Source organism: Schistocerca cancellata, chromosome 1 (genome assembly GCF_023864275.1).
Source record: "Schistocerca cancellata isolate TAMUIC-IGC-003103 chromosome 1, iqSchCanc2.1, whole genome shotgun sequence".
NCBI classification, from domain to species: domain Eukaryota; kingdom Metazoa; phylum Arthropoda; class Insecta; order Orthoptera; family Acrididae; genus Schistocerca; species Schistocerca cancellata.
The window spans coordinates 63,626,542-64,080,514 of record NC_064626.1 but is presented as its reverse complement, the minus strand read 5'-3'; the positions used below and the strand labels follow the sequence as shown (position 1 = coordinate 64,080,514).

The following is a 453,973-nucleotide window of genomic DNA, read 5'->3' as shown; positions in this document are numbered from 1 at the left end:
TCCTTAGGTTAGTTAGGTTTAAGTAGTTCTAAGTTCTACGGGACTGATGACCATAGATGTTAAGTCCCATAGTGCTCAGAGCCATTTGAACTATTTTTTGAAAACATATTTCTTCCATAATGAGATTTTCACTCTGCAGCGGAGTGTGCGCTGGTATGAAACTTCCGTGAAGATTAAAACTGTGTGCCGGGACGAGACTCGAACTAGGGGACCGAGTTCGAGTCTCGGTCCGACACACAGTTTTAATCTGCCAGGAAGTTTCATCGTATTTCTTACTACAGCCCCATCACAGAAGCGAATGGGGTAAATAATACTCGGTTTGTAACACAAACAGTATCAAGCCCTCTTAAAACGCGACATATTTTCGAATAACATACATCTACAGCAAGGCCGGCCACGGTGTGCCAAACTTTACACGTGCAGGGTGTGTGGGGCGTGTGCGTACCAAGGCTCACCTCTCCTGGCTTTTCTCGGTCCTTGTTGGAAGTATCCAGAGTAGCGCGACATTTAATTTAGTATTGCTGTGTTGCTTTTCTCGGTCGGCATAATTCTATTCAGTTCGGCAGAATCGTGGTGTACTTTCCGCTGTTTTTTCGTGACATGAAGGATGTTAACACGCCCGGTACTTGTTGACACAAAAACACGCAATCTAGATATCTATCGTCACAAGCCTTAATAAATGAATGGTAACGAAGAAGCGAGGGATGTGAATTCTCGATGTATACTGTGCAGTCGCATAAGCAACGGGTACTCCTAATTTCCTATAAAACGAAAGTGATACAGTATTTCGACCAACACATGTGTGTGTATGTGCGTGTGTGTGAAAGACGTTTTTTCTATTATGACACCGACTAAGCCACGATTACATGGCGACCTCAGTGCGAAAACCTATGGAATCTTCTGCACCTGTCTGTATGCTGACTGCGTTGTCATTTAAATGCGTCGCATTTGGAGTTTTCCCCTCCTCATGCTCAGACAAAGTGGTGTAGTGGGGGTGGCGGAAATGTGCCAGCCAGGCTGAGCGCTATGGCACTTGTGCCATGGCACAACCCACAAGCCAATTTTTTGGCCAGACCTGATCTGCAGTCTACCTGTAGCTTCATCATGGAACTTGCATTTCTACAATGAAGAAACTAGTAGATGACATGTATGATAAATTAATAATTTACAATATTTTTAGTATGAATACAGAAGCTACCCTAATAGAAGTGTCAAGAAGAGTACCAAATTTATAGTGTACCAAATTTATAGTAGATAAAATACCATCAGCCTTTTTAAAATGAAAACATTAATTTCAAACCTCAAAAGTATGACAACACTGAAAAGTCCATCAAAAATCTGAAGCCCACAGAGCAAACTAACTAATTGATAGTTCCTATAACGTCAAGTTACAACTGCCAAAGAATATTAATAAATGCAATAACATTGCAAACATCTGTACTTTCACCCTCTCCCAACCTGGCCACAAGATTGGTAAGGAATCTTTGCAATACAGCATTTCATTCCTCCAACAAGACGGTTAATAACTTGGGCAGAGTCGTTGGTGCAAGTGGATGTGTTACAATACATTTCCCCAATGCAGTCCACATGTACTCCTTGGGATTTAAGTTGGGGGAGATGTCAGAATAGTAGCCGAATATTCTCTCATTCCAACAGCTCCTTAACCAGTGCAGATCGATGCAAGCACACGTTGTCATCCATAAAAATGATTTCAGGGCCGAATTCTCCCTTGAATAACCGCTCATGGGAGAGGTGTAAAGTTTCACAATACCTCTGAGCAGTCAGTGTGCTGTGTTTAAAGATTTGCGATTGTCACAAGTTCTTGGCACTGGAATAATGAGGAGTGGGGTCATGTGTCCTGTGTCCTTTTCTTCGATGAGATCACATTCAGTGACTCATGACATGCCCTCAAATCCCGAGAGATGGGAACAGGTAATCCATCCAGGAAGATTATCGAACATGGTTGTTTTGGTGGTCAAGGTGTTATGGTGTGGGGAGGCATAATGTTGCATGCGAGTACTGACTTCCAAAGCTTTGAACATGCTACACTCACTGGCCAGCGTCATTGTGACACTGTACTCCACCCTCCATATGCGTCTTTACAGGGGTGCATTCGACATCGACTTCATTTCTATGGTTGACAATGTGCAATCACATCGGACAGTGCAGGGGGATGAGCTCTTGGAATGAGAGCATATTTGGCAAACGGACTGGCCTTCCCATTCTCCCAACTCACTTCCGGATACACCAATGACCACCCAGCAGTTGTCTGGTCTACTTGAACATCTTCATCTACATGAATACTCTGTAAATCACTTTTAAGTGCCTAGCAGAGGGTTCATCGAACCACCTTCACAATAATTCTTTATTATTCCAATCTTGTACAGTGTGTGGAAAAAACGGACACCTATATCTTTCTGGGCAAGTACTGATTTGGATTATTTTGTTATGATGATCGTTTCTCCCTAGATAAGTCGGTATCAACAAAATATTTTCGCTTTCAGAGGAGAAAATTGGTGACTGAAATTTCGTGAGAAGATTCTACCACAACGAAAAACGCCTTTGTTCTAATGATGTCCATCCCAAATCCTGTATCATTTCAGTGACACTCTCTCCCCTATTTCATGATAATACAAAATGTGTTGCCCTTCTTTGAACTTTGTCAATGTACTCTGTCAATCCTATTTCATAAGGATCCCACACCACTCAGTATTATTCTAAAAGAGGACGGCAGTCTCTTTAGTAGATCTGTTACATTTTCTAAGTGTCCTGCCAATGAAATGCAGTCTTTGGTTAGCTGTCCCCACAACATTTTTTTCGTGTTCCTTCCAATTTAAGTTGTTTGTAATTGCAATTCCTATGTATTTATGGCCTTTAGATCTGACTAATTTATCGTGTAATCGAAGTTTAATGGATTACTTTCAACACTCATGTGGATTACCTCATACTTTTCGCTATTTGGGTCAATTGCCAATTTTTGACCATACAGATATCTTTTCTAAATCGTTTTGCGATTTATTTTGATCTTCTGATGGCTTTAATAGTCGATAAACGACAGCATCATCTACAAACAACTTAAGATGGCTACTCAGATTGTCTCCAAATCGTTTATATAGATAAGGAACAACAAAGGGCCTATAACACTACCTTGGGGAAGGCCAGAAATCACATCTGTTTTACTCGATGACTTTCTGTCAGTTACTATGAACTGTGACCTCTCTGATAGGCAATCACGAATCCAGTCACATAACTGAGACGATATTCCACAAGCACACATTTTCTCTACAAGCCGCTTGTAGAGTGAGTGAAGACTAGTTGTGTTTCACAAGAACGATGTTTTCTAAATTCGTGTTAATGATATGGGCCTGTAATTTAGTGCATTACTCCTGCTACCCTTCTTGAATAATGGTGAGACGTGTAAAATTTTCCAGCCCTTTGATACAGATCTTTCATCAATCGAACGGGTGTATATGATTATTAAAAAACCACTCCGTCTTCAAGCCACAAGTGGCCCATCGGGACCATCCGACCGTCGTGTCATCCTCAGTTGAAGTTGCTGATAGGAGGGGCATGTGGACAGCACACCGATCTCCTGGTCGTTGTGATGGTTTTCTGTGACCGGAGCCGCTACTATTCGGTCGAGTAGCTCCTCAATTGGCATTATGAAGCTGAGTGCACCCCAAAAAATGGCAATAGTGCATGACGGCCTGGATGGTCACCCATCCAAGTGCCGGCCACGCCCCACAACCCTTAACTTCTGTGCTCTCACAGGAACCGGTGTATCCACTGTGGAAAGGCCATTGCCCTTATGATTATTAAGTATGAGGCTATTGTCTCAGATCACAATGAAAGGAACCTAAGTGGCGTACAGTCTGGGCCATAAGACTTGCTTTTGTTAAGTAATTTAAGTTGGTTCACTCCCCCGTGGATATCTACTTCTACATTACTGATATTGGCAGCTGTTCTTGATTCGAATTCTGGAATATTTACTTAGTCTTATTTGGTGAAGGACTTTCGGAAGGCTGTGTTTAGTAACTTTGCTTTGCCTATAGCATTTTCATTGCTATTGCACAGATTGCATAGGTTGTGTCGTGCTGCTAGTATACTTCACATACGACCAGAATCTCTTTGGATTTTCTGCCAAGCTTTGAAATAAATTTTAGTTGTGGAAACTATTATAAGCATCTTGCATTGAAGTCTGTGCTAATTTCCAAGCTTCTGTAAAAGATCGCCAATCTTGGACATTTTGTATCCATTTAAATTTGGAATGTTTTTTTCGTTGTTTCAACAACATTGCTCTGACCCATTTTGTGTAGCAAGGAGGGTCAGCTCCATGTTTTTTTTTTTTTCAAATTTATTTGGTAGAAATCTCTCAATTGCTACCAATACTATTACTTTGAATTCAAGCTACATCTGGTCTACACTTACATTGTTCAATTGGAAAGCGTGGAGATTGTCTTTCAAGAAGGCATCAAGTGAACTTTTTCTACTTTTTTGAATAGGTATATTTTTCGTTTATTTTTGGAGGGTTTGGGGTTTACAATATTCAATCTTGCTATGACACCCCTGTGTTCACTAATCCCTGTATCCCTTTTGATGTTTGTTATTAGTTTTTCCATCTCAAGTGCCACCACCATCTGAAGATGAGGTAGAGCGGTTGCCATTTATGAGTATTTATATTAAATCAGAGATTTTATGTGTGTAGAATTTTTATAGAAATTTTTCATTTTGGTTGTTGTAGGATGCTGAAAAGGCGCAACTGTAGCAAGTTATTTCCTACTCTATTTCAATGAGCAGTTCTTCCAAGAAGGTGCAGCATGTGTTAACATATACTACAATGATTAAACAGGACAAGAATTGGGAACAAGTTCACAGGTAATTTCAGTGTTTTCATTATAATGGGAAGTGTAAAATACACTCGAGCAAGAATATATTTCCAATGTGCATTTTGGCTTCCATTTGTTACTAACAAAGAAGGAAGATTAGAGTTTAATGTCCTGTTGAAAATGAGGTCATTAGAGACAGAACACAACTTCAGATTAGGAATCGATGGGGAAAGAATCATCAATGCCCTCATCAAAGAAACCATCCCTGTATTTGCCATAAGTGAATTACAGAAATCATGTATAACCTAAATATGGATGGCAGGATGGGGATTTGAAATGTCGTCCTCCCAAATGCAATTCACTACGCCATTTCACATGGTTTGCGGCTAATGCCATGCCAAGAAATCATTTTTATCATTGTAATCCATTCATGCATGGAAAGCTGCATCAAACCAGTCTTAGGACTGAAGACCACAACAACAACAATCCATTCGTAAAGTTCTGAGATCTGTTTTATTCTTGGTGTATAAGTGACGTCTGTATGGTAACTACGGCGACTGTTTGAACTAACAAGTGTAAGCAGCAGATGCGCATTCAACCAGCCTGTTGGGAGCAGGCAGTCTTAGGTAATGGACATAGTGTGTTACTGTTGTTAGGTTGCAAATTGCAGTGCAGCAACAAACAGTGTGTGTGATATTAGTAATTTCACCTCACAAACATTAATATACGCTCAATAGTAAACGCCTGATGGCCTAAAGTTATCGAACAGTTGTAAAGTAAATCGATTAATGATATAAAAAAGATTTCTGTTGTTTCAAGACAAATGAGGCGTTGGGCGCCTCACCTTTTACTGTTTGTATTCCATGAAAGGCGGACGCGGACTTGCTGCATTCCGCATCCGTATTTTATATTTTATGTGAAAATATTCAGTAAATATGCTAATTGTTACTTTTCCAATCGGAAAACATGCCGCCGCGCCAAGTTTCGGTATATATAGAACGATGCGCACCAGTAATCTTCAGTCTCGTACTCACCTGAAGGTGGCTGCATTTTTGTTGCCGAAATATCGTGCCAAGATGTCAACGTGATCCGGCTGCAAGCCCGAAATATGATGGACCAATCAATACACAGGGAAAACTTCAAGATACACATGTAGTTTCTTGTAATTGATTACGAACAGACAGCATCAAGAGGACATTTTGACTGCTATGTATGAAGTATTTAACCACAATGTCCATCTATTGTAATTTAATATAAAAAGGTATGTAGCATTAAAAAAACGCGTGTTAAAGATAATTGTGCTTATTTTAGTAAATTAACCTTGATGATTTCCATTTCCTCATTCACTTGAATGATAATTATTTTGTGTTAGTTCATCACCCAAAATTACGATCACACTGACGGGCCGGACGCAGCATGAGGCAGAAGGAACATTATTGTTTTCCAATTATTTGTGAATCAACTCTTTTTTTAATTGTGTAGTATTGCATTTCCTTTAAAGCCTATAAATCTTCTGGTCCCTTAGTGTTGTTCCGGATATGAATACATCGCGACTATAAAAATGCACAGAAATGATAATGTTTCTTCCGAACGATCTCAAATAAATCAATCTGCTGCTCTTATTAAGATATTTTATGCTCAACGCATGTTATTATAATAGTGTAATCAATCCCTGATTCTGTTGCCAAGTGGCCCACCAAAATATTAAATTTTTCGACATTTTTCAAAAAATATATAAAATAAGGACTTTTTTTTCTTTTCGCCCCCCAAGAGCAACGCTACATGTGTCACTGACACTCCATGACCTCAGAAGAGAATTTGACTGCATCTTGATCAAGATACAGCTTACTAAGCAAAAGTGTTAAGATACTGGTGATGTTGTTCTGGTAACTCTTCAGTCTTATGTTGAAAACCGAAGGCACATAGGTCAGTCCATGGAGCAGTCCCCAAGACCAAAAATTAGAGTATGTTTTGCTACATGGTTCCTCCTAGGACCTCTTTTGTTCCTTATCTATGTCAGTGATACAGGCTGTGACAGATACATTTTGATACCTCCGCCAGGGGCCACATACACAGACACAAAGCGCCAACGTCTCAGGAGAAATCTGGCTGGACGCCATGTGGCAAGTATCAAAGACATGGACAGTGGAGCCATTCTGAAGCCACACAGGGGGCAAGCCAGTGGATGCATTCACCTCACTTATGAATGAACATGTTGCAAAGGGCCTGGTGGACAATGAGAAGCATGCCGAAAACTGATGCATCCCTGCCACCATCAGGACAGAGCGTCAAGAATGTCCACATTAAGGCTTCTAAATTCTTCCGTCCTGGCAGCCACTGTTTTACCTGGCTTAGAAAGCAAACACGTGCCGATAATTCCAGCACCCTGCAGCCACTGGAAGGAGCATACAGAAAGCATGGGGAATTCGCACAGGGAGGAACGTGAAAGAAGTAACTTGCTTAAAAAATTGTTTCCTGGACAGGAAGGACTTCTTTATAAAACGCGAATGCCAGTAGGTTCTTAGACGAGGCACAAATATGAAACTGCCCAGGCCTCACGCAGAGAGTGCTGGTGCAAGCAATTGGTGTGTGGCCACTTTTGCAACAACTTTGGAATGCAGAAGAACATCGGAAGATTGTGCCACCAACGCTAATGAAATCGTGAGAAAGAAGCCAATTTCACACACCAGATACGAAATTTCTATCCAGCACGAAGAGGAATGGTCGTGAAACGGCGATCAGTAATTAGGTAGCATTGAAAACTGAGTCCGCCAATGACAATGCTGTGAGAGAAGAAAATGTTGAGGAATCGTTGAGCTGAAGGATAGACAAGGAGTGAAGGGGCATTCGATGAGACAGTGCTGAAGCAAGAGGACTTAGGAACTCTTCAATCCATCCACCTTCCGATACTGTGATAACACTGCTTTGGCTGCGGAAACACGTAGCGGGAAGCATCGCCATTGTACCTGGGCCTCGCCACAAAGCCGCGGGTGCCGATGAGGGTAGCCGATTCGCGATGCAGAGCTCCAAGGCGATACGCTGTACTGACGCAGCGCCCGCCTAAAGCAGTACTACACAACAAGTGATCACAAATGATGGTGAGATGGTTCGTCATCCCCCTCCTACACTTTCATAAGTGAATCATGTCGACACCCACTTAAATCGGCCATGAGGCTTGTAATTTTGTTTTGGATTGTGTAACAGGTGTGAAATAAATTATTTCTTTCACGTTTTAATCATCTAAGCAGTCTGTTCCATTCAGACACCAACCCCTTAATCTCATAACCTGTAGTGTTTAATTTAATTTAATTAATGATGTCACCTAATTATTGGCTCCCAGCATGGGACAATCTCATTGGTAATGTGCAAGTTATGTGATGTCACAAAGAATTTCTTGATTCACTACAATATGTTATATTTTTCTGATAACACAACCCTTTTGGTCATAGGAAAAACTGTTCAGCAAACTCTACTAGCAACTGATGTGATATTTGAAAACCTCAAAGAGCAGTTTATATTTAATTTAATAAATTAATTTAATAAATTAATTATTGACAGCAAACTATCAATGAATAAGCCCTCCATGTGTGTGTGCTCCAAGCTCTCCTGTGTGATATACCTCCTGAGGAAAGTAAAGGGTGTATTAACTGACCAGTTCCTTGTCACACTGTTTTATGTGCTATTTCATAGTCACATTAATTACGGCGTGCAGTTATGGGACGTTCTGCAGATTGTAAGGACATATTAATGCTACAAAAACCTGACAGGATCATTACAACAAGGGAAGGACCAGAGGACTGACAGCCTATATTCACTGAGTTAGGAATAATAACCATTTTCGGTCAGTCTGTTCGTTTTATGTTCCATCAGTGTAAAAGAAAACCAAGGGTCTTCCAGCATGCTTCAAGAAATACATAATTATGTTACCTACAACTATAGAGATGTAGAAAAACCATGCTGTTAACCATCTGAAACACAAGGCAGTTTTCTGTAAGTTGACTGAAACATATTCAGCACACTGTTTGTAAAAGTCCAATATCTGCTGCCAAGATTATTTAGAAGGAACAATGTACAGGGTTTGAAACACAGCCAATTATACTCAGTTTGTAGATTTTTTCAATACAAACTCAAGAGACAGGAGAAAATAACATTGTTTCTTACATGTCTTGTATGTCCTTGTTGCACACAACTTTCCTTATATGTTATATGAAAAGATATCGGTGATCATGGACTGTAAAGATCATGTGCTGGCCTTACATTTTTCACTATAGATGGCAATCTTATACACTTTGAATCCAGTTCCATAGATGCCCAGCCTGCTGAAGGTCTTTCTGCAGTTCATCCTCCCATTTCTTCTTTAGTCTTCCAACTAGATGAGCTCCATCAGATTTTTCCATAAGCACAACCTATACCTGGCACACATCTGGCCTCCAGGCAATGTGCTCTGTCAGGCTTATTCTCTGTGCTTTTACTAGGTCATTGTAAATACCTTTATTTATATATAATATAATAAAAAAAATAATTTTAACACTGTCTGACCATTCATAACTGGTAAATATCGCAGATTTAATAGTAATGGATTAACAAGAAAGTGTTTTTATCTCATGTTTTACTCTGTATAATGGCTACAGAGAATACACAAATAGTCTTATGGGGATAATTGATTAAGTCATGCATGAATGTTTGAATGGTTTCAACATTTTAGAGAAGGATAAGTGTGACTGGAGGACTACAAGAGCTCAGGCCATCCTACCTCAAGTTCATCTAAAAGAATAATGCAGAAAATTCGTGATATTTCAAGATACGACTATCACCTCTCACGCAGAGCTATCATACTGAAGAAATGACCATCTCTAAATCAAGAGTTCACGATAGTCTCAAGAAAGAGGAAAGTGTCTGCAAAGTTTGTCCTGCACATATTGATCCTCAAAGAAAATGAAAGATTCATGGATGATGTGACTTGATTGAAATGGTAAACATTGACAATTTTTTTCTGGATAAATTCATCATGAATGATGATACTTGGCGTTATCAACAAGAGCCTACCACAAAACGACAAAGAGTGGATTGGGTTCTGATGATTCGTTAAGAATGAAGAAGTTATAAATTGCAAACCTGGAAGGGAAGACAATGCTCATTGCCTTTTTTGATGTTCAAGGCATTATATGTACAGGGTTGTTCTCATCGACGTGCTGTAAATTCCCAATATTATTTCGGTGTCATGGAATGGTTGTGAAAGTGACGTTAAAATGACTTGTCTTGCCCATTACATTGCGTCGACTTCTATCGAATTTCGTGGTTTGCACCGAGGTCTTCAGGGCTAAGGTACGTGAGGAGGGGAAATAATGTTGGTTGTGGGTTGGGTTTTTACTCGAACCTCGGTCAGCAGTCGCGATAAAGGCACTGTAATCGTGTTGATACATTGCCAGCACATAGGGGACGATTTGTAAGGGAGAAGCTAGCGTCACTTCAACTTTACAGATAAATATCAATTAATGACATATCGATGGTAAAACCCTTCAGAGATCCTAAGATGAAAGGTGACTGTTAGACGTCGTTTGAGCTCACATGTTTGATTTTGATGTAAATTCAGAAAGAAAAACACCCAGTAAATATGTTGTTGTTGTGTTGTTGTCTTCAGTCCTCAGACTGGTTTGATGCAGCTCTCCATGCTACTCTATCCTGTGCAAGCTTCTTCATCTCCCAGTACTTACTGCAACATACATCCTTCTGAATCTGCTTAGTGTATTCATCTCTTGGTCTCCCTCTACGATTTTTACCCTTCACGCTGCCCTCCAATGCTAAATTTGTGATTCCTTGATGCCTCAGAACATGTCCTACCAACCGGTCCCTTCTTCTTGTCAAGTTGTGCCACAAACTCCACTTCTCCCCATTTCTATTCAATAACTCCCCATTAGTTATGTGATCTACCCATCTAAGCTTCAGCATTCTTCTGTAACTCCACATTTCAAAAGCTTCTATTCTCTTCTTGTCCAAACTATTTATCGTCCACGTTTCACTTCCATACATGGCTACACTCCATACAAATACTTTCAGAAAAGACTTCCTGACACTTAAATCAATATTCGTTGTTAACAAATTTCTCTGCTTCAGAAACGCTTTCCTTGCCATTGCCAGTCTACATTTCATATCCTCTCTACTTCGACCATCATCAATTATTTTGCTCCCCAAATAGCAAAACTCCTTTACTACTTTAAGTGACTCATTTCCTAATCTAATTCCCTCAGCATCACCCGACTTAATTCGACTACATTCCATTATCCTCGTTTTGCTTGTGTTGATGTTCCTCTTATATCCTCCTTTCAAGACACTGTCCAGTCCGTTCAACTGCTCTTCCAAGTCCTTTGCTGTCTGACAGAATTACAATGTCATCAGTGAACCCCAAAGTTTTTATTTCTTCTCCATGGATTTTAATACCTACTCCGAATTTTCCTTTTGTTTCCTTTACTGCTTGCTCAATATACAGACTGAATAACATCGGGGACAGGCTACAACCCGGTCTCACTCCCTTCCCAATCACTGCTTCCCTTTCATGCTCCTCGACTCTTATAACTGCCATCTGGTGTCTGTACAAATTGTAAATAGCCTTTTGCTCCCTGTATTTTACCCCTGCCATCTTTAGAATTTGAAAGAGAGTATTCCAGTCAACATTGTCGAAATCTTAGAATTTGAAAGAGAGTATTCCAGTCAACATTGTCGAAATCTTTCTCTAAGTCTACAAATGCTAGAAACGTAGGTTTGCCATTCCTTAATCTATTTTCTAAGATAAGTCGTAGGGTCAGTATTGCCTCACGTGTTCCAACATTTCTGCGGAATCCAAACTGATCTTCCCCGAGGTCTGCTTCTGCCAGTTTTTCCATTCGTCTGTAAAGAATTCGCGTTAGTATTTTGCAGCTGTGACTTATTAAACTGATAGTTCGGTAATTTTCTCATCTGTCAACACCTGCTTTCTTTGGGATTGGAATTATTATATTCTTCTTGAAGTCTGAGGGTATTTCGCCTGTCTCATACATCTTGCTAACCATATGGTAGAGTTTTGTCAGGACTGGCTCTCCCAAACCCGTCAGTAGTTCTAATGGAATGTTGTCTACTCCCAGGGCCTTGTTTCGACTCAGGTCTTTCAGTGCTCTGTCAAACTCTTCACGCAGTATCGTATCTCCCATTTCATCTCCATCTACATCCTCTTCCATTTCCATAATATTGTCCTCAAGTACATCACCCTTGTATAGACCCTCTATATACTCCTTCCACCTTTCTGCTTTCCCTTCTTTGCTTAGAACTGGGTTTCCATCTGAGCTCTTGATATTCATACAAGCGGCTCTCTTTTCTCCAAAGATCTCTTTAATTTTCCTGTAGGAAGTATCTATCTTACCCCTAGTGAGATAAGCCTCTACATCCTTACATTTGTCCTGTAGCCATCCCTGCTTAGCCATTTTGCACTTCCTGTCAATCTCATTTTTGAGACCTTTGTATTCCTTTTTGTCTTCTTCATTTACTGAATTTTTATATTGTCTCCTTTCATCAGTTAAATTCAATATTTCTTCTGTTACCCAAGGATTTCTACTAGCCCTTTTCTTTTTACCTACTTGGTCCTCTGCTGCCTTCACTACTTCATCCCTCAGAGCTACCCATTCTTCTTCTACTGTATTTCTTTCCCCATTTCCTGTCAATTGTTCCCTTATGCTCTCCCTGAAACTCTGTACAACCTCTGGTTTAGTCAGTTTATCCAGGTTCCATCTCCTTAAATTCCCACCTTTTTGCAGTTTCTTCAGTTTTAATCTCCAGTTCATAACCAATAGATTTTGTAAGAGTCCACATCTGCCCCTGGAAATGTCTTACAATTTAAAACCTGGTTCCTAAATCTCTGTCTTACCATTATATAATCTATCTGATACCTTCTAGTATCTCCAGGATTCTTCCATGTATACAACCTTCTTTTATGATTCTTGAACCAAGTGTTAGCTATGATTAAGTTATGCTCTGTGCAAAATTCTACCAGACGTCTTCCTCTTTCATTTCTCTCCCCCAATCCATATTCACCCTCTATGTTTCCTTCTCTCCCTTTTCCTACTCTCGAATTCAAGTCACCCATGACTATTAAATTTTCGTCTCCCTTCACTACCTGAATAATTTCTTTTATCTCATCATACATTTCATCAATTTCTCATCATCTGCAGGGCCAGTTGGCATATAAACTTGTACTACTGAAGTAGTTATGGTCTTCGTGTCTATCTTGGCCACAATAATGCGTTCACTACGCTGTTTGTAGTAGCTTACCTGCTCTCCTATTTTTTACTCATTATTAAACATACTCCTGCATTACCCCTATTTGATTTAGTATTTATAACCCTGTATTCACCTGACCAAAAGTTTTTGTTCCTCCTGCCGTCGAACTTCACTAATTCCCACTATATCTAACTTTAACCTCTCCATTTCCCTTCTTAAATTTTCTAACCTACCTGCCCGATTTAGGGATCTGACATTCCACACTCCGATCCATAGAACGCCAGTTTTTTTCCTCCTGATAACGACGTCCTCTTGAGTAGTCCCCACCAGGAGACTATTTTACCTCCAGAATATTTTACCCAAGAGGACGCCATCATCATTTAACCATACAGTAAAGCTGCATGCCCTCGGGAAAAATTACGGCTGTAGTTTCCCCATGCTTTCAGCTGTTCGCAGTACCAGCACAGCAAGGCCGTTTTGGTTAGTGTTACAAGGCCAGATCAGTCAATCATCCAGACTGTTGCCCCTGCAACTACTGAAAAGGGTGCTGCCCCTCTTCAGAAACCACACGTTTGTCTGGCCTCTCAACAGATAGCCCTCCGTTGTGGTTGCACCTACAGTATGGCCATCTGTATCGCTGAGGCACGCAAGCCTCCCCACCAACGGCAAGGTCCATGGTTCATGGGGGTAGGAGTAAATATATAGATGACTCATAAAGATTTCTGCTGTATTCGAATTAATTATATCTGTTGAATCATTTGTGGTACAAAAGCCATTCTATAAATGTATTTCAATTATATTTATAGAATATTATGTGTCCTCTACACCTGAGTAATTAAGCACAAAATTAGTACACGCGCTCTAGAAACAATGCATATAGAATCCAAAAACGCAAAGTAATTTGTTGCATAATTTATATTTCAATCTGATTAAGAAACCAAAGTTGGCACACAACTCTCGTACTATATATTGGTCAAAAGCAAGGCCTGAGGCCATCCATCTGCGTTTGTTTTTTTTTTTTCTTAGAGAAACTTTTAGCAATTACTGTTGTAGATTAACTTAGGATATAATTTTATAGCAAGAACACAACACTTTTAGGAATAGTGATCCTTTAATGTCTAAAAGATGATCGTAGCACCAACAAAAACTTAATAGAGTAGAAGCATGGAAAATAAAAGGAAATCTTAGGAGCAAATAAATTCGCAACACAGAACCAAGCACCACCATAGGAGAGGAGAGGAAACACAGTTCTGATATTTTATTTTAACCCTTCCCCATAAATCAAACTGTGATGAACTGAACAACTTTTAAATAAAAAATAAGACGTCAAAACATGTAAGTTACGAAGTCCTATCTTGGTACATATTGCTGTAAATTCGTTTGATATTAAATGCTTTGTAGTAAGCATGTTACCAAGTAGATTTTCAGATAACACATGTTCTACATTGATATCACCATTTTGATAGAGTTCCCACACAAAATAATACTGTGCTACGATGTGCTTCGAACCTTTGTGGAACTCTGCGTTTTTCACTAATTTATTGGCACTTGCATTGTCAATGAGCAATACGGGTGTGTTTCTTGTTCCACAGATGTCCAACAGCAGTCTGTTGAGCCATACTAACTCCTTGGCTCCTTCACTTGCAGCAACGAACTCTGCTTCAGTGGTAGATAGTGCAACTGATTTCTGCACTTGAGATGTCCACGATACAGCTGTGTCGCCAATCATTGAAACAAAACCATTTGTTGACCTTTGATTTTGTGTTGCCAGCAAAGTCAGCATTAGCATAGGCACAAAGTTTACTGCCCAATGAAGTATAGAAGAGACCTAAGTCTGAAGTACTACGAGGACACCTGAAGATACGTTTTACAGCGTTCCAATCAGAAGAAGTGGGTTTAGCTATAGATCGAGAAACTTTTGAAACAGCATAAGCGAGATCTGGACGATTAGAGCATGCCAGGTACAACGTTGTTGTCAAGAGTATTTCTATATTCACTGTCTAATTGTTCATTATCACACGGAATTTTTAATGGTTTTGAATCAGCGCTGTTAAAACGATGTAGAATCTTCTCTGTGTATGCTCGATGTGAAATAAACAAGCCAGACTCGCTTTGCTCTATTTGCTTACCTGACAATGAGTCTAAGGATCCCACTGTTATTTTGAATTCAGCCTTTAACATATCTAAAATGTATTCACTGGACTTTCAGTTGTTCCTGCGATAAGTCCATCCTTAAGCAATCAGCAATTTTTCTGTTTTCCTTTGTCGAATGTAAATGCAAGGATCCGCTGTCTAACTAATAAAGCCGCTTTTTGTCATGAATGAATGAAACTTATTATTCCAACAACGAGGTGATTGTTTAAGTCCACACAATGATTTCTTGAGGCGACTAATACGACCTGACTCATCATCGAAACCTTCTGACTGAGCCATGTATATTTCTGTATCTGAGTCACCATATAAAAATGCAGTTCTGAAGTCGAACTGACCAAGTTACAAATTTTCTTCTGCTGCAGTCGTTATTACAGCATGCATAACGTCATAACGTGCAAAAGGACTAAACGTTTTAACATAATCAAGTCCGGCACGTTGAAACATTAATGCACAATAAAGCGAGCACGGTTTCGATCAATCGATCCATCACGCTTTCCTTTAGACAGTTCTACCAAGTCCCAGGTATCATTATCTTCAAATGCCTTCATTTCTTCTCTCATTGCAGTAAACCATTCATTGGAAGTACTACTTTCCATAGCTTCGTTTAAGTTTGTTGGTGAAAGCTCTTCATGGATTGCTTTTGTCACGAAAATTAATTCATTTGCTTCTTGAGATTGGTGGTAGCCTAATTCGTAGTCACTAAATTTTACTGGGGTATGTATTTCACGAACCAGGCGTCGGTTTGATAACTCATTCGAATATTCTTGGTCACTAATTTCAATCAGATCAACAGTAGATTCACTTTCTCTCCTGTTTCTTCAGGTACGGATTACATTCCAATTCAGTCGAATTTCCAGTTATCCATAGCTTTTCTGGTCGAAAATCAACATTGCATGATTTCATCACACGATGGTTTGACGATTCAAAGAAGGAATCGAACAAGGTGCATTGTCGCTGCAATGAAGATTGCTCATATACTGACGTAAGGGTATCCCAAATTTCTTTTGCATCAATCTTTTTTCTGACATGAATAGCAGGTTCGTCATCAAGCGCCGTTCCAATGATAGGAGCTGTCCACACATAGTCCCATTGCCAGCGCCGATATGCGTCAGACGGTTCTTCTCCTTCCACTAATGACGGACGGTGACATGTACCATATATAATCAAATAAAGATAATGTTCTTTTAAACAAAGTTGAATTCACCATTTCCATGTTTCCCACTGACGTTCACTTGACAGTTAGCGATGTCTGTACGACTAATATCATCTCTCAACTGAAGCGCTGTGTCTGACATTCCAAAAATTTTGCAGTCCTAGTAAAATAGTCTGTCAAACGAATCCTATAATTCTCGGAGTCTGAAGTGTTCAATCCTGGGCCCATAAACTGTTGTGGATGAACTCAGGATATAATTTTATAGCAAGAACACAACATTTTTAGGAACAGTGATCTTTCTCCTTTAATATCTAAAAGATGAGTCATAGCAACAAAACAAATTAATAGAGTAAAAGCATAGAAAATAAAAGAAACACTTAGGAGCAAAGAACTTCACAACACAGCATCAAGCACTACCATAGGAGAGGAGAGGAAACACACTTTTTGTTTTTTACTTTAACAGTTACATTTATATTCCTGTTGTCATAAACATTTAGCCGTTTCTTTATGTATTTGGCACAATTTCCGATGATTAGATTATGCAGGAACCTAAGAGCACAATTTAAAATGTTCCAAGTGAACGATTAATTATTATAATTATAATTTATTTATGTCTATGTGGCTCGTTTGTTGAGAGATAAGTTGGCCAGAAACCTAAGTGCATAGTTCAAATTGTTGCAAGTGAGATGTGTACTGATCTTATTTAAAATCTTGGATCTTACAGACATTTGATTGGTTTTTCGAATATGACATCATAGAGGTGTGGTGTATTTGAAATTGATTGTTTTTAGGGCTCGTGTTGTCGTCGTGGTGGCTCACTCTTGTGGTGGATGTTTGTGGCCATGATATGGTTTGTCGTAATGGTTCAGTTGAATTGCATTTAGTTTTTGGTGATTATTGATTAATTATTTGTTTTTGGTTCTTGAGACTCTTAGTTTTAGCTTGCGGATTGTTGGTTCTTTTGCACTAAATGCTTGTGTGTCATTTGTCATTTGCTTCGGAGTGTTTGAATATTTTGTATTTTGCAGTATCGTTTTTACATGTGCGCTTGTGTGTGTGTGTGTGTGTGTGTGTGTGTGTGTGTGTGTGTGTGTGTATGTGTGTGTAGCATGTTTTGTGACCAGCCTTTATTAATCTGGTGTCCCTTACAGTTCGTAAGTATGTTTTTATCAACTTTTTCATTTACTGAGAGATCATTTATTTGGAGGGGTATGTTTTTGGTAGCAGTGCATACATTTCAGCTATTTATGCCTAACGAAAGCTGTGATACTGTTTGTCATGGTTAGTTTTCAGTTTTCAGTATCACTGTGTTTTCTTGAGCCCTATAGATAAAGCAAAAATTTGTATCGAATTTTGCGATTTTTGTATTTTTACTTTATTCTAGACAAATTTGTGAGTGCCATTATTTGTTTTTTGGAGGGTCGCATATCACTGTCTTCGATTCCAATTTTGTATTTTTCTGTACAATGTCGTCCAATTTGTCCTAGATTAATCCATGTATACTATTTCTCGACTTCTTATGGTTGCTGTGGAATGTACTTGGCTTTATTAACTTTTTATTAAAATTGTCCCTACCCAACCCCTCCCCCCTTTTCCTCAGTTGTCTCGTTCATTTCATTTTATTTGCTGACTGAAATATTTCCCGACTTTTTTACGTTTGTTTATAAACATAATGGTCTATCTTGTCGTCGCTATCTTGAGGAATGTAATGGGCCTGTTATCAAATGCTATCTGTGGCTGTCTTAGTAACTAAGGTTAAATGTCCTCTTTACATGTACTATAACATCATTAGTTAAGGGAGGTAGAAGAAATGAGACCTTACACACACATACACCCACCCGCACTCACACCCACCCACCCACTCACCCTCGCACACACACACACACACACACACACACACACACACACACACACACAGATATATATATATATATATATATATATATATATATATATATATATATATATGTGTGTGTGTGTGTGTGTGTGTGTGTGTGTGTGTGTGTGTGTGTGTGTGTGTGTGTGTGCAGGGTGGTCCATTAATAGTGACCGGGCCAAATATCGCAAAAAATAAGCATCAAACGAAAAAACTACAAAGAACGAAACTTATCTAGCTTTAAGGAGGAAACCAGATGACGCCATGGTTGGCCCGCTAGATGGCGCTGCCATAGGTAAAACGGATATCAACTGCGTTTTTTTAAAGATAGGAACCCCATTTTTTATTACATATTCGTGTAGTACGTAAAGAAATATGAATGTTTTAGTTGGACCACTTTTTTCGCTTTGTGATAGATGGCGCTGTTATAGTCACAAACGTGTAAGTACGCAGTATCACGTAATATTCCTCCAGTGTGAACGGTATTTGCTTCGTGATACATTACCCATGTTAAAATGGCCCGTTTACCAATTGTGGAAAGGTCGATATCGTGTTCATGTATAGCTATTGTGATCAAAATGCCCAACGGGCGTGTGCTATGTATGCTGCTTGGTATCCTGGACGACATCATCCAAGTGTCCGGACTGTTCGCCGGATAGTTACGTTGTTTAAGGAAACAGGAAGTGTTCAACCACATGTGAAACGTCAACCACCACCTGCAACAAATGATGATGCCCAAGTAGGTGTTTTAGCTGCTGTCGCGGCTAATCCACTCATCACCAGATAAATTGCGCGAGAATCGGGAATCTCAAAAACGTCGGTGTTGAGAATGCTACATCAACATCGATTGCACCCGTACCATATTTCTATGCATCAGGAATTCCATGACGACGACTTTGAAGTCGTGTACAGTTCTGCCACTGGGGACAAGAGAAATTACGGGACGATGACAGATTGTTTGCACGCGCACTATTTAGCGACGAAGCGTCATACACCAAAACCGGTAACGTAAACCGGCATAATATGCACTATTGGGCAACGGAAAATCCATGATGGCTGCGACAAGTGGAACATCAGCGACCTTGGCGTGTTAATGTATGGAGCAGCATTATGGAAGGAAAGATAATTGGCCACCATTTTATCGATGGAAATCTAAATGGTGCAGTGTATGCTGTTTCCCTACGTAATGTTCTACTGATGTTACTACGAGACGTTTCACTGCATGACAGAATGGCGATGTACTTCCAACATGATGGATTTCCGGCACATAGCTCGCGTGTGGTTGAAGCGGTATTGAATAACATATTTCATGACAGGTGGATTCGTCGTCGAAACACCATACCATGGCCCGCTCTTCATCGGATCTGGCGTCCCCAGATTTCTGTCTGTGGGTAGAGTTGAAGGATATTTGCTATCGCGATCCACCGACAACCCCTGACTACATGCGTCAGCACATTGTCAATGCATGTGTGAAAATTACGGAAGGCGAACTACTCACTGTTCAGAGGAATGTCGTTACACGTATTGCCAAATGCATTGAGGCTGAAGGACACCATTTTGAGCATTTATTGCATTAATGTGGTATTTACAGGTAATCACGCTGTAACAGCATGCATTCTCAGAAATGATAAGTTCACAAAGGTACGTGTATCACATTGGAACAACGGAAATAAAATGTTCAAACGTACCTACGTTCAGTTTTTTAATTTAAAAAAACCTACGTGTTACCAACTGTTCGTCTAAAATTGTGACTATTACAGCGCCATCTATCACAAAGCGTAAAAAGTGGTCCAACTTAAACATTCATATTTCTTTATGTACTACACGAATATGTAATAAAAAATGGAGGTTCCTATTTAAAAAAAAACTCAGGTGATATCCGTTTGACATATGGCAGCGCCATCTAGCTGGCCAACCATAGCGCCATCTGGTTTACCCCTTCAAGCTAGACAAGTTTCATTCTCATAGTTTTTTCGTTTGACGCTAATTTCGTGATATATTTGGCCCAGTCACAATCAATGGACCACCCTGTATATAATGAATGCCCGTGAATATATGAAAATATTATATCAGTGTGTCATTTATAACATTCAGTATTATATTATCTCTGCAATTTTCGCAATTAAGCACTTAAAGTGGTTGTAGTAGAGAGCTATTCTTACAATTTGTTTCCCACATCCCATGTTATGTTCACAAAATCGAACAAACCCACTCCTGAGGGTGCAGTTTAGACAACCATTCTTGCAGCTTGTTCATCCACATCCCATGGCATGCTCACAATTTCGAACAAACTCACTGTATATGTCAATCACATCGAAACTTACAGAATGTACTTCTATTAAAGTAGCTATTGAGAATACTTGACAATCGTGAAGGGGTATAAAAAATATTTGAATGTAGGAAGACGCACACCCATTCCTTTCAACTTCGTAATTGCATGCTTTCAACCACTACACTACAGTGAATTGATGGAACTTTCGATTTTCAGCTTAGGGTATCTTCTTAAATTCTCATCTTGGGATTTCCAGAAGTGTTTTACCATCAATGTCATTACCTTTCATTTCATTATAACTAATTTTACCAGATGTCCTTGCGACAGCATATAATCATAGTATATAAGTAAAAACGACGAATCCAGTATGGCATCTCCAAATTGCTTCACTACTCGAGTGCTATCGAGTTTTTTGGCCGCGTTGGGTGCTATGGAAGTCATGTGATTTGATCTCACTACCCAGTAATCCCATTTCACACTGGCCATCACGTCAAAGCACGTCAAAGCATGTCAAAACATTCCACAACATATTTCAAATTTCGGCATTCACACTGCGAGTCAACAGATCATCATGTCTCGTTAATCTTTCTCTCAAAGAAAGTTTCGAAGGCATAATCATCTGCTAACATCGGAAGTTAACGTATTTTCCCCGCGCTTATTAATGTTCTAGCAGTTTAGTGTGTGATTTTGTTTCTTCTTAACCTACACAAAAACAGAACAGAGCTGCATATAATAAGAAATTAAGCTGCTGAAGCGATTTCCATTATATAACATTTAAAGTGAAAATGTCAGCTCTAATGAAGGTAAAAAATATAGTTATTTATGGTGTTATTAGTTACATAACAAAAAATCATAATGAATAGATAAAGAGGCTCTATTTATTCGCTTGTAAATAATGTTTCATGTTTTGAAATGTTATTTCCCTCATGAGGACTTTTCCACACAATAGTGTACATACTTATGAAATTTGCTTTGGCCATTAATAAACTTTATCGTTGTTAATTCCTCAATTACAATGCTATACTCCAACTTTCTGTATCAAGGAGGTAACTGGTAACCCCACTTGCACCATTTTGTTCTAGTCTAAGCCACTGACATGATATAATGTGATGTGACAGACAGTGCGAATACCTCCGGACGTGATGGTAATGTGATATAACGAACAGTGTGAATTGGCCTTAAGTGAATGACACTAGCTTCTCCTTTTGGAGGGTACATTGACAACAGTGGAAGGGGAGTGATTTCTTCTTTCTTCAAGACAATGTGTCCAATCGCATGGCTGCCATTGTAGTTCAGTTTCTAGCAAAGAAAGAAGTGCCAGTTTTCAACCACCCTTCATATTCACACCTTTTGGCGCTGAATGAATTGTTCTGTTCCCCAAAATAATAATTCACATGAAGAGCCAACACAAGTTAAACAAAATCCAAGTGAAGGACTTTTCTGAAAATTCTACATGATTCTACATGCTGTGGATCGTAGTCAAAGAACATTTGAAGCATCAAAACCACTATCTTAATTCCTCTTTTTTTTCTAACCGGTCTCAAAAGTATTTAAATATAAATAGTCTTCCTGAACTATTGATGCTGTAAGAACAGAATATGTCAAGCAACTTAGAATCTGTGGACAGAACTCTTCCATTGATGGGAGGATGATGCCATTTTAGGATCACTCCTAATTGAAACATTATGTCCCAAACAAGCCCAGACCAATGGGACTGAAAAATTTCGGTTTAGTCACAGACAGTGGATTAACACTGGATTTTGAAATTTATTAAGGCAACTAAACTCCTTTGACATCTACAGAATAGTGTCTTTGACAAGGAACTGTTTGTGCTTTGGAGAACCCTCCCACAGGGACCGCAAAGTTATTGTTAGGTATTTCTTCACATTGGCTCTTGGATCAGTTGATAAGGTAATGGTTTTGCATCCACCATGCCATCTGTCGAAAATTCTAGCCATAAAAAAACCATAGATTACTAGAGAGATTGAAGTATCTTGCGAAAGGAAAAGGGAAATTTATCAGTTGGCAAGACCGAGTCCTGCAGTAGATTCGCAGTACAAAAACTAAGAATTACTAAGAAAGGCTATTAAAAATCAAAGAACATGCACATAATGTCAGAGATCAGTATTTCTGACAACAGACTTAGGGCTATATGGAATGTAGTAAAACGAGAGAGAGGACAACCAGCCACAGAACAAGACAACATCACTACTGAACTGATTGGGAGGGCTATAAATGATTAGTCACAAGTGGCAAATGCATTTAATAATGATTTCTTAAATATAGTAGAAATCATAGTGACGAAAACATTAAGGGCAAAATCGGAGCAGTATGTTAAAAACGTAACTTCTATAAAATTCAGTCATATTCACTTCCCCTTCTGAAATTAAAAAAATTATACATTCTCTCAAAAATAAAAGCACATCTGATTTTTATAGTGTTTACAATAATGCGCCAAAAATTTGTTCCCATATAATAGGCCCAGTCTTATATGAATTATGTAATGCATCAATAACTCGAAGTATTTCCACAAAAGACCGAAATATGACATGGTTAAATCCCTCTTTATGACAGATGATAAGAGAAACGTCAATAACTGCCTAGCTGTTTCACTGCTGACATCAATCCCGAAAATTTTTGAGAAGATTGTGTATTCTGGAATAGTATCTCAACTTAGTAACAATACTATCCTTAGCAAATCACAATTTAGGTTTCAGAAGGATTGCTGTACTGAGAATGTTATTTGAGCCTTCACAAAGCAGATTTTACAGCCATTACATAATAAAAGAGCGCCAATTGGTATTTCCTGTGACCTCAATAAGGCAACTGACTGTGTGAATCGCAGTATTCTTCTGGATAAATTGACATTTTATTGGGTTGATTGTACAAGTATTCAGTGAATGATGTATTTAACCAAAAGAATGCAGGAAGTTGTAGTTACTAATTCAAGCAAAATAGTCCAGGTAGATAATTCCGACTGGGGAGAAATCATTTATGTTTCTCTCCAAGGTTAAATCTTAGGTCCACTACAGCTCATTATAAACGTCAATGATCTTCCATTTAGTATACAACAAGCAGAATTAGTTCTTTTTGCAGATGACACTGATATTGTAATCAATCCAGGCATATGTACAGAAACAGAAGAAATGGTAAACAAAATTCTTGAAAGTATAATTCACTGGTTTTCTGCATATGGTCTCACCTTCAAGTTTGAAAAAAAAAATGACATATTCAGTTCTGCACATCCAGTGGTGATAAGTGTAACACATGGTAAGGAATAATAAATAGGATGGAAACTCCAAAATGCTTAGAGGTCCATACTTATAAGAATTTAAATAGGAAGAAACACATTTTGGAGCTCCTAAAACAAATTCGTTCAGCCACATTTGCACTTAGAACCATTGCAAACTGTGCGGAGAGATAAGACGGGAAAATGACATATTTTACTTACTTTCAGTCAATAACGTCATATGGAATACATAAAAAAGAAATTCTTCATTGCAAAAAAATGTGCTGAAAGAATAACATGTGGTGCTCATCCATTCTACATCTATCTGATTACTCTGCTATTCACAATAAAGTGCCTGGCAGAGGGTTCAATGAATCACCTTCAAGCTGTTTTTCTACCGTTCCTCTCTAACGGCGCACGGGACAAACTAGCACTTAAATTTTTCTGTGCGAGCCCTGATTTCTCTTATTTTATCGTGATGATCATCCCTCCCTATGTAGGTGGGTGGGAGGAGAAAACTGGTGATTGAAGTTTCATGAGAAGATCCTGTCGCAACGAAAAACGCCGTTGTTTTAATGATTGCCACTCCAATTCACGTATCATGTCTGTCACACTATCTCCCCTATTTTGCGATAATACAAAACGAGCTGCCTTTCATCATCGTGTAGACACCTGTTTAAGGAGTTGGGCATTCTAACTTTTGCATCACAGTATATTTATTTCATCATGAAATTCGTTCTAAATAATCCACTAGAGTTCAGAATGAACAATGATGTACTGTAGACAATTATGATACCAGAAGGAAAACTTACATTCATAACTCCTCACTAACATTGTCTCTAGCACGTAAAGGGGTGCACAATGTTGAAACAAAACGTTCTGGTCAGTTGAGCAATGATATAAAATGTCTGACAGACAGCAAAGTAAAAATTTGATAACAAAGTGAGAAAGTTTCTTCTTGACAACTTTTTCTGTTTCATAGAAGAATTTCTGTCACTGTAATGTGTAAAAGGTGTTGGGCAAAAATTACTACCTCACATATGTACATCTTTTTAATTTTTGTAAAAAGCCATAGAAATATTCAGAATGTAACGGTATGAACAAATTAATTTGCGATATGAATGTCAAATGACTTGTTCCACATCATTATGATCTGTAGTGCAAAATGATACTTGTAATATGTAACTAACTAACTAAATAACTAATTACATTTAATTTTATAACAACAATCCATCCATTTTCAGTCACCTTATTTGCTTTAGTTTCGTAAACTAGTTTCCAACATTTATTTTTCTTCAGAGAATTCATCTTTTCCTCCAGTACTTTCTTCAGATTTTTGTGACTACACTGCTACTTTATGATTCCTTGATGTTTCAAAAAAGCAGCATTCTTTGTTGACGGGCTCAAACTTCTCAGTAGCATGATGGTTTATTCAAATTTAGCTGCTCACATAACTTGTGGGCTCCTTGGTTTTCATTCCTTACTTGTAAGTTGCTTTCAACAGGTCCCTCAATGTTATACAATTGGTGCTCACATTTTCGTTATTTATAATTACAGTTTGGTACATACAGTCCTGTTACCTATCCTTTTAAAATCATAATTTTACATCTAGTTTCTGCAGTCTCTACATTTTCACATCTCCATCTCCATCTGACACAAACACTCCCACCTGCAAATATATATATATATATATATATATATATATATATATATATATATATATATATATATATATATATATATAGACACACACACAATTCATTTTTCAGGAAAAGAATCATGATACCAGTATCATCATAAAAAACTACATACGCTTTTGAAGATTCAGCATCAAACAAACTTCTTTCATTCTTGTATGAGAATCTGTGCATAGCTTTCTGTTCCAAATATCACCAAATTATCAAAATGACCTTCCTTTTTCAATAATATCTCTATTGGAGTCTTAGCTAAACGCCTCATCCCACAATGTGTTTCGTTGGTGTTCATCAGAGGCAACAATGTACCATCTCATCAAGAATTATATTTTCTCATTCAGCAGCCCCATTCTGCTGAAGAGTATATGGGAGAGTAATTGTATATTTCAGTCCAATTGAAAGAAGGCCAATTAGGACCCACAGATGTTAGATATAGAAATGAATATCTTGTAAAAGTCGTTTAGAGATATGGAATTTATATAATTTTTGTATTTATATAAAATTTTAATTTGGGTTATGAGTAACTTTAAATCTCTTATGGCGCAAAATAAATTTTGTATTTGCAGTTCATCACAATATTTATGCTCAATGACTACACTAAAAAGCATTATCATCATGCTGAAATTAAAAATAATATAGCGAAGATACTGAGTCTGGATAGGCACAACATTCCATCCAGGATTTTCCATTGTTTACAATTAAAAATACCTTTACAATATTGACTTCTCTCCAGTCATATGATACTCTCAGTTACAATATTTTTCGAAGCTATTCGTCACATCAAATGATACTATGTTCCTTTATTAAAAATAAACAATTACAAGCAACTGCTTAATCCAGGCATGAGATTACTATCACACAGGTCAAGAATACTTTGCCATACTACAAAGCATGTATTTACTTAACTTAAGGCTAAGCCAATTACTTTCACATGAGGTTAATTTTTGCCACCAACCAAATCACTTCAGTATTTACATTTAATTTTACATCAAAAAACCAGTCCATTTTCGATTACTTTATTTGTTTTAATTTGTGAACTAGTCCCTATGATTTGTTTTCCTTCAAAGGATTAATTTTTTTCCTCCATTGAATTCTTCCATTCTTGAAAAATCGCTAACTACACTGTTTTTACAATTCCTTGGTGTCTTACAAAGGAGCATCATTCTTGGTTGATGGGCTTAAAATCACCAGTAACGTGATGGTTTCTTCAGTTTCGACCTTCATGGAGACTGCGGCTTCCTTTGTAATCATTTACTGCTTCCCTGTTGCTCTCAATGTATCCCTCGGTGTCATACAAATTGTAGTTACTTTTTGTGTCACTTACAGCAACATCTAGGTTCATACTATCTCTTCAAAATCAACATTTTCACATTCCGTTTCTGTAATGTCTTCCTTTTCTTGTACATCTCACCTATCAACAATCCTTTTAATCTCTTCCATCATTATTTGCAGTTGCATTTTGCCTCTCTGCATACACACACATACATCTTTTTCATGAAAATAAACATGATACCAACAATCATCAAACTTCTTCCATTTTTGTATCGTAATCCAAGCGTAGCATTCCATTCCAGTACCACCAAACTATCAAAACGAGCTTTTTTCCTAAAAAATGATTCAATTGGAATATTGCCTACGATTGTTTTAGGTCCAGAGCGATTCAGAGTGTAGCCAAAATTGCTTCACCTCACAGTGCCTCTGGCAGGCATTTCGCAAAGCAGAGCCAAGCACGTGAGTCATTGTATTTTAATACTCGGTAATTTCATTCTGCTGAGGTGTATACAATGTGGTAATCTAATGTTTCAGTTCAGCTGAGTCAGCAAACTTATATACATCTTTATTATGTAACCCCTTGCCATCACCTAAACATAATTCTTCCAAAATAACAGCTACTTTAGTCTTTATCATTCTAATGAATGGTGGTAAAATTTCTTTAATTTCATCTTTGTGTAGCAGAAGGTATGCTATCGTGAAACCGGAAAAATCATATTTAAAAACAGCAAAATATCGATGATCCTGCAAATAATTAACTTCCATTGATAAACAAACACGTGCATTCACTAATTCTCTTGGTTTAGTGGATTTCTGCACTCTTTCACTAAGAGGTAGCTGATGATCTTTACCATCTCCCAAAAAAGCTGCCATCAATTGTAGTTTCTATAAAACACTCCTTCAACATCTAGTACATATACTGTGTATGACCCATTTTTTCACGCCATATTTGCAAAGTATCATCAGTAGCAGCAACAATACGAACTTTTCGTGTCAGGCAACCTTCACAGCCCAACAATAAAGCTCTTTTTTGCCACTGAATGGTGCAATACATTTGCAGTATTGTTTTTGAAAAATACACATGACTTCATCTTTTCAGTTACTTAATTTATTCCTTTTTGCGCAGCTTTCTTTGGAGAAAATAAGTTACAGGATCCAGCTGCACAACACCAAACATCTTCAAAAAATCTCTAAATTTCTGTCTCTTGAAGACGTCTACATTACATCAATTCGACCTGTACTGTATGCATCGCTAAGTACTCCATTTGTGGCACTGTCCATCTTCCTTCGAGTTTGAGGTAGTTCATACATAGTGTATCAATCATGCTGATTAACTGTGTGATGTATTGCACCACTGTCAATGTACCATTCATCATAGTTCAGTATATTTTATATCTACAGTAAAAGTATTGTGCCTCACCATTCAAGATTCCCACTGAATTTTTGAACTGCCTGTGTGGCTACAACTTCTTAAAGCTCCCACTGATGTTACACTAATTGACAACATAGCATTCACACTTCCTGTGTACAGTAATACAACCATTTGATCAATGAACCTTTTTCTTATATTTTAAACAAACTAAACCTGTTTTGCACCATTTTGATGTGTGACCTGCTTTGCCACATTAAAATCACTCCCTGTCTTTACTCCTTTTAAAATGAGACGTTTTTGATATATCTGGTTCAGATGAAGTTTGTTAGCACCTTTATCGCTGTAGTTTAGGGTGACCAAATTACTTTCGGTGAAAACCAGGACACATTCACTCAGGTGCCAATGGACACCTCATTCCACATGTACCCAGGTTTCTTCATTTTAAATATTAATGTTTTATTGATACATTTTGTTAACCCAATTATTATATCTAATAAGAGGATACAAAAGATTGATATAATCTAGATTATCTGTATAATTAATGACATTTAATAAACGTATACAGTAATAAAGAAATGTATTACGATTTTACAAAATTTTACAGCCAGTCAACTTTTAATCAATTTATATTAACATAAGCTTTAATATTACTGAGCACTTGTAGATGGAATTGACTGTCCTTGGAGAAAAGGGTATTTTTCACTGCCTCCAGCCTTCTTGATCATGTCTTTGTTCTTTGAGAGACAGTGATAAAACTCGGCACAATCCATTTTGTAGTTGTACAAGATCTGCAGGATTGCTTCAAGAGAGTCCACCTCCATTCTGTATGTTTCATCAGTCCACTGGATATTCATGAACGAAAATATTCTTTCCACATTGGCATTATGGGCTGGGTTTGCAAATAAATTCCTTGCAATTATTACCAACTCAGAGTAATGCTGAAGACAGTCACAGCTTTTAAAAAAACTCACCCACTTCTCATGACGTTCCAATGGTATTTTTTTTCATCATTCCACTTGTGAAGACTTTCTTCAACAAAATTTGTCAGTATGCCGACCTGATCAAAGAAAATGGAATAATCGGTTTCAATCTCTTTACTCTTGAAATAAGAAACTGTCTCTTCAACACTTTCCCATTTTGGCACTCTCTTCAGTAACATCCAATCAAACACCGGCGATGAGGGTAATATGAGGCGCTCCACTTGTTGAGATATTCTACAAAAGTGTCATAAAACTTGTTAACTTCGTCTCTAAAACTCCTTTCCGCTGCTTCTGATACTTCTGCTCTTTTAAAGACAGATTTTACATTAAAAGAAATGAACTGCTGTTCTCTCCTCTTAGTAACAGTTTCCAGAGTATTTTTCAAAACATCATTTACCTCTATTACACTTTTGGTGCTTCCCTCAATTTCCTTTATCCCATGCTGCAAAGTGATAAGCTGACTGTGAATGAACCATAAGTAGGCTTCACTTAAAGGGTTACTGAAAAACTGAACCAATATTTTTGGGGCTTTGTCTTCATTTATGAAAACATCTTTTAACGGTTCAAACAGGCGCATTACTCTTTCAACTGCTGGAAACAATGATAACCAGCGAGTTTTCGAGTGACACATTACATTCATATATTCAGTTCCCACATAATCACAGAACTCCTTAAGCCTCTCTGTTCTAACAGTATATATGTAAAAGTGTGAGTATACCTTCATGACGATAGTTTCAACATCACAGCTTAAACTGTCAGCAGATGTCTGCATGCTATTGTGTAAAACATGTGGAGGGCACCCTATGCCTTCAATGTTTTCATGCAATGTTGCCTTTAATTTGGTAAATACGTTGCATTTGCCTTGTCTTTTTAAACCACCAAAGTTTCTGTTGCTGTTGTCTCCACAAAATGCCACACATTTATTTTTCTCAAGATCAAATATTTCCATAGTATTCATACAAAATCTTGAAATTTCGTGAGATGTTTCATTAGGTAGGGGACTCACCTTCAAAAGTTTGGTATGAATTCCCTGATTAATATCGAAAAACTGAACAACAAACGGAAATATTTTAGTGGCCTTATGATTGCTGGCATCAGTGGATATCCCGTAGAAAGAAGACTTTTTGATGTATTCAAGGCTTTACACTCTGGGGAGCAATAACTCCTTTCACTAAGGCTGACACTTTAGTTCTTGCTGAACTAAACATTTTTGCAATGGAAGAATCATCAAACATAAGCTGTTAAGCTTATTAGTACAATCACTAGATCTATAAGTTTGGTGATGTTTTAACGTGTGGTAGGCTAGCGTAAGCTCGGCTGCTCGAACTTTCGTCTCTCCACTTGACTGATGTTTCACAAAATAATTTTGTAGAGTTTTACTGCAGCTCGGTGCACTGTATCTGTTAATGTGTTTCTTTGACGTGATGTGACCAACTATGTCGGAACGTCCACCATGACTTATACTAATAAAAGAGTTACATACGGAACACTCTGCTTCGTAATCAAAACGACCTTTCTTAATGAAATTCCATTCCTTAGAATAACAGTCACTGAACTTGCAGGCACGTTTCGGTGTTGCGTTTCACAGTCCTGCAGCAATAATATGAGAAAAAACTATTGCAGTTTGTCTGACAAAACATCAACTACTACACTGTTCTGACAATGAGTGTGTGAGTAAGTGGCGTGACACTCGGATGGTTTCATAGCTCTGTTACAATAATACAAGTTACTACTTGTTGGCCAAAGTACCGCTCAAAGTAAGTTATTGCCTGAGTGTATCAATACTGATACTGTGGTTACTAGTATGGGACAATGGAGGTTTTAGACAAATAAGCTAAAATATATTAATTTCTTTTGTTGTATTTCCTTTAATACAGCGAAATCCCAAAAATTTGAGAAAGTTTAGCGAAATGTATTTAAAAATTGAATTCCGGGACTTTTGAGCGTCCTGAAACAAATTTTCGGGACACCGGAACACAGGGATGAAAACTGGGACAATCCCGGTTTTCCAGGACGTTTGGTCACCCTACTGTAGTTACTCTTAAATTTCGACAGTATTGTTGTAATAACATTTTCATTATCATGATCTGTACTTTACAGCTCCTAATTAAACACAATTTTTGTAAGTTATTCCATGTCTTCTCTTCAGCAGGTAAATTGTGTCATGTAACATAAATGAAATGGAAATCTTCGTGCAAAATTAACAAAAATCATGCATAAAGATCATTGATCGATTTGTCTAACAAAGAAAGTTGAGTTGCACTTCATAAAACTTAGCTGGATGGCCTTATATACCGTCAGATGCTTTGCACACGAAGTTGTGAAATGCGTGCAAGTACAAGAACTTTTTGGCTAAGCTAAAATATCTGCATAAATCTTATGCAGCTTACCCTGAATTAGCTCAGTCAAAAATGACCACAGAATGTCATCTGCACGGGAAAACCTCGTGTAGTCACAAATCCCAACTATGAAGGGAGAGGGGGTTGAGGGGGGTGAAGAAACTTACTATTTTACGTTTTTCTCGAATAACTCGAAAACTGCGGCTTCTAGTGAAATTGTTTCTCACTGCATAAAATTCATTTTCCCTTGATAAAGGAATGCATTTCCTTTCGTTATTCGGCATAGTTACTATGCTGCATCAAATTAGGCGAGGCTTGCGCAGAATTTTAAAGAGTTTGCAGAGGTGAAAACGCATTTTGTAAACTTTACGTATGATTGATTTTAGCGCAAACATTGCTGTGTCTGAAATTTAGGTGAGAATCGAAATGTTATTTATAACTGACAGAAGAACGATATCTCATTTCATTCCAAAGATATTGGTTTTCGTATCTATTGAACTATTGCACACGATTCGACGATTTCTGTCCTTGCACATCGGGAATCATGTGGCCATAACAATCCTCTTATTTTGTAAACGGTTCAATATATCGAAACGAGATATTTTGCAATTGATGGCACACAAAGAGATATGTATATTTTATGGTTAATATTTAGAAACTTTTTATTCGGTGAGATATGAAAGTAATCCATCTACAGCAGTGAGAGGATCGGTGAACAGGACATGCAAACATTTCAATGGTGCTGTGTTCTCTAGGCAACGAGTGTGAGGAAATTTCAGCCAGCAGCTCACATATTGGTTCTGTAGCCTACTGGTTAAAAGTTGGAATGACATTTTGTCGACCTGTGTTTTATTCCCACTGCAGCCATAATTGTTTTTTAACTCCTTGAAATATTAAACAATTAATTATAACATTTGAATATATTTAAACAGTTCAATATATATATATATATATATATATATATATATATATATATATATATATATATATATATATATATGCATAAATTTAATATATATGAAAATTAGTTATGAGTACTACTCTTGTAAGTCAAAAATCTATAGGCCACTACATTGCAGCACAATGGCAAAATTTTGAATGTGGCACCACTGTATAGGGGTGTCACAAGATGGAAAGACTGGGGATAGAGGTTAGAAACTTGGCAGAAAGTAGGTAGCCAGATTGTGGTCATGTACTTCCACCTTTGATAGGTATGCAAAATGAAGATTGAGCATGCAATTCCTCATCCCTCTACTGGACTATATCACATAAAGCAACTATAAGATATTTCCCAACGTTATACAGACCCTACTGCAGCTTGTATTATGAATGACTGGTAAAGCAGGTGCAGACACTCCTGGGAGGAAAAAGTTTATTTTCCACAAAGTATATTAAAAGTACTCTATATATTTATATGAGTTGCTAATAACACAAACATAATGAAAGCATGCTGATAGATTCTACATAAATATCCACTCACTATTCTACACTGTTAAAGGAGAAATTGATTCATGGTCATCCTGTAGTTGTTGCGTTCTTCCAGGTAAGGCGACTTCCTCCACCATGATTGCTGTTCATTTTTCAATATACAGGCCAAACTCCCCAGCATTTCGCGATGAGTTGCCTTCTGTAAGTAGACAAAATAACTTCAGTGAGCTCATGTTTATGTACGGTAGTCAGCTGTTTTCAGTTTTTTAAGTGAGTACCTTTTTAGCAGTTGCTAAGTAAGCTTTCTGTAGAAAACATTCTATAAACAAGAAGTATTTAACTTGCTGAGAAGTATTTAACTTGTAAGTGTGATCTTGTCAGTAACCTAGGGAGTGGTGGTCGAGAAACGAATTGGGTTGGTAAAAATGTTATCTTGCAACTGTCTGTCATTCACAGCATACTGTAAAACCATGTAACTACTTGCAGTCAGTTGGTGGTGAATTAATGAATAACCAGAAAGTAACTGCATTTCTCTAAACATTAAATGAGCTACTAGTAGACTCCATAAATCTCTTCCATTTAGGAAAGGCTGAATCTTGTAGAGAAAATTGCACTGAGTGAGCCACTTACCACACATAGCCAGCATTTCTTGAAAGGTGGATGTCAATATATCTGATGGAACATGACTGAACATGTTTAAATCTAGAACAGTAATCTGTTGTAATGCTTTGCTTGACTTATGTTGAACTATCTGAAGTTCCATAAAACTAACTGAACTACATCTGCTACAGAGGGACCCAATTTAAGCCTATTCAGGTCTTGGGAGCTGGTGAAGCTGCTATGAAGCATTTGATACCCTCCATCTGCTAGAAGTATTCCAGCCCTTGACAGCAGAGAGTACGAAATGAACATTTTCGAATACACATTGGCAGCATGTTGCACTTGGGGCAATCTCTTCAGTATGGTAGACAGTTGATAGCTGTGGCCGTTGAACTTTTTCCCAAATAGCTCTTTTAAGAGCTGCAAATAAATACTCACTTTATATACTGTAAATAACTCCACTATGTAAACAAGAGCCCAGTAAAGTTATTTTATATACTAACACAGGAGAACTGGATAAGAAATGCAGGGGAGGTATAGTTTGTCTGTAAGCTGAAAAACGATCTGCATTCTTGGCAGGAGAAGGGGCCTTTCCCAAAAGAACACTACGACTGCCATACAGGATTCCTAAGAATCAATTTCCCCTCTAACAGTGTAGATCATATGCAGGGATTTAGATAGGTTTTGTCCAATGCATTTCTTGCATAGTATTATTAGTAATTCATCTCTGTATATTGTGTTAATGCACTGTATGGAAGTTAAAGGCCCCTGAGCAGGTCTGAACATTGTGTCGCCAGTGATTCATAAAGTGAGCTGCACAAGAGTCTTTATAGGTTTGTGAAATGTCCTGAAGTTGCTTATTGTGACATCGTTCAGTAGAGAACTATGAAGGAGGGCTGTACATGACCATACTCCTCCAACCTGTCTCCCTCATGCTTCTACCATCCAACACCACCTTTCCACCCAGTTACACCCCAGACTGCACTTCATTCCTTAATATGGTTATACTGCACCTTCATATGGTACAAACATTTAATATTTGTTCTTAACGCAACTTATTTAAAACCAGACAGTAATTTTATACCAGTACAACACTATTTTTATTAATGTTCGATTTTCCATCCTATACATTTAATTAACTATCAGTCCTATGGAAAGAAATGAATGAGACTCTTTTCGCAGGAAGTTTACATTAAATTTAATATTATACTTGTAAACAGGTTTGCTAGAAGCCGCAGTTTTGAGTTGTTAAAGAAAATCAAAAAAGTTACCTTTAAATGCCCTCTCCCCACACCCCCATGCGCAGACCCCACTGACAATGATTTTTAGTGTGATATTCATTACACTCTCCCCTACCACTGCACAAAAATTTGTGACTGTACGAATTTCTCCCCCAGTTTTCCTTCCTCGGCTAGATTATCTCTCATCGGCGGTTATGTTGTGCTTTGCACTTCCATAACGTCCAGTTATCGTCGAAGCTGGCTACAACCAACACCACCTGTTCCTGGGTGGCATTGCTACAACAATTGCACTTCATGAAAAGCTTATCAACCACCCTATGCTACTATGCTGATAAAACTAAAATTCCGTTTAAAACGAAACATGGATTATAACTTGCAAGCTATTTAATTTGGTTACAAATGTTTTCATTGGGACCAGATTCTAAAAGCTATGTATTGTTCACCTCCATTCCTGCATACTTCTGTGGAAAAAATTGCTTATTAGGCAGTCAGCTCTCGATTTATACTGATTCTGATCTTGATCCTTTGACATAGGGTTTCTACACGTTTTTGGATAATGACCAGGTTTATTACACTGGAGCAAACGTTTCTGCAGTCTTTTTCCCAATGGCCAGGTTTGTTACATTTGAAGCATTTGCCCAGTTTCTCTAACTTTTATCTCCAAAATGAGGGCTGTTCTTAATATCGCTGTTCTTCTGTTGTTTACATGCCAAAAACGACTCCCACTTTGTATCTTCCTGTAGATTTAGCCCCTTTCTTGCCATCAACGATATTGAAATCAAATTTACTAGAGATTATCGATGTGTTGATTCCTATGCGATCGCTGGTAATACTTTTAACAGATTTGTGACCACAGCAAATTTCGAAACATTTTCAACCTTATTCCTCATGTGATGACCTCAAACTTCTGAGTGTGAAATTAATGTAGCCATGTCACTTGCAACACCCTTTTTTAAGTGGTACCATTGCTGCTAAAGTAAAGATATACTTATATTGTTTTTTTGTTTGTAAACTGAAAGTAATTTGGTCCACGTGGCAACTGAAGATTCACTATTAATAATGTGTAGCAGTGGCTTCTCCTCAATTGAAGTTCTGCTAATTTTCTGAGTTGCATTGTCCATCTTTTTCCACATTGTAAGATTCATGTATGGCTTCAGTGTTAATGTCGTTATTGCACATTGGTTTAATTGCCTGACAATATCCCAAGTTTACATAGCACTTAAGGTTATACTTACCTGAAATTTCCATACTGGCCAGCTCTCGATGTCCTTAGGCATCATAAGACTTGTAATATAAGTTTCCATCATTTCCAGGTTACGTTTTCAATGACACCAGTTTGAAATAACACTAAACCTTTTTGTTACATAGGTATTTAGGGCAACATGTCTCAATCAACAGAAAGTGAACCCTTATAAGTTCGTTTTGTTGTCCATCTGTATTTCTGTGTGTCTGACTGTTAAAATCCCTTTTGCTCAGGAATGGGTAGACTTATCTAGTTGAAATTTATATCACATACTACAACCTATGGTCCCTTAGCGGTGTTAAAAGTTTAAGCTTATAAACCAAGCAATCAAAAGACACTGCCATTTTTGTTACATATTTTGATACTCGCAAACTATTTCATCAAAGCTTGTAAGGTACTTCTCGTTGATCTACAATAATGAAAACTGGCAAGAAGTAAGGTTTCACAGAACAAGGAACGGAAAAATCGGAAAATTGTTTTCACACACACAAAAAAAATGTTTTGCTATTTGTTTTCCAACATCAGGCTTGAAATTAAAGCAATCAGTAGTCCTGCATTTAGGCTGAGTGGATCACAATGGTAAAAGTCAAACATCAGGTAAGGAATGCCTTTATTGCCCATATGATGTGTTTCGAAATTTATCGACCATCAGATATCCAGCAGCCATTACTGAATGTAGATATGGCATTTCAGGTCGTAGTATTTGTAGACTAATAATAAGAATAATTAAGCTTAATTATGTTTTCTTTCAACAATACTTTGGTTAATTCCGTCTACTAATAATATTTAAAGTGTGTTCCTATGATTAAGACAGCCAAAATTAGTTGAATGTGGTTGGTTTTATAATACAATGATCGTGCCCCATCAGAGCACTACCTTTTATGCATTTTCCTTTAAGAAATCGAGCTTGCAATCTAATGTGCTTTATAAAGTTCGATTATCACTCTTATTATCACGCAAATCATTTATCACACATCATCCTGTGTCACCAAGCTTTCCCATTCGCCAACAACGACCCTTGCACATGATAAAAATCACAAAATCACATATGGTGATACAGATACTAATTAATCTTTGGACTATTCTATGAAGCAGAACAGGTATAATTCTATCAATTAATTTCGAAGCTTACGAAAATTTTTTGGAATTGTATTGTTCTCTTGCTATCATCAATGTGATGTGGCCTTATTTCACAAGCATTTTACCTTCAGTTCTGAGCATTTATAAAATACACATAGGTGAGGGTATAACATACCATTACAGACTATTTCAAATAATCACTGTAACCTTTGTGACTTTCTGAAATACAGAATCACCAACTAAAGGGAAATGGAGAGATTAATGTTAGATATTACATACACTGGTGTCCAAAATTAAAGAAACAAACTGTTATTTCCCCGTCCTGTGTCTAATTCACGATATAATCAAACAAACTGTCAATAAGACGTCCGTAAGATTGTGTTCTACACGGAAGATGGCAGTCTGCTCAACGTACAACCATGCCAACGACGACATCAGGACACCTATGAAACGAGGTAGTATTTGCCGGGTAGGCCCCTACTAGACTCTCTGCGGTGGAGGGCCATAAATGAGGCAGGGCAGTCTCAAATTGGCCTGATGGCTTAATGTGAATCGTTTTGTTGCTTCTCAGTTGTAGCGACAGTTTATAGAGACCGAAACCGTATTTCGAAGACCAGGGCGGGGCCGAATACGTATGACTTCTGAAGAGAGGATCGTTATTGGCTGCAAGGGCACGTCAGTACCGCCTTAGTAATGCACAGCATCTAGCATATGAGATGAGCTCACAGCATCCACTACACGTCTTGTATTGAGACAAACGGTGTGCAGAAGGCTTCGACAGAGTGGTCTTTACTGTCGGAGACATGCTATATGTCAAGGTCTGATGCCTCTTCACAGAGGGGAACGTCTAAAACAGAGTCATCAACAAGCCACCTGGGCAGTCGAACAGTGGGCGAATATTATTTTCACAGATGAGTCCCGATTTAGTCAGGGGAGTGATTCTCGGTGGATTCGCATCTGGCTGGAACGTGGAACACGATTTCTGCAATTTAACCGTTGTGGAAAGAGACTGTGATTGAGGAGGATCCCTGATGGTTTGGGCAGGGATTATATTTACCACTCGAACCCCTCTTCATGAAATTGTATAGGTGAATTGGAATGGTTTAACTGCTGTCAGGTATCTTGACGAGATCTTGGTACTACGTCCGCAGTTGTTGCAAGGTGCTGCGGCCCCAGACGTCACACTGATGAACGATAATGCTCGACCTCATAGAGCACGGGTGGTTGACGTTTTCTTAAAAATGGAAGATATTGCGAGCATGGCGTGGCCTGCTCGCTCTCCCGATTTCAAACCCACAGAGCATGTCTGGGATGCACTAGGGAGATGGCTTCCATCACGTCAGCATTCACCAACCGCTCTCCAGTACTGACTGATGACATCATTCACAGCATTCCCCATCATTGTCAGGCCCATATTGCTGCCAGAGGTGGTCACACATCATACTGAGTACATTAATCAGCTGTCGGTACGTGTGTGCAAATCCATTAAGCTGGAAAAGACAAAGAACATTTTCGTCTACCATTATGCATGCTGCAGTTGTCTGCATTCTGTATTATTTATTTTTTTTCTGCTTTACTATCACTTGTTTATATAATATTTTGTGGCAAAATAAACGCAACGTTGCAAAATTTCCTTTTGTTGCTTTAATTTTGGACACCACTGTATATGTGTTGTATTACGTATTAATTCTTGTTACTTCTTTATTATGTCCATAAGTTAATGGATGTTCGAGATCTACGAAAAATATTATGTCATGGTGATAATGTGTGGATTAAACTGATGGGATAATATAGAAACATCTAATATATGGGGCATGTCAGAATGAAACCACATAGAGTGCCTGTAACAGTCATTGGAGACAGAGGTTGTGTGTATCTGGAGCACAGTATCTGAGTCATAGGGAAGCAATACTCTTCACAAGCCAGAATCTTCAGTATGACATTGTACAGCTTTTAAAAAGACAGCTGGACTTCCAGAATGAACACCTCATTGCATGTTTAAGACTAAACTGTTTTACCATCTAATATGTGCAGTTTGACGTTTAATGGATGCACTCAAGAATATCTCACTGATATATTTGCTTTAAATTGCTGAAAATGGTATTTTAACAAGTGTGGAAAATTTTGAAACACAGAAACTGAAAATTCTGCAGAAATCAAGAATACAGTAGGATGTGTCATACACACACACAGATATATATATATATATATATATATATATATATATATATATATATATATATATATATATATATATATATATATATATATATAATCTCATTTAAATGCCCAGCTATGGAATTGTAACAGATGACAAAAATTCTGAAACATGGAAATGAAACATGTCCAATTGTTAAGTAAAGGGCAGTATGTACAGTAAGCATGCACACACCTGAAAAACAACTTTTCCACACCACAGGGCAAACATGCACAATGTGAAGACAACGACCATGTAAATGACTGTTTTATGGTAGATTAACGTTTTCCATGTTGTTGTTTGAAACTGGTGTCTTCTTTACTTTGTGTTTCATCACCATCGTTTCTAAACCAGAAAATCCTAGGATAGTATAACATTGCTTCGATATAGACTTATTTGACTTATTTTCATGTGAAATGTGCGAGAAACCAATACGTTTATAACTGTCAATCTATGTGCTAGTTTTACTTTTAGGAATTCCTCCTACTGGTAACCTATAGAAACATAATTAATCGTTTGTTATATTATGGTAACATTTATCACTATCTACAGTCTGATCTCTACTTTCACATGTATCTGAAAGCTTTATTTACATTTTCTGCTACCGATTATTGATTTTTCTTATGAGGATCTTCCTGTCGCTTCGGCCTTATTTCATTTGTATCTTTCTTAGTCTCAGATTCAATTAGTTTATTTTAGTAATCTGGCACAAAGGGTAAAATTCTTGGAATCTCACCATGACCTAATTTTGATCAATTTGACGGGTACCTCTTTTCATTTCCTTACAAAAATTTGAAAGTGTCGATTGTTATAATTTCCTCTTATTCGAAATGGTTCATACAGATCACTGATCTCTTGGAGATTGTTCAGGCTTTCCTCAGACTTGTTCTGTGCTTGTTACTACTATAACGATTGTTGCATGCTTATTCTGGGACAGCATTTGTCTGGCGCCTGAGAAATGTCATTTAATTCATAATAACGCACATTTACTATAAATAACACACCGCTATTTAGTAAGATGTTACATCTATGCGGTTCATTATGTACTTCACATTCTTACACTGTTTTTAACTAATAATACATCATTAAGAAAACTAGCCTTTACAGACAGATCAGCGGTGTAGGGAATAGTTTGCTAGACATTGCACAGTTCACAACAAACGAAGTGAAAACGTAAACAATTCGTTTTCTCTGAACACAGAGATGATGATGATGATGATGAGGTCACATACAACAAGGACCGTAGGGGACGATGCGGGAGACCCACACCGCCGACTAGGCAAGGTCCTAGCGGAGGTGGTTTGCCAGTGCCTTCCTCTGACTACAACGAGAATGAATGATGATGATGAAGACGACACCCACTCATCTCGAGGCAGGGAAAATCCTTGACCCCACCGGGAATCGAACCCAGGACCCCGTGTATGGGAAGCGAGAATGCTACCACAAGCTGTGGACAACTGCATCATTATTAGGCAGTCTTCACAGCACTGCCAGTACTTGTGACACCAGTTTGTGTAAAATCGCCTGTGGAAAAAATAAAAACATTTGGATGACATTATGCATGTACAGATTATTGACAGATTAGAGGACGTCAACAATCGCCGCAAAGTGGGCTAGGAGGCGAAAGTAATCCGTAACAGATACAGATCGATGATTTGGTTCTAGGGCGAGGGTGTTTTGTATCCTTTTACTTTAACTGCATGCATGTGGTTGATGATTCTATAGGTAGTCTGACAATACACTTTTATCTGAAATGACACTACAGAAAAATTAATTTCCACATAAAATGAATACCAATTAAAGTCAATAGAAAATATCAGTCCAATAATCACCCTAGCCACATACACAGTCAATGTTCACAGAAACACTGAGTCCTGAGAAGATTGCCAGTAGCTGTTGGGCGGCATTGCACACTGTGTAGACTCAGCAGGAGTGCTTCAACAGATGGCCCACCGAAGGTGGCTGGCGCGAATGGCCTGGAGCTGCCTGCTGGAGGTTGAGCCATGTCTTAAGTACACAGCAGGTGGAGGAGTATCTGTGGTCGCTTGATGCCTACATGACCTGTGGATGCAATCTAGTGCCCTCAATAGCATTGCTGTCTTTGCTGCTGTGCACACTGCACACTGCCTATGAACTATGATGGCGGTCTGTGGTGGCGCCTGCTAACATGTAGCCTCTCAACAGATTGTTTGTAATCAGTATCGGGTCCGAACGTATGGTGTAGTAGCGAGGCAAATAAAAAGTCTCTGAAGTGAGATACCTCTGTGGCCCAGGGGCAGGCAACCTGCAGAGTGTGGACGTTGTGTTGGAAACGTGAGTGATTGACAAATGGTCTTATAATACGCCTCCTTCCCCCCATAAGGAAAAGATGACAGAGCTTTACAGATATCCTGTAACGGGTCCCTCAGCTGGGGACAGCGACCAACCAAGAAGGAGCCAGTGTGCATCTACCAGAAGGGGCTCCTCCATAGGGTCGATACAAAGAATATCCAAGGGAGCAGGGAGCAAAGAAAGACTGAAATAATGAAAAATGCAGGAACACTGTTGCATTGAAGGTGCAGACTTAGTTGGATGATGGAGTGGTCTGAGGGAAGGACCAAAGGGTCAGGGATGACCAGCTGGTGGCCCACAAAGCAAACCAACTGGAGCCAATCAGTGAGGTGCATGAACACTGCTGGAAATGTATGACGGAAGCCACAGAAGTAGCCAGTGGAGTGAAGGAACTAACAGGCCTATGGGGTGTCGACGGGTGCCAGAGGCACTAGGAGTGGGGCTCAACTAGCATGGACATGGGTGCAGCAGTGCAACAGGGCGCAAGTGGCTAAGGGGTGCCAGTGGAACTGGGAGACAACTTGACCAATGCAGCTGTTGGCCTGATAGAAATGGATCACCAGCAGCACTGGGAGACAGGGTTCTACCAGTGCGCTACAGGCATGACGTGTGACAGAAACAGCATAGTGTCAACAGGCGCCAGTGGCACTGGGAGAGAGGGCTTGACCAAAGCACCTTTCAGAAACACAAAGGTGCTGATGAACAATGAAGTGTCAATGGAATGCTGGCAGCACTGGGAAACAGAAATTGACCAATGCAGATGACAAAAAACATGAGGATGTGACAGCTGTGAAGCCAACGGGGCAATTTCTCCACGAGACTCAGAAGGCCATAGACACGGGTTCCCAGGTAGATGGCGTGTTTCTTGACTTCTGCAAGGTTCAAAAATGGTTCAAATGGCTCTGAGCACTATGGGACTTAACTTCTGAGGTCATCAGTCCCCTAGAACTTAGAACTACTTAAACCTAACTAACCTAAGGACATCACACAAATCCATGCCCGAGGCAGGATTCGAACCTGCGACTGTAGCGGTTACGCGGTTCCAGACTGTAGCACTTAGAACCGCTCGGCCACTTCGGCCGGCTACTTCTGCAAGGCGTTCGATACAGTTCCCCACAGTGGTTTAATGAACAAAGTAAGAGCATATGGACTCTCAGACCAATTGTGTGATTGGATTGAAGAGTTCCCAGATAACAGAACGCAGCATGTCATTCTCAATGGAGAGAAGTCTTACGAAGTAAGAGTGATATCAGGTGTGCTGCAGGGGAGTGTCGTAGGACCGTTGCCATTCACAATATACGTAAATGACCTTGTGGATAACATCGGAAGTTCACTGATGCTTTTTGCGGATGATCCTGCGGTATATCGAGAGGTTGTAACAATGGAAAATTGTACTGAAATGCAAGAGGATCTGCAGCGAATTGACGCTTGGTGCAGGGAATGGCAATTGAATCTCAATGTAGACAAGTGTAATGTACTGTGAATACATAGAAAGAAAGATCCCTTATCATTTTGCTACAATATAGAATGTCAGCAACTGGAAGCAGTTAATTCCATAAATTATCTGGGCGTAGACATTAGGAATGACTTAAAATGGAATGATCATAGAAAGTTGATCGTCGGTAAAGCAGATGCCAGACTAAGATTCATTGGAAGAATCCTAAGGAAATGCAATCCGAAAACAAAGGAAGTAGGTTACAGTACACTTATTCGCCCACTGCTTGAATACTGCTCACCAGTGTGGAATCCGTACCAGATAGGATTGATAGAAGAGATACAGAAGAGCCAACGGAGAGCAGCGCGCTTCGTTACAGGATTATTTAGTAATCACGAAAGCGTTACGGAGATGATAGATAAGGTCCAGTGGATGACTCTACAGGATAGATGCTCAGTAGCTCGGTACAGGCTATTGTTGAAGTTTGCAGAACATACCTTCACTGAGGAGTCAAGCAGTATATTGCCCCCTCCTACGTATATCTCACGAACAGACTATGAGGATAAAATCAGAGAGATTAGAGCCCACACAGAGGCATACCGACAATCTTTCTTTCCACGAACAATACGAGACTGGAATAGAAGGGAGAACCGATAGAGGTACTCAAGGTACCCTCCATCACACACTGTCAGGTGGCGTGCCGAGTATGTAGATGTAGAATAGTCACCAGAAATGTGGGAAAAGGACACACGCGGAGGGCAGAGATGAGGCTGGGTGAGCACAGATGCCGGAAAACATGAAGATGTGACAGCTGCAAAGCCAGTGGGGCAATGGTCACCAGAAAAGAGAGGAAAGGGCACACCTGCAGGGTAGAGGTGGGACTGGGTGATGGGAGGACCACGGGCATGTAGAGAACGAGAATAGCTCAAAGGCCCTAAAAAGTGAAATAGGTCCTTCCTATGATGGCTAGCAACAGGAGGGTTTGTGTCACCCTGCAGCCTCTTGCGAGTGAGGACTGCTGCTTCAGCAGTTTCACCCATTTCTGACCTCACTATGGTCTGTGTAAACCCACTGGTGTAGCTGTTGTCAGGAGAGAGTATCAAGCTTGTTGTCTACGCCTGTTTTTGACCATTTTCTATTGTGGCAACTTAACAACAGCATCTAGTCATTGCATAAGTTACTAGTCAAATATCTGAAGCAAAACGTCTACTCTGGGACAGCTGCCAAGGGCACCTGCAATTTTCAGGACTCCACCATTACTGTTTATTTCCAGTAATCTGAACACAAGCACTTTTACTTGCTCTCTGGATTGTGCCTCTAATTTCTTATCTTAGAGTGCCCTGGCTGGCTTACAATGTACATGTCAATACAGCACATTGGAAGCTGTGTAACTGTGTAGAATTTATGGTGCCCTGTGTACATTAACAGCTTACTGTATCTTATTCCAGCAAATGCTGAGACAGCTGTGGCCTGTTGGGATAACATTCTTCCATGGTGTGTGTGGCTTTATGTGGTGCATATAGACTGGGATTGATTTTAATGGAACATTACCCTTAATCCTATCTTTCCTACTTTTTATATGTTTTACATGTATATTTATTATTATTTTTTGTATATGATGTGTCCGGTACATACTGTTTTACTGAATGGTTCAACGACGAATAAATGAATAAAATATCAAAAAATAAAAAGAGGGCTTGCCTTGAGGGAAAGTAAGGTATTTGCAAATTGAGGACATTAACGACGTTTCACTGATGGGTGGCGTCACTTCAAGCTATGCAAGTCACCCAAGAACCGTGTGCATCGTGTAATCTTACTGCCATGGCACTACATTACATCCTATTTAACATTTGGTATAACGCTGACGGAAGGACACCTCATACAGTAAGTGCCACCCATAGACTACGGCCAGTTTTCCTGTATTTTTTTTTTATTTATGTCACTGTGGTTGGCATTACAATTTTATCGAGGCGCCTTTTGTAGGTCACGTTAACGTTGTACCACATATTCATGTGTTGTAAAGACTGCTCAGTGTAAATCAGAAGTATAGTTCTCATTCAGATGTCGTAGCTCAGCATATGGGATCTGCCTGAATAAATCAGGTATATTAATTTGCCCGAAGACATTTTTTTCTAATAAATAAAGAGAAGCGACAGTATTTTACTATTACTTTGAAAGTCTATGAAGAAACACGATGTCTGCATGCATCTGCTCTCTAATAAAGTATTCTGGTGTAATTAGCGCATATGTTGGTCACGTTCTTTAGAATGTAATGTACGTACGTAGACATATATTTGAGGAATCAGCTCATGATTGATTAATTTACTGACTGATAGATTGTGATTAATTTACTGACTGATAGATTGCGGGGGGGCGGTCTACGTACTGTTCATTGTGATGATACGTTCGCGAGGCAAAATGAAGAAAGATATAATATTTAATAATAACAGCGGATCCCAATAAAAGAGCAGGTGTTCACGTTAGTGTGTGTGTGTGTGTGTGTGTGTGTGTGCTAAAAATAAATGAAAAAAATGGATATAAAGCACAGCTTCTTGTAAATATTTTGATTTGATGCGAAAGCAAACCACTAGGTCGACTGGTGAATCACTTTTCTTTAAGTGTGCTCATATTTCTTACAGATGTCACATTTTATATTTCGATGGAAAATAAAGACTGGTTCGACCTATCCGTAATTAATTTAGAGAAAGAATAACTAAAAGATTACGAGTTGCCATATATATGTATACACAGACTGTGTAACTGTAACACAACGGATGTGTACTTTGGACAAATATAAATATTATTTGTTTATAATTGTTTGGACGTGATTATTTATAACGTGGGTAAATATTAAATATCCTATTGATGGCACGTCCAGCGGCTGAAAGAAATAAAGATCAGCTCTTTTTGACAGCTGAGTTTGATTTTCATTATTGGTACTCGTGTTAGAGACAGAGCACGCGCATTTCAAAAGTGCCGCTTGCTTGATTATGAAGTAGGTTATGCGTAGTTTTCAACGCAAATTTTTATTTTTGAGTAGAGCAGGAAGTTATTTGACGTCAAAAAGGTGACAGCAAATCTGGACAACGAGGAGGATATCATGATTGCCGCATCTGAACCACAGGTAGGCATGGCTACAGTTGATACAGCGTTTGTTTACGTTTCGGGCACCAAACTTTACGCATATTTTGTTGTAGGAGTTTGTGCCTTTCGGACGGCATCATCTACAGAGACATCCGGGAGATGTAGTAGTTGAAGCTATTAACCGGCAGCACCATCCAGACTCCTCTTTGCTTCATCGTCTGAGCCAAGTTGCAATATCAGAGGATACCAAGGTAAATACAAGGTGGTCAAAATAAAATTGGCACGAAAAATGTTTTCGCACTTCCATGACTATATAATATGAATAGGAAAGAGATCATTACCAAACCAGACACACACTCAATAAAGTGACAACTCACACTGCACTTGAAGCTTTTGCAAGAGTTCTTGAGATGTTTTGTGAAGAGAGGACAGAAAGCTAAGGCAGTAAATCTCCAAGTTTTCAAGACCGCTTGATCTCTCTTCCTGTAACTTTTGCCTGTGGGGGTAGTTGAAGGATTCGATACAGTACCCACACAATGGGACAGGTACAGTAACATATAGAAAACATTATTGCTTCCGTGCTTCACTTAGACCTACTACACATTCCAATTTAATTAACTGGTATAACTTATTTTGTATCAGAATAATAAACATTTTTGGGGCAGCAGCTGTTTTGGGATCTCAACACCATTTTTGAGTTAGGCATTTCTAAGTACAGGTTTCATGAACAGCCATTCACACTGCAGTGTTTACTTGACAGAGCTCAACTGTGATTTAATCTTTTTATAACCGACTCTATTGATCGCAAATGTCACAATATATTTCAGTTATAAATGTTTAAACAATTGAAAATCAGGCTGGAATGTTTCATCATCTTCTAATTGTTATGAAAGCAATGGTTTAGGGAGAGAGGCTTCATGACTTTTCCTCAGGAGTTTCTGTTTGTACAGAACAGCACAATATTCCCTGAAATTTAATTGTTGAAAATTATGCTCCAGCTTTTATGGTCTTCACACTGTGTTCTTACAGTACTATGGTTGCATTCTTATCATTTTGCAATATATATGTGGTATCATTATTGCCCATATACCCTTTTAAGTCCTGTGATTTTGTAGCACATGTTTGTCAATAGTACAGACAGTCTACTCAAAACTGGTGACATTTATCATAGAAAAAGCGAAGATGGCATCCGGTAGGATAGAGAAAACTTGGTGTAATGATGTAACCTTCTTTAAAAAGAATCATTACTTCTTACACCACTTTTGTCACATTTATTAATGCATCATCACCACCACCATTTTTTATTTTTATTGATCCACTTACAATGAAAAATAAATAAAAAATAAAAGCAACTAGCATCTGTTTAAAACAAAGAATTTTTATATTGTTATACAAAATGATAACAGATTAAATGACGAGACTGTTTGAAACAGTTTTTGAATCTTTCAGACAGTCTTTATTTTAAACTAATGCTAGTTGCTTTTATTTATTTTTATTTAATTTTCATTATGAATTTTCTTTCTGTTTCCTGTAGACCTTAGATCATATTTTATTGGTCTTGTTGTCTACAAAGCAGCATGTGCATAAGACATGGACACATGATTTTATACATATGAAAGTAATTTCTGTACATAGTTATTTAAGATGACAATACACCATATACATTAAGTATTTATAGAGTATGCTTCACAGATGTAAATATTCTTCAGAGGGGTAAAAGCAGTGTTGCTATGAAGATAACTTTAAAATTTCTCCAAATGTTTTGAAATCGATCATTCCAATATGGCGCATATAAAGTCGGAACGTACACATTATGAAGACGAAAATACATCAAAAAACAAACACACACACACTTTCCACAAAAAGCCTAATGACACTAACGGGACAAGCGCGGGAAATGGGGTGTTTTTGGGTGGGGGCAAACTAAATATAAACAAATTTAGACACCCACCCCCATACAAAACCACACAAAACGATGAAAAAAACCGACTTCACAAAACTCCCCAAATACCACTAAACACAATATCATCTGGAATCGGACACTTCCCTTGACCTATATAGCTCAACAGCAGCTCCCGATCGCATAAATTAAGATCAAACACTTCCCTTGGCCTGTATAGCTCAAAAACATCTCCCGATACCAATATCAACATACACAGCCACACATTGGGATCGAACACTTCCCTTGACCTGCGCACTGTTAATTTTATCCGTCATATCCATTCCTGAACAAAAACAACAAGTGATTAATTTTACTAAAATTACCACACGATGTACAGCAAACAACACTAAATTAACCTCCACACAAAATCGTTAACTCACTGAAGCAAATTCCAATACAAACACAGCCGACACTTGAACAATTCTGGATAATGAGCAAAAGGAAACTGAGCCCATTACACCACACAAACGAAAACCCTGAACATACCACCAGAGAGCACATCAAACCACAACACGACGACATCTACAAACACGCCACACTCACAAACCAAACTCCGCGCCGTCATGGCGTCACACACGACAACACCCTTACGTCACGGGTCAAAGCAGACGCGTGGGATCGGACGCTTCTGTCGACCTGATCTGGGTTATATGTAAGTTAAATAATTCTTCATTGAGTGCACGCTGATTTAAAGACAAATTCTGAATGTATGTTTGCGAGAAGAAAAATTAAAAATGGTGCATAGGCTCAAGCAGTTGGCACACACTACAGATACCTGATGATGCATCTGTCCAAAATGCTTAATATTGGAATAATAAAGTCAGCTTGCAACCACTCAATGACTTTTTCCTCATCAACCTTTTCAGCAGTTTGCACACTGCACATATTTCTTAAACAGAAGTTTACATGTATCTCTAGATTTACAACCAAACGCGATTCTAATAGCCCTGTTTTGCAGTTCAGAAGTGCTGATAGCTGCTTTGCACTTTCTCTGAAAAGTGGCCCCATATTTAAAGCAAGAATGAAAGTAGGCATTGTGGGTCAGAAATCAAACATACATATACTGTGAGACATTTATTTAGTTAGCTTACAGTCGCAAGTGACAATGCTAAAGAAAAATAAAGAATAAACATACATTTCTCAAAAGCAGTTACTCTTCCAAGGAATAAAAAACAGACTTCACTGGTTGGTGTTTTGTTTCCACAGTGTCATCTGCATTCAATGGGGTTTTCTTATTACAGCAGGATTTTAGTGTGCAAAGAAGGAAGCATGTCTTGCTGAGTTTTGTGTTGAGGTATTCACTGGTATCAGTGACCATGATTCGGTTGTGACAACAGTTATTACCAAATTACATAGGACAACTAAAAAAAGTAGACAGATATACAGGGTGTTACAAAAAGGTACGGCCAAACTTCCAGGAAGCATTCCTCACACACAAAGAAAGAAAATATGTTATGTGGACATGTGTCCGGAAACGCTTACTTTCCATGTTAGAGCTCATTTTATTACTTCTCTTCAAATCACATTAATCATGGAATGGAAACACATAGCAACAGAACGTACCAGCGTGACTTCAAACACTTTGTTACAGGAAATGTTCAAAAGTCCTCCGTTAGCGAGGATACATGCATCCACCCTCCGTCACGTGGAATCCCTGATGCGCTGATGCAGTCCTGGAGAATGGCGTATTGTATCACAGCCATCCACATTATGAGCACAAAAAGTCTCTACATTTGGTACTGGGGCTGCGTAGACAAGAGCTTTCAAATACCCCCATAAACGAAAGTCAAGGGGGTGAGGTCAGGAGAGCGTGGAGGCCATGGATTTGGTCCGCCTCTACCAATCCATCGGTCACCGAATCTGTTGTTGAGAAGCGTACGAACACTTCGACTGAAATGTGCAGGAGCTCCATCGTGCATGAACCACATGTAGTGTCGTACTTGTAAAGGCACATGTTCCAGCAGCACAGGTAGAGTATCCCGTATGAAATCATGGCGGTGAATCGAGGAAGTACAGTACATACTGACGAAACTAAAATGAGCTCTAACATGGAAATTAAGCGTTTCCGGACACATGTCCACATAACATGTTTTCTTTATTTGTGTGTGAGGAATGTTTCCTGAAAGTTTGGCCGTACCTTTTTGTAACATCCTGTATATGTCCAGTAAACTGGAGTAAAAAGCAATAGTGTCATTTCTCAATGTGGAACTTGAAACTTGTAGCACAGTTCAGGAGATGTAGACTAACTATGACTCAAGTTTAAAAGAATAATTGACCATTGCTGCATAGATATGTGCACAGTAGCACTGTTCATTATGGAAGGGACCCTCCATGGTATACAAGCTCTTTAAAGAAATGTATAAAGAAACAGAGACTACTGCGTAATAGGTAAAAAAAAAAAAAAAAAAAAAAAAAAACATATTGCTATTCAGAGGGAGATGCAGAATGAAATGCATTTGGCTGTCAACAGAGCAATGTGAGAAGCCTTCAGTGACTGTCACTGTAGAATACTATCAAATGATCCTTCACAAAACCCAAAGAAATTCTTATCATATGGTAAGGAACCAAAGTTAATGTCCAGTCATTAGCAAATGAGACAGGAAGCGAAATTGAAGGAAGCAAAGCAAAAGCTGAAATGTTTCACTGTGTTTTCAAATCTTCCTTTACAAAGTAAAACTCACGAGAATTGCCCCAATTTAATCTCCATATCACTGAAAAGTTGAGTGAAATAAGTGTTAACATCAGTGGAGTTGAGTAACAGCTGAAATAATTGAAATTGATCAGAGCTCCAGGGCCTTATGGCATCTCTGTCAGATTCTATACAGAATTTGTCACTGAGTTAGGCCCCCCCCCCCCCCCCCCCCCAAGTATAATTTGTCGTAGATCTCTTGAACAAAAAACCGTGTCCAGTAGTTGGAAGAAAGCACAGGTCACACCCATTTACAAGAAGGGTAATAGAAGCGATCCATAAAATACTGTTCAGTATCCTTTACATTAATTTGTTGTAGAAGCTTAGAACATATTCTGAGCTCACACATAACGAGGTATCTTGAACAGAATCGCCTCCTCAGTGCCTATCAGCACGAATTCCAAAAACATCAATCACGTGAAACCCAACTCACATTTTTCTCACATGACATACTGAAAGCTTTGGATCAAGGAAGTCAGATAGATGCAGCATTTCTTGATTTCCAGCAAGCATTTGACTAAGTACTACATTTACATGTATTGTAATAAGTACAATTATATTCGGTACGTGTCGTTCATGTTGTTTGTTAATGACCTTGCCGACAAAATTAATAGTAATCTCAACTTTTTGCAGATATACAGTTATCTGCAACAAAGTACTGACTGGAAGAAGCTGCATAAATATTCAGTCAAATTTTGATAAGATTTCAAAGTGGCACAGAGACAGAAAACTTGTTACAAATGTTCAGAAATGTAAAATTGTGCGCTTCACAGCAACAACAACAACAACAAAAGAAAACCGACGACTTTAATATCGGTGAATCACAGTTGGAATCATCCAACTCATACAAATACTTGGGTGTAACACTTTTTAGGGATATGAAATGGACTGATGACACAGGCTCAGTTGTGGGCAAAGCAGGCAGTCGACTTTGATTTATTGGTAAAATACTGGGAAAATGCAATCAGTCTACAAAGGAGATTGCTTACAAATCACTCGTACAACTCATTCTGGAGAATTTGTCAAGTGTGTGGGAACTGTACCGAAAAGGAGTAACAGGGGATATTGAATGCATATAGAGTAGGACAGCACAAGTGATCACAGGTTTCTTTTTTTTTTTTTTCCCCATGTAGGAGAATGCCACAGAGATGCGGAGTAAACTAAAGTGGCAGACTGTTGAAGATAGACATAAATTATCTAGGAAAATCCTTCTTTCCAAGTTTCTAGAATTTGTCTTTAAATGATGACTCTAGAGATATATTACAACCCCCTACTTATCTTTCACATAGAGATTGTGAGAACAACATTTGACTAATTACAGCACGGATATAGGCATTTCAGCAATCATTCTTACCAATCTCCATATGCGAATGGAATGGGGAGGAACCCCAATAACTAATACAATGGGACGTACTTTCTGCCGTGCACTTCGCAGCGGTGTCCAGAGAATACATGTAGAATGTGTTTATTCCAGTTTACATAGCTTTGCAGCCATACTCCTAAGAGTTTGGTTCTCATACTGTTAACAACTTGTTCATCATTGTGGATATCCATATCCCTGTGTGCAGCATTGTGGAATTTTATTGGAATCTTTTTTTTTTTTTTACTGTTTATTAGAATCTGATTTATTCCTTGCACAGTTGCCAAGTTGTTTTGTGACAGAGTTTACTGGTTGCTGTAATTCTTCCTTACTTTCTCCTTTTAACAGAATTGTGATGTCATGTGCAAATATGATCATTTTATGAGCACCTAAATGAAAGCGTAGATCATTTACGAGTGGCGTTTGAAAAGTCCGTGCAAAAACAAAAACTACTTACGTGTTTGGGGTAAAGCTTTCTTTATTTTTCGACATAGTCTCCTGTTAGACTTATACACGTTGTCCAATGCTGTTCTAATTTGTTGATCCCTTCTGAATAATAGGAATTGTCCAAGTCTGCAAAATAGCTATTAGTTGCTGCAGTCACCTCCTCGTTTGAATAAAATCTTTGTCCCGCCATCCATTTCTTCAAATTGGGGAACAAATAGTAGTATGAGGGAGCCAAGTCTGGAGAATAGGGGGGATGTGAAATGAGGTGGAAACCTATTTCCATTACTTTTACGACCACTACTGCTGAGGTGTGTGCTGGTGCATTGTCGCGAGGGAAAAGGACTTTTTTGCGGTCCAATTGACAGCGTTTTTCATATAGCTCGGTTTACAAGCGATCAAATAACAATGAATAATATGCACCTGTAATAGCTTTGCCTTTTCCAGATAGTCGATGAGGATTATCCCTTGTGAATCCCAAAAGACAGTCGCCATAATCTTTCTGGCTGAAGGAATGGTCTTCGCCTTTTTTTGGTTCAGATTCTCCCTTGGTAACCCATTGTTTAGATTGTTGTTTGGTCTCAGGAGTATAGTAATGTATCCATGTTTCATCCACAGTGACGAAGCAATGCTTGATTGATTGATTGATTGATTGATTTTAACAGGGGAGCTAAAACAGCTTAGGTCTGACCCGCCACTGCCCTCACCGAAACTAGGTTTATTGTGCGGTATTGCTCCCTGTATATCTAGTAAAGCCAACCAGTGCCCTTAAATAGTGCAAGGAGTCCCCATACCAGTTTTTTGTTAGACAATTTCTTCAGGTCTAGTTGTCCCAAAGATTATGTATGTTTTACTCTCCAATCCCATGCATTCAAAGGTTAGGTGTGATGCAGTTTCTTCACCCTCATCACAGATCTTACATTTAAGGTCCTCTTCCATTATACCCATTGTGTGTAGGTGTTTTTTGAAGTTCCCATGTCCGGTCATCAGTCCAGTCATGAGTCTGATCTCTTTCCTGTTCAATCAGAGGATTATAGAGCTTCTTTTAAAACATGGCTTGGGCATTATTACCTTACCATGTTTTTGTTTATGGACCTTGGTCCGATATCCTACATGCTGTTTCCTAAGCCAGTTCCGTAGTTCTAATTTGATCATAGCCTTTCTGATTGTCAAGACAGGTTCCGGTCCAATAAATGGAGTTGTTGCCCCCATCCTAGCCCATCTATCGGCTTGTTCATTGCCACAGATCCCTGAGTGGCCAGGAACCCACACTAGGTACACTCTATTGCTTCCCCCTAGCTCCACCAGTTCCCTGCAACAATCTGCAACAATCTTAGATCTTGTTGCAGGAGCTGCCAATGATTTCAGAGCTGCCTGGCTGTCTGAATAGATGCAGATGCTATGTTCATTGTAGCACCTACTCATATTCTCCTCCACACATGCCCTGATTGCAGTAATTTCGGCTTGGAATACAGAGGCCAGTTTTCCTAAGGAGATGCTGCTCTCCAGTCTTGGCTGAACCCCTTACAACCCTGCCCCAATGCCTTGATCTGTTTTTGACCCATCGGTGAACCACCTGATGTCCCCCATACAGTGCTGAACTGTTTTCTCCCGCTGCTCCCTACTTCCAGTTATTATGTTCTAAGACTTGTCGAAGCAGTTGGAAGTTGTTAGATAGCCGGCAGGCACTTCCCCAGCCATACCTATATTTACCTCACTCACTATGTTAGTGTGTGATTCTGCATATCTGAATGAGACCCAGTTTTGGCCAGTTTTATGTCTGTATGCCCCAGCTTAACCCAAAGGTGAAGTGGAGGCATATCCAGCACGGATTCCATTCCAGCGGTTTGTGTGATGCTAATTCCACCCATTATGGCTAAGCAGGCCAATCTCTGCACGTTAGCAAGCTCCTTAGCAGCGACCTGCTCTTCTACCTTCTTCCAATACACTACAGCCCCATAGGAAATCCTAGGTCTAACCACTGTGGTGTATATCCAGTGCATACCCCTGGGGCTTAGGCCCCATTTTTTGCCAAAAGCCCTTCTAGTACTCACTAAAGTGCTTTTTGCCTTGGAGCAGATACTCTTAATATGAGGGGTCCAAGTTAGCTTCTCATCCAAGGTTACCCCTAGATATTTCACTGTCCCCTTCACGGGTAGAGTTTCATCGAAGAGCTTTAGATTCCAACCTGCATGCTGAATATGTCTCTTTGTAAATGGCACCACAACAGTCTTCTTAGGATTAACTCTCAGATCCTGTTTAATGCACCATTTTTGCATAATGTTCAACCCTCCTTGTGTCATATTCCTGACTGTGTCAGTGAATTTGCCAAGTATTACTATGACAAGGTCATCTGCGTATCCTTGGCAGAAGCATTGTCTGGAATTTAGTTCCTCAATGAGTTCGTTCACCGCTAGATTCCACAATACAGGAGACAAAACTCCTCCTTGTGGGCAGTGTCTAGTGGTCTTAATTACCATCTTTTCATTCATCATGGTAGCCTCTACCTACCTTCCACTAAGCATTGCTCTGGTCCACCTACATATAGTGGTCCCCAGGTCATGCACCTCTGCTGCCAGAATCGAAGGTCATGTTACTAAAGGCCCCCTTGATATCCAGGAAGATGCAGAGGGCTATTTCTTGGAAGTGAAGTGCTTTTTCCATCTTCCCAACAAGTTGGGGGAGAGCTGTCTCACGTGATTTACCTGGTTGGTATGCGTGTTGGTTCAGGTGTAGAGGGACCCTACTTAGCCTCCTCTCCCCAACATATACATTAACCAGTTTTTCCAATGTTTTGAGAATGGAGGAGGACAGATATCCTTGGCCTTGGTATGATCAATTCTCCCTGGCTTTGGAATGAAGACAACCTTCACTGCCCTCCAAACATTGGGAATGATTCCTACTGCTAAGCTAACCCTGAATAGCCTGCATAGGACTATTATAAGCTCTCCTCCTGCCTGTTGCAGGAGAACTGGAAAAATTCCATCTGGGCCAGGTGACTTGAACGGCTGGAATGTTCCCACCGCCCACTGGATTTTGTTGAAGTTCACACACTCCTACCCGATTCCCAGCCCTCTTTTCGAGTGCCTGAGAACCGTTATCTCTCTGGGATCATATACTGGTCTGTGTTATCCGGCAGAGCATATTGAGGAAAGTGAGTTTTGAGGAGCAATTCCAGCTTCTCATGTGCTGTCTTTGTATATTCCCCATCCTCCTTCCTCAATGTACCTCCTGGATTATTTGGTACTCTAGTGAGGATCTTGTGAAGTCTGGCTTGTACAGCCGTGCCTTCCACTTCCTCACAGAATGCCTTCCAGGATGCCTCTTTTGCTTGTCTTATTGCAAGATTGTAACTGACAAGGGCCTCACGATATTTAGCCCATTGTCCTTTACGTCTCGCAAATTGAACAGTCTCCGTACCAGTTTTCTTTGCATTTCCAATTTGTTATTCCACCAAGGAACACTCCTGTTTGTGCACTTTCCCCCTGGTGATTGTGCAGTTGTCCTGATATGAGGTCACTATGGCAGAGGCCTTTGCTACTTCCTCAAATTCTACTGGCTCCCGTATCGTGGTTTTAATTTTGGATAAGCCTAAGTCAAGGTCCTTTCTATATGTCTCCCAGTCTGTTTTCCTGGGATTGCTATAAGTCATGATCTGTCTGATTCCTATTTCAACCTTGAATTTAATGTACATGTGGTCCGATGAGGGTGGCTCCAACACCACACGCTATTGTTTGACATAGCTACCCATCGTCATGGAACTAAATGTTATGTCAATTACTTCTTCCCTTCTGCTATTCCTGAATGTAGGTTCATTGCCCCTATTCAGGACCTCTAAGTTGTTAGCTAAGAGGAATTCAAGAAGGTACTCAACTCTACTGTTGGTGCCCTCGCTGCCCCACACTAGGTTGTGGGTATTGGCGTTGCACCCCACCAGCAGTTGGTCACCTTGCCGATGGCAAGTCTCTACCACTCTCCAAACAATGCTTAAACCCCTGTGGATTCTTCCTGAACAGCTGCAAACCATCCTTGCAACACTTCACATGATTCCGTTTTTGGTTAAGCGTGAGCAATCGCGGAACCTACCTTGCGGATAGCTTTCTCGTGTCCAAATGTTTATGCAAAATATTATGTACCTGTTCATTCGAGATGCCCACAGCAATAGCAATCTCATGCACATTAACTCTTCTGTCATCCATCACCATTTCAAGGATTTTATCAATGATTTCTGGAGCCGTAACCTCCACAGGATGTCCAGAACGTTCAGCATCACTTGTGCCCATCTGGCCACTCCATAAATTTTGAAACCACTTATAAACTGTTCTAATCGAAGGTGCAGAGTCACCATAATGTTTATCAAGCTTCTCTTTAGTCTCCTGAGGCGTTTTGCCTTTCATAAAGTAATGTTTAATCACCACACGAAATTCTTTTTCGTCCATTTTTTGACAGTCACTCGACTTCCTTGATTAACACAAATGCCAAACACATAGAAATAGACCAATATGGCTGAAACTTGGTGTGCATTCTTTCTGAAGATGCTACTAACTAAACATGACCTCTATACTTTTTTTTGCCATTTTTGCCATTTGGTGCCATCTCTCAGACTTTGCGCGGACTTTTCAAACACCCCTCGCATGTGCAGCAGGAATAAAATAGGTTCCATTACTGTTTCTTGGGGTGCACCATACTTAATTAGTTTATAGTCAGACAAAATTGTTTTTTGGTAGAGCTTTGTGTGCATGATGCACACATTTAGGTTGACATTCGTGTGCTTGATGCAAACTGGTTGCTTGTATTTGCTAAGGAAGGAACAGGTCCAATCATTGGACAGACCTTGAATACCATATTTTTCAAGCTTTGACAGCTGGGTCAATCCATACCAATGGTCCAAGAAAAAAATAATTGGTTGCTTGACCATCTCGGAAAAATTTTATATTTGCTGGGTGAATTCCCCAATGTATAGTAGTCACAAAAATATTTTTTTGAAAAATTTATTGTTTATTATTTGAAATGGCGACCATATTTGTTCCAGGCCACATGCGTTTTTTTGTATTTGCATCTACATTTTTTACAATTATTCAGTGGTGGATTGTCCCATGCCTTTCAAATGAAATGCATTTAGTTGAACACACTCTGGGGTACAAATTAACATCATTATCGCTTAGCTGAATGCATTCTTTAATATATTTTTAGTAGTTCAAAGTTATCATCCACAAATTTAAAAAAGACTCGATTTTTGAACAGTAGTTTTCCAAAGAAAGATTAAATTCTCAGCTTTAATGTACACTATTTTAAAAAGTTGATTTTTAAAAATTTTTCCATTTTGTGGCTTGCTTTGTCTTTGTTGGGGGACCAGATAAAAATCTGAAAATTTCACAGTTAATAGACCTTTATGATATCAAACTGCAGTATAAATTTCAACTTTGAGATTCAATTGGAAGTTATGGAAAAAAAATTACAAACACGAGACAAAAATATGTTTTTTAGTTGTTGTGGTCTTCAGTCCTGAGACTGGTTTGATGCAGCTCTCCATGCTACTCTATCCTGTGCAAGCTTCTTCATCTCCCAGTACCTACTGAAACCTACATCCTTCTGAATCTGCTTAGTATATTCATCTCTTGGTCTCCCCCTACGATTTTTACCCTCCACGCTGCCCTCCAATACTAAATTGGTGATCCCTTGATGCCTCAGAACATGTCCTACCAACCGGTCCCTTCTTTTGTCAAGTTGTGCCACAAACTCCTCTTCTCCCCAGTTCTATTCAATACCTCCTCATTAGTTATGTGATCTACCCATCTAATCTTCAGCATTCTTTTGTAGCACCACATTTCGCAAGCTTCTATTCTCTTCTTGTCCAAACTATTTACCGTCCATGTTTCACTTCCATACATGGCTACACTCGATACAAATACTTTCAGAAATGACTTCCTGACACTTACATCTATACTCGATGTTAACAAATTTCTCTTCTTCAGAAACACTTTCCTTGCCATTGCCAGTCTACATTTTATATCCTCTCTACTTAGACCATCGTCAGTTATTTTGCTCCCCAAATAGCAAAACTCCTTTACTACTTTAAGTGTCTCATTTCCTAATCTAATTCCCTCTGCATCACCCGACTTATTTCAACTACATTCCATTATCCTCGTTTTGCTTTTGTTGATGTTCATCTTATATCCTCCCTTCAAGGCACCATCCATTCCGTTCAACTGCTCTTCCAAGTCCTTTGCTGTCTCTGACAGAATTACAGTGTCATCGGCGAACCTTAAAGTTTTTATTTCTTCTCCATGGATTAATACCTACTCCGAATTTTTCTTTTGTTTCCTTTACTGCTTGCTCAATATACAGATTGAATAACATCGGGGAGAAGCTACAACCCTGTCTCACTCCCTTCCCAACCACTGCTTCCCTTTCATGTCCCTCGACTCTTATAACTGCCATCTGGTTTCTGTACAAATTGTAAATAGCCTTTCGCTCCCTGTATTTTACCCATGCCACCTTTAGAATTTGAAAGAGAGTATTCCAGTCAACATTGTCAAAAGCTTTCTCTAAGTCTACAAATGCTAGAAATGTAGGTTTGCCATTCCTTAATCTTTCTTCTAAGATAAGTCGTAAGGTCAGTATTGCCTCACGTGTTCCAGTATTTTACGGAATCCAAACTGATCTGCCCCGAGGTCGGCTTCTACTAGTTTTTCCATTCGTCTGTAAAGAATTCGTGTTAGTATTTTGCAGCTGTGGCTTATTAAACTGATTGTTCGGTAATTTTCACATCTGTCAACACCTGCTTTCTTTGGGATTGAAATTATTATATTCTTCTTGAAGTCTGAGGATATTTCGCCTGGTTCATACATCTTGCTCAAGGCCGTCAGTAGTTCCAATGGAATGTTGTCTACTCCGGGGGCCTTGTTTCGACTCAGGTCTTTCAGTGCTCTGTCAAACTCTTCACGCAGTATCGTATCTCCCATTTAATCTTCATCTACATCCTCTTCCATTTCCATAACATTGTCCTCAAGTACATCGCCCTTATATAGACCCTCTATGTACTCCTTCCACATTTCTGCTTTCCCTTCTTTGCTTAGAACTGTGTTTCCATCTGAGCTCTTGATGTTCATACAAGTGGTTCTCTTATCTCCAAAGGTCTCTTTAATTTTCCTGTAGGCAGTATCTATCTTACCCCTAGTGAGATAAGCCTCTACATCCTTACATTTGTCCTGTAGCCATCCCTGCTTAGCCATTTTGCACTTCCTGTCGATCTCGTTTTTGAGATGTTTGTATTCCTTTTTGCCTGCTTCATTTACTGCATTTTTATATTTTCTCCTTTGATCAATTGAATTCAATATTTCTTCTGTTACCCGAGGATTTCTACTAGCCCTCTTCTTTTTACCTACTTGATCCTCTGCTGCCTTCACTACTTCATCCCTCAAAGCTACCCATTCTTCTTCTACTGTATTTCTTTCCCCCATTCCTGTCAATTGTTCCCTTATGCTCTCCCTGAAACTCTGTACAACCTCTGGTTCTTTCAGTTTATCCAGGTCCCATCTCCTTAAATTCCCACCTTTTTGCAGTTTCTTCAGTTTTAATCTACAGGTCATAACCAATAGATTGTGGTCAGAGTCCGCATCTGCCCCTGGAAATGTCTTACAATTTAAAACCTGGTTCCTAAATCTCTGTCTTATCATTATATAATCTATCTGATACCTTTTAGTATCTCTAGGGTTCTTCCACGTATACAACCTTCTATCATGATTCTTAAACCAAGTGTTAGCTATGATTAAGTTATGTTCTGTGCTAAATTCTACCAGGCGACTTCCTCTTTCATTTCTTAGCCCCAATCCATATTCACCTACTACATTTCCTTCTCTCGCTTTTCCTACACTCGAATTCCAGTCACCCATGACTATTAAACTTTCATCTCCCTTCACTATCTGAATAATTTCTTTTATTTCATCATACATTTCTTCAATTTCTTCGTCATCTGCAGAGCTAGTTGGCATATAAACTTGTACTACTGTAGTAGGTGTGGGCTTCGTATCTATCTTGGCCACAATAATGCGTTCACTATGCTGTTTGTAGTAGCTTAACCGCATTCCTATTTTCCTATTCATTATTAAAGCTACCCCTATTTGACTTTGTGTTTATAACCCTGTAGTCAATCTGCGATATCTAGGCTTATGGAATAAAATATATCAGTTACAGTATATAAGTTAATCATATCTATGATTACTTACTTTTTGTATTGAAAATAAGCCTACTAATTACGTTATATTGTTCTCTTTGTTATTTGTTTTTAGTACATCGCTCATTGAACATTTGAGAAATTTGTTCACTCAGTTTGGGTGTTAGATTATAAGTTTGCCCATTCGCAGTTGTAAATTCCATGGGAGACAGCTTCCTTAGTACATTTTTAAGTGTCATCCAAACTTGATCTTTCTCAATTTTTTTTAAATACAACATATACATCTTGTTTTTGACAGTCAATATTATCAACTTCGCCAATCCACCACTGGTCATTGTAAACACAAGCCACAATGTTTTTATTTTGAGGAACCAGTTGTACAAGTTTTCCACACTCATGAAGTTCACTATCAGATGAAGTTGATGAGATCTTACACTTCAGTAAGTTGCTTGAATGGGTTACAAAACAATGAAAAGATCGAGTGCCTTTAATCTTGTGGCAAGTGTTGTACCTTTCCTTCAAGAAACTGTCATAGACTTCTTGTATTTCCTCACATTGCACAAAAACATAGGTGATTCCTTTGACATGTTTTTTACAGAGTTCAAACATTTCCTGAGGTGTTATGACATGATCGTCATCGGTCCACTGCAGACTTGCTTTTGTGACAGCTCGCTTTGTTGTATCCCCGACACCTTCACAAGCATTCTTCCCATGGCATGAAGCAAAAAAGTGCCATTCTACATCAAACCCAAAATCCCCTTTATGAAAGGAGATGTTAATAATTTTTGTTTTGATTTTATATTGACTTGCTGCCCCATCCGATAAGTAAATCAGTTTTTTTATGGAAAGGTGGTGCTGTTTAATGTAGTTTGTTAGTTTTAGTTGAAAATGTGCAATGCTGTAGTGTTGTGTTCAGGGTACTCACTTATGACACTAAACTGTGGTTCATTAGTTTATCTTCATCTTAACAACAGAATACAAATGGATGAACTGTGGTCTGTTTATTTACACAGTGGTGCCCTTGTACTTCATCTTGAACAACAAAGGAATAATTTTCCGAAAAGTCAGCAAGAACTAAGCATTTATCAGCTGCCAAGGTTTGCTTTTTGTCTTTCAAAAATTTACTTTGAGCTTTTGCAATAAAATGATGCATTTTCAGATTTTCAAGCTTAGTTACCAACACTTCAAACAAGTCTTCTCATGATTTTATGACTTTCACCATTTCATTTCTGTCTTGTGTCAACCATTGTTTGTATTTTATGTTGTCAGCCATCAAATTGTCGTCTTTGGATTCTTCAAACTTGTCAAGTAAGGCTTGTTTGCCTGGACAATCTTCACATTTTTCCTTGATCATACAATTGTAACTGTCAATATTGCATACTACAACTTCCAAAAGGTCTTTATAGTCAACTCTAAGATTGGCCCCATCTATCGTCAACTTTATGTTCTGATGATACAAACAAACACGAACATTATGGGTGCCAGATGCCCCTGCAACAATACACCATCTTGGTCTCACCTCTCAAAACTTTGATCTTCCAATTTTAATGTCAGGATTTTCTTCTTTAAATTCAGTGAATAGTTCATTTAAATTGCACAATATTAACCTTTTTTGTTTTTGAATCTTTGAATCATTTTCTTTCACAGAAACACAGCCTTTTTTGCCAGACAGCAAACGGCTGTTATTTTCATCGTCATAATACTTAATAACTTTATTGATTGTGTTTTCATCTCCCAAATTAGATGCACTTTTCTTTTGTAATGCTGGTAAAATCTCCCGTTCTTTTACTAATTGCCTTGTTAACTTAACAAGACGTTCTGGCACATTAAATTCATCACTGACTTTTGCTCGACTCCAGGAATTCGGCAGTAAACTGATAATCTTAATTTTATCCTCTTTGTTTGAAGTACTGCATTTAGTTTTTATTTTTTCTATCAAATCATCATATTCGGTTGGTGAAGTTGTGTAACTTCCATCTGTTTTAGTACAAATTTTATTTTGAAATGAAGCTTCCAAATTCTTTTTGACTGTAGTTGCCACTTTCTCAATTTTTGTATTCAAGACACTTGGTCTTTCATCTTGACTTAGTTTTCTAATTTTACTAGCAGGCGATATACCCAGGAATTCACAAGCTGTATCTATTTTTTTAATGGTTGCTGATAAGTCACAAAATTCTGTATCTGAGGTTTCACTGTCCTTTCTGTTGTGAATTACAAATATCTTTGAATAACATGATGGAGACAATGATTTTCGTGGTATGAGATTGACAAAAGGGCTTTTATTTTTAGAGTAATGATCAAATGTTATTTCTCGCAGACCTTTTGTTATAGGTTTCTTATGTTTCTCAAAAGGGTCCATGCAGGATTGGCCAAAAAGGTGATGAAATTTTTTTAAGTAGTTCGTTTCATGGTACTTGCATGTTGATTTGACCTCTGGGCCAAGTCGTAAGTAAAACAACACTTTTTCTTCTTCACTGTAATCTTCGATTAATGTAATGTCTTTAGGATACACTCCAAACATACTTAGCTTATTTAGATAGAAGTTCTTGAAGTGTGAGTAGACAATTGTTGGTGTAAGGGAGAAGACAACAACCAGACTTATATAGGCTTGCAGATGCAATTATTAGCCTGCTGAACCAATTACCACATCATTGTTTCAACAAATAATCATTAGCTAGTGTAATGTAGTGTGTTACATAATGCAATTGGTATACTTTATTTGATTAGCCTACCAGATATTGCAGATGTTAAAAACCGTATTTTTGACTCGTGTTTGTAATCTTTCTTCCATAACTTCCAATTGAATCTCAAAGTTGAAATTTATACTGAAGTTTGATATGTTGAAGGTCCATTAACAGTGAAATTTTCAAATTTTTATCTGGTCCCCAACAAAAATATTGCAGGCCACATAAAGGCAAAATTAAAAAAAAAAAATTTTTAAAATAGTATATTTTTTAAAGTGTAAGCTGCTCACCATTGATACTCTATAAAAAGTAACTATACTATACAGTGTAATAACAGAAAAATATTAAAGCTGAGAAATTAGTCTTTCTTTGGAAAACTACTGTTCAGAAATTGAGTTTTTTAAATTTGTGGCTGATAACTTTGAACTATTAAAGAATACATTCAGCGAAGTGATAATGATGTTAATATGTAGCCCAGAGTGTGTTCAACTAATGCATTTTATCTGAATGGCTTGGGACAATCCACTACTGAATAATTGTAAAAAATGTAGATGCTTGCAAATACAAAAAAACGCATGCAGCCTGGAACAAATATGGTCGCCATTTCAAAATAATAAACAATAAATTGTTAAAAAAATATTTTTGTGGCTACTAAACATTGGGGAATTCACCCAGCAAATATAAAATTTTTTCTGAGATGGTCAAGCAACCAATACTGGACCACTTGGTATGGATTGACCCAACTGAATCTTATGATCCACCATGTCAAAAGTTTTATGTAAGTCAATAAATACTCCTGTAAATTCCTGTTACTTGTTGGTCAGGCTTTTTATGCAATTAATGCACTCATAAATAACAGTTATAGTTGACCTCTTATTTCTGAATCTATGATGTTTATTACATACGATATTGTTTTTATTTGCAAATCCCATGAGTTTGATGTACATAATTTTTACAAATATTTTTGAAATACAAGAGGAAATTGTGATGGGTCTGAAGTTATTTACATTATTTCTCTCACTTTTTTGATGTACTGAAATAAACTTAGATGTTTTCAATACATTAGAGAAAATGCCTGCTTGATTTGTTAGTACTTAAATTAGGTTTGGTACACTGTTCTTTAAGATTGTAGCAGAGACAGCACCAGTGCCAACATAGTTGGGGTTTCTTAGTCCTTTTGATGCTTTTTCTACTCCATTTTGTGAAATGAAATGATCATATGGAATTTATTGGCTGGGATATCCTCTTTGTGGTTCGGCAGCCATATTGCAAGTCTTTTTAGTTACCGCCACTTCAGTGACTTGCATGATGAGGGACATCCAACACCCAGTCCTCTGCTGGGACTCGAACGCTGGTCCCCTTGCATGGTAGGCGGTAGCACTACTGCTGCGCTACAGAGGCGTAAGATAGAGTTTGTCTATATTGGTCCTCTACATGTACTTATTTTAAATTCATTGGTTTGATGGTTTGATCTTATTGTATTATCAGCAACACCTGTGAAAAAGTTGTCAAATGTGTTGGCTTCTTTTAAGTAGTTTGGTTTGACATATTTTTTATTTTCTTGTGTTAGTGTTATATTTTTACATGCGGCTCTTGTTTTTCCCAGTTTTTTTTGTAATACCCCACATAGTTTTCACTTTATTTGCTGAATTAAAAATATATTCATCATTATGTGTTATATTTTTGCTGCTCTTATTACTTTTTTTAGTACTGAGGAATATTTTTATAGTATATGTGTAATTCAAGTGAGGATCTTTTCCCATTGTGATCCAGCTGTTTGTTATAGTATTGCCCTCTTATAGTTACAATTTTTTGTGGAAATGCAATGGAAAAAATGTTTTAATGTATCAATGAAGGTGTTGAATTTTTCATTTATGTCATTTTTGTGTTTAATAAGCTGTTGAGGTACACTGCTTGACAACTGATAAGTTACAATTGACACTAGCTAAGGAACAACTGCCAATTGACACAGAACAACCAACATTTACTGTGGAACACCCAACCAATGATAATTGAAGGAAATGTGGAGGACAGGATGTGTTAACTGCAGCGAAGCTTGTGCATGAATGCTCCATATGCATTCGACTTTTCATGAAGTACAGTACAAAGGTTGTGGAACTAGTTTGTGTGACTTTCCATGTTGTATGGCAACATGTCTTCAAGACATCATTTGAGTGCTTAAGATCGTGGACAAGCAATTGGACTGCTCAAAGTCAGCCAAAGAGTCACTATTGCAGTGACAGTAATGGGTGTGTCCAGAAGTACCATTTCATGATTAAAAAGGATGCTGAAGATGGAAATACTATGTGAAAGTGTGTTGGTGGTTGTAGACAGACCACCACACTGCAAGGATTCTTACATAGCCTTAATGGGGAAAAGGAACAGGCATCTGACTTCTAGGCAGGTTGCGAAAGACTTTGCAACTGCTACCAGTGCGTGTGTCTGTACCAGAACCATTTCGTGGTGATTAAATCTGGCTGGTTTGAATGCTTAGAAGCCTGCTAAATGCATCCCACTTCAACTATACCATCCTCAAGAAAGAGTTTGCTGGAGCAAGAAGCATGTTTAAAGGAATGCAAAATCCCCAAGACTGGCAAAGTTTTGCAGAAGTTCAAAATATAGTGTGTACTTCAATGCAAGATGCTTTCAGTAATTTACACAATGAAACTCTGTCTCAAAATCTGGCAGAAAACCCAGAGAGATTCTGGTCATACATAAAGCACGCCAATGGCAAGACACAGTCAATACCTTCACTGCGCGATAACAATGGTGAAGTCACTGATGACAGTGCCACTAAAGCATAGTTATTAAACACAATTTTCCAAAACTCCTTCACCAAAGAAGACGAAGTAAGTATTCCTGAATTCCAATCAAGAACAACTGCCAAGATGAGAAACATAGAAATAGATACCCTCGGTGTCGTGTTGTTGTTGTTGTGGTCTTCAGTCCTGAGACTGGTTTGATGCAGCTCTCCATGCTACTCTATCCTGTGCAAGCTTCTTCATCTCCCAGTATCTACTGCAACCTACATCCTTCTGAATCTGCTTAGTATATTCATCTCTTGGTCTCCCTCTACGATTTTTACCCTCCACACTGCCCTCCAATGCTAAATTTGTGATCCCTTGATGCCTCAAAACATGTCCTACCAACCGATCCCTTCTTCTAGTCAAGTTGTGCCACAAACTTCTCTTCTCCCCAATCCTATTCAATACTTCCTCATTAGTTATGTGATCTACCCACCTTATCTTCAGCATTCTTCTGTAGCACCACATTTCGAAAGCTTCTATTCTCTTCTTGTCCAAACTATTTATTGTCCATGTTTCACTTCCATACATGGCTACACTCCATACAAATACTTTCAGAAACGACTTCCTGACACTTAAATCTATACTCGATGTTAGCAAATTCCTCTTCTTGAGAAACGCTTTCCTTGCCATTGCCAGTCTACATTTTATATCCTCTCTACTTCGACCATCATCGGTTATTTTACTCCCTAAATAGCAAAACTCCTTTACTACTTTAAGTGTCTCATTTCCTAATCTAATTCCCTCTGCATCACCCGACTTAATTCCACTACATTCCATTATCCTCGTTTTGCTTTTGTTGATGTTCATCTTATATCCTCCTTTCAAGACACTGTCCATTCCGTTCAACTGCTCTTCCAAGTCCTTTGCTGTCTCTGACAGAATTACAATGTCATCGGCGAACCTCAAAGTTTTTACTTCTTCTCCATGAATTTTAATACCTACTCCAAATTTTTCTTTTGTTTCCTTTACTGCTTGCTCAATATACAGATTGAATAACATCGGGGAGAGGCTACAACCCTGTCTTACTCCTTTCCCAACCACTGCTTCCCTTTCATGCCCCTCGACTCTTATAACTGCCATCTGGTTTCTGTACAAACTGTAAATAGCCTTTCGCTCCCTGTATTTTACCCCTGCCACCTTCAGAATTTGAAAGAGAGTATTCCAGTTAACATTGTCAAAAGCTTTCTCTAAGTCTACAAATGCTAGAAACGTAGGTTTGCCTTTTCTTAATCTTTCTTCTAAAATAAGTCGTAAGGTCAGTATTGCCTCACGTGTTCCAACATTTCTACAGAATCCAAACTGATCTTCCCCGAGGTCGGCTTCAACCAGTTTTTCCATTCGTCTGTAAAGAATTCGCGTTAGTATTTTGCAGCTGTGACTTATTAAACTGATAGTTCGGTAATTTTCACATCTGTCAACACCTGCTTTCTTTGGGATTGGAATTATTATATTCTTCTTGAAGTCTGAGGGTATTTCGCCTGTCTCATACATCGTGCTCACCAGATGGTAGAGTTTTGTCATGACTGGCTCTCACGAGGTCATCAGTAGTTCAAATGGAATGTTGTCTACTCCCGGGGCCTTGTTTCGACTCAGGTCTTTCAGTGCTCTGTCAAACTCTTCACGCAGTATCTTATCTCCCATTTCGTCTTCATCTACATCCTCTTCCATTTCCATAATATTGTCCTCAAGTACATCGCCCTTATATAAACCCTCTATATACTCCTTCCACCTTTCTGCCTTCCCTTCTTTGCTTAGAACTGGGTTGCCATCTGAGCTCTTGATATTCATACAAGTGGTTCTCTTCTCTCCAAAGGTCTCTTTAATTTTCCTGTAGGCAGTATCTATCTTACCCCTAGTGAGACAAGCCTCTACATCCTTACATTTGTCCTCTAGCCATCCCTGCTTAGCCATTTTGCACTTCCTGTCGATATCATTTTTGAGACGTTTGTATTCCTTTTTGCCTGCTTCATTTACTGCATTTTTATATTTTCTCCTTTCATCAATTAAATTCACTATTTCTTCTGTTACCCAAGGATTTCTATTAGCCCTCTTCTTTTTACCTACTTGATCCTCTGCTGCCTTCACTACTTCATCCCTCAAAGCTACCCATTCTTCTTCTACTGTATTTCTTTCCCCCATTCCTGTCAATTGTTCCCTTATGCTCTCCCTGAAACTCTCTACAACTTCTGGTTCTTTCAGTTTATCCAGGTCCCATCTCCTTAAATTCCCACCTTTTTGCAGTTTCTTCAGTTTCAATCTGCAGTTCATAACCAATAGATTGTGGTCAGAATCCACATCTGCCCCAGGAAATGTCTTACAATTTAAAACCTGGTTCCTGAATCTCTGTCTTACCATTATATAATCTATCTGATACCTTTTAGTATCTCCAGGATTCTTCCAGGTATACAACCTTCTTTTATGATTCTTGAACCAAGTGTTGGCTATGATTAAGTTATGCTCTGTGCAAAATTCTACAAGGCGGCTTCCTCTTTCATTCCTTCCCCCCAATCCATATTCACCTACTATGTTTCCTTCTCTCCCTTTTCCTACTGACGAATTCCAGTCACCCATGACTATTAAATTTTCGTCTCCTTTCACTACCTGAATAATTTCTTTTATCTCGTCATACATTTCATCTATTTCTTCATCATCTGCAGAGGTAGTTGGCATATAAACTTGTACTACTGTAGTAGGCATGGGCTTTGTGTCTATCTTGGCCACAATAATGCGTTCACTATGCTGTTTGTAGTAGCTAACACGCACTCCTATTTTTTTATTCATTATTAAACCTACTCCTGCATTGCCCCTATTTGATTTTGTACTTATAACCCTGTAATCACCTGACCAAAAGTCTTGTTCCTCCTGCCACCGAACTTCACTAATTCCCACTATATCTAACTTTAACCTATCCATTTCCCTTTTTAAATTTTCTAACCTACCTGCCCGATTAAGGGATCTGACATTCCACGCTCCGATCCGTACAACGCCAGTTTTCTTTCTCCTGATAACGACGTCCTCCTGAGTAGTCCCCGCCCGGAGATCCGAATGGGGGACTATTTTACCTTCGGAATATTTTACCCAAGAGGACGCCATCATCATTTAATCATACAGTAGAGCTGCATGTCCTCGGGAAAAATTACGGCTGTAGTTTCCCCTTGCTTTCAGCCGTTCGCAGTACCAGCACAGCAAGGCCGTTTTGGTTAATGTTACAAGGCCAGATCAGTCAATCATCCAGACTGTTGCCCCTGCAACTACTGAAAAGGCTGCTGCCCCTCTTCAGGAACCACATGTTTGTCTGGCCTCTCAACAGATACCCCTCCGTTGTGGTTGCACCTACGGTACGGCCATCTGTATCGCTGAGGCACGCAAGCCTCCCCACCAGCGGCAAGGTCCATGGTTCATGGGGGGGCTCGGTGTCGTAAAGCAGCTTAAATCACTTGATAAAAGCGAGGCTTCCGTCCAGATTGTATACCAGTCAGGTACCTCTCAGAGTATGCTGATACAATTGCTCCATATTTAGCATTTATATACAACCGTTCCCTCACAGAAAGATCCATACCTAAAGACTGAAAATTGCTCAAGTCACCCCAACACCAAAAAAAGGAAATGGAAGTAATCTGTTGAATTACGGGCCCATATCACTAATGTCGATTTACAGTAGGGTTTTGGAACATGTTCTGTATTCGAACATTATGAAGTACCTCGAAGAAAACAATTTATTGACACGTAGTCGGCACGGATTCAAAAAATATCGTTCTTGCAAAACACAACTAGCTCTTTATACTCATGAAGTAATGAGTGCTATCGATAGGGGGTGTCAAATTGATTCCGTATTTTTAGATTTCCAGAAGGCTTTCGACAGCATTTCTCACACGTGTCTTCTAACCAAGCTGCGTGCCTATGGAATATTGCCTCAGTTCTGTGACTGGATTCATGATTTCTTGTTAGAAAGGTCACAGTTCATAGTAATAGAGGGAAAGTCGTCGAGTAAAACACCGGTATTCCCCAAGGAAGGGTTATAGGCCATCTATTGTTCCTGATCTGTATTAACAACATAGGAGACAATCTCAGTAGCCGTCTTAGATTGTTTCCAGATGATGCTGTCATTTACAATTTTGTAAAGTCATCAGATGACCAAAACGAATTCCAAAATGATTTAGATAAGATATCTGTATGGTGCGAAAAGTGGCAATTGATCCTGAGTAAAGAAAAGTGTGAAGTTATTCACATGTGTACTAAAAGAAATCCGCTGAATTTCAATTACGCGATAAGTCATACAAATCTGAAGGCTGTTAATTCAACTGACAGATGACATTGAAAAAGTACAAAGAAGGGCAGCTCGTTTTGTATTATCGTGAATTAGGGGAGGTAGTGCCACAGACATGATACGTGAATTGGAGTGGCAATCATTAAAACAAAGGCGTTTTTTGTTGCAACAGGATCTTCTCATGGAACGTCAATCACCAGTTTACTCCTCTGATTATGAAAACATTCTGTTGGCACCCACCTACATAGGGAGAAATGATCATCACAATAAAATAAGAGAAATCAGGGCTCGCACAGAAAAATTTAAGTGCTTGTTTTTCCCGCGCTCCGTTTGAGAGTGGAACGGTATAGAGATAGCTTAAAGGTGGTTCATTGAACCCTCTGCCAGGCACTGTATTGTGAATAGCAGAGTAATCACGTAGATGTAGATGTTACAGTCATCAACAGTGGCCTAGAGTGATGTTCTCCAATCAATCCTTCTTCAGAGTGGCAAGTGGTTCAGGGCACCAATTAGTGTGGATAGAGGGGAACGCATTACACTCCACAGAAAGTTCATGAACATCATCAGTATGATCTAGATATTATGGTGTGGACAGAGATTGTGCACAATGGCTGAACATTGCTGCATATCTTTGCGTGAGGTACTGTTGCAGCCCAGTGCTATTGCAGGCTGATAATTCTGAATTATGTCCCATCTGTTTAGAGGTTCAGTAGGTCCCGTCTTTCTCTTTGTGGACAGCAGTGTTCCCCCTCCGCATACACATACATACACAGGACCACTGGAGTGTTAGACACACTGGAAAGTGAAGATATTGACTGCATTGGATGGCATGTTTACTCCTTGGACGTACACCCTATATAGGATTCCTTGGATGCCTTTGGCAGATGTGTTTCTTAGGGAACATTGCCTCCCCAAACCATGCAAGAACTGAAAACTGCCTTTAGAGAGGAGTTGGGAAATTTTCACAAGGACTCCTCAACAGAACATAACAAAATCAAACAATGGACGATTCAGGATGGAGTGTAACAATATTATGAAAAGGATAGTTGCTACTCACCAGCAGCGGAGATACTAAGTCGCAGGTGCCTATCTGCAACTCAGCATCTCCACTATATGGTGAGTAGCAACCATCCTTTTCATAATATTGGTACCACAATGAAATCATGTTTAAACATAAAAGGATATGTTAACTCGCCAATAGAACTTGCATTAGCATCGTTTGGTTACAGATGACAACCTATCGGTAAAGGAAAAGGCACAAATTTTGATGCAGCACCACATAATGTAAAATCAAGGCAATAACAGAAGAAACAGAAACTGTCTGTAGGCATAATTGTCTTATATTAGTTATCACCCTAAAATATGTTCACATTTTACAGTCTTGAATAAAGAAAACCCACTGATGATGACACAGAGGTTCTGAAACATATTTGGGTCACATGAAAAAATAATGTTTTGAATAACGGGCTGACCCTATATCCCGTACATTTTACCGCAAACATGGCATATACAAGAACTGCAATTCCAAAAGATGAATACTTGCTATCTTTATTGCATTATTCATAAAAAAAACTCCCCGACCCCATCTTTTTTTTTTTTTTTTTTTTTTTTTTTTTTTTTTTTTTTTTTTTTTTTTTTGTCCTTTCCTCTCACCCACATCCAGTTGCATAAACAATTACTCGTTTACTACCAAGTATATGGTAATACTGTATTTACTGTAAACAGCTTGCAGTGATGGAAACAATTCTTGTTGGCAGAATCGTGAGAACTGGCGCATAAGGGCAAGCTTAGATGATGATCAGCAGTGTGAAGAGGAGCTGTATATGAATGGTAAAATAGCTGTGTGGAGCCAGGGGTCGATGTCAAGCCATAGAAATCCAAATAGCAGTAAAGTGATAAAAAGTAGTTACACAAGTGAAACACCATTGCAAGCTGCCATCTGGTGTACATTCCATGTTTCTTCTTCTGATAAACCTATCCTCAGCTGGACAGCTGGAAGGGCCCCAACAGAAGAACCAGAAGGTATGTACAACCAAAGCTTCCTAAAGTAGTTATATGTACACAAGAAACTTCAATGTTGTTGTTAATATCTCACTACAGTTAGTGTGTTGTAGAAAAATTATACTGTGGGCACTTTACAGGGGTACCTACACCTGCTGTTTGCTTAATAGATGCTGAAAACATCAAAGTTTATACTCAAGATGGCGAAGATTATGTTTCATCTCTTCAGTTTGAGGTTTGTATTTCAGTAGAATAATAGTAAACTGAAGTTTTTATAAAGTCCCAAATATCTGGCTAATGCTATTAATCGTGGTGCACTCACCTCAGAGAAGTTGGCCAGAGGTGATATAAAACCCATGTCCTGGTTCTCTTAACAGTCCGTCCTTTGCATACTTCTATGATTATATCCCTTGTTCATCCTGCTCAGTATGAGTCCCATGTAGGTGAGCAATATTCTAATATGGTTGCAAATAAGTTATACAAAACTGCAACCAGTCACTTTTTGAATAATTATGTTTTATTCCATGAACCGGTTTTCGAATCTTTTCAGGTTCATCTTCAGATGGTTTCAGGAAGTTACATCATTATTGTTAGCATAATGCTGGGTGCTGGCCTATACTGTCGCAATGTCACAAGCCAGTACCCAGCAGTTTTGTATAACTTATTTACAATCAATATACAGTCACAGTTCTAAAATATCTGTAATGGATAAGCATAATTGTAATATGGCTCATGTGACTATTTTGTAAGCAGTCTCCTTTGTAGACTGATTGCATTTTACCAGTATCTTAGAAATAAACTAATGTCTGCCACTGGATTTACTTAGGATTCACTCAGGTATTTGTATGAGTTGACTTATCCAATTAGGATTCGTTCATATTATAGTCATGTGAACTACTTATTGTTTTGCAAACTGCACAATTTTACATTTCTGAACATTTGAAGCAAGTTGGCAGTCTTTGCATAACTTTGAAATATTATCAAAGTCAGACTGGAAAGTTTTCACTTCTTTCATATGTTGTTGTTGTTGTTGTTGTTGTTGTTGTCACTGTTGTTATCGTCAGTCCAGAGACTGGTTTGATGCAGCTCTCCATGCAACTCTATCCTTTGCAAGCTTCTTCATCTCTAAGTACCTACTGCAATCTACATCCTTCTGAATCTGTTTAGTGTCTTCATCTCTTGGTCTCCCTCTATGATTTTTATTCTCTATGCCATCCCCCAATACTAAATTGGTGATCCCTTGATGCCTCAGAACATGTCCTACCAACAGATCCCTTCTTCTAGTCAAGTTGTGTCACAAATTCCTCTCGTCCCCAAGTCTGTTCAGTACCTCCTCATTAGTTATGTGATCTTTCCATCTAATCTTCAGCAATCTTCTGTAGCACCACATTTTGAATGCTTCAGTTCTCTTCTTGTCTAAACTATTTATCATACATGTTTCTCTTCCATACATCGCAACACTCATACAAAGACTTCCTGACATTTAAATCTATACTCACTGTTAACAAATTTCTCTTCTTCAGAAACTCTTTCCTTGCCATTGCCATTGCCATCTACGTCGACCATCATCAGTTATTTTTTTCCCCATATAGCAAAACTTATCTACTACTTTAAGTGTCTCATTTCCTAATCTAATTCCCTCAGTATCACGTAATTTAATTTGACTACATTTTGCTATCCTTGTTTTGTTTTTGTGGATGTTCATCTTATACCTTCCTTTCAAGACAGTGTCCATTCCGTTCAGCTGCCCCTCCTGGTCCTTTGCTGTCTCTGACAGAATTACAATGTCATCGGTGAACCTCAAAGTTTTTATTTCTTCTCCATGAATTTTAATTCCTACTGCAAATTTTTCTTTTGTTTCCCTTACTCCTTGCTCAATATACAGGGTTATTACAAATGATTGAAGCGATTTCACAGCTCTACAATAACTTTATTATTTGAGATATTTTCACAATGCTTCGCACACACATACAAAAATTCAAAACGTTTTTTTAGGCATTCACAAATGTTCGATATGTGCCCCTTTAGTGATTCGGCAGACATCAAGCTGATAATCAAGTTCCTCCCACAATCAGCGCAGCATGTTCCCATCAATGAGTTCGAAAGCATCGTTGATGCGAGCTCGCAGTTCTGGCACGTTTCTTGGTAGAGGAGGTTTAAACACTGAATCTTTCACATCACCCCACAGAAAGAAATCGCATGGGGTTAAGTTAGGAGAGCGTGGAGGCCATAAGATGAATTGCTGATCATGATCTCCACCACGACCGATCCATCGGTTTTCCAATCTCCTGTTTAAGAAATGCTGAACATCATGATGGAAGTGCGGTGGAGCACTATCGTGTTGAAAGATGAAGTCGGCGCTGTCGGTCTCCAGTTGTGGCATGAGCCAATTTTCCAGCATGTCCAGATACACGTGTCCTATAACGTTTTTTTCGCAGAAGAAAAAGGGGCCGTAAACTTTAAACCGCGAGATGAATTGCGAATTTGCTGCACGAATGCGTGAGGATTCTCTACCGCCCAGATTCGCACATTGTGTCTGTTCACTTCACCATTAAGAAAAAATGTTGCTTCATCACTGAAAACAAGTTTCGCACTGAACGCATCTTCTTCCATGAGCTGTTGCAACCACGCCGAAAATTCAAAGCGTTTGACTTTGTCATTGGGTGTCAGGGCTTGTAGCAATTGTAAACGGTAAGGCTTCTGCTTAAGCCTTTTCCGTAAGATTTTCCAAACCGTCGGCTGTGGTACGTTTAGCTCCCTGCTTGCTTTATTTGTCGACTTCCGCGGGCTACGCGTGAAACTTGCCTGCACGCGTTCAACCGTTTCTTCGCTCACTGCAGGCCGACCCATTGATTTCCCCTTACAGAGGCATCCAGAAGCTTTAAACTGCGCATACCATCGCCAAATGGAGTTGGCAGTTGGTGGATCTTTGTTGAACTTCGTCTTGAAGTGTCGTTGCACTGTTATGACTGACTGACTGTGAGTGCATTTCAAGCACGACATACACTTTCTCGGCTCCTGTCGCCATTTTGTCTCACTGCACTCTCGAGTGCTCTGGCGGCAGAAACCAGAAGTGGGGCTTCAGCCGAACAAAACGTTATGAGTTTTTCTACGTATCTGTAGTGTGTTGTGACCATATGTCAATGAATGGAGCTACAGTGAATTTATGAAATTGCTTCAATCATTTGTAATAGCCCAGTACAGATTGAATAACATCGGGGATAGGTTGCAGCCCTGTCTTACTCCCTTCCCAACCACTGCTTCCCTTTCATGCCCCTCGACTCTTATAACTGCCATCTGGTTTCTGTACAAATTGTAAATAGCTTTTTGCTCCCTGTATTTGACCCCTGCCACCTTCAGAATTTGAAAGAGATTATTCCAGACAACATTGTCAAAATCTTTGTCCAAGACTACAAATGCTAGAAAGTTGGTTTGTTTTTCCTTAATCTATCTTCTAAGATAAGTCATAGGGTCAGTATTGCCTCGTGTTGCAACATTTCTACGGAATCCAAACTGATCCTCCCCGAGGTCGGCTTCTACCAGTTTTTCCATTCATCTGTAAAGAATTTGAGTTTCTATTTTGCAGCAATGGCTTATTAAACTGATAGTTCGGTAATTTTCACATCTGTCAACACCTGCTTTCTTTGGGATTGGAATTCTTATATTCTTCTTGAAGTCTGAGGGTATTTCGCCTGTCTCATACATCTTGCTGACCAGATGGTAGAGTTTTGTCAGGGCTGGCTCTCCCAAGGCTATCAGTAGTTCTAATGGAATGTTGTCTACTCCCGGGGTCTTGTTTCGACTTAGGTCTTTCAGTGCTCTGTCAAACTCTTCGCACAGTATCATATCTCCCATTCCATCTTCATCTACATCCTCATCCATTTCCATAATATTGCCCTCAAGTACATCGTCCTTGTATAGACCCTCCAAATACTCCTTCCACCTTTCTGCTTTCCCTTTTTTGCTCCATTTGAGCTCTTGATATTCATATAAGTGGTTCTCTTACCTTCAGAGGTCTCTTTAATTTTCCTGTGGGTAATATCTGTCTTACCCCTAGCGATATATGCCTGCTGAGGGATTTGTCCTCTATCCAACCCTGCTTAGCCATTTTGCACTTCCTGTCGATCTCATTTTTGAGATGTTTGTATTCCTTTTTGCCTGCTTCATTTACTGCATTTTTATATTTTCTCCTTTCGTCAATTAAATTCAATATCTCTTCTGTTACTCAAGGATTTCTACAAGCCCTCGTCATTTTACCTACTTGATCCTATGCTGCCTTCACTATATCACATCTCAAAGCTAGCCATTCTTCTTTTCTGTATTTCTTTCCCCCGTTCTTGTCATTTGTTCCCTAATGCTCTTTATGAAACTCTCTACAACATCTGGTTCTGTCAGTTTATGCAGGTCCCATCTCCTTAAATTCCCACCTGGTCGATTTTGCAGTATCTTCAGTTTTAATGTTGTGGCCGTGCGGTTCTAGGCGCTTCAGTCTGGAACCGCGTGACCGCTACGGTTGCAGGTTCGAGTCCTGCCTCGGGCATGGATGTGTGTGATGTCCTTAGGTTAGTTAGGTTTAAGTAGTTCTAAGTTCTAGGGGACTGATGACCTTAGATGTTAAGTCCCATAGTGCTCAGAGCCATTTGGACCATTTTTTCAGTTTTAATCTACAATTCATAACCAATAGATTGTGGCCAGAGTCCACAACTGCCCCTGGAAGTGTCTTACAATTTAAAACCTCGTACCTAAATCTCTGTCTTACCATTATGTAATCTATGTGAAACCTTCCAGTGTCTGCAGGCTTCTTCCATGTATACAACTTTCTTTCATGATTCTTGAACCAAGTGTTAGCAATGATTGAGTTATCCTTTGTGCAAAATTCTACCAGGAGGCTTCGTCTTTCATTCTTTACCCCATTCCATATTCACTTGCTACTTTTCCTTCTCTTCCTCTTCCTTTTCCTACTATCGAATTCCAGTCCCCATGACTATTAAATTTTCATCTCCCTTCACTATCTGAATAATTTCTTTTATCTCATCATACATTTCTTCAGGCTCTTTGTCATCTGCAGAGGTAGTTGGCATATATATTTTCACTACTGTAGTAGATGTGGGTTTCACGTCTTATCTTGGCTACAGTAATGCGTTCCCTATGCTGTTCGTAGTACCTTACCCGTGCTCCTATTTTTTTTATTCATTATGAAACCTACTCCTGCATTACCCCTATTTGATTTTGTATTTATAATCCAGTATTAACCTGACCAGAAGTCTTGTTCCTCCTGCCACCGAACTTCACTAATTCCCACTATATCTAACTTTAACCTATCCATTTCCATTTTATAATTTTCCAATCTACCTGCCCTTCTTCAGGAACCACACATTTGTGTGGCCTCTCAGTAGATACCCCTCCATTGTGGTTGCATCTACGGTACGGCTATCTGTATCGCTGAGGGATTCAAGCTTCCCCACCAGTGGCAAGGTCCATGGTTTGTGGGCGGTTCTTTCATGTAGTACTTCATTATAGATAATGACATCATCTGCAAAAAGTCTGTGAAATTATTGAGCTTACTTACCTCAGTTGACATTTTAACTTTTTGTTCCATTTATTAAATGATAGATACTTAGAATATGTGTAAGTAATCAGTACCTGACAGCACAGTTATTGCCACAGCTCGCACACGCATACACACACGCACGCGCGTACGCCCACACACACACACACACACACACACACACACACACACACACACACAGATCTCTCTTCAGTTCCCTGTACAGGACACTATGAGTGCCACTTCCATCCACTGCCATCACCAGGCACATCTTGCAGTCATGACAACGGAGCTACCATCACCTGAAGATGTCTGACAGTTGTGTTGATGAAATATTGTGGAATCTGCCCAGTGTTATCCATTGGCAAACATGAAGAAGTGTATTTGCAATAGACACAGCGGGAAACCCTGAAAAGTCATATCTGGTGCCTCTATGGAGAGGAGATGGCCAGTGGCATATGAGAGCTGAACAAATTATGTAAATTTGGTAAATTACAGTTAACAATGTCATTTTTATTACAGACAAATTACCCCTATGTTTGCTAAATTAACAGCATACTGGCTCTATGTCTGCTATTAACCCTTTTGCAGTCAGCGGATTTGGAGTGGTGTGTGCTAAAAATGTCATGCGTATTTATACCGTTATGCTACATTCTATTTAAATTGCCATATATCACACAGTATTCACTTTAAAAATATGAAAAAAATTGCCACTTATCCATAAAAGCATGTAGAATATTGTGGCTTACACAGATTATGATAATGTTTCAAATGAATTTGATTGTGACAGCCCAAATAAAATATCTTTAAAAAGAATATTATAAATTTGATTCCATGTATCCAACACTGAGCTTCAATTTAAGAAGGCTAACTACAGTCCATAGAATCTACACACATTTCTGAGTAAAATGACATGAGGGATATGAAAATTGTGTTATTATTTATAAAGATAATTATTATTTATTTGAAGAGAAAATTACAGAATTTCCATGTCTACAATATGACTTAGCATTTGTGTTTAGGAAAACATTCACCGTGCAACCCCTTATTACACCTATTACAAACAGTTCTTGACCTTCTTTTCCTTCCCTCACTAGTACACACACAGCATCTTGACTCTTCCTTCTCTGGAAGTTTTCTCAAACCTGGAGCACCACGAGGATCATCAGTTGCATTTTTGTCTTGCAGCCATTCATCTGACAAGGCTTCAATTATCATTACAGTATATACATATCTGGAAACAACTTTCCTTCCTTTATTATGCTCTTTGTATAATATGTAAGAGTTCAGCACCGTTCTTGACATTATGTTAAAAGCTACCTTCTTCCAGTAACGAAGAGTTCGCCTCTCATCCAAATACGCATACAGCATCATGTTGGATGTGTGTATTCCACCCATATACTGGTTGTACTGGTGTATTATTTCTGGCTTTTTTACTGTTTTATTTTTATTTTGGACTTCAATGTCGCCAGCACCAACTTTACTTGACATTAAGAGAACGGGGGTATGCTGGGATTTTTTCTCTCAGTACGCACATGCTAGTACTGGACCTGACATACAATACATCTTTTCCCCAATTCCAAATTTCTTTCTAAATTGCTCTGGCAAATATTTCCTGTTTTTTCTTACAGTGCCAGCAATGTATGTACCTAATTTGTAGAGACTTTTTACAAGTGGTACTGACATGAAAAAGTTGTCCACAAAGATATGATATCCCTTGTTCAAATTAATGCCCAAACGCAGTAACTTCTGGACAACACAGTAACCTAAGCCATGTCTTGCAATCTCAGCCTTACCTATCTTCTAGGCTTTTGGCACCTCTGTATGTATAAAATCCAAGGCAATAGTGCGTTATAGAGTCACACAGCAACCAGAATTTGATTCCCCATCGGTGGTGGTGTTTCAGTGGTGTCACCACCAGACACCACACTTGCTAGGTGGTAGCCTTTAAATTGGCCGCGGTCCGTTAGTATATGTCGGACCCGCGTGTTGCCACTATCAGTGATTGCAGACCGAATGCCGCCACATGGCAGGTATAGTCTAGAGAGACTCCCTAGCACTCGCCCCAGTTGTACAGCCGACTTTGCTAGCGATGGTCCACTGTCTACATTTGCTCTCATTTGCAGAGATGACAGTTTAGCATAGCCTTCAGCTACGTCATTTGCTACAACCTAGCAAGGCGCCATATTCTTCGAGAATGTATTCTGAACAGATAAAATTGTGAATCATGTACCATCAAGAGCGACGTTCATCATTAATGGATTAAAGTTAAGTATCAAACTAGACTCTCATCAATACTAAGTTGTTCATGAGGTGTGTAATGATGTCTAAATATATTATTAGCATGATCTACCAATGGCTGGTACCTGATACATGGGTCATAATCAGGATGGCCTGGTGCTTCACGTTTCTCACTATCCACAAGATGAAAGAATTTCATCAGATGCCTAAATCGGTGGGCAGAAAACATTTTACCAAACCATGGAAATGCCTGTGACGGTTTTGTGCTCCAGTATAATAGCATTGTGGGCCTTTTTTGAGTCAAGCAATAAAACCTCTTACCTCGGTACTCGTCACATTCTTCCATTTCTTGTGTATGGTTTGGACAATGTAGCATGTTTAGTTATAAACTGTTTAGCTGAGCGATTCGTTTCAGTTACAATAAGCTGCAGCAATGTTGTAGTAAAGAATAGATTGAAATATTCTAGAACAGGAGATCCTACTGGCGGCATATGTTTTGGTCCTGGCAGCTCTTGAAATGGATGTAGAAATGGCTGTAGTGTTTCAGGCGCAAGTACTTCAGTGTATTGTACATCTTCCATTTCATCTTCACTTTCGTTCACAATATCGTCAAGTACATCACTGTCACTTTCTGAACTGTTGCTATTTTTGCTAAAACACTCTGTATCACTAGTACATTCTAAAAGTTCACAAATTTCTTTGTCGGTAAGTCCTCTGCTGTGGCCTGGTGTAGGTCGCATTTTTCACAAAAAACGGAGAAAATAAACAAACTGTAAACTCTTATCGTGAAGAAAAACACACAGAAACAATGATAAATAACAGTACTGCGCAAAAACAAGAACGTAGAACGAAATAACAGAATGTAAACATGTACTGCGAAACACGACGTCAATAAACAAACAACAAAAGCAGAATAAATGAACGCTAATATTTCACCGAAACGATGCTCAATTGTCGATAGCTATCGATCTACACCTAGCTCGATTCAAAGAGCATCTGTAATCAGTGCGCTAACACCATCTAGTGCCGATTATGTAAGCTAAACAAGACGAAGCAGAGTACCGACGAATCGCCACCCTGACAGTATTAGCGTCAGTAGGCGGTAACGATAGATCGTTACCTTGACATTCAAAGGGTTAAAATTAAGTAATGGGCTAGTGCAGCCCTGGCGAGAAAGAGGGTACATGATGGGAACTGCACATAGTGCCCATGAAATTATCACTACATGTAAAGACCTCTTCAAACCTCTGCTGTATCCTGGGACTGGGTATATAGCACTACCTGGGTGCTAGCTGACTGGACTAAACAAGAAGCTAAAGTTTGCCAGATGGCAAAGTATGTCTGTCTTTTTAAACTTAATGCTGGAAGCAAATACACCAAGACAATGCAGCATGTTTAATCTTGGGGACAAGATTATGGACAGCACACCAGTTTCAGTGCTTGAGAAAGGTCGACCTTTGCACCTAGGTCAGCCCCAATGCGAGATGTGATAGCTGGGATGCAATGGGAAATTTTGAAACCTCCCTGTGACATTGCAGGAGAGCTTAGGAAGGACGTGTGTCGAATTTTAATATAAGCCTCATATAGAAAGTTCAGTATTACTTCAGGAGAAGGGAAGGCTCTGTGGGACTTGACAGAAGACAGAGACCCTCATTTTACCTGCCAACAAGAGAAGGGCCACTATCCTTCTCTTGTGAACTGAATACAACAACAGCATACATGCACTACTCAATGACTTGCGTATCGCAAGTTAAGTGAGGATCTGACTGGCAGGGTTCAGAGAAAATCTCTAGACCTTCTCAAGAAGAGTTCCATTCCACCTAACATCAAGTCAATCAAGTTCCCCCAAGAATGTACGGCCTACTGAAGATTCTCAAGGCTGGATCACCTCTTCGTGCCATAGTAACCAACTTTGAAGTGCCTACCTATTTGTTAGCTTTATATCTTGCTTTGTCATTGGGACCTGTCCTGGGAAACTGCGGCCTTCATATTCAGAATTCAGAGGACTTTGTAGGAGGTTTTGGCTAGCTTAGATCATGTATCTTTATTTGTGAAAATGCTTCTATAGGACTCATTAGAGCTTATTAACAGTTTGAGAAATGCATTGTGGTATTGTGTAAACTTGTGCTTACCTCAACTTATTTCTTATTTAATAACCAATATTTTGAACAAATAGATGGTGTCACCATGGGAAGTGCCCTGTCTCCCATAAGAGACCTAGAGGAAAGAGCACTGTAGTTGACAACTCTTCAGTCTTCCTCCTCCTGGCCATATGCTGGCAGTACAAGTATGGTTTGGCACCATGGAATGGAGCCACTACCTATGTTTCTGTTGCATTTTAACTCACTCCATCGGACTATACAGTTTACCATGGGATTGGAGAAAGGTGGCAGCTTACCACTCCCAGATGACATTGTTTCAAGAAAAACCTACTGAATGCTGGGACATAGTGTCTGCTCCAAACCAACTAACACAGAGTTATTTGCAGGTGAAAAACTGTCATTGCCCTGCACAATGTGGATGTGTCTTACGCTTCCTGGTACATAGAGTATAAATTGTCTCAGATCCCGACAGACTGCCAAGTGAGCTGCAACACCTAAGAACAGTGTTCCAACAGAATGGTTATTCTGATAAACAAATATGCAATGTGTTCCAAGCAAATGTATGGATGTAAATTAAGATGCTGAGGCACCCACTGAAACTGCTTTCTTGCTATATTTTGGCAGCATATCTTCAAGAACAGAAAGAATACTTAGAGAGACACATCAAGTGCAGTTTTTGTCTATCAGCAAAACTGGGGAATTTATTGTGTTTGGTCAGAGATGATATTGGTTTTAGAAAACACCACATATATAAGATCCCATGCCAGTGTAGGAAATCTTATACAGGGCAGATGTGTCACACCATGCAAGAACATTGTGTTGAACACCAGTGATATACACATCTGGACCAACCTGATAAATCAGCTACAGCGGAGCATTGCCTGAATAAAGAACATTATGTGTTTTACAAGAAGACAGGTTTTATTGTCAGCATCATCATTCTGGGATTGTGTGGTACTGGCTGCCATTAAATGAAAAGAGAAGGAACAAGATCATCTGAGAGTGTCTGGCAGCACATTTACCCCCCTGGTGCATGCATGGAAGCCCTCTCTTCAGCTCTTAGTAGGTGTCACTATTAATGCTGCTTCCATCCAGCTGTTGCCGCCTTCCCATGCGTGCATAATTCCTATTTCTGGCCTGATGAATTTAAATGAAAATGTGTAATTATCACCAGTCACGTCCTGTAGCAGTGACGAAAGCATCTACTACCAACGGAAGATGTCAAACAGTTGTGTTGATGAGATATTCTTGTACTCGAACTATGTGACAAACCCAAGAAGTTTATTTGGAGTAAACCAGATTTAAAAGTTCATTTAAGGCTTATTTATTGTCACTAAACACTTTAATGATAGTCACTGTGCCAACAAGAAGTTTAATTATTATTGCAAAAGAGATCAACAATCTGCAAAGACTTAAAGGAGTCTACTCTAATTACACAAGAGGCAATTTATAAATATGTGAGGGTTGGTCATAAGCTTTTAATTTTCACATAAAATATGAAGTTGATTAATTAATTTTTGTTCATTTACAGGTTCATGTGTGTGGTCCTGGTATATATTGAATAGCCCCCACCACAGTACTGTATCATACCACTAGAGGAGCCAAAACAAAATGGTTCAGGCTACTGATGAAGTGAGGTATTGTGAGGTAATTTGTTTTCAGCAACAGCAGAAAATGTTCAGCTGTATCAGGAGGATCCAATTGACTTCTTTAACTGTCTGAATTTTTCCTGACACAGCAGCCCATTTTCCATTGCTGTCCGAAAAGATTACGTTACATCACATTATGTTACCACATGATGGTGTAAAAGGCAGACTGCCAATTGCTAGTAAAGCATTTCCAAAAAAGACGAATTTGTTAAGATCTATTACAAAATTAAGTGTTAGGAATTCTTTTTTGAAGGTATTTGTCTGGAATGTAGCCATTTATAGAACTGAAACATGCATAAGAAGCATTTCAGACACAAAGAAGACAGAAGCTTTTGAAATGTGGTTCTGTAGAAGAATGCTGAAGATTAGATGAGTAGATCAAAAAACAAATGAGGAGGCACTGAATCGAATTGGGGGGAAAAAAGAAGTTTGCGTCACAACTTGACTAAAAAACGGGATTGATTGTTAGGACACATCATGAGGCATCAAGAAATTGTCAGTTTGCAATTGAAGGAAGTGTGGGGAATAAAATCTGTGAAGATGATGACGGCTACTACTACTGCTGCAACTAATATGTTTTATCAAAGGGTTGTGCAAGTTTGCTTTAGCTCCTCTAGAGGTGTGCTATGGTACTGTGGCGGTACTGCTGACATACAATTACAAACAAATAATTCAGACGGGAAAGTAGTCACCAGTCATTCGCAGTTCAGTCTGCACTTTATTGCAGATCTATATTTCAGCTGCAGTATAACTATTATCAGTGTGTATCAAGTGCGTCATGTAGACTTAACAGTTTTATAAGCTGAGTCTGCACGACTCGCTTCATATATACTGATGATAGCTATACTGTAATTGAAATTTAGATGTGCAATAAAGTACAGATTGAATCGTGACTGATTGCTGACTTTCTTCCTGTTTGAATTGCATCACAGTCACTGTGCACAACAGTTTCACTGGAATACAGCTCGATGAAACCAATGATTAATTAGCTAACTGTACTTTCTTGAGATGATGATAAAACTGTTATGACCACTCCTTGTACATGTTACCAAATTCGTGGAACTTCCTACAACTGACTCTACATGACCGTGGAACATCACTTATTGGAGGCCAACTGGAGACCATATGCAATGATTGTATTCTACTATGGCTCAGTGGTGAGTGACTGTAGCATTGTTTATGTTGATCACATTAAGAAATGTAGGAAAGGTTTTACATAATATTAAAATAGACAGAAAGCAACAAAAATGGGCACTGTGTTGTCATCATCATTGATGCACAAGTCACCAAAAAGACTTGCACTATGTCACTGAACAACCCCTGATGGAGTCATCCAAGAAGTAATGCCTTACGATCATTTCATTTCAAAATATAAAATACAAAAATTGAGAGCAGTACTTTTACATCTCTGACAGTGAAGTTACTTCATTTCCCTATTGACTGTATATTCTTAAAATGACATTAATATTAAGTTATATTTTCTGAGCAGAATTTCAGGCACATGTGTTTCTGCTGTGTAGTCTACTAACGCTCTCAAAGAATATTCCGACTCCAAAATTGTATGTTTGAGATGTTTCATTAACTGAAATGTTTTCCTGCTAAAAGTATGCGTTTTTTGGTGCAAAACAATTGGGGCTACAAGATAGTCCAGTATATTTTTGATAGGTTTGCATTCTAAAATTTGAATTATTATGCAACAAAATTTTTCAGTAGTACAACCAAGACCTGCACCATGTCATTCATTGTTGGGAGAAATGTTTCACACTGTAGAATGAATACATAGAGAAGCACTAACAGCAGAATACAACTTGAGTTCCCCTAGTTGATAATTAAAACTTTCTGACTATTCCTCTTGCATTCCTTATTTATGTATCACATGGACGTACATATAAAACGTACACAATGGAGTACAAAAGGAATGTGCAAGAGCTCTGGTTGCAACGTGTACACAACTGCCAAGATGGTGCACCGTGTATATTTGGCTGCAAGAACAGGATGGATGAAAGTACACAAATGGAATCTGAACCATATTTCGTGTCTCTCCCAACTATAGTGACTTGTTTTCCTTGACAAAACTTTATCATCTGTGTGACCTGTTGTTGTTTCAAATTTGTTGCTGAGATTTCAAAGTAGTCAAGTACTTGAAAGCCAATCAAAATTATGTTTCCATCCTTACCTGATAAAAGGTCTCTCCTGTCAAAATATTGTTTTCTCTTGTATTTGCTATTAAGCGAAAAATCTTTGTAAGTTTTCCCTGTAGTTTAATTCAAAGTACTGAGTAAGAAAACTCAAACATACTGTTAGAGACATATAAGGAATGTTTGCTTATCGGTAGTTGAAAGGAGTGGCGTTAGAGCAGGGATGATGCACAGAAGTAGAAGGGTAGAGGGGGAGGGGGAATAGTACTAAATTTGTTCTTTGATTAGGTAAGAGAGAGAGAGCTAAGAAACCATGATGAAAACCATAAAAGTGCAGGATTAAAAGAAAATAACTTCACACACTAGATGTGGCCAGAGACATGATGCAGGAAAAGGATCAGAAATGTCATTGCATTAGTTACTTGGATTTATAGTATAGTGTATGGAAAATGTGTTGTAGGCAGTATGTTGCTCAGGGATGAATGCTAACTTTCAAAGAAATAATTTTCAGATGGATATTGTTGTGTCAGCTGCTGTGGGAGTCGGACTTGACACAAACGAGGAAGGAGAGAAGTTACAATGACTGGTGGCAAGAATCCAGGTCATCTGTACGTTAAACTTTCAGATTGTTACAATACTTCACCTCTAAAAAGAAAATAAATAAAACTTAACTTGAGTTATGTGCTTTAGTGCCTTCTATGTGCAGTTACTTATACAGTCTATTACTACTTGTAGAACACAGGCTAAGTATCTTCTTCCTAATACTCAGTGCTGATGGTCTCAAAGTCTGCAGCCAAACTGGGCCAAACAGTGATGGGTGGCTGGTTAAATCAGCGTTGATAGGGGGCGCCCAACTCTGTCTTCCTAGAGGTATGATGCTGCCCCCTTTTCTGGTGGCATGCAGTTTAGTGCATTTTTGATGTTGTTTCACGGTGCCGTACTGGTCGGTGTGCAGTCAGTGCTTTAGGATTGCGCATTCTTCCGCTCCAAAATGTCTCACTGTTGTTGTGTAGGGAGCCATTTATGACAACAGAGGCAGGAAGCTGGGTGGCGTGAGGAGAAGGGAGCCACAACTCGGACCGACACTGAGCCCCCGGCTGCTCCCCCCACATCCGTCCCGTGCTCCGAGGGGAATGTCAGTTGGTAACCCCCGAAAGGGTGCCCAGCCTCTTCCTCAGCTAGGCTGATGAAAAATGGAGAGGATGGTGACGATAATGGCGAGGGCAGTGCGTCCACGGCAGATGCCGGGACGAGCGCTGGGAAGTTGAGCTGCTGTAATGGTGAAGGCGATGGGTTCAGCTTCATCGGTTCCACAGGTCGTGCAGAAGAGGCATCTGAGGGTGGCCGTGCTGGCCCCGAGATTCCAGTAGGACGCAAAACTGTGGACAGAAAATCTGCAGAAGAATCTTTCAGGTGACAAACATGAATCTGGTTCTGATGGCAGAGCATCAACCCAGCAGGACCTTGAATTAATTACAAGCAATCGCCTAAATTTGGAAGAATCATTCTCTCTCCCATCATCTGGTGAATAGTACTACGGGATGTAGTTGAGTTCGTGACCACTGCAAATGGATATATGCTAAAAGAGTCAACAAATGTTCCCGAAAGAACCAGCAATGTCAATATGCACTCATTGCCATGGTGATTGAGACTTTGGTGAAGCTAAAACCGTTTTCGGCTGCACTGATAGATTCTCAGCAGGAGCATGACACTGTGACATCATTTGTTCAATGTGTGTGTCCATGTTGGGCCAAGTACAGTGCTGACACACTAAGTATTTTCTGCGTGCTGTTCTCCAATGTCCTTGGTGAAGCCGTTGCAACACATCTCTGTGCAATTCTTTAGGACTAAGCACGTGTGAGTGTCCAGTCATTCTGAAACATTTTAGGAATAAGCACGCCCCGATTGTCCAGAGCCATTTCGCAAATATCGATGCAGAAGGGTATTCTGAATGTTTTGCACTGAACGAGGCCAAGCAGAACGGATGTAGTGCACAAAATGTTCAAGTCACGGTCTGCTTCTATGGCTTGTGCAATTTTCCTATAGTTCAGTGAAAAAGTCTGTAAAAGCTCAGTTTCCTGCACATCGATCTGACAACAAGATGTGGCAGTAGCATTGAATTCAGAACTGGACCGACAGGAAGGCGACAGAGGGTGTCAGCATTTGCACGCCGGTACAATATTTCATACTGATACTATGACAGTGTGGTGGAACTGGTTTGGATGGTTGAAACGAAGACTGAAGTGGCTTATGATCCGACACTAGGTGAAACTTCTGACCACCAGATAATGGTGAAAACTATGTCATGCCATAGACAATAGTGAGTGCTTCCTTCTCGAGTGTGGGAATAGTTACATTGAGTCTTGGCAATAATTTGGGAGCGAAAGCGATCGGTCTGTCCAGTGAAACAAATTTGTGTGAGAGTACAGCTCCGATTCCATACGAATAAGTATCCACTTTGAAAACCATAGACATAGCTTGATCGAAATGACAAGGCATTTATCAAGGTATTCCTGACACCATTTGGTCCGAACAAAAGGCTCATTGTTCCAGTGCAACCAATGCAATGGAGCCCCGATTTGGGCTGCATTGGGTATAAATTGGATATAACATTTCAACTTTCTGAGAACTAACTGCAATCCCGTTACATGTCCCGGGTGGCCAGCAAATGTGATTGAAGGGGATGATCACCTTGGCTATGAGGAACATGGCCTAAATACTGTATTTCAGGCTGAATAAAGACACCTTCAAACCTGCAGCTGAAAGCACATGAAAAAGCAGATGAATGTTACTGATATTTTCTTATGGTGCATGTCCTGACCCTCTAATATCGTACAAATAATTTGAACATAATGGAACTTTTGCAGTAAGCTGTTTAAGGAGTGCTGCTGTATGGCGAGCACGGAAGCACTCTCAAAGGGTAAGCAACCCTAAATGTGTGTTGACCACAAACACTTTCCAAGACTCCTCATCCAGCAGAATTTGGAAATACACATCGCATGAGTGAGTTTTTGAAAAATAATGGACTGCACCAAGCCTGTCCATTAATTCCTCAGGATGAGGGAACAGGTAAGTATCAATTATTGTTTGTGGATTCATGGTGGATTTAAAGTCAACACAAAGATGAAGTCTTCCAGGAGGCTTTGGTAAGATTACTAAGGGAGCAACCCATTGACTAGCTTGGAGTGTCATTCCTGAAGTTACTTGCAACTTTGTCTCTAAGTATGTGAGGCGCAGGCCGCACCCGAAAAAACTTAAGTTGCGCATTGTCCTTCACTGTAACATGCACTACAATTGAATGAGCATTGACAGAGGCGCTGAACTCTGTCCACCTGGAGGTGTGGCACTGCCTGCTCTTTCCATTGGTGCGTGAGTCGGCGCTTTCTTGATGCCATTTTGCAGTGTGGCACTGGTCGGTGTGTTGTTGATGCTTTAGGACTGCACAGAAATCAAGAGTAAAAATAGCAACAAAAAATTTCACAAAGGGTATCAGAAGAGAATATAAATGAAGGTGGAGAATGCAAAATCTAAATGAAATAGGAGGAAGGACAGTGAGAAGTATGGGGCTAGAAAAATTAATCATAAATTAACAATAATTAAATTGATGAGATGTGTGTACATGTTGGAGATCCTATTATGATCTCTGTAGTTTGGAACCGTATTTTCCAGGATGCATTGATCTCTCCTGCAAACACCTGTGCTTACTACTTTGAACACAGGCACTGCCTCTCATATTTTTACTTATATGCCATACAGATTGCTTTAGCTGATTTCATCTACTCTCTCTCTCTCTCTCTCTCTCTCTCTCTCTTTCTTTCTCTCTCTCTCTCTCTCTCTCTCTCTCTCTCTCTCTCCCCTCTTTCATGGTTTTCCCTTTCTTCTGTGTTCACATACTGCTTTCTCTCTGTTTTCTGTTAACACCTTTGTATATTGTATAGAATATGGGTGGTATTACTGGTTGTTTCCTTGTATTGCTTTTAGGTACAATCACAGTAACATTCTTTTTATTATGGCTAGTTTTGGCCACATCTTTTATTGTTGTAATTTTCTTCTCCTCCTCATATTCATTCCTCGATATACTGTTTGCCTGCAGCTTTTGTGAGTATTTTTACCCTTGGCTATTAGATCGATGCTAAGTCTTAACAACTCTTCAGTACTTTTAATATGTCCTTTAGGGCTGGTTTGGTTCTTAGCAACTTTCCTCCCCCCCCCCCCTCCTCTCCTCCACCCTCCCCCACCCCCCACACACCCACCCACCCACCCACCCACCCACACACACACACACACACACACACACACACACACACACACACACACACACACACACACACCAATCTCCTTCTTCCAACAAAGGAACCATTTTAAAAATTTTAAATGCTAGAGATACAATCTGGCTTTATTTCCTTTTGTTGTATGTTATCAATCAGACTCCAGTTATTCCTTTATTAACTGTTGGCAAGCAGATGTCCATCCTTTTTCATTTATAGTTTCTCTATTTGGTATTGTACTGAAAAATAAGTGTTGCTGCTGTTGAGTGAAATTATAGCAGTAGCATTGGCAGTAGGGCAAAGCAGTTGCAATTGATTGAGACTCTGCTTTTAGGATGTAGCATTATCTGTAGAGGCAAAGGTGGAGAAAGTGAAATGTGTGGAAAGTTAAAACGGATAGCAGGTAGAATAAGAGGCTACTTTTACTGTCAACAGAAAAGACATGAATAAACTGATTGGCAGGAATGAAATTAAAAGCAGATTTCTGCAGCTGAGATTACAAGAATAAGTACAATGTTTCTTGCCTTCCAGAACACTGTTGATGTACTTCTTTACTATTATGTTAAGAAAAGGTAGTTATTTTCAGAAATCTCTTCATTTCTTCATGATTTCTGCTCAAATACAACCCAGTATGTTTTCAAGGTACACAAATATTAGCAAGACATGTGTAACATTGTTGGTGATTTATGGAACTGTTTCTGGGTTACTGCTGTCTACATAATTGACTTTGAAGTTATAATAACTCTTTAAAATTTTTTCATATGTTGACTATTTTCTGCGGAAAAACAGTATCCGAAGGCTTAAAAAAAGCTGTGTCTATACTATAGTTAATAACTGATTTTAAATACAGAAAATACTATATGGTATGTAAAATCTGACCCCTGTCATATCCTCATAAAGCATACTTACGTATTCTGTGTATGTGTACATTGTGAACCATTAATTTTCATCATATTGCATTAACAATGTATTCTGTGTATGTGTATATTATGAGCCATTAATTTTCATTGTATTACAGTAACAATTGATATACCATTGTGAGATGATCCTTGGATGAACAAATAAATAAATAAGCAGGAAATAAGTCTCTGTATCATTTAAAAATAAATAATTTAAAAATAACTATTCTGAAATATTGAACAGGAATCTTGGTAGCATAAAACTGTAGTAACCCAGATCTGAGATTGCAGTCATTATGAGAATTTTGTAGAGGTGTAACTTATTAATGGAAGAAGCAACTCATGAGTGACTTGCACATCCAGTTCTTGTGTACTGCTCACCTGTGTGTACACGATTACTGAGTTAAAGGGGATTATATGGACAGCAGTGTCTGCTACGAGCCCAAATTCAAACAAATTCCATGAAAAGAATAAATGTCCGAAATTAAAAAAAGAAAAGAAAAACTTCTTGAGGTTAGTTGATTTCTTTCCAGGTGTCTGCAGCATGGCCCTGCAAGTACGGCCTCCTACTTGAACGAGCAACAAATGTTTCAGCACCTCATTTTGATTATGAATTTGATGAAAATCCACCTACAATTTTTTCGTTATCACACCCTTTAGATGATGTTACCCCGGTAGTATCAAAACATGGTAAGTCATTTTACCTTTATTTCATTTCTATTTTTTTTTATACACTCCTGGAAATGGAAAAAAGAACACATTGACACCGGTGTGTCAGACCCACCATACTTGCTCCGGACACTGTGAGAGGGCTGTACAAGCAATGATCACATGCACGGCACAGCGGACACACCAGGAACCGCGGTGTTGGCCGTCGAATGGCGCTAGCTGCGCAGCATTTGTGCACCGCCGCCGTCAGTGTCAGCCAGTTTGCCGTGGCATACGGAGCTCCATCGCAGTCTTTAACACTGGTAGCATGCCGCGACAGCGTGGACGTGAACCGTATGTGCAGTTGACGGACTTTGAGCGAGGGCGTATAGTGGGCATGCGGGAGGCCGGGTGGACGTACCGCCGAATTGCTCAACACGTGGGGCGTGAGGTCTCCACAGTACATCGATGTTGTCGCCAGTGGTCGGCGGAAGGTGCACGTGCCCGTCGACCTGGGACCGGACCGCAGCGACGCACGGATGCACGCCAAGACCGTAGGATCCTACGCAGTGCCGTAGGGGACCGCACCGCCACTTCCCAGCAAATTAGGGACACTGTTGCTCCTGGGGTATCGGCGAGGACCATTCGCAACCGTCTCCATGAAGCTGGGCTACGGTCCCGCACACCGTTAGGCCGTCTTCCGCTCACGCCCCAACATCGTGCAGCCCGCCTCCAGTGGTGTCGCGACAGGTGTGAATGGAGGGACGAATGGAGACGTGTCGTCTTCAGCGATGAGAGTCGCTTCTGCCTTGGTGCCAATGATGGTCGTATGCGTGTTTGGCGCCGTGCAGGTGAGCGCCACAATCAGGACTGCATACGACCGAGGCACACAGGGCCAACACCCGGCATCATGGTGTGGGGAGCGATCTCCTACACTGGCCGTACACCACTGGTGATCGTCGAGGGGACACTGAATAGTGCACGGTACATCCAAACCGTCATCGAACCCATCGTTCTACCATTCCTAGATCGGCAAGGGAACTTGCTGTTCCAACAGGACAATGCACGTCCGCATGTATCCCGTGCCACCCAACGTGCTCTAGAAGGTGTAAGTCAACTACCCTGGCCAGCAAGATCTCCGGATCTGTCCCCCATTGAGCATGTTTGGGACTGGATGAAGCGTCGTCTCACGCGGTCTGCACGTCCAGCACGAACGCTGGTCCAACTGAGGCGCCAGGTGGAAATGGCATGGCAAGCCGTTCCACAGGACTACATCCAGCATCTCTACGATCGTCTCCATGGGAGAATAGCAGCTTGCATTGCTGCGAAAGGTGGATATACACTGTACTAGTGCCGACATTGTGCATGCTCTGTTGCCTGTGTCTATGTGCCTGTGGTTCTGTCAGTGTGATCATGTGATGTATCTGACCCCAGGAATGTGTCAATAAAGTTTCCCCTTCCTGGGACAATGAATTCATGGTGTTCTTATTTCAATTTCCAGGAGTGTATTTTCTGTCTTATTTAAATTTGTCATGTGGTCTGCTGTCACTTTTGAGTTATTGACGTATTCAGTCACCTTTCCATAGGGAAAGTGTTATCTGTTAATTTTCTCTTATGATAGTATCAAAGAAATGACAGTATAATATGTGAAGCTGATTTATAATTTATTTTTAATTTAAATTTAATTGTATATTCATATATGATTGATTTCGTCGGAAACCATTTTCCAGTGCCTATAGTACAACATTAGTGATACAGGACAGTTTTCGCGCAAAAAGGCTGTTGGGAACCCATAATCCAGTACCAGTTGCAGGATAAGGACTACAAAAATTATTTTCAACGTTTCATGTAGCTATTGACCAAATTAAAAAAAAACCTAAAATGCTGTCATAATCTACTCATTACAAGGCACAGCCTTATGTTATAAGTTTGACACACTAAGACAAATATTACAGTTAGAAAATATGTGTTTGTTTTGAGGCAGCACAAGTTCATGGACTTCATTCAGCCAGTATTTGAGAATGAAAGCACTAAGCGACTTCCAGCAAACTTTAAGCACGAATTCAGATTTTTTCTAAACTTTTTCTCACTTACATCCTTACTGTCAAATATTTAACACACAAACTTATTTGTAAAGTAATCTGATATTTGAATCTGTGTTATACACAGGAGTTTGATTCCATAAAGAATCTGGAGTTTACTGGTAGATACTACTTGGAAAGGAGAGTAGTGTTGCAGTTACACATCAGTTGCTAAAGTGATATGAGGACAACTAGAGTAGAGATGATACAGCCACTGCTTGGAAAAGAGCGTAGACCTATTATGTATTCCAGTCTGGCCATTCACCTTTTGCATATGAACTATCCTGAGAGAAACTAAATGATTTCGGGGACATATTATAATTCTGTATCTTCATATGATTTCAGATTTGCATTGGACCATTAATAGAGACTAAGGGACCTTAACACCAAAGCTTGTCTAGGCTTGCAGAAACTAATGTTTTTTTACAGCATCTCAAACTTGAATGAGATGACACATACATTGGACAAAGGAACAGAATAGAAACAGTTCTGTATGTGGGAAACATTATTGCCATTCATGTTTGTAAAGTACACTATGAAGTATTGCATTGTAATCTTTCAGATAGGCATGACCTTTTTTACTGTATTATATTAAGTTATAATCATTGAGCCTTTCCCGGTGATATGTTGATATCTTGAGGTGTCTCAGTTTTTCCTTTTGTTGTCCATGCACAATATTCCAACAATGTGACACCTTGTTAGTTATTTTTGGGTCTAAAAACTGTATTTTTGAAAATTTAGGTACCAAACTTTGGAGGTAATTTTGACTGGTTATTTTTGAATTTAGGGTATTTTGTGTAGTAGACAATGTTGCAGAGGGCACTTTTCTAAAAAACAATCATGTCAATTGCAATGTTGTAACTTAACCCAGTGCAGAGATATTCATATTTTTGCTAATGTCTCTAAACTGAAACTTCGTCGCGTGCTTACAAATGAAAATGGCCGCCATTCAGTAACGGTGAAAGGCAAATTTTTTTTGAAAACTGTTTTGAACTTCTTAATTATAGGGTAATCACAAGTAAAAAAATTAAAATATTTAAAAATGGTCAAGCAACCAACTTAATTTTATTGGATTGATCCGTTTGTTTCCTAAAGTGTCAGCAAGTTATACGCCAGTGTATAAAACCTTTACCATTCAAATAAATGATAAGTTTTACATTTCTGAGGAAAGTATATTGTCACTTAACACGGAAATTTTCTGGGGCCCTCTCTGGGTTTCCTCAGTGGTTCCGCACAGCTCGATTGTGGTTACACAACACACAGCTGCCATTGCACAAGCGCGCAGCCTCCTATGTTTACCAGGAGGCTGCAGGCGATTCAAGCACAGCCTTTATGCCACTGAACCATGCTGCGTTGCATTAGGTGATACAGACGGCGTTCCTGTATCACCATTTACAAGGCTATTGATGATTTGGAGATTACTACAGTGGAAGGCATTGCAGCCCAAGTTATGTTGCAGGACTGGTCTGTATTTTGTGGATGTGTATTGAATTTTACCTTTACAAAGTATTCAAATAACATGTTAAAAATACTATTGTTAGCTGATATGGGCAGCTCACACAGCCCAGCCACCAATCACATTTAGCATGGTGCCTTTATTATGCCAGTTTGCATTCCTCCCTATTATGTCATTTGATATTTCAGCATATGGCAGTTGCTGGATCCAGATGATGATATATTAACAGCCTGAGTTTGAAATGGCACTTTGCAGTATACTTTGAGTCCAATAGCATTTTCCATTTCTTGATTAACACTCACCACAGTCAAACAGGATGGCTCCCATCTGGATGCTGTGATCATTTCCTTGAAATCATCATGTGTTTCCATCAGTTCATTTGTGTTCCCTAATCAAAATTTTTGCCGCTCTCTTAAGTACAAATGATATGGAAAACCGTGAAGTTTTTATTTTGACCGCCAGCAGAACCACAAAATACATAAGAAGCCGCAGGTGGAACTTTCATCATTCAGGGAAATGATATGAATGATCATTTGCCATAGTGTGAAACAAATCTCTTCTGCTGCAAGCTTCTTGCTTTCCATATTTTGAGAGGTGATAGTGTAGACAAAACAAGAAAAATATGTCCAGTAAACATGGCTACCTTAAGAGCAATGACCACTTTCTTTATCTTCGCTATGTGAAACACATCTCTTCTATTGAATAAGTACTCATAGCTCTTAAGGTATGCCTTTAGAGTCCAATTTTAATAGACTTTTTTGCTTCAAACGTTCATCCCTGTCCTATCCCTGAATATTGACCATTCCTACATATAGGTCTTCAGTGTCCTCATCCAGTGTACAAGTGACAAAGTGAAAAAGGAAGACCTCACTTCATTTGTGCTCTTTTGTGCAGTGCATTCAGGATAAACATAAAACAGGTTCATCTGTTCCAAGAAGATTGCAAGTTGCTGCTTAAAGTATATGTCACTGGTCACTGGTCACCGTATTTGGCAAGGATACATTTTTTGCAGAGTCCATGCAGACAGACATCTGCTTTTTGTTTTTCCTCTACTACAGTTTACTGGGCAGGAGGTGGACTGTGCTCTCTCATGAGCAGATGAGTCCCCACTGACTTGCCTGTTTCTTTCCCCTGAAAAATTTAATTAACCGGTTCTTTCTGCCCCACAGCAAAACTTTGAACGCTAATGTCTATGGATATGCTTCCCCCCAGTTTTAGCATATCAGCAGATGTGTATGATCAGTCTGAAATGAAGTGTAGCAATAACTCACTTTCGAAAAAAGTGACTTACCCATTTTTCTTTCTCCTGACCATTCAGTTTAAAAATATGTTAAATAACTATTTAGCACATCGACTGCAGGTGGTCCTGTTAACACAACTGTGGTTTACAAATGAACTGTGGAGTTACATGCCAAAAACAACTACATTTCACATTCAATCACAATGTACCTGGGGTATGGCATGACATAATCAAGTTCAAAACAGAATGGAATTAGGGTTATCAAGATTTAAGTGAGTTTGAACGTGTTGTGATAGTCAGCGCACAAGCAGTGGGACACAGCATCTCCGAGGTACCAATGAAGTGGGGGTTTTCCTGTACAACCATTTCACAAGTGTACCATGAATATCTCTGACATCACTGCGGCTGGGAAAAGTTTCTGGAGGAATGGGACATTGGGAAGACTGCCAACTGAAGAGAATCGTTCAGCATGACTGAAGTGAAGCCCTTCCTCAAATTGCTGCAGGTTTCAGTGCTGGGCCATCAACAAGTATCAGTGTGTGAATCATTCAATGAAACGTCATTGATATGGACTTTCAGATCCGAAGGCCCACTCGAGTATCCTTGATGACACAAAGCTTTACGCCTCGTGTGAGCCCATCAACCCCGACATTGGACTGTTGATGGCTGGAAATATGTTGTCTAGTCGAACGAGTCTCATTTAAACTTGTATTGAGCGGACGGAAGTGTATGGGTATGGAGACAGTCTCATGACTCCATGGACCCTGCATGTCAGCAAGGGACTGTCCAAGCTGGTGGAGGCTCTGTAATGGTGTGAGGCATGTGCAGTTGGAGTGATATGGGACCCCTGATACATCTAGAAATGACTCTTGATGGGTGACATGTACGTAAGCATCCTGTCTGATCACCTGCATCCATTCATGTCTGTTGTGCATTTCATCAGACTTGGGCAATTCCTGCAGGACAATGCGACACCCCACAGGAGCAGATTTGCTACAGAGTGGCTCCAGAAACACTCTTCTGAGTTTAAACAGGTCTGATAGCCACCAAACTCCCCAGACATGAACATTATTGAGCATATCTGGGGTAGATTGCAACGTGCTGTTCAGAACAGATCTCCAGCACCTCGTAGTCCTATGGATTTATGGACGGTCCTGCTAGATTCATGGTGTCGGTCGGTTCCCTCAAGCCCTACTTCAGACATTAGTCAAGTCCATGCCACATCCTGTTGTGGCACTTTTGTATGCTCGTGGGGCCCCTGCACAATATTAGGCAGGTGTATCTGTTCCTTTGGCTCTTCACTGTATAAAGATGCAGAAAAATAGTTGCAAGAGTGACAGAGAGGAGAAGGAAGAAATCCCTAGTGTCAGTCAAAATTATACACAAGACATATTTTGTCATTCAACTTCCCAATCTCCTTATCAAGATCTGACAAAATATTTGTGTAGTATTTTTTTTTTTTTTTTTCATGCAGTACCTTGTTATAAACAATCGCAACAAGTATGACAAAAAAACTTTCTCGAACTCAACACTATTAAGAAACACATGAAGAAGGGAAAGAGGGAATAAAACACTATGTAAAAATTCAAAATCTCAGGACACTCTTGCTATTATAAATTATTTCTTTCATTGCAAATATTCATATTTTTAGAAAAGTTAATGACATTTTTTCCCAGCTTTCATCTTCTTTGTGCTTAATGTGAAAGTTATACCTATTTATATGAAAAATGCATTAAATTTTGCTGCAAACCTCTTTGTCTTCTCACAAACTGAAATCCTTCTTCATTTAATATACTTTCTACTATTCATGGGTAGCAAAAAGTAAGGACTCATTAGAAGCAAAAATGAATGAGACATTACGTCTACATCTACATCGACATCAGTACTCTGCAGTTCATTCCTAAGCTCTTGGCAGCTGGTTTATTGAACTATCTTCAGACTATTTCTCATCTGTTTCACTCTTGAACAATAGGTGAGAAAATGTACACTTAAATCTTTACACGTGAGTTCTGATTTCTCTTATTTTATTGTGATGATAATTTCTCCCTATATAGGTAGGTAACATCATCATCATCATTTAAGACTGATTATACCTTTCAGTGTTCAGTCTGGAGCATAGCCCCCCTTATAAAATTCCTCCATGATCCCCTATTCAGTGCTAACATTGGTGCCTCTTCTGATGTTAAACTTATTACTTCAAAATCATTCTTAACCGAATCCAGGTACCTTCTCCTTGGTCTGCCCCGACTCCTCCTACCCTCTACTGCTGAACCCATGAGTCTCTTGGGTAACCTTGCTTCTCCCATGTGTGTAATATGACCCCACCATCTAAGCCTGTTTGCCCTGACTGCTACATCTATAGAGTTCATTCCCAGTTTTTCTTTGATTTCCTCATTGTGGACGCCCTCCTGCCATTGTTCCCATCTACTAGTACCTGCAATCATCCTAGCTACTTTCATATCCGTAACCTCAACCTTGTTGATAAGGTAACCTGAATCCACCCAGCTTTCGCTCCCATACAACAAAGTTGGTCGAAAGATTGAACGGTGCATAGATAACTTAGTCTTGGTACTGACTTCCTTCTTGCAGAAGAGAGTAGATCGTAGCTGAGCGCTCACTGCATTAGCTTTGCTACACCTCGCTTCCAGTTCTTTCACTATGTTGCCATCCTGTGAGAATATGCATCCTAAGTGCTTGAAACCGTCCACCTGTTCTAACTTTGTTCCTCCTATTTGGCACTCAATCCGTTTATATTTCTTTCCCACTGACATTACTTTCGTTTTGGAGATGCTAATCTTCATACCATAGTCCTTACATTTCTGATCTAGCTCTGAAATATTAGTTTGCAAACTTTCAATCGAATCTGCCATCACAACTAAGTCATCCGCATATGCAAGACTGCTTATTTTGTGTTCACATATCTAGAAGCTTTCGAAATGTGGTGCTACAGAAGAATGCTGAAGATTAGATGGGTAGATCACATAACTAATGAGGAAGTATTGAATAGGATTGGGGAGAAGAGAAGTTTGTGGCACAACTTGACCAGAAGAAGGGATCGGTTGGTAGGACATGTTCTGAGGCATCAAGGGATCACCAATTTAGTATTGGAGGGCAGCGTGGAGGGTAAAAATCGTAGAGGGAGACCAAGAGATGAATACACTAAGCAGATTCAGAAGGATGTAGGTTGCAGTAGGTACTGGGAGATGAAGCAGCTTGCACAGGATAGAGTAGCATGGAGAGCTTCATCAAACCAGTCTCAGGACTGAAGACCACAACAACAACAACATCTTAATCTCACCCAGCCAGTCTATTGTTTTCAACATATGATCCATAAATAATATGAACAACAGTGGAGACAGGTTGCAGCCTTGTCTTACCCCTGAAACTACTCTGAACCATGAACTCAATTTACCGTCAACTCTAACTGCTGCCTGACTATCCATGTAAAGACCTTTAATTGCTTGCAAAAGTTTGCCTCCTATTCCATAATCTCGTAGAACGGACAATAACTTCCTCCTAGGAACCCGGTCATATGCCTTTTCTAGATCTATAAAGCATAGATACAATTCCCTGTTCCACTCATAACACTTCTCCATTATTTGCCGTAAGCTAAAGATCTGGTCCTGACAACCTCTAAGAGGCCTAAACCCACACTGATTTTCATCCAATTTGTCCTCAACTAATACACTTTCCTTTCAACAATACCTGAGAAGATTTTACCCACAACGCTGATTAAAGAGATACCTCTGTAGTTGTTACAATCTTTTCTGTTTCCATGTTTAAAGATTGGTGTGATTACTGCTTTTGTCCAGTCTGATGGAACCTGTCCCGACTGCCGGCCGCGGTGGCCGTGCGGTTCTGGCGCTGCAGTCCGGAACCGCAAGGCTGCTACGGTCGCAGGTTCGAATCCTGCCTCGGGCATGGGTGTGTGTGATGTCCTTAGGTTAGTTAGGTTTAAGTAGTTCTAAGTTCTAGGGGCCTTATGACCTAAGATGTTGAGTCCCATATTGCTCAGAGCCATTTGAACCATTTGTCCCGACTCCCAGGCCAATTCAATTATCCTGTGTAGCCATTTAAGACCTGACATTCCACTGTATTTGATGAGTTTTGACTTAATTTCATCCACCCCAGCTGCTTTATTGCACTGCAATCTATTGACCATTTTCTCCACTTCCTCAAATGTGATCCTATTTCCATCATCATTCCTATCCCATTCTACCTCGAAATCTGAAACATTACTGATTGTATTTTCACCTACATTGAGCAACTTTTCAAAATATTCCCTCCATCTGCCCAAGGCATCCACAGGATGTCCAAAATACTTGTCATTTCCTTCTTACCTACCTTTCAAAGACTGCTAATTACACTCCAGAATGGTTTTCCAGCAGCTTGACCCATAGTCTCCAACCTGTTACCAAAGTCTTCCCAAGATTTCTTCTTGGATGCTGCAATTATCTGTTTGGCTTTGTATCAACAAAAAATTTTTTCACTCATAGGAGAAAGTCGTTGAATGAAATTTCATGAAAAGATCATGCTGCAACTCAAAAATGCTTTTGTTTTATGATTGTCACCACAATTTGCTTCTTTTTCAATGTCCTTCGTCAACCGTATCTGGTACTGATCACACACAGCACAGCACTACTCCAAAAGATGATGGACAAGTGTAGTGTAGGCAGTCTCTTTAGTAGACATGTTGCATCTTCTAAATGTTCTGCCAACAAAACGGCCATTGGTTCACCTTCCACTCAATGGTATCTGTGTGATCACTCCAATTTAAGTTGTTCATCTTTGTAATACATAGGTGCACAGGTGGGAATTAGCCTTACAACATATTCTCCACTCCCGCATCCCCTCTGTCCTATCATCTCCTCCCCATTCTCGTCTCCTACCCCATTTATTTTCTGCCCTCTGCCAGCACACCCGCCTGTCTTCCTCACTCCTCTCCTTTTTATTGATGGCTCAGTATTTCTGCGTGGGACTTGCAATGACTTGTTGAGTCCATGCCATGTTGAGCTGCTGCATTATGCCAGAGGAAGTCCTACACGAAAGTAGGAGGTGTCCCATTAGTTTCAGCACCTCAGTGTGTTTATTACTTTCATTTAAGTATTTTACTTTTTTGTCTGCATTATTATCCCTTTCCTCTCTCCACTCCCATCTCATTCCATCTTCCCTTTTCCTAGTTCTTAATTGTACTGGTCATTTCTCTTCCCCTTAATCCATCTTTACTACTTACCTTGTCATGATTTCTGGGCAAAAGCTGGCACTCTGCTTACTGATGTATTATATTCAGTCTCCTTTCTCTGATGCTTCTCCTTTCACATTCATCTCTCTTTGTCCTCATAATGGATGGGTCCCTCCCATTACGGGATCTAAGTGATGTGCCCTTCCTTTTTCAACTTCCCAGACCTATCCCTCCCAAGTAGTTCGGAAAGTTAGGATAGTGTCATGTAATTTTACAAGTGTTTGTTAATAGTATTAAATATCTTACAGCCTGATGGTAAATACTGACCAGCAATTCTGTTTGATAATCCTCGTTTTCTTGAATGAATTTCGTGTTTGATTCAAATGGTTCATAATTACTCCGTTCTTCTTCCTTATGGCTATCCTATGCCTGTGCTTCTTGGTGCACTCAGCTAATGCAGAAGCTTATTATGTTGTATTTGTCCCAATTACGTGGTAATGCATCTTTAAATTGTTTTACAAATGCAAACAATGGATGTTGCCTGTCAGTTGGAAAGACTGGAATTGTCCGTTTGTGACATTATTCTTGTCCATGGCACTGGATGTGATGGTGATAATCAACTTTATTTTAACTTCCATAACATCAGTATTTGTTTTTGCATGATTTGATCTTACCAGTTTCTGAAATTTCTGTATTTTCATGTAGCTTTTATTGATTGTGCCAAAGTCTGACAGTTATTCTGCATGCCTCAGGTCATCATAATTTCTCTCAAAGCTCTCTAGTACCCTTGCTAAATGCAAATTTTTAGGCTGACAGTTAATTTCTTGTATCTTTTGATTACTTTCTTTGATTTTATGTACAAATACACCAGCAAAGTGTACATGATGCAGATGACTTGTGTCTTCCCTATTCCACAGGCGGTTGCGAAGTGCTCATTGCATTTGCTGCAAATACTCATTGGTCAGCAGCTTACATTCCTTAGCATGGCTGCAATATATTAATGTTAGGTTCAATAATTTCAATTTTAAATTACAGGGTCATTGTAATTTTATGTTTATGTGAAGAGATGGCTGATGTATTGTCGCAGATGGTATGTGGCGTTGAGACCATCTATCTGCACTGAATGATGTCCCTGTGCCAATTCCTACTATGTGGCATTGAGACCATCTGTCTGCACAGAATGATGTCCCTGTGCCAATTCCTACTTTGCATAAGTGGAGATTAGTAATTATTGCCCCTGAATGATCTTGTGGCTTTAATTTTGTCTGCCTGAAAGTGAGACAGACCGTCACAATGATTACTGACCATTTGGGCATTACATGTAAATTGAATTGTAGTCTCAGCAGGTTTAACTGCAATCCTCAGTAGTAAATTTTGGCAGGTTGTATAGTCTACTGTAGGATTTTGACATTCATAATCATATTTCAAATATGCAGTGCAAATTTTTCTCTTGTCTTTTTTTTTTTAATACTAGCTTTCTGTCTGTGGCCCCTTTCCTTCACATTTTATGCAGATTATTTGACTGCACTATGAGCGCCTTGCCCTCTGTTTATTGATATACTTGTCAATAATGTCTGCGTTGAAAATGAGAAGTTGGACAGAATTTACAAAAGTTCTGTTCTTAAGACTAGTCCTAAACTAGCTGGTGACATAGGTTGTCTATGCCACTGTGTCTGTCGTTCAGGAGAATGTGCATTGTAGATTAATCTGTAATGGATTTACTGAGGATATACTATACGTATTACGTTTGTAGCTGATGCATGGAGATGAATTACGTCATCATATTTTTTTTACCCTAGGTATTACAGTATTGAACAAGATACAGAATCTAACATCAGACATGAGAATATAAAATTCCTAATTTCCTCATTATAATGATACATACAATGTCAGATACGTGGTAGCTTTTGTACTAGAGTTTCTTTCAATGAATAAAAGAGGAGAACAGATTGATAGTAACAAACCCCAGGGATTAAGCAGAAAATGAACACAATCCAAGGTCAGGTGGATGACTGGGTGTTCTGTATGCATGACATTATGGTTAGGAAAGCTAGTGCTTGTGTTAATTTTTGTTTGTGTGTTTTTGTTGCAACCTGGTAATTTTGAAATTTCCTAACTTATATTTTACTTTAATTTTGGAATTCATTTTACTGAAACAAAAAGTGTCTGTGTTTTACAAATGTTCATAATCAGTTTCAGTCAGGAAAGTTGTGGCAGAATGTCAGTGGTTTAGAAGTAAAGGAAACCACTCACCACACAGCAGAAGCATTGAGTTGTTGACAGACAAATGCAAAACAGAATGAAAACCATGCTACCTTCTGGAATAAATCCTTTCGCAAGCTGGAATACAAAAATGTATAGAAATGTGCCCGTACTCCCCCCCCCCCCCCCAACCCCCCCCCCACACACACAGTGCTTGCTGAACACACAAAGCCAGTATTGCATTTCGACAGGGTGTTTTGGGGACGGGAGTTGCATCAGGTGGGATGGATAGAGGGAGAAAGAGTGGTAAGCAGGACAAGGGGTTTGGAGACAAGTAGCTAGTGGCTAGGAAGGAGTGAGCAGGTATGCAGGTTAGGAAGTTTGGAGGGAGCTTTGGCAGGTGGATGGATTAGGCTTGCGACACATGGTTGCCAGAGCTGGTGAGGTTTGGTGTACAGTGAACATGATTGGGAGGGGTGGCAGGACAGAGGAATGGCAAACTGGTGGGTAGAGGGTACGGGGACAGTGGCTTAGCAGAGATTGAGGCTGGGAACAATACAGGAGAAGAGGATGTGTTGTAAATATAATTCCCATCTATTTAGTTCAGAGAAGTTTGAGGTGGAGGGAGGGAACCAGATGGTATGGGTTGTGAAGCAGCCATTGAACTCGTGCATTTTGTGCTGTGCTGTGTGTTCCCCTATTGGACGGTCAATTTTCTTCTTGGCCACAGTTTGGGGTGGTGGCCATTCATTCTGGTGAACAACTGGTTGGTAGTCATGCCCACGTAAGATGCTGTGCAGTAACTGCAGCAGAGTTGGTATATGATATGCCTGGTTTCACAAGTGGCCTGCCTGTTACAGAACGGGAGATGCACTGGGTCAGTGTATTGAGTAGCTCTGGTATTAGGTATTCTACAGGGATTTAATCCTTATGGCAAGGGAGAAGGAGTAGTATAGGAATGGACCAGGATTTTGTGTAGATTGGGTGGGCTGTGGAATACCACCTGTAAGATATGTTAGAAGGATCTTGGGTAGGGTATTTGTCATTTCTGGTCATGATGAGAGATGATCAGAGTCCTGGCAAAAGATATGGTTCAATTCCCCAAGTTCATGGTGGTAATGGGTGACGAGGGGGTCACTACTTTGCCAATGATTCTGGGGGGGGGGGGGGGGGATGGTGGGAGGATTTGTCTGTGTGAGGATGTGGTATGGGGAACATTTGCAGACCAAGTTTGGCGCACAGTGCCTGTCTGTGATGCTTTTGTGAGACCTTTAGCGTACCGGAAAAGGTAAACTGCAGATCCACTATCCACAAGTGACCAAACTGTATGGGAGTGATTTTTTGTTGTAGGGGTGGCAGCTGTCAGAATGCCGATATTGTTGATGGTTAGTGGGTTTAATATGGACAGAGTTACAGACGAGCCATCAGAGAGATGGAGGTTAACACCCAGGAAGGTGGCATGTTAGGTTGAGGACCAGAATAAGCTGGTGGGAGAAAAGGTATTGAGGTTGTGATGGAATGAGGATAGGATGTCTTGGCCATAGGATCAGATCATGAAGATGTCATAATGAACCTCAAGTTGACAATGGGTTTTGGGAGGCTAAAAAGGCTACCTCTAGATGACTCATAAACAGGTAGGTATGAGAGGCTGCCATGCAAGTGCTTATGGCTGAGCCGCAAATTTGTTTATATGTGTTGTGATGAATCATAGTGACTACCTGACAGAAGAGTTCTGCCAACATTCTGACTCCTCCACATACATGTGTTACCATAGTGACCCTATCCCAGAACTCCACTGTAACCTGCAATTGCTACTGAAATGCTTAGACCCATCCCAGAATCTATATCCTAAAGTCCATCTCCCTTCTCACCCCAATGACCCCACTGTACATACACTTTCTACGGGCTTCCCAAAATTCATTAACTCATCAATCCTGAATGCCCCATTGTGGCTGCTTATTGTCTCCACTGACCTTTCTTGTTGACCAACAGCTCCAACCAATTGCGCTAAGCCTAGCCTCTTGTATCAAAGATAACAACCACTTTCTCAACCGACTCTTGAGTATCCTCACCCTGTTACCACCTGGGTCCCTACTTGTCACTGTTGATGCAGCTTCCCTTCTGTCCCTTTGACTCCAAACTCACTACCTCATACCACATACACTGTACCAAATACATCCTAACACACACTATTTCTCCTTTGAGGGAAAGATATGTAAACAAATTCAAGACACATCCTTGGGCACCCGCATGGTACCCTCCTATGCCAGCTTGTTTATGGGGCATCTAGAGGAAGCCTTCATAGTCTTCCAGAACCCAAAACCCCTTGTCTGGTTCAGGTTCATTGGTGATTTCTTCATAATCTGGATCCAGGACCAAGACACTCTATCCTCATTAATCCACACCTCAGCATCCACTCTCCCATTAGCTTCTTCTGATCCTCTTCAACATGATGAACCATCTTTCTGGACATTGACCTCCACCTCTCTGATGGCACTATCCACACCTTTGTCCATTTTAAACCTATTAACCACCAACAGCACCTACATTTTGACAAGTGTTAAACACACTAAAAAGTTGCTCCCAAACTGTCTGGCCACCTGTGGACGGCGAATGTTCAGTGACGAGAATTCCTGTGCCCGCCGAGTATGCTGGAAGTCTCACAAATGCTTTCAAAGACAGGCACTAAGCTCCAAACCTAGTCTGCAAGTGGAGTTCCCATGCCTTATCTTCAAACACTCCTTATCCTTCGCCAAGACTTTGATTATCTATCATCCCGAAAATGAGGCACATCCTACTAAAGATTGTTTCCATCCCTCCGAAAATGGTATTCTGTTGCCAGCCTAACCTATACAACATCCTAGTCTACCCCTATAGTTCTCCCCCATGCCGCAGGTGTCATATCCCTGTAAATTATCCATGTACAAGACTTACCCAATACACTGACCCAGCATATATCACTCCAGTCCTGTCAGAAGCTTACTCCATCCCATCAGAGACAGGGTCACTTGTGAAAGCAACCAAGTCATGTGCCAACTCTGCTGGAGTTACTCCACAACATTTTCTGTGGGAATGACTGCCAACCAGCTGTCAACCAGAATGAATGGCTAGAATGGCTATTGTCCAACAATGTCCAAAACTGAGTTGACCACACAGTGGTGCAACATGATGCGGAGTACGACATGCTAGAGTTCAGTGGCTGTTTTGCAACCCATGCCATCTGGATCTTTCCCTCCAACTCCAGCATTTCTGAACTGTGTTGGTAGGAGCTATCGTTGCAAAACATCCTTCACTCTCTCCAGGTGTGTGTGTGTGTGTGTGTGTGTGTGTGTGTGTGTGTGTGTGTGTGTGTGTGTTGCGTGTGTTGCGTGTGTGTGTGTTGCGTGTGTGTGTGTGTGTGTGTGTGTGTGTGTGTGTTTGCTGTGAAAGCTAACAGCATTTCTATTTTCCTTTCTGTGCACCTGTCCATGACTCAATGCTTCTGCTACTTGGTGAGTGGTCTCCTTTACTCCTAAACCATAATTAACATCAGTGCAAATATAATAAGTTTGATGCTTTTTTTCCTTGCAGTGACACTCTCAAATATATGTGATCCATGCCAGAAAATTGTATTTGTCAGTGAGGAACCATCTGTATGTATGACATATGACTCAAATTGTGGACTTCACAGTGTGTGGAAAATAAGAAAGGTGCAATCAGAGGTAATTATTCAGTAATTTTAGTGTATAGGTTAAGTTAAAGATATAATGCTAAAAAAAGCTAGAATCAGCCATACCTTTTTAATGAATGATTTATTTCACCCTCATTAGTTTTTGGCCTAGGTCCTTTGTCAGAGGTTGACGAGGGGTTTTTTGTATCCATTTCATATCTTTTATTCTGTAATTTAAAAAAAGAAATTTATGGTTTTGTATTCTGCAAAAACTGTTACATTATATGCAAGATCCGTACATTTTACTTGGTTGAGGAGTAGCTTTACCTTATACACTACTATATAGAGATCTGCTTCATTGGTAGATGACATGACATGGATTATGTTTTGTGTGGCTTCTTGCAATTTAAAGATTCACTGACACAAAAGCATTTTTAAGGAGACAAAATGGCTGTATTGGTATTTTACCAAACTTGAACAGAGGTTAATTCCGAAACTTCATGGAAACTCAAGTAAATGTTTCCACCCCTGCATGCTGGGAAAATTTTTGTTTGTATGTAAGAGAAACAGAATAACTTCTTCCATAGAAAAATGTGAAGTCATGAATGTAAACGTCTGTGAATCATTTGGAAAGTTACTCTGGTGCTGATTATGGGATTGGAGAATATGTTGCAAGGACAGTTCTAGTTGATCAAATTCAGGAAGGTTGGTGTACGACAGAAGGATCCAGATGGTGCAGATTATGAAGCAGCCCCATGGCCTCAGTCTTTGCTAGCCCAACTCACATCCACTTCTAGCCCTGCCCTGTGACCCTCGCTTTTCTCATTCTACACTCTCACCCTTCTCTCTTGTGTTTCTCTCATCCTGTCACTATCTGCCACTCTGAATCCATTCCTCCACATCATTGTGCACTGCATGCAAGCCCCCCTTTCTGTGCCAGAATGACTTCACAGTCACCAGATTGCTATCCAGTGCTCTTGCTGCCTTTCCCTCTCTGATACCAGGCACCCTTCCTCACAATCCTGTAACCTGTCACCCAGTTGAGCTTCAGTGCGAGCACAAAGCAGTTGCCCAAGACATTGTAGCCGTCCAGGTGCATATGCTTGTATGTTTATTCTGTTAGCTCGGAAGAAGGATTCATCAGGAAGCACAACAACATTCTCACTTCAGGACATGCTGAATTGGAACCTTCACTCCTTCCATAATTTATATTTAACCAAGGACTTTCCTACTATATTTATTGTCACACGGTGTAGATATAGCAGTTTTTGCAGTAGGAATTAGTGAACCCCTTCATATTAAAATCACAATAGGTGCTGATAAGCAAGGCCATATTGGTCTCTCATTTTAATAGAAGTATGAAGTGAAATATTATAAAGTGCAATATTAGCCATAAGTGTGTGCTTTTAGCAGATTAGTTGTTTAGCCTGTTTTTTATTTTAAATGTTTGTTTATTGACTAGGAATGTCGCTTCTTCTATCCTGATCAGTCAAATACTACATTGAACCACTCGAGTGCGTCCACATTTATGGGAAACGTAAGTGTTGTATCCAATAGCAACCGTCTCTCTATTGGAGCCACACGTATTTCGGCTCCTGTTACTACTGCTGCTTCTCTTAGTGTGGCAAATGTCACTGCTGGCCTGGGATCTTGTCGAGGCAGCCCAGTGCTGCCTTCCTCTGCTCGAACGTCTGCAAGCTCCTTCAGCCCTCTTGGGTGAGTTATAAAGCATTGCTTTAAAAATTGTAGCTATTATCAAAACTTTATACCAAAAGAAACACGTTAAAGCATCAGAAATTTGAAGAAATACATCTGTCAAAGTTGGCACTGTGCTGAAGATACATTTCTATTCAAAGCAGCATGATACCTCATGCACAGACTATTGATTTTGATTTTGATCTTGATCTTGATCTATCTCAAATAAAAAATATTTAAGGTTTAATAATAGGTACACTGTTTTTGTTGTACTGATTTTTGTTTATTTTGAACTAGTTTTCAGCTTATTAGGCCATCTCCAGGAAGCAACATACTATTGTCTGGAAGGGACACCGGTTCTTAAGTAACCAAACATTGTAGGTGAAGATAAAATCACTTGCATGTGGTGTTGTGCTCCAAAATTGTTTTTTAGTGTTGAAATTACATTTTACACAATTGACAATGTTAAGCACAATAAATAATTATACTGCACAATATTACAGGTTGAATGGATTTTTTTCTGAGGTCCTGAGTACTTTCCATTTACGTTGTGCAACAAACATTTTTTTGCCCCTTTGTAAACTAAACTATAGGCAATGGACAGTAGTCCACATAGTAATTAGAATGCATAATTGTTACAGGACATATGGTTATGATGCCACAACTGAACACTAGCAACTTATATTGAGAAACAAAATGTTTTACGTTGTAAATAACATTTTAATGGAGTGGGCAATTCTTGTTGAAGAATGCTGGTTCTGCTTTCTTGCAGCACTGGTGTCTTCTGCTAGCACCGGACGCTTCTCCGAAGATTTCACTGCTAGGAAGGGGAAATTTTCACTCTCTCTCTCTCTCTCTCTCTCTCTCTCTCTCTCTCTCTCTCTCTCCTTATTCAAAAATACGCTACTCGTGGAATATCATTCAATGCACCAGAACATATTTATTTCCACTTAGTACAAAAAAAAACAACTAAACTTTATGACGTAAGCCCACATATTACCGGGCACCCAAGATCAGTTAATTACACATTTTTGAACACAATTAATACATAAGATTTTATCGTGGCTGACTATCCACGTCCAGTCCACGTACTCTCAACAGCAGTTCAACGTCTACTAAAACAGTCACTATCTCGAGTCCATTTGTTTTTCAACAATACAAAGCTACATTACTCTTTGCAGCCGGCCACGGAGATTCCAGGCCGTATGTGATTATTCTTCGCAGGTCGCGCTGAACACTTGCCAACGCCAACGAACTATGTCCCTTCCAGTTTCGCCTGCACAAACAATAAATGGGTGCAGTATCCCATGCTCATCCTTACGCCGTGCTTTAAAATAACACGTGTTTGAAACAGCTGGAACACAAGTGTCTCCAGACTTTCATAAAATACTGGGGGCACTACACAATATTTAACATAATACAAGGTTAAAATGTACAGTATTTAAGTATTGCAAGTTATGTTGTTGAAGTTTGTGGTTTAAAGAATAAGAAACTAGATATCTTAGGTGTTGCAAAACAATTCAAATCACTTAAGAAAGGCAAGTCTTTCGGTCCAGATGGTATACCGGTTAAGTTCCTTTCAGAGTATGCAGATACAATTGCACCTTTCTTAGCAATCATATACAACAGCTCACTCAACGAAAGGTCTGTTCCTTCAGACTGGAAAGTAGCACAGGTCACACCAATATTCAAGAAAGGAAATAGGAGTAACCCATTGCATTACAGACCCCTATCACTGACCTCAATTTGCAGTAGGATCTTGGAGCAAATACTGTTCTCGAACATTATGAATCACCTTGAAGAAAATGACTTATTGATACATAACCAACACGGATTCAGAAAATATCATTCTTGTGTATTTTTGAACAATAAGAGAGAGAGCGAAAGAGTGAAAATTTCCCCTTCCTAGCAGTGAAATCTTTGGAGAAGCGTCCGGTGTTAGCAGAAGACATCGGCAATGCAAGAAAGCAGAGCTCTTTATTCCCATGAAGTAATGAGTGCTGTCGACAAGGGATCTCAGATCGATTCCATGTTCCTAGATTTCCAGAAGGCTTTTGATACTGTTCCTCACAAGCGACTATTAATCAAATTGCATGCATATGGAGTATCATCTCAGTTGTGTTACTGGATTCATGATTTCCTCTCAGAGAGGCCACAATTCATAGTGATAGACAGTAAAAAATCGAGTAGAACAGAAGTGATATCTGGCATTCCGCAAGTTAGTGTCATAGGCCCTCTGCTGTTCCTGATTTACGTAAATGATCTAGCTGATAATCTGACCAGCCCCCTTTGCAGATGACACTGTAATTTACCGTGTAGTAAAATCGTTAGACGATCAATTCCACTTACAAAGTGATCTGGAGAGAATTTCTGTTTGGTGCAACAAGTGGCAATTGGCACTAAACAAAGAAAAGTGCGAGGTCATCCACATGAGTACTAAAAGAAATCCGATAAATTTTGGGTATATGATAAAACGCACAAATGTAAGGGCTGTCAATTTGACTAAATACCTAGGAATTACTATTACGAGCAACTTAAATTGGAAAGATCACATATATAATATTATGGGGAAGGCGAAAGGAAGACTGCGCTTTGTTGGCAGAAGATGCAACAAACCCACTAAAGAGACAGCCTACATTATACTTGTCCGTCCTCTGCTGGAATATTGCTGCGTGGTGTGGGATGCTTACCAGGTAGGATTGACGGAGGACATCATAAAAGTGCAAAGAAGGGCAGCTGGTTTCGTGTTATCGCGCAATAGGGGTGAGAGTGTCACTGATATGATACGCAAGTTGGGGTGGCAGCCACTGAAACAAAGGCGGTTTTCTTTGCGGCGAGATCTATTTACGAAATTTCAATCACCAACTTTCTCTTCCGAATGCGAAAATATTTTGTTGACACCCATCTACGCAGGGAGAAATGATCATTATAATAAAATAAGAGAAATCAGAGCTCAAACAGAAAGATTTAGGTGTTCCTTTTTACCATGTGTCATTCGAGAGTGGCATGCTAGAGAAGTAGTATGAAAATGGTTCGATGAACCCTCTGCCAGACACTTAAGTGTGAATTGCAGAGTAGATGTAGAAGCCTGTTGTAGTTTAATTCAGTGTAGCAGTATGTGTCATGGTGGCAGTTTTTGGGTATGTGGCATGTTCCTATCAACCAGCCATATACCCACAAACAGTCACAATGACATATACTGCTACATGGAACTAAATCACAACAGGCTTTCGTGATCCTTACCCCAAAAACTTCAACAATATAACTTGTTATACTTTAATACTATATATTTTAACCATGTACTACATTCAATATTGCCCATTGCTTAAAAATGTTATTTACAATGTAAAACATATTTGTGTCTCAATATAAGTTGCTAGTGCTCAATTGTGGCCTCATAACCATATTTCCTGTAACAATAATGTATTCTAATCATTGTGTGTACTACTGTCCATTGCCTAGAGTTCAGTTTACAAAGATGCAAAAAAAATGTTTGTTGCACAACACAGATGGAAAGTACTCATTTCAACAGTATCTCAGAAAAAAGATCCATTTAACCTGTAATACTGTGTAATTTAATTATCTGTTATGCTTTGCATTATCCGTTGTGTAAAGTGTAATTTCAAAAATTAGAAACAAGTTTTTTCCACAACAATCCATGAGAAGTGATTGTATCTTTGCCTATAATGCTTGGTCACCTAAGAACCAGTGTCCTATGCAGATGCTAGTTAGTGGTTTCCTGAAGATTGACTAATAAGCTGAGAAATAGTTTGAAATAAACAAAAATGACAGAGGGATAGAGAAACAATTAAAATTGCGCAAAAGAGGAAAGGCCGCTGGACCTGATGGGATACCAGTTCGATTTTACACAGAGTACACGAAGGAACTTGCCCCCCTTTATTGCAGTGGTGTACCGTAGGTTTCTAGAAGAGCATAGCGTTCAAAAGGATTGGAAAAGGGCACAGGTCATCCCTGTTTTCAAGAAGGGACGTCGAACAGATGTGCAGAACTATAGACCTATATCTCTAACGTCGATCGGTTGTAGAATTTTGGAACACGTATTATGTTAGAGCATAATGACTTTTCTGGAGACTAGAAATCTACTCTGTAGAAATCAGCATGGGTTTCGAAAAAGACGATAGTGTAAAACCCAGCTCGCGCTATTCGTCCACGAGACTCAGAGGGCCATAGACACGGGTTCCCAGGTAGATGCCGTGTTTCTTGACTTTCGCAAAGCGTTTGATACAGTTCCCCACAGTCGTTTAATGAGCATATGGACTATCAGACCAGTTGTGTGATTGGATTGAAGAGTTCCTATATAACACAGCGCAGCATGTCATTCTCAATGGAGACAGTGATTTCAGGTGTGCCGCAGGGGAGTGTCGTAGGACCGTTGCTATTCACAATATACATAAATGAGGCTTTTTGCGGATGATGCTGTGGTATATTGCGAGGTTGTAACAATGGAAAATTGTACTGAAATGCAGGAGGATCTGCAGCGAATTGACGCATGGTGCAGGGAATGGCAATTGAACCTCAATGTAGACAAGTGTAATGTGCTGCAAATACACGGAAAGAAAGATCCCTTATCATTTAGCTACAATATAGCAGGCCAGTAACTGGAAGCAGTTAATTCCATAAATTATCTGGGATTACGCATTAGGAGTGATTTAAAATGGAATGATCATATAAAGTTGATCGTCGGTAAAGCAGATGCCAAACTGAGATTCATTGGAAAAATCCTAAGGAAATGCAATCTGAAAACAAAGGAAGTAGGTTACAGTGTGCTTTGTTACAGGATCATTTAGTAATCGTGAAAGCGTTACGGAGATGATAGATAAACTCCAGTGGAAGACTCTGCAGGAGAGATGCTCAGTTGCTCGGTACGGGCTTTTGGTGAAGTTTCCAGAACATACCCTCACCGAGGAAGTCAAGCAGTATATTGGTCCCTCCTATGTATATCTCATGAAGAGACCATGAGGATAAAATCAGAGAGATTAGAGCCCACACAGAGGCATACCGACAATCCTTCTTTCCACAAACAATACGAGACTGGAATAGAAGGGAGAACCGATAGAGGTACTCAAGGTACCCTCCGCCACACACCGTCAGGTGGCTTGCGGAGTATGGATGTAGATGAAGATGTGGAATGGCTTTTGGTACTTAATTTGTTTCTATGGTCAAAAATCTGTTTCTATGGTCAAAAACATATAATTAAGAGACTATCAATTGAAACTGACGTATAAACGTGCAGTAGTGAGTGTACAGGAGAACTTGTCACTCCGATGTGATGGATATATTTACTATATGTGGTACAGAATTACATGTAACCTAGCGGAAACTGGAGCAGATGAAATTCTTTCAAAAGGGCAAAATGAAAATATGCAGCAAACACTCTCCAACTGTAGATTTTTTTCTGTAATGATGACGTAAGACTAGAACTTTTAGCTCTCTTGGGCTCTTTTTTGGGGAATTTGATATTTGAGGGTGTGAGAGGACCTAAATACCTGCCGTTGTGTACCAGCTGGTGCATACAACAGCTCAATAGTTCATATGATTACAAATTATGAAAATATTGCCTCAGCATATATTGTAAGTGTAGTAACACGATTCACGTTTCCATCGCACTCCACCTAGTGCAGACCGGGAACTGTCTGTTAGGCATGCCCGATATGAACTTGCCTGAGTTGTTGTTGTTCCGCTGGCAGAGGGCGCCGAATTCTCACGTGCCCTCTGGTGGGCGGGACTTTACTTGCGGCAACTACTGCCTGTGACGCGCAGTGCCGATGTGCGCCTCCTGTGATCTTTCTGGTGGCTGCTGCAAACACATCTCCATTCCATTCTGAACAGAATTTTATCATAGAATGCAGCAATGAGTTTATTGAAAACAAAAAAGTATGTGCATAAGGAAATATTGTCTGGCAACAACATTCATGCCAAGACAAAATTGAGACAAGGAACTTGAGAATCAGTATGTAGAACTGATGCGGTTAACAAATGGAAGATGTTTTCAGAACTTATAACTTGCTACATTAGAGTTAATCACACTGCACTGTTAACAATATTTTTAAACAGTGGTGTCAGCAGGAAACAGATGATTGTAATAGAGTCATATGTAAAAAATTAGCAACATTGTACAGAAGTTAGTTATTGTATTGGAGATGGAATTGGACATGGAAGACCAAAGATAAGAAATGTAAAGTTTGGTGCACCACAAGGATCCATTATGAGCATTTTCCCATGTATATGCTAGGTGAATGATTTCCAGTAGTCCTGCTAACTATTACCTTATTATCATACCTGTTAGACACAGAGTGCAGTATGCATAAGTACAAAGATACATAAGTTAATTGAAAAAGCAAACACTTATTTTCAGGATGAGAACTTGAACATTAAATGCAGCAAAACCAATCTCAATTAAGAATTGTTTTATTTGGTTTAGTGCACTACTTACTTTTGCAATTGCACGTGGGGCAGTAGCTGCCAGATCAGTGGAAGAAGGGTTTTTATACTAAGAAAGAAAGCAGTAAGAATTATGGGAAAAGTAAAGCCAGCATCATGCAAAAACAATTTTACTAGTCATAATATTCTGGCTATTTATGTTGTCCATATATTATAAATAACAAGTGAAAAAGACAGTAAATATGTAAATGGAATTCATAATTAAAATACAAGACACAGCAAATGATTGACTTTGACAGCAAAGAGCCCATACAGCAAGGCAGCAGTTCGTAATACTTTACTGTTAAAGGAGCTGAAATTGTGTGGAAGTAAGTATGAAAAGGAGCATATATTGAAATGCCCATATAACATGGAACATAAATGAATTTGATATAGAAATGTGATGGTAAACTCCCTCAAATACAGTGATAAATTTGATGTGCAGATGTAGTATAGAATTTTTCCTCTTTATGTTATCTGGGATGTATATCTTACGTAGAAATACCATATATGTAGACTTACTGACATTACCTGCATGTGTAATATAATACATGTTAAGAGCAAAAATTTAAACGAATACACTTACTAATTTTTGTTGGACATTTCCACTGATATGGATAGTTTTGGACATGAATGCTCAAAATTCTGTTTAAATCATGTAGAGAACTTGGAGAACATTGCCTCTGCATTGTTTCCTGCACACACTTCCTTCCAGCTTTGCTTTAACAATAAGTATCTTTGAAAATTTGTAGGTTTTATGTTTTGAAAAAGGTTCTTTATAGTTCTGCAGTTTAATGAGCTTTTCCAAACCGGATTTTATTATAACTTTTAGAGAAAAATGATCTGAGAGTGCAATATCGTTTACAGATGTATCACAATGCCTTCTGTCTGTATTAGTGATCACATGATCAATTAGTGATGATAAATTTTTTGTTACTCATATGCACTGTTTGCCAACACTAAAAACTAAGAAGCCATTCATGGGGCTGCTACTGATTTCATCTATAATATTTGTGTGTATGTTCCCAAATAAAGTTATCATATTTTGGGGAGTTGAGAGTCTGTGTAGAACAGTTAGTTTATTAAAAAAGATGTCTAGACTACCACTAGTTGATTAGCACACACAAAAAATGGGTATCTAAATAATCTAAGAGTGAAGATAACCACTAAGAATGGCAGAAGTGTTGAGTTGTTGATAAGCACACACAAAACAGAATGAAAACTTTGCCAGCTTTTGGAAGAAATCATTTGACAAGCTAGAGTACACACACACACACACACACACACGCACACACACACACACACACACACACACATTATGCGAGCAACAGACACAGTGCAGTTTAGCTGGTGGAACAGGGTGGGATGAGGATTGTTTCTGGTGGGGTGGGTAAAGGGAGAAATTGGTGGGAGGGAAGAAGTGGAAGTTTGGGGTTGGGTAGCTAGTGGCTCGGAGGGAGGCAGAAGTGTGTTGGCTAGGTATGCAGGAGGGAAGGCTTAGTATGTGCATGGGCTATGCGTGTGATACACTGGTGCCAGAAACAGTGAGATGTGGTGCACAATGAAGATTGTGGGAAGAAACTGACAGGTATAGGATATTGGGACAGTGGGTTAGTGGAGGTTGAGGCCAGGAGGACTGTGGGAGCGAAGGATGTGTTGTAAGGATAACTCCCATCTACGTGGCTCAGAAAAGCTGTTGCTGGGGAAAGGATCCAGCCATTGAGCTTGTACCTGTTGTGCCCAGCAGCATGTTGTGCCACGGAATGGTAAACTTTTTTCTTGACCCTGGTCTGGTGGTGGCCATTTATTCTGGTGGGCAGGTGGTTGGTTGTAATGTCTAAATAAAAAGCAGTTGTTGCTTGCAGCAGAGGTGACATGTGACTTAGCTGTTTTCACATATCACCATGCCCCTTATGGGTTAGGATAGGCCTGCGACACGACTGGAGTAAAAAGTGCTGGGTGGGTGAATTACGCACGTCTTGTGCCGAGGTCTTCCACAAGGATATGGCCCATGTGACAAGGAATTTGTAGTTTGGGCTATCATAGAGATGCACCAGGATGTTGAATACATTAGGTGAACAGCAGAATATCACTTTAGAAGGGGTCAGAAGGATCTTTGGTGGAGTGTCCCCCTCGTCTGGGCATGTTGACTGAAAATCAAAGCCCTAGTGAAGTACGTGGTTCAGCTGCTGCATCTGGGTGATAGCGTGTGATGAGGGGGTTGATCCTTTGGTCGGAGTTGAATTTATGGATGGTGTAGGTTATTCAGAGGGGTTCAATGTGAGGAGAGGTGAGAATTTGATGAGTTGGTAAAGAATCCTAATGGAGTAGGGTGGGGTACGTGGATGCAGAAAGTGAGGCTGAGAGCATGTTGTTTGAGGATCTGGAGGGACATATGCTACGTGGGAGGGGCAGAGATCCATGTAACTTTTGCATAGCAAAGGATAGGGCAGACTAGGTGACTAGGTTGGGGGGGAGGGAGGGAGTGCCTGTCTGTGAAGGCCTGTGTGACACTTTCTGCCTAATGGGAAAGGGAATTCTTGTCACTGACGTCTTTATAATCTGGACTCGGGAGGACCAAAGCTGTATGGGAGCGATTTTTTGGTGTGTGACAGCTGTCAGAATGAAGGCGCTGTTGGTTGTTAGTGGTCTTAATAAACAGAAATGTTGATGTAGAGCCATCAGAAAGGTAGAGATCAATGCCTAAGAGAGTGGCTTTTTGGGTTGAAGAGGTCCATGTGAAGCGGATGGGAAAGAAGGTGTTCAGATTGTGAATGAATAGGGATAGGGTGCCTTGGTCCTTGAGTCCAGATTGTAAAGATGTTAGTGAACTTGAACCATGGGTTTGAGAGGCTAGGAGGCTTTCCTATAGATGGTCAATAAACAGGTTGGCATAGGAGACTGCGACATGGGTGCCCTTGACTGTGCTGTGGATTTTTTAATGAGTTGTGTGTGAGGATATAGTTGGTAATGTCTATGAACAATGAGATAGTGGGTTTGGAGTTGGAAGAATGTTGGGAGATAAAATGTTTGATAGCGGCAAGACGATGGGCGTGATGGATGTTGGTGTATAGGGAGGTGGAATCAACAGTGACGAATAGGGATCCCAATGGGAAAGGGGTGGAGATGTTTGAGAGTCAGTGAAGAAAACAGTTTATATTTTTGATATGAGAGGCTAGGCTTAGAGCAGTTGGTTGGAGATTTTGGTTGCCAAGAGTGGAAATTATTTTATTATTTTATTTTTATTATTTTATGTTGATGTCCATGTTTGTGGTAGCTCCATCCATACCACCCATATTAAACCCGCTGACTACCAACACTACCTGCAATTTGGCAGCTGTCACTCCTTCCACACCAAAAAATTCTCCCATACAGCACTGGCCACTTGTGGAAGGCGTATCTGCAGTGACTAGATTTCCATTGCTCACTGTGCTGAAGGTTTCATAAGGGCCTTCAGAAGCAGACACATCTCCCTAATCGTAGTCTGCAAACAAGTTTTCCTTGTCAACACCTCTAATCCTCTAACCACTCCCAAGAATCGACTACAAAGGAGCACCCAATATTAACCTGGACTGGAGCAGCTGAGCCAGATCTTTTGCCTGGGCTTTGATTGTCTTTCGTCATGCCCAGAAATGAGGGACACACTAACCAAGGCCCTTGTCACCCTACCTAAATTGGTATCCAATCACCCTCAACATATACAACATCCTGGTCCACCACTATACTTCTCCACTCCCAACTCCTTGCCACAGGGGTCAACCCTATGGAAGGCCCACATGCAAGACCTGCCCGATTAGACCACCTGTCAAAGCAGCCATGATATATACTAACTCTTCTGCAATCACAGCACAGGTTTTTATTCCAGCACGACAACCAAGCGCCTGTCCACCAGAGTGAATGGCCACCACCAGGTTGTGACCAAGAACAATGTTGACCTCCCAGTAACACGACTCACAGCTGAGCGCAACAGGATATAATTCAACAGCTGCTTCACATACTGTGCTATCTGGACCTTACCTCTAGCTTTTCTAAATTATGTTGATGGGAATTATTCTTATAACATCCTCTGCTCCTGTAATCCACGTGGTCTTAATCTGTGCTAATCCTCTGTCCCCACATACTTTATTCAACATTTTCCCCTTTATCTGTCTCATCAGTTCCTCTCAGTCCATGTCACCAAGCACCATGTCATTCCATTGTGTGCTGCACCTCACTGGCTCTGGTGTTTGTATATCACATGCCTAAACAATGCACCTTCCAACTGCCCCTTCTGCATTCCTAGCCAGCACACCTGCTGACTCTCTCTTAGCTGTTAACTATCCAACCCAGTCCCTCTTCTCACTTCCCACCTCTTCCCTTCTGCCCACCCAAACTGACACAACTCTTACCCCAGTCCACATGCTGAACTACAATCCTGGCATTGTGTCTAGCCAGCAAAATTTAAGGTGTTTGTGTCAGGATTTCTTCAGAAACCTAGGAAAGTTTTCATTCCGTTTGGTGTGTGCCTGTCTACAACTCAATGTTTCTGCTATTCAGTGAGTAATCTTCTTTACTATTAAATCATTTGAATGAACCATAACTACACCAACAAACTCTCCGTGTCTGTTCAGGATAGCTTCGAAGTATTTTGGTATAAGAGACCTATCATCTCTGATGGCTCATTACAAAGTAATAATGTAATTATGATTTTTTCAGTTTATTACCACAATCGCCCTGGTTTCTGTGAATATGTCTTTACAGCAGTAAAGATGCCTATAACACACAGAAACCAAAGCATACAATGCCCAACAGAGAGTAATGGAACAACCATATGATGAAATACAACATTTTGCTCAGTTTGTGTTCAAATTGTTCTGTCAGTGTGCAATTCAGCACGTAACAAATGTAAAACTTTCCTCATACAGAATTGTTCAAAATTGTTATCACCATGATCACAGCAGCATGTTCAGCAATGCACTGTTGACTGTTTTACATGCTCCAGAATTCTAGGGTTTTGAAGTACTGCTTCTGCAGCTGTGATAATCCCAGCAGCCAGGCCTGTGTGTGTATTGCTTAGAATCTCGTCAACTAGGCTCTTCACATGCCCCCAGGAGAGGGATTACACTGGTGTAATATCTGCTCACTGAGCTCAGCTGGCCATGGAACCAGGACCACTGCGACCAACCCATTCTCACCTATATGAAATGCAATGACTCTTTAGTGAGCCGTCAGAGACCCCTTGTTGTTGTTGTTGTGGTCTTCAGTCCTGAGACTGGTTTGATGCAGCTCTCCATGCTACTCTATCCTGTGCAAGCTTCTTCATCTCACAGTACCTACTGCAACCTACATCCTTCTGAATCTGCTTAGTGTATTCATCTCTTGGTCTCCCCCTACGATTTTTACCCTCCACGCTGCCCTCCAATACTAAATTGGTGATCCCTTGACGCCTCAGAACATGTCCCACCAACCGATCCCTTCTTCTGGTCAAGTTGTGCCACAAACTTCTCTTCTCCCCAATCCTATTCAATACTTCCTCATTAGTTATGTGATCTACCCATCTAATCTTCAGCATTCTTCTGTAGCACCACATTTCAAAAGCTTCTATTCTCTTCTTGTCCAAACTATTTACTGTCCATGTTTCACTTCCATACATGGCTACACTCCATACAAATACTTTCAGAAATAACTTCCTGACACTTAAATCTATACTCGATGTTAACAAATTTCTCTTCTTCAGAAATGCTTTCCTTGCCATTGCCAGTCTACATTTTATATCCTCTCTACTTCGACCATCATCAGTTATTTTGCTCCCCAAATAGCAAAACTCCTTTACTACTTTAAGTGTCTCATTTCCTAATCTAATACCCTCAACATCACCCGACTTAATTCGACTACATTCCATTATCCTCGTTTTGCTTTTGTTGATGTTCATCTTATATCCTCCCTTCAAGACACCATCCATTCCGTTCAACTGCTCTTCCAAGTCCTTTGCTGTCTCTGACAGAATTACAATGTCATCGGCGAACCTCAACGTTTTTATTTCTTCTCCATGGATTTTAATACCTACTCCGAATTTTTCTTTTGTTTCCTTTACTGCTTGCTCAATATACAGATTGAATAACATCGGGGAGAGGCTACAGCCCTGTCTTACTCCCTTCCCAACCACTGCTTCCCTTTCATGTCCCTCCACTCTTATAACTGCCATCTGGTTTCTGTAAAAATTGTAAATAGCCTTTCGCTCCCTGTATTTTACCCCTGCCACCTTCAGAATTTGAAAGAGAGTATTCCAGTCAACATTGTCAAAAGCTTTCTCTAAGTCTACAAATGCTAGGAACGTAGGTTTGCCTTTCCTTAATCTTTCTTCTAAGATAAGTCGTAAGGTCAGTATTGCCTCACGTGTTCCAGTATTTCTACGGAATCCAAACTGATCGTCCCCGAGGTCGGCTTCTACTAGTTTTTCCATTCGTCTGTAAAGAATACGTGTTAGTACTTTGCAGCTGTGGCTTATTAAACTGATTGTTCGGTAATTTTCACATCTGTCAACACCTGCTTTCTTTGGGATTGGAATTATTATATTCTTCTTGAAGTCTGAGGGTATTTCGCCTGTTTCATACATCTTGCTCACCAGATGGTAGAGTTTTGTCAGGACTGGCTCTCCCAAGGCCGTCAGTAGTTCCAATGGAATGTTGTCTACTCCGGGGGCCTTGTTTCGACTCAGGTCTTTCAGTGCTCTGTCAAACTTCACGCAGTATCGTATCTCCCATTTCATCTTCATCTACATCCTCTTCCATTTCCATAATATTGTCCACAAGTGCATCGCCCTTGTATAGACCCTCTATATACTCCTTCCACCTTTCTGCTTTCCCTTCTTTGCTTAGAACTGGGTTTCCATCTGAGCTCTTGATGTTCAAACATGTGGTTCTCTTATCTCCAAAGGTCTCTTTAATTTTCCTGTAGGCAGTATCTATCTTACCCCTAGTGAGATAAGCCTCTACATCCTTACATTTGTCCTCTAGCCATCCCTGCTTAGCCATTTTGCACTTCCTGTAGATCTCATTTTTGAGACGTTTGTATTCCTTTTTGCCTGCTTCATTTACTGCATTTTTATATTTTCTCCTTTCGTCAATTAAATTCAATATCTCTTCTGTTACCCAAGGATTTCTACTAACCCTGTTCTTTTTACCTACTTGATCCTCTGCTGCCTTCACTACTTCATCCCTCAGAGCTACCCATTCTTCTTCTACTGTATTTCTTTCCCTCATTCCTTTCAATTGTTCCCTTATGCTCTCCCTGAAACTCTGTACAACCTCTGGTTCTTTCAGTTTATCCAGGTCCCATCTCCTTAAATTCCCACCTTTTTGCAGTTTCTTCAGTTTTAATCTACAGGTCATAACCAATAGATTGTGGTCAGAGTCCACATCTGCCCCTGGAAATGTCTTACAATTTAAAACCTGGTTCCTAAATCTGTCTTACCATTATATAATCTATCTGATACCTTTTAGTATCTCCAGGCTTCTTCCATGTATACAACCTTCTATCATGATTCTTAAACCAAGTGTTAGCTATGATTAAGTTGTGCTCTGTGGAAAATTCTATCAGGCGGCTTCCTCTTTCATTTCTTAGCCCCAATCCGTATTCACGTACTACGTTTCATTCTCTCCCTTTTCCTACACTCGAATTCCAGTCATCCATGACTATTAAATTTTCGTCTCCCTTCACTATCTGAATAATTTCTTTTATTTCATCATACATTTCTTCAATTTCTTCGTCATCTGCAGAGCTAGTTGGCATATAAACTTGTACTACTGTAGTAGGTGTGGGCTTCGTATCTATCTTGGCCACAATAATGCATTCGCTATGCTGTTTGTAGTAGCTTACCCGCATTCCTATTTTCCTATTCATTATTAAACCTACTCCTGCATTACCCCTATTTGACTTTGTGTTTATAACCCTGTAGTCACCTGACCAGAAGTCTTGTTCCTCCTGCCACCGAACTTCACTAATTCCCACTATATCTAACTTTAACCTATCCATTTCCCTTTTTAAATTTTCTAACCTACCTGCCCGATTAAGGGATCTGACATTCCACGCTCCGATCCGTAGAACGCCAGTTTTCTCTCTCCTGATAACGACATCCTCTTGAGTAGTCCCCACCCGGAGATCCGAATGGGGGACTATTTTACCTCCGGAATATTTTACCCAAGAGGACGCCATCATCATTTAATCATACAGTAAAGCTGCATGCCCTCTGGAAAAATTACGGCCGTAGTTTCCCCTTGCTTTCAGCCGTTCGCAGTACCAGCACAGCAAGGCCGTTTTGGTTATTGTTACAAGGCCAGATCAGTCAATCATCCAGACTGTTGCCCTTGCAACTACTGAAAAGGCTGCTGCCCCTCTTCAGGAACCACACGTTTGTCTGTCCTCTCAACAGATACCCCTCCGTTGTGGTTGTACCTACGGTACGGCCATCTGTATCGCTGAGGCCCGCAAGCCTCCCCACCAACGGCAAGGTCCATGGTTCATGGACCAGAATATACTGAAGATATCTCTCAATAACCTCTGAAAGTTTGTCAGCAGTGTTCTGGTTCACCATATACTGATTGTCTCTCCTAAGGGTCATCAGGCACATTTTCTGTTACATTTTGGCAGATATTTGCAATTTCATTTTTGCATTGTGTAGATGGTGTCAGCCCGGACAATTATGCTCGTTATGTCCTTCACGTGATGCCCAGTGTCAAAAACATAAAGCACCTTCCCGATTACAACAAAAATCACTTTCTAATTTGGAATTTGATGTGCCCATTTGATAGAGTGGTCCCAAATTAGTTTAGTCTGATATTGATAAAACAAATATTGCACTAGATTAATGCGAGGCTGTTTTATCAAATGGGCACATAGACTCCATTTACACAACGCAAAAACTAAATTGCAAATATCTGCTGAGACACCAGAGAAAATACACCTGACAACTCTTAGGAGAGACTCCCTGTATGTACCTCAAGTTGATGTATTTCATGTTATTGACTGCATGGTTTAATGAAGAATATTTGCAAATGTACAAGTTCCAGTTTTATGTATTGTTGTCACTATTTTTTTCTTCCGATACCTAGTAAACATGCTTTCTGGGGCATTGAAAGCTATGTTTTGTTATCTAGTTAGGGAAGTTTCTAAATAGATGGAGACGTTGGTTAAACTTGGGCACCTGCTGTTGGATTGTATCATAGGAAAGAGCCTGGCCTGGTTCTTCTGCCCAAGTGTGTGACCATGTGCAACCCAAGGCCTAGTCCCCTATACTGTCACTAATAAGCTCAGCAAACCACCACTTCGTATTCCTGCTCAGTTGTAAGACCTGCTTTGTGAAACCCTACATATTGATAGTTCCAACTGATATCAGCGCAACATGCCCGAAGTCAGCCATCATCGTTGCTATCACCAGCCCTGCATCAATCTGTGGTGCCTGGCCATGTGTTATGAATTATTCAGCAGGTGCAGACATATTAATTACACATCTCAATATCATTGTGACATATTGTAAAAAACCATTTGTTGTGTGTTCATGTACATAAAAGTTTTAATAAAATTCCTGTTTTTAAATGATCTTTCCTTATTGTACATTTCTAAGATTATTGGCTCATTTGTGTATTTGGTAAGTGGTTGATCATATACAATAACCTAATTTACTGTTGAAGATCCTGTTTTGTTAGCCTTTCTGCTTTTCGGGGATCTACTTTAAATTGAGGCAATATCAATAATTTTAGAATATGGATGTTTGGATTTGTAGGATTAATGTGAGTAGGCAAGAACAATTATGCTTTTTAATTTTTATTGTCATTGCACCAATTTTAGACATTTTAGTATCATACTACTCTCATTGGTGCAGTGTGTTCTTGATAAACCTTGCCATTTGAAGGATAATTTTTAATTTTTAACAATTAGTTAAAAAGGTGCCTTTTTATCATGCAGGAACCGTGCAGCATCTCCAGGTGAGGCATTTGCACTGTTATCACCAGCCTCTTCTTGCCGTTCTGTCCGTCGTCCATCTGGTAGCCCCCTCTCTCTTGCAGACTCAAGACTGACAGTCAGTCAGGCTACTGACTACCATGTTGTACCGAAACCATTGTATCCAGAACTTTGCATTGAACATGTTTGGACAGAAAAATCAAGGTAAGTAGTTACTAAAATAAAATGAAAAAAGATTGTGAGGGTATATTTAGCATAAAAAAAATAATAGTAATAATAATTCAGTTGAGAGACAAAGTTACTCAAATAAGTGCAGGTATGGATATTATCTCAAACAGAACAGAACACAAGTGGCGACAATGATAGGTGTATGGTAGAACAAACTGTTCTTCCAAAGGCTGTTTGCAATTCTGTGGATAGTATTTGATATATTGAGCTTTCAAAATGTTTGTTTGCAGCCTGTGCTATTAAAATTATTTATTGCTTAGCATACAAAAGCAGTTGTCAGATTGCAGACTTGTTCATCAAGAGACATTAGCTAATCTGTTGAAGTAACATTACATTAGAAGATGAGGATAGAAATCAGAGAAGTTGTCAACAACTGGGCCTCTTAAAGTGGAATTTTCTGGAACCAGAGTTCCTTATTGCTGTGGGCCATTAGTGAAAGTGTAACGGAACATGTACAAGAGCAGCATATTAATTTTATATTTCTTTGTTGGTAGGGCCTTATCAAACACTAATACCATTCACATTTGACAGTACAGACAATTAACAGAGTTTTCTTTCCTCTTTTTTGTCCCCAGCCATATTCGTTTGAATGTCAAAATCAAAGACTGGAAAATTTGAGATGGAATAACAACAATATGAAATGATAGGTTGCTACTGAGCACATAAAGGTGTTGAGTGGCAGACAGGCACATTGGAAAAAGATGTTATAGCTATTGGACTAAGTCCTTTGTCAGCTGAAGACATAGCGCACGAACGCGCGCGCGCGCGTGTGTGTGTGTGTGTGTGTGTGTGTGTGTGTGTGTGTGTGTGTGTGTGTGCGTGAGTGGCGCGCGCGCACACTCACACACACACACACACACACACAACCGCGCGCGTGCTATGTCTTCAGCTGACAAAGGACTTAGTCCAATAGCTATAACGTGAGCAAGTGTGTGTGTGTGTGTGTGTGTGTGTGTGTGTGTGTGTGTGTGTGTGTGTGTGTGTGTATGTCTGGCACTCAGCATCTTCTGTATATGATGAGTGTCATTCTATCCATTTCATTTGGATGTCACTTAGTTATACTATCATAAACAGTACCACTGTGGATAATGACCGTATTTGAAATGACTATAAAATGTTACTGGGAGCTAATTTTCACTAAGTGTTAGTGGGATAATGTACACAGTTCTGCACAAACACAAAGTACAACACGTGCTCACTACCCAGATAAAGAGGAGAAGCTATTTAACAGATTATGAAACATTGTAATTGTTCAGTAATTAAAACTTCCGGGCTAAGAGGCTGTGGTCCAATAGTAGAAATACTTCTCCCTGACGTTTCGTTGCCAGCTGCGGGCAACATCATCTCAGGTGAGTCTACGACTGGCTGCTAGGTCGTGGAGGTCCTGTTTATATAGAGCGCGTAGAGGGCACCACCACTCGTCACGTGTTGTCAACAGTAAAACTATCTCTGGCTGGCATCATTACTCTCGATCGAAGGTAATCGATTGTCACATCTTTGGTACAAAGTCGATCGCCATATCTTACCTAACTTCAAGCCTTCTTCTTTCCTGTTAAAATTATTGTGGTGTTTAAAAATCTCTACAGCCTCTCTATACGTACGTGCATAATAATGCGATGTCTTAGCTAGCACGCTTGTCTCACTAAATTTTATTTCATGGTCACCCGTAGAGATTTTTAAACACCACAATAATTTTAACAGGAAAGAAGAAGGCTTGAAGTTAGATAAAATATGGCGATCGACTTTGTACCAAAGATGTGACAATCGATTACCTTCGATCGAGAGTAATGACGCCAGCCAGAGATAGTTTTACTGTTGACAACACGTGACGAGTGGTGGCGCCCTCTACGCGCTCTATATAAACAGGACCTCCACGGCCTAGCAGCCAGTTGTAGACTCACCTCAGATGATGTTGCCCGCAGCTGGCAACGAAACATCAGGGAGAAGTATTTCTACTATTGGACCACAGCCTCTTAGCCCGGAAGTTTTAATTACTGAAGACGCCGGCCGTGAAAGCCTACACGCTATGATTGTAATTGTTGCTGTAGCTGTTGTTACTGTTGTTACGATTGTCTTCAGTATGAAGGCTGGTTTGATGCAGTCCTGTTAGCTAGTCTATCGTGTGCGACCCTTTTCACTTATTCCATTTGAACCTGCTTAATGTACTCAAGCTATGGTCTTGTCGCTTTCTACAATTTTTACCCACAGCTTTTCCCTCCATTACAAAACTGGCAGTCCTCATCTGAACTGTTTATTGTCCACATTTCACTTCCATACAAGACTTGATTCCAGACATACACCACCAGTAAATATTCCCGAACAATAAAAAATTTTTTGAGGTTAACAAAGTTCCTTTTTTCAGAAATGATGTTCTTGCTATTGCCGCTCTGTTTTATAATCCATCTTCCTTGGCCATTACATTATGTTGTTGCCCATATAGCAAATATCATCAGATACTTTTAGTGTCTCATTTCCTAATTTAATTCCCTCATCATTACCTGATTTAAATTGACTATTTCCATTAACTTTGTTTAATTTTGTTGTTCATCTTATAATCCATTTCAAAGAAAATAACAGTTCCATTTAACTGATCTTCCAAGCCATTTCCCTCCACAAAAGAATTACAAAGTCATCAGCAAACATCAAAGTTTTAATTACTTCTCTCTGAACTTTATTTCCTTCTTCCGATTTCTCCTTGATCCCCTTTCTGCGTGATCTGTGGACGGATTGAATGACACTTCAGGTAGACTACAACCCTGTCTCACTTTGTACTCTATCACTGCTTCTGTTTTGTGTCCTTAGACTGGTGTGTCTACAGTCTGGTTTCTATACATGTTGCAAATAAACTTTCACTCTCTGTATTTTATCCAGACTGTTATGTACTGAATTTCAAACAGTGTAATCCAGTCAGCATTGTCAAAAACTTTCTCTAAATCTACATATCCTATAAATATAGGATTACTTACCTTTAGCCTATCTTCTAAAATAAGTCATGGTGTCTCTATTGCTTCATGTGTTCCTACATTTTTCCAAAACTCAAATTGATCTTCCCCATGGTCAGCCTCTGTCAGTTATTCCATACTTACGTAAATAATTCATGCCAGTATTTTGCAAGTGTAGTATATTAAACTGATAATTCAGTATAATTCACACCTGACAGCATCTGTTTTCTTCAAAATTGTAATTATTGCATTCTTCTTGAAGTTTGAGGTTAATTTGGTAGTCATATAGCGTACAAATCAGGTAGAATAGTTTTTTCAAAGCTGACATCCCAAGGATTTCAATAATTATGAGTAAATGTTCTCTATTCCATGGTCCTCGTTTCACCTTAGGTATTTTAGTGCTCTGTCATATTTCCCAGTTCATATTCATTTACATCCTCCTCCTTCTCTGTTAATATTGTCTTCAAGTATGTTTTCCTTGTATAGTCGTTTTGTATATTTCTTTCATCTTTCAGCTTTCTCTTCTTTACTTAGTACTGGCATGCCATCTGAGTTCTTGTATTCACCAGCTGCTTCTCTTTTCTCCAAAGACCTCTTTACTTTTGCTGTTGACAGCATCTATCTTCCCTCTCGCAATGCATGTTTGTAGAGCCTTGCATTTGTCCTCCAGCTATTTTGCAAATTCTAACTGTTTCAGTTTTTAGACATCCATTTTCTGTTTCACATGCTTCGTTCACTGCATTTTTACATTTTCTCCAGTTGTCAGTTAAATTCAGCATATGATAAGTTATCCAAGTATTTTTACTGGGCCTTGCCTTTTTGATCTTCTGTTGCTCTTACTATTTCATCTCTCAAAGCTACTCATTTTTTGTCTATTGTATTTCTTTCCCCTGTTTCTCACGTGCTCCATTTGAAAATCTCCACCACAAACAGTTTTTTCAGTTTATCCTGGTGCCATTTCCTAAATTTCCTCTCTTTTGGCAGTTTCTTCAGTTTTAATCTGCAGTTCATAACCAATCAATTATGACTTGACTCTGCATCTGCTCTTGGAAATGGTTTGCAGTTTAAAATTTGAATTCAATATTTCCGTCTTTCTTTATCTGAAATCTTCTGTTGCCTTTAGGTCTCTTCCACATATACAACTACCTTTCATGATTCCTAAACCACCTGTTGGAAATGATTAAATCATGCACTGTGTAAATTTCTGCCAGACAGCTTATGCGTTTTTCCCTTTCTGCCAGTCCTACTCTCCCACTACTATTCCTCCTCTTTCCTTTCTTGCACTCAAATTACGTTCTTCCATCACAATTAGTTTGTCTCTGTTTCAGTCATGTGGATAATATCTTTTATCTCATCATATGTTCCTTCAGTCGCTTCATCTTCTGTAGAACATGTAGGCATATAGATTTGTGCTAATGTGGTAGGTGTTGACTTTGTGTCTATGTCTTGTGTATGATAATGCATTCACTATGCTGTTCCTTGTAACTTACCTGCATTCGTGTTTTCTTATTCGTTATTAAACCTACTCCTGCGTGACCCCTATTTGATTTTGTGTTTATTAGCCTGTACTCACATTAGCCAGAAGTCCTATTCTTCCTCTATATCCATTTTGAGTGAATCCATTTCCCTATTTAAACTCGCCTTACTAAAGGATCTAACATTCCATGCTCCGACCCACAGAGCGACATTTTGTTTTTCCTGATGGATAGCATCTGCCTGATTATCACTGTCTGGAGATCCAGTTGGGGAACTGTTCTTCTTCTGGCATATTTTACTCAAGTGACTGCCATCATCATTAGCCCAACAGCAGAGCTGCATGTCCCCAGGGAAAGGGGACGGGAGGGGGGGGAGGGGGCAGAACAGGTATTTGCAGTTTGATAGTTTGATATCAACATAGCAAGGACCGGTCAGTCAGTTCTTCAGACTGTTGCCCCTATAACCATTGAGTACTGCTTCAGGAACTACAAATTTGTCTAGCCTCTCCACATATACCTCTCTGTAGTTGTTTCACCTATGATGGGCTGTCTGTATCATAGAGACACAGAGACCACTGCATCTCAGCAAGATTCATGGTTCATAGGAGTCCTAGTATTTTTCTGTTATATCCTAAAAGTTTACTAGAGGCAGTTGTTGTAAAACAGATTTCTCTCCATAGTTACTGCCTTACCAAATAGTCACATGATGATAATAGGATTTTTGTGGAGTCTTAACTTGCAGTTGCTAAGGGTAAAGGTCCTGTTACACAATCAAATAATTTGTTAAACTTTACTAAGTTTGTCAAATATTTGACTGTGTATGGTGATGTGTTTGTTAAATGTAGCATTTGTTTGCTGTGTTTGAGGGAAGTTTCAATTGTCAGCAGATTTGGCAAGACAGCGGACGTTGTTTGTATTGATGCTTTGCTGTGCATTTGAGAGCACTGGCAATTAACATAATGGCAGAGCTGCTGCATCTTTCGCAGCCATATATTATGCAAGAAGAGATTAAGATGAAAATAAATATTCTACGCACAACGTACAAGCAGGAGTGCAATAAAATAAATCGAAGCTCACTGGTTCCTAGATGTACAATGTTTATGTTACCACATTATGGTATTTTAATGAACTTTCGGTAGTGGACCAAGTAGAAGAGAATAAATTTTTACATGGTTTGGTATTCTTTTTCATCGTGAGGGCCAAATAACTGTAACAAGTCCACTTAGAGAAAACTGGTAGTCCAGCCAGTGCAGGAGTTAAAGAGAAAAAGCTGTAGTCTCAAAGTTTTGTGCAGTGGGAGGAGAGAATATGCATGAACAACATACTAAACATCCCCATCTGTGGTATGAGAGCAAGTGGGTGGGGAGGCCTTTAAAGGTCAGTTCCTTCATTTTTCTTGAATACACTGAGAACTGCAGCTTGTAATGTAGTGAAGATGTTTCCCAGTGCAGAATGAAACTAAATTTAATTTCCTATAGTTCTATTTATGTTTTCTCTTGGACTAACAGTTTCTGCATTGCAAGGGATGGAAAAATTGCAAACTATTAAAAATAGTGTTTTAATCATGTAAAGTTAATATTTATCATTAAGCAAATTGCATTAAGAACAAATACAAAATGTGTGTACAATGTCTAATTCCAATAGAATTGTATTAAGGGGTTTATGGTGCTCTGAGGTAGGGGAGGAGGGGAGTAGAAGCATGAGGGAAGGTAGGTTGCTGAATTGTGGTCATGTGCTTCTCTCCTTCTTAGGTCTGCAAACTGAAGAGCGAGCAAGCGATTCCCCACTCTCTGTTACCCACCACATTGCACAAAGCAGCTACAGGGTGTTTCACAAAGCGGCACGCCTTATGAATTTACTGTTGATGCAGTGTGCAGGAATGCCCACAGGTGTTTCTTTTCCGCAGAGTGCATTGAACACTATATGGAATACAGATACAACAATGTTTTGGAAAGGATAGTTGCAACTTACCATATAGTGGAGATGTTGAGTAGCAGACAGGCACAAAAAAAGACTCCAAAACAAGTTTTCAGCCAAAGGCAGTCTTCTGATTTAGGCAACATACACACACATTCACACAAATGCATCTCTCTCTCTCTCTCTCTCTCTATCTCTCTCTCTCTCTCTCTCTCTCTCTCACACACACACACACACACACACACACACACACACACACACACACACACATGGCCAGAAAGTGACAGTGGTCATGTTTGCATGAGTTGTGTGTGTGTGTGTGTGTGTGTGTGTGTGTGTGTGTGTGTGTGTGTGTGTGTGTGTTGTCTAAATCAAAAGGAGGCCTCTTGGCCAAACGATTACTTGTTTAGCAATTTTTTTTGTTGTGCATGTCTGCGACTCAACATCTCTGCTATAGGGTAAGTAGCAATCTGAACTTTTCATAATATTGTCATTATTCCATCCAGGATTTTCAATTGTTTGTTTTTACTAATAATACTAATGCTTATAGACAGAATTTAAGTAAATGTCTGAACATTGTTCTATAATGCTAGAGAGGAAAATTATTTGTAAATGTGATGTTGTCAGCGTTCTTTGTAGCATTAGGGGGAAAGGAATTGAATTGTTAAATGTAGCATCTTGCTGTTGTCTATCATTGACAGTGTCTCGTAAAGCCATGTGATTGTGTTTTTGTCATTTGGTGGTGAATTGATGAATGACAAGAAAGCTACAGCACTTCTCACACCATTCACTGTGTTAAGTGGTAGACTGCATAGATTCCTTCCATTTGGGTATTGCTAGACTTCTAGAATTGGCTGCACTGAGTAGAGCTACTTACAAAACAGCCAAATTATACCTTCCAAGGTAGGTATGAATATGTTTGATGGAATGGGACTGATCATGCTCAAGACTAGAACAGTAAACTGCTGTAATGCATTGCTTGACTTTTGTTTAAATATCTGAATATCACAACACCTAGGTGACCTACTTCTGTTGCAGAGGGAGACAAATTGAAGCCTCTTCAGGTGTTGGGAGAGCCGAGGCTGGGGTGATGCATTTGATACTCCTCACGCTATGAAAAGTATTCCAGCCAGAGAAATTGAAATAGACATTGTTGAATACATACTAACTGCGTGTTACACTTCACTGTGGTGGACGGTTGACAGCTCGAGCTTTTGAACTCTTTTTACTTAATAGCTCACTTAACAATTGCAAAGAAATACTCACCTGATGACTCCACTATATAAACATGAGCTCAGTAGAGTTACTTTGTCTACTCACATAAGAGAACTGGATGGGAAATTCTGCGGAGGTATATTGCTGCCTGCAAAATAAAAAGTGAGCAATGCTCTTGTTGGGGGAGCTGCCCATCCCAGAAGAGTGTTACAGCTCCTGAATTTATTTCTCTTCGAGCAGTGTAGAACTTTGTGCAGAGATTTATGTAAGAGGGTTGGTACTTAAATAGTGGCAACTATTTATTCACAACTTATACAAACGAGTTACATGTTTGCACCTGTTACTGTCCTTCAAAGTAGTCACCAGCATTGTGTAGAACTTGTTGCCAGCGATGTGGAAGATGTATTATATCATTAGCAGAGCCTGTTCTGTTGATGTTGTGAAAGAGTGGTATATTGCCTGTCCAATCTCTGGAACAGGTGTGAAGCGAATGCCGCGAAGTGGTTCCTTCATCTTCAGAATCAAATCAGAGTCACAAGGACTTAAGTACGGGGAGTATGGTGGATGGTACAGTACTTCCCAGTCCCATCAACTGAACAGAGCAGCCACAGCTTGCACTATATGCACCAGCACATTGTCGTGCAAAATGATGGGCGGGTTGCGCAGAAAGTGTCGCTGCTTCTTTTGCAAAGCTGGTCACAGGTGATGCTCCAAAAACGAACAGTAATACTGTGTATTGACGGCCTGCTGTGGAGGAACGTAATGCGTTAGCATAACACTGTCACAGTTGTACATGAGAATCACCATAACTTTTGACTGCTCAATTCGCACCATCAACATAAAAGGCTCTGCTAACGATATACTACGCCTTCCATGTCACTGGCAAAGGTTTTTTACACAATGCTGGTGACTACTGTGAAGGACAGTAACAGGTGCAAACATGTAATCTTTTGTATCAGTTGTGAATAAATAGTTGCCACTATTTAAGTTCCAACCCTTGTAGATTCTCCCCAATTGTGTTTAGTGAAGTAAGAGGGCTTATGTAGCCACTCTTCTCGTTTCAGGAATTATTGAGAGTGATGCCATTTACAGTAAGAGTATGCTTGTTGCTGGCAACAATGCATTTTTAATAGTCGAGTGGGAAGAGAGTATTTTGAGAAGGTTTTGCCTTTCTGTATCCAACAGGGTGGCTCTTTAAAATTAGTCAGGCGATTGTGTAATGGGACTCTGTTGGCGGAAACTTCTAGATCCTAAGTTAAGAACCTCCCGAAATTATATGCCACCTTGGGGGCACTGGAGCAGATGAGACGTGATTCATGTCCTAAATTCCTTGTGAGCTTCAATTCTCCGGGTGTCTTTCATGCTGTCCAATGCTTCTACCCAGCAGATAAAGTAGTCCAGAATGTCCATGATGCTCTCCTTCAACTACAATTGCTGGAGAAGGAGGTGTCTTTCTGCTTGGTACAATGTCATGTGGGTATTGCTGAGAATGAATGGGTAGATTTAGCAGCCAAGAGGGTGTGTCGCGATCCTTAGTTGGTACTGTGTACCATCGCTGTGCATGCTATTGCCTCACTGGTGAGATACAGAGTCTTACATGGATGGGAGGATAAGTGGTTAGACGTGACAGACAATAAACTCCATCTAGTAAAGCCCACAACAGGGCAATGATGTATCTCTTTCCACCCACATTGACAGGACAGTGTCCTCCTTACTCGTCTTCACATAGGTCACAACCCTATTACATATGGCTTCTTGCACTGGTGGGAGGATCCTCCAATGCATGGTGCTTGTGGCATACAGATCACTGTGCATCACATTTTGTTAGATAGTGTTTTAGTGTCAGACCTGAGGGCAGCAGCAGATTTGCTGATGGACTTGACCTCTGTTTAAAGTGCCAATGAATGTGATTAGAGTTTTAAAGTTGCCTGAATTGTCCAACATTTTTCCCAAGATTTTAGAGAGATGGTCCTAATGTGTTACCAGTGTGACTGGCTCACCCATGTTTTTTGTAAGTGGTCAGCTGGTCACATTTGCCTGTGCTGTTATTTTAGCTCTTCTGTCATTTTACTTGTGTTTTAATCACTCGTACAGCACCTTTTACCCTTTTCTCCATTGCCTTAAGGTGTGTGAGATGAGTGATTATATGAGCAAATGTGATTGATGAGAGTGAGTGTAGGAGCATCATTTTGTAGGTTTCTTCCTCACTGTGTGCAACAATTTTAGTGATTTTATCCACATTCGTTCCTTGTAAAATGTGTCAGGATGCTGATAAGCTCGCCGTTGAGTGCTTGTGAAGTCAAACCACCACACACACACACACACACACACACACACACACACACACACACACTCCTGCTTGCTCTTCAGTTTGCAGACGTATGAAGAAGGGAAGTGCAGTACCACAATCTGGCTACTTACCTACCTTCCTTCATGCTTTTACCCTCCTCCAAACCCTCCACGCTGTTACACCCCCAGAAAAAAATTACCCATTAATAATCCCTTCTGCTCTTTAACATGGTACACAGATTTAGTACTTATTGTTAACCCGCTCCATTAAACAACAAGCATTAATTTTATATGCTTAATAATTTACCGTTTCTCCATCCCCTGCAATACAGAAACTATTACTTTTGGCAAAAAAATGAATTTTGTGGGAAATTTAATTTAGTTTTATTTTGTACTGTGAAACATTGTCACTAATAGCTGCAGTTTTTTAGTTATTCAAGAAAAATGTAAAAATGTGATCTTTAATGTTCCCTCTCCGCTACCCAACTCTACACTTACACTCCACCAGTGGGGATTTTTTATATGGCGTTCATGACACTCCTGCCTGCCTCTGTACATGAATTCGTGATTATGTGACTTTTTCCCCCTGTTTGATTTTTTTGCTCTTCGTTGACTGGGCTATGATGTAATGATCAGGCTCTGAGTGCAATATTTTCTTTAGCAGAGTTTCGTAGGTATATTTCTCTTTCAGTTTCAACAATTCCCTACACCAGTGTCTTGTTTTCTTTTTCTTCTTAATATGCAGTGTGAAACTCAGTGCAAGAAAATGCCATTCCCACTTGTGTCAAAATACTTAATGACACCAACAGCATCTACTTCAAAAGTGATTTTAAACAGCAAATTGTACCTGTTCATTTACAGGCATGTTTGACAAACCCATGGATATAAAATAACAAATTTGATGAATAAGTTCAGTTGATTGTATACAGGAGCCTGAACATCAGTAGCAGGGCGTGAAAGGAGGTTAGGATGGCGTGAAAGGAGGTTAGGATGGAAAATTGTTTAACCACTGAAGTTTCAACAAAGAGGGTGCAGTAATATGCCAAAGACATAGGATGGCTTTGGTAACACTAATGAATGAAAGAAGATTTACTCTATTATTTGACCATAGGAATGTGTCTTTCTTTTTGTCAACACCTTATGGTGATATGCATTGTTGAAAATGAGCATCATGTGCTCATTTGTAAAAGGATAATAGATATTGTAGACAAGGAAAAAAGAAAGATTCATCTTGAGATATTGTGAACAAGGAAAAAAGAAATGTTCATCTTGAATGTAATCCAATGATTGTACCATGAGAGCCCTGAATAAGTCACATTGACCAGTTTCAGTTTGTAGTTGTGACGAGACACACTGTTGGGCTATGTAACTTGAAATGGGTTTCATTTGTGGCTTATATGGTCTGTTGGCAGCATTATGAATTCACATGCTGTGTTTCATGACATTAACAACATTACTATTAAGTGTGTGTGTGTGTGTGTAGATAATTTCTTCCTTATTTAATAACAGTTAACTTAGGCGTCATATAAAAGTGACTGAGATATGAAACCATTCCCAAAATTTTTGTTTTGAAATATACTCTTCCCATTTTTCCTTTTAACGGAAGCAGATATTTCGAAACAAAAATGCTTTTTTGTGCAGTGACGATGTGACACATTGTAAGCTTTCTCCAAGTCTACATATGCTATATACATAGCTTTGCCTTTCTTTAACCTATCTTCTCAGAGAAGGCATATGGCCAGTATTGCCTCACGTGTTCGTACGTTTCTCAGAAATCTGAATTGATCTACCCTGAGGTCAGCCTCTACCAGTTTACCATTCTTATGTTATGAATTCGAGTTAGTATTTTTCAACTGCAACATTTAACTAGTAGTTTGGTAATATTCTTTCCTGTCAGCACGTGCTTTCTTTGGTAGTGGAGTTATTACATTCTTCTTGGAGTCTGTGGATATTGCACCTGTCTCATATATCTTACAAACCCAATAGAATAGTTTTGTCATGGCTGGTTTTCCAAAGGGTCTCAAAAATTCTGAGGAAATTTTGTTGTACTTCAGGGCTTTGTTTCGATGCAGGTATTTTTGCGACCTATTGTTATCTCCCAACACTCTCTCATTTACTTACTTTTCCCATCCTGTAGTATTGCCTTCAAGTTCATCTCCCTTGTATAGACACACTGACTTCTTCCACCTTTTCCATCTTTTGTTCTTGTTGGTTTTCCATCTGAGCTGTTGATATTCACACTGCAGCTTTTCTTTTCTCCAGAGGCCTCTTTAATTTTCCTGTAGGTGGTACATATCTTTCCCTCTGTGATATATGCTTCTAAATCATAACATTTGTCTTCTAGCCATTCCTGAGTAGCCATTTTGCACTTCTGTCAGTCTTACTTTCTAGACATTAGTATTCCCTTTCACCTGCTTTATTTGCTGGACTTCTATGTTTTCTCCTTTCATCAAATGAATTCAGTATCTCCTGTGATATCCGAGGATTTCTACTAGAGGCCGTGTTTTTACCTGTTTGCTCCTTTCCCCCCTTACTATTTCATCTCCCAAAGCTACATATTTGTCTTCCGCTGTATCCCTCTCATCTGTTCTTGTCAGTTGTTGCCCAGTGTTCCCTCTGAAACTCTCCACAATCTCTGGTTGTTTCAACTTTTCCAGGTCCCCATCCCATTAATGTCCTAACTTTGCAATGTCTTAATTTTTAATCTACAGTTCATAACCAATGAATTGTGGTCAGAGTCCACATCTGCCCCTGGAAAAATATTACAATTTAAAACCTGGTTCCAAAATCTCTGTCATACCGTTATATAATCAATCTGGAGTATCCAAGTCTCATCTGCATATTCAGCTTTCTTTCATGATTCTGAAACCAAATGTTAGTGATGACTAAATTATGCTCTGTGCAAAATTCTGCCAGGCACCTGCCTCTTTCATTCCTTTCCTCCAGTCAGTAGTTTCCCAACTATTTTCCTTCTCTTCCTTTTTCTGCTACTGAATTCCACTCCCTCATCACAATTAAATTTTCATCCTAAATTTTTTTCTTTTCCTTTTGTTTTTGGGGAATTTTACCAGATCAATGCGTATTAATTAAATTTAGGATATATTTGATACTTAAGTTTCATGTATTGCATTGCAACATGTTGAACTGGTAGTTCATATAATCTGAGGCATAAAATGTATGTATTATAGGGAAGGAATAGCGTGTGCTGCATCACACGCATTTCTTGTGACAGATATGGTTGGGCAGATGTATTTATGTTACATGCTACCAGCTCGAAAGCATCTGATGTGCATGCGTCTTGAATTGACCCATGAACAGCAGCTCATCTTTGGGGTTGCTTGTGCAATTCAAGCTAAAGATGCTGCCCCTCTTCCGGTAAGTGTTTGTGTGTGATAATGAAAGTGATTTAAGAAATATAAGTTTATATTTTAAAAACATTTATTTTTCCCTCTTGTTATTTCTGCAGAAGATAAACATGATAGCAACAATAGATTTGTCAGGTGGTGTTGTGCTGTATACTGGTTTGAACATGGTTGCCAAAGTACATATTGGAGGAATTCCATCGGCATTAACCACATCATCTTATTTGTCTTCGCACTTAAGTCCTTTCCCCAGGTAAGATTTGTGTCTTGTGTACCATGTACAATGTTTCTGAGTCTAAATAAAATGAAATACTTTAATGTTTTCAGAATAAAGGTGTGTTCAGTAATCCTTTTAACAGTTGAATCCAGTATGAGTATCATATACTGCTTTTTTCCTTTAGAAAATGTGAAATAAGACTTCTGTGTAGAGGCCAGTATTTGTTACACCTAAGGTGGTTTCCAATATACATGAGCTGAAGGACTGACCACAAATGAACACAAGGAGACTGTTGCCCAACTTAAATGTTGTAGAGTACAAGAATAGCTGTGTCACATGCAGCACCTTACGATGTTGGCCAGTCCACAGTTAACTGTCATTTGCAAAATCTGACATTGGTAGGTGAAGGAGAAACAGTGATCTGTATTATTTATTACTATTTTTAATAGTCTTCATTGCAGTATACTACAATAGTAACTCAGTATGAGTTAACTATTTTTTTTGTCACTGGATACTATGCTGAATATGTCTATCAGATCCAAAAACTTCACTGAACACCTTGTACCCTGCTAGCAAGAGTGTGTGAATGTAATCTCTTGAGAAAGTTTTAATAAGTGTGAAAGTAATGTCACACATATGTAATGAATTGCATTATTTCTTTTCCAGTATCAGTATTCTTATTAAGACAAAGGAAGAAAGTTCCAATGTTTAGAAGCCATGTAAAGGACTTGCAATTTTTGTTAGTTTTGTCAGATGATGGCAAAAGGTGATCTCTTTTTTAATCCACTCTTATATGTCTCAGTATCTAGTCATTCTGTTTGCAGACAAAGGCTCCATTACCATGCTCTAGAATTGCACTAACTATTCTCCTGAAGGTTTTCACCAGCTTACCTGCATCACTGCCTATAAACTGTACCTCTATGGTCTAATCTCAAAAATCCCCTCGGGGTCTTGCCATTCCTTGGTGAATTCATGCTTGGCTGCTACAGGACCCCAGCCTTTGCAGCATCTCTTCCCTTTCTGTGCTGCATATCTATTCTTCTGCTATTTTTTACCCCTTTCTTGGGTAACATGTCTGAGACATTTTTTGGAATGTGTTCTGAGGTTTTAACAGCCTGACATCAGAACAAACACCATCTGTTTTTTTTTTTTCTTTCTTCCATCTCCTACCCTTCCTCTGTTTCAGCATTTGAGGTTTTTGTATTTCTTCTTCCTCTCTGTGTGCTCCTGAAGGTCAGCCCCTGTGTTTGATATGTAACAGGTGACTGGGTAACACACAAATTCCCAGCACCGGGTGACAGGTAGGGTTGACATGTACCCCGTGGTACAGGACAGAGACAGGGAGGGTTGACTGCCTGAGCTATTAACTTCCCAAATTGCCAATTGGTTCCTCTGGCAGGAGTTCAGAAGGTGTGACCTGAGGTGTGAACCTAAGGCAGGTTAGCTCCCCTCCGAGGGGGGACCCCAGTTGGAAGGAGCGTGCCATCAGAGATACTGGCAATCGTGGGAGGTTTTCTTGGGATGAGCCAATCACCGTGTCAGTCTATATATATAAACTTAAACGGAATGAGGCTAAAGATTCAAAGAATCTCTAAGCTGCACCTCAGTTCCTCATGGTACCACACACTAATAGAAGATCAGCTCTTTGATGCCGTTTATCTGTTTATTATTCAGAAAGATGCTGATGCACTATAAAATCCTGCTCTCGCTTACTTAATGGAACTTTGCTTTTGGGGACCAGTTCTAATTTTCAAGCCCAACAACTGTTTGCAGATTCGCTCCTCCACAGCTATCCCGTTCATGTCGAGGCCCATCAAACGCTGAATTCTTTGCATGGTGTTATTTACGCTCGGCTGCTCGATGGTGTGACAGAGAGATAAACCCAAACTTACCTCTCTGACAATGGCGACACTGCAGTTCATCGGGTAATGAGAAAGATTGATGCCACCTTAGTGCCTACACATACTCCTCACATTTGATGGAGTAATGCTTCCATCGAGAGTCGGAACAGGCTATGAAGTCATCATGGTCTGACTGTACATTCCAAATGTGATGCATTGCTACCAATGTCAGTGGTGTAACCAGACTCCCATGTCCAGCCTCCTCCCGAGAATGTGCCGTGCATCTCGTTGAGTGGGCCATCCAGGAGATTCGGATGAAGGAAATACTACCTTACCCTGTCGCTTGCAAGTTGTTGGCTAATCGAAAGCCTCACATTTTACCATATGGCAGTTGCAGTACAGTTCATGCTGCGTCTTGCTCTATGAAGGACACGGGCATGCAGACTTACGATCTTAAAGTCAGCATTACAGTTGTAAAATCCCCTAGTATCACGGTAGCATCCCCGTCTCCTTCTCCTCCAGCTGTGCAACAAGCCAAGAAATCACGGGCCCTGTGGCAAAATCACCTGCTTCACAACTGACAGGTTGGATAGGACAAAAGAAAGACTCCCGTGAAGACTTCTTACGTCCCTTCAGCCAACAAACATCTGAGTCTTCATCTGCCAGCCACAAAGGCTCTAAAAGAAATCAAACAAATATAGTGTTCTCCTTCCCTGACTCGGAGATCCTCTTCAACAGTGTCGCTGCATGATACCCTCACCTGACCAACCTCCATTTTGCCGGTGCTGGATTTCTTGCTGGTTTTCTGTCCTGGAATCCGCAGACCAACCCAGAGAGAATACTGATGCTTTTGTAAATCTCATGGATCAGGATCCTCTGGTCTCTGCACACTGTAGCAGTGAGCCTTCGAAGGCTGGCACTTGGTTGCCATCGATGCGACAACCCTTCTTTGATCCTTCCTTCTCTTTTCCAGTCATAACTCTCCTCCAATGGAATGTTCACACCATTAGATCCAACAAGGGGGAATTACGGCTGTTCTTGGATTGGCAGCGTCCTCTTGTTTCCTGCATCCAAGAAACAAAACTGTGTCCTCACCACTGCTTTGACCTCTTGCATTTCCTTCCAGTCGATTTTGACCTTCTCCCCAAGGATGGCATTGCTTCTAATGGGGGAGTCATGCTGCTCATCCAGGATGATGTTCATAGCCAGACAATCTCACTGAACGCTCTGCTCCAAGCTGTTGCAGTCCACATTATCCTTCCTGGCTTCACCTTTTGTCTTTGCAAAGTCTACATCCCTCTGTCACTGGGTGTCACCACGGCAAACTTCCTCCAGCGTATTGGTCAACTCCCTCACTCCTTTTTGTTGCTCGATGACTTTAATACATACCATCCCCTTTGGGTCTCTTCCAGAACCTGTCTGAGAGGTGCACTCTTGGCTGACCTTCTCAATCAGCTCAACCTCATTTTTCTTAACATTAGAGCACCCACGTTCCTTTCAGACACCATGCACACCACTCTCATTGGAACCTCTCGTTCTGCAGCCTGTCATCTCGAGTGGTTCTTTCTCTCTGTCACATACTCGAGCAGCCATTTCCCAAGCTTTATCCACTTGTTGACTCCTACACCACCTATGTGCAAACCCAGTTGGCAGCTTTCTAAGGCTGACTGGAGGCTTTACTTCTCTTTGGCAACCTTTGGCAAACATTTCCCCAGTTGTGATGACCAAATAGAATTCCTTACAAATGTTACCCTTGCCGTCGCAGAACATTTTATTCCTCACACTTCATGTTTACTACATGTCGTGGTCCCTTGGTGTACCGAGGCATGCTGTGATGCAATTCCCATGCAGACACGTGCGCTTTGAATTTTTAATCATTGTCCTATGATGACGAACTGTATTTGTTGCAAATAGTTGCGTATGCAGTGTTGTTGCATTCTTCGGGACAGCAAAAAAGCTAGTTGAATTTGATTTACTAGTTTTTTAACAGTTCCACTTCCTCTTCCATTCTGTGGGCCAACTTCTGACTGCTCTCTGTGACCAAGGTCCATTCTCCAATTTCCAGCCTGATCGTAGCAGATGATGTCATTGTGGATCCCTTTGATGTCTCCAACACCTCAGGTCACTATTTTGCGGAGATTTTGAGCTTCACCCACTATCACTGCACCTTCCTCCATCGGAAAGGAGTGGAAGTGGCTCAGGTAATACCTTTGTTCTCTCAGAATCGTGAATGCTACAATGCCGCCTTTATAATGAGGGAACTAGAACGTGATCTCACTTCATTGCTATCTCCTGTTCCAGGGTGAGACGATTTTCACATTCAGATGATGCAGCACCTCTCTCTTGTGGGCAAGTACTTTCTCCTTCATACATACAATTGCATTTGGGCAGATTGCAAGTTTCCCAGAAGCTGGTGTGAAGCCACTGTCATACCTGTACCTAATCCTAGTAAGGACAAGTACCTTCCTTCTAGCTACCACCTGATTTCTCCCCCCAGCTGTGTTTGCAAGATGATGGAACAAATGACTCATGGTTGGTTTGTAAGATGGCTCAATTCTCCTACTCTACTAACCACTGCACAATATGGATTTCTAGCGCGCCGTTCTGCAATTGATTGTCTCATCACTTTGTCAACCCATGCCATGAACGGTTTTCTGCGGAAATACCATACATTGGTCATATTTTTTGATTTGGGGAAAGCCTACAACATCTGCTGGCGGACTGGTATCCTCCATACGCTATACACACGAGGCTTCCGAGCCACCTGCCCCGTTTCCTTCCGAGCCACCTGCCCCGTTTCCTTCCGGAATGTTTAATACACCGCATTTACAAGGTACTTGTGGGTTCAGCATTGTTGGACACCTTTATCCAGGAAAACAGGGTGCCTCAGGACTCTGTCCTGAGCATCATCCTCTTTGCTATAGCCATTAACCCTGTTATGGTCTGTCTCTCGCTTGGGATCTCCGCTGTATTTTTGTTGCTGACTTCTCGATCTATTGCAGTTTTCCATGGGCTTGTCTACTTGAGCGGCAGCTTCAGCGATGTCTCGATCATCTTTCCTTGTGAAGCATCGACAGTGGCTTTCTCTTTTCCACTGACAAAACCGTTTGTATGAACTTGTGGTGGTGGAATGGCTTTCTTCTACTGTCATTACATCTAGAGCCTATTGCCCTTCCATTTGCTGAAACTATGAAATTCCTATCACTCATGCTTGATAGAAAAGTTTCGTAGACCTCCCATGAGCATTACCTGGCTCCCCACAGTACCCAGTCCCATAATGTCCTATGTGTCATAAGTGGTACTTCCTGGGGTACAGATCAGACCACCCTCCTCCATTTGTACTGATCCCTTGTCCTTCAAAACTAGTCTATAGGTACTTTGTTTGTGCATCTGCCCATCCATCCATCCATCCAGCCATCTAATACCACCTGAATACAACCCACTATTGCAGAATTCGTTTTACACTAGCCCGGTTGAGAGTCTCTATGCAAAAGCTGCTGAACTACTGCTGCCATATTGGTGTAATGTTCTCCTCAGATGGTATGCGAGCTGTTCGTCTGCCATGCCTGGACACCCATCCTATGCCTCCTTCTTCAATGACTCCTTTGACTACCAGCATGGGGCATGTCCTCTTTCTCTGTTACCACCTGGAGTTTGCCTTTGGTTCACTGCTCCAGCAGCTTAACTTCATGCTACCTGCCATGTTCCCGGTGGGCATCAACCCTTCATCACCTTGGCTTTGTATGGTGACTCATGTTTATCTTAAACCTCATTTGCTTCATAAGAAAACTATTCTGGATTTGATCTGTCACAGTAAGTTTCTCGACCTTCGCTCAAAACTTAGCGATAGTACCTTCATGTACACCAATGGTCGTAAAACTGACCCTGGTGTTGGGTGTGCCTTCATAATTGGCACCGACAATTTTTGGTATCAGCTTCAGGAACACTGATTAGTTCTAACAACAGAGCTCTTCACCCTCTATCAGGCCACACAGTACGTCCAGCGACACGGGCTTTTTAATTGTGTCATATGCTCCGATTCTCTCAGTGCCCTTCACAACCTCTTTGTGCTATACCCTGTCTGTCCCTTAGTGCAACGAGTCCAAGAAAGCTGCCACTTGCACGCTCTTGGGGAGCTGCTGTGATGTTTATGTGGGTTCCTGGTTACATTCATCTGATGGGCCATGAGGTTGTTGATGCTGATGGCAAGACTGTAGTCGTCCTACTTCATTCCACTGACTCTTCCATTCCTTCTAATGATCTCCGTGTTGCCGTCTGTCGGCAGGTGGTCTGTCTTTGGCATCACCACTGGTCTTCTCTTCATCTGAATTATTGGCCATTTTAGGAAACGATGTGCGGGTTGTCGACCGCGTTTTACTTTTTATCTGTCATAGCAATATGGTGAAGGACATTTAATCTTTAGTTTGGGACTTTTATTGTCTCTATGGCATATTTTGTGAACCTTTCTCTCAGAGGAATTCATTGTTATTAGCTCTCTTTCCTTCCTTTGATTGGGCTTAACATGTATTTGTTTTACCTTGTTTTTCATATTAGTGTTTTAAGGTTATGACATGCACGCATATGACCTCAGTTGTTTTTGCTCCTTAAAACAGAACAAAACAAAATCTATCACAAAAATCAACAGGACCTATAGGGGCTCTTCAAAACATTAGGTCAGTCGTAAAATCTGTCACCTGATTCCATATTCCTCCTCTCAATGACAACCTCTCATACACTCACCTCTTACCACCTTCTCCCCAAATACAACACAGTTGATGGGAAAGCAACAAGTAAAGTAGCCAAGAGGGAATACACATATTTTGAAAAAATGTAATTGTTACAAAGTGCAAACTGTCAAAGAATGAAAAACGAAGCAGCAGAAAGATGCATGATTACAGGAAAGGCAAGTGTCATTCATAGGAAAATTAAAGAAACAATTGGAGAAAAGAGAAGCAGCTATTTGAACATCAGGAGTTCAGACGTCATGCGAGTGCTAAGCAGAAAAGTGAAGGCTGATAATTGGAAGGAATATAGAATGGCTGTGTAAAAGAAAGAAACTTGAAAGACAATATTATGGAAAGAGATGAAGCAGAAGTTGATGAAGGTGATACAGGTCATACAGTACTGCGCGTATTTGACAGAATAGTGAAAGACTTCAGCTGAAACAAGACACCTGCCGTAGAGGACATTTCATCAGTATTTTGAAGTTACGTTTATTCTGGTTTTCAAGATATGTGAGACAGATGAAATTCCCTCATACTTCAAGAACGGTGTAACAATCTCAGTACCAGATAACGATCAGTAAACTCATGATTGTAAACAACTAGTACAAATTATCTACAGTAGACATAATGGCTTGTGGAAGCCCACATAGGGACAGAGCAGTTCAGGTTCTTGTGAAATGTAGGAATGAGCAATGCAGTACTGACCCTACAACTGATTTTGGAAGATAGAATGAAAACAGTAAAATCCTCATTAATGGCACTTGTAAATTAAAAAAAAAAGATTTTTAGAGAGTGAGAAGGGGCTTTATCATTTCCCAATTTCATTCAGTTTGCACATTGAGCAAACAGTAAAGGAAACTAAGAAGAGACCCAGAAAGGAATATAGAGTATAGGGAGAAGAAATAAAAGCATTAATGTTTGCCAGCTACTTTACTTAATTATTCTGCCAAAGAGAGGGCAAAGAACTTGGAAAAATTAATGGAACAGAATGGATAATGTCATGAACAGAGCTTTGAAGAGCAACGTTAATAAACATAAAACAGCGTTAATGGAGTGTCGCTAGATTAAGTCAGGTGGTGAGTTAGATGTCGCAAGAGATGCCAAAAGAAGCACATGAGTTTTGCTATTTGGGCATCAAAATAAATGATGATGGCAAAAATAAAGAAGATATAAAATTTAGACTGGTAATAGAACGAAACAATAAGCTAATGGGAGAAGTATATTACTATGGAATATACATTTAAATGTTAGGAAGGACTCTCTAAAAGTAAGTGTAACCTTATATGGAAATGAAACATGGACCAAGTACAAACAAGAAGAAAACAGACAAACACTGAATGTGTGTAGATCAGGTAAGTGATAAAGTACGGAATGAAATTAGGAACAAAAGAGCTATATGACAAAACTTTTCTAAAAGAAGGTTTAGTCTGATAGGACTATCCTGAGGCACCAGAGAGTAATTAATTTTATATTTGAAGGAAGAGTGTGTGTGTGTGTATGTGTGTGTGTGTGTGTGTGTGTGTGTGTGTGTGTGTGTGGTGGTGGTGGGGGGGTTAAACATTATAGAGGAAGGCCAAGCCAAGGCTTGAATACAGTAAGCAGGCAGGGTGCAGTTGTTATGCAGATATAAAAAGGTCTGCACAAGATAGACTAGCATGGAGAGCTACATCAAATCGATCTTCAGACTGACACCACCACCACCACCACCACCACCACCTCCTCCACCACCTCCACCACCAACAATAACAACAGCAACAACAATGATAACAAGTGTCATTTAAGTTTTGTATTATTTGATGTAAGTGGCAGTTTTTGTGTATAATACTGTAATTCAAAGCTTTCATTTTGTGGTTTGCATAACTAGCTTGTTAAACTGTCCTGTGTCTTAGACGAAGCAGTGCCATTTGGTCACCTAGTGGATCTGACTCTCTTCTGGACACACCAAAGTTTGAAGAAGCAGTGCGCCAGTTATCCCCCGTAGCACCACCACCAGCTCCACCTGTTTCTCCAAATGAAAAAGTACCATTTAGTTCTTCATACTTGGAAGGAAGTCCACAGGCTGGTGGCCAGCTTGTGCATATCCGTGATCCAGTTGCTAACAGAATTACATTGGCAAGTTGTGGTTGCATTTTTGTCTCCTGTTTTTCAATTTGCTGTGAAACTGACAACCTAGCTTTCTTAAAAAACATTAAAACATTGCTCTTTTTTTTACAGGAATATGCTGATGGGTCTCTGTTCCGTATGGCTCTCCCAGAACTTTGTACCTCACCTTTAGGTATGTCAGATGCCATTTACTCCATTGCGACAAAGTGCTGATGCCTTCATAATCAACATGATTCTATTTTTATCAGTGTGAAAATGCTCTTTCTCTTATATGTAATTTGTACTATACCCCAAAATAATCCTCTGTTACAGTAATTGTGAACAGTAAACTAATAGAAGTGAAATATACAAGTCTGGAGATATCGACACTTGTTTTATAACGTTGCTCCTAAGTGATAAACAGGTATATTTGTTAGTTCTGATGTATGCTGTCTTGTGTCTTAAATTGCATTTCTTACCTATAGCAGTTCTCATTATCATTGTAAGAATGAAAAATTAGAGATTGGTTGGTATCTCGTTGACTGCAGTATTTTGTTTGTGTACATCAAAACTTACTATATTGCTATTTCATATTTGGATGGTGTTGTTAAGTCCATGTGTTGACGTGTCTTCCTTCTAAAGCATATTAAAACTTTGTATTTACCGTTTGAGCCCCATTTCATTATGTCAAAGAAACAGTTATTGTATCTCTCTGTTTACCATCACACTAGTTTTTTAAACCAGAATCAGTGCCAAATGACGCACAATTCATTCAGATCTGTATAGTCCCTTTTCCAAAGAAAACTTAAATGGCTGTACTTGAGCTTGATGGAACAATATAAATATACTCTCTAATGTTCCAGTTCACTTTTGTGGTTAGTTACTTTGTGTTAACCAAAGGAATCTTTTAAAATTGTGATTTTTGTTACATTACCTGTTCAGTTTATTGGACTGATAAAATTCCCTTCAGCACTCGGCAGCTGACCATTGACAATTGTTTTACTTGTGGCATTTAGTGTGTTGCTTAGTGATGGTACCAGAAGTGATTCATATTTGTAGAACTGTATAGGACTTCAGTTCAAGTTATTTCAGATGATGTAAATTATTTATTTTGTAAGAAAAATGGTGCAGATTCTCATATAAATTATTTATTATCACCACAGTTACAAATTCTAGTGATGAACAAAACAAAAGAACAGTATATGTGTATGGTGTCTGTTCTTTTGGACATGTGCGGAAAAGCAGACGCCATACACATATAATTACGGTGATCACAATCAGAGGATCATTTCTGTGCGAATGCAGACATATGCTCGAACTCATGTGGGAATAGGCCTTGCCACGAGCATTGAGATTAATGGGCAGGGAGCACTACTTCCATAAGTTTATGGAGTAAGTTAAGAAAGTGGGTCCACCGGGGGCTTAAGAAAGTGGGTCCACCGGGGGCCGTGCTTGGGATAAGTCCGCGCAGCTGCACTAATTCCTGTATTCTCGTTGGCTTAGGGGTTAGAATGCCTGCCTAGTAAGCAGAAGATCCCGAGATCGAATCCCAGTCGAGCACACATTTTCAACTCTTCCCCATTGATTTCTGTCAACTTCCTGTACACAGCTGATATTTGTAATTCATTGAAATTTCAAAAGAACAGTACATTGCAACTGACATCTTTTCTCTGAGCATAATTTTCTCCATGTACACACAAGAACTACTCTGTAGCATTTGCCTTGTCTGATGCGTCACATGTGTCATCAGTTGGAAAACCTTTAATCACCAATCCAAATCCTGTATTTTCCGTTCTGACAATCATTGGACTTGGGTGATGAGCAATAATCACTTGACCAGGGTTGCACAAATTCACTGCTTGTGGTCATGGGACCCTCTTTCTTTCACCTGACCAGTAAAATCTTGTATATAATAATCTCGTTTTATTTACTCTTCAGTTTGCTTAACAGCATAATGTCCTTTCCCTTGCACAACCTTGATCATTTCATATTGCATAGTGCATGCAACCAGCTGCAAAAAGAAACAGTACATTTGAATACTAACTTGAAGCATCTACTTGTTTCATTGTAGAACCAGGTTGGAGTTTGTTGGCGTAGGAATACTCTTTTAATCCCAGCTTGCTCTTGCTGATGACAAGTCATTCTTATCCATGGTCTTTTGGTATTCAGCACAGTCTATAACAGTTTAAAATGTGTTCTTAGTAAATATATTCACAAATTCTTTAAGGCATTCACAATTGCTAAGACTCCAAGCTCATAACTACTGTTTCTTTCCTCTTGAGTTTGTATTTTGTAGTCATATAGGAGACTGTATGTTACTCGTCATCATCTGGAGAGAGTTTTCTAAAAACACACCTTTGGCAGTTGTAGAGTAATTTGAGAAAAAACTTCTTAAAGTATGCTGTTAGTCCTAGGAAACTTTGTATTGTTGGTATAGATGTCAGTTCGGCAAAGTCTTGAACAGCATCTGTCTTCTCAGTAGGAGATCACATTTGCCCACATGTTCAAGAAAATCAACAGTTCTGTTCAAGAGGTGACACTTTACAAATTTAATTTCCAAGCTGTATTTTGCTGCAGTTTTTAATGCTAAGTTAACCCACAGAAGTGCCTCATTCTCACTCTTTGCTAGTATTATAATATTGTCCATGTAAATAATATTATATTCTCTCAGGCCAGTGCCCAAAAGGCAATGTTTATAAAGTGCTGGAACTCTGCATTTTCTTTTTTTTTATTTACTTGTTCCGTAGATCATGAATACGACATTTCGTAATGATGTGGAATGTGTCACTTTAACATAACTTTTACAATTAACACTTCATATCTAAGAATTCATCTATTGAGTAGAAGGAGTTGTCATTCAGAAATTCTTTTAATTTGCTTTCAAATGTTTGTTGGCTATCTGTCAGACTTTTAATACTATTTGGCAAATGACCAAAGATTTTTGTGGCAGCATAATTCACCCCTTTCTGTGCCAAAGTGAGATTTAATCCAGAATAGTGGATATCGTCCTTTCTTCTAGTGTTGTAGCTATGTACTTCGCTGTTATTTTTGAATTGGGATGGGTTATTACTGACAAATTTCATAAGTGAATATATGTATTGCGAAGGTACTGGAAATATCCCAAGTTCCTTAAATAAATGTCTGCAAGGTGATCTTATATGGGCTTCAGCTATTATTCTGATTACACGCTTTTGTGCAATGAATACTTTCTCTCTTAATGACGAATTACCCCAAAATATGATGCCATATGAAAGCAGTGAATGAAAATAGGCATAATAGGCTAATTTACTAATTGTTTATCACCAAAATTTGCAGTAACCCTAATAGCATAAGTAGCTGTACCTATCCGTTTCAGCAGATCATTGATGTGTTTCTTCCAATTCAATTTCTCTTCAATGCACACACCTCAATGCACACACGCAGAAATTTTGAGTATTCTAACTTAGCAACAGACTTCCATTCATAGTCTATATTTGTCAATGGTGTTATGCCATTTACTGTACAGAATTGTATAAACTGTGTTTTCTCAAAATTTAGTGAGAGTCCATTTTCAGAGACCCACTTAATAATTTTCTGAAAGACATTATTTACAATTTCCTCAGCTGATTCTTTCTTCTTGGGTGTGATTACTATACTTGTATCATCAGCAAAAAGAACTAACTTTGCATCTTCATGAATGTAGAGTGCCAAGTCATTAATATATATTAAGAACAATAAGGGACCCGGGACTGAACCTTGTGGGACACCATTCTTGATACCTCCCCAGTTAGAGGACTCTGCTGGTTTTTGTAGACTATCTGTACTGTTAATTTCAACCTTCTGCATTCTTCCAGTTAAGTATGAATTAAACCATTTGTGCACTGTCCCAATCATACCACAATACTTAAAGCTTATCTATAAGAATTTTATGATTTACACAATCAAAAGCCTTTGAGGGATCACAAAATATCCGAATGGATGATGTTTGGTTATTCATTGCATTTAATATTTGATCAGTGAAAGCATATATAGCATTTTCTGTTGAAAGGCCTTTCTGAAAAACAAATTGACATTTTGTTGGTACTTCATTTTTACAAATATGTGATGCTACTCTTGAATACATTACTTTTTCAAGAATTTTGGATAAAGCTGTAAGAAGTGAGATTGGGCAGTAATTGTTAGCATCAGAACTATCCCCTTTTTTATGCAGTGGTTTAACAATAGCATATTTCAGTCTATCTGGAAAAATTCCCTGTTTCAGTGAGCTACTACATATGTGGCTGAGAATCCTACTTATTTGTTGGGAAAAAACTTATAGTACTCTGTTGGAAATGTCATCAATTCCATGTGAGCTTTTACTTTTGAGTGAATTTATTATTTTCCTAATTTCAGTAGGAGAGATGGGTTGAATTTCAATTTTATCAAATTGCGTAGATACTGCCTCTTCCATATACTACCTTGCATTTTCTAATGAATAGCTGCAACCTATTTTCTTTACAACACTTAAAAAATGATTATTAAAAATGTTTTCTACTTCTGAGTTCTTGTTAACAAACTTGTCATTGTGTTTGATAGAAATACAGTGCTCTTGGTTGTCCTCTTACCCTTTTCACATTATTCCAATTTTTTTAAAATTTTATCATCAGATGTGCTAATCTCAGACATAATGCACATACTTCTGGACTTTTTAATAACTTTTCTTAATACAGTGCAGTAGTTTTTATAATGTTTCATTGTTTTGGGATCATTACTCCTCCTAGCTGTAAGATACATTTCCCTTTTCTTTTTACAAATTATTTTTATCCCTTTAGTAAGCCATGGCTTTTTACATGTTTTCTTACAATTATATTTCACTGTTTTCTTAGGGAAACTGTTTTCAGATATACTCACAAAGGTATCATGAGATAGGTTAAATTTTAAATTAGCATCATGTTCCCTGTACACTTCATCTCAGTCTAATTGGATATATATCATACACTGTAACTAGCTGTGCATCAGGATCAGACAGACCATTCTTAACAGGAAAAGTTTTTATTTGATTAAATTTATCTTTGTCTATGAAAACATTATCTATCAGTGTGCTGCTTTTCCTCTACCACCCGAGTAGGAAAATCAATAACTGATGTCAAATTGAAAGAACCAAGTAATACTTCAAGCTCAAGCTTTCTATCTGACTCTTTCAGAAAATCTATGTTGAAATCCCCACAAACAATAATTTGCTTTCCTTTGTCTGACATGTAGCAAAACAAAGAATCAAAGTTCTTCAAAAATAATTGAAAATTTCCCAATTGGGACCTATACACGGCTACAATTATAAAAGTGCCTTTATTTAGTTTAAGCTCACATGCGCGTGCTTCTCTTTGTTGCTCTACGCAAAATTTTTTAGTTTCCAAATTTTTCACACTATGACTGATTTTAACATATATGACAACTCCTCCTCTCTCCATAGTGTCTCTACTTACATGTGCTGAAAGCTTATATCCACCTATATTTACCATTTCCATACCTGTGACTATATGATGTTCTGACAGGCATAGTACATCTAGTCCACCCTCAGTTTTTAAATCTTCTATACAAACAAGAAGCTCATCTACTTTGTTATTTAATCCCCCTGATATTCTGATGTAATATATTAACATTATATTTTCACTATACTGTTATGAGAATCTTGTGATATTTTCACATATCTAGTACCTGCCTGTCTGAACTTTTCATTAAGCTTAATTTCAATCAACGTAGGATGACTGGATACTGACCTTAGCCTAAAACAGTACTCCCATGAGTTTCTGCCCCCCCCCCCCCCCCCTAAAGATTTTGCTATCATCCCAGCGAGTTTACCCTTCCCTCTCCTATTGAGATGCAGGCCATGTCTTGTGAAGTCCACCTCTACCAATACCATCAACAGAAACTAAACCTATGCTTGACAAAGTAGCCGCCCGAAGCAGCTGATCTAGTTCCATATTGACCCTCCTGACAGAGGTTTGTGGCTGGTCATACCACATGAAAGTGGGGCTGGTCATACCTAATGAAAGCCAACATTTGTATGGTTCGTTGCAGATGCTATTTTTACCAGGTCACACTCAGTATTGTAGCCCTGATCCCTATCAATACTGTTTCCCACTCCACCCACTACCACAATGTGATCCTGCTTTGTAAAACCTTTGCACAATGATCCTACATCCTCTATCACTTCCCTAAGACATGCCCTGGGCTTGAAAATGCTTGTGACCTGGTACCTGTCACCTAATTTTTCCTGCAAAATCTGGCCTACACCTCTTCCATGGCTACCACCTAACAACAGAACTTTCCTCCTACTTTCTACTTTTTTTGCAACATTTGGTTTCCTAGTGAAAGTCTGTTGAGTGCTGACTACACTTAAATCTACTTGAGCCTCTTCCTTAGCTGACTGAGGTAGAAAGGCAAATCTTATGTTTGTGCCAATGATGAAACTGTCTGAAACTGTTCTCTTTCTGTGGCCCCTGTTCCTTGCTACCACTTCCCACCTGTCTTCACCCTCTTCCCCCCTTAACCTCATTCAGTTCCTCCCTAGCAGTATCCAGTTCAGCCTGAATGGCTCTAATCTTCCCTTCCTGTTGTGCTATTTTCCTATCCCTTGAATATAATCTGCAATACCATGGAAGAGACCCATTTACTTCCCAAAGCCACTAAAGTTATGTGGAACACTAATATACGTGTATACTATTAATATAGTAATGTAATGCAGTTAAACTAATGTTAAAAATCAAAACTTGTATACCAGAAAAATTAGGCCTAAGATTGTGTATTCACAATATGTACTTTATGCGTTTTGAAAGGAAATAAAAGATAGAACTTAAAACCTTTAATTCCCTGAGTAGATATGGTACTACTAAATATATGTCTAATGAAAACAACCCAAATTCTTCACTTAATACTTTAAAAAATCTCTTAAATTTATATGTAAACCTATGTCTAAAGTACGCCAAAACTGGCCCTTATGGTTTTTATTTTTTATTTATTTTTTATTTTTTTCAAGAAATACTTTGAAACGAGTGAAACCTCCAATAGATAATATAAAACAGACTCTAATTAATGTCGTTACACTGTAATATGAACTTAATTGACAGTTATTATAGAATTAATTATTTACCTTGATGAGCTTAATTTTCAAGCGTGTGCGATCTGCGCCAGTGCTGCCAACCCTGAATTTGATAATGCAAATAGAACTTTCGTGAACCTGAACTGCCCTGAGTGTGTCACAAACAAAGTACTCTTTTGGCCCTCCTCAAGATCTGAGTAAAACAACCATTCTGTAGGTCTATACATAAAAGGAGGAAAAGGCAACCATTCGTCTACAGTGGATTGATGTGTATAGCACCGTAACACATAACAGAAAACAGGATTGACATTAGCTTTCAAACACTAGCTCTTTTTCCAGAAGTGGTACACAGATTTGCTCACAGCCACACAGACATCCAAACACACTCTCTATGGCCATGATGTGTGTGCTGTTGCTGAAAAAAGAACTAGTGCTTTGAACAGTAGTGTGAATGTCGTTGTCTGCTATGATTAATGTGCTTCATTCATCGAAACTGCTGTGGATGAGTGGCTGCCTTTCTCATATTTTATGTATTTCTCCATCCAGGAATTTCTGTTCTTTAGTGTAGTGTGCAGGCACTACTGGCATCTTGTAGTTTATCTAAAAGATCTGCTATAAGGGGCAACAGGTAGTGATCTTTCACTGTAATGTTATTTAATTTTCCATAGTCTATACAGATGTGATGCTACCCAGTTTTTTTACAACTACAACCAGGCTAGCATATTCGGATGAACTTGGTTCTGTTATTCCTTGATAAAGCCACACCTGGACTAAGTAATCAACAATTTTGCTCCCTTATAGTAACAATCTTCTCGATGTACTGTATGCTGGTTGCTCTTCCCTCACAACAATCTTCATTCTGGCATCAGTGGACTTTATGTTTATTGGAGTGTGATTAGTCACTAAATCTTCAAAATTTTCATTTGTTTCATCATTAACAGAGCTTCATATATCTTATTCTGGTCTGTATGCTATATGGATACACATGAGACGAGTTTCACCTTCTGTGTTCCCAGTAGTAAGTCCATCCTTGTTTATTAAAATTTTGGTTTGATGTAGAAGATCATTTACATTTATTATATCTAAATTCATAACATCTCTGTTGTTGTGGTTGTAGTTTTCACTCCAAAGATTTGTTCAGAGTGTATACGGCCCGGGACATCCGGGAGATCCGGGAAAAACCCGGGAATTTTTTCATCCGGGACAAATCCGGGAATTTCTTAGAATTCCGGGATTTTTCATTGTTTTAGATTTCAGTTAAAGTTTTGTAGGTTTGACGTGTAAGATCTGATACTCTGACAAAGAACTTTAGTCCACTACTTCTGAATAATACTGCAGCAATGAAACATAAATCAGGGAATAACACCAAAATAAAAGTTTAGTTGCATAGAAAATGGGTAATTTACACAATGGACAGACAAGTTTGCCGACACCGTAAAGTGTCAAAGGCTTTAGGTCGAAGATTATGCAGTACGTCCGTAACAACTAACGTGCACTCAATGTGCGTGACGGCACAATTGTTTACATTTCTAACAGATCACCAGTAAATATTACGAATAGTGGCTTGAGATGCGTTACTTTCAAAGGAAATTTCCACGCAAGATGATTTATGTTACGTGTGAGAATGTGCAGTGAATTTCTTAAATCACAGGGCGTTATAACTCTCATTCAAAATGTAACACTTTGAGGATCAGCCATTTGAAAAATGTCGGGCTCAGAAGATAAGTCATTTATGCCACTATTTAAAATTTTACCGGCACATTTGTATTTGACATGACTTAACGTGTGACACACGCTAAGAAAAGACAGAGCTTCAAGTTAGTTTTCATATTTCATGTTGTTTTTACATAGATAAAAAATTATGCGATCGATGGCAAAAAGTGTAATTGACCTTCAAAAAAATGTGCATAATGTGTTACTGAGTAATGTCACAAGTCTTTTCATGCCAGAACACCTCGACTGATAATCATTTTGGCACGATTTTAATTGCCAAATTAGAGCCTGTTAGTAGGCCTACGGACTTCCTATCATTGTAGGACTAATGACAGTGGATGCCAATAGACGATGCAATTCTCGTTCGTACATACACATCTACGTACGAGTTAACCGCTGTAGAAACGCACTTTGCTGAGTTGAGCGAGCTCGGCCTACCTTCGTAACGTACGCGCCGCCGCCCGTCTTTCTCGTAGGCCTCTTGCTCTGGATAACTGCCGTCATTCGCTAGCGAGATCACGTGACATGAGCTATGACTGGCTGACAGAAGTGCATCGCTCAACGCAATCTCTATTTTAGCGTTTCCGAAGCTACCGTGCTGTAGTTTGTGGAATTTGTGCGTATACTTTCGCAATACGAAAATAAACTCTGTGCATATTGTCTTGCATCAAACATCTTTCCAAACGTTATTGTTTTTCCTGGATTTCGATTTCTAAAGTGGCGGGACGTCCTCTGCCGGTATAAGACCTTTACGATTCAAAGGACTGATAGGTTTTACAGCTCCCAGGGAAAGTATACTGTTGCTTAACACGGATGTATTTTCACCCGCTTTATACGTAATTTCATCCGGGAGAAATCGTGTTTTTAACCGGGAAATCCGGGAAAAATCCGGGAATTTTTTTTTCTTGTCCACGTAGACACCCTGTTGTTTGATGCAAATCTCTCTGCTAGTTTATCTTGCACAAGCCTCTTCATTTATGGATAACTACTGCAACCGACTTCCTCCTGAACCTGCTTGCTGTTTTCGTCTATTGGTCTTCTTCTGTGATTTTTATCTGCTGGACTTCCCTCCAATTCAATACTGACAATTCCTTGATGCCTCAAAGTGTGTCCTTTCAACCTACACCTTCTTTTAATCAAGTTGCACCATAAATTTCTTTTCTCCCCTGCTCTGTCCAGTACCTCCTTATCTAATCTTTGGCATTCTTCTGTAGCACCACATTTCAAAAGCTCCTATTCATTCTTGTCTGAACTGCATATTGCCCATGTTTCAGTTAATACAAATTGCATTCCAGACATACACCTTCGGAAAATCCTTCCTGACGCTTAAATTTATATTACACATTAACAAATTGCTCTTTTCTAGGAACACTGTCTTTGCTGTAGTTGGCCTGCATTTTATATCTTCTGTACTTTGGCCACCAACAGTCATTTTGCTGTTCAAATAGCAAAACTTGCCTACTAATTTTAGTCTCATTTCCTAATCTGATCTGTGCAACGTTGCCTGATTTAATTTGACTACATTCCATTACCCTTGTTTTACTTTGGTTGATGCTTATAACCTATTTCCAAGACACTATCCACTCCAGTCAACTTCTCTTCAAAATTTTTTTTCTGTCTCTGAAAGAATTACAAAGTAAAATCTCAAAGTTTTTATTTATTCTCCTTGAACCTTAATCTCTCTTTCAAATTTAGCTTTTGTTTCCTTTATTGCTTTCTCAATGTGCATATGAAATAATGTCGGGGATAAGCTACAGTCCTGTCTGTCTCCCCTCTCAACTGCTGCTTCCTTTTCAGGTACTGTATAACTGTAATCTAGCTTCTGTACCTTTTGCTCCCTGTTGATTGTATAACTGTTATTTGGTTTCTGTTACATTTTGCTCCCTGTGTTTTACCTCTGCAGCCGTTAAAATTTTGAAGAGTATACTCCAGTCAAAATGTCAAAAACTGTCTTTATGTCTACAAATGCTGTAAACATAGGTTTGCCTTCTTCAGTCAATTTTCTAAAGTGAGTCTTTAGGTCAGTATTGCCTCCTGTGTCCCTACATCCTTCCAGCACCCTAGCTCATCTTCCTGAAAGGTGGCTTCTATCAGTTTTTCCATTCTTCTGTAAATAATCTGTGTCAGTATTTTGCAGCCATGACTTTTTAAAGTGATGGCTCGGTAATATTCACACCTATTAGCATCTGCCTTCTTTGTAATTGAGATTATTTGTGTTCTTGAAATCTGGGGACTTGCATATTAGGTGGTATAGTTTTGTCGTGACTGGTTATCTCAATCTCAATAATTCTGAAGGAATATCATCTACTCCGTGGTTCTTGTTTCGACTTAGCTATTTTAGTGGTCTATCATATCTCCCAACTCGTACTCATTTATTTCCTCTTCCTTTCCTGTAATATTGTCTTTAAGTTCATGTCCCGTGTACTGCTATTCTTTATATTCTTTCCCTTCTTTGCTTAGTACTGGCTTGCCACATGAGCTCTTGATATTCATACAGTTGCTTTTCTTTTGTCCAAAGGTCTCTCTTAATCTTTTTATTGACACATTCCATCTTCCCTAGTCATACACAGTGTTTCCCAGTTCTGTTAGGACTGTGGCTACTAAAAATACAATTATTGAATTATGTTCATAAAATCAGTGTCTTTATCCAAAATAGCCTCCCCCTGAATCAGAACACAGCTGAAATTGTTTTGAAATAGTGACTGTAGTCCTTTTTTGAAGCTGTGTTTAGTAGTGCAGTAAAATTTTCTTGGCTGTCCCTAATTGAATCATAATGCTGCCCTTTCATTGCCAGCTTCAATTTGAGGGACAACCAAAGTTGCCTGGGGCGAAATCTGACAAATAGAGTGGGTGATCCAGGACTTTGATCAATTTTCTGGCCAAAAAACTTGTGCACAGTCCTCACTTTGTGGGCTTGGGTGATGTCATGTAGGAGCACCCGGGAACCGGCCTCTTGGTATTCATGTCAAATTCAATGAATTCTTGGCCACAATGTTGCTTCACTTCTCCACAGCCATTTTCCGATGAGTGTCAAGACACATACTGTTACATTCATGGCCAGGATGCCTGCTGCAGCAATGCTAGCACTTTGATTTTCTACACAGCTGTTTTTGAAGCTTCAAGGATTGTAATGCCACAACTTGCTACGAGGTAGCATTGCAGTTTGGAATTTCACACAAGAAGTCTTAACAGAACTTGTACATACTGTGTACCTGCTTCTACAGCCTTGCACTTGTCCTCTAGCTGTTCCTGCATAACCATTTTGCACTTTCTGCCATTCTCATTGTTTAGAAATCTGTTTTTCGTTTTGTCTATGTCATTTCCTTTTTTATTTTCTCCTTTCATCAGCTAAACCCAGTATCTCCTGTGTTATCTGACGATTTCTACTAGGCCTTCACCTTTTCATCTCTCAAAGCTGTCTATTCATCATGTGATGTAACATGTCGTTTTGAATATTGTAATGTGTTACCTACTGTTTACCTGATAAACTGATAATCACAACCTTTGAAAATTTTATTTGGTAGTGAGTTTTGGATCATGTACTGTTGGAAAGTATGTTATTATTTGTGCATGTATGGCAGCTTTTAAGGACGCCGTGCGTCTTCAGATCGGGCAGTGATGGCGGATTTGCTACACATTCTGGTATCTGCTGGTGGGGCAGTAATTCCATGGAGCCATTTCCTGGCTGAGGAAAGCAAGGTACCATAGAACAGTGTGGCTCTCATGGGTCCAGCATTTGTCTGCTGGGATGGTGCCCCTGGGGTTCCTGAGCTGGGGACTGTTACTCTGTCACGTAAACTCTGGGTATGCTTCAGCAACCACTGTTCGACGTGGCAGTGGAATGTTCTGTGTTACGGGGAACAGGGATCGTAGTTTGACCGCTCGGATCACAAGGATGATAAAAACACCTATTAAAGAAATCTCAGTATCAAAGTGTGCTGTGCGCTGACTCAGTGGAATAGTCATTAGCGAGCAACCTGTGGGAAATCTACTGCACCTCAGTTCTATAAAGTTTACAAAGGCATGTGGGGCTCTGTCTAGGTGGGGCTGCTGGTAGGATCCAATGCGCAATCTAACCCAAAAGGGCTCCTGTAACCAGTCCTCCTGATTCAGAAATTATTGAGAGTGCTGCCATTTACAGGAACATAGCGCATGTTGCTGACCAGAATGTGTTTTTAATAGCCAAATGGAAAGAGGGCAGTTTTTAGAAAGTTCCATCTTTCTGTATCAAGAGTGGCTTAGAGGGGATCTGTAGCACTTTAAAATCTGTCAACTGCTTGAAAAATGGGACCCTGTTGATAGAAACATCTGTTTCTCAAGAAGTAAAGAACCTCCAGACAGCTCAATGCTTCTGGGAGTATGCAATCGAAACTGAACTGTGCAATACCTTGGACTACAGCAAAGGCGTTGAGTCATGCAGAGATGAGGCCAATATTCCCAAAGAGGAACTAAAAGCTGAGTGGGCCAAAGAAGGCATTGTTGATGTGCAAAACATCATGAATAGTGTGGATGGTGACCTGATCAAATCAGACACGTTTAACCTTACTTTTAACAGAGAAACTTCCAGAACATGTTAAGGCAGGTTTTCTTTGCCTAAGCATGCAACCTTATTTTCTCAACCCATTGCATTGTTTTAAATGCCAGTGCTTTTGGCACACTACTCTAGGTTGTAAGGGAAAAGCCACTTCTGGCAAAACCGGTAAGGCCACACATGAAAGAGTTGGTTGTTCATCTCCTCTGAAGTGTTTAAGTCCTCTAGGGATCATCCTGTCCGGGTTAGGGACTGCAGTGTCTTCCTTGGAGAAAGGAAGCTGTAGGAGATAAAAATGAGTAAGTGAATCCCACATGGTGAAGCCAAATAAATCTAAAAGGCCATGCAGCTACCCACGTTCGCTGCCTGTTTGGCTTCTGTTCTCCAACAGCCAGTGCATAATATCATTGCTGCTACACAAATGGAGGTTGCTAGTGTCAGCATTAGTACTTGCGTTTTGACACAATTCGTGTGTACTGTTGCAGTTATTTCACACTCCGTACCTCCTCCTTGAACATTAGAAAAGTTGGTGGTTGCCACTGTTGTGGAGGTCCCTGCCCTTGCAAGAGTTCAGTGTGGTCCACTGTCCAGCAGTGGCACTACCACATCCATGGTTGTGGCTCCAAAGTGTCCACTGTCCTGACATCTCTCACAGTTTGTCTTTGGAACCAGTAACTGATGAACCTTGATGCTGCACAGGACACTCGTCTCACTCAAAAGACCATGACTCCACCCTCTACAGCCTCCCCTACCTTGCAGAAATACAGGATGAGATTGCAACCCCACGGTAAATGGCTCCCATACCGCAATGGAACATTGATGGGTTCAAGACATGTGAAGGAACTGAAACTCCTAGTGCAGGTATGCCCACCTGTGCTTGTGTTTGCAGGAAACAGATTTTAAAGCATATAATGCTCCAGTACGCAAGGGCTATACACTTCATTGCTAGGATGATCTTAATGGGGGTCGGGTCAACAGAGGAGTTGCTGTGTTTGTCAGTAACACACACCACTCCTCTGTTCGTTCCTCGGTTACAGACCTACAAGCAATAGCCATTGCAGTTCATGTGGGTCAAAAAATGTCTTTGCATCGGCCATAGTTCTCTGACGCTTGGCTTCTTGCTCCGGTGACATGACTCTGCAATGGGTAGTGCTTGTGGCATACAGGTCACTGTGTGCCATGCTTATAGGCTGTGTTTCTTGTTCAGATCAGAAGGAAGCGGCCAGTTTGCTGGTAGGTCTACCCTCTATTTTAAATGACGTTGAAATGAATGCGGTTAGAGTTTCAAGTTTTTGTGATCTGTCCAACTTCTTTCAAAAAATTTTAGGGAACTGTTCTTAACATGTTGAGAAGTGACTAGCTCATCCATTCTGATTGTAGGTAGTCAGCCAGTCAAATTTCTCTTGCCATTGCTGTAGCTTCTCTGTCATTTCTTTTATGTTTTCATCCTAGATATAGCACCTTTCGTAATTCCTCCTCTGTTTTACTGTGTGTGAGGAGTGATTGCGTGAGTCGACGCAAGTGACGTAGGGGTGAAGGAGTGAGTGAATGTCACCACTTTGTAGGTTTACTCCACTTGGCACTTTGACATTTTTAAACCTTTAAAACATTTGTTTCTTTTAATATTTGTAAGGACACTGATAACCTGTCATTCTGGAAACATCCCCCAGGCTGTGGCTAAGCCATGTCTCCACAATATCCTTTCTTCCAGTAGTGATAGTAGTTCTGCAAGGTTCGCAGAAGAGCTTCTGTGAAGTTTGTAAGGTAGGAGACGAGCTACTGGGAGAATTGAAGCTGTGAGGATGGGTCGTGAGTTGTGCTTGGGTAGCTCAGCTGGCAGAGCACTTGCCTGCGAAGGCAAAGATCCCGAGTTCGAGTCTCGGTCCAGCACACAGTTTTAATCTGCCAGGAAGTTTACACATTAACAACTTCAGAGAAAAATGCCCCACTGTTCTACTGTATTCCATTCTCCTGTTTCTATAAAATGTTACCTAATGCTTCCTTTGGAACTCTTAATAATCTCTGATTCTGCCAAATTATCCAGTACCCATCTCTGTAATTGCCTACCTTTTTGAAATTTCTTAAGTTTTAATCTAAGCTCATAACCAATAATTTATGATCGGAGTCCACATCTGTCCCTGGAAATGTCTTACAGTTTAAAATGTCATTTTGAAGTCTCTTCCATACCATTATACTGTATAATCAGTCTGAAACCTTCCAGTGTCTGCTGGTTTCTTCCATGTATAGAACCTTGTTACATGATTCTTAAACCAAGTGTTAATAATGATTGAATTATGCTCTGTGTAAAGTTCTACCAGGTGCCTTCCTGTTTCATTCCTTTCCCCCAGTCCTTACTCTACGACTGTTTTTCCTTCTCTTTGTTTTGCTACTATCAAATTGAAGTCTCCCACAACAGTAGAATTTTGCTCTCCTTTAGCTATCTGAATTATTTATTTTACCTCATCATGCATTCTTTCAATCTCTTCATATGCAGAACTAGTTGCTGAATAAACTTGTACCACTGTGGTGGGTTTTGGCTTTGTGTCTGTCTTGCCTACAGTAATGCATTCACTATGCTGTTCCTAGTAGCTCACCCACATTCCTATTTTTTTTAATTCATTATTAGATCTTCTACTGTGTTTGCCCTATTTGCTTTTGTGTTAATAACAGTGGTCTCACCCAAGCAGAAGTCCTATTCTTCCTGCCTTCGCAGTTGACTAATTCCCATTATATCTACCTTCAACCTGTTCATTTCGCATTCTAAATTCTCTAACCACCATACCCAATTAACAGGTCCTACCTTCCATGCTCCAACATGTAGAATGCCAGTTTTGTTTTTCTTGATGAAAATATCCTCTTGAGTAGTCACCGCCCAAAGATCGGAGTGAGGGACTATTCTGCCTCCAGAATATTTTACCCAAGAAGGTGCCACCATCATTTAACCATACATGCAGCATAAAACAACATCCACTTGGGGGAAAATAATGGCTACAGTTTGCCCTTAGTTTCAGCCATTTGCTGCTCTAGCGTAAGAAGACCATGTTGGCTGACGTTACAAATAGCCCAAGTCAGTAAAGACCAAAAAAGATCAAATAGGGAAAATAGTTTGTGTAGTTGCAAATTTTTGTACAGTGGCAGGAATGGATGACATGAACAAAATCTAAAAATCCTGACAGGTGGGGTGTGAGTGAGGGTGTCGCATTGAAAGATCATTCTTTTGTGTTTTTTGTGAATAACTCGAAAACTGTTGATTCTAGCAAAAATGTTTGCCAGTACAAATTTAATCTACATGAAATTGCTTATAAAAAAAGGGCCTATTCATTTTTTCTCATAGTCTAATACACTATGTGATCAAAAGTATCTTGACACCTGGCTGAAAATTACTTACCAATTCGTGGTGCCCTCCATCGGTAATGCTGGAATTCAATATGGTGTTGGCCCACCTTGGCCTTTAAGATAGCTTCCACTCTGGTTGGATACGTTCAATCAGGTGTCAGAAGGTTTCTTGAGAAATGGCAGCCCATTCTTCACGGAGCGCTGCACTGAGGAGAGGTATCGATGTTGGTCGGTGAGGCCTGGCACGAAGTTGGCATTCGAAAACATCCTGACAGTGTTCTGTAGGATTCAGGTCAGGACTCTGTGCAAGCCAGACCATTACCAGGATGTTATTGTCGTGTAACCATTCCACCACGGGCCGCGCATTATGAACAGGTGCTTGATCATGTTGAAAGATGCAATTGCCATCCCCAAATTGCTCTTCAACAGTGGGAAGCAAGAAGGTGCTTAAAACATCATGTGCCACGCGAAACAACAAGGTGTCCAAGCCCTCTCCATGAAAAATACGACTACACCATAACACCACTGCCTCTGAATTTTACTGTTGGTACGACATACGCTGGCAGGTGACGTTCACTTAGCATTCGCCATACCCACACACTGCCATTGGATCGCCACGTCGTGTACCACAATTTGTCACTCCACACAATGTTTTTCCACTGTTCAGTCGTCCAATGTTTACGCTCCTCACACCAAGCGAGGCGTCGTTTGGCATTTACCGGCACGCTGTGTGGCGTATGAACAGCCGCTCAACCATGAAATGTTAGTTTTCTCACCTCACACCTAACTGTTATAGTACTTGCAGTGGATCCTGATGCAGTTAGGAATTCCTTTGTTCCTGTATGATGGTCTGGATAGATGTCTGCCTATTACACAATATGACCCTCTTCAACTGTCGGCGGTCTCTCTCAGTGAACAGATGAGATTGGCCTGTACACTTTTGTGCTGTACATCTCCCTTCACATTTCCACTTCACTATCACATCGGAAACAGTGGACCCAGGGATGTTTAGGAGTGTGGAAATCTTGTGTACAGATGTATCACACAAGTGACACCCAATCACCTGACCACGTTCGAAGTCCGTGAGTTCTGCGGAGTGCCCCGTTCTGCTCTCTCGTGATGTCCAATGACTACTGAGGTCGCTGATGTGGAGTACCTGGCAGTAGGTGGCAGCACAATGCACCTAATATGAAAAACATATGTTTCTGGGGTTGTCCGGATACTTTTGATCACATAGTGTAGTTCCCACGGTGAGTGTAGTTCCCACATTGCAAGGATGAACAAATCACAGATTATTAAAAGTAATGTTTTAATGGCAAAAAATTAATATTCTTTGCTAAATCAAGTCAGTTAAGAACAAAATATTTAATATGTGTACCACATCTATGTGCAGCAGAGCCATCCATTAGGATAAATTGTGTTCTGGGGATGTAGCAGGGTGGACTGGGGGGAGGGGGGGGGGGGGAGGGGGATTGATGCTTGAGGCGAGGCAGGTGATCGGATTGTGGGCTTGTACTTCCCACCTTTGTAGGTCTGCAAACTGAAGAGTGAGCAGGCAAGTCCCTGCTCTCTCCACGCCACTACATTGTAACAAGCAACTACAGAGTGTTTCACAAAGTTATACTGACTGTTTCACAACTTGCCTTATGTATCATTGGTGACGGGAGTGCACAGTTTGCCCCGGGGAATGTTTATTTTGCACAAAGTGCATTAATACTGTATGGAATACATATCCCTTAATACAACTGCATTACACTTAGCTGTGACACACACATTCCCTATTGGTTCTTGACCCACTTCATTTAACAGTAACAGTTAATTTTATGCCATTAAAACACTGTTTTTAATAAGCTGCAAGTTTTGTATCCCCTGCAATGTGTAAACTTACTAGTCCTAGAGAAAAAAGTGAATAGGATATTTATTGATGGAAATGTAATGTAGATCAATTTTGTAATGGGAAACAACTTTTACTAGAATCTGCAGTTTTAGAGCTATTCGAGACAAACATAAATCAACTTTTCAATGTCTGCCCAGCCCGTCGCTCGAACCCCTCTGTTCAAGATTTTTAGTATGTTGTTCGTGGTACTCCTTCCTATCACTGTACTCTTCATTTAATAACAAAATTTGAAAAATGCTGATGAAACAAAGGCTGTTCTACTCTCGGTTGAAAAGAGAATGTGCAAGTGTTGACAGGCAAAATTTAGTAGAGAGGCACATGTCTAAAAAGATTGATGCACGAGGCGTACAACAACTACCACTGTCATACCTTAGCAAAAGATCTTGCCGAGAACCTCAGGAAATTCTGGTCGTAAATAAAATTGCTAAGCGAGTTGGAGGCTTTTGTCCAGTCACTCGTTGACCAGTCTGGTGTGTCAATATAAATTAACAAAAGGAAAGATGAGGTTTTAAATTTTGCATGTAAGAAATTGTTCGTACAGTAGAATTGTACAAACAAACCTTCATCTGACCATCGCACAGTCTCCCATACGGAGGAAGCATTCTTGATGTAGAGAAGTGACTGAAAGATTTCAAAACAAATAGGTCGCCAAGTCTGGATGGAATCCCAGTTTGGTTTTGCGAAGTGTATTCTGTGGCATTGGTCCTTTAGCTTGCGTTTACTGCAAATCTCTCGCCCAGCCCAAAGTCACAAACGACTGGGAAAAAGCACAGGTGACGCCTGTGTATGAGAAGGATAAAAGAATGGACCCACAACATTACAGACCAATATCCTTAACACTGATTTGCTGCAGAATTCTTGAACATATTCTCAGTTTGACTATAATACACTTCCATGAGATTGAAAGGCTTCTGTCCACAAATAAGCACAGAGTTAGAAAGCATTGCTTGTGCAAAACCATGTCTCACATGATATCCTGTGAACTATGGATGAAGGGCAGCAGGCAGATTCCATATTCGTAGATTTCTGAAAAAGTATTTGAACAGTGCCCCACTGCAGACTGTTAATGGAGGCACAAGTATACGGAATAAGTTCCCAGATATGTGAGTAGCCTGAAGACTTGTTAAGTAATAGGACCCAGTACATCGTCCTCTATGGTGAATGTTCATCAGAGATGAGGGTTTCATCAGGAGTGCCCGAGGGAAGTGTGACAGGACATTGTTATTCTCTATGTACATAAATGTTTTGGCAGACAGGGTGAGGAGCAATCTGATCATCGTTGAATGACTGTTGGAGTATACAAGATGACTTGGACAAAATTTAGAGGTGGTGTGAGGAATGGCAGCTTTATTAAACATAGAAAAATGTAAGTTATGCGATTGACTAGGAAAAACAATCCTGTAATGTTTTAATACAATATTAGTTTTGTGTTGCTTGACTTGGTCACATTGATTAAATATATAGGTGTAAAGTTGCAAAGCGAAATAAAATGAAATGAGCATGTAAGGATTGCGATAGAAAAGTAAAATTGTCAACTTCAATTTATTTGGAGAATTTAGGGGGAATATGGTTGTCTGTGAAGGAGACCATAATAAACGCTAGTGCGACTCACTCTTCAGTGGTGTTATATTGTTTGGGATCCCCACCATATTGAATTAAATTTACATACACACACAGGGAGCCTCCCTGTTTACCTTTCCCCTGTTGCTTCATAACCTGGGTTGTGAGTAACTGAATCCACTTTCCCTTCTTCCCCTTTTTTCCTCTCTCTCCTCCCTGATGAAGGAACAAAGTTCCGAAAGCTAGGATACATAAATTTTCTGTTCTGTTTTGTGTATCTATCAGCTTTACTGAGCTGAGGTAAGTACTGGCCAGCCTCTCTATCTCTTTGTTAGTGACTGCATTATGAAAAGGATAGATTGCTACTCACCATATAGAGGAAATGCTGAGTCACAGACAAGCACAGCAGAAAGATTGCTATACATTGTAGCTTTTGGCCAAAAGTCCTTCTCCTGAAGTAGCACACACACACACACACACACACACACACACACACACACACACACACACACACAGAGTCAGTCCAGCCTCAGTGGCTAGAGACAGTGGTCATGTGTGTGTGAGTTGTGCTTGTATGAGTGTGTGTGTGTTTTCTATTTCAGAAGAAGGCATTTTGGTCGTAGCTTAAATGTGTAGCAGTCTTTTTGTTGTGCCTGTCTGCGACTCAAGAGTCTCTTATATATGCAGAGTAGCAGTCTATCCTTTTCTTAATACTGTCATTATCAGAATACAATCCATATAGCAGATCTTGCAGCTGGTCAACATAAATGATGACTACTCTGTAATGAAGACTGTTGGCAGCATATTTGTTTGGTTATTTACCAGCACCCTGGTATGGTTCAAGCCATGTCAGAAACCCATTACTCAGCCCTCGACACCAGAACTTAAATCCGTATCATTCAGATTAGCCTTAAATAAACTGCTTTGTCCCAGACTGCCAAAATAAGGTACCACGTTTTTGTCAACTAAACTGTCTCGCATTTGAGTTGTATGCACTCTGGATTTTTAATTTATCATGCTTATAAGGGAGTGAACCTGAGAAAATCTGCAGGTGCCATCAAGTTCATCATTGTTGCAAACATGGGTATTTGACATAATGAACTTGAAGCTGTCCCTGGATATTGCATTAGAAACTGAAATGGCGTGTACATCAGATGACATCTTTCAGTACATGAAATTTGTTGATAAGACTAAATAACCACAAAGAAGAAAAATAGCTGGGAAACACTTATTTTTTTCATTTGGGTGCAGTGAATTTTCTTGGTGTTCCATAAGCGACTGTACCAGTGAACGTGGAAGGCAAGGAAGCTCTACTTTTTGAATAGTCAGTACCTGCATCATTAATCCGAAGTGACGAATTTGGAAATTGTACATTGTCAGATATATTATTATTACAAATTATGGTTGGAGCTTTCAGCCGTGTTGGTAGAACATCAGACAATGGAAACTTCATAAAGGAATGCAATTATTGCACAGCTTTTTATATTGGTATGACTACCAACTAGCTGTCCACCAGGATGAATGGCCACTGCCAAACTGTGGTCCAGAGCAAAGTGGATCACTCTGTGGCACAACATGCATCTGAACGTAACACCATTGATTTCAATGGCTGCTTCACTACCTGAGCCATCTGGATCCTTCCCTCCACCACCAACTTTTCTGAAGTGTGCGGATGGAAGTTATCCTTATAACACATTCACCTCTCCCCTAATTATCCCGGTCTCAACCTTTTGTAACATACTGTCTCCACACACTCCACACAGCAGTTTCCACCCCTCTGTCCAATCATCTCCTCCTCATTCTCATCTCCCACCCTGTTTGTTTGCAGCCCTCTGCCAACAATTCTGCCTGTTTTTCCCCACTCCTCTCCTTCCCCCCCCCCCCCCCCCCCCCCAGCTCCCTGCCCAACAACCTCCTGAGTCTGTGCCTGTTGGCAGTCCTGCACATTCCCTCAGACAGCATTCATCTCTCTCCCCACCCATACACCCTATCCCTTCTCCTTCTCCACCTCCTCTGCTTCTGTCTCTCTGATTGCTGTTTGCATCCCAAGTGATTTTGTATTCCAACCTGAGATGCTGGAATTGGCGGTCTTGGGTGTGTGTGTGATGTGTGTGTGTGTGTGTGTGTGTGAATGTGTTTTATTGATGAAGGCTATGACCGAAAGCCTTATGTCCTTCCTGACTGACAACAACCACATCTGGTTGACAGTGTTTACACCCTTTGATTATTCTTCCTGTTGTGCATTCAGATGTGACGTGGCCAAACTTGTTGCAACTGAAGCATCTCTCTCCCTTGCTCTTGTGATTCCAGTCACTTTACCAGTGGTAGCACAGTTGAAATACTTTCTGTTAGGATCCCAAATGCACTTGCTGTGTTTGTTACTTGTGTCTTTATCATCTCTGTTACTGGAGTTCCTGAAATTTTCATTGCTGTAGCTTTTGTTGTTTCATTTTGGAATGACTTCACAGATCTTTTATAATTTTGTAATGACTATTTTTTCCCCTTAAACTCACTGATGTAGTGTGGATTTCTCCCATGTGGTGTGAGCCCTAAATTTGTACACCCCCCCCCCCCCCCCCCCACTTTTCCCCTTTCTTGCAATTAAGCAAAAAATAAGTGAGACATTTGACAATGCATAGCAATATTTGATTAATACTTATAATCATAAAATAGGGACGTTAGAATTTATTTTCCATGCATAATTTTTGGAGTGTCTTACATGCTTTCCATTATGCTGAACAGATTGTTTTCGAAGATGATTTATGTGGCTTGTTTGATAATTTCAACAAAGAAAATATACACATTCATGCAGTGAGAAGTAAATATTTGCTACATCTGAACCTACAGGGCATGGGATTTCATAGCAATAAATTATGCTGTATAATAATCCCTTATCAGCAGGATCTTAGTAGGCATTTCCATCACCCATTGCACAACATGCATTCAGTCTGTGTATGGACAGGCATGCTTCAGTTAGTCATCTTACCAGTAGATGATGGGTCAAATTCAGTTAAACCAGGCTTTGTTTGGTTCAGGAGTATTTCACCACACACAAGTGTGGTGAATTTGCAGTTGATATTAGATAGAAAATAATATTAATGATTAGTCATGTCAGGAAGTGACACAGAGTGCTAGTAGCAAAGGAGAATTGGAACGCTTATGCTGGGGTGGAAGCCAGTCAATCTGTTACCAGAGCACTTGGTCAAAACATGAAAATAAAAGTCCTCCAGAATAGAGATGTAGAGGACCTAATAAGAAACCCTTGTGGAATCTAGAGCAAAGGCAGACATCCTAAGACATCCTATGGAGTATTGGGACAGATGGCAGATTTTTTATTCTGCAGCTATGATTCTCGAGGGTGAGTGATTACGTATTAACTTAATGGACTTACCTGTAGCTGGGGCTAATATCAGTGGCTTAGTGGTGGTGATGGAATATCCTTGTGCACTAATTTAAAGTGAATTGTGTAAGTATTTATAGAATGTCAGTAAAGGTGTAATTAACATTCCATTTAGGGAGTGGGATGTAATTACTTTGCATAATGGAATAGTGTGTGTCTCATGTCACTTTGAGCACAGGGATGAGGGCAGTGGATGTTCTGATAGATGTCGTGAAAACAGGAAAAGGAATGTCACAATTTCACTATGTTGTGGATTTTTTCGTCTCTAATGTCCTAGGTATCTTGTCCATCAGATAACAATGAAATCAAATAAAGTTTTACTATTGACATCATAATCATGAATCTTGTATGTGTTGTCCAAAGATTGGTTTGATGCAGCTCTCCATGCTACTCTATCCTGTGCAGGCCTCTTCATCTCAGAATAGCTACTGCAACGTGCAGCCTTCTTAATCTGCTTACTGTATTCATCTCTTGATCTCCCTCTACAATTTTTACCTCCCACACTTGTCCCTAGTACTAAATTGGTTATACCTTGTTGTCTCAGAGTTCCTTCTTTTAGCCATTTTGTACCACAGATTTCTTGTATCCCAAAATCTACCCAGTACCTCTTCATTATTTTCATGATCTGTCCATCTAAGCTTCAGCATTCTTCAGTAGCAGCTTATTTGAAAAGCTGAAAAGCTTCTATTCTGTTCTTGTCTAAACTGTTTATCATCCATATGTGGCTGCACTCCAGACCAATATCTTCAGAAAAGACTTCCTAACACTACATTCATTGTCAACAAATTTCTCTTATTCAGAAACGCTTTTCTTACCATTGCCAGTCCATATTTTATATCCTTTCTACTTCGACCGTCATCACTTATTTTGCTGCTTAAATAGTAAAACTTGTCTACTACTTGTACTGTCTCATTTCCTAATCTAATTCCCTCAGTATCACCTGATTTAATTTGACTACATCCATTATCCATTTATTTCATCTTATATCCTCCTTTCAAGCCCCTGTCCAATCTGTTCAACTGCTCTTCCAAGTCTTTTGCTGTCTCTCACAGCATTAAAATGTCCTCGGCAAATCCCCAAGTTTTTATTTCTTCTCCCTGAACTTTAATTCCTACTCCAAATTTTTCTTTGGCTTTGTTTACTGCTTGCGCAATGTACAGATTGAATAACATTGGGAACAGGCTACGACCCAGTCTTACTCCCATCTCAACCACAGCTTCTCTTTCATGCTCCTTGACTCTTATAATTGCTGTCTGGTTTCCGTACAAGTTGTAAATAGCCTTTCGCTTCCCGTATCTTACCCCTGCTATCTTCAGAATTTCAAAGAGAATATTCAAGTCAACACTGTCAAAAGCTTTCTCTGAGTCTACAGATTCTATAAATGTAGGTTTGCTTTTCATTAATCTATCATGTAAGATAAGTCGTAGGGTCAGTATTGCCTTGTCTGCTCCTCAAATTGATCTTCCCCATGGTCAGTTTCTACTAGTTTTCCATAAGAGTTTGTGTTAGTATTTTGCAACCATAGCTTATTAGACTGATAGTTCTGTAATATTCACACCTGTCAGCACCAGCTTTCTTTGGCAGAATGCAACATTGTAATTGTGTGTTTTAATTTCTTGGCAAATCTGTAAGTGTCTTTGTGTTGTCCCTTATAGAAAACACATGTTACACGAGGATGTAGGACCTCACTTTGTAAACCCTAGAATATGTTCACAAGTGAACTTGAAACATAGTAATCACCCCAAACATATTCAGCATCAGCAAGAAGTCTCGTAGTTCACAGAAGCACTAACTTACCTTATATTGACTGTAAAATGCGTACAAAGAATTGTGGGGGGATGGGGGAAATCTGTGATACTGGCTCTATTTCAGAGGAGTTCCAAATAAAATGTCTTTCTTAAATTAAAATTTTATTCTGCATGTTTTTTGCAACACACCAAAATAACTAGATTTGTTAATCTCGATGTGGACATTGTATATCTAAAATAATTTGTAATCAGTTTCAATGTAGAGAAGATTCTCTCACAACTAGCATTACTCATAGCAGCTGTGAGGAATTGGACTCAAAATAAACTTTAAGAAATCCAGTGAGCTGGCATCAATAAGTTCTTTCGTACAGCCTGTTACAGTTATGAATGCTTGTAATTGCTCATGCACTAGGCTTAAACTCTTCTAATGCAGGCCTTAAGGGAGGCATATTTTTCAGCCACATTTTTGAGCTGCTGGAACTTTTCTCGAATTTCAGCAGTTTCTCTATTTAACGAAGAAAGCATTTTTCATTTTAAATCATCTTCATGTGACAAGCTCACATCTCTACTTCCATCATTAGAAATGTACTGCCTCCCAATTTGTTTTGGAAATTCAATAGAAATGGAAGATTCTTCACACAAGCGTTTAGCCTATCTTATAGCCTTGTCTATGAATTACGATCACTTCTCTTCCAACACAATTTGTAAAATGCTTGCTATCTGAGCCCATTGACCTCAGTGAATTCTGCCATTTGCAAATAATTTTAGGCACCATTCACATCATGTGGCACCAGTTGCCAGAGATCCAGGAAACATAGAAATGACAATATTATGAGAAGAATAGTCGCTACTCACCATTAGCGAAGATGCTGAGTCACAGATAGACACAACAAAAGGACTGTCAGAAAGTAAGCTTTTGGCCAACAAGGCCTCCATCAGAAACAACAGGCAGCGCACGCACGCACGCGAACCCCCCCCCCCCCACCCCCCCCCCCCCCCACCCCCGCGCACACACAACCGCAATTACTTTCGGACAATCTTTTTGTTGTGCCTCTCTGCGACTTAGAATCTCCACTCTTTGTGATTAGCAATTATTATTTTCATAATATTGTCATATTCTGTTCTGGATTTTCCATTGTTTCATTTGTACAGAGAAATGAAAATGATAGCATCGCGGCTAACAGAGTTTCTGCATTGTTTCGTATGTTGAAGCTTTCGACTGTTTCTCTTAGCTTCTCTAGAATTGTAAAAATTTCTTTGTAACCATTTTGTGACATGTGTGCTCTAACGTGTACCCTGATTACTCTTCAAATTCTGGGGCAAAAGCTAGGCAATCTGTGACCACAGCAATTACTGACTGAAACATTCAATCAAAAATGAATGTCCTCCAGACTAGAGATTGAGAGGAACTAGTAAGAAACCCTTGCGGAGTATAGAGCACAGGTAGACATCCTATGGGATCTGGGGAACTGGAGAAAATTAGATTTATGTATTATTTGAATTTTCAGCTTTTGTTTTCTAGAGTGAATGACTACATATTAAAATTTGAGGAAATTTAGAGTAAAAGTGATCAAGGTAATAAATAATATGTCCGATTCATAATACTTCAACTATTTTGCAGGGCATCATACTTTGAGTCTTCAGCCAGTTGATTGTAACCCTTGAGTAGTTTGGAACAATCATTCAGTAAAATTTTTTAAATTGTTGGAAAAATTTGCTCATGAACATCCTACATGCGTTGATCAAATTGTAATATGTTTCAAAAATGATTTTGGTGGAGAGAGACTGATAAGTGACGGAGACATGTTTTGTCAACTTTTGTAGAGATAAAATGAGCAAGAAAAAATAACTTGGGAAAGTTTTGGAGTTCTTGAAAAAAACATGAAAAAACAAGAGGACTAATTGTTAGACTTTATATACTTCGTTCACTTGCTTATTACAATTCTTTTATCATCCTGTTGTAATGAACAAAGCTTTTTTGTTTTTACATCCATTCAGGTCTTATTTAAGATCAACCGTGTTGTACTGAAAGAATTTAACAAAGTAAATAATATTGTATAAATTACTTTGAATTATATTTGCAAGGTGAGACATTTTTAAACAACTTTCCAGTCATGCAGGACATAAACATCCAGTCCTGATATTTCATGCTTCAAAGTGGCTGTAAAAGGCAGCTTCTTCACAAGTTATGAAGATTCTATTTTTCCAAAAAGTCTTCCCATTTGTGTAGCAAAATATCCTACAATGTTGGACATTTCCAGACCTTGTTGGTGGTCTACATGTATTCAATCTATGCACTCGTCTTCGATTTGGTAATTACTTGAAACCAATGAAAAAAATGCATGAATGTATTTTATGGGCAACTTGAGCTCACAGTAAAATCCACTTTGATGGTTATAAATGTGATGCAAGGTCACTTGACCTGGAAGAAGGAGGGGGAAAGAAATATCACTTGCCAACAAAGTGCATCCTTTGATGGTGCCAGTAGAGACTGAAGTTTTTATTTTATTTATTTATTTATATATTCATTTAATCTGATCTAATTTGGGCTGTCAGGTCCTCTCTTACATTGGACCAGGTTTCACACATACAGTATGTTGATGATTTGAGTGTCTGAAGTGGCAACTGAACTGAGATAGACACCTATGTCTTAAGAAACAGGTATTGTACAAGTGTTAATTAATATTATGTATTTTGTCCTTTCAGTTATGAACTGCTTGAAAGTGCTGAAGAATGTTCTTCAGAAGGATGTGGCAATGCAGCTACTGGTTCGCTGGTATGCTTCAAGAAATGCTCCTGGTTCACAAGACATAGCACCACAACAAGAATGGCAACTCTTTTTGGGTGTCCTTTTAGGTGACTGTGCATGATATTGTAAACTCTAATATAATGTTCATTTCATCAACATCTTTAGCTGAATACTGCATATTTCAGGTACTATGACAAACATATTTGCAACTTAATGCAACATATTTCATCTATGAAACTGTTAGCTGTGTAAACGATTGATATTTATGTTGCGTACGATGTGATGTATTGGGAAATTAGAAGTTTACAAAACAAATAAGTAATATTGGGGGAAGGAGGAAGAATGATATTAGGTTGGGACATACCATTTATTGGAAACCCACTCTCTGATTTGTATCTTCAGACTGATGCCTGTCGTCATACGGCTCTGTGTGAAAGGATACTTCTTACATTGGTTCACAGTGCCCATGCCATCCATTTCCCTGAAAGGTTGTCAGCTGGATTAGCCAGCCTAGAAGTTTTCTTTCACCAGAATAAGTGTAGTGAAAGACATCTCAGATGCAGGTTGTGTTATCAAACAACCATGAATTTGATAAATAATGAGAATTATGATGTGGCCCCTAAGTGTACAGCATTCTTTTCTTATGTAGATAGTATATACAAAAGTATTGGTCATTTTCTGAGGAAACACTTTTCATGCACAGTCGAAATTTAGGGCCCTTTTAAAGTTATAAAGTTATATCCCATTGCGAATGGAGCAAGGAGGGAGTAAAAAGCAGACCAGCACTAGCAAAAATGGCATTCCTGTCCAAGAGAAGTCTACGATTATCAAACATAGGTTTTAATATGAGGAGGAAATTTCTGAGAACATATATTTGGAGCACAGAATTGTGTGACAGTGAGACATGGACTGTGTGATTCCCAGAACAGAAGATAAAACAAAAGATAATTGGAAGCATTTGAGATGTGGTGCTACAGAAGAACATTGAAAATTAGGTGGACTGTAAGGTAAGGAATGAGGTGGTTCTCTGCAGAGTTGACAAGGAAAAGGATATATGGAAAAGAAGGAACAGGAAGGTGTTGTTGTTGTGGTCTTCAGTCCTGAGACTGGTTTGATGCAGCTCTCCATGCTACTCTATCCTGTGCAAGCTTCTTCATCTCCCAGTACTTACTGCAACCTACATCCTTCTGAATGTGCTTAGTGTACTCATCTCTTGGTCTCCCTCTACGATTTTTACCCTCCACGCTGCCCTCTAGTGCTAAATTTGTGATCCCTTGATGCCTCGGAACATGTCCTACCAACCGGTCCCTTCTTTTGTCAAGTTGTGCCACAAACTCCTCTTCTCCCCAATTCTATTCAATACCTCTTGATTAGTTATGTGATCTACCCATCTAATCTTCAGCATTCTTCTGTAGCACCGCATTTCATAAGCTTCTATTCTCTTCTTGTCCAAACTATTTATCGTCTATGTTTCATTTCCATACATGGCTACACTCCATACAAATACTTTCAGAAACGACTTCCTGACACTTAAATCTATACTCAATGTTAACAAATTTTTCTTCTTCAGAAACGCTTTCCTTGCCATTGCCAGTCTACATTTTACATCCTCTCTACTTTGACCATCATCAGTTATTTTGCTCCCCAAATAGCAAAACTCCTTTACTACTTTAAGTGTCTCATTTCCTAATCTAATACCCTCAACATCACCCGACTTAATTCGACTACATTCCATTATCCTCGTTTTGCTTTTGTTGATGTTCATCTTATATCCTCCCTTCAAGACACTATCCATTCCGTTCAACTGCTCTTCCAAGTCCTTTGCTGTCTCTGACAGAATTACAATGTCATCAGCGAACCTCAAAGTTTTTATTTCTTCTCCATGGATTTTAATACCTACTCCGAATTTTTCTTTTGTTTCCTTTACTGCTTGCTCAATATACAGATTGAATAACATCGGGGAGAGGCTACAACCCTGTCTCACTCCCTTCCCAACCTCTGCTTCCCTTTTATGCCCCTCGACTCTTATAACTACCGTCTGGTTTCTGTACAAATTGTAAATAGCCTTTCGCTCCCTACCAGGAAGGTAGGACATATATTAAAACATTGGGGAATAATTTCTGTGGTGTCCCCGCCAGACACCACACTTGCTAGGTGGTAGCCTTTAAATCGGCCGCGGTCCGTTAGTATACGTTGGACCCGCCTGTCGCCACTGTCAGTGACCGAGCGCCGCCACATGGCAGGTCTAGTCTAGAGAGACTCCCTAGCACTCGCCTCAGTTGTACAGCCGACTTTGCTAGCGATGGTTCACTGTCTACAGACGCTCTCAATTGCAGAGACGACAGTTTAGCATAGCCTTCAGCTACGTCATTTGCTACGACCTATCAAGGTGCCATATTCAGTTACTATGAATGTATTCTGAACAGATAATATTGTGAATCATGTACCATCAAGAGTGACGTTCATCATTAATGGATTAAAGTGAAGTCTCAAACTAATTACATCCGCTTTCTGGATTCTAATTCCTTGTCATGTTCCAGACCTCACGTCAGTGTAGTTCTTCCCTCCTCACGCCAGCCTGTGTGAGCTAAAACGCTTGCATTTCAGCCTCCTCTAGTAACACAGTGTTGGCTCTTCAGCCAACACAACAATTTCGATGGTTGTAGAGGGAGCTTTTTGAAGCTAAAAACTGTAGAGGAAGAAAGAGATTGGACACATCCAGCAAATAATTGAAGATGTAGGTTGGACATGCTACTCTGAGATGAAAAAGTTGGCATAGGAGAGAAATTCGTGATGGGCCATATCAAACCAGTATAAAGACTGGTGACTTCACAGTTGTGGTGGAATGTGGTACGTCAGTCAGGCCATAATGACCGTGAAAGAATGATGGTATAAAGTGTAAGCGTTTCAAATGCTAACAACACAGAGAGTATGGCATGCATTTTCAGTTACTGGGATAGTGCTATTAAGGAAGCTGTTGGGATGAATACAAACAAAAGTTTTTGCCTAAGTTCCGCCTGGAATCTTGTCGTGTCCCTGTTCAAACAACAGAAGGACAGAGTTAGTACTACTTTCATTGTTAATTAATATTTCACTTTTGTTATCTTTGGTTTTGTGGTAGCACTAGGTGTTAACAGTGTGTATTTCCACATACTCTGCCTTTTCATTCACATCTGGCATAGCCCCACACACCATGGGTTTAAGTCTCCTGTTTCATTTGCACATTGAAAATGGTGGTGTTCACATATTGAAATATCAGCAGTTGTTGAGGAAGTTAACTACCTGCATTTTCATAGGTTATTTCAACATTTGATGTACAAGGAGAGGATCAAGTTCTAAATAAGAGATGTTAAGTGTGATGTTAAGGTGGTCAGTTATCAGGGAGGTAGTGGCTGTCAGTTGAGAATACTATCTACACTGCCTGACAAAAAGAAAGACGTGAAGCACCCGGAAGACATGGCCAGATGGCAGTGTGCACATACACGCTATTGGTGGATAAGCAAATCAGGGTGTATACGGCCCGGGAGATCCGGGAAAAACCCGGGAATTTTTTCATCCGGGACAAATCCGGGAAAAACCTGGGAATTTTTTAGAATTCCAGGATTTTTCATTGTTTTAGATTTCAGTTAAAGTTTTGTAGGTTTGACGTGTAAGATCTGATACGCTGACAAAGAACTTTAGTCCACTACTGCTGAATAATACTGCAGCAATGAAACATAAATCAGAGAATAACACCAAAATAAAAGTTTAGATGTATAGAAATGGGTAATTTACACAACGCACAGACCAGTTTGCCGACACCGAAAAGTGTCAAAGGCTTTAGGTCGAAGATTATGCAGTACGTCCGTAACAACTAATGTGCATTCGATGTGCATCACGTCACAATTGTTTACATTTCTAACAGATCACCAGAAAATATTACAAATAGTGGCTTGAGATGTGTTACTTACAAAGTAAATTTCCACGCAAGATGATTTATGTTACGTGTGAGAATGTGCAGTGAATTTCTTAAATCACAGGGCGTTATAACTCTCATTCAGTATCGGAACTTCAAGCGCTGATAGAGAGCACCGAAGCTGAAATAGTTATAGGTACAGAAAGCTGGCTGAAGCCAGAGATAAATTCTGCCGAAATTTTTACAAAGGTACAGACGGTGTTTAGAAAGGATAGATTGCATGCAACCGGTGGTGGAGTGTTCGTCGCTGTTAGTAGTAGTTTATCCTGTAGTGAAGTAGAAGTGGATAGTTCCTGTGAATTATTATGGGTGGAGGTTACACTCAACAACCGAGCTAGGTTAATAATTGGCTCCTTTTACCGACCCCCCGACTCATCAGCATTAGTGGCAGAACAACTGAGAGAAAATTTGGAATACATTTCACATAAATTTTCTCAGCATATAGTCTTAGGTGGAGATTTCAATTTACCAGATATAGACTGGGACACTCAGATGTTTAGGACGGGTGGTAGGGACAGAGCATCGAGTGACATTATACTGAGTGCACTATCCGAAAATTACCTCGAGCAATTAAACAGAGAACCGACTCGTGGAGATAACATCTTGGACCTACTGATAACAAACAGACCCGAGCTTTTCGACTCTGTAAGTGCAGAACAGGGAATCAGTGATCATAAGGCCGTTGCAGCATCCCTGAATATGGAAGTTAATAGGAATATAAAAAAAGGGAGGAAGGTTTATCTGTTTAGCAAGAGTAATAGAAGGCAGATCTCAGACTACCTAATAGATCAAAACGAAAATTTCTGTTCCGACACTGACAATGTTGAGTGTTCATGGAAAAAGTTTAAGGCAATCGTAAAAGGCTTTTTAGACAGGTACGTGCCGAGTAAAACTGTGAGGGACGGGAAAAACCCACCGTGGTACAACAACAAAGTTAGGAAACTACTGCGAAAGCAAAGAGAGCTTCACTCCAAGTTTAAACGCAGCCAAAACCTCTCAGACAAACAGAAGCTAAACGATGCCAAAGTTAGCGTAAGGAGGGCTATGCGTGAAGCGTTCAGTGAATTCGAAAGTAAAATACTAGGTACCGACTTGACAGAAAATCCTAGGAAGTTCTGGTCTTACGTTAAATCAGTAAGTGGCTCGAAACAGCATGTCCAGACACTCCGGGATGATGATGGCATTGAAGCAGAGGATGACAAGCGTAAAGCTGAAATACTAAACACCTTTTTCCAAAGCTGTTTCACAGAGGAAGACCGCAGTGCAGTTCCTTCTCTAAATCCTCGCACAAACGAAAAAATGGCTGACATCGAAATAAGTGTCCAAGGAATAGAAAAGCAACTGGAATCACTCAGCAGAGGAAAGTCCACTGGACCTGACGGGATACCAATTTGATTCTACACAGAGTACGCGAAAGAACTTGCCTCCCTTCTAACAGCCGTGTACCGCAAGTCTCTAGAGGAACGGAAGGTTCCAAATGATTGGAAAAGAGCACAGGTAGTCCCAGTCTTCAAGAAGGGTCGTCGAGCAGATGCGCAAAACTATAGACCTATATCTCTGATGTCGATCTGTTGTAGAATTTTAGAACATGTTTTTTGCTCGAGTATCATGTCGTTTTTGGAAACTCAGAATCTACTATGTAGGAATCAACATGGATTCCGGAAACAGCGATCGTGTGAGACCCAACTCGCTTTATTTGTTCACGAGACCCAGAAAATATTAGATACAGGCTCCCAGGTAGATGCTATTTTTCTTGACTTCCGGAAGGCGTTCGATACAGTTCCGCACTGTCGCTTGATAAACAAAGTAAGAGCCTACGGAATATGAGACCAGCTGTGTGGCTGGATTGAAGAGTTTTTAGCAAACAGAACACAGCATGTTGTTATCAATGGAGAGACGTCTACAGACGTTAAAGTAACCTCTGGCGTGCCACAGGGGAGTGTTATGGGACCATTGCTTTTCACAATATATATAGATGACCTAGTAGATAGTGTCGAAAGTTCCATGCGGCTTTTCGCGGATGATGCTGTAGTATACAGAGAAGTTGCAGCATTAGAAAATTGTAGCGAAATGCAGGAAGATCTGCAGCGGATAGGCACTTGGTGCAGGGAGTGGCAACTGACCCTTAACATAGACAAATGTAATGTATTGCGAATACATAGAAAGAAGGATCCTTTATTGTATGATTATATGATAGCGGAACAAACACTAGTAGCAGTTACTTCTGTAAAATATCTGGGAGTATGCGTGCGGAACGATTTGAAGTGAAATGATCATATAAAATTAATTGTTGGTAAGGCGGGTACCAGGTTGAGATTCATTGGGAGAGTCCTTAGAAAATGTAGTCCATCAACAAAGGAGGTGGCTTACAAAACACTCGTTCGACCTATACTTGAGTATTGCTCATCAGTGTGGGATCCGTACCAGATCGGGTTGACGGAGGAGATAGAGAAGATCCAAAGAAGACCGGCGTGTTTCGTCACAGGGTTATTTGGTAACCGTGATAGCATTACGGAGATGTTTAACAAACTCAAGTGGCAGACTCTGCAAGAGAGGCGCTCTGCATCGCGGTGTAGCTTGCTCGCCAGGTTTCGAGAGGGTGCGTTTCTGGATGAGGTATCGAATATATTGCTTCCCCCTACTTATACCTCCCAAGGAGATCACGAATGTAAAATTAGAGAGATTAGAGCGCGCACGGAGGCTTTCAGACAGTCGTTCTTCCCGCGAACCATACGCGACTGGAACAGGAAAGGGAGGTAATGACAGTGGCACGTAAAGTGCCCTCCGCCACACACCGTTGGGTGGCTTGCGGAGTATAAATGTAGATGTAGATGTAGATTCAAAATGTAACACTTTGAGCATCTGCCATTTGAAAAATGTCGGGCCCAGAAGGCAAGTCATTTATGCCACTATTTAAAATTTTACCGGCACATTTGTATTTGATATGACTTAACGTGTAACACACACTAAAAAACGACCGAGATTCAAGTTAGTTTTCATATTTAATATTGTTCTTTCATGGATAAAAAATCATGCAATCGATGGCAAAAAGTGTAATTGACCTTCAAAAAATGTGCATAATGTGTTACTGAGCAATGTCACAAGTCTCTTCATGCCAGAACAACTCGACTTTTCTACGCAACTGATAATCATTTTGGCACGATTTTAATTGCCACATTAGAGCCTGTTAGTAGGCCTACGGACTTCCTATCATTGTAGGACTAATAACAGTGGATGCCAATAGACGATGCAAACCTCTTTGGTACATACACATCTACTTACGAGTTAACCGGTGTAGAAACGCACTTTGCTGATTTGAGCGAGCTCGGCCTACCTTCGTAATGTACGCGCCGCGGCCTGTCTTTCTCGTAGGCCTTGTGCTCTGAATAACTGTGACTGGCTGACAAAAGTGCATCGCTCAGCGCAATCTCTATTTTAGAGTTCGGAAGCTACCGTGCTGTAATTTGTGGAACTTGTGTATATACTTTCGCAATACAAAAATAAACTTTGTGCATATTGTCTCGCATCAAACAATTTTCGAAACGCATTGTTTTTCCTAGATTTCGTTTCCTAAAGGGCTGGGACATCCTCCGCCGGTATAAGACCTTTACGATTCAAAGGACTGATAGGTTTTACAGCTCCGAGGGAAAGCATACTGTTACTTAACACGGATGTATTTTCACCCGCTTTATACGTAAATTCATCCGGGAGAAATTGTGTTTTTAAGCGGGAAATCCGGAAATTTTTTTTCTTGTCCACGTAGACACCCTGTAAATGATTTGTATTGCATTTCCCTGTAACAGGTAGAATGGTGACCAGAGTAGTGCACTAACGTTGTTCATGTTAAGTGTTATTACCAGGCCTAGTAGGGTATATAAGATGTGCGAACAGCATCAGCTGCTGAGTGATTGCTGTGAAGGACACAGAGATGCCGTGTACTTCTGCGAGACAGTGCTATCAGCACGTGACGAAGTTTGAAAGGGGAACCATTGTAGGTCTCTGTTTCGGTGGCTGGTTGAATCGTGCAATATCTAGATTTGTGGGGAATTAGGATTTGACAGTGGCCCAATGTGAGACGACATGGGAATGTGTGGGCAGGCGTACTCGTCAAAGCTCTGGTCAACTTCATGTGACCACCGCAAGGGAGGATTGTCATATTGTGCAACATGCTCATCTTAGCCCCTTCATATCTCCATCTGTCATGTGAGAACAAGTAATGGGATCTCTGCAATAATCTGTGTCATTCTAGACCATTGGTTGGAAAATAGCAGCAGCTAGATCAGAGAATTACCAGTGTGTGTGTAAGATGTTTCTAATTCCACAACACAAACAACTGCATTTGGAGGGGTGCCGTGACCAGGAAGCATGGACTACTGATGAATGACATCGCACTGCCCACGATAATTTTCATTGGCAAATATGGAGGCAGTCTGGGTAGTGGCCCCATTCTTCCTATGTTGTGGAGAGCCACAGCAGGGTTACTTCTGTCATCAAATGTGGGATACCATCAGGGAAGGCTTCAAGTGATGCCTGATAGTGATTGAAGGAAATCTGACGCACAACAATATGTCACGGGCATCTTGCATCTTCAAGTGTTACTTCTCATGTGAAAAGTCGTGCTGCTATTTTTCAACAGGGTAGTGTTTGTCCGTGCTTGGCGTGTATCTCTGTGAACTGTCTGTGTGATGTTGGGGTACTCCCATGGCCAGCAAGATTCCGAGGTGTGCTCCCAATAGAACATATGTGGGTCCACCTTGATTGTCAGCTCCACCCCAGTGCCTGTATCTAGTATATCAAGGACCAGTTACTACAGTTGTGGGCCAGCTTGCCTCAGGAGAGGTGACAACAGCTTTATGACACCTTTTCCAACCTAATCAGTGCATGCATCAGGCATGATGGGGTGCATTGTCATACTGATAAGTGGGCTCAACTGCCAAAGTATTTGTAAAAGTGATTCAATGTTGTAACCACTGAAATAACCTCACACATCCTCTCAACCCGTGAAGTTGCATTTAGGTTCCTCCTCCCTGTCCTGGTGTTCCATAATTTTTATCAGGCATGTATTGTTAATAATTATCTCCATTTGGGAATTGAATCTTCAGCTCATGTGTTGGTGGAAAACTTCCACATTTGCACTTACAATTCAATGGCTATTGTTTTTGTAGTCTTCTATCTAAAGACTGGTTTGATGCAACCCTCCATCTAAATCTAACCTGTGCGAACTTTTTCATCTCTGCATAACTACTGCAACTTACAGCATATACCCGAGTATAAGATGACCCTGTTTATAAGACGACCCCCTTTTTTCAACAGGCTTCTTGAGAAAAATTTATTTTTAACATATTCTGACTAATCAAAATTACAGAGTATTTTACTGACATGAAGTAGCTGCCTTAACATTATATCCATTCTAAATTTATGCCGTTTATTGATCATCTACATTTTGATAATGTGACTAGAAATAAAATAAACAAAATAAATGGTTTATATCAATTTGTAGTCTGTATTCTTTTCCTCATTTTTTACGCAATAACCCCATTGTCTGTGGTATAACCCCATTGTCTGTGGTATCAATACTTTGTCATCAACCTAATAGCAAACCAGTGAAATTTATATCGTCATTGTCACAAACATTTGGATGTTTCTTCCGAATATGTTGTGATTTCAGAGGTTGTGTTACCATGGAATCTGACAACACAGCTGTTTTTATCTGAGTACGTACAGGTTTCGATATTATACTGACAAGAATGTTACAGTGTTTCTTGCTGCCTGCCGCTCTTTCATCAGCTGTGTTGAATCCGCAGCTGTCTCACTCCCTTTCGTTCCCATCATATGTTGCGGTGAATGTCGAAACATTGCAGCATTGCAGCATGAAACACACAAATACACCACTGGTGACTATCAAGACTTTTACCGTCTCCTGCAGAAATGAATACTATTGTTGACAGTTAGTAACATTTTAAAGTCAACTCAGTTCTGACTACGATAGAAGTTCCAAAAACCAAAGTACACAGTATAGATTCCCAGGGTTGGTAACATGACTTGAATTGTTGCTTGCTCACTGCTTCCCTCCCAGCACTTATCTAGTTCTAAGCCAATCTTGAATGACTGTTCCCCCTCTAACCCTCCTGTAGTGTTGTCCGTGAGCAAATGTGAAACAAAAGGACTGCAATATTTTCTCTGGTGTAAGGCATGTGGAACAACAGCAACTAATACACAAATAAAAGATCACAGTCACAATTCAGTCCAATTCTCAAACTTCCTCTCGTCCTACAATGTACTGACGTCTGTTGGAGTATCTCCAGACCGGTCTTGCTGCTGTATTTTATTCTCGCGACATCAATTATTCAGTTGAATGTGACTTATTTAGTTTTTAGAAATTTCATTCTGGTTAATTTTCCTTCTTGTTTCATCCGAATGTCACCATCATGTTCTTAAGCTGATTAAAGCTGGTTTTACCTACTATTCTAATATGCAAACGCTGACCAAATTTCTCACGTGAAACCCACACAGTAAATCATTACAGTCTCTCATAATCAAATAAAATATTGATCTGAGTTCTGAATCAAGTAATGTTTTTTGAAGAACAGTATTCCCCTTTTTGAATGTTACCTTTACTTAAAAAGCAGCACTAATGTTTGTATGTGGTATCTATACATGAGTGAGGACTTTTATCGCAAAGCTGTCCAAATACAAGAAGAGTTTGTAAGATGATTAAATTTAATGCTATTTCCTCCTGTGTTTCACAAAATTGTCAAATTTTAAACAGAACAACAGATTGTCATAGTGGCTAGTTCATAGTTTCTTGCATATCCCTTGCACTAGCACCATGCGTTTCAAATCACACATGATTGTTCGAGGAACATCAAAACTGTATTGAGTGCTTTAGCATGTAGGAAAATCTTAAGCCTGCTCATACATGAGTGTCGTTTGTCCATCCCTGACTTCTGAATCCTTCAAAAACTGCACATGACCTCAATAGTCGAGGCTCCATCTGTAGATGTAAAACGACCCCTGTACATCTATTAAAAAACATAAAATGTTAATCCCAGCAGCAATAGTTTAATCTGTGAATATAAGATAACCTCGTATTTTTTGAATGATGAATGTGGGGAAAAAACTCGCTATATAATCGGGTAAATATGGTACGTCTATTTGAACCTGTTCACTGTCGCCAAGCCTTGGTCCCTCTACATTTTTTAACCCCCACAGCTCCCTGCATTACTATATTGATGATTCAGGTCATGTCCTATGAATTGATCCCTCCTTTGTGTCAAGCTATACCATAAATTTCTTTTCTTGTCAATTCAATTCATAACCTGCTTTTTAAGTTATTGAAACTACTCATCTAATCTTCTGCATTTTCCTGTAGCACCATAATTCAGAAGCTTTTATTTTCTTCTTGGCTGAACTGTTTATCAGCCACATTTCACTTCCATTAATTGTTTATCATGACTACATCTTACTGAGTGGTCTCTGTTCAGAAATCCAAATGGGGAACTGTTTTACCCCCAGAGAGGGTGTTATCAGCATGAGCCATACATTAGAGCTACATGTCCTGCTGAAATGTAATGGCTACAGTTTTCCTGTGATTTCAGCTTTTAGCAATACCAATATAGAAAGGCTAGGTTGTCTGATAGTACAAGCCAGTTCAGTCAATTGTCAAGACACTTGCCCACGGAACTACTGAAAAGGCTGCTGCCCCCCTTTTCTGGTACCATATGGTAGTCTGGCCTCTCCACTGATATCCCTGTGCTGCAGTTGCACCTGTGGTGTTGCTATCTGTATTGTTGAGGCATACAAGCCACCCAACCCTTTAAGGTCCTTGATTTGTGGGGAGTTATGGCTGATACGATGCTGTTAAAATGACACATGTAATTTGTTATTCTGGAGTGCGTTAAAGAACATAAATGACATTAATGGACATTTATCCATCCTAGAATCACAAATTAAATAATTAAAATATTTTAATGTATTGCTTTGTTGGAAAATACAGTCTCAAATATTCTGTGGTATAATGTGTGAAACATGTTGACTGAGTAGGAACTTTTGTCCCATAGGAAATAAATCAATAAATTGCCCCCAAAATGCAAATCTTTCAAATGTTCAATAATTCTCTAATGGAATAGATCTAAAAGACTAACTTACAGGAATATATTAGCATAATCTCGCTCACTGTTGTTAGAAGCATGTAGTAGGTTGTTTTGCTGTCGACCATCATCACTCTTAAATGAGAATTTCACTCTGCAGCGAAGTGTGCGCTGTTATGAAATTTTCCTGGCAGATTAAAACTGTGTGCTGGACCGAGACTCGAACTCGGGACCTTTGCCTTTCGCGGGCAAATGCTCTACCATCTGAGCTACCCAAGCACGACTCATGTTCTGTCCTCACAGCTTTACTTTCCGCCAGTAGAGCACTTGCCCGCGAAAGGCAGAGGTCCCGAGTTCGAGTCTGGGTCCGGCACTTAGTTTTAATCTGCCAGGAAAGTTTCATCATCACTCTTGCAGCTGAATTCATAGAATTATCAACATACAGTAATTGCAAAGCTACATCTTGTTAATTTGAAACCCTTTATTTACATATTCTTGGATACATGTTTAAATGAATTTAAAAATCTGGCAGAAAAGTCTCCATTTTCAGACTCAAATTTGCTTCAGGGTAATTTTGATAGTTGACAGAGTATCTATTTTAAAGTTATTATTATATTTTTTCTTTTACATGTACTTGGATTGCAAATCTGCAGAAAACAAAAAGGTGATAATATTTTCAGTTATTTGGTGCAAAATTATCTCCTTTCCTACTCCTTGCCCACACACACACACACACACACACACACACACACACACACACACACACACGCACTCACACAATTTTGTTATTTATATTGATGGTATACCTCCATCAGTTGGTGGATTGTAGAGTATAATTGCCAACTTTTGGCTTCTTTTGTTCTTAGATATGATAGGCTACGACGTTGAGCAAGTGCCTGTGATGCGAGCTCAACGTGATGGGCCCGATTCAACGGGGTCCGATGGGTTTCATCACCTACAACAGCATGCTAAAAAACGTCGAAGCTCAGACATGGGTTCTTCAGAGGATTGGGAGTATCTGTTGCGTTCAGATCATCATCGGACTCTTGCTGCCAGTGTCACAACAATGCTTGGTTTACACCCACCTCCACCACCAAGTTCTGAGAAATCACATGAGAGTGCCACTCCAACAAATTCATCTGCATCACTTTTCTTATCGTTGCCTTTGTTGCATTATGCGCTACATCTGCTTTATGAGGTAAGTGTGCATGTTGCAATGATAATGTTATTGTATTTGTTTGCAACTGTCTCAACTTACTGAATAGTGGCAACACTGATAGCAATGAGCAGAAAGATAGCAGAGAATTTAAAACCCCTATGCTGAAGTTTCCCTTATCAGCCAAACATGTAAAATATGTGAACATTTAACACTTTGACATATTTCAACTTTTAGAAAAGGTAATAACACATTGTAGTGCAGCATAACGATGTACTGTGCAGTTGTTTCATTCTGCTGAAATTTTAGCTGCTAAGAAAATATACAGATCATGTTCAAAACAGAAAATCATTGTAATGCCAATTCTTGGGTAAGAACACATGAAGAATATATCCATTTTGGGAATACAGAGGAACAGATCCTTCTTAATTTGAAATATCTGGGATAAGATGTTTTACAATGTTAGATTTCTGTGGTGAGAGTTCATAGGCGTTGGAACGTTAAGTTTCAAAAATGCTGAAAGGAAAGATGATACCGCTATTGAAATCCACAGACTGCATAATCAGGTACTCACAATTATATCTCCTTGGGCAGTGTTGTCAAAACAAATGTGTTGGAAAGAGTACTGTGGTGTGCGTACTGTAAGACCTTCGGTACACACACCATCAGATTATTTGACTTGTCGCTCTAACGAAGTAGGCGAGTGTCAGCAATATGTCTCGTGGTCTTATCGTGGCGTGTTTATCTTCTGCCATTAGGTCAGATGATAGAAATGCCACTTGCACGCTTAGAGTAGCAGATTGACGGTGACCAACTTTAAACAGAACTTGATTAATTTTCACACACATTTATTGAAATAATACAAAGCATAGATATTATGTAACTTGATTCTGGATGCTGTTTACAATTGACAGTCTGAAGTTCCTTTGGTCTTGGTACGTTAATCTTATTCTAACATATCTCTGATACCTGACAAAGTGTCTATACATTTCTCTTCATGGCAATGTACAGGAATATGATAATCTTATTAGGGGCAGACTGAAACTTGACTATAGACTAATGCAGACTGGTACAGACAGGTGCAGATAAACTCATCTCATAGTGCGGAGACAGATGAGCGCTGCGCCTGTGCTGTTGTGCTTAGCGGGGCATGCTCTATTGGGAAAGTTGTGTATGCACTGACTATGCGGAACTATGTACACAACAAGTATTGAGTAAAATATTACTTGATTTCATTGAGAACATGTTTTTTAATGTATAAATGGGAATATGTGAGTGTTGCAAAGGTCATTTTATAAACCTGACAAGTTTCTAAAAATTTGTAAAGAATTAGGCCAAATGACTTTATTGTTCAGTGTGTTTCTTGCACCTGACATCCATCTGAGGTGTGGTTGTAGCAGCTCCTGGGGACTCCTCACTCACCATCTCTTTTTTTGTGAACAACAAAAGACTTTTTTTGTTATTTAACGTTTTCATTTGAAAGTTTGTTATTATGAATGAACCAGAAACAATCTGGAAGAGGTACATGGTCTGAAGTAGCACTGAAGATCCTTTACCTTTGGAATAAAGGGTATGCACAGAAAGGAACTGTGTGTACTTCTCTTAAATTCACCTGTGAATTGTTTGACGTCATCTCTGAATTTGCCATCACCATATGCTCAGAGACTTGGTTTGTGAGTCTCCCCTACTGCCCATTTAACTGAAAACTCACCACTAGAGTATATTTTTGGGTACAAGTGGACAATGCCAGTATAAGAAGGGGGGAGAGTACACGAGTTTGTAACTATAATCAAGAACTCAAGGCATTGCTGCTACATACACAACCATTGGCCAGCTGATTATTACACATCAATAAAATGACTGATTGGTTAGCAGTGAATATTGTTCTGTTTATACGCGTGTGTGTGTGTGTGTGTGTGTGTGTGTGTGTGTGTACATACGTACGTACATACTTATGTATGCATAAACTGTTCGATCAGACCTCGGGATGCTCAGTGGTACTGACTGGCCGACGTGTCATCCTCAGCCGATTGGCATCACTGGATGTGGATGTGGAGGGGCATGTGGCCAGCACAGTGTGCTCTTGGCCATTGCCAATTGTCATGGCTGGAGCCACTACTTCTCAGTCAGGTAGCTCCTTAATTGGCCTCACAAGGGTTGAGTGCACCTGGCTTCTTCAACAGACTTGGACAGTGATCCTTCCAAGTGCTAGCCAAGCCCGACAGCACTTAACTTTGGTGATCAGACTGTAACTGGTGTTACCACCATGGCAAGGCCATTGGCTCGTTTGTGTGTATGTACATGAATGAAACTTTCAAAGACTGTTCTGAATTATATATTTAGTCTCTCCTTCTAAATGGTCATTAATTATTAAAATAAATTTACAGCAGTCTACAAAAAGGTTGCAGAAATGAATGATAAGCTACACAACTTGCTATTAGCCCATAAACGCAAGTTGTCATAGCCAAAAGATCACACAAATATCACGCTTTTTGTTCGCAGGAACATAACAGTGATGATCTGTGTCCAGTTTTCGTTTGACGGAACACATATGTGTCTGCTGGTGGAGGTTGAATAAACAAGAATACAACCATTTTCTTTGAATTGGACAAACTTTGTATGTTTTTTGTCTGGAGCATGGAATATAGTATCAAACTTTTTCCAGGCATCATTCTTCCTCAAGTGGTGCACATTTACAATTGTATACATTGCATCACTTAATTTTCATTTTATACCCTACAAAATCACTCAAAACACAGCTCTGTTTGAGGCCAACATATCCTGACAATCAATCATTTTGATGCGTCGGTGCTATTTTACAACAGCAAGATATACACTCAACTTCCACAGTAAGTCACAACTAGTCTAATACTCTTGCATGCCTCTGTAAGAGAGAACGAGTCTATGAGTAAGAAGTGATCACAGCCATGAAACTTGTCATATTCATGGAACTACAGCAGGAACAAAGGAAGTTGGTAGTAGCACTGACCACCTTGGTGTCTAAGGTATGCAATCCTCAATGTTAGACTTGTTCTCTCTGGTACATATGTAGCTGTAAAAGCACTGAAGATGAAAAGCGCTCTGGCCTCCACCTGAGGTTGCAGCAGCAGAGATAGGAAATATCTGTAATGCAAGTTAGTAAATAAAACTTAAGCCTTCACATGATTTTAATTACAAAGTCACTTTTCTCTTGCCTTCATACATTCTTCATGGAAATTAAAATAATCTATCAGAAGTTTAAAGTACACAAAGAGGAACTTGGTCAGTTATTTTATTCCTGGAGTATTGATCAGTAAAGGAAAAAAAGGAGTGAAATTGTTATCAAGCAACTTTCTCAGGGTTTGTATCAGTGGTTTACTGAGTGTAGGTTTCATTCAAGAGTGATCTACCTGTAATTAGCTGTCAGGATTGGTTGTAGTTAGCAGGTTGTTATTAGTTGTCTCTGATGGGTGGTCACTAACAGCTATTTTACTGTCCACACCTGCTTTGATTCTTGCCAACAAGAGAAATGCTGTGTGTTGGGCCTACAGAAATTATGATTGACATACGAAGCTCATTATTTGTTAAATATTTATATGATACTGGGAAATCCTGCATAGAATACAAATAATGGAAAGGATGTAAATAAACTAACCACTTAACATATTAATGAGGTGTAGCCCATAAAAGACACTGAAAGCATCTGTAAGCTTTTGTACAAAGTCCTTCCTAGAGCTAACAGACTAACAAAAATGGTGCTGCAGTCCGGTGCAGGTGTGTGTGTGTGTGTGTGTGTGTGTGTGTGTGTGTGTGTGTGTGTGTGTTTTTGTGCGCGCGCGTGCGTGTGCGTAGGGAGGGAGGGATGGGGTGAGCATGGGGGAGGGGACCACATGCACTCTATTAGCTCCGAGGAAGGTCATTGTTAGTAAGCATAGTACTTATTTCAATCTACAAGAAAGGCAGCTGAAGTGAAGTACTGGGCTACTGACCACTGTCATTCATATCTACATATTGTAGAACCTTGACATATATTTTGTGCTCAAACATATTGATGTGTCTTGAACTGAATGACTTTCTCCATGCTAGTCCCCATTAACTCAGAAAATACCACCATTCAAAATCAAATTTATCTTTCCTCACACAATATCCTGAAAAACAACTGACCAAGGCAGTCAGGTAAATGCAATATTTCTTGACTTCTGAAAGGCATTTGACTTAGTTCCAGACCAACACTTAATAATGAAAATAAAACGATACAGAGTATGAAACAAAATTTCTGACTAAATTGGGGATTTCCTTGAGGTGAGGGAACAGCATGTTCTCTTTGATGGAGAGCCACCAACAGAAGTAGAAGTAAATTTAAGTGTGCCTAGGGAAATGTTTGGGACTCCTATTGCTCATTTTGTGTATTAACATTCCAACAAACAAAATTAATAGTAACCTCTCTCTTTTTGCATGTGATGCAGTTACCTATAAAGGAGGAAGGCCTAAAAAAGCTACCAAAGTGTCCAGGCCAATCCTGATAAGATTTTAAAGTGATGTGAAAACTGGTAACTTGCTTTCAGTGTTCCAAAATACTACTTTTAGTCTCATTTGACTACAATATCAGTGAGACGCAACTGAAATTGATCAGCTCATACAAATACTTGTAGGGATGTGAAATGGAATGATTACACAGGTATAGTAAGGAAAGTTCTGGCAGAATGTAAATAATTTAGGTATAAGGAGACCACTGATTGAACATTAGAACTGTTGAATCACCGACAGGCACACAAGAAAGTTCAGTTATTTGTCTCCTTTACTCCTTAATTATGTATAATAATACACAAGTTCAGTCAGAGGTAAAAGATGGCAGACTTTGGTTAGTCGACAGGGTTCTGGGAAAATTCAATCACTGTACAAAGGAGATTGATTACAAAACACTTGTGTGACTCTTACCATATAGCACGAGGGTAGGCTTGAAAAGTAATGCACACATGCTTGTGGAATACAACCTAAATTACCACAAGAAACATGCCAGATGTCATATGGAAGGTAATGTCCCTCTCCATACGCTTGTGCAGTTTGAATGCATTGCTGCTGTGACAGTCAGAGTTAAACAGTGTGCTGTTATCGGAGTTTTAACTGCTGAAAAAATGACTCCTAATGAGATTCATCCTCATTTAAAGGCTATTTAGGTGGCGATGCTGTTGATAGGTTTTCTGTAAATCACTGGGTAATAAAATTCCATGATTGCAAACCTGGAAAATCCATAATTGTTATATAATTGTTAATGAAACATGCTGTGGATGTCCAGTCAGTGCCACACAGACGATAAATACCACAAACTAATTGACAATTTGATTCAAAATGAGCAACTTCTGCAGTAGTACCATGATGAAGGAGATGACTTCTTTTTGAATACTGTGGTGGGGAATGAGTCATGGTCCATCATTAGGATGCAGAAGAAAAAAGACAGAGTGCTGAATATCATCGAACATCTTTTCTTCAGGCAAAAAAGTTCAGAACACGACCATCTGGAAAACATTCTTTTGTCTGTGTTTTGGGATGCTCAAGTTTATGTGACTGATTATCTGGTATGAGGTGCAATCATAAATTCTTTTTAGAACATAAAGACTCTAAAACACCACCTATGTCGAGTTTGTCTTGTTAGAGGTGGCCTAGCCCCTACACTCTTGCAACATTACAATGCTCATCCACACTCCTCATGCGCAACTGAAGTTGCTCTGTGAAACCAACAGTCTGAACTGATTGCACACCCTCCTTACTCCCCACCCCCATATTGCGCTTCGCAATTTTTTTTTTTCCCCTCTGTTCAGGAGCGACCCAAGGGTAATCATTACACCTCACAATTCCATACAGAATATTGTGTTGTTACACATCTGTACTACTTTCCAAACTTTAGTAAGGTTGCGCATTGTAAATATAACTATAAACATACTGGGTGTAATGGGAAGTTATGAATCTTGTCAGAAGTATGATTATAACGGCAAACGACAAGCTAGTTAAAAGGCAACGTTTATTCTAACATTCACTGCTCCAGTATTGGCATCCCAAACACATCTTATTTTTGAATGCCTTCAATTTAGTAACTTAATGCTACCATATATGGGAGAAACAGCTTGGAATTTTTTTTAAAACTAGCCCACAGTCAAATTACTTGTACATCTTTTCAAGTGTGCCTCAGCCAAACTTGGCATCAATCTGTATGAAGTAGAGTGTGTGCTGTGTACTATGGTGGGTACACAACTTAAGACAAGGTGGATAAAAAAAATCTGTACAGCAATACAACCATTGAAATTCACCATCTGATTTGCTCTTGATCATAAAGTATCCCTTTGATAAATCAGAGCCTAAAAACAGATACAACTCTACATCTGTTTGTGCTCCTGCAAATGTATTAGCAAATGTGCACTGGCTTCCATGTTTGTCCTTTTGCTCCATCTTTGCCCTTTCTTAAACCAGTTGACATAAGTGCCAGCATTTTATGTACGTCCATTTTTGGATGAATACTGCAGCAGGAGCTGCTGTAAGTGTTATCATTTGGTAATAACGAAAGTTCTGGTAGAATGTAATTTAAGAGCAAAGCAGTCCACTTACTAAATAGCAGCAGCATTGAGTACTTGACAGGCGCACACACACACACACACACACACACACACACACACACACAGAAGAGAGAGAAAACTGCTAGCTTATGGAATAAAGCCTTTTATGAGCTATAATACACAAAATGCACGTGCTGACTGGACACGAAGTGCCTGGATTGCATTATTATAGGTGAATTAGGGTGGGGTGTGGATTGTGTTGGGTGGACTAGAAGGGGGGTGAGAGAGAGAGAGAGAGAGAGAGGAGGGGGAGTGAGAAATGTAGGGGGGAGGCAGGAAGAGGGGTTGAGGTTCGGTAGTTAGTGGTTCAGAGGGAGGCAGCAGGTTTGCTGGCTATTAATGCAGCAGGGGAGGATGGCAAATACATGGGTACTGGAGCTGGAGGGGTTCAGTGCATGACGGGGGAGGGGGGGGGGTGATGTGGAGGAATGTATTGGAAAGGGTTGATAGGACAAAGGCAGGGGAAACTATTGGGTGGATGGCGTGGGGACTGTGGGTTAGCAGAGATAAGGCCAGAAGGGTTACGGGAGTGAAGGATGTGTAGCATGAGTAACTCCCATCTACACGGTTGTAAAAAGCCAGTGGTGGAGGGAAGGATCCAGATGGTATGGGTTGTAAAGCACCCAGAACTCAAGCATGTTGTGCTCAGGCGCATATTGTGCCACTAGGGGTCAACTTTGTTCTCTACGGTTTGGCAGTGACCATTCATTCTGGTGGACAGCAGGTCAGTTGTCATACGTACATGAAAAGCAGTGCAGTGATAGCAGCAGACTTGGTTTATGAGGTGGGTGCCTTCACAGGTGGGCGGCCTCTGATCAGTAGGGTAAGCCTGAGACAGAACTGGAGTAGGAAGTGTAGGTTGGGTGAATGGGGCAAGTCTTGCACCTAGGTCTTCCACAGTGGTATGATCCCTGTGGCAAGGGCTGGGACTGGGAATGGCTTAGGGATGGACTAGGATGTTGTGGAGGTTGAGTGGGTAGCAGAACACCACTCTAGGAGGGATGAGAAGGTTCTGACTAGGGATGGGGTACAGGTGTTCCAGTCTGGGGTGGTATTGGCTGAGTAAGGGGTCACTCCTTTGTCTCTGGTTCTTGTGGTTGAGGGGAGGATTGGGGGCATGTAGGGATAGGGCACAAATGTTTGTGGACTAAGTCTAAGGGATACTGCCTTTCTGTGAAAGCATTTGTGAGACTTTCAGCATACTGGGCAAGGTAGTGGTTGTCACTGTAGACATGCTGTCTCTTGGTGACCAGGTTTTGGGAAGGATGTTTTGGTGTGGAGGGGATGTCAGCTGTCAAATTGCAGATACTATTGTTGTTTGGTGGCTTTAATACAGACAGAGGTGTGGATGGAGTCACCGAGAGGAGTAGTTAAATGTCCAGGAAGATGACCAGTTGGGTTGAGGACGACCAGAAGAAGTGGTGGGAGAGAAGACGTTGAGGTTGTGGAGGAAAAATAGGGTGACTTGACCCTGGGTCCAGATCATGAAATTGTCATCAGTGAACCTTACCAGGTGAGGAATATTGATTTTGGAGGCTAGGAATGCTTCCATGAAACGGCCCATTGAACAGTTGGTGTAGGAGGGTGCCAGGCGAGTGCCCATGTCTATGCTGCTAATTTTTTGATATGTCTCATGATGAAACGCAGTGACTACCTGATAGAAGACTTCAAACAACTTGGGTTAGTACATTGTTGCGACATCCTCTATCCGACAGTTTTCCCTTCCTCTGTTCTGTAAACCTCCCTCCTCTGATCCTTGCTTCCATGCCATCTTCACTGTACACATGTCTCATTTGCAGACTTAGCCTGTATTTGTAGCTTTCTAATTGTAATGTATCATACGTGTAGCTTGCAGAAGTGGGTTTGTATTATAGCTGGGAATATGAATGCTTAATTTGTATTTTCCACTTTACAGTTTTTCAAATTATTGGTATGTTATATCATGCATGTCAGAAAAATTACATCAAGATGTTCAGCTGAATTTTTTGTTTACTGCTTGAGCCTTTTTGCTCCTGTCATTGTATTTTATTCCGATTTCCCCTTTGTTTTCCTTTACTGTTGAATTTTTCTACTTTGTGAAGAGATCCTCTTTGCTCATTTTTTTCTTTTTATCTTGTATATGTTACCTAGTTTATTTTCTAAATTTATTGCCTTCAGGTTTTAAATCCTGCTTCTATATACAAACTACAAGTTCTTTTTTTGCATATCATGTACTATGTTCATGGCTTAATCATCTCTGAATGTACCAAATTTGGTATGTCATGTGATGACATTTACTGGTTATTATTAAGTAAAAGATATTGTTTGGTGAGCACTTCATACTCTGTGGTAGTTAATCTTATTTAACCATAATCTGTTAACTGACTCATGTTCTTCCTTAACAAGACTCACTAAAATCGTTTACTATGCATTGTGGACTGCTGTTACAGAAAAGCTGTATACTATAATCAGATTTGTCAAAACAACAGTTCTCAAATTTCATACCATAGATGTATACAGATATTTTTCATCAAATATACAGTATGTATGGCCTTCAAGGAGATGATATATAAACAAATCTGCAGCAGAGCCCAGGGCACCCATGTGGCACACTCCTGTGCCAACCTTTTTATGGGCCATCTGGAGGTAACATTCGTAGCCTCTTAAAATCCCAGACTCCTTGTCTGGTTCAGGTTCATTGACAATATCTTCATGATCTGAACCCAGGGCCAAGTCACTCTATCCTCGTTCTGTCCTCCTCAATCCAACATGCTATCTTTGGTGATGTTGATCATCTCCTCTCTGATGACTCCATTCACAGGTTGTGCCCATATTAAATCCATGAACTGCCAACAGTAACTGTGATTTGACAGCTATCACCCCTTCCACACCCAGAAAGCATTCCAAAGGAGCCAGGCCACTGATGGGTGGCATATCTGAAGTGATGAGAATTTCCTTGTCCAGTATGCTGAATGTCTCACGAAACCTTCCACTTGGTGGGAAGGTATATAAACAAATTTGCGACACAGCTGTTGGCACTTACATGGCACCCTCATATGCTAATATTGCTATGGGCCATCTAGAAACCTAACCCTTTGTCTGGTTCAGTTTCATAGATGGTATCTTCAGGAACTGGACTTAGGTCAAGACACCCTATCCCCATTTGTCCATAATCTCAACACCTTGTCTGCCATCCACTTCACCAGGCCCTCCTCACCCCAATGTCTCACTTTCGTGGATGTTGACCTCCTCCCCTCTGATGGTTCCATCCTCACCTAGTTCTCAAACAGAATTCCTGTGCTGTATCCTCACATCCCTGTACTCCCCCCACTAGTCCCGGGAATAAGCTACATTGGCTTGTCTCCCTAGTCACCCAATATCACTTTGGATAGGAGCAGCTGAACAGTATCCTTCACCAGTGGCTTGATGACCTATGAGCGACACCTGTCCCACCCCACCAAATCTTGTATTACATCGGCCACGCAACCTACACATCGCCCTGTTGTTCCCTCCCTATCCCACTCCAGTTCACAAGCCCTTGCCCCAGCAGTCATAACCCTGTGGAAAAACTGTGTACCTGATTCACCCACCCAGCACTTTCTACTCCAGTCCTGTTGCAGGCATAACCTACCAAATCAGAGGCGAGGCCATGTGCGAAAGCACCTATGTCATAAATCAACTCTGTTGCAGTGCTGCACAGCTTTTGATGTCAGCATGACAACTAACCACCTTTCTATCAGAATGAATGGCTACTGTTAAACTGTGACCAAAAACAATGTTGACCACCCAGCGGCACAATGTGCAGCTGAGCACAACATGCTAGAATTCAGTAGTTGCTTCACAACCCAGGCCATCTGGATCCTTTCCTTCCCCATCAACTTTCCTGAATGATGCTAGTGGGAGTTATCCTTGCAGTACATCCTTCACTCCCATAACACTCCTGGCCATAGTCTCCATTAACACACTGTCTCCACACTCTCTACCCAACAGTGTTCCCTATGTCACCTTCTCACAATCCATGCCTATGTCACTTTGATTGTACACTATTTTGGTACATGTGTATCACATCCCAGCTGTCCACTCAGTGCAAATGAACTTGAAATTAAAAGAACTGACGGGTGCAGTATAAAAGAAGAAATGTACAGTGTCTTTTTTCCATCATTATTTTTTTTCATTTTTTCCATTCAGTTTGAATACCTACATCATTTAAGTATAAATATCATCAAATATATGTTGATTAACACATCTAATTTTGATTTTTATGAAAAATGCATGTCTTCTTATTTCATACTATATAATACATACAAAAATCCATTTTTTATTGCAAACAAAAATTCATAATTATCAGTCTTTTGTAAAAGATTGTTAACCAAGATTGTAAATTAAATGCTACAAATTAAGTTTTTGCGTATTTTTGTATTTTACACATCACATAAATGCTCACAGCATTTGTTTAAAGCTGGCTGGTGTGGCCGAGCGGTTCTAGGCGCTTCGGTCTGGAACTGCGCGACTGCTATGGTCGCAGGTTTGAATCCTGCCTTGGGCATGGATGTGGGTGATGGCCTTAGGTTAATTAGGTTTAAGTAGTTCTAAGTTCTAGGGGACTGACGACCTCAGATGTTAAGTCCCGTAGTGCTCAGAGCCATTTGAACCATTTGAATTTGTTTAAAAATATGTTTCTACATGGAATCTAATCCAGGCGCGAGTACGCTCACTACCACACAGTCACATTGCCTGTCAAAATAAATCTATATTATTTCAGCAAGTTAAACAATCGCAATACTCAAAAAAAGGACTGAATTTCGCCCCCATCCCCAGAACGATCTCGAAACAAGACATTATCAGCGGCGTGGAAGAAGCAATACGAGGGCTTCCAAAGGAGGAAGCAGAGGAAGTCAGACGGGAAACTTACAGAATAATCAACAGATCTCGATTACCTAAAAATAACATATCTGCGGAAGAACAAGCAGCTCTCCGATCCCTTAGAGATGACCCTGATATAACGATCCTACCAGCAGGCGATACTACAGTGGTATTAAGCACTGCCGAGTACTGGCAGAAAATAAACCTGCTGCTACAAGACGAGGCCTACAAGAGGCTGAAGAATGATCCAACCCTGATGATGAGTAGAAAGACAATAGCTCTGCTTAAGAAATGTGACTTACCTGAGCCAATGAAGAAACAGCTGCACCCCAGAATGCCAGTGATATCACGCCTGTAAGGACTGCTGAATATCCATAAGGAAGGGGTGCCCCATAGACTGATTGTCGACTCCATCAACTCCCACAATTACGCACTAGCTAAATACTTAGTGACACTGCTCAAGCTCCTTGTGGGACACTGCAGGCACCATGTGAGAAACTCAGCCGAATTTGTAAAAATACTCAGGGATATGCAACTACAAAGGGAGGACCTACTCATGAAAGTGCCCCTTCGAGACTCCTTGGCACTTTTAGCTCAGCACTTTGAACCACAAACTGTCAGCCTGTTCGAACACACACTAACCACCACCTACTTTCAGTGCAACAAGGAATTCTATGAGCAAATCAATGGTGTGGCCATGGGCTTCCCACTGGCTCCTGCAATTGCAAACCTCTGTATAGAATATTTCAAGGAGGTGGCCCTCCAAACTGCTAGACAGAAATCAAAGCACTTCTTCCGCTATGTCGATGACACTTTTGTCATGTGGGGACATGGTAAACAGGCGCTGGGTGAGTTTCTGGAGCACCTCAACAGCATCCATCTGATTATAAAATTTACGATGGAAATGGAGGAAAATGGATGCCTCCCCTTCCTTGGCATTCTAATTAAGAGAAAGGCAGATGGTTCACTACGCCATGCAGTACATAGGAAGAAGACACACACAGACCGATACCTTCATTCAACAAGCTGCCACCATCCAGCATAAAGACAAACAGTACTGACCACCCTGGTACATAGGGCGTGCTCCATCTGAAACAAACAGCCTACCATCCAAGCTGCAACACCTGAGGTAAGTCTTCCACCAAAATGGCTACAGTGAAACGCACATCAACAGGGCGCTTAAAAGGAAGAAGGAAGCAGTGACAACCCAAGAAGAAGAAGAAGAAGAAGAAGAAGAAGAAGGAGGAGGAGGAGGTGGAGGAGGAGGACAACAAACAACTCGTGTTCCTTCTGTATGTTGGTCCACTCTCAGCCAAAATTGCACAAGTTCCAAATACAATATCAAAACCATTCTCCACCTACCACCGAAGACAAGGGAGTTCCTAGGTTCTGCCAAAGACCTGCTGAAGCTTAACAACCAGGAATATACAGCATCCTATGCGAATGTGGTAAACCGTACATTGGACAAACACAGCGGTGTATATCTAAACACTGTGAAGAACATATCAGATGTGTGCGACTATGTCACACAGAAAAATCGACCATAGCAGAACACAGCATAAATAAAGAACACACCTTCAACTTTGAAAACACCGATGCCGAGCATCTGGCTTCTGGGAAAGTATTATCAAAGAATCCCTAGAAATAAGGATTCACGACAACCTGGTCAATGGGAATGAGGAATACCAACTCAGCGCAGCATGGAACCCTGCGATAGCAGCAATCCTTTTGGAGCTGGTCTGCCAATGTCCTCCACCACAGATGCAGACAGAATGCTTACACCGAGAACCAAACGTGGCCATTGGGGACGACCGCTACCCCGACCAACTCGTGCATGCTGCCGGTCCACTGCAGCCTCCCGAGGTCTAGTGGAGGAGGGGGTGACCACGCATATAAATACCCCACTCTCCGTGGATCTCGACACTTCACCAGAATATTGGTGGTATAAAACGTCCCGAAACGTCGTGATGTATCAACGCTACCACCCAACTGGAGACCCGACAAACCTTCATCAGCAGTTTACGCCGGGAAAGCCTACAGTCACGTATATGATTGAAATATTTAGAAGTCAGTTTTCTCGAGAATTTTTGAGAGTTGCATCGAACTTTGGGACAGGTATATTTAAGTTTTGAACTTCATGCACCATGAATATGAAAAAAAATTACAAACATTTGATTTTTGTGTAGTCCACTTGTTAGAGAAAAATGGGCAGTGCAGTCACTCGTGGAGGGGCACTTTAATTCTACTCCTGGTAAGTCTGATTCATAAATTAATAAACTTTCTGCATTTGTCTTACATATAGGGTACAGCATACAATGCATTGAGTCTATCTAACCATGTCAAAATGCGTGCTGTCTTAATACCGTATGCTTGTAAAACTCTGGTCATCTCTCGAAAATTGGGAGTGAGCAGCAATAAAATTTAACTGTGGTCAAATCCTTCATTTAACATTGATCGAGATCAGTGCATCAGAATTTTGCAATGAACAGCGTTAAATGCCAACTTTACTACAGTTAACTTTTAGTCGAAGTCAGTGCACTTAGTTGGATGATCAGCAAAGGTGTTCTGGTGACACTCTTGACAGCGTGGTATACCAGTCTATCGCATGCCACACAACCACAATCAAGAGTGCCATTTGTTTTCATAGCAGGACTTCTTTTGTTGCCATCCGTACAGCACAGTGATACATCGATGACATTCTGTGCCCGATTTTGTTGCCCTTCACGGCAAGCCATTCTGGGCTTACATTTCAGGAAGAGAATGCTCATCTGCACATGGTGAGAGTTTCTACTGCTAGGCTTCATGCTTGCCAAACTCTGCCTTCGCCAGCAAGATCGCCAGACCTCTCCCCAATTGAGAATGTTTAGAACATTATCGGCAGGACCTTTCAAGCAGCTCAGGATTTTGATGATCTAATGTGCCAGTTGATATCCATCAGGAGGACATCCACAACTCTATCAATCAATTTGAAGCTGAATAACTACTTCCATAAGGGGCAGAGGTAGAGGTAGACAATTGAATTACGGCTTTCTCAGTTTGTGAAGCTCTTTCTCTTCACTATTGGCTTGGCAAGAACCACCCATCCACTTTTAACATGTGGAAGCACATGATGGCTGTATTGTAGAAAGCAGGCAAAAATTTAATGTTGATGATGAGTGAATGTCTTCCTAAGGTTTGAAGCAGCTATTGCAGGCCACTTGAGGGTATATACTGTGCAAAATGAGCCTTCTCAGGAAAGAGACTGAAATATTTGATTCAAGCAGTAATTTATTTTGTCAACACAAGAAAGCAAACAGTTTATTTTTTCAATTTTTTATGTATTATTAATGTAGATATGATTTTTGTTCATAGGACTTGAAGCTGAATATGCTGATGTCAGAAGTATTACCATCATTAGCTCAACTTTTGTACCAGCTTTCAAGTGACTTGAAACTGCCAGCATATGTTGATCATTACTGGAGGGATTATCCAACACTCTGCCCTGCCAAAGTACTGAAGGTATTGCCTTGTATACTCATTTTCCTTTTCATGTAATGTACTTATGAAATTGGAATTGAGATATTACAGACCGTACACTTTACAGTTTAGTGTTACATGTTCGGTTTTACATGGGGGGTATATAAATCATTTACATTGTAACAGCTATCTTACTTACTATAGCTATAAAAGAATCCAAATATACATAGACAAGAAAAAAGTAGTGTATAGATAAAAGGAGAAAAAAAAGGAGGAGTTAAAATGGCTGACAATATTGAGACATACGTGAGGTGTTCAAAAAGTAAGGTGACGTTATATTTTTACGAAAAAATGTTCAATGATTCATCAATATTCATATCCCCTTCAAAGTAATCCCCCTTAGATACAATACACTTGTGCCTGCACTTTCTCCAATCCTTGAAGCACTTCTCATAAGCACTATTTGGTACAGCCTTGAGTACTTCCAGCAATGCAGTTTATATTTCCTCAGTTGTTGCAAATCTTTATCCTTTCATTGGTCTCTTCAGTTTTGGGAACAGGAAAAAGTCGCAGGGGGCCAAATCCAGTGAATATGGTGTCTGAGGCATGATTATTGTATTGTTTTTGGCCAAAAGATCTCTCACAAGCTATGATGAATGAGCAGGTGCATTGCCATGATGCAAAAGCCATGAATTGGTTTTCAACAATTCCCGACATTTTTTTGTCTATTGCTTCTTGCAGACGGCACATAATGTCAAGTTAATACTCTTATTGACCATACGACATTGGGGCAAAAATGATGCGCTATGCCACGGTGATTGAACTTGGTGTGCTTTTTTCGGTCTTGGCTCTCGGGGGTGCTTCCATTGGGATGACTGGGCTTTCATTTCAACGTCATAACTGTAAACACATGTTTTGTCACTGGTTATGACCCTTTTGAGCAAATCAGGATCATCATTGATGTCATTCAAGAGCTTCTGAGTGATCCTCAGGTATCGGTTCTTCCGATCAAAATTGAGAAGTTTTGGAACAAACTTTGCTGACACATGTCTCATGCCCAAAACATCCGAAAAAGTTGCATGACATGAGCCGACCAATTGCCAACCTCCTCAGCAACTTCTCTTACAGTTCTTCGACAATTTTCCAAAACAATTTTCTTCACAGCTTCGACGTTATCATCTATTGTTGTGTACTGGAGTGTCCTGAGCGAGGTTTGTCATTGGCAGTTTCTTGGCCATCTTGGAAGAGTTTGTATCACTTTTAAAACTTTTTTTTACTTATAGCAGACTCATCATATGCCACTGTCAATATTTCAAGTGTTTTAGAACACACACACACACACACACACACACACACACACACACACACACACAGATATAAAATTGACGCAAATTCTTTGCTCCATTTTAATAAGAATTGAAAATCTCCGAGCACACTAAAACACACCTAACCTTTCTATCTGTCAGAAACAAATGAAGTATGCTGTACACTTGAAACTGTGAACATACATTCGGGACATGTGTACCGACATATCAAAAAGAAGATTGATAAGTGAATGTACGTTGTCCGCACAATTTGAAAAGTCATATTATTTTTGAACAGCTCTCGTAACAGTGTAGCCAGTGATTTCCTTGCAGACTACTAATGTGAATTGTACAGAGGTCTGTTTATTTTGAATCTTGTTTATATTTGTCATTCGTTCCGAGGCTTGTCTGTGTTTTGAAAGCAATGTATGAAGACTTTCCTACTGGCATGCAAGAAAGGATTTTCTGTTGGGGTTGTCTCCCTTAGTCTTTGGAGTTTCTCCTCCACCACAAGGCAGTGGTTCCCTTCTCATTTAATCCTCAGAAAGGAGGGTTTCCTCATCTGCCAGCTACACTGTTCCAAAGTCTTCCTTCTCTGCCATCGCTGCCATTAAGGTCTTCACCCGTAACCTGGGCATTGGGTTCAGTGTTATACCCCACAGGATTGGGTCGCTGCCTGAACTCAGCTATCCTAGAGCACTCCGGCCTACTGAAGTGTAGGATGCCCACCCCCGCGACTTGGGTGCGCCAGACAGGAATTACCCCAGTGGAGGAATAGGGAAGGGGACCCTACCTCCCTGGAGTCAGGTTAATGATTGTGTATGGTGCCACAATCAAAGACAATCAAGACAAAATGATGATTTTTGCAGATGATATGGTGATATGGGGTGATAAAGAGGTAGATGTACAGTTACAACTTGATGCGAGGAAGGAAATAATGAAAAGGTATGGATTAAAAATAAATAAAGCAAGAGTGAAGTAATGGTATTTGGAAGAGAGAAAGGGAGTGAAATATCTAGGGATGGAAGAATAACTAAAGAAATTAATAGGAGGCAATTTTTACCAAACAAGAAAAAACCTGATTTGGAATAAGGAATTTCAAAAAAAGCAAAACTCCTTATGTATAAGAATTATTACTTCCCTATTGTCACCTATGGTGGAGAAACATGGACAATGACAGAAAGGGACTGGAGCAGACAGCAAGCAGGGGAAATGAAATTTCTCGGAGCAGTTAAGGGAAAAACAAAAATGGACAGAGTAAGGAATGTAGAGATTAGAAAGGACCTTAAACAAGAAAGAATGAGAGAAGAAACTGGAAAAAAAAAAAAAAAAAAAAAAAGAGGAGATTGAGATGGTATGGGCGTGTTAAGAGGATGCACGGGCAGAGACTCCCCAAAATTATGGAAGAACTAAAGATGGATGGGGAAAGACCTAGAGGATGCCCAAGAACACGGTGGAAAATGGAAGTGAGAATATCTGTTGAAAGGAGAGGTGTGACCTGGCAGCAAGTGGAGGAAGAAAAGTGGTGGGAGGACTGAGCCAAATGGAGAGGACTTGGCAGCACCCAGACCCGGCAGTAGCTGGAGCTCAATCCGGATGTAGATAGATATATTTGTCAACGATGGTATTTAATAATATTATGTACTAATGTTTATATTGTCTTCAGTAACTTCCTTTGGCCTTAGCGTTTTCTGCTTTCACCTGTTGAATCATGCCTTTCCTCTTATCCCAACATCTCCTAACTTCAGAAGACTGTGTGGTGATGAAATACTACTGATAGTATATGCTTTCCCTTCTTTTTTTCTCATAATACTGTTTCTGCCAGTCCGACCCTCAATCCCAGTTCTACAGTAGTTTCTATCTCTTTTTTGTTGTTGTCTTTATTTATCTTGATTTTATTTGCAGTTTGTTGATTCTTACAGTTTCTTGACATGTTGATTACCAACAACTCATTATTAATAGTGTTCTAGAATTTGAATCACAATTGCTAATCCATTATCGCTTCTGAACCTTTCCATGCAGCATATAAGTCTTCTGATGCTTGTTTTGGAGTGACCCATTCTTTCCTACAATACTTTTACTTTTTGTATTTTTAAGCATGCTCTCATGATGAATATAGTATGTTTTGAAGAATATAAATGCACTGATGGAAAAAATCGCAACATCGAAAAGTAATTAATGTAAAGTAATGAAATTTCGGGAATACATTTGTCTAGGTAACATATTTAAGTGATTAACATTGCACGGTCACAGGTTAATGTAAGTGCGGGATGAATCATTGCAAATCTGAAATACTGGTACATTAATAACCAGTGTAACCTCGCATGCAATCATGCAAACATGGATACATTTGTGTTGTACAGGTGCCAGATGTCAGTGTGTGAGATGGAGTTCCATGGCTGTTGCACTTATGTGATCAATACAGGTATGGTTAATGCCGTTTGTGGATGCTGCTGCTGTTGTTGTCCGACTATGTCCTGATGTCTCATATGTGCTCAATTGGAGACAGATCTGGTGATCAAGCAGGTGAAGGCAACACGTTGATACTCTGTAGAGCACGTTGGGCTGCAACAGCAGTATGTGACCGAGTGTTTCCTGTCGGAAAACACTCCCTGGAATGCTGTTTCATGAATGGCAGACCAATGGGTTGAACCACCAACTGATTTACAAAATAGCAGTCAGGTTGCATGGGTTACCGTATTTACTTGAATCTAAGCCGCACTTTTTTTCCGGTTTTCGTAATCCAAAAAACCGCCTGCGGCTTAGAATCGAGTGCAAAGCAAGTGGAAGTTATGAAAAATGTTGGTACGTGCCGCCACAACTAAGTTCTGCCGTCGAATATATGTAGCGCTAAGCAGGCATGCTTTGTAGGCACAAAGATAAATACTGGCGCCAAAACCTCTGCGTCAGTAAATAAATTAAAAAAAAAGTCGAAGACGAGCTTTTTTTCTCCGCCGCGAGTTTCGACCACTGCATTTTCATACATTATCCAACGAAGTAAATACAAATTCCGTATTGTTCATCTTCGAATGTAGCACAATTTCAGTGTACTACGAAAATCTGACTGGCACGACTGTTTGGGATGTTTGTCAATATGGCCAACTCTACGTTGTGAATTTTTTCCTATCTGTGAGAAGAGATGGTTGCTAATAGGAACCTGATGAAATTTGAATCACATACAGTATTCTCTTCACCATAAGAATAATACGAATATAAACATTTTGCCATGTATTCTTTCGTGTTTGCTGCTATCTCATTAAAACCCTGTCTGTAACAACAAATAGCAGTCTCTTGCCATTGTTACGCTAATGAGACGATTCCTCTTTTTTTTTTTTTTAATTGTACACGGCGGTAGCGCGCACAAAAGCAAGCCATGCCGCGAGCCGCGACAGGCTGTAAACACGCGCTATCAGAATGCGACAAACAATGCATGACACAGTGCAGTAATGCATTTTCAGCTTAAGAGTGACGCAAACACCTATAACAAAGAAAACGGCACTTATCAGATCAAAGCAAAATAAGCAATCGATTCAAACCAGTCTAAGCACGTGAAAAAGGAAGGGTACCCGTATAAATACGGACGGAGCGCCTGACGCATAGCAATGGCTACGCGGTAAAGCTTAACTGTTAAGCTTACGACTCGAACCAAACTACTGTAGCTGTATCGTCATTCATTCGACCTAAATTGTGTCTCATATTACAATGGACCAACTTTGTTTCGATTTGGAGGTGCGGCCTAAAACTTTTCTCTCCCCTTGAATTTCGAGTCTCAAATTTCAGGTGCGGCTTAGATTCGGGAATTTTTTTTTTCCTTTATTTCGAGTCTCATTTTTCAGGTGCGGCTTAGATTCGAGTGCGGCTTAGATTCGAGTAAATACGGTAATCATGAGAATGCTCCTGCTGTCATACGAAATTGCACCACAGATGATAACTCTAGCTTTAGGTCCAGTATATCTAGCACACAGACAGGATGGTTGCAGGCCCGCAACTGGCCTTCCAAAGATCACACGGTCATCACTGGCACCGAGGCAGAGTCAGATTTCATCAGAAAAGACAGCAGACCTCCACCCTGCCCTCCAATGAGCTCTCACTTGACGCCACTGAAGCTGCAAGAGGCTGTGGTTTGGTGTCAGTGGAGTGCACGTTACAGGGCGTCTGTCTCGCAGCTGTCCTTGAAGTAACAGATTTGTAACAGTCCATCTTGTCACTGTGGTGCCGTCTGCTGCTAAAATTGCTGCTGCGGATGCGGTACAGTGTGCCAGGGCCATATGCCGAACACAGTGGTGTTCCCCCCAATAGTGCCATGTGGCCGTCTGGAGCTTAGTCTTCTTGCGACCGTACATTCTCGTGACCATTGCTGCCAGCAATCATGTACAGTGGCTGCATTCCTGCCAAGTCTTTCTGCAATATCACAGAAGAAACATCCAGCTTCTTGTAGTCCTATTACAAGACCTCATTCAAATTCAGTGAGGTGTTGATAATGATGTGTTTGTTGTTTTTAAAAATATTCTTGACCAATGTCAACTGACCACGTCCAATCTCAAAGTTAACTAATGCTTGTGACTTTTACAGTGTGTATCTGAAGCAAACCTGATTGAGATCCTCACAGTGGTGCTACTAGCGCCACTCTTACATGAGTGGCATGATTTTTGAATAGACATCTTTCAGCTGTAGAAACACACCCACCAATATTCATTTACGCCCCACAACTCCTTCTTGCTCTTGTGACTTTTTCCATCAGTGAATTTAGGAGTAAAGGAGACCACTCACTGAATAGCAGAATTGTTGAGTCATTGAGGAGGCGACTCACTGAAACTGTTTACTAAGATATTGTGTATTACTGTTACAGGAAAGCTATATATTGGACTCAGATTTGTCGAAACTACAGTTTCCACATTTCATACCACAGATGCCTCCAGATGTTTTTCATCATATATATAACATGATTATGGGAAGACCGACTGAGCCATTTCCTTACATAAGACAAGTTAACAGGAGAACAAAAGACATTGTTCAGGTAAGTCATATAATTTCCACATTCTGTTTTTCAAAGAACAAGTAAAGTATTTATTTCTTGTGACAAATTTGATGTAATTTGTTATATGATAGCAACAGGTAGTTATTAATAGGTTAGAATATGTCAGAATGTGAATTTTTTTTTAAAGCTGATTATTTCCAAAAATTCTTCTGTAGCGAAATTATATTGGAAACGGAAGTGAGCAGTTGTCTAAATTTAGTTGTTTGTTGTATATGGGACTTAACTCGTAGACACAACATAGGTGTAAGACACAGATAATTACTTCTACATAAGCTTAAACATGGTAACGGGATAGCATCTGAGCAAATTAACACAGGACTCACAGTAGGTATGAATTGGGTTCAGAGCTGTGTGTATGGAGTTTCGGATTTAGATACACCATGGTTTTCCTAAATAATTTGAGGCAAATGCTGAGATGGTTCCATTGGTAGACTATGTCCAGTCTCCTCCTCCCTTCTGTTTGTTCTGAGTTTGTGCTCTGCATCCAATGCTCTCATTGTTAATGGGATGTTAAATACTGATCCTTCTTCTTTCGGGATATCAGTGAAAGATAAGGGCATTAACACAATGCTTAAACTTGAAGCAGTTAATGAATGGAACACAAACTGATGAGGAGGAGAAAATACACTTCTGTACTGTAGCTCCTGAAAGTGAACTATGCAGGCACAAGTTAGAAAATGCCAGTAAAAATAAAAGCAAACCTAACTATTGCCGGATTGTAATGATGTATTAATAATATTCGATGCATGCAGTACCACAAATTTTTGATATTTGCAGAAACTTGGAGTTCATGGTAAACTTGAGAAGCAAATTTTTAATGAGCTCATTGAAACAGCTGCATCTTCTTTTCTGGAAAGAAATCTTTCATTTCTGTGCATTGTAATACTGTGTGAAATAATGATGGAGGACAATTTTTACATGGCCCCATTCAACCCCTCTTACCCCGTTCTGCACATTGGCAAGGACACTCTGAAATACTTGTCAAATTTGATCCATCATCTGACGACTGTTCCATATTTTTCCACAAGCTCTAATCATTGTGGTGACTTCACTTACAAAAAGTGAGAAAAAAAGCTTCAAAACACCTCAGAAAATGTATGACGACTCCTAAGTGAGTAAGCAACTGAATCCAGTTCTTTATCAGCCAGTCTCAGTTTTGAAATGGTTGTAATATTTGGTTGATATTATAAGAAAGGGGATAAATATTTTCCATGGGTTGATTGAACTCTGCTTTGTAACTTAAACAGTTCAGTTGATCAAATACCACTGGAGTAATACATGGCAATGTTTTTGAACTGTTAACTTCCTTAGCATTGTTGCCATAAGTAAAGAGCTGCCCACTTTTGAAACGTTAAATATTATACTACCACTATACCTCAATCAAAATAACAAAGTGATTGACACTCGAGCACGGAAGCGGTGATGTTTATTCACGTTTGTGTGCACACACGATATGGCTGCAGAAGTAACAGCAGGGGGTTGTTTCCATTTTGGATACATTCACCTGCTGCCCATTAATGTACAGTATTGGGTTTTCTTGACAAGGTGGTAATGGTCTTATAACCTTTTTGCAACTACTAAAGAACATTCGGTCACGTAAAACAAAAATGCTACTAATAGAAAAAATCAAATAATGAAAACGAATCACTATTGTTATGTTACGGGTTAGGAGCGTAGTCTGCAACTGACTGTGGTATCTGGCACTGAGGTACCAGAATGATATGGCAATGGCTGATGTACAGTTCACTCAGGTTTGTGTTTTCATTGCTGAGGGTACCTGCTTCCTGAACTGATCTGTCACCCTGATGCTGATTGCAATTATTGTTACTTTATTCCAACTTGATGGTCACCTTCTTGTAATATTCTTGATGCATTGTTCCTGCTATGAAGTACCACCAGTTGTACTGTGGGACTTCTTTTCCTTCTGCAGAGGGGTGAGGGCTGTAAGAGAGCTTGTATCTACATCCACTAGTTACAAAATCACATAACTACTCTTTAAAGAACTCTCCTGCATTTAGCATTTCTCATAGACTATTAAAACAATGAGTGAACAGATTGCCCATTCACAACATGCTCATAGCCAGTCTGAACGTGATAACTCATCGAATGACAGAATAAGAGACTACGTAATATAGTCTCTTTTGTTCTGGGGCTAGACCATTGTCACCAGGACCTTTCTTCTGTGGAAACCACAGCATCCCCAAAGTGTGACTACAAAGCTTAAATGACTTTTCCGTTGCAAACAAAGACACTCATTTTGTTGGTACCGTGTGCTTCCATTTCACCCTTCATGTCTGCACATAAATTGAAAGAATGTGTGCACAGTGTACTGTTCTCCCTACACTACTAATTAAAATCATTGTTTCTCCATGACAATCTTTCATCATTACAGTAGAGAAAAGTGATACATGTAGCTATATTAAATAACAACATGTACCTCTACGCGATGGACAGACTGGAAGGCAATGAACAAGCACATTCTCTGATTGGTTGTTGTTGCTATGGTAGCTGTCCTGTAAACAAGTAGCTGTCCTTCACTTCGTTATTCTGATCCAACTATGTTACTACTACTACTACTACTACTACTACTACTATATTAACAATAACAACAGCTTACATAATGACAATTCATCTCTTTGTTTGGTACAATATTATTTGAGGCTTTGAAATTATCATTGCCAAGCTGAGTTATGTTTAAAAGCTATATAGCAGAATGTTGATTGATGTGCTCTTACTTTGAAGTTAGTTGCTGTAATTACCCAGGGCGCAGAGAATCCAAACCTGCAGCTGGAACATTTTATACAGCCTGTGGTACCAGCAGGAATCAGAGGAGAAACACAAGAAGTTCTTTCAGCAAGGGATGCTGGACGCAGCGCTTCATATCCTTTTCCACATAGGGCAGTTCTTCTAATGGTGGAAATGGGTAAGCTAAATGGTTAATCACCACTGTTGTTTGGTGTTATGTTGTATTACATACATTCTGTAGCAACTGCCCGTGTTCTGAAGGGTTGCGAATTTTTCCTTGAACAATTTTTTTTTTTTCATATTTAGCCACACTTTTTTAAGACCAATGTTTATTCTGATCACAAATTGATAGGTGAAATGGCAATGTTCACCATGCTCTTGATTTATCCTGAGGAAGTACTTTTGCAGAGAGTTACTTGCAAGAATCTGGGATGGAGAGACTCTCAGGACACGTCAAGAATTAGAGTGTATACGAGGGTTGAATGAAAAGTAATTCCTCCACCTTTGTTAATCAGGTTTGGATGGGAATATTTTAATAAATCAGATGCAGAAATAAGCCTTAGAATGTGATTTTTAATTACGAATATTCATCTTTCCACATAATTTCCAACCAATTGGATACATTTCTGCCGATGATGAACAAGTTTTCCGAAGCCGTCACGGAAGAAGTCTACACACTGTTTGTGCAACCACAGCTTCACAGTTCTCTCAACATCATCTTCAGAAGCATAAGGATGTCCCCGCAGATCGTTTTTCATTACTGGGAACAGATGGAAGTCAGATGGTGTTAAATCTGGACTGTATGGAGAATGCCGTATGGTGGTGAGATTCAGTCTCTGAAGTTCTTCTGTGGTGGCACGTGAAGTGTGTAGTTTGGCATTGTCATGCTGCAGGAAAGCATTTCTCTTTTCCTTTCGGACTCTTCTTTAGCCATGATTTCAGAGTTTGCAGTGTTGTGATGTAATGCTCTGAATTTATTGTTGTTCCACAACCAAGGAAATCGACTTGGATAACACCATCTGCGTCCCAGAACACTGTTGCCATGATTTTTCCAGCTGAAGGCTGCGTCTAGAATTCTTTTTCTGGAGCGAGTCTTTGTGTCCATAGATTAATGTTTTGTCTCCGGGTGGTAATGGTGTACCAACGTTTCATCTCTTGTCACAATTGAATGGAAATAGGCGTCACCTTAATTCTCATAATACAAGAGAGTTCCTGGCAAATTTCAAGTCTGTGCGCTTTCGGGAGTCAGCATTTGGGGTACCCATCGTGCACAGATCTTCCGATAGCCAAGCAAAGCAATAATGTGACCCACACATTCTTGTGAAATGCCGATTGTGCTTGCAATTTCTCTCTGAGTGGTATGGCGATCATCCTGAATCAATCTGTCCACATTTTGTGTGTGAAACTCAGTGTTTGGTGTCACAGGATGTCCAACTCTTTGGCACGCAGGTCAGATGTTCCCACCTCAACATCTTTAAACTTACTTGCCCAATGATGCACAGTACTCACATCAACACAATTACCATAAACTGCTTTCGTTCTCTGATGAATCTCCTTTGGTGTGACACCTTCTGCTGTCAAGACTTCAATGACTGCTCATTTCTTAAATCGCATTGACCGACCTTCTGCACAGGGTTCCATACTTTACACTGTAAGAACACAACTGTTCAGTGCTACGGCTTCCTGCCAACTGGAGCTGTAGAGAAGAGGCTATGGAACAAGCCAGTACCTGCTGCCAACTGCTGAAGAGTTACGAAGGTAGAGGCATTACTTTTCAGTCAACCCTTGTACTTTGCAGAAGAAAGGAACTATTTATCACTTTTTGCCTTACTTTCTTTTGAATTGTAACCACCACTAGCTTGCGCAGTACCTTGTTGACAACTTGGATCGATGTCTTTGTATGATCTGTGCCACATTTGAAACCTACCATCAGGTCTTACCAACCCGTCTGAACAGATCACGATTTTCCTGGTGTCTAGGGTCCAGCCGATCAGGTCATGAGTCCAGGAGAGGCACTGCAGGTGATGTTGTGCTAGTAGCAAAGGCACTCAAAGTCGGTCGTCTGCTGCTGTAGCCCATTAACACCAAATTTTGCTGCATTGTCATAACAGATACATTTGTTGTATGTACCACAATGATTTCTGTGGTTATTTCACACAATGGGCTGTGGTTTTTTCATGCAGTGTTGTCTGTCCTTAAGCACTGACAACTCTAGACAAACGCCACTGCTCTTGGTTGTTAAGTGAAGGCCATCAGCCACTGCATTGCCTGTGGTAAGAGGTAGTGCCTGAAATTTGGTATTCTCAGCACACTCTTTACCCTGTGGATGTCAGAATACTGAATTCCCTGATGATTTACGAAATACAATGTTCCGTGTTCAAAGTCTGTTCATTCCCCTCGCACGGCCATAGTCATGTTGGAAGCCTTGTCAGATGAGTTACCTAAGTACAAATGACAGCTTCACCAGTGCACTGTCCTTTTATACAAGTGTACATGATACTGCCACTGTCTATATATATACATGTCACTATCCCATGACTTTTGTCACCTCAGTGTAATGTCTCATGGGGAAGAGGTAAGTTCTTCGGTGGAAATTTTCAGGATGTGAACAGCATATACAGAGAGTACATAATGAAAAAAATTCAGTTCTGGCTTGTGCTTCCACCTGAAGTCAAAACCAAATCTCTTTTCAAATGCTGTCTATTTTCAAGTAATGAAAGAATAAAGAGTTCACTTTGTTGTAGCTTACTCTTAGCAACTTGTTCATAATAAGTAATCATTACAGCTTGATCACTGGAAACGTTGTGAACATCAAAAACATAATATCTTAGCTGTGTTGCATAAAATATTGCATTACAGGGTAAACCCCTTTTTAACAAATCTCCGAGGACCCAAATATTTTTTCCTTAACTGGGGTTTTACCAGAGTACACATAAGGTGTGGCTCAGAATTGTATTTCAGGCATGTTTAAGTGATGTAAGTGCTATGCAAATACCAAAATTGTGAATATACTGTACTATAAATTTAAATGCCTAAATATGTAATTAATATACTTTTCATAGTTTTTTTTTTTTTTTTTTAATCGAGATGGCTTGTTTGTTTTGTCCTTCCAGCACATTGTAGTGAAAGAAGTTGTCATTCCAGTTGGTTGGTATAAGTTAGAATCGATTCATCTACTTAGCAGCAGTGAAACATGGTCTAACAGTCTCCTTTTCATCATCATCATCATCATCATCATCATCATCATCATTATTGTATTTCTTTGCCATGTTGAAAAGTTTTATGTTAACTTGTCAACAACAATGTGGGTGATTGTCAGCTTTTGATGATCTGTAGGCTTTCTTTATTTGCAGACCTTAACTCCACAAAAATAAAATTAATAAACAATCAAGAACACTATTCATGCTTTGGAGATTCAGTGACTTTAATGCCAGATAACATGACCCAAGTTGCATATTAGGCAGGGCAGAAATCAATTTCTGATTCTGTCAATGCATCTTCTAGTATTGCTGCAAGGGAATCAGAGTTATTGACTATGATCTCCTTACATGTCAACTGATGGAAATGGCTACCACTAATTGCACCACATGACACACCGTACAACCTGTATGAATCTGAAAAAGAAATTGGAAACTCACTTGGACATGCTAGAAATTGCATAAAAACTGCATTTTAATTTCCAGAGTGTTTCATGTGGAATTTTCCTACAGCGGCATTCGTTAGTAGTGTGAGGGAATGACATTGTTCTTATGGGAGTTTCGCTGGGACTGACTGAATTATATGTTGAAAGCACGTTTGTTAATTTGGGATTCTATAGTAGTTGTTGAGGCAGGCAGGTCTTGCGTGTAATAAAAAGACACAATTTTAACGAATCCATTTCAGGTATTCTGTGGTCCTTGTTGTTTAGCAACTTTGATAAGACCAGTCAAATAGGCCCCTTAAATATTTTTGACGTCATTTTTGAGAACTCTGAGGAAAGTTGTTCCCCTTATTCAGCTGTTGTTGACTAAAGCATCACAGTGTTTTGCACCTAAAACCAATGAGAGTGGATGTCAATTCACCTATATACATGCAAGAAGAGCAGATGGTAAAATTTACTAACAGAGAAAAGAAAAGAGTGGAAACAATGCTTATATGTTATCTCTAATATGTGCCCATTAACTGTGACTTTTTTATTTCATTTTTCTTTCTTTCCTGGTGTTTCTGCTTTTTAGGTCACTGGACACTGTCTTTTGAATTCATTACTGACTCACAGATACTGAAGCTTAACATTGGCAAGGACTAGACTGAAAGACCCCAACAATTACTAGGAAAGAACATTCAGGTTTATTGTGACCAACTTCCAGACAAAGCTAGCCCATGTCAAATGACAAAGGCTCCAGCCATGTGATCTTCAATCTTAGCTGCATCTGCTGTGTTGCATTCTATGTGGACGTGACAACTAAAAAGCTGTCTGTCCACATGAATGGCCGATGCTGAACTGTGTCCAAGAGACAGCTGGACCACCCAGTCACTGAACATGCCACCCAGCATGATGTGCTTTATGTTAATGACTACTTGACAGCCTGTACCATCAGGATTCTACCCATCACCACCAGCTTTTCAGAACTATGCAGATCAGAACTGCCCCAAAATCATAACTTTCATTCCCACAACCGCCTGACTTCAACCTTTGGTTGTCTCTGTCCCCTCCTCTGCTCCCATTCCTGTACATACGTTATTTCTATCTCACCCAACATACATAGAAGTCCTTTCTTCTTCTCTATTTCTGTCCAATCAGTTTCACTCCCCCCTCCCCGTGTACAGCCTTCCTGTGCTGCATCTAGCAATCCTATCCTGTCCCCACTACATCTCTGCATGCTCACGTGCTCAGGCAGGCAGTACTAGCATCTTTCCCCACCCATATCTGGCTATCTGTTGACCTTCGTGCCCCATGCTTCCTCCTTACCCCCACTATCTGTTGTGTTGGCTGAAGAGCCAACACCGTGTTACTAGTGGAGGCTGAAATGCACGCGTTTTAGCTCACTCAGGCTGGCGTGAGGAGGGAAGGACTATACTGATTGAGGTCTGGAACATGACAAGGAATTAGAATTCAGAAAGTGGACGTAATTAGTTTGATACTTAACTTTAATCCATTAATGATGAACGTCACTCTTGACGGTACATGAGTCACAATATTATCTGTTCAGAAGACATAGTAACTGAATGTGGCGCTTTGCTAGGTTGTAGCAAATGACGTAGCTGAAGGCTATGCTAAACTGTTGTCTCTGCAAATGTGAGCGTATGTAGTCAGTGAACCATCGCTAGCACAGTTGGCTGTACAACTGGGGCGAGAGCTAGGGAGTCTCTCTAGACTAGACCTGCCGTGTGGCGGTGCTTGATTTGCAATCACTGATAGTGGCGACAAGCAGGTCCGACGTATACTAACGGACCGTGGCCGATTTAAAGGCTACCCTCGAGCAAGTGTGGTGTCTGGTGGTGACACCACACTATCCAACTCAGATAAACTGCTGCTAACATTAGATGCAGTTGCTGTAGGCCCTTAGCACCAAGTGGCAATGGCCATATGTGAGTTCTGGTCATGTGAATGTGTGAGAGCTTCACTTCTGAAGGAGGACTTTATCTGAAAGCTAAAAATATTAGTAGTGTTCTTTTACATGGTGCCTATCTGTGACTTGATGTCTGCTCTCATACATACATTTGTATGTGTTTCAAATTTCCTACTAAACCACTGGATCAAATTCAGCGAAATTTGTTTGGCACACATAAAACCTTTTATCTGGGAAGAAATACTGCTAGCTCCAATAGAGGTGGGCATTGGGGTGAAAGGGATTGGTACCTCATGAATCTAGGCTGCCCTGCACAACAGACATGTTGTGCACTTAGTACCAGAATGCATTCCAGTGGGTGGACGCTGTTGAGCAGAGAGGGTGTGCAGCAGGAGATGGACACTGAGAGAGGGAGGATGAGATGGACACAAAGGGGAGAGAAGGAAGATGGACAGTTAGAGATAGGTGTAAGAGGTGGATAGGGAGAGATGGGAGGAGGAACTAGACTGAAAGAAAGGGTTGAGTAGGAGATGGATAGACAGCGAGGAGGGGGGAGGAGATGGACAGACAGAGCAGAGGGAAGAGGAGTTGGACAGAGGGAGGGGGAGGAGGAATGGTCAGAGAGTTGGGAGCAGGGGGAAAGAATAGGAGGCAGGAGGTGGGTGGAAAAGGAATTGGGTGGGGGGGGGGGGGGGGAAGGAGAGAGGGACAGAGGGAGAGGGAGATGGGGATGGTCACACAGAGAAGGAGGGGATGAGGGGATGGACAGGGAAGGGAAGTGGGGAGGAGACGGACTGTGAAAGGTAGGAGGAGAGATGAAGATGGGCAATGACAGGAGGAGGAGGAGATTAACAGAGAGTAGAGGAAGGAGGAAAGGAATAGAGAGAAGGGTAAAGCAGTTGGAAAGAGATAGGGGCAAAGAGGAGATGGACAGAGAGGTGAGGGAAGAAGGCGATGGAAAGGGAGAGGGGTGAGTATGAGAAGGAAAATATGAAAAGAGGGAGGGAAGAGGAGTAGGATATGGATGGAGAGAGGGGGAGAAGGAGACTGGCAGAGAGAGGGGATGATGAGATGAGTGCAATATAGGTGCTGCTTCTGACTGCAGTTGAAGCAGCAGCTAAGAAGCGTGTACATACAGGGTAGATATGATTAAACTTTGTTACTTGAGGCAGTGTTGATGGAAAACTGTTTGCCATATGCATAGCCAACTGTGTAGGACTAATATTCAGACTGTGCGTTACAGGATTTACATTGTCTGTAGTGTTTGTGTCATGACTTGCCATTAGGTACCAGTACTGGTACAGTGCAGTAGGAGGGATTTGAACCCCAAAGACCGAAAATTTCCTGGGTGAATGGCACACACTACTGTGATTTGCTGTGCCAACATGTGATCCCTGCTCTGTGGGGGTGAGGGCTTTCGACTCAGCCATTCATGTGGACAGACAGCTTGCACGATGGAGCCCCACCTCACACTGCTTGTGAGGTCACTCAGTTACTGTTTAACATGTTTGGAGAAAACTGTATCATTTACTGATTGTTCCAAACTGTGTGACCACCAATATAACCAAATTTGAACCCATGTGATTTCTGGCTGTGGGGTTACCTGAAGGTCAGGGTTTATTGATGAGAGACTAACACATGTTGGGGGTTGAAGATAAGTATAGTGAGGGAGATAGCTGACATCCCACCCGAGATGTTTTAGGCAGCAGTAGAGCAGTCTCTGTTGTGGTTCCAGGTTTTTGTTAAAATGCATTTCTTTCTGTGAGTTGCTATTTCTTTTTCGCACATCCTTACAAACGTTCCCACAAAGTTTCATTGCTCTACAAATGACTTGTTTCTCATGGGGGCTCTCTCAGGTAGTGAAAGTTTAGTTACAACCACCCTGTATATTTTGCAACACATACTACTGACTGTAAGGGAAGAAATAACATGGGGGTATGAATCAAATAGCTCACCATATGGATGGGGGTGCAGGTCGAGGCCCTGGTAACCTCTGATGTCCAGGCCGCCTTGCAAGACAGGCATGTTGTGCAGGTGGTATTGGAAGGTATTTCAGGCACTATACATGCAGATAGGCAAGCTTGAGCAGAGAGAGGATGTGAGGAAGAATATATAATGTGGGGGTGGAGGATGAGATGAGCAGAGGAAAGGGGCAAGAGGAGATGGATAGACAAAGAGGGGGAGGGGGAGATGGACAGACAGAGAGGTGGTAGGAGAACATGGACAGGTGGAGGTGGGAAGCTGAGATTGATAGAGGGAGGGGGAATGGATGGAGAGAGATGAGGGAGGGGGAGATAGAGAGAGAAGGAGAAGGGGGAAGTGTAGGTGGCATGTGGGATATGGAAAGTGGCAGTGGGCAGGTGGGAAAGGAAGAGGTGTGAGAAGGCAGGTGGAAGAGGTACAGGGTGTTAGGATGCAGCTGGAAGAGGGAAACAGAAATAGTTTATGTGTGAAATAGTTTATGTGTTTTCCTTTCTAATAGAAGATTTGAATAAATAAATGTCTGGGCAGGACTGGCTACCTATCTAATGAATATATAAAATGTGTGGATAAGAGTCCTCGAGCTGCCGTAGGGCCGAGAAACTTGGTAACCTGTAGGCTGTCTTGCATGGCGTGTGTTTTGCGGATGTGCACATCTGAGCAGAGAGAGGAGGAAGAAGAAGGTGGATAGTGAGAGGGGAGAATGAGATGGACAGACGCAAATGGGGAGGATGAGGTGGACAGATAAACAGAGAGAAGGAGGAGGATAAGATGGGCAGAGAGAGGGGGGAGGAGAACATGGAAAGAGGTAGGATGGGAAGAGGAATTGGATAGACAGATGGAAGAAGAAGGAGATGGGCAGAGAGAGGGGGAGGTGGAGGAGGAGGAGGAGGTGGATACAGAGAGGGGGAGGAGGAGATGTATGCAATATTTGTCCTGTTCACATCCACAGGCGAAGCTGCAGGTAAAAGGCTCTTTCTGTTAAATTTGTTTAATGCAAATGGTTAACTCTTGGACATCGCTACCAGAATGCATTGAAACCACAAAAAAGGAAAAAAAGACAAGTGTTGTTTTTGTAATGAACCCTTCAATTATTCCATGTAAAATTAATCAGTCTCAGTTTCACATGAAACTTTTCATTGTTCTTCATTCACTAAAGCCATGAGAAACTTTATAAGAAGTTTGTAGCCTTAACTAGCAGTTGGCATATGTTTTGTGAAAGTTTTGGTTGCTGTCTAATTATTGGTTTGCCCTGTTTTAAGTCCCCCATGTGTTTCATAATAAAAAGTATTAATTTTTCTTATATAATTGGTGGCCCCAATACAAGAGTAGTTCCATTGTGCAAGTTTTTACTTTACAAATATGTATATTATATTTCTTGCTTAGTGCATGTAAAATTTGAATGTAGAATTGCTAAATACTGCTTTCAGTTATCTGTTGTCATTGTTTGAAACAGTTTGGGAATTGTTTACAGATATCACTGCAGGAGACTTGCAACAGATGCCTGTTGGTGTTGCAATGCTGTTAAGTGAAGTTATTTATCTGAGCCGACAGAATCCACCTTCAGATTGGCCAGAGACAGCTTATAGACTTATAGCACGCCAAGACTTGGTTGCACAGTGTTCGCCAAATAGCATGGTTGACATTGGACACTCAAGACGCACATCTACTGCATCTGCACATGGTTCACTTCGTGTCCCACCATTGGACCTTGATACTGATGATGGCATGGAAATGTCGGACACTGAGGTTAGTTGCTGATGTTTTATTTTACTTTGTGCTGATTTTGAGAGGCACATAAACAAGACAGAAAATGGGGCTAAGCTTTTTAATGGTCATGCACAGCTATGCTGCCTGAAATGGCAACATTGTAGCAGCACTGTACATTGAGTTACAGTGCCAGTCCAATGCAGTCATTCATTCATTCATTCATTCATACATACATACATTGTATCCTGTACGTACATCAAGAATACAAGTTGAATCATCAGAACTTTATCTTTGTGTTACATTAACAATAAACTATCATTATATTGCATAGCTTCTTGCAGCTACATTTAAACAAGTAAATTAGAAATAGAACACTACTTTGGGGGAAAAGGTGCTACTCTCTGTTGTGTGTTAGCTTGTGTTTATCTCTTGTTGGTAGCTTAATATTTATTTAATTATAGTTGTATTTTACAAACAAAGCAGTTAGCTACATCGTTAAACATTTACCTGAAATACAACGTAACACTTACCCCTACTAACTGCCATGTCGCAAACAGAACTTTTCAGTCCTTTATTTTAAGTATTCGCATAAATTGTAGGAGCTGCTCATGATGTATTTTTTAATTTTCTTTTGAGTTGGTTAAGATTCCCAGTTTGTGCTTTATGTTAGATAAGTGCTTGTTGGTCTTTGCACCAAAGCATGCAAGTGCACTCTGAACCCTACAAAAGGATGCAAAGTCTACACAAAAATTGTTTTCATGTATTGTGTTGTGATTGTGTAGATGAGAGTACAGCTGACACTTTTTTGGTGACGGTAATGGCTAAAGAGTAAACATTTTGGAAGGTGCTTGTAAGAATTATAAGGTCATTAGAAAGGCTTCTGCAAAATGTATGGCTAGCTGCTTCATACAATATTGTTGCTGCTCACTTGTGATAAATGTGGTATTTATTTCACTAAAAGATGGCCTGGATTATAAGATGACTTCCTTTTTTTCAAGAGACATCTGTGAGAAAAATTTATTTTTAATGTATTCTGACTAATCAAAATTGCAAACCGTTTTATTGACAAAGTATCTGCCAAAAAGGTTAACATTATACGTATTCTAAATTTATGCCATTTTTATTGTCTATATTTTGATAATATAGGAAGAAATAAAATAAATGAAAAGAAATCATTTACATTAATTTGCAGACTGTTTTCTTTTCTACATTTTTCACTTACTAACCCTATTGCTGTGGTATATCTATTTTTAATCATCATCATCAGTTAGCTTCTAGGGTGCAAGTCACGTGTAGCAGCAGCAACTAAGGTATAAATAGAAGATCACAGTCACAATTCAGCCCAATTTTTGAACTTGTGCTTGTGCCTCCATCTAGTGACGTCTATTGGTACTACCTCCATGACATGTCATCCTTCTGTACTTTATGCTTGCTACAACAAATACTCCCGTATTTCATGGAATGATCAGATTTTGAATAGAGAAATAGATGGTTGTTGTGAGTAGTTCATAGTTTCTGACATATTCCTTGCATTAGCACCAAATTAGTCAAATGTCACATGATAGTTCAAGCAACATCGATACTGTATCAAGCACTTCGGCATATTGGGAATTCTTGAGTCTGTTCAAAAGTGAGTATCATTTGCTCAGCCCTGCTGTTCAGTGTTCTTCAAAATAAATCTGTGCGTGACCTCAATAGCTAAAGCTTCTCGTGTAAATGGAAGACAACCCCTAAACACTATGTTAAACAATGTAAAAATGGCAATCTCAGCAACAATAATTTAACTGTGAATACAAGATGACCCTTATTTTTTGAACAACGATTTGAGTAAATACAGTAAACACTTTTTGCTTTAGGTACACTGCCCCAGAAGATAATTGCATAAGACAACAAGGAGCAAAAATAAGCAAACTAAACTGACACTCTTTGCTTTAGGACAATATGATAAGAAGTGCTTCTAACTGCAGAACACTCAACAGAACTTCTTGATTAGTTTATCTATGTGTTGACTCCATGTTAATTTGTTACCCAACTAGACTACAAAGAATGTTACTGATTGCATTTCATTGAGCGTATGATCATTTTTGTTCCGTAGTTACATAACAAAGAGGTACTCAAGTATGTAGAACACGTGTATTTCTGGTGCTAATAGGTCATTATTGCTTGTTGGAAATGTGTATATGTGCCTTTGTATCAAAGAAAAATACAATCAAGAAAACTAATAAATTACAAGAAACAGTCACTGACCAGCCCTTATCTGCAGGAAGAAATGTGGAGTGCTGCCGATAGACACATACGAGGTGTGTGCAAAAAGAAGCCAAACTTTTCCTGTAACATCTTTATTGCTTATTGTACAGCATTTTTAAGCACTGTCACCTCAAAATAATTCCCTCTATTGGCAATGCACCATTCCCATCTTTTCTTCCTCTTTTGGAAAGCTTCCTGGAATGTATTTCCTGGGATAGCAAACAGGTATCTTGTCGCATTGTCCTGAATGTCCTCTACAGTTTGGAAACAATGTTCTTTCAACCTGGTTTTATGTTCAGGAAACTGGAACAAGTCTGCTAGGGCTAGATCTGTAGAATACGATGGATGGGGGACAAAAGGAATGTGATGTTTTGCTATATAGCTGCTGAAAGGAATGACACTTTAGCCAGCACATTATCGTGATGAAAAATCCGAATCTGGTTTTCCCATAGTTCAGACCTCGTCCTGCACACAGCATCCCTCATGCACACTAAGATTTATCGGCAACTTTACAAACATTAAATGACCATTCTTCGAATCACAGTATGAACTCTTATCAGTTTGGTCATCATATCTTGATGTGGAAAGTTGTCCAAGCTTGGGATAGACATTCTGTCCGGTTGAAAACTCTTAAACCACTCACAAAGGTGTGTTCATCTCGTACAGTGCTCTCCATGTGCTTGGCTAAGAAAGTTGTGATGAGGTTGTAGCAAAAAAAATTTCACTATCTCTCTAGCGTGCGCACGCACACACACACACACACACACACACACACACACCCACACACACACACACACTCTGTTCTTAAAGCTCTGTCATCAGCTCTTTCATTGTCACTTTGGCACATATCCAACGAGCAGCTTGTGCACATAGTCACTTCAGAGGCTGTAGCTCGCTTACTAACTTCAGAGCGAAATGCGGCAAATGGAAGTTTGTTGTCTAAACCTGCCATTATATACTCTCAGTAGCTGCAGCACGCTCTCTCAGCTGGTTGGTGTATTATTTCAAAAGTTTGGTTTCTTTTTGAACGCACCTCACATAAAAGTAAAATAATATATCTCATTTACTGTTACATGTGTCTGTCAGCAGTATTGCACATTTTGAAGGTAAGTAGTGACCAGCGATTCTATTTCATAACTTGTTAATACAAATCTTTGTTTACTTAATCCAAGCTCACTGCATAGTGGTTAGTGTCACTGCATCTAGATTGTGGGGTTCGATTCCTGGCTGGGTCTTCAGGAGCCCTGTCAAATGCTCTTTGTTTGTGAATGACTTTGCAATCTTCTGCTCTTCTTCTGATCTTACGATGATGATGAGGCAGCTACAACTGACCATTAGGAGGCTGGATACCTGGGCCCAGACAACTGGTTTTCGGTTCTCACCTGAGAAGACTATGTGTGTCAATTTTAATCGTGCTCGTCGGAGTTTTAGCCAACCAGAGCTTACAATGGGGGACCGTATTTTACTTTTTCAAGACACTGTGCTCTTTTTGGGTTTATTATTTGACTCGAAATTAACATGGCTCCCACACCTGAAAGTCCTACAAAGAAAGGGCTTCTGGTTGTTGAACATTTTGAAATGCCTTGGCGGAAAAACATGGGGAGCTGACAGGTACCGCCTCCTACAGTTTTATAGGGCATTTGTTTGATCATGCTTAGACTATGGCAGCATGGTCTATGGATCGGCCCGTCCTTCCTACCTCCGGATGTTAGATGCTGTCCACCATGCGGGCATTCGGATATCGACTGGAGCCTTTCGGACCTGGACTCGCATTCGGGAGGACACCGGTTCAAACCCGTCTCCGGTCATCCTGATTTAGGTTTTCCATGATTTCCCTAAATCGTTTCAGGCAAATGTCGGGATGGTTCCTTTGAAAGGGCATGGCCAATTTCCTTCCCACTCTTTCCTTAATCTGAGCTTGTGCTCTGTCTCCAATGACCTCAATGTCGACGGGACGTTAAACGCTAATTTCCTCCTCCTCCTCCTTTCGGACCAGCCCAGTTCAGAGTGTGTGTGCAGAGGCTGGTGAACCACCACTCTGGATTTGGCGACGTATCCTTTTGGCTCGACAGGCACTGAACATCTCAGCATCACCTCAGTTGTTGGCATTCAGTTCAGTGATCCAACCGCCTTCGAATGACTATTCAGAAATTGGCCCCACACGACCCAGCCATTTGGTATATGTGCTATGGCCTGCCTCAAGGTTCTGGATCTCTCGGGCATGAAAATACACATCCACGGATGGAATGCACTGCCACCTTGGTGTCTTTGGAGGTCCAAAGGGATTTTAAGCTTGACGCAGTACCCGAAAAATTGTACTCCAGATATGGTTTTTACAATTTTATTTTCGTTTATTTTAAGTATGTACCATTGTTTTATTGTTATTTATACAGATAGATCCCAGCTGGGGAATGCTCTCGGTTGTTCTGTGGTTTTCCCTGATAGGGTTTTTAAAGAGCGTCTTCCAGAACAATTTACAAATTATGATGCGGAGTTATATTGCATTCTAATGGCACTGGAGAGGGTTGACAGACATCACCGTATGGTTTTTTTTTGTCTGTTCCGACTCTCTTAGTGCACTGCAAGCGCTTCACCAAATGTATCCGGTAGACCCGCTGATTCAACTCATTCATGACTGCTTACAGCGGCTCCAACGCCTTGGCAAGGAGGTGATCTTTTGCTGGGTACCAGGCCACATTGGGATAGAGGGTAACGACATGACTGATAAAGCTGCCAAGGAAGCATGTTGGGATGGTGCTGTCCATCAGTGTTCCATCACGTTGCATGCTATTATCTCATTTTCTGGCAGATGCACCATGTGTCAGTGGGAGACTGAATGGTTGTAGGTGTCGGACAACAAACTGCAATCACTCAAACCGACCACAAAAGCTTGGCAGACTTCGTGTCAGCCTCACCGCTGGAAGGAGGTTTTGCTTACCAGACTGCGCATCGGGCATAGCCCTTTCAAACATAGCTTCCTCTTCCCGGGGGGGGGGGGGGATCCACCTTCCTGTGAAGTTTGTGGCGTGCCGCTTTCAGTTCAGCATATTGTGGCTATGTGTGTCCTGTATACTGATAATAGGGAAGCCCTTGGTCTCGCTGGAGATCTGCCCACCATCCTAGCAGATACTGATACCAGTGTTAACAGAGTGGTGAAGTTTTGTGAACTATCAGGCATCATCCCTAAACTGGTGGGGAAGGACGGCAGACTTAAGTACGTTATAAACTGCTCTGCATGTGGGGACAGCCTTCATCCCCACCCATGAGATTTCCTGTCGATTTTTCGTCAGGGGGCTGATGACTGTGATGTTGAGTGCCCCCTCAACCCAACTCCTCATCATCGTCATCTGGTCTGGGTCAGATATTTTCTTTCCTCGGTGACTGGTGACCTGCCAGAGAAGCTGAATATTGGACAGTAGTTTTACGTGTTCATGGAGAAACAATATTCATGGGAAAAAATGAGTTTGTTGACTAAGTTATTTTATTTATTTTGACAGTTCAGTACCAAAGTTGTATCTAGGAATTGATAAATAGTTCTTCATGAAAATCAGAAATGTTTTTCCTACAAATCAAAAAGGATAGATTGTTACCATATAGAAATATTGAGTCACAGACAGGCACAACAAAAAAACTGCTAAACATGTGACCTTTTGGCAAAAATGCCTTCTTCTAAAGTAGACAAAACACACAATTCACGCATGCACATCTCACACTCATATGACTGCTGTCCGTGTCTACTGAGACCAGACTGCAAATGAATATGCATGATGGGAGAAGCAATGTGGTTGGTGGGGGTAAGGAGGAGGCTGGGGCAAAGAGGAGGGGGGGGGGGGGGGAGTGGAAAGTTAACGGTAGGGGATGGTAAAGTGCTGCTTGTGGAAGCATGCAAGGGTGTGGTGGGTACAGGGTAGGGCTGCTAGGTGCAGTTGGGAGGCTAGAGGGGGCAAGAGAAGTGGAAAAGAAGAGAAGTAGAGTAAGGGAAAAAGACTGTGGGTACGTTGATGGAATAGAAGGCTGTGTAATGCAGGAGAGTGAGCAGGGAATAGGGTAGGTGGGTGAAAGACAGGGACTAATGAAGGTGGAGGCCAGCGCAATTATGGGTATGTAGGATATATTGCAGTAACAGTTGTCACATGTACAATTCAGAAAAGCCAGTGTTGGTAGGACATATCCCGATGGCACGGGCTGTGAAGCAGTTACTGAAGTGAAGGACATTGTGTTGGGAGCATGCTCAGCAACTGGGTGATCCAGCTCTCTCTTTGAGCATTTGTTGGTTGTCACGCCCACATAGAACGCAGCACAGTGCTTGTAGTGTGTAGATCACATGACTGCTTTCATAGGCCATACTTCCGTTGACTGGATATGTGATGCTTGTGACTGGACTGGAGTGGGTGGTGTGAGGATCAATGGCACAGACATTGCGTTTAGGCTTATTACGGGGATATGAGCTGTGAGGAAAGGGGTCAGCAGCAGGGGTGGAGTAGGTGTCGAGGATATTGTGTAGGTTCAGTGGGCTGTGGAAGGTGTGGGGAGGACGGTGGATAGGATATTCCTCATTTCAAGACACGACGAGAGGTTTTCGAAACCCTGATGGAGAATGTGATTCTGTTGCCCCAGTCCTGGGTGGTACTTAGTAACAAGGTGAGTGCTCTTTTGACGCTATATGATGGGACTCTGGGAAGTGATGGGTGACTGGAGAGATAAAGCCAGGACATATGTTTCTGTACAAGGACAGGAGGGTAATTTTGGTCTGTGAAGGCCTCAGTGAGACTGTTGGTGTATTTGGGATCGCTCATCACTACACATGTGTTGAGAATGGGTGGCCAGGCTGTATGGAAGCAACATCTTGATGTGGAATGGGTGGCAGCTGTAGAAGTGGAGGTATTGTCAGTGTTTGGTAAGTTTGATAAGGACATAGTTACTGATGTAGCCATCTTTGAGGTGGCATCAACATTGAGGAGGGTGGCTTGTTGGGTTGAGGAGGACGAGGTGAAGCAATTGGGGGAGTAGCTGTTGAGGTTCTGGAGGAATGTGGATAGGGTGTCCTCCTCCTTGATCCAGATCACAAAGATGAATATCAATGAATCCAAACCAGATGAGGGGTTCGGGATTCTGGGTGGTTGCAAATGAATCATCTAGACAACTCATGAATAAGATGGTGCCATGTGGGTGCCCATTTCCGCAGCATGGATTAGTGTGTAGGTGATGCCTTCGAAGATAAAGTAATTGTGTGTGTGTCACCATATAGCGAGATGCTGAGTTGCAGATAGGCACAACAAAAATACTGTCACAAATAAACTTTTGGTCAGTTAAGCCTTCATCAAAAATAAATGATAGACACATGCACACACTCATGCTAACGCGACTCACACACATGTGACTAGTGTTTCGCAGCTGAAGCCACACGGCGAGCAGCAGTACCAGTGTATGATGGGAATGGCAAATGGGTGGAGGTAAGGAGGAGGCTGGGGTGGGGAGGGGGAGGGATATCAGGGTAGGGGTGGTAGTAAGAAGACTAGGTGTGATGGTGGAATAAGGGTTGCGTAGTGCTGGAATGAGAACAGGGAAGGGGCTGGATGATTGAGGACAATGATTAACGAAGTTTGAGGCCAGGTGGGTTACGGGAACTTAGGATATATTGCAGCGAAAGTTTCCACCTGTGCTGTTCAGAAAAACTGCTGTTGGTGGGAAGGATCCATTTGGCACAGTCTGTCAAGCAGTCATTGAAATGTAGGACGTCATGTTTGGCAGCATGTGCAGCAACAGGGTGTTCTACTTGTTTCTTGGCCACAGTTTGTTGGTATCCATTCATGCAGACAGACAGCTTGTTGGTTGTCATGCCCACATAGAATGCAGCAAACTGGTTGGAGCTTAGCTTGTAGATCACATGACTGGTTTTGCAGAGAGCCCTGCCTTTGATGGGATAGGTGATGTTTGCGACCAAACTGGAATAAGTGGTGGTGGGAGGATGTATGGGACATGTCTTGCATGTAGGTCTATTACAGGGGTATGTGGGAAGGATAGTGGGCAGGTCATATTTTTACAGTCCATCCTGGATTTTCCATTGTTTGATAATTGAGTGTGAGGATATAGTTAGTCATCATGACCAGGAAGGAGGTTGTAAGTTTGGAATCAGTTAGACACTGGAAAAAGGTCGTGGGTGGAAAGAGATGTTAGTGTAATTGGAATTGGCATCAGTAGTGACATGCAGGGTGTCGTGTGATGGACCAGGTATTGTGGAGTCTCAGTGGGCAGGTTATGAATAACAGGCTGAAGATGTTGGTCTATAAGAGCAGAGATTCTCTCTGTGAGGGCGCAGTAACTTTCCTCAATGGGATGATCTTTGTGGTTGGGATTATGGACTTCAGGAAGCACATAGAAGGTAGGAGTTTTAGGAGAGGTGGGGCGAGGAAAGAGAGAGACTCATGGGAGCAGTTTTGGGAGTTGCCTAAGGATTTGAGGAGGTACTGGAGAAATCCTGTTGGATTTCTTGGATGGAGTTACTGTGATAGGGTTTGTAGGGGTACAAATCTGACTGCTGGCAGAGTCCTTCCACAAGGTAATCCCTTCAGTTCAAAACCATACTGGTGGAGCCTTTGTTGGCAGGTAGGACTATAAGGTTAGGATCAGTTTTTAGGTAGTGGATTGTGATTCTCTATGTGGATCTAAGGTTAGCTTTGAATCTGAGGGATTTGGGGGATAATGCTGAGTCAAGTTTTGAGGTTCAGGGATTCAGGAATGTTAACAGAGGGTGATTTGGTGGTGGGGGGAGGGGGATGGATCATGATTGGCTGGAGAAGTGAAGTGAGTCAGGCAGGGTTCCACATTGGTTTTGCAGTGAGTCCTCCTTATCCCCACCACACATATTGCTTCTTAAATCATGCACATTTGCTCACAGTCTGGCCTCAATGGTCAGAGACAGTGGTCATGTGTGTGTGAGAGTTGTGCTTGTGTGAACATATGTGTGTTGTCTGCTCCAGAAGGAGGCCTTTTTGGCCTCAAGCTTACATGTTTAGCAGTCATTTTGTTGTGCCTATCTGCATCTCATCATCTCCTCTATATGGTGAGTAGCTATCTATCCTTTTCATAAGTTGTCATTATTCCATTCTGGATTTTCTATTGTTTGATTTTTTGTAATGGTTTTTCCTCCTTCCCACAACCCAGTACTGTCTTCCTTTGTTAATTTACTCAGTGTTCATCCCTTTCTTGCTCTGTTTTCCCATGTTGTACCTATCCTACCAAACTGCTCCACACTCTGACTTATGAGCCACCCTGTATCACCCATTTCATCCATAGACAATACACAGCCATGTGACTTCACTGATTGATGGTGCAGCAACTCAGATCTGATATTACTCCCACTGATATAATTTATCCTAGACTTTAAAATTGATCACTTTTCCTGCCTCACTCTCACATATTTTCACGTGTTATTTTCCATACCATCCTTTGCCAAACAAATTTGTACCTCCTCCTACTAACTGCTCCTACTCTTTCTTCTCTTTCATTCCAGTACACACTCCCCAGCCTCATCTAATTCAGTCACACCCACTGTCGCCCTTCCTCAAACATATCTGCCAATTGATCTACACCCCCCATTATCATCTTTTTGTTTATTTCTCTCTTTGATCTCATTGTGTTGTCACGATTTTAGCTCGTTTTTGCCTCTCACTATCTGCCCTACTCTATCATGTTTCACCTTATTTCCCCATAGTTCATCTGTCCATCCATTTTCTGATTTGTTCCATGTATTTGTATGTATTTTACATTTTTCACATGTATATCTATGTTATTTGCCTATTTTTTAACCACTTTATCTTCCACTATGGATCCCTGCCCCTTCCATCTGTGCCAATATAGAAAAGTTTCCTCATCCCTAGCTGGAACCCAGTTGCATGTACTATTCCTGTGTTGTTGCCTGATTCATGGAATCCCTCCTCCAAATGGCATTACCATCAAACTCTCTGTCTCTGGCTGCAACCCATCCTTCCACAATGACCTGCATCTGTTCAGATTCTGACATTCCTTAGCCCTCACCAACCTAGTCTGCAAAACCATTTAAATCAGTTCCAAACCTCCTTACAGTACCTCCTCTCCATCCGTAAAATTCTCCTGCCTTGCAATTCCAAATTCCTGTACCCATCTGTCACATTAAAATTCCAGGAAATGCAGCAGAATGCACATCACTTCAAAAAACCTTCTCTCCTTTTCTCAGTCCCTGCAGCGGAAACACTATTTCACTACAAATGCTACCCATCAAATTCAACCCAAAGCCAATGTTGAACCCTCTCTGACTCCATTCAGTCCTGCTACCAGCCATGATCCAATCCCACTGCCCCCGTATCATCCTCTGTTAACATTCCCGAATTCTTAACATCAAACCTTGCCTCACCATCATTCTCCGAATCCCTCAATATGGAAACTAACTTTACACCTGCAGAAAGAACCACAATCCAGCACCTAAAAACTGATCCTGACTTTGTTACTCTACCTGCTGACAAAGGCTCCATCACTGTGGTTTTGAACTGCAGGGATTACCTGGCAGAGGGACTTTTTCAGCTGTCAGATTCATCTACCTACAAATCCTGCTACAGTGCACTCACTCCAGAAGTCCAACAGGATTTACAGTCTCTCCTCAAATCCTTAGGCCCATCCCAGAACCTTCTCTGAGTTTCTCCCCTCTCTCCTCTCCCCTTTCCCATCTCCCCTCCCCCTCCCCCCTCCCATCTCCCCTCTCCCCTCTCCCCTCTCCCTCTCCCGTCCCCCTCTCCCTTTCCTTCGCCCTCCCTCCCTCTCCCTCTCCCGTCCCCCTCTCCCTTTCCTTCACCCTCCCTCCCTCTCCCTCTCCCGTCCCCCTCTCCCACCCCCACCCACCTCACCTCTACGACTCCCCGACACTTGTACCTTCTACACGCTTCTTAAAGTCCATAATACCAACCACCCAGGACACCCCATTGTGGCCAGTTACTGTGCTCCCACTGAGAGAACCTCTGCTCTCGTGGACCAATATCTTCAACTTATTTCCCGTAACCTACCTTCCTAACTAAAAGACACCAACCATTTTCTCCACCGCTTTCCACAGTTCCTGTTCCTTTACCACAATGACAATGTACCCTACTCATCACTACTGACACCATATCCGAGTACTGTAACATCCCTAATGTCCATGACCTTTCCACTATTGAACACTTCCTTGCCCAGTGCCAAACTGATTTCAAACAAATGACCTCCTTTCTGGTCCCAGTGACTGACTATATCTTTACCCACAATTACTTTACTATGAAGGCATAACCTACAAACAAATCCATGGCAAGGGAATGGACACTCACATGGCACCATCCTATTCATGGGTCATCTAGAGAAATCCTTCCTAATCACCTAGAATCTCAAACCCCTCACCTGGTTTGGATTCACTGATGCCACCATGATACGTATTGAGGAGGAGGACATCCTATCCACATTACTCTAGAACCTCAACACGCCCTCCCCCATTTGCTTTACCTTGTCCTCAACAACCCAGCAAGCCATCTTTCTGGTGTTGTCCTCCACCTAAAAGTACATCAGTACCTCTGTCCATATCCACAGCAATACCTGCACTTCTATAGCTGCCACTCATTCCATAACAAGAAGTCCTTTCTGTACAGTGAAGCCGCCCGTGGCCCTCGCATCTGTAGGGACGAGCAGTTGCTCTCCAATATACCAATGGTCTCAGTGAGCCCTTCACAGACTGATATTACACCCCCTCGCCCTCATCCTTGTGCAGAAACAGATTTCCTGTGCCTTCTCTCTCCAGTCACAGACCATCTCCCAGAGTACTATTGTCCAGTCACAAAGAAGCACTCACCTTGTGTTCTAGTGCCTCCCATTACTGGAGCAATTGAATCACATTCTCTGCCAGGGTTTCGACTAAGTCTCATAATGTCACAGAATGGAAGAATATCCTAGCCACTATCCTTCCCATCCATCCTACACTGGTATTCTGTCGCCAACCAATGTATGCAGTATCCTCATCCATCTCTACTCCACCCATGCTCTCAACCCCTTGTCTCATGGCTCATATCCCTGCAGAACTAGATGCAATATCTGTCCCATACATCCCCCCCTCCCCCTCCCCTCCCCCACACCCACCTATTCTGGTCTGGTCACAAGCATCAAGCATCACCTACTCATCAAACACAGGGCTACCTGGGGCAAAGCAGTTATGCGATCCATAAGTTGACCTGCAACCACTGTGGTGCATTCTATGTGAGCATGACAGTTAACATGCTGTTTGTCTACATGAATGGCCATCAACAAACTCTGGCCACGAGATGACTGGACCATCTAGTTGCTGATCACACTGCCCCAGCCCCTTCACAGACTGATATTACATCCCTCCCCCCCATCCTTGTGCAGAAACAGATCTCCTGTGCCTTCTCTCTCCAGTCACCGACCAGCACAACTTTGATCACTCAATGACTGCTTCACAGCCTGTGCCATTGAGATCCTTCCTACCAACACCAGCTTTTCTGAATTGCGCAGGTGGGAACTCTTCTTGCCATGTATTGTATGTCCAAATTATCCCCCTGGCCTCAACCTTCATTAGTTCGTGTTCTTTACCCACCTACCCCTTTCCCTGCTCCCACTCCAGCATTACGTAGCCATTTGTTCCACCAACACACCCACAGTCATTTTCCCTTCCTCTATCCTCTTTTCCTCATCCCTTTACTGCTGACCCTCCCTCTATATAACCTCCTGACTGCAACTAGCAGCCATATACTGCACCTCACCCCTATGCTCCCCCACACCCCCACCCCATGTCTCCCTCCTGCCCCAACCTTCCCTTTATCCTACCAGCCAGACTGCTTCTCCACCATGCACAGTTGCTTGCAGTCTGGCCTCAGTGGCCAGAGACCATGGTCGGGTGTGTGGGTTATGCTTGCTGTGTATATGTGTGTTTGTTTTGTCTGCTTTAGAAGAAGGCCTTTTGGCCAAAGCTCACACATTTAGCAGTTTTTGTTGTTGTATGTGATCATTGATTTTCCTTGTAATTGATCAATGATTAAGGCATATTTCCTGAGGATGTATATGGCTTTAGCAACTACCATCTGTAAGACTGGAGATAAGTAACCACTACTAATTACACGCTTCCTCATTCCTCACAGTCTTTTCAAAACTGTTTGAGAAAGGTTAAGGGTAATCCTATCAAGTGAGCAGAAGATTTTAATATTCTATCTGAGACACCACCATAACCAGCAGAATTATTGCTTTTTAGTGACCCATTAAATTTCCTTATGGGTTGTGGTTTTGGAACTGATATATGTTGGTGGTGCGTGCATTGTCTACACAGCATTTGTGTCAGTTTTTTAGTAATGAGTGCACAGTTTGCTCAGCTCTGAATAAGTAATGACTGAATTTGGTGGTCAATGATATGAAAGTGTCACTGTTACTTCCACAGCAATGTCTGGAGGCTCAGTTTCATTTTGATCATTATTTTTACCTGTTTGGATTTGATAATGTTCCAGATTGTTTTGTCTCATTCTTGAAGTATTTTATTATTATTTTATTATTTGAGGATAGTGCATGAGGTTCTTTTTATTTTATTTTTTTTTATTTTTTTAATCACAGGTGTGACAGTTTCACATTACTGGTGGTAATAATATTTCAGTTCTTGACTTCAGCTTGTCTCTAGGAGTTCTCCATCCATTGTCCTAGCTTTTGTTTGATTTTACCCCTACTTGCTTTAGTGAAAAATGATGATCAAAGTGCTGTTGGAAGACGTTTAAGAAAGAGTTAAATATTTCATCTACACTGCTGGCATTATAAATTTCTTCCTGGCGGTCTTCCCTTTATTTTCCTCTAAACACTGAAATTGAGTCATTGTTTATGATTTTGTAATACAATACTTTTCTTCTATCATCTGTAGCTACATGGTCAGTATGTTCTATTGTCAAGATCATATAATCCATTGACTATTGTGTTTGTAGCTAAATCACTGAAGGTTTGTTGGATCTAGAAGCAAATTGTCAGTGGCTGTTGCACAGTTCCCTTCAATCATCGTAGAGAATTTTACTGTTGCAAATAGTCCAAAACTGGAAATCAAGAACTCTAGGTGCCCTCCATCAGTACCATCAGATATAAATACAAAAGTCTCCAAAAAATAATATTTCTCCTATTAATTTTTAATAAGGCTGTCCTCATCTGATATATGAAGTGTAAGATATTTCCTGCTGGTGGCCTGTGAACTGTCAGTGCTACAAGCATGTGTTTCTCCCTGGTGTGCTGTTGTGACACAGGATTCGAAGACTTGTTCAGCACAATATTAAACTTGAAAGGCTTGCAACTTAGTCCACTTTTAGCATGTGTAACCAACTCCCTCTTCCTTCTTACTGGTTCTAGAGTAGTATGATATTACCTTTTTATCCATCAAGATGAATCCACTTCAGTAATTTCTGTATGATTTTTTGGTGTGCATGACAAAACTGTTGATATTCCATCTGTCCATTCATATTCCTTATTTATGTGAGAAATTTGCATCTCTTATTGATGAAGCTTCTGGTATTTTGACGGAAGGCTCTAAATCAATTTTCTTTAACTTTCATGAATTTGTCCAAGTTGCAGAATTTATTTTGCTAGTAGCTGTTTCAAATGCAGCTCTATTGTTTCTGTCATTAAGATAAATTTACTCCAGAAAAAGCCTAGTACACATATTGCAAATCACTGTTATAGGATGAGTATGTCAGACTGGATGCTCTTGGCAAAGAAATCTACCAGAAGCATTCAGATATAAACTGTATTAGGTATGATGTGATTGAGGGAAGGACAGTTCATCTGTTATACCAATGTGTGAATGTTCCTCTCTACTGAGCGATTTTCCAAGCCCTTCATTGACATACTCCACAGAATGCTTCATCCAGGGTTAATCATACAGCTCAAAGAGAGACATGGTCTATGCATTAGTGTGAGGACATTCTCGGCAGTGTTTTTGGTGTCAGCTGGGACAGTGTAGTGCTCTCTCTCTCTCTCTCTCTCTCTGTCTGTCTGTCTATCTGTGTGTGTGTGTGTGTGTGTGTGTGTTTGTTTTTTACTTCTGAAGATGTACTGTATCTGAAAGCTTTGCTTACCTGTACTTCTTTCATAATTTGCATTCAACAATGGACTTTCCATTATCACATTTTTATTTATATCTTGTTTCTTTCCTTTTGTTTATTTATAGAAAATAAACCACTTCATTTTTGTATAAGCTGTCTGTTATTAGAGTTGTAAAAGTTTATAGTTGCAGGGAAGACGTCTTAGTGGTTTGTCAGCTGAACCAACTACTCTAATAATTCTACATGATGGGTAAGAGAAAAACCCACAAGTATTATTCTTTGGATAAGCTTCTCGAATTACCTGTGAAAAGTTGGAGAGATGTAGTTGATCATGATGATCAAATGAAGGGAAAAGGGTAAATAAATACGGAACTGTGATAGAAAATCTGAACAATCTACTTCAGCTTGACAGTGATAAATATTGCAACTAAACAATAGTCAAGGTTAAATACACAAAATGCCCAGGGAGTATAGTGAGAAATTTAAATAAATTGCATTACTGGAGGAAGAAATGTGTAGAAGCCACAAGGGTAGATAGTTATAATAAAGAAGTGTACAGTATGAGGGGATTAACATATTTTAGTTTAGTAAGTAGTTGGTTTTGGGTGTGCATTTCATAGGTGGCTGCAGAGACTTCTAAAAAGAAAGCTGGGAAGAACAAGTTGTTGCCTTGGTGGAATATTACAGCGAGAGGCATCAGCGAGTATTTCCTCCATATGATTGTTGCAGACACATATGCTGCTTATCCTTAGCTGTTTTTCTGAACTGAGTTTTTGGTGACCATGTTATAGAAATGAAGCTATAAATTCTTAATTTCACACAAATATTAGTGAGAAATACGTGTAATTTATACTATGAATGCTTTTGTACTCACAAAAATAGTTGAGATAGTGCAGGTACCATGTTTGCAAATCTCATATTCTGTAACTGTTTTAACTGAAGACCTGTGCAGATATTTCTGTTCTTAGAGACTGCCTTCCCGCGAGAGGTAGTCCTTCTTGAGGTGGTTGTGCCTTCTTTGGTAGATGCAGCTTTGGACATGATTGTTTGTTTTTAGTTTATGAATCCTTGAGACAAAAGTCAGTGTCACAAATAAATGTAAAATAAATGTCAGTCTTAAATTATTAGCTGCTGACTGACTTTTTTCCTTTTAATCAGCAGACACTTAAACTACGATTCAGCAAAGATCACAGGGTAGCAGAAGTAAGGCGACTGCTGCAATCATCACAGCCAGTTAGAATCGCCATACCACAGCAGCCAGAAGTGTCAGACCATGAGTACATAGAAGAGCAAGAGAAACATCTTTATGCCCTGTGTACTCGTACAATGGCTTTACCTGTCGGAAGGTAAGAACTGTAGAACAGTTTTGTTGCACGGAACATAACCAGATTTTATCTCATTAGACTATCATCAGTTGACAAATAACTAGCATCTACAAGAGACAATAATGTGCAAGGAATAGAACCTTTAACTAAAGGCAGTACCCAACACACAGAATCATGGTTATTACATTAGGTAGTAAATGTCAGTTTGAGTGATCATCACTGCTGTTGTGTATCAGATATGTTTCAGTAGTTAGTGGCTTTGTGTCATACAACAGTGTAAACTATGTACACATTGATACATAATTATTATTGTTATTTTTACATTAGAAAGATGTGGGTTGCTATATACGAGGTAGGATTATGGTAACCGGCTGACTTTTGGTTTGTGGTTTTAGGGCGCAAAACTTCTATGGTCATTAGCGCCCAGCCCGGCTGACTAATGATATTATAGGTGTACAGTTTACAAAATGAATACTACCAAAACTGAATAGAATGAACACACTCGGTAATAAAGTACACAGGTGCAAATAGATTTCAAGGACTTTATTTAAGGTGTTTGTTCCTATTAATTTGTGATGAAAAGAGTAAACATACTCACCCAGTGTGTGCGTGTGTGTGTGTGTGTGTGTGTGTGTGTGTGTTTTGCTTCTCTTATTGCTTTTCCTTAGTGGATTTTTTGCCAAAGCTGTTTCATTCTCTCCTAGTTTTTTGCAAAAGTGGGTGTAACTGAGCAATGTGTGGCTATGAAATTTTACAACATACTCAGAAAAATGGCTGCGGAGACTGTTGAGGTGTTGAAAACAGTTAATGAAAAAGATGCTAGGGGGATACTCAGATGTTTTTCTCTTTTCAAAAATGGCAACAGGTCGAGTGATGACAAACCTTATTCTGGATGTCTGTCAATTGCTCAGATTGATGAAAATATCACGAAAATTCATGACCGTCTGCTCAAAAACTGGTGATACACATTGGGGGGGGGGGGGGGGGGGGGCTGAGAAAACAGGCTTAACTGTATTGTGTTGGAGTTTAGTTCAGTGAATTTTAGCAGAAGATGTGTGCATAAGGTTCTGACTGACCAGCAAAAAAAGTATAAAGTGAAAGCATTCTTTCAAAGAATTGCTCAAAACTGAGTTTGAAATTTTTTTGAACATTGTTACTAGTCCATTATAATTATCCGGGCTGTTATGCCGTGGTCGGTTGATGAATTCTGTGGTGATTGTTACTAGTGATGACTCATAGTGCCACAGCTACAACCTTGCAATCAAACAACAATAGAAGCCACTGGAATATGTCATTCAAGCCTTGCACAATAAAGCTCCTCAAGTGAAGTCAAACATAAAGACGATGCTCTTTTTTTCCCTTTATTGAATATGAATGGGGAGTCTGGATTCAGAGTTTGTTCCACCAGGTTAGGTCAAGCTTTCAGTCTCGAGCTTCAGATAAGATTTATAGGTCTGACCTGTGACAGATAAGGGGCTGATTTTTCTGTTATGACAATTCTTATGCTCACACAGCCATATCATTGTGCCACTTGTGGCAAAAAATGGCAGGACTCTCATGCCCCAACCACCTTATGCATCTGACCTATTTCTGAACGCTTCATTTTTGTTTCTGCAAATGAAGAAAAGTGTGAAGGACACTGAAATATTAGAAATTCTTATATTCTTATATTGATTAGGAACAATGGTACTATAGATAGGTACTATAAATAATCTCTGATAGATCTTTCAAATGCTTTGTTATTTACTATGCCTTGTATGTGTTGTGGCTACTAGTTCGACGGTTTTATCCCTTTATAATTTTGACAGATACTTGTATTGTTTCATTTTATTCTTGTACTGTCAGTGCTACTGAAATTGTTTTTATGTTTACAATGCACTGTGGAAGATCCTACGCACCTGTCCAGTGAACATAACCATTAGTGGAAATTACAGCTTTTCTTAGCAACAACTGAGGCAATGTTTTATAATGTTTTATATGCCTCAAACTATTAACAGCAATAGCAGCGCAATGTGAAACATATGTAAACTTACTTTTAAGTGCGTGTTACCATTTTCATACTGTCCAAAGGCTTGTCAACATTTTGAGTCTTGTTGATGCCTCAGTACCTCACTATATGGCGAGTTCTTACATTTACTCTTTCCATTATTATATTACACCTAGGACTTTCCATTATTTCTTTCTGATTAGCTTTTTCCAAATGTAGAATCTTTTGTACATATCAGGCAGGTATGAAATGAGAATTACTTGAAGTCCTTGTTTTGCAGCTATGTTGTAGAGTACATTGATGGAGCCAACCTGAGGACTCCACCTTGCTCTCTTCATATTCTCTGTGTGTATCTTCAGGATTTTCTTACCAGATGTTGTAATTCTGGGAAATGGAGCTATAGATTAAGTAGCTTAGCATGGGAAATATTGTAGTACAGTGTAATGGTCCTCTGCATGTGATCATCTCACTCATTAGGCAAATAATCATGTTTATAGGAGGAAGAGTCATTATGGGACGACACAGGAAATGGACAACACAGGAAACGGACCCACAGTTGAGTAGTGATTGTGGTGTATAGATCCCTGTTTTAACAGCATATGTTTTATATCAAGATAAGAACTTTCTCTTGATTTTATTTGATGTTGGGAAAAATGTGATAAAGGTTTTTAAGATTGTGTATTCTTTACCACTTAAGCTATTGTTATTAATGACTTAAATAATATATATATCTGTTTTCAATGCGATGAGCTCAACTCTTCTTTTTTTTCATCAATGAGCAGCCAGCCAGACTCCACTTCTCCACTTTTAATTATTTTAGCTGCTGCTTTGTTGTTCTGCTGGTGTTCGTTTGCAGATTTTTGTATTGCCTCTTTCTTCTTTCTTCTTCTTCTTCTTCTTCTTCTTCTTCTTCTTCTTCTTTTTTTTTTTTTTTTTTTTTTTTTTATGTGAGATGAATGCATGTGGGAGTAAGACAGAATGGATCAAGTGACAATTATCATTTTAACTTTCACAATATAAGTTTATAAGGCTTGTATGTACACATCTCTGCTTGTTTCAGGGGAATGTTCACATTAAGAACTGCAGCTCCTATCATAACAGAAACGCTAAGCATACCTCGACTCTGTCTGACAGGACGAGCAGCACCTCGTGGGACAACAGTCGATTTGTCACACATTGATGTTGTTCCCAATATGAACATGTGGCCTCTCTTCCACAATGGAGTTGCTGCAGGCCTCCGAATAGCACCAAATGCATCAGATATTGAATCTGCGTGGATTGTGTTCAACAAACCAAAGGTCTTGTGCAATTGTTTAATGTTTTGTCAATTGGCATAGTAACAGTGCATAAAAATACTAAAATGCGGGAAAATGTAAAATATTGAAAGTAATGTTTTAAGCTATAACAGTTATGTTAAGGAACCCCTTTCAGTTATTATATATTATATATGTATGTAATAGGCATCCAAATACTTGTCAGGTACTTGTTTATTATCTAATAAAACCTGCTGAAGTAACTGGAACTGGTAACTGTCTGCGAAGTAGAAACATTTGACTTAATTTCGTACATCATAATCGATGTTTCCGGAAAGCCTGCAGCTGTCATTCATTATTTAAATAATGAAACACTGCGCCAGTCATGTATTTTTTCATGCTCAGGCAAGATATGTTTTGAGAATTTTTCCTCATTGTCAAATGCAAATATTTACGTAATTATTTTGTATGTTGTTCTGTGTATCTTACACTATAGTCGCCTTTTTGAGGTCATCAGGTATCATGCCTCCTCAATTATGTAGAAAACCACACATGCAAACTATCACTCACATTGTTTGTTTTTGAAATATCACAAAAGGTACATATGTAAATATTGCACTTGACAAAAAGAATAAATTCTCTAAACACGCATGCTGTGCATGAAAAAGTACATCGTAAGTACTCTGTTTTTGTACTGAAAACATTTGAGCAATACCAAGCGAGCAAAGGTGTCAGCTAGCACTACAAGTGGCCAAATGGTGAAACACACTAAATATGGTTCGACAGAGGTGTCACGACGATCACAATAATCACGAAGCTGTACATGTGCGGTAGAGGCAGTTTGGAAGTGGTTGCAATTGGCAATGATACCGTCATTCGAAAGAACCTAGTTACTCTTACCAGCCATCACATCATGTAAATCTTGGCAGAGTCAGGAGATACGGCATGAGTTGTTTCAACTTTTACCTCTCTGTTGGTTCAGATGTGCTCAGTAGAGTACCCTGGTGTCAAGAAACTTAACCACACAATGTGTAATGGCCAACACCGTGGCAGTGGAATTTCACATCAGTTACATCAGTTATTTTCTCCACAATGTTTTTTCATAAAGCGTAAATTGCAGGAAAATTATAAGTATGTTCATGTAAAATTGGGTATGAATTAACATTTTGGACATAGGAAATTTGACAGAAATGATAAAAAATGTCGTAAACAGCGGGAAAACGTTAATTCTGGGAACATAAAAGTGGAGCTATTCTGTATATACAAGGGTTGGAACTTTGATATTGGCAACTATGTATTTGCAGCTCGTAAAAAATAGATACATGTTTTGCTGACCTTCAAAGTAGTCATCAGCATTGTGTATAACCCATTGCCAGCAATGTGGAAGTCATAGGATACGCTTAGCAGTGCCAGTTGTGTTGGTAGTTCGAGCAGCGCAATCTATTGCTGGATGAATTTGTAGCAGTTCTGAAGTGAATGGCCTGAAGTGCTTCCTTCAGTTCAGAAATCGAGTTGAACTCATGAAGGCTTAAGTCAGGGGAGTGCAGTAGGTGGTACAGCACTTAGCAGCCCTATCAGTCAAACACATCAGTAACAGCTTAAGCTGTACGTGCTTGAGCATTGTCCTGCAAAATGATGCTCAGGTCCTGCAGAAAGTGTCATTACTTCTGTCTCTAAGCTGGTTGTAGGCTGTGTTCCAAAAATGAACAGCATAGAGAAAGAAGTGGTGACACTTTCTGCATGATATGAACATCATTTTACAGGACATTGCTTGGATGCAAACTGTAACTGATTTATTTCATCGATTGGGCTGGGAACTGCTGTACCACTCACCACACTCCCTGGACTTAAGCCCTCATGAGTTCAACTCGATTTCTAAACTGAAGGAAGCACTTCACGGCATTCATTTCAGAACTGCTACAAATTTGTCCAGCAATAGACCATGCCGCTCGAACTGTCAACACAACTGGCACTGCTAAGAGTATCCTATGACTTCCACATTGCTGGCAACAGATTATACACAATGTTGGTGACTACTTTGGAGGTCAGTAAAACTTTGAAACACATATCTATTTTGTACGAGCTGTAAATAAATATTTTCCACTCTTAAAATTACAACCCTCGTATATAAATACAGGGTTATTACAAATGATTGAAGCGATTTCACAGCTCTACAATAACTTTATTATTTGAGATATTTTCACAATGCTTTGCACACACATACAAAAACTCAAAAAGTTTTTTTTAGGCATTCACAAATGTTCGATATATGCCCCTTTAGTGATTCGGCAGACATCAAGCCGATAATCAAGTTCCTCCCACACTCGGTGCAGCATGTCCCCATCAATGAGTTCGAAAGCATCGTCGATGCGAGCTCGCAGTTCTGGCATGTTTCTTGGTAGAGGAGGTTTAAACACTGAATCTTTCACATAACCCCACAGAAAGAAAGCGCATGGGGTTAAGTCGGGAGAGCGTGGACATGAATTGCTGATCATGATCTCCACCACGACCGATCCATCGGTTTTCCAATCTCCTGTTTAAGAAATGCCGAACATCATGATGGAAGTGCGGTGGAGCACCATCCTGTTGAAAGATGAAGTCGGCGCTGTCGGTCTCCAGTTGTGGCATGAGCCAATTTTCCAGCATGTCCAGATACACGTGTCCTGTAACGTTTTTTTCGCAGAAGAAAAAGTGGCCGTAACCTTTAAACCGTGAGATGAATTGCGAATTTGCTGCACGAATGCATGAGGATTCTCTACCGCCCAGATTCGCACATTGTGTCTGTTCACTTCACCATTAAGAAAAAATGTTGCTTCATCACTGAAAACAAGTTTCCACTGAACGCATCCTCTTCCATGAGCTGTTGCAACCGCGCCGAAAATTAAAAGCGTTTGACTTTGTTATCGGGTGTCAGGGCTTGTAGCAATTGTAAACGGTAAGGCTTCTGCTTTAGCCTTTTCCGTAAGATTTTCCAAACCGTCGGCTGTGGTACGTTAGCTCCCTGCTTGCTTTATTCGTCGACTTCCGCAGGCTACGCGTGAAACTTGCCCGCACGCGTTCAACCGTTTCTTCGCTCACTGCAGGCCAACCCGTTGATTTCCCCTTACAGAGGCATCCAGAAGCTTTAAACTGTGCATACCATCACCGAATGGAGTTAGCAGTTGGTGGATCTTTGTTGAACTTCGTCCTGAAGTGTTGTTGCACTGTTATGACTGACTGATGTGAGTGCATTTCAAGCACGACATACGCTTTCTCGGCTCCTGTCGCCATTTTGTCTCACTGCGCTCTCGAGCGCTCTGGCGGCAGAAACCTGAAGTGGGGCTTCAGCCGAACAAAACTTTATGATTTTTTCTACGTATCTGTAGTGTGTCGTGACCATATGTCAATGAATGGAGCTACAGTGAATTTATGAAATCGCTTCAATCATTTGTAAGAGCCCTGTATATTCATTATATTTTCTTAGAAACTTTGGTCTATTTCATCTTTTTATGCTGATTTCTGATCATGATAATAATTCGTTTAGCTTAAGTTTTACCTTAAAAAAAAATAAAAAATAAGAAAGTTCTTTATATCCGAAGGTAAAAAACACTGCTTGGTGTAAAACTCACTGCTGATTTTTCTGTGCTGAGTCTTGAAAAATCCTTGTTTAATTCATTAACAGTGTTCCCGTTGCAATGAACATATTCAATTGCTGATGTGAAGGTAAAGCTGCGGAAAAGCTGTAAGAGACACTGATTTATAAACAGGCTTAGAAAAAGAAACCTATAATGTTAGTGTACGACATCCCAGAGAATGCAGACGCGAATACACTAAACGACACAATACACATGCAGAAATTACTAAGGAAGGCTTTGAAAATTGCTTTACAGTATGATTCAGGACAGTACCGAGGGTAAGAAGAGTGATTTATAAAGTTATTGAAGTGAGCCCTGAAGTTAGAACGGCTCTCATGAGTCGAAGAAAAGTGTATCTTGGGTTTTGTTTGGATTCAGTGAAGGACTATCTAGTAGTGAGGTGGTGTGTTCAATGTCAAAACTTTGGTGATTTGGTAAAACATTGTGGTAAACAAGTAGTAATTTGTGGATATTGTGGGGAAGAAGGCCATATCAGAAAAGACTGCAATAAAATCAAACAACTGGCATTGTGTGTGCCATGTAAATATAGAATAAAAAATCCACAGTGAACAGAGATGAATGTCACATGTACCAAACCCTCCTAACAAGACAGATTTTACGAATGGATTCTAGGTAGGTGTCTCGTAACTCTAGGAAGCAATGAGAACTCTAATGACACCATTAAGTTCCATCTATGTAAGAAATGTAAATCACCATCGAGGAGGAGGAGGGATGCCGAAAGAATGAGAAATTTCAGGCAAAAAGTGAGCAGCAGTTACCATAGAAAAGAGCATGTGACACAGGCCAATGTAGAGCATTGTGCACTTGCAAAAAAGCAGGAAAGATGTTTTTGGTGAAAATTCAGAACTGTGTGGTGTAATAGAGAAGCATGATCAGAGGCGGATTGTGGGACTGACATATGTTACAGGTGATCAGGATTTGGTGACACAAACTGGGCAGTTGCGTGTAGAAAGCAACTGCACACATCCCGAGGAATACACAGCGCTACCTATAGAAGTAAAAGAAGATTTGCCAATGCAGGATGTGAATCTGCAACAAAAACAGTTAGAGATTCAGAGCTAGTTCACACAGGAAGCAAATACCTACTACAAAGAAGTAAACAATTAGACACAGACTGGCACAGATCCTCGACAGATCTATGAAAGAATAGAGAATGTTATGCTGCTAACTAGGCTAGAAGAGCTGGTGACATTTACTGTGATGTTAAAATATTTAGTAAGTTATAAGCATGGAGAAGGGGAGTGTATTACTTTTCCTGCACCTGATTTCATGGATGGAGTCCATCTCAAGTGAGCAATCTGCCAGCAGAAGTAGAAAAACTGGAGAAGTTATTGAAGCAGATTTCTGCCTCAAGAAATTAATTATTATCCTTAGATCCATTGTACAAGCACTGTGTGATGACACATGGTCATATAGCATGGGATTACAGGTGAGTAGAGCATGATTGTTGAATATATACCAATTATCCCTTATGGAGGTAAAGATGGACAACTTAATGCCATGAGAAGTGTCAGCATATTGCATGAGGCTAGAAGAGTGGCAGAAGTACTTAGATCTGTTGTGCCACCAGGAATTGTATACGAAGGCAGGAAAGATCCGCAGTATGCCAGTAACTGCCCAGATAGTCACACAGGGGCAACATCCTGTCGCAGCAATAATACTATTTAACAAGCCATAACAGTGACAAAAATATCACAGTACTTTTCAGAACACATAAACTGTGTGGAAATGTTGCCCGGAAGGGAGAGTTGCATCCTGGTTTCCATACGATTTCAATTTAGTGATGAGATTGACGATATCTGCTAAAAATAAAGGATATTATCATATTTACATGAGTATAAAATGACACTGAATATAAGACGAATTCCTTTTCTTAAGCAGCTCCTTGAGAAGATTTATTTTTTAACAAGTTCTGGCTAACCAAAATTACAAGCTTTTATAGGTGTAAGGTATCTACGTAAAAAATTAACAATGCATCTATTTTAAACTTGGTCTACATGTTGATAGAACAAGGAGAAATACAATAAACAAAAAGAAATGGTATACATTATCTTCACTACCTGTATTATTTATTGTTGGCTGTGGTATCACTATTTTTAATCATCATCAACCTCATCGTAACAGGACAGCTATGAAACTGAGGTTGTAATTATAGTGTGATCTGAGAATACAGCTGGTTTGATACTCATGTGAGAATGTTACAATGTACTGTGCTTCCAAACACATTGTCTGCCTGCTACTCTCTCATAGGCTCTATAGAACCAGCAACCGACACAACCTCTATTCGTCCTGTCATACCTCATGGTGAACATTGACAACAGTGCTGCATGAAATACATAAGTATGCCCCAGGACCCTCATGCAGAAATGTATGCTGTTGTTGACTATTTGTTGAATTTTAAAGTTATTTCAGTTCCAAGTACAAATGGATTCAGGCAAACTGTAGTTTAAACATGGTAGATGTTAAAAAAAGCCAAAGTATGCAGTATATGAGGTATGCAGTATAGATTCCCATGGTTGGCAGCACAGCAAAATTTACTGCCTGCTCGTCACTCCCCTCTCCGTGCTCATCATTGTTCTTAGCCAAGCTGGTGTCACTGTCCCTGCTCCAATCCTTTCATAGTGCTGTGCTTGTACAATAGTAGACACGGATGGCAGTACCATCTAGGGCACAGGCCATATGCAACAGTAACAATTAATACGTAAATAAAAGATCATAATTGCAATTCAATCCAATTCACGTCCTTTGAGCTAGTGATGGGCCTGTTGGTACTCTCTTTACAACATGTCTTTCCGCTGTAATTTATTCTTGTGATGTCAATTACAGTCAGTTTAATGTGATTTATTTTGTTTGTTAGGCATTCAGTTCAGGATTAATTTACTTTCCCGTTTCATCTGAATGACGTCCTCTTGTTCTAAAGTTGATTAAAAGCTGGTGACATTTTCCCCCGGTATTCTTGTATGTGAACAGCAACAGACTTTCTCATTTCTAACCCGCTTTGTAAATCATTACAGTTTCTCATAACCAAATAAAATAATGACTTGGGTTCAGAATCAAGTAATGGTTCATGAAGAACAAGATTTTGGCCTTTGAATGTTACCTTTACTTAAAAACCAGCATAAATGTACGTATATTGTGTCCATATGTGTATGAGAACTTTTATTCCAAAACTGTTCAAGTACAGCAAAAGTTTGGAAATTGATAGAATTTAATTCTATTTCCTCCTGTATTTCACAAAATTGTCAATTTTTTAAAACAGAGAATTAGGTTGTTGTGGCTAGATCATAGTGTCTTGTGTATCCTTTGCAATAGAGCCACAAGTCAAATGTCATGTGATTGTTCAAGCAAGTTCGATACTGTAGTAAGCACTTCTGCTTATAGGAAAATCTTGAGCTTATTCAAGTGAAAGCATTGTTTGCTAAGCTCTACCCTTTGGAATTCTTTAAAATAAATTTGTGCAAAACTTCATTTATAATTGTAAGAAGACCTGTTTATCAATTTATTAAAGAAAGTAAAAATGTTGACTTCAGCAGCAATAGTTTAGTGTGCAAATGTAAGATGACCCCGTATTTTTCGAATGACGAATTTGGGAAGAAACCTCTTCTTATAATCAGGTAAAGATGATAGTCACATAGGACGAACTGAGCCTCGTGTGTTCTCCATTGATGCAAGTGCAAAGTCAGTATTGTCGTAGCTGCCTGACTGACGACCATGGAAGACAACTGGAAGCCAGTATGGAACTCAACTTACAGGTACTAAATGCACCTTACAGTCCATCAACCTATGAAGGCAGGGTTGGAGCAACGTCAGATGCTGGCATCACTTTAGCAAATATGGCAGCAGCGTGCCATGTGGAAGGCTGAAAGGTCGAAAGTGGAATGAAATCGACTGTTCACAATACTAGGGCTGTTCAGAAAATTCTGGAACTTTGTCCAAAATTTTTCCACACTTAGTTTTAACCTATTGTGCATTGTCTCCTTCGAAATACTCTCCTCCACAATTGATGAGCTGCTCCCAACGCAATTTCCACTTCTGGAAGCAGTCTTTGGTACGCTTCTTGTTGGATCATTCGAAGTGCAGTCTGCGAATTTTCTTTTATCTCATCTGTCATTGCAAATATTCATTCTTTTTGGGGTTTTCAACTTGGGAAATAAAAAAAGTTCACAGGGGCCAGATCTGGAGAGTACAGAGGATGAGGCACAAATGATTTTATATTTTGTGCAGTAGTCATGCATCAACAGGGAAGAATGTGTGACTGCAATACCGTGATGCAAGAGCCATGAATAGTCTCACCACATTTCAGGCCATTTCCTTCTCACATTTTCTTGCAGGCACTGCAACACATGCTGATGGTACCATTGATTAACAGTTTGTCCCTGTAACACGATTACATGATGAGCTAATCCTTCAAAGTCTAAGAAAACTATCAGCATGGCTTTAACATTTGACTTGACCTGACGGGTTGTTTTGGTCTTGGAGAAACTTTCCTGACCCACTGTGAAGACTGAACCTTGGTCTCAATATCATAATCATAGATCCACATCCCATCACCAGTTATGATTCTCTTAAGGAACATCTCGTTCTCATTGGTGCAATGCAAAAGTTCTTCACAGACTGCAAGGCAACTGTCTTTCTAGTCTTCACTCATGAGCTGTGGGATGAACTTGGCAGCAAGACAATGTATTCCTAGATGCTGTGTCAGGATTTCATGGCATGATCCAACTGAAATGTTACATTCTTCTCCAATCTTTCGGACATCAGTCTCTGATTGGCCCTTACAATTTCGTTGACATTCCTGACATGAGCGTCAGTGGTAGATGTCGGGGCGTCCTGAACGAGAGTCATCTTCAGCTTATGTCTAGCCATTTTTGTACCATGTGAACCATTTGTAACACTAAGTATTCCTTAAGCACTCATCACTGTCGGCTTCTTGCATAATTTTGTGTGTCTCTGTATAGGTTTTCTTGGTTTTCACGTAAAATCTAATGCAGGCACATTGCTCCTCTAACTCTGCTATCTCAAAATTTGCAAACTGTGCGACACAACATTCTACTTAATACAGCATTGAACAATAACAAACAGACATACAACAATGAAACTTCCGGCAGTTACACATTGAACACAGGCATGTGCAGGGGTGCCAACCACATTTTGCTCCAACACAACTTTGGTGTGGAATCATGAATGTTCTGGAATTTTTTGCATGGACCTCACATCATACATTACACCGTCAGTAGAACAGAAATCCAAAACACCACAGAAAACATGCACGTAAGTCCCAAATATAACCAGGGACACTAAGTGGGAAGAAGTAAGAAGGGTGTTTCAGTGTCCAGTTCTGGGTGATAATGTAGATATTAAAATCTGGCAGTGGCTATAGATAGAGCAATGAAAGCATTTATACCTGTCAGAAGAGGTCATTCTAAAGGAGTACCTTGCATCTGGACTGAGGCCCCGCAGAAATTAAGATGGGAAACAAGAAGAACTAGGAAGCTTCACCAGAGCAACATGTCCCAAAAAGAAAGTGTCAGGTATGATTGACAGCATTTGAAGGAAGAGTTACGAGAGTCATCTGCCCTGCTAATTGAAATACTACTTCCTGATGATGGAGAAGAAGGTGAGACAATCAGAGTAGGTTTCGAAAAATGTTATGGAAGACTGTAGAGACAATAAATTTGTGTACTCCTTCACACATGAAGAAATTAGGCAAATAATTTTAAGACTGAAAAAGGGAAAAATCTCCAGGACCGGATGGGATCCCTGCTGAAGTAATACAAGTTGTATGTGACCAGTCAGATAGTTACTTGTGTGAACTGCACGAGTGTCTCTTGCAAGGAAGTGTCGCTGTACCATGGAAGAGCCCAAAGTGGTAATAATTAGTAAAGGGCAAGATAAGGATCCAATTATGCCCAAATCCTGTAGACCAATTTGTCTTTTGAACATTCTTGGCAAGATATTTGAAAAACTATTATGCAGAAAATTAAAAGTTCACAGACTATCAGCTCTTACTGGTATGCGTTTAATAGATGCAAGTCAACTGAAGACACAATTAATATGTAGCAATGATGATTGACATTACTGGTACTGTCCACAGAAATCTGTGTGTGGTCCATACTACAGAAGTTACGTGACAGCGGTAACATAAGTGGACTGCTCCCAATTGCGGGTGGTGTACTGTTTATTGAAGTGGTGACTCTAGAAGAATGATGGAAGATGAATGAAGTTCAGTGCTCCATGAATTTGAGGACTGGTGTTTAAGTGTTAAATTGTCATCAGCACCTCTCAAAACAATGTACCTCCTGCTGAAATGGGACCTAATAAGAAACCTTAAATAAAATAAAATAATGTAACGATTAGGAGAAGTCTAGTAAATAGATATATAGTGTTATTTAGGATGAGCATTGTAACTTTGTACATCATATAGCAGAAGCAGGCAGAAAAGGTACAAATGTGATGATGAATGAAATTATAACCTTTGCATCTATGTAATTTCAGCTTCCCTTGAAGACAATTGGAGCATATGACCAATCTATATTAGCATCAATCGAGGGTATGGTGCGAGCCTATTGGCTCATAGATTGCAGCCAGTGAAGCCAGCCTCATTAGTGAGAAGAGTTCAATGAGGAGTGCTACTAAGATCAACGAGCAACTACTGCACTACCCAGAATCATGCTTTGTTAGTAATTCTAGGAATATGCCCACTGGACCTGGAATCTGGGAAAATAGGAGCCTTTCACTGGGTAAAGAAAGGCAATTAAATGGAAGTATGAATGGTGCTTGAGACAGGCCAGTTCAAAAAAGTCAATAAAAGATCGTATATTCAACTGTGGAAAAATGAATGGGACACCTCAGGTAGAGGCAGGAGAACATGCGAATTTCTCCCTAAGATCAGCGAGAGATTAAAAATGAAATTTCTTAAGCCATTGAGTGGACTAGTACATTACCTGACTGGCATGGCCCTTATGCTACGTGTCTATACTAAATTGGGGAACAGATGAATGATAGCTGCACCTGCGGCAGTGTGGGCACACCAGAACACACATTGCGGGACTGCACGCTTTGTGAAGATGCGGTGGGTAATAGTCCTCAGGTATTAAGGATGATAAGGATGATGGATCCCAAAGCAGCATGGAGCAAGTCGGCCTGGCACATCTCGGATGATACTGCAGCTGCAGTATCCAGAAAGACCAAGGAAGACTTCACGAGGCATTCAGCATGCTGCCATCCAGGCTAGACAACATGCTCTGCAGGCGGAGAGAAGATAACTGAGATTGGCAATTCCAAGTGATGATGGAAGTGTGAACTTTAAGATGTAATGGCGATGTGTGGAATTACTTGCTATAGTGAATGTGCTGCTGAGTGCCCAAGGAATCCAGCAGACAGTGGCTGTTGACCAGGGCAGTATGAGGTGGATCCAGTAGCAGAAACAACCATCTGCAAGTTAAATGCAGCAAAATAAATGAACAAACAGAGAACAAATCTGTAGTGCTTGTAGTAGCATTAGTAATTGTGTAACTGGTTAAGGGTTTCATGCTAGTCTTGTCGTCATAGAATTAGTTGTAGTATTTTAAAAATTAATAAGTAAATATCTTTTATCTACCTTACATCATGTATGTTCACTCTCCTTTCTGTGTTTTCTACCATGTTTACTATCTTGGTTTGTTATTTGCAGTTTTCTTCAGTTTTGTAGTGTCTTATCCCATTTGTGTGTGTGTGTGTGTGTGTGTGTGTGTGTATGTGTGTGTGTGTTTTCCCAAAGCTTACTGAACTTGTTTCAGTTTCTTGAATAATTGATCTTTGCTTCCTCTTACCACTTCATAGCATCGTTTTAATTATGTTACTAGCTGGTGTTTTATGTTGACTTCACAATCTTTTTCTGCAACTCATTGACCATGTTTTAATCTATTAGTAGCTGAGATTTCTTTCTTTCAGCCCATTTACTAACATTTTTTCACTCCAGTTGTTGTCTTTGTTACAATGCTGTTCATGTATAGTGGTGGTCATTACCTAGTATCCATCTTTTCCTCATCCATCTTGACTTTTTTGTTTCTGAATATATGGGACATAATATTTCTGTAACTCTTTGATGTCTTCCAGCATGTTGTGTTCCATTATGCTTGTTTCTGAAAATCCTCTGTCACCTACATATTCTTTGTTTATGGGTTTAATTTTCATATTCTATTGGTGGGTCGTTAACCTTGTTTTGCTGAATCATACTGGAAGTGTACATTAATCAGTTTGCCATGTTTTCAATTTATGCTAACGGTAGGCTAAATGTGCCGCAAACAGATAACACACTGTGTGTAGAAACCTACCAGTGGGAGCCTGACATGCATATGATCTCTTCTGCCTTACCTGCAATCACAAATTGATCCGATACGGAACAGTATTTCACACACAGATCTTCCACTTTCTATGTGAATACTGACAATGAAAACTAAGGCCACAAACTTTGTTTCCGTGTTAACTCAGACATGTAAAGGAATGAAAAGGAAGGATATACACATGTATATGGCCTTTACCTAGCACTGTATGCATTACTGTGTCTAAAAATCTGTATAGCATATTTAAAAAATTAATTAATTATGTCAAGGACATTGGACAGTAGTTTTGTGGATCACTTCTACTACACCTTTTGTAGGTAGATGCGACCTGTGCTTCTTCCAAGTGCTGGGCACAATTTTTTTTGTTCAAGAGATCTGTGGTATACAGTGGTTAAAAAAAGTGCCTACTCAGCCACATACTCAGTATGGAATTTAACAGGTGAAACTGTATCAACTCATGCTCCCACTTCCTTCTCCAAATAATATGAAACAGCCTCATGGCACAGTAAGAAAGCAAAATGTAATTATTATGTCTCTTCCCTCCCTGTTTCCACACATTCTTATTAACCTCTTTTAGTAGAACACCAAACACTCCACTTCAACAGAAAAACGAGGGCTTGCAAGCTAGCAATCTCACACACACACACACACACACACACACACACACACACACACACATACACACACACATTTTCTGTAATTTCTTTTGTGCCTCTTTGTTACTCACCTCACTCAACACACTGCCTCACTGAACTTCAGAAATGGCACATGTCGTCTCCATGTTAAATTACCTGACATTTTTTTTTTAAATACAACTCTACATTGTGAAGAAGTACAACATAAATGAAAATTGTTTGAACATTTGTTTATGGTCCCACACCATCACAAAGTAGTCATAAATTATTATTGGTTTCAGCTGCTCACAGAAACTATCTCCTCATGTTGATATTTTGTGATTGTGTTGGATAATAAATGCACATTTTACTAGTTCTCATGCTGATAGTTGTTCTATAGAAGTGGGAATTGATTTTTGAAAAAAATTAAAATACGTGAAAATCATGAGGTGCAATTTTGAAATAGCTATTCCACCAAATGACAACACTAATGTTAGTGTTGGTCTTTTTTGTTGTATCAAGTATCTTTTTCTTTACCTTAATATTACATGGTCTCTTATAACAAATCTAGTTCATTCCTCTGTCTCTTGTGCAGTAGAGTGGTATATTTAAATCTCAAGAAAATGTCATCTCTCTTGCTCAGAGCAGCATTTGCAATTAATGGGAAACTGAATCCCAGTGTTTTATTTCCACTCACAGGGCACAAGTGAAGCATATACAGAACATGCAGGGTTTCTGATGGCCCTTGGACTTAATGGGAATCTTATGAGCTTGGCAAGACTCAACATGTATGAATACCTTGTAAAGTGCCACGAACTGACAAGTGTTGGTCTACTTCTTGGTGTTGCTGCAACAAAGAGAGGTGAGAACATGGGATTGTGCTTGAACATCACTTTGAAGTTGTATATGTTCTCTGCAGTGTAGTTTTTTTACATTTGTTATTTTGAATTAACCTGAACCTGACTTTAGATAATTATTTTACGAGTATTGGAAATGTTACCCGCTCACTATGTATTGTATGTAGTTGTTATTGTTTGTTGTCCTGGAGGACTTTCGTAAGGTAGAGAGGATAGAAGGCAAAAGTAGAGAAATTATTGTGAGTACAGATGAGCTGCAATGTTGTTTTATTCAGTTTTGGTTATGTATGTACAGATTTACTTAGTCACTTACCTCTCTGACAACAGCAAACTAGGGAGTCCATGCAGAACAGCAGCATATAGGTTTCTACTATACCCTAATGTATCCTCCTAATGTTTCGAATCACCACAGTTAGCTACAATCCTTACAACTAACGCGAGTGTCTGTGTCTGCTAAGATCTCTTTGAAACTAGATTTTAGTTATCCTCATAGTAAATAACAGTGGACTTCAGGTCAAATGAATTTGCATACCAGAGAATAGGACAGTGTTGTCTGATCTTGTGTCCAGGAAATGTAGCACATTTTCGCTGAAATGGTGGAGTGCTTCGTCGTGCTGAAAATTCTCATATTGTGAACAGGTCACAGTAATACACGAGAAAAGAAATAGAAGTAATCTGCTGAATTATAGACTCAGATTATTGACATCAGTTCACAGTAAAATTTTGGAACATAAATTGTATTTGTACATTATGATGCTATGAAGAAAACAGTCAATTGACACATAGTAAGCATGGTTTAAATAATTATCATTCTTGGGGAACACAACTGGCCCTTTATTCACATGAAGCATTGAGTGCTCTCGGCAAGGGATCTCAAGTCAATTACATATTTCTAGGGAGTTTTGATACTGTTTCTCATAAGCAACTTCTAATCAGACTGTGTGCCTCTGGAGTATTATCTCCATTGTGCGAGTGGGTTTGTGATTTCAGCGATCTGGGAGTGAGAAGAGAGAAGCGTGCTGTCTGGTGGAGCACGTGGGGACTGGAAGGTAGAAGCCAGCAGGACAAAGCCATCAGATGCAGCATTGGGAAGCTGTGTCTGTGTGGGGGGGGGGGGGGGGGGGAGGAGAGACTGGTGGATGGATGTGTTGAGTAGCATGCAATGAGGGTGAGGGGACATGAATTGGTAGGAGATGATAGGACAGAGGGGGCAAAAACTGTTGGATGGAGCATGTGGGGACAGTATGTTATCATAGGTTGAGGGCGGGAAAATTTCAGGAGTGGAGAATTTGTTATAAGGATAACTCCCATCTGCACAGTTCAGAAAAGCTGGTGGTGGAGGGAAGGATCCAGATGGCCCAGGTTGTGATGCAGGCATTGAAATGGTGTTTATTAAGTTCAGCTGCATGTTGTTCTTGGCCACAGTTTGGCAGTGGCCATTGGTAATTACCAAGAATCATCGCCTATCAAATACACGGGCCCCTAATGTTGTCTATCTTATGTGCAACTGGATGTCGACCACTCGACTCTGGTGGTACGAATTATGGTAAATGTTTAGGACATCGTTCATTGTGTACATGGACATATACTCCTTTAGCAATAGTTCCTTGGCAGGTGTCTTTCTCTTAAAGATCAACACTGGCGGCAGTTTTGTCCCATTAACACAACAGGATAAAATGACTGTGTAATGAGTCTTTTCATGACCTGAGGTTTTAACAGTAACACTTTTTGTGCCCTTGAAATCCGCTTTTATATTTGCTGTGTTTCCCATTGGGAGATGCTTGATAAGAAATTATAAGACACAGGTAAATAAGAACAAGGGTTTATTACAACTGCAGTAGAGAGATTTAATAACAAAGGAAAACTCTTGCAATAAAAAAAGAAAATAACACAGCTTCTCAGACACTTAACAGGCATACGACTGGAACACACCATGAACAAATGTAATGGTGCGTGAAAACTGTGCCACTGATTATCCCTAAAGATGGAGGTTGAGCGTTAGACGTAGTTGGCTGGCAGGTATACCTTTGGATATCGCTGGAAAGGTGCAGTTCCCACTGCAGTGGCTTCCAATCAGACTCTTAATGGATTGGCCTCTAAAAACCGGCACATGAATTGGCCCAGAGCTCCGGTTGTGCAAACTGCCGATGTATTGACTTGCGCCACCATATATAGTCAGGACAAGGAGGAATTCGTGCTGATCCAGTTCCACATAAGTAATATGGTGGAGGAAATAGGCCCATGGCACAGAGGACCTCTGTTGGTGCTTGTCCTGCCATCTATCGTTCTTGTTATGATCAACACAGTCAGGGAGGCAATGCCTTGTATATATGCAAACCTGTTATGTTTCATTGTCCGAGGGGTTGCCAACTCCTTTAGACAAAAGGTGGGTACATGGCAGTATTAGATGGCACATTTCAACAATTGTTCGTTGTACTCGGCTGGCATCTTCTGTGATAGTTTGTCCTTGTTCCGCGTACCAAGCCAATATCTTTTCATAAGTTGTGAACAACATTTGTTAGTGGATATTGCATTCACTTAATGAATGACCATTTTCAAAGAAACTGAAATTCCCACATGTCAGTTCTCTAAAATCCAAGTATTGATTTTTGCTTCAGGTTGTGGCCATGTAAGAGTTCCGCTTCTCACATTATGTTTACTGCGAGGTGCTTTCTTTAACACTTTAGAGACCAAGCCAAGCAAAGCTCGGGCTGCAATTTTGTTAAGAAGTCACACCCAAGTATAAGTCGAGCTGCAATTTTCTTGATGTGCGAGCCATCTCTCTCTTGAAAGCTGGACTCATTTCATTTGAGAACAATGTATGGCCATCTTGTGTCCTGCCCTTTGACTGGTGCTGCCTTCTGTTATCAGTTTATAGAATTATTTCAAAAGAAACATTAGCATACGTGACAGCTGCTGTCATGAATGGTTGAGCCAGTATGATTGCACTGATTTAATTTTGTTTTTGTGTTTGTTAGGTTTTGCAATTTGTTTTAATTCTGCTACAAATATGTCACATTTCTTGAGTGAGCAAGAAATTTTGGAAGCTAAAGATGAAGAAATTGATTAAAAACTCAACTTGCACTTTTTTCTTGGGAATATAATTATGTCATCATTACTTTAAAATTTGTAATCTATCGAGCAATTAAAGTAAATATGAAGAATTAATCTTGAAGCTTGGCCCTTTTTTAGTGTGTATTACTCTTGAAGATACACAATCACTTATTTGCCAGTAACACTTTAAAAAATGGCATAAATGGGTGGCAGGTTTCTTAGGCCTAGTATTCTTCTAAGTGGCCAGTCTCCAAAGCATTAAAACATCTTCCTAATCCAGCCAAGGACTTATCTTTTTTCAGTTGGAGGTTACCTGAAATGTCTTTGTGCATCCCTGGTTCCATGTCCTTTAGCATGTGTAGTCGTGCGCAGCTTAAATGCAGTGGCATAACAACGCTTTTCTGCCACAGTTTTTAAATAAAACTACCATATAGATCTCCATACGAAACACTAGTAAAACTGAAGCTTTAACGAACAACATAAAAACCATTAACAATATTGCACGTGTATCCACTGAACTCTATACAACAGGCATCCACTGAACTCTATACAACAGAAATGTTCAAAATTCACAAGGAATCTAATGGTGAATGTGCTTCAAGCCAAAACATAGAAATTTTGAAGAAATGGAGCTTACAGGTACATACCTTAAATTGCTACTGGTACCTTAGACGCATCTGATTTTTGGGTCTATTTTTGAAGCAAAAAAGTATATCTTGTATGCCGGCAAATTTGGATAGACAGTGCACCAAATCTGTAAGGGACAGTCAGATTTATCTGGAGTTAACAGGAGATAGTATGGAAGCTGTGCTACGCTGCTAAATGTCAATTACGCTGAAACTGGTGAATTTCAACGAAGGAAAATTTGCAATTGTTGGATACACAGCATTAAACAAGAAAAATGGAGCTATGGTAATTTATAGGATCGGATCTCTTTCTCATTGGGCTCTGTGTTGGAATATCTTATCAGTTTGTGTAATTACAACAAAACAGGCATAGGATTTACAACCTTGAGCACTTCTGTTGAATCTTTGTGTGGCTATTATAATGTCATGAGTTCTTTGCTGTGTTGATGCTGTAATCATTAAGTTTTTCAGAGATGACATACTCTGCAAGTATTTTCGTGCTTTTATCACATAGCTTAGCTATATACTGTAGCATTCTAAAGTGCTGTTCCATGTAGTCTCTTGTTTATTGCTTCTAGCTTGTCTGTAGTGAATTCACATCATGAGTTTTTTCTGATTTGTGTCCCCATGTTGAAGAATCAAGATGTATAAATTTACCCTAGTCTGTTAACTTTGTCTTTGTAACATGTTGTTTTCTTTTAGGCACTATGGATGTTGCGACAACAAAGATGATGAGTGTCCATATGGAAGCACTACTGCCGCCAACATCAATTGAATTAGATATTCAGCAAAATATTCAAGTAGCAGCGTTGCTTGGAATAGGTCTACTGTATGAAGGCACAGCACACCGTCGCATGGCTGAGGTGCTACTTTCAGAAATAGGTACTTTTATATTGATTTATAGCTTTGTGCGTATTTTATATTAATATAAGTGTGTGTGTGTGTGTGTGTGTTTTAGTAAAAGATATAAGAGGGTCAATGAAAAGACAAGGCCTAGTAGAAATCCTTGGATAACACAAGATATATTGAATTTAATGGATGAAAGGAGAAAATATAAATATGTGGTAAATGAAGTAGGCGAAAGGTAGTACCAAAGTCTAAAAAATAAGATTGACAGGAAGTGTGAGATGGCTGAGCAGGAATGGCAATAGAACAAACATTAAGACTTAGAAGCACTTATCATGGGGGGAAAGATAGATACTCTCTATAGGAAAATTAAAGAGACCTTTGGAGAAAAGAGAAGCTGCTGTATGAATATCAAGAGCTCAGATGGAGAACCAGTCCTAAAAAAATGAAGGGAAAGCTGAAAGGTGGGAGGGTCTATACAAGAGAGATGTATTCGAGGCCAGTGTTATAGAAAAGAAAGAGAACATAGAAGAAACTGAGATGGGAGATACGATACTGCAAGAAGTATTTCTACATCTACATCTACATCCATACTCTGCAAGCCACCTGACGGTGTGTGGCGGAGGGTACCTTCAGTACCTCTATCGGTTCTCCCTTCTATTCCAGTCTCGTATTGTTCGTGGAAAGAAGGATTGTCGGTATGCCTCTGTGTGGGCTCTAATCTCTCTGATTTTATCCTCATGGTCTCTTCGCGAGATATACGTAGGAGGGAGCAATATACTGCTTGACTCTTCGGTGAAGGTATGTTCTCGAAACTTTGACAAAAGCCCGTACCGAGCTACTGAGCGTCTCTCCTGCAGAGTCTTCCACTGGAGTTTATCTATCATCTCCGTAACGCTTTCGCGATTATTAAATGATCCTGTAACGAAGCGCGCTGCTCTCCGTTGGATCTTCTCTATGTCTTGTATCAACCCTGTCTGGTACGGATCCCACACTGCTGAGCAGTATTCAAGCAGTGGGCGAACAAGCGTACTGTAACCTACTTCCTTTGTTTTCGGATTGCATTTCCTTAGGATTCTTCCAATGAATCTCAGTCTGGCATCTGCTTTACCGACAATCAACATTATATGATCATTCCATTTTAAATCACTCCTAATGCGTACTCCCAGATAATTTATGGTATTAACTGCTTCCAGTTGCTGACCTGCTATTTTGTAGCTAAATGATAAAGGATCTATCTTTCTGTGTATTCGCAGCACATTACACTTGTCTACATTGAGATTCAGTTGCCATTCCCTGCACCATGCGTCAATTCGCTGCAGATCCTCCTGCATTTCAGTACAATTTTCCATTGTTACAACCTCTCGATACACCACAGCATCATCTGCAAAAAGCCTCAGTGAACTTCCGATGTCATCCACCAGGTCATTTATGTATATTGTGAATAGCAACGGTCCTATGACACTCCCCTGCGGCACACCTGAAATTACTCTTACTTCGGAAGACTTCTCTCCATTGAGAATAACATGCTGCGTCCTGTTATCTAGGAACTCCTCAATCCAATCACACAATTGGTCTGATAGTCCATATGCTCTTACTTTGTTCAATAAACGACTGTGGGGAACTGTATCGAACGCCTTGCGGAAGTCAAGAAACACGGCATCTACCTGTGAACCCGTGTCTATGGCCCTCTGAGTCACGTGGACGAATAGCGCGAGCTGGGTTTCACATGACCGTCTTTTTCGAAACCCATGCTGATTCCTACAGAGTAGATTTCTAGTCTCCAGAAAAGTCATTATACTCGAACACAATACGTGTTCCAAAATTCTACAACTGATCGACGTTAGAGATATAGGTCTATAGTTCTGCACATCTGTTCGACGTCCCTTCTTGAAAAGAAGGATGACCTGTGCCCTTTTCCAATCCTTTGGAACGCTACGCTCTTCTAGAGACCTACGGTACACCGCTGCAAGAAGGGGGGCAAGTTCCTTCGCGTACTCTGTGTAAAATTGAACTGGTATCCCATCAGGTCCAGAGGCCTTTCCTCTTTTGAGCGATTTTAATTGTTTCTCTATCCCTCTGTCGTCTATTTCGATATCTACCATTTTGTCATCTGTGCGACAATCTAGAGAAGGAACTACAGTGCAATCTTCCTCTGTGAAACAACTTTGGAAAAAGACATTTAGTATTTCGGCCTTTAGTCTGTCATCTTCTGTTTCAGTACCATTTTGGTCACAGAGTGTCTGGACATTTTGTTTTGATCGACCTACCGCTTTGACATAAGACCAAAATTTCTTAGGATTTTCTGCCAAGTCAGTACATAGAACTTTACTTTCGAATTCATTGAACGCCTCTCGCATAGCTCTCTTCACACTACATTTCGCTTCGCGTAATTTTTGTTTGTCTGCAAGGCTTTGGCTATGTTTATGTTTGCTGTGAAGTTCCCTTTGCTTCCGCAGCAGTTTTCTAACTCGGTTGTTGAACCACGGTGGCTCTTTTCCATCTCTTACGATCTTGCTTGGCACATACTCATCTAAGGCATATTGTACGATGGTTTTGAACTTTGTCCACTGATCCTCAACACTATCAGTACTTGAGACAAAACTTTTGTGTTGAGCCAACAGGTACTCTGAAATCTGCTTTTTGTCACTTTTTCTAAACAGAAAAACCTTCCTACCCTTTTTAATATTCCTATTTACGGCTGAAATCATCGATGCCGTAACCGCTTTATGATCACTGATTCCCTGTTCTGCGTTAACTTTTTCAAATAGTTCGGGTCTGTTTGTCACCAGAAGGTCTAATATGTTATCGCCACGAGTCGGTTCTCTGTTTAACTGCTCAAGGTAGTTTTCAGATAAAGCACTTAAAAAAATTTCACTGGATTCTTTGTCCCTGCCACCCGTTATGAACGTCTGAGTCTCCCAGTCTATATCCGGCAAATTAAAATCTCCACCCAGAACTATAACATGGTGGGGAAATCTATTCGAAGTATTTTCCAAATTATCCTTCAGGTGCTCAGCCACAACAGCTGCTGAGCCAGGGGGCCTATAGAGACATCCAATTACCATGTCTGAGCCTGCTTTAACCGCGACCTTCACCCAAATCATTTCACATTTCGGATCTCCGTCAATTTCCTTCGATACTATTGCACTTCTTACCGCTATAAACACGCCTCCCCCTTCACTGTTCAGCCTGTCTCTGCAGTATACATTCCAATCTGAGTTTAGGATTTCGTTACTGTTTACGTCTGGTTTCAGCCAACTTTCTGTCCCTAGTACTATATGGGCGTTGTGATCGTTTATTAATGAGAGCAGTTCTGGGACCTTTCTATAGACGCTCCTGCAGTTTACTATTAGCACATTAATATTGTTATTCCCTGTTGCATTTTGCCTACTTCTACCTTGCCGCGTCTCAGGAGGCGTCTTGTCGGGCCTAGGGAGGGGATTCTCTAACCTAAAAAACCCCCATGTGCACTCCACACGTACTCCGCTACCCTTGTAGCCGCTTCCGGCGTGTAGTGCACGCCTGACCTATTCAGGGGGACCCTACATTTCTCCACCCGATAGCGGAGGTCGAGAAATTTGCACCCCAGATCTCCGCAGAATCGTCTGAGCCTCTGGTTTAAGCCTTCCACTCGGCTCCAAACCAGAGGACCGCGATCGGTTCTGGGAACGATACTACAAATAGTTAGCTCTGATTCCACCCCGCGAGCGAGGCTTTCCGCCTTCACCAATTCCGCCAACCGCCTGTACGAACTGAGGATGACCTCTGAACCCGGACGGCAGGAGTCATTGGTGCCGACATGAGCAACAATTTGCAGTCGGGTGCACCCAGTGCTCTCTATCGCCGCCGGTAGGGCCTCCTCCACATCTCGGATGAGACCCCCCGGCAAGCAGACAGAGTGAACACTGGCCTTCTTCCCCGACCTTCTCGCTATTTCCCTAAGGGGCTCCATCACCCGCCTAACGTTGGAGCTCCCAATAACTAATAAACCCCTCCCCCCGTGTGCCTGCTCGGACCTTGCTGAAGGCGCAGCCACATGTCCCCTCACAGGCAGAGCGGGCGATGCCACACGGCCAGCCTCCACATTGACCTTCCGCCTCGTGCGCCGCGAACGCCGCTGAACCCACCACTCCCCTTGGGGAGAGGGTGGCCCAACCGCGCCCGGTACCCGCGAAGATGTCTCGACAGCAGGGACAGTGGGTGAAGCATGTAACACCTGGGGTGTACCTTGCGACGCACCAGACTCCCCACTGCCGCCACACTCCGAGGCAGCAGCCTGCAGACGGCTGACCGCGGCCACCAACACGCTCAGCTGTTCGCGAACAGTGGCCAGCTCCTTCTGCGTCCGTACACAGCAGTCACACATCCTATCCATCCTAAGGAAACAATTTACTGAAGGGAGTTAATCAACCTTTAACTAGACTGCTAATTCACTAAAGGCGGCTGCTTATTCACTAAACTGTGGTTGCTAGCCAATTCTTGTAGAAAACAATGAAAATAGCACTACCTGTCTCTGGGCTGTATTGAAAACAAACTCTAGCACTACTGGCACTATAGTTGACTACAGGGACTCTCTCTTACTGTATTCAAAACAAACACGAAATCTATGGAACACTATTAAGAGCACTCGAAAAATAAAGCTTCCTAAAAGCAAATACACACGGAAGAAGAAGTGACAAGTAAGAAAAATACAGTTAATACTTAAATTAAGGTAGCTCGCTGCACAGCAGACGTGAAGCAGGCGGTAGTTACGACGACACTGACACTGACTATGGCTGACTAAAGGGACTCTCTCTGACTGTATTCAAAACAAACACGAAATCTATGGAACACTATTAAGAGCACTCGAAAAATAAAGCTTCCTAAAAGCAAATACACACGGAAGAAGAAGTGACAAGTAAGAAAAATACAGTTAATACTTAAGGTAGCTCGCTGCACAGCAGACGTGAAGCAGACGGCAGTTACGACGACACTGACACTACTGGACACTGAAAGACTCAAGTTGAAACAAGGCCCCAGAAGTGGACAACATTCTGTCACAGCTACTGATAACCTTGGGAGAGCCACCATAAAACTCTTCCATTTGGTGTGCAAGATATGTGACACAGTGAGACAGGTGAAATACCCCCAGGCTGCAAGACAGTATAATAATTCCAATTCCAATTAAAGCAGTTGCTGACAGGTGTGAATGTTACCAAACTATCAGTTTAACAAATCATGATTGCAAAATATTAGCACAGATTCTTTACAGAAGAATGGAAAAACTGGTTGAAGCTGACCGTGGGGAAGGTCAGTTTGGATTCTGGAGGAATGCAGGAACATGTGAGGCCGTACTGACCCTTTGACTTCCTTTAGAAGATATTTTAGAAAAGGTAAACCTACATTTATAGCATTTGTAGACTCCAAGAAAGCTTTTGAAAGTGTTGACTGAAATAGTCATTGAAATTCTGAAGGTAGCAGGGGTAAGAAACAGGGAGTGAAAGGCTATTTATAACTTCTACATAAACCAGATGGAAGTCAATAGAGTTGAGGTGAATGAAAGGGAAGCAGTTGTTGGAGAAGGAAGTGAGTGACACAGTGTTATAGCCTGTTGCTGATGCTTTTCAGTCTGTACATTGAGCAAGCAGTAAAGGAGACCAAAGAAAAATTTGGAGTAGTAATTAAAGTTGAGGGATAAGAAATAAAAACTTTGAGGTTTGCTGATGACATTGTAACTCTGTCAGAGACAGCAAAGGACTTAGAGCAGTTTGAACCGAATGGGCAATTTTTTGAAAGGAAAATACAAAATGAACAAAGTAGTAGATGAATTTTGCTATTTGAGCTGCAAAATAACTGATGATGGCCAAAGTAGAAAGGATGTAAAATGTAGACTGGATGGCAAGAAATGCGTTTCTGAGGAAGAGAAATTTCTCAGGAGTGTAGCCACTGAGCTGCTCCCAACGCAATTTCCACGACTGGAAGCAGTCTTGTTGGATCATTCGAAGTGCCGTCTGCGAATTTTCTTTTATCTCATCTGTCATTGCAAATATTCATTCTTTCATTGGGGTTTTCAACTTGGGAAATAAAAAAAGTTCACAGGGGCCAGATCTGGAGAGTACAGAGGATGAGGCACAAATGATTTTATATTTTGTGCAGTAGTCATGCATCAACAGGGAAGAATGTGTGACTGCAATACCGTGATGCAGGAGCCATGAATAGTCTCACACACAGTGTGAAAAATGCAAGTTCACCTATTATTCACACAGAGTATATACACCAGTTCTTCATATACAAGCATCAGGTACTTTGCTGGTTTTATTGAAAAAGACACATTGAATTTATTCGAAGAACAGAATGATTCTTGGATATAAAAGTAAAGCAATAGTCAGTGTGGAGGCTGCATTGAAAACCACAGTTATATTCTAGATGATAAATCTTTCTCCCTCTAGCCTGTGAACTGACTTATCAAGCCAATTGTGCATGGACCTACAATTTAGTATTGAATCCAAGTCAATGTGCTGTTGTACATTTTTTAGGTACACAAACCAATGCCAAAAGTGAAAGTATCAGAAGATGACAGGAAAATAATAATAACAATAATAGTTCAAAGACCATATGGAAATGGAAATGAGCACTTGACATCATTGGCCGGGATGCCCCTTATGGGGCAGGTCCGGCCGCCTATGTGCAAGTCTTATTATATTCGATGCCACATTGGGTAACCTGCTTGCTGGATGGGGATGAAATGATGATGAAGACAACACAGCACCCAGTCCCTGAGCAGAGAAAATCCCCAACCCAGCCGGGAATCGAACCCAGGCCCGTAGGACGGCAATCCGTCACACTGACCACTCAGCTATCGGGGCAGAAGAGAATCACAGTGCGAACTATTGGAGTGGATGGTTTGGGTCTTGCATCAGTTCACAAACATAAATAGAACAGAACACTGACATTAAATATTTTACTTGTTCTGGAACTTCGGTTGTGGTGACAGATTGATCCATACTGTACCCCAATGTCCTGGTTAGGTTGAAATGTGATTGTTTACTTATGAGGTGACAGAGCCCAAAAATGTGATGTCACAAGAGTAACCATAATTATTGTTATGGTGAATATACATTTTGGTTTTTCAGTGAGTGGTTTACATTAACCATTTCCATTATGTCATGGCTCAAAGCAGACAAATGGTGTCTGGCCATTCACTATTTCCTTTGGATTTATAGTGTAACACCTGCACACTGAACCAACCTTACGATATGACGAAACAGAAACCTAGCACTTATCTAGTATCATGAGCTTACTTTGTGACATTTGAAAGCCAATTTGTCATAGTATTGTATGAGAATATGCTTAGTCATTTATTTATGTAATAAATTCTGTATTGAAATTAAGTTTTAAGGTCATTTATACAGCATGTCAAAAAAAGTGAAACAACGAGAATGGGAAGAGGTCACAAAATGAAACTTCATGTAAGAGAGGGCATGTGATGCTATTGTAGTGATTGCAAAACTGAGTCAAATTTACAAAGAACTGGGCAGTAAGAGCCCACTTATCAAGATGATTCTGCAACCCTTCTGTCCTGAATGCATGAACTGTTTCTGTTTGGAAGGGTGTCATAAGGCAACTGTATCCTCTTGTGAGGCAAGCTAGCCCACAACTATTATAATGGATATTCTGAATACTAGCATTGGGACAGAGTTGACGCCTGAGCTGAACACAATGTTCTATCAAGGACTGATCTGAAGATCTTGCTGGTTATGGGAATACTTCAACATCATGGAGACAGTTCACGGCGATGTCCCACGTGTGGATGAGCATTGTCACTCTCCTGTTGAAAAGTGGCTCCACAATACTGCCATATAAGAGGTAATACACGACAACGTAGGATGTGCTGTCAGAATACCCTTAGTCACTACCAGCCGTGACCTGAAATAGTACCCAGTGGCTCCCCATACCATAATGCCAGGAGTAACAATGCTTTGCTTCTCCAGAACAATCGAAGAATGGGACCTCACCACCGGTCACCTCCATACTTGTTGATTTTGAGAAAAAAATATTTTTAATTGTTTAAACCAAATATTTTAAAGCTGCAAGATGCAATGCAATAAAAATGCTTATACTCACTAATGCTGTTCATCCAGGATAGTGCAGAACCACAATGCATTGCTGAGCACAATACAATGCCATTCATCAAGAATCTGTGGTTCCCAGTCCTGGCACCACTCCATGGTGTCAACATCAGCCTATGCACGAGATGGTAATCTCCCAGTCCGGCTGCTGCTAGTTTCTGGCGAACGGTGTGGAGTGACATAGTAAGTTATAGAGAGTCCGTTACAGAGAGTCTTCTTGGATGGCAAATGCAGATGTGAAGGAATTGCAGTGTGCTTGGGCACTATATGGAGATCGTCAGCTTGTGGCGGTCAAATGCGTGTGGCCAGAACCTTGGCTTGGAGTTCTGATGAAGTCAAATATCAGGCCACTGTCACATCCTAATTCCTCACAAATCTGTATTTTGCATGATTTGACCATGAGGCCAAATTGAGACCCACTTTCAAACTTTGTCACATGCTGATAAAGCTGCCTCGCATGAGTAATCGGCATCTCCGTACCCTTTACTTGACATCTGACACTGTTCTTGCCCCTTATGTACCCTACCAGGCCTGATAACAACACTAAAAGCAAACTGCAGTAATGCACTCTGGTGACCATTCTGCTTGTCACAGAGAATTGCCGCTCTAATTATTTATGTACCCACTGATGGTATGTATGTTTACGGAGTTACATTGACATCTGACCATGGCTTCCAGGTTTTTAACTTTTTTGGACAGGCAGTGTATAAATCAGTTCACCAATTACATTAATACTGTAGAACATCCACCGTTTGTGTTTTTTCATTTAATAATATTTGATAATCCAATAACATTAGAAGTATATATTGCAAAATAGCTTTACTGTTTTATGTTATATAATCATAACATTGAGTAATCTCTGCACTGTTACAGAACATTCTGAAGTATGTCTCTCAGATATATGAGTATACTGTCTGTCCAGATAGTAAACGTTGTTTGTAAAAAGAGGGCAGGTGCCAATAAATATGTCACCACACCATGAGCTTAATAAGTCAAGTTTGCAAAATTATTAACACTGATGATGTATATAAGAATAAAGTGACTGATATATGGAGAAATGTTGGAACAGCCAGGACAACACCAACCCTAGAACTTATTGTAGTAGATAGATTGAAGAAACACAAATCTACATGTATGGCGTTTTTAGATTTAGGAGAAGATTTTGGCAATATTGAGTGGAATATGTTTATTGGAATTCCAAATTTATGAGAGATAAAATACAGGTAGTGAAAGATTATCCGCAATTCACAGAAACCACACGGAAGTCGCATGAGTTGAAGGACATGAGAGAGAGGCTGTAATTGAGAAGGGACTGAGATAAGGTTGCAGGCTGTTACTCTTGTTATTGTCTGTACACAGTGAGAAATTTAGGAAGAGTATTAAAGTTTAGGGATAAGAAATAAACACTGTAAGATTCAGCAAGAGATTGCAAAATTCTTCGATGACCGGTTGAATGGAAAGGATAGTGTGTTGAAAAGAAGTTGTAAGATGAATATCAATAAAAGCAGAAAGATGTTAATTGAGTGTAGTTGATTTAAATCTGATATTGAAGTAGAGATGACATAAAATCAGACTGGAAATAGCTAAGACAAGTTTTTCTGAAAATGAGATATGTATTGATACCTAATATAAATTTATGTGTTAGGTAGGCTTTTCCGAAACTGTTTGTTTGGAGTGCAGCATTATATGGAAGTGAGATACGGGTGATAAAACAGCACAGGCGGGAGGAGACTAGAAGCTTTCAAAATGTGAGTTACAGAAGAATGCTGAGGATTAGATGGATAGATGGGGAACTTAGTGAATATGTACTGAATTGGATTGGAAAGAAAATAGCTGTTCAGCACCACCTGACTATAACTGTTTGTTCACAGAAGTGATTACTTGTGACTATGAGAAGAAGTGATTATGAACATAGTTACATGATTAATCTCTGTATGGGCAGTGTTATGGAAGCGCGTTCATAAAGAGGTGACAATGGGCGACTATTAACTGATCCACTTGGAATGAAATTAGTCGCTTATAGTTGCTTGTTGCTAGTACCCATCTGCTGCAGTCACTTGTTATGGATGTAGATTGTGAAAAATGATTAGTATAGTGAGCTTTAGCACTTTCAGTTTGTGGTTGCTATTGTAATTCCACAATATACTGCTAACCTTTTTTTAGCAACCACAAAATTTTACACATTTAACAGTCAAATTAGCAAAATCTGTGTTGACCTGAATACATGTTGGAAGCATTTGCCACTTACCATTTTTGATACTGTAGATAGACTCAGTAACTTACTGTATCTTTGAAAGGCGTTTATCAAAGTGCTGCTTTTGATGGCCAAAGTTGTGATGCAGAAAATGGCCATGTTAGATATTTTAAGAGGATATACTTCATCATGTATTAATCATAGAACTTTTGGGGCCTGTTCTTGAAGTCCTCATGATGATGCTGGATATCTCCCATAGATGTTTTTAAACTAGTTCTGGTTTACTCCACACTTAGAATTTCCTTTACCAGTTTGCATCACACTCCTTGTCAGGTTTGGATTGTCCAAAAAGTAATTCATATCTACAGAATCCTCACTCACTGCAGTGTTTTGATCAACTGCCTACAGACACCAGTCACAAACTGAGAGCTGTGTGAAGTCACTTACAGCAGATTATCCCATTCATTGTACAATTCAGGTCACATACAATCATGTCCTCCCATAGTCTGGCGTCAGCAGCCAGAGACAGTGAACGTGTGTGTGTGAGTTGTGCTTTTTTGAATACGTGTGTGTTTTCTACTCGAGAAGAAGACCTTTCAGCCAGAAGCTCCAATGTCTCATGTACGGCAAGTACCAGTCTATCCTTTTCATAAGGTTGTCTTTATTCCATCCCGGATTTTCTGTCGTTTGATTATTTTCATAGTAACTTATTCAAATTGACGAGCAACTTAAGAGAATGGAGAAGTTGACAGGAAACATCCAAAAACAGCAATAACAATGTAGATCAAATTTGGGGGAATGGCAATAAGATATTGTTCTTCCTTCAGTATTTTCAAGTAATGCACGTGTCATTTTCTCTGCTATAGTGAACAAAAGATAAAGGAAGCAGGGTGGGTCATTACATCATAACTGAGCTCTCTCACATTTGGTGTGTTTGGTTGTCTAGTGTTACTTGCTATCAGTGATGTGGCTGCTCTCATTTTTTCTTCTGAAATCTCTATCAGATTGCTGCAGAGATTGAATGCTCACCAGAGGAGATGGACATTGAGAGCCGATAGACAGCACTGTGGCTGTGTTGCATGCACATTGAGAGTGGGGCACCATCTCACCACAGGAGTGCACTGGCTGGTATTTAGGCAGCCGAAGCACAAACCCAGTCAGTTCAGTGCTCATGCTTGGTACCCCCGATTAATCTTTGCTGTACTAGAACTGTTGGATAGCTACCTTGTGTCTCACATGATTACTCTCTCTGCTTGCATCTTGGATTTGTCTCTATGCTGTTCTTGATCTTGCTGTCATCGTTGTGGCAACTGATTTTTTCAGTGCCTCAGTGTCGTAATGTTTTTGTCGTTATCATGGTGTGTTTTCTAGTCCGTTGTCTGTCTGTTGCATATTACTCTCTGTACTGTTGGTATGGGTTACTCATCTGTAGGCAGCTCTCCCACCTGGCAGCCCCCTTCGATTCCGCATTCACCAATGTGTGCACCAATATCCTGAAATTAAGTGAAACTTTGGAATGCCTGGAGCAGGTCACCTTCTTGTCATTATGGCATCTTTAGTTACACGCCTATGATGGCACCCTCAGATCATGGGCCAATACCCAACCAGTGGTAGCTCATTTGTTCTTCTTTACAGGACGGCCACCTGGTCCGGAAATGGAGAATAGTGATGATCGTGAGTCCTACTCTTTGGCAGCTGGCTTGGCTTTGGGGCTTGTTGTACTGTGCCAGGGGCAAGAACTAGATGGCCTCAATGACCTTGCTATACCAGACAGGCTACACCATTATATGGTGGGTGGACATCGCCGGCCCCTTACAGGTCTGTTCTTTAATTTGGCGTGCTCTCTGGGATACTAACAGCTAATTTTGTGTGTTCCTATTAACAAAAATCAGTGTGCTTGATTTAGGCTCCCAAAAAGAAAAGTATAAATCTCCAAGCTACCAGATTCGTGAAGGTGATGCTGTTAACATTGATGTCACAAGTCCAGGTGCCACCTTAGCTTTGGGAATGATGTTTTTCAACACTGGAAACAGGTCTGTGGAGAACAAATATTTTTCTAAAAAAATATATACTCACAAACCATGGCTTATGTATTTGTGTTTAATTTCAGGGCAGTTGCAGATTGGATGAAAGCTCCAGATACACAGTACCTCCTTGATTTCGTGCGCCCAGATTTCCTATTACTTAGAATTGTGTCTCGGTCACTTATATTGTGGGATTCAATACTGCCTACTGAAGAATGGGTGGAATCAAATGTTCCTCAGAATATTCGGCCGTGTTGTTTAGTAAAACCACCAAGCATTCTACCTCAGAATATTGATTATGAAACAATGAAGTAAGTATATCATCTTCTAGAGTCTGATTGTTTTAGTGGCAATTTCTTCTACCAACATGTGACCTACATGCTGGCTTCTATACTACATTAAGTATAGACTGTGGTTTCAGTAAATGTAACCTTCAGTGTTGCTATTCCTAAATCACATCAAGCAAATATAGTATGATTTGTGTAACAACACAATCACCAGTTTCCTTCCTCATCCTAGTCCATCTCCGGCAGTGCTTTGTCTCTGACAACCTTGGTGTTGACGTGATGTTGATCTGTAACATACTTTCCTTCAGTTTTGTTGCCTGTATCCTGATATTTACTGTAGAATACCATTGGCATTACAAGTTCCTTCCTACCATGTTGTGGTAGTCCAGAGCTCTCTTGGAATTAATAAATGTTAGAATAATTATGTGCATATCATTTGTGGCTAAAGGTCTCTTGAGTTTCTGCTGCACAGGGAACATCCAATATTAAATTCTACAATATATAACTACAAAGATACAGTATTACTGGCAGTATTTACCTTTAGCAGGCAAAATTCCAGCACTGCCTATTTAAACATTTAAAAGTAAAAACACTTGTAATAGTTTTTGGAACTATTAGTTCAGGGAGGAAAGAGGGCATACTGGTGAAGATTATAAAGTAACAGTGGGAAACTCCCCAGGATGAGAGGGGCCTACCTGTTATAAAGATGAGAGAAAATCTCAAATTCATTTTGTCATCGCAACTGAAGGTCAGCTATTCTGTCTCTTTGTAATTTTAATGCCTGCAAGGATTCAGAAACAACATTTACGATGTCCCATGTTCTGCTTTGTAACACAATGAACAGGTTTTGTATCATTGCAGTGATAAGCAAATAAGGGAGGAGTTTTGAGAATGGAAGGTTGTAAGGGAAACAAAGCTCATGGTACAGTTTTCTATTTTTATATTAATGGTTGCGAGTAAAAATTACAGTGCATATCAAAATGAGGGCACTTGCAATAAGTCGGATATTGTGGCTGTCAGCTGTGATCTGTCACCAGCAAGAGCAAATCTGTTTATGGAGGCTTTTGAATATACAGTAATTTTTTCTACCAACATGTGCTCTACATGCTGGTTTCTTACTGTAGAAAACACATTTAATTATATCAAAAGAAGAATTCACTTGCGAAAAATGTAAAATTACGAGTGGGATTCACTGGGCAGTACTTACCTGGAGACAGTTGAATTACAGTCCTGTCAGTAAATGCATGTACAAGTGAAAGGAAAAAAAAACTATTCATAAGATATGGAACTGTCAGGTCCTTCCCCAGGGGGGAAAGAGGGTTTGGTTTTGTAAGATAGGAAAGGAGGGGTGGGTCAGTCAGACCTTAGGTTGAGAGGGATGGAAAGAGCCCACCATTTGCACAGTCAGTGATGTTCCTGTAGAAGTGTGGGTCTCTCTCAACCTGGAATTTGAGAGACTATTTGAAACTATCCCTTTTTCATCATTATCTCCCCTTGTAATTGGACAACAAATTTGTTATTTGGTCACAGGGAGGAGCTAAACTACATGACTTCCACCAGCATTTAGACCAGCAGCATTGTAATACATGATATAAAGAACAGTGTGCTGGCCTTTCATGAATGAAGAAGTCTACAGAACATATGATGACACTCCTGGGCACAGTGTGTTTAAGAAGGCCATTGTATTGGTAATACCTGAACACCTTGTCTCACTGTTGTGTAAATGAGAAGGTTTGGTGGTCCAAATGTAACTACGCGAGCACACTGAATGAGTGATGCATGAAGTTTGAGAAGATGAACTACAGAAGCTGTTAAACAATGACAGGTCAGCTGGATATAAAAATAACATCATCTAATAAATTTTGAAAACACGGGGTTATGTGAAGAGCAAGAAAGAGGAAGAACAGTTGCAAGTGACCCAGTTACAGTCCATGCAGTGTTTGACTAACAGGACAAGAAATATTCTGTGCAGAGGGGGTATCAGGTTAGATTACAAGCTAAAGTATCCCATGTTGCTATTGTTGTTGTTGTTGTGGTCTTCAGTCCTGAGACTGGTTTGATGCAGCTCTCCATTCTACTCTATCCTGTGCAAGCTTCTTCATCTCTCAGTACCTAATGCAACCTACATCCTTCTGAATCTGCTTAGTGTATACATCTCTCGGTCTCCCCCTACGATTTTTACCCTCCACGCTGCCCTCCAATACTAAATTGGTGATCCCTTGATGCCTCAGAACATGTCCTATCAACCGATCCCTTCTTCTGGTCAAGTTGTGCCACGAACTTCTCTTCTCCCCAATTCTATTCAATACTTCCTCATTAGTTATGTGATCTACCAATCTAATCTTCAGCATTCGTCTATAGCACCACATTTCGAAAGCTTCTATTCTCTTCTTGTCCAAACTATTTACCGTCCAGGTTTCACTTCCATACATGGCTACACTTCATACAAATACTTTCAGAAATGACTTCCTGACACTTAAATCTATACTCGATGTTAACAAATTTCTCTTCTTCAGAAACGCTTTCCTTGCCATTGCCAGTCTACATTTTATATCCTCTCTATTTCGACCATCATCAGTTATTTTGCTCCCCAAATAGCAAAACTCCTTTACTACTTTAAGTGTCTCATTTCCTAATCTAATACCCTCAACATCACCCGACTTAATTCGACTACATTCCATTATCCTCGTTTTGCTTTTGTTGATGTTCATCTTATATCCTCCCTTCAAGACACTATCCATTCCGTTCAACTGCTCTTCCAAGTCCTTTGCTGTCTCTGACAGAATTACAGTGTCATCAGCGAACCTCAAAGTTTTTATTTCTTCTCCATTGATTTTAATACCTACTCCGAATTTTTCTTTTGTTTCCTTTACTGCTTGCTCAGTATACAGATTGAATAACATCGGGGAGAGGCTACAACCCTGTCTTACTCCCTTCCCAACCATTGCTCCCCTTTCATGCCCCTCGACTCTTATAACTGCCATCTGGTTTCTGTACAAATTGTAAATAGCCTTTCGCTCCCTGTATTTTACCCCTGCCACCTTTAGAATTTGAAAGAGAGTATTCCAGTCAACATTGTCAAAAGCTTTCTCTAAGTCTACAAATGCTAGAAACGTAGGTTTGCCTTTCCTTAATCTAGCTTCAAAAATAAGTCGTAGGGTCAGTATTGCCTCACGTGTTCCAGTATTTCTACGGAATCCAAACTGATCTTCCCCGAGGTCGGCTTCTACTAGTTTTTCCATTCGTCTGCAAAGAATTCATGTTAGTATTTTGCAGCTGTGGCTTATTAAACTGATTGTTCGGTAATTTTCACATCTGTCAACACCTGCTTCTTTGGGATTGGAATTATTATATTCTTCTTGAAGTCTGAGGGTATTTCGCCTGTTTCATACATCTTGCCCACCAGATGGTAGAGTTTTGTCAGGACTGACTCTCCCAAGGCTGTCTGTAGTTCCAATGGAATGTTGTCTACTCTGGGGGCCTTGTTTCGACTCAGGTCTTTCAGTGCTCTGTCAAACTCTTCACGCAGTATCGTATCTCTCATTTCATCTTCATCTACATCCTCTTCCATTTCCATAATATTGTCCTCAAGTACATCGCCCTTGTATAGACCCTCTATATACTCCTTCCACCTTTCTGCTTTCCCTTCTTTGCTTAGAACTGGGTTTCCATCTGAGCTCTTGATGTTCATACAAGTGGTTCTCTTATCTCCAAAGGTCTCTTTAATTTTCCTGTAGGCAGTATCTATCTTACCCCTAGTGAGATAAGCCTCTACATCCTTACATTTGTCCTCTAGCCATCCCTGCTTAGCCATTTTGCACTTCCTGTCTATCTCATTTTTGAGACGTCTGTATTCCTTTTTGCCTGCTTCATTTACTGCATTTTTATATTTTCTCCTTTCATCAATTAAATTCAATATTTCTTCTGTTACCCAAGGATTTCTACTAGCCCTCGTCTTTTTAGCTACTTGATCCTCTGCTGCCTTCACTACTTCATTCCTCAGAGCTACCCATTCTTCTTCTACTGTATTTCTTTCCCCCATTCCTGTCAATTGTTCCCTTATGCTCTCCCTGAAACTCTGTACAACCTCTGGTTGTTTCAGTTTATCCAGGTCCCATTTCCTTAAATTCCCACCTTTTTGCAGTTTCTTCAGTTTTAATCTACAGTTCATAACCAATAGATTGTGGTCAGAGTCCACATCTGCCCCTGGAAATGTCTTACAATTTAAAACCTGGTCCCTAAATCTCTGTCTTACCATTATATAATTTATATGATACCTTTTAGTATCTCCAGGGTTCTTCCATGTATACAACCTTCTATCATGATTCTTAAACCAAGTGTTAGCTATGATTAAGTTGTGCTCTGTGCAAAATTCTACCAGCCGGCTTCCTCTTTCATTTCTTAACCCCAATCCATATTCACCTACTACGTTTCCTTCTATCCCTTTTCCTACACTCGAATTCCAGTCACCCATGACTATTAAATTTTCGTCTCCCTTCACTATCTGAATAATTTCTTTTATTTCATCATACATTTCTTCAATTTCTTCATCACCTGCAGAGCTAGTTGGCATATAAACTTGTACTACTGTAGTAGGTGTGGGCTTTGTATCTATCTTGGCCACAATAATGTGTTCACTATGCTGTTTGTAGTAGCTTACCCTCATTCCTATTTTCCTATTCATTATTAAAGCTACTCTTGCATTACCCCTATTTGACTTTGTGTTTATAACCCTGTAGTCACCTGACCAAAAGTCTTGTTCCTCCTGCCACCGAACTTCACTAATTCCAACTATATCTAACTTTAACCTATCCATTTCCCTTTTTAAATTTTCTAACCTACCTGCCCGATTAAGGGATCTGACATTCCACGCTCCGATCCGTAGAGCGCCAGTTTTCTTTCTCCTGATAACGACATCCTCTTGAGTAGTCCCCGCCCGGAGATCCGAATGGGGGACTATTTTACCTCCGGAATATTTTACCCAAGAGGACGCCATCATCACTTAATCATACAGTAGAGCTGCATGCCCTCGGGAAAAATTACGGCCGTAGTTTTCCCTTGGTTTCAGCCGTTCGCAGTACCAGCACAGCAAGGCCGATTTGGTTATTGTTACAAGGCCAGATCAGTCAATCATCCAGACTGTTGCCCTCGCAACTACTGAAAAGGCTGCTGCCCCTCTTCAGGAACCACACGTTTGTCTGGCCTCTCAACAGATACTCCTCCGTTGTGGTTGTACCTACGGTATGGCTATCTGTATCGCTGAGGCACGCAAGCCTCCCCACCAACGGCAAGGTCTTTGGTTCATGCTATAAAGATGAAATTAACATGTTTCTCATACCAAGTGTGTACGAGTTCGATTATGAATGTTGACTTGTCTCTGTTAGTGAGGGAAGAGACAGTACTAATGAAACTACTTTCATCCAACCATTACTGTGGGTTATCTGATTGCTCTGGAAAAAGGTCCATCAAACTAGAACATGTGGAAATATAAGTTCCTTTTATTACATAAATGAATAAAAAATTATCTTAATGGTGACACATTTCTTTGCCACAGGACTACTTGATAATTGTCACTGACTATGAAAGCATCACATGATGCACTAATTACTAAATTGTTCTTTTGACGTAAAATGTTTGACATTATAACAGTACAAGTTCATCTGAAACTTTAACAAACACTATGATGCTGACTGCTGTAGATGAAGTCTAATTCTGGTTGACTTCTTGTATGCTTGAATCTGTACTGACATCAGCATGAGGACACTCCTATGCTGAGAGGGGAGGCATGGTCTTCAGGACCGTGTCTGATTCATTGTTGTGGTTTGCAGCAAGCCCTCCCTAATGTCTGTAGCATTGATTCGCATTGACGACTTTGGTGTGGCACCACCATCTCTGGGTGATACAACAATTAACGCATTTGTACCAGAAAATGAGTACTGCACACAGTTTGGTCAGCATAACAGATTAAAAGTGACAGAACATTGAGACAGTTGTAGCACATTCATACAATAGGACAAGACCTTGATTTAGCCAACCAGCCACTTGCCACCAAGAGGAAGATAAAATAGGCTATCAAGACAGCAAAGCAAATGACCAACTTGAACTGCATGAACAGCTATAAACCCTTGTTGTCCTGATTGTCTCCCTTTGATCCTGTCATTCAGTGAAAACATTGTCTGCCAAGACACCCCTGCCATTTGACAACTGCTGAGGTGTCTTGAAAGGAGGATATAAGATGAACATCAACAAAAGCAAAATGAGGATAATGGAATGTAGTCTAATTAAGTCGGGCGATGCTGAGGGAATTAGATTAGGAAATGAGACACTTAAAGTAGTAAAGGAGTTTTGCTATTTGGGGAGCAAAATAACTGATGATGGTCGAAGTAGAGAAGATATAAAATGTAGACTGGCAATGGCAAGGAAAGCATTTCTGAAGAAGAGAAATTTGTTAACATCGAGTATAGATTTAAGTGTCAGGAAGTCGTTTCTGAAAGTATTCGTATGGAGTGTAGCCATGTATGAAAGTGAAACATGGACGATAAATAGTTTGGATAGGAAGAGAATAGAAGCTTTCGAAATGTGGTGCTACAGAAGAATGCTGAAGATTAGATGGGTAGATCACATAACTAATGAGGAGGTACTGAATAGAATTGGGGAGAAGAGGAGTTGTGGCACAATTTGATGAGAAGAAGGGACCGGTTGGTAGGACATGTTCTGAGGCATCAAGGGATCACAAATTTAGCAGTGGAGGGCAGTGTGGAGGGTAAAAATCGTAGGGGGAAACCGAGAGATGTATACACTAAGCAGATTCAGATGGATGTAGGTTGCATTAGGTACTGAGAGATGAAGAAGCTTGCACAGGATAGGGTAGCATGGAGAGCTGCATCAAACCAGTCTCAGGACTGAAGACCACAACAACAACAACAAAGATTCCACTCTGATAAAGGCTGCCTGCAACAGTAGCTGAAGTGTTGGTAGTTTTCTGTTACATTACGACAGTCAGAAGAATTTTACTGAAGTAGACTCCAGTTGTGAATGCTTACACTCTTGCAGATTTCATCTAGTTTGCATATATGTTCATGTGCAGTAATCAATTTCTTACTCATTTCATCACTTCAATCTATTTTTATACCATCCATTAGTGTTGTGGCTAAATCCACTTTCTGAACTTCCCTCACATGGAAACTGTGTGCCAGACTGTGATATAGCTCTTTATTTCAGGTGGATGAGATTTTAGTGGTAAGGCATTCTATAATTTTTAATGGGCAACTTGGAGGCTTCAGTGCACTCTGCCTCTCGTGTGTTTTTTCAAAACCCTCAGTGGTTCTCTTCTGCTTACGGGATTAGACAATCACTAGTTGGAGAATAAATATCCAAACCTACATCTATACTCTGCAAACCACTGTGAGGTGCATGCCAGAGTGTGCATCCAATAGCACAAGTTATTAGATTTTCTTCCTGTTCCATTCATACATGGAGCACAGAAAGAATGATTGTTTAATGTCTCTGTGCATGCAGTACTTATTCTAATCCCTAAGTGAGCAATACGTAAGGGGTTATAGTATGTCACTAGAGTAATCATGTAAAGCCTATTCTTGAAACTTTGTTAATGGACTTTCTTTGCATGGTTTACATCTGTCGTCAAAATAGTTCTCTCTCTGCATTACATTGAAATCTTATCAAGATCTGACAATATTTATACAACTTCTCGCAGATATTACTTCATTATAGATAACTGCATCATCTGCAGAAAGCCTGATTTTGCTGTTAATATTGTGTGCAAGCTCATGAATGTACAAAATTGAACATCAGGACACACCCGAAGTTACTTCCACATTTGACAATGACTCACCATCCAAGATAACATGCTCTATCTTCCCTACCAAAAAGTCCTCAATCCAGTCACAAATTTCACTTGATGCCCCATACGATTGTACTTTTGACAATAAGCGTAGGTGTGGTACTGAGTTAAATGCTTTTTGGAAATCAAGAAACACTGCAACTACCTGGTTGCCGTGCTTTCAGTATGTCATGTGAGAAAAGTATGAGTTGGGTTTCACACGATCGATGTTTTCGAAATCCATACTGGTTGGCATTGAGGAATCATTCTGTTCAAGGTACCTCATTATGTTTGAGCTCAGAATATATTCTAAGATTCTGTAACAAATCAATATTAAGGAAATTGGACAGTAGTCTTATGGATCATTTCTACTACCGTTCTTGTAGATGGGTGTGACCTGTGCCTTTTTCCAAGAACAAAGCACAGTTTATTGTTTGAGAGATCTACTATAGATTATATTTAGAAGAGGGGCTAACTCAGCAGCAAGTTCAGTATAGAATCTGTCAGGAATTTCATCGGGACATGGAGCTTTGTTCAATTTTAACAATATCAGTTGTTTCTCAACACCACTGGCAAGAATACTTATTCCATTCATCCTTTCAGAGGTATGAGGATTAAATTGGGGAAATTCTCCTGGGGTTTCCTTTGAAAAGAAACCTTTGAAAATGGAGTTAAGCATTTCAGCTTTTGCTTTGCTCCCTCAGTTGCAGTTCCTGTCTCATTTGTTAGGGACTGGACACTAACTTTGATGCCACGAACAGCCTTTACATATGACCATAATTTCTTTGAATTTTGTGGAATATCATTTGACAGTATTCTGCTAAGATAGTCGTTGAAGGCATCAAGTATTGCTCTCTTGACAGCCAAACAGCTTTCATTCGGCATCTTTCTCTCTATAGCACTACACTTTGTTTAATACTTCTTATGCAGTTCTTTAGAAGTTTCTGTAGAATGACTGTGTACCATGGAGGTTCCCTCCCATTATGAAATGTTCTACTGGGTACATATCTGTTTAGTGCATGGTCAACTATTCTTTTAAACTTGAGCCAGAGTTTTCCTGCAAGCTCCTGCTTTTTGCTGAAAGTTCCAAGTTCCTCATTGAGATATGACACTACTGATTTTTTGTCTAGTTTACTGTGTGATTCAGAAGTTACAACACTGATTCATTTCTGAGTAGGGGAGTGCGCGCGGACCGGTTCCGCTGGTTTGGGGGAAGTAGTGGGGGGGGGGTCTCAGGGAACGAACTGATGCTGCGGCAGTTGCCTCCAGAACCCTGGAGAGTGTGCATTCCTTGCAACGTGAGTGCATGTTATTAACTTTGGTCGAAAAGTGGGAGAGGTGAAAATGGAGCAGCACTTGGAGCAGCATTATGCAATTAAGTTTTGCGTGCGACTAATCAAAACCGCCACGGAGACTCTCGGTATGATTCAGGAGGCCTTTAAGGAAGAAGCCATGACCTGTGCAATGGTTTCCATGTGGCACAAATGTTTCAAAGATGGCCGCGGGAATGTTGAAGACGATGACCACTCTGGGAGGCCATCATCATGCTGAACGGATCAAAATATGGAGAGAGTGCAGGAACCTTTAAACAATGGCCGTTGTCTTAGTACTAGATTAATTGCCGATGAACTGGGACTCAGAGTATGGTGTGGAGGATTGTGATGGAGAATTTGATGATGCGAAAAGTGTGTGCCAAACTGGTGCCAAAAGTTTTGTCAGTGGATCAGAAGAAACGGCGCATGACTGTTTGCCAGGAAATACTCCAGTGGTTGAATGTTGCTCATGGACAGACTGTCACAGGTGACTTTTACACTGGAGTGCTCCACCACTTGAGGCATTGAGTTCGCCACATCCACCCAGCGATCAAGGGCAATTGGATCCTCCACCATGACAACGCGTCCGCTCACATGTCGCGCGCCGCCGCTGCTGAAGTTTTGGTCAGGTTGAACGTGACAACATTGTCACAGCCAACCTACAGCCCCAACTTGGCTCCAAGTGACTTTTCGTCTTTTCCTCTTCCCCCGAATCAAGACAGGCCTAAAAGGAAAGTGATTTGACTCCATCGACACCATCCAGCAGGCTTCGACGAGAGCCCTTGACAGCATGATGCCTGAGGCCTTCCAGAAGGGCTACGGACAATGGAAGATTTGCTGGCAGCGCTGTGTTGATGCTGAAGGATCATATTTTGAAGAATTTTAGTCCACTGTACTTAAATGTCCAGTAAATTTCTAGTTATGAGTTAAGAACTTTTGAATCACACCCTGTATATCGTTCTGCTTGTTTTAGGTGTCCTGTGTACTTTGGTAATTATTGTTGTCATAAACGCGTAATGGCCACTGATGCTGGTTTTAATATGGGAATCCTCGAAGATGTCAGGTCTATTTTTTGCCATTAGATCTGATGGATATGGAAGAAATAGTTTAAGCACTGTTTGATGATTGGTTCCAGAATTTCATTCAGAAGTTGTATTTATTTTTCCTTTGTCATGTACATATTTACAGAAATAACATTCAATCAATTACCTGAATTAATTGATTGAACAGAAGAATGGCATGAGGCAGGGAAGTGCACTTTCACCATTACTCTTCATTGTAGTGATGGATGATATAATGAGTACAGTAGCACAAGTAATTGGTGAAGGAAAGATGAAAGCTATGTTTTTTGTAGGTGATCTGATGATTTGGGGGAATAAGGAGAAGGAGGAAGTACAAGAGCAGTTGGACTTACGGGAACGAACAATACGATAATATGGGATGAAATTTAGTATAAATAAGTGAGATGATTATCACAACAAGAACAAAGGAGAGAGGAATGACTGGAATAATAGTTGGTGGGGAACGATTGAGGAGAGTGGAGAGTTTCAAGTACCTAGGAAGCCTGATACAGGAAGATGGAAAAAAACAACGGAGAAGTAAATGAGCAGGGGAGAAAAGTAGAAGCATTTCGGAAGAGTGTCAGAAGCCAGATATGGGGCAAGGATGTACCCCAAATCAGTAAAAATTTTATATACCAGTCACACTATGCCCGATTCCTGACATATGCTTCTGAAACCTGTGTTATGAAAGGAAGAGAGAAAAGCAAAGTACAAGCTAGTGTGATGAATACTGGAGTGACAAAGATAGACAGGTTAAGAAATGAAGGTGGAACCATTACTAGATGAGATAGAAAAATCAAGGCTGAGATGGTATAGGCATATTAAGTGAATGGAGGAGGATGTCCAGGAGGATACACGAGATGAAACTGGAAGGAAAGAGACCAAGAGGAAGACCGAGAGACAGATGGCTAAAAGGAGTGAAGGAATGTGTCCAGAAGAAAGGAGAAGACTGGACCAAGGTGAAGAGGGAAAGATGGTGGCAAGACAGAAGACGATGGAGTTGGCTTATGTTCCGAACAGATCCGGCCAGAGGCTGAAAACTGTCCAGGATGATGATGACGTGAATTGGTGATAATTTCCACTGTTTTTGCCATATAGAATGTGCTTCTTTTATAATTTTCACAATATATCTTTCATTGTACTAGTCTTTTATCCAAGTGAAAGGGTACCACTCATTTTAAACTCTCACATTTTGCATGTAATTAGGAGTATCAGTTAAACACAAACACTAAAAAGGTGATACAGATGATGAATTTCAGTGTGTGATATTCTACATTTTTAAATGAGAATAAGATGGATGTTATCCAGGAATTGAGTTAGGAAGTAACACAAAACCCTAGATATAGGGAGATGAGATAGGCCAGCATGTTAGAAAAAGAAAATGTGAGAATGATGGAAACCTTCATTACAAAAGGTAATGTTCTTTGCTGCCTTTTTTTTAGTTCTGACAGAGTCAAAAGTATGTCACATTTTCAAAGAAGGAACACCATTTAGTGTGCTTAAAGTCTTCCTTCCCTATCACCTTGATCTATTAAGAGAATCCAGCTGAGTTGACAAAACAAGCGCTCCCATGAAATTTGTTGTAACATTAATTTTCCTGTTAGATATGAAAACCATCTGAATGTTGCTGACAGATAATTGTGCTCCAAATCAGATTCAAACTCAGAGCTTTGACTTTTGTCGGCACCACTCATATCATCTGAACAAATCTGGCACACTTCACAGGCTGACTTAAATATTAGTTCAGTCAGTTTGTGTATCCTGCTTTCTCTAGACACCACAGATGCCTTCATTGTCTAGCACACATGGGAAAAATGTTATGATAGAGAATGGTTTAGCTACAGGCTAAGGATAGGTTGGGTGAGAAGATCCCAATGTTGCTGCATAGAGTGCACAGTTTGTGGATAAAAACTGTGTGCTGCATTAGTATTTGAACCAAGATCTTTATTTATTTTTGTGGGCTATGTTCCATCATCTGAGCAAAGTATGAAGGAGATTCTATGTGACAAGATGAGACAGGTACTAGCAGATAGGTGTTGATTCCGTTACTAGCAGATAAGTGTTGATTTCATTTCTGACACGTGTTAAGACCACTCAGATGTGTAACTTCTGCCTGTGATAAGAGAGGGCCTTTGGAAAACAAAGATCTGGATTTGTGTTTCAGTACAGTTTCAGTGGTGATATGAAACTTACTGGCAGATTGAAACTGTATGCCAGACTGGGACTCAAACATGGGCTCTTTGCCTGTCGTGGGGCAGTGCTCTGCCAACTGAGCTACCCCAGCATGACTCATGACCCAATCTCACGGCTTTACTACTGCCAGCACCTCATCTTCACTTACCATTATTGAAGAAGTAAAGCTGTGAGATTGGGTTGTGAGCCATGCTCTGGTATAGCTCAGTTGGTATAGCACTTATTCGCGAAAGGTAAATGTCTTGGGTTTGAGTCTTGATCCAGCACAGAGTTTCAATCTGCCAGTTTCAATTTGTCAGGAACATTCATTTCAGTGCTTACTCCAATGCAGACTGAAAATTTTCTTCATGAAGTTAACCTACTGTTTAGAATTTGTCAAATTAGTAATTTACATAGGGTCTTGTCAGAATGCTATGGGAACAGTTGTTGGAACATGTTTGAACACATTTGATCAGTATAATTAAGCAGAATTCATAACTGCTAATTGATGAACAGTAGTATATTAAAAGTTCCATTAAAGATTCTCAGAAATATAATCTCACACATTTTTTACACTGAACTTCAGTTCTCCACAAAAGAAAAGTCTGTCTTTCATAGAGTGCTGAAGACGGTATGTGAAACAGAATCTCACGGCATGAGAAGCTGTCAATCGCACTATAAACTCCAGCTGATTTAAGTGTCTCTTGAAATACGTTTTGCAGTTACCATTTCATGTCTGTATTTCACAGCTCTCAATACTCTTAATTGTGTTTCTTATTGAACTTTTTCTCTCCAGGTTTTGACTCAAAAGTTTGTCATGTTTGATATTTTATGATCTTATCATTATATGTAATTTTCAATTGAGTTGTCCCTCCTGCAAACACACTATGTCAGAATACATTATTGTTCTTCCACTTGCATTTGCTTTAGGCAGTTGTTGAATTTTTTAATGCCATTCTGTAATTTGTAATTTTAAGACCAACAAAAATATTACATTATGAGTCATAAATTATAAGAAAAAACATGAAAACTTGGATCATGGTAAACTTTAAAATGAGACATTTGTCAGCTGTTTTATGAAGTACATGTTGTTGGCTGGTCTTATTTGTTTGCAGAATTAAAACTGTTTGCAATTGCAGGGGATGGAAGTTGTGCATATATGTCTTGAACAAGTTATTTAAGAAGGTGTTAATATAGAAATTGATCAGTCTATATCAGATTGATTTGGCAATGCTACTAGTAAATTGTAACAATCAAACTAGAGTCATTGACTGTGTCATTTGCCAGGTTTTATTAGCCAGAGTATTGTCATTATGATAGTGAATTGACTCTGGAAGTGATGTTTTATTCCTTTATTTTGTGCACAAAATTATAAACTGAAACATAGTTATGCAAAAAATTTAACCATTAGAGTGACACAGACTTGATGTGTCATAATCCTTCCCCAAAGCAGTAGCTGTGTTGGAGATTGCCAGATTAGAGTTTGTGACAGACATGCCAGGAGAACATTAAATATGAGACTGTGCATACATGCATGCGTGCAATTGTGTGTGTGAGGGGAGAGGGGTCCATCACATGCATGTGGTTGAGTGTCAGTCAGCTTTATTACTCTGGTTATCATTTGGCAGCTACTAAACAGATGCCCATCTTGTCCTCCATGCTCTGTTAATATTATTTCTAACTGAAGAAAATCATGTCCATTCACAGGGCAGCCAGATGAGTTTAAAATTTATCATAACTCTCCCTCTCCCTGTGTGTGTGTGTGTGTGTGTGTGTGTGTGTGTGTGTGTGTGTGTGTGTGTGCATATTTTTTCCATTCTCTACTAAAAAATGTTATGTATGAGGTATGGATGGGGCAAAAGAGATGAGTTTGATGCTGCAAATTTGTGTACTTATCAGATATGATCAGTTAATGGCGGTCAATTTGAAAATAGGAATAGTTTGTGGTCATTTGTATTAATTACTTCAATTTTTCATATATTTTTCCATATCTTTGTATGTGTTTCTGTACAGAAATTAATACCATTTTCATTTTCCACTGGAGCACAAGAGCATGGCTGTACACTGTTTGTCCACTGCCACCAAGCTGTTAGATTGTAATAAGACTTGTCAACATTGTGACTATTCAAAGGAAAAAAAACTTAGTTGTGTACTAATATACCACATCGAGTAGTAATTACTAATGTGGGAAATCTTGTTTATTTCATCTTATGGTAATATTGCCATTGTGCTTCTACTGGAGTGGAACAATACTAGATAAAACTAGTAATTAATTGCTTGTGTGTTTATATGTAAACAACAGTATGGAAAGGATAGACTGCTGCTCATCACACTAAGGTGCACTGGGTTGCAGAAAGGCACATGAAAAACAATGCTAGGCATATTCCAGGTTTTGGGCAAAGTCCTTCTTAAGAAGCAGGAAACGCAAATACATTCATCCCCCCCCCCTCTCTTCTCCCCCCCCCCCCCCCCCCCCACACACACACACACACAGGTGCGCACGCGTGTGCAGGGTCACTTTCTCTGGCCACTAAAACTCTACTGCATCTGACGAGCAGGAATCTAACTGCAGTGGGTAGTGGGGATAAGGAAAAAGCCTGGAGTGGGAAGCGATAACTGATTAGGGATGGGCAGAGATGCCAGTGCTGCCTGTGGGAGTATGCAGGGACATTCTGGGGTGAGATAGATCTGATAGGCATAGTATTGGGAGACTGTTGGAGGAGGGGGGGGGGGGGGCAAAGTAGAGAAGAGGAAAGAGATGGACAGGTGGATGACAGGGACTAGCGAAGATTGTCACCAAGTGGGTTGTGGGAACAAAGTATATGTTGTAGGGAAAGTTTCCATCTACAAATCTGGAAAAGGTTGTGGTGGTGGGAAGATTCTGATGGCACAGGCTATGAAACATTAAAAGTATAGTCTGATTTAAAGTAGTTGTCACTCGACGTTTGCGCTGCAAAGTTGTGGTGTTGTCACGTCAAGCACTGGCTGGAGGCAGCCGCCTCAGCGCATCGCTACCCCCGGCGATAGAAAATCATTTTAAAGCCTGTATCTTCTACAAAAAGTAAGTAAAAAATTTCAAACCCACATATGATGTATATCTCTACAATGTCACTCAATCTGTCAAATATCTATTCTTAATTTTAATTAGGACAAGAGTTACGTTAATTTGTTTGAAACCATTTAAATTCTCGATTTCGCAAACAGCTTCTAACTTATTACGTCATTAGTGGAAAACTATTGGTGTCACAGCAAAATATTTTTTTCCATTCATTATCAAAATAATGCACTCGGCAAAGAATCCTTAGAAGTTTTCATAGTGCATTACGTTTCCTGTATATAAGTTTCTGAAAACAGCATTCTTAAGCAACCCTATCAGTACTGAACTCGAAACAAGTATGACGTTTAAAGTCTCGATCTCCTATAAATATTATGTAAATATTTTAAAATTTATGTACAGTATCGGTCTCAGTGGTATCTGTAAGCATATCAAATATTTTTTCTTAATTTTAATTAGGGCAGTTGTTACATTAACTATTGAAGTGTGAGAAATTTTCGCATCTGGAAAAGTTTTCTTCTTTAGGTTGCAAGTCTTGAAAACTGTTAAACACATTGAATAACGTCTTGGTGTATATACAAAATGAAATAAGAGTTAAAATTCAGTCGAACTTACCATAAGGAGATGACGAGAGCTGGCCAAACAGTATTTCTTACAAGGGAACCTCCCCATCGCACCCCCCTCAGATTTAGTTATAAACTGGCACAGTGGATAGGCCTTGAAAAACAGAACACAGATAAATCGAGAAAACGGAAAGAAGTGGTGTGCAACCATGAAAAAAATAAGCAAAATATACAAACTGAGTAGTCCATGCGTAAGATAAGCAGCATCAAGGACAGTGCGAGCTCAGGAGCGCCGTGGTCCCGTGGTTAGCGTGAGCAGCTGCGAAACGAGAAGTCCTTGGTTCAATTCTTCCCTCAAGTGAAAAGTTTTCGTTCTTTATTTTCGCAAAGTTGTGATCTGTCATTCGTTCATTGACGTCTCTGTTCACTGTAATAAGTTTAGTTTAGTGTCTGTGTTTTTCGGCCGCACCACAAAACAGTGCGATTAGTAGACGAAAGGACATGCCTCTCCAATGGGAACCGAAAACATTTGATCGCGAGGTCATAGGTCAATCGATTCCTCCACAGGAAAACACGTCTGATATATTCTATATGACACTGGTGACAGATAATAATTGTCTGAAAATAAAAAATTAAATTTTTCACTCAAGGGCAGACTTGAACCAAGGACCTCTCGTTCCGCAGGTGCTCACGCTAACCACGGGACCACTGCGCTACTAAGCTCAAATTAGCCATGATGTTGCCTATCTTGCACATGGACTACTCAGTTTGTATATTTTGCTTATTTTTTTCATAGTTCCACACAACTTCTTCCTGTTTTCTCGATTGATCTGTGTTCAGTTTTTCAAGGCCTATCCACTGTGCCAACTTATAACTAAATCTAAGGGGTGTGCGACGGGGAGGTTCACTTGTTAGTCTCACAGCAAGAATAAGAATTAATCGAAATAAATTCACAAACACAATATTTAATGGCAGTAAGTACACTACACACTAATCAGACAATGCGAAAACACCACTTAATTCAGAGTCAGAGTCAGTGGAACTATCCGTGTCGCTGCTCGTATTGACAGATATAATCAAGTCTTCGACACTTTGTTGTAACATACCTTAATTGTTCTATGCGTCCTGTATCACTCCTTTCACGTGATGCACTACCTTCTGCTAGTCTTCCGATGTCACAGTTCCAACTTCCTCTTTCAGAAGGCGTTCCACTTCAGTTAATGTGAATTTCTTCTTTTCTGCAGCAATATGCTGTTTAACCTGAGCCCAAATCAGCTCTATTGTGTTGAAATGGCAATGGTAAGGAGGCATTCTGAGCACTTTATGCTCGTATTTTTTTGCTGCTTAATCCACAATGTAAATCGGGTTCTTTGGCTTGTGTTGTGATACAAGTTCTAATAATTCTGCCTTTGTCAGATTACCGTCGAACTGTACCTTATGTTTCTGTAAGCAGCTAACAGTGTCGTTTTTCCTCGTTGGCTTCGTGGGAGCTTTATATTGTACTGATTGCTGAGTGATAAGGAGCATTATCCATAACAATGATAGAGTTTTTTGTTGAGTTCTGGAACACACAGTCTTCAAACCATTTCACGAAAGTATTGTGGTTCATCTCTTCGTGGTAGTCAGAGGTCTTATTTGAACTGCATAGCAACAGACAATTTGGAATGAAACCTTTTGAATTTCTGGCATGTGCTACAATTATGCTTTTTTCTCTGCCAATTGGAGCTGCATTACTACTACTGATGACACTGCCTGTCCAGCCTATTTTTAAACTGTCCTGCATTCACCCACGTTTCATCAAGCCAAACGATATCATCAAAATTTGTCCCCATTAATTCTCTAAGAAAGCGGAATCGCCAGGCTGCAATATCTTGGCGCTCCATTACTAACTTTCTGCCAGAGATGGATTTATAGTGGAATCCTAACATTTTTCATGACTCGTAACAAAGAAGGTGGGAATTTAAGGAGATGGGACCTGGATAAACTGAAACAACCAGAGGTTGTACAGAGTTTCAAGGAGAGCATAAGGGAACAATTGACAGGAATGGTGGAAAGAAGTACAGTAGAAGAAGAATGGGTAGCTCTGAGGAATGAAGTAGTGAAGGCAACAGAGGATCAAGTAGGTAAAAAGTCGAGGACTAGTAGAAATCCTTGGGTAACAGAAGAAATATTGAACTTAATTGATGAAAGGAGAAAATACAAAAATGCAGTAAATGAAGCAGGCAAAAAGGAATACAGACGTCTCAAAAATGAGATAGACAGGAAGTGCAAAATGGCTAAGCAGGGATGGCTAGAGGACAAATGTAAGGATGTAGAGGCTTATCTCACTAGGGGTAAAATAGATACTGCCTACAGGAAAATTAAAGAGACCTTTGGAAAAAGAGAACAACTTGTATGAATATCAAGAGCTTTGATGGAAACCCAGTTCTAAGCAAAGAAGGGAAAGCAGAAAGGTGGAAGGAGTATATAGAGGGTCTATACAAGGGCGATGTACTTGAGGACAATATTATGGAAATGGAAGAGGATGTAGATGAAGATGAAATGAGAGATACGATACTGCGTGAAGAGTTTGACAGAGCACTGAAAGACCTGAGTCGAAACAAGGCCCCTGGAGTAGACAACATTCCATTGGAACTACAGACGGCCTTGGGAGAGCCAGTCCTGACAAAACTATACCATCTGGTGAGCAAGGTGTATGAAACAGGCGAAATACCCTCAGACTTCAAGAAGAATATAATAATTCCAATCCCGAAGAAAGCAGGTGTTGACAGATGTGAAAATTACCGAACTATCAGTTTAATAAGTCACAGCTACAAAATACTAACATGAATTCTTTACAAACGAATGGAAAAACTGGTAGAAGCCGACCTCGGGGAAGATCAGTTTGGATTCCGTAGAAATGTTGGAACACGTGAGGCATTACTGACCCTATGACTCATCTTAGAAGAAAGATTAAGGAAAGGCAAACCTACGTTTCTAGCATTTGTAGACTTAGAGAAAGCTTTTGACAATGTTGACTGGAAAACCCCCTTCAAATTCTCAAGCTGGCAGGAGTAAAATACAGGGAGCGAAAGGCTATTTACAATTTGTACAGAAACCAGATGGCAGTTATAAGAGTCGAGGGGCATGAAAGGGAAGCAGTGGTTGGGAAGGGAGTGAGACAGGGTTGTAGCCTCTCCCCGATGTTATTCAATCTGTATATTGAGCAAGCAGTAAAGGAAACAAAAGAAAAACTCGGAGTAGGTATTAAAATCCATGGAGAAGAAATAAAAACTTTGAGGTTCGCCGATGACATTGTAATTCTATCAGAGACAGCAAAGGACTTCGAAGAGCAGTTGAACGGAATGGACAGTATCTTGAAAGGAGGATATAAGATGAACATCAACAAAAGCAAAATGAGGATAATGGAATGTAGTCGAATTAAGTTGGGTGATGCTGAGGGAATTAGATTAGGAAATGAGACACTTAAAGTAGTAAAGGAGTTTTGCTATTTGGGGAGCAAAATAACTGATGATGGTTGAAGTAGTGAGGATATAAAATGTAGACTGGCAATGGCAAGGAAAGCGTTTCTGAAGAAGGGAAATTTGTTAACATCGAGTATAGATTTAGTGTCAGGAAGTCGTTTCTGAAAGTATTTGTATGGAGTGTAGCCATGTATGGAAGTGAAATGTGGATGATAAATAGTTTAGACAAGAAGAGAATAAAAGCTTTTGAAATTTGGTGCTACAGAATACTACTGAAGATTAGATGGGTAGATCACATAACTAATGATGAAGTATTGAATAGAATTGGGGAGAAGAGGAGTATGTGGCACAACTTGACAAAAAGAAGGGACCGGTTAGTAGGACATGTTCTGAGGCATCGAGGGATCACAAATTTAGCATTGGAGGGCAGCGTGGAGGGTAAAAATCGTAGAGGGAGACCAAGAGATGACTATACTAAGCAGATTCAGAAGGATGTGGGTTGCAGTAATTACTGGGAGATGAAGAAGCTTGCACAGGATAGGGTAGCATGGAAAGCTGCATCAAACCAGTCTCAGGACTGAAGACCACAACAACAACAACAGCAAAGATGATTTACTACCCTGAAACAGGTCAGCCACTGTGAGGGTAGCATATTGTTTTTTGAGTGTTGGATACTCCTTCCTCGAATAAAATGCGTATATTTGACGACGAATGGCATCTTCCTGAAAAGAGTCTAGTTTTGTGACCCTCTTCTATAGTCGCATCTTTTTCCCTGGTGTCTCCAATTTAGATGATTCACTTGAGCCTTCTTTCGTGAATTTCTCCTTGCAGATTCTTATTACTGATCGTTTGCTAACTTGCAGAGCAGCTGCAGTTCGCTCCACCAACTTATCCAAAGGAACGAAAGGCCCTCCTGCATCCCTCTCTCTCTCAAAATACTCCCTTAAGAAACACACGTTTCACGCGCCTGACTGCGTATAACGACGCCATGTCCACCACTTTTTGGAGGTTTCTGAGGAGTGTGCAACCTCAGCCTCTCTGTCTTGCAACCGAGCGAGGTGGCGCAGTGGTTAGACACTGGACTCGCATTCGGGAGGACGACGGTTCAATCCCGCGTCCGGCCATCCTGATTTCGGTTTTCCGTGATTTCCCTAAATCGCTCCAGGCAAATACCGGGATGGTTCCTTTTAAAGGGCACGGCCAACTTCCTTCCCCGTTTTTCACTAATCCGATGAGACCAATGACCTCGCTGTCTGGTCTCTTTCCCCGAAACAACCAACCATCCATCTGTCTTGTGACTGCTTTCATCAGACATTGTAAACACGCGAAGCTAAAAGTCACTCAAATCTCTTACCCGCACGTCTACAACGGCTCGCTGAGGACTGGCTGGCACAATGCCTTAGTCAGCTCAGCAGAGCGAAGTGGCAATGCAGTGGCAGCCGACAGCGCCGGCTGCCATTGGTTTATTGGTGGCGGGAGCCCTGTAGCCCGTTGCCTGTCAAGTGACAACTACTTTAAATCAGACTATAAAGCACATCATGCTGGGCGCCATATTCTGCAGCATGGTAGTCCAGCTGTCTCTTGGCCACTGTTTGGTGGTGGCCATTGATGTGGACAGGCAGCGTGTTATTATCATATCCACATAGAATGTGGCACAGTCATTGCAGCAAAGTTTGTAGATCATATGCTTTCACAGGTGGACCTATCTTTGTTGGGGTTGAGATGTCTCCTACCACTCCAGTAATACACATGCCTTCCATCTTGTCAACTCATGTACATAGTCCTTTCCTCTTTCTTACTTGCCCCCACCCCACTCCCCCCTCCCCTCCCCTCCCCTCCCCACCCCTTCCTTCCAGTACTGCACCTAGCAGCCCTATCCTGTCCCCACCACATCCCTGCACACTCCCACAGGCAGCACTAGCATCTTCCCCCGTCCTTACTCTGCTGTCCCTCCCCATCCCCACCCTATGCCTCTTCCTTACTCCCCCCCCCTCCCTCCCCCCCACTCTGCCACCTCCCCACCTACCCACCTCCCCATCCACTACTAGACTGCTGTTCATGAGCAGATGGAGGCAGTGGCTACTTGTGTGAGAGTTGTTCTCATGTGATGTGTGTGTGTGTGTGTGTGTGTGTGTGTGTTTTCCACTTTTGAAGAAGGACTTTTTTCAAAAACATTCTTTTCCACTGTCTGAAAGCTTTCGTTTTCACTGTGCCTGTCTCTTTGAAACATACTGCCTCCTCTCTGTAGGGTCTAGCAATCAATCCTTTCCATATTGCTATTTGTATGTGAAGACTTATACATATGATTTAAAATGCCATAATCATTATTATTTTGTTTGTAATTATTTGATTTGTGCTCTACAGTCAAGCATACTGCAACATTGTTGCTGGAGGTTGCATGGCAGTTGGTTTACGATTTGCTGGTTCTGCAAATAATGAAGCCTTTAAAACATTGCTTCAGTATGCAAAGAAGTTCACAAACTTGTCTGGAAAATCTATTGCAGAACTGGCTGGCAAGTCTACTATAGAAACCTGTCTGAATGTGATGCTGTTGTCACTGGCAATGGTATGTATTTATACCTGTCTCAACTTGTGTTTGTTTTAAATTGTGCCCATGTTGTTTAAATAGGCAGTATCTTTAAGAAACTAGATTTTGGTGTGTGTAAAAGAGAGATTAGATAGGAACCATTTTATTATGTAATTTTTTTCACTGTTCTATCTTGAAGAACATTTTTCATTTGTTTTGCATTCACATTGTCAGGAGAAGTGACTTATTGTCATTACTCACACTAATACAATGTCATTTCTGCAGTTGTTGTCTGGATCATAATCAGCCAGTAGTTCCAATTTCTTTTTAATTCTTGAACAATTACAGCAAGATATTGTTCCAGGATTTCCAAAGATCTCATAAATGTGTGTCAGTCTTTGTGACTAGAAAGCCAATGCTCAATCCGTATGGCTGCTGGGGGGCCTCATCTGAGATGTAACGGAAGCCTTGACTGTGGCTCTCAGGCATGCAGGGTGCAGCTGTCTGCAAATTGTGGCTCGTGTTGGTGCCAACGGAATCTGTCACTTGGGTTCTGAGGCTGTACTCACAAGGGAAACTTCCCATCGCACCCCCCTCAGATTTAGCGGTAAAATGGCACAGTAGATATCCTGCCAAAAACTGAATGCAGATCAGAAATGAAAACAGGAAGAAGGTGTACTGAACTGTGACAAGAGAAGAAAAATCTAAACAATGAATTGTCCAACATCAAGATGTGCAACATCAAGTGAACTAGAATAGCCAAAGCATTGTGGTTATGTGGCCATAGTACTGAACTGTTAAAGGGAAGATCCATGATTAGATCTCCTTCGAGCCCCCCCCTCCCCCCCCCCCCTCCCTGCCCTTTTTTTCCCACTAAATTGTGGACTGTCCATCCTGTCATTGACATGTCTGTCTGCTGTATTCAAATTTCTGTCTGTATCGTGGTGTAATGTCCATTTGCAACAGTGAGGTGTAAGGAAAGGACCTCCAGACATACATACCTCCTATTTGTTCTACACAAGTACCACACATTATGACTTGCGTTCCGTTTTGGAAGTTTTGACTCTTCAGTTTCTTTGTTGTAACATAGTTCACATGTGTTTTGTTATTTTCATTTCTGTGAGAGGTTTATGTGGCATCTCGCCTGCTATCACTATTTGTCACATTTACCTGTACCGGTAATATATTCTTGCCACATGAATTCTATAGGCTGCAGAATGAGAGCAGATGCATCAGTGACCAGAAGGAAAGTTCATAAGGGGAAAAAAGGGGGGTCACTGTTTCTATTATGCTTCTTTTTTCACAGTTCAGTACACTTTCTTCCTGTTTTCATACTTTCTGTGTTCAGTTTTTAACAGGTCACCCCTGGGTCATTTTACCATTAAATCTGATGGGGGCTGTGATGAGGAGTTCCCTTGCTGGTTCATTCAGTGGCTAGTGGAAATGGTGGAGGCTGCTGGCATTGTGACCAGGTGCAAGCAGAGCTCGAAATTTGCAGCATCGTTCCCAGAGTTCATAGTGGTCCTTTGGTTTGGAGCCAAGTGAAGGTTCTCAAACAAAAGCTTCATTGACTCTATGATGGTGTCAGCTGGACATTTCGTACCTTGCATTATTGAGTGAGGATTTTTGGGGCTCCCTTTGAGGGGTCAGTTGTGCACTATGTAAAGGAAGCAGTTACTCACATAGTGGAATTCTTGTAGAAAGCATGTGTTTCTTTTTTTTTTCTTTTTTCTTTTTTATAAGGCTAGGCGGTAGTTTGAGATACTCCAATGAATACTCACCAAAAAACACACAGATAGCAAAATCGGACTGCATTCAGAGTAAAGATGCTTAGACTGTCACAATTTTATTAATAACATGTTGAAGTATTTGTAACAAAGTTCCTGAATTTACTGCCATCCAAGAAATATCTCATGTTGAAATTATTCTTGGGACCGAAGGCTGGCTGAAGCCCTAAGTAGAAAGCTCTGAGATGTTCAGCAATTCATGGAACTCGTACCAAAAAGACAGATTAGATGCCATAGGAGGAGGAGGAGGAGTGTTTATTGCTGCTGACAAAAATACTCTCTCTGTGGAGATCAAACTTGAATGTGACACTGAAGTTATCGGGCTACATATAGCAGGTCTAAGTGAAATCCAGTTAATTGCTGGCTATTTTCGCCAGCCACCCAATTCCCATGTGGCAATTTCAGAGTCATTCAAAGATAGTATATGGTTAGTAGTGCAGAAATACCTATATCGTACATTATTGGTTGTAGATGACTCTAACCCACTGTGTATAGACTGGGACATCTATGGATTCATTGGAGGCAGTACAGACAGACAGTCTTGTGAAATGCTTTTGAACACTTTTCCAAAAACTATCAAGAGCATCTAGTTTGACAGTCAACTCACTATGGAAATATTTTAGATCTTGGAGCTACGAACAGGCCTGACCTTATTGATGGCATCAGTGTACAGGGATTAGTGACCATGTCATCATAGCGACTATGGTTACTTAAGTTAATAAATCAGTCAAAAAGACTAGGAGAGTATTTCTGCTGGAAAGAGCAGGTAAGCAGTTGCTAGCATCACCCTGAAGTCATTTAGTTCTGGTATGATGGACATAGAGGAATTATGGGCAAAGTTTAAACGGTTTAACAATGAAAGTCGGAACACGCTGCCTAAGCAAAGGCTGTTGCACTCTCAGTTCAAACGAGAACACGCAAATGACAGCATTCTAAAGTTAACAGAGATTCATGTGTCTGCAAAATGATCACGACTACCGCAGTCATTTCTTAGCAAAGGTGTTGCCTAGAACCCAAGACAATTCTGGATCTATGTAAAGTTGCTAAGTGAAATTAAGGCTTCTATACAGCCATTCATGGACCAGTCTGGCATGGCAGTAGAAGACAGCAAAAGGGAAGCCCAAGTTTTAAATTTCATGCTTAAGAAATTGTTCTCACAGGAGAATTGTACAAACATGCTGTCATTTGACCATTGCACAGACTCTCGTGTCGAGGACATAGAAATAGGCGTCCATGTCATACAGAAACAACTCTTAGAGTTGAAAACGAATAAGTTGCCAGGCCCAGATGGAATCCCAGTTTGGTTTTACAAGGAGTATTCTACAGCATTGCCCCCTTAACTTACCTTGTATTTATTGCAGATCTCTCGCTTAGCACAAAGTCCCAAGTGACTGGAAAAAGTGCAGGTGACTCCTATGTATAAGAAGAATGAAAGAATGAACACGCAAAATTACAAACCAATATCCTTAACATCAGTTTGCTCCAAAATTCTTTAACATATTCTCAGTTTGAGTATAATAAATTTCCTTGGGACGGAAAAGCATGTGTCCATGAATCAGCACAATTTTAGAAAGCATTGCTCTTGCAAAACTCTGCTTGCCCCTTTCTTGCAGGAGATCCTGCAAACTATGGATGAAGGACAACAGGCAAATTTCATAACCGTATATTTTCAAAAAGCATTTGACACTGTGCTCCACTGCAGACTGTTCATGCAGGTATGGGCATACAGATTAGGTTCCCAGATATGAGAGTGGCTCGAAGACTTCTTAAGTACAGAACACAGTATGTCATAGTGGTGAGTGTTCATTAAAGACAAGGCTGTCATCAGGAATGTCTCAGAGAAGCGTGATAGGACCACTGTTAATTTGTGTTTACACGAATGATCTGGCAGACAGAGTGAGCAGCAATCTGTGGGTGATCGCTGATGATGCTGTGGTGCCCAAGATGGTGGCATTGTTGAGTTGCTCTAGAATGATACAAGATGACTTCAAAAAAATTTCTAATTGGTGTGATGAATGGCAGCTAGCTCTGAATGTAGGAAAATGTACGTTGAATGCAGATGAGTAGCTAACACAATCCTGGTAATGTTGGAATACAGCATTAGTAGTGTGCTGCTTGACACAGGCACGTTGATTAAATACGAGGGTGAGTCAAATGAAAACCTTAAATTTGTAATAACAAATCAAAAATTTCGTGCCTTCATCCTATAAGTTGGTAAGCATGCTACAAACAGCGTGCAGAATGGCCTGTAGGTGGCAGCATAGTGCAGATGCACACATACCATCACAGTATCAGTATAAAGATGGTCACCTCACTTGCGACTTGCACCAGGGAAGAACAGCATTCTGTTATTCGGTTTTTGCATAGTGAAGGTGTGAAACCTATTGAAATTCATCGACGAATGAAGGTTTAATATGGTGATGCATGTGTGTCACATCAGCAAGTGTACGAATGGTGTAGGAAGTTCGCAAATGTGTGACTTCAGTGGAAGATGCTCCTCGTCCAGGTCAGGCACAACGAGTTGCGACTCCACAGAGCATTGCCGCATTTGAATCCATAGTGAAGGAAAACTGCTGATTGTCATTGAATGACATTGCAGCATGTTTACAGATTAGTCATGGATCAGCACACCACATTGTGCATGATGTGCTCCAGTTCCACAAAGTGTCTGCAAGTCGGGTGCCATGGCAGCTGACTCCTGAAATGAGAGAACGACATGTTGATGCTTGTGAAGAACTTCTTCGGCGCTTTGAACGAGAAGGTGATGGCTTTCTTGCAAGAATCATTACTGGGGACGAAACCTGAGCTCACTTCCACCAACTGGAAACGAAGAGAGCGAGCAAGGAATGGCACCACTCCTCATCACCAAAACCAAAGAAGTTTCGAACAGAACCATCAGCAGGGAAGGTTATGCTGACTCTCTTTTGGGACGAAAAAGGTGTCATTTTGGAGCATCACATGCCTAGAGGGACCACTGTCACCAGTGCGTCATACACAGATATCCTAAAACATCATCTGCGGCCTGCAGTCAAATCAAAGTGATGTGGATTGCTTTCAGCAGATGTCATTTTGCAACATGACAATGCAAGGCCCCACACTGCCCGTACAACAGTTGCAACAATCATGTATCTGCATTTTGAGTGTCTTCCTCATCCACCATACTCACCAGACCTTGCCCCAAGTGATTTCCATATGCTTGGACCACTCAAAGACGCAATGGGAGGAAAGAAGTTCTGTTCTGATGAAGAGGTATGCCACGCGGTGCATGAGTGGTTGTGTGGACTACCAAAAGAATTTTATTCTGAAGGAATTTATGCTCTTTGTAAGTACTGGAGGACTTGCATTGAGTGTGGGGGAGATTATGTTGAAAAGTGATACAGCTTTGTACCACTTCTGCAGAATAAATAATATTTAAAAAAATATTTAAGATTTTCATTTGATTCACCCTCGTATCTTGACATAAAGTTTCAAAGGGATATGAAATGGAATGAGCTTGTAAGGACTGTAGTAGGAAGGTTAATGATTGACTCCATTTTATTTGGAAAATTTTAGAAAAGATTTGTTCATCTGTAAAGGAGACTGATTATAGGACACTAGTGCAACCCATTCTTGAATACTGCAAGTTTTTGAAACTGCACCATGTCGGACTAAAGGAAGACATTGAAGCGATTCAAAGGCACACTGCTAGATTTGTTACTCGTAGGTTTGAACAACATGCAAGTATTACAGAGATGCTTCGGGAACTCGTATTATAATCCCTGGAGAAAAGGTGACATTCTTTTTGAGGAAGACCATTGAAAAAAATTTATGGAACTGGCATTTGAAGTTGACTGCAGAACAGTTCTACTGTCGCCAATTTTCTTTTGTGTAACAACTGGGAAGATAAGATATGATAACAGAAATTAGGGCTCATACAGAGGCATATTTACAGTTGTTTTTCCCTCACTCAATTTGCAAGTGGAGTAGGGGAAAGTACAGAGGATATCCTCATCCACACACCTTACAGTGGCTTGCGTAGTATGTATAGAAATGTAGATATCTTGTTTTGTTCTGCCTCCCCTCCTTGCCTTCCCTTGCCTCCTCTTAATCACCCTGATCACACATATCATCATCTGTCAGTGGCTTCATTTCTCTCTCCCTTTCAAAGTATTATGACTTACCTAATTCTTCCTCAATGGTTTTATTTTAATTTTTTCCTACTTACAAGTGACATGGAGTCAGATATGTTGCTTGGCAGGAAAATGCATATTTTCTCCCAGCATAATTATTTTCTTATAACTTCATTAAAATCTGGTTACTTGTTTGACCTCTCCCAAAATCTATTTTAAAAGGTCGTATTTGCGATTAAAATTATTGCTTCTATCAGGGCTCCAGGGAGCTTGTATAAGAAGGATGTTTGTTGATGGTCCAAACATGTAAGAAAATTAAATGTGGGGGGAGGAGGAGATCTAAATGACTTATGTGGTATGAAGGCACTCTGGTGCCTCAGATTGTGGTGCAGGACACTTTGAGAACTGAATGTTCTCATGACAAATTATTCTTCTGTGTCCATTTATGTGTTTTCCTGTTCAGTGGTAGTTATTCCTACATAAAAAGAAAGTCATGCACTGATCACGTGTTAGTTTGTAAACACCAGGAGTCTCTCACATATTACTTCTCCTTTGATGGTGTAGGATTTACCAATGGCGAGGCTGGAGAATTTAGTAGTGGGTAGATACATTACGCAGGTTTTACAGCAGTAACAGTTGCACACGTAGATTTGACCAGGATGTTACAGAATTTAGGAGGGTAGTGGAGGGCTGCAGTGAATGATGTTGGGAGGACATCAGGCAGAGGATACCTAATTTCAAGGCCTGATATCAGAAATTCTTAGCCCTGGTAAAATGGACTACTGAGACATTTGAGGCCACTGTGATACTGGGTGATGGTGGTGCTTCTGACTGTCTTGGAAATGGAAGCTTTCTTTTTGCTAATAATGCTGTCTAGATCACATAATGATTTTTTGTTTTTCCTTCTTCAGATTCAAACGTAAAACATCTGAAGCAAAGTTCAATGTCAATATGCAAAAAACCTATGTCAAAGTGTATCATTCACAAATTTCATAACAAGCTATGTTTGTTGAAAGGCTGGAGGTAGGACTGCCCGGGATATTTGTTTTTGACAAAGTTTTATGGGGTGGTTGGAAGAGAAGGAAACCCTGGAGGGGTTACTGATATATGTGTTAAGGATTTGATTTTGAACTAATTTGATGGCTTCAAAAGCCTGCTTTGTAAAGTTTGGAGTGTTTGGTATGAAGGGAGTGGCAGAGATGGATTGGAAGTGTGGTTGATAAGTGGCTGGTTGGATATGGACTGGATGTGAACCTAGGTAAGACTGACATGCAGGAAAGTTGCTCTGGGTTTGGAGAAGATGTGAATGTAAGTAGGGAAAAGTAATTAAGGTGTTGCAGGAAATGGAGGAGTTCTGCTTTGCCGCAAGTCCAGACCAGAAAGATATCAGTAAAAAATCTGTACCATGCCAGGGGGCATGACTTCCTGTGTCGAGGAATTATTTCTCTCTGATGTTTCATAATGTTGCATTCTTCACTTGCCTTTCATGGATTTTTTGTTTGTATAACTCAATAACTGATGCCTTCATCTTGTTGGAGTATATACTACACAATAAATTCTGCATGTTAATCTTTTTATTCATGTGTCATCTACATACTTAGTCACACACAACGTTAGTGGAAACAGTACAAGTGACAAAGTATTGAATACATGTGTTTAATTTTTGTTTAATGTACAAGTGAAGCATATGCAAGATGGAAAAACATTTGTGAAAAATTAATGTTCAAGCTACAAAATGAAGACAAAATAACTATATATGGTGACCATAAAGTGCCACAATCATTTCGAGAGAACATAACTTGTAAACTATTAGACACAGAGTATTGTGGTTTGTTGAAAAATGTTTAGCAGCTCTCAAAGTTTTAGTTCTGTTATGCCAGAAATTCATTGAGTGCCTAGCTCATCACTCATAGAACATCATGGGAGGGATCAGACTTCTGTCCATGAAAGAGTCGGCATTACATTATCAAATGCTCTGGTTTCTTCATTGACTTGTACATGAAGTGTTGCAGTATCACTGACTGGTGTTGTGAACATGTGAACCTTAATGGAACCGCATAAAAAGAAGTCCAATGATGTAAAAATGGGAGACGTGGAGGCTATCTGGAGGGAGCATTGTGATGCATCCACATCTCAGGAAATGTGTCATTCAGCTCACCTGCACAATCAAACTCCAATGTCGAGGTACACCATCACATTGGAAGTTGATGGATAGCAGCAGCTGATGTGACCAGTTGCAGGATAGTGCATGCAGAAAGAAGACAGTTCCCAGGTAGCCTTGAACTACAGAATTTATTTCTTAAGGAAGCAACAGGAAAACATGAACAACAGAAATTTATTCTATACAAAGAATAAACGAGATCATTCTGATCAGCTGAGAATAACTGTTACTCTTGGAAAACAATTCTGTGAAGATGCAGACAGAAAGCACACAGTCTGTCACCATTCGTTACTCTCCAATGTCACAATTGGTTGTGGTCCCAATCGGTGATGCACTTGTTTTATCATCATCCAGTATTGTTGTATCAGTGACTTGTTGTTTACTCAGCAGCACGCTCGGTGGCACACTCTGCGGCACACTGTCTGGAGAGCTGCAGGTGGCAGTCCTGTGTAGGGCTACCCGGAAATAGCTGGCGTCACATTGCCTTGTGGATGCAAAATAGTGCTGGCTGTCCAGTGATCGTGGTGCCCTCCATACCGCAGCGGATGGCTCAGTGAAGTCGAACAGTGTCGACTGCAGGAACCTAGCTTGACGACAACCCTCATGACATTGCTGTGTGGTGGTATGCCAGAACATTTAGGCACCCGAGGTACACAGCATTCCTCTTCCCTTCAGAGAAAGTGGCCATGGTGGAGGTGACATGCTTCCCTTTGAAGATAGGTGGCAAAGCCATCTCGAGGTGTAAACGGCAGCCGCAATGGAGGCGACAGTGAAGGACATAGTACTCCTGTTCTCGTCAGAGGGAGCTGGCAAAGCAATCTTGAGAAGTAGATGGCGGCAGTTGTGGACGCGACAGGCAGGGACATAACAGCAGCTCTTCATCTGTGGTAGCTAGAACTGCTTGAAAATGTCCAGGTAAACATTTCCTGTTATGGTTTTATCTGTGAATAAAACTGAGCCTATCACACTCTTATGCATAGTCACACCAAGCAGTAACTTCGGGCTGTTGCTGGATGTGTTCATATGTGTTGTGTGCATTTTTGGAGCCCAAAGTCATAATGTGACAATTTGTGTGTCCAGAAATGTGGAAAGTTGCTTCATCTGGAAACAGGAAATTTTTCAGTTGTTGTTGTTGGCGTCTATGGAGGCAAGCGTGAAACACACAAATGATGACAATGATTGGCCACAACGCTTGGTTCATTTGCACTTTGTTTGCATAAAAGTTTAACCACATATGTAATACTTGATCTTGCTTCCTGCAATTTGTGTGATGCATGACAAATTGGATACTCAGAGCTGTGCCGAAATGAAGTTTGAACCTTATCGACATATGTTTGAGACATGGGGTAACGTCCACTTCGAGGAAGGCTTTTGACACTGCTTGTCTTTAAAGTTTTTGAAGCACCTCTTATGCTTATTTTTGCCAATGGTGCCCTCCCACACAGGTTTTGATTATTCAGCAGTACTATGTTGCAGATTTGGATTCTGGATACCAGATGACACATTGCGCCTTCTCCTGGTCTGTCGCTATTTTTTTAAAATGATAGTATGAGTTTATGGACACCCTGTATGTACCAATTATGCGAACAGAATGTGCAGTAAAAAATAGAACATGCCGAATACTTTACACCTTTCTGTAAATTATTGGTAAAATGTTATGCATATGAAAAACCATTTTGCTGCCTAGTGTTCATCAAGTGAATGGTACTGTTTAGTTTGAATGAATGTGCATTAACCAAGGTCCAGTGAGAGAGTGTATATTTTACTGAATTAAAATTTTAAGGGAAATAAGTTGCGAATGTTTGCCAGCATCTAACTTATCCATGAAGATAGAAGTGAATGTACCAAGGAAAAATACTAATTCTATGTTACATTAAATATTTTTAGTTGGTGTAAAATATGATGCAATTGGTATGTTATAGGTGATGGCAGGAACTGGAGACTTGGATGTGTTGAGACTTGTAAGACATTTACGCTCACGTGTTGGTCCAGCAAACAGTGTCGTAACTTATGGATCACACCTTGCGACACATATGGCCCTTGGACTGTTGTTTTTGGGTGGTGGTAGATACACTCTCAGCACTTCACCTTCAGCTGTTGCTGCAATGTTATGTGCCTTCTTTCCTAAGTTTCCAACACACAGCAATGATAACAGGTGATGTCATTAAAGAATTATTTTAAAAGCTATTGTTTGTATCAAAGGAATATTATTTTGTGTAACAGTACAATGTTTTTTTTGTCTTGCTCACTGTTACACATACATGGAACTGCATGAATTTATAAATATAAATCTTGAGTTAAAACATAAAGAAATATTGCTTTCAAAAAGATAAGAAAAAGTTAAAGTGATAGATGTAAAGAAATAACTGATGTTGATTTCCACAAAACTTCATCACACACTGTCTTATGTACCTGATGTCCTTTTCGTCAATTTAGAGGGAACTTGTGTATTTTGAACTGATCTGTAGTGTCATTTTGTCTGAGGATGAAAATGGTTTCGTGAATTACCTCACAATTCCTTTGTTGGTGTGGACAAGTACTGTAGCAGTTTGATAGAATCCATATTATTTTGAGTTTGGACTTCCATCTATTACCCTCCTTGGTCTTCAAAAGCATGCATTGTTTCTGTGCATGACATGCTGTAGAAGAGTGAACAGTATAGTACATAGCATAACAACTGTGACAAGAACGTCTCTTGAATGCTTTCAGTACCAGTCAGTTTGATGTGTGAGAGAGTTGTTATGAAGATACACTTTGGAGCTTAGGTGGAAATCCTTGAAGGGAACAAGACAATGTTTTGCAAATCACTATTAAGGAAGCTCAGAGAATCTCCATTTGTTACTGCAGGATAGTTCTACTGTCTCCAACATTCGTCTCATGCAGGTGCAGTAAGGACAAAATAATTGAGATTAGGGCTCATGTAGGTGCATAAAGGCTATCATTTCTCTCTTGTTGTGTATGTGAGTGGAACAGGAAAGAGAATGACTGTCAGTGGTGCATAGTTTACTCCACCATGTGCTGTGCTGAGGCTTGCGGAATGTGTATGTAGCTGTAAAGGGGTGTGACAAAAAATATGGTTGTAGTAATAGATCAGTGACAAATGGAAATAAATAATGAACACACAAATAAGTGATGAAGCACTTTTTATTTAATGACATAACACCCCTGGTAGCTGTAGGTATAGTCAGGATAGCTAGCCATCATTTGGCAGATGGTTGGTGATGGGGTCCAGCATCGGCAGGTGTGGAGTGGATGGCAGTCGTATGTCAAAGCAGCAGAGCAGTGGCAAAGGGCACTGAGCTGTATGCAGCCCGTATCAATACATTTTTTGATTGAGTAGCTAGGAGTGCTCTAGGAGAAGGGCTCCAATACTGTGTCCTTGGCCAGGGAAGAACCACTTATTTATGACCCGAGAGCTGGCCCCAGTTTTGCTGTGGTCAGGTTTTCTCAGTAGCATCACTTAGAGTGACATGGTTGCAGCACCACCCATTTCGGCAGTGCACACTTGAATGCGGTTGAGGTTCCGCTACTGATAACTGAGAAAGTTGATTCTTGCTTGTTCTCTGAACTCTCATAATTACCTTGTATAGTAAATTGTTTTTATGCCATAAAAAGAATTCTCTAGATGGAGAATGAGTGTTAGCTGCCTTGTTCCTGATGTTGGAGACTGTTGCCTGCACCAAGCTAGATGACACAGTAGTCGAAGCATTCAATCCCCGCCCAACTAACGCATCCAAATTTATGCTCTACAAGGGACCTTAAATTTTGTGGTAGAAGGTTTCATACATGTGTGGTGCATGGGAAAAATGGCTGTTGGAAATATAAGAGAAATTACAACTCGTACACAAGCTTACCATCATGCTCAGTTCATGAGATATATGCTAAGTTCACGAGATATATGCTAAGTTCACGAGATATGTGTAGAAGGAAATAATCCATTGCCAGTCTCTTTTTGCAACATATGCTCTCAGAATTTTAACTTGAACCACAGTGAGATGCACAGTTTCTCTCTCTTTTGTTGCCTCTGTCACTGAAGGTCGATGAGTATCTCCATGACGCTCCCACCCTTACTAAATGAACATGTGATGAAACAGGCTGCTTTTCTTTGGATCTTGTGTGTCTCACCTGTTAATCTTACCAGCTGGAGTTTCAAGTGTAACATTGATACTCAAAAAAACTATCAGATGAGGATTTTGTTAATAAAATATTTCATGTAAATTTGATTTCCTTAAGATTCTTCCAGGAAATCTGTCTGGCATCGTATGGGTCTGCTCTACCCCTGCCCCCTCCCCCTCCCCTTCACCCCGAAACCTTGCCCTGTACATACAAGTTGAAAGTTACTGTAAAGTACTCTTGAATTTTATCCACTGTTTTCATCCCTGATGATAAATGTTACATTGTGACACTTCAAATCATCTCCAGTCTATATCTTTGATCATTGACATTCCAGGAATGCAGCTGTAACCATACTTTTCTTCTTGTTTTGTATTTGGACTGTGAAATGTCCATCCTTGTCCTGAGTGAACCATACAACTGATGATCTTTCACAGTGAAACAGTTTAGCAGAATGGAATTCAATATTCTATCAGGCATGTAGTTCACTTAGAAGATGTCTGGATATTTTGTAACTAAACATGAAGACAATTGTTCAAACAAATTTCGGGCTTGCAGCCGGTCGTCGTTCAGTACTTCGCATGATATTTCAACTGGGCACCTGCCAGTCATCTTCAGGTGAGCCGTCGCAGACTGGCGATAACGTTCTCCGCTCCGCAATATATAGCATACTGTAACTATTCTGCACATGCGTCGAAAACTTGATAGTTGAACCAACACTGCCCGCCGGCAGCTCCCTCGCTGTTGGAATAGCGGAACTCAGTCGCCATCTGCGTTGCTGTTTGCCACGGCCGTTGACGCATTCTGTCGTCTTCGATTTGAGCAAATCGTGGAGATTATGGGATTCCATGCACTGTCCAGCTGGTAGCCGCTGTCACGGTTTAACAGATTTTCCGCCAGTCGTATTTCTACGGATTCTTTAATAATTGAGTCCCAGAAAGATGTTGCTGTGGACAAAATCATTGTTTTCTCATACTCCATTGAATGTCCAGAATACAATGTTCAGCAATAGCGGACTTGCTTGGCTGCAAAAGGCGGGTGTAATGTTGATGTTCGGTGCAGCGTTCTTTCACGGTGCGTGTGGTTTGACCTATGTATGTATTGTATTAGAAGATGGCTGATTAAAGGTATACTGTAAGTCCATCTGAAGAAACACATTTACAGAACGAATTTACCATCAGGGAGCTATGTCCTAGATGCATTGCTGAATCAAAGTAGACCAGGAGTAAATGAAAAAATGAATTCCTCAAAAATGTTTGGACTCTTTAATAAAGAATCTAATGACTTAGTGCACAAAATTTATTACTGTGAATGATACATTGATCCACCACTTTATGACAACAACCAACAACAGTGTGTGTGTTTGTGTGTGTGTGTGTGTGGGGGGGGGGGGGGGGGGGGGAGATTAGTGTTCTTACACAGTAACAGTGTCGACATACATGTGTTGACTGTGGAGTTAAGAAGTACGAATTGTTTGAACATTCACTTTATCCACAAGGTTTGACACTATCTATTTTCCATTTGTTCCCGTGTGTTCAAAGTTTGCAGATGGACAATGTTTTGAATCAAATGATGAGGCTGCAACAGCAGTAGATGAGTGTTTTGCAGGCCTTCCAGAATCAATTTTAAGGAGTGGGACTCAATGGAAAAACATTTTGCAGAGTCCATTGACTTAAAAGTGAGTGCATTTAAAGCCTAAGAAACATGGATTTCCCTGACCAGGCCACAATATTTTATCCCTACGCTAATGTGACGAATAAGGTTTTATGCGGAAACTGAGAGCTTGTGATTGTAAATAAAAGGAGTGCTACATGCTATGAAAAGGCTATTCTGTTGTTAAGATCTTCAGTCAGGAGAGTAATTCAATACCATTCTTCATGCCAGTCTATTCTGTTCAACCCCCTTCATCAATGTATAACTATTGCAACCTCCATCCACTCCTCCCCCCCAGTCTGCTTCTCTCCCCCCCCCCCCCCTCCCTAACCAAACTTGACTGTACCTTGATGAACTGATCGCTGATTGTGTCTTACAGTCAATTTGTGCCACAATTTCCCACACCCCGTCCCCCCAAACCCGTCTCCATTCAATTAAGTATCTTTTCATTAGTTATTCAATATAACCTCTAAATCTTTAGCATTTTACTGTAGCAACACATTTCAAAATCTCTTACCCCCTTTTTGTCTATACTGCAGCTACAGTTCACTTCCATATAAACTACGTTTCAAATACTTTCCAAAATGACTTCTTATCACACAAATTTATATTGGAAGTTCTGTTCATCCAATATCTCAAGTCCTTTGCCACCTCTCACAGACTTACAGTAGCTTTAGTTTTCTTTACTGCTTGCCCAATGTACATGGCGAATAACATGGGTGATTTGCTGCACCTTGTTCACTTCTTTCCCGACTATCCCCCCCCCCCCCTTCTCAATTACTGCCCCCCACCCCACCCCCACCTCCCACTCTCCCATTTCTTCAGCCTGGTTTGTGTAAAAGATATATATAACCTTTTGCTCCCTCTGTTTTATCCCTGCTACCTTCAGAATTTGAAAGAGAGTACTCCAGTCAACATTGTCAAAAGCTTTCTCTAAATCTACAAATGCTGTAAACATAGGTTTGTATTTCTTCTGTCTACCATCTACCTCAAGATCAGCTTCTACTGCCCTTCCTGTCATTGTATAAATAAATTGTTTTAATATGTATTTGGCATCCACAACTTACTAAACTGATGTTTCACCATATGTTGATTCGCAGACAGGCACAATGAAAAGACTGCTAAGCAAGTAAGTGTTCTGCCAAAATGCCTCCTCCTGATTTAGACAAAACACACACACACACACACACACACACACACACATTCACATTCACATTCACACAAAGACAGCTCATAGGCATATGCATGTCCACAGTCCACAGTCTCAGATTGTGAGCAACAGCACATAATGGGAGGAGTAATCTGGGTGGTGAGGGTAAAGAAGAGGCTGTGGCAGGGGTGGGGGGGGGGGGAGGGGGGTAGCAGGGTAGGGGTTGGGGATGGCAAAGTGCTGCTTGTGAGAGCATACACGGACGAGCTGGGGAGTATCTTTCATACCATGTGGACTCATTAGTTGTGTTTTTCTGCTACTGGTCACGTTTATTTCTTTTATTTAACTTAACATACAACAATGCATCTCGAGCGTATTTTGCTCATTATCAGCAGTTTATAAATACACTTGTTAATTAAAGTGACAGTGGCCTTGTCCGAATTAATGTAGGATTATTTTGTTCACTGTTCTGCCGCTGGAGTGGCTATTGGGGCATTTGGGGGCAGGCGGCAGGCAATGGTTGGCCATGTTGTCTTCAGCTGGTGTGGAGCTGTGTCTCATTGTTGTGATTGACACCACAGCCCGTGGGGGATGCAGATGTATCTGCATCAGTTGTTATGATATATTAATCACGTGATATACACTAGATATGCATGCAATTGGGGAAAAAAATGGCTATAGTTTTCCATTGCCTTCAGCCATTCTCAGTACCAACATAGCAAGTCCAGTAGTACAAGTCCAGAGCAATTTATAATCCAAACTGTTGCCTCTGTAACTAATGAAAAGGCTGCTGCCACAAACCACTTGTTAGTGTGACCTCTCCAGAGACAAGTTTTCTGATGAAGTTGCACCTATGGCATAGCCAACTGCATTGTTGAGGCAGGTAAGCCAAGTCATGCCACCATGGCGAGGAGTGTCCTGTTCTTGATTGCAGTTTGAGTTTGATCAGAGTGTGGTCTATTGGTGAAGTTTACAGTGTAGTGTCACAAGGATGTCATTTGATGCTGTTTGGTATGGTTGAATTCTTAGAAGTATTGAAGTGAGTGTCTCTCTCTCTCTCTCTCTCTCTCTCTCTCTCTCTCTCGGTCACACACACACACACACACACACACACACACACACACACATTGTGACATTGAACGTGCCAAAAAGTGTCATTCTAAAGCTACATTCAACATAGACCAGTCCAATATGTATTGAGGTTAACCATTTCACAAAAGACTAGATATCTGGCATCATTGATATAACAAAGTCCCGATGCACACGAAATAGCTGTTTGCGAAGGCTACAGTTGTTTGAGGATCTGCAGAGTACCTACAAACAGCCTATCATATTCTCAGAGCAGTCTGTATATAGCATAGTATCTCATAATGTGTGTCCTGCTCACAGCAGTGTAGAATCATATCCATTTATAGTGGAATCAGCAACATTGGATACAACTAAGAATGAATGGAAAAATGTGCATTTTCCAGATTAATCCTGCCTCCATGTGCAGAGTGATTCGTGGTCCACATTTATCTAAAGAGAATGTGCTAGCTTGGGCAATCACAGAAACATCATGGAAAGATGACAATTTGGCAGTGGTGGAGATCTTTGTTTAGGGGTGCATTCTTACTCTACACTGTACTGCCTCGAAATATTCTTTGTCACTCTCAAGTTCAGTTTTACCTTTGTGACAGTACATCTACATCTACATCCATACTCCGCGAGCCACCTGACGGTGTGTGGCGGAGGGTACCCTTAGTACCTCTATCGGTTCTCCCTTCTATTCCAGTCTCATATTGTTCGTGGAGAGAAGGATTGTCGGTATGCTTCTGTGTGAGCTCTAATCTCTCTGATTTTATCCTCATGGTCTCTTCGCGAGATATACGTAGGAGGGAGCAATATACTGCTTGACTCTTCGGTGAAATGAAATGAAATGTCGTGTGACGAGGGCCTCCCGTCGGGTAGACCATTCGCCTGGTGCAAGTCTTTCGATGTGACGCCACTTCGGTGACTTGCGAGTCGATGGGGATGAAATGATGGTGATTAGGACAATACAACACCCAGTCCCTGAGCGGAGAAAATCTCCGACCCAGCCGGGAATCGAACCCGGGCCCTTTGGATTGACAGTCTGTCGCGCTAACCACTCAGCTACCGGGGGCGGATGACTCTTCGGTGAAGGTATGTTCTCGAAACTTTAACAAAAGCCCGTACCGAGCTACTGAGCGTCTCTCCTGCAGAGTCTTCCACTGGAGTTTATCTATCATCTCCGTAACGCTTTCGCGATTACTAAATAATCCTGTAACGAAGCGCGCTGCTCTGTGTTGGATCTTCTCTATCTCTTCTATCAACCCTACCTGGTACGGATCCCACACTGCTGAGCAGTATTCAAACAGTGGGCGAACAAGCGTACTGTAATCTACTTCCTTTGTTTTCGGATTGCATTTCCTTAGGATTCTTCCAATGAATCTCAGTCTGGCATCTGCTTTACTTTATATGATCATTCCATTTTAAATCACTCCTAATGCGTACTCCCAGATAATTTATGGAAATAACTGCTTCCAGTTGCTGACCTTCTATTTTGTAGCTAAATGATAAGGGATCTATCTTTCTATGTATTTGCAGCACATTACACTTGTCTACATCGAAATTGAATTGCCATTCCTTGCACCACGCGTCAATTCGCTCCAGATCCTCGTGCATTTCAGTACAACCTTCCATTTTACAACCTCTCGATACACCACAGCATCATCTGCCAAGGTCATTTATGTATATTGCGAATAGCAACGGTCCTATGACACTCTGCTGCGGCACACCTGAAATCACTCTTACTTCGGAAGACTCCTCTCCATTGAGAATGACATGCTGCATTCTGTTATCTAGGAACTCTTCAATCCAATCACACAATTGGTCTGGTAGTCCATATGCTCTTACTTTGTTCATTAGACGACTGTGGGGAACTGTATCGAACGCCTTGCGGATGTCAAGAAACACGGCATCTACCTGTGAACCCGTGTCTATGGCCCTCTGAGTCTCGTGGACGAATAGCGCGAGTTGGGATTCACACGACCGTCTTTTTCGAAACCCATGCTGATTCCTACAGAGTAGATTTCTAGTCTTCAGAAAAGTCATTATACTCTAACATAATACGTGTTCCAAAATTCTACAACTGATCGACGTTAGAGATATAGGTCTATAGTTCTGCACATCTGTTCGACGTCCCTTCTTGAAAACGGAGATGACCTGTGCCCTTTTCCAGTCCTTTGGAATGCTACACTCTTCTATAGACCTACGGTACACCGCTGCAATAAAGGGGGCAAGTTCCTTCACGTACTCTGTGTAAAATCGAACTGGTATCCCATCAGGTCCAGCGGCCTTTCCTCTTTCGAGCGATTTTAATTGTTTCTCTATCCCTCTGTCGTCTATTTCGATATCTACCATTTTGTCATCTGTGTGACAATCTAGAGAAGGAACTACAGTGCAGTCTTCCTCTGTGAAACAGCTTTGGAAAAAGACATTTAGTATTTCGGCCTTTAGTCTGTCATCCTCTGTTTCAGTACCATTTTGGTCACAGAGTTACCCTTGTGTGTAAGTGGTCTTTATTTAGTGGTAATAGCATGGTCACAACCTGTGACTATTCAGTATCTTTTTATCTTTTACACAAAAAGATTTACACAACTATAAAAATTTAAAATTATTTTAAATATCGTATAGCAGTGTAGTGGTAAATAACACTTCCCTTTTGTAATTTAAAATAGTGACTTTACGTAATATTTTGTTTTGTTATTGCACATAGCAAGATAACGAAGATGTACTAATGCACTAGTCAGATATAATAGTGATAGGAGGAAGTTAAACATATTGCTACATTCCTCATTATGTACATATGGTAATCACATCAAAAATTCAAATCTGACTGCATTTACTTTCTTGACTAAATTAAAACCTCTCTTTAAGCTATCAGATTATATCTGTGAATTAGCTATTGTCTCTTTTCTTTTAAGTTTTTATTAAGGGGATACTCTCGTTACTTTCTTTAATAGACCATTTCAGTTTATTGTACTAGAATCACGTTACTGTATGGTCAGGGTGGAACAATGAAATAAAAACATCAGACCTTTTGTTTTGCATTGCTGTAAGGCATGTTGAAGTTTATTCTCTGTAGCTCAGTACACACGCTGCACACTAGTTCCAATATAATCCCAATCCTAACTTGGCTTTAACAAAAAAATAAAAAATAAATAAAAAAATTGCTGTCACCACTGCAAATTAATTGATACTGAACAATTTTCAACCTCTTCAGATGTTGGCTTCTAGCTTATTACTTTTCCCAATTATATGTTATAAGAGTATGTGGAAACTTGATCCATCTCAAGAAACAAGTAACTAATAATGCTGTACTTCAGGTTTTAATGGTTCTTTAAAACCACTCGTGAAGTTCAGAATTTGACTGACAAAACCGTATATGTAAGAGATAACATTGTCTGTCAGGAACTCAGGCTATCCGGTATCTAAACAGTAGCCACTGTTACAACCGTAAATGTGCTCTTGAGTCTCATCGCGACCTATCATGAGCACTCAAGGCAAATTCGCAAAATCCTTCCCCACAATAAATAGAAGACATCATCTCAATAGATGTGACTCTGCACAGGCAAAACTACTTTGTACCGGTATTCAAGTCAGAGATCCTTCCAATAAAAATCTCTACATTGTGTTCCATTATTATTACAGATTGAGTTGTTCCAGATTAAATGATCAGTCTTTGACCACCAAAGGTTCTCAACCTAATTTCTCCTTCTTTTGCATGACCCTTAACCTACCATATTAGTCAAGTCAGATTAATTCTCCACTCCACAAATTAACGGAATATACTGATTGACTGAATGGCACTAATTTTTTTAGTTTGTGTATTCCCTTAATATGACCTGATACCTTCCCCATTAAGTTTGTTTGTTAGTTTGTCAGTTTCATGTTCTGTCGATCATTTGTACTATTAATCGTAATGTGAAACAGGTGGTTTTACATTCACATTACACATTCATATGTGAATACAGCTATATGCTGATCATATATTTTTTTAAAAAGAGTGTTGTTGCTACTTAATAATTCATACCTATCACATTTTACAAATTAAAGAGTTAGAAATTCTTTTATGGAATAGAAGGAATTGTCAAGGAGAGACTTTTTCACTTTGTTTTCAAATTTAAATTTGCTGTCTGTCAAGCGTTTATATCAATGGTTGAAGTGATCAAAACTTTTTGTGCTAAAGATAACCCTAATGTGGTATAATGAAAGTCATTTCCTTCTGGTATTGTATCTGTGTACATCTTTGTTCATTTTGAACAGTAGTCAAACTGCTAAATACTCAAACACATGTCTAAAAAAACAAACATTTGTAAATCAGTAGTTATATTTAAATATCATTCACCACTTACGGTGACTAATTTCTGCATATTACCAGCCATGCCACTTTGGCATGTTACAGAGCCTCCTCCTTGTACAACCTTATTACCAATCAACACTCGCTTATACATTGTATTTCTGTCAATTGAAACATATACTGTGTCTCACTCAGTCAAGATATTTAATACATTGGTAGTTGTATTTCATAGATGTTACCAAGTACACTGTAAGTTATCCTGATCTTAATCAACACAAACACATAAAACTGTATAACCGGAGAAGATTTAGATGTCATTCTGTACTTATAATAAATCAAAGGCTTTCTTCTACTTGAGAGATAATACGATATCCTTACGCTCCATAATAGATCTATTAATTTTTCACCCACCATTATAGGTTTCATTCTTTGCACAGAAAAATCTCAACAAAAGTTAAACAGTCATCGAGTAACTAACAAGAAAATTATATAAAATTTATGCTAGTAGGGATCCAGATGCCACACACAACGTTCTTCCTTAAACAGCCAATATTCTGAATAATCTTTCATTAGAGTCCACTCTCCATCTTTTTCACTATTACCAAAGAATTTATTCATCTCTACCTCCTCCAATTACATGTACTACTAATTGACACTGCTCATAGCTATGCCCTATTCTAAGTAGAAAATGATAGTTCAGCAAAAGTTTAAACAAATTCACAAATACCTTATAAGTTTTTCTTCTGGTGGTGGTGGTGATTGTGATTGTGGTGGTGGTGGTCTTCATTCCAAAGACTGGTTTTATGCAGCTCTCGATGCAACTCTATCCTGTGCAAGCTTCTTCATTTCCCAGTACCTACTGCAGCCTACATCCTTCTGAATCTGCTTAGTGTATTCATCTCTTGGTCTCCCTCTACGATTTTTACCCTCCACATTGCCCTCCAATACTAAATTGGTGATCCCTTGATGCCTCAGAACATGTCCTACCAACCGACCCCTTTTTTTAGTCAAGTTGTGCCACGAATTCCTCTTCACCCCAATTCTGTTCAGTACCTCCTCATTAGTCATGTGATCTACCCATTTAATCTTCACCATTCTTCTGCAGCATCACATTTCAAAAGATTCTATTCTCTTTTTGCCTAACTGTTTATCGTCCATGTTTCACTTCCATACATGGCTACACTCCATACGAATACTTTCAGAAACGACTTCCTGACACTTAAATCTATACTCGATGTTAACAAATTTCTCTTCTTCAGAAACGCTTTCCTTGCCATTGCCAGTCTACATTTTATATCTTATCTACTTCAACCGTCATTAGTTATTTTGCTACCCAGATACCAAAACTACAAATTTCTTTTCTTTAGATGCAGTTTTCTTACCATCGCCAGTCTACATTTTACATCTTCTCTATTTCAACTGTCATCTGTTATTTTGCTACCCAAATAGCAAAACTCATCTACTACTTTAAGTGTCTCATTCCCTAATCTGATTCCCTCAGCATCTGATTTAATTCGCCTACATTCCATTATACTCGTATTACTTTTGTTGATGTTCGTCTTATATCCTCCTTTCAAGACACTGTCCACCCCGTTCAACTGTTCTTCCAAGTCCTGTGGTGTCTGTGACAGATTTACCTGAAAGTTTTTATTTCTTCTCTCTGAACTTTAATTACTACTCCAAATTTTTCTTTTGTTTCCTTTACTGCTTCCTCAATATACAGATTGAATAACATCCGAGATAGGCTGTAACCTTGTCTCACTCCCTTCTCAACCATTGCTTCCCTTTCTTGCCCCTCAACTCTTATAACTGCCGTCTCGTTTCCATAAAAATTGTAAATAGCCTTCCGCTCTCTGTTTTTTATCCCTGTCACCTTTCGAAATTGAAAAAAAGTGTCCCAATCAACAGTGTCAAAAGTTTTCTTTAAGTCTACAAACACTATGAATGTAGGTTTTCCGTTCATTAACCTATCTTGTGTGAGAAGTCGTAGGGTTAGTATTGCCTCACATGTTCCTACGTTTCTCCAGAATCCAAACTGATCTTTCCGATGTCGACTTCTACCAGTTTTTGCACTCGTCTGTAAAGTATTTGTATTAGTATTTTGCAACCATGGCTTATTAAACTTATAGTTCGGTGATTTTCACACCTGTCAGCACCTGATTTCTTTGGAATTGGTATTATTATATTCTTCTTGAAGTCTGAAGGTATTTCACCTGTCTCATACGTCTTGCTCACCAGATGGAAGAGTTTTGTCACGGATGCCCCAAGGGAGTAGTCCTAACGGAATGCTGTCTATTCCCAGGGCCTTGTTTCGACTTATGTCTTTCAGTGCTCTGTCGAATTTTTCATACAGTATCGTATCTCTCATCTCATCTTCATCTATGTCCTCTTCCATTTCCATAATATTGCCCCCAAGTCATCTCCCATGAATAGACCGTCTATATAATCCTTCCACCTTTCTGCTTTCTCTTGTGTACTTGGGACTGATTTTCCATCTGAACTATTGATTTTCATACAGGTGGTTCTCTTTTCTCCAAAGGTCACTTTAATTTTCATGTAGGCAACATCTATCGTACCTCTAGTGATATATACTTCTGCATCCTTACATTTCTCCTCTAGCCATTCATGCTTAGCTATTTTGCACTTACTGTCGATCTCATTTGTGAGATGTTTGTATTCCCTTTCGCCGGTTTCATTTACTGCATTTTTGTGTTTTCTCCTTTTGTCGATTAAATGCAGTATATATTGTGTTACCCAAGGATTTCTACTAGCCCTTGTCTTTTTACCTACTTGATCCTCTTCTGCCTTCAGTATTTCGTCTTTCAAAGCTATCCGCTTTTGATCTACTGTATTCTTTTCCCCCGTTCTTGTCAATTGTTCGCTAATGCTCCACCTGAAACTTTCTACAACCTCTTGTTTCTTTCATGTTATCCACATCCCATCTCTTAAATTCCTACCTTTTTGTGGTTTCTTCAGTTTTAATCTACAGTTCATAACCAATAAATTGTGGTCAGAGTCCACATCAGCCCCTGGTAATGTCTTACAGTTCAGAACCTAGTTCCTAAATCTTTGTCTAACCATTATACAATCAATCTGAAACCTTTCAGAGTCTCCAGGTCTCTTCCACGTATATAGCTTTCTTTCCTGATTCTTAAATGAAGTGTTAGCTTTCATTAAATTACAGTCTCTGTAAAATTCTACTGGGGAGCTTCCTCTTTCATTCCTGAACCCCAATTCGTATTCACCTATGACGTTTCCTTCTCTTCCTTTTCCTACTATCGAATTCCAGTCCACCATAACTATTATATTTTTGTCTCCCTTATCTGTCTGAGTAATTTCTTTTATCTCATCATACATTTCTTCAATCTCTTTTTCATCTGCGGATCTGACTGGCATATAAACTTGCACTACTGTGATAGGTGTGGGCGTCATGTCCGTCTTGGCTCTGATAATGCATTCACTATGCTGCTCATAATAGCTTACCTGCATACTATTTTTTTCATTATTAGACCTACTCCTGCATTAGCCCTATTTGACTTTGTTTTTATAACCCTGTGTTCACCTGACCAGGAGTCCTTTTCCTCCTGCCATTGAACTTGACTAAATCCCACTATATCTAACTTTAACTTATCTATTTTCCTTTTTAAATTTTCTGATGTATCTGCCCCATCAAGGAGTCTTGACATTCCATGCTCTGATCCATAGAATGCCAGTTTTGTTACTCCTGATAATGACGTCCTCCTGACAAAGAAAACTCCCCATCACAACCCCCTCAGATTTAGTGATAAGATGGTCCAGTGGATAGCCCATTAAGAACTGAACACCAATAAAGCATGAAAACAGGAAGGAGGTGTACTGAACTGTGAAAAAGAAGCAAAATAAAAAATGAACGATCGAAGCTTAACATGTGCAATATCGAGAGAAACTGAACAGCCATGGCATCATGGTTGAGTGGTCATGATGTTGGACTACTAACCCAGATGAGCCATGTTCAGAACTCCCTCATGCCATATTTTTTTTTTTTTTTTTTTTCCCCACATCATTATGAACTGTTCAACTGGTCATTTCAGTGTTTGTTGTCTTTCTGTAGCCTTGGCAGCTGTCATACTATACATTGGTTATAGAATATGTGTCCTGTGGTAAGAATACGTTACCATTGCAAACAAATGTTATGAATAGTGAGAGCAGGCAAGTTACCATATAGACAACTCACAGAAATGGAAACAACAAATAAATGGGTATGAACAATGTTACAGCAAAGAACCCGTGTAATTGTGAAACTATTGTGTTCATTTGTTGCAGCATATGTGACAGACTATTATGTTTTCACCATTTCCTTGGGAATGATCAGTTTCATATTCATACAAACACTAAATTGTGCAAGGAGGCATATCTTAGCCACTTGGCAGGTGTACAGATTAGGTGCATTGATAAGAGATCCCTATCATATGACACATGTCCTGTGACTAATGCCCTGTATGACACGTCAGATGTGTTATCCAGTGAAGGAATCTGTTGACTTGTTGTCCGTTTATCAAGTGTTTGCGGTTCCCATTCAAAAGCCACTTCCTTTCAGCTGCTAATAGAGTAGTTGTGAGAATCGAGTGTCATTGTAGGCCCGAGGTATTCCTGCCTGTCATGAGAGGCAACTAAAAGGAGTCTCCCACCTTTTGCCCCTACAAGTTCAAGTCCCATTTTATAGTTTGAGCTCCCACTTTCCAAATTTAACAGAAGTGCGGGCCATTTGGGGAAGGACACCTTACATGGTGCACCAGTTATCCACAGTGCAATTAGATTAAATCTCCTTCACCTCTTCTTGTAATGGCTTTGCATCTCCACCTGCAATTCAATTATTTGGGAGAGGACACCTTCTGGGGTACGTCATCTTCTTCCATTGTGTCCTGTCCTCTTGTGCCCCCATGACAATATTGGATTCCTCGGCACCCAACTTCCAGCATGGTAGCCAGTCCGTTGTGGCGGGGCCGTCATGTATCCACTTAGTGATAGCCCCCTGACAGGGACCACAGTGCTGATGCTTGAGCTGGGAACTCCCCTTGTATGCCAAGGAGTAGGTGCCCATCTTCTTGGGGCATCGGGACACCTGGCAACGGCCATTGTGCCAGGTGGTCTTTGCTGTGGCTGGGTGGCGCCCATGAGGAGAGCCCCTGATCGGAGTGGGTGGCACCAGGACGGATGACACGCGATGAAGCAGACCAAGTTATTTTTTGCTGAGGACTGAATGACCACAGCAGTCTCCAAAAAAGGAAAAGTTGACTTTAATGCTGAGAGGTATGACCCCAAATTGTCCCACTCATCAGTGGATGAATGTAGGTCCATGGACAAAAGAGAGTCTTATTTGCCAAGGTATTAAGTTTGCAGCAGAATGGATGGGGACTCAATTTTTTGTTGAAGCCTCAATTTCTTGTTGAATATCTGGATTATAAGTTTGGGGAAGTGGCTGAGCTGTCAAAAATGCCCAGTCCCATGCGTTGCTCGCCTGTGACACATGGGTGATATTCCCCATTTCTGTCACTCCCCATAAAAGCCTCAACATGGTCCAAGGGATTATTTTCCATTGTGACCTCCTCTTGCAATCTGATGATGAGCTCTGTGTCAATTTAGAATGGTGGGGTGTTCATTTCATCCGCATGTCTACAGGGGACCCAAAGACATTGGGGTTGCTACCGGTGCCTTCATCTTGGCCTTTGAGAGTGATTCAGTGCCTGAAAAGGTCAAGGTGATGGTTTATGGGTGTGATGTCAAACCTTAGGTCCCTCCCCCTATGCAGTGCTTTAAGTGCTGGAAATTTGGGCACTTGTCTTCCCGCTGTAATTCGAGTGCCTCATGTAGAGACTGTGGACGTACACTGCATCCAAATACTCGATCTGTGCCACCTCCCACTTGTATAAACTGTGGAGGGCACCACTCCCCCTGCTCGCCAGACTGCTCAGTACTCCAAAAGGAGTAGAAAATTATGGAGTACAAGACCCTGGACTGGCTGACGTACCAAAAGGGTAAACATAAATTTGAATTATTGCACCCCATTCGGTTGACATCCATATATGCTGCAGCAATGTTGACATCACCCTCTCATGTGCTGGGATTTCCACACTCCCTGCTGCATACAGTGGGCCTTCTGGGCTGCCCAAGTACATTGGCCCCCTTGGTGGTAGGGGGCACATCTTCTTCCGTTGCTCCCAAAGCACCTACTTCGGGAGCAATACCCCCAACAGATGCCCGGGACATTGATCCACTCCCCACAGCCGGAGACACAGCAGCCTCCTCTGGCTCCTCTCATGCGGAAGGGGTCCCTTGGGACCCTCCCTTCCAACATCTCTACTAATTCCACAGTGGACACTCACCAATGGCTGAAGAGGCCACAGGCTGCTGGCCGAAGGGCTTCACGATCTTCCTCCACTCCTGAAGCTACTTTGGAGGTACCCTCCCAGCAAACCCATATAGAAAAGTGGGAGAGCAAGCAAATGAAGAAGTAGTTTACTAAGAAACAGGACCCTCCAGTGGCCCCAACAACCACCACTCCCTACCCGTTCTACATCTGAGGGTGAGGTGGAGATTTTAGCATCCTCCGAGGACCTAGCTCTCATCAATGCCTCATCCGCAATGGCAACGGATACAAATACTCAACTGGTGGTGGCAGGTGATGCTGGTGACCTGCCTCCTCCAGTGCAACTGCGGCAGTCAACTTCTAAGCATTACACTTGCTTTTTGCATTGTCCTTCAGGAAACCTGATTTCCTACACTGTGGACCCCTGCACTTCGTTGCTGTCGGGGGTACTACAAAAACCGTGCTGCCTGTGACTGCACCGTCTGGTGAAGTTTGCATCTTTGTCCTTACACCTGTCTGTAGTGAACCTGTGCCCCTTCAAACACCTTTAGAAGCTGTGGCTGTCAAGGTGTGGACAACGCAGGAGATTACCATATGTAAGATCTACCTCCGTCCAGATGAAGACGCGACACCCCATGTATTGGCTGCACTTATTTTGCAACTCCCCTCACCTTTTCTCCTTCTGGGTGATTTTAATGCCCATAACCCTTTGTGGGGAGGAACCAAGGTTACTAGCTGTGGCAAAGATGTTAAGGACCTGCTAACTCAACTCGACCTTTGGCTCCTAAATACAGGTGCCCCCACACATTTCAGTGTGGCACATGGCACGTTAATCGGCCATTGATCTCTCGGTTTGCAATCCTAGCCTTCTCCCATCTATCCACTGGAGAGCACATGATGACTTGTGTGGTGGTAACCATTTTCCACTCTTCCTGACCCTACCCCGGCTTCCCGCATCTTGTCGCTTGCCCAGGTGGGCTCCTCCCAAGGCTGACTGGTACACTTTAACACCTGCTACCACCATTGACTATCTGTTGTATACCATCATTGATGAGGTGATTCACACTATCACTAATACCATTATTGCCGTAGCTGAATCGGCAATCTCTTGTTCCTCCAGTTGCCGCCGGCAGAAGTCAGTACCTCGGTGGTCACCAGAAAATCATTGCGATCATTAGAGACCATAGGTGGACTCTCCAACATCATAAGCGCCACCCATCCCTGGAGGACCCCATTGCCTTCAACTGGCTCTGTGCACATGTTTGCTGACTTATCAAACGAAGGAAGCAGGAGTGTTGGGAACGCTGTCTCTCCACCATTGGAACACGAACCTCCCCTTCCCAGGTTTGGACAAAGCTCCGCTGACTTTATGGCTATTGGACCACTGTAGGTGTCCCTGGAATTTCCACAAATGGAGCTCTATCTGCCAATCCAGATGTAATTAAGGAGCATCTTGCTGAGCATTATGCTTGCATCTCTGTGTTTGTAAATTATCACCCCACCTTTCGTCTCCTCAAACAGAGGGTGAAACAACAACACCTCTCTTTTGCTCCACACCACCCTGAGCTATATACCGTATTTACTCGAATCTAAGCCGCACTCGAATCTAAGCCGCACCTGAAATATGAGACTTGAAATAAGGGAAAAAAAATTTCCCAAATCTAAGCCGCACCTGAAATTTGAGACTCGAAATTCAAGGGGAGAGAAAAGTTTTAGGCCGCACCTCCAAATCGAAACAAAGTTGGTCCATTGTAATATGAGACACAATTTAGGTCGAATGAATGACGATACAGCTACAGTAGTTTGGTTTGAGTCGAAAGCTTAGCAGTTAAGCTTTACCAGGTAGCCATTGCTATGTGTCAGGCGCTCCGTCCGTATTTATACGGATACCCTTCCTTTTTCACGTGCTTCGTCTGGTTTGAATCGATTGCTTATTTTGCTTTGATCTGATAAGTGCCGTTTTCAATGTTATAGGTGTTTACGTCAGTCACTCTAAGCTGAAAATGCATTACTATACTGTGTCATGCATTGTTTGTCGGATTCTGATAGTGCGTGTTTACGGCCTGTCGCTGCTCGCGGCAGGGCTTGCTTTTGTGCGCGCTACCGCCGCCTACAATTAAAAAAAAGAGAGGAATCGTCACATTAGCGAAACAATGGCAAGAGACTGCTATTTGTTGTTACTTACACTGCTGCTTTCTTTGATAATGATCAACAAGAACCAAATAATAGACTGCGTATGATATAACATGTTCTGAACGAAAGTTTGGCGAAAATTTTTCTCCGTATGAAAATCTTTGTGGCCGCTTCTTTAGTACATCAAATTCTGCACAGAAATTAGTCATCTTAGATTTAAAAATCTAGTCAGTTGCCATGCTTCATTTCTGACTGTATCACTATTAGGCATAAGAGTAATACGAATATAAACATGACACGATACGTATATTCTTCCGCGTTTGCTGTTGTCTCACTCTAGTTTCGTAGTTTATTTGGCAGACAGGATTTAAATGAGATAGAAGCAAACACGAAAGAATACATGGCAAAATGTTTATATTTGTATTATTCTTGTGGTGAAGAGAATACTGCATGTGATTCACATTTCATCAGGTTCCTATTAGCAACCATCTCTTCTCACAGGTAGGAAAAAATTCAGAACGTAGAGTTGGCCATATTGACAAAAATCCCAGTATTACCAGTCGGATTTTCGTAGTACATTGAAATTCGAAGATGAACAATACGGAATTTATATTTACTTTGTTGGATAATGTATGAAAATGCTGTGGTCGAAACTCGGGCGGAGAAAAATGCTCGTCTTCCAATTTTTTTTTTTTTTTTTTTTTAATTTTATTTACTGACGCAGAGGTTTTGGCGCCAGTATTTATCTTTGTGCCTGCAAAGCATGCCTGTGTAGCGCTACATATATTCGACGGCAGAAGTTAGTTGTGGCGGCACCTACCAACATTTTTCAGAACTTCCGCTTGCTTTGCACTCGATTCTAAGCCGCAGGCGGTTTTTTGGATTACAAAAACCGGAAAAAAAGTGCGGCTTAGATTCGAGTAAATACGGTAATGCTCCCTGCAGTGTGTGGGAATTTCTCAGTGCTCTTGTGGATTCTCCTGACACATCCCCTGGCCCAGACTGCATCTATTCACAAATGCTGAAGCATTTGTCAGCAGATTCCCAGCGCCACCTCCTTGCAGTTGTCAATTGCATCTGGAGTGATGGCGAATTCCTGTCGCAGTGGCAGGAAAGTATCATTGTCCCAGTGCTAACGCCTGGTAAAACCCCACTAGATGTTGATAGCTATCGTGCTATCAGCCTAACCAACGTTCTGTGCAAGCTACTTGAACATATGGCGGGCTGGTGGTTGTGTTGGCTCCATGAGTCTCGGGGCCTTCTGGCTCCGTCCCATGGCAGTTTTAGCCAAGGACGCTCCACCATCGACAACTTGGTGCACCTGGAATCTGCCATTCGATCATCCTTTTCCCGGCAACAACATCTTATTGCCTTCTTTTTCGACCTGACGAAGGCCTATGATACCACTTGGTGACACCACATCCTCGCTATTCTGCATGAGTGGGGTCTCTGGGACCCACTCCTGATCTTTATACAGAAGTTTTTGTTGCGCCTCACTTTCAGAGTTCGCAGTGGTGCATCCCACAGTGCACCCCTTATACAAGAGAATGGGGACTCCCAGGGCTCTGTCCTGTCTTTAATTGCCGTCAATGGTCTTGCATTAGGAGTAGGATCGTCGGTCTCTCCCCTGCAACATGCTGACGATTTTTGTATTTCCTTCTGCTCCTCTTCTATTGTTGTGGCTGAACGCCAGCTGCAGGGAGCTATATGGAAGGCGCAGTCATGGGCTGTCACTCATGGCTTTCAGTTTTCGGCTGCCAAAACTTGTGTCATGCACTTCTGTCATCGTTGTACTGTCCATCCCCATCCAGAAATTTTACCTCATTGACCAACTACTAGATGTAGTGGAGACTTGCCACTTTTTTGGACTGGTATTCGATACCCACTTAACTTGGCTTTCCCATCTTCGTCAGCTTAAGGACAAGTGCTGGCAGCACCTTAATATTATTCGATGCCTGAGCCACACCAGGGTACTGATTGTCCTACACTGCTGCAGCTGTACAAAGTCCTCGTACAATCCCATATTGACTGTGGAAGTGTGGTGTATGGTTCAGCATCACCCTCCGCACTGCATGTGCTGGACCCTATCCACCACTGTGGAGTTTGGCTCACAATCGGAGCCTTCCGAACGAGCCCCATGAACAACCTAGCGTTGTTCAAACAAATTTCGGGCTTGCAGCCGGTCGTCGTTCAATACTTCGCATGATATTTCAACTGGGCACCTGCCGTCGCGACGGCTCACCTGAAGATGACTGGCAGGTGCCCAGTTGAAATATCGTGCGAAGTATTGAACGACGACCGGCTGCAAGCCCGAAATTTGTTTGAACAGTCAATTCGCCAGGAAAATTTTAAAATTCAAACCTGGCATTCCTTCATTGTGGCTCCAGCAGCAACCGTTGCTTGCAAATTATACTGCCCACGTTCGCAGTTCACCTCGGCATCCAAATTACGATCTCATTTTTCCTAACATGTAGGGGTTGGTGGGGTTGTTTTGAGGGAGGAGACCAGGCAGCAAGGTCATCGGTCTCATCGGATCGGGGATGGACACGTAAGGAAGTCGGCCATGCCATTTCAAAGGAACCGTCCCGGCATTTGGCTGGAGCGATTTAGGGAAATCATGGAAAACCTAAATCAGGATGGCCGTATGCGGGATTGAGCTGTGTGCTAACCACTGCGCCACCTCGCTCAGTCTTTCCTAACATGGTGATCCATCTCCCAAAATGGCGGGCCAGCACTGGGAATCCACTCGCCGTCCTTGTTCCATTACTTCTTAATGAACTTGACGCTTTCCCCCTACCACCTTTCCTGTGGGTCTACTTTCGCACACCTCCATGGTCGATACCTCGGCCTGGACCTATCACAAGACCTAAAAGGCTCCATTCCACCTGACGTCCTCTGTTGGCAATTTCTCTCTCTTCTCATCGATTTCCCCGGCTCAGAAATAGCCTACACCAATGAATCAATGGTAGACAGTCTTGTTGGCTTCACTCACACTCATGTTGGACATACTGAACAGCGCTCCTTGTCAGATGGTTGCAGTGTTTTCGCTGCAGTGTTGGTAGCCATTTATCATGCCCTTGAGCATATCCGCTCCTGCGCCGGTGAGTCCTTCGTCATCTGTAGTGACTCCTCATGCAGCCTACAAGCTCTTGACCATTGCTTCCGTGGACATCCTTTGGTAATGACCATCCATGAGTCTCTTTATGCCCTTGAGAACAGTGGATGTTCGGTGACCTACATCTGGACCCCAGGACATGGTGAGATAACAGGAAATGAACCTGCTGATTACCTGGCCAAAAAGGCTACCAGTAAACCAACCCCCGAGCTTGGCCTGCCAGAGACAGATTCGCAATCGGTCTTCCGCTGCAAAGTTTACACGTTCTGGGATACTGAATGGCGCACCGTGAGTACACCAAATAAATTCCATGTTATCAAGGAGACAACAAATGTGTGGCAGTCATGCATGCGTGTCACTCATAGGGAATCTGTTGTCCTTTGCCAGCTCCGCATCGGCCATATGTGGCTAACACATGCTCTCCTCCTCCATTGTGAGGACCGACCTCAGTGTCTCTGTAGCTCCCCTATGAGCGCCGTCCACATCTCATTGGACTGCCCAATTTTAGCTGCTCTGCTGCGGACTCTTAACCTTCGCAGCACCCTGCCTATGGTACTGGGCAACGATGCCCCAATAGCAGATTTAGTTGTACGTTTATTCGTGAGGGTTTTTTTTTTGTATCATATAAGGTTGGGCATCTGGCCTTCTCTCTGAGGCCTCCACCCTCCCTCTGATTTCACTCTGTCTGTCATCATTTCTGTGCATTTTGTTTGCCTTATTGTTTGTCTTTTCCCTGTGTGTGTTCATCTCGCCTTGTCTTTTTGCTGGTCATTTTCATGTGTCTCAGAGTGGCTGTCTCATCCTCTTTTATTCTTGTAGTCAGCCAGCCCAGACCATCTTGCTCCATGGTTTCAATACCTTCCTCTACTTTCCCTTGTGGTGTACATTCCCCTCCTTTTTTTGTTCTTTTCTTTTCTTTTGTTTTCTCTATCAGTGTGGTTCCCCATTCCTTTTACCCCCTTTTACCTCCACAAATTAAATTTGGTGTTATTTTACGTTGAGCCTTGTTTGCATCAGGAAAAAGGGACTGATGACCCCGTAGTTTGGTCCCTTTATATCCCAAACCAACCAACCATCCAAGGAAGCATATTTCACCCATTTAGCGGGTGTACAAATTAGGTGCGTTGATGAGAGATCCCTATCATATGACACATGTACTGTGACTAATGACATGTATGACACATAAGACGTGTTTTCCAGTGGAGGATTCGGTTGACTTGTTGTCTTGTCATCAAGCATTTGCAGTTCCCATTCGAAAGCCACTTTTTTGGCTGCTAATAGAGTAGTTGTGCAGAATCAAGTGTCACTGTAGGACTGAACCTTACACCTCGCTGTTGCAAATGGACATTACACCATGACACAGACACAAATTTGAATACAGCGACCACTTGGGAGTCTAATACTGTGACCACTTATCCAGGACATCTCTGCTCTTTGTTGCTGATCTATATTGCAATTCTTGTCCTTCGATTGTTCACACTTCAGTACACATTCTTCCTGTTTTCGTGCTTGATCATTGTTCAGTTTTTGATGGGGCTGTCCACTGGGCCCTCTTACCACTAAATCTGACAGGGTGCAATGGCGAGTTTTGCTTGTGAGTGGTCCCCACCCAGAGATTCGAATGGGGGACTATTTTACCTCTGGAATATTTTACCCAGGAGGCTGCCATCATCATTTAACCTTACAGTAGAGCCACGTGTCCTTGGGAAAAATTACGGCTGTAGTTTCCCCTTGCATTCAGCCGTTCACAGTACCAGCACAGCAAAGCTGTCTTGGTTGATGTTACAAGGCCAGTTCAGTCAATCATACAGACTGCTGCCCCTGCAACTACTGAAAAGGCTGCTACCCTTCTTCAGGAACCATACGTTTGTCTGCCCTGTGAACAGATACCCTTCCTTAATTTTCAGTGTGATGCCTTGAGCCATTTTTTTTTCCTCCAGGTACTGTTGTACAATTTCAGCCTTAGGCCATTTTCACGTATTTTATGGATGATTTTTAGTAGTAAATTACACCGTGTATGTCATTGCTCGTGTGACTCCATGTTATGATCGTAAAAGAAATCCGAGATATTTTATGGTATTTTAGGAGCACATTACTTTTGAGCACAGCTTTGCAACAACTACCTGAAAATAATGTGCTCCTAAAATAGTGTAAAACATCTTGGATTTATTTTATGAGCATAACATGGGAGTCATAGGAGCAACAGCATACATGGCATACTTTACTTCTAAAAAAATCATCCATAAAATACTTGAAACTGGCCTAAGGCTGAAATTGTACAATAGTACATAAATAAAGAGAATGGCAGCTGAAGGAGTCATGAAATCTTTCAAAAAAGATACCCCTCCTTTGTGGTTGCACCTATGGTATGGTTATGTGCACCGCTGAGGCATGCAAGCCTTCCCACCAATGACAAGGTCCATGGTTCATGGGAGGAAGGGGGGGGGGGCGTAGGGGGGGGGGGGGGGGCATTATAAGTATACAAAACTAACTGATGAAACAAATAGCTATGAGCACTCTATCTTGTTGTACCCATGACTTTCATAAGTATATCTAGCAACATTGCAGATACACCTATCAAACCACCACCAAACTTAATACATCTTGTAGGCATGAGGCCTCCTTCCTTCTACCTCAAACTTCTTTCTAACTCTCTTCCTTTTTGTTCTTGAAGCCTAACTTATCCTTCTTTTCTTACAATTACAGAACCACGTAGCAGTAAACAATCTGTATCACCTAATTCTTTCACTCTAAGAGCTACAGATTCTTGAACAGTGTTCTTTACTGTTGTAACTTTTCTGTCATAAGAATTTGGGTCCTATCTCTACTTGAGGCCCTGACATGGTTTTAATGCTCATGTTCTTGTTCATCTGAAACAACTCCTTCGATGTTCCACTTTTCATCACGTTCTCTCTTACTGGTTCCGAGTTGCATGTAAGTCAATACAGTAAATTGAGTATGTATTTAATTTGCTGTTTTTCACAGCATTTATGTTACCTGCAAAGGAAAAAAAAAAAAAACTTAGTGTCTCGTAATGTGAATGATGAAACATACACAAGCAGAAGCAAGGAATCAAAGATGGAATATTGGGGTCCTACGTGCATAATTATTTCTGAAACAAATGGTAACTGATAATTAGAGTTATTCCTATCAACATTCTTTTCCTGTTAAAAAGATATGATTTGATTCTTATCTTGCATAACTTCAGCTACTTTCTATGTTTTATGAAGCTGGTTACATAAAAATGAGGTATACAGTAGGATTAAAGAAAATAGAACTAATTATTTTTAGAATTGAGTTACATTTGTGGTTCATTTAAGGAATTTTGAAATATTTTGCAATTCATGTGAAAGCAATAAGCCGAAATTACATGGGCTCTGTGAAATATCATGCGAAATAAATTGTGTGCTAAATATAACGTTGGTTTTTACAGGTACCATTTACAAGCATTTCGTCATTTATATGTACTGGCTGTAGAACCACGGTTGCTGATGCCTCGAGATATTGACCAAGGCACCTTGTGCTATGCACATGTGAATGTTGTTTACCTGGACACCATCCACTACCAAGGGCAAAGTGTTCGATTAAGAGCACCGTGTATGTTACCAGAACTAAGTTTATTGAAAGAGGTATGTGGGAAAAATATTTTTATTTTCAGTTTGTTAGCAATAGAGAACATTTCAAATCTGACTGCCTTGTATAGTAGAAATTAGGTTAGATGTACTTGTAGAATAGCAAGATTGATGATTTGAGAGACCTTACTAAGGACCTCTAACCAGAACAAAAAATGAAAAAGGAAGTTAATGTTATGTTTTCTGTTGCACTGGATTTTGGGTAAGAATTATTAACTTAAGATGTCCTCTTGTTATAGGTCCGAGTGGAGGATGATCGCTATTGGTCTGTGACTTTTCATAGGGACAAGAACTGGGATAATTTAAGGTAGATATTTGTTTATTGTATAATAGACTTGAAATACAGTTGTGTAATTAATTTTCCCCTACCCCTTCTACCACACTATATAACTTAAATGTATCAAAATGTCTTGCTTTTTGGGCTGTTAACCAGGTTTATTCTAAGCTCCTTAAAGAATACATTCTTAGTGCAAAATAACTGTAAATAACCATAGTGTTGCATTTATTACACGGAAAAAGGTGCAAAAGTCATGCAGTGTAGTACAGGGTGACACACGGGAGACGGACGGTTTTGAACTGTGTAGTACTGAGGGCGCGGTGGTGGGAGGTGGTTGTGGTGGGGATAGTTCTGATCCACACAAGACGCCATTTAATTTACTCAGTTACTATGGAGCAGTGGGACTTGCAACGTCGAGTGTTTGTCTATGACAGTTCAGTGAAAAGTGGTGAGTCTATTATTGCTATGCAGCGATTGTTTCGTGCGCAGTTTAATGTCGGTCGACATGAAGCTGTTCCGAGCCGTAACACAATCCTGAGATGGGTGGAAAACTTCAGATCAACTGGAAACATACTGGATAAGAAGCATTATGGCCCGAGACACAGAGTAACAACACCAGAAAATGTTGAAAGGGTAAGGCAAGTGGCAGTCAAAAGCCCAGGACGGTCAGCTAGGCGTCATGCTAGTGAGTTACGAATTAATCGTGAATCGGTTAGACGAATTTTGCATAAAGACTTAAAATTCTATCCCTACAAAATGCTCATTGTCCAACAACTTAAGGAAACTGATTTTGCTGTATTAGAAGACTTCGCTTACAGAATGCAAGTTATTTTGGGATCGAATGAAAATGAAATTTCATTGATGAGCGATGAAACTCATTTTCATTTAAACGAGACTGTGAATAAGCAAAACCTACATTACTGGGCTCCAGAGCATTCACACCTTATCCACCAGTGTCCTCTACACTCAGAAAAAGTAACAGTCTGGTGTGCTCTTGGCTCTGTTGGCATTATTGGACTTTATTATTTTGAAGAGAATGGGGCCACAGTTAACTTTTAATTCGGTTTGCTACATTCATATGCTTGAAACATTTTTGAAACTGTAACTAAGAAGACGACGAATCCCTTTAAAACGCATTTGGTTCCAACAGGATGGGGCAACATTGCACACCGCAAACATTTTAATGAAATTTCTTAGACACATGTATCCTGGCCGTATTATCCCACGTTTTGGCAATGTTCCTTGGCATCCAGGTCTCCCAACTTGTCAGTATGTGACTTTTTTCTGTGGGGTACCTTAAGAACTGTGTCTACAACCACAAACCACGAAATTTGGATGAGTTGACGAATGCAATCATTCAAGAAATTGCTGCCACCCCCGCAGAGATTTTAGTCCGTGTGATGGAGGATTTTGAGAAGAGACTTGAGTCCTGTATTCGAAATAATGGACATCACCCTAGTGACATTGTTTTTCACAAATAACTTTGTTAACTAAAATGGCAAATAATGAGCGTTGATTTTGTGTAAGTAAACATGCATTAATTTTAAAGTTGACTGGGTATTATTTCATTAAAAACTGTCCATCTCCCGTGTGTCACTGTGTACATCTTACTTGCAATTGGCATTCCACAACTCCCTAACTAAACACATTTTCAAGTTAAGGTCTTACAAATATACATTAACAATATAACAATATAACCCACAGTCATTATCATTAAATGGAAGGAAGTGAGTATGAAAGCTACCTTCAGGAACATTTTTTTAAATGTACCATCACATTTCAAGTCTTTTGGCCCCAGTTATAGCTGTGGCAAATTCTCAGTTTCAGGTAATTTTTGTTCTTACATTAATGTTGTACAAACATAAACCAGTTTATACAATAAAATAGTTAATTAGATGGATGAACAAACAAAAGCAGTATACTAAACAGTCTGCTTCATTTAGTGGCATTTTCTATATTCTGTTACACATCTTGCTCAATCGGTCACCACAATACAGTCCACAAAAGACAAATATAAAAGTTTGGTGAAGTGTAAACAGAATCATGTCAAATATATATAAATTATTCAGACGTTGGCTATTTTCAGCAAAAATACAGTTTAAACATGCAGAGCATAGTGTATTTACTTATCCAGTCAACCTAAGAAACTATTAACATACCAGTGCAGATGATGCTACTGCAAGTAAGAGATTAGACTATATGTCTGTAAAACTGCAGGACAAATTACAGCTTTCTTACGTCATACGCTTGTTTGAATAATTGCAGGTAAATTTCAATTTCTTCTAGCAAATCTTTTTTTTTCCCTTGCAGGAATAATTTATTTTCCCTTCTATACTCCCAAGGGGAATATGTGCCTAAAAGTGGTGTGCTAGTTAAGAAAAGTGACAATAAATGCTGGGGTGTGCTGGAAGATATGTGTGGGATGGTTCTAACATACTAACCTATAAGCTGACAACTACAGTAAAATTCAATGAGCTAATACCTCTTAATCAAGGAGGGTACTCGCTCAGGGTGGAGACTCTGGGTTGGGTGGACCATGACTGGCTTACAGCATTTGTTTGACGTCGTCTGGTGGCACAGGAAAACCTACTTCAATAGTATGCTTGGCGACAAAGGGGCACTAAAATGGCTGGATGGAATGGAACTAAATCTGTCTGGTTTCCTGGCACGAACTGCACTTCACTGCACTTTTTGTGCTACTCTGCATGCCATACTCCAATTGCTGATACTGGGAGGATGAACCAGGTGTCCGCATCACGCTTTAATTCGGTAGTACTCATCTTGTTAAATGAACTGCAACAGTACACTGACACTGAGTGCGGTTCGTGCACACCCCGGCAAAATGTGGCAGGCGAAGATGTGAGCCACGTGGTGTTGCACGGCACGAGTGAGCTGCTGAGAGCACGGCAGGGGTTGTTGCCTCATCGGAGCGGAACAAGAGACTGCTCGAGTAATAGTTCCGTGTGCCTTGTATCTGGAAAGTGTGGCTGCCTAAATTCTCCCTCCGGCAAAACTGACCAGCGAGAGTGTTGGGGGGCTGGTTTCTGGTCTACACAGCCCCTTCTCCTCTGCTACAGATGGAGGCAATGGAAGGAGTCGCTACACAGTTCCCCCCCCCCCCCCCCCCCCCCCCCCCTCCGCCCCTTTCGAGAGAAAAACAGAGGTGTCAACCACACAGAGGGGTGCTTGAAGCTGACTGACAGTGCTTGCTGGGGGGCATGCATGAGTTGGTGCTGCTGTGCTCGTGTTCATGCTGTGGTTTCCGATGAGAAGATGGGCATGGGCAGCTCCTACACATGGCGCTGGTAGCGTGTGAAGTAGCATCGCTGCTCCAATGGTGCAGATGCTAGTGGCGATGCGATGGTGACGACACTCTGTTGAGAGTGGTGGGCACATTTGGGCCAGGGTGCTGCTGATGTTGGCTGGAGGCTGCGGAAAGGGTAGTGCGCTGATGACATCGTGGTCCCAGGTACAGAGGGGTGTTACTCATGTATTAGGTTAGTGGTGGACCAGAGACAGCGTCAGCTGGTGGTTCGGACATGCCATCACGGGGCGGTGTCGACGGTGGTACATCGGGGACAGCAGAAGGTGTTGGCGTGTGTTTTATCGAGTACGGTGTCGACGGTATTGTCGCTGGATCTGGTGGTAAGTGGGGTGACTCCACCTCGATGGTGCTGTGCTGATTGGCTGGAGGGCCCTCTACGACTTACGCCGGCTTGGGCCTGTCTGTGGAGATGGATGTTGTGACCGCAATCAGATGAATGGAGAACGTTTCGTTCCCAAGGAGTGGAGTGGACCTGAATACTGCGAGTGGAGCGGCAGTTGGTAAGCATCAACCTGAAGCGTGACGTGTGCATGCTGTGAGGTCGTGGTGGATGAAGGTATGATGCTCACTATGATGTTGTGGAGGTGGTGTTCATAGTTGGGCCACGTAGCCTTGGAACTGCTGCACGAAATGTGGAATGCTGTCAGGAGGGAGTGGGGTCACTTCCAAAAATCCGCCAGTAATGGCAGGTGGCTGTCCATATACCAGCTCAGCAGCAGAAGTTCCCAAGTTGGTTTTGTGTGATCTGCAGACCTAGAAGTTCCAGGGTTAGGGCAGAGGACCATTCAGAAGAATAACATGTGAGGGCAGTTTTAAGTGTGCAGTGGAACTGCTCCACCATGCTGTTAGCTGCAGGGTGGAGCTGGTGGTATGATGGAAATTGGAGCCACAATGGCTATCTGAGATCAGAAGAGGGCAGAGGTGAACTGGCACCCGCGGTCTGTAGTGATGTGGGCAACTGAAGCGGGACATCCAGGTCTGAACAAAGGCTGCAGCCAAAGTTTTGGCCAAAATGTCTAGGATAGGTGTGGTCTCCATCCAGTGAGTAAATCTGTCAGTAATTGTCAGCAGATGTCGATATCCAATGGAGGAGGGTAGCGGACCGGCAATCTCGAGGTGAATGTGCGTGAACCGGTGTTGTGTAGGGCAAAAGGCAACCACAGGGGAGTGAGTGTGCCATCTGACCCTGGTGCACTGGTGTGGAACACAGAACTGGGCACGGGATAAGAATCCTGTGGTTCACACATACTCCGGCGAAATGCGGCAGATGACATTGCGAACCACGTGGTGTTGCACGGCCAACATTCAGAGAACAGAGCGGGGGGTGTTTCGTCGTTGGAGTGTAACGAGAGACTCATCGTGTGATGGTTTGCTGCGCCTCCTATCCAGAAAGCTTGGCCGTCTAAGTTCTCCCTCTGGCAGAAGTTTCCAGCGAGAGTGTCGGGGGACTGGTTTCTGGTCTATGCAGCCCACCCTCTGCTGCAACAGATGGAGGCGATGGAAGGAGTCACCAAAACCGTTAACTGTATTACGAATGACGGTTTGGCTCTTTCCTATGGCATGCATTTTGTATACTGTGTGTGTATGGGTATCAAAATAGTATGCTTTGAAAGCATATTTTCTCTAGAGCAGTCGTCTAGCTCAACATGTGTCTGCTATTGAAAGAAGACCAGTATTCACAGGATACTTTCGTCCATCAGTCTTTACATGTGACTTTCTCAGAACCTCTCCGAAGTACGATAAGCGTATGTTTTTCTTTACATTTATTTCATCAGTTTTTCAGGGGGTGGGGGAAGTGTTCCGTTATGTAAAGTGTTTATGTCTGATTTTCATTTGAAGAGAGTTTACTTCTGTTTGAGTCTTTGCATTATTTGTTGATATCTCGTAGTCTTCATTTACTGTTTTAAATCTTCTTAAGGGAAATTTGGAAGCTCTCTTAGATGGAAACCTCTTTATGTGAATTGGTGTACATAGAGTCAGTGGCAGTGATCCTGTATGGTGACTGTATTTATTAATAGGTGGCTGTGCCATAAGTTGTCATGTTTTTCTCATGCTCTCAACTGAAATTAATTTAATATGAAAGCAGTCTTTTTTGTGTTATAGTGCTTTTACTTTATGTGATTATCGATTTTGCTGTACAAGGGCTGCATAGTTCTGGTCTAGTAATATTATTCTCTCTCTCTCTCTCTCTCTCTCTCTCTCTCTCTCTCTGTGTGTGTGTGTGTGTGTGTGTGTGTGTGTGTGTGTGTGTGTGTGTGTGTGTTATTGAATGTAAAGTAGTCGTACGAAAGTGCAAGTTACAGCATCTGCTAACTGTATTATCTACACTACATGAAATGATTTGAAATTCATGTTTTTTTAATAGTGTTATTTTATGTACCGAGTTAATTATGTTGTTTACTGTGCATATAATTAATGTATTATTTTCATAAATGTTCTGTTTTTGTCTTAATTAATTAGAAAATGGTTAGATGAACATTTCCTGGATTCAGTTTTCTCTCACATCTCTTCTTGGAATTTTCATGCAGATCCTTTGCAATTTCAGTTATACCGATTTATCAAACAATTCTTAATGTTATTGATGTGTTACCTGTTTATCAACACAGTTGTAGTTGCATTATTATTATTATTATTATTATTATTGTGCAGCATTTTTTAATTATTTCGAGTGTCTTGTTTTCATTAGTGATTGGCTTGATGAACCTGACACTATTTGTTTTGATCTCTGTCTGCTACAGTATTAGTGCAACAGATCACACTTTTTTGTGTTGATTTTGCGGAGGGATAGTTTTAAGCTCACAAAACAAGGGTTCAAAAACAACAGCATAATCTTATTGAAATAAGTGCTACAAGTGCTTGCTTTTTGTGGATCAAATGTGCATAGTACTTCGCATGCTTAGGGAAATTTTAGTTATTTTGAATTGTATCCTCAGAACTGACTTCCATCTCTCTCATACACCCAGAAATGCAAGAAATTCAGTCTCTTCAAAGAAATTAATGTTGTGCAACTTAATCATAATGCAGAACCACAAAACTGTGCATTGAATCAGTGTTAAATACCGCTCTTCAACTAACTTTGGGGAGCTGCAGTAACACTGACAGTTTTTGCTAACATCTCCATACTTGGAACTCCCTGCAGATTAAAACTGTGTGCTGGACTGAGACTCAAACTCAGCACCTTTGTCTTTCATGGCCAAGTGCTCTGCTGATTGAACTGCACAAGCACAACTCATAACTCATCCTTGAGTCTCTGCAGAGTGAAAATTTCATTCTGGATATCCATACTCTTCAGCTTTAATGAAGCTATAATAGATATTTACCTCCAGTGAAAGTTGCAAAGCTCATGTAAACACAGAACAGACAACGCGATATTATGGAATTTGGATGGAGGGTTTAAGGGTTTCCCAGCTGCCGAGACTGGTGACATGCCAGAGAAACTAAATATTGCACAGTAGTTTTGTGTGTTTATGGAGAAACAATATTCATGAAAAAAATGTGCATTTGGTGACTTAAATTCTTTTAACAGTTAGTACTAAAGTTTTAACTAGAAAATTAATAAATAGTTCGTCATCATAATCACAAACATTTTTACTATAAATTTTTAGGCCTTGCTGGGATCAATTGATCGAGTGATGACACAGTTTTGCTGCCTAATCTACAATGTTTATGATGAAACTTTCTGAGTGCTTTTTCGCCTACAATGATGTAGTGACATGAAATTGTGGTGATTTTGGATCTGTTATGAGGATTAATATTATAAAAATGATTAGCAGTAGCAGAGCGATGCAAGGAAAGATTTTAAACACAACGAAAGGAGAAATAGAGAGTAACATAAAAAGAAAATACTCTAGAAATGGCAGTGTTAGCTGAAATCTTAAAAGTAGATAATAATATAAACTCTACATGAGTAAAAACCATCAAATCTCTACACAAGTTAACTTTCGGAACAGTTTCATATGACAGAATGAATTGGAAACACTTGAGAGAATTTTCTGCTTTTACTTTTCAATCACTGTATGGTGAACTTGGAGCTAAGAAGTCATTTATTGAAGCATCATTTTCGGAATTAGACCTAAAAAGATCAATCTGCAATGTATTATGTGTAGATAGTGGGATGAAAAATGAAATGACTACCAAGATTTGTTATTATTTATCCATCATTGACAAACTTGCAGTAAAAGTTGTCATTAACTTCGAATGTGAAGAGGATGATGGTGCAGATGATGAAAAGGATGCAATCCAAATCATAGCGAAAAAAGATTGAGTCTACTTGAAAAGAAGATGGAAAAAGATTCCAATTTGGAAACAGATGATAAAAGCAAAACACAATTCTTACCACATTCAAAAGATAAATGTAAACTTTCTCTGTCATTTCATGATATCGAAGATGCTCTTAAGTCGTTTAACAGTGCTGATGGATATTCAGTTCAAAAGTTGATCATGGACTTCAAGGAAACGGTGTTTCTGATGGGTTGGAGTGAACTGCAAATGCTTGTTTTCACTACAGAATAACTTGAAGGTTTCGCTAGACTTTTTATTCAGGGTGAGAAGGATCTTATATCATGGGTTGCACTGAAGGTAGCTTTGCATGATGAATTTTGTTGGGTCTTGTCGACTCGTTGCTAATATGGTGCCTAAGGAATGCGGCGTTCTCGGAATGCTGTACAACAATTCAAACAAATAACATTAGCAGTTTTATTTCTAGAAAGCAAATTGACAGTACTAACTTTGGAGATTTACAAATAGTAGTCACAAACGAGGGGATACTTGCAATATAATTGGAGTCCTTGATATGTGAACTGTACAGTCAAGTTGTCACACATCACTGATAACTAATGTCCAAGATCTGGTGCCAATCTGAGCAGCCGGGGCTAGCAGGAGTGTCACTTATATTCCCTTCTTCTAGGTGTTGCTCGAGGCGTGGCGTGGTCCAATTCCGTGCACCATTGGCCACCGTTTCCTCACCACCTTCTCTGCTCTTGCATTCCACATCTTCATTCCAGCACTTGTGTTTACGCCAGAACATTCCCCCTCCTCCCCCGAGCAATGGACCATCATCATGTATGGAGTATGGTGTGTGACCATGGTAGGAGATGCAGGAGTGAGGACACTCTGATGTACTGGAAGCTGTGGCTGCAGGAGACAACCAGCTTCCGGCAGTTCTCCACCGTCTGTCCTTTGCTCTGGTGGAAATGTCCCCCGGAAAATGACCAGAAGGGTACGCATCCACCTCGTGCTGCTATGAACCAGGTGAAGAAGGCAGCGGCTGCTGCAGTGTGGGTGGGTCCTGCTCCATGGGTAGGATGAGAGGATAGGACGAGAGGAGGTGGAGGAGGCAAAGGCTCCATCTCCCATCTCCATGGGGTCATCCCGCGGTGCTGTGAAGATACCCTCTGGCGGCTGCTGTGGCCACGCTGTCCTTTGGACCCGTAAATCTGTGGGAAGAGATACTGAAAGATCATTGTGTACATGACAGAGGCAAAGTTGATTTTGATGGAGGCGCTGCAAGCCATCTGGACCTGAAACAAGATACATGCAAGTGCTAAGTCAACGGATGATCTCCTCTTGCGACCACCATCTGCTGCCACTAAAAACCCTGTAAAAGACAATATCATGTGGCGCAAAGCGATATGTGCGGCCTTCCTTCAGCACTGGATGATGAGGAGGGTGGAGCAGTGTGTGATGGTGGCGGCCATGAAGCAATTCCGCTGGTGATGGTCCATCTCGTGGGTGCGAATGATATGAGGTGAGAAACAGTTGCAAGGCTTGATCCCTGGTGTGTGCAGATCCAAGTTTGGTCATCTGCTGCTTGAATGTTCTGACAAAATGTTCTGCTTCGGCGTTTGATTGTGGGTGGAACGGTGCACTAGTTAGATGCTGTATGCCTATGACACTGCATTCACAGAATGTTTCAGATTCATTTGAGGTGAACTGAGATCCATTGTCTGACACTAGTACTTCACATAAACCTTCTAGGCAAAAAATCAATGAAAACACCTGAACTGTGCTATGTGACATTGTTGAGTTCATGGGCACAGCAAAAGGAGACATGTTATATGAGTTAACCACAACTAGCCAGCAAGTGTTCCAAAAAGGTCCCTTAAAGTCTATGTGCACACGTTGCCATGGCGTATGCGACTTTGGCCAAGCAGAGAATTTTTGTGGCAGTGCAGACAGATGTTCCCCACATGCATGGTACTGTGATACCATCTCTTCTATTTGGACATACATGCCCTGCCAAGTACAGTGTCAACATGCTAACTGTTTCGTACGAACAATCCCCCAGTGTCCTTGGTGAAGTAACTGCAACACTTCTTTTTACAAAGCTTTAGGGATAAATACACATGACTGTCCACAGTCATTCTGAACAATCACTCCTTTCTGTACAGCAAGGCTATGCCAACGTGCAAAGAATCAGTGCACTTCTTTATGCTATTCAAGGAATGAGGCCAAGATGAACGAATGTAGTTGAGCAGAATGTTCAAATCAGGATCAGCTACCATCGCATGTGCAATTTTCTTATAGTTCAGTGGAAAAGACTGAAGCAGCTCAGAACCCTGAGCATTGATGTGACAACAAGATGCAGTAGAAGTGTCAAAGTCTGTATCAGGGCCATTCGGAAGGCATGAAAGCGCATTTGCATTACCATGTTGAGCTGGCAGTCAGTACACAATCTCGTACTGGTATTGAGACAACAACAAAGCCCATCTTTGCAATTTTTGTGCAGTTCGTACAGGAACTGGTTTAGTCAGGTGAAACAAGGACTGCAAAGGCTTGTGATCCGTTACTAAGTAGAATTTTCTGCCATACAAATAGTGGTGAAATTTGTTGACGCCATACACATTAGCCAAAACCTCTTTTTCAATTTGTGAACAGTTACACTGAGCTTTGGACAACACTTTTGATGCAAAAGCAATAGGTCTGTCTTTATCACCAAATCTGTGCGAAAACTCTGCACCAATTCTGTAAGAGGAAGCGTCAACTTGCAATACAACTGGTTTTTCAGGATCAAAGTCAACTAAGCATCGATCACTGAGCAATGCATCTTTAAGTTTGTGTAAAGCTACTTGGCACTCATCCGTCCAAACAAAGGGTACATTCTTGCGATGCAAGTGATGCAACGGAGCTGCGATTTGTGCAGCATTTGGTATGAACTGAATATAATAATTCATTTTCCCTAATACTGACTGCAATTCTGTGACATTGCGAGGAACTGGCAGGTTATATATGTCTAACAAATGCGACTGGAGAGGATGTACACCTTGACTGTTTATGACATGACCAAGACACTGCAATTCAGGTTTAAAAAAATCACACTTGTTCAGTCTATACTTTAGTCCTGCATCAGATAACACAAGAAACAAAGCAAGTAAATTTGCAATATGTTCTTCAGGTGTATGACCTATGACGACAGTATTGTCTGAATAGTTTGAACAGTTTGGCACTTGTGCAGTCAGCTATTCCAAATACCTTTGGAAAATGGTGGGTGCAGAAGCAATGCCAAAAGGCAAACACAAATATTTAAACAAGCCCAAATGAGTATTTACTACACACATTTATTGAGATTCTTTATCGAGCGGTATTTGAAGATACGTGTCTCACAAATCAATTTTTGAAAAGTAGCATGCAGCGCCTAATTTGTCCATGAGACACTCTGGGTGTGACAATGGATAAGTATCAATGACTGTTTCTGGGTTGAATGTAGACATAAAGCCAACACAGAGGCAAATGCAACCTGAAGGTTTGGGGAGCAAAACCAGTGGACTTGCCCATTGACTAGCTGATATTGGCGCAATAACTCCATTATCTTGCAATCTTTAACTTCAGACGTGACTTTGTCCTGTAATGCAATGGGAACAGTTCTGGCTGGGAAAAATTTTGACTGAGCATTGTCTTTCAGAGTAATATGTGAAACAAAATTTTTAACTTCGCCCAAACCTTCAGAAAAGAGTTCCAGGAATTTTTTTAGATTTTACACTGTCTTCCGCATTGAATGCAGACACTGACAGCACATTGTCCTGAATGTTAAAGCCAATCAAATCAAAAGAATCAAGACCAAATATGTTCTCACGCTTGTGTGATTGCAGCACTGTAAAAGTCACTGTTCGCATATGCAAGTGATACATGGCAGGCAAAGTACATGTTCTGAGAACGGGAATGTCGTGTCCATTATAAGCCATTAGTTACGTGCTATTTTTAGACAGGCATATGTGTGACAGAGGCACCCGCGTCCAACTGGAATTTTCCATGTTTCCTACAAATAAGTGAATGAACAAAAAGTTTGTTTGACTGACGTATGACTAATGAAACTGGATGCTTGCTAGTTGCAGACTTGGAATACACTGCATTCTTTTATTTTTTTATTTTTATTTTTTATTTGAGTCTTTGACCACAATATAAATTCCTTTGATGATGACTGCTTTCACTCAGTAATGACCATCTTCAGATCTACAATATAAAAAAGTATATACACCTAGTGGGCAGTCTGTCTTTCAACACAATACAGCATTTCATATCACAGTATACTATCATACAACCTGGGAAATGTACAGATAAAATAAGGTACAGCGTACCTGTTCTACACCATGTTCTAATGTGATAAGGCTGTAATGGCATCATCAAAATGTATAAATATACTCAGCACAGCATCGTCACATAGTTCTAAAATATGGTGTAAAATAGGCCACATCGTCCACACAGTCATTTTGCAACTGGTGTAATTTTATAAAACCTACTGAAGTGCAGTAGCTACCAGAAATCTGTTTGCCTACATCCTATATAGGTGTGGGCTTAGATGTATTCTTCATTTATGTAAGAACCATAATCTGATAAAAACTCATTAGGTAAAATACATATAGCAGACTATTAAATTTTGATAATCATTATAGAAACCAATTGTGATAAAGTAAAAGATGAATACAGTTACCCCTATAAAATTACTAAAAGGAAATATATAAAGATAATAGGTCTGACACTTTTATGGTGAATTTACGGTCAAAAATAAAACGTATGTAACACATTGCCTGTAGCAATGTATAAATTACCTATGAAAGATAAAACGTCTATATGACAAAATAACTGAAGAAAAGGTAGATCAATGATCAGTGCTCTCTGTTGGCTCAGCCGCTAAGACCTTACGTAGGCATGGGACGATTGTAAGAACTTAACCACCAGAGGGCTTTTCATACATCGTGATATGTCTCCCACAGAAAACATTTATACAACATATTAATAGTCAATAAATAGAATTATATAGTCTTTCCATACAATCCGTGAATAGGTAGGATCTAATCAGTTACAGGATTAGAGCAACAAATGTATGGAAGTAAGGCAAATGCGTACTGTTCTCAACATAAATCATCAAGGAAGGCTACGTGTAATCATACGAGGCATTAAATGGTTATTGTAGTATGTTATCAATGCTTTGTCCATTAAGTACCCTTGTGGGCTCATGCTTTTTGGCCTTGTAAATCTCCAACTCCTCCAACAAGTCGAGAACGTGACCCTTTTCTACCCTGTATAGAATACGCATACAACTATGTCGCAGCTGGTGATATACGGCATTAATGACATGGGTCTTGTGACGAGAGTTCTGTGAGCGGACTGAATTCTTATGTTTGTTCTGCTACAAACATATGGATTGCATATGGCCTTTCCTACCACAGGTGTAACACTGAGCTTGTCAGAAGGAACAGTCTTGGTGTTTATGCTGTGTTTAACAATGAGGGCAAGACTTAATTCTGTTTGCCCATGTATCTGCCTATGTAGTGAACTGTGTACACGGCGTTAAGGTTGTTTACTTGGCTTGGCAACTGCAAGCCACTGGTGTGGAATGGGGTGATCACAACTAAGGGATGCCATCTGACAAATAGCTGGCTACTCATACGTGTGAGCCGACAAGGCACTGGAACCATACTGATCTAGTATTTGCATTACCTGCTGAAATGATGGGTCGGGCTGTTTCAAAATTTGTTCTCTAATTTTGACATCGGGCACACTGTACACGATTGCATCACACAACATTACACCTGAATATAAAGAACTGCAAGCACATTTGAATTTGCATTTCCGTGTCATACCTGCAAATCTGTTGCCCATTTGTGATAAGTTTGTTCTGACCATTTTTTGCAATTGAATAATTGGTACCTAGCTGCTACACATTCACTTATTGGTCATAATAGTTAGTTAACAAAGTGATTACTTGTTCGTATGACAGTCACTCGGAGTGGCATTAGGATGTAACTTCTGGATAAGTCAGAACACTGCATTTCCTACCATTGATACTAGATAAGGATGTTTCACAGTACCTGGTACATTGTGGGCGATGACATGCACCTCAAACCATGAGCGCCACTCGAGCCATTCCTCTTCCTGTTCACAAAACTGTCGAAAAGGTGGTACAGCAGTTGTGGTAGGCGGTGCTTGTTCTGTTGGACGCTCAGCATTGACTAGTAGCTGCTGCACTGTGTTGAGTTGTGTAGAGATCTGGTTCACCCAAAACTGAAATAACTGCATTAACTGTGAGGCATTTAACACTTGCAGCTGCAGCACCTGAGCAGGGGGCGTGACAGTTTGGGGGGGGGGGGGGGGGGTTCATATTGGAAGACACAAATGCAAAAAACATACAAGGCATGTATTCTAATTAATGACAGAATCAAAGAAATGTTCTGCAATGCCCACCTGAAAACACTAATTAGCAAAAACATCAAAATACTGCTAAATCAAAGCGAGTGCCCCTGCAAAATAAAGATGAGAGAATTAAGGCACCTGCAAAAAATATGGGCGTGGCCATTGGCATGTAGTTCAGTTGATGACTCATCACCAGTTGTGGTGTCTTGCCCATTTGACACTAATGGTGGTGAAGTGGGTAGCACATTGGATTCGCATTCGGAAGGACGACGGTTCAATCCCACGCCTGGCCATCATGATCTAAGTTTTCTGTGATTTCCCTAAATCACTCCAGGCAGATGCCGGGATGGTTCCTTTTAAAGGGCATGGCTGATTTCCTTCCCCAATCCGATGAGACTGATGACCTCACTGTTTGGTCTCCTACCTCAAACAACCCAACTCCCCAACTAATAGGGTGCCTAAGGGATGCAGTGCTCTCAGAATGCTATACAACAGTTCAAACAAATAACATTAGTAGTTTTATTTTCTAGAAAGCAAATTGACAGTAGTTAACTTTGGAGATTTACGAACGTCACTGATAACTAACGTCCATGATCTGTCACACATCACTGATAACTAATGTCTGCGATCTGGTGGCAATCTGAGTATCCAAGGCCAGCAGGAGCATCGCTTATATTCCTTTCTGCTAGATGTTGCTCTTGGCTCAGCACGGTCCAATTCTGCGTGCCATTGGCCACTTGTTTCCTCATCTTCTTCTCTCCTCTTGTGTTCCGCATCTTCGTTCCGGTGCTTGTGATAACACCAGAACAAATTTGATATGAAAAGAAGTGCTGTGAAGGTCCACCATTTGCTGTCTTGATGAATGAAGAAACAGGAAGAGTCTCTTCAAGAATATTTTCTCATAATAAAGGAAACTGCCAGCTGTGGTGGTATTGATAATAAATCGCTATTTCAGTATGTGATTGATGGAGTAGAAGACAACCCAGGCCCAAAACTTCTACTCTATAGTGCTAGGAGTATGGAAGAGTTTAAGGAAGAAATGAAGCATTACAAAAGAGCTGTGAAATTATTGCCAAAAAGAGATAACAAAAGTTACATCAATGAAAATTTAAACTCCAGTAAGGAAGATGCTAAAGACTCAAGCAGTAGAAATATTAAAAGTGTAGCTTTTGATCCAAGCAAAGTGTTTCAGTTGTGGTGCAAATGGTTGCAAGTCAGGTAATTGCAACAACAAGCTCAAGGGAAAGAGTTGCTTCAATTGCAATGAGTTTGGCCATATCTCATCTGAATGCACAAAGGAGAAGACTAATCGAGATAATTGTGAATGCAAACACTGTTAAGAAGAGCATGTACCAATAAGTAACAGAGGTGAAGGTGCTAACTGGATGTGCCATTCAGCTTAATTTGTAATGACAGAATGTTTATTAGATAGTGGATGCTCCAAGTTTGCAAAAAACAGATGTAGTCTTGCAGGATTTAGGAAAAAATTCATCTCTCCATAAGGTTATTTCACACACATTATTGAGGTTTATGATGTGAAAATTGAAACAGATATTTATGTGGTTTCTAGAGGTGCAATGAATTTAGAAATGGTCGTTGGAAACAATTTCCTAGAGCAAACTGAAATTTTAATAAACAAGGGCAGAGTTACTATTAGGAAACCAGTAGGGGAAGATCATCTTAAGTGTATCCATGTAGTAGACAAACCAGAATGAGATACTGAAAGCTCTTTTAGTTATGAAACGAAGAAATACCTCAAAGATTTAGTGAAAAATTACACCGTAACAAAGATGAATTCCACTGATGTCAGAATGAAGATTATTGTGAGAGAACAACAGCTGATAGTAGACACAGAAGCTTGTCACCAGGAGAAAAGGAAAGAGAGAAGGAAATTGTTGAGAATCAAGTTCATCTGAATATGCTAGCCAGGTTGTAGTTGTGAAAAAGAAAAATGGTGATTATCATGTCTGTATGAACTACAGAAAATTAAATAAGATCACAGTGAAAGATTATTACCCGTTGCCCCTCATAGAATATCTTTTGGATAAACTGCAAGACATCTGTGCAGGTCCAACACTAGACCTCAAGAATGTTTTTTTTTTTTTTTTCGCATTCACATAGAAGAATAAAGCTCCAAGTATCTTGCTTGTGACTCACTCAGGACAGTTTCAGTTCAGGAAAGTTACATTTGGTGCAAAAAAATTCATCTGCAGTGTCCCAGAATTTTATAAACACTATTTTTTGGGCAGTGGATCGAGTAAACATTGTATTTATTTATCTGAAAGATACTGTAATATCAGCAAAGGGTGATGATGATGCACCTCAACAGCTTAGTTTAGTGTTAGAAACTGTAGTAGAATACGGATTGGAAATTAACTTTTCAAACTTCCAGTTGTTGATGAGAGCTGTCGAGTTCCTTGGATATATTATACAGTGTGGATCAATCCGACCTCCATCTGAGAAGACATTAGCTATTCAAAACTTCCTTGAACCAACATCTATTGCAGCAATACAAACTTTCTTCGGTCTAACAGGATACTTCAGGAAGTTTCTTTCCAATTACTCTTCAATTGCCAAACCTTTAAGCAATTTGCTGAGGAATAATCAAGAATATAAGTTTGAAGAAGAGCAGAGGCAAGTATTCCAGATGCTCAAAGATATTCTTGTATCAGATCCAGTTTTAAAAATCTGCAGCCCGAGGTACGAAACTGAACTAGATAGGTGTAAGCCAAGGAGCGTTTAGAGCCATACTATTATAAAAATCTCTGGATGATGATGGGTTCCTCCACACTCGTATATGAGTAAAAATAACACCATATCAAGAGGAAAAGTGCAATAGTTATGAGCTTGAAGTTTTAGCTATTTGAAATGTCTTAAAGAAATTCCAGGTGTATTTACTAGGAATATGATTTGAAATTGTAATGGACTGAACTGCATTCCAAAAGACTATGGATAAGAAGGGATTGTCACCAAGAATAGCAAGGTGAGCTTTAGTCTTGGTAGAGTATTCCTACACCATTGAACACTGATCTGGTTCTAGGATGAAACATGTAAATGCCTTAAGCTGTCGTGTGGATAGTGTACTGTTTGGTTTTGCAGATAGTTTAATAGCTAGAATTAGGAAAGCTCAAGAGAAAGATGATGGTTAGCAGCAATCAAGAGCATTATCAAAGAACAGCCTAATGGAAACTTCTAAATGAGGGATGGAATTCTGTTTAAGTTCTTTGATGTAAGAGAGACTTTGGTGGCTTCAGACCCTATACAAAGTGAAGTTCTCAATCTTGTACATGGGAAAAGTCATTGCGCAGTTAAACAAACTGAGGAGGAATAAAACAAGATTATTATGTACTAAATTTCACTGACAAGGTGAAAAGAGTGATCTCAAATTGTGTAAAATGGTTATTTGTTAATAAGAAATCAGGAAATAAGGAAGGTTTCCTTCATTCTTATTCAAAGAAAGTTAGCCATTACATTCGTATCACATGGGTCATATTTGACCACTACAATAAATGCACAAAGGATACAACCACATTGTAAGTATTATTGGCTCATTTACCAAGTTTATCTGGCTGTATCCTGTAAAGACTTCAAAATCAGCAGAAACAATTCTTGTTGTTGTGGTCTTCAGTCCTGAGACTGGTTTGATGCAGCTCTCCATGCTAATCTATCCTGTGCAAGCTCCTTCATCTCCCAGTACCTACTGCAACCTACATCCTTCTGAATCTGCTTAGTGTATTCATCTCTTGGTCTCCCTCTACGATTTTTACCCTCCACGCTGCCCTCCAATGCTAAATTTGTGATCCCTTGATGCCTCAGGATATGTCCTACCAACCGATCCCTTCTTCTAGTCAAGTTGTGCCACAAACTTCTCTTCTCCCAATCCTATTTAATACCTCCTCATTAGTTACGTGATCTACCCACCTAATCTTCAACATTCTTCTGTAGCACCACATTTCCAAAGCTTCTATTCTCTTCTTGTCCAAACTATTTATTGTCCATGTTTCACTTCCATACATGGCTACACTCCATACAAAAACTTTCAGAAACAACTTCCTGACACTTAAATCTATACTTGATATTAACAAATTTCTCTTCTTCAGAAACGCTTTCATTGCCATTGCCAGTCTACATTTTATATCATCTCTATTTCGATCATCATCAGTTATTTTGCTCCCCAAATAGCAAAACTCCTTTACTACTTTAACTGTCTGATTTCCTAATCTAATTCCCTCAGCATCACCCAACTTAATTCGACTACATTCCATTATCCTCGTTTTACTTTTGTTGATGTTCATCTTATATCCTCCTTTCAAGACACTGTCCATTCCGTTCAACTGCCCTTCCAAGTCCTTTGCTGTCTCTGACAGAATTACAATGTCATTGGCGAACCTCAAAGTTTTTATATCTTCTCCCTGGATTTTAATATCTACTCCAAATTTTTCTTTTGTTTCCTTTACTGCTTGCTCAATATACAGATTGAATAACATTGGGGAGAGGCTAAAACCCTGTCTCACTCCCTTCCCAACCTCTGCTACCCTTTCATGCCCCTCGACTCTTATAACTGCCATCTGGTTTCTGTACAAATTGTAAATAACCTTTCGCATCCTGTATTTTACCCCTGCCACCTTTAGTATTTGAAAGAGAGTATTCCAGTCAACATTGTCAAAAGCTTTCTCTAAGTCTACAAATGCTAGAAACGTAGGTTTGCCTTTCCTTAATCTTTCTTCTAAGATAAGTCGTAAGGTCAGTATTGCCTCACGTGTTCCCATATTTCTACAGAATCCAAACTGATCTTCCCCGAGGTCGGCTTCTACCAGTTTTTCCATTGATCTGTAAAGAATTCGTGTTAGTATTTTGCAGCTGTGGCTTATTAAACTGATAGTTCGGTAATTTTCACATCTGTCAACACCTGCTTTCTTTGGGATTGGTATTATTATATTCTTCTTGAAGTCTGAGGGTATTTCGCCTGTCTCGTACATCTTGCTCACCAGATGGTAGAGTTTTCTCAGGACTGGCTCTCCCAAGGCCGTCAGTAGTTCTAATGGAATGTTGTCTACTCCCAGGGCCTTGTTTCGACTCAGGTCTTTCAGTGCTCTGTCAAACTCTTCACGCAGTATCGTATCTCCCATTTCATCTTCATCTACATCCTCTTCCATTTCCATAATATTGTCCTCAAATACATCACCCTTGTATAGACCCTCTATATACTCCTTCCACCTTTCTGCTTTCCCCTCTTTGTTTAGAACTGGGTTTCCATCTGAGCTCTTGATATTCATAGAAGTTGCTCTATTTTCTCCAAAGGTCTCTTTAATTTTCCTGTAGGCTGTATCTATTTTACCCCTAGTGAGATAAGCCTCTACGTCTTTACATTTGTCCTCTAGCCATGCCTACTTAGCCATTTTGCACTTCCTGTCGATCTCATTTTTGAGACGCTTGTATTCCTTTTTGCCTGCTTCATTTACTGCATTTTTATATTTTCTCCTTTCATCAATTAAATTCAATATTTCTTCCTCTACCCAAGGATTTCTACTATCCCTCGTCTTTTTACCTACTTGATCCTCTGCTGCCTTCACTACTTCATCCCTCAGAGCTACCCATTCATCGTCTACTGTTTTCTTTCCCCCATTCCTGTCAATTGTTCCCTTATGCTGTCCCTGAAACTCTGTACAACCTCTGGTTCTTTCAGTTTATCCAGGTCCCATCTCCTTAAATTCCCACTTTTTTGCAATTTCTTCTGTTTTAATGTACAGTTCATAACCAATAGATTGTGGTCAGAGTCCACATCTGCCCCTGGAAATGTCTTACAATTTAAAACCTGGTTCTTAAATCTCTGTCTTACCATTATATAATCTATCTGATACCTTTTAGTATCTCCAGGATTCTTCCATGTATACAACCTTCTTTTATGATTCTTGAACCAAGTGTTAGCTATGATTAAGTTATGCTCTGTGCAAAATTCTATCAGACAGCTTCCTCTTTCATTTCTAACCCCCAATCCATATTCACCTACTATGTTTCCTTCTCTCCCTTTTCCTACTGTCGATTTCCAGTCACCCATGACTATTAAATTTTCGTCTCCCTTCACTACCTGAATAATTTCTTTTATCTCATCATACATTTCTTCAATTTCTTCGTCACCTGCAGAGCTAGTTGGCATATAAACTTGTACTACTGTAGTAGGCATGGGCTTCGTGTCTATCTTGGCCACTATAATACGTTCACTATGCTATTTGTGGTAGCTTACCCGCACTCCTATTTTTTTATTCATTATTGAACCTACTCCTGCATTACCCCTATCTGATTTTGTATTTATAACCCTGTATTCACCTGACCAGAAGTCTTGTTCCTCCTGCCACCGAACTTCACTAATTCCCACTATATCTAACTTTAACCTATCCATTTCCCTTTTTAAATTTTCTAACCTACCTGCCCGATTAAGGGATCTGACATTCCACGCTCCAATCTGTAGAAAGCCAGTTTTCTTTCTCCTGATAACGATGTCCTCCTGAGTAGTCTCCGCCCGGAGATCTGAATGGGGGACTATTTTACCTCCGGAATATTTTACCCAAGGGGACGCCATCATCATTTAACCATACAGTAAAGCTGCATGCCCCCAGGAAAAATTATGGCCGTAGTTTCCCCTTGCTTTCAGCCGTTCGCAGTACCACAACAGCAAGGCCGTTTTGGTTGGTGTTACAAGGCTAGACCAGTGAATCATCCAGACTGTACTTTGCAAAGAGTGTAGTAAAACAGCTTAGTGGTAACAGAGTCATTATAATATCAAAGTGAAATAGTTATAAATATAGTTACTATGAATAGTATACCCATGATGGTGACAGGAGCTGGGCTGGCAGAGCAGGCTGTTCTAGAGAGATGTGTTAATGACCGTGGCTCAGCTGCTTGTGGTTCAATAGTGATACCTCTACCCCATGAATCCTGCATGGCATCATTACTGGCCAATTGGTATAAATCATCAGTATAACTAATAAAATTTACTTCTAAAATACACTGATTTTGTCCATTAATGTAAAAAACAAAAACAGTTTTTCATCCTATACTCAAGAAGAAGATTGACAAGCGTAGTGTAGGCAGTGGCAGATACATATGGGGGACCCCCTGTGGGGCTGCCCGCATGCTACCTGCGTCGCTCCCGCCAGTCAGCCTGCACGCTATTAGTTCATTTCTTTTGTCAGTCAACTTTGGAACATATATAGCGAACATATACCTATGAGAAAAGTCGCGGCCATTCTAGTGATCTTGATATGTTATTCTGTCTGTCATTTGTTCGAGAAAAGTTGTGAATATTCTGCTGTTTTCTCGTACAGAGAACCTTTGATATGTAGTGATATAAATACAGACTATTCGCTGAATAAGAAGCTAGTTTACATTCAGAAGTAGAAATATTAAGACTGAAGAATTTTATTTCAACACTGGTCCATGTTATGACTGACATGAGAGAATGTTTTGCTGAAGAAAATATTTATCATTTAAAATTCAACATACTTTTGCCCTCACAACTACTGAAACATCACGGTAATGATCTGGCACATAAATTGAGTCAGTGCTTAACTGAACTACCGTTCTTTGAAGAAGAATCACTCTTTGTGATTAAAAAGAGACTAATGGGAGAGATTCTTCAATACAAACAAACTAGCAGGAATGCCCTTAATGATTGTGATTCTGTTATGCAAGTGTTGTCTCTTTGTCCTAGAACTGACTTTGCACATGCTGTACAAAATATTTGCTTGTCTACCTGCGTCTATTGCTACAGCAGAAAGGAGTTTTTCAACATTGCGGCATACAAAGACCTGGCTGAGGTCGACAGTGAAGGAGGGTCGACTTAATGGCTTAGCTCTGTCGAACACTTATGCTGACATTAATTGTCGTAGTGACAATGTAATTAACCAATTTGCCAAGAAGAAAAGGTGCATAGAATTCATCATTTAACAAGGAGAACCACAATTGCAGTTTTTTTTATATTGTAAGATGGCAGTGTCTTGTATTTTTGTATAATCAATTTAAATAAAACTTTCTTAAACTTTGCATGTGACTTGATTATTTTTTATTACGGTAAAAGTAAAGGTAACTCGAGATATCTTCAGTGCCCCCTCCTTGAGGTTTTTCTGTATCCGCCACTAAGTATAGGCAGTCTCTTCAATAGATCTGTTGCATTTTCTGAGTGTTCTGCCAATAAATCACAGTTTTTGGTTTACTTTCCCCACAACATTATCTACGTGATCATTTCAATTTAAGCTATTCACAATTTTAATCCCGAAGTATTTAGTTAAATTTACAGCCTATAGATTATAATTTTTATTGTGCAACTGAAATTTAGTCCATTTCTTTTAGTACTTATGTGCATGACTTCACACTTTTCAGTATTTAAAGTCATTTTGAGCAATGTTGTGCAGCAACCAATATCAAGGAGGCAGGCTCCAATCACCACTATGCTGAAGTAGACAAGTCAGGAGTGGCCTCAGAAGGAAATTCGAAAAAATCATTGCGCTATTTAGCACTTTAAAAATAGTGTGTCAGTAGCATCTGCTCCCAAGGCTGTGCATGCTTCAGGACAATGCAAAATGCCACACATCTCGATATTACAATGAGATGTTTTTGACAGTAAGAACTATCCTCAGTATTGACCACTCTTGCATTTCTATAATTCCAACCAGAATCATTCTGCAAATTTGATAAAAAAGGGCACTTCAGTATCAATCTCGCCATTATGTACAGGCTGCAGTAACCACGTGGTTGTACTGAGGTTGAACAACTGTGAATTTGTCAGTCGGTGAACTATCATGACTTTTAAAGTGTCCACCTCGCGCTTGTACACGGCTCTGTGAGCAAATGCTACTCACACAACAATCTAATGTTTTAAATGACATAACTTCTTTCCGCGGCTGCTCTCAAATAGTCTAGTTCAGCTGTAACGAATATGCCGCTTGCCACAGTCTAGCCTATAGCTCCCGGGGAATGCAGGGTTCGAACCTGCCTCCTCTACAGTCTCTACGTTCTTCATATTAGGTGCATTGTGCTGCCACCTACTGCCAGGTACTCCATATCAGCAACTTCAGTAGTCATTAGACATCGTGAGAGAGCAGAATGGGGCACTTCGCGGCACTCACTGTCTTCGAATGTGGTCAGGTGATTGAGTATCACATGTCTGTATGCATGATTTCCACACTCCTAAACATCCCTAGGTCCACTGTTTCCAATGTGATAGTGAAGTGGAAACATGAAGCGACACATACAGCACAAAAGCATACAGGCTGACCTTGTCTGTTGACTGACAGAGACCACTGACAGTTAAAGAGGGTTTTTTTGTGTAATAGGCAGATATCTATCCAGACCATCACACAGGAAATCCAAACTGCATCAGGAACAACTGCAGGTAGTATGACAGTTAGGCAGGAGGTGAGAAAACTTGGATTTTGTGGTCGAGTGGCTGCTCGTAAGCCACACAGCACACCGTGAAATGCGAAATGATGCCACACTTGGTGTAAGGAGCATAAACATTGGACAATTGAACAGTGAAAAAATGTTGTGTGGAATGACGAATCACAGTACACAATGTGGCGATCCAATGGCAGGGTCTGGGTATGGCGAATGCCCAGTGAACATCATCTGCCAGCGTGTGTACTGGCAACAGTGAAATTCGGAGGTGGTGGTGTTATGGTGTGGTTGTGTTTTTCACGGAGGGGTCTTACACCCCTTGTTTTGCATGGCACTATCACAGCACAGGCCTACATTGATGTTTAAGCACCTTCTTGCTTCCCACTGTTGAAGAGCAATTTGGGGATGCCGGTTGCATCTTTCAACACAATCGAGCATCTGTTCGTAATTCACGGCCTGTGGCGGAATGATTACACGTCAATAACATCCCTGTAATAGATTGGCCTGCACAGAGTCCTGACCTGAATATTATGGAACACCTTTGGGATGTTTTGGAACACCGTCTTCGTGCCAGGTCTCACCGACCGACATTGATACCTCTCCTCAGTGCAGCACTCCGTGAAGAATGGGCTGCCATTCCCCAAGAAACCTTCCCGCACCTGATTGAACATATACCTGCAAGAGTGGAAGCTGTCATCAAGGCTAAGTGTGGGCCAACACCATACTGAATTCCAGCATTACGGATGTACGGCACCAGGAACTTATAAGACATTTTCAGCTATGTGTCCAGATACTTTTGATCACATAGTGTATAATGACACAGCTTCTATTTTGCAAACACAAAAATGCCTTCCATCAAAACAAATATTAAATTGCTTCACTGCTTCCAGTATTATAGATCAATTTCAGCACCAGTGATCAAGTGAAATTTCCTTACTTTGGGCACCTTCTTTTTTTAAGCAACTCATTTCTGGTAAAGAATCTTTTTAGTCCATAAGTGGACTATTTGGACTGTATGTGGTGTTAATTGATGAAAACAGTGCAGTTCACTATTCAGTGAGATTGAGTTTCTTACATTTATACAGCAACAAACTTATTTATGAGACTTATGGTTCAAAATGTGAACTTATTTAAGAGAAAACAGCAGCATCCATTTGGTGAATTCAAGACACAAGAATAAATATTTACATTGCAAGTGATATCCTCAACTACTATTCAAAATAGTGTGCAGCCCTCTGCAACATACATTTTAATGGGCTTTCACATGAGATGAAAACTGTTCGTAACAAACCACAGGTTTTCATTAAAGATGTTTACCCAGAAAAATTCATCAAGTTTCCTGCAGAAATGCTCTGGGTCCACTTAATTGTGTTTTGGGGATCACGTTCACTTAAATGACTGTAATGGTAGAAATACTATTCATTTATGAGTACTTTATGTTGTCTGACATTTTCTGTAGATAGGCCACAGCTGATGCTTTCCTCTTTCTATACCACTTGCTAAAAGGCAGCAGATTCTTATATTATTTATTTATTATTATTAATTATTATTATTATTATAACAATTATTATTTATTGCCGTTAAAGAGAACTGTAACCTCACTAAACGAGATCACTATGCTGTTTTTTATCACCAACTGCCAAGCATTGCATGTGTTTTTGAAGATAATGCTTACAGATCCTGATAAAGTGTCTTTTTGAAGTCTGAAGATGGATATTTTATCAATGTCTATGTTTTTATAGGGCCCATTGAGACCTATCAGGACTGCACCAGGACTGTACAATGCTAGCTAGAAAGTACTGGGACATACTAGTTTATACTAGAGCTACCAAAGTTTGGTTTTGATCATTATTAACTATTTGATGATTGATTACATTCATTAGTCTTCCAACTAGCAACCACAAGCTTACAATCATGATGACAAATACCGCTACTTCGTGTTTTCTTCATCCAAACAATTCTTTTTTTCATTAATGCACTGTGTCTAGTACAGTATTCAACCGGCTATGTACCACCAGCTGTCTTTTTTTCTAATCTCGGAAGGTCCCAAATGTCACTACAACTATTCTGTACCATTTTTATAAATTGGACCCAGTATATTGTAAAAGATATTTCCCATTACTCTTCCTAATTCTGCAAACAAAATTTTTTTAGAGGATAAGTCATTCTGGTGCACATAGATAAAGTAGGGTCTATAAGTTTTGTAATGACAAATTTTGATATATATATATATATATATATATATATATATATATATATATATATATATATATATATATATATATATATATATATATATATATATACAGGGAAACATTCCACGTGGGAAAAATATATCTAAAAACAAAGATGATGTAACTTACCAAACGAAAGCGCTGGCATGTTGATAGACACACAAACATACATACAAAATTCAAGCTTTCGCAACCAACAGTTGCTTCATCAGGAAAGAGGGAAGGAGAGGAAGAGACGAAAGGATGTGGGTTTTAAGGGAGAGGGTAAGGAGTCATTCCAATCCCGGGAGTGGAAAGACTTGCCTTAGGGGGGAAAAAAGGACAGGTACACACACACACACACACACACACACACACACACACACACACACACAAGCAGACATTTGTAAAGGCAAAGAGTTTGGGCAGAGATGTCAGTCGAGGCGGAAGTACAGAGGCAAAGATGCTGTTGAATGACAGGTGAGGTATGAGCGGCGGCAACTTGAAATTAGCGGAGGTTGAGGCCAGGTGGGTAACGTGAAGAGAGGATATACTGAAGGGCAAGTTCCCATCTCCGGAGTTCTGACAAGTTGGTGTTAGTGGGAAGTATCCAGAACACCCAGATGGTGTAACACTGTGCCAAGATGTGCTGGCCGTGCACCAAGGCATGTTTAGCCACAGGGTGATCCTCATTACCAACACTGTCTGCCTGTGTCCGTTCATGCGAATGGACAGTTTGTTGCTGGTCATTCCCACATAGAAAGTTTCACAGTGTAGGCAGGTCAGTTGGTAAATCACGTGGGTGCTTTCACACGTGGTTCTGCCTTTGATCGTGTACACCTTCCAGGTTACAGGACTGGAGTAGGTGGTGGTGGGAGGGTGCATGGTACAGGTTTTACAGCGGGGGCAGTTACAAGGGTAGGAGCCAGAGGGTAGGGAAGGGGGTTTGGGGATTTCATAGGGATGAACCAAGAGGTTACGAAGGTTAGGTGGATGGCGGAAAGACACTCTTGGTGGAGTGGGGAGGATTTCATGAAGGATGGATCTCATTTCAGGGCAGGATTTGAGGAAGTCGTATCCTTGCTGGAGAGCCACATTCAGAGTCTGATCCAGTCCCGGAAAGTATCCTGTCACAAGTGGGGCACTTTTGGGGTTCTTCTGTGGGAGGTTCTGGGTTTGAGGGGATGAGGAAGTGGCTCTGGTAATTTGCTTCTGTACCAGGTCAGGAGGGTAGTTGCGGGGTGTGAAAGCTGTTTTCAGGTTGTTGGTGTAATGGTTCAGGGATTCCAGACTGGAGCAGATTCGTTTGCCAAGAAGACCTAGGCTGTAGGGAAGGGACCGTTCGATGTGGAATGGGTGGCAGCTGTCATAATGGAGGTACTGTTGCTTGTTGGTGGGTTTGATGTGAACGGATGTGTGAAGCTGGCCATTGGATAGATGGAGGTCAACGTCAAGGAAAGTGGCATGGGATTTGGAGTAGGACCAGGTGAATCTGATGGAACCAAAGGAGTTGAGGTTGGAGAGGAAATTCTGGAGTTCTTCTTCACTGTGAGTCCAGATTATGAAGATGACATCAATAAATCTGTACCAAACTTTGGGTTGGGAGGCCTGGGTAACCAATAAGGCTTCCTCTAAGTGACCCATAAATAGGTTGGCATACGAGGGGGCCATCCTGGTACCCATGGCTGTTCCCTTTAATTGTTGGTATGTCTGGCGTTCGAAAGTGAAGAAGTTGTGGGTCAGGATGAAGCTGGCTAAGGTGATGAGGAAAGAGGTTTTATGTAGGGTGACAGGTGATCGGCGTGAAAGGAAGTGCTCCATCGCAGCGAGGCCCTGGACGTGCGGAATATTTGTGTATAAGGAAGTGGCATCAATGGTTACAAGGGTGGTTTCCGGGGGTAACAGACTGGGTAAGGATTCCAGGCATTCGAGAAAGTGGTTGGTGTGTTTTATTGAAGGATGGGAGACTGCATGTAATGGGTTGAAGGTGTTGATCTACGTAGGCAGAGATACGTTCTGTGGGGGCTTGGTAACCAGCTACAATGGGGTGGCCGGGATGATTGGGTTTGTGAATTTTAGGAAGTAGGTAGAAGGTAAGGGTGCGAGGTGTTGGTGGGGTCAGGAGGTTGATGGAGTCAGGTGAAAGGTTTTGTAGGGGGCCTAAGGTTCTGAGGATTCCTTGAAGCTCCGCCTGGACATCAGGAATGGGATTACCTTGGCAAACTTTGTATGTAGTGTTGTCTGAAAGCTGACGCAGTCCCTCAGCCACATACTCCCGATGATTAAGTACCACGGTCGTGGAACCCTTGTCTGCCGGAAGAATGACGATGGATCGGTCAGCCTTCAGATCACGGATAGCCTGGGCTTCAGCAGTGGTGATGTTGGGAGTAGGATTAAGGTTTTTTAAGAAGGATTGAGAGGCAAGGCTGGAAGTGAGAATTTCCTGGAAGGTTTGGAGAGGGTGATTTTGAGGAAGAGGAGGTGGGTCCCGCTGTGGCGGAGGACGGAACTGTTCCAGGCAGGGTTCAATTTGGATAGTGTCTTGGGGAGTTGGATCATTAGGAGTAGGATTAGGATCATTTTTCTTCATGGCAAAGTGATATTTCCAGCAGAGAGTACGAGTGTAGGACAGTAAATCTTTGACGAGGGCTGTTTGGTTGAATCTGGGAGTAGGGCTGAAGGTGAGGCCTTTGGATAGGACAGAAGTTTCAGATTGGGAGAGAGGTTTGGAGGAAAGGTTAACTACTGAATTAGGGTGTTGTGGTTCCAGATTGTGTTGATTAGAATTTTGAGGTTTTGGGGGGAGTGGAGCTGGAAGTGGGAGATTGAGTAGATGGGAGAGACTGAGTCTGCGTGCAATGAGAGGAGGTTGAGGTTTGCTGGAAAGGTTGTGAAGGGTGAGTGAGTTGCCTTTCCGGAGGTGGGAAACCAGGAAATTGGATAGTTTTTTTGAGGTGGAGGGTGGCATGATGTTCTAATTTGCAGTTGGCCTGTAGGAGGATGCTCTGAACGACTGGTGTGGATGTGGGAGAGGAAAGATTGAGGACTTTTATTAAGGATAGGAGTTGACGGTTGTGTTCATTGGCATGTGTAGGTGAAGGATCAGGTGGGTGTTTTAGGTCTGGAACAGGACAAGGAAATTAGACTTTAGAAAAATGGACGTAGCTGGTGGAATACTTAACTTTAATCCATTAATGGTGAATGTCGCTCTTGACGGTACATTATTCATATCAATAGTAACGGGTAATGGCGCCTTGCTAGGTCGTAGCAATTGACGTAGCTGAAGGCTATGCTAACTATCGTCTCGGCAAATGAGAGCGTATTTTGTCAGTGAACCATCGCTAGCAAAGTCGGTTGTACAACTGGGGCGAGTGCTAGGAAGTCTATCTAGATCTTCCGTGTGGCGGTGCTCGGTCTGCAATCACTGATAGTGGCGACACGCGGGTCCAACGTATACTAACGGACCGCGGCCGATTTAAAGGCTACCACCTAGCAAGTGTGGTGTCTGGCGGTGACACCACATTCTGGAAGCTGATATCTATTATAATACTCTCTACGGGAACTGCATCAGATAGAATGACAGAGGACATTAAAAAAAAGTTCAAAGAAAGGTGCTTGTTTTGTATTATCGCGAAACTGGGGGGAGGGGGGGGGGGGGGATGGCCAGTCATGGATCATGGATATGAAACACGAATTGAGAATTCAGGTGGCAGACATTAAAATAAAGGCATTTTTCATTGCGATTGGATCTTCTTATAAATTTCAATCATCAATTTTCTCCCCGGAGTGTGCGAAAATATTTTGTTGGCACCCACCTACGTTGGGAGAAATGATCATCGTAATAAAATAACAGAAATCAGAGCTTGCACCGAAAGACTCATGTTTTTGAGAGTGGAACAGTTGAGAAATAGCTGGGAGGTGGTTTGATGAACCCTATGTCAAGCACTTAATTATGAGGGTGGTTTGAAAAGCTCTCAGAACCATCATGAGAAGTCAGTGCTAGCACAATGAGTTGTTCATGTGATATTCACTGGATTGTTGTCTGTAAACACATGCCACGTCAATGCTCTTGGAAAAGAGCTGTGGTGGTGATGTGGCTCTGTTGTTGTTCTCGTATAATGATTTGCAAAGATGGAAAAAATCGAGATTTGAGCAGTGATTGAGTACTTTGTAAAGAAAGGTGTGAAAGCAAAGAACATTCATGCTGATTTCCAGAGTACAATGGGGGATTCTGCTTCTTCATATTCAACTGTTTCCAAGTGGAAAAATGAATTTAAATTTGTTTGGGAGAGCTTAGATGATGATCCACGCATTGGTTGGCCAAGATGTCTCACTACCCAGAAATCATTGCAAAAGTGCAAAAAACGGTCATGGAGGCTTGCTGATTCAGAGTGCGTGAAATTGCTCACACTTGCAAGATGTCATCTGAAAGGGTATGTCACATTTGAACTAAAGAATTAGAAATAAAAAAAATTATCTGCAAGATGGGTGCCATGACTCTTGATACTGGATCAAAAACGCATGAGAATGGACATATCGGAACAAACTTAGGCCCATTTTAGGACAAACAAACAAGATTGTTTGCGCCGGTTTGTGACTACAAATGAAACTTGGGTGAACGACTATACCGCAGAGACAAAACAACAGTCAAAGCAGTGGCAACATGCTGATTCTCCACCACCAAAGAAAGCAAACACAATTCCTTCGGTGGGAAAAGTCATGGCATCAGTGTTCTGGAATGTGGAAGGGATTCCGTTTCCAAGACAAATTGTAACAAAAGATACGCAAAAAAGGCCAGGTTTAGCAAGGAAGAAAATCATCTTCCATCTAGACAGTGTACGCCCACAAACTTGTGTTGTCGCCACGGCAAAATTAAATGAACTAAGGTATGAATTGTTGTCACACCTGCCTTACACCTTATTCACCTGATATGGCTCCGTCAGACTTCCATCTCTTCCCAAAACTGAACATTTTTCTTGTGGACGAAGATTCAGTTCAAACGAAGAATTGATAGCTGGAGTTGACAACTATTTTGCAGGCCTGGAGGAAACTCCTTTTCGAGATGGGATCAAGGCACTGGAACATCATTAGACCAAGTGCATTAATCTACAAGTAGACTACATTGACAAATAAAAAAAGTTGCAGTGATTTAAGTACTTTTTTTCTATTCTGTTCCGAGAACTTTTCAAACCACCCTCATATGAATTGCGGAGTAATCATCTAGACATTTAGAGGTAGCTAGAAACTCCTGTATATTTAACTTGGTAGCTTCCGTGAGCTCGCATAACTATTAAAACATGTCTGAATCTTTGTGTATATATGTTTCCAAGAACATTGAAAGTGATTTGTTTTCAAAACAGAAAGATACTGCAGGGGTCTGGTGTGCTAAATGTCAAGCAACGAGCTGGATGTTTGTCCTACTTGGAAGACCCACAAGGATTTCGTAGTCTTTTAGCACAGACTCTAACGACGGATACTGCTGTCTCCTGGTCTGTAAGGGTAAGTGTAATTTTTTAAGTTATTAGCTTCTTCTCTTAAAAAATTTGGCACAGAAAAATGACTGATAAATATTGACCAAAAGCACAGATCACTGACATGCTGCTGACCTAGAAGGTGTATAAAAATGTTAATGGTCATTAGTCTTTTGAATTTTTGTTCTTCTTGAGTGTAGGAGGGTGTTTACACACATTTCTGATGCCGTAACAATTAATGACATTGTTTATGGGGGAGAGGAAGATGGCATATTGTGAAAAAATTGCACTTACATGCTAATATTCTTGCCAAAACATTGGAGTGTTTTACAGAGATGACAATGATGATTCTTGGAATGCTGGATGAGTAAGAGTATGAGAATGAGTAGCTGATAAGTATAAATGTTGTTTAACTTGCTCTATTTCATTGCTTTCATTGTTTTTAAAATATGATATGATGAAAAGCTATGTTTGATTCTACCATGAAACTTCCTGAGAAATGGAAGTGTTTGCCTATAGCCTATTATTTATTATTGCCCTCAGTGTAAATGGAGAAATGTTCCTCTTAAGTAACATTTTCATCAAGAACTGAAATTTCACTTTAAAAAATGCTGTGCAGTTGCTATTTTGCTTAATATAGATTTTCCAACAATGATTATGGCTAAAAAGTATTGACATATATATGCAATAAATCAATAAACATCTCATTGACCTATGAAATAAAGGTTCTATCAAATTATGAGACATTCTTTTGCATTCCCTGAGATCCCTAGGTTATCTCATTGTATAAGTCGTAAAATGAGCAAATGAAGATCCATGTGATGGAGTGAATAGTTCTCTTATTTCTATGTTTTTTCTTATTCTTCAATTTTTTGTTTCCCCTTCTTTATTTTGTTAGTGCATTATCAGTGGCTGAAGAATGAATGTATCATTCCTAAGGCATAAGTTTGAGTTAAGCTAAATGTATATCTGCAGCACAATCGTTTTCAGTTAACTCTGTCAAATTTTAATCCTACTGAATATTGTGTTACATTTTATATCAAGCAACACCCCATTTTCAGGCTGACTCAGTGAATGCTTTCTCATCAGATCCAAATGTGGCTAAATTTGCACAGTGTTTCTTGGAAAACGAAGAACTTGAAACAAGCATGTGTGAGAGACAAATTATACAGCTCCTGGCAACTGTTGTATATGAATGTGTAACTCAGGACAAGCTGAGTATTTTACCAATGTGGCTCACAATTATTAAGGTAAGTGAGTAAAAAATAATAAAGAATGTAAGCAGCAGTAGTCTTTCCTGGCACCTGTTAGCACACAACAGTGTCTTGACAGCAAGATGGAAACCATAAAAAGTTGACAAATGTATATTGTACAAAAATCAGTTTACTGTCCTGGATAGAGAAACAGCAGTGTGCACAGAAATAACTTCAGTAATGTCTTAAGATAGTGAAATGATGTAATGTTAATAACCCACATTAATTATTTATTGGTCAGTATCAGTTATGGAAGCAAACTGCATACTACTTATCATCATTTTTTCTGTTTTTTGTCTTTCCCTTAGTTGCTATAAATTCGTGGAAGTATGTTCCGTCTATGCAACTAATTGAAGGTAGTGTGTTTATTGCCACATGTGTTTCACTTCTTTTATATGGGTAGCATCTTCAGTGGTGATTTCCAGGGCTGTTTTGTTGTTTGTAAATGTGATTGGAGTGTGTTTCTTGTTCTGTAAGCTATGTGTTGGTATATTTCCTATCTTGTGTGTTGCTTTGTATTTGACTGTAAGAGAGTATCTTTTTTCCTCTGTTATTCATGTTATGAGTGTTACTGTTGTGTGCTTCCGTGTGTGCTGTAGTGTCTGTGGGGATCTTTGGTGTTTGTGTTCTCTTCTTGTTTTCATTTTTCTTTAGTTGTGTTTTAATTTTTTGGTCGAGTTTTTGTACTATTTGGGTGTTGTAACCTTTGCTGAGTGGGATGTTATTTAGTCTGTGTAACATGTGTCATAGGGCCGCTAATTTTTGATTTTGTGGGTTATTGGATGAAGCATGTTTAATTATGTCTGTGGCTGTTGGCTTTCTGAAGATGTCAAGTGTGTGTTGTCTCTCTTTATTGTTATATCCAAGAAATGTATTTGCTTTTGTGTTTCTTTTTCTGTGGTGAATTGAATATTTTTATGTGTGTTGTTTATATCTGTATGAAGTTTGTCAATTTTCTCTGTTGTTTCATCTACAATACAGATAATTCCTTACACATATATGTACCAGTAAACAATTTTGTATCTTTTCTTTGTGGTGACTGTATGAAAGATTGTGTTATGTATGTGCCTGATGAATATGTATGCTAGTGTTCCTGAAATTGGGGATCCCATTGGAAACCCATCTTCTTGTAAATTCCAATTTCATAAAGAATTTTATGTACAAGGATATGGGCTTCCAATGGGATCCCCAGTTTCAGGAACACTGACAAACATATTCATCAGCACCTCCACAAATTTATAGCAACTAAGGGAAATACAGAAAACAGAAAAAATGACGATAAGTAGTATGCAGTTTGCTCCCATAACTGCCCATCTTCTTATAATTTCCAATTTAAAAAGAATTTTAATACAAGAATATGGGCTTCCAATGGGATCTCCCATTTCAGGAATACTGGCAAACATATTCATCAATCACATAGAAAACACAATCTTTGATACAGTTATAACAAAGAAGGAATACATAATTGTTTACTCTTACAGATATGTGGATGACATAATCTGTATGGTAGATGAAATAACAGAGAAAATTGATAACTTCCTACAGATATAAACAGTATACATAAAAATATTCAATTCACCATGGAAAAAGAAACACAGAAGCAAATACATTTCTTGGATGTAACAATAAAGAGAGACAACAATAAACATACATTTGACATCTTCAGAAAGCCAACAGCCACAGAAAAAATTAAACATGCTTCATCCAACCACCTGCAAAATCAAAAATTAGCTGCCCTACGATACATGTAACACAGACTGAATAACATCCCGCTTAGTAAAGGTTACAACACCCATACAGTACAAAAGCTCAACCAAAGAATTAAAACGCAACTAAAGAAAAATGAAAACAAACAGAGAACACAAACAACAAAGATCCCCCCATGTACTGCAGCACACAACAGTAACACTCATGACATGAATAACAGAGAAAAAAAGTAGTACACTCTTACATACAAACACAAAGCAACACACAAGATAGGAAATATACTAACACATAGCTTACGGAACAAGAAATGCACCCTAGTCATATTTACAAACAACGGAATAGCACTGGAGATTGCCACTAAAGATGCTTCCCAAATAGAAGAAAAGGAAACGCATATGGCAATAAACAAACTGCTTCAATCAGTTACATAGACAGAACATACCTCCATATATAGTGCTTATCTAGTTATGTATAATAAAATACGGTATGAAAAAGTTGGTCTAGCATCCACTTTGATTGTAGTGCAAATTACATTTAAGATCACAATACAAAACATGCAATATGTCCCTTTCAGATTCATGATCAAATGGTTGTTACAGTACATCTGTCACTTTAGAATTTTCAATTCATGCCACTTTTTCATAAATTTTGTTACATAGAAGAAACTATCTTCTTGTAATTTTCTTTGGATAATTACTTCTTATGACGCTACCTGCACAACTTCCATGGCTTCGGTAAATAGTACTTCTACATTGTTATTAAAGTCTTCTCTCACATCTTTTTTTATTCCCAGTCAGGTGTTTCTCGGTTTCAAATTGTTTAAGTGAAACTATATTGTTTCAGAGATCTCTTTCAAGTTTCAAATATGTATATAATGTGTATGTGCAGACTGAAGTGTGATGAATGAAAAATTGTACCAAAGCTGGGATACGTACCTGGGTCTTCTGCTCACTATACAGATGCGCTATCCATACGCCATCCTGGCACAGTAGCTTTGCACAACAGTGTGAAATACCCTAGCATACCTCCATCCTCAATCCAAATTGGCATTTATGCCTTAGCCCACATGATATTCCCCATAAACTCAAACAGCATTGCAACTGTATTGGAATAATACCTCAGCATTGAATGAAATGGGGACCCAGCCCTAAACTCAGGCATGTGTGCTTTAATCAAATGAAACTGCATGGTTCCAGATATCTTTTTCAAGTCTCAAACATATGTGATGTGTGTATGTAGACTGAAGCGATGAATGAAAATTTGTACCAAGACCAGGTTCGATATATACAGTACAGTATCTATGTCCACATAAAAATGTAGTATCTATTAATTAGAAGTTTAATGATGTCCATTGGGAATTGTCCACAGCATGCACATCCCAGTCTTAGGCATGGTTCTCACTGATACAATAAGATATGTGATACGATACTTTGCGGTAAAGGTTGTGTGATACGGCACTTACTGGTTTGACACTCATGTTCCCACTAAGGTAGGGTTGCTGTATCTAGCTGGGACCTCATTAAGACACTGAGATGAGGGTGTAGAAATGAAGTAAAAAGAATGAGATTTTCACTCTGCAGTGGAGTGTGCGCTGAATGAGATTTTCACTCTGCAGCGGAGTGTGCGCTGATATGAAACTTCCTGGCAAATTAAAACTGTGTGCCCGACCGAGACTCGAAGTTTCATATGAAACTTCCTGGCAAATTAAAACTGTGTGCCCGACCGAGACTCGAAGTTTCATGAAGTAAAAAGTTTATGTAATATAATTCCTTTTTATTTAGAACACAATTGCATGGAACTTATTGTGTCAGAAGTAGTTGCTACACCACATTTTTTGGAAGATTTCGCCTTTTTCAGCAAGTCTGTATTCTTTTTTACATATTATAACACTCCATGCAAACCAGCTTGTAGTTCAACTGGCACTGTAAGATTGATTCCACAGTCCCTGACAACAGCTGATTTCTTTAATCAGTCCACTGGGCCAACACCAGTGAAAATAATCTTTCCACAGTGGTGTTGTGTGGGGCAATAGAAAGCAAATACTTACATAATTTTAGCAGTTGGCATTTGTGTCAAGATTTTCAGTTTCCTTAAGAAAGGAAATCCACCTTTCTCCCACAGAGTGTTTAGACTTCCATTCTTCTGAATTGCCCTTAGTTTCTAAAAAGCTCTTCAGATACATATATTCCTGAAAACAATTGTTACCTGAAATCTTCACACCATTTTAGTTGGGTATTATTATTATTATTATTATTATTATTATTATTATTATTATTATTATTATTTGTGAATGAGCCCATTAGGACTACACAAAGACTTAATAGTGTGCATTTGCCTTTCTTTTACCCATACTTCTTTCATTGTTTTGCTGTGGGCTTCTTTTCTTTCTTGAGACCACGTTGTTCCAGTCTTCTTCTTTGGTGTCTCCTCTTGGTCAACTTGCCACTTGTGAATTTTGGATCTGAAGATTTCCCTGTTTTGGATATCCTCTGGTGTAATTCCTGCTAGTTCCATATGTGTTTTGATTTCGCCAACCCATTTTATTGGGTCTGTTTTAGATTTTCTCCTGTGTTCATAGAATTCAACAATTTGCTTTGTAAGTCTGTCTGGATTCATTCTTTTGATGTGTCCATAGAATCTTAATCTGTGCTTTCTAACGTCACTGTGAATATTAGAGTATTGTTTGATTTCCTGTTTGCCTCTGAGGCAATACTGTTCATCTACAAATTTTGGGCCTAAAATTTTTCTTATGATCTTCCGTTCCCTTTTCTGAATGTTTTCTATGTATGTTTTTCTGTTTAAAATTAGTGTCTCTGATCCACATAGACATTCTGGTTTTATGACAGTATTGTAATGTCAGTTTTGTATGCTTGGAGACACATTTTTTATTGAAGATATTTTGAGTGAGTCGATAAGCAGTGTCCATCTTTTGGCATCTGACTTCGTTGGCTTTCATTTCTATTCCATTTTCCTGAATCGTTTCACCGAGATATTTAAATGTGGGGCTCATTTAATTTTGCCACATTTTGTCTCCATGAATTTTGGTGCTTGTTTGTCTTTTCAAAAGATACTTGCAGGCCGACTTTTTCTGCAGTTTCTACCAGGAGTTCAGTCTGTATTTTGGCTGTTAAAACATTGGGAGTTAAGGTGGCTAGATCGTCTGCAAATGCTAAGCAATCTACTGTTTATTTTCCTCTGCTGAGAGTAATTGGTTGGACAATCTTGAGGACTGATTTCAGTTTGCGCCATTCTTGTATCACCCTTTTAAGGATGCAGTTGAACAGTAGTGGAGAAAGTCCATCTCCTTGACTTACTCCTGTGTTGATCAGAAAAGGTTCAGAGATGTCCCCCATAAATTTGACTTTAGATTTTGTGTCTATCAATGTCTGTTGTGTGATTGCAAGTGTTTTCAGATCTAAACCCTGTTCTTTTAATATTTGGAATGATGATTGACAATCAACTGAATCATAGGCTTTTTTAAAGTCAACAAATGTGCAGACTACATCTTTGCCACTTATTCTCTGATGTTTTAATATTAGTTTTAAGTTCAGAATTTGCTCTGGACATGAACAGCCTGGTCTGAATCCTGTCTGATACTCTCCATTTTTGGTTCTAGTTGTTGTGTTCTATTGAGAAGGCACTGGGATAGAATTTTGTAAGCTACTGATGTCAATGAGATTCCCCTATAGTTGTTTACATATGATCTATCTCCTTTCTTGTGTAGAGGATGAATTAATGCATTTTTCCAGTTGTCCGGAATTTGTTCTGTTTGCCAAATGTCTTGTATTATTTCGGTGATTTCTTTTATACTACTTGGGCCTGCTTATTTTGAGGATTTCTGCTACGATTCCATCTTCACCTGCAGCTTTATTGTTTTTAAGACATTTGATCTGTTTGGTGATTTCCTCTACGTCCAGTGATAATGAGTTTGGGTTTGTGGATTCAGGTTCCTGAGGTGGAAATCTTTGTGTTGCTTCTGGGCAGTTCAGCAGTTTTTCAAAATATCTTGCGAGTTCTTCACAATTTTCAGTGCAAATTGCCCATTTCCTTTGCTGAAGCAAAGATTTTGCGGCTGATATCCTGTGAGTTTTGTTTTGGAATTCTTGTAAAAATTTCACATGTTGTTTCTTTCAAAGTCTTTCTCGATTTCAAGTAGCTGGTACTTTTCAAATTTCTTATTAATTGGGCTGTCTCTTTCCTCACTGCCGAGAATGTTTTGTAATTCTTCTCAGTCTTTCTGCTGTTCCAGGTATGCTTCCTGTCGAAATTGGGTTGCTTGTTCACATTCTTCGTTCCACCAAGTGTGTTTCTTTCTTTTTTGCAGAGGTATCAGTGTTTGTGCAGTTTCAATTAATTTGCTTCTGAGTTGCTTCCAATTGTTGGAGGGCTTTTTCTGTTATTATTATTATTATTATTATTATTATTATTATTATTATTATTTATGTGTGGGCTCAATAGGACCACACAAGATACAATCAATCAATGTCGCTTTTGATGTTTGGCCTTCCTTTGTGTCCAGATTTGTTTCATCCTTTCAGAATGAAGTCTCTTTCTTTCATCAGACCATGGTGCTCAAGTCCATTTTCTAATCCCTCTCTGACTAACTCTCCAATCACATACCCATTGTCTGAATGTTTTTCTATCTGCAACATCTGCCTACGTTATACCAACTACTTTAAGATCCTCCTTAATCGCGGTGGTCCATTTAATTGGCTCAGTTTTGGCCTTACTTTGGTTTTCGTAGAATTCTGCTATTTGTTTTGTCAATCTAGTGGGTGCCGTGCCCATAAAATTCAAGTCTTCGGTTTCTCATGTCACCATGTGTGCCTTATGTAATCTATTTACTTATTAGTTCTCAATAATTTTGGGGCCTAATATTTTCCTAATAATCTTTTTTTTTTTCTCTTGGATTTCTTCAATATCTTTCTTTCTATTTAAAATTAAAGTTTCTGCTCCATAAAGACATTCAGGTTTGATTACAGTGCTGTCATGTCTAAGTTTACTGAACTTAGAAAGTGATATTTATTATAATTTTTTAAAAATTAGAATTCAGTTGCCATTTGTTGACAGCAAACTTCATTTGCAGTTTTTTTCAGACAATTATCTTGTATGATTTCACCCAAGTATTTAAATTGAGAAACCTTTTTTATTTTTCCATAATTTGTGTTCAAAAACTTTAGTGCTGGTTTGCTGCATGTTATATATTCTGTTTTTTTGTAGTCCTACTTTTTCTGCAACTACTTTAAGAATTTCTATTTGTTTTTGAGATGTGGTAATATTCCTAGTTAAAACTGCCAGATCGTCTGCAAAGGCAAGGCAATCTACTTTAATATTACTTCATCCTAATGTGATTGATTGATCTGTGTTTTGACTCAACTTTCGCTCTCACCATTCTGTAATTACCATTTCCAAATCACAGTTAAACAGTAATGGGGAGAGTCCATCTTTGTGTCAAATGATTCAGAAATTTCTCCCATGAATTTAACTTTAGAGCTAGTGTCGGTTAACGTTGCCTTAATCAGTGTTAGAGTTCTATTATCTATCCGTTATTCCTATAAAATTTGGAAAAGAGATTCACAATCAACTGAACCATAGGCCTTTTAAAATCCACAATTTAATGTATAATATTGTTACTAGAAATCCTTTGGTGCCTAAGGATTTGTCAGGTATATAATTATGTTTTCAGTCATCAGATAGCATCTCCAATCAAACACTTGAATTTATTAAAAAAAATAACCCATTTCTCTAAGTAATCAAATGATATAGTATAGAAAGCCTTACTCTCTTTCTTAAATTTTGAAATCAAGTTAATTATTTCTCGGTTAGGGTTCTCATTCTTTAATTTGTTCAAATTCATCTTGGTTTGCAAGCCAATAAAAATGGCAGTCTTCCTTTCATTCAGATGTCTTTGAGTCTCAATTAATATATTTCTTATTTCACTTATCGACTCTTTATTCTTTTCCATGCTTTTTATATTGTTTTGAAACAGAGCCAAGTTTGACTGCAGAAACCTGAAGTAAATTTCACTGATCACACTGCTGAAAAAGTCTGAAATTATTGTACGTGTCCTGTCTTTGGCATCAAAATATTGATTTAATGGAATCTGAAGCTTAAGAATTCTCTCAACTGTGGGCATTAACTACAGCCATCATTTTTTGAGTGAGATAGAAGAGTCTGATGATTGACATCAATATATAAACAGAATTGTTTTAGCTTCTCTGTCCTTACCATGTGTATTGAAAAATAATTAAAATTTTCATGATGATTGCTGCAATGTCAACAGTTAAGACTTCTGCAGCACTTGATATAGTATGTGGAGTATACGAGCAGGGCATTCAATTCTACATATTTTCCTAGTTCTTCTTTAATTTGGTGAAACTCATTCTGCTGGCTGCATCGACAAAGCCCTCTGAAGTTGATGTTGGTATTGTGTCCCGCAGTAAACATTTCAAATGTTCCTAACTTGCACTTATTGTTTGTATTATGTTTACAAAGAATCATCGTGTTGTTGTTGTTGTGGTCTTCAGTCCTGAGACTGGTTTGATGCAGCTCTCCATGCTACTCTATCCTGTGCAAGCTTCTTCATCTCTCAGTACCTACTGCAGCCTACATCCTTCTGAATCTGCTTAGTGTATTCATCTCTTGGTCTCCCTCTATGATTTTTACCCTCCACGCTGCTCTCCAATGCTAAATTTGTGATCCCTCGATGCCTCAGAATATGTCCTACTAACCGGTCCCTTCTTTTTGTCAAGTTGTGCCACATACTCCTCTTCTCCCTAATTCTATTCAATACTTCATCATTAGCCACGTGATCTACCCATCTAATCTTCAGTATTCTTCTGTAGCACCAAATTTCGAAAGCTTCTATTCTCTTCTTGTCTAAACTATTTATCGTCCACATTTCACTTCCATACATGGCTACACTCCATACAAATACTTTCAGAAATGACTTCCTGACACTTAAATCTATACTCGATGTTAACAAATTTCTCTTCTTCAGAAACGCTTTCCTTGCCATTGCCGTCTACATTTTATATCCTCTCTACTTCGACCATCATCAGTTATTTTGCTCACCAAACAGCAAAACTCCTTTACTACTTTAAGTGTCTCATTTCCTAATCTAATGCCCTCGGCATCACCCGACTTCATTCGACTACATTCCATTATCCTCATTTTGCTTTTGTTGATGTTCATCTTATACCCTCCTTTCAAGACACTGTCCATTCCGTTCAACTGCTCTGGCAGGTCCTTTGCTGTCTCTGACAGAATTACAATGTCATTGGCGAACCTCAAAGTTTTTATTTCTTCTTCATGGATTTTAATTCCTACTCCAAATTTTTCTTTTGTTTCCTTTACTGCTTGCTCAGTATACAGATTGAATAACATTGGGGATAGACTACAACCCTGTCTCACTCCCTTCCCAACCACTGCTTCCCTTTCATGTCCCTCGACTCTTATAAATGCCATCTGGTTTCTGTACAAATTGTAAATATTCTTTTGCTCCCTGTATTTTACCCCTGCCACCTTCAGAATTTGAAAGAGAGTATTCCAGTCAGCATTGTCAAAAGCTTTCTCTAAGTCTACAAATGCTAGAAAAGTAGGTTTGCCTTTCCTTAATCTTTCTTCTAAGATAAGTCATAGGGTCAGTATTGCCTCATGTGTTCCAACATTTCTACGGAATCCAAACTGATCTTCCCCGAGGGCAGCTTCTACCAGTTTTTCTATTCGTATGTAAATAATTCATGTTAGTATTTTGCAGCTGTGACTTATTAAACTGATCATCTTATCAGATCACTATTCAGTTGGGAACTGCCCAATTCTTCCACGTGGTGCTGCTTAAATAGTTCCAGCCCCATACTACTGTAAAGTCTGGTATTTTCTTGAATTATGGTGCTAGATCTAGATGGTTCTTGTATCATTGATATGCAACATAATCTAGTGGAGATGCTGAGTTGCAGATAGGCACAACAAAAAGACTCTCAAAATTAAAGCTTTCAGCGATTAACGCCTTTGTCGACAATAGCCGTGTGTGTGTGTGTGTGTGTGTGTGTGTGTGTGTGTGTTGTTGACAAAGGCGTTAATCACCGAAAGCTTTTATTGTGAGAGTCTTTTTGTTGTGCCTATTTACGACTCAGCATCTCCGCTACATGGTGAGTAGCAACTTTCCTTCTCATAATATTGTTACATTCCATCCTGAATTTTCCATTCTCTGACTGATGCAACACCATCTGTGAGACAGCCTTGTCAACATAAAGTTGTTGACATAAATAAAACTAACTTAGGCTGCATTGGCATGGTGCGCTAACAGATGACATTTCTTCAGCACTTGAGCCAAACCCGTAACAGTATTTTGCAAAATCGGGACAAAATTGGATCGTGTCAGGATATTGCGACAAGAAGGTCCATAATAATAGTAATGGTTCTGATATATCGAGACAGGTGGCAACTCTACACCGGGGTGATACAGTATGCGATGTGACTCACAATACAACAAACAACAAGACAGCATAAATTATGTTTCTGTTCCAGTTTCAAATGAAATCATGAGCTCTACTGAAGGCGGTGTTGTTGTGGCTTATCATTAGACAGGTTCAAAAAGAAATGGAAGTAGTGGGTATACCTGTAAAATGCTATACATATCAAACGTAGTTGTGCTGTGGTTACTTGTGACCTCTTGTGACAAACACAAATTCTGCAAATTCTACAGAAAGGGTCCACACAGTTTCCACTTTTCGGAGCACTTAGTATCAAAGCGGGATCCAGTTTTTGACTTGATATTTCTCCTGCTAAGAAGAAGACTAAAAATGTCACCACAAAAAGTTTATTTTTTGTAAAAAGACATACTATGGTACTTTATGCAATGTTGTGCATGTATAGATAATGGGTACAAATAATGCTAGAATAATATTTCTACAACTTTTCAAGTTTGCAAAGTAGTGTATTACTTTGGGTTGAGGAGTATTCAGAAGAAAAGTTACTGGATGTGAAGTGTGATCAGTGACCATTGATGGTGTAGCAGTTGGTGGTGAACTCTGAATAGAGACAGACAGTATGTTTGAAGAAATGGAAGAAGACCATTATGGTAACAAAATCACAACATGTCCTTCTCGACTATGTTCAGCTGCTCATTAAGTAGTAACAGAAATTTAACTTTCAGATCTCTTTTGCATCTGTCGCATATTTTCCTGAAATCAGGGCGCATAGACTGATGACTCCCAGAGTCTTTTCATTTCAGTAAGTTTTCATTTCCAGCTTCAACTTGTATTGGCAGCATACAAAAAAGAGGAACACGAGGCAGCTCAACACTGCACATGGCAGACCGTAACAAGTGACAGTATCCTCGCATTTGGCTGTGTATAGCTGCCATACTCATTGAGGACAACATGCAGCATATCTCATGTATTTTTTGCAGAATGGAAAGAGGTGCGACTCTCCTTCCAGATTAAAAACAATTTTCATATATTAGCTACACAGCAGTGTATGACCTAACATGTTTCAAATATAAACCAAATGCACACCGACCAGTGACTACATTCTTCAATGCAAACTTTTCAAAATATGTCTGGTAGTTTACTTATTTGTAAAGTAACACAGTAACTGTGGGCGATGGTGAAAAGGAAACCAGTTCACTATCAAGCTTTGATGTGGAACTATAGGAGTCTAAGAAATCTTTTTTTCACTGAATAGTTTCCTTAAAACTGAATGAGAAAGACAGCATAGCAGAGAACACATGCAAATCTAAAAGCAGCAGTTTTCATTTTTTACACAAAAAGTGAAAGCTTTACTGAGAAACTAAGTAGAGAGGTGATTGTAGTTTTGCTTCATTTATGTGAAACAATTTTTTTCAAGGGGTATCTGATGACTCAAAATTTGTGTCATACGACACAGTTGTGTGGAACGACCAGCATTCCCTATTGCGCCGGGCAATACGATAAAGATACGTGTCAGTGTTGTATTACTGTTATCTTGGTGTGAATCAGTTAAGTCACTTCAACTACTTTTCTGTGCACTCCACCAATGTGAGTTGAGTTGCTTCTGTGCCACATTGCGAGTCGCATGGCATACCGTATCGCATAGCGTGTCGCTTCAATGAGAACTGTGCCTTAAGATGCAAAGGAACAGAAATGGAGATGTTAAAATAACCAGTTTGCTTATGTGTTTGTTGGCCAGTTATTGGGAAGTTGTAATGGAAGAGGTGCAGATAATCATGCAACAGGGCACTTTGTCATGATTTAGTGAGGTATAAGCTACTGTAACATATTGCAAAGAAATTTTATGAAGAAGACGAGTGAATTTTTTGCTGTGGCATGATTCGTTTTTTGCTATGTATGAAGATATGATAAATATGAAAAGTGATCTGTGTTGTGTGCATCTACAAGAGTTGTTGAGCAGCTGTCCTGTGTTCAGGATTAGTCAAGCACAAGTTAGGGAGGTATGAATGGGGTTCAAGTGCTGAGCCAACCATCCTTATTTAAATTTTCTCTAATTTTAGCAAATACTTTAAAATGGCTACCAAGATTATTCCCTCAGAGCACCCAAGGCTGATCTACTCTCCCAGCCTAGCCCAAATGCAAGTGCGTCTAATGAGTAATGGAATTAGTGTTGACAGTATATTTAACTCTAATCTTTCTGCCTTTCTAGATCATTACCTGATCATTGATGGGATATTAAATTCTAACTTTTCTCCTTTTTATATTACTTAAAATAAATGAAAGAGCTGTCATGATTCCTTTGTCATGAGACTTACTTTTATTGTAGCTGTTATGGTGTCTCATATTTAATGTTTTTGTCTGCAAGATTGGTGATCATTTTCAAAAGGTAGCCCACTCTGAAAATCTAAATTCGAATTATTATTATTATTGCTGTGATCTAAAAATCACGACCTACATTAATTTTTTTTTGTTGATTTCATCTTTTGGTGAAAAATCAAGTTGCTACATCCAGTAATCTACAGTTTGCTCTGCAGAACTTAGTAACATCAGAACACTCTCAGACTTCAAATCTCAACCATTGAAGAAAATTAACACAGCCTTATATTGAGATTCAAAGGGCAGTGAATGCACAGTGCCTTGAAGTTCATCAGCTTTGGATTTTTGGCCATTGTGGCAAATCAAATAGTGGTCAGTTATCAACCCATACTGGTGAACGCTGTTTGGCCACAGCACTTGCTTCCTGCATATGAAAATTAAAAAACAATGTAGTGAAATGAATTCTTATTAAGATACAGCTTACAAAATATTTTTTATAAAATTCCAAAACAGAATAGAACAATGGAAAGTCCTGGATGGACAAGAGCAACAACAACATGGGAAGGATAGATTGCTACTCACCATATTAGAGGAGGTATTGAGTCGCAGACAGGCACTTCAGAAAGAACGAAATAAATATTCAGCTTGCAGACAAAGTTATTCGTCAGAAATAAAGAACTCGCACCCATTTACATATTCAGAACATAATAAAATTTGACATTACCTGTGATTGCTTAAGCACTGTAGTCCAATGATGGCAATTTTCACAGGTCAAGGTGTGGCTGGGGAATGCAGTGCTGCCAGTGCCAACTGACAGTTGCATTGTGGGCATAGAGAGACTTTGTGATTGGAGAAAGTGTATATTGTGCAAATTATATGTCTTGCATGCTTTTGTAGAATTGTCGCCTACCACCATCGTTAGCCATGACAGCTCACAACAAATGGAATCAAAATTCACTAAATAACTCGCTATGATCACATTTATGCTCACAGTGGCAGCTACAACATTCACAGGGGAGCACTCGGTACACTGCTGAACATTCATTGGCTGTTGGATAATGGGTGACATCAAGTGCGTTTAATGAACCTAAACTGAACCACCAAGTGCATTTAATGAGCCTAAACTCAGCTGCCGTCATTGTTGACTCCAACTGTAGGAATATGAGTGCCCCAGTGTCAACAATTTTGTGACTGTGCACTGTGCAAAAGTGAATGCCAAACTTTCATACTTCTGTGATAAATTCCCTTTTGTGACAACATTATGTGTTTGGGGAAGTATCTGAAAAGAGTAAATTATATTTCAAAATGAATATTGGTTACCTTTTTGGAACCATTGGTTATAGAAAAAAATACTGTAGGAAAACTTATTTTCGATAGACAGCTAGCTAGGTCTTGGGGCCCATACACAGGCAGATAATTCTGCCAGCAGATAATTCTGTAACCATAGTCAGTAAGACCTGTCTGTTGATAAAACTGATAAATTGTTGTTATTGCAATATCTTTAAAGCATATCTTCTCCAACTATAATTATCACTTGACAGACCAGACATTATACTCTAACTGATCCTCTTTATAGTTAAAAGTTTTGACAGAATTTTTTGAGTCAGTCCATTTGAACAGTGGTGTGACTTTATTTGCATATTAAAGTTTATGTACTTCGGTTGTTATGTGTTCTATGTCATCTGTCTAAAACAAAGACTGTATGAACAGCAGACGTTGTGACAATATATTCAAATAATGTACAGCAGTTTTCACTAATTTCGAAACACATCCTTGCTTCATTCTTCTTTAGTAACATTTTGTTCTGTTGCACTAAATAAAGTGAAAAGAAAAGTATACTATTACTGCAAAACATGCAAACGGTGTTGTAATTTTCTGTTATTACTGTGATAAAATATTGGAATACATAAAATTCTATTTAACTTTTTGATGAACTTTGAAAGAATGTGTTTTATTTTCATGTTCTTGAACCGAAAGAAAGATCTCTGATGCCACATATAACCAAATTTCCTACAATAGAAGGTAGTTATTGTAAAGCATTTCTATTGACAAAATTATGGAATGAAACAAAGTATTGTGTGTTTTTAACATATTGCTTTTCATTACTCTTCAACTGTTTTGTTCATATGTTTGTTATTAGTGAAATTAGTTGTCGTCGTAATCATGTGAATCTCTTATATTGTGGTGTTGTAACAGACTGTTCAGAGTATGGCAACAGAACCAAATCATTTGTTGATGTGGCAACTGAAACTTGTAACAGCACAAGGAATCAGTCGTGCAAGCTGGCGCCAGGGGCAGTCTGTGCTGCCACTAGTTTCGTCGGACATGGCCTTGTCTGTAATTCAGAGAGTTTTACAGATACTGGATTCATGGGAAACAGGTAAGCAGCACAGTGAATCGGGTTATAATTTCATATATTAATATTCTGTAAACCTATTATAAGGTTAAAGAAACATTTTTCCAAATACAGTAAGGGAAAAATTTTATTTTATTCTATGTTATCTTGCAAATTTGATTTCTGTGTCTTGGTTCTAATTTGTTATTGTGTGAGGTGTGATTGGAAAGTTTTAAGAATGGGCTTCTAATTGTACAGTGGTGGTACTTACATGCTACTGTGATGCGTCTCCTTCAAAATAGTCCCCTTCTGACTCAACACACTGACTCCAACAGTGTTTCCACTGTTGGAAACATTCCTGGAATTTTTTTTCCTGATGTGTGTTAAGGACACTCCCTGTATTTGCCTGGATGTCTTCAATCGAGTCAAATCGCTACCCTTTCAGTGAAAATTTCAGTTTAGGAAACAGGTAGAAGTCTGAAAAACCAAATCAGGGGAATATGGTGCTTCAGGAAGCACAGGAATTTTGAATTTGGTCAAAAATTCAATGATGGAGAAGGCACATGAGCTGGAGCATTGTCATGGTGTAGCACCCAACCCCTGTCTTTCCACAGTGGACCTTTTCATGCAAACACTCAAGGACACATTTGTAGTATTCCTGGTTAATTGTCTGTCCTCCAGAGGTAAATTCATTATGCATAATTACCCAGTAGAATCGAAAAAAATCACCAACATTGTCTTCACCTTCGACCGACCTTGCTGTGCTTTCTTCGGTTGTGGTGAACTTGGAGCCTTCCACTGCAAAGACTGCACTTTGGTTTCAGGATCACATCCATATGCCCACAGTTTGTCAGCTGTAATTACCATATTTAACACATCTGCATCATTTTTAGTCCAATTAACCTGTTCTTGGCACACTTCAAGTCGGTTTTGTCTTTGGTCACTTGACAACACTTTTGGAATGAATTTTGCGGACTTTCAGGACATGTTCCGATCTTCAGATAAAATTGACCAAACTGCGTAGCAACTTAAATTAAGTTCATCAGCCAATTCCCTAATTGTAAGTCTATGATAAGAGTGCACTAAGTCACGAACTTTCACAACATTTTCATTCGTTTTTGAGGTGGAAGGACAGCCGGACCGTGGTTCATCTTCAAATGATTTGCAGACATTCTTAAACCTGTTGAACCAGACAGAAACATTTGACTGGCTCATACAATTATCTCCAAAGCTGTTTTTAATAGTTCATAAGTCTGCGAAGCTGATTTCCCGGTTTTAAAACAAAATTTAACACAAACTCGTTGCTCTGTTTTTACGTCCAATTTCACGCAGACAGAATCCAGCAACAAGCCGTAACAGACCTGCACTCAACTAGCTGCCACAATGAACTGAATAAGGGAAATGCAGTTTCCTGTCAGAGGGCATTGGAGAACAAGACAATGACTCACTCCCCACTCTCCCGAGTACCTGCCCACCAAACCAGTAAGCAGTAGCGGATCCATTCTTAAAACTTTCCAATCACACCTCGTATGTATTAATGTGCTCAATATTAACATTTTGTAGTTAGGTAAGTGTAAAACTGAACTCGTATCCATAAAATGTAAGTAACTGTGTTGTTGTCTTAGATCCGAAGGCTGATTTAATGGAAATCTCCTCACTAACATGTCCTGCGCAAGTTTTCCATCTCTGTGTAGCTACTGCAACATACGTGCATCCCTTGAGCTGGCTTACTGTAGTCGCCCTCTTTAATTTCTACCTCCTACACTCCAACAATTCCCAAACTGACTATCCCTCGATGCCTCAGGATGTCCTATTAACTGCCTCCTCGTTTTTCAGATTATGCATACATTTCTTTTCACTCCAGTTTGATTTAGCACCTGTTCATTAGTAGTCCAATTTACCCACTAAATCTTCAGCATTTTTCCTTAGCAACCCGTTTCAAAAGCTTATTTTGTTGTCTTGTCTGTATTGGTTAGTGTCAAATGCTTCACTCCAGATAGAAAAGACTTCTTAACCAATAATTTTTTATATTACATGAGAATGAGTTTCTCTTTGTCAGAAATTCAACAATGGAAAGTCCAGCATTGAATAACAACAATGTTATGAAAAGGTTAGATTGCTACTCACCTTATAGACGAGATGTTGGGTCGCAGACAGACACGAACAACTTGTGTGTGTTAGTTGTGTTTGCGTGAGTATGTGTGTGTGTGTGTGTGTGTGTCTATTGTTGACAAAGGCCACTGGGCGAAGGCTTTAAGTGTGAAAATCTTTTTGTTGTGCCTATCTGCAACTCAGCACCTCCACTAAATGGTGACTGGCAACTTCCCTCCTCATAATATTGTTACATTCCATCCTAAATTTTCCATTGTTTGACAACAAAAAGAGTGGTAGACATTTAAGCTTTTGGCCAAAATGCCCTCTTACCATGACAAAAGACAAGCACACACATTCACACAAACATAACTCACAAACGCAACCACTGTCTCTGGCTGCTGAAGCCAGAGTACATACAGCAACTGCGACTGGAGCAACAATGTGGTGTAGGAGGTGAGGTTAAGCAGGAGGCCGGAGGCCTGGCGCAGGGAGGGCAAAGGATAGCAGGGTAGAGGTGGAGGAAGGTGTGGTGCTGCTTGTGGGATGTACAGGAAAGTGGTGGGGACAGAGTAGGGCTGCTGGGTGCAGTCAGGAGGCTTAGGAGGGGAGGGGAAGGGCAGCGGAAAAGGAGAGAAGTAAAGAAAATGGAGTGAGAGTGGAAAGGGGATAGGTTTGTGGGGGACAGGGACTAGTGAAAGTTGAGGTCAAGGGGGGTTTATGCAATCAAATGTAGGATGTATTTCAGAGAGTGTTTCTACCTATGCAGTTCAGAAAATCTGAAGTTGGTAGGCAGAATCCAGATGGCACAGGCTGTGAAGCAGTCATTGAAGTGGAGAATGTTGGGTGGGCAGCATATTAAACAACTGGGTGGTCCATTTGTCTCTTGGCTACAGTTTGTTAGTGGCTTTTCATGTGGGCAAACTATACTTTCAGCCTGGTTCATAGATGGACAGCAGAATACCACTGCGCGAGGGTGAGAACGATAGTGGGTAGGATGTTCATGTCAGACCATGGCAAGAAGTAGGTAAAACTTTGCCAGAGAATGTGATTCAGTTAATCCGGTCATGAGTGGTATCTAGTGACAAGGGGAGTGCTCCTTCGTGGACATACAGTGTATGTGGAAGGTTTTAGGTGACTGGAGAGACAAGACACAAGAGATCTGTTTCTTTACAAGGTTTTTAGGGTAATTTCTGCCTGTGAAGGCATCACTGCGTATATTTGGAGGGGGACTGCCCATTGCTACAGGTATGACGACCAAGGGTGGCTAGACTGTATGGAAAGGACTTCTTGGTATGGAATGGGTGCCAGCTGTCAAAGTGGAAGTATTGCTGATGGTTGGTGGGTTTGATATAGACAGAGGCACTGATGTGGCCTTGAGGTGGAGGTCAACATTGAGGATGGCGGCTTGTAGGGTTGAGGAAGACCAAGTGAATGAATGGATGCGAAGGTGTGGAGGTTCTGGAAGAATGTGGATAGGGTGCCCTTCCTTGTTTCAGGTCACGAAGTAGTCGACATTGAATCTGAACTAGGTAAAGGGTTTGGGTAAAGGAACAGGAACTGTGGAGAAAAGGTAGAAGAAATGGTTGTGTCTTTTGTATAGGAGGATAGGTTGCAGATAATAGGCTGAAGTTAATGATGCGCAAAAGCAGAGATTTTTTCAGTGAGGACACAGAACCGGCCACAACGGGGTGTCCTGGGTAGTTGGGTTTATGGAGTTAAGAAAGAGGGAGAACGTAGGAATGCGGGAAGTGGTACGGGTGAGGAGAGAGAGAGAGAGAGACAGGGAAGAAATTCTGAGATGGGCCGAAGGATTTGAGGAGGGTGTATAGATTCCATTGGATTTCTGAAATTGGGTCAGTGTGGCAGGGTTTGTAGATGGGCAAATCTGACAGCTGGTGGAGTCTCTTGGCCAGGTAATCTCTCTAATTCAAAACTACAGTGTCTTTGTTGGCAGGTAGGATTGTGTGGTTGGGATCAGCTTTTAGGTGGTGGGTAGCTGTTCTTTCTGTGGCTGTAAGGTTGCCTAATGCTCCCTTTATAACTCTCAACAACCTTTGGTTCTTCCAACTTATGCAGGTCCCTTCTCCTTAATTTCGTACCTTTCTGTAATTTCTTCAGTTTTAATATGCACTTTGTAAACAGTAAACTATGGTCCGAGTTCATGTCTGTTCTGTTAAACGTGTTGCAGTTTAAAATCTAGTTTCCAAATCTCTTTCTTACCATTATATAATCTACCTGAAACGTTGCTATGTCTCCAGATCTCTTCCACATATACAGCCCCTTTGCGTGCTTTGTAAACCAGGTGTTTTCAGTAATTAAATCGTGCTCTGTGCAGCACACTGGGGTCTGAAGCTTTGTGTTTCATTTCTTTTCTGAAGTCTGTGTTCTCCTCCTTCTCTTCCTTTCCATATGTTACATAAAATCTCCCATGACAATTAACTTTTTGTCTTTTAAAGAACTGAATAATTTCTTTTTTTTTTTCACAGTACAATATTTCAGACTCTTCATCATCTGTGCTAGTAGGTATACACGGTGAGTCACTAACTATTGCCACCAAGAATAACTCCGAAAGTATGATAGGAGCTGAAAAGTTTGTGGGACAAAAGTTGCATGGGACAATGGGGCCATAATATGACGTTTGTTTTATGTTGCTAGGTGGAGTCCCTTCAGAGATATGAAGTAAACCTTCCTTTTTTTTTTTTTCTTTTTTTAAAATGGGATACAATAGTTTGGTACTTATTTTCTAGTAGCAGATATCATGACAAATCCAATGATATGATATGTAACAGTAAGGTCTTTGAAGGTCACAAAGGTGGCATGAAAGTCCATTTACAGGTGTTCAAGGTGATGACCATTGGTATCAATGTAGTGCTGCAATCTTCTTATCATGGGTTGAGTGGTATTCCGTATCACATTGGCACTTATCGAAGCACTTGCTCTGACAATTTTCTCTCGTATGCATTTAGGTGTAGCTGGAACATATTTATAAAAAATGTCTTTTACGAATCTCCACAAGAAAAAATCCAGAGGCATCAAGTCTGGCGAACGAGCCGGCCAAGACGCATCTCCTCCGTGTCCAATCCAATGATTTGGGAGTTGATTCTGCAACTCACTTCTAGCCATCAGTGTGAAATGTGCAGGACGCCCATCGTGTTGATACCACATTCTGTTCCTTGTTCCTAAAGGTATTTCTTCCAATAACAGACCGAATGTTTTGTGCAGGAATGTGGTATATCTCCTACCATTAAGATTTCCTTCAATGAAACAGGTGCCTATAATTCTGTCCTAGAGAACCCCACACCATACATTCACCGACCACAGTTTTTGGTGTGCAACTTGCCACTGCCAATATGGATTTTCAGTTGCCCAGTAATGCGTGGTATGCAAATTAGCATTTCCATGGTTCGTGAATGTAGCCTCATCACTAAATAAACTCAAAATAATAACTGTGTCATCCCTCTGACTCTGAAGTTGAGCCCATTGGCAGAATTCAATGCGATGCATACAATCCGTACCAGTTAATTCTTGGTGGAAACTGATATGGTAAGGATGATATTTATGGTGATGCAGAACATGAAAAGCACTACTCTGGCTCACGCCAGATTCCCTTGCAATTTGACGCAAACTAACACAAGGATCTTGAAACACAGTGGCAAGAATGCCAATTTCTGTTTCCTTGTTAGTAACTTTCCTTTGCCGGATATGTTTCCGATGTGTTAAAGATCCAGTTGTTCTCAGAGTATCATACACATATTTAAATGTAGATGTGTAGGGTGAATACGTTGAGGATATCTTTCAGCATATAAGTCTCTAGCTCTCCTGAATTTTGTTGGCATTCTGTAAATGAGGAGCATATTGACTTGTTTTTCAAAGGAATACATCATTCACATTCGCTTGATTCGACAATACTAGTCTTACCATTCCTTTTAGTGTTGTATTACGAAACTGTCGAATGTTGTTTACATGTCAATGGCACGTTAGATGGATATATCATATTCAGCGAATATTTACTGTGTGTGCGATATACGAGTGAGAGAAAATTGTGAGCATTGTAACATTACATGAGTATGTCCTATATAGTCGGATCTACTTTGCGTTTCATGAGTGTAGGGGAGTCAAAACCAGTAGTGACCGATGCAGTCATATCAACTTCAGATTATTTTTATAATGTCATTCATTTCTAAATTTTATTGATTATTTACAGAGTAAAGAATTTAATTATGTACAACATTTAATAGATAATGAGTTTTAGTGAGATAGATATAAATATGTTTTGACATAGCAAATCACCTTGTTGCATTATGCATAATGTTTTCTCTTTGTTAAAAAACAACAACAACAACAACAACAACAACTTCCGTGTTGCTAGAGTGCGCGATCAAGTAGTCGTCAAGTGCGGATCTATTGTAACTTTCATGAATGGGCATAGAATTGTTAATTTACAATCCGCAGTTGATTTAAAAATTATTCTAGGGAACAATGGCCCAACTTTGGTGCAAACAAATCGCACATGAATCCTCAAATATCAGCGCGGAGTTTAAGATATGCGGCTGGATATCGGGCATTATCATGGCGTGTAAGCCTGCTTTTGGTCTTCTACCTGCCTCATCCTGTGCTGAATACCTTTGGAGTGCTTTATGCAGTACCTCCTTCTGTCACTCTAAGATCTGTCACTACTGAGACAAGAATTACTGTAGGTGTGAAAATTAATGTCTCACTGTGAAACTTTTCTGCAAATTTAAGGTTATTATAATCTACAGAGATGTAAAGATGTTTTGTCTTCAATAGTTTATGTCGAATTGTGGGAACCTATTCCAAAAGCTACTAACTGCTATAGCCGCATGTTGCCGGATATCGGTGCACACATCAGCGAACAGTCGAGAAACGATGATGATGCAAGATGGGAAGACCATATGCGTTTGGGACTCAAACCCAAGCTAGGGTCGAGCAGCAGGGTAGATGAACAGCAGATCCGACACAACAAGAGCGAGACAATCTTAGGGTGCAACAAAGTGTGACAGACCCTCAACACAATGCTGTCAACAGATCAAGTACAACCAAAGTCCAAACCGAGACCAGAGAGAAAAAACCAAAATCAAAGCAAAGTCATCAGTGAGTAGTCAGTAATGCAGTGGAGATAGAAAGCGAACGCTATCGGTTGAAGTACATGACTGCATATTGACCGAGACACTGATGTGAACAATGCACACCCCCATCATCACAATCTTTTGAACACTATCTTAGTGGAGCATTGAATGAGATGTATGGAATGGCCTTCATAATCTCTAGATCTCTGCTGCATTGAGAATGCATGGACCATTCTGAAATGAGTGATATGCAATCGTCCTGTCTATTAAAAATGGTACAGGGTGTCAAAGAGGCTCTTGTAGAGGAACTGCACAATATCATCACTGTTTTCCCAGCATAGCACTTGCTCTTCTCATAACACACCATATTAATTACTTGGAAGAAAATACAGTATTTGTACCCATTTTATTCTGTAACTTCAGTTTTTATATGAATTTGCAACCCTGTGTCTCATTATTTCAGAGCATCATGTTTTCCAAGTTTCATTATCCTTTATTTGTAATATTGATATGAAAAATAAGTGCAACAAATGATTTATAATTGTCATGGCACACAATTTCAATTGTTTTATAATTGTCATTACACACAATTTCAAGCATTTGTCCTATTCACCCAATTGATTTATCTTAAGAAAGTAAATAACAGAAGATATCATTTTTAAATTTGAACATTTTTGGTGAGGCTTTACTGTGAATGTTATTAAATGGAACAACAAGTTTATTGTTACCAGTCACAATTTATTTATTTCTGTGTTGTGTTTCAGAGGTTTAAATCTCCATTGTTATGTGGGTTAATGCTATGTGTATGTGTTGTGTTACAACTTTAGGCTAACCTGTGGCATTGTGTAGTAGAAGAAGTCAAAAACAAAACATTATTCCAGTACATGGCTCACAGTTATGTGGAGGTTCTCACAGAGCGAAGTGGAATTAACCTACTTGTTCTCATACCACTTGTGATGTTAATTATGTTTTTCCTTTCCTGATATATTTTATTTGATAGTAAATCCACAATAGTTACACAAAATAGCTAATTCCTTATTCATGCAGTATTTCAGTAAAATTTATTATTCACTGGATAGTTTCAAACTTCTGATCATAATAATACATTTGGTTCCTAATAGAAACATTTTATTTTGTGGAATACTTAGAAACCAGTTGAGGGTGAAATTTTTATGAGCATATAGTAGCTTATTTTTAAATTTTACAGTTCATTTGAAAGCCCTCATTCTCCACTTTTCAACAAATGTTTGGATTTTCCCAAAAACTTCACATTTCAAAACTTATTCATATTCAAGATTTTGGTGGGTGTTTTAAAGTTTTCCAATCGTAAATTGTGGTTATTACCAAAACTCAGTACCCTAGTTTCAGAATCCTGAATTTTCTTATGTCAAAACTGTCTTCATTCATTAAAATAACATGTCTGTTAATTATTCAAGTTAGAAAAGTTCACTTTCTCCATACTTTTAGGCGGGCATTGGGAACCCTCATGTTTCTTAAAATCAACCTTATAAAGTATAGAAGTACCTATTATTTTTGCAATTTTCTGTTTATCCAGGGTGTAGTTGAAAGAAATTACATCATTGTCTATCATGTACTTCAAATTTCATGTTTTTATGTCATTATTTAATATGTAATAAGTGTGGTTTTTATCATTTTGTGATTTCTGTTTTTTACATGTCTCTGTAAATAGGCATGGCTTACTGCCAGTCTCTGCATGGCTACCAAAACATAAACGTCATGTTACAGGTCCATTGGAAGCTATCATTCAAGTTCATAATGATCATGTAATTTGCAGTTTATGTTCAACAGTCATTACGTTAATGTCTTGTAGGCAGCCTTTATTTAGCAATCAGAATGTACAGTCTGTGGTGAATTTTGTAGATTAATGTGTTAGTCTGCCACCAGAGAACTTTGTTATTTGGTGCTTATTAGTGTAATCTAACCTTACTTGAATATTTAGCTTTCTGTTTGTTACAAAGATGATCATCAAAGAGACAACATTCTGTGGAAATAAATATGAAAGATCAAAAACCAGTTACTGCATTGTGGTGTACATTACTTAATATATTTTGTCAAATGTCTTAACTGTTGGGAGATAATCAACAGTGAGAGACAACTGTGGCTTAGTAAAGCTACAAGGTCTTTGATTGATTGAAAGAATGAACAAAAATACAAATATAAAAGTAAGAATAAATCCAGCGGTCACAGGTGCTTTATTCTGTTGTGTTACATCAAATACCCAATCACACTTTGTAAACATTGAGGGCAGCATTCCTTTCACCCCGGACCCATCGACGCACACACCCCCTCCCCCCCCCCCTCCAGAACTCCTCTCTCTCTCTCTCTGTCTCTGTCTCTCTCTCTCTCTCTCTCTCTCTCTCTCTCTCACACACACACACACACACACACACACACATTGTCAATGTAACATGATAATAATAAGTAAAATAATGGTATGTTGTGTGTATATATACAGGGTATCCCAGAAATGATGCAACAGGCACTGATGCATTGTAGAGAATGTCTTGAGGAACAAATCAAGGATAGGAAACCATGCCCAGAATCATCATCCAATGACACTACAGAGTGTTGGGAGTTATATAGGTGCCAGCATCTGCCACAAGGCCACCCCTTGAACAGCAAACATGACTTTGTACGCTGACGGACCATAGGCGGAACATCTTGCGATATTGTTTGTTATTCAGCTATTGTGACTGATTGTCACAATTGCCAGTGGAGAAAATGGATCTAGCTGCTGCATGGCAAGGACTTGTCTCTTATGAATGTGATGTTCTGTTGCATCGATGGATGACAGTTTCGGATATGTGTTTCCATCTGATGTTTATTTTTCTTATGGAACACTTTAAAATCCACAGTGTTCTTCGGTATATAAGGGGGGAAAAGAAACTGCAGGTAGAAACCAGTGTCTGAAACCATCATCCACAGAGACACGTGTCTCTGGCCTCGATTTGTTCTTGAAGGCACTCTCAACAATCACTAGAAGTTTGTCGCAACATTTGTGTGACACCCTGTATATAAAAAACATCCATACTGGTTTGAGACTTGTTGTAAAATAGTGTTTTGGTTTTTTATATGCTCATTGCACTAGATCCTAGATGCCATCTTTGCTCCCTTCAGTGATCACAAAGTGTGATTACGCATGTGATGAAAACCATGACAAAATAAAGAGCCTGTGACCGCTAGAAGTATTTTTACTTTCACATTTATATTTTTGTTCATTCTTTCAAGCAAAGACTATGAGCCACAAACTGAAATAGTATTTTGTTTTTGCCTACTTCTTCATCTTCTACTTCTAGACAGTGCCACAGGTTACCCTACAGTCATAGTAATAATCCACATGTGAGGGTCAGTCAAAAATTAATACCTCCTTTTTTTCTCCTTAAATAAAGTTTGTTAAGTGAAAAATTTGTATTTGCCACATTCCATGGGTTCTTCTCTAATCCACTGCAGTAGTAACTTTCTGTGTCAACAGATGCCAGTACTACAGTTGCATGCAAACTAACTGACAGGCTTTTGTGATAGAAATATTGAGTGCAGAATGTGAAACACCCATTTGTATTTATGAAGGACTGAAAAATGTGTACGGTGATGCAACAGTGGATATTAGCACTTACATGATGGGTTCATCACTGTAACGAAGCTGAAGGGCAAACTCAGTTTTCTGATGAAATGCAGAGCAATAAGCCGATGACTGCAAGGACTACACACAACATTCAGTGAGTCAGTGACATTATTTGTGGTGACCGCCGGGTGACTGCAGATGATTTGTATTGCATTACCTCCCTCAATGAAGGCAGTTTGATGATGACTATTCGACAACTGGGATACTCAAAAGTTTAAGCAGCTTGGGTACCAATAATGTTTAACGACTAGAATAAAGAGGCAAGGAAACAACTGCCTCCCCACTCTTGCACCGCAGCACTTCTGTTTGGAGGGAAGGAGTTTCTGGAAAAATTGTGATCAGAGACTAAATGGGTTCATTTTTTTTTAAGCAGAATCAAAGAGGTAGTCAGTGGAATGGCATCATAGAAACTCAATGAAGAGGAAAAAAGTTCAAAAGCACATGATTTGCAGGACTAGTTATGGCTATAGTGTTCTGGGATGCAGAGGGTGTGATTATAGTTGATGTTTTGGACCAGAAATGCACAATAAATTCTGTACAATAAGTCGTAACTCTCAAACAGTGTGAAGCATTTCTTCAGCAAATTCACCCAATAAAGGCTGTGGCAGATGTTCGTCTTTTGCATGACAATGCAAAACCACACACCAGTTGTCACATCACTGAAGAGACTGTGGACATGTGGAAATTGGATGGGAAGTCTTGCCTCATCCCCAATGCAGCCCTGATTTGGCATCATCAGGCTTCTATCTGTTCAGGCCACTAAATGAACATTAATATGGTATTAACTTTGAAAGTGAGGAGTCCATGTGGGGGTCAGGGATTTTCACCTGCCTCGAGATGACTGGGTGTTTGTGTTGTCCTCCTCATTTCATCATCATCCCGGAAAGTGGCGAATTTGGACTGAGCAAAGATTGGGTAACTGTACGGGCGCTGATAACCACGCAGTTGAGCGCCCCACAAACCAAACATCATCATCATCATCATCGAGTCCATGTGTCAGTGGTTTTGGAAGCAGGACTGTGCGTTTTATTACACTGGAATACATGCCCTTCCTGAAAGATGGACCAAAACTGTGATAATGCTTGTTTGTCTCAGTTGATTGAAAACTCTTATTGTAGTTCCAAGTTGGATTGAATGACTCTGTTCTGAATCCTTCCAGCTGTGAGGAGAGAGCATAATCCACTTACGTCTTCCAAAGGGAAGTGTGCCATTCCAGATTTTTAATGAAATTAAAATTGTTTGTGGGGATGGTGTGATGAATCGCACTATTGTGTACAACTGGTGTCATGAGTTTGAAGCTGGTGGAACGAATGTTCCAGATGAACAAAGGAGTGGGTGTCTGGCAATTTTGACTGATAAGGGGCTGAACAGGGTGGAAAAAATGATTCGACTTTGGATGAGATGAGTGCAATGTTTCCAAAAATCTCCAGATCTCTCCTGCATGAAATAATCACTGAAACACTTGGTTTTCGAAAATTGTGTGCAAGAGTGGTCACGAAAACAGCTCACAGATCAAATCGAAGTCAAAAGAATTGCAACTTCATGAGAATTTCTTGAGTGCTTTGAACTGGAAGGTGAACAATTCCTTGACACTGTTGCGGCTGACGATGAAACATGGGTGGCTAACTACACCCCTTAGATGAAATGGTAACACTGGGGAACAGTTTGTTACAGAGTTTCTGTTGAGTTTGATTTTTGAACTGTTTATGGGTGTAATAGGCATGCCGATTTGAAAACTGTAGTTTGTTTTCTTCTACCATGTTGAGTTTTTTCCCTACATCTTACATGAATGTCACCACTCTCCTTGGGATTGAGCATGTAGCACAGCAGGCACAATTGGTCTCCAATTGGCTGACACAAACCACCTCCGACCAATAAGGGGAGAGGTGAATGACACCGTAACAGAACGGTGACAGGTTCATATTGTCTAGACGATTCAGTTATGCTTGAGTTACTGTAGAGCGATATTGAGTGTTGCTGTGATACAGTGAAGCACATTCCAACATGGAGACAAGAGTTCTTGTTCGTATACAAGGTAATCAGTGTTAAGTTTTTATTTACATATGAACTGAAACCTTTCTCTCTGTCTGTGTCTGGTAGTTTACATTGTAAGTGCATAAACAGCCCTGATTCATGTTGTTATATATGTAGCAGTTTTACTTTTCCCAGTCAAAGGGCAAACATCAGTACATTTGTCAGGCAAGTCTATTGTGCATATTTTAAAATCAAAATTGGTGATCAAGGTAAACTGTGGGTTCCTTACAAAGTGTGCAAGCAGTGTGTTGAGATTCTCCGGATTTGAATGAAAGGAATGAATGATAAATTTACGATTTGGTGAGAGCTCAGAGATCACTCAAGTGATTAGGCGTATTACTTTTGTGTAGTGAAAAACATAAGAATATAACAAGAAAAACAAGTATAAAGTAGATGAAATGAAATGAAATATGTGGCGAGGGCCTCCTGGTGGGTAGACCTGATTGCCTGGTGCAAGTCTTTTGAGGTGACACTACTTCGGCGACTTGCACGTCGATGAGGATGAAATGATGATGATGAAGATGACACCGTCCTTGAGCAGAGAAAATCTCCAACCCAACCGGGAATCGAACCTGGGCCCCTCGGCATGACAAACCGGCGCACTGTCCACTCAGCTACAGTGGCAGACATAAAGTAGATTATCCTAGTTTACCATCAGCTATATGGTCATGCCTCATTCAGCTGAAATCCCAGTGTCAGTTTTCAAAGACTTTCCCTCTTTGGAAATACAGGAGTACAAGTCTGGTAAAGACTGAGGTGACCCCAGCGACAAAGAGTTTGCTGCCGAAGATGATTCCCTGATGATTGTGTTTGTAAGGGATTTGAGCAGCTTGAGTCGAATGATATGGCATGAGATTTGGGACGATCCAAAAAAAACTTGAGAACTGTTAGCATCAAGACTGCACGAGAAGAAATTTTTGAAAGTAGGAGCTAAGTAACCTATTTTTGATCAAGAGAAAGAGATTTCTGCAATACTTTTGAAGTGATCATGTATTTGTATATTGCCATAATGTACATGGTTTATTGGAAGAGATAGGAATTTCAGCTTATAACAGAAATGAATGGTGCATGTTCTTCGATAGTCCCAAAGCGAAGCACGAAGTGTGTCCACCTTCACAATGGAAATTAATTTGGCTAAGTCCGACGAGGACATTCAGTTTGTTTGCATGAAGAATATGAAGACATAAAGAGAGTAACTGACTTGTTGCAATATCCCATGCACAAATGGATCATCTGTGTTGACTTCAAAATGCTCTGCTTCCTCCTCAATGAGCAAATCAGATATATTGAGTATCCCTGTTATTTCTGCGTGTGGGATAGCAGAGAGCCTGTGAGAAGCATTGAGTGGAGTTGAATTGGCCCCCAAGATCAGAGCTGAGACCAGGTATCCAGTCATTCTATATCAGCCACTTGTTGACCGAATGAACATTATACTTCCATCTATGCAAATAAAATGGGTCTCATGAAGCAATTTATTAAAGTTTTATCAGTTGAAGGAGACTGATTGAAGTATCTCATTTTAGCATTTCCTAGCCTGTCATATGGAAAGAGAGAGGCTGGTATGTTTGATGGTCCTGGTTGGCATTCAAAAAAATTGTCAAATAGTTTCTTGGAAATACACGAGTACAGAATTACACCGAAATTGTTCAGAAACTCTTACAGAGCTTCAAACTGCTTGGTTGCAAAATGAGATTTTTCATCTAGCCATCTTGCTGACTTCCTGGAAGGTCTTGTTGCAGTCAGTAATGAGCAGGGTGAGCGATCCCACCAGGATTTGAAGGCCATGGAGGCATGGTATCAAAGGAGATTGGATGTACATATGATGGGTGACTATTGTTGGAGCTTCAAGCAAGAATGTCCACAGATTAAACACCACAGAAGAAGCATTAAGTGAAATTTTTTTATCTTAATATGTATGTTTACCATTTGGCAAAGAAACTGTACTGTTTGTGTGAACATTATTTAATTTGCAGTAATTATTTGGAGCCTTTGTGTGAAGAAAACAATTCTTTGTGAACAGTATATTTGGTAAGTTTCCGCTTTATTTCCCTTGATATGCACATTCTGTATGACTTTTGAGGTAGAGGGGCTATTCTGTAGCTTAAAAACTTAACATAATAGACAAAAACCATAGTTATTTTGGATGCTGAGGCCAAAGTTAGTCAGAAAACTCTCACAGATCTAAGACAAACAGATTGTTGTTCTCCAGTGTACTCAATGCAGTGATGTCATCCCTCCTCACCACCAATGAAAAAATTCAAAACTGTTGTTTTGACCTGAGAAATTATGTCTTGTCTCTTTTGAGGCTGTAATGCAATTCTTCTCATTAAATTTTTGCCCCAGGGGAAACAGTAGAAGTTGCACTGTACTGTGAAATCCTATAAGACTATAAAGAGAGGTACAGAACAAAAGAAGGGGAACATTAACAAATGGAGTGTGTTTGTTACATGACAGTGAACGTCCACTCCCAGCCAGAGCCACAAAGCGACTCTTTGATTCATTCAGTTGGGACATCAGCAACAACCACCCTCGCAGCTCTGATCTGATACCTTTTAGATTCTCATCTTTTCACCTCTCTGGAGAGGTTTATAGATGGTAGAAGGTTTTGTATTGACAACGAGGTCCAGAGTGCCCGAGAAGTGGTAGTGTGCTTTTTTGATGAAGGTGTTAGGAAGCTCATCTGTTGGCTTGTAGAGTGCTTTGAGAACTAAAGTGACGACATCGAAAAATAGTATCTGTTGTATGCCTGTGAATTTCTAAACATATAAATATACATGTAATAAATAAAAGGGAAATTTTGTTTCCAAGTATCTGGAAAAGTTCTTGGCCAATTTACTTCAAATTTTTACATGATGCTCAGATGAATATTTGGTCACACACACACACACACACACACACACACACACACACACACACACATGGTTACTCTGATTTTACATTTTTTGCAATCTATGGAATCTATACAATCAATGGTAAAAATTCCCAAGTTTTAAATTTCTTCCTAGTAAGGTTTACTTCCATTCTACCTGCTTACTCAACATCTCACTTGACTTTGTTGCTTTTTCTTCCTGTTGACATTTGAGTACTGAACGAGTTATAAGTGGCACAAAAGACAGACAGTTCACATCACAGGTGGTTATGGAGTTAAGAAGGGGACATTTTCGGTCGTTGCGGAGAGGGGAGTTGTCAGAGAGGAAATGCTGACATAATCCAATCGGCGTTGCCAATGCAAGGTTTAGTTTCACTGTGCAATTTTATGACAACTACTGCAAGTTTGCGGCAGCAACGGAAAAACAGGACAGTGTTTTGGACCGAACCAATACGTGATGAAGAGGCTGAGTGCCGCCACCTTTTCTTGTGCCACTTATAGCTCTGTCTCTCTGTTTTGTGTATTTTCAATGGACTGTATGCAGCAACAATATCGATCATCAACATTTTAAATTCAGATACTGAGTTTTGAAGAATATACTCATTCAGAATTAAGGAAACCCTGGTTATTTTCGGCTAGTGAACTCTTATTGACTGGCAATTTGTTACGTCACCCAACAGTCAGAGCAGCCACCACACCACTCTAACACCTGCAGAATGTTTATGTGATTGCTCTAAGCTTGTGGTTATAGCTTGATACCAGTGCCTACCAATTTTAATTGTATATTACAGCACTGAGGATGGTCACTAAGTGACCGAAAATTGATTTTGCTGTCAATGAAACAACGAAATATGGCCAGTGCTGATTTTCCTTCCAATTCTACCTGTAAAATCAGCTCACATGCTGGATGTGTGGAGAGGGGAAGTAGCCCTTCAACTACAAGAGTGCAGATACGGGTGAAAGTGTTTTGTGAAGTGTTGAAAATATACTTTTCGTACAGATCATGTGCTGTGGCAGAGGTGTCACACGGAAATAGAACCACGGTTTTGTGATGGCACATTGACTTTCGCGTTCAAATCTGACATAGTACAGTTGCAACAGCTACATTCACTACTCACACATATACTTTGCATCATAAAGCTGGCAGCAGTGATAAAGGCATGAATCAGAACTGTGGCACCTGAGCTGTCTTTTAAATTTACATTTTACAGAGTGTACAGCCGACTTCTAATAAGCTTCTAATGTCAGTTGGGGACGTAAACTCATTTTATCACTTTTCTGTTTTTCTCATCAAGCCTAAAATAATAATTTGACAGGGTGGAGGATATGAAGTGCAGTGAGCTTACGAAGTGTGGCTCTTAAGAAAAGTGTTAAACAATAACAGTAATGGTGACAAAGTTTGTCATTAAGCAGGTGTCTGCACTTGTGCGTATGTTTTACCACTTAGCTGGTGTGGTATTGTATATTTTTACAATATATACAATTATTTCAGACATAAAAGGAAAATTACTGTATCTCCTAACCAATTTTATAAAATTAACTAAAACAATTTAAATTGTAGCTGCTGTAAATTTTTGTGTCGGGACTGATTCCTTTTCGCCGAAGTGCTCCTCATTGCATCGCATGTACAGTAATTCTTTTATTTAAATAGGCCCACCAAATTATCATCTTCCAACCTAACCTAGACTTATTGTTCGTGTGTGTGATTTAATATGTTAATTTTGGAAGTATCTCACATTACAATGCACTATTTCTAACACACATTTCAACCTAACCTAGACGTATTGTTTGTAGTTTGTGACCTAATATTTTAATTTTAAAAGTATTTCACATTATGGTGCACGATTTCTTAGAGCAGGTATGATTTCCTTCAGCTGTTATGGGTGGACTTTGGAAATATGCTGCTTTGGATTTGTGCAACTATTGTACTCGTACCCGCAAACTTCACATTTAAGAACTTCCATTTTTATTTCAAATTGCAAAACACTGCTAGTACAAACAATCAAATGAGGTAAAACACATGCTCTGGTGAGTGAGGGCCAAGGAATTTACTTGGTGTGTAGATACTCTGGACTGTACCAGCTACCCTTTTGGTGGGGGAATGAACACTCATTTGCTGTAGATGGAAGGGGGGGGGGGTGAATGGGCAAGATTTATTTAAGGTTGAAAGCTGTCAATAACATTTCCTCCCTAGCTGGACTAAGCTACTTTTGTGTCAATTCGATTTGTATTTACTGATCGACAGATCAACATACCATGTGAATGCTCTCCTACATCATTTTGATGGGACCCTCTTATCTCGTTTGGGTGTGAACAAGCTCTCCCCTCAGCACAATAAACAAGGAGAAGTTTACAAGCAATATACTAGAGGTCACTGCACCTGCATCATCGAGTACTGGTATGCTGCACTGCCTTTGGCTACAGAAGGAAAACACGCACCTCTGCATGTTAGATTCTGATGCCTTTTACCGTACCTCACAGTTTTCGGTTTAATTCATCGTGTTCACCAATTTATGCTTTTTTCGGGATGAGCACAAAGGAAAAATCTCTCAAAAATGTGTGTTTTGACCTATAATTTGTGGTCATAGCATGTCGAAAATGGTTTGATTACTTTTTACCCAGATACCAATTTCAATTTTTGACAAGTTTTTACTTGCTGTTACACATCTGTGATTTTTTAAGAACTAATGACATTCAGCACCACAAATTCTTGTATAAACGTTTAATTTCCTTCGTTTATACAGATTTTGTACACTGTATTGGAGAAGATTACATTTTTTAATCATATATACTAATTAAATATATATTTTTGCTCATGTTTTGGGGTTTCACATTTTCCTTGATTCTGCATTTTCTTCAGTTTTGCATTTTTTAACTGTGGCCTGCACGAAATTGTAAAGTAAGGGTTTCACTATATAGGGTGATTCTTATTAACATTAAAAAAACTCTGAAGCAATATAGATGACACTGAGACAAGTAATTTAATGTAACACACATGGGACCATAAATGTTGGGAAATACCCCAAAAGTGGATGACAAACGTTGAATGAGTAATGTTAGCAAATGACGTATCTTGCTGCACGTGCAGTGGAGCAGTTGGGCTTGTTGATCCTACACTAACTGGTGGGGCCTGGTGCTACACATTGCTCCGCTAGGCTACTCTGTTTTCATTCTTGCATTATTCAGTGTGGTATGGTAGTTTTCATGGTAGTGGTAATGCGGGACTGTGATTAATCAGTTTACATTTATGAAAACAGAATAGCCTAGTGGAGCAATGTGTACAACTGTCCACTGCCAGCGAGAGTAGGGCAGACAAGCCCCTTCACTGCACATGCAGCTAAGTATGTCATTGGGTGATGTCATATTTTCAACACGTCATCCACTTTTGGGGTATTTCCCAACATTTGCAGCTCCGTGTGTCATATATGCAATTACTAGTCTCAGCATCAGTTACATTGCTTTTTAAACACTGATGACCCACTGTGTGTGTGTGTGTGTGTGTGTGTAAGTAAGGGAAAGGTTCTTGCCAAAAATCTCCAAAGTTCGTGACCAATTTACTTGAGATTAAGCATTTGGACAGAGACAGGCTATACATTTTTAAATACATAATATAGAAATGGATAAAGTTTTGCCAAAAATTTCGAGAAGTTCTTGTATACAAAACAATGTGCTGATTTGTTTTCTTCCTCACCATTAGTTTTACCAAAAACAGGAAAGTTGTATTTGTGACTTATCAGCTTATAATTAGAATACTACTACAGAATCTGAACCATCTGACACTTTGTAATCTTCCCAATTTGAAGATTAAAACTATGTGAAATATTGTCATTGACTCTACTATCCTCACAGATACAGCAGTTGAAGAGCTCTCTCTCATACCATTTATATTTATCACCATAATTGACCAACCCATTCATTTTAAGCCACTTCAGTTCCCAGTCAAGGTTTTGTTTGTAATAACAATAAATAAGCCTCAAGGTGAGAGAAGAGGTGTAAGGGGATAGAGAGTGGGGGTGGTGGGGGAATTGGACAGAGAGAGGGGGAGGAGGACATGAGCAAAGAGGAAGGAGGGAAGGAGGAGTTTATAAAGTATATCTAATTCCTGTACATATTCAGCAATTGCAAAGCATTGCTGAGGTCACTAGTCACTAGTCACCTTTTTGATTTTTAAACGAGTGAAGACTCTTACTTTCTGAATGTGCCTTGTATATGAATTAGCTGTTACAGAAATAAAAATTTTGTTAATAAATTAGCAGTCACTATTCACTTTGTTATGAGTACCACTTTGTTTATAATTAATTACTGTGCATCTTTCCAACAGATCTTTCACTTCCTCTAAAAGCTTATCTGAAAGGTGAGCTGTGCTGCAGAACTGAAACAGCCCTACGATTGACGATGTATCTCACTTATCATGAAATACCGTATTATGGAAAGTTTGAGGCACTCGAAGCAGGTAATTTGCTACAGATTAATTTTTTTCTGTGTCATAGACATCTTAATCTCTGCAAACTTTATACAAGTGAAGTGTGATATTCAATTGAGTTTTTAGTATAGTGTAAACATTTAGGTACTGCAATATTTCAGAGAACTGACCACCGTTTAGCTTTATTTCAAAGGAGAAACTTTTCATAATATTATACTGATACACTGTTTTTATTTCATTCATAACTGGAAGAGGTCCAGGTAGTAAAATATTTTGGTAACTACTCATTATCCTTTTCCAGTCTGAGCCTTTGCTCATTCTCCAATGACCTTATCGTCAAAGAAGCACAAACGTCTTGCATAATATGACACTTTATTTCTAAGATAGTGGAGATATTTTCTTGCTAAGTGGAACAATCTCAACCTGTTGACAGAAATGTGCTTTGCTGCCCCAACAGTCAGTGCTGATTATGTTGTGGCTAATTTCATAGACTCCATGTTGGGCATTATTTATGTAGTGTACTTTTAGTAGTTTTAACAATTGTTCATTGCCAGAGGGCTGAAGGTATACCAAAAGCAATCAGTTTTATAGGGTTAAAAAAATTACACAAAAGGAAAACAGCTAATCAGGAATCACATACATTAAAACAGGCAAAAGGACTTCATTTCTATTTCTAATGAAATAAGGAAATCAAACATTTGCCTGATGTTTCTCACAAGGAACCCTAGGTCCCAACTTCAATCTTCAGTAAGGCTCATTTGGAAGTGTTCTGTTAACAATTGTGACAGGAAAAACATTACCTACTAAAGTCTCAACATGTAAATCTGGAGGGCAACAGAAAATGAGTGTCTGGGAGGTAGAGAGGTCAATCTTCTATGTGATGTATGTATTACACATCACAAAATGGACAACGTTATCATTTGACAAATGTTCATAACAAACTATTAACTTGTGCAGTGAGCGCCAAATGAAAAAGATCCGTGACTGTGATCACAAAGGTTCGTACCAATGGGCTGATCAGACCGGATGGAATTATGAGACCTGATAGAATGTAATGGCTTGCAACTGGATGCGAAACATTCTGTTGTGGAGCTTGCCATGAAACTGGCTATCCTTTAAGCAGAGATGTTAAGTTGCAGATAGGCACATCAAAAAGACTCTCAAACATGTAAGCTTTCAGCCAAAAGGCCTTCTTCCAAAGTGAGCAGCTGCACCTGATGGGAGAAGCAATCTGGGTGGTAGGGGTCAGGAAGAGGCTGGGGCAAGGAGGGGGAAGGATAGCAGGATAGTGGTGGGTGACAATAGAGTGCTGCATGTGGGAGTATACAGGGACGGGATGGAAAATGAGAGAAGTAGAAAGACTTGATGTTTGGTGGAGTAGAGGGCTGTCTAGTGCTGGAGTGGGAACAGGGAAGGGGATATGGGTGTGATGGACAATGACTAACAAAGGTTGAGGCAAAGGTGGTAGTGGGAACGTAGTATATAGTGCAGGGAGAGTTCCTGCGTGCACAGTTCAGAAAAGCTGATGTTGATTGGAATTATTCTAATCTTATCCTCACCATCCCTGTTTAAGTGATACATAGGGGATTGTAGTATATTCCTAAAATCACCATTTAAAGCTGGTTCTTGCAACTTTGGTAATAGACTTTCTTTGGATAGTTTACATTTATCTTAAAGAGTCTTCCAGTTCAGTTCCTCAATATCTCTGTGGCACACTCACATGGATCAGACAAAGCTGTGACTATTCATTCTGCCCTTCTCTGCATACGTTCAATAGCTACTGTTAGTCGTTGGGAAGGGAGTGAGACAGGGTTGTAGCCTATCCCCGATGTTATTCAATCTGTATATTGAGCAAGCAATAAAGGAAACAAAACAAAAGTTCGGAGTAGGTATTAAAATCCATGGAGAAGAAATAAAAACTTCGAGGTTCGCCGATGACATTGTAATTCTGTCAGAAACAGCAAAGGAGTTGGAAGAGCAGTTGAAGGGAATGGACAGTGGCTTGAAAAGAGAGTATAAGATGATCATCAACAAAAGCAAAACGAGGATAATGGAATGTAATCGAATTAAGTTGGGTGATGCTGGGGGAATTAGATTAGGAAATGAGACACTTAAAGTAGTAAAGGAGTTTAGCTATTTGGGGAGCAAAATAACTGATGATGGTCAAAGTAGAGAGGATATAAAATGTAGACTGGCAATGGGAAGGAAAGCGTTTCTGAAGAAGAAAAATTTGTTAACATCGAGTATAGATTTAAATGTCAGGAAGTCATTTCTGAAAGTATTTGTATGGAGTGTAGCCATGTATGGAAGTGAAACGTGAATGATAAATAGTTTAGACAAGAAGAGAATAGAAGCTTTCGAAATGTGGTGCTACAGAAGAATGCTGAAGGTTAGATGGGTAGATCACATAACTAATGAGGAGGTATTGAATAGAACTGGGGAGAAGAGGAGCTTGTGGCACAACTTGACTAGAAGAAGGGATCGGTTGGTAGGACATGCTCTGAGACATTGAGGGATCACAGATTTAGTATTAGAGGGCAGCGTGGAGGGTAAAAATTGTAGAGGGAGACCAAGAGTTGGATACACTAAGCAGATTCAGAAGGATGTAGGCTGCAGTAGGTACTGGGAGATGAAGAAGCTTGCACAGGATAGAGTAGCATGGAGAGCTGCATCAAACCAGTCTCAGTACTGAAGACCACAACAACAACAACAACAACAGTCCTATTTGGTATGGGTCCCCACACACTTGAGCTGTATTCTGGAACTGGTCGCACGAGTGAGTTGTTAGCAATCTCCTTTGTAGAATGATTGCACTTCCCCAATATTCTACCAATAAAATGAAGACTATCACCTGCTTTAGCCTACACTGAGCCTGTGTGATCTTTCCATTTCATATCCCTACAAAGTATTACACCCAGATATTTGTATGAGTTGGCCAATTCCAACAGTGATTCATTGATATTATAGTTGTTTCGTGAAATGCACAGTTTTACATATCTGAACATTTAAAGCAAGTTGCCAATCTTTGCTCATCTTCGAAATCTTGTATGGTCTGACTGTATATTTATTCAGCTTCTTTCAGACTGTACTTCATTACTCACAAAAAGTCTGATTTTACTATTAACATTGTCTGCAAGCTCATTAACATACAACATGAACAGCAAGGGTCCCAACACACTTCCCTTGGGCACACCCACAGGTACTTCTACATGTAATGATGACTTTCCATCCAAGATAACATGCTTGTCCTCTGTACCAAAAAGTCCTGAATCCAGTCGCAAATTTCACTTGATACCCCATACGATTGTACTTTTGACAATAAGCATAGGTGTGGTACTGAGTCAAATGCTATTCAGAAATCAAGAAATACTGCATCTACGTGACTGCCTTGATCCAAAGCTTTCAGTATGTCCTGTGAGAAAAGTGCAAGTTGAGTTTCATGTGAGCCTTTTTTTGGAATCCATGTTGGTTGGCATTGAGGAGATCATTCTGTTCAAGATACCTCTTATGTTTGAGCTCAGAATATGTTGTAAGATTCTGCAACAAATTGATGTCAAGGATAGCACTTTTTTCAAAAAACTGGGGATGGTTTTTTGTTCAAGGGATCTATGATAGATTATGGCTAGAAGAGGGGCTAACTTAGCTGCAAATTAATTGTAGAATCTGACAAGAATTCCATCAGGCCTTGGAGCTTTGTTCTGTTTTAACAATTTCAGTGTTTTGTCAACAGCACTGACACCAATACTTATTTCATTCATCTCTTCAGTGGTACGAGGATTAAATTGAGACAATTCTCCTGAGTTTTCCTTTGCAAAGGATCATTTGAAAATGGAATTAAGTATTTCAGTTTTTGCTTTGCTTCCCTCAGTTTCATTTCTTGCCTTATTTGCTAAGAACTGGATACTAACTTTGTACCACTAACAGACTGTGCCAATGACCAGAATTTCTTTGGGTTTTGTGAAGTATCATTTGGCAACATCCTATTATGGTAGTCATTGAATGCATCACGCACTGTTCTGTTGCCAGCCAAATGTGTTTCTTTCAGCATCTCTCTATCTATAGACCTAACTTTTGTTTTACACCTATTATGCAGGAATCTGTTTCTTTAGAAGTTTCTTTACAGTGGCTGTATACTGTGGAGGTTCCCTCCCATTATGAGTTGTTCTACTGGGTACGTATCTACTCAGTACATGGTTAACTATTTTCTTAAACTTGAGCCATAGCTCCTCTACCTGCTCCTGCCCTGTGCTAGAAGTTTCAAGTTCCTCATTTAGATATGACACTACTGATTTTGTGTCTAGTTTACCAAACATATATCTATCTTTCTGAATGTTTCAGTTGTCCTTTGTACTTTGGTAATCATTGATTCCACAAACATATCATGGTTACTGATACCAGTTTCAGTGTGAACACCCTCAAAGAAGTCAGGTCTATTTGTTGCCATTAGATCCAGTATATTTCCATCATGAGTGGGTTTCCTAGTTATCTGTTCTAGGTAGTTTTCAGAGAGGGCATTTAGTAATGTTTGACAGCATGTTTTATCATGTCCACCACTAACAAAACTGTAATCTTCCCAATTAATTGTTGGATGATTAAAGTCTCCAACGATGATTACAGTATGCTTGAGGAACTTATGTACAAGTGAACTGAGGTTTTCTCTAAAGTTTTCAGTTACAAAAGGCGGGAGATAGAAGGTTCCCGTTATCATTTGATTCCCACCCTTGATACTGAGTCCTGTCCGAACAATCTCATAGGCAGCTTCAATTTCTATCTCAGTGGATTTGAGTTTTTTGTCTACTGCGACAAATCCACCCCTTCCATTTCCCATTTTCCTCTCCTTTCAATGTGCATGTACATTTTTTTCAAAACTCCCACTGCTGTCAGTTTCAGCTTTCTGTACCTAGTATTATGTGAACTTCATTGCTTTTCATGAGCACTTCAAACTCTGGCACTTTGTTGCGAATGCTTCGGCAGTTTAGCATTAAGATTTTAATGCCCTCACCTATGGGAGGCATTTATTTTGATCTTACGCTGACACTTCTGGGTTTTCTACAGCTGTCATTGTCTGGGCTAGATGGAGAGTTGCATAGTCCAAAAAACCTCTGTGTGCACCCCACACACAATCAGCCGCCTGAGTAACAATCTCTGATGCGTAGTACACACCTTACCCATTTAGGGGTACCCTACAGTTTTCAACCCTGTGGTGCAAGTTGAGGAAGTCGCAGCCTAGCGTGTCACAGAAGCTTTGAAGGCACTGGTTCAGTCCTTCCACTTGACGCAGAACCAAAGGGTCGTGATCAGTTCTGGGGGCAACACTGCAAATTGTGAGCCATGGTCAGTTCTGTGGGCAATACTGCAAATTGTGAGCTTTGCTGAAACTCCATGCACAAGGCTGGTCATCTCAAACGTCTCTGCCAGTAGCTGGAAAGACCCAAGTATGACTTCGAAGCCCAGATGACAGGCATCATTTGTTCCAATGTGTGCCACAATCTGCAGTTGGTCCCCCTAATGGCTGCTTCAATACCCTCTTCAACATGTTGAATTAGACCCCATGGATACACACTGAGTGCTTGTATGTGAAGGAGTTTCATGAAGTAGTCAGGAGGAGTGATATCCACTATTATAACACCCCCCCCCCCACACACACACACAGTAAGAAAAACATAGACATGCCAAGCTGTGTGGTCTCCATGGCACAGGACAGTTTCCCAGCAGTGGCTTTGTATACATGTCCTGCTAGCCCCCTCCCAAAGTGCTGCGAATGCATATAAGTTTTCCACTTGTGTTTTCCTCCTGTGTTTGGGATGTCTGTATGTGTCCTGAGCCTTTGGCCCTCTCACTGCTGTGAATGAGTTGCTTCCATATCGTGGTGAATAAAAAAGTTTCAAGTATTTATCATACAGCATATATGCCTCATTGCATGCTATCATTTGCAAAAACCTTGTTTCAGTATCTTGAATTTTTTATGAAATATGGTGATTGTTAGGACCACATGATTAGTAATGCACAAGGACGTGAATGAGTGCATCCTGCATAACTGTCCTTCACATATAAAACCCAATAACTTGAACAAAATGATATATCAGTCTGTTCTCAATTTTAAATAAAATTTTGATATCTTATCTACATTTTATTCACTGCCATGTAAGAGCTAAAATCAGCCATATGCAAAGTTTGTGCAATGTGTTTTTACCTGTGCAAAATCTTAAAATTTTTGTGCAGTGTTTTATTTAATTTGATGCAGTGCAGTAACTATGGCATATAATGAAAAGAAATTCAGTCCTTTATGGAGTGGAGATATGACTGTGAGATGTGCAAAAACCAATTTTTTTCACCTAATAGTTTTCTTAAAACCAAATGATAAATATTTCATAGTAACTGGAAAATCTGCACGGAGAGAACTGGGCATGTTATGAGCGACCGTCCATAGGACGTAATACCCAATAACTCGAGAATAAAATGAGATATTGTTCTGCTCTCAATTTTAAATGAAATTTCTATGTCTCATCTACATTTCATTTGCTGTAATGTATAAGCAAAAATCGACCATAAGCAAAGTTTATGTAATTAATTTTTACCTCTGCAAGATCTTTGAAATTTTGTGCAATGTTTTTCTTAATTTGATGCAGCACAGTAAGTATTATGAATAATGAAAAGCAATTCAATTTGTTATTGAGTGAGGATATCAGACTGTAAAATGTGCAAAAATGATTTTTTTTCACTTAACAGTTTTCAAAAAATCACATGATAAATAATTCATATTGGCCAGAACACAGGCTCTCAGCTGTAGAGCCATAGCAAAATCTATCTCGGCGCGGAATGCAGAGAGCACCTGTGGAGCAGTGAAAGGCTTAAAGTGTTTACTCATCTACAAACTAAAATGCAGTTTCTGAAAATGGTGAAATTTCAAAGAAAGGTGTTGTGTTATCTAGTAAAAACCTTCTGTTCAGTTGAATTATTTGAAAGTCAAACAGCAAATTGGATGCACAAACAATATGCTACTGTATATGAAATTAATTACTGTTTAGTGAATATGAACTTGTAAAAAATTTGTACATGATATATTATTAAGTATTGTACTATACTTATGCAAATCTGTGCTTGTATTATTATATCTAAATGCTTGTGTAATCTTAACCTTAAAATACCAGCAGTCTGTCCAGACAAGATTAGTGAACTAGTTAGCTATGGTTATAAATGGTAATGTCTGGAACAGTGTGTCAGCTCATATCTAGTACTAGAAAGAGGCAATATTAATAACAAATTTTTTCAGAGCCTCATATATCTGATCAGTGATTTCCATTCTTAAGAAGTTTACAAATCACCTGCTTGGAAGTTGATTCCAGTACCCATATTGCCTGTGGCCAAAAATGTGCAAGCTGCTAGCATGCACCAACTCACACGTCATTCCGGTTGGACTTTCTAAGGTCTAGCTACTGTTAATTGAGACTATCAAGTGTGCACTTGATTTTTCAGGCCTTTCTTTCCAGGAGACTCATGATCAGCTTTTGTACTGTCTGAATGAGTAATCTTGGCTGTTACATAATTGTATAACTATCCACTTTTGGTTTATAAGGTCTTTTATGTTCTGTTTTCCTGGCTGCACTGCAAATAATGCCTGAATTTCTTTATAGCAACAAAAAAGGAAGTAAATAAGTCACTAAGGAAAGAAAATAGGGCTAGGTTTTGATGAAAGATTTGTTGTTCAAGCATCAATGAACTGATGTTAGTGACTGATAATGGGTTGCTGAAGTTACGAAAGAAGTAGTAGAGAAAATAGCGAAATGTATGACAGCTGTTTTTAAGGAAGGGAGATCCAAGGAAGAGATGAAATGAGAAGGTAACATTCTAAACAGAATGGCAGAAACGGAGAAATATGTCAGGTCTTTATAAAAATATTTTCCTACTAGACAAAAGCAAATTGCTCCAAGCGATACTTGCATATACTTTGAATAATAATAATAATAATAATAATATTTCTTTCCTTTCTCAGACATTATTATTATTATTATTATTATTATTATTATTATAAATCAACCCTGTCTGTGGCTTAAAACAGGAAGAATGATATCAGAGCTGGAAGCTTTGTTAGTGGCTACACAAGATTGGTTCTTAAGGATGAAGAACTTAAAAAAAACTAATAATGAAAACAAATCAAGCTGATTGAAAAAAATGCATTTATGCATAAAAATCAAAAGTGAACATCATTATAGAAAATTTTCTTAATTGCATGGAATACCTTGTAATTAAAATTTAACATATACTTATGGTGGAGAAGCAACAAGACTAATTAATCCTAGATGGTGGGGGGTTATATGCAGTAGTTAGTGGATGAGGCCAGAGAGAGGAGGACAGGGGGGGGTGGGGGGTCACAGTTACATGTAGAAATAGTGTTTGAATTGAAATTTGTACTTTTTGGTGATGCATGCTGGGCATACAGTTTTATAGATGTTTTTGCAGGAGAGAAGTGTGTAGTGAAAGCTACAGTTGAGTAGTGTGCTTATTGTTCTTTTTGCTGTTATTAATTTATTTTATTACAGCAAATGTAGCTGATCCATTAAGCATGAATCTGAAACTTCAGCAGTACCGCATACCACCAAGAACTCTGCAAATGATTTCGTCAATCTTTGCAACAGAAAATATGCTACTTTAAGGAAGGTCTTGCCAGTTGTGATTTCTGACAGTTTTGTTGGAAAAGTCACAGAGACCAGAGAAAGGTGGCGAAGAAATTTGTGTACCATACGAAGCTGTGATACTTGACATAATTTTTAAGTGGAGCGTTACACTGTAAATGCTGTTTGTTGTTATGTATTAAATGCTGTACAAGACTGTTTTCCATTGAATTCATGTTTTTACATGCAATTTAAAGTGGAATTTGTAACTATGAATCTTTTGTAACACTGATTTATTTCAGTATTGTATTTAAAAAGTTTGGAATAAATTATTTTTATCAGTTATTTAATTGCATCATTATTTATTTTTGTCCTTCAGGTACAGTCCCAAACACGCATCTAATAATGAATCTGAATGACGTAATTCACTTTTTCACCAAATAAGGGTGGATTTTTTAATTCCATAGACTCTGATATTGTAAAATATGTACGCCACCTGTTCATCAGAAAAGACTAAAATGACTGACTGACGTCTCAGAGTATGCAGCCTCAGTGTACAATACAGCACCAGTGAACTAAAACACTGCTGTCATAATGCGTTGCAAATCAGTGCAACTGTACTCTCAATGCAGAACCTCCATGATTTGGACTCAAAACTTGTATTTGTACAAAAAGTAGAAATGGATGAGGGGGATGTAGAGAGAAGTACAAGTTACTTTTAACAATAGATGAGGTGAGGAACAGGAAATACAAAGAGATAAATGGTACTAAGTCGTATATACATCTACGTCCTGGAGTGTTTATTTTGGGTTTACTTCATTTTCTTGCCAATATATTCCCATGGTTGACTGTTTCATAAAATTAGTATCCAAACCAGCTAGTATTATCCGGATAACCATACTCCTTCTCTTACTGGTGGTATTCTTCTCCTTTTCTGTGTTTTCAGTGCTAGTGGCTGAAAGAAAGCAGAAATGCTTCTCAATTTTTTGTATTCACCAACAATATTTCTTCTTGCAAAACCATTATATTTAAACTTCTTTATACATTAAATTCATTGCTCTCAGATATTCATATTACAATCATACCACCACTAGTTAGATACAAATATCTTCCATAATGAGATCACATTTTGACAAACAAAATGGCTGAGAACGTAAGAATGACAGCTTTACAGCTTCATTTGTTCTTCTTCTACGACTTCACTATTGTTATTGTGAGCGCCATTCTTCCGTGGCCGCAACACACTTCCAAGCCACGACATCTAAGAACAAATGACCCCAAAGCAGATGAACATACTAAACTCATCATCCCTTCTTGCAGATATGCTGCGCCCATGTACCTTTCATTACTTGCACATAATAATAAATCGTTTCTCCAGCAATATGCTGTCCAAAACTTAACTACTAATAAAAAAGTTTATTGAATGCCATGATCACTTTTCTTCATTTAGAAGGACTCAGAGTAACCCATCATTTTTCCTAAAATGGTATTTTACACGTCAATGCACTCTCTGTGAACCACTACAGAGTGCATGCAGAGGGCACTTTCTGTTCTACCACATGTAGAATTTCTTCACATTCCATTCGCATGAAGAGCTCAAGAAGCTATGGGATGAATACTGTTCATATGACGTGTTTGTATATATCATATAGAAAATTCAGTTGTGGAATTGTTAAACTTGCAAGAACACAGAATTGCTGGCCAGTGCTTAACTTCAGGATGAGAGAAATGAAGTACTGCAAACAGAAAAAGTTAAAGTAGAAACTAGTACTCCTAGCTTTCAGACCTCTGTGTTTGTTCTTCAGACAGATTGGTCAATGAAGACTAGGAAAGTGGGTGTCATAGTGTTTAAATGGCTCATGTGGTATAGTGGGCATTCATACCTCACTAACATGCTGTTGAGGCACTGGATGTCCCAACACAGACTGTTCTTCCAGGTCTATTCATATGTTTAATCACATTAATGGTGGTCATTCTTATATAAAATGCTGCACTGTGAACACATCAATTCGTAAACAAGAATTGTTTCACTTATTGTTCTGCGTTTTATGTAGGTTTTTCCAGTGGTTGGACTGCAGTTAGTGGTGGAGAATGGGTGGGAACCATTGCATGGATAGGTGTAATAGTGTGCAGATCTAATATGGTTTGATAAGGATGTTGCAGACATTAGGTGGGCAACAGAAGCTGATAGTGGATTTGTGTGTAGAGAGTATCAGGGAGAGATGACTTCATTTTGAAGCTGTCTGTCCCTACTCCTTTGAAAAGTGTCAAGCTCTAAAATGAAATCTATCTCTCTCTCTCTCTCTCTCTCTCTCTCTCTCTCTCTCTCTCTCTCTCTCCCTCCCCCCCACCCCTCTCTCTCTCTTTCCCCCCTTTCTTCCCCCCCCCCTCTTCCTCTCCCCTCTCCCAACTTTTCACCTTTCTTTTTCCATTACTTTTCTCCTCAGTCTGCTAATTCTATCATCACTGGAAATGCTCTGTGTTTACCAGTGATGTCTACTTAACTGGATATCAAATTGCAGCTGTCTCAGCATGCTAGTCTAAGATCCTCATACTTTGTTTCTTGCCTAACTCTAACATGGCCATCATGAAGAGTCACTAGAATGCAAAAGAAAATACTTTCTGATGCTGCACCCTCATGAACGTATTGAATCAGATGTTGCAGATTTCTGGAGAAGAACAAAAGACTTGTTTCTGAACTAGTGCAAAACAACAGTGACAGTCCCCATTGCATCGTATCAAAACTCTAGTGTGATCTGTACACTGACGGGCTGATCAGGAAACTGATCTGTATATAATTTGACTAATCCATCCCCTTCCCCAACAAATCCTCTCTTTCTTCCAGAAAGAAGGAACAATGAGATCTGAAAATTGGGATTGTGATATCCATTTTATTTGAATCTGTTGTTGATACTTCATACTACATGTGCTCTGCAAACTGTGAAGTGCATGCAGATAGTTGGGCTTCCTCCCATTTGATTGCTTATAGATCATGGAAATAATGATTGCTTAAATGGCTCTGTGTTTGCTGCAATTAGTCTAAATGTAGTATATTCCTAGATTCCTCAGGTAACACTGGTTCCTGATACTTTTCAAGTATTCTTTTGCAGGATAGTTGTCTATCTTCAAGTTCAGCCAGTTCAGGTTTTTAAGCAACGTCGTAAATGAGTATCTACATACACATTAGTTAAGCATGCCTGCTATAAACAGTTTTACTCATTGATCTTGAAGAAAGGCATGATAGATCAATTATGAAACTTCCTGGCAGATTAAAACTGTGAGCCAGATCGAGACTTGAAATTGGGACCTTTGCGTTTTGCGTGTGAGTGCTCTACAAAGTGAGCAACCCAGGCACGACTCATGATCTGTCCTCACAGCTTTACTTCTGCCAGTACCTCGTATCCTGCCTTCCAGACACGTTGCTTCACAGAAGCTCTCCTGCAAATTGTGCCGAACTAGCACTCCTGGAAGAAAGTATATTGCGGAAACATGGCAAAGCTTCAAAGCTTGGGTCGGTCAGTTGGTAGAGCACTTACTTGCAAAAGGTAGAGGTCCCGACACCGAGTCTTGGTCCAGCACACAGTTTTAATCTGCCAGGAAGTTTCAGATCAGTGCACACTCTGCTGCAGAGTGAAAATTTGATTCTAGATCAATTATGCAATAAGAAAATGACATAAATTATTTAATAATAAGTATTTGTTGATGCAAGTTACAACATAGTGTGTAATTATTCGTCAAACCTAAGCAACACGGTTGGTGGAAGCTACCGTGTGAATAGTCTTAATAGTTATTGGATGTTGCTTGCTATCTGTTTATTTCCTGGCATTGTATTTTGAAATCTTGTTGTATTCATTCAGATTCTTTCCATGCAGAACATACATTAATTATTCCTTTCACATGATGGCAGTATCAGTGCCTCATTTCCAGGGCAAGTGAGCATAAATATAAAGTAGTTGGGTTGAGTTCCACTTAACAAATAGTAAGTACCAAGAGGTCAAAAAGACTTAATCACTAATTGATGTTACTGAATTTTTGTTCCCGTACAGTTGCTGTAACATCAGACACTAAGAAAGAAAATACAGTTACATTTACATGAAGACTTGCTGGTCCTCAAAAGCCTTCCATACACTTGCTCTGTTAGATGAGTGTGCTGCTTGAGAAGAATGAAATGTGAGGCAGAGAAATTCATTGTGACTATCAACTAAACAATGTAGGGAAAGGCTATTTGTTGCATGTGGTATAATTTTTGATAAATTATCAAAATGAGACATATTATATCTAAAATAAATAATTCTTTCTTTTAAGGAACTGTTAAGTTAGCATGGGGTGTGGGCGGCTTATTGACTATTAGTGTAAGCCGATGTTCTGAGGACGTCATCTGGAACTACCTAAATTTTTGGAATGTTTTGTCTGTGGGTTAACAAAACAGTTAAATTTTGACTGAAAAGGTGCAACTATTGTATGTTCAAAACTTTGAAATGAAAAGAACTTAGGTCTGACCATTTCATAAGCAACATGAATACATAACAAATGGAGTGTTGAAGAATAATTGCAGTGTAGGTATTAAGATATGCCCACAAGAAGTTTTGCTCATCATGATGCTTAGATGCTATAACTGTTTCTTCCTCCCCCACGTATTTTGTCAATTTGTAACTTTTCTTTTACTAAGGAGGGATTTTTCCAAGACAATCTCATGAAAGGTTTAGTAGTTGGATAACGGATTTCGGAATTAGTGATTGTAATAAAATTTAGCTCAAATGGGAGGATCAGCTATAAAGAAGCATCTTACTTATGCAATGGTATAAGTGCATGAGACTGGCTGGAAGATATATAATCTTATTAAGAAAATATTAACAGTTGTGCCATTGCCTGTTTAACAAAGGGATGCTGTGACTGTGTTGTTTGAAACTGCAATAATGACAGAATAACTTGAAGGCACCAGGCATTGAAATCTCCAAATTAAACATTCGAGAAGATGAGGTTACTATATATTTTGACCGTACAAAATTTGCACTAACAGTATTGACAATTTCTGCTGGCTGAATGCCTCTCTCTGTTATCAATATATAACGACAGTCCCACAAACAATCTAAAGCTGTAATGAGAGACATGGATAATAATTTAATATAGTGATGATTAATGTTAATTAAATTATTAGAGCAACTGATTGAATTAACTTAAATATATTTTACAATATTTATGTAAATGTTATACATTACAAAATGGTTACTGCACCTGTAATGGAAAAAGGCATCTAGTTGCAACTAGAGGTAAAACAGAAGTGGCAGTGAGGGAGTTGTAAAAATATCATTCATTTATCTAAACAAAATATATCACAGAGATTAGTTAAAGATTCTTAAACACAGTTCATTGCTGCTTTATCGATATGGTGGTGTACAATACATTCATGCAGATGGTGTTTGGCACCACATGGATGTGTAAGAATAGGTGGAACAAATTATATAGGATCTCAATTATCTTTACAACTTAATACTTTAATAACTTTGAAACTACAATAGATGTTTTTAACATGTAGTAAGATGACACAAAGATATATCACCTTATAGATGCTGCAATTTTGACACAAAACTGAACTTGAAAATCTGATAAAATTTGATTTTCACAGGAGAAAGCTCAGCGTGTGGGTTTGTTCGTACAGATAATGTCCAATACCCAAGTGGAATGAAACTTTCAAATATGGTATGGAAGGCAATCACTGTCCTGACCAACTATTTGGGCTTGTCAAATGTCATTTATGGAAACAAAAAGGTGGCGGGTTGCCCATCTGTTTCAGATGCCAACATGGACAAGATGTGTAGGCGTTTGCAAGGAGTCTGACAAAATCGATGTGTACGGTGGTCAGAGACAGACACAACAGTGCACAATCCCTTGCGTAAGAAGTTATGGCTATGTCCCTGCAAGAAGTAGCTGTTTCAAGCATTAAAGCCTATGGACAAATCTCAGCGCGAATAGTCTGTTGTGTATATACTAGGCAAGACCGATGCAAGCAGTGACTTGTTGGAAAAGATTTGTTTGTATAATGAGGCAATGTTTGATGTATCCAGCAAACTAAATCATCATAATGTCCATATATGGGGTTCACAGCATCCTCCTGTTACACATTAAATGCAAAGAAACAGTTCCAAAGTCAGTGTTTTGTGCAGAATGATGCAAAATTGCATCACTAATACATTCTTTCATCGAGTCTGCCATCAATATTGGCGTTTACCAGGACATGTTGCTAGAATTAAATGTGTCATAATTGTAACACCTGCAACCTGATGCCATATTCCAGAAGAATGGGACACCACCCCATTGGCTCCTAAATGTTTGTTAATGTTTAGATTGAAAGTTTCTGGATGGGTGGATTGGATGAAATGGTCCGATTCAATAGCCACCATGATCGCCTGATCCCACACCACTAGACTTCTTCCTGTGGGGTTTTGTAAAGTAGCTGGTGTACCGAGCCAAAATTAGAGATGTACAGGACTTGAAGGTATGTGTTTGCAATGCATTTGAATATGCCATCATGGAGATTTTGAATTGTATGTGGAGAGAAATGGAATGCTGACTAGACATTATCCATGCCACAAAGTGTGCACACATTGATGTTTATGAATGAGGAAACAAAACTTTATGAATTAGCTTATAACATGTTGAAAACTATTAATTAATATCTAATATAGTTTTAAAGGTGCTAAAGTTTTAAGTTGTAAAGATAATTCGTGGACACCCCGTATATGTTGAGTACATCCTATTCCATAATGACTGACTGCAACAACATAACTGTGACCTTTTGCTATGATGTAGAATGAATCAGTTTTACATTTCTTACATTTTCTCAGTGAAAAACATATCAATATGCTGACCATTTACAAGAGTTCTTAAGTTCCCCTTCCTCCCGCACTACACATACAGTAATGTATATTTAACTATGATTTTAATCTCACTCCCTCTTTGTTAAAAAACACACACACACACACACACACACACACACACACACACACACACACACACCTTTTTTTTTTTTTTCCTCCCAAGTGGTACTGACTGTTGACAAGAAACTTCATATGGGAGTAAAAGTACTGTGAGGCTGTTGTCAACATGTTCAACTGTTTAAAGAACTGCGTGAAAGAGTTTCTAGAGTAGTCACCACATGTTATTCTTATTACACACTTCTGTGCAACAAACATTTTCTTCCACAGTGACAAGTTAACTAGAATATGATGACATGACAAGAATATGATGCAATAAGACAACAAACAAGCAAATGAGAATAGTAACAGGAAGACAAATTTTGACAATTTCACCTCCAAAATGTAATATTATCCATAACACAAAAGTTGCAGAGCCCAGAAATTTAAGAGGAACTGCGCAATGTCTTCCAGGTGTGGCTCTTATCAGACACCTGAATTTAGAACATTTTTTTCATATATTCATGCATTTATTTCTAAGGATAGAGTCAGACTTTAACAGTATTGTGTAGTACGCATGGTGTTAATCTAAATTCAGTGTCAGTCCATTTACAGTGAATCAGTTATTAATTTTTGAGAAAAACTTATTTACATTTTCAGCCAGCCGTTGTGGCCGAGCGGTTCTAGGCGCTTCAGTCTGGAACTGCGCAATTGCTACGGTCGCAGTTTCAAATCCTGCCTTGGGCGTGGATGTGTGTGATGTCCTTAAGTTACTTAGGTTTAAGTAGTTCTAGTTATAGGGGACTGATGACCTCAGATGTTAAGTCCCATAGTGCTCAGAGCCATTTGAACCATTTATACTTTCAAATACTGAAGTAACTACATTAGATGTGATTATAATACTTGCACTGCAAGTGGAAAGAACTATTTCTGCTTCTTGGATATGTAACTGAATAACAAGAATAAGAGTGGACCTAATATCAATTCCTGTGGTGTATTGGTAGTGATTATTCTGCATTCTGAAGATGATGATTCAACGTGTACGTTATCTGAGTTTCTTAATCCAACCTTCTACATCCGTTTAGTTGCATGGGATGAAAACCAGATACCAACAAAACCTCTGACATAATAACTGAGCTTCTGTAGGAAAAAACTGTGAACTGCACAGTCAAATACTTCTGTCAAGCCACACAAAATATCCATGGCAATATTTTGTCAATAAATTTTGTGTTTCCTACTAGCAGCACATGGCTCATTTGGCTTATCATTTTTGTAAACACGGAGAGATAAGCGGTTGCCTAATGACTGAGGTCAACACTCACACAGAGTATCTCTCATATGGCTGAAAGATGAGCTCCTAATACTACCACTGCAGCCGCAGTGGTTTCAAATGAAACCACCAGAGTAAATACGGATTATTGTTGCAATACATATACCATGTACTTATGTAAGAAAGTATTATGAATATGTTCAATGTGTGAAACTTAAATTTCAAAGACAAATTCAATCACAAATCAAGAAAAAGAGAACCAGCACACCACAAACAATAATGGCACTTATATTTGAATCGCTAACTGCAACCATGTGACAAATATTGATGCAGTTCAAATTTTTATCACTAGATGGCAGCACCATCTACGTCCAGGAGCGTGGTTATGAATGTAGCCACCGTGCTCTTGCCTCGAGATCAAAATATTACGGGTGGCTTCAACTGACACCACATTGTCACAAAGGGTTAAGAGGTGATATAGCGAAAGCAGCAGAGGATGAAATAGGTAAAAATGGAAGGCCTAGTAAAAATCCTGGGATAACACAGGAGATATCGAATTTAACTGATGAAAGAGAAAATACAGAAATGGAGCAGGCAAAAGGGAATACAAATGTCTCAAAAATGAGATCGACAGGAGTGCAAAATGGCTAAGCAGGAATGGTTGGAGGAGAAATGGAAGGATATAGAAGCTTTTATCACTAGGGGAAAGACAGATATTGCCTACAGGAAAATTAAAGAGGCCTCTGGAGAAAAGAGAAGCAATTACATGAATATCAAGAGTTCAGATGGAAAATCAGTACTAAGCAAAGGACGGAAAGCTGAAAGTTGGATGGAGGGAATGTATAGAGGGGCAATACAAAGGAGGTGAACTTGCAGGCAATATTATAGAAATACAGGAGGATGTAGATGGAAGAGTAGATGGGACACATGATACTGTGAGAAGAATTTGACTGGACACTGGGAAAGAAGAAAGTGAAAATGGGGCCACAGGAGTAGAAGACATCCTGTCAGACCTACTGGGACACTTAAAGTAGAAGATGAGTTTTGCTATTTAGGCAGAAATATAACTGACGATGGCCAAAGAAGAGAGGATATAAAATGTAGACTGGCAATGGCTAGAAAAGTGTTGCTGAAGAAAAGAAATTCCTCAACAAACTCTTCCATCAGGTGTGCAAGATATATGAGATAGGTGAAATACCCTCAGACTTCAAGATGAATGTAGTAATTCCAATTCCATAGAAAGCAGCTGATGGCAGCCTTGAATATTATGGAAGTATCAGTTTAATATGTCATGGTTGCAAAATACTAACATGAATTCTTTACAGAAGAATGGAAAAACTGGTAGACACTACCTCAGGGAAGATAATTTTGGATTCCAGAGAAATGTGGGCACACAAGAGGCAATACTGACCATACAACATATCTTAGAAGATAGGAAAAAGAAAGGCAAACTTACATTTCTAGCATTTGTAGACTTATAGCATTTGTAGAAAACATTTGAAAATGTTAACTGGAATACTTACTATCTTTGAAATTCTGAAGGTATCAGAGGCAAAATACAGGGAGCAAATGGCTATTTACAACTTGTACAGAAACCAGACAGCAGCACAGAATCAAGAAACATGAAAAGGTAGTAGTGACTGAGAATGGAGTGAGACAGGGTTGGAGCCTATCCCTGATGTTATTCAGTCTGTACATTGAACAAGCAGTAACAGAAACCAAAGAAAAATTTGGAGAACGAATTAAAGTTAAGGAAGAAGAAATAAAAACTTTTAGGTTTGCTGATGACATTGTAATACTGTCAGAAACAGCAAAGAACTTGGAAGAAGAGATGAAAGGAATAGACAGTGTCTTGAAAGATGGGTATAAGATGAACATCAACAAAAGCAAAATGAGGATAGTTGTATATAGTCCAATTAAATGAGGCGATGTTGGGGAAATTAGATAGAAAATGAGACACTTAAAGTAGAAGATGAGTTTTGCTATTTAGGCAGAAATATAACTGATGATGGCCAAAGAAGAGAGGATATAAAATGTAGACTGGCAATGGCTACAAAAGTGTTGCTGAAGAAAAGAAATTACTCAACATCAAATATAGATTTAGATGTTAGGAAATCTTTTCTGAAAGTATTTGTATGAAGTGCAGCCATGTATGATAATCAAACTATGAACGATAAACAGCTTGGAGAAGAAGAGAGAATTTGGTATTAGACAGAAGTATGGGGGGTAAAAATTGGAGAGCGAGACCAAGAGATGAATACAGTAAGCAGATTCAGGAGGATATAAGTTGCAATAGTTATTCAGGGATGAAGAGTCTTTCACAGGATAGAGTAGTCTGGAGAGCTGCATGAAACCATTCTTCGGACTGAAGATTACAACATCAAGAAGTCATCTTGAAGGACAGAAGTTTGATGCATAAGATCAAGTGTATATTTAGTTCTGCATTGGTGTGGACATCAGATAACAAAATTTGATATTTGTGGAATCCAAGAGAGCTTACAATCCAGTGGAATAAATGTACACACATCAAAAACATTTTTGCATCACCCCAGTTCCCTGAATTGAAGATAGACATTGACTGTGGATATTGTATCACAGACACAGTCCCTCTGACTGTTCAGAGATATCACTAAACCTGCCCAAAGATGTAAACAACCATGCATGAGCAGCACCTATTAGATGGAGGGTGTCTGACAGCCAATCAGTTCTAGTTATTCCACCAAGAAGGAGGTAAACAGCTCGTGTTTTCTGTAGTTCAAACATACCTAGATGGTCAGTATCACGGTTCGATCGTGTCCGCATTGTTACTCTGTGCCAGGAAGGGCTCTCAACAATGAAAGTGTCCAGGCGTCTCGGAGTGATACAGAGAGACAGGAACTGTCAATGACATGCCTCGCTTAGGCCGCCCAAGAGCTGCTACTGCAGTGGATGACCACTGCCTACGGATTATGGCTCGGAGGAACCCTGACAGAAATGCCACCATGTTGAATAATGCTTTTTGTGCGGCCACAGGATGTCATGTTACGACTCAAACTGTGCACAATAGGCTGCAACTTCACTCACGACGTCCGTGGCAAGGTCCATCTTTCCAACCACGACACCACGCAGCGTGGTACAGAGGTGCCAAACAACATGCCAAATGGACTGCTCAGGATTGTCATCATGTTCTCTTCACCGATTAGTGTCGCATATGGCTTCAACCACACAATCGCCAGAGGCGTGTTTGGAGGCAACTCGGTCAGGCTGAACGCCTTAGACACACTGTCCATCGAGTGCAGCAAGGTGGAGGTTCCCTGCTGTTTTGGGGTGGCATTATGTGGGGCCAAAGTGGGCCACTGGTGTTCATGGAAGGCCGTAACGGCTGTACGATACGTGTATGCCATCCCCAGACTAATAGTGCAACCATATCGGCAGCATATTTGCGAGGCATTCATCTTCATGGACTACAATTCGCACCTCCATCGAGCACTACTTGTGAATGAATTCCTTCAGGACTGGCTCGACTAGACTGGCCAGCGTGTTCTCCAGGCATGAACCCTGTCGAAAATCCCTGGGATAGATAGAAAAAGGCTGTTTGTCGATGACACAACCCCACCAACGACTCTGAGGGATCTATGCTGAATCGCCGTTGAGGAGTGGGACAGTCTGGACCAAAAGTGCCTTGATGAACCTGTGGGTAGTATGCCACGACGAATACACACATGCATCAATGCAAGAGGACATGCTACTGGGTATTAGAGGAACCAGTGTGTACTGCAATCTGGACCGCCACCTCTGAAGGTCTCGCTATATGGTGGTACAACATGCAATGTGTGGATTTCATGAAGAATAAAACAGGTGGAAATTATGTTGTTGATCTCTATTCCAATTTTCTGTACAGGTTCCGGAACTCTCGAAACCGAGGTGATGCAAAACTTCTTTTGATGTGTGTATTTTGTTTCAGTAATGGGGAAATAAAAAGAAACAATACATGTAATTTTAGTTAAGTTCCTCACAGTCTGTCGCTGCTCTAATCAGTCTGTACACCTGTCGTGTGAGGGCAAATAATTGAGCAACAAACTAACTTTAAAACAGAGAAAAAATGATCTATACAACATTAAGCTACATTTAATTTTTATCAAATATTTCTCTTCTCCCTAATTCTATTCAATACATCCTCATTAGTTACGTGATCAACCCCATTTAATCTTCAGCATTCTTCTATAGCACCACATTTCGAAAGCTTCTATTCTCTTCTTGTCCAAACTATTTTACGTCCACGTTTCGCTTCCATACATGGCCACACTCCATACAAATACTTTCAGAAACGACTTCCTGACACATAAATTTATACTCGATGTTAACAAATTTCTCTTCTTCAGAAACACTTTCCTTGCCATTGCCAGTCTAAATTTTATATCCTCTCTACTACGACCACCATCAGTTATTTTGCTCCCCAAATAGCAAAACTCCTGTACTACTTTAAGCGTCTCATTTCCTAATCTAATACCCTCAGCGTCACCCGATTTAATTCGACTACATACCATTATCCTCGTTTTTCTTTTGATGATGTTCATCTTATATCCTCCTTTGTAGACAATGTACATTCCGTTAAGCTGCTCTTCCAGGTCCTTTGCTGTGTCTGACAGAATTACAATTTCATCGTCGAACGTCAAAGTTTTTATTTCTTCTCCATGGATTTTAATTCATACTCCGAATTTTTCTTTTGTTTCCTTTACTGCTTGCTCAATATACAGATTGAATAACATCGGGGACAGGCTACAACCCTGTCTCAATCCTTTCCCAACCACTGCTTCCCTTTCGTGTCCCTCAACTCTTATAACTGCCATCTGGTCTCTGTACAAATTGTAAATAGCCTTTCGCTCCCTGTATTTTACCCCTGCCACCGTTAGTATTTGAAAGAGAGTATTCCAGTCAACATTGTCAAAAGCTTTCTCTAAGTCCACCAATGCTAGAAACGTAGGTTTGCCTTTCCTTAATCTATTTTCTAAGATAAGTCGTAGGGTCAGTAATACCTCACGTGTTCCAACATTTCTACGGAATCCAAACTGATCTCCCCGAGGTCGGCTTCTACCTGTTTTTCCATTCGTCTGTAAAGAATTCGCGTTAGTATTTTGCAGCTGTGACTTATTAAAGTGATAGTTCGGTAATTTTCACATCTCTCAACACCTGCTTTCTTTGGGATTGGAATTATTATATTCTTCTTGAAGTCTGAGGGTATTTCGCCTGTCTCATACATCTTGCTCACCAGATGGTAGAGTTTTGTCGGGGATGGATCTCCCAAGGCTATCAGTAATTCTAATGGAATGTTGTCTACTCCTGGAGCCTTGTTTCGACTTAGGTCTTTCAGTGCTCTGTCAAACTCTTCACGCAGCATCATGTCTCCCATTTCATCTTCATCTACATCCTCTTCCATTTCCATAATATTGTCCTCAAGTACATCGCCCTTGTATAGACCCTCTATATACTCCTTCCACCTTTCTGCTTTCCCTTCTTTGCTTAGAACTGGGTTTCCATCTGAGCTCTTGATATTCATACAAGTGGTTCTCTTTTCCCCAAAGGCCTCTTTAATTTTCCTGTAGGCAGTATCTATCTTACCCCTAGTGATATGTGCCTCTGCATCCTTACATTTGTCCTGTAGCCATTCCTGCTTAGTTATTTTGCACTTCCTGTCGATCTCATTTTTGAGACGTTTGTATTCGTTTTTGTCTGCCTCATTTACTGCACTTTTATATTTTCTCGTTTCATCAAGTAAATTCAATTTTTCTTTTGTTACCTAAGGATTTCTACTGGCGCTCGTCTTGTTACCTACTTGATCCTCTGCTGCCTTCACTATTTCATCTCTCAAAGCTTCTCATTCTTCTTCTACTGTATTTCTTGCCCACCATTGTTGTTAATCATTCCTATTGCTCTCTCTGAAACTCGCTACAACATCTGGTTCTGTCAGTTTATCCAGGTCCCATCTCCTTAAATTGCCACCTTTTTGCAGTTTCTTCAGTTTTAACCTACAGTTCATAACCAATAGATTGTGGTCAGAGTTCACAATTGCCTCTGGAAACGTCATACAATTTAAAATTTAAAACCTGGTTCCTAAATCTCTGCCGTACCGTTATACAATGTCTGAAACCTAGTATCTCCAGGCCTCTTCCAGGTATACAACCTTCTTTCATGATTCTTGAACCGAGTGTTAGCTATGATTAAGTTATGCTCTGTGCAAAATTCTACCAGACGGCTTCCTCTTTCATTCCTTACCCCCATACCATATTCACCTACTTCTCTTCCTTTTCCTACTACCGAGTTCCAGTCACCCGTAACTATTAAATTTTCGTCTCCCTTTACTATCTGAATAATTTCTTTTATCGCATTATACATTTCATCAATCTCTTCGTCATCTGCGGAGCTAGTTGTGTACTATTGTGGTAGGTGTGGGCTTCGAACCTATCTTGGCTACAATAATGCGGTCACTATGCTGTTTGTAGTAGCTTATCCGCATTCCTATTTTTTTTTATTCATTATTAAGCCTACTCCTGCATTACCCCTATTTGATTTTGTATTTATAACCCTGTATTCACCTGACTAGAAGTCTTGTTCCTCCTGCCACCGAACTTCACTAATTACCACTATATCCAACTTTAACCTATACATTTCCCTTTTTAAATTTTCTAAACTACCTGCCCGATTAAAGAACTCCAGATTTCTTTCTCCTGATAACAACGTCCTCCTGAGAAGTCCCCGCCGGAGATCCAATTGGGGGACTATTTTACCTCCGGAATATTTTTCCCAAGAGGACGCCATCATTATTTAACCATACAGTAAAGCTGCATGCTCTCGGGAAAAATTACGGCCGTAGTTTCCCCTTGCTTTCAGCCGTTCGCAGTACCACAACAGCAAGGCCGTTTTGGTTAGTGTTACAAGGCTAGACCAGTCAATCATCCAGACTGTTGCCCCTGCAACTACTGAAAAGGCTGCTGCCCCTCTTCAGGAACCACACGTTGGTCTGGCCTCTCAACAGATACCCCTCCGTTGTGGTTGCACCTACGGTACGGCTATCTGTATCGCTGAGGCACGCAAGCCTTCCAACCAATGGCAAGATTTATGGTTCAGGGGAGGGGCAGTATTTATATATGTATTTATATGACAGTATTTACACATGTATTTATATATGTAGGTGCATTTAGGGGCATACCGTATTTATATATGCCGCTAAATGCACCTACAAAGTTGTATTATGGTATCATACGTACTTCATGAGATATGACGTCATAAACACTGAGATGCGTGAAGAACTGTCACATTGTGCATGATGTTTAAATTGATTACTTCTTTGTTACTAACTCTGTTCCCAAAACACTCTGCACACAGTATGCACATATGTACGTGCACAAATACAGTATATAATTGAAGACACACAGTTCAAGAGGTATGATGTCGTAAACGCCGCGTGAAGAAAATTCCACATCATGCACGAAATTTTAATACATTTATTCTTTACAACTAACAACTAAGACACTCCTGCAGTCGAGTGAACTTATGGAAAACCCTGATTCCCGCTGTGCTTTTGACAGATATCCACTATGAAGCGCTAATGGCTGCAGGCGAAAACAGTAGCTGTCTATAGAGATATGTTGAGGCGTTGCCATAGAGATGTTTACAAAATCGCGTTGTAGATAAGCGAAACAGCTGTGCCCAGTGTCAGAAACTGTACGTTTCTAGCATAAAAGTGGCAAAATGGATACCTGAGCAACGCCGGTTTCGTCAGCTAGTAATAAAAAAGGTGAAAGTGTGTATAAATAACGCGAATCTACTTACAGAAGAAGTAGAGGATAAGGAACACAAAAGCGTTTTTATGATTGTTATAATTTGTCAGAGATGTCTGAAGTAACTTTTAGTGGCACGTTTAAAGAATTTTCGTTACATTCATATATTAAGTAGAAAAGGTATGGTAAGAATACTAAGTGGGCGTTTATGTTATCTAAGCCAGCAAATTCTGCAAAGGTAAATGCTATTGAAGATTAGAAAACTTTTGAAGAAAATGTGGAGCAAAAATCCATTATTTAAGGAATTACCTAATTTGCATGTAGGTGTACCTGTCAATGGACCTAAACCTAACAAAGGAAACAAGAAATGTAGTACAATATTACAATGAAATCCAGACCATTAGCTGCTCATAGGTGTTCATAAATGTCAACGCAGACGGTTGAAAATGTGTGCCCCGACCGAGAGTCGAACCCGGGATCTCCGGCTTAGAGGGTAGACGCTCTATCCGACTTTTTTCTTCTTTTTTCATTTTGTTAGGTATTTTTCGTTGCGTTTGGTCTGGGCAGACGTCATAAGACATCCGTTCAAGTTGGTCGTTGATTCCTTTACTCAGTTTTTTATTACAGAGGGCGAGCAGCCCTCCGACTGATCCATCGAGGACACAGAGGATAGTGCGACTGCAGGGACTTATCTCAGACACCACACAATTTCATCTGCCCCCGTTGATATTTACCAACGCCTGTAAGCAGCTAGTGGTCAGGATGTCATTGGTTCAAATGGCTCTGAGCACTATGGAACTTAACATCTGAGGTCATCAGTCCCGTAGAACTTAGAACTGCTTAAACCTAACTAACCTAAGGACATCACACACATTCATGCCAGAGGCAGGATTCGAACCTGCGACCGTAGCGGTCGCGCGGTTCCAGACTGAAGCGCCTAGAACCGCTCGGCCGTCAGGATTTCATTGTAATTTCATTCTTCGAGCGCTGCAACATCACTAATGGCATCTGTTTCTTCGGACATATCCGAAAGAACAGACACCATCTTCATATAGATAAGGCTTACCGGCCAATGGTCGTCTTCAGTGCGGATGCACTCACATTGCTCGAGCTCTTATGGGAATCAGTAGATTGACTGCCGCGAGTACTGAGTTTAGTGGGCAGGGGCACTACAAATGTAGTGTGTGGACAGTAAGTTGAAAATGTGGGTCTCACGGGGAGCGTGCCAGAGATAAGTTCTTGCAGTCGCACTATCCTCTGTGTCCTCCATGGCTTAGTTGCCGGCACGATAGCTCAGCTGATTCGGTCAGAGGGTTAACTGCCCCCTTTAATAAAAAACTGAGGGAATGAATTAGCGATGAATCTGAACAAACATCAAGGGACGTCCACCATGAACAAATACGACTACTAACGAACAAAATGAGATTTAAAAAAATGTCGGATAGAGCGTGTGCCATGTAAGCAGGAGATCCCGGGTTCGAGTCCTGGTTGGGGCACACGTTTTCAACTGTCGCCGTTGATATTTATCAACGCCTGTAAGCAGCTAATGGTCTGGATTTCATAGTAATTTCATTCTTCGATGAACTGCAAGATCACCATATGTATTAAGTCAGTGACTCAATGGATGACAACTGCGGTCCATAATCGAGTGCCTTGTTTTATTCTTTCCCTCTCTAGCAGAGGAGATGGTATCCTTCTTGCCATAAATTGAAACTTCAGTAAATTAAACTCGTCTTTCTTGCATTCATGGTTCAAAAAAGTCTAATAAAAGCGTGATTTCCGGATCCCTTGGAGTAATCATAATCTCGAGTGTATCCATAAATTCTATGGGACATAATAATATGCATATAATAATAAAATGTTGTTCTTGTGGTACATATGCAAACTGACAAATTTAGTTATATCTAAAAAATGGAAGTTTTAGAGTCTTGTCCTCCTTGCGGAATGTTCATGTAGTTCATGTATCAGTTGGGCCACATCGTTTATGAACGCACAATGGTTGCTAGACAGACGAACGTTGGTCCGAGATTCGTTTCGAGTTTTTTCGAATTCGTGAGTGTAGAGCGTAGGTAGGTACTGTATTACTGGTGACTTGTAAATACCTCAAGTTTCAAGGAGAGGTCATTTTGTTCGAAAGAGATAGCTCTGATCACTCTTGTTTCCTGGTCATCCCGGGTGCGAGAACGGCGTGTTTTCCATTGCGGCACCCCGCTATGTATATGGAAGTGGAAGGAGACGGGAGTGGAAGATGTAAATCTGCAGTGAAAAGGATATGGAGGTGGGCGAGAGTTGTACCGAGGCGACAAGGTGGCGTATCGACCGAGAGAGAAAAAAGGATCGAGACGAGGACCTCAGGTGGATGCCATTAGCAAAGATGCAGGAGCAACATGGAAGCTTTGGAAGGGGCCTTTGTCTCGCAAGTGTCTGATTGCTGACATCTGTGAAGTGGTATGAAACTGGACGAAATGTAAAATCGCTAATAGGGAATATGATTTGGGGCGTTTTAATAATAATAATGTTAAATAGGATATACTTCCTAGTGATTTGTAAAATTATGTTTATTGGTCACGAACCCAGTTTTCGCTCCGTAGGACATCGTCAGAAAATTGGGTAACGCTCACCCCACAAAACTTTCTGCAAACGCGACGTCATTTTGACGTCACACTCAGTATCCACAATAGCACGATTTGATATCGACTTTGTGAAAAGGAAGAATCTGAATGTTATTGCTTCTCGTTTCACTCGCAGCAATTTGAGCTGTCCTCTTAGATTCCCGCCTAACCACACACTCGGATATCGCCACATATTCAGAAATAAAGAGCCAAATATTCGCGAGAAGGAAGAATATGAATTTTATTGCTTATAATTTCAGTCTCAGAAATTAAAGCTCTCTTTTTAGGTTCCCGCCTAGCCGCACACTCGGATATTGCCACACACTCGAAAACAAATAGTCAAGTACTTGTGAGAAGGAAGAATATGAATTTTATTGCTGCTCGTTTCGGTCGAAGCAATTTAAGCTGTTCTATTAGGTTCCTGCCTAACCACACACTAGTTAAGTCGCCAAATATGTATTTCATTCGTCCTTCTCTAATCAGTCGGGTATGTAAATAACACCAAACGTTATAGAACATTTTTATATTACAATCGCAAGAAAGTTCCGGAATGTGTAACAACGGGAAGATGAAAAACATATTAAGATTAGTGGGAGGTGAACCTGCATCCTTGGACTACATTAACTACGATATTATTCATTACGCTAGCGCTTGATAATCTAATTTTAGTCTTCTGTCTTGGTTAAGCTGTTATTACACTACCATAGTTCTTTGAGATATTTTTCATCAAATTTCAAGATGGCGACCAGCAACTTGTTATTATGCGCTGCAGTTGCTAGTACCACAATTGTAATGTGTGAGTACTTGGAACAAAATCGGCGGAAAAAAGCCATGGGTATTACGTCGATATAGTGAAAGCATTCAGCAAAATTTGTTACGAGACCTGCTAGTGGAGGGCAAGTCTTATATGCAAATTACTTACGGATGGATGAGAGTATATTTCAGTATTTGCCCAGTAAAGTGGCTTCTGATATTACAAAACAGAATATTCTCTTGAGAAATTCTATATGTGCAGAAGGCTGGCAAATTGTGACGCTGGGATTTCTTGATACAGGAGAGAGCTACAGTACTGGAAAATCACATTGCACATTAACCAAAATAATTCCAGAAACGTGTGAAGCGATTTATGTAAAACTGAAAGGGGAATATGTGAAGATAAATAAATGTTTGGTACACTATATGAGAAATAAGAACTATTTTTATTTTTGAATAATTTAATTAATGGAATTATTTTTTCAACTACAAATTTAATAAAAAGCACGAAACAGATGATGCGCTTTTTAACTTGTCGCATCCAGAGTTCAAAAACAAACAAAGTAGGATGGAAAGCTAACAAAGAACTTTTTTTATTTTAGAGTGTAACCACATACTCTAATCCGAGATGCTGAAAAGCAGCCTGGAAGTTGCCAGATTTAGCGGTGAACGGCTGTGATTGTGGACATGAAGTCACCTGCAGCATATTCCACTTGCCCATCAACACACAATTAATACGATGCACTGTGCCCCTTGCTCACCCCACACCATGGTCGATGCAAGTTCATTAAAAAAAAGTCGAAAGAAGATACCAACTTTGAAGTCATGTTTACAAACACACTACAGACAGTAAGCGGAAGACGAACGACTTGTATGATCAAATCTACGGCGAGGCCCTAGATTTTACCATATTTATTTGATGACAGGCGAGATTTGCCTAAGTTCCCTATTACACCATCAAATTTCTTTGACAAAGAAATATGATAGTGTAATACCCGCCTTATTATAGTATGACTCGAAGGCTTGTGTCTATCGTTGATGTGTTATTAACTGACATTTAATGATAATGGTGACGTGTTTGTGAAATGTTTTCAAGGCATCGATGCTTTGGAACGGCATAGTGAAAGTTATAATACAAAAGATCTAATTATGTCAAAATGAATGTGGCATCTGTGTCATTGTTTGTCGATATTGCGTGTTTTCCTGTGACATGACTGTTAGCCGAGAGAATGGTGTGCCACTTTATATTATACAAAAGATACATGTTATTTCACGCAGAAGTAGTTACATTATCCATATAAAAAAATAACAACACAATTTTTTGTGTGGCGATAAATTTAACTATTGATGAAAAATAAAATTATATTTGCATTTATAATTTATTATTAGTAAAACTAAGATTTGTTGGGTATGTTCTACAAACGAACAGTGCGTATGTAAAGGAAATGGCCAACAGTGTGACCAGTTCAAGAACACTGCCCCACCGTTATGAGGCCTTATCTAGAAGACATTATGAGAAGTACTGAACGAGTACAGACACGCCGCTGGAGTCGTAACAGGTGATAAAACTGTCAAACAGTGAAATTTATAACGACACTGTATTTCAGTTAATTCAATTGGGCAGAGCAGACGGCCGGGTAAAGAAAAATATTTTGCAGCTTACGTTGATGCTTGACTTACGGTTTTGCACAATTTGTACCACCGTAACGATTAAAAAAAATCATTGATATCAACTCCAGCTGTGTCCCAAGCTGACAACTGATAACATAGCTCTCTTACGATTCTGGGTACGACGGGCGTGCAATAAGTAATGCAACACTTTTTTTCTACAAGTAGGTTGGTGTTATTCAGGATTCCAATACACCATAGTGTTCCCCACTCTTTTGGCTACAAAATACTGTTTTCCAATACAATCTCCTTTCACTGCGGCGGTTCTACACCACCATACTGGCAGGCCCTGTACGCTCGCATGGTACCAACCTACTGGTCGACGTCGGAACCAACATCTTGGTGCATCAACAACCCCTTCATCGACCTCGTACTGCATCCTGTGGAGGGCATCCTTCACGAGGCCAAACAGATGGAAGTCGGGAGGTGTATGATCCGGCTCGTAGGGTGGACAAGGAAGAACAATGCTATGTATCTTTGTGAGCTGCTCTCGTGTGCGCAGACTTGTGTGCGGTCTTGCGTTGTCATGGAGAAGGGAAAGTTCGTTTGAAGTTTTGTGGCTACTGACACGCCGAAGTTGTTTCTTCAGTTGCCTGAGGGTAGCCCAGTACATTTCAGAGTTGGTCGTTGCATCATGAGGGAGGACATCGAACAGAATAATCCCTACAGAGGCCGGCCGCTGAGGCCGAGCGGTTCTGGGCGCTTCAGCCCGGAACCGCGCGACAGCTACGGTCGCAGGTTCGAATTCTGCCTCGGGCATGGAACCGAGCGAGGTGGCGCAGTGGTTAGACACTGGACTCGCATTCGGGAGGACGACGGTTCAATCCCGCGGCCGGCCATCCTGATTTAGGTTTTCCGTGATTTCCCTAAATCACTCCAGGCAAATGCCGGGATGGTTCCTCCGAAAGGGCACGGCCGACTTCCTTCCCCATCCTTCCATAATTCGATGACACCGATGACCACGCTGTCTGGTCTCCTTCCCCAAAACAACCAACCAACAATCGGGCATGGATGTGTATGATGTCCTTAGGTTAGTTAGGTTTGAGTAGTTCTAAGTCTAGGGGACTGATGACCTCAGATGTTAAGTCTCATAGTGCTCAGAGCCATTTGAACCATTTTGAATCCCTACGGAGTCTCAGAAGAGCGTCGCCATGACTTTACCAGCAGAGGACGCGGCTTTGAACTGCTCTTCGTAGGCGAGGTGGTGTGGCGCCGTTTTGTTTTCGGTTCCAAGTGATGAACCCATGTTTCATCGACTCTGACGATGTTCGACAAATCCGCTGATGACCTCGAATGAGAGCGTCCGCGTGTTCCAACACTGCAGGAGTCACAGCTGTGAGCGGCCGCAGGGCACGCCGAAGGTCGGACAGGTTCGCGCGACCCTGTTGGGATAATGACACACCCCTCGCCCGACGACTCGCTGTGCTTTTGTTCACTGCCGAGTCTCCGTAGACATTCTGTAAGCGCCTGTAAATATCTGCAATGCTCTGGTATTTCGCCAAAAGAAACGCAATGACAGCTCTCTGCTTGAAACGTACCTCTAACATAGTCGCCATTTTGAAGGATAACGTATAAATCCGCCACCTATCGGAACTTCATGAAACTATAGAGGGTGAAGCGGAAATATTCCACGATGTCCCACAAAAAAATTTCGCATTTTTTCAGTCGAAACTTGCCGAGAAAAAAGTATTGCATTACTTATTGAACACCTCTCTTGTGTAGAGTAATGGAGGCTGAAATCAGATATGGAACATCGATCGGAAAGTAATTGTCTCTCTTTGCTGACGTATTCGAGTAAATCGTCATATTTTTATACAGGGTGTTTCAAAAATGACCGGTATATTTGAAACGGCAATAAAAACTAAATGAGCAGCGATAGAAATACACCGTTTGTTGCAATATGCTTGGGACAACAGTACATTTTCAGGCGGACAAACTTTCGAAATTACAGTAGTTACAATTTTCACCAACAGATGGCGCTGCAAGTGATGTGAAAGATATAGAAGACAACGCAGTCTGTGGGTGCGCCATTCTGTACGTCGTCTTTCTGCTGTAAGCGTGTGCTGTTCACAACGTGCAAGTGTGCTGTAGACAACATGGTTTATTCCTTAGAACAGAGGATTTTTTTGGTGTTGGAATTCCACCGCCTAGAACACAGTGTTGTTGCAACAAGACGAAGTTTTCAACGGAGGTTTAATGTAACCAAAGGACCGAAAAGCGATCCAATAAAGGATCTGTTTGAACAATTTCAACGGACTGGGAACGTGACGGACGAACGTGCCGGAAAGGTAGGGCGACCGCGTACAGCAACCACAGAGGGCAACGCGCAGCTAGTGCAGCAGGTGATCCCACAGCGGCCTCGGGTTTCCGTTCGCCGTGTTGCAGCTGCGGTCCAAATGAGGCCAACGTCCACGTATCGTCTCATGCGCCAGAGTTTACACCTCTATCCGTACAAAATTCAAACGTGGCAACCCCTCAGCGCCGCTACCATTGCTGCACGAGAGACATTCGCTAACGATATAGTGCACAGGATTGATGACGGCGATATGCATGTGGGCAGCATTCGGTTTACTGACGAAGCTTATTTTTACCTGGACGGCTTCGTCAATAAACAGAACTGGCGCATATGGGGAACCGAAAAGCCCAATGTTGCAGTCCCATCATCCCTGCATCCTCAAAAAGTACTGGTCTGGGCCGCCATTTCTTCCAAAGGAATCATTGGCCCATTTTTCAGATCCGAAACGATTACTGCATCACGCTATCTGGACATTCTTCGTGAATTTCTGGCGGTACAAAGTGCCTTAGACGACACTGCGAACACCTCGTGGTTTATGCAAGATGGTGCCCGGCCACATCGCACGGCCGACGTCTTTAATTTCCTGAATGAATATTTCGATGATCGTGTGATTGCTTTGGGCTATCCGAAACATACAGGAGGCGGCGTGGATTGGCCTCCCTATTCGCCAGACATGAACCCCTGTGACTTCTTTCTGTGGGGACACTTGAAAGACCAGGTGTACCGCCAGAATTCAGAAACAATTGAACAGCTGAAGCAGTACATCTCATCTGCACGTGAAGCCATTCCGCCAAAGGTTTCGGGTAATTTCATTCAGAGACTACGCCATATTATTGCTACGCATGGTGGATATGAGGAAAATATCGTACTATAGAGTTTCCCAGACCGCAGCGCCATCTGTTGTTGAAAATTGTAACTACCGTAATTTCGAAAGTTTGTCTGCCTGAAAATGTACTGTTGTCCCAAGGATATTGCAACAAACGGTGTATTTCTATCGCTGCTCGTTTAGTTTTTATTGCCGTTTCAAATATACCGGTCATTTTTGAAACACCCTGTATGTGGCTGTTGCTTTTGGATCCCGTGGTTCTAAGCGCAATAAGTTTTATTGGCTCAGCTGGACATCGCAGGAACGCAGACCCCGGAGATACGAGTTTTCGTAAGCCGCCGTATGGTGCGTGAGAGACAACAGCCCGCAGCCCGGCGGAAGTGCGAGTGTTTGAAACTGCTGAGGCGCTTTACGGCGTGGAGATGCGGAGCTCCAGAAGCGAGGAAGTTTATGCCGCTCCCTCGCTTTGTGCGAGCCGAACGGCTCAGACTATAAATGCGAAGGGCGCCGCCGTAAAGGCGCGCTGCCGCGTCTGGCCGGTAAAAAACGCGACGCGGCGCGCCTGCAGCAGTGCGAAAGGCGACCTGGGAGCGGGACTGTCCCACTCTGCCGCTCTGGCCGTCTCCCCACGGACGCCGCATCTAGAGCAGGCCCCCACAACCGCACGAGTGGTCGACTGTGAAGAGCGGACAAATTGAATAGCTGGCTGGCGGCCATTAGAGTGGTAAACTGACACGCGGAGTTCGAATGTTTATACATAACTTTTGATTATAAAATGCCTTCCCTTGACAAACATAATGCCTCATTTAAATACGTTACTACAATATACTTTTCAATTTATGAACAAACAGCAACTAGTCACTGTTTACGAATTTATCTTACGTACTACATGGAATCTGCCGTAGCTAAAAGTTATGGCTGGGTCCCTAGCATTTTTCGTAGTTCATTTACGATAGATGTACGCAAAATGCATCAAATTACTCGAAGATTTGCCCACTATGTTAATAGATATTTTCTGACTCTAGCTTGCTTTAGATTTTATGACGAGAAGTGCGTTATATACGGCAGAGTGCTTTGGCAACTCACGACCAAATTATCAAGTTTCAACCTAACCTAGACCATGAAAACACTACCGATCAGCCAACGATCTTCAAAATGATCAGAACATATAAAATGGTATTCTGTCGGTCGGAAATCTTGCCTCCTGACAGCGTGTAACCATTTTTGTAACAGCTGTGGTTTTGAGAAAGGAAACCTGAAAATAGATGCACAGACATTATGCTAATACCGTGTTACAAAAACATTTATTAAGCAAGTGCACCGACATACAAAACAACTTAAAATATCCACATACCTGTGAAATGTAATATTCGTTCCTTTCTCGAATTTATTTGTGCAATTGATCGCTGCACAACTCTTCACCATTGTACTTCTTTTCATTGGAACGTACATACAGTAGAATTACGAGTAACAAATACTGTATGTACGCCCCAACAAATAAACAACGTTGAATCAGGGTCTTCATAAACAACAATACTACACAACACATCAGACTACAACCACTATAATGGCGTCCAGCTGAAGGTTGAAATTATCCCGCGACTGCAGCGCCATCAGTGAGTCTAGTTATTTTTTACAAGGTCTTTGATCTAGAGGCAGCTTCACACGAGCGACTTGGTGCTCAACGTCGACTACGTGTGGAGGGCGCCCAAGTGCAAACCGGCCACCGACCACATCGCCAGTGGGTCAGTGACGTCCAGTGGCGGTTCGTGAACAACTTTTTCCAATGTACTACAATATTACAAAGACAATCAGCTGGTGTTTCTCTACCTATATCGTCATGACAGGTGCAACTTTATATTGTTGCTATATTCGCTTTACCTAATGCACCAACAGGGGGAAGCCACGTCGTTGGGATCACGGATTTACTTGAACGTTCGTAGGCCGTTAAAACAACATAATGCGCAAGTAGTAAGGTGCCCTACTGTGGCAATTTCGAGAAAATCACACGCCAAGTTCTATGCGCCTGTTATGTAACTGATGTATCTGTGCGTAGGTGCCAGCCGTGAGAGTTAATGGTGGTCAAGTGGACGCCGGCACGGTAGCTCAGAGTGTTCGGTCAGAGAGGCCCTCTGTAATAAAAAAAAAATAAATAAATAAAATAAAAAAAAAACTGAGTACAGGAATCAACGATCAACTTGTACGGATGTCATGTGACGTCCGCCCAGACCAAACGCAGCGAACAAAACGGAACAAAATAAAGAAAGAAAAAAGTGGTTAGCGTTCGAGCTTCGTAACATGAAAGTGTTTGAGGTGGCAGCTCGACGCCCGCTCAAACCTCCATTTTTGTAGAACAATTGCAAATTTTGTGATATTAAAAGAATTGCACTATGCTATTCGTTCTTGCTACATTAGCAACGTCTCACCTCTACGCAGGTTAACTGCCAAATGGGGCCTGCCGCTGTGCCTGCAGCTCGAAGCATCCAGGTGAAGTACCTGACCACGTTGCATGTAAAAGGATTTCGCAAATCACGACAGGCATACATTTTCAGGAAACTATATGCACTCCTTAATTTACTTGTCGATAGTTACAAATATGTTTGTTCTAATAATTAAATTTAATTAAAAATAGTAAGTAGTCAAATAACATGAAATTCACTAAACCCCATATAAATACACGTGTTTCTTTTTAATTCTGTTTCCTCTCAAATGAAATAATATGACCAGTGATGAAAAAAATATAGATTAAAAATTAAGTTTGACTGTCGTTTTTCTTTAAATCTCATTTTGTTCGTTACATTTGTTCCGGGCGTACTTCCCATGACACCTGTGTTGATCGTTGATCCATTAACTCATTTCTTTTGTTACAGAGGGCAGGTAACCCTCTGACCAAACACGCAGATTTTTTTCTTTTTTACTTCGTTTTCTTCTGGACGTCACATGACATCTATTCTACGTCTACATATATACTCCACTAGCCACCAAGCGGTGTGTGATGCAGGACACAATTCGCGCCAAAGTCATATTTCCTCCCCTCTGTTCCACTTCTGATCGCGCGAGGGAAAAACGACTGTCTGAACGCCTCAGTACGAGCTCTTATTTCCCTTATATTTTAATGGTGATGATTGCGCGATTTGAAAGTTGGTGGTAATGATATATGCTATACATCCTCGGTGAAGATCGGATTTAGGAATTTAGTGAGCAGCCCCTGCTGTTTAGCGCGCCGTCTATCTGCAAGTGTGTCCCACTTCAAACTTTCTATGAGATTTGTAACGCTCTCGCGATGGCTAAATGTACCAGTCACGAATCTTGCCGCTCTTCTTCGGACCTTCTCAATCTCTTGAATCAGACCCAACTGGTAAGGGTCCCATACAGACGAACAATACTCCAAGACTGGACGAACTAACGTATTATAAGCAATTTCCTTTGTTGAAGGATTGCATCGCTTCAGGATTCTACCAATAAACCGCAATCTAGAGTTCGCCTTACCCGTTACTTGTGTAATATGGTCATTCCATTTGAGATCATTTCGAATAGTCACACCCAGATACTTGACTGATGTTACCGCTTCCAAAGACTGATCATTTATTTTGTACTCATACGTTAATGGGGATTTTCGCCTTGTTATACGCAGTAGATTACACTTACTAATATTGAGAGATAACTGCCAATCATTATACCACGCATTTATTTTCCGCAAATCCTCATTGATTTGTTCACAACTTTCGTGTGATACTACTTTCCTGTAGACTACAGCATCATGGACAAACAGTGTAATGCCGCTGTCAGTACCATCAACCAGATCGTTTATGTAAATCGTAAAAAGCAAAGGACCTATTACGCTCCCCTGGGGCACACCTGAAGTTACTCTTGTTTATGTTGAAGTTAGCCCGTTCAGGACGACATACTGCTCCCTGTCTGTTAGAAAACTTTCTATCCAGCCGCATATGTCATTGGATAGACCGTAAGCGCGCACTTTTTGCAGCAAGCGACAGTGCGGAACTGAGTCGAACGCCTTTAGAAAGTCGAGAAATATGGCATCAACCTGGAAGCCGGTATCTAGAGCCTGTTGTATATCACGCACAAAGAGGGCCAGCTGTGTCTCGCATGACCGCTGTTTCCTAAAACCGTGCTGGTTTCTGCAGATGAGCTTCTCAGATTCTAGAAAGATCATTATCGCTGAACACAAAATATGTTCCATGATTCTACAACAAATCGATGTCAGTGAAATTGGCCGGTAATTATGTGCATCCGATTTTCTACCCTTTTTATAGATTGCTATGACCTGGTCCTTCTTCCAGTCCCGTGGAAGTTTCCGCCGTTCCAATGATCTCTGTTAGATGACGGATAAGAATCGTGCTATATTTGTAGCTTAGTCAACATGAAATCTTACGGGGATACCGTCTGGGCCAGATGCCTTTCTGGCGTCTAAGGATGTTAACTGTTTTACAATCCCAGATAAACTAAACACTATGTCAGCCATCCTTTCGTTTGTTCGATAATTGAAAGGGGGAATGGTGCTGCAGTCCTCTATCGTAAACGAGTTTTTGAAAGCTAGGTTTAGAATTTCGGTCTTCTGTCGATTCTTTTCGTCAGTTTTTTTTAATTTTATTACAGAGGGTCACCGGGTCTCTAATCGAACACGCTGAGCTACCGTGCCGGCTGTGAGTCGAAACCGTCGCCGCAGACGCGATCAGCTAACGAACCTCGAACGCTAACCACCTGACCACCATGAACTCTAACACGCAGCACCTCACACACATACATGCGTTACATGGTAGACGCCTAAAACCTCTCTTGCGATTCTCTCGGAATTGCCAGAGTAGTGCACCTTACTACTTGCAAATTATGATGATGATATATGGTTTGTGGGGCGCTCAACTGCGCGGTACAAGGTCCCAATTCTGACACAGTCCAATTTTTACACAGTCCAATCTACCCGCTCTCACGAATGATGATGATGATGATGATGAAACGATGAGGACAACACAAACACCCAGTCCCTACGCAGCGAAAATCCCCAACCCGGCTGGGAATCGAACCCGAGACCGCGTGATCCAGAGGCAGCAACGCTAGCCACTAGACCACGGGCTGCGGGCTCTTGCACACTATGTTGTTTTAATGGCCTATTAAAGATGTGGGGTATCGCATTGAGGTAAATCTGTGATCTCAACACCGTGGCCTCCCCTTGTAAGATCAAGTGTATTGTTTATGTGTTTGTGATTTCCGCTATGTTTTTTTATTACTGCATTAATATATCCTAGGTTTTTCACTCTCCCTGTAATCGGTGCATCACTGTTCCCCAATAACAAACATGGAAAGCAAAGCAATGCATTGCGAACGTCACATGTGTAGATCGAACTCTTTTTTTTTTTACACTGTCATACTAAATTTCCTCCTATACTCATTTTTTCCACCACCCTCGATAGCCTTTTCACTTACAAGGGTACTAATCGTAATTTAATTGAATAAATTAATTTTTAGCCGGCCGCGGTGGCCGTGCGGTTCTGGCGCTGCAGTCCGGAACCGCGGGACTGCTACGGTCGCAGGTTCGAATCCTGCCTCGGGCATGGGTGTGTGTGATGTCCTTAGGTTAGTTAGGTTTAATGTAGTTCTAAGTTCTAGGGGACTTATGACCTAAGATGTTGAGTCCCATAGTGCTCAGAGCCATTTGAACCATTTTTGAAATTAATTTTACATATAGAAATTGAACTGTTTAACTACATTCGCATTTCATAATTAATAGTTTAGCATTACGAGAAATTTTAAAACAAAGAGGATAGCAACGGGATTCGCACCCAAACCAACGTATTGCCAGTCTCAGCACTTCACCACTGCGCCACGGCATTAAACGTGAAGTGCCGCTGAAAAGTTCCTCACAATGCACTCGTAAATCTTTTGTGAGTTCACCTTTTCCTACGACCCATTTTTTTTTCTACATCCATACTCCGCAAGCCACCTGACGGTGTGTGGCGGAGGGTACCTTCAGTACCTCTATCGGTTCTCCCTTCTATTCCAGTCTCGTATTGTTCGTGGAAAGAAGGATTGTCGGTATGCCTCTGTGTGGGCTCTAATCTCTCTGATTTTATCCTCATGGTCTCTTCGCGAGATATACGTAGGAGGGAGCAATATACTGCTTGACTCTTCGGTGAAGCTATGTTCTCCAAACTTTGACAAAAGCCCGTACCGAGCTACTGAGCGTCTCTCCTGCAGAGTCTTCCACTGGAGTTTATCTATCATCTACGTAACGCTTTCGCGATTACTAAATGATCCTGTAACGAAGCGCGCTGCTCTCCGTTGGATCTTCTCTATATCTTCTATCAACCCTATCTGGTACGGATCCCACACTGCTGAGCAGTATTCAAGCAGTGGGCGAACAAGCGTACTGTAACCTACTTCCTTTGTTTTCGGATTGCATTTGCTTAGGATTCTTCCAATGAATCTCAGTCTGGCATCTGCTTTACCGACGATCAACATTATATGATCATTCCATTTTAAATTACTTCTAATGCGTACTCCCAGATAATTTATGGTATTAACAGCTTCCAGTTGCTGACCTGTTATTTTGTAGCTAAATGATAAAGGATCTAGCTTTCTGTGTATTCGAAGCACATTACACTTGTCTACATTGAGATTCAATTGCCATTCCCTGCACCATGCGTCAATTCGCTGCAGATCCTCCTGCATTTCAGTACAATTTTCCATTGTTACAACCTCTCGATACACCACAGCATCATCTGAAAAAAGCCTCAGTGAACTTCCGATGTCATTCACCAGGTCATTTATGTATATTGTGAATAGCAACGGTCCTATGACACTCCCCTGCGGCACACCTGAAATCACTCTTACTTCGGAGGACTTCTCTCCATTGAGAATGACATGCTGCGTCCTGTTATCTAGGAACTCCTCAATCCAATCACACAATTGGTCTGATAGTCCATATGCTCTTACTTTGTTCATTAAACGACTGTGGGGAACTGTATCGAACGCTTTGCGGAAGTCAAGAAACACGGCATCTACCTGTGAACCCGTGTCTATGGCCCTCTGAGTCTCGTGGACGAATAGCGCGAGCTGGGTTTCACATGACCGTCTTTTTCGAAACCCATGCTGATTCCTACAGAGCAGATTTCTAGTCTCCAGAAAAGTCATTATACTCGAACACAATACGTGTTCCAAAATTCTACAACTGATCGACGTTAGAGATATAGGTCTATAGTTCTGCACATCTGTTCGACGTCCCTTCTTGAAAACGGGGATGACCTGTGCCCTTTTCCAATCCTTTGGAACCCTACGCTCTTCTAGAGACCTGCGGTACACCGCTGCAAGAAGGGGGGCAAGTTCATTCGCGAACTCTGTGTAAAATTGAACTGGTATCCCATCAGGTCCAGAGGCCTTTCCTTTTTTGAGCGATTTTAATTGTTTCTCTATCCCTCTATCGTCTATTTCGATATCTACCATTTTGTCATCTGTGCGACAATCTAGAGAAGGAACTACAGTGCAATCTTCCTCTGTGAAACAGCTTTGGAAAAAGACATTTAGTATTTCGGCCTTTAGTCTGTCATCCTCTGTTTCAGTACCATTTTGGTCACAGAGTGTCTGGACATTTTGTTTTGATCCACCTACCGCTTTGACATAAGACCAAAATTTCTTAGGATTTTCTGCCAAGTCAGTACATAGAACTTTACTTTCGAATTCATTGAACGCCTCTCGCATAGCCCTCCTCACACTACATTTCGCTTCGCTTCATGCGAACTGTTCCAGGAACCTGAAAGGGGCATCCATTTACATAGAGCCAAATCGGTGGTAGCCGTCCCACGCCCCGCCAGTGTCAGATTTAAATTTGGAGTAGGTCCATGTAATTGTTTAATGACACTTTCGCTTCCAAAGATCTACTGGAAAAGGACCTTATTTTTCGTTTGATTCCAAGAACTAATTTAGCTTACCTCTCACAAGACACTAAGCCAATTCAGATTGCTTTATTGTTATAACATTGGTGGGACCAATGTACGTAATTTCATCCTTTCAACATCGTTATGTCATTGTCAATAATATAATGTCAAAAAACTTGTCAATATTACATTCATGCACTCCTAGGGACATGTATAATCAATTTGTTTGGTTACAGTTAGAACCGTTCAGTTACAAACAATCAGATAAAGAAAAAGACACCAAAAATGCTCTTATTATAATGTTTGAAACCTGTAAAAACTCCGATTAAAATACTGTTGGCTTAGTATGCAATGCTAATCGTAACAATGCCTAATACTTAGCAATTACTAAAATTCCTAAAACTAAATCACAATGACAATGTAAAGCAGTGGTTCCCAAGTAGAGGTGTACAAATTCCCCTTGCAGCCTGCTTGTCCCTAGCTCCTCTGCAACCATTCATGCAGGTCAGCCTGCCGCGACGTAAACACAAGAGTGAGCGTGTACTGAGGCATAGTGGGTAATGCGGCCGACTTGGGTTCCCGCAAGCCCGGGCTACCTGGGTTCTCGCAGGCCTGCCGAGCTTCACGGGACCCGCCCAGCTTGCTGCGCCTGACAACAGGTTGCGCTGTCAAGCTACCGTGAGTAGCATGGAGGTAAGAATAAGGGGATATGGCGCTACCTATCCCAGCCGTACTACGTTTTGAAGCCATGGGGGCGTGGCTCGCTGCCATGACACTGACCAAAACATGGCCAGTGTGCTATAGCGCTGCGTGTATTACAGTCGCTAATTGCACCATATACGTATGTAACGTCATCAGATTGGTTGTTTCAAAGTTTTCGTTTAAAATAAAATCTCGTAAAGGCGAAATTCCGCGTTTCTTCTGATTAAAAATACTTTTAATGTAATATTACGAATAGCTAGCCTTCAATGTAAACGATACAATTTTGTTAATTCAGTAATAAACGTGTATCACAAACTAAATAATAGAAACTGAAAACTAAGTTAGCTATACCCTCCCTCCAAAGCCCCATAAATACATCTTGTCTGTAATACGTACTGGGACATTTCAGTTACACTACTGGGAAACACTGTTCATTACCACCAATATTTACTGAAATACGGTACATAGTGTGGTGTCACCGCCAGACACCACACTTGCTAGGTGGTAGCTTTAAATCGGCCGCGGTCCATTAGTACATGTCGGACCCGCGTGTCGCCACTGTCAGTAATTGCAGTCCGAGCGCCACCACACGGCAGGTCTACAGAGACGTACTAGGACTCGTCCCAGTTGTACGACGACTTTGCTAGCGACTACACTGACGAAGCCTTTCTCTCATTTGCCGAGAGACAGTTAGAATAGCCTTCAGCTAAGTCCATGGCTACGACCTAGCAAGGCGCCATTAACCATTTCTAGAGAGAGTCTCACTTGTATCATCAAGAATGCTGTATACAAATGATGGATTAAAGTTAAGTATTCCAGCAGCTACGTACTTTTATTTATAGCATTCATTACGTATCCTGTTTCAGACCTAGCGCCACCTGCGTGATTTGACGCGTGCATTTCGGCCTCGTCTTGCAACACAGTGTTGGCTCTTCTGCCAACACTACACATAGAATGGCAAATCTACAGTGTCCTGTTTAGGTCTATACTTTACGCCAGTTAATGTAGTGTTAGCTTTTAATTTGGTACATGATGAAGACAAAGTGAGTTACTCAACACTTCGATTATCGACGATACGTACGTATTATACTGAAACGTGAACTTGAAAACTAAGAATTTAATTCTTTGAATTAACATACCTTTTGCAAATGTTTTTGGTGTGTAGGGAAAACTGATGGTACAGCATTTTCTCGGAGCCTTACTATTGAAAGGGAAGTTCGGTCTATCTCCTCTTCTCGGAAATGCTGAGAACATATAGTGCTCCATTTAGACGCACGCCAATTCTTCCTCCTCACGGCATTCTCCCACAGAGCTTTCCGACTTTCATTTTTAGGAAATCTAAAATCATACAGGAGAAAAACACGCTATAGTACAAGTACCGATGTAGCACACGTTCATTCACAATGAAGTTGTAAAATCACACTTAACGAGACAACTTACACATGAAATGTTATTCCCTTCGATTTCGCATCACAATCAGAACGATTCGAACATCCGAACACCACACAAGTCGCCATAATAGCGCAAAATCCTTCCAAAAGCGAGCGACAAGCCTATGCACACAAGCTTACAGCAGCAATGTTTTGGTCAGATTGAGATGGCTACCCTCGGCTTCACATAGCTTCACAGCTGTGACGTCACGGCGTCTCCCTCTAATCTTACCTCCATGGTGACTAGAGTAGCCAGGTAGTTAGCCCGCAGTTCATATACCGCAACGGTGGGGGCAGCACAATGAATAGATCGAACTTTAGTGATATTGAAAAAAAATTGACAACTGGCGATTACATGCTGGTAACGAAACAGAGCACAAGTGCTGCATGGGAAATGTTTTCGTGTGTTTATGAGGCCACTTCAAATAAATCGGTAGGTGTGTCTCAATGCAAACTATGTAAAAAGCTCTTTAGTACTTATTCGGGAACCTCGAGTATGTTACGACATGTGTGCAAATTTGACAAGCTGTTCCCTCACTCCGTAAATATGTTGAAAGAGGACAAAGGTTCAGTGGCCGAAAAGTGCATCGAAATGTGTGCTAAGGACCTGAGACCATTTAGCAGTATAGAGGGAGAAGGATTTCTTAATTTAGGGCAGACACTGATCGACATAGGTAAAAAATATGGCTCAGTAGATATTAAAAATATTATGCCTTCTCGAGTGACAGTAGCTAGGAAAGTTCAAACCTTAGCTGGTAAAGTGCGCAGCAAAATGTTCCCAGATATAGTGCATGCGATTCGTTCTGGTATATGTGCCAGTACAATTGATCTATGGACAGACAATTACAAAGGGGTGCATTACATGTCCGTGACAATGCATTACATGAATTCAGACTGGCGTTTGAATAAATATGTAATGATGTGCTCTGCGTTTCCTGACTGCCCAAAAACTGGCTCGAATATTCGAAACGAGTTGGAAGATCGCTTAGAAACTGTGGGTGTTTTTCGTGAAGACATTGCCAGAATTACGTTTGTCACAGACCAGGGCAGTAACATTGTCAAAATATCTCGAAATATATCGGCGTCTTCCATGCATGGCTCATAGTATAAACACAGTCTGAGCGAACAGTTTTTAAAAGAAAATGTTCCAAATATATTAGCCATTCTTAATACAGTGCGGGCTACGGTTTCCTATTTCAAGAGGAGAGGTCTCTGTGTGAGACTGAACTCATCTTTAAAGCAGTGGGTTCCAACTAGTTGGAATATTTATTTTGACATGCTTGTATCAGTGCATTCTCAGATTGATTCAGTGAAGGCTGTCTTACATAACGATGGTGCCTCTGATAAGATGCTGGGTTATGACCACCATATAACTGGCTAGCTTCTTAAGCCGTTTAAAGAAGCCACAGTTGATCTAGAGGGTGACAAGGAGCCAACCCTACATTTAGTTCTACCGTGGCTTTGCGCCTTAAAATCTCACTATACTGTACTGGATAACGATGAAGAGGTTTGTAATTTTATTCCATCTGAATATTATAGCACCACTTGTGAAATATGTATGTTGATAAAATGTATTTTCAGGACATGAAACCTTTGAAACAAGCCACCCGTGCCTTCCTAGAACAGAAAATGTGCGTTAGTCTGTTGCATACGATTGCAACGTTTATGGTGCCTAACTACCGCACATTAAGAAAGTTAACTGGGGATGAAAAAATTGATGTTTACCAAGCAGCACGACAGATGTGTGCTGAAGGTAAGCTCCTAAGATAATGCATATATTCTTCATCTACATGTGCATGGGTACTCTGCAAGTCACACGCAAGTGTTTGGTTGAGGGTTCATCAAACCACTTTCAACTTATTTGTCTCCTATTCTCGAATTTCGCGCGGGATAAAACACCTACATCTCTCCGTCTGAGCGCTGCTTTTATGTATTTTATTCTGATGATCATTTCTTCCAATGTAGATGGGACTCAACAATATATCTTCGAATTCGGAGGTGTAAGTTGGTGATCGAAATTTCATACATAGATCGCGCCACGTCAAAAAACGCCATTGTTGTAATGATTCCGACCCCAACTCCTGTATAATTTCCGCGACACTCTTTCCCCTGTTTCACGATAATACCAAACGAGCTGCCCTTCTTTAGACTCTTTCGACCTCCTCCATCAATCGTACCAGAAAAGGCTCTCCAACTGCGTAGCAATGCTCCAAAAGAGTGTTTTGTCATTAAAACGCCTACAACGTTTTCTGTGTGTCCACTCCTAGGTTTAAGTAGGTCGTAATTGTAATCAGAGGTATTAAGTAGAATCTACAGCCTTTAGATTTGACTGGTTGATCATGTAAACGAAGTTTAACGAACTTAGTTTAGTACACACACGGATAAGCTCGCTCTTTTCAATATTTATTGCCAACTGCTAATTTTCACACCAAAAATATATATCTTATTTAAATCGTCGTGCGTTTAGTTTTGATCTTCTGGTGACTTCACTGGACGATAAATGATAGCATCATCTAAAAACTATTATAATTTCAACTATGTGTAGTACGATCTTCACATTATTCTGCAAATATTAGTTGGAGCCTGTATAGTTTCAGTACAAGTGCCCAATCACAGCACCCAAGAAACAAATCCAGGACCCTACAAAATGGCGAAATTTGAGGACTGGGGAGAAGAGTCTCCTCTCCTACATGATGAAGTCAGCAGATACTTGCAAGAACACTGTGTGAACGAGGGAGATATTCTACAGTGGTGTAAAAATAACTCCCAACGACTTCCTCGACTTGCGTGTGTGGAAAGAAAAATATTAAATATACCAGCCACTAGTGCCTCTAGTGAGAGAATGTTTAGTTGCGCTGGAAACCTAATTAGCGAAAAACGATCACGTCTTAATGCAGACAGACTAACGATCTCGTCATAATTAATTCAAACACTAATCAGCAGACAAATTAAGAATACAGTAGAACATTAAACAGGAAACTATGGGTTTGAGTGCAAATTTACTAATTAAGTTTTCTTTCTTGTGCTTTCTGGGCGTTAATTTCTGAGATAGAAATCATGTAATGCATACAGTTCATTTTTATTTTAGACTAAACTCTTTGATTTCAATCCTCCCAAGTGATATTTATTATTGTTTGTAAACCATTTTCTGTTACTTGTGTTTGCAAAAGTAGCCAAATATTTTTAGGAGTATCTGGTTTGGCCTAAGTAATACTTTCCGGGGAACTGAAGGAAAATTTGTAAATACTTTATATTGAAAAGTGTTCTGCAAAATAAAATATTCATTTGTGGATTAAGGCAATACACATTATGAGTTTAAATTACAATTTATTTTGTTGAGTTCCACACACATTGCGAAATGTAATTTTATTCCCATATTTCTATATTAAGGGGAATCCCACAAGCAGGGTCAAGATGCTGTCGAACTAGACACTATAAATGCTGTTAAAATGAAGAGCGTCTTTTTCCACGAATGTAGTAGGAATATAATGGAAACTCTGAGCCACTCTCCACAGTGTCTACGTCTGCGTCATGAGGGTTCAGACTCGTCGTTTAGGTCTGTGTTATGAGGGTCTACAGTCGTCGTTTAGGTTTGCATCATGCAAGTAAACACTCGTCGTTTAAGTCTGCATCATGAGGGTCCGAACTATGGTCCCTCGTGACGCAGACCTAGACTACAAGTGTGGACCATCATGACGCAAACGTACACGCCGTGAAAAATTGCTCAGAGTTGCCATTGTATTCCCAGTACTATAGTTTTTAGACGAACTGGATACGAAACAAGTGCTTCGATTTTGTTAAAATGCATTTTGGCAATTTAGATTGATTTTGCCAACTTCGAATGAATTCACAGAACCAGTAAAATACATCCTGGAAAGGTAGTTAAATATTTGTATAACTGATGGCATACTTGGCTGAAACACATTAAAGTTGGAGAATCTAGACTTCCAAAATCTTAATTTGGTTCTCATTGCAGTACAGTGTTTTTTTTTTTTTTTTGGTTTTGGTTTTAGGGCGCAAAACTGCTATGGTCATTAGCGCCCAGTCTGTGACTTAAAAAACAGTAAAAAAACCGAAAACGGAAACCAGCAGCAATGGGAACGAAAGTCATAAAATTGGAGAAACTAAAAGCAGAAGGAAGGCTTAAAAATCCACTACAGAAGGGGGTTGGTTCTCCCAAAAAAAACTTCAAATGACTGACGTCATTTCACTGGCACGAATGAACTCTAGAACGCGATCGGCCGAGCGCGTGTCATCCGCTAAAAGTGACGATAGATCAGGCGACAGCTGTAGACGGGCGCGTAACGGATTAAAATAGGGGCACTCAATTAAAAGGTGTCTTACCGTCCACAACTGAGAGCAGTGGGGACAGAGTGGGGGAGGATCGCCGCTTAAAATATGTCGATGGCTAAAAAGACAGTGCCCTATCCGGAGTCTAGTTAAAATTACCTCCTCCCGACGACGCGTTCGGGAGGAAGAGGTCCAAGCACAAGGAAGAGTTTTCACGTCCCGCAATTTATTTTGGAGAAGTGTCGACCAATGCGCGTGCCATAAATGAACAACACGACGACATAAAACGCTCCGGAGATCGGCGACGGGAATCGATTGAATTGCTGGCCGAAGAAGAGAGACTGCAGCCTTGGCTGCAATATCGGCCGCCTCATTCCCGCAGATACCAACGTGTCCCGGGAGCCAGAGGAACGGCACCGAGACGCCCCCCAGGTGGAGCAAGCGCAGACAGTCCTGAATCCGGTGGACCAGAGGGTGCACAGGGTAAAGAGCTTGGAGACTGAGGAGAGAGCCGAGAGAATCTGAGCAGATAACGTACTGTATCCGCCGATGGCGGCGGATGTAGTGGACAGCCTGGAGAACAGCGTAAAGCTCCGCAGTATAAACCGAACACTGGTCGGGAAGCCGAAAGTGATTTGGGGTGTCGCCAACAATATAGGCACTCCCTACACCTAACGATGTTTTCGAGCCGTCGGTGTAAATAAATGTGGCGTCCGTCATTTGTGCACATAGAGCAGCAAATGCCCGACGATAAACAAGTGAAGGGGTACCATCCTTGGGAAATCGACAAAGGTCTCGGAGCAGGCAGATCCGGGGACGGAGCCAAGGCGGTGCTGTACCCCAAGTTGTCAAGAAGGTTTTAGGAAAGCGGAAGGAAAGAGAATGGAGCAGTTGACGAAAGCGGACTGGTTCAACTGGCTCTGAGCACTATGGGACTCAACATCTTAGGTCATAAGTCCCCTAGAACTTAGAACTACTTAAACCTAACTAACCTAAGGACATCACACACACCCATGCCCGAGGCAGGATTCGAACCTGCGACCGTAGCAGTCCCGCGGTTCCGGACTGCAGCGCCAGAACCGCTAGACCACCGCGGCCGGCTTGAAAGCGGACTCCCGGTGGTAGTAGGGAGGAGGGGCGGCCTGCATACCCTACATCAAAGGAGGCGTCGAAAAAAATGTCATGGGCTGGATTAGTAGGCATGGAAGACAGATGGATTGCATAACGACTCATAAGGACTGCTCGCCGATTGGACAGCGGAGGTTCAGCAGTCTCAGCATAAAGGCTTTCCACAGGGCTGGTGTAAAAAGCTCCAGACACTAAACGTAATCCACAGTGGTGGATAGAGTCGAGACGCCGAAGAATAGACGGCCGAGCAGAGGAGTAGACTATGCTTCCGTAGTCCAATTTCGAGCGCACTAAGGCGCGATAGAGGCGGAGAAGGACCGCTCGGTCCGCTCCCCAGGAGGTACCATTCAGGACACGGAGGGTGTTGAGGGATCGCAGACAGCGAGCCGAAAGATAGGAAACGTGGGAGGACCAGCACAGTTTTCTGTCAAACATAAGACCCAAGAATTTAGCGACGTCCGAAAACAGAAGGTTGACAGGACCTAGATGTAAGGAAGGCGGATGAAAACTCCATACGACGCCAAAAATTGACACAAACGGTCTTACTGGGAGAAAAGAGGAAGCCGGTTTCGATGCTCCAAGAGTGGAGGCGATCGAGACATCCTTGAAGATGTCGTTCAAGAAAGCTCATCCTTAGAGAGCTGCAGCAGATCGCAAAATCGTCCACAAAGAGGGAGCCCGAGACATCGGGAAGGAGACAATCCAAAATTGGATTTATGGCAATGGCAAACAGTACAACACTTTGCACGGAGCCCTGGGATACCCCGTTTTCTTGGTAGAAAGTACGGGAGAAAGTAGTGTTCACCCGCACTTTAAATGTGCGCACTGCCATAAATTCACGAAGAAAAAGGGGCAGCCGACCTCGAAAGCCCCAAGAGAACAGTATGCGGAGGATACCTGTCCTCCAACAGGTATCGTATGCTCTCTCCAGATCAAAAAATATTGCTACTGTTTGGCGTTTCCGGAGAAAATTATTCATGATATAAGTGGAGAGAGCAACAAGATGGTCAACTGCAGAACGATGCTTTCGGAATCCGCATTGGGCAGGTGTTAAAAGACTGCGGGATTCCAGCCACCATGCTAAACGGTAATTCACCATACGCTCCAAAACCTTACAGACACTACTCGTGAGAGAAATGGGGCGATAGCTAGAGGGGAGATGTTTGTCCTTTCCAGGTTTCGGAACAGGAACGACGATAGCTTCCCGCCATCGTCTGGGAAAAGTACTGTCGGTCCAAATTCGATTATAAAGGCGAAGGAGGTAACGCAGACTATGGGTTGATAATTGCAGCAACATTTGGACGTGGATACCATCCGGTCCTGGGGCGGAGGAGCGAGAAGAAGAGAGTGCATGTTGGAGTTCCCGCATGGAGAAAACAGTATTGTAGCTTTCGCGATTTGGAGAGGAGAAAGCAAGAGGTTGCACTTCCGCTGCACGTTTCTTCGGGAGAAACGCTGGCGGGTAATTTGAAGAGCTCGAAATCTCAGCAAAGTGCTGACCCAATGAGTTAGAAATTGCGACGGGGTCCACTAATGTATCATGCGCGACAGTGAGCCCAGAGACCGGGGAGAAACTAGGCGCGCCTGAGAACCGTCGAAGCCGACTCCAAACTTCCGAGGAGGGAGTGAAGGTGTTAAATGAGCTAATAAAGAATTTCCAGCTTGCCTTCTTGCTATCGCGGATGACACGACGGCATCGCGCTCGGAACTGCTTATAGCGGATACAGTTGGCCAAAGTAGGATGGTGGCGGAAAATGCGGAGAGCACGTCGCCGCTCACGTATTGCGTCACGACATGCCTCGTTCCACCAAGGAATTGGGGGGCGCCGGGGCAATTCGGAGGTGCGTGATATTGAACGTTCCGCAGCTGTAAGAATAACGTCGGTAATGTGTGTGACCTCATCGTCGACGCTGGGAAAGTGACGGACATCGAATGTCGCTAGAGACGAAAAAAGTGTCCAGTCGGCCTGGGCAAACTTCCAGCGTCTCGGGCGCATATATGGCAGTTGAAGCTGCAGTCTAAGGACACATGGAAAGTGGTCACTCGAGTGTGTATCATCAAGGGCGAACCATTCGAAGCGCCGAGCTAGCGGAACAGTACCGAGCGCAAGGTCCAAATGAGATAAATTTGTCGTAGAGGCAGACAAAAATGTAGGGACCCCAGTGTTGAGGCAAACTAGATCCATTTGCTGGAAGACGCCTAGCAATAGTGAGCCACGTGAACAAGGATGTGGAGATCCCCAAAGCGGGTGGTGAGCATTGAAGTCCCCAACCAGCAAATAGGGGGGTGGAAGCTGACCAAGAAGATGAAGGAGATCAGCTCGTGTCATTGGTGTGGACGATGGAATGTATACAGTACAAAGAGAGAACGTGTATCCAGAAAGGGAAAGACGGACGGCTACAGCTTGGAAGGAAGTGTTTAAGTGAATTGGGTGATAATGGAGAGTATCATGGAGAAGAATCATGAGTCCTCCATGGGCTGGAGTGCCTTCAACAGAGGGGAGATCATATCGGACGGACTGAAAATGAGGGAGAACAAAGCGGTCATGGGGACGCAGCTTTGTTTCCTGAACAGAAGATGACCGGCGAGTAGGATCGTAAGAGGATCGACAATTCATCCCGATTGGCTCGAATGCCGCAGATATTCCAGTGGATAATGGACATAGGGTGAACAGAAAATGGAGGAATGTGACCAAGGTTGCTGTCAACTCAACGACTGCTCAGAGCTTGCGACCGACAGCATGGAATGGCATTCAGCCGAAGGCAGAAGATCCTGATCCATAGGTTGGTCAGGAGCAGCTCCTGCCACCAGCGATCGGCCGGTTGATCGGCCGCCAGCAGTGCGCCTCGGCGACACAGAAGACGGCCGAGGGCGATTTCCGCCAGGTGGTGCTGTAGATGGGACACGCCTTGGCGGAGAAGGAGATGAACTGGGTTTCTTTGTAGCCTTCTTGGAATTATGATGTTTAGATGAAGGAGGAACCAATGGTTGTGAAGTTGGGGTACGTAAAAAATCTTCACGAGTATGCTCTTTTTTCGAAGTCTTGGTGTCTGACTTTTGGGCTCGAGATTTAGCAGAACCCGATGAAGAGTGAGCCATAGAGTGGGCAGGCGAAAGTGGTGAGGTTGAACGGGCGATCTTTGCGCTGGCCGATCTGACGACCGTGGCACTAAAGGTGAGGTCGCAAGTCTGCGTGGCCGCCTCCTTTGTTGGCCGAGGAGAAGCAAGGACAGTGCTGTATTTTCCTGTCTGAGGCACAGTGGGCTGTCGACTGGCGAATAATTTTCGAGCAGCAAAGGTCGACACCTTTTCCTTCACTCTGATTTCCTGGATGAGCTTTTCGTCCTTAAAAACGGGGAAATCGCGAGAGGAAGCAGCGTGGTCACCCATACAATTGATGCAGCGAGGGGATGGAGGTGGACAAGCACCCTCATGGACATCCTTGCCACACGTAACACATTTGGCCGGATTGGAACAGGACTGGCTGGTGTGATTGAACCGCTGACACCGATAGCAACGCGTAGGGTTTGGGACGTAAGGGCGAACGGAAATTATCTCATAGCCTGCTTTGATTTTCGATGGAAGTTGAACTTTGTCAAAAGTCAAGAAGACAGTGCGGGTTGGAATGATGTTCGTGTCAACCCTTTTCGTAACTCTATGAACAGCCGTTACACCCTGGTCAGACAGGTAGTGCTGAATTTCTTCGTCAGACAATCCATCGAGGGAGCGTGTATAAACGACTCCACGCGAGGAATTTAAAGTACGGTGCGCTTCAACCCGGACAGGGAAGGTGTGGAGCAGTGAAGTATGCAGCAATTTTTGTGCCTGGAGGGCACTGACTGTTTCTAACAACAAGGTGCCATTCCGTAATCTGGAACAAGACTTTACAGGACCTGCAATTGCGTCGACACCTTTCTGAATAATGAAAGGGTTGACTGTGGAGAAGTCGTGACCGTCAGACCGAGAAACAACAAGGAACCATGGCAACGATGGAAGAACCGTCTGTGGCTGAGACTCGGTATACTTACGCTTGTGAGCAGACATAGTGGAAGGTGAGGAAACCATTGCGGAAGAATCCCCCATGATTACCGGCGTCTCCGATGGCGCGCTCCTCCCTTGTGGGGCCCTCTCTGAGGGCACTCCCGCCTTAGGTGATTGTTCACACCTCAGGTCACACCTCCCGACAAACGGACGGAGGGACCAATTGGCACTTTTGGAAGGTATCAGCTCGGGTAATCACCCCTCCCTGGGCCTGGCCGTTACCAGGGGGTACGTACATGTCCTACCTGTCTACCCGGGGCGGGGAATTACGCGTTACTCCGTCACCGGCTATGCACAAAAATGCGTGGGTAGGCCTTCAGACACGCACAGGGAGGAAGAAAGAGAAAGGAAAGGAAAGGAAAGAAGAGAGGTCTCAAACGCCGCAGCGGAGAAAAGGGTAAAGAGAAGAAGTAAGGAAATGAGAAGGACAAAGGAAGGAAGAAGACAGACAAGCAAAGAAGGCGAAGAATGCGTTACATTTTCGAGCGTCCGTCTCCGGACGTAGGCACAAACCGTACTTCCAGATGGGGAGAAAGGGAAGGAAAGAGCCAGAGGTGAGGGGAGGAGGGGCGAAGATGGGGGATGGGGAAGGATGCGGAAAGGGAAGGTATGCAGCCCGGAAAGGAAGGAAGGCCACATTAGCTCGGGGTCCCGTGCTCGCTACGCACGTATCCACAAAAGAGTTGTGGACCCCCTGGGGGGGAGTACAGTGGTTATCAGGGGCGTAGGTAATTTATTCTTCTGGGGAGGAGACCAATCTTCTTTTTGGGGGGTGGAGGTTCACTTCTTTAGTACAAATATCCATCCGATTCAGTGTTGAAATCTGTGACACAGACTGCATTGCGTTCCACTAAAACAAAAAACACTATGTTTATGGGCTCGGGGCTGGGGGAACCCCTGCCCCCCCCCCCCCCCGCTCCCCGTTATCTACACCCCTGTTGGTTATCTGTAGCTTTTAGTGTACAAAGGAGCTCCATTTTCAGTAATTGTTCTGCTTGCTACACAAACCTGTTCGAGATGGGATCTGATGGTGGTTCGAATTGAGAATATCTAATATTGAGAGATTGTGAAGTCTCGAAGAAATCCTTTTATATTTGACAACTAGTTGAAAACCCGGCGTTGCCTGGGCATTTATATATTCCATACACTCGTAGTCCATCTTCCCTCCCCTATTTTCTCTCTATCCATTCATTTCTCTCCCACTATCCCTCTGTTCACTCCCCCCCCCTCCCCATCCCTTGACCCATCTCCCCCCACCCTCTATCCTTCTCCTCGTCCTCTCTCTGTTGGACTCCGCCACCTCAGTTCATCTCCTCTTCATCTATCTATGATAACTCATATATATCTGTCAACTTTTGAGGTGATCAGTGAAGCAGTGTCAAAGTTTATTGCTTGGTAGCAATTATTGTAATACTTTTTGATACGTAGCACTGACAGTTTTATTTTCTGGTGCATAAACAAATGATGTTGAAGGTGTCCCGACAGGGGAATATGCGACATACAATTGGCCATGTGAAAAACATGATTTTCAAGATTGATGCCACAAACATATAACGACTGCCCTTGCGATTTATCTATCTACATGGCAAATGCAAGCTGCACTGGAAATTATAACCGTTTAAAGTCGAATGGCATGTCTGTCGGAATCATAGTGATACGTGGAATCAAACTGTCTCCACCTTTGTACTTTCCTTTTAAAATTGTGGCTTCGATTACGTTGGTCTTTAATTTCTTCACCGCAAGCTGGGTGCCATTACAAAGACGTGGCTGGTTTACCTTTCGCAACATAATGATTGCCGATCCGACTTAATTCCAGATTGGGAGGTGGTAATCCGGACAAATCCAGCGAATTTAATAATTCCGTAGGATAGTTGACTGCATCATCTTGGATAGTAACGGAATAAACCGACTTGTATGTCATTAATTCGCCAGGTATCATATTTTGAATCTGAAAATTCATTTCGTTAACATCAAGGTTTTTTGCAGCCAATATAATATGTTCGCTCAACCAAAAATGGTTTGCAACTGTTAAACGACATTTACTGTGCGCGAATTGTCAAACACGATGACTGTGTATGTGTCAGACATCTCTCAAATTTCAAAAAGATCAAAGACATTTCGTTTAAAAAAATGTATGTACACACACACACACACACACACACACACACACACACACACACATGGAAATATTCAAATCCTTCTCCATGGAAACAGGCGTCCATGAGCCAACTTTCATGCTGATCCGCAAACGATGTCAAAATCTTTTGTAAGGTACTCTATTCCATGCACTGTCCGAAATACACTCCTGGAAATTGAAATAAGAACACCGTGAATTCATTGTCCCAGGAAGGGGAAACTTTATTGACACATTCCTGGGGTCAGATACATCACATGATCACACTGACAGAACCACAGGCACATAGACACAGGCAACAGAGCATGCACAATGTTGGCACTAGTACAGTGTATATCCACCTTTCGCAGCAATGCAGGCTGCTATTCTCCCATGGAGACGATCGTAGAGATGCTGGATGTAGTCCTGTAGAACGGCTTGCCATGCCATTTCCACCTGGCGCCTCAGTTGGACCAGCGTTCGTGCTGGACGTGCAGACCGCGTGAGACGACGCTTCATCCAGTCCCAAACATGCTCAATGGGGGACAGATCCGGAGATCTTGCTGGCCAGGGTAGTTGACTTACACCTTCTAGAGCACGTTGGGTGGCACGGGATACATGCGGACGTGAATTGTCCTGTTGGAACAGCAAGTTCCCTTGCCGGTCTAGGAATGGTAGAACGATGGGTTCGATGACGGTTTTGATGTACCGTGCACTATTCAGTGTCCCCTCGACGATCACCAGTGGTGTACGGCCAGTGTAGGAGATCGCTCCCCACACCATGATGCCGGGTGTTGGCCCTGTGTGCCTCGGTCGTATGCAGTCCTGATTGTGGCGCTCACCTGCACGGCGCCAAACACACATACGACCATCATTGGCACCAAGGCAGAAGCGACTCTCATCGCTGAAGACGACACGTCTCCATTCGTCCCTCCATTCACGCCTGTCGCGACACCACTGGAGGCGGGCTGCACGATGTTGGGGCGTGAGCGAAAGACGGCCTAACGGTGTGCGGGACCGTAGCCCAGCTTCATGGAGACGGTTGCGAATGGTCCTCGCCGATACCCCAGGAGCAACAGTGTCCCTAATTTGCTGGGAAGTGGCGGTGCGGTCCCCTACGGCACTGCGTAGTATCCTACGGTCTTGGCGTGCATCCGTGCGTCGCTGCGGTCCGGTCCCAGGTCGACGGGCACGTGCACCTTCCGCCGACCACTGGCGACAACATCGATGTACTGTGGAGACCTCACGCCCCACGTGTTGAGCAATTCGGCGGTACGTCCACCCGGCCTCCCGCATGCCCACTATACGCCCTCGCTCAAAGTCCGTCAACTGCACATACGGTTCACGTCCACGCTGTCGCGGCATGCTACCAGTGTTAAAGACTGCGATGGAGCTCCGTATGCCACGGCAAACTGGCTGACACTGACGGCGGCGGTGCACAAATGCTGCGCAGCTAGCGCCATTCGACGGCCAACACCGCGGTTCCTGGTGTATCCGCTGTGCCGTGCGTGTGATCATTGCTTGTACAGCCGTCTCGCAGTGTCCGGAGCAAGTATGGTGGGTCTGACACACCGGTGTCAATGTGTTCTTTTTTCCATTTCCAGGAGTGTATTATATAGACAGTGATGTTCCTCTTGATGGTCAAGTGTGCAAAATTTCTTCAAG

The 453,973-nt window shown here is 40.4% G+C and overlaps 1 protein-coding gene across 2 annotated transcripts; it reads left to right on the top strand.

The window, feature by feature from the left end:
* Positions 1–45,912: 45,912 nt before the first annotated feature.
* On the top strand, positions 45,913–406,937 carry LOC126164949 (anaphase-promoting complex subunit 1). 2 transcript variants are annotated; one of them, XM_049920281.1, is made up of 34 exons: positions 45,913–46,093; positions 46,167–46,304; positions 72,180–72,444; positions 72,564–72,658; positions 91,802–91,958; positions 107,648–107,778; positions 109,189–109,442; positions 125,805–126,005; positions 139,056–139,242; positions 139,334–139,482; positions 147,901–148,123; positions 148,226–148,286; positions 176,042–176,191; positions 188,996–189,327; positions 204,066–204,212; positions 210,324–210,491; positions 213,255–213,435; positions 222,261–222,535; positions 238,975–239,159; positions 242,186–242,423; positions 255,651–255,813; positions 260,191–260,370; positions 272,275–272,457; positions 272,546–272,672; positions 272,750–272,974; positions 294,783–294,984; positions 304,925–305,157; positions 330,308–330,503; positions 330,746–330,813; positions 361,704–361,842; positions 362,876–363,064; positions 377,719–377,902; positions 397,906–398,037; positions 406,548–406,937. In XM_049920281.1, exons 1-34 carry the CDS (start codon positions 46,070–46,072, stop codon positions 406,658–406,660), a joined length of 5,895 nt encoding a protein of 1,964 aa, XP_049776238.1. In that variant the 5' UTR covers positions 45,913–46,069; the 3' UTR covers positions 406,661–406,937. The 2 variants fall into 2 exon arrangements, with proteins under 2 accessions (XP_049776238.1, XP_049776237.1); XM_049920280.1 differs by having other exon boundaries at positions 238,972–239,159.
* Positions 406,938–453,973: the final 47,036 nt, after the last annotated feature.

Bases quoted from the DNA above. Each gene is read 5' to 3' on its own strand.
- LOC126164949 (XM_049920280.1), top strand. From the start codon at position 46,070: ATGATTGCCGCATCTGAACCACAG. The intron at 72,445-72,563 runs GTATGTACAACC...GGCACTTTACAG, and splicing joins CCCAACAGAAGAACCAGAAG to GGGTACCTACACCTGCTGTT. The intron at 377,903-397,905 runs GTAAGCAGCACA...TCTTTCCAACAG, and splicing joins ACTGGATTCATGGGAAACAG to ATCTTTCACTTCCTCTAAAA.